Source organism: Ceratotherium simum, chromosome 26, assembly GCF_057802395.1.
Source record: "Ceratotherium simum simum isolate JZ-2026a chromosome 26, ASM5780239v1, whole genome shotgun sequence".
In the NCBI taxonomy this organism is placed as follows: Eukaryota; Metazoa; Chordata; class Mammalia; order Perissodactyla; family Rhinocerotidae; genus Ceratotherium; species Ceratotherium simum.
Window position 1 is genome coordinate 14,206,394 of NC_141925.1, and position 576,716 is coordinate 14,783,109.

Below are 576,716 nucleotides of genomic sequence, written 5' to 3' on the forward strand. Positions count from 1 at the left end.
TGGGGCTGGAGGGTCTAATTCCAAGATGGCTCACTCCATAGCAATTGACTAGATGCCTCAGCTGCTCCCTGGCTGTGGGCAGGAGGCCACAGTCCTCACCATGTAGAATTCTCCATAGGGCTGCCTATGGGTTCTCATGACATGGCAGTTAACTTCCCCTGGAGCAAGCAATTCAAGACAGAGAACAAAGAGGAAGCCAAAATGCCTTCTATGACCTAATCTCGTATGTCCCAATTACGTCCACCATATTCCATTTATTAGAAGCAAGTCACTAAGTTCTTCCCATTCTCAAGAGGACAGGAATTAGGCTCCAACTCTTTAAAGAAAGAGCATCAAAGATTTTGTGGGCATATTTTAAGACCAAATATACTTTAATGTTGATGTGCCTTTCTTTAAGCCATTGGTTCTCAATTGGGGGTAACTTTGTCCCCTTCCTCCCAGGGGGCATTTGTGAATGTCTGGAGACCTTTTTGGTTGTCACAAGTGGTGGGGAGTGTGCTACTAGCATCCAATGGCCAGAGGCCATGGATATTGTTAAACATCCTACAGTGCACACGACGGCCCCTCACAACAAAGAATTATCCAGCCCAAAGTATCAGTAGTGCCAAGGCTGAGAAATCCTAGTCTAAGCTGTCGGTAGCTGTGTGGCTTTGGGCAAATTATTCCTCTCTCTAAGCCTCAGTTTCCTCAGCTGTAAAATGGGCACACAATATAATACAGTCTTGTACAGTCAGTCAGAGGAGTACCTTCTCTGTACTAGGCCCTATGCTAGATAAAGGGGACTTGGAGGTAAACAAGCCAGTCATGGTCCCCAACCTCATAGCATTTTGTGTTTGGAGGCTTAATCATAACATCAGTCTGAGTTTTAGTATAATTTGTCTTGTATAGGTCATTGTTCCATTTGTCTGTGAAAGTCTCAGAAACAGGAGCGGTTCTCTTTCCGTGTCCAGCCCACCTCAATGCCTAGCAACGTGCTTTGCACTGACAAGATACTCAATCAATGCTTGTTGAATTGAATTCCACCCACTCACTTCTCCAAACAACTACTCTCTGTATGATTTTAAGGTGCTGGAGATTGTAAAACATACAATCTATTTAATAACAGCTTTCAATTTTGTTAGAAGGGTTTGGGGAGAAAACACTCTATTAACTGTATTCTTCAATTGTGAGATACATCCTGATGTGAGAAACGTTAAAATTTGTAAAACAAAACAAATGTGCATTGCAAAATTGAGGAAATATGGTAATGTCGTTTGCTTGTATCCTTGGCTACTAATTTTTGGTAAAAGAAGGCTGTGTGCCAGTTCCTCTATTAATCTTCCCGTGCACGTGGTTTTAGTGTCAGCATATTAGTTTTCTATTGTTGCTGTAATGAATTACCTCCAGCTTCGTGACTTAAACAACACAAATTTATTGTCTTACAGTTCTGTAGGTTGGAAGTCTGAGAGAAATCTCACAACGCTAAAATCAAGGTGTCTACATAGCTGCATTCCTTCTGGGGAAGAATTCATTTCCCGGCCTTTTCCAGTTTCTAGAAGCTGCTGGCATTCCATGGCTCATGGTCTCCTTTCTTCATCTTCAAAGCCAGCAGTGGAAGATCAAGTTCTCCTCACATCACATCACTCTGTCCTTCCATAATCACATCTCCCTCTGCCTCTCCTCCTCTGCCTCCCTCTTCTACTTTTAAGGACATATGTGATTACACTGGGCCCATCTGGAAAATCCAGGCTAATCTCTCCATCATAAGATCAGCTGGTTAGCAATTAATTTCATCTGCAACCCTGATTCCCTTTGTCATGTCCCCTAACCTATTCACAGGTCCGGGGATTAAAACATGGACATCTTTGGGGGAGACCATTATTCTGTCTACCATGGTCAGTGATACAAAGGAACCACAAAACCCCTCTAGACCTGTAAAAGTAATCCAAACCACATCTCATAACATAGGGAAGGTTGAACATGAGTTACATTATCCAGTTGGATGGATGAATTCCAGCCACTGATTTCAAATGGCAGGATCCAGAGAAACATTGCATTTCCCTGCTCCTTGCTCCTGGGTGAAGTGAGACTCAATCCTTTTCTACATAAGCAAACGGAACCCATAAACCTCAATTTGGCTACTCCACTGTTCCAACGTAACATTGTTCAGTGTCGTGAAACATGACTCTTCAAAAATCTATTATGTGACAAGCTGGGTGGTTTATGACACAAATATTGTATTTTGCACACTTCATTTGCAGTTAAATTATTGAACATCTGACAACACAGGCCATGTTCTGTTTCTTAGTGCAAATCCATTAGAAGGTATTTTTTTTAGTTGTTGCTGTTAAATTAGGGCTTTAACGTTTCCAGACGTGAAGAGTGAATTTATTTTACAATGATTAAAAATCATCTTGTAATTAGATTTGAATGAATAGGGAGTTATTGGAAAAGCTAAGCCTAATGTTCAGCTTCTGGAGGAACAATTCCAATGCTCACATTTTGATGGTATTTACTGTTGTGTCACTTGGCTACTTGATAAAAGAGGAAATTAAGCCCAAAAGGGAAATGACCAATGAGAGTTGAGACCAGGGAGGTAAATCTCTATGAAGATTTTAATTTTGATTCTCATTCTGAGATAGGTCAATCTTTACATTTTTATAACCTTGGACTGCCCCATCTTTTCAGTGATTAGGCCATTAATTGCCTACAACTGGGGTCGTAACATCAAAGTCTCTTATGGCTAGGCTTTTAAAACAAATAAGAGAAATAATGCTGGTGCATTAGGGAGTGGTAGGGACTGTGGAAAATTGAAAAGCATATGCCATGTCTCAATATGTAGCTGCTACTCAGCTCCCACTGATTTTTCCAGAAGGGTATGGGAGACCAGCCTTGTCAAATTTTCCAACTCTTCACAAGAAAACAAAATTCTGGATTTTTATGTAAAATCTTTAGATTTCAAAATATAGGCTATAAATACAAAAAAATTTTTTAAAAACTATTCAAGTCAGACAAAACATATGTACAGTTCCAATATAGCCCAGAGGCCATTTGTTTTAGGTTTCTAGGTTCCAATGTGCCAGGCACACTATAGGCAGTAACTCATCCAATGCTACAAACGTTGAAGTAAGCAATGTAAGAGCAGGACAAGGAGTTGTGGGTCACAGAATAGACTCTTAAACAGCCGGTGAACAGAATTGCCTGTTTCAACCTTAGTTTATGTACCTACTAACTGTTACTAACCTTGGGCAAGTTACTTAACGTCTCTGTCTCCATTTTGGTTGCTTCTTCATATAGAATGTAAATAAAATCTATCTCCTAAGTTATTGTGAAGATTATGGTTAAGTCCTGTTTATTTCCAATTTATTCCAGTAGTGACTGGATGTAGGAAGTGCTCGTGTGGCTTTGTTGCTATTGTTACTGATAAGGAAGCTAAAGCAACTCATGTTCAGAGTTTAGGTGACCTTGTTCAAAGTCACACAGTAGGTGTGACTCTGTACATTGCCTCTTATGTATTGCTACTGGTGAAAGTGTCAATGACTGTTTCATAATTGGTTTAAAAGTAGGAAAAAATTAAGTCCATGATTTGGGTGCTAAGATTCCCAAAGTCTATTTCATTAACACTTGGTAAATATACCACATGAATACAAATAAATGCCCGGAGCCTCTGACTCAAGCTGACTGCCTTCTTCTCTCATTGCCAGAGTTTGAAACAAGATTAAAAAACAAAATCATATCACCTGTAATCTTTCAATGACTCCCTATTACTCTTGGGATAAATCTTGATTATTTAGTGTGGCTTTTGGGACCTTCCATGATCCGGTCTCTCCTTACTCTGGAACTCACCACCCTCTGCCTTACAATGTTTGTTCCAGCCCTACTGAATTCTCTCTGTGTCCAGAATGCATCATATCCTCTTTTGTCTCTGGGAATTGTACTTGTTATTCCTCTGCCAGAAACACTTTGTTCACATTTTTTTGATTGATCTTTTTTTATTGGATCTCAGGAACATAGGGCTGAGTTAATCATGTTTCCTAGTCCATGGCACATCATCATACTTGGTCAATGAGTGATCCTTGTCTTATTCTTCATTTATTTCTTCCCATATACACCTAGTCCCTAGTATCATTTCCCTCTCTCATGTGTTTGATATATGTTTGTAAATATTAAAAAATATGCAGAGTTATTTTGATTGTGAATGTGTTTTTAGTTAACACAAACAGTACTGTGTTATAAACCTCATCCTGAGGCTTTCTTCACTCAACACTGTTTGAAGAGATATCCATATTGCTTTCTATATATTTAGCTTGTGACTTCCTCATGCTGTATGATTTTCTGTAATATGTATCCACCACATTTTACTTATTCAATTCCCTAATGATGGACCCCTGGGTTGCCTCCAACATCTTGATATTACAAACAAACTTGACGTTCCAAACTCACTCCTTTATGAATCTATGTGAGAACTCCCCTGGGGCATATACCTAGGAGAGAGATTAATAGGTGATAGGGCGCACACAAGCCTAAGTTCACCAAGTCCCACCAGACAGCTCTTCTGAATGGTTTGCCAGTTTACACTCCCATCAGGAAGGAAGGCGAGTTCCCGGCTTCACGCTTCTTGGCATTTGCCACCCATCTAATGTTTTGCCATTCTGATGGATAGGTGGCATCTCATTGTTTTAATTTGATTTTCTTTAGTTATTAAAGAGTTTCAGTATCTCTTCCTATATCATAGAGCAATTCAGGTTTCTCCATATCTGAATCATCTGTTCGTGGGTTTTGTTTTGTTTTTTGCATCTTTCCATTGGGTTTCCTGTCTTTTCTTCATAATTTACAGGAGTTCTTTGTATTTTCTAGATATCTAAACTTTTTTGGTTCTGGATGTTGTAAATGCCTCTCAGGGCCTGTCATGTTCACCTCCCTCTTCTTGGACCAGCTGACTCCATCTCATTCTTCAGGATCAGCCTAGACATCCCTTCTTCCATGAGGCATTGCGCTAGCTCCCTGGATTCTGTGTTCTCCATCTCATGTACACTCCCACGGCCTCCTCTCCTTCTCCTGTCTTCACGCTTATCAATCGGTCGTAATCATCCATTTGAGTCCCAGTCTCCCCAAATGGCTCTTGAGCTCACTTCTTGTTCACTGTGACATCTTCAGCTCCTATTTCAGGGCTTAGCATGAAGGACCAGGACAAATGCTTGTTGAATCAATAAGTAAACTCATTTGTTAGGTACTTCCTCTGCATCAGACCCTGATGTATGAGCCTTATAGGCAATGGTCCATTAAACCATCACAACAACCCTGCAATGGAGGATTTGGTATCCCCATTTTGCAGATGAGGAAACAGAGGTGAGGTATGGTCTGTGTCACAAGGAAGATGGGTAACCACAAGCATTTGCTGTTTTCCATACTCATCGTGTATATACAATTCCACAGCTCAAGCTGCCCAATTAGGATTTTGAAAGTTCTTGCCAAAAGCATAATCATTTATTCGCCCTCAAATATTTCTTTTTTGCTTAACTTGGCCACAAGAATCTGACGTGGTCTGCCTCTGCCCTCTCCGTCCTCACCTCTACCATCACCACCACTTCTTTCTAAGTCCCCGGGACACCCGGTCCTCTGACAGCTCCTCGGATGCTCCTTCCTTCTCTTTAGAGCAGCGCCTCTCAACCTTCGATGCAAGTATAAATCACCCGGGGATCTTGTTAAAAAGTGTGGATTCTTATTTACCACGTCTGAGATGAGGCTTGAGGTTTTGCATTTCTAACCAGCTCCCAGGTGACGCTAATGCTGCTCTGAAGACCATACGTTGAGTAGCCAGAATTTAGAACACTCTTTACTCAACGCTACCCTCACCTCCCAACTACTCGGGCTTCAGAGCTCAGCTTAAAGCTCACCGCCTCAAGGAATCCATTCCTAACCAGACTAGACCAGGAAACGTATCTTCACGGCACTCTCTCCTTGTTTTCTGAGGCTCTCAACACCATCATATTAATGAGCCACCAGATGAATCGTTTAATGTCTGTCGCCCTAACTCAAACACAAGCTCCATGACACAGGGAGCATTGAGCTGGTTCCCCAATACGGTTCTTGACTCGATGACGACTCGCCATAGTAGGATCTCAATAAATACGTGTTAAATGAAAGAAGGCCTGAATGGAGATAACTGCCCTAACATTTGATTCAGGGACCCCGTGACAGTGGGTTTTTAACCTCTCTTGCGCTACAGATCCCTTTGAGAATTTGAGGAAGGCTATTCCCAGAAAAACACTCTCCCAGGAAATCAGAGCGTATAAATAAAATTTTGCCTAATTATTGTATTCCATTTCAGGAGGTGAAGAATCTCTGCCCTATATAAGATCATAGAGCGTCTCTTCCGAGGAGCACAAGGTGCCCAATAGATCTTCCCTCCCTCCCCTTCCTTTAGTCTAACATTGGAGGGGCACAGTGGGTGCTCCTAATGTCCTTAGAGCTTCTTCACCCCTAAACTCACTCACTGCACAGGCAGTGGCAAAGAACAGGTGAATGTGGCCAGAACAAGGCATGGATGTGTGTGTGTGTGTGCGCACGCGCTGCTGGGGGAAGGACTAAGCTTGGCCAAATCAATGAACAGATCTGTCAGCCCCGAATTAACTGAGACATGACATGAGCTAGAAATCACTTCCCCCAGAAACGGGCTAGTTTCTAGCCCGTTTGGGCTAGAAAACGGGCTCTGGCAAATGCACCTGATTCTAAAACATCTCAGAGACCTACCTCTCTCACTGTCATATCTGTGCCTCTACAGCTCCTGGAGACAGAAATGCCTCCTTTAGTGGCCTAGTGTGGACTTTAGTGACAGAGGTAGCTGCTTTTACATCCCGCCCATCAAAGTTTACTGCTTTTGAGACCTGTGAGCAAGAGATTTAACTTCCCTGCACCCCAGCTTCCACATCTGTGAAATGGGTCCCCTCAGAGTGTCCTCTGAAGTCCTGAAACATGTTTTCAGTGCTGAAACAGCGCCTTCCATTTACATTGCCCTTACTTTCAAACAGAAGCCTCCCCCGTCTGTCCCCTGTCCTCTCCTATAGAAGAGCCAGCCTAGAGAGGCTTGCTTTGCCCTTCTGGACCTGTTATCTGATCTGTCTGCTCACTTCTGTCCTCCCAGGCTTCTGGAGATATAGTACATTAAAATCTGTTACTGGCACTGCTATTTATCGGAGCCAGGGACATTTCATTCTTTTCCAACTTGTACAAACCTGGGCTTGGCTTCCATACACAGCCAGACCTAGAAATTATAATGCATTACCAGGTAGGCATTCATTTCCTGGTATTATTCTAAAAGACTTCTGGGGCTCAAGAGATTTTGAGCAGTAAATTTCAGGAAGACACCCTGTAGGTTGCAGTAAAAGCCTGTGTAGGTAATATTTAAGGCGATTTTTTTTTTAAGTTCTTTAATATTCTTTCAGAGGTTCAATTATTTACCATGCCCCCTTCAGGTAGAGAGTAATTCGAATATCACTGTCGGGTGAGGGTCGGGCGGAGGAGAAGGCAGTTTGCAAATCACGTTAAGTCAGCCTTGACTTTGGTGAATCCCACCGAGATTCAGAAATGTAGGCCTGCATTATATTCCATATTATAGTTTATTGATTTTTTTTAAAAAAAATGACACGAGTAGTACATTGCTGTCTTCAGGGGTGGTGTTCAGAACACACAACTGTGATAGACAAAGTCTAAGCCTGAGGCTGGAGGGGGATCTGGAGACCCACTGGGCAGCCAAGGCATTAACCCTTTACCTGCTGGATCACGGGGAAGGCTGGAGGAGTGGGAGCCCTCGGAAAGGGCCCAGGTGGTCAGGATAGTGGGGGATGCTCTTTACAAACTGGTATGACAATATTTCAGTATTTTAACAACTGTGATAGCCCGAAGGTTGCCTGACTGCTGCAGATTAGCTGTATTAGTTGTAACAATTCAGCAATAAGAATATGATGATGAAGCGATTAATTTCCCCCTTTAAACCCCACCTCTCCTGAGCCTGGTATATTACCCCCTCCCCCCAGTTTATTTTCTCATTCAAACACTGGGAACATCTACATCTATGGGTAGTTTTTTTTTTTCTTTTTAATTGCATCACAAAAAGTGGAATCATATGTTATAAATAATAGCTAACAGTTGCTAAAGCTGACTAGGTATCAGGCACAGTTCTAAGCTATTTAGGTAATTAATTCTTCTAATCACCCAATCGTTTTCTCAGCGGACAGATGAGGAAACTGAGGCACAAGGAGGTTAATTAGCTTGTACACTAAGAAGTGCTGAAGGAGAGGATCCAGTCCAGGTAGCCCAGCTCTAAACCCACACTCTCAGTGTCATGAACTAAGCGAAATAAATCTGTTATTCTGCCTCTTTTGCTGTATATCTGACTCATTCCTTTAAATGACTACATCATATTATCGTGCAGGGCTTACCATATTTCATTAACCTTATTTCCACCTCTGTCTGTCTGTCTGTCTGTCTCTCCCTCTCTTTCTCTCTGCCTCTGTCTCGCTTTTGCATTTTTCTTTTCCTTTCTTTGAAGGGGCCGCTACAAACAATGCTACAATGTGCCTATGTGTCCTTGTGCAAACAAGCCCCTGTAGGGCTTTTATTTCTGGACTGTGCACTTCCAAACAAGGGAATTGCTGGCCCTAATGGTTAGAATATTTTAAATTTTAATAAATATCGCTAGAATTACATTGCAAAAAGGTGTATGCTATTTCAACCAGATATACACACAATTGCCATTTCTCCATACCCTCACCAGCACCAGAGGTTATCAGTCTTTTTAATGTTGTGCCACACTAATGGGAGAAGAATGGTGTACATGGTGGCCTTAGTTTGCATTTTCCTGATTATCAGCAGGTTTGAGCAATGTTCACATGTTTAATGGCCTCCTGCTCACGAATTGCCTGTACCTGTATTTTGCTCAATTTTAAACCGGGTTGTTCATCTTCTTTCTTATCAATTTATAGGAGCCCTTTAGCTATTAGGAATATTAACCCTTTGTCAATCACATGTATTGCAAATGTTCTATCCCATTCTATCATTGCCTTTTGTTTTTGTACGGTCTTTGGTTGAACGAGTTAAAATTTTTTTTGTAACCACTGTGTCGATCATTTATTTTACAGTTTCTTGACTTTCTGTCTAGCTTGAGGTCTCCCCCATCCTGAGTTTATACATATAGTCTCTTATTTTCTTTCCTATTTCTTTTCTACATTTACATATTCAATCTATTCAGAATTGACTTTTGTATCTGATTTGATGTGTGAATAGGTGTTTTCCTCCAGACAAAGAGCCAAATATACAGTTGTGATGATTAAATTAACCAAAGCCTTCCCCGTGGATTGAGATGCCATGGTCAGTACTGAGTACAGACTCACAGGCCTGGGTGGAACCTCAGAAAGACAGAGTCAGACCATGACTCCTAGCCCCTCACTCCTCTGACTGGCCGCATGTGTGCCCAGACCTGGCCCGAAAAATGCCTTCTAGAACCATCTGCTCCTGTTTAAAACGTAGGCAGTGTCTGGAGTGAGAACTAAGGGAAAGGAGGCCACCGAGTCTAGACAAAAGGATTCTCTACCCACTCCCCCACCCCCAAATATGCAATATTTGGTCCAGGTCAGGAAGCCTGGGCCCTCCAGCCCACTCACTATTAAGGAGAGCAGCAGTGAAACCAAATCACATTCTGGATGATTTATACACCAACCTGGTGGGCAGGACAACAGCATCCTGAAAGAATCTGAGTCACTCAGTCGGTTCCAGCCTGCTGTTTGAAATACGCATTGACAGCCAAAAACTTGTGCACAAATGAGCTGTCTTCCTGCTTTACCCGGGAACCAATAGGAGCCAAAACGTGGGTGACTTACTTCCAGTCAGGTCTCAGCATGCGGATATCTGTATAAAAGTCTAGCCAAAGGCTCCAAGGGCTTGGCATTTGCCAAGAAAACTGGAAAGCTGGACAGCTGGTTTAGCCACTTTTTCTTTTCTCTTCTTTTTTGTTCTTTTCTCTCCTCCCACCCTCTCCCTTCCCTTTACTTTCTTTTCCTTTCATTTTCCCCTTCCTCCTTCCTTCCCTCCTTCCTTCCTTCCCTTCCTCCTCCCCCTCCCTCCCTCTTCCTTCCTTCCCTCCCTTTCTTCCTGCCTCACCATCTCTCTCCTTTTCTGGGAAGACAAGATCCAGACCAGACGATCCCACAGAGGGCTCATCTTCAAGACAGAACGTCAGCAGCTCAGCGCTGTGTTTGATCAACACTTGAAGTGACTGCACATACTCTCGCTTCTCATTTAAATTTGTATCGATCTCCCAAAGGGGAAAGAGGCAACCGAAATAAATTATATAAATAGAGTTAATCAGGAAGGAGTCAGTCAGTGCCCATGAGGAATCTGGGGCTGCTACCACAGATTTTGCTGATGTGGAAAAGCCGCTGGAATGAAATATGTGTGCTTTGGAGAGAAGAAAACAAACAAAAACCGGGCCCTGAGAAGTCAGAGTTACTGAGAAGTGAACCAGAGTCTCCTTGAGCAAAATCCCTCAGTGGCTGGCAAGACCTGGAGCTGGAATACATGGATCATTAAAGGCTGCCTCCTTCTTGAGAACAGGCTGCAGGAATCCTTTATGAGTAGGAAAGATCTGCTTATAACAGATTTATGGGTTTTTTCAAATCAAGCAATTTCAAGCTAAACAAAGCATGGCTCTAGGAATCAAAAAAAACAAGGGGAGCCTGGGCGATATTAGCCTTTTCCGTTTGTGCCTTGTCACAGATCTCTGTAGCATTTGTCTAATTTTTCCTGATTTTGACTTAAGGAATTATCTCAAGAGAGGTGGACATGCAATGCTGGTTTACCCAATCAGCTCTCATCCCCCTCCTCGTGGTTCAGAGATGGATTAAATACAGTCAATGTAAAGGTTTTGTTTTGCCAACACTGTTTTTCTGTGCTGGTTTGTTTAACCAGTTTAGTTGCCAACATTGAAACAATTGGTATATTTTCTGTAAAATCATGGATTTCTGGCTTCTCTTTAAAAAATCAGATGATCAGGGAACTGGGCTGATATCCCCACCTGGCAATAGTCGGCTGGATTTGCCCAGTACTGACCTCTTCAGATGAACATGGGCTTTCCAGTTTGCCAAATTCCGCACCCAGCCCTTATGCATTTGAGTTTCTGACGTGGTCTAAGATAGCGGCTGTCTAATCTCATTTCACATCAAATGTGAAGAATGTTGGAGACCTCAGACATCATTCGAACTCAATTCTGTCCTTACAAATGAGGAAACTGGGATCTTGAGAAGGGAAGACACCCAGCAAGTTGATGGCATAAATGAGAAAAGAATCCAAGATATTTTTACGTTAACTTTGAGGAGCAGACAATATCTCTTACATTTCCTGCCAGGAAGGGCTAGTTCCCCAAGGATGCCTCCAAAGGTAATAGTCTATGATGTAATCTGTTAAAGGTGCTAATGGTGGGAATTTCAGTTACAACAGGTGGTGGATATTTTTAAGCAATGGAGCTGAGTGTTCTCTGCAAATTGCTTTTCACAGGTAGACGCCAACTCCTTTTATGATCAAGGTTGGAGGCTGGCTATATAGAACTATTCTTTTCCTGACCACAAGAGATACGATAACGCTCTTCAGTCTTTCTGAAGTTGGTATAATTTATAAGCATGCAGATGGAAAAAAATCTGTCTTTATTCATTTGTTCATTTGATTGCTTGTGTGTTGGTTTATCCATCCCCATTTACTGAGTATTCACTATATGCCATATACTATGCTAACTTCCGGAGACACAAAGATTGGTCCCTGGAGCTCTTAGTGGAGCTACAAGCTATAATGCAGACACAAGGGAGGGTTGACTTCATTGAGGAGGTGCCATGTTACTAACCTTTCCAAGACAAGGAAGAGTCCATTTTGGGTAGGAGTCAAGAGTTAGCAGCTGTGAACTACCCTTAGAGCTCAGATCCACTTTGATTGACCCCCACATCTTAAAAATTAAATTAAAAAGAGGAAGTTTACCATATTTAAGAATTGGAAGATTTCAGATAAAAATCCACATTTCCAGCTTCTCTTGAAAAATAGTGGCTCTGAAAGCACTGGGCCCACATCCCTTCACGGCAACAATCATGTGTTGCTGAGTGGTAGCTGCTCCTTATAGAGAGAGCATGCATTCTCCAGTTTGTCACACTCCCCACCACTCCCTATCACATTATTCATGGTTCCCATCATAAAGTTATGTAACCTACCTGTCTTCTCTAAGGATCTGAATTGATATTCCCTGATCTAGCATCTCAAAGATACACGATGGTCATAGGGAAGAGGTGGAGAAAAATGTGTTGGCAGAGGTGTAGAGGTAGGAAACATGGAATATATCCAGGGAACTGGATGTAGTTTCATGTAGCAGGAAGATGATTAAGTGGGTAGGCAGAAATGAAGCTAGAGAAGTAGGTGAGGGCCAAATTGCCCATGGACAGCCTGTGGGTCATGCACAGGACTTTGTACTGAATCCTGTACTCAATGCGAAACCTTTGGACTCTCCGCAGGGGAGTGTTGTGATGAGATTTGTGTTTTTGAAAGACCACTGTGCAACCATGGAGAGAATAAGCCGGCAGAGGTAGTGAAAGAGGCTGCAAGACCATTTGGGCAGCAATTGTACAGATCCAGGATAGAGATGAGGGATCTGGTACTCCTTAATTCATGCCCAGCCTTGGCTCGTGGCAAATGATTCATTATTGAGAGACAAGTGATGAAGTCTCAGGGGTCACTTGCTCCTTTTATCAATCGTGTCACCATGATGGTCCTCTCGGCTTCCTGTGGCCAAAGTTAGGGACATGTGCACAGAGAGGACATGACTGAGTACTTTCTTGTCTGTAAAATGCTTTTTGACAAAGTACATAGGAGTTTAGACTTTCTTAGTAGTAATTACATTATAATGCCCCAGGTGCCCCCAGGGTGTACTCAGAGAATTAATGGGCCTACCAGTCTCATTTACTTCTTAGGGTCCCAGGGTTTCCTTCCATAATTGAGCATTCCCAGTGCACTGAATGAGACCCTGGAGGACCAGCAGAGTGATTGCTTCTCTCAAAGGTGAGCCAGAGGTGAACGTCAGCCCCTGGAGGACACCTCTGGCCCATTGAAGGGGAAATACTGCAGTGACTGAGGCAGGAGGCACTCCAAATGCAGAGAACGTTATTTCAAGCAAACGAGGAAACCCAGCAATTATTTCCACTCAAAAGTTGGTAATGAATAGGCATGTTATTTATTCATTCATTAAACGTAGGCAAACAAGCTACCAAAGAGGAAGCCGTCTGGCCATTCTTTTAATGAATCTGCCCCATTTCTGAGTGAATGTGGGCCGCGCAGATGAAATGCTGAACTCCGGAAATATATTACCCACACAGGAAGCCGTCCTTCCAGCCTTAATTAAAGAAAATCAACAACTCCCGCTTGCAATAGATGGTGATGGAAATCAAACCGAGGCACTGAAATACAGACTCGCCAGGCGGGCTGGGCTGGGCTTGGCTGGGCATGCGGAAGCCTGGGAAGCTCATGAGAGCATCTGAAAACTATGCCTTGGGTGTCCAGGAAGCCTGTAACGCCAACGATGGCCAAGATATTGCAGGGAATTAATGTCCTTACAAAACACCGAATCCTTTTTGATGAAACTTTGGTGATTCCTTCATTCATTCCATCAATTTTTCGTTCGTCCATCTGTTCATTCCTGCATCTATTCAGCAAGCATTTATTGAGTACCTACTACGTGCCAGGTACTGCACCATGGATATAAAATGCTAAGCAAAAATAAATATTGTCTCAGCTCTATTACTCTTAAATTTTAGTAGAGGAGTATTTATTAAGTAGATAATCACATAAATATATAATTATAAGTCGTAATAGGTACTTAGAGGGAAAAATATAAGGTACTATGCAAATATATAACAAGGAGCTCTGAACAAGGTAGATATCCTTGGGCATTGATGCTTGGGCTGGAATTCTAAGGAGGTAGGAGATAACTGGACCAGGACAAGGGGGAGAGGGAGAAGGTAGAACAATCAGGTAGGGGGACAGCACCTGCCCATACCCAGAAATGGAAGAGAGCACCGTAGCCAGAGCAAATGACTCTGGGGTATGGTTTTGCCTCACTTTTACCAAGTAATGAGACTCCCTTTAGATGATTAAATTAGGAAATGCTTGTGGGCTGAAACTGCCACGATAGCATAAGGCTTGGTTTGGGTAGGTTGGTTTAGGTGCCAAGGAGGCTGATGGGAACCCTAACTTCACCCTATTAGCCTCTTAAAGGAGGACTGAGCTTGCCTTGATGCGGTAGGAACATGCCCTCTGGATCTCCTGTCATGCCAGCCCCTCCTGCCAGATGGGCTGCCCCCACCTTGGCTGAACCCAGTGTCCTGGAGCCCTCTCAAGCCTCAGGAAGAGCTCCCATGCCCCTCCTCTCCATGAGTCTGCCAACCCCTTGAGATGGACTCCGGAGACTGATCATACAATGAACATAACCTCTGCTCGTAAGCTCCATAACCTTGGGCTGGTCACTTAACCCCATTGTGCCTCAGTTTCCTTGTCTAAGAATTGGGTGTAAGAATAGTGCCTACCTTAGAGTAGAGGGCTGTCATGAGTAGGGGCTATGTGGAAGGCATGGAGCAGTGCCTGTCCTATAGTAGGAGCAACATAAATCCTTGTATTATTATTACTTAGGGAACAGCCCTCATTCCCATCGCAGGCCAAGGGGCAGGAAGGAAAGCTCCACATCAAAGTAGTTTGTGTTATGCGTTTAATGTCAAAGTAGATGGATGGATGGATGAGCGTGTGTGTGTGTGCTCCATGTTGTTAGGCACAACTGAGAGCTAAACACTCCTGAGACAGTGTGCAACTTGAGTGATCATCCTTGGCTATGTCTAATGTGGGGTCTTTGAGGAACTGCACAGTCAGCGTGGCTGGAATCCACAGGACTTGGAGTAAGTAGGATTCTGCTGATGGCGTCTCGGCAACAACTTGGGACTGTGTCTGCCATAAAAATGTGTGTTCCTGAAAAATGGTAATATTCCCCAACTCTCCTTCTGTTCAGCAGCTCCACCCACTTCTCAGGCTTAGCTAGCATGGTGTGCTGAGTTCTGTATTGAGTATAGACTCCTGCTCACCTCCGTTTATACCCCAGCTGTTCTTTCTCCTGCTTCCCCTCTCATTCACAGCCATCAGGCAAATCATTCATCTTCTAAGCCTTGGCTTATGCATCATGCCCCTACAAAGAATCTCCCGGACTCATCTTCCATCCCTGTCCTCAGAAAGGCAGGAATTTCCTTCTTTATTCCTAACTGAAATGTATATATAATTGTCATGGCATCTGTAAGGCTGGGTTGCTTTATTAAATCGATAAGCCTGTCTCCTCACATAGACTCTAGGAAATATCCCTACAGGCAGAGTCCTTTTATGTCTCTTGTGTGCCCAAGATCTAGCACAATGCTTGGCATTCAGTTGGTACTTAATAACTGTTGGTGTGATTAATGAACAAATGAAAGAACATGAGAAAATCTATTTTATCATCCTGTGTGAATGAAGAAATCAATTAAACCACCATAAATGATTGTTTGGGAATGCGTGCTTACTCTCTTTTCAAAAGCTCACTCATGGAATGCTACTTGGCAATAAAAGGAATGATTATGATACATGCAACAACTTGGATGGCTCTCAAGAGAATTATGTTGATTAGGAAAACAAAAACAACCTCAAAATGTTACATACTATATGATTCCACACATATAACGTACTTGAAATGGTGAAATTACAGAGATGGAGACCAGATGTGTGGTGGCAGAGAGGGGAAAGAGAGGGGGGTGCAGTGGATATAAAAGGTGGCAGGAGGGATCCTTGTGATAGGACTCTTCTGTGTCTTGACTGTGATGATGGTTATCGAGTCTACACATGTGGTAAAATTACACAAAACTAGACAACACACACACACACAAATGAGTACATGTAAAACTGGTGAAATCTGACAAAGGCTGGTGGATTGTATCAACGTCAATTTCCTGGTTGTGATGTTGTTCTATAGTTATTCAAGATGTTACTATTGGGGGAAACTGAGTGAAGAGTTCATGGGTTCTCTTTGTATTCTTTCTTACAACTGCATGCAAATCTTCAGTTATCCCAAAATATAAAGAAACACACACACATACATACGCAATGGGTTCCCACTACACATCCACCAGAGTGGCTAAAATTAAAAAGAATGACAACATCAAGTGCTGACAAGGACATGGAGCAATTGGAACTCACATACACTGTTGCTGGGAGTGTTGATTTGTACAAACATTTTGAAAAAATGTTTGGCAGTTTCTACCAAGGCTGAAAATAGACACACCTTATGACCCAGCATTTCCATTCCCAGGGATAGAATTCAACAGAAAAACATACATATTACATGATCTGAAGCAGTACGTTTCATGATAACTCCTAACTGGAAACTGCCAAATGCCCATTGACAGTTAAATGGATAAATCCGTTGTGTTATATTCCCATTGTTTCAGTCAGTTTGGGCTGCTATAACAAAATAGCATAAACTAGGTGGCTTAAACAACAAACATTTATTTCTCACAATTCTGGAGGCTGAGAAATCCCAGATCAAGGTGCTGGGAGATTTGGTATCTGGTGAGGGCCCTCTTCTAGGTTTGCAGGTGGCTGTCTCCTCCTTATGTCTTCACATGGCCTTTCTCTGTGCGTGCGTGAGGAGGGAGAGACATCTCATGTTTCTTCTCATAAGGCATTAATCCCATCACGAAGCCCTCACCTAATTACCTAATCTAACCCTAGTTACTTCCCAAAGGCCCCACCTCTAAATACCATCGCACTGGGGATTAGAACTTCCATGGATGAAGTGGGAGGGGGAACCACTAATGTTCAGTCCATAGCCCCTAGGATGGAGTACTATATAGCAACTAGAATGAACAAGTTGCACCTGCGTGTATCAATATGAATGACTCTCAGAAGCATAATGTTGAATGAAAGGAGATAGTCACAAAAGAAGACACACTATGTGATCCCGTTTATGCAAAGTTCAAAATAAGCAAAATTATTCTGTGCTGCTAGAGGTCAGGACAGTGCTTATATTTTCGGGGTAACAACTGGAGAGAGACATGAGAGAGACTCCTAGGGTTACCATATTGTTCTCTTTCTTGATCTGGGTTCTGATTCTGCTGGTGAATTCAAGTTTGTAAAAACTCATCTAATTGTACACTTAGGATGTGTACCCTTCTGAATATGGACATTATCATACTTCAATAAAAAATTTTTAAAAGGACAAAAAAGTTCATTCGTTTTGTTCCATAGCCAACAATTATTAGGCGCCTACTGTGTTCTAGATACCCTATTCAGCTCTGGGGAGACCCCTGTAGATGAAGGAGCCCCCTCTCCAGGGGGCTCACAGTCTAGGGAGAAATCACTCCCCTTCTTTTTCTTTCTCCTTCTCTTGCAAGGAGTTCTAAGTAGCTGATAAGATCAGGAGAAACTTTTCAGTTGGTGATGGTTGTGGTTTTAATTAGTTATCGAACTACAGGCACTTGCATAAGAGAGACTTTTCCTCGTCTTTACAGCAGGGTAACAGAGAGTTCTTTTTTATAGCGTACTTATTGAACTCTAAATCTTGAGCTCCAGAATCCCTGAGATAATTCCTTTCAAGACCTCCTCAAACTAATTTTCAATCAAAAGAAGAAAAAATAGTCAAATGTAATTGCTGTAAAAGAAAATAAATCCTCTTATTAGGAAATCTATAACTGCCGTCAGGAATTCAAAAATAAGAACGTTCAAGAAAAGGAATCGTGGCTTTGCTTCACATGGAAATAGCTCAGCTGAGAGGAAATTCTACATCTGTCCTTTGCAGCCCTCAGACCTGGGTGAGCGAACCCCCAGGACAGATTTCCCTCCGCCGTTTAAATGAAGGGCAGTGCATGGCTTTAGCCATGATTCGGTGAAAACAGTGTGTCTTGTCATTCCATCCATAATAATCCTGTAAGTTGCAAAACACAGGAGGCATGAAAGCATGGATAATATCACCTTCCCATGCCAAAGATGGAAAAGAGAATTAATGAGATCAATAAAGCTACTCTCGCAGGAAAAATAGAAACACAGATGGGAAATGGTGGCAGAGCTGGCAGGCCTGTTTATGGCCCTGTCTTCAAGCCAGGACTGTTCCGTGGAACACATAAGCCGACCTCACCACTACTCTTCCAGCAGAGCCCCACCTTGGCAATGCTTGGAGTTCTAGCCTGGATGAGAAATCAGTCAACAGGTCAGCAGGCGTTGATGGAACACCACCATATGCTTGGCGCCAGGTGAGCATCATGGTAATACTGAGAATTATGAAATATCACCCATTTATCAAGGAGCTTATGTTCTCCTTTGAAAGAAAGTCAGATGCCCTCGCCATTTTTTATACCACCAGTTAAGTAAACATGTATGGGGATAGACCTCTGATTGGTATTTACAATACAAAATGTGTTAAAGTTTATCCAAGGCTCTCAAAGAATTGAATGCATAGTGTAGGGAGATGGGAGTGATAATCATAGAAGAAGGAAATGAACATGTGTCCTAATACACACGTTAGGTCCTCAAAGCATCCCTTAGAACAACAGATAAAATTACAGCCAATGTGCAGATGGAAAAACTGAGGCTCCGGGGGTAATGAGTTTGCCCAAGGTCCCATAGCAAGTGGCAAAGCCAAATCAGATTTTAATTAATCCAAAGCCCAAGGGTTCTCACGTCAGCACTGTTTCCTGTAGCAGGGGCTGCTGTCGCAGAGAGAGGCAAGCCCACTTCAGAGGCACCCAAATGGACACTTTAATTTGCGTAGTCGTGCTTTATGTTAATATTATAAGAAAGAATACACATAACTAGTATAGCAAAGCCCTGATTTAGATATTATTGCTTCAAATGAGGCTAAAGTATTTAAACTAAAAATAATGCAATTTTTTAGAACCATATTAAGTAAATCATCATGCAGATAATGTGTTTATAACGAAAAGCATGAATGATTGAAGTTGAGACAGTTTTCATTATAGAAAGCAATTGTCCTTATCACAGGGAGACTTGAGAATGTTTTATGGGGACCTAGACAGGGACTGAGGAATTTGGAGGTTACCAGGACTCATAATTCCTGCCCAAGGTGAAGGGGGACTCTGGAGAGTGGAGAGGTCAGTCATCGTGAGGGGTGTGGTGTGGTTAGAGTTGGGATACCCAGAGTAGAGCGACACCGCGTCCAGAGGGTCTGGGTCAATATCAAAAACATCAATATCAATCAATATCAATTAGCATCAATACCCAAATTAGAAGCTCAAGTTTCTCATTGCCAAGTGGAGGAGACAAGAAAATACAGATCATTTTTGAGAACTTGAAGCAAGGGACATTAGAATGTTATTGGGTCAGGAATATCTTCACCTGGGACAGCCTGGTGACTGATGACCTTGATGGGCTTGGCAGCTGATTTAAAGGGCAGAGGTGGGCGAGATGGGGCCAGACAGCAGCTGGCTTGTGAGGGCATCCTAGGGGAGATTCTAATATTTTGTGGGAGGAACGATGATGGCTCCTCGTTTGTCACTGCCCCTTAGGAATTAGCACATTGAAGATACTTGGGAAGGAGGGGAGGGAAGGCAGGAAGGAGAGAGCAAAGGGAGGAAGGGAGGCAATCAGAAAGAGAGAAGGATGGTAGGAAGGAAGGAAGGGAAGGAGGTAGTAGAGAAGGAAGGATCAGAGGAGATGTGGAGGGGAGGAGAGAAGTAAAGAGAAAGCGAAGGATAAAAGAAAGGAGAGAGAGGGCAGGGAAGAAGGAAGGAAGGAAGGAGGAAATGAAAAAGTGAGGGAGGAAGGAAAAGAGGAAAGAAAGGAAGGAAGCAAGACAAGGAGGAAAGAAGGAAGGAAGTGGAAGGGATAGAAGGAAGAAGGAAAGAAGGAGGGAAGGAGGAAGGAAAAGAAAGGAAGAGAAGGAGGAAGGAAGGAAGAGAAGGACCGAGCCTGGGTGGACCTGCTGTACCTTGTCTATATTCAGTCTCTCAGTACTTTTTCTCTCTTCTCTCATCTCATCACCACCTCTGAGATTAGCTTCTTGTTGGCACTTCCCTCTTCTCTTCCCACTAATTTTCTTTTTGATATTTTAATTTATTGCATTTCATTGGGACCTCTTTCCCTTGAAGGCATTGTAATTAATGGGCCAGTCTGATTTCCTTTGAGACAACATGCTTAATTGCCGTAATTCTCACTTAGGTCTCTTAGGCATCCCTGTTGGCGTTGATTCGTTTTCATTTGCATTCTCAAACTCTTCAATTATAAATACGCCGTTGATACAGGGAGACAGTTTTCCTTCCATCCACCACGATGCCGCGTGGCATGTGCAAGCTTCAGGGGCTCTGTCTACCTTTTAACGTCTCATTTATAATTGAAAACCCTCTCAGTCTTGACGCGTGTTGGAATTTTTATGAACTTCTGCGAAGAGATTGAGTTGCTTCTTTTTTTAATTTGTTTTTGGAAAGTGAGTACTATGTTTTAATAACTTTTTTGTTGCTGGATTAAAAGCTACTTTTGTCTTCCGTTGTTTTTTATTTTTAACCAGTATTTATAGAATATGGCCTAGGCACCCAACACAGTTTAGGTGTCCTAGGTGACAAAGAGATAGTGGGGACATTCCCTTCTTTACCCAGGAAATTGGCACTGGTGCAATACTCAACTAACACACCCTCCCCACAACCCTCACCCCTGGTGACCACTGATTTGTTCTCTTTCACTGTAATTTTGACACTTCAAGAATATTCTATAAACGAGGAAATAATGATAATATTAATAACAGCAATAATAATAGCTGACATCTGTGTGCCAGGCATTGTTGTAAGTACTTAGTGAAGGTCATCTCTCTTAATTCTTACAACCCACTCTGTGAGGTAGGTGCTTGTTATTTTATGGGTGAGGGAACGGAGGCACAGGGAGGTCGTGTAAATTGCCCACGGTCAATTACATAGTGGTGAAGCCAGGCTGGGAAACCAGACAGAATCCACCCAGTCTCTAAAGTCCCACCACCAAAAATTCTCTTGACTTCCTTCTTCCTGTAGCCGGGACCCACCCACACAGCTTCAGGAAACTTTGTGAAAATTCATAAACTCCTTAACAGTCATAGATTCCTAGAGGCATCAGAGACCATAGGATTCAATTCCCTAATTTTACACTGAGGAAACTGAGGTCTGGCAGCATTTCAGACTCGAACAGTGTCACCCAGAGATTTAGAGACGTAGCCAGGATTAGAACATTGGGCTACTGGTGCCTATATTGTTGTTGTTGTTTTTAACAAATATTCCTTTTTCTCAGCTTTATGGAGGTACAATTGACAAATAAAAATGGTATATATTTAAGGTGCAAAACATGATGATTTGATATACATATAGATTGTGAAATGGTTACTACAATGAAGCTAATTAATGTATTCATCATCAACTCACATAGTTACCTTTTTTTTTTTTTTTTTTGGTGAGAACAATTAAGAGCCGGTATATTAGCAAACATCAAGTGTACAATGCAGTATTGTTAACTATAGTAACTGTGCTGTACATTAGATCTCCAGAACTTACTCATCCTGAAGAGCTCAAACTGTAGATTTGAACACCTTCTTAGAGGTCTTCAGGGCTTGGACAAGAGTCAAGAGATGGGGCAGGTTACCTTCGTCAGCTTTGGTCTTTATAGCAAAGTTTCTGTTACTTGCTCTTCTCTTCGTCTCCCAAATATAAGATTTTTGGTGATCAGAATAACCTTGCCATTTTCTGAGTAGTCACTAACCAAAGTCAATTCACTTGTTCAGTTCATCTGGTTTGCTTATTGTATAAACCAGGGTTCTCCTGAGAAACAGAACCAACAGGATGCAGGTATATATATATAAAGAAATGTATTATAAGGAATTTGCTTATGCAATTATGGAGGCTGAGAAATCCCAGGGTCTGCAGTTGGCAAGCTGGAGATAGCACACACACGCGCGCGCGTGCACACACACACGCACACACACACACTTCTACTGTGTTACAGCCATTGAGATTTGGGAGTTTATTTGTCACAGCAGCTAATATTACCTTAATTAATACATACCTCCAGGCCTGATTCATTTTAATCCAATTCTTCTCAACAACTATTATTGAGCATCTCTATGCCAGGCACTGGCTGGGCAGTGGAGTTACAGCGCATATGGCATAGATGTGTTTCTTGCCCTCATGGTGCATTCAGTGTAGGGGTTTGTTGCTCTGCTCCTGGTCTCTGCAATCCTCTGTGCTTTTCTCTATCATAACACTTACCATGCTTTATTATCATTGTGTATTTACCTGTCCATCCTGTGAAATGTGAGTTGCTTGAGAGTAGGTACCGTGTCTTAATTGTATTTCTAGCACCACGGTGCCTGAGACGCAGTAAAGGTTGGTAAATGTTTAATGAATAAATGCACCACCCATTGTTCTCATGTTTTGCCCCTCAGCCCCGGTCAGTGGGGAGACACCTGCTCCACATCCTTTTTGTTCTTTGGGGCTTGCTCATTCTTTTTAGGCCAACACAGAGTTCTCTCCACAAGCAAGGCAGATTCATTGAATCCCAAGGGAAATTTCATGCCTCACTCAATGGCTTTCCCCCTATAATGAGAAAATAAAATATTTGACAATTTTCTTCATTGTCCTCCTACTTTGTTTTGAATTGGGCTGCATTTTGTGGTGTTTCTCCTGCTCAGAAATGATGAATACCCTTTAAACCAACACAGTGTTATTTGCAAATGAACTTAAAGAGGAACAAAATTGCACGAGGCTGAAGTGGGTTCCAGCGGCAGCTTGGAAAAACACATTTTTCAAGGTACCAAGCAAAAGGAATTTATCCAATTTAATTTTCAGGTAGGTCTATAAAATTAATAAGTATTCTGACTGAAAAGCATAATTAAACCAACGGTGAATGTAAATGAGGAAGGGAAGTATCGTGCTATGACTGGAATATCGTTTTGCAACCGAATGGCCCATACCAAGAAAACAAATTATTAATGCAGTCTTATTTCGGGAGAATATTCGGGGAAAGAAGAAAGCTCTCGCTGTTCTGCATAATCATCTTCTTGGGAATGTATGAGCGAGGAACAGCAGGCTCAGCTAGAACAAGGAGCAGCTTCCACAGCACTGAAGCCAAGAGGTTGCTGCCATCTTTTCACATCCAGGAGACTGAACAAAACCAAAGCCCACCTCCCACCCTACAGCAGACACTACTTGCAGCTAGCCCTCCTGCTAACAGAATCTCAATTTTGTTTAAGGGAGGGCAATATGCAAGCTCCAGGGTATGAAGCATGACTGATCTAAGCCATTCAGGCACCCCAGTTTGCCTTTGCTGGATATCTGATTTCCTGGCTCACTTTGCAGCTAGGAGTGACCATATGGCACTGTCCTGGCCAGTCAGACATCAACAGCTATCTGCTGGGAAACTCTGGAAAATATTGCCTCCTGAATCAAAGGAGAAAGAAGCAAAATGATCCTCTCTCAATGCCCTGGCTCCCCCATCTTCACCTTCTCCTTCCTCTCTTTGTATGTATCCATAATGCCTGGAGCTGTGGCAGCCATCTTGCAACCATGAGACAACAAAACATGCGTCTAAAAAGCCAATATGCTAAAGACTGGAGTCCATACTGGAATGGATCTGGATCTTTAATGACATAATTGAGTTGCTGAACCAACCTTGTAGTGTCTGCCTCCAGTCTTCTTCTTAGTGAGTTAAGAAATGTCTATATGGTTTAGGCTACTGTTGATTAGAATTCTATTACTTATAGCCAACCATCATCCTAACTAGCAGCCTCCTCAAATTCAATCCCTCCATAATGTCTCTGGAAGCCGTCTCCTCCTCACAACCTCTCTGCCGCTTCCCAGTTCAGGCCTGCTCATCTATCATCTGAACTCTTGCTACAGCCTTTTAGCTTGTCTCCATGCCTCAGTCTCACCCAGACCATCTCCCCCACAGCAGCCTAGGTGATATAATATAATATAATCCCCACTTTGTGCCTCTGACAAATGCCTGTTCATCCTTTAGGATGCTTTAGGGTCAACATCAATCACCACTCCTTTGAGAATCCATCTCAGTTTTGTTGAGCAAAAGCCATATTTTTTCCCTCTCTTCTCCTGTATGTAGTACTATTTCCATATGTATTTCAGAATTCCTTCCTTCTTTCTTCTTTCCTTCCTTTCTTCCTTCTTTCCCTCATTCCTTCCTTCCTACTCTCCTCCCTTCCCTCCTTCTTTCATTCTTTCTTTCCTCCCTCCCTCTGTCCTTCCTTCCTCAAACATTCTATGTACCAGAAAGCATATCAGGTCTTCTCTCTTCCAATTACGTTTACACAGTACATTTCAGTAGAGATCCGTCTGTCCAGCTGTCTTGTGGTCAGAGATTACATCTTACTCCTGCATCCCTAGCACGTAGCACAGGATCTGGTGCCTCCTAAGAACTCCGTAAATATTCATGGAATAAATTCAACCTTCTAGGCACAGGACATAAAGTGGTAAACAAGACAGAGTGGTCTCTACCCTTATGATCTACAAACTCCAGCTGGAGAGACTCAATAAAAAATAATTGCAGACACACATAAGCTTGGGATGTGTGCGAAATGCTACAAAGGGGAATTGAAAGGCACCATGAGGAGTGCACCTTGGGGATCTAATTTAGATTGTGGGAGGGGGTCAGATTAGGGCTCTTTGAGGAAGTCACTCATGTATGTTGAAACCTTCAAGGCCACACAATGGGAAGAAGTCGAGTTTTTCCAAAGAGCTGGAAGAGAGTCATTGTGGCCGTAGCACAGTGAGGAAGGACAGCAGAGATGAGGATGATGCGGTGAGGTAGGCAGGGGCCAGACCATGAAGGGCTTGGAAGATCATACAAAGGATTTTTTTTTTTTTAGTATAAAAAAGGGTTTCTTTATGTTAACATTGTCCAACTGTGCCACACATTGTGTATATTTTAAACAAATTTAGTCCAATAATCCCAACAGACAGAAAACATTGATTATGAATTTATCAAGTCAATGATACCTTTCCAGCATTTATTAATAATGTACATGTAGCTTATCTTGTTGCTGGAATAAATAAGTGCCTGTTTCCCAAATGAACCGAGGCATACAAGATTTTGGTCATTCATTAAATTTTAACTTTAAAATAATGATTAGTGGCAATACTTGGTTTAGTTCTTTTTTAGAAACTTGTATTGTGGGGCTGGCCCCATGGCATAGTGGTTAAAGTTCCATGGGCTCTGCTTTGTTGGCCCGGGTTTGTGAGTTTGGATCCCGGGCACAGACCTACAGCACTTGTCAGCCATGCTGTGGCCGCTATCCACATATAAAGTAGGGGAAGATTGGCACAGATGTTAGTTCAGGGCTAATCTTCCTCAAGCCAAAAAAAAAAAAAGAGGAAGATTGGCAACAGATGTTAGCTCATGGCATATCTTTCTCAGCCAAAAAAAAGAAAAGAAAACCTTGTATTGTGGTAAGAACACTTAACATGACATCTACCCTCTTTTTACATTTTTAATGCATATACAGTATTCTTGACTATACAGCAGATCTCTAGGGCTTATTTATCTTTTAATTGAAAGTTAATGCTCATTGATTAGCAACTCCCCATTTCTTCTTCCCCCCAGTCCCTGGAAACCACTATTCTATTCTTTGATTCTATGAATTTGCCTATTTTTAGATATGTCATGTAACGTCATATAAATGGAATCAGGCACCGTTTCTCCCTCTGTGAGTGGCTTATTTCACTTAGCATGATGTCCTCAAGGTTCATGCATGTTGCAGAATTCCCTTCTCTTTTAAGGCTGAACAGTATTCCGTGGTATGTCTATACCGCATTTTCTTTATCCATTCACTTGTCGATGAACATTTAGGTTGTTTCCACATGTGAAGATTTTTGATGTTTATCTCAAGGGCAGCAGGAAGGGACTGAGGGGTTTTAAGAAGACGGAGGTGACAATGACTGAAATGACATTTTACGATGGTCATGGTCACTCTGTTGACTCCAATGAGAAGATATTGGAAGGAAACCCGGGCGGCTGTTGAGGGTTCAAGTTAGGAGTCTATTTCAGGAAGAGATGACAGCTTGGGTTGGGGGATGGCAATGGGGCTGAGAGAAACGGGCAGATTAGAGAAAGATTTGGGACTTAAATTGACAGGACTTAGTGACAGGTGGGATGTGGGCCTTGGAGAGTGGGTGAGTCGTAATTTCAGGCACGCAGGGCTGTCTCTACCTTCCCCCTCCTGCCTGGCTGCCTCTTGACCTTCCTTGGGGCACGGGTCCAGGGTCATCTGTCTCCAAGCAAACCTGCTTAGTGGGAACAAGGTCAAAGAGAAGCCTTTTCCTTCTAGAAAAATCAATGAAACTCATAAACCAGAAGAAAAAATATTAACCCTGCCTCCCTTTCTTTCCACGCATCTGTCCGTCCAGAAAGGTGCATGTATGGCATTTCCCAGTAGTTAAATCATATGGTTGAAAGGAAATGTGAGAGATCGTTGAATTCTGCAAAGTCTGTTTCCCCTGGAAGATGCTCCTCGGGCCCCATGGGACTGAGGTCTGTGCACACTGCCATAAGCTCCTGCTGCAAGCCGTGCGTCTCTGTTGTTGTGGTTTCCTCTGACCCAGACTCAGTCTGGGTTATGAACTTCCTGTTATGAACTCTCAGAGCCCCCTACACCTTAAAGCACTTGTCACTCTGCTGTTAAATAATTAATTGTTTAAGTAGTTGCAAAATGTCGGGTTAGGATGGAGGACGCGCCTGGCTGTGTTCAGCCTTCTTTCAGATTTCAGACTTGTTTAACAACACTAACTTAACCGACCTCCATGGGCCCACCCGGACATCTGACCATCCCATGGGTCACCCATGTGCTAAATGAAGGGCATCCTAAACCCTGGCCAGCACCCCTGGCCCACCGACTCAGAGAAGATGCTATCATCTCAAATCTCAGCTCTGACGCTTACAAGCTGTGTGACTTTGATCCACTTAGCTGAACTCTCCACTTCTCTGTTTCTTCTTTCCTAGAACGAGGACAGTGCCACCCACCACAATGCAGTGGTTAAGACCCGGGAGTCAGAGTGGCTCAGATTCAAACCCCAGCTCTGTTGTTTCTTTGCCATGTGACATTGGGCAGGTCACTTAACCTCTCTGAGTCTGTTCCTACTTCCCTAAATTGAGAATCATAAGAGTATTTATCTCACAGGGTTGTTGTGAAAATTAGATAAGATAATGCATTTTAAAAACAGCCCCCAAATTGACATTTATTAGCTACTCAATAACTGTTAACTGTTATCCTGAATACGGCTGGTTTATCATCTCACATAACCGTTGCAAGGAAAGCCCTTTAGTACCTTAAATAGATGCTCACATGACAACATCACCAACACCAGGGACAACAATGGCGAACACTAGTTGAGTGCCTACTGTTTGCCAGACATGTTCTCAGGGGTTTACTTATGTTAACACAGCAACCTTGAGAGGTACTGCTGATAATATCCCCATTTTAATATAAGGAAATTGGAATAACTCAATAAACATTAGACAATAATACCATCAACAAACATTGAATCAGCATCTACTATCTTCCAGGTACTCTGCTCATCCCTGAGAATACAAACATTCTTTCCTTCTAGAAATTCACAGACTAGCAGAAGAGGTGGATAAACACATAACTAACTTAAAGTGCTTTGCTCACAGTATGAATGAAGTCATAGGCAAATATTGAGCTATAAGCAATTTTTTCTGAGGCAGTAGGGGAGAAGATTAAATCTAATGTATAGGAAAGAACTACGCAAACTTGAAAGCACAAAAAATGGGAAACAGTATCATTAGTAATTAGAAATAACTCCTGACCTACCTGCCCAGGTGGGAAAGAACATACCTCCAGTGTGAGGGGAAGAGGGTCAGCTTAGGTCCACTTTATGGACATTGTGACTTCCTTGGCTGGTTCAGTGGAGGGTCTTGAGTTGGTCCATATTGGTTCACGCAGGAATGTGGAATGATCCATCTAATTCCAAATGTTAATAATAACAGCGGCTTCTGTGACCTTTGTGAAGCAGAAAAGAAATTTCATTAGAAACGAACCATTTCTTTCATTCGTTCAGTCATTCATTCAACAAATATTTATCGAGTGCAGGACTCTGAGTGCTGATTTAACATCAGTCTACAATCTAGGCAAAGTCTGTGCCATCATAACATGTATAGTCCAGTAAGGAAGATGGACCATAAGCAAAGAAAACAAATAAATATTTAGTGTATTTGATGGTGGTGAGTGCTTATAGAGAAAAATAAAGCAGGATAAGGAGGGAAAGATGAGTCTTGAGATGGAAAGTGGAATTATTACTTTATATAGGGTGGTATAATCATTAGCTAGGGCTGCCATAACAAAATACCGCAGACTGGGGGGCTCGGAGAACAGAAATTGATTTTCTCCCAGTTCCAGAGGCTGGAAGTCCAAGATCAACATGCCGGCAGAGTTGGTTTCCCCTGAGGCCTCTCTCCTTGGCTTGCAGACGGCTGCCTTCTTCCTGTGTCCTCACATCGTTGTCGCTTTGTGCATGCATTGCCCCTGGTGTCTCTCTGTGTGTCTTAATCTCCTCTTCATCTAAGGACACCAGTCAGATTGGATCAGGGCCCACCCTGACAGCCTCATTTTAGCTTCATTACATCTTTAAAGTCCCCATCTCCAAATACAGTCACATTCTGAGATACAGGGGCTTCAACATATGAATTTTTAGGGAGGACACAATTCAGCCCATACCGGGTGGTTAGAGGAGGCTTCACCCATATGATTATCTTTGACCAGAAGTTGAAGGAAGTGAGGAGACCCGGGGACAGTTGGACGAGCATTTCAGCACAACTGCAGCAAGGGCAAAGGCCCTGGGGTGAGAATTGGCTTGGTGAATTTGAAGAACAACGGGAGACAAAAGTGACTCAAGCTGATTGAGTGATGCTGTCAGAGAGATAATGGGGGTATATGACTCTTGAAGTCCATTGTAGGAACTGTGAATTTTACTCCTGGTGAAATGGAAAGGGTTTTTGGAGAGTTTTGAACAAAGGAGTGATACAAATTGCATCACTTTTGTTTTTAAAAGATTACTCTGGCTGCCATGCCGAGAGCAGACTTTACGGAAGAGAAGGAGGATTGGTTAAGAAGCTATTGCAATAATCTAGGTGAGTGATGAGAGTGGCCTGAGCCCAGGGGGCAGCCTTGGAGGTGGCAAGAAGCAAGGTGGAGTTTTGAAAGTAGAGCTGAGAAGATTTGCCGATAAGTTGGATGTGGGTGAGAGAGAGAAAGAGAGGAGTCAGGGAGACCCCAAGTTCTTTAGCCAGGACCACCAGAAGGATGGAGCCCCATTTACTGAGATGGGCAAGACTGCAGGTGGACAGATGCGAAGGAGGAAGATTGGGAGCCCATCTGGACACACTTGGTATGAGATGCCAACAGGACACCCACGCAGAGTTGCTGAAGAAGGAGTTTCTGCGGAGACACCCAGGTTTGGAGGTAGAAATATGAGAATCATCAGCATATAAACAAATACATTTAAACCCGCGAGACCAGAAGATATGGTGGAGGAAATGAATGTAGACAAAAAGAGAAAAGGTCTGAGGAATGGCTCCCTATTTCACTGCAGTGTTGAAAGCAGAGATTTCCAGCCTGGCCTGCCTGTAGAATTCGTGATCTTGGAGGGAAAAAATAACACGCGTCTTCATTTTCACTAACTCCTAACTGAAATTTGATATGTCCCTCGACTGAATGAGGGAGTAAACCACAGCGGAATTAGTGTAGCTGTGACCACGTCACCAACAGAAATCACAGTTAATTGTGATACGAGTGTTGCAGATATTTCTAAATATCGTTTACACGTCACTATTTCAAAATTATGACGTCTTTAGACCCGCCACCGGGTCTTTTCTTTTTAATGTGTTAATGAAGAAGCCCATGTATTGCCATTTCACACCTGCATTTTCTTAAATATTTTCATAACTGTTTTTCAATGTAATTAATTTCTTTGAAATGTATTGATTTTACGGATTTTTTAAAAAAATCGTTATTCGGAGAAGGTATCTATAAGCTTCTTCTGTCTGCCAAAAAATGTTTAGGCTCCTGGTTTAAAGGCTGAAGGATCAACAAAGGAAGTGGAGATGCACCAGGGTCCCAGGCTGATTCTACAAACATGGTCCCTCTCCCCGCCTCCGCCCTCTTTCTCCGATAACTGCATCCTATTTGCCTGGCCCTCTGCTCAGTGCAAATTGGATTCTAAAATGAGCAAGCCAGAGCCTCTTCCCCCAGTGACTCTGTTTTCCAGGAGGGGACAAGTACCCAAACAGACATGATACTCCTCAGACATTCTTGCCACCTACAAAGGATGCTCAGCCACTCTACGCAAGTTCCCAAGACTATCCTAGCACAGCATTCAAGTGCAGGTTTTTACTGCTGGGGAGCAGAGAATTGACACCGTCATTGCATTCTTCGTGGCTTGCTTTCTTTGAGAAGTATTCAGCTCCGAGAGAAGATCTCTTTAAAGAGCATGTCTGTCTGCGCTGATTCCATCACTGGAGGAATACGTCCCTCAAAGAACGTATGACACCTCGAAAGGCCACTCACGGACGATAAGTTCCTTCCTTCTGGTGACACCCTCTGTTTTCTCCTCACTCACTTAAGTCTCTCCCTGGCCCAGGCTGGAGTGGGGGGGGTTAGGAAGAGGGAACCAACAGCGGGAGCTATTTTGATTGTTCTTTTGCAGATTTTCTATCCAAAACCTCGTGGATGCCATTTATCCCACTGCACCTCTGAAAATAGAAGCACCAGAATGTTCAGATCTGCATTTCGGGCCCTGTAGCTCGAGGCCTTCTATCTCACTGACGCCGTTTTTGGATGTAACACATGGCTGAATAGATTTTCTTGGCTCACACCTACCGTCTTGAGGAAGCAGTCAGTAGGGAAGAGCATTTCAGAGCACGAGCTGTAACCCAAAAGGAAAGCAAGAGAGTCAGAAAGCTTCATCCTGCCTGCACTCCTAGGGTAGGTCTTCATATCTCATTTTCATAGTTTGCAAAAGAAATATAGAAAAGCGTTTACTGCAAAACATGTATCTATTAACGAGCTCTAAGAGACATTCTGGACCAGCTCTATTTTTTTCCCCATTGGTAAAATGGGGGAAATGATCCCTCCAATAAAATAGATGTATATACAAGGGGTGGGAATTTTACTATGAATTCATCTTAGTAGAGAGGGGACTTTCTCCTCTTAGGAAAAATATCTGAATTAGTGGTTTCAGTTGAAAGGGCAAGTGTGGAAGGCATGAGCCAGCAGAAGCTCAGGTGACTGAAGACTTGGTTAAACTGCTTGGTCTAGAAATGGCGAGGAATCAGATCAGCAATAGACACACCCTTTAATAAATAATGGGAACTTTATTTTAATAACCTCAGATTGGGAGGAGCATTTCTTACCATTCATCCATTCAACAAATATTTTTTACGTGCCGGGCACCATTCTAGGCACAGAGACATATGTGTTTGTCTTGCAGATGACTTCCCATAAATGGGTGTTGGAGCATTTGGAGAAATGTTTGCAAAAATAAGGTGTCAAGAACACTAAAGGAGTCTTATAACTTGGTGACTGAGAGCTAAGGCTTTGCCGTCTGCTAGACCAGCAGGGTTCAAATCCCAGGTCTTCCACTTACTAGTCATGTCACCTTGGTCAAGTTACTAAGTTCTCTGGGCCTCTGTCACACCAAGGGGTTGTTATAAGAACCAGACAAGATAATGGTGTAAAACACTTAGCATGCCACCTGCTTGTGTATGTACCTCCCCATGATAGCTGTTGTTATGAAATAAAACCCCCCTTGCTATATTTGTTCCCAAAGAACTTAATCTGCAAAAGCGCACCTTCATAAAACGCTGGTGTTATTAGTAAAGGTCAACCATTAGAAAATGCTCTTTTCTCTGTTTCCCTAGAATAACAGATGGCATTATGTTCATCTATGTACCCCATGATGCTCAGTCAGTCATGCATGTTTGGGGACAGTTTGGGTTGTCACAACTGGGGGTGGAGGTGCTACTGGCATCTAGTGGGTAGAGGCCAGGGATGCTGCTAAACATCCAGCCATGTGCACAACAGCCCCCCAACAAAGAATTATCTGGCCAGAAATGTCAATCATGTCGAATTTGAGAAACCGTGTTCTAGAAGGAGTCAGCATTATGCTCGTCTATGGACACTCTTATCCATTCATGTAGGCTTTAAGCAAATATTTGTTGAAGTCACACTATGTGTCAAACACTCTGTAGGTATTAGAAATACAATGGTGACCAAGAGGGACATGATCCCCATTCTCATGGAGATTGCATTTTGGCTGAGGAGATACAGTAATTGCACAAATAATTACCTAATGATTATGGTACAGGTCACCAAATATCACACAGTGAAGCGAGAATGTGATACCAGAAACTATCCCACTGTGGGAGCTGGGGAAGACTGCTGCGTGGAAGTGGCATTTAGGCTGACACTTGAAGGATGTGGCAGGGTTTAAGCCATGATCTTGGTGTTCCAATCATTGTGGCTTGGGCCACTGGACTCAGCAGTCCCCCGGTGCTGCTGTTCGTGCAATTAGAGAGATTGAATAGCATGGCAGATAAGAACACGGACTCTGGAGCCAGATTGGCTTGGTTTGCAAACCACCTTGGGTAACATTTCCGCCTCAATTTTCTCATCTGTAAAATGGGGTTGAAAATAGTGTCTGCCTCATTGGTTCGTGGTGAAGATTAAATGAGTTAAATAATGTAATACACTCATGCGGTGAGCACTGCATAAGTATTAGTGATGATTAGAATTAACATTGTTATTTGGAATGAAGGAGCAGGTCTTCTCCACTAGAACCTGTCCCACATATCTGGAAAATGATGAGAAAAGACGTGGAAAAAGTGGGCCAATCAATGCAGTCCCATCTCTTCACATTTTCTAGGCAATCCCATCCTTTTGAAGTGAATTTGATCATCTTTCTTTGAAAGTGACAGCATTTAAGTTGGGGAGTTGGACCTACATTCTTCTTAGAAAATAAAACAGTCAGTTGAGAAGTGCAATGGGCGTAATGTCAGGCAGACAAAGATGCAAAATCCAATTGTCCTCATGGGGTGGTATTTTCAGACTCATCTTGATAGGCTTGATTCTCTAAATCCCTGGTAAACTCATCCAAATCCTCCCTTCTATGGAGATTCCACTCCATAAAAAAGGAGTGAAAATGTTATTTTTGTATCTGGCGTGAGAATACTCTTTAAGTGTTTCTGTCTTTTTCAGAAAACTATCTTGATAATAAGCTTTAAGTGCAAAGGACAATAAAATAAAGAGATAGATGATCAGGCCTGTGATCTGGAAATTTTGGGTTGAGAGAACTAAGAGAGAGAAGAAAAGGGAAAAGTCACAGAAAAACATCCAGCAAAAGGGCCAGGAATGGCATTTTTTTTTTTAAATCAGAAATAGGAATAGCCAAAGGATTTTTTAGGTCACATGTGCCTAAAAATCAATTTTCAAGTTGTGTGCTGGGTAGAAGTCGCCCATCACCTCAAACTTTCCTTTAAGACTGTTACACACCCAAATAAATGTCTTCTGTGAATTTGGGGCTCAGAAAATCGAGGAAAATTTCCTGGCGTCCACATTTGCATTGGCAGCCCCAGAATGAGATTGTGTGAGATTAACAGGAAATTAGAACCAGTGGTAACTGTAAGAATCTAAGACCCTAGAATCTGCAGAAATCTTGGAGCAGAGATTAAATTTTCCAGCTAAGGGTGGAGTGGGAGGCTGCAGTCAATTGTAAGCAAACAGGGCAGTGTGTTCTCAGCCAACTTGTGAATCACATGACCCTCTCTTTCTTACGTTTCACGTGGCAATGCATAGATCCCTGGAATAAAGGGGTTTGTAGACCATTCTTATGATCGTTTGGGGCCATTACATGTAAAAGACAGTGAAAGAAGTCATTAGGTTCTCAAAACAAAACAAAAACATAAAAATCTCAACAGAGAAAATTATAAAAGAGCCTAGCTAAACCTAAAAAAATAGTGTTTTGCTGAAACAAAGAAATCAACAGAAAGGCAAAAATGTAATTATTGTACTGATTTAAGATTCACTTTCTTCTCTAGATTAATAAGGTGTGTTTAAACTTTTACTTGCTTCCCCCAAGGTGCTAGGATGGACTTTGTCTTTTTTGGGTGTAAAGTGAGTTTTAAAGAACATTCCTTGGAGATGTCACTTGCTTGAGCTGATTGCCCTATAATCTTCCTCTTTCGGAGGTGGGGAAGGGATGGAAACAAGAGAAAGCCACTTTAATTAAAAATGCAGCGCTTGTGAGTGTTCAACAGGATTTGTTCAATCAGCAAATTCTAGAATCAGCCAAATTTTGTAGAAAGAGCGTGGATGATTAATTCTGGCAGCACTGGGTTTAATCTCTAGTTCTCTGTGATCATGGGCAAGCTCTTAGCCTCTTGGAACCTCAATGTTTTCATCTGTCAAGTGGGCATAACAGTACTTACCTTACAGGTTGCTGGGAACGTAAAATGAGACAATAAAAGGGGTGTGTGGGCCGGGCCGGTGGCGCAAGCGGTTAAGTGCGCACGCTCCTCTGCGGCAGCCCGGGGTTCGCAGGTTCGGATCCTGGGCGCACACTGACGCACTGCTTGTCAGTCCATTCTGTGGCAGCGTCCCATATAAAGTGGAGGAAAATGGGCATGGATGTTAGCCCAGGGCCGGTCTTCCACAGCAAAAAGAGGATTGGCAGATGTTAGCTCAGGGCCGATCTTCCTCACAAAAAAAAGGGGGGGTGTGAGTGTGTCTATAGTTGATTCTCCTTATTCGTGAGAGTTAGGTACTATAAAGTTGCAAGAACACTGATTTCGCGACTACTGAACTGTTGCTCCTAAGGGAAATACAAGTTAGGTTCTTATAGGCTCTGGTCATGTTTTCATCAATCAGTGCATAACTTTGTTTTATGCATGTTTCTGTTTAAAGACCGTTATTTAATATTACTGTTGAGTTGTTAACATTGAATTGACCGCTACCAGCACTGTTAACTCCTGCCTGATATCTAGCATATCCAACACACTATTTTCTCCATAAGGCACTTCCCAGCCTTCTTGCACGAGGAACACTTGACAGCACTTCAGCACTACGCTTGGGGGCCGTTTTAAATGGTGAAATCACCAATAAAAAGTACAAAAGTGCAAAAAACCGTACCACTAAACAGATTGTGAAAAGGACACGTTTGCAGTATGAGCACAGAAACAATAAGGCCGTGTTCGACCTCAGCTAGGAATGTGAACGTTGAGTGACTCAAAGCTTTTGCAACTCTGTGCACAGCTGCGAATGACTGCCAAAGCACTCCAGGTATTGAATTGAGAACTACAAATACATTTTAGGGAGTAAGTGAATTCACAAGCAAAGGATGCTCAAATAATGAGAATCGATTGAAAGTATGTATATATATATTTCAATTGCGGTGAGAGGAACAGGAGAGATTAACGATATTGTATATGTAATATAGACCAAGCCCCAGTCCTTATAGCCCATAAGCAGGTCTCAAATCCCCACACGCCACCCTTACAGCCCTGACTTTCATCTCTATCTTCATTTCTGGCCCCTGGTGAGCGTCCTCTCTGACTTTTAAGTTTGGGTGGGTATTTTTACATTTTTACAATGTGTTATCCAGCCTAACCATGTGTTTGTAGCAATAGAAGATGCTGTCTGCCTCAGCTTACCCTGATCACTTGCTGGAAATTGTGTGTGGTCCCATTGTCTCCCTCTCCGACTGTAACTCCTGCCCTCATGGCGATGCTGTTCAGACCTGGCTGTCACAACCCCACCCTGCACTTCCACGGTGCGTTGACCGCAATGTCTCAAGCTGTGGTTTCTCAGGTCTGCCATTTATGGTCATTGCACCCTTGTTAGGACAACGTCTGTTCCGGGTTTTTCATGACAGAGGCCATGGTTCCTAACTCATATCTGCAGTGTCAGGGAATCAGTTTCTAGAAAGGTCTCAAGCATGGCCTCACATTCTCCCAGAACCAACCTCCCCTCCATGATGACCTCAGCCTGCTCTCAGCCCTCACCCCCAGTTCGGCTTCTCCCTCCCACTGCAGTGAGTCCCCCAACTCACGTCCCTCATGGCTTGTGCTGTCAGCTGATCTGAGTCAGGGCCACATAAATCAGCAGAGATGTCCCATAACCTCAAACCTCAGAGATGAAGAGGTCAGCTTCTCAGTCCCTTTCTCCCTGGAAGGAGTCCCAGACCCTTATGCAACCATGCCCTCCTCCTCCTCCATCAATAACCCTCTGTATTAGTTTCCTGTTGCTGCTACAACAAATGACCACAAATTTAGTGGCTTAAACAAGTTTATTCTCTTACCATTCTGGAGGTCAGACGTCTGAAATGAGTCTTACAGGCTAAGGCAACTTTAGCCTTTACTCTGCTGACTAACTCTGTCAGTAGAGTTAGTTCCTCCTGGAGGCTCTAAGGGAGAATCCGTTTCCTTGCCTTCTTCGCCTTCTAGAAGTTGTCCTCATTCCGTGGCTCATGGCCACATATCATGTGGCCTTTCCTCCCTCTGCTTCCGTCATCATCTCGCCTTGTTCCTGCTTTCACCTTCTTACCTCCCTTTTATAAGGACGCTTGTGATGACATTTAGGGCCCATCCAGATAATCCAGGATAATCTTCCCAACTCAAGAGCCTTAACTTAGTCACAGCTGCAAAGTCCCTTTTGCCACATTGAGAACATTCACTGGATCCAGGAATCAGGATATCTTTGGGGAGTGGGGAGGATTAATCAGCATACCACACCCTCCATCACTTTATAAAGTGATGAGAATAGGAGTGTTGAAGTTATCAATCCGAAGAAGAAAACTGTTTCCATGCTGTTGCATACACTCTTTCCTCAGAGCCAGTGCTGCCTCCTTGGGTCATGAGACCAGAGGCACCACTGAAGTGGTGCTTAGTGATTCAGAGACCTCTCCACAACTGGACATAGAAGGGCTAACAATGTTTAAATGGAAGTTACTTGTCCTGTGTTAGTAATCATTATAGTAATGTGTCCCAGCTTACCCTGAACCCTGCTGCTAAGAAAGTACAGAATTCTAACAACAAATACAGTCATGCACCACATAACAATGTTTTGGTCAATGACAAACCACATATACAATGTTGGTGATCCCATGAGATCAGTACCATAGAGCCTAGGTGTGTAGTGAGCTATACCATCTAGGTTTCCATAAGTACACTCTATGATGTTCGCACAATGACGAAATTGCCTAACAAAGCATTTCTCAGATGTATCCCCATCGTTAAGCAACATATGACTGTAGAACACATACCCTGTGCCAAGTCTATACATGCTTTATCTCACTAGATCATCCTCAAAAGCCTATTAGTGGACGCCATTATTATCCCTATTTTCTGGTCAAAGCAACTGAGCCACAGAGAACCTCAGTAACTTGCTCCAAGTTTCCCCAGTTAGTAAGAATCAAATCCAAGATTTGGAGCCAAACATTCAGACTCTAGAGCCTGTGCTTCTAATGGCTGCACATCATCCTGCTGCCCAGTTCTGCCGCTACCTGGTGTGTGACCCTGAGTAAGCCACTTTCCCTCTCTGAACATTGGTTAGAGCAGGAGCATTGAGCTGGGTCAGGATTTCTCAACCTTAATACTGCAGACATTTGGGACCAGATCATTCTTTGGGGTGGGGGCTGTGCTGCACAGTGGAGGGTGTTTAGCAGCATCCCTGGCCTTGGCCCACTAGATGTCCATAACAACCCTCCCTACCCTCCCTTCCATTGTAATAACCATAAATATCTCCAAACATTGCCAAATGTCCCTTGTGGTGGGGGCAAAATCACCCCTGGTCAAGAATCACTGGGAAGTAACCCATCAGGACTTGCCAAACTTAAAATATTCTGAGATTTCTTTCATTCTCTTTCGCTTCAAGTTGGGCAATTGCTTTACATTCAAGAAGCTCTCTAGGCAGGAAAGAGTTCAGATGCGATGTGCAAGCTAACCAGTCTTATAAATTAGCAAAAACATATGTCAGTGGTAATTAATTAAGTACCTCCATCGCATCACTAATAGCAGCGGCTGAGGACAATACTACCATTCAACGTGCACCACCGCCCAGTTCTCAGTTTCACATCGAATGAGGTATAAGAGTAAACAGTTTGTTTAGGAGTTTAAACAAAAGCTGTTGCTTTTTCACTTTGAAGGAAAGGAGGAACCTCTCAAAATAGAAATAGAGTCTTCTCACTCTCCATTCCTGCCACTTTCCGCAAGATCTGCCCAAGGAGCCAACGTACATGTGGTGGACAAAAGGGCTGGTCCTCAGTGTTGGCTTATCTCGTTCTCTCCCCGTGTGGTCAGGATTGGGAGTTGGCTTCTTAGCTTCAAGTTTTTCTGCCACATTATTATATAGGAGGTCCCCAGCCCAATGCTTCCACGTGGTACATAGATGCTGTTTTCATATTATTTAACATTATCCTCCACGTGTTAGTTTTTTTGGTACTGACTAAAGTCACAAAAAACGTAGACAAATATCTGATTCTGTATTCCAACCCTACCTACGAGTTGTGTGATTCTTGGCAAGTGGCTTAATGCCTCAGCCTCAGTTTCATCATCTGTGAAATGGAGTAGTAACATTTATGGATGGCCATAAAGATTAAATTAGATAATAGGTATTCAGCACCTAGACAGTGCCTGGCAGGTACTGGTGGCTCACTTCAGCCAAAATGACTAGTCAACAGGCAAATAAGTGGCTTTGGGCTTCTCCCTTGGCTTCTTGCTGTCACTATTGAAGAAGAGTCCTAAGATACATGAGACGGTCTAAATCTATACTAAGAGAAGGACAGACATGGAATAATCATCCCCTGAATAATGGACAATGGAAAAAATGACTACGTATAATTGCTTTGGGAAACACAGATCCTGAAGGCTGAGTCCATGCTGGCTTTGAGCAGGAACATGTGTCCTTCTGACATGAGCTCAGTCTGGGAAGCTCCATTACACACACACTTCCCGTGCTCACATAGACTGAAAAATCAGATCCACTGGCCACCCAACTCCTGAATCAGTGAAAGAGCAGAAGCAATATTCTCTAGGATTAAGTCTGAGGAGTTTAGCATTAGAAACAAATCTCTGGCCTCTATTAGAATGTTTAATGATCAGCTCTTTGGTTAATGACCCCTCTCACCCCTTGTGTCAGTTAGCTTTCACTAGGTTATGCTGTGTAACAAGTAACCCCCAAATCTCAGTGGCTTACAGCAACTTAGGTTTCTTTCTCCATCTCCATATATCTTCTCATTCCTGGATCCAGGTTGAAGGAACAGCTCCTTTTAAAGCCCCATGACATTCATGGGATGAAGGGAAAGAGACAGCTGGTAGAAACTCATAATCTTAAAATTTCTGCTTGAACATGGTTTACATTACATCTACTCATATGCCATTGGCCAAAGCAAGTCATATGGATAAATGTAACATCAATGGGTCAGAAAAGTATAGTCCTCTTACAGGAAAAGCTGGTGAATATTTGTGAACACACCTCCCTGCAGGGGGTGGATTATGCTCTAATGTTCCCAGGCCTTCTCTGACTTCAAACTAATTTTCAATTTTTTGAAGACAGACCAAGTCAAAGGCTCTTTGTATCCAGTAAGGGGGAGCCAAAGCTTAAAATTCCTCTTGAAGATTCTTAGGGTCTGTGGACTCCCAACTAGGGTTTGTCTAACAGACTTCCAAAAGATACTCATAAATCCCTAAATACATTTGGTTAGAACAGGGATCCACTTATGAGAACAGTAATCCATGGTGAAATACCCCTTTCAGGCATCTTTGTGTCTTTTAGGTATTTTCAGTGGAAGAACATCATAATTCCTTTCTAGATTTGCTGTGGCTGTGATAGACCTCCCATTGATAAAAGCTGATAGGACATATACAGAAAATGGGATGTGTACGCACCTTGGGAGGGGTGGCCCCCTAAGGAATATAGAAATGCTGTCACCAGATGATGGAAAGGATGGTGGACAGCCAAAACTATAGACGTGTAAGGAACATCAGTTCTTCACTGGTTTCTGAGGTGTCTTCCATGTCTAAGATTTTACAAGTCTATGTTTAGACACCATCTTCTCCATCCAGATTTCAAAAAAATTGCAATATTATTTTCTAAGTATTTCCTTCACACCACTCACCCTCTCCACAGCCACATGGAAGAAAACTCTCAAGTTGTCCTTCATTAACTCTTTTATTTAAACCTAGGCCCATTTTCTTCCTATTCACGAGCACCCTCCAAATCCCATCGCCCATCTTCCTAGTCTTCTGATTTCCCACTTTTTCCCAATGATTGAAAACTTTGCTGTCCTTGGATGTCTAAGTAAACATTCCAGAGCATTCTTGCGGCAGAGGTATGAATGCTCACATTGAGCATGTATGTCCATTAAAGGAAGAAAGCTCACCCATCTTCTTTGTTATCACCAGTAACTATCATGTTGGCTATTTATTGAGTCCCCTATAATGTTCTAGACATTGTGCTCCATAAATTTCATCTATTACTTCTGAGTAAAGGATAAAATATATTATTACCCCAATTGAAGAGATGAACCAATGGCGGCTCAGAATGTGAAGTGACTTGCCCAAGGTCAAAGAAGCTAATAACCGGCAGAGCAGGAATCTAACTCAGTTTTGGCTGACTTCAATATCCATGTCTTCCTGCTACATCACGTTTTCTTCCACCTTAACACTTATGGAACAAGTAGGATGAGGGCATGCCATGCTGGGCCTGAACAATGCTCATTAAGTAGAACTCACACCTACCTTGTTCTTCCTGCACACTTCGATTCACTCAACAGACTGGAGAATGGAACAGGAGACACTTATTCTTCTCCAGACAATAAATCATTGGCTTTCTCTCTGTCACCAGCTCGATTTTCCAAAGATTTGTTTTCGTCAGTTTAATGAATTATTGGATCACCTGGAAATTGCTCGGAATTAACCTGTGGCTGACATTAATGGATCCACAACACAAGTGTCGGGCTCTCTCTAACCAGTCCAATCCATCCTTTTGTGAGGAGGCCAGCTGCCTGGTATGAGACGATTCATTTATTTTGATGCTACATCTGCCTCTTTCTGCAGTGGTGGTCAACAGGCACCAGAGGAGCCTGTTGGGGACAAAATGGCAGTCTCTTCACTGGGGGAACCTGGGTGCTGCCTGCTGCTTCTGCCCTGCCTGTGGGTGCAGGTGGTGGGAATTATAATAAATCCTATTACAACTTGCCACACCATCCCCACTTCTTTCAGGAGCCTTTGGAAAGCTTTGGGCTTCTTTGTTAGGATCCGCATTATATCTTAACCATCCATGAGTCCTCTTAGCTCTACTTCCAAATACATCCCCAATCCAAACAATTCCCTCCATCTCCATTGTTACCAGCCCTCTCAAGCAATCTCCACTTCATGCCTCAGTAACTGCATCCTCCTTGTTCTCCCTGCTTCCACCTCTGCCCTTTAATAATCCATTCTCTACAGAGTGGCCAGGGTGATCATCTTAAATCAGATAATGCCATCTTCGACTCTGTTTAAAAGTTCTCAGTGGCTTCTCACTGTACTTGGAATAAAATCCCACAAGAGCCTCCACGACCTGGCTCTGCCTCCCTCCCAGCCTCATCGAGGACCTTGCTCTGAACTCTCACTTAGCACCAATCACTTTGGCCTTTGTCCCTCCCACATTCTGTACTCGTTTTTTGGTCTGTTTTGCTCAGAGCTCTATCCACAGCACCTATGACAGAGCTTGGCACATAGCAAGCGCTTGCTACATTGAGTTGGTTCGTTAATTGGTTATTTTCTGTGTCCTAAGAACCTTGTGGAGAACGGGGAGATGGAGGGCAGCTGATAGCATGTGAGTGAGTGGTTTTACAACAAAGCTCCACTCACAGGATATCCCACAGCTCACTGTGTGTCCCTCCCACCACCCTTCACGCTCTGGTGTTCAATTTCCAATTTATCTCTCAGTTGACACTCTAGACCAGGAATTGCCACACTTTTTCTGCAAAGGGCCAGATAGTAAACATCTGCAGACCATTCAGTTCTGTCACAACTACTCAACTCTGCTGTTGTAGTACACAAACAATCATAGACGACATGTAAAGGAATGGGCCTCGTGTGTGCCAGTAAAACTTTATTTTCCTGGGGCAGGTTGGATCTGGCCCACTGGCTATAGTTTGCTAAACCCTACTTAAACTCTAAGTTTCTTGAGAAACCCTAATACATGGCTGGCCACCACTCACTAGGGGCCCATTGAAGACGGCCCAATATGGTAGAGATGAGAATTCACCCACTACTAGGGAGTCAAGAAAGCTCTCTTCCATTTCTGGAGCCAGCCTTTCACATCATGAATATTGGAATCAAGCCTGTCTTCCACCGTGGCTTCCCCCACTGACAAGTTGTGCAGCCTTGGACAAGTTACCAAATTGTTCTCAGTCATTTCTCCTATAAAATGGGACTAAATAATCTGAGCGTTGTTTTAAAGAGCAAAGGAGATAACATAAGTGATTCCAAATGAAGTGAAAATCACCCAACACACACATGCATGCACACACACACACACACATGCACACATGCAACCACCTGCCTGCAAAAATAGTTCTGATTGTCACTGTTGGGTTAACAACCTGGCTTTTGTCCTCCTGAGTGATGTTTGCAATCTGGAGGCACAGCTGAATTGCTCAGGACAATAGAAGACATTTCTTTTGTGATGCTCTAGGGGAAGAGGCTAGAAAAAGATGAGGCAATCCGCAAGGAGAGAAGATTTTGGTGGAAAAAAAAAAGAACAACAGGTGTTTGAAGGAGATTTTCATGTATCTGGTGTCTGATGTAAAACTTCTCCTTTGACTACCTGTAAAATTCCAGTACAACATCCTGTTGTTATTCCTGCATTGGGGAGTTGGGTCTACTTGTTATCAGGAGGGGCTAATCTACTGAAGAGCTGAACCCTACTTCTTTTAGGCATGAGCTGAGAACAAGGGCTCCCTTGCCCTGCACATACTAGGTTCAGTAAATGCTAGTTAGTTTCTTTCTCCTTCTACTTTAATCATTTATTCTTTACAGAAAATTCTTGGCAATTCAGATTCGGTGCCAAGAATCAGTAAGTCTCAAGTACTGGATGTTTGTTGAAGGAAGAGAGTAATTCAAATGAGGCATGCCAATAGAGATCCCTCAAGGATACACAAGAATGGCTTGCAATTAGCATACTCATTCTTAATATATAAATGGATCCTTCTGAAGTGCTTAAGTGTACTTAAAAGCAATTTGATTATCAGTAGTTTAAGCATTCTCTTTGCAACCTTTCCCCCACACTGTTCACACAACCGTGAGGAGGTTTTCCCAAGAGCAGAGGAAACTAGAGACCAGACCTTGCCTGAATTATCACAAATTACAAATGAATAATTGTCCTAGCACTTCCTGGGAGAGAGAGAGAAGTCAACTAGGTTCCTACTGACATTTTCCCTTATGTTAGCTGTATGAGCTTGAATAAATCATTTATTGTCTCTGTGTTTCAGTATCCTAATAAATTGAAAAACATCCTGTGTTCATGGATTGGAAGACTTAATATTGTTAAGAGGTCAACATACCAAAAGTGATCTACAGATCTTCCTGGCATTGTCTCACATCTGAGCTGGGATTCAACTCCTGGGTTGAAGGTGCTCTAAAAAGTTAATATTCTTATTGTTTGTTCTCTCCTAATCCTGGAGCTATGCAAACACACACACAACTTGTCTCTTTTTTTGCTAATGCTTTTGGTATCATATCTAAGAATCTGTTGCTAAATCCAAGATCATAAATCTTGACCCCTAGGTTTTCTTCTAAGAGTTTTGTGGTTTTAGCTCTTCTATATAGGTCATTGATTCCTTTTGAGTTACTTTTTGTCTAAGATGTGAGGTAGAGGTCCAACTTCATTCTTTTGCATGTGGAAATCCATTTGTCCCAGCACCAACTGTTAAAGAGACGATTCTTTCCCCACTGAAGGACGCTTGTCGAAAATTGATTGATCATAGATGTATAGGTGTATTTCTGGACTCTCAATTCTATTCCATTGGTCCATATGTCTGTCCTTATGCCAGTACCACACTGTTTTAATTACTATAGCTTTCTGGTAAGTTTTGAAATGGGGAAGTATGAGTTCTCCAACATCATTATTCTTTTTCAAGATAGTTTTGGCTATTCAGGGCCCCTTGCAATTCCGTATGAATTTGAGGAATGGCTATTTCATTTCTGCAAAAAAAAAAAAAAAGGCCACTGAAATTTCAATAGGCCATTGAATCTGCAGATCACTTTCTGCATATTGACATTGTAGGGGAGGAAGAACTATTCCTCGACCCTCTAGGTTCTTCTAGCTGGCCTAAGAATTAAATTGACATAAGACAGAATAACAGGAGAAAATCAAACAAAGTCTAATAACACGTGTACGTTGGAGAAACCCTGGAAAACTGAGTAACTTGCTAAAATGGCCAAAGCCACCACCCTAAATACCAGCTTCAGCTAAAGACAAAGGAAGATGTAGGGAGGAGTGGTTTGAGAATTCAAGGGGAGGAAGGCAATTCACATGGAGATCGAAAAGCAAATGTTTGGTAAACAAATATTTGCCATACCTTGCAAAATCAATGGGACATGGGGAGGACTTTGATTAAATGGGTCTTTCTAGGTTCCTCTCTGTCTACCACACCTAGTTCATATTATACTTTACTTATTTATGGTGTTAGCTCCTTTCTGGAACAGATCTTCTATCTTAAATTCTTTTAGGCGGTTAGGGAAAAGATCAAAATTTCTTTCTGAGTCTTTTGTTCTTAAAAATAATCAGGCCAAAGGGACACATTTTGGGGTGGCAAATTCTGATCCCCCACATCTTCTTAACAATATTAAGATGAGCACAATCCATGAACGCAGGATGTTTTTCCATTTATTTAGGTCTCCTTTAATTTCTTTCAGCAATATTTTGTAGTTTTCAGTGTACAAGCCTTTTACCTCTTTGGTTAAATTTATTTCCGGGTATTTTATTCTTTTAGATGCTATTGTAAATGGGATTGCTTTCTTAATTTCCATTTGGATTGTTCATTGCAAATGTATAGATACAACTTGCATTCATCTTGTCCTCTGCAACTTTGCTGAATTTGTTTATTAGCTCTAGTAGATTTTTTGTAGATTCTTGGGGATTTTCTATATATAAGATCATGTCATTTGTGAACAAAGGTAATTTTCCTTCTTCTTTTCCAATTTGGATGCGCTTCATTTTTTTTTTCTTGTCTACTTGCTCTGGCTAGAACTTCCAGTACGGTGTTGACTACCAACGGTGAAAACAGGCCTACTTATTTTGTTCCTAGTCTTAGGGGGAACGCTTTCAGTCTTTCACCATTGCGTATGATGTTAGCTGCAGGTTTTGCATAAACGCCCTTTATCGTGTTGAGGAAGTTCCCTTCTATTCCTTGTTTTCTGAGATTTTTTTAATCATTGAAGGGTGTTGGATTTTGTCAAATGCCTTTTCTTTATCATTTGAGATGATTATGTTTTTTCTTGATTCTATTGGTGTCATGTGTTAGATTGACTGATTTTCTTACATTGAACTACCTTTGCATTCCTGAGATAAATCCCTCTTGGCCATGGTGTATAATTCTTTTCATATGCTATTGGATTCTGTTTGCTAGCATTTGTTGATTTAAAACAACATTTTAAATAAAAGTCAAATCCTCAAAAATTCCATTGTAACCATATTGTAGTGGACAGTCGCCCTCTCTCTCTCCTACATATAACTAATTTGTCTTCCCAGTAATAACACTAGATTTTAACTCTGATGACATGTTTGCTGTATAGATGGTAACTTAGTTAAACAGCTGATCTTTTACATCCTTAAATGTGTGTGTGTGTGTGCATGTATGTGTTTGTGCACTCGTGTGCATGTGTGTGTGTGTAATTGAGGCAATATAGCACAGTTGTCTGCTCTGGGCTTTAGAGTCAGCAAGATCTGGGCCAGTCCCATGGCTTAGCGGTTAAGTGCGCACACTCCACTACTGGTGGCCCGGGTTCAGATCCCGGGCGCGCACCAATGCACCGCTTCTCTGGCCATGCTGAGGCTGCGTCCCACATACAGCAACTAGAAGGATGTGCAGCTATGACATACAACTACCTACCGGGGCTTTAGGGGGAAAAATAATAAATAAATAAAATTAAAAAAAAAGAAAGATCTGCACTCAGCTCCCAGTTCTGTCACACACTGTCTGTGGGAACCTGGACATTGCCTTAGCTTCACTGAGCTTCAGTTTCATCACAGGAATAATTTCTCCAGTTCTCAGAGCTGTTCACAAAAGAGCAAATGAGATGCTGTATGCAAAACACTTAGCACAGTGCACAAAACAGAAAGTCTCAATAAAAGGAGCAATTTGCTTATCAGGATTCTTTAGATTTAACAAACTACAAGTGTGTTTTGTTCGTGCATTTTTTTCCTCAGGAAGTTAGTTTTGTTGTGAAAGACTGTTCAGTCAACGTGAGCATGTGGTGGCGGTGTGGTTACATCTCCCCCAGCCAGACGTACCGTGAAAACAGTTCCATCAGGCATCCAGATGTGTCCACAGTGAAGACTGAGGGTATCGACATCTCACCCGGATGCTGGGCGCAGTGCCTTGGTCTTGGCGATGTTCTCTGCTCTCCTGCTTGATCGGTGCAGGGGTGCGGGGAGGGGGTTGGTGCTCAGCCTCAGGTAGCCTGGCCCTCCGCCAGTGATCTCCTTCTTGTGCCAAGGGGAGGGTGCCATTCCCCATTCCGTCACAAGGTGGCGTGTCACCATTCCCAAGAAGGAAGCTTGGCTGAATGGGTGCCCTGACTGGAGGCTGTTGGCATGAGAAAAGAAACAGTCAGGTCTTTGAGCCACAGCCTAAAGTCATGGCCTGATTACAACCCAATAGAAGAGGAATTGCTAATGCTGCTCTTTGTTTGTTTCTCTGCTTTCTCTGAAGAAATGGTGCTACGTCGAGGGTGGACTCACCTTTCATCATAGACCCCATGTGAAAGAAAAAGCGACATCCAATTCCAAGAAGGATGCTGCGACCGTGAAACTCAAGTATGCTCAAGGAAACCCTATGACAACAGTTCATGGTGGGGCAGGATTGCATACAGGCTCAGAACAAGGTCTCAGGAGTCAGACTGCCCCCATTGAGGCCCAGAATGTTCCACCCGTGCCCTTCTAGCTGTGTGATCTTGGGTGAGGTACTTAATCTCTCCATGCCTTAGTTCTCCTATCTATAAAGTGGTATAATAATAAAAGCTAGCTGTGGGCTTTGGGGAGGAGTATCTGAGACCACAGGTGAAGCTCTTAGAGCAATGCCTGGCACATGGTAAGTATTCAATAAATGATAGCTGCTATTCATTTAGCCAACATTGATGAGAGTTCATAACAGTACCTCCCCCAAGCAGTGGTTGTGAGAATTAAGAGATAACACAGATCAAGTGCCTGGAGTACAGTCAGTGCTCAAATCAAGGTTTACTATCAGAATATTAAAGGAAAAAGTTTACAAAATACTGATGTAGTATGATCCCATTTTTAAAATATGTGGAGGGATAGGAGAGCCTTGCAGGTCTCCTTTTCCTCTGTAGGGGACGAAGACTATCCTCTACCCACTCTGAGTCCTTTCTGGCAGGGCTACAAATTAAATTGACATGAGACTGAATAACAGGAGAAAAATCAAACAAAGCTTTATAACATGTATACATGGGAGAAACCCAGGAATAACTGGGTAACTCGACAAAATGGTGGAGGTTCTCATCTTAAATACTATCTTCAGGTAAAGACAAAGGAGGATGTTGGGGGTGCAGTGAGTCAGCTATGGGAGATTACCAGTAAAGCATAGTAAACAAGAATAAGGTTAATATACAGATTTAAGTCCTAGCCTTCCACACTGATAAGACTTTCTAGAGATAAGGTCATCCCCCCTTCTTTCTGGTACAGAGAGGGAGATATCTTTACAAATAGAGATTTCCCTTACAAATATAAATGTCTCTTACAAAGGATAACTTCTACTTTTACTTGGTTTTCAGAGCTTTGATAAGAATGGCTTAGCAAGGACCCTCCCAGTCTATCCATATCCAGAGTTATCTATGGTGATGGCCTGTCCTGGGGACAAGCTTTTTATCTTAAATTCTTTTAGGCAGTTTGTGGTGGGGGGAGAGGGGTCAAAGTTTCTTTCAGAGAAAATAATCAAGGTAAAGAGACCTATTTTGAGGTGGCCAATTCTGGTCTCCCACACCTCCTTCCCCTGCACCTCTGGTGCCACTCCAGAGAACCTTAAACATGGTAACAATACATTCCACCCTGGGGCCTTAGAAGGAACATGTTGCTGAGTGGTGGAGAAGCCTTCAAGGCCCACAGGAAAGAGTTTCCTAATGGGATTTCAGGCACCACCACCAGCTGTGCCAACTCTGATCCTTACCCCTGACCGGGTTTCCAGGAACAGTGTCTTAACCGTTAATATGCCACAGACTCCTTTGCAGTCTGAGAAAGCCCACGGACTCCTTCTTACAATGATGTGTTTAAGTGCATAAAATAGACTACAACAGATTACAAAAGAAGCCTGTAATCTGATATAAACTATCTATGAATTCTATAAGTGAAAAGTCACAGACATTACTAATACTATTGTCATTTTTGTCTATATTCATAGTCGACTGAAATGCTAAAGTTTCCGTGGAAGCTGCTTAAAACTGATATGCAAATTTTTCAGATCTGATGCACAGACTCCTGAATTCTCTCCACAGGTATTTTGGGTCAGGGGTCCCAGGTGAAGAACCTTGCTACGACAAATACACGTTATTCCCACCACCTTAGGCATGCTGACTGAGTGGTCAAGATTTTGTTGTTTATTTCAGGAACAACAGACGTCCCACTACTCTCCTTGAAATCTAAGTGAATTGATTCAGAACACATAGCTTATCACATTTTTTTAATTATGAGATGGAGAAAAACTACAAGTGCACCTTATGTTGAGGGAAAAATCCATCTAATTTGTATTGAATGGTATCAACAGCTAACTTTTTTAACACAGCAATTCTACATTGAGGAAATTGGTTTGGATGATCAATGGAAAAGAATACTGTTTTAGGGCTTAGTGAGAACAATTCCTCCTTCCTTAAAAAGTTCTCACTTCACAACTAGATCGATGGGCCTCTTATCAACATGTTTGGAAGTGGTGCCACATTGCTTTTCATTAAAAGAAAAAAAACACTTTTCCTGAAAACTTTCAGTCCCGTGGATGTTTGTGTGTGTACACGTGTGTGTATGTACGTACCCGCATATGTGTGCCTTTTATCCCAGAGTTATGAAACTAAGATTAATAATTCCGTACCTAATAGAGAAAGCTTTTTGAGATTGTTTCCAGCAAGAAGCAGCTAGAAGAGGTGGAAGATAGAAGAGGCTAGAGAGAGTAAGAAAGCAAAGAGATTCCTTACTCCCGGCTCCCCTGAAACAAACGTGTTTCCCTATTTATCTTCCTTTGTCAGATCAGTTATGGTGACTTTGTATTATCAGGGAAACCACCTTAAGAACATTCATCCCAGTTTCAGGGATCAAAAAAATAAAAAGGGTTGTAGAATGGTCCTCTTTTGATTTATCCCTGCCTATGATTACCTATTGCTTCTCAAAGCAGAGCCCTGAATATAGTCATTCCTTACTTTATCTGCAGTACATCCCCAATGCAAATACTTTTCCTTAAAATAATCCCTATAAAGTAAGTTACTTAACAATTTAGCTAAGTAAAAGCATATCATATGAGATTGGGTGTGTTCAAGGTGGTATGGCGGTAGACAGTAAGGGCATGTCAGAACAGCCTGGTATACGGTTGGACTATGGTTATTTCAACATAAAACCAAGCTAAAAGTGTGATTTGGTCAAAACAGTCAATTCTAGGGAAAGAAAAAGGAAAAGAACTACCTGTTAGGGTGAAGAATCCATGCCTCTTCCCATTAATCATCAAGCTGTTCATGTCTTTCAATTTTATCTTCCAGGACAGTCTGAGCAGAGCGTTGAAAGCTTAGTTGAACTTAGACCAAGAAAATCAGTGTGTCTGTGGATGTTGGCCTCATATGCACCTACACCTGTGTGTCTACATGTTTGTGTCTTGTACGTGTTTGATTCTGCATGTCTGAGTGTTTATATTTGTGTGTGCGTCATTGTGTTGATATGGCAGATATGCCAATGTGCACTGTGGGTTAAATGACATGGTAGATATTGCTTTTGGCTGGGCTGCAAGATTATGCTTTGTGTGTTGCTTAACAAATGCCCCCAAAGAAACCTCATTCTTAGTATATTCAAGGGCCCTAAATGTTGAGAAATCCCCTGAATCTGTGGAGTCCCCTGACACTCCATTTAGATTAGCAAAGGTGAGGAAGTTGAACTAAATATTAGATTTCTGGCAACAAAAATAGTCTTTTAATATAATACCAAGACTATATTATGGGGTTGAATGCAAACTTGAGATGGATTTTTAAGATAAAACTTGAGACATTTTGTTGAATGAATGAATACAATATAGAAAAGTGTTGAGACATGGATGTAAAGGCTGATTGGTGCCAGGCTGAGGAGAGCCCTGAATGCCAGGTTAATGCAAGTGGCCCTGGGGGAGCCACCAGTGGCTCTGGCCAAGGTACGGCACAAGGCAGGGGGAAGTTTGCCATCCTCAGAGTGGTCCTGGCATTGGCCATAGACCCTGGTTCTTCCTCGTGGGCCAATGTAGGCATATTCCAACAGGTAGACTGGGGAGTTCCCTGTCAACTTGAGCTCCAGCTCTCCATTGATAGCCCAACTCCAGATTCTGCTACACTCTCAGCTTTTCTTTTTCTTTCTTTCTTTTTTTTTTTTTTTTTGGCAGTGAGGAAGATTGGCGCTGAGCTAACATCCGTGCCCATCTTCCTCCATTTTGCACGTGGGACACTGCCACAGCATGGCTTGATGAGCAGCATGCAGGTGCGTGCCCAGGATCTGAACTCATGAACCCCGGGCCACCAAAGCGAAGCGTGCAAACTTTAACCAGTACACCACCAGCCGGCCCCTCTCAGCTTTTCGAATTGCCTGAATGCCCATTCCTATTTATGACTTTATTAGCTCATTTAACAAATGCTTATTCAGGGCCTGTCATATTGCAGGCTCTGTCCTCAGCCCTGGGGATTGAGCAGTAAACAGAATCTTCCAAATGCCTGTCCTCATAGAGCATACAGCTGCCATTCTATTTGGAGGGAGATGGACAAGGCACACATGAAACCAGTAAATTATATACTACATTAGATAAGAGTAAGTGCTTAGGGGAAAAAAGTGATGAAGTAGACAAGGAAGTTAGGAAGCAATGGGCAGTTTAGAACTTTAAGGAGGGCTGTCAAGGAAGTTGGCATTTGAGGTGAGGCTTGAGGATGTGAGGAGTGAGCATGTGTCTGGAAAAAGAGAATTTTAAGAGAGGAAACAGCAAGTTCAGAGGCCCTCATATGGGAGCTTGTCTGCCATGTTCAAGGGACTGTGAAGAGGCCAGTGTGGCTAGAGTGGAGTGCGTGTGGAGGAGGTGAGGTCAGAGAGGTGACGGAGATCATACTCAAGGTGTTGAACTCACTCTGAGTTCTGGAAAGAGTGAGCTCTGGGAGATTAGAAACAAAGCTAGCATTCTTCAAACCAGCATCAGGACCTGCATTGACAACCTGAAGCCTCAGTTGCTGGTATGTTCTAGAAAAGACGCTCAGAGCCATCTGGTTTGTAATAACATCGACAAGCTGTAGCAGTGAGCTGGCTTCCCTATTTAAATTCCAGACAGTCTGGATTCAGGGCCTCTTAAAAGGCAGAAGCCAACTGGTTACAATCTCTGTTCACATTAGAGACCCTGAGGTTCGTGTTCCAGTATCTGCAAACCCTTTCTCTCCAGACAATGGACTTGCCATCCACCGTCGATGGAATCCACCAGGCATTGAGAACGGATGAATCACAGACACTGGACACATCAGATCGATTTTGCCAAATCCATTTGGTATTTCAATCCTTTAGATTCCAATAGCCCTTCCTCCTTCCCTTCCTTTTCTCTTGTTTCCCCTTCTTCTTCTCCCTCTTCTAAATAGATAGAAAGTGTTTTTTGTTGTTTGTTTTGTTTTTTGGCCAAGCAGCACTTTGCCTGCAGAGACTGGGGCCCTACCTCCCTCTTCTTGTTGACACCACTTGGCATATCCCCAAGCTGTGGCTTCTCATCCAGTCAGTCCCCTCCCTTGTCAGGAGGCAGAGGTTTCCCTCCAGCTTTCGCCTTTCTAGGCCAGTATCTGCTAGAGTATCCATAACGAAGAGAATAGGTGGGGTCATTGTGTATTCCTCTAGGTGGAGTCGTAATTTAGCAGAGGAGATTTTTATCCCTGTTCTGCAAATTGCCTCAAAAGGAATGTTGCTTAAAGAGAGGGAGTTTGTTAATAAGGTTCCATAGTATGCAACAGGCTAATTCCAGTTATAACTTGCCTGCCATGCTCAATTGCTATTTGAAGAGAAATGCTTCTTGCTTTAAAAGTGTATTTTGGCAGCGTGTATAACAAATGTCCAGAAACCCTGATTCAATCCCGTTTGGCATTACTTGAGAGAAATCTGGCTGGAAAAGATCCCAGAGTAGCTATGCTTTTGGCTTAGTCCAACCTAAGGGGTGAGATTTGATGGGGAATGAAAAGTTGTCCCCACCAAAATATCTCCTTTGCCATCCCAATACCACATGGATTTTCTCCGCTCCTCAATCTCAGAGTGCAAATATGTCCACGTCTCATTTTTGTTTCTAATTAAACACTTGAATATCTGTCCCAGTGAGACTTCAGGTATTCCATTTAAGACCATCCTCAGTGGTCCTAAAACTTAGAGGGCTGATCCAGTCTAAACGGAATCAGGCATCTTCAACAATGAGCAGAGAGTATTGGAGCCTCATCTGTCCATCACTGCTGTTGCTTCTTGTGGCCACATGACGTCGCTGTTGAAGATGGTTCTGCACAGCTCAGCGATGCTCCACTTTGTAACCTAAATCCCAACAGAAGCTGCAGTGGTTCTTTGAGGGACAACAATCCCACTTCCTTGGGGTTCAGCATAGCCAGTGGTGTTTTGTGCTCAGTTTTGTAAGATTACAGCTCTTTAACACTCCTGCAATCAGCCATTGGTCTCAGAAACACAAGCGTGGTATTAGGGTGTCTGAGTCTGCAGGGGTTTCTTGCATCACTCAAGACTATACCCAAAATATGTCTTTTCTGTGAAACCATAGACTCTATTGTTGAGTTGAGCACCATAAATATCCCAGGTCTAGAGCACAGCTAGGACTTCCTCTATCTTTAAAGTAATCTAATTTCAGGGGCCTTGTTGCCCTTCCCTGCCCCTTTGCCTTAGTCAGGGCCTCCTGGTCAACCTGGACAGATCTTAACTGCAAATTTAAGACTGAAGGAATGGCAGAGATTTGTTACCTGCTGAATAACAACACCCCACTCCACACACACTCCTACATCACAGAAGCACCCTGGGCTCATTGAAAAACTACATTTCCCAGCTTCCCTTGCAGGTAGGAGCAGCCAATGAGATGTGAGTGGAGGCCATTGGGTGGCACTTTGGGAAATAGCTCTGGATCTTTTCCCCTTGCTTCCATCTGGAGGCCAGACTTGTGGAGACAACCCAAGAAGGTCTCTTGGACCATGAAGTGACCTTGAGGATAGAAACCATAAGATAAGGATGCTGGAGTGAAAAAACGGGGAGAGTTTGTGTCTCTGATGACCAAAGAGCTGCTCTACTATTTTTGGACTGCCTTTAATGCATCTTTTAGCTGGACTTCTCTTTAATATGCATACTAATCGTCTGTTACAATACAGATTCTGACTTAGTAGGTGTGAGGTGGCCTGAGATTCTGCAGTTCTCACACAGTCCCAGGTTAGGGTTGCCAGATAAAATGCAGAGCACCAGGTTAAACTTGAATTTCAGATAAACAACAAATAAATTTTTAGTATAAGTATGTTCTAAATATAATTGCATGGGAGATACTTATGCTAAAAACAATTGGTATAAGTACGACCAAATATTGCATCTGAATATTTAGCCTGTTGCCTGCAAATATTGAGCCAACAGGTGAGTTTCCTATTAGGTGCAACAAAAATGTATCTCTCTCTAAGGGCCTTAGAGTTCATGGGGCTGGTGGATTTCCAGTTTTTTGGTTTTTTACTATTATTAGTAAGGAAAAATATTAATCTAAAGTCAGGGGGGAAAAAAAGTTACTAGGAAAGGTACATTGGAAACCTTTGGACTTCAAGGCAAGATGTCCAGCAGGTCATCATGAGCAGTGGCTGGGCATTGGCATCTGAGGACGGAGGACTCTCTGCCTCCCTCCCTCCGGTTGATTTTTGTCCTATCTGTGCTTCTGTCTACCCCCTATGAAACAGCTTCTGCTTTTATTCCCCTCTAGTTTCTGATCCTACATACTTTCTGCTTGCCCATGGTTTTGCCACGACACCAGTCTCAGTCTCAGCTCTTCTGAAATAAAACAGGTGATATGGCATCGTGGCTGAGAGTATGGACTCCGAATTCACCCACTGTTGGCACAATGGTTGGGGATTCGTCATCCTCTCTGTGCTTCCTTGTCTGTAAAATAGGGAGACAACAGTACCTGCCATGTGGGATTGTTTTGGGTTTGAAATGAGGTGAAATATGCAAAGGCCTTAGAACAGGGCCTGACACAAGGGAAGCACTAAATAAATGTGTGCCGGCTGTTATTATAGCATAGCTTCTGACCTCAAGTTCCCACAGGCTGTGGGCCTCTTCACCTAAAATCTCCAGAGGGGAAGGGTCTGGTTGGCTCAGCCCTGTCGGATACCAGTACAGGGGCTGAGAGGAGGTTAACAGTGTCTTTGGGAAGAGGAGGTGAGCCCATGGTGCTGTGGGAACCCAAAGGAGGAACATCGGCCTGGCCTTATTTGGGAACAGCATCCCAGAGAGGTGACACTGAGACTCTTGAAGAACACATAGGAGGTTTCCAGGTGGAAAAGGGCAAGAACATTCCGGGCAGAGTGAAGACTCCTAAGCAAAAGGAACAGAAAAATATGAGAGAGCTTGAGCCCTCTTGGAGTTTCACTAGCCCAGCAGTAAAGATGTGTGATGAGATGGGAAGGTCAACGGGCAAAATGAAGGTCATTCATCAGCAAACTCAGGAGTCTGAACTTCATTCTGTGGGCTAGTGATCCCAGACAGGAGCCCAAGAAGCCCTCAAGATCCCTTATGCCTCAACACAGCTCTGTGAGTTCACTTTGAGGACTTTTCTTAGAAACCTTCTGGTGAGATGACTCAGGGCAAACTATGTTACCTCTCTGAGCCTCAGTTTTCTCACCTGTAATACAGCAATAATCAGAGTGCCTACCTTATAGAGTGGTGTGGACTCAATGAGTTATTATAAGGCAAGTACTTAGAACAGTGCTTGGCACAGAGTGGTTGCTCGATAAATACTAATTATTATTATTATTTTTTTATTTCAATGATAATTTTAAAATTAATATAGGCATTATTTAGGCCATTTGGGTGGCCCAGTAATAACCTGGCACTGCAATGGATTACAATTCACATGCTTGCCTTAATGTTTATGATCACACTGGCACCAATTTGCACATCTTTCATTGTCGTGGGTTAACGGGAAAAGAACAGAGGTGGGCTTGAGCCAGAAAGGGTGGTTTTGTAGTAAATGAGGTTCCAGTAGTGTCAGGGCATGGTGTTCGAACAGAAGTATCTCCACTTGTTCAAAGAGAGGAAAGTGACGGGAGAACTGAGCCATCCCAGGACCAGAGCACAAGGGAGAATCTTCACAAAAAAGAATCCACATCACAGCAACCAACACGGCACCGTGATCACTCTGCCAGGGCTCTTTAGCTTTGGCAAAACAACCTCATCAGTCCCATTAAATTTATGTTATTAATTTGAATTTTATTGGTTCTATAGTCTTACTTTTTTTAATATATAAATTTGGCTTTATTGTTGTATAAGAGCTGTTAGCATAGTTTATGCCGAGTTTTATTCTGGAACATATTTAAGCAACAGTATAGTAAAAGTAATTTAAGTCAATACTAGGAGTCTGCAATTTTTGTATTATTATTATTACTCACATTTGAGAATACTATAGACGGCCAGAGAGTGTTGAAGGGCTATAAGTTGAAGAATGGTATGATTTTGTGTTTTGGAAAGTTCTGGCACTGGTGGGAGGATGGCTGGAATGTGGGAGCAAGTTCTGCTGTCTCAGTAGCACAAGTTGCAATGAGAAACTAACCACCTTGTGGAAATAAAACATGTTTTCTTTACTGGGTCTCTGGATCTGGAGTAGGGTAACCAACGGTCGTGCTTTGCCTGGGAGCAGGGCCGGCGTCATGAGTGTGCAACTTGTTCAGTCACTCAGGGCCCCACGTTCAGAAGGACACCACATTTGGCTTAATGCTCTGTTGCCGAAGTCTTGAAATTCTTAATAAATTTTGAACAAGGGCCCTGCACTTTCATTTTGCATCGAGCCCTGCAAATTAGATAGTTGATCCTTCCTGGCCTGGGGGGGTTCCCAGGACAAGGGATGTTCAGTGCTAAAATTGGGGCAGTCCCAGACAAACTGGAATGGTTGGTCACCCCAATGGCATGCAGGGCCCAGGCCAGGAAGAGAATAGGTCACCTTAGAGGGGCATCTGGTGGCTTTTCTCCCAAGCCTCTGGCCGCTCCAAGGCAGAGAGTTTGCTGAGACCCCAAGTCTAGATGATGTGCACAGCCAGGCTCGGTGTCGGCTCAGAGACACAGGCTGGGCAGTTTCCTAAGGGGCTGCTGGCTGCGGAGCTGGTGGGTGGCTGGGGGTGGCTGGGAAGCAGTTGGATCTCATTTGGCATGAGGAGTGAGTGGGATGGGGAAGAGACGGCATGGCTCCTTGTAAATGGCTGTGACACACCAAAGGAAACAATATCTGGACATGTCTCCTGGCAGGCTTGCTTTTTCCAAAGCATGAGACATTCACAGAAATCCCCCACCCACTTTGAGAAGTAGAAGTCACTGTGTCATCCGCAAGAAATGCCCCAGCAAGATAAGGGCCTCGCACCTTCATAGCCAGCTCCCCGGTTCAGACCAGCTCTAGGGTCTGCGGCTTAATCCCAGGAATGGGGGAGGCAAGCAAGAGGAGAGAAAATAGGTAATCCTTTAGCTGTCGGGTCTCCTCCTCTGCCTTCATCAAGATTCAAGGAACCCAGAGAACAGAGAAGCCAGAGTCCTGGGAAGCGACAGAGGGGAGGAAGCCCCAGGCCAAATTCTTCTCTGTCATCGCAGCCAACATGCCTCGCATTTCCCCAGGAGATACTCACAGCTACTCCCTGCAAACTAGAAAGAGCCAGCCGTTCTCTGAGGTCAGGCCAAACAGTCTCTAAAACAGGCATAGGCTACACGATCCATTAGGGTGCTGGATGGAAACATTAGAATTTCTGTCCATCTGTACGTTTTGATCTCATGCCTTGCAATGGCTCTTTTTTGCCTGTGCTTTGTCATTTGGAGAGTATATAGTTCAACATAAAATTTATATATTCTAACAATGAGGTGCCTATTTATTTTTTTGTAGGAGGTGTCCCTGATCCAAAATATTTGGAGACTACTGGCTGAGATGTTTTAAGCCTCGGAGGCAAAAGAGGCTGTAAGTTTCTCTTCGGGCTCTCTTCTCTTTCCCACAGGTCAGCAGGTTATGTGCACTGACTCTGCAGAAGACATCATATAGGTGCAATGAAGAGCCACACGTGATCTATGCCCCTCTGGGGTCTCTAGTCTGGTGCAAGAGACAGGGAGACACACAGAAGGGGCTTCATCCATATTTTTGGATAAAAGAGGGAGGATGGGATTTAAATGACGGATAAGGAGTTATTGGGCTGATACAGAGTGGGAAGGAATTTTAGTTAAAATAACTTGGGCAAAAATATGGAAAGAATAGTATTCAGTTTGTGTTTGAGAGAAGAACTCGCGTGGTGAGGATGGAGATAGAATGCTTTGGATGGCAGATGACTTAGTGGGGACAAGATAAAAGAGGAAAGAGAGGTTATTGCCTAGAACAGTGCCTAGAACATGGTAAATATTCAATAGATACTTTTTGAATGAATGAATAAAGGGATGAATTAAAGACAACTTTGAATGCCAGGATAAGGTCATGAAATACAACTGTAGGCAATGAGAAGGCATAATAATAATACTGGTGGCCGTTTATTATCTTCAACAGTTTTGAGAATGGAGGTGGCCTGCCCAGATCTTCACTTTGGGAAAACAGGACACAATCTATGGCATCATGGGATATACTGTGGGTTGGATGGCGAGAGACATTCAAGTCCAACACGGTGTCTACCCCAGTGGAGCTTAAGTTCTACTGGTGGAGACTGAGGTTATAGAAACATAAATACAGAGAAAACTAAGTAAACACAGAGCTATGAAGGAAAAGACAGGATAGTATGAAAGAAAGTAATAAGGAAGGTTTCCATAATGAATTCTTACTTCCAGTGAGAAATAAAGATTTAGACTCAATTAGCCAGGCTGGGGAGAGGAAGAGAGCATTTTAAGCTGGGAAGTAAGCTCATGCAAATGCCCTGAGTTGAGAGGGGGTTGGCACGCTGGAGAAACTAAGCAAAATAACCACAAAACTAATGTGACTGGAGCATTATGAGCCATATGGAGGGAGTGACCCAAGGTCAGCCTGGAAGCAGGCAGGGGCCAGCTCAGGCCAGGCCTAGAAGGCCTAGTTAAGGATTTTGATTCTTATCCAAAGAGCAAGAAGGAGCCATTGCAGGGTCTGAGCAAAGGAACAGTGAGCTTCTATTTATGTTTTTTTTAACAGATCACATCCAAGTGCATGGGTCCAGATGATTGGCACCTGCTTATATTTCTTTCTTCAAGACAGTCAGACGATGTGCTTTTGTTTGCTAGTAATAGAACTCTGGAGCAAAAGTGTATTAATAATATTGAATAAATTTTTTTGCACTTAAGAAGCAATCCAGAAGTAGGTGATTCCAGAGCCCATGCAGCAGCTCAACAATGATTCTTCTCTATGATTCTCTTGGCCCTTTCCTCATGGTCACAGTTTGGCTGCCACAGCTCCAAACGTCACATCCTCACCTGCCAATATACAAAGCAGAAAGAGAGGAGAAGAAAGCCTTCTCCTTGCATCTCTCCCTTTTTTACTGACGGGGGTATATATTTCCCAGAATCCTCTCAGTCAGCCTCTCAGCAGACTTTCTATTTTTGGAGATTGGGTTACTGGCCGTGTTGTAAGAAGGCTAAGAAAGCAAGTAGCTACCATTTTCTGCTTCTTTTGTAAGAGACGGTCTCTGCTAGCACAGAAGGGCCACTGGGCAGGCAAACAGGAGTGCCAGCCATGCCAGCTTCCTGATGGGATGCTCACTTTTTCCTGGCCTTTTCGAGAATTTCTGGTTCAGTCTGTGAAAGGAAGTTCCTATTTCTTGCCCTGAAGCCACACAGAAAGCAGTCAAAACTCTGGGATTTGGGGCGACCTGGGCAACTTGAAAGAAGGTGTGAAGGGTGATGGGGAGGCAGTAATCTAGGAAGGAAGGAGGTAAAGATAAGGATTACTCAGTATTGCATTTCACCTCTTCTCCAAGTTGCACAGTGGGGTAATTTCTTGCTTTTTGGAGAGCTTGCTGTAGGGCAGAGAGCACTGGACTAGGAGTCCCGAGGCATATATATTTGTCCTGCTCCAACCTTAACCAGCTGGATGACCTTAGGCAAGGTACCACTTGTGTATAAGTGAAGTATTTCCTCTAGGAAAAAAAAGTATAAAATAATATAACAAACACCCGTCCACTTAAGGAAAACATCACAGGACCCACTGAGACCCCCAGGTCCTCTCCTCCCATATCGTCCCCACCCCTTCGGCCACAATTTTGAATTTGGTGCTTATGATCCCTTGAATCTGAGCATTTCTTTTACATATTTGTAGCCTTAAATGATGCATGGCAATGTTTGGTATAGAACCCTGAAATAAGACAGCGTTATACTGATGTATTCTTTGATAGTTTATTTTTTCATCCACACTTTGTTTCTTCCACATTATATGTGATATGTGTACCTCTAGTTCATCAACTGCTGTCTAAGATTTCAATGTTTAAGTGTTCCAGTTTATTTATCCTTTATGCCACAGCTAGACATTTGGCATTGTTACCATTTGTTTGTACTGTTACAACCTGATATCTTGTATGCCTTTCCCTGTGCACGTGTGTAAGAGTTGCTCTAAGGTAGATCACAGGAGAATCGCTGTGTGGGAAACGCACAGAATTTGGAGCCAAACCCACCAGGACTGGATTCTAGTTCTGCCAGCTACCAGCTACACGGCCATGGACGTGTCCTCTAAGCTCTCTCCCCAGGTCCTGCGTCAGTGAACTAGGGGATAATGATGCTGTTATGAGAATCACTTTGAAAATTAAATTAAATCGTGTCCATCAAATGCTTAACAAAGTCTGGGCACAGAGCAGGTTTGCAGTCAGTGGTTTCCTCTGCTTTTCCTCTGGTCTTCTCCTGTCTCATTATTTACATATCCTTCAGCTTGCTAACCACCCAGGGTCGAAGGGGATAAGGTAATAGGTAATATCTTAGGAAATCGCTGTCTTTATAAGACAAAAACATTCTAATATCAGCAATATCACACAAGTCAACCTAATATATCAAAGTGCTTTGAAAGTGAAAACCAGCCTCATTCATTCATTCATCAGATATTTTTTGAGGTCCACTGCATACCAGGCAGTGGGTCATCAAAGACTGAACAAGCAGACACAGACATGGACTCTCTCTTCACGCAAACTGTAGAGTACCTGCAGAGAAAGGCAGTGAACAATTAGCACACAAATAAGTGCAAAATGTGGCAAGAGGAAGGAAAATAATAATTAATAATAATAATAATAAGGGGGAATAATCTTAGCACTTACTTGGTGTCCTGCACTGAAGCTAATTTAATTCTCACGGCAACAACCCTGTGAGATTGATACTATGATTGCAGGGGTCAGGATCCTGGCAGGTAGCAGATGGCACAGTCCTAGGGGGCACTGAGGTAAGTGCAATGAAGGGGATATTTACAAAGACGTGGGCAGGGCTGAAGGAAGCCGACGGGGGACAGTGAGGCACCTAGGGGCTAGCAACCTCTGGGAGCTGTTACCATGCTTGGTGCTGAACGAGCTCGGTGGGGGGCTGTTTCTAGAACCTAGGACCCGGCTGCCCATCAGGAGCCTGGGGAAGGCAGACAGAGCCACCACCCTGCAGGCAGGGAGCTGGGTGAATAAATAGCATGATCTCCTCTCCGCCTGCCTCTCATTGAGTGAATCCAGCCAGAGGACATGGGAAAAAATTGATCAGCCCCAGGGAACATGGAGCAGGGTGGGAGAGGATGGGCAGATGGAGAATGTCCAGTACAATTGCTATCCTTGTTTATAAATGATGAAGAGGAGGCACAGAGAAGGGAAAAAACAGTATTGAGATCCAGGATAATCAAAAGGCAACTTTTTGATATTGTGTGATCTGGGAGGGCTTCTCTGAGGAGGTGACCCATACAGTGAGAAGGGACAAGCAGAGGAAAGAATGGTCTAGAGAGAAGGATTTGCATGGGGAAAGATCCTCAGTAAGGAAAGTTCCAGGCCTGTTGGAGACATGGAAAGAAGGTCAGATGAGACTGGCTGCAGTGTTTGAGCCAAGTAAAGAGAGACATGTCAAAAAGAAAGCGCTTATTATTACTACGAGCAGAATCTGCTCCCGAGGAGCTTGGCTGGAAGGCTCCTCACGGCCTGGCTCTCTCATCTGGATTCACAGAGGGCCCACTGTGGACACAGGCAGATTTCTCCTCATCAGGTCACCCCACTGGTGCGTGGTGACCTAAGAGTGGCCGCTTCCCGGCTGGAGGTTCTTGGCAGGATGCCCAGGCTGGATGGACCGGCTGAGCATGGCTCAGGGCCGCCAGGACCCTGCAACGCAGCTGTCAATCTGCTGAGTGATGAGGGCTGCTTAATGGCGAAGACTGTGTTTAAAATGCAATTCAGGTGCCTAGCCCCATTCTGCATGCGGTACCATTAGGGAGGCTCCATCGTCGGGTGAACAGGACTCCCATATCCACAAGGGCACCACTTAGAGTGAGACTGCATGGAAACTAACTTAGGAAGGAGGTCGCCTTCCAGAGTGAGAAGGAGCAGAGGGAAGGGAACAGAAGGCACCCCTATTCTGAGTGCCAGGCGGTCGCTCTAGGTCTCAATTATTGCTGTCCCACCCTCTTGCCCATGCACACACGGGGCAAGGTGCACTTCAGAGGGGAAAACGAAGTCTTCCAGATGTGTTTGCAGGCTGGAATCCAGGTGTAGGCATTATATAATTTACATATTTATTTTAATAGTTTTTACCTCATTGATAAAGTAATATGCCAAATGCAGAAAACTTGGAGGACATTGAAAACGGTCAATAATAAAACAAAAAATGCATATATGATCTTTTCATTAAGAGTATGTCTTCCAGTTTTCTTTCCCTCCTTTCCCCATCCATCATCTCCCTCTCTCCATCCATCCATTTATCCATGTATGCATGTTATATCCATGCATCTATCCATCCATCCATCCATCCATCCATTCATCCATCCATCATCCATCCTTCTATCTTTCTATCTATCTAGCTATCTATCTAGCTATCTAGCTATCTATCTATCCATCACAAACAGCTAACTCTAGGGCTAACATTTTGGATCACTTACTCCATTCAAGGAAAGGTTACAAGCACGTTAACTTGTTGCTTCCTCACAAAAACCCCGTGAGGTAGGTTCTATAATAATTCCCATATTAAGATGGTGATATTGAGGCACAGAGTGTTTGTGTAACTTGCCCAAGGTCATTGCACAGCTAGTAAGTAGGAAGTGGAGATTTGAACCCAAGAAGTCTGGCTCCAGAGAAAGGCTGAAGGAATAGTACAGTGACCACCTGCATTTCCTCCACCTTAGATTCAAAATTGTTGCCACTTTATAATTTCTGCCCTCTGTCTCTACACACACACACACACACATTTTTCTGAACTATTTGAAAGTAAATTGCATATGTCATGATATTTCACCCCACTCAGCATGCATCTCTTAAGAATAATGTATTCTCCTAGAATTCTTTTTTCCCCCAGCTTTATTGAGGTATAATTGACAGATCGCATTGGATAAGTTTAAGATGTACAAGGTAATGGTTTGATATATGTATATATTGTGAAATGATCACCACAATAAGTTTAGTTAACACATCCATCACCTCACATAGTTACAATTTTTGTGTGTGTGATGAGACTTTTAAGATTTACTTTCTTAGTAACTTACGAATATACAACATAGTATTGTTAACTATAGTCACCATGCTGTATTACATCCTCAGGACTTGTTTATTTTATGACTGGAAGATTGTACCTTTGGACCATCTTTACCTATTTCCCCTGACCCCCACCTCCACCTAAGTAAACACCAATCTGTTCTCTGTTTCTATGAGTTTGGCTTCTTTAGATTCCACATATAAGTGAGATCATACAGTATTTGTCTTTCCCTGCCTGACTTATTTCATTTAGCATAATGCCCTCAAGTTTCATCCATGTTGTCACAAATGACAGGATTTCCTTCTTTTTTCATGGCTGAATAATATTCCATTGTATAGGTACACCACATTTTCTTTATCCGTTCATCCATCCATGGACACTTTGGTCGTTTCCATATCTTGGCTATTGTGAATAATGCTGCAATGAACATGGGGGTGCAGATATCTCTTTGAGATCCCAATTTCATTTCCTTTGGATATACACCCAGAAGCAGAATTGCTGGATCATATGGTAGTTCTATTTTTAATTTCTTGAGGAATCTCCAAACTGTTTTCCATAATAGCTATACCAATTTACGTTCCCACCAACACTGCATAAGGACTCCCTTTTTTCCACATCTTCACCAGCACTTATCTCTTGTCTTTTTCATAAGAGCCATTCTAACAGGTGTGAGGTGATTTCTCATTGTAGTTTTGATTTGCATTTCCCTGATGATTAGTTATGTTGAGCATCTTTTCCTGTACCTGTTGGCCATTTGTATGTCTTCTTTGGAAAAACGTCTATTCAGTTCCTTTGCCATTCTTAATTGAATTATCTGTTTTTTTATAATGGATTATATGAGTTTGTGTTCTCAAACCTTGCTAACTACAGATAGACACACTCCTTGTGATTTCTTCTTAGCTAGTGATCATCTAAACCCTCAGGGAAAGGTGGGCCTTAGGTGGCTGGGGCTAGTGGAAGAGACACAGGAGATCTGAGCAAGAGAAGTCCCTCACAAGAGACAAAAAGGAAGTAAGCCCAATTTCCCTGAAGGTGAACCATCTCCAGCTGAGTGATTCTCCACTTCTCACCCTGATTATTGAAACTTGCAATGCGTGAAGGTAAATTTCAATCCCTCCTTCCCTTCCTCCATCTTAAAAATTCAGCTCACTCTGCCAGCTCCCCATCAGGATGCCCATAAACATCAGACAATCGTCTGCCTCGGTGGATTCATCTAGAAATTTCTCTGCTGCTGCTGCAAGGCCACTCAGAGCTGACTTTTTCCTTCCCTCAGCACCTTTTACATTTCCTCTAGCCATGAGTGGAATATTTTTCAAGTCCTGTCTGCTGTTTGTTTTCTCTGCCCCAAGCCCATCTCCTTGTTCCTGATTGGTGGTGGGAAAGTCGGTCTTTCTGACAGCTGGATAGACTTAAATAGATCACACCCCATAATGGGACCCTGCAATAAATAGCTATATTGCTCTGAGCGATGGCCTCTCTCAGAATGAGTTATCAAGCTGGCTGACGTATTAGCATGGCACATTTGTACACTGTAACTCCTGTTTGCCATGTTGCATTCCACTGGGAGCATCCTGAGCCAAAATATGGCATTCTGCAAAGTCCAACAAGAGTTATTTGTGCAGAGTTTTAACAAAAGATTCTTTTTGAGGCTTGCACGGGGCAACGGGCTTTGAAGATAATCATAATTGTAATAGCAACAACAGCTACCATGTATTGAGCTCTTTATACGCCAGGTACTATGCTAAGTAATTTACATGCATATCTCATTGAATCCTTGAAATGTATCTCTGAGATATAGGTACTGCTACGATTCTAGCTTCACAAATGAAAAATTGAGGCTCAGAGAGGGGAAGTCATTTGCCCCACCCCCAGAGTTTCTGATTCAGTAGGTCTGGGGTGGGACCTGAGAATTTGCATTTCTAGCAAGTTTCTAGGTGTTGCTCGTCTGGGGGCCACACTTTGAAAAACACTGACTTTTTGAGCAGCTGTTGTTGGGCCAGTGTTTCACCTTTTCACCTAGGTTGACCCTTAGCGCAGGTCAGCCGGGAAGTTTCATTACCTCATTTAGGATCGGAGGTCCGAAAGAGGGAAGTTGCTTACTCAGAAACACACAGGTGTGGCTGATTTCACATCCACTGCTCTGTACACTGAACTGCAGCCACCTTCTGAAGTCAGAAGCTTTCACAAACCCAGACGCATGGAGGGTTTCAGAAATAAATTTTGTTAGAAGATTCTTGACATGGCTTTTAAAACCAGTGGGTCCAATACAGAATCCTGGTTAGGGTTTTCCATCTCTCTTTGCTGTCTTAGATCACTGCAAGGATCATGCGTAAAATCTTACAGAGTCACTTCTTATGCTTCTTGCTCTGACCTGGATATCTTTCCAGGGAGAACTTGGGAAAAAGTCCTGGCACATACTTCTACCTGTGTATTTGTGGTCTGTGACTCCGTGTGCCCTGTGCCCAGAGATGATAACCCTGTCCCTTCTCAGTGCTATAAATGGCCCTCTGGTGGACTGAAAGAGTTAATGCACTTTCCAGAAGGTTTAACATGAGAAGCACAGAGCTTTACAATGGCTTCTGCTGTGTTGCGACAGTCTCAATCCTAGCTGTGCATTGGAATCACCGGAGGCAGGTGAAAAATACCAGCAGCCCAACACCAGAGCCGCTCAGGCAGTTAGGCTGGGGGGATCCAGCATCTCAGGAAGTCTATCCTTAAAAAGCATTCCAGGTGAATGCTAAGACCAGCCAGGGACGTGAACCGCTGAAGCATGAATCAGCATCCCCTGGAGAGCTTGCTAAAACACAAATTTCAGGGCTTCACCCCCAGAGATTCCAATTCACTGGGTCTGGCCGGGCAGCAAGAGAATTTGCATTTCTAACAAACTGCCAGGTGATGCTGATGCTGCCCTCCACGACCATACTCGGAGGAGTAGGCATGCTCATCCCGTTATTTTCAGAGAACCAAACTCAGGCCCCTAGAGGAACGATGGCTTCAGGTCACCCAGCCAGTTACCTGCACATCCAGGATGAGAACCTGGGGCATGCTTTGCCACAAAGCCCGGAATCTCCATCCATCCACTCAGCAGACATTTATTAAAGACCAAATAAGTACTTGGTGCTGTTCTAGGTGCTAGGGGTTTAGGATGAGCAAGACAGACTCAATTCCTCTCCTCCTAGAGCTGATAGTCTAGTGAAGTGGTTTCAACCAGGGACGATTTCACACCCACACCCACCCGGGACACTTGGCAATGTCAGGAGACATTTCTTCTTTTTTTTTTTTTATAATTTTATTTATTTTTTTTTCCCCCAAAGCCCCAGTAGATAGTTGTATGTCATAGCTGCACATCCTTCTAGTTGCTGTGTGTGTGACGCGGCCTCAGCATGGCCGGAGAAGCGGTGCGTCGGTGCGCGCCCGGGATCCGAACCCGGGCCGCCAGCAGCAGAGCACGCACACCCAACCGCTAAGCCACGGGCCTGGCCCTCGGGAGACATTTCTGGTTGTCACAACTAGGATGGAAGGAGAGGGATGCTACTGGCATCTAATGGGTAGAGGCCAGGGATGCTGCTAAACACCTTATAGTGCACAGGACAGCCCCCTGCAACACAGAATGGTCTGGCCCCAAATGTCAGCAGTGCTGAGGTTGAGAAACCCTGGTGTAGTGGGTGAGATGGACACATAAACAGGCAATGAAAATACACTGGCGGTGACATCTGTGATGGAGGAAGTTGAGGGTGCTGTTGGATCTAGAGAAAGGCACCTAATCCACAGATATGGGATCTGGATGGATTCCAGAAAGAGGTAATGTCTAAGCTGAGAATCAAAAGATGAGTCAAACAAGAGAATAAGGGATTTGGGCAGAAAGAGTGACCCAGATAAAGGAAGCAGCGCGTGCAAAGAGGAAAAGAGCACATTAGAGGAGCAATACTCACAACTAACCCCATCGGGCACACCGCATCCACCAACCTCTGCTGTAAGCACTGTATAATCATTAATGCGTTTAATACTCACAGCTGCCTTACGAGGCAAATGCTCCTATTAGCCCCATGTTATAGATGTGGTACCTGTGGCCCAGAGAGGTCAAATGACTTGCCCAAGGTCACACAGCCGATATGTGGGGAAGCTGGAATTAGAACTAAGCATCCTAGCTCCCCGAGTCCGTAACTTGGACCACTCTGCTACATGCAGATAATAATTCGCTATACTGGGAGCATGAAGGAAAGTGCGGGAGGTTGTGGTGGGTGTGGAGGAAGTTGCAGCCAGTAGGCAGGGGACAGCCCAACAGGGCCACGCAAGTCACCGGTGTAGTTTAGGCACATCCTAACGGCAGTGGGAAGACAGTGAAGGTTTTAGGTGGGGGGGAACATATTTAGATATTCGGGGAGTAGCACAGGTCAGAGAAGAGCCCAGATTAGGAGCGAATTGAGTTAGAGAAACCTTTTATTTTTTTATTTTATTTTTTTAATTTTTTGTTTATTGCAGTAACATTGGTTTATAACATTGTAAAAATTTCAGGTGTACATCATTATACTTCTATTTCTGCATAGATTACATCATCTCACCACCCAAATACTAATTACAACCCATCACCACACACATGTGCCGAATTATCCCTTTCACCCTCCTCCCTCCCCCCTTCCCCTCTGGTAACCACCAATCCAGTCTCTGTCCCTAGGTGTTTGTTTATTGTTGTTATTATCAAATACTGTATGATTTCCTTCATTAAGTAGTAGATAGAGAAACCTTTTAAATTCATGATCCTAGAGGAAATACCAGTTCCCTTTGTATCCCAAGGAGACTGTGTACATTTCTGGGCTTCTTAAGAAATCTTACCCATCCAGTATCTCTCCCCGCGTGTGTCAGCGGGTCACCTGTCAGCCTGTGATAAAATTAGAACAAAGTGGGAAAAAATGGGCTTCAGTGCTGCATTTCAGAGGAGTCTTCTCTGCGGCCAGCCCCTGAGCATCGTTTACGTAGCTCGCTAACTAGAAGCTTTAAAATAACAGAATTGTTTAGGAGTAGAAAAATACAGTTATTAGCTATGATGATAGGGGAATCCTATTGAGCGTGAATGTGCTCTGCCTGTCTTCTCCTAACCGGCAATTTCAAGCTGCCTCCTTTCCCCAAATTTCAGAAAGGAGGAACCCAAACCTTGCAAGCCGCTCCGCGTTGTTTATTTGTTATTTTTAAACAAATCAAATGGAAATTGATCTGCCGTCTTGGGAACGCGGTAGCTGCCAAACGGCCTGGCTCTCCTACAGGTTTCTGTGGTGAACACCATCCGTTAGCCGTGATCGCTCCAATTGTGAATAATAAGGGAACTAATTACCGGCCTCATGGTGTCGCCCTCACCAGCAGGTGACATAATTCACTACTAAGTGGGGTGGAACTGAGCCTCCCGTGCTTTGGAGGAAGCAATGATTTCCGTTTAACAATTCTGACACTGGTCTACTCCAGGTTTCCCTCAATGAAGCTGGGATCTTAGTGAGCTTCAACTCTAAGGAGAACCCTGCCCACCTGCCCATCCTTTCCTTTTCAACAAATATTTATTGAGGACCTAAGTTTCAGACACGACTCGATGGAGCTTATATCGTATGGGGTAAGGCAGATGATAAGTAAAGAAAGAAGATCGTAATTTAATGGTGATAAAGTCTGTGAAAGAAAACAAACATCCCCTTACCTTAGAATGGGGTCCTTAGAATGGAAGGTTCTCTGAAGAGGCAGCGCCTCATAGAGACCTGGCTGATGAGAAAGACGTGCCCTGCAAAGATCAAAGGGCAGAAGATTCCAGCAAATGCAGAGGGCTGAGGGAGGACCAAGCTCGAGGTGTTCAAGGGTAGAAGGTGGTGTGGCTGGAGTGGATTGAAAGACAGAGAGAACATCAGAGACTAGGCGGGTCATTTCAGCTCTGCAGCCATCGCCATGAGCTTAGATGTGTTCTGAGGGCAGGGGCACACCTGGAGGGCTTCAAGGAAGAGAGAGGCAGCATTAGTGTGAGACCAATGGAGAGCAGGGACCAAGAGTGCATGCTCGGAGACAACTGACCACGCTTGGCTACTGGTGTCTTGGACCAACGTGCTTATAGCAGAGATGAGGAGAATGGCAGGGTCCCAGGCACATTCTGGAAGTGGAGGCCCCGGGCACTGCATGATGCTGTCTGGATGATGGGCATCCAGGCCTCCAGATGCATCACCGCATTCCGTCCTCAGACCAGTGCACAGAGCCCCTGTCTACAAAGCATCCTCCTCCCCGCCCTGTGTTTCTTAAGCACCCTCTGTGAGCATGGGTTGGAACTCTCTCTAAGTGCTCTGTCTACTGCGATACCAATACTCAAAGACAACAGACTTTTTCTCAATAGAAAACCACACTACTTTCCAGAAAGCCTGCCGTACAAATATGAAACAATAAACATTGTTTTTGGTTTTGGTTTATTCCTGGGTCACAAGGACCTTACGAAGTCTCATGTAATACAGACTACTTCCAGGAAAATGCATATGCTCGCAAGATAGTTCATATGTATGTCCCCTTAAAGACTTTGGGGACCTGTGGACCCCCAGGAAAGATTCCCTCCCATCAAGTGACAGATCACTCACTCCCTTGATCTGACAAACCGTTAAATAATATCCCTGTTTTCAGCATACGTGACCCCCAGCCTGCCTCACCACCAGATGTCTTTGCCTGTCATAAGTAACAGATAGGGGGCAGTGCTCTCAAGGGGATATATTATCTGGTCCATTTGAAAATGGAGATAAACCGCCATTGTTGAACCAAACGACGTCATGGGGAGAAAAGAATCAAGAGTCAGTGAGGACATCAGAAGCCTGTCTCAGCCCCGCGCAGGGTGGTTCAGTGGTCACAAACATGACCTGGGGAGTCAGACAGTCCGGGTTCAAGACCCAGCCCTGGCGCTTCCTAGCTGTGCGAGCTTGAGTAAGGCAGCGTGCCTTCTAAGGTTTAATTTGCTCCTCTCTAGAAGGGGGAAGGGCATGGCACAACCTCCTCCTTTTGGGGGAAGGTTGAATAAGATTGTGTCTGCAGTGCCGAGCTCCCCACCATGATGGTGGTTATAAGCTGAGCGGGTTATAAGCCGGAGCCTCACGTAACAACGCTCCTGCCCTGTTGGGCTGGGTTATTTATTTGGAGACTCAAATGGGAGAATGTATAGGAAAACCCCTTTATGACCCTAACAGGCAATGCATCAAGTACTGTTGTTCTGTGTTCATCGAGACATGCTTCTGAAGCTCCCTGCTCAGAAAAGAGAGGTTCTACAATTGAAAACAGAGCAACAAACTTTCTTTTTAACCTGTTGCAACATCCTTGGAGATAATTGCTGACATCCTAAGAAACTGGGGCTGGAAATTTTTCGCCTACACTCAGAAAGCAGGTTGAATGAAAGCGATTGTTGGATTCAGCCAAGGAGCTGATGAATCACGGCTTATCACTGGGTGTGTTCCAAACTGTGGTCGCATCTGAATGCACTGGAACGGCACGAAGGGAAATTCTGATCAATCGACTGCTCCGGTTATGCTTGGTTCTGGCCCTTGTGTTTTAAAGGGTGTTTGAAGAACTTGAGTCCACTGCCCTTCTCTGCCAGTAGGAACTAGCGGGGAGCCGAAGCTTCGGCGAGCTCAAGCCAGGCCGGCATCAGTGATGTCAAGGTGATGGTCACTGTTACTGCACAGGGCTGGACAAAGGTCACAGTCAGTGTGAAAGAGGACTGTTCCCTGGACGTTTGTACGTCCATAAAATGGAATATTTTGTAGCCATTAAAAACTGATGTTGTAAAACAATATTTAACAGCAGGAGAAGCAGTTCTGGATTATGTTCCTCCCCCGCAAAAAATAAAAAGACACGTGGACGTGTAACTCCCAGTACCCCAGAATGTGACCATATTTGGAAATAGACTCATTGCAGATGTAAATAGCTAATAAGAGGTCATAGTGGAGTGAGGTGGACCCCTAATACGATCTGACTGGTGTCCTTATAAGAAGATGGCCATGTGAAGACAGAGACACAGGGAGAACATTATGTGATGACAAGGACAGAGATTGGAGAGATGCAGCTGACACCAAGGATTGCCAGCAACCACCAGGCACCTAGACTTCAGACTTCTGGCCTCCAGACCGTGAGACGATAAATATCTGTTGTTTTAAGCCACCCAGGTTGTGGTACTTTGCTTCAGCAGCCTTGGAGATGAAGGCAGATGCTGCTGATGCTATATTGCTGAGCGAAAAAGCAACTAATAAATCAGTGTTCAGACTATGATCTCACTTATATAAAAATCATGACTATGTAATTTTAAACGACAGGAAGATATACAATAAAATACTAACAGAATTAGCACCAGGTGATGGAATTGCGGGTTTAAATTTTTGTTCATTTTTCTAGTCCATATTTTCTAGATTTTCAGAACAAATAAATTATTAGTATAAAAAGAAAAAAGGTTATTTTTTTACAAGAGATAATTGCCCCTGGAAATATGCTCCCCACACATACACCTTATACCAACAAACAGCATATGAATTTGCTTCCTAAGGTCTCAGCCTTAAAACATACCCTCTCTTGTCCACATGTGCTGACTGTGTATCTTCACTGAGAGAGGAGCAGAAGGAGGAGGTTTGTCTCTCTCCTTTTTATAATCAGTGGCTCCCCAGTACCATCGCTGTGTAATGCGTATAAGATCCGTCATGCCCAGCCCCCCGGCTAACATCTCCACTCTCATTTCCCACCCACAGCCACCGACCAGTACTGCCCAGATATCCCCCCAACTCCCCCACATCACTTACACATATCTACGCAGTAATATTCTGCCTCCTTCCTGAAGGAATCTCATGACTCCTCACACAAAACCATGCTGTGCCATGCCTCAGTGCCTTTGCTCATGCTGTTTTCTTTGCCAAGAATACCCTCCCCAGCTGAGTCCCAGTCATCTTTAGATCTTTAGCTTAAACGCCAGTTCCTCTAAGAAGCTCTCCTTGATGCCTCTGCCTCTTTAGGCTTTGTTGGGACTCCCACCCTGTGCAGTCACATCATCTAGGTATCCCGATGTCCTATCCCTGGTCATAATTGCTGGCTTCCCTCTGTCTCTCCCACTGCAGCATCAGCTTCAGGGGGGCAGGAAACACTCCCTGGTCATCTCTGTACCCAGAGTGCCTGGGCCTGGTACAGTAGAAGCTCAATAAGTCCTTGTTGACCTGCATGGCAGCTCAGGTAGCTGAAGGCAGTAGGATTGCTGGACTGTGTTATTTAGACACTGCATCTCCCTGATCCTACTTTCGCTCCCCCAGTCCATCATCACACAAACCAAACCATTTTAACTTAAATAAGATTAGGCCAACCCCACTTAAAACCCTTACATAGGCTCTCACTGCTCTTAGAATAAAATTCAAATTCTTTGTCATGGCCAATAAGGCCCTGAAAGACTGCTTTCTGACAACCCTCAACCTCAGCTTATATAGTAAATGTGCTATGAATATTTGCTTAATGATGAAATGGATGGATGGGTAGGTGGATGGGTAGGTGGATGGGTAGGTGGATGGATGGATAGATAGTTGGATGAGTGGATGGATGGATGGATGGTTGGATGGATGGATGGATGGATGGTTGGATGCATGGATGGATGGATGGATGAGTGGATGGATGGATGAGTGGATGGTTGGATGCATGGATGGATGAGTAGATGGATGGATGGATGGATGAGTGGATGGATGTCCTCTCTTCCTTTTATGTGAGTATAAACCTACAGTGAGTGCAGCTGGGGTATTTATTTGTTTCTCCTCGGAGAAACCCTTTGAAAACATTCCATAGCAAGAGAAAAGGAGAAAGGACATTTGATTCTTGGTTTTGCCATTTATTATCACCTGTCTTTTTGCAAGTGTTTTGCCGCTCTGGGACTCAACTTCCTTGTGTTTTGACAGGGCATTAAGCCAGATGATTAAACAAAGTTCATTGGAGCTTCTTCTCTGGCCAGTTGTCCTCTGGCAGCCACATCACTTGCCTAACTGATGCCTCTCTCACCTACTCTCATCTCTTCTTTCTGTCCTCCCAGCCCACACTAAGGGAAATGATGGAGAACCATTAAACCTTGTTTTTAGACTTTGCTTTTACTGACTGATGACTTCAGAGTTTCACTTTTCCTCCCAGCCACCCATCAAGGTGTCTTCCTAAAAAAAGACAGTTTTATCCCCAAGAGGGATTCTCAAGCCAGCCGGCAAAAGAATGGAAATTTTGCTACTCTACAAAACATACTCATCAATCACTGAGCAGAGAATGTCCAAAGAATGTTTCTCATCCCAGGACTCAAAGCTCCCCACTACATTTCACTTCAAAGTCAGACCACAGCTGCCTTTGTATAATTTTTTTCTAAGAGCTAGAATTCCACCTGAAGTTTTCAGTTGTAAGCCAGGAGATTCCAAAACAATCTAGAATCCATCCACTTTTCCTCACTCTACTTCTGCTGATGAAGTCTCAGCCACTGTCACTTCCTCCCTGAACAAACAGCAACAGCTTCTGAAATGGTCTCTCTGCCTCCTCCACCTCCTGTCCACAATCTTTTTGCCATACAGCAGCCAAAAAGTTCTTTTTTAAAAATGCAAATCAGGATAGGGGAATATAAAATAAAGCAGCCATTGTGGAAAACACTTTGGCTGTTCCTCAAAACGTTAAATATAGAATTACTACATGACCCAGCAATTTCATTTCTAGGGAGATACCCCAAAAGAACTGAAAACAGGTGTTTAAACAAAAACTTTCATAAAAATGTTCATAGCAGCACTATTCACAATAGCCCAAGAGGTGGAAACAACTCAAATGTCCATCAACAGATGAATGGATAGACCAAAGGTGGTATATCCATACAATGGAATATCATTCAACTGTAAAGAGGAATGAAGTTCTGATATCTGCTACAACATGGATGAACCTTGAAAACATGATGCTAAGTGAAGGAAGCCAGACACAAAAGGTCATATATTGTATGATTCCATTTATATGAAACATCCAGAATAGGTAAATCCATAGCGACATAAAGTAGATCAGTGGTTAGCAGGGGTTGGGGGGAGGGGGAAATGGAGTGACTGTTTGATGAGTAAGGGATTTTCTTTTGGAGTGATGATGAAACTGGATAGAGATGGGGTGTTTTGGAACTAGATAGAGATGATAGTTGAACAGTATTTTGAATGTACTTAATGCCACTGAATTATGCACTTTAAAATTAATTAATTAGTTAATTTTATGTTATGTGAATTTTACCTTAATTTTAAAAATGCAAATCAATCTATGTCACCTGATTGCCACTCTCCAACAGCTTCCCCTGAGAATCAGAGTCAAATACAAGCTCCTTACCTGCCAGGTGAGTTTCCAGGATCTGGCTCCTACCTACCCCACATTCTCAGCTCTTGCCTCACCCCCATTTAATCACAAGCTCCAGCCATACTGGTATCCAACAGGCCCAGCTCCTTCCGGCCCCAGCACCCTTCCTCTTGTTCTTTCCCCTGCCTCTAAAGTTCATCCCCAATCTTTGCAAGGTTTTCTCCCTCCAGTGGAACTCCTCAAATGTCGCCCCCTTGTGGAGACCGTCTTTGACCATTTCACCTCACATCGCCTTGCGTTTCATCCTTGTTGACTCTTCACCCCACTATCCTGCTTTATTTTCCTGTTAGTTCTTTTCATTATCTGAAATTATTGTATTAACTTGTATTTTTTTAGTTGAGGTGAAATTCACATTACATAAAATTAACCATTTTAAGTGTACAATTCATTGACATTTAGTATACTTCAGTGTTGTGCAACCATCACCTCTATCTAGTTCCAAAACATTTTCATCATCCCAAAAGAAAACCCCATACCCATTAAGCCATCACTCCCCCTTCTAGTCTCCTCCCAGCCCCTGGCAACAACTAATCTACTTTCTGTCTCTATGGATTTACCTATTGTGGATGTTTCATATAAATGGAATCATAACATGTGACATTTTATGTCTGGCTTCTTTCATGTAGGATCATGTTTTCAAGGTTCACCCATGTTATAGCATGTGTCAGAACCTCATTCCTTTTTATGGTCGAATAATATTCAACTGCAGGAATGTACCACATTCTGTTTATCCTTTCATCTGTTGATGGACATCTGAGTTGTTTCCACCTCTTGGGCTACTGTGAATAGTGCTACTGTGAACATTTGTGTACCATTTCTTTGAGCATCTGTTTTCAGTTCTTGTAGGAGTGGAATTGCTGGGTCATATGGTAATTCTATATTTCACTTGCTAAGGAACCCAATCATTTTCCACAGAGGCTGAACCATGTTATGGTTTACCTGCATTTTGAATGTCTTGCCCTCCAGAATCTAAGCTTTGTTCACAATTATAGTCTCAGCATCCAGAAGACTGGCCAGCACATAGTAGGTCCTCATTTTATTGTGAAATGAATAAAAATAGTAGACCGTGACTCTTAGGCTTATATAGCTAGATGACAACGGTAATCTTCAGTTCAAAGCAACAGCCATTTATCAATCAGCCCTCACCTACGTCAATGTCCTTCCAGCCTAAATCCAGGATAGGCAAATTTCTCTCCAGGACTCTTTGAAAAGAGCTCAGTTCACTGAAGAAATCGGGTTTATAGGAAGATGTTTTGGGAAAACAGCATGTCTCTGAGGAGTCAGGAAAGAAGCTTGGCAGGAGTATGGACGCTTCCCAAGAAAGAATGACCACCATGATCCACGCCCACTCCACGGAGCCCCCAGCCCACTTGCCTTCACTGTGCAGCTGCCCCGGGCGGAGAGAAAGAATGGAGAGAACCCTTCTCCGTTCCAGGGTTAAAGCATGGCAATCAGGGATGTCGCCAAGATAATATTCACCCTCGGGATCTTAATCTCCTGCTGGATGAGAACAGACTCAAAGACTCCAGGACCAGAATTAGAGCCCAAGCTAATAAGTACTTTGTGACTCTGCTGAGGGAACAGAGCACTTCATCCAACTCTCTTAAGATGTGTAGTAAATTATATCAGTCAGTAATGGGGCCAATATGGCAATTTAAGCAAAAACAAAGAGACAGACATTTTATAGTTGGATGTTTGTTCTGTCTCTCTCTCTCTCTCTCTGTGCCACTTCCCTCCTCTGCCTACACCCATGTGTGTACACATGCACACACACACACACACACACCTTTGCTGGAGCCCCATGATGGCTTATTTTTCAGAGGCCATAAAAAGAATATGGATGTTTTAAGTCAAACAGAACTGCATTCACATCCTAGCACTTCCACTCATGAGCTGTGTGACCCCAAGTGGCTTACTATACCTCTCTGAACTTCTATTTCTTATAAAATGGGACTCTCAATAATATTTGTGCCAGTCACGATGACTGGCATAACACACATTAGGTGCACACCTACAGTTTGTAGAGTGAGCAAGCCTCCTTTTTCACCCCAAAGGAGCCCAGATATCAGTGGGAGGGGAGGAAAAAGGCTCGGCATGCTTGAACATTTTCAGAGTTGTGGCAGCCATGTCCTGGGAAAGTCACGTTGAAAACAGGGCCAGTTGGAGGTGCTGAGTGCCAATTAAAATCACAAAGAACAACACGTAATCCAATAGTCTTTGAAATACCCATCAGCACAGACCGTTACGGAAAAAGCAAAGAGCCACAGCACAGCACAGCCCTGGATTTCAGACTGACATGCTTTCGTCCAGCTCTTAAATTTTTAATTATGTTAATCTAATTTTAGACGTTAATGAGATTGTGGTGCGCAGTATTTATTTCCATTTCAGGTTGTTTCCTTTCCTTCTCAGTCACCCACTCTCGCGCACAGGGCAGAGCCCCCGAGCCAGCCAGCTCCCTCGGGACGCTGGGAACCGCTTCCCTGTGTGCACCGGCCTGGCTCCTCAGAGCGCGCTCTGCCGACCAGCAGCATCAGCATCGCCTGGGAGCTGGTTAGAAGTGCAGGATGTCGGGCCCCAGCCCGGACCTCCTGAATCGGTCTGCACGGTCCAAAGATCCCCGAGGGGGTTCTGTTTTCATTTTTGGTGAGGAAGATTGACCCTGAGCTAACATCTGTTGCCAATCCACGTCTTGTTGCTGAGGAAGATTGGCCCTGGCTAACATCTGTGCCCATCTTCCTCTACTTGTTATATGTGCGACACCTGCCACAGCATGGCTTGATGAGCGGTGAGTAGGCCCACGCCCGGGATCTGAACCCGCTAACCCTGGGCCGCGGAACTTAACCACTACGCCACTGGGCCACACCCCGCCGCCCAAGGTGGTTCTTGAGTACACGAAAGCGTGAGATGTACTGCCTTTGAGGGCCCTCTAGATGGCAGATGATGTTTCTAAACTTGGCTGGTCTGTGGATCCGTGGGCCATGGTGGGCAGCAATCCTAGTCCAAGCCAGCTCATCGTTCTTCCTGGGTTCTTATGCTTATTCTTGTTCTTGTTTCAACTTGGCTGGGGGACATGAGGGAACACACTCCTGAAACAGCCAAAGCCCAGGGCAGAACTCAGTCCTTTGGCAACACAAGACTGATTCTTTCACTGTTAGCAGCAGCTACAGGGGCCTGGTACAAATGGGTATCACCCACCTTTATTCTGTGATGATTATGTGCCGGGCCTGTTCTCCGTGCTTTACAGGTAAGAGCTCATGTCGTCCTTGCTGCATCCCTGGGAAGCGGGTGCTACCATTACCCCATTCCACAGATGAGGACACTGAGACTCACGGGTGGAAGTGACTTTCCCAAGGTCACAGCTAGTCAGGCTTGGTACCCAAGAGTCTGACTCCGGAGCCTGAACTCTTATCTGTTACATGCCCTGGGGGGCCTCAACCCAAGGGGGACCCTGATTCCTTCATCTGGCAAATATTTACCGAGCACCTACAAAGTGGCAGGCATGTGCGAGGCACGGGCGTAGGATTGTGAATAGAGACAGAGATTTCATCCTGGGAAGCTTACAGTCTGGTGGGAAAGAAGGACATTAACCAGATAATCACAGACACATATACACGTATGCACACACACATATGTACACATGTATGCACACATGTGTCCTTACAGATGGGGATTGTGCTAGGGAGAAGAGATAGACAGTGCCGTCAGAGTAACCAGCAGGGGCACCTGCCTGGTATCAGTGACACAGCAGGCCTTCCTAGGAGAAGATCTTTGAGCTCAGGGCTCCCAGAGGCATTAGCTAACAATGGGGCATGAACAGTCTGGAAATAAAAGACACATGTAAAAATGCCCTGAAGAAGGGGTACATAGGATGTGTGGAGCATCTGAAAGGTGGTCCAAGGGTGAGGGTACAGGAAGCAAAAGGGATAGAGTTGTCCAATGCGGGGGGAAAGAGAGGGACAGGCCCAGCCAGGAGGGCTTGGAGGCCATCCTAAGAATGTTCTTATTCATGGCCCCCTTATCATCACACAGTCCCTCTCAGAGACCTAGGATGTTTCCCCTTTCCCATCTCACCACCCTTGCCCCCAGGCCCTGTGCTCCAAGCTTTCCCATCTCCCTCCTTCTCCTCCTTCAGGCTCTAGCCCTGCTCCAGGCAGCACAGATTTGCAGCTGTAGTCATCAGGACAGAGTTGGTTGCATCTGACAGAAGCTCAACTCAAATAGGCTTAAACTTGAATTGTCTAGCTTCAGGCAGAGCTGGATTCAGGTGCTCTACAATGGTGTTAAGAATTCCGTCCCTCCACCTTTGCACTCTGACTTCTTGGGTTGGCTTCATCTCCAATGGGTTCAAAGGCCCCTTCCACCTATATATCCTATTGGCTTATCGCCAGCCAAGAGGACCTCTTTCCTAATGGTTCTGTGACCTTTCCAAGCAGAAGTCCTGGCGGCCCAGCTTGGATGATGTGCCTGGCCCTGAACCAATCACTCTAGCCAGGATGGGCTAATGCTTTGATTTGCTAAGCCAGGGGACCACCCCTGGAGACTAAGGCTCCTAAGAAAGAGTCTGAATAGTGGACATTTCAGGCACGATGAGCATGGGTGGAGGGGGCCAGAGGGAAGAGAGAACCATGGCGGGCTTCTTGGTGCCCTTCAACATTTCCTTTGCAGTCATCCTGTACTCTGTTCCTAACAGTGGGGGTGACTAAATCATTCTTACTTGTAGGAATTTACTCCAATTATAAAATGCCATTGATTACTTTTAAAATACTGTATTAAAAAGTCAACTTTTATCATAGAACGTGTGCTGGTTTTAGAAATGACAACATGCTAAGGGCAGCATCTTAGAATCCACAAGATGGTATTGCTTGCTCTAGTGGGCATAAGGCCTTGGGTGAGGCACCAGGAAAACCCCAAGTAATGAATTCTCGTCTCATTTTCCCAGAGTTGCTATGTTCTGCTCCCTCACCCCCAGCAATGTTGTTTATGATAATTAATAAGGATATATTCATTATCTACTGAGGATGGAATTCTCTATCCTGAGATGAAAGAGAGAAGAAGGAGACAGACAGACAAACAGAAACAGGGATTGACAGAGACAGTTATAAATGGAGGGAGCAATAAACCAAAAACAAACAACAAAGAATGGGCTTACAAAAGAGTTTAGGGAAATGTCCCAAGCACGAATGTAAAATTAATCAAGATTCCATTGGTAAGTGGATATAGCTCTTGGGCCAAAGAACAGGAAGCACTTTGACAGGAATCTTCTTAGGAACTGTGGACAGTTCCTGTGCCTGGGAGGAGAGAGAAGGAGAGGGGATCAGAGGAGGGGAAGACGGGTCTTCTGGGAGCTTTTTCCTCCCCCCAAAGACAGTGCAGGTAAACAGCCTCCACGTCCATGAGGAGCTGCCATAGCCCATGCCCGTGGCATCCATAACCAATGCACACACATCCACCCCCATGCTGTTGTGGCTAAGACATTTACAAATTCAGCGAGAGAAAAATGTGGTGATTTATACTGCCACGTTGTAAAGCTCGACATTAGTGGAGCAATTGGAGACCATGAATCACAGAAGGAGGTAAAAATTCACATGGATATAAATGGCTGTTAATAGTGGAAAAGTTAAATAAATTACACTTCATCCATATCATGGAATAATATGAAGCTATTATAAAAATGAGATAGACCTCTGTGGAGTGCCACAGAAAGATCTCCAAGAAATGCTAAGTTAAGATAAAAAAGCAAATTGCAGAACAATGCATAGAGTAGGATTCCATTTATTTATGCTAGAAAAGATATCTATGCATGTCAATGCAAAAAGGATCCATGACACATAATTCCAGGGATTATCTCCTGGGAAGAACAAAGCATAGCAGGGTTAAGATTTCTATAATTTCTTTATATATTTATATTCTTTATATATTTTCTACTGTTGGGCTCTTTTTTAATGAAAACTAATATATATAAATGACATCATTGTAGCTAGCATGTGAGAAATAACAATGAAAGTTAGCGATTTGGGGAAACAGAAAAAAAGTTATTCCATGTCCTCACCTCCAGCCTCATCATTCATATCTCCACCAGCAGCATCGCTGGACTCTTCCTCTGGCTACACTGGTCTATCTGTGGTTCCCCTGCCCAGGCTGGAATACTCTCCATTCCATCACTCTCCACCATTCTGCTCCACCTACAGGGTTGTTTTCACACACATGCGTTTTGTTCAAAAACATGTAGAATTGAGAGGGGATACTCTTACTACAATCATGTGATACAGTGTATCGGTCAGGACAAGCAAGGATGTGCTGCAGTAACAAATGAACCCTACGTCTCAGTGCCTCAGAACAACAGAGGTGTATTTCTTGCTCATGTTTCACATCCATCGCAGGTCAGATGCGGCTCTGCTTCAATTTGTCTTCAATTCTGGGATCCAGGGTTAGTCTCTGGAGCAGCCTCTATCTGAGATTGCTGGTCTCATGTCAAAGGCAAAATGAGATCAGAGTGAGCCACACGATGGCTCTTAAAGCTTCTTCATAGAAGAGATGAGTTCCATGTCACTTCTGCTCATATTTCACTGACTAAAACAAATCACATGGCCAAAGCCTGATGCCAAAGGGCCAGGGAAGTAGGATCCTCCTGGGGTGGGGGAGATGATGGGGAGGGGGCAGCAGATATTTTTGAACAGTAATACATTCCCTCATGTGTAGTTTTCAAAGACTGGAATCACAGCAAATATTTCTGGAGTGCCTCCTATGTGTTAGGGACCATACCACTTGGAGGGATATGAAGATAACTCATAATAAAAAATCTAGACCTTCCTACACCAGATACTGTGCTAAACACATTATAGGTATCCCCTCCTTTAACCCTCACATCAGCTATCGTTAGAGATGAGCCACCTGGGGCTCAGAAACGTTGTCACTTACTCAAATTCACGTGATCCCTGCCCTCCAAGAGTTCACAGCCTTCAGGTATCCTAGGACATGTCCCAGACTTTAAATATGAAGATTGCTCATGACTTTATGCTTTTCAAAAATTTATTTATTAACTTATCAATACCCACCATACGCAAACCTGAGCTGGCTGTTAGGATGCTTTAGAAGAAAGACTAGGGCAGTGCTTAAGAATATCACCAGGATCTTAGTTCTTCATCTCTCTCTCTATTGGCTCTATGACCTAGGGAAGCTACTCAACCTCTCTCAGCCTCTAGGTCGTCATCTAAAACTGAAGATGATCATAGAGCCTACCTTTGGGCTGTTTATTCGACAAGATCTATTGAGTGCCTCCTCTATGCCAGATGCTGTTCTAGGTATCAGGGCTCCAGCAACGAGCGAATCACCTTCAGCCCTTATTTTCTAGTGGGAGAAGAAAGAAAGGAAACCAATGAATCAATATATAACTTAATGTTAATATAATAAGTGCTACAAAAAATAATAAGGCAGAGAAAGGAGATTGAGTGACGGGCGTGCTATTTTAAACAGAGTGGTCAGCAAAGCCCTTACTGATGAAGTGATATTTGAGCAGAGACTTAAATCAAGTGGGATGAACAGGCCACGTGAAGTTCTAGGAAAGCGTGTTTCCAATGGAGGAAACAGCAAATTCAAAGCCAGTGAGGCCAGGCTGTGTGTGTGGGGAGCAGAGGTGGCCAGCGTAGCATGGCTAAAGCAGGTGAGCAAGGAGAAGAATGGCAGAAGAGAGGCGGAGAGAGAGGCAGGACCAGATCATGAAGGACCTCATAGACCAGGGAAGGGAGTTTCATTTCTATTCAACCATGTGGGTTAAATGAGATAATCCACAGAAGGGTGCTTAGTACGGTGCCAGGTGCATAGCAAGCCTTCAACAAACGAATGGATGTTAGAAGTTCTTCATTCATTCAGTGACCGAAGATTTATGGAGGGCCTACTATGTGCGAGGCATTGTCCTGGATGTTTGGGAATCATTCGTGTGCACGGCACACAAGGATGCCCTCATGAAGTAGGATCCGAGTACCAGAGCCAGGTGATAAAATAAATAAATAGGATAAATAGATAAGTAAATGATGGAGCATGTTAGAAAGTGGTAAATAATATGGATAACAGATAGGGAAGGGGGTCAGGAGTGGCACAAGGGGGTGTCAGACTGTGACATTAAGTACTGTTAAATGGGTGAGCGGGCCTCATCGAGAACAAAGACTCAAAACAGGTGAAGCATTTGGGGAAGCAGATTTCTGGGGGAAGAGCATTGCAGGCAGAGGGAGCAGCCAGAGCAAAGGGCTGAAGATGGGGCCGTGACTGGTGTGTTTGCTGGACAACAAAAAGATAGAAGGGGGCAGAGCTGGGTGAACGAGGGGGAGACGAGCAGGGGATGAGGTCACAGGGGTGATCGGGCCGGACCACGGAGGGCCTTGTAGGCCGTTGTAAGGATTTTGGCTTTTGCTGTGGGTGCTCTGCATGCCACCAGACGATTCTGAGCAGAGGAGGGACATGATCCAAGTTGGGTTCTAACAGAGTGGCTCCAACTGCTGGGTTGAGAAAATACTGGATGGGGGGCAGTTGGAAGCAGGGAGACCATTTGGAAGCCATTGCAGTAACCCAGGTGGGGATGATGGTGGCTGGGGCCCAGCTGGTAGTGAGGGGGCGATGAGATGGAACAGGATTCTAGATATATTTTGAGGTAGAGCCCTTTCCCCAGGCCCCTGTCCGTGTCCTCCACCCCCAACCTCTGTATTATTCCTGCCACAAACAATTGGGGAGAAGGGGGAGCCACCACCAGCATCCCATGCCTAAGCTCTCCACTCGGGACATTGCTCGCATCGTCTCCACTCACTGCTTTGTTGGAGAGCTCTCCGTGTATTAATGCCAGCTGCTCCCACCTCTGATGGCATGCAAGCAGTTCCATTAAGCTCAGATCGGCAATCTGAGGCAGGGCATAGGAGGAGCCCAGGATAAAGATGCCAGCAGCAGAAAGAAAGCAAGCAAGCTTTTATACTGGAAGGACCTCTTCTCCCACTCCTCTCCTAGTGCTGTTTTTAGAAGGGCCCCCCTCCAATCCCACATACACCCCCTTAAGGTCTTAAAAGAGCGATCTTACCTGATGCCCTGTTATCATGCAGACACTCATCTTGGGTCTTTATTTTTAAAAGGAGTTAATATATTCTTGTTCTCATGTGTTCATTCATTTATTCATTTGGCAAATAATTTCTTAGGGCCAGGCATTCTGATAAGTGATAAAGATTCAGATCGGGCACAATCAATACAGCCGACAGATGATGAATAAGTAACCAACCCATAAGCAGTGACGCACTGGGGCAAGAGGAAGCAGCAGCTAAGGGTACAGACCTTGGAGCTAACTCCTTGCTGGAGAATCTTGGGCAAATTACCTAACCACTCTGTGCCTCAGTTTCCTCGTTTGTGAAATGAGGGATAATAAGACTGCCTACTTCATAGATTTGTTGATGGATTAAATTCGTATGTGCAAAGCTCTTACGGAAATATCCAGCACATAGGAAATATTGTGTGGGTGTTAGCTACTATTATTATAAGCATTTAATTCAGATTATGATAATTCTATAAAGGGAACATACAGGGTGCATATAAAGGTGGAGAAGTTTGAAGATAAATGATGTGGAAGGCAAATCTCTCCATGGAGGTGAATTTAAGGTGAGCCCTGAAGGATGATGAGGATCCAGCTTGGCAAAAGTGTAGGGGGATGGGGCCCAGGGCAAAGTGTTCGAGGCAGAGGGACGGGTATGGGCAAAGACTCTGGTGCAAGAAAAGAGGCTGGCCCTTTGGAGGAGGGTGGAGAGGATGGTGTGGTACACAGTGAGCCCGCAAAGCCATCTGGTCCTTTCCTGAGTCTCAGACACCAGGAAGCAGGAGATGGGGGACTGGCCTGCACTAGCCAATGGCAAGCTTAATGCCTAGAAGATTCTGACATGGATCCTTAAGTGGTCCTTCCAAAGTCTAAGTCATTGCCAATCACTGCATCTATTTGGCCTAAAAAGCAGACACCTTTTAGGACCTATATCCAGCCTACACCCCTGTGATCTGATATCTCCCCCACCCCACAGGGGTTAGCTCCTGCAGCCATGTTTGTGATATGTGACTTTGACCCAAACTCAAGCACAGATGATTGAACTAGAAGGCACAAAATGGGCCAATCGGATTCTCCCCTGGGAATTTGGAGTTGGCTCTTGTTGTTCTTACCAGTTCATTGTGGGCACTTAATCTGAAAGAACATGAAGAGAAATGGGGTGGCCACATTTGGGTCATGGGCAAGAAATGCAGAAAAGGCTGCTCTTCAGAGGAAGGAAGAAACAGATGAGCTGAGAGCAGCAGAGGGTGGGAGAACGCAGCTCCAGAATGAGAAGGAGAGAGAACAGAGTGGCCTTGGACCCTGGTATGTCCGGATCCTAGTTCCAGACCCTTTGAGCCCAGCTGTGTGCTAGGAGATACACCTGAATGCTTCTGATCAAGCTTAAACTAACTTGAATCCATTTATTTGGCTTGATACCCAGCACCCCCTGAGAAACCCCTTCATCTCCTTGACCATTCCATGAAATGCCAAGACAGGTGCCTTTACATCGTTGGGCTTCCCAGGTCTGGGTAGTGGGCATGATAAGATTTCATGGACGGGCTGCAGAATCTTCCGCTGCCATGAGCGGAAAAGTAGAAAGTAGAAAATTCTCAGCAACTAACATGTGTGCATTCCAAGAACAAAAACAATCCAGCTCAACACGTAAGCTCTTTGTACATAGGTTTATCCAAATAGCAATAGTTTTAGGTAGTTCTCCTAGAATTTCTGCATATCTGGGCATCTAGTGGACTGAAACGTTTGAACATAGATCATTTGGACATGTTAGGGACAGATCTATCCACAGAGTAGCACTTATGGATTTCCTTTTTAAAAATTTTTTCTTCTTGATTAATTAGTTGTAGAATTAATGTTAATATTTATTGATTAATTACTATGTGTCAGATACTGCTTTGTGTGCTTGACATGAATTAACTTATTTAATTCTCATAGCAATACTATGAAATAGGTGCTATCATCCCTATTTACAGATGAAAAAACTGAGGCACAGAAGATTAATGCACATGCCCAAGAGCATCTGCTAATAAACAGCAGAACTGGAGATAAACTCGGCTGTTGAGTTCCAGAGTCCAGACTTTCAACAATTACACTACATTTGTTCTTTCACACTCTAAGTTTCACAATCCATAAAGCTGGTCTGTAGCTGACCTTTATAGTGTTCTCATGTTTCTGACACTTACTGCTATTTTATTCCTCCAAGATATTAGAAAGTTTCTTTCCCCATCCTCTCTGCCATCACCTCACTCTCCTTCCATCCCTAAATATTTGGTAGATGTGGCAGATCAACAAAAAGCCATTATTTGCATGTGGGACAGTAGAGCCACGGGGGAAATAATTCACCTAAGGAAATAAAAATGATAGTTAGCATTTATTTAGTACTTCATATATGCCAGTATATCCCCTTTGCCGTCATTATTTCATTTAATCCTTAAATTTCTCTATGAGGAAGATATAATGATTTCTCCATTTTGCAGATAATAAAACTCAAACTTAAAAAGATTATGTGACTTAGCCAGGGTCACAGAGCTAGTATATGATGGAGCCAATATTTAAACCCCTGTTGTATGACACACATACACATACACACACATACACACACACATAAAGCCTTGGCTCTTAACTACCAAGATCCTTGGTTCCAGAACTGGAAGGAAAGGCAAGGTAGAACGCAGCACAGGTCTTGCAATTCAGATCAATCCCTCTTGAGCTCATGGAACTCATGCATGAATGCCAAAAAGCATAAGCTACAGTAAAGAGGGAGTCAAAGCCAAAAGAGTTGTTTTGGGGAAATTTCTGAGGATGCTGAGTGCACCAATGGTCGTTGGTGGGCTCAGCAATATTTGTTTCAACAGGGACTTTTGGAGAAGCATGGTGGTTCCACCGCCATCTCATCACCTTTTGCCCTAATGGTGTCCTCACCCCCTCACCCATAGGGGGCAGTGCAGAGCAGAAAGAAAAACGCAGGCTTCACATGATGGTCAAGCAAACTGGGCTTGCGAATAGCCCAGACATTCCCTCAGAGACTCCCAGAAATGGTGAGGTTGCTGGTATTGGTGAGCTTTAGATAAGGTTATTGTCATTGTAGTTAGAGTGGAGCCAGAGAAATAAGACTCTAGGGCATGTGTCCAGGATGATCAATCTAGTTTTGTCACCTTACGGTCCATTAAACACAGATTACACACCCATCAAAGCAATACAGCTTATTCACCAAAAATTCACAGCACACCTATCAAGTGCCAGGCACTGTCGGGTACAGCGCACACAACAGAAGAGGCAGTACATCCACAGATAACTGAATTCAAGACGATGCTATCAGATGAGAGGGATGACAATAGAGGCAAAAGATTTTAAGATGTTTTCATATGTTCACATGTGCCATCACCAAGCTAAGAGCTTTACTGAATCTATTTAATCCTCACACACACAAAAAATCAAACCAAAAAAAAAAGGTAGGCATTAATATCCTTCAGGGATTAAAAAAACTGAGGCTCAGAGAGATGAATAATATTCTTAGGGTCACACAGCTAGTAAGCAGTGGTACCAGGTTTCAGATTTCTACCTAGATCCCTCTGGCTCCTGAGCCCAAGTGTGTAAGCACCATGCTATATTGCTTCTCAAGCTTGTCAAGTTGTTTTCTTCCTTAAAATGGGCTCCAAGTGTTCATGGAATATTCCCTTGAGAGACCCCACTCTCACCCTATGAGCTGAGGAATGTCAATGCTTGCTGAGAGGTCAGAGCAATGATACACAGAGAGGTGAGGAGACACCGCTGTCTGCCCAGAAGTATCTAAGGGCTTGTGCTTGTTCCGTAGGTTTCTGTGGGTGAGCTGGATCTGGTTTTTATTTTTTAACAAAGCTATAAATAGTTGATGTGGTAAGGCCCACCACCGAGCTGGCATCGCTGTGGTGGGGTCTGCATCCCAACCTCTCAGGGCAGGAGACATGTTTCAGCCTAAAAAAAATGCCTCCACCACAGAGCTGCTGACACAAGCATTCCATTCTTCTATGGAGAGGCATGCACCAAGGTGAGCAGAGGGAAGGTCAGGAGTCATCTGTGCCTGCTGAGACCAGAGTCCCAGGCGTGGGACCCCTCCCCAGGCGGCATTCCAGACCCCTTGTCCTGTCTGAGGACACAGAATGGAAATACAGGTAGGGAGATGCCAATGTCAGTTTTCTGGATTGCAAACAACAGAAACCAATGCAGGCTGGTATAAGCAGAAAAGAAATGAATTAAAAGTTATCCGTTAGCTCACAGGCTCTCCAGGAGGGGGTGTGGGACACTGAATGGTGGCCCCCAAAAAGATATGTTCATATGCTAATCCCTGAAACCCGTGAATGTGACCTTATTTGGAAAAAAGGGTCTTTGCAGATGAAATTAAGTTAAGGATCTTGAGATAAGGAGATCATTCTGGATTATCCAGGTGGGCCCTAAGTCCAATGACAAGTGTCCTTATAAGCATGAAGCAGAGATGTGACACACTCAGAAGAGAAGACACAGAGAAAAGGAGGAGACCATGTGAGCACAGGGGCAGAGACTGGAGTGATGTGGCCATAAATTAAGGAACGCCAACAGTCACCAAAGCCGGAAGAAGCAAAGAATGAATTCTTCCCTAGAGTCTCCAGAGGGAATGTGGCCTGCCAACACCCTTGATTTTGAACTTCTGGCCTCCAGAACTGTAAGAGAATAAATTTCTGGTGTTTTAAGTCACCAAGTTTGTGGTCATTTGTTACAACAGCAATAGGAAAATACAAGTGGAGAGAACCAGGCTTCGAGGCCACAACAAAGACAATCCCTAAACTCACACTGCAGCACTGGTGCAGCAGAGGTGTCACTGCCCCCATGATGAGCCTCTGGACCTTGTGATGCCAGCCCCTGGCATCTGCTAAGCCATCAGCCCCCGCTGCTCCTGGAAGCTGGGTGAAACCTGCTGCCCTCATGGGCAGTACCAGCTTCAGAGGCAAAGCCTGGAATAAGCAATCTGATTGGTGGAACCCGGGTCACATGCTTTCACTCTAGCTGCAAGGGAGGCTGGGAAAAGTGGTGTCTGGCTTCTGCAGTAAAAGTGGAAACTTGCAGCAAGGAAATTCCCCAAACACAGGAAGGTGCTGGGCAGTCAAAAAGAGGGAGAGGTGTCCTGTAGAAGTGGCTAGCAGAGCAGCCCCCGTCCTGTTCCCTGACTCCGCCTGTTCATTGGAAAGAACAGGAAATCCCCAGCTTCTGCAAGGATAAGCAGCCCCAGAACCATCTTGCTGAGTGAGCTGTGCGTCAGGCGTCTTACACACAGGTATCATGGACTGCAGGTCTGGCTGCCCGATTTCATTACTGTAGCAGCTGGGTTTGGTTTTGTTTTTCAGAGTTAACTTTTCCTTTGTTGTTGATGCTCGCTTCCTGGTGGAGGCTGTTCAACAATGCAGGTCACATTACACGATCTGCACCCCCACCCCCACCCTCCCCGCCGCTCCCTTTTCTCCAGCCACACTGATCTCTCGGCTGCCTCTTGAACACTCCGGGGACCCTCCTCTTCAGGGCTTTCGCTCACCTGTTCCCTTCCGCCTGGAATTCACTTCCCTTGAACCTGACACGATGCACCTGCCCACTTGATACAGCTCCAGCTCTTTGCCCAAATGTCATCTCTTCCGAAAAACCTTTCCTGACCTCTCAATCTAAACTAGCAGCCCCCTCCCATACCTCTCCATCCCTTTACTCTGCTTTATTATTAAAAACACTCATCGCTAGCCAGTATAAATGGCACATTTATTTACTTATTTTTTATTATGCCTTCCTCTGCAACTAGAACATAAGTTCCATGAGAGGAGGAATTTTTATGTTTTGTTTGCTGCTGTAGCTCTAGTGCCTAGAAGGATGGCTGACATGTTGGAGATGCTCAATAATATCAGTTGAATGCAGAAGTCATAGTGTCACTAATAGTTCAACATTTTTTCTCCCCCACTAGGATTTAGCCATTTCTGGGAAATGATTCATTTCCCAGATAATAGATTTCTGGGAAATATTATTATTCTGTATCTCCCCCAGAGCCTAGCAGAGTGCTGAGCACACAGTGGGTCCCAGGGAATATTTGTGAGAGGGATGAATGGATGGGTGAGCACATTTAAACTCTTATTACACCCAAACACTTAGAAGTAAAATGCAAGATTCTCAAGTTGAGATTGCTCCTGATGGTGTTTCCCAGCCTGCAGCTGGCATCCAATATAATCAGATCTGTCTTTCTATAGCTGTATTGGTATATACAACAGCTTATGTGGTTTTGTGCACGTAGAATTTTATTCTAGTAAGTAGCAATAAGCATCCATCTAACTTGTATGTTTTTATTCATTAGCAGAAGAGCTCTCTTTTTCCCCAAACAAGAACTGATGCTGAATGCCACTCTGTGAAACAGATAAACAGGAAATGGCTCTGGCCAGAGGCCCAGATCCTTGTCTATGTGACCTCCCCTTGCAGCATCAGGTCTGTAAGCTTCGGGTCTCTCTAGAAGCTTGGGGAACACCTGTATTGACAAGAGCAAGGATTCCACCTTTCTCGACTCAGCATGAAGTTTTCCCAAGATGAGCAGAAACTGTGTTTCCTGAATCAGCAGACTTTACTTCTCAAAAGTGGACACTTGGGGGGCCGGCCTGGTGGTGTAGCGGTTAAGTGCATGCGCTCCGCTTCTGCGGCCTGGGGGTCGCAGTTTCCGATCCCGAGCACGGACCTACACACCGCTTGTCGAGCCACACTGTAGTGGCATCCCATATAAAGTAGAGGAAGATGGGCACAGATGTTAGCCCAGGGCCCATCTTCCCCAGCAAAAAGAGGAGGATTGGCCACAGATGTTAGCTCAGGGCTAATCTTCCTCACACACACAAAAAAAGTGGACACTTGGCTGTGCCTGGCCCCTTGCTCTGTGTGCAGTTTCAACCTCAGCACTGTCAACACTGTGGACCAGATCATTCTATCTCGTGGGCAGCTGTTCTGGCATCGTAGGATATTTACCAGCATCCCTGGCCTCTACTCACTAGATGACAGTAGTACCCCTCCAGGTGTGACAACCAAAAATATCTCTGTATTGCCAAAGGTCCTTTGAAGAAGAAGGGCAGAATCACCCCCGTTGAGAAGCTCTGCTCTTTCGTTTAATACTCACATTGTTTTCTCACCGTTTAATGGGATTATTATCTAAATTACTTCTATCCAAGGTACATGGAAGGCTCAGTTTTCGTGGATATTGACATTTGGACCCTCCATTTAAGCTCCTGTGGGCTTTATTCTTTCGTCAATAAGACTCAAGGCTCTTGTTGACCCTTCAACCACGCTCTGAGAATCTTGTCAAGCCCCATCCCATTCACCTGATTGGCCTCCTTAACTTGAATGACTCGCCTTTCCCACAGCTTTGTGGGCATCCTTGAGAATGCCATGGTCATATAAAGGCTTGGATGGGGAGGGCACTGGGTGGCCATGACCTAACAAACACATCTTCCTGTGTTTGGAACTGTGAGGCCTTTTATGATTTCCTGGGGATGACTCTAGACTCCTAAATTATTCAAAATTTTAAAAAAATGACCTTGAACATAAATGATCTTTGGATAACAAGTGAGAGAATTCATATTTCTAAAGCAGAAAGCCATCCTGAGTGCTTTCCAAAAAGAGATCTATTGTATTTTCTGGGGAAAAGGTGGTTCAGGCATACCCCTGACCGCCTGTTATTCATCCATTTCATAACTCTCTAAAAAGGCACCAGGGTTGGGATTCTATATTTCCAAGGTCCTGGTGCTCACTAATTTCTCTATAGAAGAAGAGCAGGTGGCCCAGCTGCCACAAAGTACCTAGGAGGGAACTTGTCAGGATTTGGTTCATTGGAACCGAAATGACAGAATGTCAATTTCCTTCCTAACTGCATGTCATCGTCAGGAATCAAATAAGCAATTACAGGAGGCTAAATTGAATTCATTTCAAATTCAGATGGGCAGCCTGCACCTAGGATGCTCCACCAAGGAGAAACAGGCTTTCTGACTATGTATATAATAACAAGCCCATGGGTGGTGAGTCTTTGAGCCATGCTATCTCCCTCCTGCTCAGGATTGGCCTGGCTGAAATTGTCACTGGCAGCTTCCCACTTGGCCTTTCCGTGTCCAATTCTGATCTTGCATCCCCTGGCTACTCCAAGCCTAGGGCTGTGAAAAGAGGCAGCAACATGGCTCTAATGGTGGAATTTGGGGCATAGAGTCAAGGTGTAGGGGTGTGTATATAAGATCAACCCCTTTCATGTGACTCCTCCCAGGGGCTCTATAGAGCATCTTTGTAATTGGTCCTGCCAGGTAACATGGTGCTCTTTGAAGTCGAAGAAAAGAGGAAGAGGATAAAAGAAAAGCTCATTTTTTTTTAACGTCAGTCACTGGATGACGCATGATTAAATGAGCTAATCCATTTTAGTTCATTTAATTCTAAAAATAAGTCTCTGAAACAGATATTACTCTAATTATCTCCATTTTTACAAAATCTTACTTTGACAGAGATGGTGCTCACCATGTATTCGTGTTCTCTCTTATATTTCTTTACCTTGTTTGATATTAGTTTTGGGCCATATGACTTGTTACAGCCAACGGGCTGTAAGCAGAAATGATTGGTGTCTCTTCCTGGCCAAGGTAGTTAAGAGGGCTCCTCCTTCCCTCTCGTCTCCTGTTGCAGCAAGCGTGGAGGCCACGTGGTCCAAATGGTGTAGTAGCAAGATGGTGGAGGGTAGTGTTAATTATGCCTATACGCTCATATTTGAAAGGGTTTTCAGAAGGCTGATTCTTGCGCCCTTCTTCAGCATCCCAGCCAAGTTCCTTTCCAGACTCTTCTTCACACTTTCAGTAACAAAGATCTCACCACCTCCTGAACTCCTTATATGTGGTTGAGCTCTCTCTCCAGCAGTCCTCCTTCTATCCTTGGGGGCCATGCAGATCTGTCCCCCATGAGTTTTCCTTTTCCTAAGCTCAGTTCTTTAAGCTGTTCCTTTCTTTTGCTTGGCGTTGAGGTCACCCATCTCTCATAGTACAAGCAGGGAAGCGGATGCCCACAGAGGTCAAGTGATGCATCAAAGCATGAATCGTTCCTTAATGACAGAACCTGGTGCTGAACCCTCTATGTTCCATGAGGGAAAGGATTTATGTCAGTTTGGTTCACTCACTGTTGTGTCCTAGAGCAGTGCCTGGCACACAGTAGGTGCTCAGTTAATATTTGTTGAGCAAATGAACTCGAGTCCCAACTCCTGGTCATTTTTTCTCTTTCCCTTAAACAATGTAAAGAAATCAACAATTGTAAATCCCATGCTGCACTCATATTTTGGAACCCTGGGGTACAAAACACTATGACGACACAGTTATGAGCCAAATAAAATATGTATTAAATAGGCTTGAGCTTATAAGGCACCTAAACTTGGCAAAATAGAATTTATATAGATGTATATATGCAAAAAAATATTAAGGATGATGGTGAAGGCATGTGTGACCACCCCACCTCCCATCCCAGAACTTTAAACTTTGTTGGGTCCAAACTAAAGCATTTCTCTAATTCTCTCCACCAAGATCATGGTAATCTCTAAATACTTAAGACACATATATTTTGAAGCATATTTCAATAGTTTGGGTAATAGCTTTATGGATTCAAGTGAAGCACAATAACAGAACGTACCTAGCTTTTGACATTAAAATTGTTATTTACAACTTTTTTTTTTGCTGTGATGTGGCATTATAATGAGAGTAAACTTTTCTTTTGAAAAGATGGATATGATTCTGGGATGAAAATGAACACTGGTTAATAAAATCACAGATAAGTATACCCTCGCGTGATGCTGTTATGTTTAGGCAATAATTCAAATACGTCTGCCTTGTCAGGACTCTCCTACTCCCCAGCAGACGAGGCAACATCTTCCTGAGAAAAATATAATTAGGGGGATGGGTGCAGAGCCCAGCTCTGGCATTAGCTGTTGTGATCTGCCTTTATATTATGTGTAAAATGAGAATAAGATGGAATTCATTTATTCATTCGTTTAAAAAACAGTTTTGGAACTCCTAAGAAATGTCATGCACTGGAAGTTTAATTGCTTTCTACAATAAACGGAAGGGCAGTCACTAACCGGATAGTTATCTGAGTGACTAACTGGGTGGGTGGATGGATAGATATGTAGGTGGGTGGGTGGGTGGATGGATGGATGGATGGACGGATGAATGAATAGTCAGATAGATAGAAAGGATGGTAGAGAGTCTTTGCATTTCCAGGATCCCCCTCCTTCATCCACTAATAGCAATCCAATTCTCCTTAGGGAATCACTCTTCTTCATTCTCTGTCCCATGTTTTACGTGGATCTGGCCCTATCCCTGACCAATGGACCCATCCTGGCCCATGAGACCACTGGGACTGATTCAAGGCTAGCAGAGTCCAGCATCTCCGATTCCAGAACTTGGGCAGGCATGACCTAGAGAGAGGCAGTCCTTTTCTGCTGAGCTTGGATTAGGGAGGGTGTGAGCCTGGATCTGCTTGGTGGGCTGTGGGCTAACACAAAGAGAGCTTGCCTAGGAGTCAAGCCACCAGAGAAGAAAGCAGAGTTAAGGGAAGGGAAAAGTGGAATCTTGATGAAAGGATTTGAACATCTGAATTCTGTCATGCCTAAGACTAACCCCTGGGCTTTTGAATTCACGTGAGATTTTACATCTCCACTGTTTCTTTTTTTGGCATATGTTTTTCTTATGGTCTCTTGCTATCAAACAAGTTCTAAGTGACACAGATACCTGACCCAAGAGAGGTACTCAGTTATTGCACAGTATGCAGTGGAGGATGGAAAGTGAAATCGATTCCAGCATCCCATTCACTGCCTCCCAGATGAGTGACCACAGCCTGTGGGCCTCGTGTGACCTGCCTAAACCGTGGGATAGACTCCATGATCTAATGTCAAAGTCAACAATTTGAAAGCCAACTCCATGGGACTACTTCTCAAGTATACCCAAATATTTGCATTTTAGTGGCTAAAAAGCAATGCCAAGTCATTCATGGATGGCCTTCCATTTAATCAAGTAAGTGAGCTCAGTTTTAAGAATGTCCCCCTTCCCACCAAGGAACTCAATAAAACTATTTTCACTTTCAATTCACTTTGATTGAACCACAAGAATGTGGCTGTTAAACATGTTTATTTTCCCAGAAGTCCTTGTGTATAAAAGGTTGCTCAATATTGTTCTTGATAGATGATATCCTCCAAGAGTCTTTCCAGCTGTAAAACTCTGAGATTGCATGAAAAGACCAGTGAGACACTTCTTTTTGCATCATCGTATAATATCCTCTGAGCTCAGCACACCCCCCAGCACAGATGAGGTTCTCAGTAAGCATTTGGTGAAAAATTAATGAGTAAATTTGACCCCTCCATAAACCTCATCCCACATCTGCTCACTTAGGAAGACCCCAGTAGAAAAGGATCTTAAGAGGAAGTTAGATTCCAAAGTCATTATATAAAGAAACAATCACAGAAGGTCAAAATGTCCCTTAAAAGTCCTCTCGAGTCACCATGCTGTGAAGAAGTGGATAGTGTCTCAGTGTGCCCAGCACAATCCATTTTCCTTCCATCTTGAACAGACCACTGTGTCTTGGGCTGAGCAACTGATGAAGAGGTTAAATTCTGTTTAAGGGATCATGCTGACTGAAAACAGCAGCCTAGCACTCAGCATAAGGAAGCGCTCATACTATGAGAGGCAAAAGGACAAATGAGGCGTCTGTAGAAGCAGATTTTCCATCTCCTGCTCTCTCAGGCTATGAGTGGGATGGAGGTTGAAATAATCTATATGATGAAGAAGATTCTCCATCCTCTTCCTTGGCCCCCTTCTCCTTCTTCCCTCCCTCCCACTCTCTCTTCCCATCTCTTCCCTCTCTATCTCTCACCCTCTCCACTACCTGCCTCATACAGTATAATTTAGATAACTAAAATATACTTCCGCTGCAACTATGTTGCATTCTGAAACTTGCACAGATCATTGAATGTCCCCAGGAAAAGGCACAAAAAAGATTTCCCTCTGTGCTCTGATGCCCATCCTAACAGAGAATATTTCAGGGTTGGTACAAAGTATTCTTCGTATCCTTCCTCCTTCCATATGAGGATGATCTTGAGGAAGGAGCAAGATCAGAGGGAAATGCTGCAAGCAAGCTCCCCATTAGATTCTAAAACCACTCTGATTCGTTCTTTTTTCCATCCAAATAAAATCCCTGTCTTGACCGTAAATGTGATGAATGGAAATGGCATCCTCGGAGATTTATATACATCTTGTAGTCTTTCTTCCCCCACTTTCTCTCTCTCGTTCTCCGTCTTCTTTTCATTTTGCAGTGCAACAAAGTTTCACAAGGAAAGACTTTATAGAAAATCCATGTCTGAGGATTTATTCAGGCCTTTGTCATAAATTACGGCAACACAGAGACAGTCTCTTGCTATACAATTCCAAATATTTCAACAAGGTGGTTATAATAGCGTCCTCGGCTCTCTTCAGCTGGAGTAGGACTTGTGAGCACGCAGCTGTTCTCCCAGATAGGAGTGAGATGGATGGGATACAAAGGCCTCCTTTGATGAGAAGGCAAAGCTGAGTTTTGGAAAGGAAGCAGTCTTTTTCCCCCAAAGAATACTATGTGGAAACAGAATTGTCTTTTTAAAACCCAGATCAGCATCTGCAGGGCATGGAAATGACAGCACGCAAGACTAAAGAGTTTCCCTGGATGAAAAATGACCTCATCCTTTGATTCATCTTTGCAGTGAATATAATGACCTTTAAAATCGAGTTGCTGAGAATTGGACAAACTTGAAAAAAATCAAGCAAGAAAGCCCCGGAAAGATGATAAGGGATTGTTTAAACGCCTGCTAATTGAGCGCTGTGCCATCTACGACCTACAACATAAACCAAGGAAGGCAAGCTGCCTTCCTCACCGATTCTGGATAAAAGTCTAACGTGAGAATTAAGAATCACTACAATGATCTGTTTCCATCCTGGGCCAAATCTCTGGGGCCCATCCAACCCTGGAGTCTGTCTCCATGGAGGACACCGGGGATGTTCAGTGGTCCAGTTCACCACCTCAAAAGGCAGGGTGGTCCCCTCCATCCATTAGATGATCCTGTTGGTTAAATTCAGCTTTGCAGAGGAACTTGTGGGTCCTTTCTATTCCAACAGATAACGTTTCCACAGAAGCCTGGATCTTCTTTGTCTTTCATGTCTCAACATTGCTGCCACCTCTTCAAGAAGTCCTCCCTGACTGCTCGATCAAAAGAATCTTCCCGGGGCCAGCCTGGTGGTGCAAGCGGTTAAGTGCACGTGCTCCGCTGCGGCGGCCCGGGGTTCGCCGGTTCGGATCCCAGGTGCACACCGACGCACCGCTTGGCGAGCCATGCTGTGGCAGCGTCCCATATAAAGTAGAGGAAGATGGGCATGGATGTTGGCCCAGGGCCATTCTTTCTCAGCAAAAGGAGGAGAATTGGCAGATGTTAGCTCAGGGCCGATCTTCCTCAAACACACAAAAAAAGAATCTTCCCATACCCTGGATGGTCACTGGTTACCATCCCTCATTTATTTTCTTCATGTTTTTTTTTTTTGTTTTTTTTACCCAGGAAGATCAACCCTGAGCTAACATCTGTGCTAATCCTCCTCTTTTTGCTGAGGAAGACCGGCTCTGAGCTAACATCTATTGCCAATCCTCCTCCTTTTTTTTCCCCAAAGCCCCAGTAGATAGTTGTATGTCATAGCTGCACATCCTTCTAGTTGCTGTATGTGGGACACGGCCTCAGCATGGCTGGAGAAGCGGTGCGTCGGTGCGCGCTTGGGATCCGAACCCTGGGCCGCCAGTAGTGCAGCGCGCGCACTTAACCGCTAAGTCATTGGGCCGGCCTTCTTCATGGGTTTTAATGTCTATACTTCCTCATTAACATATTTATTTGTTTGTATATTGCCTCTCTCCTCCCATAGAACCTAAGTTCTGAGAATCCTTGTCTGTCTCACTCACCGTGGCATTCACAGTACCCTGGAACAGTCCTGGAACACTGCGATTGTGAAAAAAAAACTGTGAATAAAGGAATAGCTGTCCTTTCTAACCTTACTTTATGTAAGCCAAATAAATGAAAATCTAGTATTATATTCTTAAGTAATTTAGAAGATTCCTCCACTTGAAATTCCACAAGGGCCGGCCCCGTGGCTTAGTGGTTAAGTGCGTGCGCTCCGCTGCTGGCGGCCCGGGTTCGGATCCCGGGCGCGCACCCGACGCACCGCGTCTCCGGCCATGCTGAGGCCGCGTCCCACATACAGCAACTAGAAGGATGTGCAGCTATGACGTACAACTATCTACTGGGGCTTTGGGGGGAAAAAATAAATAAATAAAATCTTTAAAAAAAAAAAAAGAAATTCCACAAAATCCTACAGCCTGTTCCACAAGGTCATGAAGGGACAATTACACGCTCTTTCTCTCGGGGGTGCAATAGGTACCAATGGAAACGCGTGTTGACTCTGGAAACTGCCGAAGCAGTTCGGAAACTTTGGAAACTTCTGGAAGCAGAAGTTGAGTTGGAGCCTGGGGTACGAGGTGTTTATTAGGAATCGACACCTGGAAAGGAATGGGGAGGAGCGGGTTGGAGACAGAGATGGGAAGAAGTGGAATCACAATGCGGGCAGGTCTTAGCTCTGGAGCGAGTACTGGGTCACATCAGACTGACCCAAGTGGACCCTTAGACCATACTGCTGCGTCACTAATTCACAGGGTGTCGGCCGACCTGGGGCCGGCATCTCTGCAGCTGAGGCCGACCCTGAAGGAGCTGACTGCTGGAGGCGGTCTTTGAGCCACACTCGCTGGAGATGGGCAGTGAGTCCCTCCTGGAAGGGACACCTGGATGGGGCACCCCCTCTGCACTTCAACATTGCAAATGTCAAGCTCAAACCGGCGCTTTCGGAGATCTGGCTACCGGTGTCCACCGAGCGGCTGCTGTCTTCAAAGATGAGCCACAAATAGTCCAATGCCTAAATTAGAAGTCACGTCCTGTAAGTGCTTGCTGACTTGGCAGCAGCAACACTGACATAATTTCACAAATAATGATGTTATCCGAGGCAAAAGTTGCATTAGATCAATTACCACTCTATTTCGGTGCCATCTGAGTAGCTCTCCGTGTTTATTTCAGTTCACCTATTTTTAAACCAAAGCTCTCAGGCTTCGGAACCACAACCATGAGCACACCTTCCTTTTCTAGTCCTTGATAGCATCTGGCTCACATTTCAAACTAAAGACAATGATTTGACTACCACCCTCTCCCCCACCCCAATCTCTCTTTTCGGTTCCCTTTCCTTTGTCCTTAAATTGGGGGAGGGGGAATGGTTGTTCAGCTACAAGGAGAGTCAAAAACTGAAGGCTCAGAAAAGAAAGGAGAGAATATTGTTATCTTAGGAGAATGAAAAGAAGTTAGGTTGTGACACAACAAAGTTTGTGTTAAATTGCGGAATATTTCCCTATTGGAGAAGGATGTTGAACACAAATGAGGGTAGACTGTCAAGAGGTCGTTAAACCCTAGATGCAACCCATGTGGTGGGTGTTATGGGTTGAACTGTGTTGCCTTAAAATATATATGTTGAAGTTTAACCCCCGGTAACACAGAATGTGACCTTATTTGGAAGACAAGTCATTACAGAGGTTACAGTAAGGTCATTAGGGTGGGCCCTAATCCACTATGATGGGTGTCTTTATAAAAAGGGGAAATTTGGACACAGGCAGACTCACAGAGAGGGAAGAAGACGTGAAGAGACACAGGGAGGAGAAGGCCATTGTTACGGGCTGGATGTTTATGTCCCCACCCTGTGTAGGGAGAAACCCAGCCCTCTCCTGTGTCCCTCCTTTACTCTTACATGACTACCACACTCACAAAACTTCTGACACCAGATGTGTGGGTGTTTATCCCACACCACACAATTCTCCAACACTGAATGCTGACACTATCCACCTGGAGATGGCGTCAGATGCCACAGGTTACAGGCTCTGTCCCAGGAGACTGCCTCCACTTCAGATGCCAATCGCCAGTGGTCAGTCCCCAGGTTACCCACAACTTCTGTCCCACTTGGCTACAAATTAGAGGTTCCTATGACCTCCTCCTGCTCGGATTCCATTATTTGCTAGAACAGCTCACAGAACGCAGGGAAACGTTTCCTTAACGTTTACAGTTTATTGAATGATATGATAAGGGATACAGATGAACAGCCAGATGAAGAGATACGTAGGGAGAGGTCTGGGAGGGTCCCGAGCACGGGGGCTTCTGTCCCCGCGGAGTCGGGGTGCATCACCCTCCCATACATGGATGTGTTGGCCAACCTAGAAGCTCCCCGAACCCCATACATTTGAGACTTGATGGAGGCTTCCTCACGTAGCGTGATCAATTATTAACTCCATTTCCAGCCCCTGTCCCCTCTCTGGAGAATAGGGGGTGGGGCTGAAAATTCCAAGCCTCTAATCACGGCTTGGTCTTTCTGGTGACCAGCCCCCATCCAGGAGCCATCCACCAGAGTTGCCTCAATAGAACAAAGATGCTCCTAGTGTTCTTATCACCTAGGAAATTACAAGGGTTTTAGGATCCCTGTGCAGGAACCGGGGGCAGAGACCAATATATACATTTCCTATTATCTCACACCCTTATATCTCTATTATTCGCATGTTGAAGCCCTACCCCCAATGTGATGGTGTTTGGAGATGAGGCCTTTGTTTAAACCACTCAGGTTGTGGCACTTGGTGAAGGCAGCCCCAGCAAACCAATTCAGCTGAGTTAGATCAGGAGAAGATAGATGATGCTCGTGAAGCATCCCAGCTCCAGGCTGAAGGATTCACTGAGTCTCAGAACGCAGAGAAATTTAGGGAATACAATCCTGCTGTGGTGCAGGGGACCCATGAGAAAATGAGAAACGCACCCCTTTCCCCCTTCTCCCTCCTCTCCGACATTATTTTCACCTGCCCATTCCCCGCCCTCTGGTCTCTCCGAGGATCCATGGAGCCGTAGATGTGCTGGCTGTACCACGGAGCTCCCTACGACTCAGTGCCCCCGTACATCAATTGGGAAGAATAAAAGAATCGATGTGTTGTTGAGAGAAACCCGAGGGATAATACATGTCAAGTGCGGGCACAGAGTGAGTGCTCAGGGAACAGATGCCATCACCACGAACTTTACATTATACTAAATCACCAGCATTCATCGCTATAATTAATGATGATAAATTGTAATTAATGAGTGAGTCATTATGATTATTGGCAAATCAAAGTCCTCTTCTAATCTCTCTGTCACTCCTGGGATGTGTCATGGATCACACAAGCTAGGTTCAAAGCCTGGCTCTACAAGATCAAGCGGGGGGGACCCCGGGTAAGATGCTTAAGGGGTCTGTAGAGACAGATGGGTAAGGGTGACCTGAAAGACACTGAAAGATTCCACTGGGGGGGTTGGGGGTCAGGGGAAACAGACCCGTCCTGATGAAGGAGGAACTGAGTGGAGAAAGGAGGGTGGGGGACGCAGTAACTGGGTGGTTTTAAAACATCTGGGTCATTTTAGGGAGGAGGCAAGAAGAGTGATTATTTTGTTTCCTGCACCCCTCCATCCCCCTCCAGCTGGTTAGTAATGAAGACGGAGTCCTTAGCCCTTAGCACCAAACTCCTTATGTCTTGATTATCTGGTTGGAGATAATCTTCAAACATCTTCAAATCCACCAGGGACCAGGAAGTCTTACAACTATTGTGATAATAATAGTTTGGGGTGTTTTTTGTTTGTTAATTTTTCTTGTTGCTTTTGTTGTTGTTTTGTGCCCTGCTCTATGCTGGGAACTCTGGTCACCGCCTGGGATGTACCGTTTCATACTCAACAATTCCATAATGGAGACTGTATTGTTACCCCATCTCAGAGAGATAAGATAACCCAGGCTTCGAGAGAGAAAGTGACTTGCTCAGAGTTCCATACCTAGTAGGTAGCAGAGACAAGACTTGAACCCAGATGGGGCCCATTTAACTCCTGTATTAGTTTGCTAAGACTGCCATAACAAGGTACCGCAGACCAGGCGGCTTAAACAACAGACATTTATTTCTCACAATTCTGGAGGCTAGAAGTCTAAGGTCGAGGTGTTGACAGGGTTGGTTCCCTCTTAGGTCTCTCTCCTTGGCTTATAGGTGGCCGTCTTCTCCCTGTGTCTTCACAGGGTCTTCCCTCTGTACATGTCTGTGCCCAGATTTCCTCTTCTTATAAGGACATCAGTCAGACTGGATGAAGGCTCACCTTAATGATCTCATTTTAACTCAATTACCTCTTGAAAGACCCTATCTCCAAATACAGTCACATGCTGAGATACTGGGGGTTAGGATTTCCACATACGAATTTTTGGGGAACAATGAAGCCCATAGCAATCCCCCCGCTGTGTCTCCTGTCCTCGGTTGTGAAACACATACCATTGTTGAAGCAGCATGGTTTCAGGTATGACCTGAACGCTGACAGCTGTGATGATACCTAGAGAAACTGATTCCCTTCTCAGATCTCTTCCAGTTACTCTGATGACACCAGGGAGAAAGTCTGAGCTAGAAGCTGATGAGTTTAACACTTCTCCCAAGCTTACAGGTCTCCCCTTTGAACAAAGACAGCTCTCTGGCCAACTAACTAGAATGGAACAGCCTTGCTTATTTTTGTTGTATTTATTTTTCCAGTCACATTCTGGTCAGGGCAAGGAAAACTAGCCTTTCCTTTTAGGAAATTGATGTACAGTTTGCTTTTCAAATAAATGTACCCTTTCAAAAAGAATGAGTCCGTTTAAAGAAACAAAAGTAATGAGCAAATCAGAATAAGAGTGGTACACGGAGGTAACAGTCCTTGTAGGAGTTAGTCTGTGCAGGAGTTCCTACAATGAATGAAGTTAGGGAGACACTTGTCCATACTCAGCCTCGGGCACTGCTGAAACAGAGGAAAAGAATCCATAATTCAAAGGCTAGAAGACAAAATTCCTGAAGGGGTGTCCCAGCTGGAGACTGAGGGGGCATCCAAGTAGGGGGCCTCAGGCTAAGACCCTGGAGTCTTAAGTCAATGCTACCAAACTGTTTGACCATTTCCCATTCAAGGAGTGGTCGCCATCTTGGGAATTCCTTCCTTTTCAGCATTCAGCCTCTGAACCTTGCCCCATCTCCTTCTTCTCCACCCCAGACAGGGCTAAGTGTTGGCCAGTTTCAACAGAGTCTTTCTTTTTCTTAAGCCATTGTGCAACCAGCACCAAGATGTTGCCTTTAGTGGTTCACCACTGCTCACCTTTTCATAGATTTTCCCAGAAGCTCTTTAGGAAGGAGCTTAGTGAAACAGACTTGGGTTCCAATGCCAGCTTCATCATTTAACAACTATTGGTCTTTGAATGGGTTTCATGACCTCCCTGGATCTCAATCTCCTCGTCTGCAGAATGGGACTAATAAGGGAAGGCTGTGGGCATCAGATGGGAAATAGTCCTACAATGAGCTCCTGGGCACATCGTAAGCACTCAATAAATGGTAGCTATTATTAGCTTCTCCCAAAGCAGAGAAATTTAAATGTGTACCTGCCAAGTGTTCTGGGAGTATGACCAAATTACCCCACCTTGGACAGGAAAATTCTTCCCAGCCTTAAGTTTGGGATTCTACTCTACAATATATCCACATTTGTTTTAGTATAAAAATAATGCTTTAAATTAGCATGGAGGACAAATAGTGCTCCACGAAAATGGGCTGTAAGTCTCCTCTGCTGTGAGTCCGTCGTTCCCCTGGATAGCAACAATTTGAGTTTTGAAAGGTGTGCAGGGATTACATCCTTTAACTCAATGGTTCTCAACAAAGAGCAATTTTGCCCACAGGGGACATTTAGCAATGTCTGGGGACATTTTTGGTTGTCACAACTGGGGGGCAGGTGCTACTGGCACCTAGTGAGTGGAGACCAGGGGTCTTCTAAACGTCCTGCAATGCACGGGATAGTCTCCCATAAAAAAAAAAGCATCCAGGGGCTGGCCTGGTGGTGCAAACGGTTAAGTGCGAGCGCTCTGCTTTGGCGGCCTGGGGTTCGAAGGTTTGGATCCCGGGTGCGCACTGATGCATCGCATGCATCAGCATGCAAGCCATGCTGTGGCGGCGTCCCATATAAAGTAGAGGAAGATGGGCGCGGATGTTAGCCCAGGGCCAATCTTCCTCAGCAAAAAGAGGAGGATTGGCATTGGATGTTAGCTCAGGGCTGGTCTTCCGCACAAAAAAAAAAAAAAAAAAAAAGCATCCGGTCCCAAATGTCAATAGTGCTGATGTTAAGAAACTGTGCCCTAGAGATATCCAGAAGGCTTTGTGGTTGAAGCAAGACCGGGTTGTTCATTCTCATTCTCTGTCTCCCTCCCCCCGTCTCTCCAGTCTCTTCCCATCTTTGAGTATTGTGGCCCTAAGTGTGGAATAATGGAATGTCACAATTGTAGGCAAACTGTGTTGAGAAACCCTACTTTCAAATGGAGGTGGGGGAGGTTATGGCAACAGGAGGTGTTTATATTACCCATCATCCACACTCCCTGAGACCAAACCAGTGAGTGAGTGTCCAGCAGACACCAAATGCTGTCCTGGGCTTGCAGAGGAATTCTCTGGAGCGACGGACTGCTCCATGGAGAGATGGCCATAGTGACCTCAGCCAGACCTTAGCAAAGCCAGGAAGAGGAGGGGGCTTCCACCTTCTCTGCCTGCACTCCTCTTCCTGTTTTGGGCACTTCTACTCCTTTCCCCTCTCCTAGGCAGGTTCATATTATCAACTGTCTAGCTAAGATCTTGCCTGCTGTATCAGTCAGTGTTCTGCAGACAAACAGAACCAATAGGATGTGTATATACCTGGAAGGAGATTTATTATAAGGAATTGGCTCACACAATTATAGAGGCTGGTGAGTCCCAATCTGTAGTGTGGGCTGGCTGGCTGGAGACCCCAGGAGAGGTGACGGTGCAGTCCCAATCTGAAGGCAGTCTTGCTGGAGATTTCCCTCTTGCTCAGGGAGGTCCGTCTTTTTATTCTATTCAGATCATCAACTGATTGGACGAGGCCCACCCACCTTATAGAGGATAACCTGCTTACTCAAAGTTCACCAATTTGAATGTTAATCTCATCCCAAAGCACCCTCCAAGTTGGCCATAAAATTAACCATCACACCTGCTAACTAGGGTGGTGAGATAAATCATAGGCCCCTAACCTTACCCTGACATAGGATTACCATGTGGGTCTGTCTCAAGCCAATATTCTACAAATGCTGCTGCTGTTAGTATCAGTGGTGGAGGAGGTGGTTGGTAGAAGGAAGGATAGGTGGTCACTGCTTTGGCTAATCTGAGGTGTTCTGCTGTGCAACATGCTGTGCTCAAGAGCAGCGATGGGCAAACTTCAGTCTGCTGCCTGGTTTTGTGAATGTGGCTTATTGGGACACAGCCATTCTTTTACATATTGTCTATGGCTGCTTTTATGCTACAGTGGCAAAGTTGAGTAGTGTCACAGAGATGGTAGGCCCATAAATATTTACTGTCTGGCCCTTTACAAAGAAAGTTTGCCAACCCCTTCTCAAGAGCATGGACTATGGAGTCCCACTGTCTGGTTTCTGATCCCCACTCCTCTACTTCTGGCTGTATGATCTGAGCAAGCTACTTAACCTCTCTGTGCATCAGTTTCCTCATCTGTGTATTGGGAATAATAATAACAATACACACATACATAGGTACATACCTGGAAAGTGCTAGTAACAGTGCCTGTCTCATTACGTGCTCCATAGATGTCAGCTCTCGGTATTAGGATGGGCAGATAGTGCTTTCTTGAAGGTATATGGAGACTGACAGGACCAACTGGCTGGAGAAGCTATAGGGGGATATTTTTTTTTGAAGGTAGTGATCAGAGGGAGGTGGCTGCCCTAAGAAGGGGAAAGATGGGGAATATTAAGAAGAGATTAGTAGGAAGTTTTGATGAGCAGAAGGCACTGGCAACCTCTCCTCTATCTCACAAGAAAACTGCAGTAGAATCTGTCACTCATCAATGCTTTTAAGGGTCTATGGGTTGCAGGGGGTGTGCTAACATGCTCTGACTGTTTCCAAGATGGGCACTGGGGGAATGCAAGAACAGCCCCCGGGAGCTGGTTGCACAATTTTATGTGTGGGACTTCACCCAGGGACACTCGCCATCTTCTGGGGTCTCTGGACATGGATAATCCCTGAGGATAAGGGAATGCATTTCTAGTGGGGGATCTTGAGACACCACTACAGGCAGTAGGGAGGAAACTAGGGGCTGCTGATCCTAACTGATGCTCACGCCATAAGCATCTACTTTTCCTACCATGGCTGGCCCTGGACGGAAGAAAGTCACCATCCCCATGGCCACTCTAGACCAAATCACAAGTGGCTGACCCTGGGCTAAATGGAGTTGGCAGAGACACTTTATTTGGCCAAGCAATGTTTTTAAAAACTAAGTTCAGTTTTAAAAATCTAGGGATTTTGCACACAAAAATGAATGCCAGTCTTCCTTCTCTTGAAACATTAGGAAATTGGGCAACAAGAGACCTCATTGCCACACAACAGAAATTACCTAGACCTGGGCAGCCTGTGCTCTCCAGGTCATTACAGTCCTCATCCCTCCCTTTTGTCCTACAGCTGGCCCCTTGAACTCACTTTTGTTACCTACAGGGCCCCTGTAGACATGAGTTTGCAAGTTCTATGCTACATGTTTGCTGGAAGTGCCAGCATAGGAGGAGAGGGTATTTCTAAAGGGCACAATCTGCAGCTGATGAATTCTTTCTTAATAAAATTCTTTCTGACTAAAATAAAATCCCTATAGATTCTGGAGCCATTGGAAAATGGGGCTGAAATAGTCCCTCACTTTACATTTGGGGAAACCAAGATTTAGAGAAATGAATGATCTTATTCAGGGGACGAGAATCCAAGTCCTTTAACTTCTGGGGGGAGGTGTATGTGTGTGTGTGAGAGAGAGAGAGAGACAGAGAAAACTGGCGAGACATAAGACAGAAATTTATATTGACAGGGACTGCAAGGCAAACCTTTTCTCTTCTAATCTAACATTATTATTAGTCCAAAGAATAGAAATTTCCACCACCACCACCATCCCTGGAATTATTGGAAAGAAAGTGTCTATCCGTCCCTTCACCTGACCCCTCCCTCCTCTCCAAGAGTGGAGAAATAACATATCTGATTGGCAAGATAGGAAGATGGGATCTGAGGGTGGTTTAGCTTAGCCAATTGGGGTTTCTTTCGGGGTACTGGCTTTCCCCCTGGATGAGGCTGTCTTACAGAGATAGAGTCAGTGTGCGTGGGTCAGGACGTGGGGCTGGCCTTGTGGAGGCAGGGGAGGATGTCCACCTCTGTCTGTCCCCGCCCCTGGGGCCCAGCTCATTTCTCTTGCAGCTGCTGGGTAAGTGTTCTGCTCACCTGCTGCTCCTCTGTAGTCCATCCCAGGAACCACGCTCAGAGGCAGACACCAGGCAGCCACATTGTGCTCATAGGTCCAAGCCATACCTTACAGCCAAGCTTTCCCAAAAATAAAGCTGATATTTTAGCCAGCTGTTTGTTCCTGTGCCGATTTCTCAATCAATTCATAATGCAAAGGAGAAAAAGGGGTATTTCTAAATAGCATGTGACAGGAATCCCAAAAAGACAACAGTTAAACTCCCACACTGTGGGTTGGTCCAGAATCGAGGAGCAGGAGCAGCTCGGAGAAGATGACCTTTAGCTGCAAGGTCAGAGTCGGCTTTGGGCGAGACGGTGTGGACCACGTCCCACATCCTGACCCATTTTTGTTTATCAGCGGTTGTTACAGCAGACAGTTAGTCATGGGCCAGTTACGCCCCCGTGCGTGGGCAACTGTAACCAGTCTACCCAAAAGACACAGGGATAGCAGGAGGTCTCAAGACCTGAGTGATGCAGACTGTGGTTGACCAGTTGGCCGATTTTTCTGAGCATGAGAGGGAGAGATAGAGACAGAGAGAGAAAGAGAGACACACACATACACACAGAGAGACAGAGAGAGACAGAGAGACAGAGAGAGATATGTAGAGATATATATATATATATATAGATACATATGTATGTATTTTTTTTTTTGGTTGCCCTCCATCAAGTTTTTTCTATTTTTAATTTCTACAAAGACAGGAAGGAAACTGCAAAGGAATCAGCAGACCAGATAAGAAACCAAGATTGCTCTGCACATCAGTCACCTCCAAAGACTAACCTCTTCAACTCCCAAGACCATCAGAAAGTGTTTGACCTGTTCAACGACACAGGGGTCCCTGAGTCAGTGCCATTCATTTCAATGCCAAGGTTCATGGGTTAATGGGCTTCAAGGTCCCTTAGCCAAGAGCTTGCTGCCTGCCTGTCCTTTGTCTTGAAAAGATATCTTTAAAATACATCGACTCAAATGCTCCTATGAGCGAATGTATCCTGGGGAAGACGGGACTCTAGGCCAAGCGCGGGGTGTCTCTTAATTGTCAGCTGTAAGCAGCCATTGGTCACTTCATCTAGAATGTCCCCATCTCCCACACCAAAATGTTACTTACTAGGCACTTGCCCATCTGTCTTTTACTTCCTTTCTGTAACCTGAGCCATTTGGAGAGGGAAAGTCTTCTCATTTACACAGAAAATCACATAATGAGTGATTCCGTTTGTGTAAAATGTCCAGAAAAGCATAAGTAGATTAGTGGTTGCCAGGAGTTGGGAGTGGGAATGGGATTAACTGTAAGTGGGCATGTGGGATCTTATTGGGGTGATGAAAATGTTCTAAAAATAGGTTATGGTGATGGTCACACAACTTGGCAAATTTGCTAAAAATTTTAAATTGTACAATTAAAAGAGGTAAATGTTGGGGCCGGGCCGGTGGCACAGTGGTTAAGTTCACATGCTCTGCTTCAGCTGCCCAGGGTTCACAGGTTCGGATCCGGGCGTAGACCTACACACTGCCTATCAAGCCATGCTGAGGCAGCATCCCTCATATAAAGTAGAGGAAGATGGGCACAGATGTTAGCCCAGGGCCGATCTTCCTCAGCAAAAAGAGGAGGATTGGCAATGGATGTTAGCTCAGGGCTAGTCTTCCTCACCAAAAAAAAAGGGGGGGGCGTAAATGTTATGGTCTATAATTTATACCTCAATAAAGTTGTTTATTAAGAAAATGAAGAAAGTGAAGTAGACACTGGCAATCATCGATGTCCTGCCCATGTCCCCTAGACCCTTACATTTCCATACAGGCTCACGGGCTTCCACCTCCAGTCCTAGAGCTCTCTGGCCTCCAGAGCCCACTCTGCCCACACGTGTGGCAGACTGGAAGTGCCAGGGAACTCATGTGCCTTGAGAGAAGCCCTCGACCACTAACTGCTGGGAACTGGTGTATTAATACCCCAGCTCCTTTGCCCTTTGGGCACATTTTATGTAGTGTTTCCCAGAGTTCTCCAAGTGAGATTGAACGCCAATTTCCGGTAGTGGTGACTTGCTTGATGAGATACATTGTATCTTCCTTCCCTGCCCTGCCTCAATTTCTCACTCTCACTCCTCTGCTGGCTTTTCCCGGGTAACCCACTAGAGAAGACATGTTGGAAACTGGTGAGAACTAAAAGCTGATTAAACAGTTTAAATTGAAGTGAAGCCATAAACTTTGGGGTCTGACTGCCTGGGTTGGAGTCTCACCTTCCTACTTATGTGACTCTGACTAAGTTACTTGACCCTAAAGTCTCACATCTCTGATCTGCCGAATCAGGATAACTATGGTGTCTATGTTACAGGGACGGTGTGAGGTGGCAATGCAATGGTGCAGCTAGAGCCCTTAGCAGAGGAATGGGCACGTGGTGACTGTGTAATAAGATGTAATTATATGTGATTTTATGTGGTGATGACTGGTCCACCAAATAATCACTGACATTTGAACCAGAAAAAGAGGGTCGGTTGGATTTTCTGGGGCTCATCCACAGAGTGTGCATTTGTAGCCAAGATCATAAAGCTCTGGGCTTGCTGCTTGGGTGACATGAAACCACCCTCACCAAATGACACCAGCCAGTCTGGGGGTGGGCAGAAAGTGGAACAGACAGATGGGGCCTTATTTTGTCTTGATGAACAAACTGGATTGAATACTTCTCCAAAGGGACCCGTTTAACTAAGGTATTATCAAAAATTAGTAGAAATCGTTTTATGAACTTCTGAAAAGAAGGGGATACTATCATATTTTATTTGGTTCTGTGTCCAGCCTGGGTTCCTCATTGGATGAAAGAGTCATTCTGCTGTGACTGGTTGTGGGGATTGGGAAAGTTATTTCCCTTATCTCAGCCGAGGTCCTTATCTGTAAAAAGGAGATAATGATGCTCACCTCAAAGGGATATGTGAAGATTATGTGACTCATCATACGTGAAGAAGACTGTACAAGGTCTAGCATGTAACAGATGACCAACATTCCCTCTCTTTTTCCTACTCTGTTCATGCTTCTCCAGTGATGTTAACTTGGATAGAAATTTAGTTCTTTCAACCCGTAGGAAACAGAGCATGTGTCAAGGACTAAGTGACCATCATTAAATTGGCAGAAATAATCCAACAGGCATGGAAAATGCATGACACATACGCCATCATTTCCCCTTCCACAATAATAGCAGACATTACTGATCGATCATTGCTCTTTTCATTTGAGTTTGGATACAGTCCCAGAATCTTTTCCAGCAGAGCACTCTAGGCCACCACTACCAATTGATCAAATTTGGCATGCAAGATGCAAATTATTTGCCAACCCCTGGTGTAAGCTTAAAAATAATGGAGTTTAGCACAAGGCCTGGTGCTCATAAATACTTAATAAACAGATGACTAAAGGGTAAATGCAATGAGGTTATTTAAGACTGCCATCACCTATGTCTTCACCAGCAATCTTGTTCAAAGATGGAGCCCAGGGGCAGCCCCGGTGGCCTAGTGGTTAAGTTCAGCATGCTCTGCTTCAGCAGCCCAGGTTCAGTTCCCGGGCGCTGCCCTACACTACTTGTCAGCGGCCATGCTGTCGTGGTGGCTCACATACTAAAAGAGAAAGATTGGCAGTGGATGTTAGCTCAGGGATAATCTTCCTCAGCAAAAGAAAAACAAAGATTGAGCCCAAATCCCTCCAATTTCCTCCTCCAGTAATGTGGATCTTTCCTTAGTGGTTGAAGGTTTTGGAGGCTACCTGGAATGCTCATAACTATAGGTACAAAAGAAAATATGTATATTGATATGATCTCATCTTGGGAGATTAAATCTCCTTTAGTTATAGCATTTTTGTTTAGTGCTGGCTGCACAGAACTTCCCAGAAGTATAAGTTATCTGAAGAGCTTATCCTGGTGATGAAGGAGAAATCCTTAATTGGTAGAACATAGCCAACTATTTTCTGACCAGGAGGCACATCTCAAAACTGCATGTCAGGAAGCTGCAACCGAGCTGTAACGCTGAGGCTGATGGCGATCTCCTTAGGAAATTGGTTTTAGCTGTAGGAACAACTGCCCTTTTAAAGCAAAAAGACCAGCATCCAACATCAAGTCTGCAATTCCGAACATCTCATGCTATTTAGTCACTGCAAGATTGATTCCTGGTCCAAGGTTTGCTTTTTTCTATTACAAATTTAAAAGTATTCATTATATTTATACAATTATGAAAATTAAACACATTTATTATAAATGCAGAATATTTGAGAGAAGAAAACAAAATCATCCATAGACTTACCACACAAAGATAGTCAGCATTAAAATCTGAGATATTTCCCTTTTGTTATTTTTTTTGCTTATTTTAGCATAATTATGTTTGTGTATTATATAGAATAATTTTCTGTTCTGATTTTCTTAAATTTAACTGAATAACATAGCATTTCCCCATGATTTGCAAACTCTCCGCATACATTTTAGTTGATGTATAAATATTCCAATAAGTGAATATGCCGTAATTTACTTAACTGTTATATGATCTTGTTCAAAGTTAGGTTGTGTCTGATGGTTTGCTATCATGAAGATGCTGTGATGGCTATATTTGCATATAAGGTTTTTTTCTGTATATTTGAGTGTTTCCTTGGAACACTTAGTTAGATTTGAAATCTCTCTTTCTCTCCCCCCGCATGGAGATATAAAATATGTAAAGTGGCAAAGAATACACATCGTAAGTGCAGAGCTCAGCTAATTTTTACACATGCATCCCCAGTGTATCACTACCCAGATCAAAGTGTAAAACACTTCCAGCATCCTAAAAGGCACCCGCAAGTCCCTTCTATGGCACGATTTTTAAACAAAAATTTGTAGTTTGCACCCTACAAAGAAACACGTCTCCGTCTTTGCCCTAAAAAACTGACAGTTTCCTTTTTGACCTAGAATGCTATCACTGAGTGGGGTTATAGCAACATCTTCCTTCCCCCCACTGTGGAACCTCTGTATATGGGTCCCTCCCGAAGCAAGCTGCTCAGAGGGTTTCCACTGACTTTGAAAGGAACGCAGAAGAGTGCTATTCAAACCCTACCAATGGCGTTTAGTCCCCTTCCCTCTGTCCTTGGCACACTGATTAGAAAGTTTAAAGATACCATATATTTTCTATCCTGTTTAATAAAGGACTTTGGGAGAAGCCCGCAATTTTGTCTCTTTCTAGCAATTGTGGAACTTTGCATAATTAATTTGTTAAATGACAACTCACCATGGATAACAGTGTGAATGTTAAAATAAAATATCTGTAGATAAAAATAAATACATGTATGTAAAAAATGCAGTGAATAAAAATAAATATATTTAGGGCCAGCCCTGATGGCCTAGTGGTTAAACTTCAATGTGCTCTGCTTCGGCAGCCCAGGCTCAGTCCCGGGTCGTGAACCACACCACCTGTCTCTCAGTAGCCATGCTGTGGTGGTGGCTCACATAGAAGAACTAGAAGGACTTACAACTAGGATATACAACTATGTACTGGGGCTTTGGGGAGGAAAAAGGAAAGAAAAAAAAGCTAAGACTTTCTTAAAAAATATATTTATATATATATATATTTACAAGACAGTTCTCTGATTCTTTCTCTGCTCTAATCTCAGTCACCACCACCATCATCATCACCATCACATTTATTGATGGCCTAACGTGTACCAGGGATTACCTAAATTATTTGTATGCATCACCTCATTTAATTCTCACAATGATGCCCCTCCCCATTTTCCAGATACGGGAACTGAGACCATGTGCCACACAGGGAGTAAGTATTAGAATTTGAACCCACTGTGGTCTGCCTCCAGAGCTGACACATTCAATCACCATGCCATTCCTCTGCTAAAGTAATTCACACTTGAAGTTTTAGGTGATGATAGTTCACTGATCTACCATTTTGATTTCTGACAATTGACCTATTTGAGATGGTATGTGCCAATTCTAGAAAAAGGAACTGCACCCTTTATATCCTTGATGAAGTAGGATACCCTATATTTTTCAGAGTTAATAAACAAATGTGGGTTTAGTGGCGTTAATATTTCTAATGGCTTTATTGAGATATAATTTACACACCGTAAAAATTCACCTGTTTTGGTGTATTTACAGTTATGCAACCATTCCCACAATCTAATTTTAGAACATTTCCATCACCCCCAAAAGAAATCGTGTACCCATTATCAGTCACTCCCATTTTCCCCTGGCCCCAGTCTCTGGTAACCACTAAGGTACTTTCTGTCCCAATGATTTGCCTATTCTGGACATTTCATATAAATGAAATCATACAGTGTGTGGTTTTTTGTGTCTGGTTTCTTTCCTGAGCATGTTTTCGAGACTCATCCATATGGTAGCATGAGTCAGTAGTTCATTCCCTTATATTGCTAAATAATTGTCTAGTGTGCCATTAATATTTTCACCATGCTAGATAGATATCTTTCTCATTATTTCCCAGTTGATAAGGCTCAATTTGTTCAAAATTGTCTTCCCCTTTCTCAAGTCAGTGCCCCCCCACCTTCCTCTTCCTCCTGCTGTAGTTTATCCTTAAAGAGTTGCTTTCTCATTTCTTTCTTTTTCATCTCTTCTGAAATGTTCATTGTTTTGTTTTGTTTTATTTATTTTCAAGACTTTAATTCATCTGGAATTTTCTTGTACATGATATAAGAACCCAATATTATTTTCTTCCAATGGAAAATCAGTTGGGCCAGCAACATACTTTATTTTAATTTTACTTTTTTGGAAAGATTCTCCCTGAGCTAACATCTGTTGCCAATCTTCCTCTTTTATTTTTCCTCCCCAAAGCCCCAGTACATAGTTGTAAATTCTAGTTGTAAGTCTTTCTATGTAAGGCACTGCCACAGCGTGGCAACTGACCACATGGGTGGTGTGGTTCTGCAACCAGGAACCGAACCCGGGCCACCAAAGCGGAGCACGTCGAATTTTAACCACTATGCCATCAGGGCTAGCTCCAACATGCCTTAAATAAACCACATTTCCCTACTGGATTCAAATATTGCCTTTGTTCTATCTTGAGTTCTCTGTAAGAGATCAAAGTGATCTATTTTTTTCTGTTCCTAAACCAGCAAGACCATATTTATTTGCTTACATTTGACTTTATGGTATATTCTGATATAAGTTAAGACAACTATATCCCCACCATTTATTTATTCATTGGCTATTTTAGGGCATTTCCTCTTCCATTTGTTTGATCCAATCTCCTTCTTTCCCTCCTCTCACCACTAAAAGCAAACTGTTGATATTCTGATTGATACTGGAATTTAAAGTTAATTTCATTAATTTTGGTAAGATTTGCATTTTGTATCAATCTTCCCACTCAAGAAGATAGTATTTATTTCTATTTGTGTGAACTTTGTTTTACAAAATTCAATGAGATTTTTACTATTTTTAAAACAATCAAATAATAGTTTTATTCTTATAATTCCTGAGTCTCTCTTCTTAAGTAGTTTACCAAGTTATTTTATAGTTGGTGCTATTGTGATTGGGATATTTTTTCAATCTAATTTCCACCCATATTCATTTCAAGGTTGTTATTGCTAGAATAGAGAAAAGCTAATAATATTTGTATAATTTTATTGTTTCCAGTTACCTTACAAATACTTTTACTGATTCTAGCAGGATTATTTTTTTTAATTTTTTGCTAGAATCCACTAGTTTTCCTTAGTATACAAGCAAGCCATCATTAAAAAGAGAAAGTTTAAACTTTTCTTTTCCAATGCTTACACTTTTTTTTATCTTAATGCATTTGCAAGAACTTCTGTAAATATTAAAACATTTTAATTTTCACCATTTTGAATGGTTTTTTTTGCTCATAGCTGTCATTATATTTAGGTCATCTCTTTATATTAATGTTTTACTTGGTGATTTATTAGGAATGACTCCCAAATTTAATCAAATGGCTTCTCAGCTTCACCTGATGTTGATGTAATTAATGGATTGTGTTGATACTTTCCCTGAGTCAAATCAGCCTTGAATTCCTGGAATAAAACCTGTTTGGTCATAACCCTTTATTTCTTTGTTGCTAGTAGTTTAGTCAAAAGATTTGTCTTTATTCATAAATAAAATTTAGTTATAGTTTTCTTTTCTGGTGCTTTTATCAAAACTGGGTTTGAAAAGAATTGAAAAGCTCCTCATTGCTTTCTCTGGAAGATGTTATCAACTCTGGTTGCATCTCGTAATCACCTGGAGAGCTATTTTAAGATGCTATATCTGGCACACCCCAGACCACTTGAATAGGAATTTCTGGGGTTGGGGTTTGGACATGATTAGTCTTAAAAAGCTCACCAGGTGATTCCATCATGCAGTCAAGCCTGAGAACCACCGTGCGTGATTTGCAATTGTTGAAATAACGTTGGAGCAATCTCTTTTACATAAGGTTAGGTAGACCCAACCTTACCTGTGGACCTCTCTGATCTGGGGGCTCTTCAATGCTAAATTTTCAATCTCCTTTTGGCCATTGGTTTCTTCAAGTGTTCTACCTTTTCTTGGGTTGTTTTATATATTTTTTCAAGAAATTAGTCATTTCATCTGGGTTATCGAATGTATTGCCAAAGAATTGCACATGATTTTCTCTTCCGTTTTTCTTCTCTTCTGTAACTTTGGTTAAGTCTTCTTTTTGATAGAAGTGTATATATTTTTTCTTAATCAGACTCGTGGGGGATTTAATCTGGTAATTTTCAAAAGTGAGCTTTTGAATTTATTTTCCTTTCTGCTATTTGTGCTTCCTATTCCATTACATCCAGATTCTATCGTTATTGATTTTCTATTCAGAATTTCTTTTAGTTTATTTTGTTCTTATTCTAACCTCCCAGAGTTCATAACAAGTTCTCATTAGTTTTATTAGTCATTCTTTATACTGAAGGCATGGAAGTCTATTAATTTTCCTCTAACTACAGCTTTTGTCATATTCCATAGATTCTGATATAAAGTGTTCTCTTATTAATTGCCTTAAAATATTGAATTTTCTTGTCTAGGATTGTGTTTCTCAATTTTTAAATTATATTATTGGATTATTATTAGAGATAATTTGGCTTGAGCAAGATCTCTTTTATTTCATTTGTTGAGACTTCTTCATGTCTGGGTATATGACAGATTTCATGGATATTAGAAAATAATATTTATTTTCCATTAAGGTATGTTTCTGTAAATATCTATTAAATTGAGTTTGTAGGTTGCACAATGCAATGTCTCCATTATCTTACTTGTTTTTATTTCTATTTATCTGCTTGATATGGGAAATAAGCATATTGATTTCTTTAAATATATATGTATCTATTTTATCAAGTTCTCATTGTTTCTCTAATGGTTTTCAGTTTGTGTACTTTGTATTACCATGTGCTGGTCACTGACCAAGTGCGTGTTGACATTAACTCACTTATTCAAGCCCCATGACAATCCCAGGGGGAGGGTAAGATGTGCTCCGAGAAGAAACAGGGATGTGAAACGACTTGCCAAGTTCCCAGAGTTAGTAAAAAGAGGATGCAGGATTCAAATGGGGGTGGTTTGGATCCAGAGTCTTGTTCTCAACCATCGCCCTGCATCTGACATCTACAGCATGGTTGTGCCTCCTCTCCTGTGAACCGTCACCTCATTACATGGCTATTGTGGTTCTCCATCTTCTTATGGGACCCCATTCCTGTAACTACAGTCCACGGGTCCCACGTGAGCACCAGACTCAAGCGAGGACAGTAACCCCCTTTGCTGAGATGTTTTTGGACTATGACTGAGAAAGTGAATCATGCACTGAGTCAACAAAATTTAATTGAACACCTACTATGTGCTGAGCACTTTGTGCTAGGGGTAGAGTAGTGACAAAAACAGACAAAGCCTGCCCTCACGGAGCTTATCCCAGGATGAGGCAGACATAAAGCAAAAACCATAATAAATGATTTGTATATGAAAGGTGATACGTGCTACGGAAAACAAAGGCGATTGAGAGTGTCAGCGGGGGCATGCAATTTCACTGGGATCATCAGGAAGGGCTAAAATGAGAAGGCCACATCCGTGCCAAAGCTTGAACAAGGTTGTGGGGGGGACATGCAGATACCCGGGTCAAGAGCATTCCAGACAGAAAGAATAACCAGGGCAGCGCTGTGTGGTGGGCCTGCCTGGTGTGGTCCAGAGATGGGAGGAAGCCAGGGTGATTGAGGGGCATGGGAAAAGGGGAGGGGATTAGCAAGTATGGGGAGAGAGCCGAGGAGTGCGAGCAGTTTTAGTGTGTGTGTGAGGTGCGGGGAGCAGAAGCTGGATTTAAGAGAAAATGGCAAAGGAGGAATTGGAGACAGTGAGATAGACAACTCTTTCGAGGACTTTTGCCGCGAAGGGATCAGACACATGGGGTAGACGCTGGAGAGGCGAGTGGGGCCAAGAGAGGACTTTTTTGGTTTGTTTTTAATCAGGGAAATAGCAGTGAGTTTGGACACTGCAGGGAATCATGCTGCAGAGAGGGGAAAATGGTGGTAAAGGAAAGAGAGAGGGAGGTGTTGGAGCGATGCCCATAGAGAGGTGGGAGAGGGTGAGGTCTGGTGATGGGGGAGTGAGCCTCATGCGGGAGCCCGGGTAGTCTGTCCATAAACACTTGGTCAATGCCCCAGTGCAGGCGAGAGGGGAAATGAGGTTGCGGGAGCTGTGGGGACTGCCTCCTGCTTGCTCCCTCCTTCCCCAGTGACCTAGGAAGCAAGGTCATCAGGTCAGTGAGGAGGAGAGGAATGTCAGAGACTGGGGGGAGCGTGCACGAGCCACCTGAGATAAGGGACCGTGGCCGGACCAGCAAAATGCGGAGTAACCACGCAGCCCTGAGGGCCCACCAGAGACCCCTGGTTGTAGAGGGAGAACCTGTCCCTTCATGGTGGCTGTGGGAGGGGCCACTCAGGAGCCACGTTTCTTACCACATGGAGGGTGTTGTTCTGCCATGAGAGAGAATTAATCAGACATGCGGAGAAAAGCAGAGACAAGAGATGAAGGGACCGACTTCTGTGTTTGCGTTTCTGGTTACAGTGCTCCCCAAGGCCTGGCTGTATCTCTGTCCTTCTTACAGTCAGACTGTTCAATTCCATGACACACCTCATTGTACCAGCTATGGAAACATAAATCCAGCTTGAGTGGCTTCCACCAATGCAGGGTTCATTCTCAGATTTGAAAAAAATGTCCAAGGGTGGACCGTATACAGCAGACCCCAAAGGCATCAGGGACCCAGGCTGCTTCTATCTTTCTGGCTCATCACTTCTAGCACTGGCTTCTGTCCTCATGGTCACAAGATGGCTACGGGAGTTCCAGCTATCCTTTCTACATTCCAAACAGAGAGAATGGGAAGGGCAAGGGGCAAAGGGCATTCATCCCAACTGATTTACCACCCTCCCCCAAAGGATTTCTTGGGAGCTCCACAATGATATCTACTGCCCTCTTTTTGATCATCCCCAACTACAAGAAGGCTGGGAATGATTGCTTTCTGCTTAGGCACATCCTCACCCCAAATAAATCAGAATTCTTTATCAAGCAAGAAGGTAACAATGGGTATTTGGGAGGCAGCAAGCGGTCTCTAGCAAATCCAGTGGGTTTCTAATAAACTCCTTTTCCCCTTGTCTTTCTGGAATGGATTCCTGAAGTATACAAGTAAAAGACTTGAGAGACACTGAGGAACCACAATAGGTACAAGATGGGTTGAGATGGGGGTGCAGAACAGAGGCTGCACACAAGATGGGAGAAGATGAGTTTGGGGATCAAGGCTGAGCCTACCATCTTAAAGATACAGGAGCTGGATAGAAGCATCTGTAAGACAGAGAACTTTCGAGAGGGGTGAGGTTAAAGTTAATAAAATAAAAGGGTATTTGGGCAAAAAAGTTTGAGATTTAATACATCAGTTGCTCTCAATCTTTCTTTTGTAAGATGGTATCTTTTTAACTTTGTTCTTTTTTTATGGGCTTTTTCCTAACCCATTCCATATTCCCTGTCACGCCCATGCAAATAGTTGAGTTTTTCTTAATCATTTTTTGAGAAAATCCAAAATGACAAAAGAACTACTGTGAATGAAGCAGCATTTTTCATTTATACATCACAATAGCCCATATACACATTTGAAAAAATAGATATACTGCTATTTATTCAGCTGACAGAGGGTGCTTGGTGCCTAAAAGGAATCAGGCTCCTCAAACAGTTTCATTTCATGAGACAGGTCACAAAACACTCCAGTGTCATTCCCTCAGTGAGATCCCCCCAGCCAGCCTGTTTAAACTTGCCCTATTTTAGTCATTCTGGCAGATCACTCCTTTTTTATTTTCTTCCTAGCCCTCATCATTCTCTGATATTACTTGTTTTCATATTTATTTGCTTGTCTGGGCCCGTCTGCCCCAAGAGAATGCAAGCTTCACGAGGGCAGGGAGCTTCTGTGTCTTATTCATCACTGAATCCCCAGCATGAGCACTGTCCTGGGTGTCAAGTACGTTTTCAGTAAATATTTGGTGACTAGTATTTGTTGAAGTCCTCCATACAGGGCTTGGTACACAGTAAGTGCTCATTAAATGTTGACTCTCACCATCACCATCATCACCATCATCACCATCATCATCATCACATCACCATCACCATGACCATCATTGTCATCACCACCATCGTCACTGCTGTCATCGGCACGGTCCTAAACCGATAGCCCCAGGGGCCAGATTGGGCACCACTGACAGACACACGCCATAAACATTTACTTTAAAGACAAAAAACGTCTGCCAAGATAGTCTGAGACTTGGACCTGGGGTGTGTCCCCTTTTCCAACATCACAGCGCTGCAAGGGTAGCAGAAAGTCTGTGAGACCTCAGGGACTCCAAGCCCCGGAACAGAACAAGGTCAGATAATCCCTCCAGCAACGCCGTGGTTTCTGATTTTCTCACGTCCTCTCTCCATCGGGGGTCTCCTCCTGTCCCCATCCCCCGTGCCCCGCCCCACACACCCTACCCTTGCAAACTGCTGGCGTTTCCTTCTGCACAGCAGGGGCGCCGGGTCCACTTAGGATCTCTGCTTTTCCTTGCTGTCTCCAGATCTTGCAAGTATGCGGTCAGAGGAAAATTATTTGCTACCTAGAGCTCCCTCTGCTGATACGCCGGGTGGACGATTCGCTGGAAAACCCGCAGGTTTCAGAACAGCTGGGCGTCTGGCGGACTTGTCACCTGCCTCTGCCTGTGGTCTGATCAGAGGCTGTTTCCTTCTCTCCGCCGCGGTGGGGCGGGGCGGGGTACAGGTGATGCGTGTCCATGGCCTCATGTGCTCCGGGGTCCCCGGGGGCTTTCGGCATCCCGGCTCTTCTGACCCCCAAGAGCTCAGGGATCCTGGTGCTCACCTGCCTGCTCTTGCGGGAGAGACTCGGGGATAGTCGCGGTGGGACCATGTCCCGTGCATAGTTCTCCCACGGACACTCAGACACAGGTGACCGGCGTTGACGACGTCTGTTTGATGCAGAAGTGAAACTAAGGGGAGGTTTTTAATTTTTTAAGAGCAAAGTCAGGGTCAATTTGTAGAGTCTGGGTAAAAACAGGCTCTAAGAAACCAAAAAGACACAGACACATGATTAGGATTAAGACACATGTATTTGACTAAATGTGAGTCTTCGTCTGAAGTTTATTTAAATTCAGAAAGCACGTCAGGCTCTGGCTCTCTGGTACCTTCTGTCAGGACAGCTTGAGGGAAGGGAGAGCATTCTCTACAGACCAGCCTGCCAACGCCACCAGGCTAACATTCCTTCAACCCTGCCATCAGCTAGTGCCAGCATCGTATAGGAAATATCTGACACTGTTATATGCAATACCCTGATCCCCTGCCCACCCCTCCCCCCAGCAGCCTTAGGACATAGGTATTATTCTTCTTCACCTTCTACAGATGAAAATATTGAGATTCAGTAATGTCAAGCAACTTGCTTAAAATCACACATCTAAAAAGTTGCTGAGATGGTGATGGGTTCCATGAAGCACTGGACTCCAAGTCGCCAGCTGTCTTGCTGCTGGAGGAACTCACCAGGCCCATTTCTGCCTACCCACCTGTGACTGGTGTTCATTCCACTACCACTGCAAAGTGCCAGAGAGAGCAGAGAATGAGACGAGGTCCTGGCATCTTCTATCAAAACCAAAGACTAGATTTAGTGCTGCTTCCTCCAGGCAGCCTTCCCTGACTACCCTCTTTCCCTCTGATATTTTTGGACACTCATAATTGATGCTGCCCTGCTGTTATTAATAAAACGAATAATACCTAACATTTATCGAACACTCAGTATGTGCCAATCTCTGTAGAGAAAATCTTTACATGGGTGATCTCATTTAATTCTTATAAGAAATCTAGGAGAAAGGCCCTGTTATTATCCCCCATTTTATATATGAGGAAACTGAGGTATAGAGAGGGTAAACAACTGACACTAAAAGTCTCAGTTTAAAGCGGCAGAGCTGGGACTCTGTTTGGCAGTTCCTTGAGGGTGAAGACCCCTTTCCCCATGATTTCCCTTATAGGACCTCCCTTAGCGCTGGGCACCCCCAGCAGCTCAAAACTACTCATTGACTGATTTACTCTCCCTTCACTTGAAAGTGATGCTTACACAAGATTTGGGGGTGGAGATGGGGAGGGAATCCCACAAATCATTTGGAACTTCTTTAGAGCTCTGGCTCTCAGTTCACACCAGAGTGGGAACCATATTTAAAAGGAAAAATTCCTTAGGGAATCATCTTCATATCTATATCTCGCTTGCCCAGCATGATGCCTGGCGCATAATCGGGTCCAATACATCTGTGTTGAATGACTGAACGAGCTTTAAAAATTCTAAAGAAACTTGCTGCTGTTGCTACAGCTGCTGCTCCAGAGTCTCGGGCAGTTCTTCGGCTCTGTCTTAAACATCAGGCTCCAGGAAGACGCTGGAAGTGCCGTCTGGCTGTCTCGGGGCAGGAAGATGGTCCTGGCGACCCTAGGAGCTTGCCTTCCCGCTCCTCTATCTCAGATGCTTTTTCATCCTGAAAACCTCACATAAGCTGTTTATGGCACCCATAACCTGCCCGGAGCTTTTAAATCTCTTTCTCGCTTGGCTTTTTATGACTCAAGATATAAACAACTCTCTCTCTCTCCAGGGACTTGGGGGCATGGATCCTTAACCTCCTCCTTCATTCAGCCTGTGGCCCCTGAGGGAGCTGAACTGGACTGTGGGCCCCCGAGGACTGTGGTTAAATGTGTCATGTGCAGGGAGCAGATAGCATCATTGCTGCTTAGGGGAAAAATGCAGCAGAGACCTTGAAGCAGAGGGGAGGCCGGAGGGCAGGGGTGCCGAGAGGCCCCGGGGCGGCCTCTGCTGGGGTTGGGAAGCTCTGTTTAGACACTGAAGAAGAGCTCTGGGGACATGATATGATGATCTTGGGGACCATCTCACTCAATCCCTCATCTGGCATTAAAGACACTGAAGTCCTGGGAGGGGAGTGACTTGCCCAAGGTCACGTAGCATCACGGTGGCTGCATGGAATAGACAATGGTGGCTGCCTCCCCTGCACCTGTTCCCTCCTTCCCATAAGACCCTGATCCCTACAGAACCTCCAGGAGGTTGCAGGGAAGCTGGCTTCTCCCCAGTGCCAGAGGTGAGGTATGGGACCTTGGCCAAGCTGATCAGAACATTCTATCTTCCTGTGATTGGTTCAGGGGTGGCTACCAGCTAAAGGTGGTTCAGTCAGAGAGAATCTCTGGACTTTTGAGGAGAATGCTGGGAAATACTGATCCTCCTTCCCCTGGGCTAGAAATGAACAAAAGATACAAGTAGTCTCAGCAACTGATACCAGGCATCTTGTGACACTAACAGAGAGAGGATGAAGCAGACCTCATGAAAGGCAGAAAAGAGAGATGGAAAGGAAAGGAATCCTAGGTCATAGTTTCAAGTTGCTGGATCAAACTTCACCTGATGTCTTTACTCTGGAATGTTCAGTGACATAATCCAGTAAACTCTATTTTTCAGACAGTTAGAATAGATGTTTTATTACTAATAAACAAAATATTCTCAAGTGATAAACAGATGACAGAAGACTCGTGGCCGTAGGAGCTTGTCTCTATCCTTTTATCTCACTGCTGGTTAGGCGGGCTGAGCCCAAAAGCAAGGCCTCTATGCCTGGCCAGGCGGTAGATACTCTGAGGGCTGTGTCTGGTCTGGAGTTTAGCATCCCCACTAGCTGGTATTTTACTCTCCCAGTTCAGCAAAGTGGGTTGGCTATTACATGGGTCCAGAAAGCATTTTCTTGGTGATGACTCTGGCCCCACCCTCATGAACCCAGAACATCTCTAAGGCGATGCGACCTCACAGACAACTACATCTGGCTCCTCCTCTAACCCCCAAACTTGCCCAAGGGGAGACTAAGCCTCACTCACCTGTGCATCCCTGCCCCTGGCCCAGTGCCTAACACAAGTCTGATGTTCATGGATGCTTGTTGAGTGGTTGAAACCATCTTTTTCCCTTCCCGGCTTCCTTCTCTGATGGATCCTCTTTATTCCTCCACTTTCTTCCCCTTGAAAATTAGGCTGAGGTTTAAAAGCATAGTGGACAAGATGCAAAGCCTTCACCCTGAGACCTCGATGCACAAACTGGGGATTTGATCTGCTGTGGTGTTCTCACAGTGCTAAGTCCCATCCTGGACACCCGCTCCCTCCGTCTGCTCCTCATGTGTGCCGTGTATAAAGCCCTGGGCCGGAGGACGAGGGAGGGAAAGACTGAGTCAGAGAAGGCTGGTGATGAAACTCGAGTCTGTTGGGATCGCCAGTCTAAACCCTCACTGACAGAGGAGGAAGTTCAGGCCCAGGGAGGAGTCCTCCTGGCTCAAGGTCACCGGACAGTCCAGCCAGGATGGGAAAACTCCACTTTACAGAGCAGGACGGTTCCCCCAGGAGCTGAGCCCTGCGCAGACAGGAAGACAGACTTCAGGATGGATGGGAAGAAGGACCGGCTGAAAGGCTCCGGGGCCAGACTTTGGGTCTTGCAGCCTGGGAAGGTCGAGAAACTCCACGGGGTCTCCCTTTCCTCGCTAAAGCACTTGCTTGCCAACTGGGTTTCGAGTCCCTTGGCTTGTGCATCCTTAGGGACCAGAGAAGTGACTCAGTGAAGCGCTTAGTACATCGTTGGCACTAGGGGGTGGGCTGTGATTCAGGAGTCACTCACAGAGACTCCTCCATAGCCTCCTCCCCGCCCCTTCAAGCCAGGGATCCAGGCTGCGTGAGACCCTTCGGTGGCCCTGACACTCCTGAACCGTTTCTCACGTCTCCACCCGCCCAGCAGTCTTTGTGCCCCTGGAAGACCCCCGGCCCGCACACTCCGGGGCGGGGAGCCGGCTCCACTCCGCGCCTCGTGCTTGCTTCCACATGGAAGGCGGGAGCTCAGGACCCCCAGATCCTCCTGACCTCCCCTCGGTCCTGAGCGGGCCCACCCTCCGCCAGAGCTCCCCCCGTTTTTCTGCCTGTGCCTCGTTTTCTCTGTCGCGGGAACTGTCCCCCTTCCCCCCACCTACTCCCGCTCCTGCCTTGGGGTGTCTGTCCTCTCTGCCGGCCCCCACCCCCTTCCCTTCCCTCCTCCTTTCTCCTCCGTCGCTCCGCCCCCAGGCCCCGCCCCGCGCCACCCCGGCCCGCGTCCCCTCGGCCCCTTCGCGGTCAGCCGGCCCCCCGGCCCCGGGAGAGGGTGTGGGGAGGGGAGCCCCGCGGGCAGGCACCCCCGTCCCCGCGCGCCCTCCCCGCGCGCGCGCCCGGCGCCCCTCCGCGGGCTCGCGCCCCCGCCTCCCGCCTTCCCCTCCTCCTGGTGACGTCCGGGTCCCTGCCCGTCTGAAAACTCCGCGCCGCGGCGGTGGCGGCGGCGGCGGCGGCGGAGGAGGAGCAGCGGCGAGCCGAGGCGGCGGCGGCGGCGGAGCGGGAGCCGAGCGGCAGCCGGCGGCCGCGGGAGGCGCGGGGAGCGCGGGGGCGGCCCGGAGCGCCGGGGTCCCCGCGCCCCGCTCGCCCGCCGCGCTCCGAAGATGGTGGCGGCGCCGTGCGCCCGGAGGCTGGCCCGGCGCTCGCGCTCGGCGCTGCTCGCGGCGCTCACCGTGCTGCTGCTGCAGACGCTGGTCGTGTGGAATTTCAGCAGCCTCGCCTCCGGGGCCGGCGAGCGCCGCGGGGGCGCGGCGGCCGGAGGCGCGGAGCAGCCGCCCCCAGCCCCGGCCCCGCGCCGCGAGCGCCGCGACCTGCCCGCCGAGCCGGCTGCAGCCCGAGGAGGCGGCGGCGGAGGACGGGGGCCCCCGGCGCGCGCGCGGGGAGGCGGCCCCGGAGAGCCCCGGGCGCAGCGGCCGGCCAGCCGGGGGGCACTGCCCGCGCGGGCGCTGGTAAGATGCCCTGTCGGCTCGCGTCCTGCAGGGAGGGAGGCGGGTAGGAGGGAGGCAGCCCAGACCCCACGCCCCCCAGCCCTTGAACCCCAGTCTCCAGACTGGGACTCCCCAAGCCTGCTGGCTCCGCATCTCTTCCCCCGGAAGCCGGGGTGGGGTCCCTGCCAAGGCTCAGGGGCGGTGGGCTGCCCCATCCCCACTCTGAGGACTGCCCCCTTGGGGTCTGGGGAAGTTATCTCCGGAGGAGGCGCTCTGGGGGAGGCTGGGTTCCTGTTGCCCCTCACTCTTGCTGGCGCCCTGACTTGCTCCATGCATGTGGCTGCCGGTGGCTCGCTCCCTGTCTGAGTGCGTGGATCGCGCCGGGCATCCTCGGCCGCTGCTCATGGGTGGTGCTCGCAGCATCTCTGGTTTTCGCCGACCCAGGTGCAGACAACTCCGTCCCTTGCTTGCAGCCTGGTTGTCTTTGCTTGGCCTCAGAGGGGGTCTGGGATCGGTGTCCCAAGTCTCCAACCGTGTCCCTGAATCAAGACTCAGTCTTGGGTGCCTAGTCTTACTTTGGGTCTCAGGTCACCCATCCCTGGATGTCTGCGGTCTCCTGTTCTACCTTCTCGAGACATCTCTAACCTTGCCCTCTCCCGGTGCCCTCTCCGACTTTCTTTACCCTTCTCCTCGTTGGTTGTCTCTGGCTCTCTGTCTTGTGTGTAGCTGATTCCTGTCACCAGCTGTGTGTCTGACCACACCATCACGACTTTGGCTCCTGTGGGTTTTCTTTGCCCTTCTTTGGTGTGAACAGTCTGGGCTCTGAAACTGTTCCTTCCATAGATCTGGGGCCATCTGGGTGTCTTCCTGTCCCCAACTTCTCCAGGGATGCTTTTCACACCTTCTTTGGGCGGCCTTGCTGAGCCCACTGAGCTAGGAGCACACAGGACAGGAGGTCACAGTCCCCAGCGCTGGGCCAGGGTCTCAGCACTCTGTGATATGAGTGTCTGTCTTAAGGCATAATGATGTGCTGAGTATCTGTCTGTGTCTTCATTATACCGCTTGCCTATAGGGATTCTCCCAACCCTTGGGGGACATTAGACACCAGGGGGTAGTTTTAGGATCCTTAGGCACTGAATGCATGTGTCTGTCACTTGTCACTTTGGGAGCCCTCACTGAAGGCTGCCTTCGGACACAGCGTGATGCTTTTTGATCTGCTCAAGTTCTTTGGAGTCACCGGGTTGCCGGAGTACGACTCTTTGTGCCTGTGGGCTGAGCCAGCCCCAAGACGTGATTTGATGGCATTTCACGTTGCTGGCTGGTCTGTGTGGGTAGTGGGGAGACGTCTTTCCCCCCTTTGTGGGGAGGAGAGTGGAGTGAGATTCCTAATGGAGAACTAGAACATTCCCAAAGTCCTGCGGCCTCTTATTCATAGCAAAGGGTACTCCCAGACATGCCTTTGAACTCCTGGAATGGATAGTGATGTGTGGGGGCAGAAATGCAATTAGAAGTTCTTTCTGGATTTGGAGCCCTACTGGGGGGTGGGACATGCGCTGCTGATCCAGTGTGGGAACACATAGGGTGGACATGGGGGGCATGGGACTTACCGTATCCTTTGCATCTGGGCTTCAGACGGGCGTCAGGAGGTGCCTTTTGGGTGCAGATTCCACCTGTTGAAACAAGTGGAGAAGGAAGGAGGCCTGGCTGGCTGATTTCTTCCTGAGTCCCTGGCATTTTGAGTACTCTGTCCACACTCCCTCTGTGTGCGTTCAGTTCAGTGTCTTATTCTCTCACCTCCCAGCTCAGCCACAGAGAGGTTTGCAATTGGGAACGTGGGTGGGAGCAAGCCATTTTTCCTTTTGTATTCTTGTTGGAGTTCCAGGTCCAGTCACAGAGTTGCTTTGCCTTCCTGAAACTCTGCTTTCGTAATGTTCAGGTTCAGTTAACTGTCCCCCCACCCGCATCTCCCACTGTCTCCATTTCTTTACCTTCCGATATAGACATACGCTAGGAATTTTTTCTTTTGTCTATCGGCGTCCCTTCTTTGTGGTTGTCTACCGTGCTGCTGTTCACTGTTGTCTCTCCTGGATTTGTATTTTATTTTATCTGCTTGTCCGACTCCTCTCTTTTCCCTCGCCCCACATCTACCCCTCTGCTCTGCTAGATCCTGAAATCACAGCGCAGACATGCTGGGTAAGAGTAGGGGTCTGTCCTCCTCTAGCTGTGCCCACCCAGCCCCTGTCCTTCCACGGAGCTCAAGGAGACCAGAAGGGGGCAGGCTGTTCCCAAAGTCTGGTGTCGCCTGAGCTTGGGTTGCAGGCTCAGAGAGGACCAGACCATTTTGCAAGCCACTGAAGCCCCTGCAACAGGTGGTTTGTTTGCAGACCCTGGTGGGGGGGGAGGGCTGCCGGCATGATGCTTTGGAGGGAGATTCAGGAGTGGGACATTACAGAAAGCTTCCCTGTGATTTTCCACATGGCTCTCGTAAAGCGCTGGTCAGGTACGTGCCTGGAAGATGATGCTTCGTCTGTGTGCTCTGTTGCGGGCGGGAGTGGGGTGGAGTAGGCAGTTGTGGTTCTCGCATGCAAAGGGAATCTGTGGCCCTGGTGGCAGTGGTGGGTGTGTCCCAGAGTGTCAGGCGGGCATTGTGTACAGAGCATTTTCCAAACCAGACCTCGCTGCTTCCTTGTGCCCACCCTCCCAAGGCTTCTGCGCTAGCTCCTTTTGTGTTTGGGGAGCTGCATCCCAGTGGAAGGACCTGATTGTATTTTTGCTGCATTTTAAGAAGCCAAGAAGAAACACCCAGTTTCTCAAGCCGGAGTCAGAGAGCATGAGGATGAAGGCAAGATGGGCAGATCCATAAAAGATTTGCAAGCTCCCCTTTTCCTCTCAGCCTCTTTCAAAGCTCTTAAAATATTAGAATTATTGGGTGGATTGCAGATGCGTTTTGTGGCTGTGACACTGGTTCTTTCATTGGGTATCCAGTAAGCTGTGGATTGTGCTGTCATCTCTGAATTTAAGAAACCGATGGGCTCACTTATAAAGGGAGGGGAAACATTGGGGAGGGCGTCAAAAAGATCACAGCACAGGTTCTGAATAAGATTTTGAAGAAAATGAAAGAGAGCTATGTGTGTTAATGTAACGAATGTTCATTGATCCGCTTGAACTCCTTGTACTTATTGCTTGTGCCCTTAAATAAACTGATCTTAGTGAGTTTCATTTAAGAAACCTAAGTTTCTACTGCCCTTACACACAAACACACACACACATAAAGTAGAATAGTGTTTCTGTACTGTCTGACTCCTTTGAAATGTTGATTTTTCGGCAGAAATTCCTCATACTTCACATTACTCAGATAACTCAGGACTTTTTCAGACATCGGCAGTGACTTTGAAAAATTGGTTCACTGTATCCAGATTGCCTCTGGTTCTAACAGGCTCAGAGGCATAGCTTTTCTTTCTATCCAAATGTTTTGAGACCCGAGAGAACAGAGGGTATTTTATTGATGGTTCGTTTTTTTTACACCCTCAATGGAGTTTTATTTTGCTTCTGCAATGCATTACACTTTGTGTACAGAAATATGCATCATTGAACAATATTTATCTTACTGCAGATGTTGCCATCTGCTTAATCATATACTGGAAAATGTTAAATAAAATAGATAAATAAAAGTAGAAATATGCATAGGTATATATATGTAATTTTATATATATGTATATAAATTTTGTGTGTGTGTGTGTGTGTATATATATATATATATATATTCACTTTCCTTCCAGTCTTATTACACTTTAGACATTCTCTCTAGTTTGTCAGATTTTTTTTTTAATCTTCCGGAAGGTTGAGTGGCAAATGCTTGCTATTTTGCAAATAAGAAGCCAAGGCAAAAGTTCCTGTTTGCTGGGGTTTTTTCAGCTTTGATCCATGGTCTTAATAGAAAAGAAAATTTGGTGTCTTGAGCTAGACCAGATACCTGACATCCGTGTGTGTGTGTGTGTGTATTTTCCTCAGAAAACAAAATATACTTAAGGATATCTTTGTGGTAAAGGTCTGCCCTCCTACCCAGAGCTATTTATAACTGGTGGGGCCATAAATCTCCCTGCAGAAAGGCTGAAATGCACAGTGCCCACATAACAGGATGGCATGGGTAAGGGCTGACTGCGTCTCTATCTTTTGGTTAATGCTGCCCTAAGAGTTGTCACTTATGATAACTCCCCCTTTTTTTTCTTTTGCTTCTCCTCCTTTCTATTGACCCTGGTCTCCGTCTATCAGAAACAAAGAGGAAATTCTTTGGGGAAAATAAAAAGTAAATAAAACACAAACTCCATCCCAACAAAACCCAAGTTCAAAGGAAGGGGTGTGGGTACAGGAGAAGAAGTCACAGGAGACCGTGTGCCAGGCCCCAGCGCAAATGAAAGAGACCTCCATTACGTATCCTGGAGTCTGACACACCTGAGTTCCAATTCTGGCTCTGCTGTTTGCCATCTCCCTGATCTTGGGCAAGTCATTCTAATTTTGTTCCTCTGTAAATTGGGGTGACCTCATAGGGTTGTGTGAGAAAGAAATGTAATAATACGTGTGAACCGATTTGTGCCTGGCACATAAGAAATGCTCAAATGTGAGCTGTTGTTCTTAAAAAGAAATTCTTAGTATGTTTGAAAATAAGCAATTTTGTCCAATTATGCATTTACGCAAAGTAGAGTTTGAGTGAAATCCAAGACGGTCGAATGCATCCAGCCCCTTCTGTGTGTGCCAGCCTCAGAGCAGGATGGAATGTGCTCGAGGAAGGAGTAATAACATTTATTGAGCGCCAGCTGTATGCCAAGCAAACTTTAGGAGTTTTGCGTACATTCTATTATTAAACGCTCACCAAAAAAAAATAATAATTCAAGGTGTAAGAAGGAGTTACCCAACTCATAGGAAATTGAAGCCAAGGACACCAGGCTAGAAATTGCCAGCCTTATGAGTGCCAGTTATGTGGCAGGAATAATGAGGGCTTTGCAAACATTACCTCTCTGTCTCAGTGAGTCTTCCTGACTCTGTGCGATAGGACTGTTGCTGTCCCCATGTCACAGATGAGGAAACTGAGACCCAGAGAGCTGAAGCAGCTTGCTCCCTAAGATTACCATCCTGAGGAATAGCAGACCTGAGATCCAGACCCAGGCCTGCCCCAGTCCAATTGATTTCTGAGTGCCTTGTCTGTGTAATTCTTTGAAAAACCCTAAATGCAGCCAAATCATTCCTGAAAATCTTTATACCACTTTTCTCACTTCTTGTTGCAGATTCCTAAAAAGGTGCTAACCCTAGAGAAGGAGCAGATAGGCAGTTTTCATTGAGTCAGACCCCTAACTAATGAGACAAATAGAAGGATAATAATAATAATAATAATAATACCGAGATGGCAGTTATGATGTTTCAGGCACTGTTTTAAGTCCTTTGTATGTATTAACTCATTTACTCCTGCAGGGCGGGTCGCAACAGTCATGATGCTCATGTCTCGCCAGGCCCTGTTCGAGGTGTTTCACAAATGTTAACTCATGTAACCCTCATCGTACGTGAGGAAGCCGAGGTATTGGGAGCCTAAGCATCCTTCCCAGGGTCCACGGTTCTGAATGGCAGAGCCGGGGTTTGAACCTGGGCTGTCCGTGCTCTTAACTGCTCTGCTCTACAGCCCCTCTCTTATAAGTGTCTTGTGGAAGTCCCCGCCTTGGAACCACAGAACTCGTTTAAGGAGGCACATGGGTGATTGATTTGGTCGTAATGCCCAGCCCCAAGGACATTTTATGGTTCTGGAAAAGATGGTGTCACCCTAGAGTGAAATATGCATCGTGCCCACCGGGGATGATGGGCAGGAGGAAGGAGTTTTGAATTCAGCTCCCCCTAGCCAGGGGAGGAGGGGGAGAGGGTAACATGCAAGGTTCCTTGGCCGGTGGAGACAGCCTTTCATTCATCAGCGGCCAGCTTCCTGCTGCTCAGCTCACCCGGCTGAACCGCTCTATGGTTCTCTCTGGAGGAGCCCACGACTTGCCCCAAGAGCCTGGCGAGGCAGCTAGGTATCTCGAAGAACACGCAGCCTGGTTGTCTTGTGGGCACTTCCTTCCTTCCGCCTGCAACAGAAACGACCCGTTTGCCCACAGATACTCATCAGGTTGTGTGCCTCTGATCCTTGTGGTCGCGGTGCCCCCTCCCCCACTGGAAGCCAGAGACTTTACAAAGAAGGTGGCAGGGCCAGGGGCCGGGCCTGTGTGTCATCTTAACCCCTTCAACGCTATAGGGAGCGGGGATACTGGCATTATTAGTCTCAGGGCCTGGGACCCAGACACCTAGCCAGATGGGGAAGGGATGGCACCCTAAGGCCATTCTAAAGTCTTTTTCTGGGGGACGATCTCCCTCTTCAGGGCCCTCTGAGGGCAACTAAAATAGATTTGTTCTGTCCCGGGTCTGGTGTGTCCCAGCCAGGTGACTGCTGGCTTATCTGGGCATCTAATCCAGGCTAATGTGTCCCTGGATGCTAATGACAAGCATTTCTCCTCCCAGGGAATCCCTTGCTGTAATCCTTGGCCTCGAGGCACGTTGTTTAAACCCACAAGAGTCGAGTTTACGGGGCAGAGAGATTGGTGCAAAGGTCCCCTAGCCAAGGGGTACAGACGTTGTAACTGTGTACTAATGATGATGGTGAGGGGATGAGCATTTCTCTGCGTTGAGTGTTTACCTTGCACTAGACACTGTGGAAGTACTGAAAAGACGAGATCTTATTGAATCCTTACAACATCCTGCAAATTAATGGCTATTAGTCTCATCTCTGTTTTACTGATTATAAATAATAAAAATTAAGGCAATAAATTGGATGAAAGTTAAACAGCTGAGAAGTGGCCAGACTAGGAATTGAAGGTTGGTGGTGACTCCAAAGACTGGGTTCTTAGTTTTGACCCAATTCAGAGTCAGTAAGTCCTTTGTCCCTCCCTCGCTCCCCTCCCTCCCATCCATTCATGCATGCTTGCATCTACCCATGCATCCATCTAACTGTGCATACATGCATCCATCTGTCTATGCAGGTGTGCATGTGTGCAGCCATCTATCTATGCAAGCATGGGTTCATCTGTCCACCCACCCATCCTCCACTCCAACAGTTAGAGCATGCCAGGCACTGTGCCCAGCACTGGAACTGCCTTTGTGAACAGGACAGGTGTGCTCCCTGCCGTTGGGGAGAACCAGTCCAGCAGGCAAGGGTTAGGGCCACTGCTGATAAATGGCCTATCAACAGCTGTTCCTCCCATGCCCTAGCCCAGTTCATTGCTGATCCCCTTCCCCATGGTGGCCTCTCGGACACAAGACGAAGCTGTCCTCTGGACAGGTGGGGGCCAGGATTATGTGATTCAGGGCCCTTTGGAAACCCCAAACTGCCAGACATGAGGCCTAGACTGCTCCACTCATGGGGTTCAAGCTCTTCTTATAGCTGACTAAGGAGCCCAGAGATGAGCATTGAGCTGCCCCAGGTTTGCAAGTTGAGCAGGTGGTCAGGTGCTGCGGGGCCTGGGAGGCTTGTCATGTGATGTTTAGGATGGGGTGGGGGCAGTGCCCTGACGCCAGGGGTTCATAGCCGAGCTTGGCCGTTCGTATCTGTGTGACCTGGACACGTTATGTCACCTCTCAGGGGCTCAGTTTCCTCATTTGCAATGCAAGAGCCATGCCGGCACCAACCTGGAAGGCCTGGTGATTCGGCATGGCTCTCTGGCCCATGGTCAGTGCTGCCATCTTCCTTCCTGATACAGCGTCATCATGAGAGATGTTTGCAAGAGAGGCCCTCACATTCATGGCCCATGGGTAGGTTTTGTTTGGTTCACACGGTATGTTAAAATACTAAGGCACTGAAATTTAAGGATTAGGATTTGCTATAAGAGTGTGGAATTTTGGAATGCCTTTAAAAAGTCACAAGATCTGGCAGCATTGGGCGCACGTTCTTTCTTGTTTTCAACTGGCCAAGCTGAAGGGGGGCTTCCTCAAGACCCTCCAGGCTCCCAAGAGCCCCCCAAGATCTCTTCTTTCACTGTGATACCTGACTGGCCCCTTTAAACTGTCGAGTTTGCAACCTCTGATCGGAAGGTCTCCGCGTTCACTGTGTCGAGCTAAAAATAAGTATCTGTGGTCACCTTTCAATTATCCCCGTGTGGTTTGTTCACAGCACTTATTTTCCTCCGCTGCCTTTGCCTTCCCCTGGGCACGGCGGAGGTTTCCTTCCTCCTTCCCTGTTGGTGTATACCCAGAATATGCAAAGTCTTAGAAGCGTTAGGCCACTGCGAAGCCATTGTCCTCAGCAAAAATAGAATCCTGCATTCTACAATTTGGTAAACTGGTTTCCCCTTTGTTGGGGGTAAATGTAATATGCTATTTTGAACCGTCTGCCTTCCCTTTTCTGTGCTCCCCACAACCTTGTCCCCCAATAACGTGTTGGGACCTTGAGAGTTGTCAGCTGGCGGGGGCAGGTGAAGTGGAACATTCCGGAGCACCTTGGCTTGGGTTGCGACTCTGTCAGGGATGAGCTGTGACTTTCATCTCCTTGTGTCTTTTTGACACTCCTGGGAGATGATGCTAATAAGCCCACCCCCCTCACTAGGTTGTGAGGATCTAATTAGGTAACTATATGAGAAAGCGCTTTGAGGCTCAGAAGACCCTGTATGAGTGTGAGATGAGGTCCCATCTTAGAGCAGAAGGATGTGAGGGCGTTCACACCAATGGGCTGTGCTCCCTCACATCGTCTTGTAATCCCTGGGGGACAAGGAGCGAATGAATGAGTGAAATCCACTAGAGGTTTCCCACCAACCCATCTCTGCCCATTGATTCAACAGATAGTGCTTGAGAGCTTGCTGTGTGCCAGACATTGTGCAAGTACGGGAGAGACGGCTGCGCCCCTGCCCTCAGCAGGTTTATGGTCTTGGGGGCAGGATGACCCCCAAACAAAGCAAACAGGAACATTTTAAAAAGTTATATAGTTACAAGCACAAGGATGGAAACAGTTGGGGTGCTGAGACAAAATAAGAGGCTGTGGGTGAGGATTTATTTTGGATGGGGTGGATTAATTTTATTTATTTTTTGTTGAGGACTTATTTTGGATGGACACCTTTTGCCAGAGTAGCTCCAGCCTGACCCCCGGAATCCCAAGTGTGGTACACACCCCAATTCTGACACGCCAGTGATTGAAGGTGCTACATAGGCAAATGGTCTTTATTATTGCAGCTTTTACTAAAGAGTTTCTATTCATATCTGTACAAAATTTATTCAGTTGTTAAATTTTGCACATAGTCTTTTAGATGCTTTTTTTTTTTTTTTTTTTTTTTTGCTGAGGAAGGTTAGCCCTGAGCTAACAGCTGTGCCCATCTTCCTCTCTCTTGTTTGTGGGATGCTGCCACAGCATGACTTGATGAGCGGCACGCAGATCTGCGCCCGGGATCCGAACCCGCGAACCCCGGGCCGCCGGAGCAGAGCGTGCCAACTCAACCACTACGCCACTGGGCCGGCCCCCTAGATTTTTTTTTTTTTAACCGAAACGTACTATATATACCAAAGTGCACATTCTTCTAAACGTACAGCTCGATGAATTTTTGCAAACAACACACGCAAGTAACCCACAGCCAGACCAAGACTCAGGACATCCAAGACCAGATGCACCCCTCCCCTCTTCTTGGGTGAATATTTTTAAAAATTGTAATAGCTGTGTATTTCTTTAAATGTTCGTTAGGGGAAATATATAAATATAACTAGTCAAAATGATAGCTTCAGAGCTCTTATTGCCTAGCATGTGGAGAAAGTGAAATTTAAATATAAGAAGTTACTTAACGTAATGAAAATGTATAAGTAATAGTACCAAACCCTAATTCTGATCCTAATCCTGACCTTGACTTGGATGGTGAATGACTGTCAAGGAGATGCTGGAATGACCAAGGTTCGGTCAACGTTAGCTTAACCAGTTGGAAGATACCTTGCTTCTCGGGTAAACAGTGGTGCTGTTTTGTTCTGAAGTTCAAGTGGAAAAGATTAAAGTTAGACATGCTGAGGAACTGTGCTCTGGGTTGGTTTGAGTGGAAGTCCCCGTTGTGGGCCCTCTCTGATGTTCTCTGGTGCTGTCTGCATTGCTCCTACAGTTACGGGGCTCCCCAAGCCGGTCTTCTGAACTGGGATCTGACCTTTCATGCGCATCTCTTGGCTTCATGCTGAGCATTCGCTGCACATTGACTGTACTTGGGTCCCCCGTGTGTAGGACATGGAATTAGCCATGATGAAGGCTTCCCCAAATGAGCCCGTAATGACTACATTAACTTACCCCTGAGCTGAGACTCTCCTATTCAGAACCAGGACCACAGAACCACAGTACAACTCGAACAGCAATTCAAAAGGGCAGTGGAGATGACTAGTCATTTTGTAATGAGCAAGGGAAGAAGCAATAAAAACAGAGCCCAAGGACGGCGTGATAATTTCACAAAGTCTTAGCACTAAACCAGACTCACGTTAATAAAATAAACAAATGTTTTTGGTAATGGAGAGCTAATGTATACGTTATTTAAGGATAGTATTAAGACCAGATTAGATGGGTCAAGTAATACAGTGGTTACCTCATTAAGCATCCTCTCTTTGGGGTTTTTGTCTTCTTTCCTTGTGAAATGGGGCTTTATTAATTAGAGATGTAGTAGGAAATATTTGTTTTCCCAGACGAGTGGCTGTCTTCTGTTTTATTTTTTAATGTGGGGCCATGCTTTGCAGATGCTCTGCTTGAAATAAAAGCCTATTCATTCTCTCTCTCTCTCTCTCTCTCTTTCATCCCCAGCTCAGAAGGGGCAGCTGTTATAAAAGATACAAACAGAGAACCCCATTTGCTTGTCATCAGGCTTCACAGAAGATTCCATTGCTGATGTAAAATGCCCTCATTCCCTGATTTTTCTCGTGGTCCTCTTGAGGAATAGTTTTTGAATTGTTCATCTGATTCCCTCTTGTTTAGAAGATGAGGCGATGACAGAGAAGAGGGTGGAGATGACCTCAGGGAGGGTGTGAAGGGAAAAACTGGACGGTTTGCAATGGGCGTGGACTTGATTCTTAACTCTTCTTAGGTCGAGGGCCTGACTGCTGTTTTGGCTTTCTTTTAGGGTAAAAAAAAACAATCACGTGGAGAAAACAAACTCGTTATTGGAGTGAGCAGGTGGTATAAACTCCCAACTAAAACGGACCCCGGAAAGTACTGACAAAGTACACCTGGCTCTCTTTGGGTCTGGTCTGGGCTGGAGATGGAATCATGGGAGCAAAGAGTTGTTTTTTTCTTCATCTTTTTTTTTTAATTAAAAAATTTTTTTTAATTACTGGCCATCATTTAAAAATCAGTGATTTCAAATAAAAATCTAATTTGGAGTTCCTGTTAAAAAATTTGGGGGCTGGCCCCATGGCCTAGTGGTTGAGTTTGACGCACTCAGCTTCAGCTGCCTGGGTTCACAGGTTTGGATCCCGGGCGTGGACCTACACCACTCATCAGCCGTGCTGTGGTGGCGACCCACATACAAAGTAGAGGAGGATTGGCACAGATGTGAGCTCAAGGCTGATCTTCCGCAAGAAAAAAAAAAACAAGGAAGATTGGCAACAGATGTTAGCTGGACGAATCTTCATCAGCAAAAAAAAAAAAAAGAAAAGAAAAGAAATCGAAATTCTGGCCTGTAGTCCCAAAGAAATAACAATTTGAGAGAGAGGAGAAGATGTGGCTGCCCCTCTACGTGGGACTCCACTTTCCACTTTGCCAGGGGGCTCGCCATTCTGCTTGGCTTATTTGTGTTACCTGCAAGACCACTGTTGGGATTTGAGTTTACAACTCGCAAATTAATGATAATAATAAGAGTAATAATAATTGCTATTATCTATTAAATTTCCACTCTGTGCCAGGCGTCTCATGGATTATCTCATTTAATCATTAGGACAACCTGATGCTATTATTCCTACTCACAGATGAGGAAACTGAGCTGTAGAGCGAGTAAGGAATTACCTGAAGTCACAGAGTAAGACTTGGAGTTTGGACTCAGGCATTGTGGCCTGTGTGTCAGATCCCCGTGTGCTGCATGGAATGTTTTAACAAAGTGATTCTGGTTAGGAATTCTTCAGAATGGCTCTGCAAGAAGGTTGGCACCGTTTGCCCCTTGCATGGATGGAACCACTGAGACCCAGCAGTGAATGGGTCACCCAAGGTCAGACCATGATGTAAAATGCAGAACATGACTCCCTCTCTAAAGAGGACAGGCATGAAAATGACCGTAGATTTGGGCACTGGTGAAGCCAGCAGTCTGGCTGGAGTGGAAGGCCCCTCCCCAAGGTTCCCACTATCCTCGCACACACAGAAGGGCAGGGGTGGCAGCATTCGCCCTCTGTCTATGCAGTCTTGCAGCAGCGAGGTAGCGTCTACAGGGTAATATTTTGATACATTGCTGATTTGTATTAAAATAATAATTACTGCAATAATTACAAGCATGGATTTCAGTGAGACTCAGCTGCTGACTGTGAGAAAAAATAATTAACTGCATATTCTCTCGGAATCAAATGGAAGCCAGGCCTGGCCTTTCTGCTTTGTGTGGGTCCAGTGCACGTCTTGCTGCAGGTTGAAGGCCACGTGTTTGGCCAGATGCTGTTTATGTTAACAGTATTCATTGATGGCAGATTTCCATGCGAGGGGGAGCTGGTAATCGGGCAAGCGCCATCTTTTCCCACAAATACTGAGGAAATCAACCTGACCAGAGTCTAATGGGAGCACCATCCCTTATACCATGAAATGCATCTCACCCTAGAAGCAAATGCAATAACCGCTAGAGGAAAAACGATTTGTCTGCCTTTTATTATTAAATATTATAATTATTATTAAATACTCTAGCATTGGCCAATACCTGACCATAGTGAAGGATTCCTAGCTAATTTCCTGAGCTGGCTGTGATACTCTTTATACTTCTATTGTTGAAGCCGATTGAATGGTCCTGTCTTGATTTAACAGCTTGCTAAATTTCGCTTGAAATAGAACAGACATACAGAAAAGTGCATAAACCATGAATGCACAGTAACCAGCACCCAAATCCAGAGCCCAGAGCATTATGGCTCACCCTGCCTCCCCAGGATCCTTTGTAATTCCTACTTCAAGTCCCCATGTCTCCAAGGGTAACCTTTGTCATGACTTCTGATCCCTTCGGTTACCTTTGCCCCTTTTTAGACATGAAATCAGCCTCTGTATTCCTTTGTGCCTGGTTTGTTTTGCTTAGCACCATGTGAGATTAGACTGATTACATGAGATTATATCAGGGTTTGGCAGACTCCAGCCCGAGGGCCAAATCTGGCCGTTGTCTGTTTTCAGGTGGCTTGTGAGCTAAGAATGGGTTTCACCTTTTTAAATGATCGGGGAAAAAATCAAAACAATATTTTGTGACGTGAAAATTTTACGAAATTTTAATTTCAGTGTGTGCAAATGAAGCTTTATTGAAACAGCCTCGCCCATTTGTTTACCTAGTGACCATGGCTTCTCTTGCCCTATCATGACAGAGTTGAGAGTCTCCACAAAGATCATGTGGCCCGCAAAGCCTGAGATATTTACAGTCTGGCCCTTTACAAAAAAACTTGCTGACCCTGTATCTGTATTGTTTCATGTAATTGTAATTGATCATTCACATTGCTGTATAGTATTTCACTGTGGAATATACCACAACCTACATATCCATTCTGTCTGTGGGCCTCTGGGAAGGGGGCCATTACAAAGAGTGCTGCTGTGAACAGTCTTGTGCCTGTTTTTTGTAAACGTTCCTGTTGGGTATATACCTGGGAGAGGAATTGATTTAACCACTGTTGTTGTTTTAAATGTTATTTGACAAGTGTATTTTAATTTGGAAGTCTTACCTTTCAGACCAGGGAGTGAAGCTTAGTGATACTGTTCCATGTGATGAAACTCTGGAATGAGGCTTACTTTCCAAAAAGTGGTTAGTCTTGCAAAATTGATTACTGTTCCTCCGTCTCAGTACCTTCAAGGATGTTGGGAACGTGCCTGATGCTAACTGCTGTAGTCGCTTTTGGGACTGGTGCCATCATTTAATTTCTTAAACCGAAGCCACATTGTCCAAAGGACTCTTATCTTGATGCGGCAAAACAGGTCTGGCAGAATTAGGCGAGGTTTTTCCATGTCACTTTCTGCCTTGATTGACTTGTGTTTGTCTCCCGCTGCTCTGGTTTTCTTGCTGGGAAGCAGATGAATACGGCTCTGTGTCCCCAATTAGATCTCCAGCCTACAGTAGCATGTGCCACTTTACATTGAAACACCGTGCTGGAATGTCCCTTCAGGGCCTGCGTGCGTTGTACGTGGTCACAGCCTCAGAGCTCAGAGATGCCCCCCAAGGAGCTGCCTTCGTGTGCGTTGTCAGTGTAGTTTAGCAACGTGGGTCCTGCATCAGCTCCTGGACACTGGTCCCTTTCCATCTGCCGTCCCACTTTTACAGGCAGGGACACTGACAGGCTGGGAGAAGAGCGTCAGGATTCCCTAGGATCCACCCGTCTTTCAGGTTTGCTTGGCCCTGCCTGAGAAATGACTTAATATTCTTTCTGGGGCTTGTCAAAGAGTCGTGTCAGCTTCGTTTTCTAGCCAGCCCGCTTTACCAGGAGTAAAGTCCTGCTGGTTTTAGGAGCCTGCGTAAGGGTTGTGCCTTGTGCAATGAACAAACTTAAGGAATGTCGCAAGAGAAGGCGTTCAGCTGCTGTTTGCTTATTTATTTTGGAAGAAAGTTGGATTCAGGGGTGAAAGGATTAGTGGGGTTGAAACTCGGTCTCAGCTGAAACGTAATGTTATCTGACTCAGTCTCTGGCAGCCTCAGTTTTCGTCATTAAAATGGGGCTGCCGAGCTGCAGTGCTCTGGTGGGTTTGCTTCCTGGGTGTGGAATTCCTAGATCTGAGAAACTTAATCCTTAGATTCTGGTGGTCGCTCCTCCCACATCTCCTCCCTGATGGTTTGTTTACTTTCTTTATTTGGATGTTTGCTTTTAAAAAGATAAAACTTTTTTGGTAAGTAGTCTTTGGAACTCTTACAAAGGGGTATATGTGTGTGTGTGTGTCTATATTCTAGGGGATGGCTTTTTCTTTTTAGTTTCAGGTGTTCTAAGAAATCTTAACTAAAATTGATAATTAATTTGTTTCAAAAGAAACCTAATAGATTTCAAAAGTGGAAATCTTCTAGGACTCATTTGTAAAACAATAAGATATATGAAAAATTAGCCCCTACAAGGCAATCACTTAGAAATGTAAACAAATAAACCACTCTTAAATCACTCTTAAATCAAAGAAGAAATCAAACTTGGACTTTCAGATTATAGGGTGATTAATGAAAATGAGAGTACCTTGTATCAAAACCTATGGGATGAGGCTAAAACCGTGCCTAGAGGAAAATTAATAGCCTGTTTTAAAAGCACTGTAGCTTTCATATTAAACACACAAGATTAAAATGATTAAAATGAGTCCAATTTTTATTTTTAAAAAAATCATTGAGAATAAACCGAAAGAAAGTAGGAAAGGGGCATAAGTAGGAATAAAAACAGAAATTCGTGAAACAGAACACAAACAGGGTCACACTGTTCTTTGAGATCCCCTAATGACTCAACAGCACAAAACGTTAACTTATTCGTCCCGAGGTTAGAGTCTGTGAATAGGCTGCATGTCCCTAACTCCCCGTGGTTGCTCGATGCTTCTGTTCCAGCTGTTGAGTAAAGGAAGCAGTGGGTAGGGGAGGAGTCACGGCAGTTTCGTTTCATTTGGGCAGGGTGGGTTAGGAGAAGTCATCTCTTAGCCTGCCCACATCAAGGCAGAGCAAACCTTACGTACTTTTTTTCTGCTGACTAGCGTCCTCTTGCCTTGAAGAGTAATAAGGCTGGGAGGGCATTTTGTTGTTTTGTGGAATATATTGACTCTCCTGCTGGTTCCCCATGAGCTTTGCCCCGGGATTGATGCCTCCCTGGGTCTTGTAAAGCCAGCATTCTCCTTGTTCTGGAGGGACCTGTTGGGGGGGGTGGGGCCTGGAGAGTGGGTAAGAGGCGTCTGTCTCGCTAAGCACAGGGCTACTCTGCGGCAGAAATGGGAAGCAGACCTTGTGGGTTGGGGATTTACTTCGATGTTCTCCCACCAACATCCGTGGGTCGTCTACTGGGTATCATGTGCTAGAAGTTTCTGATGAGTGTATCGCTGTGCAGATTTACCCAGGACATTCACATATACTTATTCGTTCCTTCAACAAATATTACTGAAGGCCTACTGTGTGCCAGGCACTGTCCTCAGAGCTGGGGATGGAGCGGTGAACAAAACAGGGTCCCTGCCCACCTGTAGCTCATGTCCTGGTGGAGGGGACAATGAGTAATGGAGGGGGAGGGGTCATCAGAGCAGGCTTTTCTGAATGAGGTGACATTTAAGATGAAACAAATAGAAGGTGAGCAGGCATGGATTGGAGGCAGAGGGTGACAGACTGTGACCTTGTGAGCAAGGGCATAAATGTCAGTTGGGGAGAGACAAGAGCCAGGGCCGCCAGGGACTTCCAGGCCGCTGTAAAGTCTTTTCTTCCTGAGGTTCTCTGCAGCCCTGTAGTGGGTTCATCATCCCTGTTTTCCTCAGACCTAAAAATGTGGACTGGTTTAGACGTTACGTGATTTGGAGGTGGCACTCGAGCAGATGAAAAAGTGTACTGTTGGTTGTACAGAATCATTCTGGCTCCAGTCATCTTTTCAGAGCTTCTCTGCCATCACTGCCAGCCCGTCTCCAACCGGAAAGACTCCTGCCTCTGCACGGGCTTTTCACATCCCCGCCTGCCCCTCCAGAATGATGTCCCCAACTCTCAACTTTTCTCTCCCTTCATCTCCATATCAAAACTCATCTGTCCTGTGTCCTGTTCTCAAGGTGTTAGTTTGAGAGTGGCATCCTGCACCAACCCCAGCCTGGGAGCATCAGCCCAGAGGAATGCAGAGGGAGGGGACTGGGCCTGGCAGCAGCGTCTGTCTGTGGTGGGGGCCTGCGCTGTGCTGGACTTGCTTACACGCTTTACAAAGCAGGGCAGAGAGATCGGGACTTCCAGGAGCTGGGACACCTGGGGACCAGTCTTTGTTCTGCATGTCCCTTGGCGTGGCTTTGGGCAGCCTCGCAGGCTACTGTCTCCTGTCTTTAAAACAGAGTAAGGGATTGCTGGGTCCCTTAGGCTCTGCAGTTTTAGGTCTTTTGTGCTCACATGTTTCCTCCGTCCAGCTGTGACCGGCACCCAGCAGAGGGAGTTACGAGGATCCTCACCCACCTACTCAACTTGTACAGGTCGCTGTTCTGGTGTGGCCGTGTGCAAAACAGGACCTTGTTCCTCCAAAATCCATCCCCTTCTGCCTGATGGTGAACTACAGTTTCTTAAGACCTTACTGGCATCCCCATTACCATCCCAGCTGGTCTCTGGCCACCTGGCTCACTCGGTCAGGGTGGGCTCAGTGCTGGAGCAGTGAATGGCATAGTTCTTGCTCAGTCAGTGTTTTCATTTCCTTCAGAAATTGCCTGAGAGATCAGATGAGAAAATGCTCTAAAAGCAAGAGCTGTGGGGCCCCACTTTAAAGTGACGTTTTAAGATCCAAAGATTTTCTAGAGTCATATGTTGTCCTGTGGATTCTTGTCAGCTCCCCAGCCATATTGACAGCACCTTCAGGTTCACTTTTTGTTCTTGGTACCTGATGCAGAGGCCTTTGGACGAGGATGTCGATGATGATAAATAATAATCATAACTAAACAATAATAATGATGAATAATAGCAGGTACCATGTGTTAAGCACTTCCCACGTGCCAAGTGTTTTACATTCAATGCTTCCAGCACCGAGTGGTGTGAGCATTCTTGAAGTCACCGTTTTGCAGATAGAGGACGTGAGGCACAGAGAGGGGAAGTAACTCCCTTGAGGTTGCACAGCTGGTAAGAGGCAGATCTGCGTTCTAACCAGGCAGGCTGGCCTGGAGCCCATGCTCTTAACGACCATGTTGCCCAGTGCTAAGTCCTCTTGATGTGGTTGAGGATTGGCTGGACCAAGGTGGACCAGGGGAGGGTCCCCTCTCGCAGCTGCTGTCCCTGCCCCTTCCCTCCCGGCTGTGGGGGAGGCCTGGCAGGTGTCCAGTCTGCCTCTGCCCTCTTCAGGGTCCCCCCTTCTTCCTGCCCACAGGTGGGGCGAGTGAGAGGCTGGCTGCTCTGGTCAGAGTCTCTACTCAGGCTGGGGCTGCAGGCTTCCCCACTCTCTGTGGCGTGCTCAGCTGGCCCCGTGCAGATGTGCTGGGGAGAGCGGAGGAGAGGCATGAACTTGGCCTGCCCTAGGGAGGAGAGGACGTGCTCTCCAGGTTCAGCGGAGCTGTCTCTGGGGCTGTGTGTGTGAGCGGGGCGTGGCCTTGCATTTCTATCGCCCGCCCCCCATAGGTCCCTGTTTGTCTCAGTCGGAGGGTGCAGTACAGTGGGATAGGTGAGCCTGTGGACTCTGGTGCTGGACCTCCTGGGTTCAAATCCCGGCTCTGTCATTTACCAGCTGTGTGAGTTTAGGCAAGTTAGGCAAACTCTCTCTGCCTCAGTTTCTTCATCTGTAAAATGGGGAGGATAGTGGTATCTACTTCAGAGGGTTGTGGGCAGCAGTAAATGAGTTGGTATATGTAGCTCATTTAGCACAGTGCTTGGGCACATATTATGCACCATAAAGTGCTTATTAGTGTTGTTACTTTTGATCCTGGGAGGAGGAGGGGGAGGAGTTGTCTGGCTGACTGCCTCTTCCTCTCCTTCTCCCTCTGCAGTGGGGACTGGATCTGATTCCCAGCTCAGCTGTGAGTGGCTGTGGGGCCTTGAGTCAATCACTTAACCTCTCTGTACCTGCTTTCTCACCTAAAATTAATACAGTGATTGTAATAGTGAACATAATAGTCATAATTGACTTCATTTTAAGAGGTATATTTTTTATATTTAGTGAACAGTATTTCTGATATTGGGGATGAATATTACAGTTGATGTGTGCATTTCCTTAGTGTTTCCTAACACACCCTATCACGCCAGACTGTTATTAAACCATCTATGCATCTCACAAGTGACAGGGTCTTAGAATTAAGAGGCCACCGTGTCTGTGATGTGCCAGGCAAGGTACTGAGTGTTGTTACATGCATCATTTTATTTAATCCTTACCACAGCCCTGGGGGTAGATACTGTTACTCTCCCATTTTACGGATGTGGAAACTGAGGCTTAGAGAGAGAAAAAGTGGCTACATGGAAGGTCACCCTTGCTTCAGTGGCAGAGCTCCTGCTCAACCGCCCATGGATCCAATGCCAGAACCTGGACGTCTTTTCGAAGGGTGTCAGAGAGCATCTCTCTCCTCCCTGGATGTGGAAACGTGTCCTGAAGGCAGTTTTTCGGAGGATGAATGCTAACGGTGGTCTTAATGGCTCATAAGCCCCTGCCAAGTACCAAACATTCTTGACCACTAACTTGGTGGTGTGGCAGCATGTCTGGGAGACCCTCACAAGTCATGCTTTTTGCAGAACACAATGTTTTCAGAGCCTAAAGTGGTTTATAAATAATGTGGGATCGTCCCAGAGCCTGGCAGAGGGTCTGGAATTCTTGAGCCCTGTTTTCCAGTTGGATTAAACTGAGGTCAGATGTTCTGCCCCAAAGTACGAAGTGAGTCACGCACGCTGGGAGCAGCCCTGGCTGTCAGGCCCTCCCCGGCTGTGGGCACCTGGGTTTCTTCCCCGCCTATGTCTCCGCCCAGTGTCGAGGTGGGTAGTGGTTGGCGGGCATTGGGGGTCTTTGAGGAAGGGAAGAAATAGACAGTGGGCTGCCTGACAGCTTAGTGTAGGGCTGCTGGGCAGAGTCCAGAAATTATCTGGCTAATAGTGACAGTCTATAAGTTTGTGGGAAGCGAGGTTGTGAATAATTGGCGGCTGCTAACTGAGTTGTGAAAACCGTTTTTGGAGATTCCAGTCTGCAGGCGCTCCGAGGGAGGGAACAGACGTGGGTGAGGGCTGCCTTCTCCCTCGAGCCCAGGGGACCCTCTGCATCTCCCTCTTGTCTGCCCAGCGAGCTTGGCCGTGGCCCTGGACTTGGAGGTGGCGCTGGCTGCCCACGCCCAGTGGAGGGGCCGCTGTGCGGTGGACGAACAGGAGGGGTGGCCTTGGCTCTGGTGGGTTGGGCTCTTCCCTGCTGAGGGTCGGTTGAACTCCCTTCTGAGTGTGGGTCCCCGGATTGTCTCAAATTCACACATCCCTGGGTCTTTAGAAGGATTACATTGGAGTGCAGACTTCGGGGCCCTTCTCCCACCTCCCTCCTGCCTGACCAGCTGCAGAACCGAGAGGTGACACGGCCTTTTGTGAAAGCGGGTCGGACCCCCAAGATTGGGAGGAGTGCTGGTTTTCTGAATAGGGGCTTTCTGAATTGGGGCTTGTTCAGCCCACTTTGGTTCTAGAAGAAGCAGCATCGCTTAGTCATTAGGAATCAAGGGCCCGGGCTTGAATCCTGCCTCCATCCCTTACTATTTGTATGAGCTTGGAGCAGTCACATTACCTCTCTCTGCCTCAGTTTTCCATCTGTAAAGTGGGCACGACAGTGGTTCCTACTTCAAAAGGTTATTGTGATGATTACATAAGTTAATATTTAAACATAAAGATGTGCGTACGTAAAATAAAGCCACAGCTGTTATCCCATTCGGTCCTCTGACCAGCCCCGTGAGGAAGGCAGGAAGAGAAAGGATGGATAGACGAGATGCCACAGACAGAAGAGATTCAGTGACATTCCAAAGGCCACACAACTGGTTTAAAGAGAGGTCTGCCCGCTTTAGTGGAAAGACCTGGGTTCAGATCCCGGCACCATCGCAGACCAGATGTGAAACTCTGCTCAGAGCTGCTGGCCCCCTTGGAGCCTCACTTCCTCATGTGCCGTAAGGGATGATAATATCACCTCCCCCACTGGGTAGTGTGAACACTGAAGGTCATTCATTCATCCATTCCATAAATATTTAGCCTAGTACCCGCCAGGCTCTGTTCTAAGAGCTTGAAATATATCCGTGAACAGAACAGTGGCCCCTGCCTTGTGGAGTCAACATTCCAGAGGGGAAAGGCAGGTAATAAATAATAAACATTTTAACGAATACATAAACAAACTCTCTGGAGCAGAGACCAGCAAACCCATGATCTGTAAAGGCCAGATAGTAAATGTTTTAGGCTCTGTGGGCCACAAGGTCCCTGTCGCAACTACTCAGCTCTGCCCTTGTGGTGTGAAAGCAGCCACGGACGGTATGTGAAGGAATGTGGGCATGGCTGTCTTCCGATAAAACTTTATTTACAAAAGTAGGGGGTGGGCCGGATTTAGCCCACGGGTCATAGTTTGCTAACTCCCAATCTAGACGAGAGTATTAGAAGGTGGTAGGTGCTGTAAGAAAGAAGAAACTGGCGTGCTAGAGGGCGACCTGGACGTCAGTTCTAAAGGATAATGCATGTTGAGAGTTTGGGTGGGTGCTGTGCTGTAGCCAAGTGAGGTATCTTAGAACCCGAGCTTTCCTGCACGGGTGCAAGGCAGTCTCTGGGAATGGAGTGGGGCCGAGCGTGGCGACACAGTCTAGATGGTGCTATGTCTCAGGGCCCATCCTTTCCCATTACTGCCTTCACCTATGGGACCTTGCTGGACACAGCAGGGAGACTGATGGGACGAAGGCCCCCCAGGGTGAGGTCTGTGACCTGTCATTGTCGGCATCACGACACAGATGTTCCGGGAGTGGTTTCTGCTCACCCTCCAGGAAGCCTGATGGTCACGGATGTGCTCCCACCAGGAACCCTGTGAGCCACTGTGGCCTCTGTCTGGCGCAGGGAGATATTTTTCTTGGGCTTTCAGGGACCAGAGGTGAAGGCTACTTTCTGGGATGTGTTTAAACTTGTGGCCTGAGTGCTGACCTTGATCCAGAGCTCCCTTTGCCCTTGTGTCCCCTTAAACCTTTTCTTCTTCTTTGTCCCTCCCCCTGCCCCAGCCTGCCTGTGGCCCCTCTGTGTTCCTCACCCCATGTTTCTTAACAGAATGTGAACTCCTTGCCCATGTTCCATTCCTGAAGGAATCAGGGGCCCATAGCTCAAAGTGAGATGCCCAGAGACCCAGCAGAAGGTTTCTGGCACCTTCTCTTCCTTCTCAGACTTGTGGGAAGGCCTCGCTTAACTCTACAGTGTTGCTAAACCTCGTGGGGAGACTTGAATAGATGGAGAATTAGTGCTTTTTAGCCTTCTTGTCAGGAAGGTGATGGTGGATGAATCTCATGAAAGAAGCAGAAGAGATGGTGGGAACCACGAGAAGCCCTGGGTGGGGAAGGAAGGGAGGCCTCGATTCTTCTTATAGGTTTTCACCTGGTCTGGTGGAGACTGTCTGCTTGTAGGCTGTACCTGGTGCCTTTATGTGAGTTAGAGGAAAGCGCCCGTTCTAGGGAGGGGCATGGCTTGGCCAGAAGACAACATTTGTACAGAGAAAAGGTGTTCCTTCCTCTGAACAATGTGGCCTGGGCTGTGAAGCATGGCTAGATTTCTCCCCCACTGGGCACTGTGTGCAGTGCCCAACCTGTGCAAGTGTACATGGCAGCCCTGTGTAGCATGTCCACTGTGTTTAAGAGCAGGCGGTCACTTTCCCTGAGTACCTTGCTCTCTCACTTCCAAGCCTGAAGAGCTATTCCAGGTCTCTCATCTCCACGGGTGCTTGCCTGAGTCCGCTGTTTGGCTGACCCCCATGGCCCCATCCTAAATTTTCACTGGGGGGGTGGACTAGACTCTGCAGCATCCCTCGAGAGGCTGGTGTGGTGCAGGACGTCTCCACGAGGCCCGGTACCTCCCCGAGAGCTGTCTTCCTGCCAGCGTCCAAACTTCCTGAGAGTCTCCCCTCTTTATCCTGTTAAAAATAAACACCGTTTTCTTCGCTCCCTTCAGCTGCTGAATTGTACCCCGGAGAACAAGCGTTTGTGTTTCCTAGCAGAGGCTCCGAAGGGAGACGAATAAACAAACTGTAAACAGCTGTTTCTGCTCTGGTGACAGGATTCAGACAATAGACCCTGCGAGGGTATTAATCAGCTGCCTTTGCTGCGGCAGCTTTGCATCACGGGCCTCTGAGGAGCCTCCATGCTGGGTGACGGTGGCTGCGGCTTCCTGAGCGAGCAGGGGGCTCGCTCAGCAGAGCCCTGTGCGGGCCTGGTGCACTTTTCCAAACAGATGTTCAGGCAGCTGTTGGGAAGGTTCCCAGCTTTGTTCTTGGGCAACCTCTTGAGCAAGATTCTTGGTTAGAAATGTGGCCTCCAGCTGACTCACTCAATGTGGTCACCTCTTTCTTTGAAAATGGATGACGTTCCCTCAAATGCCATTCATCCAACGAGTATTTTTTGAGCAACCGCTATGTGCCAGGCACTGTGCTAGGTTCGTGGGATAAATCAGTGACCAATATCTAATTCAAGAGATATGTACTGGGCACCTCATGTGTGCAGGCGCTGTTCTAGGTTCTTGGGACACATCCGTGAATAGTTGAGAACAGAAGCCCTCCCTTCATCCGTTCATTTCTTCAACTCATATTTCAACAAATATTTCCTGAGCACCTACTGTGTGCCAGGTACTGTCCTAGGTACTTAAAATGAAATGGTAGACAGGATGGACAAAGTCCCTACTTTCTCTAGCAGAGGAGGGTAGACCATCACTCATAAATATATGAATAGGATCAGCTCAGGTAGCAATGAGCGCTCTCATGAAAATGAGAGAGAAGTGTGTGACAGAGGTGACTGCCAGGGGTGAGGCTCGTTTAGCTGGGGTGACTCGGGGAGGCCTCTCTGAGGAGGGGACAGTCACACTCCCATCTAAACACGAGGAGGAACCAGCCACGGGAGCATCTGGGGAGGCAGAAGGCCTAGCAAGCACAGAGGCTGGACTTAGTTTGGGATTGAGAGTGACGGTAGACCTGTGTGCTTGGGCTCACTGACTGAGGGGAACCTGGCTGACATGGGACGGAGGGGTCAGCGGGGCTAAGTTGTGTGGAACTTGACGACTAGGGCAAGGAGTTCAGATCTTATTCAAAGTGTATGGAAAATCATTGGGGAGTTTAAACTGGGGGAATGATCAGCTCTGAGCTTTTAAAAAAATCCCTCTAGTCTAGACATGATGACAAAACGCGGTGTGGTTTTTTGGATTGGATCCTAGAACAGAAAAGGTTATTAGTGGAAAAAGTGGTGAAATCCGAATAAAGCCTGCAATTCAGTGTCTTAGTGAAGAGTGTCGCACCAATGTTAATTTCTGGGTTTCGACAAATGGACCATGATTAGGCAAGATGCGGACGTTAGGGGCAGCTGGAATAGGGTACACAGCAACCCTCTGGACTATGTTTGCCGCTTTTCTGCAAGTCTAAAGTTATTTCAGAATAAAACGTATTATTTTAAAGATCCCTCTGGGTAGTAGGTGTTGGGGTGGGGGCCACTGAAAGAAGGTAAAAGTAGAGGCAGGGAGCCTAGCTAGGGGGGCTTCTGAGGTCAACCAGATGAGGGATTATGGCGGGGAAGCACAGAGGTGCTCTGACCTAGGAGAGGGAGCCCTCCTTAGAGGGTCTGCAGCCCCAGCTCTTGAAGATCTTTCTGTCACTGATCTAAGTCAGCTCAGTCAACTGCAATTCAGCTGGTATTTTCTGAGCATCTTCTCGGTGCTAAGTGCCATGCTGAGGATCAGAGTTAGTCCTCAGATCCATTCCCAGCCAGTATGGCCTCTTGTTTATACCCGCTTCATTCCTTTTGTGGAAATTACCACCATCACCTTTGATGATGACTTGGAGTGAGAGAGTGTATGTGTGTCTGTCTGTGTTTGTGTTTATATAATGCCTGACCCTCCACTAGACAAGGTAAGACCCATAGGGTCAGGGGGTTAATTTTGCTTATTACTATATTTCTAATGTCTGGCACATAGCAAGCACTCAATAAATACTATAAAACATATATTTATATTATATAAATATAATACTAGATATAAATACGATAAATACATAAATACTTTAAAACAACAACAGTAATAGTGGCAGTAAGCACTTAATGAGCATTTGGTATTTGCCAAGCACATGTTAAGCCCTTTGCTTGAGTTTTGCTCCCTGCAACCCTATGAGGTAACTACTGTTTTCACACCCGTTTTATGACGGGGTTTAAGACCCTCGCTCAGGGTCACAGGGCAGAGCCAGGATTTGCACCCAGGCAAGTCTGCCTCCACTGCCCCCAGTCTCTGAATACTGAGCTACACTGCCTGCCACAGAATGAATCACTAACTTTTATTATTTTTGCTGATCAAATTAACACACGTTCATTGAGGAAAAATTAGAAAACCAAGGCGAGTGTGTAAAGAAGAAAAATCCAAATTCCCTCTAACACCACTCTCGGTTTCCTTCTGGAAGAGGGTTAACCCATGAAGTCGCTAATTTTAACGGGAATAAAGGGGTTTCATTGTTTTCTTCTCTCCTTGGAGAGACAGGGATGCAGACAGCAGGGCTTGGGGTGCATGGGGGAAGCGGGAAGAAAGCTGCAAAGGCTTATGGGAGGATGCTTCCACTTCTTCCCAGCATTCCCTGGGGTGGCCTCTGCCCCTTCCCTCAGGGCAGGAGCATCCACTGAGCTCACTGAAAATCCAGACCCCTGGGACCTTCAGGATCTAAAAAAGACCCTCCAGTAGCAGCTGATGAACCTCCAGGCAGTTGAGCCTCCTCCTCAGTTCACAGGAAGAGACGGGGCTTTCTGTGATTCTTTGGTTCTGATCCGCTGTCAATCCTAAGCTCTGCACCATCAATTTGATAACAGCTTTTTTGGGGTGGGGGTGTATTAGGTTTCTCCAAAGAAACAGAACCAACAGGATGTATTTATATAGAGAAAGAGATTTATTGTAAGGAATTTGCTCATGCCATTATGGAGGCAGAGAAGTCCCGAGGTCTGTAGTCAGCCAGCCGGAGACCCAGGAGAGCCGATGGTGTGGTTCCAGTCTGAGAGGCCTGAGAACCAGAAGAACTGATGCTTTAAGTTCCAGTTCAAAGGCCAGCAGTCTCAAGAACCAGGAAGAGCCAGTGTTTCAGTTCCAGTCTGAAGGCAGGAAAAAGCCAGTGTCCCAGTTTCAAGGCTGTCAGGCAGGAGGAATTCCCCCTTAGTTGTGGGAGGGTCAGCCTTTTCTTCCATAGACCTTCAACTGATTGGATGAGGCCCACCACATTAGGGAGGGCAGTTTGCTTTATTCAGTCTACCCCATATGTGAATCTCATACCGATGCACCCTCAAAGACACACCCAGAGTAATATTTGACCAACTGTCTGGGTACCCTCTAGCCCAGTCAAATGGACATGTAATGTTAACCATCACAGGGGCAAGGGGAGGGCAAAATTTTTGGTATTTAAGTTCTGGCAGCTCGTTTTTGGGTCATGCGTGGAGGGTTATTGCAGAGAGCTGGATCTTTATCCTCCTTTTGATCTGACTCTATCTTTATCCTCAGCCATTATCTGGCATTTACTGTTGCTGTGGATTTCCTTAGGGAAAACTTAATCTTATTCGTTATCTGTTCTTGCCATTGATACTTAGAGTACTTGATATTTAAAAACCAAAAAAAGAGGCCTTAGAATTTCAAATGGAGGCAAGTCTTTAAGGAGTTAAAGCAAAAGTAAAAAACTCAAATGCCCTTAAAGCTAGGCAAGAGGTAAGTATGTTCTATAGGACAGGTGTAGGGCAATAGAGAGTGGTGAGGACTGTGGCAAATGGAAGAATGAATGCTCTGCCTTAAGTGGACAGTAGCTCCTTGGCTTGAGCTGCCTGTGGCTATGAGAGAATCAGGCCAGGGTTATCTGTTCTTTGAGATTTTAAAAGAATCCAGAAATTTGGATTTTTCAGTGTAATCTGTGATATATATTTGCAACTAATTCAAATTTATGTATTTTTTAATAACATCCTGTGTGAACCAAGCAAAACATTTCTGTGGGCTGCATTTGTCCCATAGACCTCTGTGTAACTGATTATAATAAATAATGATAGTGAGACTACTAATAATAAGTAATAATTTTAACAAAATATCTAACATCTATTTAATGTTGACTGTGTGCCTGGCACCATTCCTAGTCCCTAACTACATGGTCTCGTTCAGTCGTCAGAACAGAGGTAGACACAGTGTTATTCCTGTTTTACAGGTGAGGGTAAGTTAGGCGCTTGCACCACACTTACCATTAGTCAGTGTTGGAAGTTGGCTTTTCTCAATCGGTAGCCTTTGCTTTAAACTCCTATGTGATGCTGACTCTCTTGATCCTGAAGTGTGAGAGCCACACCTGCTGGAAATACGCAGCCTGGGTCACCACAGATCATAGCAGAGAGCCAAGGAGGAGGTTACACGAGGAAACGCCTATTTTATTGGGCAGCCATGTGCCATAGACCATGTGAAGCACTTCCAAATATAGATGCCCCAAACCCTTCCATGGACACCATGAGGTGGATCTTATCCTCCAGATTCTGCAAGTGAGGGAATAAGATTCTGCTTCTGTTTCCCCAAGGTCACTCAGCTAGTGAGGGGCAGAGGTGAGACCAGAGCCCAGGTCCACGGGTCTCTGAGGCCAGGGGTCTTGCTCTTCTTCACATAATTAAGATCAAAGAACCTGTACCTGGTACAGGTAACTGACAGAGAATCCAGTTGTACTGACTACAAGTGGATCTGAATATGGACAGGGATCCTCATTCAGACGGTCATTCTGATATTTACAATCACTGCATACTTGTGTGAGTGAGCACGTCTCCACCAGGTGATAAAACAGTAGACGTTTGAGCTGTTTGTGTTTCCATGTTGGAAATTGTTCTCAGGTGTTTTTATTCTCTGTTTCTTAATTTGTCCAGTGACGGTGTCTGTTCATTTCTGTCTTCACAAAATAAGCGCAGATTCATCTGTTGCCTTTAGATGGGTGACCTGGCTTTGGTTCTAGAATCTTCACATGTTCTCTCACCTACCTTGGTCTTAATGACGTACAGAGAAATTTACCATCTATGCTTTTAGACCCATGTTTCCCACAGCATGGGGTGTGTATTATTAATGGTATTCAAGTCAGTTGTATGTGGCACTTTATTAATCGCCTATTGCTACGACACAGATGACACGAAAACTTAGTGGCTTGAAACAACAGGCATGTATCTCACAGTTTCTGTGGGTCAGGAGTCTAGGAGCAGCTTAGCTGAGTGTTCTAATTCAAGGTCTCTCTTGAACCTTTGTTTTTAAAATTTTCTCAGTGAACTTGTGTTACTTTAATCATAAAAGATAAGCAGCATCAGTCCATTCTGTATTCGAGCTGATGGCCAGAGAGGTGGTCTCATCTGAAGGCTCAACCGGGGGAGATTTGCTTCTAAGCTCACTCACATGGTTGTTTCTCATAGGCTGTTAGACTCAGGCCCTCAGTTCCTTGCTGTCAGTCAGGCCTCTTTCATTTGGAGGCCTCTTTAATTTCCTCACCATAGGGCAGCTCACAGCATGGCTCGTGGATTCCCCCAGAGCCGGCGATCCAAGAAAGAGAGCCCATGAGAGAGAGAGCACCTAAGATGCGAGCTGCTGTCTTCTTTTTTGTGTGTGTGTGTGAGGAAGATCAGCCCTGAGCTAACATCCGCGCTAATCCTCCTCTTTTTGCTGAGGAAGCCCGGCTCTGAGCTAACATCTATTGCCAGTCCTCCTCCTCTTTTCCCCCAAAGCCCCAGTAGATAGTTGTATGTCATAGTTGCACATTCTTCTAGTTGCTGTATGTGGGACGCCGCCTTAGCATGGCCGGACAAGTGGTGCATCAGTGCGCGCCCGGGATCTGAACCCCGGGCCGCCAGTAGCGGAGCACGTGCACCCAACCGCTAAGCCATGGGGCCGGCCCCCCGCTGCAGTCTTCTTATACCAAACCTTGGATGTGAAATACCATTACTTTTGCAGTATTCTTTTCATTAGATGTGAGTCACTAAATCCAGCTCACCCTCAAGGGGAGGGATTTGCACATGAGTGTGAATGGTCCCGTCTAGAATGGATGGCTGCACCAAGAGGCAACCAGTAGCGAGCCCCTTTGCTGCAAGTATTGTGAAGCATGGTTTGGCCCTGAGGAAGTGACGCTGGAGGCCAGGAAAGTGAATTTCACTGTATTTTAAAAACTGGCCAGATTTATGATCCCGCACACTTCTGAAAGCACCCCGCCCTTAAGGACAATCTTCGGAGAGAGGTACTTTGAAGGAGTGACTTAATTCCTCTGTCCCTCTCCTCTCGTTACCTAGGTAACTGCTCCATGAAAAGTAGGCTGTCAGTCTTGTAGGACTTGGCAACATTTGTCCAGGGCGATGCTCCAAGAGAGATATAATTCCAAGTATTGCAGTGTGGACACAAGTGCATGCCAAGCAGATGTGGGCAACATCGTGCACATTGGCTTAACATGGGACGGTTTCCTGGAGCGGCCTCAATCAACATTTGGTACAGATAAAGATCGCTTGTCCCCAGATGCCTTCTTGGTTTCGGTGGAGCGAAGTATGATCAGAGGCAGAGGATGCTGGGTTTGAAAAGTGTGTTTCTGTGGCCGCGTGTGGGAGTTTGGATAGGGGGAATGCCGTTAAAGTGGGAAGCAGGCAGCTCGCACCCGACATGGGCCGAGATGGTCCCAGATTTCTTCCTTCCTGTCTGAGATGTCGGGATTTTGGCAAGCATTTTTTTTTTTTTTTTTTTTTTTTTTGCTTGACATGATCTTTGCAGTGAAATGTTGCAAATGTCATCTAAGGACTGAAAGCCCTCAGTCACATGGCCTGCGTTCAGAGCCTGGCTTCGATCAGTTTTCCTCCCTGTAAAATGGGACCCATAATATTGGCCTATCACTAGTCTTGCGAGGATTAAATGAGATAATGCAGGTAGATAATTTAGCACAGGTCTGGCACCCAGGAAGTACACCAGAGGGTCAGTTATGATTACTGTTGTCTATATCAGTCGTTTCATATGGACGGCCTTCCAGAACGTTCTCTGTGGGAAGCACAAATGTTAGAAAGTGAATGAAACAAGTCTTCATTTCCCTGTGGGACCCAGGCAGTTACATAAAACCCTACGCTTCTGTATTATGAGCTTAACCGTGGAGACTTAAATTGTGTTTCTGAGCTCTTACATAATTCTTCAGCACATCTCATTTAATCATAATATATTGAGGCCCTGTCTTAGCTCTGTGGTCATTTGAATAGATTCTTTTCTGGACTTTACTTCTAACTCCAGGAAATTCCTCAGGGTAAATGTCTGCTTTCCATTTTTATAGAATGACCTCGTTCCCAGCTTAAAAGCCAAAGTAGCTTTAAATAACATGATCAAGTTCAATTTAGCAAACATGGACTGAGCCCCTACTGTGTGCCAACCACTATGCTTAGAGGCTGGTGATGCTGACGTCAGAGCCTCAGCGAACTTTCTGGAAAGGCAAGGTGGCATAGTGGTTGCAAGTGGGAATTCTGGAGCCAAAAAACCTCTGTTCAGATGCCTCCACCTCTTCCAGTCTGTGTGATCTTGGGCAAGTCAGTTTGCCTCTCTGAGCCTCGATTTCCTCATCTCTAAGATGAAGACATTAATAGTCCCTGCTCACCTTTGGTTGGAAGTAAATGAAGTCATGCATGTTTCATGCCTCCTGTGGTTCATAAAAATCAAGCAATAACTGTGCACAACTTCTGTCCCCAGCTGCTCACAGGCAAATGGGACATGAAGAAAATAAAGAAGATGAGAGAATCTTAGAAGATTAAGCCCTGGAGAGAGGGCGCTGAATTTTTAGTACTCTGGGTTCCCTTTGGCCACCAGTTGGTCTTGTCTGGAGGGGCCATGCTGTCTCGACTGTGTCACTGGACACTGGACACCCAGCTCTCCCCAGGTCCCACCCTGGCCCCCTGGTCCCGTATCCCCAGACTGTAATCTCCTGTGGGCAGGGTCTGCTCTGCACAGCTCACCATTGGATGCCCCACCGAGCATGGAGCCTGGCACAGAGCAGGGACTTTATAAATATTGGCTGAATGCATCAATAAAGTCTCCCGAGGGTTTTTTCCTTATCAAGAAGAGTTTATCTCCACAAGCTCTAAGGTCAAACTTAGATGTAATCAAACCCGCAGCCGCCTTCAGACAGAGACAGAGCCTGAAATAGCCCCAAAAGCCCCTCGTTATGTACACTTCTTCATTTACTGCACCTGCTGTTGCCTCTTAAAAAAACTTGCTTGGGTGGCAGAACAAAGTGACCAGAGACTGGATTGCCAAGTTCCGGGGGGACCCTACCTTGGAACGAGAGGGTCCCAGAAGGCTAGGTGGAACTCCATTGGCTTCACCTGGGTTTCTGAGGCTGCCCCACTGCCAGCCACCTGCCTTGCATTTCTGCTTCTGCACCAATTTATGTGAAAAGTCGGTGATTGGAGAGCTCTGCGTGTGTTTTCAGGGCAGGTCTCAGGAGGATGGGAGCTATCCTTCACCCGGTGGTGTGACCGGGTGTCACAGCTTGGTGTAACCCCTGCCTTGCCCGTGTGGTGTACGCCATGCTGGACCCCTGAGCTACCTAGAAGGCATCTTAGAGGCGTCCGCTCCTTCTGCCTCCGACCCCGTAAATGGCCTGTCTAGCCCACCAAGAGAAAGCGAGCTGGGAATGAAGGACTTAAGATGTGTGCCCTGAATGCCAGGGGTTGCTAATTCCATTTTGTTCACTGGTTAACCTGAGGGTTCAAGAGAGGAACTGGCTTACTTAGGGTTTCTAACCCAAATCTTCTGTTTTCTCAGTTTTTCCTATAGTTCACTTTTTCTTTATAATTTTTTGTTTTCAGAAATTACAGGTAATGTGCCTTCCTTCTTGGAAACTTAAGAGATGCAGAAAATTATTGTACGTCTTGTTAGTAGAGCTTCACTGCTATTGCCAGAAAGAAAGATGGGTGTGGGGTGAGGCGGTTCCTGGAAGGGAACCCCATAACTCACCAGAGGGAGGGTGACAACGTACTTTCACCGCTTCCTCTGAGACTGGGACGTGCCTCCTTCTAGGCTGTGCCAGAAGGACTTTTCCTAAAACATCACTTGACATTGATGATGATGGAGATAATCCGGAAAGGCTGGTTCCACAGGGAGAGGAGAGAGTTTCTGAGCCAGAGCAGGTTATTCCGGGGCTGTCCGCTTAAATAAAGCCCTGGCTTAGAAAACCCCAAACACGCTAAAGTGGATACTGTAATGGGATTTATGCAATACTCTGTTAAGGGCAAACCCAGCCCCATAAATACATGTCCGAAATTCAATCTGCCAAATGAAATGTTAAAGGCGCCAAATGGATTTCTCGAAAGGATCAGAGCTAAGATGCAGTTTGCCTGCACTTGATAAGCTTATCCAGCCTTGCCACTAGGAAAGAAAAGAAAAAAATGGGGTTAAGGATTTTACTGTATTCTCCAGTATCTTAGATATTTTCTTTTTCAATGAAAAGGGAGAAAGAGATTATCAGGCCTCTGGCTGTGAAGCCAGTGTTCCTGATCTAAAAAGCTTCTAGCATACAAAGGGGATGCTATGAAATCACTCGTCCGAGCCCAAATTCCATTCTCCCGGCCCTGACGCCTCCTTGGCACAGTTCCTTCTGTACCTGGTCGGCTCAGCAACCTGAGCCTGGCACCCAGATGACCAAAGCCATGGCTTGGCTTGCACATGGGCCAGCTTGAGTCCCATTTCCCAGCCCCAAATTCTGCCTTTGACTTTGAGCTGGCCTCCGCCATCAAGTGCGTGTGTGAGTGGTGAAGTGAGTGAGGGGAAGGAAGCTTCCAGAGGCTGGGGATCATTCTAGGCAACCCCTCCCGACCCTGCCTCCCTGTTTTTTATGATTTTCCATCAGCTGGAAATATATCGTCTCCTGCAAGTGAGTTGGATTGTCTTGTGTTTCCAAAGGAGGAGATGTCGTAATAGCTCAGAATTTCATCAGATTTTTTTGTACCATGTGGAGGAAGGCCAAAGCTATATTGCCAGTTAGTTTCCATTCTCTTCCAAGCGCATGGGAGTTGCTTCTGGCATTGGAATGTGACTCCGAAGAGTCACTTTCAGGGTGACAGCCTGCTTCAGAGAACATGCCATCTTGGGTGGCTTGTGAGTTTGTGGGTGTGGGTGTATTTGGGCAGGCAGTGAATTTGGCTCTCAGTAGAGCAAGTTTTCTTTTTCTTTTCTCCACCTCAGCTGACGGATTAGGCCTTTGTCATAACTACCCTCACTCCTGATTCCCCTTGGGCTGAGGCTGTCACAAGCTGGTGGGCTGGGGTTTGATTGGAGCTCATGGCCCTTAGTCTTGGAGCCGTCATCTTCACGGGCATTGCCCTGCTGAGCCTGGATGATGCTCTGACCACAGATGAATTCACCTCTTGCTGTGAAAATCAAGGACCTGGTTCCCGCATGTTTATCTTCCTCCTTCACAAGTCACTTGACGTGCCATCTCCAGGGTATTTGTCTGGACCCTCTAGAGGGCTTGCTGCAGCCTCGTCTGGAATAACCAGGGGGTCTTTGGGTCTGTTGCAGTTTATGGGATTCCTAAGTATTTTAAGCACTAGGGAAGTGAAACATGAGACAGAAAAGGACACAATGGGAACCTTTAATTTTTTAAAACAGCTTTATTGAGGTATGATGTATAGACCATAAAATTCATACATTTTAAGGGTACCATTCAATGATTCTTAGTAAATTCACCGAACTGTGCAACCATCACCATAATCTAGTTTTAAACTATTTTCATCACCCTAATAAGATTCTTCATGCCCGTTTGTATTCACGCCCCAGGCAACTGCTCGTCTGCTGTCTGTCTCTGTAGATTTGCCTATTCTGGACATTTCAGAGAAATTGACTCATACAATATGTGGTCTTTTGCATCTGGCTTCTTTCACTTAGCATAATGTTTTTGAGGTCTATACATGTGGCATACTGCTGACTAGTATTCCACTGTATGGATATACCACATCTTCTTTATCCATTCATCAGTCGATGGGCACTTGGGTTGTTTCCACGTTTTGATGATTGTGAATAACGCTGCTATGAGCATTCGTGTACAAATCTGTGTATGGATGTATATTTTCATTTCTCTTGGGTAGATTCCCAGGAGTGGAATTTCTGGGTCATATGGTAAATTTATATTTAACTTTTAAGGAGTTGCTAAACTGTTTTCCAAAGCGGCTGCACCGTTCTGCATTTCTGCCGGCAGTGAATGAGCAGATCCATTTATTTTTTTATCTCACTATAAACTGGCTGATGATGTTTATTAGAGACCTCTGCATGTGAAATCCCAAAATTGCTACCTGCCTGAGGGAAACAGGCCTCACTGCGACCTTGACCACACACCAGACGAGTCTCAACCCCAGTTTCCATATAAGCTTTCAGCCCAGAGGGGCCACTGTCACGCGCTCCCCCTCCCCTCCTCCACTCCAGCCTCACTAGCCACACTCCCCTGCCGTCCATCTCGTTCCAACGAGGAATCGCTTTTATAAAAAAAAAGTTCTGCGGCGCACTGTTGCTAATTTAGCTACTTTATTGGACAATGCAATTTACCATCCGTGGCCTGCCTTTGAATGGATTCATTTACCTGCATCGATTGGTGTATGTCGTTCTTAACTGCCACCAGAAAATGCACAGCAGTGCTTAAAAACTCTGTAGCGTTTTGCTTTCTGATAATGATAGTTAACTCCACCCTTGATTGCCAATGACATGGTCTTCCCCACTTGAAGATGGACTTAAGTCGTATAACTCTTCCTAGACAATGAGAAAATAAATTACTTTTCTATACCGCGTTCTGCTAAAATGTGGGCTCTTCTTTTCTTTTTTGGGGTATGTTCTTGCTACTCAAAGTGTGGTCCTTGAACCAACAACATCGCATCACCTGGACCAACAGCATCAGCATCCTCTGGGAGTGTGTTAGAAATGCAGAGTCTCAGGCTCCCCCCAGACTTCAGAATCAGAATCACATTTTAGCAAGATCCCCAGCTGAGGAACACATGCATTGGACTTTGAGAAATGCCGATCTCAATCTGGAGTCAGCAAAACAAGGCCCTTGGACCAAATCTGGCCAGCTGCCTGTTTTTATTAAAAAAAGTTCGGTTAGAACACAGCTAGGTCCATTCATTTATGTGTCGTCTGTGGCTTCTTAGCACTTGAACTGCAGAGTTGAAGAGCTGTGACAAGGACCTTATGGCCTGCAGAGCTGAAAGTGTTTACTTCCTGGACCTTTACAGAAAGAGTTACTGACGCCTGCTCTAGAGATGATTTTATTTGCTTATTATTATATATTTATTAATTTTTTAATATTATTATTTACTTATTAATTTTTTAATTATTAGCTTTTTAGATTTTTCTTCTTTTTCCTATTTTCCATTTATTATAAACTTTGGGTCATTCCATTTTTTTTTTTTTAGCTAAGTTATGAGTGCTGTTCATCCCCAGGCTTTCTTTGTATCCTGCCTCTTAGAATAAAGTGACAGAAATTAAATGAAGCTGAGCTCTGGGTTCCTCACGCACAAACTGGAAAGCTCTGAGGCTCCTTGATTTCTCAGCTGCCATCCTGCTCTGCTGAAGAGTGTTCTGGGTGAGCTCTGTTTTATTCTTGGCAAGAGAGGGGATTCGTTATTTGTGAAACTGGAAGGCCATATTTGTTATTCCTGTGGGAAGTCTTTAAATGTAGACAGTCACAAATTAGAAGAGGGAAGAAAAAAAGGAATTCCTTTATTGAATCATAGGTTGGAAAAATCTCAGGAGTGTGGTCATTGGAAGCCAGCAGGACTGGCTTCGTCGGCATGCGCCCTGTGCCCTGGATCCCACTCTCAGAAGGGCCCCATGCTTGGTTTCATGCTCTGCTGTCACCATCTTGAAATTCTCAGTAATTTTTAAACAAGGTGCCCCCATTATTGTTTTGCTCTGGGCCCTGAAACTTATTGCCGGTGCTGAAAGCTGGTGATAGGATGGAGAGTCCCAATCAGTGCCCGTTCCTGGAAGGAGAGAGCAGTGCTCGTGCTGTCCTGTTAGTCCCTGAATGATCCGGGGCCAGTGGTTGTATCTCTGCTGTGCTGTCATCACCAGCCTGACGTGTGTCTTGGCTGTCTTCCTCTCACCTTCCTTTGTGCCAAGGGAAGAAGGACCACTTTTAACGATTCCTTGACTTAAGCAGTGAGAGACGTAAATCTGCTCACTCAGAGGCGGTTTCTAAGTGAAGTTCGGATTATCTCCAGTTCAGGGCGGTGTTTGGGCCTCACGGCTTGAATGTAATTGCTTTCAGAGGGTGTACGTTGCACTTTTCCTGCAGAGTGATGCTGCTTTTCTACGAAGGGGGTTCCTTAAAGAAATCGGGCTCCCATCCGGCTTTAGGTTGAGGCGCTGGGGACTTCTGAGCTGTTGGGGCTTTCAGGCCACAGGTCACCCGGGGAAGCCTCCCAACACTGCCACTTCCTCCTGATCCCTGTGGGGAGGCATTGCTACCAGTGACCTTGCAGGTAGCTGATTGATTCTGAAATAGCAGCCTCCCAGCCCAGCAGGGACCAGAACAAGGAACATTGCTGTAATTTCTTTCCTCCTCCCCTCTGAACGATTGTTAATCAGGATCCTTTTGGAAACACAAAATAAAAGGAAAGCAAGAAAAAGGAGGCCTAGTTTGGTGAACCCAATGGAAAACTACTGTTCTGCCAAGGGGTCCCCAAAGCTGCTGGGTGGTGTGTGGGCCGGGGGCTGCGGGTGCCCCAGAAGCTCGGACATGTTGGTGACAAGATGCTTTAGCGCTTTCTGAGAAACCGAAGGACATGTGATGATCATAATTATCACCATAGATAATTATGCATTTGTCATCTTAGCTGTGGTCATTTATTGAGTATCTACTCTGTGTCGGGTCCTGGGCTGAGTCATGCACAGCTCTTAATTTTTACAACAGTCTCACGCCAGGCTCTCAAGGTTTGACTTGGCCACGGGCACACAGCTGGCAAGTGACCAGGTCAGGTTTAAGCTCTGTCTGACTCCAGAACTTGGGCCGTGTTCCCTGAGCTGCCCTCTGACCTCACGGTCCCCCCTCTGAAACCACGACAGCACCCCCTCCCCAATTTATGCCATCAGGAGCTGGTTGTGGGTTGCATTCATGAGGTTCCAGCAGATTTGAACCTCAGCAATTGTTTCCCAGAGCGTAGCTGAGATGAATTTAGGTGGTAGACAGGTGAACATTTTTTTGAAAAATGTTTTTATTGTATTTCAAGGAAATATATATAACTGGTATTTTAAACCTGTGATTTTAGAGTGAACCAGCAGTTCCTTTTGAAACGTGAGTGTAAGAAAAAAACAATGAGTCTTTTAAATAAAAATAGTAGTATGGGTGAATACATTTGTGGCCTGCTGGTTCAGCTGTTCTGGAAGCTTCTTGCCTCAACAGTTGGAACAACCTTGAGTGCAGTGTTGGGGGGTTGGGGGTAGGGCAAGCTGAGTACTTTGATTGGGAGGCTTTGTTCTTGGTGGGAAAGAAGTCTTGAGCAAAGTTGTCAACGTTTTAGACTTCGTCATCCATGTTGATGGTGCCATCACCTCCTCCTCTTCCATGGAGATGATCTCACCACTTATTGTTCCAAAACCCCAATACCTTCACTGACTTTCAGCATTATTCATGAGTGTTAGCAAGAGTCCTTACCATGGTGGCCTGTGAGGTTCCACATCCCCTGTGCTCTGCCTCCCATGGCCGTGTCTTGTACCATTCTTCATCTGATTCCGCCACACTGGCCTTCTCTCTGTCTCTAGGATAAGACAAGCCTAAACCTGCCTCAGGGCCTTTGCACTTGCTGTTCTTTCTGCCTGGAACTGTTTCCCCCAGATATTTGTGTGGCTCAGGCCTTATCATTCTGATCTTTGCTCAAATGTTACTTTCTTAGAGAGGCCTTCTCTGTCCACCCTACTTAAAGTCCCCCTTGCCCCACAGTCACTCTCTATGCCAGGGATCTGCAGAGTTTTTCTGTTAGAGACCAGATAGTAAATATTTAGGCTTGAGGGCCTTGTGGTCTCTGTTGCAACTACTCAAATTTGTTGTGCAAAAGCAGTCATAGACAATATGTAAATAAATGGATATAGCTGTGTTTCAATAACACTTTTTAACAAAAACAGGTGGCAGGCTAGATCGGACCCACTGTCAGTAGTTTGCTGATCTCTCTCTATACTATTACCTTGTTTTATTGTCATCATAACATTAATCACTATCTGAAATAATCTTGTTTATTTGTGTATAACTTTGTCTCCTTGTATCTAGAATGTAAACCCCATGAAGGCAGGAACTCAGGAATTTGTCCTTCCTTCTTGTTTATCCTTAAAGAAGAATGTGTCCTTATCCTTGTTTATCCTTAAAGAACGTGTCCCTCCTTTAGTTATTCTCGTGGTCTCCTTAGCACCTCGCACATAGTACACACTCGTTTAACATGTTTGTTAAATGAGTGGCTACTGTCACTCATGGGATTCCTGTGTTCATTCATTCTCCAGACACGCATTGCTCACTTACCATGTTCCTTGCCTTGTATGGAACATCGGAAACAGAGCTCACAGCCAAATACATCTACAGACGAGGAAGCAGGTTCTGGTCCAATGTGACAAGCCAAGTGAGGCACAGAGGTAGTGCAGCGTGGCAGGGCATTAACTCTTATGAAGTCAGAGGTGGCTTCTTGGAGGGAGTTGGGTCTGAGCTGAGTTTGAAGGGTGTGTTTAAGGTCTTTGGGTAGAGAGGCAGGAGCTGGAAGGACATTCACACACAGGGAACAGCCTGAGCAAATGTGTGGCGGCAGGAGCCAGTGTGGTTGTGTGTTGTGGGAAGGAAAAGCAGTTCAGGGTGGCTGGAGTGAATACAGTCCAGGTATAGCCACCGGTTGTAGGAAGAGTGGCAGGCAAAAGTTGGGGCCCAGTTGGGTGAGTTCTTGTGAACTCAAAGGGCCTTTTCTGGAATATAGACTTCGGTCCCGCACATTTAAATATGGGCTTTGGTTTCTGGGAACTGAGAAGTCACATCGTTCTGTAGAAGCTTAAGATTTCTTTGTCTGTGGGTCTGACTGAAGCTAATGCGCCTTCTCATTTGATTTGGCCTCGGCCGTCTAGAGTTGGCCAACTTTTGGATGGGAGCTACCTGACGTCCTATGTAATTGGTAGGTCCAAGAAAAATAGTTTCTTGGCTCTTAAAATATATAGACGATGCTAATGAGCAGCCTTGCCTGGCTCTTACCCTTCCTTATCCATGCCTCTAAATCTCATCTGTTGTCCGAGGGGAGTTAAATACACAGAGAAAGGGCAGCGTATGGTGGGGAATAGTGGGGAATGGCAGGCCCAGAATAAAATTTTATTGAGGTGAGCCAGCCTGCTGTTTATGAGGCGCTTAAAGGGAAGTCGTGACCTGCAAAGCTGGAGACTGGTCCTCCTCGTCACCCTGGCAAGGGGAAAGTCCCCGTGACTTTGGGGACTCCGCCTCCTACTTCTGAGCCTTGGCCAAGCCCTAATAAGGCTGGAGCCAAGTTCAAGGGCGGAGGCTGATGGCATCACAAGCCTTGGGGCTGCTCCAACAGGAGCGGAAAACCGACACTTACCCAGCACCTACTATGCGCTGGGGTGCTGCTGGTGTCCATACCTGCTGTGTGCGTACAGGGGCAGGGGGTGTGTCCACACACCTTATTTTCTCACTGTTTCTACAGCATCCATGTAGCACTTTGCCCAAAAGTTACTTAATATTTTTCTTTAAATCCACTCACTTTTTACTTAACCTCAACGTTAAGCTATAATATGCTTAAAGTCATGGTATTAATGAGGCCTTAATTAATGTTTTCTTCCAATATACATCCATGTAAATACATAACCATTGAACTTTTGCTAAAAGCTTTGTTCGTGAACCGCAGAGAATAATTTGTGTGCCACCATTTCTAGAGTACTTGGCATTATCTTCTTCGATCCTGGCTGGTGTGCTAGGAGGTGTTAGTTATTCTATTTTATATGAGGACACAGAGCCCCAGAGAAGTTTAGGTAGGAAGCGGCAGAGTCTGGATTTGAACACGGATATTTCTGGCTCTGAAGTCCGGGTGATAGGCACCAGCTTCTCGGAGGAAGGAGGATGTCCACACGTCCCCTGGGTGGGATGGACAGATGTAAAGCTTCTTAGGACAGGCACAAGTGGTGAGACTGAGGCCGATCAGACTTCTGCCCCCTTCTTGGTAGGCAAAGACAGCTTCAGCCGCTGACATCTAGATTCCTGTGGACTTTGCCCACAGGAGTCTGCGAGTTGTTCCTGGGCACTGCATCATGGCACGGCGAGCCTTTAGTCATCCCATAAAATAACAGTAATCAATACTGACTCCCGCACAGAAGCCCGGGAGAGTGAGGTGGGGGGAGGACAGCACATGGGGCTGTCCCCACAGAGCCACTGCCCGGTGCCGAGGGCAGTGGGAGGCCCCTCCTTTGTGCTGGAGGCTTATTAGTATTCAGTCTTCATGGAAGGGCCTTGGAGGAAAAAAGTCATCTTAATGGGTTCTGAATGAGCCTAACTGCCAGCCCTTGCTGGAAGGAGACAGAGAGCAGAGTCGGCTGCCCTTGAGGCAGGGCAGGGACGGCCCGGTGCTGAGCTGTCCTGGGTTGGGCTGTTTCATCGATGAACAGGCCCCACCGCTGGGTGAGCAGACCTGCTGGGCAGGGAGGGCATGGGCCCCATTTGGGGGAGGAAGGACCAGATAGAGCTGGCGAGCCCAGCGAGGTCACCAGGAGAGCAGCAGGGAAAAATCACTTCAGTTGGCCGTGGTGATCACATTTTTCCTTAAAACTCTTAGGTTTCTGGGAGTTAAAGTCTCAAATCTGGACAACAGGGCTTGGAGTCACTGCTAGTCGATATGGGGCCTTTGCAGGGCTGATAAAGGCACCCTGTTAGCAGAGGACTAGAGGCAGTGTCCCGCTGGGCGAGTGCAGTCCTCCCCTGCAGGACGTTGAGAGGGGCACTGGCTAGAGTTCAGCCTCCACTTTGCAGTCTGCAAACTGCACAGCCGTTCACAGTGGCCTCGAGTGTGATCTACCTTATGTTTCAATTAAAAAGAAGTGTGTTCCAGTTCTCTATTACTGTGTGACAAACTATCTGAAAATCTGGTGGCTTAAAACAACCATTTGGTTTTGCTCGCAATGTTGTGGGTTGGAACTTAGGGAGGGCTCTGCCGGGAGGTTTGATCTGCTCCGTCTGGCAGCAGCTGGGGCTGGAGGATCCACTTCTAGGATGACTTCTTCATCCGTATGTCTGATGTGTTGTTGCTCCTTGACCTCCCTCACGCCCCACGTGGCATCTGGTCTTCCAGAGCCTCGTGCCTTGATGTTCACAGCATGATGGTCCCAGGATGGTGACACTTCTTATGTGGCAGCTGGGCTCCAGGAGGCAGGAAGTGGAGGCTGCCAGAGATTTAAGGGCTGTGTCTGGAACTGGCCCAGCATCTCTCCTGCCATAGGGCCCGCCCAGATCCTAGGGGCTGGAAATACAGCTCCCACCTCTTGTTGGAATGGAGAGAGGGGGTGTATGTGGCAAGGTCCCTTTGCTGAAAAGCATAGGGGACAGGTGATATAGTAGTTGCAGTCGTCTGTGCAAAATCCAACCTGCCACTCCTTTATTGGCAAGGACCTTTCAGGAGCCTTACGGTGATTCTTCTGTCTTGGTGTTCCCTTAGCCTCGCATCAAAAGGACAGTGAGAGGCGAGGCACAGGTGTATTCTCTGAAGATCAAAATATATGTGTAATTATTAATTTTCCACGGGTTCTTCATGGAGTCTAAATGTTTGATGGGAAAGGTTACTCTAAGAAGATAAACCAACTAGTAAGGTGTAAATAGCCCCAGCACGGGCACAGCCCGGGGGAGGGACGCTGTTTACATATCAGGTGGTTCAAGTGAACTGTCCCCAGAGCAGCTGGCTCGCGTTTGGTGAGGTCCCAAAGACAAGGCCGTCTGGCTTGGACCGACTCACCTCCCACCCTGGTGGTTAAATCTGAAGTGGGTTTTATTGAGTCAATCAAGAAAGATTCAGTTGTTTGAAGTGGAGGCAACATCAGAGAGTAAATTGATGTTTTCAGTTGAAATTTGCTTCCAGGCCAAGTCCTTTGGGTCACTATTGGACATTCGCCTCCCTTTAAAAATATGGTGTAACAAATAATATGTACACCCATCCAACTGAACTTTTGGACCCTTGGCTAAAAAAAATCTGAATAATTAGCCAAGCACATTTTTTCGGATGGTGCTCAAGTTTGCAAAGAACGATAGAAAGAGATGTTGCATATTAATTATAATCAGAGAGGAGTCACTCTGTTCTCTGGAGGTGTTCCACACGCAAGGGGCTGGGGCCAGAAGGCATGGTTTGCAGGCTCGTCTCTGCCACTTACTAGCCGTGACCTTGGGCAGGTCACTGGTGCCTAGAGTGAGCCTCACTTTCTTCATCTGTAAAATGAAAACAGTTAACATCTGTTCTGCGTAATCCTGGGACAGATCTGAGAATAAAATGATGCAATCCTATTTTTTAAAATTGCTTTGTGAGTTCAGGAGTAGTTCACACATTGAGCCATTCTTGCTAATAATAATTAACATAGCAAATTTCTGTTGCCTGAGAATTAACATTAGCCAAGCCTCGTTTAAAAATGAAATGTATAGAGTCTATAATTATTTGAAAATACAAAGTTTAAAAAATTAACTGTATAACCCTGACATTTAGAGTTTGGGGATAAACCATAATTTGTGCACTTGTGCTTTATGTATACATAAGTTCAGTTCTTTTGCCAATTTGGTCTAACCTAGTAGCACTTTCTGAAATTCAAGGCTTGATCTTACAAAGACAAAGCGTAAGCCATTAGACAGTGTTTTGCTGCGTTGAATAAACTTCACCCGATAATTGAGCCCTGTTGTTGCATGGACTAATAGTGATGAGTGGATTACTCTCATTCTCATAGACATATTTCAGTTATTTATCAACAAATAGTGGACTGAGGGCCTCCCAGGGGAAATTCTCTTTGCAATGAGCTGCCTCAGTGGTTTCCAAATGCTTTCAGGGAACATTGCTCTTATGAGCTGGCTGAGGGCATCCATGCGCAATTCAAAGGGAGCGGGCTCCCCCGCTCCCAGTTTACAGAAGGAAAGAAGAGGTCAATGGATCAGGCTTTTCTCTATGTTAAATTTTTTTTACTGTCACTTTTTCTTATGTCTTTGACGCGTAAACCTGCTTGACTGTGCTAAAATATAGTGAAAGATGCTGTCTACAATGCGATGTTAAGCACTCCAAGTTCTTTGTGTTGGAGACATTGCCTGTTTCATTGGGTCTACAAACAGCATGATCCCTCCCCGGTGTAAGGATCACCGTATTACACTCTGTACCGGGCATGGGCGAATCTGGCACGCTGTCTGTTTTTGTGACTAGTTATTGGAACACGGCCACACCCATTCCTTTACACGTTGCCTATGGCAGCGTTCGCCCTATGGCAGAGTTGAGCAGTTACAGCAGAGGCCTTATGGTCTGCAGAGCTGAAAATATGTGGCCTTTCCAGAAAAAGTTTTTCAGCCTCTGTGCAACACCACAGTAAGCAGGTAACAACACCGGAGCAAGCCGTCTTGTTCACTCTGGACTTCCCCGGGCAGAAAGAGCTGTTAGGCCACCATCTTGTTGTGACAGGGCTCAATTCGAGCGTTCACTTTTCCCCCCAAGCCTGTAGCAAATATGATAGGCCGGAAATAAAATAATATTGTCCTTTTTAAGGGAATATTAGATTGTGGTTTAAAAGAAAAGGGAAGGGGGGTTTGGAGTTATGTAAGCTAGTTCAAATCCAGCCTCCACCATTAGTTCATGCGCATATTCAATTCTCCATTTAATCATCAGATAATATATTTAGTAAGCACCTCGTCATAGCTGTTGCCTCCAGTATGTACATCTAAGGTGTGAACAACATTATACTGGGTCCTATGGGGTCCTGGTCATTTATCGCTATATAACAAATTGCTCCCAAACTTAGTGGCTTAAATAGTTATTTATTATTATCTCTCAGAGTTTTGTGGGTTGACCGGGCTTAGCTAGACTGTTGTCTCTTGGGTTTTCACATGTGTTACAGTCAGATAGGGGCTGGGGCTGCGATCATCTGAAGGTTTGGCTGGGATGTGAAGGTAGTGGAGTCAACCAGGTGAAGAAGGGAGGACAGAGTAATCCAGGCACAGGAAACAGCCTGTGCAAGTGTCCTGGCGCAGGACTGCAAGAAGGCTGGTATAGCTAGAGCTGAGGGAAGGAAGGGAATGTGGTAGGAGTTAAGGCTTACTAGCTGGATGATGAAGGTCACAATTCCTAATTTCTCCAACTTCAGTTTTCTCACTTGTAAAATAGGATAATATTTACTACATGAGGCTATTGTGGGGATAAATTAAGAAAAAGTCAGTAAAGCCTTGCACAGTGATATTTTCTTTTCTCTTGGAAATGGCTGTTAGCAAATGGAAGAAGCATACCACCTGGCCCCTCCTTGTTAACCCCTTCTCTCTCATTATCTCCATTCTCCAGGGTTAAAACTGACCCTGCAACCCATGTCTTTAGAGTTGCAAGCTATCCGTGAAGTCTGACCTAAACTGTTAAGTGCAGTCCAGGGACTCCTGAAGGGTCCAAATGAACTTAAATCATTGCCTGGTCATTATGTGATTTTTAAAGCGATACCAGTCACCCCCTCAGTAGCACATATGGGTACTGCACATAGGTTCAATTTCTTTGCTTGCCCTCAGTGCTGATTTGCATGGTTTTTCCTCACCCCTTAGACCCCACCTAGCCGGCTGGAGTTAACACACCTCTTTACTCTCACTTCCTTGTTTTAAGAGGCATTTGACGATCATGCAGGTGTGTACTGTGTGGGGCCGTTGCTGGTAGAGGCAGCAGCTGAGAGCTCTGTGAATCTGTCCTGCTCTCCTGCAGAACTCAGAACCTAAATTCCAGCCTTTGAGGCGCCTGGAGGTGAGGGCTGTTGTCAAGCCAGCGGGGTCTGCAGCTCTTCCAGGGCCCGTCTCAAAGCCAGCGTCTGCTGCCGTGTGTCAGGCCTTGGGCTGCAGGTGCTGCCATGACAGGGATGTGCCCGCTGCACCTCAGGGAGTTTTTTCCTTGTTCTCAGACACCCCCAGGTCCCTTGTGTCCTAGGGCCTGTAATAGGCACCAGGGAAATGGTGGTGAAGGGCACATGGCTGCTCTCAGGGAGCTCACAGTCGGCTGAGCACAGGAATTTACTTTTCTCCCAGTAATTCTCCAAATGAGTGGAGTGCATCCTCCCCACTAACTAGGTCAGGGAAAGGCCAATTCTGTATTCCCTAAGCACAGGCTTCTGTTTCACCCTGAAATAGCTTGGTGGCTAAGATCTCATCCTCTACCCCAGTGGCTCCCAACATCGGGTGGCAGTGGACACTGGGCGGTGTCTGGAGACATCTTTGGTTGTCATGTCTAGAAGGGTGGTGCTACCAGCAGCTAGAGACCAGGGATGCTGCTAAACATCTTATAGCACACAAGACAGGCCCCTACCACAGAGAACGTTCTGGCACAAGATGTCAGGAGTGACGCGGCTGAGAAGCCCTGCTGTCCTCTCATCATCTGCTGCTTTCCTCTTCTTACTCAGTAGCCATCACTCTGGCCTTCTGGTAGTTCCCCAAACGTGCCGAGCCCTGTCTTATTCCAGAGCCTTCACGCCTGCAGTTCCCTCTGCCTGGAATGTTCTTCTCCGAAGACTCCTTCTAGGCCTCCCTGGACTCTCTCTCATCAAGGCAGCTTCTACTCTTCCGTCATCGGTCTCATCTCAGTCTGCACCGCTCCATTTACCTCTGCAGTTATCCCTTGTGACCCTCCCTCCCACTAGCCTGTAAGATCCATCAAGACCTGCATGGCAGCCGTGTTGCTCACTGCCGTATCCTCTGCTCCGGCCTAGTGCCTGGCGCATGGCTCAGTGTATATTTGTTGAAGTTGGGGGACAAGAAATGGGGGAAGTTGAAAGTGGGGAGAGGAGAGGAGAGTTTTTAGAATCAGAAATCCTGGCTGCATGCACCGATTGCTAGCTTTGTGACTTGGGGAAAACTTACTCAACCTCTCTGAGCCTCAGTTTTCCCGTCTGTAAAATGGGGGTGACAGTCATCTTCGCCTGGTTGGCTGGCTGTGCACCCACGGTTTTCAGTATTTCTGCCAGGAGCTGCGCGTGCTGTCAGACACGTAGTGAGGGCTGAATGAAGGGTATAATCTCCGGGATGGGTTTTCCTCCCCAGGGAGCAGGTACCAATTCCCATGAGAGTCTGATTTGAAGGTGGAGGGAGGATGGAAGCAGTTAACGCTCACGCAGGGCTTCCTCCGCGCTGGGCACGTTCACTCACTAATGTGCTTTAATCTTCACCCCACCGTCTGTGGTCCCGAGTCCATTCTGCAGGCGAGGAGTCGGCACTGCAGGGTGGGAGCAGCTGGGTGGGGAGGTGGCAGGGTGACATGCAAACAGGCCCAGGCCATCTGGCTTCAGAGTCTCAGCCAGGACACTAGCTACCCCTCTATGGTTTGTTTTTCACCTCCCTTGGCAAAAATGTTCTTTTTCTCGCTTCTCATTACGTGTGTCAAGGCTTCCTGTGGTTGCAGGCAAGACAAGCTGATTGGGCAATGGAGGTGGGGCGGGGAGAAGGAGGTGGGAGTGTGGGGAAGGCAGGACACTCATAAGGAGACCCACCCACACGTCTGCCCCTCTTCTGTGTTCGGTCTTAATTCATAAAGGTGACCTAGTGACGCACGGAGGGGCCAGTGCCGTAGAAAGAAAAGTTTCGTGTTGCTCACGGTTCCCCTAGAAACGAGAGGTGTGGCTCACCATGCAGGGCCAGGGGAGGAACAGCAGGTTTTGGTCAGGAAGTGAAGACACGAGGGAGGGGAACATTCAGGCCAGAGCTTTTCGATTGGAGTTTCCAAGGGAAGACAAGGCAGCGCAGAGTAAGCATTTTAGGATTGACTAGTTTGAATAATTCCCCCTTCCTGGCACAGGCTGTGACTGGTGGGGAGTCCTGGGACAGTGTGGAGCCAGCCCGGGTTCCCCTAAGTGCGGAGCTGTGTGGTGTTGATACACATGCATATCTCATCATCAGAAATGCCACCTCTTTTCTGAGAAGAGCGTCAGGTCCTGGGGTACAAATAGGCCGACTGTTGCCCTGCCTCTCTGTGGGCTGTGTGCATTGAGTGCCTCCTGTGTGTCAGGCTCTGGGCTAGGCACTGGGGGTATAATGGTGAGCGGTTAGGCAGTCTCTCACCCCCAGAGCTCGCAGTCTAGTGGGCAGACTGAGGTTCATGAAAGTGTGCAACAGGTGGCCTGGACCAGTCTGGGGAATCATGGAAGTCCTCTTGGAAGAGGTGGCATTGTAGCTGAGTCTAGAAGGGTGTTTTGAGAATGTTTGGTGTGAGCTGGAAGAATGGGAAACAGGGTTTAGCAACCACTGAATGCTCTTCTCTTCCAGCCTTGATGGACCTATGACCATCTCTATGCCAAGAACCAAGACTAGCACCTCCTTTAGGGGTTCAAATCTGGCCTATTCTAGGATTGGATTTTTCTGTGGGGTGTACTTTGCCTCATGCTGTATCTAAACTCCAGGAAAAGGGGGGGATCCCTTTACATATTCACCCTCCAGCTGTGCTCAGCTCATGTTAGTTGCTGGAGTAAGTGACTGAACAGATATGAATTAGTGAATGTGGGCTGGATTGCAAATCAGGTGTAGGATTTGACAAGTTATATATCCCTCCCTACTTCTCCCCAATAGTAGGACCATCAGGAAAACACATTGTAGCTGTAGATGCACCCCTGTTGAGGTGTTCCTCTTCTGGGAAAGCAAACATCATTAGATAGCCTTGGAGATCCATCAGTTGGGCCACCTTCCAAGATGGCGGGTGGTAGTTGACTGGGAGAACCAGAGTATGAGACCGCCCCATTTCCAGCAGAGTCAGAAAAGAACTTTACTTAGATTCTTGAGAGCCTCTCTGCCTTCTCCCTTCCTTACTCCCCTGAGAAATGCTAATCTCCAAGTGAGTCTTTTTTTCCCCTAATCCTTGGTATTTGCAAGGTTGGAATTTGGTTGCCATGGCGTTTAATCTGTTTACATGGGTTTTATTCTGGCCTCTAACTACAGAGTGGGCGATGTGGTCGAGTCCAGGCAGGGCTAAGCCTGGGGTTGTGGAATCTTTGGGGGGTGTGTATGTGTGTGTGTGTGTGCTAGGACCACCTCGCATGGGTGTGAGCATTATGCCCTCCACACTGCACACCTCCAGGGGTGCTATTCACGTAGTTTCTCATATGGGTGATTCCGTAAGACTTGGCTGAATGGTGGTCATGAGAACACAAACTCCACCTCCTCGGGACATGGACCCTCCACTCTAGGATCTGGGCAGAGCATTTGTGGGGGCATTTCGGAACCCAGAGAAGCCATCTTGCATGTACTTCCCACACGTGCCCTTCAAGCCAAGTTGGTGTGAGAGCAGAGGCTCTGAGGCCTGCCCCTTAAAAACTCAATATGTCACAATCGCAGGAGATCTTGTTCCCCCTGCCAGGTCCCCCCACCCCCAAGGAGTCTGAATGGGCTTTCTAAAAATAATGTGCCAGAGGAAAGGAAACATCCTTTTCACCTTGGACCTCCTTTCCAAGCGGGGCTGTGTGTCACCGTGGATTTCACGATTTAACAGCTGGATTAACTGTGTCCGTCAAAGTCGGTAAGAGGGGCCTCCTGCTCATCAGACAGGCCTTGGGGCACTAGGGTTTTCTTCTTGGACGGTTTCTGGAACCTCTGAGTAGGCTTTAAAGCCAGGTGGGCATTTGGTGGTTCTCACAGGACCGAGCTGAACAGGAGAGACCACAGTCACATACTTCTGACCAGAGCTGTTAGAGAGCAGAGGCCTCGGACGAGTCACCCTCTTGAGCAGTGACCCCAAACCCAGAGCCGACCAAGGGGTGTTTTCATCTGCTCTTCAGAAGTGATTTTTCTCCATTCAGTGTCCCGAGGTCTCACGGCCCAAAGACTTTTTCAGAAAATAACAGAGTTTACTTTTGTCAAGTGAAATGACAGAGATGCCTTATAAGCAATTTTTTGGTGGCGGGGCATTTTTAGCTCCCGAGGCGAAGCTGCCAGCGTTCCTCAGAGCGTGAGACGATATAATTCAATTTGGATATATTATAATTAATTAATTGGGGAGCAAATTGCATTAAATAGATAGCTCTTGACTTTAATGGCACTCTGTCAAGAAACTAGCACCGCAAAGGGAGTTATAATGTTATTTTAATATATATAATATATATATTCATATTTTTTTTTCCTTTTTTTTTGTTGAGGAAAATTGGCCCTGAGCTAACATCTGTTGCCAATCTTCCTCTTTTTGGTGAGGAAGATTGGCTCTGAGCTAACATCTGTGCTCATCTTCCTCCAGTTTGTATATGGATCGCTGCCACAGCATGGCTTGATGAGTGGTTCATAGGTCGGCGTCTGGGATCCGAACCTATAAACCCCGAGCCGCCGAAGTGGAGCACGTGAACATAACCACTATGCCACTGGGCCGGCCCTTGTAATTTTAATATGTAAAATATAATGTTGTTTTAGTTTTTATTATCCACGTCAACAATAGCAACTACAACTAATATTTTTGCACAAATTTATGTTAGAGGCACCGTGTTGAGTGCTTGGTTTCAACTAGCTTGTATAAGCCCCACCTCTAGCCTTCGACGTAGGCACCATTATGATTCGCTGTCTCCAGGGGAGGTTGAGTAAATTGCCCACAGTCCTCCAGGGAGCAAGGGGTGGATTGCAGGGTTCAGACCCAGGCAGGGAGGTTCCAGGGCCCAGGTTCTTTACTTGCTGAGTGGGCAGCCCAATCTCTTTATTGGAACCTTTACAGCTGTCTATGGAATACGCAAGAAGCCTTGTGCAATGCCAATGATGATAGGCAACAGAGAACCAAAGTGTAGTGTACTTGGTGGCTCTGGAATATTCAGGTTTTCTCTCTACGCACTTAAGGCTCTAATGCACCTTTCCTATCAGTATTTCTGGATTTCATGAGGAAGCAAGTGAAGTGAGGAAGCCAGGCCGGTGTTCTGGAAAGAAGGGCAACGGTAGAGGTGTTGGCTTCGGGGCAGCCAGCAGAGGTCAAGGTTTGGGTTCTGTGCCCGGCACAGGCAGTGTAAACTCGATAGCAGCCACGGCAGGGGCTGTGCTGGCCACTCCCGGTGTGGTTGGGTCATTATCTCCCCCGGCCGAGCATCCAGGCTTGACTCTGGTTGTCCCAAAGACCCTGCAGTCACCTGGTATCATTCAGTGCACCCTGTCTGAGTCTGTTGTTTGCAACTAAAACTGTCTTACAAACACCCTTTAATATCAATACTTGAAAAACAGCTGAGTGGGCACTGTTTCTCAATGTGTGACCACCCCCATCTTGTCTCCTTTCAGAAGGAGCGAGGAAGATACCTGTGGTTCAAAGTCAGGACGCACATCGTTGCCAGTTTGCTTGTTCATGCAGGGGCTTTGAGGGGCTGTCGAGATATGGGGGAACCAAGCTGCTGGGCCTTCTGGGCACTTTGGTCTAACATTAGTGTATATCACCTTCCCCCTTATCTTCCAGCTGCTGGCGTCTGTCAAGTCCCTTTCTTATTTTCTGCTTTCCAGTAAACTTCAAAATAGAATTAAATTGCAAGTTGGAGGTTGACCTGTTACTCTTCCTAGCTCCGAAGGAGGAGGTTTGGACACCCCCTGGCAGCTTCTTGCTCCTTCTGTTCACTTTTAGAAGGTGGCTCGGAAGAAGGTCTTTGTAATTTGCATCTTTTTTTCCCTTGACTCAGGGTTTCTCCGGTTTTGATATGTGTCATTATGAGCAGATCCCTTGGCCCAGTTTCTAGAGCTCAATTTGGGTTCTCAGTGTCTAAATCTGGCGTCTGAACTTAAAACGGGCCTTGAAATGTCGCACGTGGGCCTCCTGATGTCCCTCCCTTTCAACCATCTAACACTTCTTATGCTTCTAGCAGCTAAAAACATGTCAGCCGAGGATATTGTAGTCCCATCCAGTGGGGTTTGAATAAACTGGAGGAATGTTTCCAGTTTGAGGTTGGAAATTCGGTACCTGGATGGAAAATTTCTGAGTGAGCTGTTCCAGGTAGAAAACTCAGGAGGGAGTATGAACCACAAGAAGCTGAGATCGACTCCAGAAGAGCAGTCCTTCCAAGTTCCCAAGGCTTCGGCCCAAAGACTTATGAGAATTTGTGATATATTCGTATATACCATTCAGTGAACACTTACCAAGTGCATGTCTCTGGACCCAGTAGGCACTTTAAAAAGCAGGATCCCATTCATTCCTTAGAAAGAAATCTGTATTATTTCCTTTTTACAGGGCAGGTAACTGAGGCTCTGAGAGGCTAAGTAACTTCCTCAAGGTCACACAGCCAGGAAGCATCAGGGCCTGGGTTGGAATGCAGACCTGCCTGATTCCCAGGGCCAGAGTCCACACTGCACTTCATACAGGGCTTGTTTCAGCAGAAGCCCCGCAGATGGGTGGTGAGCAGGCAAAGAAATGAATGAATGAATGAATGAATGAGGTGAAGGGGTTCAAATAGAAAGAGTGACTTTTGAAAGACTGACTGTATGACCCTTGCAGGAAGAGACACTCTCTGTTCTTCTGTTTTATTTTCCTGTTGCATCCCCACACCCAGCCAGTGCCGAGCATATTCTAAGCACGCCAGATAATTTGTTGAATGAACACTGAATGCATAAGGAGGAGAAAAGGCCACTTCTTTTGTTTTCTTTTGAATTAACCATTTAGCTGTTCAGCATCTTCCTCCTTGTCCTAAACGGCCTTGTGGTCTCTCTTGACCCTCAGCTTCCCTGGGCTGTTGGAGAGGGTTGGAGTGAATACAGCTTCTCTTCCTCGGCGCCTCCTTTGCTCCACGGGTCTCCCCATCTGCTTTCCAGATGAGCAAATGACTCACCAGCTCCCCACAGCCTTCTTAAACCTGCTTTTGGTCTTCTCTGCTCTCTTTCCTAATCACCTAGGCAGAACTCTTTTGGCTGCAGATGATAGAAACCAACTCAGTTCAGGCCCCCTGGGGAGTTTCGTGGCTCCCAGATGGTGATTCACAAGAACCCTAAGAGAGACCTCACTGAAGCACAGAGAGGGGAAGTAGTGTGCTCCAGGTCACACAGCTGTTAACTGGGGGGAGGGCAGGGGAGAGCTTGAGAATAGCTGCATGAGGGCGAAGACTGTTTTGTTCAACACTGTATGTGCCTAAAACAATAACACCCAGCACACAGTAGGTGCTCAATCAATATTTGTTGAATGAGTGAATGCACGAATAGGTGAAATGTCAGTGCCCGTTCCCGTTCCCCGTGGTCAGAAGGTAACCGAGACAAGGGAGAAGGCATCGAAGAGCGGTTTCCATCTCTCTGCCTGCCTTCTCACTCTCATCCTGCACCAGGGGCCCCATGGCCTGGCCCCTGCTGGCCCCTGCTGGCTCCAGGCCCCCGGCTCTCTCTCTGCTGGAGTCTGTCTCAGCCCCTGCAGGCCATGGAGACCCTGCCTGCCCTAGCCTGGGCCTGGCTATCTCCAGCCTCACAAGGGCCCACGGTGAATGCCCGTCTTTCAGTTCTTGCATCAGGCTGTCTGGTTGACTGCAGCGAGCTGTGACCCCCGAGGAAGATGCCAGAAGTGGGGTTTGCTGCCAAGGGCTCTCCAATGCCATCCCCGTGAATTCCGACTCCCGGGGGCTCCCAGCGGGTGAGAACAAGAGCTGGCTGTGACTGAGCCCCTCGTCTCTGGGTGGGGTGCGTGGTGGCTGGAAAGTCGGCCGCTCAGGCCTCGTGGCTTGGCCTCTGCGAGCAGGGGTGTTTCATAAAGTGACTTTTCAAGGCCTTCTCCCTCCAGCGGACCTTGGCAGCTACATCAGCACTCCAGAACTGAGCGGGCCTTGTGTCTGTGGGGAAGGAGGATGTGAAAATGAGGGCTGGAATGGACGCAGGGCTCCAATTCCAGGAGAAACAGGGCCTCGCGTTGTGCTGCTGCCTGTGGCAGAGCTGACAAGCGGCACATTCATCACTGGGCAGTGTGGCCTCCCTCCGGGGCATCAGATCCCCCTCTGCAGAGCCGGACACTGATCAGCAACATCAGCTATATAGAGAGGTGGCGTGGGGTAGCGAGGCCATTTGTTTGGCCAGGGGAGCTCCAAATACTGTTTTTCTCATCGGAGTCACCCCTCCAGAAAGCTCTATGCTTGTCTCCCACAATATCACATGTCTACTTTGTATTTTGTGTGAAGGCGCCCCCTGGAGGTGTACAAAGGGATGGCCCTTGTATGGAGATGGGGGTGCAAATGTTCTTTGTTGCAGCCCTCTGCGTACATATCCATGCCTCTCTCTATATCTCTGGGCCATGTCTGTGTAGTTGCATGTCTTTTGCAACTTTGAGTATTGTTTGTGTGTATGTGGCTGTGTGCACAAGTGTGTTCCTGAGGGAGACAGGCTGCCTGCGTTCAGATCGTGACCCTGTGACCTTGACAGAGCAACTTAACCCAGGAAGCTTCGGTTTTCTCCCCTGTATGATGGGGGTGATAATTGTTCTCACCCCATAGGACGGTTCTGAAGGGTAAACGAGTGGCGCCTGGCCCCAAATGAGCGGTTGATAAGTGTCAGTTACTGCTGCCGTTACTGTTTTGACTGTGCACGGGTGCCAGTGCACGTGTGTGTGTGTGTGTGAGTTGTCGTGTGCCTCGCTCATGTCGTCGGCTTTGGTAGCAATTGTGTCAGCTTTTTCTCTTGCTTTCTGAGCAAAAGCTCCAGCACTTTGAGGTGGAAAGAGACAGCATCAGAGACTCTTTTGGTCTGATTGGGGCTGCCCTGCCTGTTCTCTCCCACCTGGGCTGGGGAGCGGTGTTCTTCCCTGCTGGTGCCCTGTGTCCCCCTTGACTAGCTCATGCTTGTCGCCCTCCACCTGAGCCCCCCTACACACACCACACACACACACACACACACACAGGATCTTTCTGACATTGCTGCTGCTTCCCAAGAGGGCCTTCAGTAATTCTCCATGGCTGTGGTCTGAAGTGCAGAGAGAATCTTTGTCTCTAGTCCGTATAGTGGACCCTCCTTGCCCAGCCTCTGGCTTCTAAAGGCGAGCCCACTCTTTCAGGCTGCCTGTCTAGCCCCTTGAGGCTTGAGGTCTAGGAGGCCCGCTCTCAACAGACATCTGGTGCCTGAAATAGAGACGAGGGTGAGCTATTCCTGGCTGGGCATCTGGGAAAGGGGCCTTTTACTTCCCCTGTGAGCAGCGCGTGGCTGTTCATCAGAAGAGGAGTGGTGGGGAGAAGGGCTGTGGAGGAAGAGTCTTAGGTTCAAATCCTGCCTGGGGTAGGTCACTCGCCGTTTCTGCGCACCAGGTTCCTCCTGTCTGTCACGTGGGGAGCATTGATAAGTGTTAGCTGCTGTTGGCTTATCATCAGTCGTTTGTCCATCTTTGTTTATCTTCGTCATAATTGAGGCCCTCACTCTTAGAGCCATGGTGGTGGCTGTTCTGCTGAACCTTTAACATAGTAGGTGCTCAATAAGTATTTTGTGATTTGTTCAATTAATCCTTCATTAAAAAATATGATATAGTGAAAAAGACACCCAGGTACATAGAATAAGACAAGCCCAATATCACCTTTCATGGCCGTGTTTGCCATCCCGTGGAAGAGAGAGTTTCTTTACTAAGAAATTGCATGTCCCAACATCCCCCAGATAAAGCCCTCACAAATTTGAATCTCATTCCTCTCGCAGACAATTTATTTTATATTTCCACCTGTTTAAACCATCTTTTAAAAACTTCACCCATGACCCAGCTTTCCAACCCAACAGCTATTTTCACGTCTTTGTATTCTGTTCCATCTTTATCTACACTACTGTTTTTAAACAGTGCACACTGTCTTTTTCATGTCCGCTTAATATCATTTTGTAAACATCTTTACAATTTCATAGTCTCTGTATTAGTCGTTCTAATGAGTGCATAGTTTTCCACTGAGTTGATGGACCTTAGTTAACACCACCGTTCTCCCATTGTTGAACATTTAGATGTTTTTGTTGTTCTAAGTAAATAATGTTGTAAATATCTTTGAACATAGGGCTTTTATTTTATTTCTTTCAATTATTTCTGTATAAATTTTCAAGCATGGATAACTGGCCAACAATCATTCCGTAAATGCCTGCTGTTCCTGGGTGTTACAGAGGTTGCTAGAGTCGTAATAACAAACCATAGCTGCCAGCCCTTCGTTGAGCAGTTCACAGTGAACAGTTAAGCCAGGCATCAGCGGAGTGTTTTCTGTGGATTCTTAGGTTTTCTACTCCCAGCTCCTCAGTTGGGGATGTTATTATTCCCGTTTTACAGATGCAGGAACTGAGGCGAAGAGAGGTGAAATCACTTGCCCAGGAAAAGAGAGGAGGATGTTACAGGAAGTCAGCCTTCCCTTGAGGGACTAAGCTGGAGAACGTTATGAGTAATTACATCACTAAGCTCAAAGCTGTCCCTGCTAGTTCTTGGGGAAAATCATAACCAGTCCCACCATTTAAGGTTGAAAATGCTAAATGAGTCCCCATCGGTATATCTCCACCTATAAATTGAGGCAGTCATTGAACTGGCGGGCGTCCCTTCTGAGTTTGCATGAAGACTGCTCCCGCCGGAACCACTGAGGTGGCCTATTCCTGCAGAATGGCAGAACAGTGGGGGCTTGGGAAGCGGATCCGAAGCCCTCTCCCCTTGCTTCCTTGTGCCTTTTCCTCTACAACATTCCCCCGCTCCCAAGGGCCCAGTGTCCTAATGCACGGTCCCTTCCAACTTTTCCAGCTGCTCTCTGAAAACTCATCCAGCGGAGGTTGGGTTGAATATGGAATCCGTTCCAGAGGGTGTTGCATTTAGTCGAGGACTGATGTCAAAGAATTGACTCTGAAAAATATATTGTAGAAGAGAAGTGTGTGTGTGTGTGTGTGTGTGTCTTTGAGAGGGGGGAGAGAGAGGGAGGACCTTACTCCCTTTAACTCCGTACCTTTTTCTTTCACTTGTCGCTGTTATTACAAGCTGGCCGTATAGATTGATTGGTTGGTTGCTTGTGTTTCTCCCCTACTAGACTGTAAGCTCACTGAGGGCAGTTGGCACCGGATCGCTGTTATTCACCGAGGTACCCGTCACCTAGCACAGTGCTGGCACATGGTGAGCTGCACTCACTGTTTGTTGATTGAATTCTTGATGGAGCTCCTGACACCTGTCCTTCCCACCAACATGGCCATAGACTGAGAAGACTGTGGTGGGTGCCAGGAGAGAGTCTGAGGCTGTCATTTCCTTGTTGCATAATGAATGTGAACCCCAGCGAGGACCAGTTAACTCCATGGCAGCCATTGGGGAAATTGGTTGGCTCGGTCCTTGGTGCTTGCGTTCAAGCACAGAGATTCTTTTTTTTTTCCTTCCCAGAGAAATATTTGCTTTATCTCTGACGGTGTGTATTTTATTGGAACAGAGCAGGAGGATGTTGACCCGAGATGAGAACACACAGTTTGCAAAGAGACTCTGTCAATGGCTTAAAATTAATGAGGGCTCAGTGGTGGGTGCCGGGGAGAGGGAGGGGACAGGGACGTGGTGATTAAGCTGCTGCCGTTTTGCTGTGGGGACGACACTGCTTTTCCTTTAGAGGTAGGTTAAGGGGATGAAGATCTGAATTGGCATATCTATAAACAAGTTATTACTTCAGCCGGGAGATAATTTGCTGAGAAAATGCCATTATTTTCCCAATCTAGGTCCCTCGGAGCGTGTGGCCGGGGCGCACGGCCGGCTGCCTCTCTTGCATGTAGATGCCGAGGAGTCGGTGAGTTGGGAGAATGAACTTCAGGTTAGAGCCTGTTTGTTCTCAAATGAATTGAGTTTTCTGTTTTCCACTGTGTAACGGAAAGGGAGGAGGGCTTACCCCAGCCCTCAGTGCAGGGTGCCTGGAGTCGTCCACACCCGACCCTCAGCTCTAGGATGTTTCAGCACCAGCAGGACCTCAGGGGCTCTGGTTCTGCGCAGAAAGATGAGGGGAACCCTGGTCTTTATTCTTCGCAGGGGGGAGACTCAAGAAGGGTTTGAGAACCTCAGATCCTGACTCCGTGCTTGCCTGAGCAACTCGTCTATTACGGGGTGAGTTGGGTCTCCCCAGATGCTCATGTGGAAGTCCCAACCCTCAGGACCTCAGACTGCGACCTTGTTTGGAAATAGGGTCGTTGCAGATACAATTAGTAAAGATGAGGTCATACAGGAGTAAGGCGGCCCCTAACCCAGTATGACCGGTGTCCTCATAAAAGGGGAAATTTGGACACAGACACGCACACAGGGCAAATGCCATGTGAACACAAAGGCAGAGATTGGGGTGATGCTTCTACAGGCCAAGGAATGCTAAAGATTGCCAGCAACCAGCAGGAGCTGGAGAGGGCCCTGGAACAGATTCTCCCTCCAGCCTCAGAAGGAACCAACCCTGCCAACACCTTGGTCTCTGACTTCCAGCTCCAGAACTGTGAGACGATACATTTCTATTGGTTAAGCCATTCCATCTATGGTCTTTATTACGGCAGCCGTAGGAAACAAATACGTTATCCAAGAGCCTTGGTTGACCCACCATCCACCCCCCCACCAAAGAACCGCTCACCACCACTCAAATCTATATATAATCACCCCCATGCCCTGCGTGGGCCCTTAACTCCACCACTTGGCCCCCCGAGATGTCGGCACTTGCCAGAAATGCACTCAGCCTTGTGTTGTGATTGTGCAGGTACCACCCTCCCTGTGAGACCGTGAACCCCAGAGGGGAGCCAGGCCAGTCTCCGTGACCTGCTTCCAGCAGGTGCTTACTCAGTGCTTGCTGGGTTCATTAGATTTGTCGCCTGTGACCTCTGAGACCTGCCCACTTCTCGTTCTTATTGTTCTGGAGTTTTTACCTCTTGCCACCTTAGGCCTTTGGTGAGCACATGCTCCTTAATCGTTGTGTTGCCTACGTGGCTCCAAGATCTTCTGTGTTCTCTGAAGGCCTCACGTGTGTGGAAGCTCTGCATGCTGTCGAGTGCCCTAGACGAGTTGTAGTGGTGGCTGAATCTTTTGTTTGGGGTCTCAAGGGGGGCAGTGAGCTCGAACCAGAGGCCCTGGTTCCTGTCCCGCTTTAGCATTTCCCAGCTGGGCCCCTTTAAGGAAGTCACTTTAACCTCTCTGAACCTCGGTTTTCGCATCTGGTAAATCGGCAGTGATTGCCCTGTCTACCTCCTGCATGTAATGGACCAAAGAATGTGTGCGTGAGGCCTTTGACAGCCATGGAGGGGAGGCCACTGACCCATTGACACAGACCTATATAAAACAGGGGAGGGAAGCGGGTCTGGGGGGAGCTGGAGAGCACCCCATCGAAAGGGGGCTCAGTGAGAGGGTGGGCCCCCAATGTTCTAGATATTCAGAATTTTTAATAAAAGCCAGAAAGGCAGATTATATCCCAACCTTCCAGTGTTGTCTCCAAGGTTTTTAAACACCATGAGGGCCATACGAAACAGGTTTGTGGGCCATTTCTGGCCCCATGAGCCACCATTTGGTGGCTTTTGCTGTAGAATTTGATATAAGGAGCGGTCGGTGGCAGTGCTTGCTTCCTTTCTGTTACCCGAATCTGCTGGTCTAAACATCCTCTTTGAGAACTCTGTGAAAAGCAAGAATTAATACTGACCAAGGAAAAGTTAGGTTGTCACCTGCTCCAGGAAGCCTTCCCTGATCTCATCCCTACCAATTTGAATTGGATCAGGGTTGGCAAACCTTTTCTTAAAGGACCAGATAGTAAGTGTTTTAGACGTTGAGGACCATTCAGTCACCTTGGTGACTACTCAGCTCTGTGTCTGCTGTGTGAAAGCACCCAGAGATAAGATGTAAATGAACTGGGCGTGGCTGTGTTCCAGTAAAACTTTATTTACCAAATCAGGCCACCAGTCGGATTTGGCCCATGGACTGTAGTAGTTTGCTGACCCCTGAGTTAGATGTCTCTTTTATATGTTATCCTAACACCATGAACTTAGCCCCTTATAAGCAGTCTACTAATACAGCTAAGGATAAAACCATTAATTGAGCACTTCCTGTATACCAGGAGCTGGTCTAAGCCCCTTATTTGTATTTGCTCAATTCTCACAACAAGTTTATGTAGAAGGTCCCCTGCTGGACCGGGAGATTGAGTCTCAGAGAGGTTAAGCAGCTTGCCCAAAGTCGCCCAGCTGATAAAGGCAGAGGTGAGCTTTTGCACTGTCTTAAGGTAAACTCTTTGCTTCTCCGGCTCACCCGGCGACTTTGTGTCTCTCTGGTGCCCAGCACAGGGGCAGACTCAAAGGATGTGCTCAGGAGTCACTGAGTGAGTGGCAGGCATTGTTTCAGGTTTTGTTGTCCGGGAGGGGGATAAAAACGCCACTTTGCAGCCTTTTCCAGATAGACTGTGACAGCCCGCCTGCTGCAGGCATGTGCCCCCAGATCTCTCCGGGCAGGCTCCTGTGTTTGCCTGGCACCAAGAATCCGCAGCTGACTGCTGGGGGTGGAAGCTCTGGTTTGGGCTTGCTTGGGGCCGATTTGGGACATCTGGTTCTCTCAGCGGCCCTAAAATCTGACAGACCCGTGACAGCATTGATCTCTCTACCCCGTACCTTGTGACCCATCACAGCCTCCCGTTGGAGGGCCTTGTGAGCGGAATCTCCCGTTAACCAAGGAACAGATGAGAGTGACAAACGGGACACACGTGGTCTGGGTCCCTCTCGGAAGGGTCCCTGAAGAATTCCATGTCAATACAGTAAATTGATTCCTATTTGAAAAGCCCGCTAGAGATTTCACTATATTTAAAGGAGTCTCTGATGGGAGTCCTCTGTACTGTGAATGATCTGGTAATTTCCCTGCTTTAAAGGTGCGGCTTTGGTTTAATTGGGGCACCTGTATTGTCCTGTGCTTCTGTCAGCAGAGCTCAAAGTATCATAATCAGTAATAATCATAATTATGATGATTTGTATTGAAACCTTGGTTGTACCAGGCACCATGCCAGATGCTTTCTGTGTGCTGTCTCATTTGATCCTTTTGATTCCTCCATGGGTTAAGTGCTCACCTTCTACCTGTAGGTAAACTGAGGCACAGAGAGGTTAAGTAATGTGCCCAAGGGCGCACAGCTAGCGAGTAGCATTGCTGGGGCTGGAACCCAGACAGTCCAGCTGCAGGGCCAGGGTCTTCACCATCCTGCTGTGCTGTTCCTTCTGTGCACAGCCTTCTTTACTTCCAGAATCCGTGTCCACCTCTGTGGTCAGACATGGAGGTTCTGGAGCCTCGCACACGCCGGCTGAGGTCGCGCCAGCAGTCAGGCAGGATGGAGCTACTGCTTCCTGCCTCCAGAGCAGTTCTCCCCACTGGAGAGATTATCACCACTGGTGTGGTGTGTGGTGTGGACCACACCTGTGCCATCCAGTCTTGTGGCCCCTCGCCATGTGTGGCTGTTGAGCGCTTAAGATATGGCTCGTGTGATGAGAAATTGAATTTTTAATTTTATTTAATTTTAATTAATGTAAATTTAAAACCTGATACTGTTATTGGAAAGCCTTTAAATATGGTTGGAAAAACTTGAGTCTGAGAATTTATTTTCTCATTTGACATTTTTATGGACTCTAAGTACAGAGTGCATATTTCTAACGAAAATCTAGCATCTAAATTGAGACGTTCTGTGAGGACACCACACCCTCCCAATTCACCTGTTCCCTTAATGTGCCTGAGCCATGTTTTCTTCGTGTGGTCATTTATTCATTCAACAAATATTTCTTGAGCACCAGCTGTGGGCAGATACTGTTGTGCATGCTGAGTATGCAGCAGTGAACAAGACACAGCGCTCAAACAGACACGAAGAGTAGAAAATGTTACGGTGATAAGTGTTGTGCCTGGAATTAAAGCAGGATGGTGTGATAGAGAGGGTGGTCGCTGGAGGGCCAACTCAAATGACCAGAGAAGCCATGTGAAAACCCAGAGAAAAAGCATTCCAGGCAGAGGGAAAAGGCCTTGAGGCCTCAGAGAGGATGGACTATTCTAGAAATGGACAGAAGGCCATCAGTCCTGGAGCAGAGAAGAAGAGGGCAGAGGGGTGTGAGTTGAGCTTGAGCAACAGGCAGGAGTCAGATCCTGCAGGGCTTCTCAATCCAGGGGTGAGGAGTTTAGATTCTCTTCCCAGTGGGATGGAAATGTTGGATTGATGGTTTGCTTGTGTATTATTTGCTTGGTGATTTTATAAAGGTCCCTCCGGCTGCTGGGTAGAGACAGGACCACGGAGAGTGGAAGGTGGTGTGATCTGAAATGCCCGTGGCTTGGCCTCGCCTGGTGGTAGTCAAGATCAGAAGTGGGTAGTTCTGGTCACATTTGGTGGTAGGTTCTGTTGGGCTTGCCGGTGAGTTGGAGAGGGATTGGATGGGGGGCATCAAGGAAAGAGAGGAATCAGGGTGACTACCACATTTTGGCTTCAGTGCCAGGTGGGTGGTTCACCCATTGACTTAGGTACCTTCATGTTGCTTCCAGCCCCATGGTATTGTTTTAATTTCCTTCCTCTTCTGTCTGCCTGGCTCTTTCTGGCAGCCGTGAGTGTATATATAGCCCCAGCCTTATTGGAGACGTCTGTTTGAGTGGAGAAAGCGGAACTTGTTCTCTTGCAGTTGGTTCAGGGCCTTCTGTACCTTGGAACCCCCTCCCCCACAAAGTCTCTTCCTGCTGATGGAAGTGAAGTCCAGATTAGGAACAGATCTCTTAAACCTCGCATCGACTTCCCTGGCATTTCTCCCTCTGCCAGGAGATGCTCAAGATGCCGAAGAAGTGGGGGGTGGAGTGATTATTTAATTCTGTGCAAATGAGAAGTGAATACGGCCGACACAGTGCACGACCGGAATTCTGTGAGAGCAACACCTCACACGGTTCCATTTCCTGACTTCAGGGTCTAAATGAATTTCTACTTGACTAAAAATACCTCAAGAGCTAGGTGGCAGCTTAAAAAGCCGTCAGTAAATTTAAAACAGGTTTGCGTGCCACTGGTTATAGCAGGGGGTAAAAAGTGAGCAGAGAATTTTCTGCCACACGTTATTTTTGACTCCTGGGTCTCCATCCTGTCTTGTATCCCATCTGCTTTGAATCTTGGAGAAGTTGGGATGCTGGGTTGTATATTGCACTTTCTGCTTTTCTTTTAACTTGTCAATGGCTAGGGGCTAGGTTGAATGTGTTTTAGGCTTAAGATCCGTCTTGCTTAAGAGAAGATAACGTGCAAATGTCCTGGGGCCGAGTAGAGAGCAAGTTCAATGTGCATCCGTGGCGTCATGTGCCCAGCTGGCTCAGCAACGTACTCCCAGGCTACATATTTATCTGCAAGACAGGTCCAGAATGTCTCTACCCCATTCTCTACCTTCCGGCTCTCATAGTCATCCTTCTAGATTATCCTGGAAGTAAACAATCACTAACCAAAACTAAAAGCAGATTGAGTTTGCTGTAAACACTTTCTGTGCATGATCATTGCCTTGAATCCGCACGACAGTCTTTTGAGTATTGACAGTGTTGAACTGTACCTGAGCCCTGTGTTGATGGAAAAGAGCAAAGGAATCCCCCACCCTTTTGTGTTCTGGAAAACAGCTTACTGCAAAGAGCCACCCTTCTCCATATGACTTAGATACGATGCACGGATGTCGCCTTGTTTACCCATGACAAGGCCAGACCTGCACCCTCCAAATTCCCATTCTTCGCCTCATAAATGATTAGCTGCAATGCTCATCCCCACTGATCATGCAGAACAGAATGCTTGCTAACCAAACCTCGGTTAAGCTTCTCTCCTGCCGCCAGGGCCCTGTGCTGTGGCCCACCCTCAGCCTGGGCCAGCGGACAGCCCTTCCTGAGAAGAGGCCGGCGTTACAGTAAAACGTCAGTAAAACAGTAAAAAGATCTGTCCATCACCCACCTTTTCATCTCGGTTCCCCACACCCAGTTCTTTCTGGTCTTATTTCTCTCTCTCTGTAAAAGAAGCCCCTAACTTTTGGATGCTTGCACATCTTATCGTCAGAGCATCTTCCCTTTTGCAAGAGCCCCATCCCCTTATTTGCAATAGTCCCTTTCTTGCCCTTGCAATAACCCTTTCAAATAAAGTCTCTCCTTAGTAAGTCCACATTTGTTGTCTCTTTGACAGCATCGATTATGGGGATCTCCATCTTGCAGAGGAGGAAGTTGGGGCTCGGGGAGGTGGGAAGAGGCAGACTGGGGAGCTCTGGTCTCTCTGAACCCAGATTCTCTGCCTGTGCCGTTCACTCCTTACTGAGGCTCTGTGTATGAATGTTGGACTTTACTGAACTCCATCTGGTCCTCAGCGTGCTTATTATCTAGTTGGAGAGAGAAGACATTGACTCATGGCTGTGTAGCATCTTCATTTTATAGCTCTGGGAAGAGAGAAACTCAAGCAAGAGCCCTATTTTGTGTGCATCCCTGTACCTGTGCTAATAGAACCCTCTAGAGAAGAGAAGTAGTGGGGTCAGAGACAAAAGCAGGTGGCTGGGTGTTGAGCTTCCAGCTTGGGTGTTACGGAAGGTACTTGGCCCTGGAGAGTGGGGACGATGTGATGATGTGAGGGTGGCAGGGCTCTCCCGTGTGGGGATGAGAGAGAGAGATGAGGAGGGCAGCAGCCGCACCAGTGGGCTTGCCTGCCAGGCTGCTAACTGCACTTTCTCCTCTGGGCAGTGGGGAGCCACTCCTGGTCCAGCGGCGGGAGAATGTCCTGATGAAAATGATAATAATAATGATGGTGCTGATGATAGCCTCTCCTCTGTGTTTTCATAGCTCTTGTCCCAAGGTGCCCTTCTCTGAAAGCTGGGAGTGCTTCACGGATGTTCCCTGATTAGTCACCAGCGCTTCTCTGCCAGGGGAGGTGGGGGGTAGCTAATATCCCCATTCTTCAAGGGAGGAAAATGAGGCAGTGAGAAGCTCTCAGGTAGCCGAGGAAGGCAGCGTCAGCGCTGGGAGGGACCCTGCAGAGTTCCTCTTTCTCTCTTTGCCTCCCAGGCCCACAGCCCACCTGTGGGGAGTAGGGTCCCCCAGGAGAGACTGCTTTGTGCTAAAGAGGTTCTGATGAGGGTACCCCTGGCATTAGGGATGGAGGAGAGGAATCTGGGCATTGAGTGTTTAGAGGTGCTGGAGTGGGGGTTGGTTGACGTCACACTGACTTTGGGCACACCCTGGACCCTATGTATCCCCTTCCTCTGCTCCCACAAAAGTCTCTCTCAGGGCGTTTATCATCCTTCTCTGAATCGGTCAACCTCCCTAGCTGATGTTCTGTGTCCTCTTTGAGGCAAGGAGCCTACCTTTTCTCATCTAACCTCAGTGCCTGGTTCCTGTACTTTGGCTTGACTAGTCACTGTGCCATCTACTTGCTCTGGGTGAGTCATGTCCCCTCTCCTAGCCTCAGTTTCCTCATCTATAAAATGATGGTAACAAGCACACCTACCTCATTGGGTTTCCGTGATGATTAGATGAAATAATGCATGTCACATGCTCAGCGGTGCCTGGTACATTACAAGCGCTTACAACATTTAATAAATTATCAGTGTTCCTATCATAGGGGTTAAAAATAAACAGGCTGGATTACTGCTGTAAACTGGCTCCTGGATATGAGTGCACATCCTATAATGTGATTGACACGCAACCAAACGTTGGCTAGGAAGAGGGCTCTTTGAATGGAATAGTTTCTGTTGTTGATATCCATGATAATTTTAAAGAAAACATGCACGCTTTTTAAGTTCTGGTTGGGCCTCATGATGCCTTTGCTCCGAGTACCTGGGCCCCTCCACCTTTCATCAAGCATTTAGTAATCCATAAACAAGGCTTAAGCAGCTATTTAAAGCAACTCTGCTGTTAATCCTTTTGTAAGAGCAAATCCTTTTGGAATGCGAATAACCTTCTCTCCCCGCCCCCACCTCCTCCCTTCTGCTCTCCTTGTGTAGAGTCAGGTTTTCCAGTTTTATTACTTTTAAGGTAACTGAGTCATCCATGGATTGCGAGTCTGAGAGTCGGAGAGTCTTGAGAGAGCTGGAAGATGGATGGAATCTTAAGAGTGTCTGGCCCAACATCCTTATTTAAAAGACGGGAGAATGGGGGGCTTTACACATCTGGAGACTGGTGAAACAGAGGTTCAGCCTGTGTCTCCAAAAGTGTGTTTTTTAGCTATTGCATCAATGACATTTTTTTCTTTCAATTGTCATATATTTATTTGAATCTGGCAAGTGATACTGTTTTTTTCCCCATAAATATGCTAATATGAATAGTAATCGTATTGATCTTACTTTGTCCCAAGCTCTCTTCTAAGCACTTGCCATGAATTAACTTTGCATGTTGTAGCTCGTTTCCCCCTAACACTTGGAGGTTTCGCTCATTAGTCTGTTTTACAGATGGAGAAACTGAGTCACAAAGGGTTTACCTCACTAGTCCGAGGTCATGCAGCTAATCAGTGATGGTTAGCTCCAAAGCTTGTCGATTACACACGTCTCTCTATTGCCTAAATATACTGCCCTAAAGTTTTATTTTTTAAATAGACATATTTCAATAAACAAATGAAAATTGGTCAAAGAAAATACTAAGTTGTGTGGGTGCTAGAGAAATATGGCAAGAATCGTGAAACTTGTGTAAGCTTTGGAAGTTTGGAAATGGTACAGGGTACCACATATTACGTCAGAGATGCATTTAGCAGATTTTCAGGAGGGGCCTGTTTGGTGCCAGTGCTGCATGAGGCACCAGAAACAGACAAGGGGTTGGAAACAGACCAGGTCTGAGAAGGCCCTGCCTTCATGGAGCATATAATCTGGTGGAAGAGAGACAGTGTGCAAGAGAACCGATAAATAAGATATTGCAGCTCGTGGGAAGTGCAGGAAAGCAGGCTCTGTGTGTGTGTGTACGTGCATGTATGTGTGTGTGTGTTACGGAGACAGGGACAGAGTAGGGGCCTACTTTTACTAGCTTCACCTCTCTGTCACCTCTAGGAAGAGGTGACATTTCAGAAGAGACATGAGAGGGACATGAGCAGGTCTGTCTTTTCATCTGGTTATATCTCTTTGCCCCATCATTTCCTCTCTGAACCGTGAGTCAGTGCCGAGAGCTTTCAACTCCCGGTCTTTCAGTAGTGCCTGCGTCCCTCAAGGCCTCTGCAGTAACCTGCAATCAGGAACCCTTCCAGGCCTGAGGCTGGAAAAGGATGGCCCCGCCTGACACCCTCTGTCAGGTGCAGATTGATACGCTCTGCCACGAGTGATTTATTTTTAGCTTTCTCCATGAGAGAGGCAGCGAAGACACGGTTAGTTTATTATTAAACAGAACCGTTTATTCATCCGTGTCTTTACATATTGGTGATGTCAAAGAGAAGTGAGATGGTTTGGAGTACGGATCTTTACTCAAACTCAAAGCTGCTCGCTGCTGTTAGCTAACTGCTTTGCTAAATAAAACAGCAGAGGGTGTCTATTTCTGGTCAAATCCCTTCTCGTAGGGCAGGACTTGCAAAATTAGATGCCTTTGGCGCAGGCCAGGTAGGGACAGAGTGTAGTGGCCACGTGGAGACTGAGAGCCCCCACATCCCATCCGAAGTGGTCAGTTTCTTCTCAGCTCTGGCCGACTGGAAATGGGGCCCTAGCATGGCCAGATCTTCTGATTTTTCAAAGAAGGTTGGACAGCCAGAATTTGAACTTGATTTTTGGATATTGGCAACTAATTAAAAATTCTGAAATGCTCTGCAGGCTGAAACCAAAATATATCTGAGAGTCAGATTCAGCTAGTTGGTGACCAGTCCGTGACCTCTTGTCTGAGGACCCGCGAAAACCAGGCCTGGCCAGCTGAGAAGCCGAATGGGCCCAGAGTCTTTCAGAACTTGGTGGGAAGTGAAGGGGAAGACATACAACCTGGGGTTGGTTGTACAGTGCCACCTCCTTCTCTTGGATCTGCTTTCGTTCTGATATGTTGGGCCCTGAGCTGGCCGGTCCTCGAGGTCTCCGATGGACGAGCTCCGATGCCTAAGCCGTCCTTTTAGGAGGCTGTCAATGATTGCAAACATTTACTTAGTGCTTTTTCTGAGCTGGGGCTCCGTGCCAAGTGTTTTCCATACATTAGTAGCTCAGGTGACCTTCACGATAACCGCAGCAGGTGGATCTAATGTTCTCCCACCTTATGGATGGAAACTGTGAGGCTCCGAGAGGTTAAGACCTTCGCTTAGAGTCACACAGGCTAGAACATCTCCAGGGCCTGAGATGTTGCAAGATACAACTCTCTCCCTTGACATAAGCCAGTTCTTAATTCAACTCTTAAAATTTAACTGTTCCTTTTGTTTAAACCATTCATCTTATCACTGCCATTCAAAATCAGTGTTTGCTGTGCTGGGACCACCTGTCAGTCACCTTCTTTGGCTCTGGGAGAACGAGGGTGACAGAGCCCCTGCCCCTCACGAATCTTGAGGAAGATCAGTGCCCAGAACGAAGTAATGACAAGGTGCTTGTAACTGCTGAGGGTGGTGACCCAGTGAGCTAGGAAAGGAGAGGGTGGTTAGCGTATCTTTGGGATGCCAGCACAGGTTTCGAAGAAAAAGTCTGAGTTGCGTTGGGAAAGGTACATAAGACTTCTCTAGGTGGGCTGAGAGGAGAAGGCATTCCTGGCAGAGGGCCTGGCCTGTGCAAAAGCAAGGAGAGCTGTGAGCTGCCCCGAGCGACTGGTATCGAAGGAACTGTCCCTCCACCTCGGATCTGCCTGTGTCTTTCTCAACACCTTCCATGGAAAAGCCCTTTCCCTCCATCACAACAAAAGCCTCTGCCCCGGATTGTGGGGCAAGCAGACGCACCTCAGAGCAGATAGTGAGACATGCCTTTGTCTTGGGGGACGGGCTTGGACAGTGGTTTGGAACCCGTCCTCTGGAATCAGATCCCCTGGTTCACGTCCTGGCTCTGCCAATTACTGTGGCCTTGAGTATGTTACCCCACCTCTCTGAGCCTCAGTTTCCTCACCTGGGAAATGGGGATGAGAGTAGCTCTTTGGGGGGTCTCCGGGAGGTAATGCACTACAGCTCCTTGCACAGGACTTCCCATTTAATAAGTGTCCATAACAGGGACTGTTGCCACCGGGGCCTGTGCATGGGTGTCCACACGGCCCTCAGCACCCTGGCTGGGTCACGGGGACAGATGCTCTCAGAGGCAGCCAGACTGGCTCCTGCAGTGCGTGGGGCTGCCGAGCTCATCTCCCACGGGCTGCGCTGGCCGCACTCTCAGCCGGCCCCCAGGTTCTGAGATGCCAGCATTCCCCTTGTGCCCAGCCCTCCCCGCCATGCTTCGCCGCCACAGTGAGACTGTGAAATCCCTTAGACGTGTGCTAACACCAAGTCCACTAGGCATGTGTGGCTTTTGAAATCTAAATTAGTTAACGTCAAATAGAATAGAAATTCAGTTCCTCAGTTGCACCAGCCGGATTTCCAATAGTCAGTGTCCACATGTGGCTCGTGGGCCCCGTATTGGACAGTCCAGGTGCAGAACATTTCTACCATCGTAGAAAGTTCTATGGGGCAGTGCTGCCTTAGACGGTCCCTGGGGCCTTAAAGCGCCTCCTGCTGCATCTGGCCCTCGGAGGAGCTCTCTGTGTGCCTGTGACGGGCGATGGTGCCTGCACACCCCAGAGATGAAGGGAAATGCCAAGAGTGGCGTCTTCACTGCCCCTTCTTGCAGCCTTGTGGTTGAAAGTGGCTTCTGTCCTATGAGTGCAGCCTTCGAGAGGGCCTGGCACATAGTAGGTGCTCAATAATCATTGAGGGAGTGGCCTGGCGCAGTGGGTAAGAGCATGGATTCTGGAATGACCTGGCCCTGGTTCAAATTCTGAACAAATGGCCTCTCTGTGCCTCAATTTCCTCATCTGGTCAATGGGAAGAATACACCTGACTGCTTCATAGACTTCTGCAGGGATTAAATGATAACAGTTTATGGAGAACTAAGCCCAGTGCCTGGCACGCAGTCAGAGCTCAGTAAATAATACCTGTCATCGTTAGTAGTTGAGTAAATAAAGTAATTGCTAGAAGTCTTCCGCTTTCCCTCTGTAATGTTTGCCTGGACCTAGAACCATAATTTCCTAGACTGTCAGAGCTAGAAGTTAGAAATGTTCTAATCCAACCCCCTTATTTTATTTTAAGGTGTTACCTTGTATAAATTCCCTTTTTTTTAAGTTGAATAGCATTAAATAGTTTTTAAAAACTTTTATCTGGTCCAGCTTTATTGAGGAATAATTGACTTGTGGTAAACGTCACATATTTAAAGTGTACAATTTGATGACATTGTCACCGCAGTAATTAGATAATGAACATCACCTCCCGAATTTCCTTGTGCCCCTTTGTAATACCCACCCCCCCCCAAACCCATGCCACAGGCGGCCACTGATCTGCTTTCTATCACTATAGATTAGTTTACATTTTGTAGAGTTTCATATAAATGGAATTATAGAGTATGTACTCTTTTTTGTCTGCCTTTTTTAATTCAACATACTTATTTTGAGATTCATCCATACTGATGCTTGTATCAATAGTTCACTCCTTTTTGCCAAGTAGAATTCCATGATATAGACATGCTGCAATTTATTTATTCTTTCATATTTGAAAATTTGGTTTGTTACATGGAAAGTTTACAGAATAAAACAAAAGTTATTCATAATTCCTCTGCCCCAATATTCCCTAATGTATTTCCTTTCTTAAAAAATTTGTTTTATAACTAGATAAAACCTCTGCACGATTCCGAAGTCAAATCTACAAAACAAGAGGCATTTGGACAATTCTTGCTTCGATTTCTATGTCTCCATCTTATTCCCTCCCTTTACCCCTAAGTACCCATTTTTATTGGTTTTTGCTTCATCCTTTTAATTTTTTGTCTTTGAAAAATTTTATTGTGGTGTAACACACATAACTTAAAATTTACCATCTTAACCATTTTTAACTGTACAGTTCAGTGGCATTAAGTAACATTCACATTGTGGTGCAACCATCACCACCATCCATCTCCAGAACTTTTTCATCTTCCCAACTATAACAGAAACTCCATACCCACTAAAGAACAACTCTCCATTCCCCACTTCCCCCCAGCCCCTGGCAAAACCAGCCTACTTTCTGTCTCTATGAAGTTGACTGCTCTAAGAACCGCATATACGTGGACTTATACAGTATTTGTCTTTTTGTGTCTGACTTATTTCCCTTATTTCTGGATAGCGTCTCCAAAGGTTCATCCATGTTTCGCATGTGTCAGAATTTCCTTCCTTTTTAAGGCAGAATAATGTCCCTGTTGTGTATATATCACATTTTGTTTATCCATTCATCCATCAGTGGACACTTGGGCTGTTTCCACTTTTTGGCTATTGTGAATAATCCTGTTAGGAACACGGGTGTGCAAATATCTAGTCAAGTCTCTGCTTTCAGTTCTTTTGGATGTATACCCAGAAGTGGAATTACTAGGTCATATTTTTTAGAGGAACCACCGTACTGTCCTTCCATTTTTAAGTGGCATTGGCTTTAATAAAAGGAGTATAAGCCTGTGACACGAAAATTCACTCATGAAAGAAAGATATAAATTAAGTAGAATTCTCTCTCTCCCACTTCTTCCAGTCTCTCTTAAAATCGTTGCTAATAATTTACTGGATATCTTTCCAGGGGGAAATGTTAACATTTTCAAGTGTGTCTTGAGAGTGGATGTGAGTGTGTGGCTTTCTGGATGTAAGGGTGAGTGTGTGTAACGGAGTCGTATCCCTCATTTCTAGGATGGGGAAACTGAGAGTCTGCGCTTGGCTTCTTGCCACTTCCCAGAATAACGTGAACTTCAGAAGACAATAAGGTTCAGAAGTCACCGCAGCCCCTGGTGCACAGAGTCCTTGCCCACTATCACCTGGCTGGCCAAGGACGTGCCCAGTGGCTGCCGCGCATGCGCAGACCTGGCGTGGCACCCTCCAGCCCCCACCCACCCACTGCACCCTGTCTCATTTCTCTCCAGCACCCTCCCTAGGATAAGCTCGCATTTTCTCGCGGTAACAGTTTGCTCAGAAGCCCTGGGGCATCACTGCCTGGAAAGACTGCGCTAACCCACAGGGGTTTTCCATCTCTCCGCTGGCCTTTCTGATTGAAAGCTGCCCGTCAGAGGTTGTGATTCCGTTAGAAATAAGCCGTTTGGGCTGATTTTGGAGAAGCTGCTGCCAGATGGAACTCTTGAGGGTTTTCTTCTACATATAGTCTTTATGGTGAGCTAACTGAAGTTAGCACGATTTATTTTAGGAGGTAACTCCCTGGAGTAGGGCATGGTGGGTTGGGCTGCGTGCCCAGGGGAGCATTTGAGAGAGTTCTAAGACTGACATCCTGCAGGAAGATCTGTGTCCTCTGACAGTTCTGGGAGAGGAAGACGCACTTTGTACTGCATTCTACTCTATTTCTGATGATGATCCTGAGAGGTGGTTGGGAGTTATACCCACTTAACGGATGGAACAGTTGACAGTAACTTTGCAGTGCGCCTGCGATTGCCTAGTGCTTGTGACAAAGCTGAGATAGGACAGAGGTTTTCCAGTTTCTTGTTTTGTATCCCTTGTGGCAAAAATTAAGTTCCTTGGAGTGTTCTGTCTGTGGAAAAATACTAACAAGAAAGTAGAGAGTGGAGGTGGGCTTTGATCTGAGATTAATAGGACATTGTGTCAAGAATTTGGGCTGTACAGTCAGACCCAGGTTCAAATCCCAGCTCAATCTCTTACTAGCTCTGTGACACTGAGCAGTTATTATACTGTCCTAAGCCCCAGTTTTCTCAGCTGTGAAATGGGGCTATCTGCCTTATAGTGCTGTCGTGAAGGTGAAAATGAGAATTAAAAAGAGTTGAGGCCTATGAAATACCTGGCACATAATAGATGCTTAATATATAGCAGCCATGCTTGCTCTGTTTAAAGGAAGGGAGGCCTGTAGCCTTGTCTTCCTGGAAATTACCTCAATTAGAAGGAGGAGTCTTGCTGGAATACTGACTAGGATTTTAGGTTAAATTTTACAGATGTGCATTAAAAAGGCCGCTTTTTGGAAAATGGCCACTTAACTGGTGATCTGGCAGAAGGAAACTTCAGTCAGATTTCTCTGCAAGAGCCTGGCCTCCCTGAGCAAATCTAGGAGACGTAATCAAGATTACAGAGTATATTGTTTAAGTGGTGATTGTATTAAAATGATTTGTTTTTTTTGTAAAAAAAAGTGTCTTGGAACAAGCGAACACCCATTTGGTATGGGATCCACAATCTATTTACCTCTCTGTCTCTCTTACACGCACACACAAACACACACACACACACTCACACATATGGTCCCTCCAACAGTGATGACATTTGTCGTTTTTAATTTTAGTGGAGACAGAGTCCTCTCTAAAGTTGCCTACTAAATGCTTGCTGACGTTGGTTCCCTCACTGAACATTTATTGAGTGTCAGCTGTATGCCATGCCTAGAGGGAAAAAAATCTCCAAACATTCGAGTATGTGTTTGACCTATTCTGATTCAACTATGGAGAAAGAAGCTAAGGAGAAAAAAAAGAACAACAACAATGCAAATAGTCTGAGTATCTTCTTTGCTCTTTTCAGCCTCAGTTGCTCTGTCTGCATAATGAGCACACCTGGATGTAGTGGTCTCTAGGGTCTTTGTAGCTCTTAGATTCTAGAACTTAGTCGAGGTCAAAAATCTCTTCTCCTTCTGAACCTCCTGCAGGCTGATTCGGAGCTGCTGTTCAGCCTCCCCCTTCTAGAAGAGGCGGTTCCAGCCTGAGTTGGAATGCTCCAACGCTCGAAACTCGCAGACATCACGTGGTGGAGCCAGAAATAGGGAATAAGTCGTGTCTGGGTTTGGGGGCCTCCCTGAGCGTTCTGGTTATCTTTGGAGAAGGGAATTATGGAGAGGGTGGACTGATTGCGTGGGATCTTAGCTTCCACCGCATGGAAGGTGCGGTGTTCAGCTTTCCCAGTGGAGATGTGTGTGTGGGCAGGGGTGCTGGGGTTCTGGGAGGGAGCAATGGGCCAGCTCAGGGTTCCCAAAGCCCTTCTCCCGGGGTTGGAGCAGGCTGGCTGTCCCGCCAGACAAGGAACCTGGACTTTTTGTCTCATTCCTGTGACAGGAAGGTTCTACCATCTGGATAACAGGAATACTATCGCCATACCTAGCTGAGGGCAGAGGGCTAGCCAGCTAGCCTCGTGTGGTGCCAACAGGCTGAGATCCTATCATTGGTGTTCTCGCTGAGGTCCCCACGAATCCCCTCCTCCCCACAGTTATATCTGGGTGAAATGGAATGAAAACGCTCATTCTTTTATAGGGGAGCAAGAGAGAAGAGTATGTCTTTCCTCTCATCTCCCGCTGTTCCCTCTGGGTATCTGCATTATAGCAATTATTTGAGAGAGTTAAATGAAAATAATTAGGAGGAGGGCGGGGGGAGGAGGAGGATATCATTTATTTGGCACTTACTGTGTGCTTGACACCCATTGTCTCACTAATTCCTCAACGACTGCATCATGCACATACTATTATTGTATTATTATTATCCCCGTTTTATAAATGAAGAAACTGAATTACAGAGATTGAGTAACTTGCGTGAAATCCCACAGCTAATGGTTGCCAAGACCCTGGGCCCTTAATCCCCATTTAACTGCCTCCCCGTGGTCATTCCTCCCTTCCCTGACACCAGGCTAGTTTGTGTGCTCCTTAGGTTGGGCTGTTCCTTGGTTATTATTTTCTTTGAAAGAAAAGAAAGGTCACCAAGTCAGTATTTTAGGCCGAGGGCGCAACTGTGAGCAAGTAAGGGATCACCCCGTTCTTTTGAGGACTGGCATCCAGTGGAGTGCCCTGGTGCCGTGGGGAAGGGGCTAGCGTGGCTGGCGGTGGTTGGTCCCGTTTTTCTGCCTTTGTCCCCCTCGTCAGGGTTTCTCAACCTCATACTATTGACATTTTGGGCAGGATAATTCTTCATTGTAGGGGGGCTGTTCTGTGTACTGTAGGATGTTTAGCAGCATCCCTGGCCTCTACCTGCTAGATGCCAGTAGCACCCCTCCCAAATTGTGACAAACAAAAATGTCTGTACACATTGTCACATGTCCCCCTGGAAGGGGCCCAAATCACTCCCAGTTGAGACCCACTGGCCTGGGTCGTGAAAGCATGGCAGGATGGCCCTGAGGTCCCAGGACAGCGCTGGCCGTGGTCCGGAGCCCGCTTCCTCTCCTAGGACCTAGCCCCTACCCCAGATCCTCCCATGTCATCGCATGCTGCTCATCTGTCAGCGTTCTGGGTTCAGGCTTCCTCTCCTTGTCTGTTAAGAATTATGTGTGCCTTCCCGCCTCAGAGCCTTCATTAATGCTGATCCTTCTGCCTAAAATGCATATCCACTCTCTCATCTCAGACAAGTTGATTCTTGCTGTTTCTTGGAAGCCCAGGGTAATTCACACTTCCTGAAAGAGTCTTCCTCCTCCCCCATCCTGGTTGAAGTTCCTCTGCTTCATGTCCTCCCCAAGTCCTCCTCTTTGGCAGCACTGATCACAAATGTAACTAAATCCCTAATTTTCTCATCAGTTGTTTGATACATGATGATCGAATCAATCCCTCTTCTATTTATCTCGTTATACGTGTTCATTGAAAAGGCGAGAGTTGGCGAATTTTACAGGCATTGTGAAAGGCTGTAGAGCAGAGTGTTCAAGAGCAGGGCGTCTGGGGACAGATCTCCTGGATTTGGTCAAACTCTGGCTCCAACACTTTGCCGCTGTGTGACTTTGGGCATGTTGCATAACCTCTCTGAGCCTAGTTCCCTCATCTGTAAAATGAGGGCTAATCATAGTCCTACCCTTGTAGGATGGTTGTAAGGATTGGGTGAGTTAATACATGTCAGTGGCTTAGAATAGTGCCTGGCACGCGGTATAGGTTGGTGCTGGTGGTGGTTGATACCATTAATTCTATTACTAGTAGCAGTAATCATCTTGAGAAATGTAGCCAGTTTAAGAAAATGTTGGAGAGAAAGAATGTTAATTGTTTGTGCTACATTGTGACTTTGTTCTGTTAGCAAGCTGTGGGATCATAGAAGAGTTGTTTAAAGCCTCAGCTTTCTCATCTGTGAAGTGGGGTCAGCGTTACCCAATCCACAGTACTTACTCACAGGGTTGGTGTGAGAGTTCAGAAAGATGGGCTGTAGACGGCCAAGCTCAAATCAAGGCACACAGTAGGTGCTTGATGGAATTTAGTGGTCCAAGCCCTGGGAGACACCGGTTGGTGGCTCCTGAGATGCCACAACCAGGGATGCCTGAGCTGTGCTTGGGATCTGAGGCGCTGGACTGTAAATCTGTGTCCCCACAACAGCCCTGCAGGGAGAGGTCTGCTTCCCTGTAATTTAAGATAAAACGAAACGAAAAGTAATAATGGATGATCCAAGGTGCTGGTTTTATGTGGCAGCTAACGAGATAGCAGAATAAATAATTGGAGAATGTATTGCCAACAGACACAATAAATATAACTACAATTATATATGAGTAGTTCTCAAATGGCTCTTGATGCAGCGAGTACCCATGAAGTCGAGAACGTGTTAGAAGGCAGGTGTTGTTTCTGTATGTTGGGCCGTATAGCCCACGCTTTTTAAAAGAAATATTTATTTGATGAAGACTATGAACCAGACATTATTCTAAGCGCTTTACCAATGTTAATTCAGTCAGTTCTGATAACAGTTCTGGGAGGTAGGTATTATTATTATCTCTATTTTACATATGAGGAAACTGAGGCACCAAGATGTTACGTAACTTGCTCGAGATCAAAAAGAGTGATCGACCTGGCCGGCCCCGTGGCTTAGCGGTGAAGTGCGCGCGCTCCGCTACTGGCGGCCCAGGTTCGGATCCTGGGCGTACACCGATGTGCCGCTTGTCCGGCCATGCTGAGGCCGAGTCCCACATACAGCAACTAGAAAGATGTGCAGCTATGACATACAACTATCTACTGGGGCTTTGGGGGGGAAAAAAAAAAAGGAGGGGGATTGGCAATAGATGTTAGCTCAGAGCCGGTCTCCCTCAGCAAAAAAGAGGAGGATTAGCACAGATGTTAGCTCAGGGCTGATCTTCCTCACCAAAAAAAAAAAAAAAAAAAAAAAGAGTGATTGACCGAGCCAGCATTTGAGGGCAGGTAATCTGATGCAAGAGTCCATTCTCGACGTGGACGAATATGATGGATGGAAATAGATAACTGAATGAAAAATACCCATCTTCTCCTTGAATGGGCCAGACCAGCTGTCCTTGGTATTGATATCTACAGGTCTCCCCATTAGTGGAACGTGTCTCCTGGATTCTAGAATACTGGCATCGAGAGAGTATTAGCCCTCAATTCAATGAAAGCTAGAACCTCTTCTTTCTGCCTTTGACACTGCGCCCACCCCCCTTCACACCCTCTCCCCAAACTGATTTTCTTTTACTCGGTTAAAATGTGTGAGTAGTTTACATACCTGCCGAAAGCCGGGTCTTAATTAGCCTTAATTTTTGAAGTCTGCAGCTGTAAACTGTGTTGAAAAGATTGAAAGATTAGTGCACTAGTAATAAGATAATTGTCCCTGAGAAATGCTGTGAGCGTGTAAACACAGTTAGCGGGTGAAATCAGAACAACTGTAATATTTCCCCCTTTTGGTGTTTACAGATGCTCCTGCGTGCATAATTATCACTGAATGCAAAGTGCAGAAACGGAATAGTGTACGCTCTGCCTTTTCTTCTCTCTTGCTTGTGTCAGAGCTCTGAAATAAAGGTCAGCTTAGCAGAATCTCTCCTGAAGCTGACTTCCCCTCCTCCAGGCGCCTTTGGACATGAGTACCAGAAGTGGGGCAACTTGGGGGAATTGCCCAAAATTAGGGCTGCTAGGCAAACAAAATCTCCAGAGCTCACTACAGCTTTTTGGGAGGGCTTTGGATGGAAGAGACCACGTATGCACGCATGTGATTGCTCATAAATGTTTGCATGTGCGTGTGCGTGCACACGCGTGCACACACACACAAATTCACACACAGAGCTGAAGAAGAATGGTCATGGCTTCTACAGCAGAAGCACAGGTGATAAACCTCAACCCACCTTCTTAGGCCTAGAAAAGCTGCAATAAAACATGTTGCACCTGCCACTTGGCCACTCTGGGAGGCCACCTTGTTTCTGTTGAGTTTTTTTTTTTTTTTTTTTTAAAGATTTTTATTTATTTATTTTATTTTTTCCCCCCAAAGCCCCAGTGGATAGTTGTGTGTCGTAGCTGCACATCCTTCTAGTTGCTGTATGCGGGACTCGGCCTCAGGATGAACGGAGAAGTGGCGCCTCGATGCGCACCCGGGATCCGAACCCGGGCCACCAGCATCGCAGCGCGCGCACTTAACCACCAAGCCACAGGGCCGGCCCTCTGTTGAGTTTTTGTATCCTTGGATAAATTGGGAACTTGCTTTCATTTTATGATGTCAGTACCTGGATCTTCCCGAAGACCGTAGCTCATCAGATACGCTACACGTCTATCAAGATGGAGCTCTCTGCTTCCTCGTCTCAGACGTCAGCCAATCGGTAGGTTGAGCTTGTCTCTTTCTGCTCAGTCTTTCATTCCCAGTGCTCGTCTTTGTGGCGAGGACTTGCCTTGACTTGCAGGCAGGGAAACATCCTACAGCTCATAAGTTGGCCAAGTTTGGAGCATTCATGTCTTAGATTCCAACCCAACATGACGTGAGGTTGGGTTGATTCAGGTTCAACAAGAATGTACCGAGTACTGTGTGACAGTCCCAGGGCTTCATTAAGCATAAACACAAAGAAGGTAGTGCCTGGCCAAGGGAAAGCGGGACAGGTTGTCAAAACGGTCTATCCAGGGAGAGAGGAGAACACAGGACCCCACCCCTACTTGTGGGTGTGGACTCTGCTCCTGTTCCAGTGTCCCTGGGTGTGTGTTCATATACTCGGCTTGAGTCAAAGTGTCCTTGGATTTTTCCTTTCCAACCAGCCTACCATCCATATGCCATACTTATCTCTAACCCAGGGCCCCCACTGAGAGTGCTGGGACTTGATAAACCACTCGAGTGCCCACAGCAGCCAGGCGGGCAGCCTTAGTGAGGGAAGCATGTCTGGGGGACTGTGGCAACGTGGAGGGCACATGCCCCTTCTAAGAGGAACAGCTGCTCCCTAGATCCAGAAAGTCGGTGCCTTATAGAGGTCATGGATTCATGTCGCCATGATTTTCCAAGAAATGCGAGAACTTTGCAGTTGTATGTGAAACCTTCAGAGCTTTAAGTGTTGGCGTCACATGTAGCATTTTTCTTTTGCAAACATTGCACAGCTGAACAAAACACGTCTGAGTGGAATAGATCCTGTAGGCCCCCAGTTTGCTGTTTGGGACCTGTGTAGTCAACCCTTGGAGATGAGGCTCTCATTGTGCCTGCAAAACAGAGGCTACCGCCGGGTCATCAGCGATGACTCCCAGCACCTCGTGCGTTTGGCCAACTCGAGACCCCAAACTCGAACTTGCATCTTGCTTCTCCAGCCCTCTCTCATCCTGCCCGGCCCCCTCCGCACAGATGTCTCAATGAAGTTCATGGGAAGGGAGCACTTACTATCCTGAATAGGTCCTACAGTATGCCAAGCATGTCACGCGTGTGAGAGAGGGTCCCCTACCCCTGCGCCAGTGCAGAAAAGTGTCAAAATAAAAGGGGATCATTGTAGCTTTTGGGACAGCCGAACAGCACTAAGCACAGTGCTCGTCTCCTGAGTGCTGATAATCAGCTTGCTCGGGGGTCTCAGGCTCTTGCGTGACCTTGGCACAGAGTCTGGTGAATTTGGCTTTCTGGGTGTAGAATGGGTCGTTTCAGAAACAAAGCCATTGAGACCGAGTTGAGGAGAGCCCTCTGTTCACTGATGAAAGGAGCTCATTGTACAAAATCGATGTGCCCAGCCGGACCCTCTTCCTCTGCCCCCCAACCCCCGCCCCTTCCCCAGCTGGGGCTTTGTCAGTGGCCCACAGGATGCTCTCTCCCAGGCTGCGCTTTCTTCCCATTTTCCTGTCTCGGCAGCTTTGGGGCTGCCCTGTGCAGAAGGAGAGCTGGACCCGGAGCCCCCGCGCCCGTTCTTGGCTCCTCGGCCAAGTCTGTTGTCTTGGGTGATGAGAGCGCTTCCTTCCGGGAGAGCTAGGAACAAACAGCCAGTTCACGGGCAGCTGCACGAGGTGGCCGTGCAGGAAGCGAGAAAACAGTGGATGCTAATAACCTCTTCCTGTCCTGCCCCCTGTGAGAAGCCTCCCCACCTGCCACCTCCCTGCCCGGGACCCGCCGTCCCCTGACAAATCAAGACCATTGAGCTCCAGGTAGAGGCTCATAAGTGAATAAACTACAGGGCTCGGCTTACTCCTGGATTATTGGAGCTTTTCTGTCGCATTTCTCAAGTCATGGCCTCCCGAGCTTTTCTTTCCTGGGGCTGGAGGCGAGTGTAGGGCCATGTTGAATAAGCCGTCCAGTGGGTAAAATAGTGCCTTCCTTTGGGGGAGCAATAAAGGGTGGTGGTTAAGAGATGGGGGTCACGGGCCGGCCCCGTGGCGTAGTGGTTAAGTGCGCACGCTCTGCTGCTGGCGACCCGGGTTCAGATCCCGGGCGCGCACCGACGCACCGCTTGTCAGGCCATGCTGTGGTGGCGTCCCATATAAAGTGGAGGAAGATGGGCAGGATGTAGCTCAGGGCCAGTCTTCCTCAGCAAAAAGAGGAGGATTGGCAGATGTTAGCTCAGGGCTGATCTTCCTCACACACACGCAAAAAAAGGAGATTGGGGTGTCACAAACTCAGATGCTTCCAGGGCCCAGCCCACGTGGGCAGGGTGGGGGCTGTGGCCCAGAGGAGGGTGTGTGCCCATCTTAAGGAGGTGGCAGCTACTCAGCCCCAGCTGAAGCCACACCAGCTTGCCTGCCCACTTGGCCAGATCTTCTGACATTTTAAGAAAAGCCAGAAATCTGAGTATGATAAAATTACTCAATTCTTAAATGTTGGCAACTAGTTAAAAAAAAAAAAAAAAGGTATTGTGTACCATGTAGGTCAAGCCATACCACATCCAGGCGTTTTGGTTACTTTTTTTTTTTTTTTGTAATTTCTATGAAGATACGAGGGTGAAACGGGCCTGGCTCTGTGGCTTTGGGGCAAGTCTTGTCACCCTCCCGAGCCTCAGTTTCCCCCATTGTAGATTAGGAACAATACTGCATGGTATCCATAGTGTGGAAACAGAGGCAAATACGTGTCATTATCAAGAGCATCTCCCATGGTGAAAGCATAAAAGAAAATCATCTGTTTCCAGACTTTATGGCCGCCCTATAGTAGCACACAGTAAGGATGGAATGAGGATTTATTGAAATCATGCACGTAAATTGCTAAATAAGGTGCTTCCTAAGGATTAAATGACAGCCGTCCTAATGGCCGTCATCCTCAGTGCTGTCATCGTCATCAGCGCATCATGATATTAGATATAGGAGAAGGCTGGGGAGGCGAGAAGGAGACACTGAGTCTCTTCCCTGCTGAAACCTCCTGACTTGGACCCTGACTCTCTGTTGAAGCCTCTGCCCATCCGCCCCCTGTAGACCCACCTGCCACCCGGCTCTCTTCCAGCCTCGGAAGGACGCTTCCCTGTTCCGAAGCACAGCCTGGAGCCTGGGGGCGCGGCCGCTGCAAAGCTCTCACTCCATCACCCTGCGCCCCACATCCCGGGATCCGTTTTCTCCCAGGCCTTGAGTCAGCAGTTCTGTGTGTGGCCTCTTGGAAGCAGTCCAGACATGAAGCACTGCTGAATCACAGTTTTCCCAGAGCTAGGATATGCTATCTTTTGAACAAAAGATGTCCCAGTTAGAGGCTCTTGTGCGGGAGCCGAAGAAGAGGCAATGAAGAAAAGGAGAGGAGGGGAATACATAGACATTTATTTTGGCAAAAAGGGATGACCCAGGATTTCGTATCAAGAAACTTAGATTCTAGGCTGGGTTTTGGTATAAACTGTGTGTGGCCCTTAGGAAATTCACTTTCCATCCTGGATCTCATATCCCTCACCAGAAAACGATGGGTTGGATTCAGGTCAGGGATAGAAATAAGTTTCATCTCCTAGGAAAACTGGAATCTATTGGTAATGTCTGCTCATAAGGCTGTATTGAGAATTTGAGGCTGAGTAATTGCTTAGTAATATCCGCCTTGGGCACCATATAGGGAAGTGGTTGCTCTGCATCTCCAAGTCTCTTTCTGGCACTCACAGTCTTGAATTCTGGGGCTCAAGTCTGAACTGTTTCCCCGTGGAACAGAAACCCATCCAGCAGTCCCAGAAGGTGTAGAGCAGAGCATAGTGTCTTTGGAACTCTAGACAGTGTCTGTAGGACACTTGGCAGCATTGGTTCCAGTTGGGCTGCCTGCCATCTTGGTGACCACAGCAAGTGGGTGCAAAATTGGTAGGTCCCGAGGCCTGTGCCTGGGAAAAGCTAATTATTGGGCTGAGCTGGAGATGTGGCTTGTGTTCCAAGCTCCAAGAAGGCTTGTGTCCACACGGAGCCTGGGTGGCCAGCTTCAGAAGGCCATGGAGCCCTGGAGAGATCTATAAGCACCTCTTGTCTGGCTCTGTTGGGTGGAGGCTGCATTGCTCAGTTTATTCTTGGCGCATGGCATGTCTTGTTTCTGGTCTGAAATGCCTTTGAGCTGTGAAAAGCAGAACACTGTAAAGTGATAGTAATTGTCCTCCAGGAGGAACTAACATTTGTGGCTCACCAGCTGTATGCCAGGACTGAGCGAGGCTCTGATATACCATCTCAACCAATCTTTACAGTGACCCTGTGATAATATTATTATTATTATTATTGTAAAGAGTTAAGTAATTAATCTGAAGACCCACAGCAAGGAAATGGGAAGATCTGGTATTAGGAGCCTGTGCTCCAATTCCCTGCTCCATCAGGCTTTCCAGTGCCAGCTGCTCGTAGAACCATGAACTGTGGTTTGGTGATTCCAATTCATGGTGTGATTGTTCTACTGGGAAGCGGTGTGACTTAGTGGTCCAGAAGTGTAACCTCGAGGGCCAAGCTGTCCTGGTCCGAATCCTGGCTCCACCACTTACTAACAAATGACTTTGAGCAAATTATTTCTCTGAGCCTCAGTTGCACCATCTGTCAAATGGGGCTATAACTACCTACATCCTAGAGTTGTTGTGAGGTTTAAATGAGATAGTTCTTACAGCCACTTATTATAATGCCTTGCATTCAGTATCAGCCCAGTGTTAGCTACTATTTAGATTATTGTTGATATCGACCAGCCATGTGATCCTAAACAAATTGCATGAATGTGGAGAGTGACAGATTCAGTTGCTCGCGGTGGCCAGGCAGCAGCCACTCAGCTGGGAGCTGTGTTGTCTTAGAGGAGTGTACGTCCAGTGTTGCTAAATTTGCCATTTTTTAAAACAGAAGTGAAAAATCTGAATTTGCGTGTGAAGTATTCTGGTTTTAAAACATTGGCAACGATTGTAAATAGTTCATCATTGTTACAGGCTAAAAAAAAAACCCAGTATGAATCATCCACAGGCCACCCGTTGGCCTCCCCGTCTTAACACTTCATACCTCGAGCCTCTGATCTTTGAGGTAGGTGTATTCAAAACCTTATAGTTCCAAGAATTGTAATTCTGTGTACTCTGTAAGGAATTACAAAACCTCCAGAGGCACACACAGAACAAAGTGTTATATACAACAGTTGGTAACTGTTTGTGCTCAAAGGTGCACACCCCAAGCTGGAGAAGTGTTAAAATAATTCCCGAGTTTCTGTGTGTCTGCGGTTTCTCGTATCTTCCAAGGCTGTGGATGATTAACCAACTCCAATGGTGAGAGCTTTATTTTGAGGTGTTCTTGCTCAGTACTGGGTCTGGACTAAGAAATGTAGAGGGAATGCAGAATAGCACAGATTCCTGTAAACTTTTACAGCTTTTAATATAACAGAGGGAGACAGACAGAGCGAGGAAAATCCACCCAGTTTTAAGGGCCCAGGCATATCTGCCACCATCTCTCTGAAGCAGTCAGAGTCCCCTGCCCTCTCAGTGGGGTTTCTGTTTTCTCTCCTGAGTCCTGTTGGAAGGTGAGTTTGCATTTTCCAACAAGGTGAGTGCTGTGTGATTCTGGCTCGTGTTTGCATTCCAAATGCAGCCTTTCTTGGAGAAGAAGGGGAGCTCTGTGTCGTTGGCATCCCTCCCTCATCGCCCAATGCCGCCCGCTGTGCACGTGCCCTGCCGTCGTGCAGGAGCCGCCGATGCGCCAGATAAGCTCACTGTGAAATCCCACGTGGAAGTCTGGACAGAGCCCCATTGTGCGAGCACCTTGCTTGCTGCGACTAGATCTTGAGAAGGGGTCAGACACCCCTGGGGAGGGAATGTTGGAGAGAGGAGGGTGGTGGCTAGGTTTCTGGGGCAGGAGGGATACCTTTACCGTGTAAGTGGGGAGAAAGGAAGAGGCAGAAAACACCTTGCACGCTGCTAGAGACTGGATGTTTGAGTCCTCCCAAAATTCATATGTTGAAATCCTGACTCCCAATGTGATGGTATTAGGAGGAGGGGCCCTTGGTAGGTGATGAGGTCGTGAGGGCAGAGCTCTCAAGAGTGGGATTAGTGCCCTTATAAAAGAGACCCTGGAGAGCTCCCTCACCCCTTCTGCTAGGTGAGGACACAGCAAGAAGACAGCTGTCTATGAACCAGGAAGCTCTCACCAGACACCGACTCTGCTGGCACCTTGCCCTTGAACTTCCCAGCCTCCAGAACTGTGAGAAATAAATTTCTGTTGTTTATAAGCCACCCAGTTTATGGTATTCTGTTATATAGCAGCTCAAACAGACTAAGCCACACCTGTCATGGAAATTTCTTGGGGGTGCAGAGCATGAGCACCAGAGTCCCATGCATGCTCAGACACTTGGTGGCTGGCTGGCTGTCAGAGGTCAGGTCCTGTTCTTGGTTTCTCACTGGCTGTCTTCGTCACCTTGGCCTCTTTCAGTCTTGTATTACTCCTGATATATTGCAGGGGTTCTCAGGCTTCAGTATACATGAGACTCCCCCAAGGGTGTTTAATAAAAATGCAGATTCTCTGGATCCTTGCCCAGAGATCCTGCTTCAGTAAGTTCACGCTTTTAGAAACACCAGGATGTTGGTTAAGGGACTAGTTTCTGGCAACTTACAAACCTGAGCACCAGTCCTGGCTCCATCCCTTACCAGCCCTGTGTTTTTGAGCAAATTATCCTCGCTGAGCATCGGTTATCTGATCTGTAAAATGGGAAGCATGATACCTCCCTTGGCAAGGTTGCAAGTATTTCCTGTGCTTGGCATAAAATAAGCATTCAAAACGAAGTAGCTAAATTTATCCATTTCACTGCTATCCAATGTGATTGGTTCAGCTGGTGTCTACATAACTTGCAGTTCAGAAGAATTAGGGTTGAGTGGGGTGGGGTGTAGAGAGAGATGTCAGCCTTCAGAAGCCTGGAAGAAGAAAACAAAGGGAAGGTTATTTTTAAGCTTTTAACCATGTACCAGACATTTGAAATACCTGGTTTTATTTAACGTTTATTACCACCCGTGATGTCAGTGGTACCCCATTTTCAAGACAAGGAGGTGACCACATATCTGGGTTTGCATGCGAGAGTCGGGTTTACACCTGTTAAGCTGGTGTAATTATTATTAGTGCCTTTGTTCCCTTACAAAAAGGTCCCAGACAATAAACTCTGTGCTCTCCTATCTTGCAGTAGCTCTGTTGGAGAATACAGTCCCACCTATTTACATTGAGTAAATGATTAAAGGAAAGCTCACAGGGCTAAGAAGTTTGCCGGAGGTCGCAAGTTGACTAAGAGGTTGTTGTCTGCCGAATCGCTAACCCCAGTACCTGGGAAAGTGATTCTAGTATTTGGAGATAGGGCCTTTAAAGAGGTGATTAAGTTAAAATGAGGCCTTTAGGGTGGGCCCTAATCCAATCTGACTGTTGTCCGTACAAGAAGAGGAAATTTGGACACAGAGAAAGACACCAGGGATGCTCATGCACAGAGGAAAGACCGTGTGGGGACACAGAGAGAAGGAGCCATCTGCAAGCCAAGGAGAGAGGCCTCAGAAGAAATCAACCCTGTCGGCACCTTGATCTAGGGCTTCCAGCCTCCAGAACTGTGAGAAAATAGATTTCTGTTGTGTAAGCCACCCAGTCTGTGGTATTTTGTTTTGGCAGCCTGAGCAGGCTAATACAGTGATTATGCATGATTTGAACCCAGAGCGGACCCCAAAACCTGCACCCTTTTCCAGTGAACCATCTGTCTTTGCCGCATGCCAGGCCCATAGGACGAGTGACGGTGTCCATTTAGGTCTCCGGCTTGGCATCCAAACTCAGACCACTTGGTGGTCTCCTGTGAGCCCGGTCCTCCAGCAGGCAGGAGTGCTGTTGGTGAGATTTTCTTCCTTTCAATGTCTGATCCCACAAAGAGCTCATTGCATTTGCTGAGGTGCCCGGTGTTCGAGAGCGATGAGTCAGACACCATCTCCTGATGGTGGAAGCTTCCTCCTCTGTCACCAGTCAGAAGGCTCGCTAGGAGAGAGCGCCACGCCAGCCTTCTGAAGTGTCCTCCTAGGTGTGTCTGTGCAAGGTTGGACTGAAGGGGCCCCTTGTCTACCTGCTGGCTTGATGGGCCCCAGGGGGACATCTGGCTCTGAAGGCTTGAGTCACCGGATTGTCACCTCCACACCAAAACCATAGCTTAACACCCCAGAGCAAACGTTGTCTCGTGATGTCTTCAAAGTGAAGGAAGAGAACGCCCCTTCCAACGGCTGCGGCTTAGCTCAGGTTCAGCACCAACCAGGAGAGACAGACATGTTAGATGCATGCATGGAATGATCACGAACAAATTCCTCCTTCTTTCTCTCTTTTCTTTATGAAAGCTTAATTGCTTGTTAAATTAGGCCTTTGGCTTCTATGGGCTCGAAAACGTTTGAGTCTGGCTTCCTGGTCTTACAAGCAAAACTCGTGAGTTCCAAACAAGTTTCGTTTCTCCAGGACCTGTAACCAGGCTCTCGCCTCTTATTTAAACAGTTAGCTTTGGGAACAGAAGTATACATGGAGTCACTTTGAATTCATTTCCCTTTCCCTCTTGGTGCCTGCCAGGCAGAGTGCTGACTACTGAGTCAGAACTCAGTAAACATGTGTGGATGGATTTGGCTAACGATGCATGGTTTCCTGCTCTGGTAAAGTGACTGTGTTTTATTTTTAGTCATGACACATGTGCTAATTTCTATCAACCATGTCCACTACCTTTTTAAAAAACACAGATGCTAAAAAAGGATTCCAGTGGTTGTTAGGGTGGTACCTTTTTTTTTTGCCGTAGGAATTCTTTCTTTCGATAGACATTATTCAGGTTGCAAGATGACTCTGTCTAAGGTGGGATTGTCTTCTCGGATAGAGCTGCTGTAAAATAGTGGAGGATAGGTTTCTCAAGTGCAGGCTTGAGATTGAATCCAGGCTTCAGCACTATCTGTGTAACTTTAGACAGGTTATTCAATCTCTCTGCTCATCGGTTTCCCCGTCTCTATAAAGGGAATAATGGTAGTATCCACCTCATAGGGTTGTTACAAGGGGAAAATGGAATGACATATGTATAGAGGTTAAGCCAGTGCCTGGAACATGGTAAGAACTTAACAAGTTATTAGCTGTTACTTAACTATTAACTTACTAAGTTACTAGTTATTACCAGTGGTCGTAACTGTTCTAAACTTTGGTAAAGTAATATGCCCATGGGATAAAGTTTAGAATAAACCAGAGGAATGAAAACTGTCTTCATCTCAGGGCAAGAGGATTCTGAGTGATCATTTCTATAAATGTTGTTGTAATGGCATCCAGATAAATTTGGAAGGACTGGTGTATATAGCAAAGAGGGCTGAAGGCTAACTCCTAGGTAGTAGAAGATCCTGATGTTGACTATTTCTTTGCTTGGCATAATGTACAGCTTGCACAGAGCCTGGCACATAGTAGGTCCTCAGTAAATGATAGCTATTACTTGTAGTTATTTCAGATTCCTGGGATGTGTTTGCAGACTTAGGGAGAGTATATATCATTTTGTTTCCAAGGCTGGAGTGTTTGTACAATATGTTTTGGTTCTAACAAGGTCAGTCTTTGGAAGGTGTATCAGCTAGTTACTGCCACAGTGATGCTGTATGACAAATCACCCCAAAGCTCAATGACTTGAAACACCAAGCGTGTGTTCTCTCTGTGTCTGAAGGTTGGCTGGGGGTTGGCTGATCCAGGCTGAGCTTGGATTCAAGCTGCAGGCTGGGTCCGGGTCTGCTCTGTGTGTCTCTCATTCTCCTCAGACCAGCAGGCTACCTGGGGCGGGTTCTTCTTACACTGATGTCAGAAGCACAGGAGGTCACGTTCAGTCTCACAAGCACATTTCAAGCTTCTGCTCATGTCGTATCCGCTAACCTCTCATTGGACAAAGCAAGTCAAATGGGCAAGCCCAAGGTTGAGGGATGGGGAAGCACACTCTGCAAAAAATGCAAAGTCACGTGACCAGAGGGAGTGGATATAGGGAGTGGTGAAGAATGAAGGCCACTCATTCAGTCTACCTAGTTCTCCATTTGAGTTCCCCAATTTAGTCATTGCAGTAGATGATATGAAAGGGCTTTCCTTGCGTTAGGCGATTCCGTGGTTCCTGGTACCCGCGTTGAGATTCTAAAAGCACTCCACTGGAGCATCCGAGCACGTTGCAAATTCCCCTTTGGTCTCCAGGAGCCTTTCCTCTGACAGACAGGAATTTACTCTACTGTAAACCAAAGAGCCCCAATTTAGACAGAGACCATGGATTAGGCAGACAGCATCATTGACCTGGTTCCACTTCATTAGCCTTTCCAATTAAGGAGAATGTTGCTGAAAGTGAGACCTTACAGATATATAGTCATACCTTGGATCCTCTGGACTGAGCCTCTGTGGGGAGCTTCTTATATTTTAAATGTGCACAGAGGGAGGGGAGTAAAATTTTGTTGGCAGGTGAATCCTAAGAGTTAATGACATGGTGACTGTGAATCCTTTATCTTCTTCCTGGCTAGGTAATTAACATGGTAAATAGATAACATTCGTGCTTTTGTCTTCCAAAAGCTTTTGAATGAATATTGGATCCCTGACCATGCGCTGCGCAGATAGGGTCTCAGATCCTGGAACACCAAATAAAGAGTTGGTGCATCACTGTATCCAGGGATCAGGCTCTTGGTTTTGTCAACACAGTTGACAGAGGTTTCCTACGGTTTCCCAAGGAAGGTCTTTTCCAGGGAAGCTGTTCTTAGGGGTTCAGGATGGCATTCTCCCCTCTCCACCCCCTCGGGATTTTGAGCAACGAAGCCTAAGCCCCAAACAATAGCCAAATGGGCTGTGAAGTACAGTTTAATTAATCTGGGCACGCACACGACACCCCACTGCAATGCTTTGTGAGGACCTGGCTTTGAGAATGGGGCTAATGTTTGAGTCTGCGATGCAGCTTCTTATCCTCTAGTCAAAAATCTAGATGGTGGGATCTGAATGGACAAGAGAGACAGGCACACACCGACTGGCTCTGAGCTGAAGAGCAGACATCGCACGCTCTCACTCGCTAAGCGTGACTCACGCTGCCCGCCACAGACCGAGGGGATGGCTTGCCTCTGGAAGACAAAAATGGGCCCTGCGTAGTGTGCTTGCTTAACGCAGGGAACCTGGGGAGTATAGGGTCGGCTCCCCCTGCATGTGGTGATGAGGAAGCTGGCTCGAGGGGGCTCCATGAAGGATGGAGCAAACCTGCTCGCTCAAAAAAAGGGGCTCAGGGAAGGTTCTCACCCATTATAGCCGCCAAGTCTTCACCACTGGGAAGGAGCTAGTAAGGGTTTCCTTCAAGACTTCTCCATGTTCCTTTATGGACCAAGGCTGGGGAGAGGGGAGAAATGTTCCCCTCAGTATTTTCCTGGGTATGAGGAATATTCAGTGCCTGGGGAGAATGTGACAATTAGAGTGAAATGTTCTCTTGGCACCTCCCTTTGAGCTGCACCATTGCAGAAATGCTGAAATTGGACTCAGAGCTGGAATTGGAGGAGAGGAGTCCTTCATTTTGAAAGAGAAGTCAGAAGTGACCAGAGCTCAGAATGTTCCTGGGGTCACGCCTCCTATACTGATCAGAATTAGGCATCATTATAAAGATGCTGCAGAGAAATGATCAAGAAAGTGAGTGACAGTTCATCTAGGGTAGGGGTATAAAATGTTCCAATTTCTCTGTTCTTCCTTTATTTTTTATTGTGATAAGAACACTTAACATGAGGTCTACCCTCTTAACAAAATGTTAAGTGTACAGTACAGTATTGTTAATATAGGCACCATGTTGTACAGCAGATCTCTAGAGCTTATTCATCTAGCATAACTGAAACTTTATACCCGCTGAATAGCGACTCCCCAATTCGCTCTCCCCTCAGCCCCTGGCAACCACCATTCTACTCTCTGCTTCTAAGAATTTGACAATTTTAGATTCCTCATATAAGTGGAATCATGATATTTGCACTCCCATGTGCATTACAGCCATATTTACAATAGCCAAGATATGGAAACAATCTAAATGTCCATTGATGGGGCCGGCCCCGTGGCTTAGCGGTTAAGTGCGTGCGCTCCGCTGCTGGCGGCCCGGGTTCAGATCCCGGGCGTGCACCGACGCACCGCTTCTCCGGCCACGCTGAGGCCGCGTCCCACATGCAGCAACTAGATGGATGTGCAGCTATGACATACAACTATCTACTGGGGCTTTGGGGGGAAAAAATAAATAAATAAAATCTTTAAATGTGATGGATGAATGGATCAAGAACCTGTGGTATATGCATATAATGGGATATTATTCAGCCTTAAAAAAGAAGGAAATCCTGCCCTACACGACAGCATGGATGAATCTTGAGGACATTATGCTAAGTGAAATATGTCAGACACAGAAGGACACATACAGCATGATTCTTATACTTCCTTCTTGTTCACTGTATGGGCCAGTGGGCTGATGCTAATTTGCATGCCTTCCTAGAAGCCTGCGTTGAGAAATCTTCCTGGATAAAGCAAAGCTTTAAAATCATGTCCGTTCTCTGTAAGGTTCGGCTTGAGGTTGCTTTCCCAGAATTGTGAATCCAAGATGGTTAATTCAGAGCCTATGTAGTGCAGACAAAAATAGCTTTTATGTGCCGGGTTTCCTGTTTTCCTTGGAAACTACTTGCTGAAAACCACTACCCCCTCCCCATCCATCCCTTCGTCCTGTGTACCCACCCTGCCCCCCTCCCAAAGAGTTCATGTTTAATGACCCAAGACATTACCGCCAGGCATTTGCAGTCAATTGGCTTTTGTAGAGAGTGAATGAATAGGACTTCTCTCTGGCCTTCTCCGTCCTGAAAAGGATCTTCCCCAGCCCATTGGAATGTGCTGCGTAAACCAGGAATTAAGCTCTTCTTTTTTCTATCTCCGTCTCATTCCTTCCCTCATTCTTTCCAAGGTCAGACACAACTTGGTGGCCTTGCCCTTAAATGGAACATTATATTCTTTCAGGTTTATTTCTGATCCTCTTATGGACCTATCTTCTTCTTCATATAGAGGATTTGAACATACTTGGAGATATTTGGCAAGGATGCTTGGTTTTTTATTTCTTTACGCTTCATCGTTTTGCATGATCTCCATGCAGGCATCTGCCGTAACCTCTTGATGAAAAACTTGAGCCTCCTTAATCATCTGGGTGTGGGAGGAAGTGTTGGGGGAGATGGGAGATTGGGCCAGGCTATTCTAATATTTCATGGAGTGGGGGAGACAGAGTTGGGGCGGCCCTTCTGTGAGGTTGCTTGAGCATGGAAGAGATCTAGCCTTGTTTAAAAATAAATAGCAGTAGGGGAGTAGGTTGAACCTTCCCCACCGCTCATGTATGTTTTCTCCTTTCTTCCCCCAGGACCCACACCCAAGTCCGCTAATCACCCTGGAGACCCAGGTCAGTACCTTCCCATGGTCTTTGTCACTTATCTCCGCACTGATGTTCCTGCATCAGCTGTCCAGGGGGCATCTGTGCAGCCTGTTGGCTCTATGGCTCAGAAAGTCGGGACAGGCACATATGGCCGTTCTCCTGCCCCAGTAAAGGGGGAAGACGGACTGGATGGATCCCATCCAGAATCCACAGCTAAAGGTTTTCAAGTGTGAGAGACAGGCAAACCTACTTGAACATTTCAAGGCTGAGTAGCAGCTCCCCTATGGTTTCTGGAGCTCGCTGGCCAGGACCACCTGTCCCTCTCACTCTTTACCCTCCTCTGTGGCTCCTTGCTCTCTCACTGGCTCCTCAGCCTCGGACTTCCCAAGGGGAATGAGGAACAAACCCACCCTATTCCTCCTTCCTTGATCAGGAAGACCGGACGTTGTGGGGAAAGTGGATTCTCAGGGTTTCTTTGTGCTCTTCCGTCCTCTCATTTCTCTGCACACACGTTTCTTTGCATCGGCTTCAGGGATGATGAGACAACGGCTGGCAGGAAAGAGCAGTGGGTGTGACTTTGAGGGGGTGAGGACCCAGTTCCTCTGCCTGTTTGCCCATCCTCTTGTCTGATTTTTCGCACACGTCCAACATTCACACATCACCTTAGCCACCTTTGCCATACGTGAATTGTACCCATTCTAAGTCACCTAAAAATACATTTCTCCTTAAATTAACTTATTTTACTTTCAAAAGTAGACTTATCCCAAGGCAGTGGTTCCCAATCAGGGGTATCTTTGACTCCCCCAAGGACTCTTGGCAGTGTCTGAAGACATTTTTGGTTCTCTCACCTTAGTGGATGGGTTACTAGTGTCATCTAGTGTGTAGAGACCAGGGAAACTGCGAAATATCCTACAGTGCGCAGGCCAGCTCCCCTCAGGAGAGAATTATCGGGTCTAAAATGTCAGTAGTGCTGAGGTTGACAAACGCTGTCTCAAGCAATAATATTGGTAAAATCACAAGTTTGACGTGCTAGTCATAGTTTTTTGCAAAACATTAAAATAAACATTAAACTAATAAAATTAAGTGGAAAAGTTCTTTTGGGTGTCCTCTAAAATCATCTAAATGTGCTCTCGGAGGAATGTGTGCCACACTTTGAGAAACGTGTCCCTCCCCGGGCTACCCAGTGGATTATGAGAACTTCCAGGGTGTGTTTTTAAACGATGGCCCTTCTCTTTATCAGTCGTTCCGCTGAAGGAAAACTTATTGGACTGAGGAAAACCCCTGGGCAGATAGTCTGTATCCAGCATTCTGGAAGCCAGATCTTATCTCCTGGGGGTGGAGTGGCTGCACCCTGGATGCGTCTGTGCTTGGCCCCCGTGTATCCTTCACTATGGATACCACCCAGCAGCCCTTCAAAACCTCCATGGGAAAGAACAGTCACATGCGATGGCTTTGACCACCACCCTGCGACTGTGACAGCTCACCCCTACACAGGGACCTCTCTTAGAGTCACATCTGTTAGCCCGAGGGACCTGGGCTTCAATCCGCAGCCAGCCCGTGGCACAAGGCGAACTTGCTGTGATTGTGCCATGCCACTGGGGACTTGACTTAGTTTGTCTTCAGACAGCACTCTATCCGTCTCATTTGGTTCTCGGTCTTTGGGGAGACATAGGATGTTGTTGTCTTTCCCTGAGTTCTGATTTCCCATGTTAAAGAGACATTGGAACCCAACCAAAGGGCAAATGTTTTTTTTTGTAACTGTTGGCACAAGCCTGTGGCCAGATTTTGCTTCTGCTGGGCCTCAGCCCGTGCTGGGACTCACCACGGAATCCTATTCAGCCGCCTGCAGGCAGGTCAGAGAAGAGGGGCATGGAAGGGTTTTCTGGCAGCAAGTGGTGCCCCAAATATTACCCATATGGCACAAATAAGATGGCAGATGCGGCTGAGCTTGGAAGAGCCAGCCATGCAGAGGTAAGTGGCAGATGTGCTCTGAGCCCTCGGTCAGTTCCCGCTTCCTGCCCCCGGTGCCCTTGGCTGCTGAGAAAGGCATTGCCCGCTCCATCCTGGAGCACAGGTACCCCAGGTGGGCCTGCCTTTTAGATTTCACTGTGAGCCGGGTCCGTACATCATGCATTCATGGCCTGGCTTGCCCAGGGCCCTAGCCTGCATGGGAACATTGGGCCACCAGGGACCCCCTTCCCTCCGTGCATCCCTTCTCTCCCTGGGATTCGTTGCATCTGTCCTAACCCAGTGCTTGTGAATCTGTCCCCGTGCAGCTGTTCTGAGTTGGAGGAGGTGGATTGATCAGCTGCTGAGGACTCCTCTCACACTCTGCCCTTAGTGCAGCAGAGCTGTGCATCTGTTGGCATCAGCAGGACCCTCGCTGCTGAATGGCCAGATTAATAGAATGAGGAAGCCAAGTAAGGTTTAAACCCCTGGTGTCAGCTTACCCCTCCGCAGGCTGCCCCTGGGGTGTACCAAGAAGCCCTGACTTGGGTGGTGAATGCTTTCGTAGTCTCCAGATGGTGGTTACCTGGGAAAAAAGTAACCTAGACATGAAAAAAGTCTGAAGAGTTTGAATTTGGTTGGCTGCATTCTCGTGATCGCCACTCTCGCTAACATTTATGACTTGCTAAGAGCTGGCTTCTCCCATTGAATCTCAAATGCCATCATTACATGGTTGTTCTCATGATACCCAATTTCCAGATGAGGCATCGAAGGGTCAGAGAGGCTAAGTAACTTGTCCGAGGTCACACAGGAAGCACATAGCATTGGTGAGTGTCAGACTCAGGGCAGTATGACATCAGAATCTATCTTCTCAACCTCTGTCCTGTTTTTCCAGAACAAAATGTTGCCTTGACCAGTAGAAAGATTTGCTAATGCTCAGGCAAAGCTGGAGGGATGGGCTTGATGGATGCAACCCGAGGTCAATATGATAGATAGAGAGATGATGGACAGATGGATGCATGGATGGATGGACAGATAGATAGATAGATAGATAGATGATGGATGGATGGATGCATGGATGGATGGATGGATAGAGAGATAGATGATGGATGGATGGATGCATGGATGGATGGATGGATAGATAGATAGGTAGACGATGGATGGATGGATGCATGGATGGATGGATGGATGGATAGATAGGTAGACGATGGATGGATGGATGCGTGGATGGATGGATGGATGGATGGATAGATAATGCTTTGCACAAGTATCCACAGATGTACTTAGATAAATGGGTGGAGAGATAGACAGACGATGGGTGGGTGGATATATAGATAAATAGATATAATGCTTTGCACAGTGAGTAATTCTTTGACAGATAGGTTGCCACCAAGGCATGTGGGTAAAATGGTTTAAACAATGGACCCAATAGAAGATTTATTTTAAAACAACAAAAATGAAACATCTCCCTGCGCATCCATAGTGTTTTGATAAATTTGAATGCTCATTATTTGATTCTCTCTTTCTCATCGATCCCCAAGATGGTTTATCATTCCTGAATCCACTCCGATTGGCAAGGCCTCTTGTCCTGTAATTTTAGCTTCTCTGCCTCCCTTCTCCCTCCCCCTCCCCACCAGCTTCACTGTCAATTAGTTAATGGCCTCTACGCAAACACCGAGATACCCTGGGAGTTGTAATAAAGGAACTCTTCAATAGAGTCAAGATTTGTCAGTCTGGGTATTTGTGGAGAGGGTAGCAAACCTTCATTTATGCTGAGATTGCTCTCAGGACCTGAAGATCAGAGTCATCAGGAGGAAAACTCCTGGCTGTTCAGCTTTTCAACAACCAACCAGGTACTTGAATTCTATTGATCCACTAACTGAAGGGAGAGAATTACATTCACATTATTTAAAGGTGAAGCTAGGGCCCTGAGGATTGTGAACAAAGTTCACGAAGAAAATGAGTAGTGGGTGGAAGGAAGTGAATACTTTAGAAATTATACCTATGCAAATCCACTCATCCATTTGCTTATTCAATAAATAGTTTTTGGGCCAGGAGGAGGCCAGGCCTTGTGCTAGATGCTAAAGATACAGCAGTGAACAAGACAGAAGGTTCCTTGCCCATGGAGCCAACATTCTGGTTGGGGGAGTCAGACAGTGACTTTGCAGACAAATAAATAGGCCCATCATTGCAGGTAGTAATAAGTGAACAGAAATGAGACAGGTGTATTTGTAAGCAAGAGTGGCTGGGCACGGCAGGGAGGCTCTCTCTGGAGGTGTTTCAAGCTCCGAAGGTGAGATGTGAGCCGAGAGCTTATGATTGAGAAGAAGTTAACCAGGCAAAGAGACCGCAGTAATAGTGTTCTGAAATTTTTGCATATTATATGTGGGTTCCTATAAAAATCATGCTACTTTTCCTTAGAATCAATTAAAGTGTTAGCTCCTTCGAGCTCTGTCAGTGCTTTTGTGTCATTAGAACATCAAGATGAGTAAGGAATTACCTTGTCACGCAAGGGTGAAGGAAGAGGACGGAGGCGGTGAAAGAGAAGAAAGGGGCTTAAATTTGGGGCCATCCAGTCAAGCTAAGGTCTGAGGTGAGCGTTTTGAAAGGACCAAGGGAACTTCGGATCTTAGCAATGTTGTGCTGATAATGGGGGCTTCCGTGAGAAGTCCAGCTAATAGTTGTCATTAGCTAATGAGCTGGCTCATGGTTGGCTGAACTGAAGCCTCAGTCTAAACCAGTGGTTCTCAACTGGGGGCAAATTTAGCCCCCCTCCCAGGGGACATTTAGCAACGTCTGGAGACATTTTTCATTGTCACAACTTGGGGGTGGTGACAGTGCTACTGGCCTCTGGTGGGTAGAGATCAGGATGCTGCTAAACACCCTACAATGCATAGGATGCCCCCTCTCCCTCCAAGAAAGAATTATCCGGCCCCAAATGTCATAGGGCCAAGGGTGAGAAATCCTGTGTACCCCATTTGCTCTGTGGACAGCTTCTTTTACAAAGCCAGTCTCAGCCACGTAGTCTTAACCATGTAGAAAAGTGTAATTTCCTTGGTGTTCTCTTGTTTATGTTGAAACGTCACCCTCTCCGGTTAATATCAGGCTTACCCCGCCTCCAGGCTCTGGCCGTGACACATTCATCCCCCAAAGTCCGTAGATCTGTGTTGACAGTCACCGACTCTGCACGCAGAGTTATGACTCACGGTGCGTGTGAGCATGCGTGCGGTGCATGTAAAAGGGAAAACACCTCTCAGAGATGGTTTCCTGAGAGATTTGTGGCTCAACGGTACGGAGAATGTGCAGCCTTAAAAAAAAAAAATTAAAACCCCGGCTGCTTGGCTGGGGTTCAGAGAGGGGCTGGCCAAAGGCTTCTGGGCCGATGGAGCAGGCCTTGTGAGCAACTCGATTTCGAGGCCTGCTTTCTCTTTCAGAGGCAGAACACAGCCTCCTCTGCAAGCTTCTTTCTCCTGAAGCTCTTCTCTCACTCCTGGGATTAAAGCAATTGCTGTCTCCTCGCCTCTCTTCCAGCTCTGGGCTTCGATTAACCTTTTCCTCCGTAGAGAGCGGTTTGGGAAGTAATCAGGGAGCTTCTGAATGGCTCTTACCTGAGTCTCCAGTCCATCAATTCTTATGGTGCCCAGCATCTGTTGAGAGGATGGGGAGACCAAATTGCTTCTCAGCCCATCTGCTTTCCTCCCGCCAGCCTCCTTAGGGGAGCAGAACCTCCCTGGAGCAGATGAGGCTGGTTTTGGGACAGGCCAGATCCCTCTGCCATGATCTTTTCCTCTGGCTCTGATTTGCTGGATCTTTAATTAGCCCTGGTGGGGGTGGGGCAGGGAGGTGACCAGCTGGACCGTTGCCTGGGTGAAGACTTGGCTCATGGGGCAGGGAGGCTGGACCCGGGCAGTGGAAACGTTCTCAGGGAGGATTTGCGGTCCTTTGGCCACGAGACCTTTCTGGTCTGTGTGACTCAGGGTGAGCGATGTGTTGCAACATTCCACAAATAGCCAGAAGTTCCCCAAAGTGCAGCCACATGCGCCGTTTCGAAAAATAGACCGTGTCATGATCGCTATTCCTCTGTTCTTGGTGGGAGCAGCTTTGCCCAAGATATTGAAGGTTTGGGTTTAGCTCTTGACCAAAAACGCTTAAAATTGTTGCTCTTGTTAATAATGACGAACACACGTTGAATAGAAGTTTCCTATGAGCCAGGAACTGTGCATTGTATATTTGTAAATTTAGTGTTTTTAGCTAACATTCTTTAAGCACATATGGTATGTGCTGGGCACTCTTCTAGGTAAGCTCTTTACATGGATTCGCTCCTTCAGATTTCACTGCTGTCCCCTTTGGGAGGTATTGCTGTCATCCCCACTTCACAGAGGGGAAACCGAGGCACAAAGAGGTTAAGCTACTTGTCCAATAGCTAGCAAGTGGAGATGCTAGAATTTGAACCTGGCGCTCTAGTTCTCATTTATCAGGAAACATAGCCCCACGAGGCAGGTACAAATCTTAGCCCCATTTTAAATTTTTTTTCCCCCCTGAAGCCCCAGTAGATAGTTGTATGTCATAGCTGCACATCCTTCTAGTTGCTGTATGTGGGACGCGGCCTCAGCATGGCCGGAGAAACGGTGTGTCGGTGTGCGCCCGGGATCCGAACCCGGGCCGCCAGCAGCAGAGTGCGCGCACTTAACCGCTAAGCCACGGGGCCGGCCCTTAGCCCCATTTTACAGATGAGCCAACGGAGGCCCAGCAAGAACACGTTTCCTTTTAAAAGTTATACAGACAGTGAGTGGTAGAGGCTGGATAAGAAACACGTCTCCTTCACTGACTTGTTGCTAAAATATAGATAATATATAGATAAAGACATAGATATAGACATAGATGTATAGAGATTATAGCTGTATTCGATATAGAGATTAGATATATAGATATAGATCTGTAACTTAATAATATATAATTAATGTATTATTATTATCTATTTTTATATCTATATCTAATCTCTATATGTAATCTGTATATCTGTTATATCTATATCTAATGTCTATTATTATAACCTATACAATACAATGTGTATATATATGCTAAATATAGATTAGATGTAGGTATAAATATAGATTAGGTATAGATATAGACTAGATATAGATGGAGATATGAGGTAGGTGTAGCTGTGAATGTAGATATAGATGTAGATTAGATGTAGACACGGTGGTAGGTCTAGTTATAGCTACAGTTATTGATAAATATAGAGCCAGATAGAGATCGCTCACTTGGCCACCCAGCGCAGATGGGTTTGGAAACATCTGCCCATGGGAAGTGAATTCCAGGGTGAGGAGCCGAGGCTCCAGGCTGTGGGAGGGTCCGCCCTGCAGAGCGCCAGCAGAGTGATGGCACGCTGGGGAGGAGACACTCACCGTTCCCTTCCAGCGTCTTCTCACAGAGCCCCCGCCATCTCAGGCCCACGGTGCTGCCAGCTGAGCAACAAGGCAGTGTCGCCGGATTTACGTCGAAGTACAAGCCGAAGGCTCGGTGAGGAGGCACTGCTGACGTGTGGCGTAAATATCACATGTACCAAGGCCTTTGAGGCTTAGTCTGTCTTCTCTATAGAGTTTTTGGGCAGGGCTCCGCAAACCGGGGAGCTTAAAAAGAGAAGCGTCCGGTGCTAGAACGTTCAGGCTGGGTTTGAAGGTTCTAGTTATTGAGACAATTCAGTCAAGAAAATCACCTTCACGTGAAATAGCAGCGTGACAGAGCTCCAGGTGCATGAAGGACATAACAGTCAGAACGCAGGGCCCGGACTCGTAGAATTTAAGAACCAGAAAGAACCTCGGATGCTGCTTCCTGTTACAATTTTGCATGTTTTCTCTGTGCCTGGGACTGTGCTAAGCACTTTTGATGCGTGATGTCGTGTAATCATGACAGCAGTGCTTGGGGAGGTGCCTCGTTCCCCTCCTTTGCAGGTGAAGACTGAGGCGTTGAGAGGTTAAGTATTTGGTCCAAGACCCTAGCACTGCTGAGAGGCAGAGGGAGAACCCCAGCCCGGGCCTTGGTCTCCTACAGAGTTTGCCACGCCCCCCCACCCCTCAGGGCTCCCCGGGGGTCTGAGGTCTGCCTTTGTATTCTGCACCTGAGCAAACCCAGAGTGGTCCAGCAACGTGTGCGTTTGCTCAGCATCTTGGTGGCAGACCAGGATTCTTCGTGCTGCTCCTGCTCCGTAGCCAGTCAGATGAGAAACGTGGTTCCTGACAACGGGAGATTTAGGCCCAGCGTGGAGGATCAACAGCCCACGTCTTCTTCACCCATCCTCTTGCCGATTCCGCCTTGGGTGTTAGAGTGGTGTCAGCTGAGATGAAGCGGAGTGTCCTCTGTCCACCCACACCCCAGCAGATCCACTCTCCACGCTTCCGCTCCCTTCTCTGGGTCCCCAGAGGCTCACCTTGATAGATTTCATCAATGGGGGCTTGTCGTTGCTTCAGCCGAGGGGAGGCGCTGGCAGGGGATGGGCCGGTGGGAGGACAGCGGGATGGGGCTCATTTTCCGTGGGTTGGCTTTCTCCACCTGTGAGGTCCACAGCTCCTGCTGGGCCGCCCTGTCCCGTAGCTACAGCTTCTCCCTCCAGGATCTGATGACACCCCTCCAGGGGTGGTGACAGCCCTCCGCCTTGGCCAGCCCTGCTGCACAGCGACCTCCTTTGTTGGTTTCCCCTTGCAGGCATCTCTTTGTAAAGTCTCCACGTTAACCCCTAGGAGGGTGGCGTCTGTTTCCTTCGGGGACGGACCTGGACAGTAAGCCTGCCACCTGCCCTTTGCTAACACAGCACTGCCACTGGGATTTCCCAGGGTGAGTCACTGTCATCTCCTGTCCTGTTGTGATGAAGTAGGGGGTCTTCAAACTGAAGAGAGGTCCCGGAATGGATGCGAGGTGAAGCTCTTGGCGCTAAATACCCAGTTGTGGGTCTAGGACCATTTTCCTGGGCAGAGGATCATAGCTGTCATTCTGTTGGTGACAACCTCTCCCCATAACCAAGGCGAGATAGGAACATTCTAAACACCACTGTGCTAAATGCAGTATCAGAGGGCCCACGTATGTGAGAAGAGATGCCCCAGGCAGGGGACAATGCTCTGAGTCTTATCTCTCACTCACACCCCTTCTGGCTGTCATGGCTTCAAGGCAGTGAAGGGCTTCTTCACCCGGGGAGGGACTAAGGTCTAGGGTGAGAAGGGGGACAGGGCAGGCCCTCAGCTCCTCCTTGCAGCCCCAGAGCAGACAGACAGACAGAGAAGAGAGATGATTTCTGCCAGCAAGCAAAGCCTTTGCAAACTCTGCCTTTCTCTTTCTCTGTCACACCTCCGGGAAATAAAACCGTCCTAGCATTTCAATCTGGTTTCTCAGAAGCGCCCCTGCCTCTCCTTGTGCCTCTGAGAACCACTGGGAGGGCCAGCGCGTTGCCATTTCGCCAGCTCAAGGGTTCTGGCTGGGAGGCTGGGATGTCGCCTCCCAGCAGGTTGGAGAGGTGGGGTGGGCCCCAGCTCCAACCTCCAACCTCCGTGCAACCCTCTCTGCCCGCGTCAATTGCCTTTTTGGAAAGGAACATCTTATTAATAATAATAACCGTCTTCTAATTTTCTTCTGGGAACTGTAGTTCTTATTTTTCCACTGAGGGGAAGAAGATGGGATGGAAAACTGAAGTTAGCTATGGTGCAGGTGCCAGATGGGTGGGGCTGAGGACAGGGTACAGTTTTATTGTCCCGAGAAGGAGAAAGCCAGCCAGCTCAATGCTAGAAGCAAGAAACTCCAGCTACACAAGGGGCCTGAAGCGACGTCTTTGCCAGATGCTCACTGCCCCAGTTATAATTGGGCACGGGTGATGGGAGGCAGGAGGGGACTTTGGCAGTCTGTGATCTGAGACCCAGAGCTGTATAGGGGCCTCCTGGTGGCCATTTCCCAAGAGCACATGGGTTGTTGATCCTCCAGAAGTTTTTATGGGGTTTTTTGTGGGGGAAGAAGTGTGTTAGAGGATTTTTGGAAAATTGGAAGGTAAAGCCACATTGAGCCTCTAGATGTGAGCTTTGGCTGGGGTCACCAGGGTCCCCTGTTCATAAAAGTCCCCACAGGGCCTGCTCTATTCATTCACTTCCCCCATGGGCCCCTGGGGCATAGTGTTTGTGGCGCCCCCTGGACAGACAAAAATCTCACTCCTCCTAGCATCTCAGCTGCAGAGTAGACAAGAGCAGCCGGGACCTTGCCACCCTGTGTGGCCGCTTGGCGAGGCAGGAAAGGGCCTTGTCAACTTCACAGCAGACCACCTGGCTCACCACTTACTGTCCTGAGACCTTCCACATGCCAGCTGATCCCTCCATGCCTCAGTTTCTTTGAAAAATGCGAGAGTACCCGCAGTAGCCGCCTCCCAGGGTTTAGGGATGCTCAAATCGGTTGATATGTATTAAGCGACAGAATGGTGCCTGGCGTGTAGCAAACATTAGTGTCACTCTGATAGTCCTGGGTTCCAACTCTGGCCTCTTCACTCACTGAATACATCCCCTTCGAGAAGATTTTCAGCCTCCCGGGCCTCAGTTTCCCCACTAGTTAAAGCAGCCACAACACCACCTATCTCCTTAGGGCTCTTTAGAAAACGAGCCGAGGATACCCCGTTGTCACTTGTAAACACCAGCTCCCCTCTTTCTTTATTGTGTCAGGAGCAGGCCTAGGGAGCGAGAGCTCTTCAGGCCCCCTACATTGTCTGCCCCAGCCTGGGCCACGCTGAGGACGTTGGTATTTTGTCTTTGCAGGGGTTTGCTTTCTGGAATATTCTTCCTTCTCTGTTAGGATGGCTGGTTCCCTGTTTGCAGGGGGCGGGGTAGTGTTAGTTAAAATATCAGGATGTTTTTGGCAGCTGAGCCAGGTGCTTGAGTCCTGTGAGGGGGCTGGGACATTGGCCTGCATGTGGGACAGGGGTGGCCTGTGTTGTTACCATGAGTGAAGTGCAGGCCAGCCTGGACGCCGAGCAGTCAGCAGAATGGCAGAGGCAGGGACAGTTCTTCTAAAGAGGAAACACGTCAGCAGCTGGCCCCCTGGGCCTCACCTCTCCCGCAGCCTCGGAAGCCCGTGTCTGGCTCGGGGTGTGTTCAGATGTGGCCAGCCAGTGGAGCTGACCTGTGACCTAGAGGCTCAGCCAGCTTCCTTAGACAGCTGGTGGCCAAGACCCATCTCAGTGGCCCCCGGTGGAGGGTGGACAGGCTCTCATCAGCCCTGTTCTGCCTCCAGCCTGTCTGTCACCTAAGGGTCTTCCTTCCCCGGCAACCTCATCCACCCTGCTGATCCACAAACCAGGGTTGCTCAGCCTTGGCACTCCTGACATTTGGGACTGGATCATTCTTCATTGCGGAGGCTGCCCTATGTACCATAGGAGGTTTAGCAGCATCCCTGGCCTCCACCCACTAGATGCCAGTAGCACCCCCATCCCCAGATGCGACAACCAAAAATGTCTCCAGACACGGCCGAGTCGTTCTCGCCCCTAGCTGAGAACGACTGGCCTAACAAGTATGGTTCGCAGAGACTGTGTAATGAAACCGTGCTGGGGAGTTTGGGTGAAATCCACTGGTTGGGCACCTCCCTATAAATGTCACTCGATTTTAAGTCTTTGGCTCTCAAGTGACGCCATGTGGGCTGGGGTTATAAACGACTTAGCCCATGCCAAGCCTTTCAGAGATACAAAGGCGTGCTCTAAGGCTCCTCTCCCCATTTAAAAGCCAGCAAACCCTGAGACACAGAAAGGGGAAGGGCCCCTGGTGCGCTCCTGGGGGATGGAGACCCCAGGCTCAGCTCTGAACCGTGGCTGAGTCACTTTCAGGCAGCAGGCTGGGCGCCTGGTGGCAGGAGGGCGGAGTCCCAGGCGTGGCCTGGAGCCTGGTCCTCTAGAAGATGCAGGCGTGGGGTTGGCAGATCTGCTGTGGTTTGGCGCTCTCAGGAGGGTGTGGGCTCGCCTGACACCCGGAAATAGTCTGTGGCTTTGGGGCTGACGCCGTAGCGTGTTCAGACCGGCTGGTATTTACTGCCTAGTTCCTGGACTCAACTGAACCGCCTTCATCCAGGCTGGTCTTCACTCTCCGGAGTCATGAGAGAGTCCTGTGTGCGGGGCATCGGCCTAGAACAACCAGGCCGCTGTGTGCTGCGCGGGATCGAGCCGTTTACGTGTTAGTTTGTCCTTGGGCGTTCCTCCACCCTGTTCTCTGAGGGCGGCGGTGGCTGGAAACGTGTTTGTTTTTGTAATTTTTATTTATTTATTTTTTCATTTTCTTTTTGGGAGATGAGCTCTTTTTCTGGATTTGTTTTTCATAGTTGCTGTTATCCATAGTGTATTATATTATCCTGTTATTATATTGTTGATTAGTTCATTCAGTGGATATTTGTGGAGTGCCTGCTATGTGCCAGGTGCGGTTTTAGGGGCTGGAGATACAGCAGTGAAGAGGACCGAAGTCTCTGCTCTCATGAGTTCACATTGTAGATAGACGGTGATGAGAGATGTGAGTTTATGTTATATCAGATGGTAATACGTGCTAAAGAGAAAAGTTAGGCAGGGGGAGGGTGAGCCACGCCAGGTCAGTCGAAGGGGGGTTGCCCTTTGACTTTGGTGGGATCAGGGAAGGCCACATGGAAATGAGGCAACATTTGAGCAAAGAACTGAAGAGCGTGAGTGGGAGAGCCCTGTAGGTGGCTGGAGGAATGGGGAGCAGTCAGTGCAAAGGCCCTGAGGCAGGATGTGCTTGGTATGTTCATTGCACAACAGAGGCCGGTGTGGCCAAAGCAGGAGTGAGCAAGGACAGAGGAGCAGAGGTGGGGCCTGATCATTAGGGTCTTGTCGGAGCTAGAAGGGACTTGGCTTTTACTCCATGATGGGAAGCCTTCGGAGGATTTTGAGGACAGGAGTGACATGGCCTGGCTTTTGAAAATGGGATTCGTGGCTGCCCTGCTGAAAATGTATTCTAGTTGGTCAAGGGCAGGAACAGGGAGATGGGCGAGAGAGGAGGCTGTTGCAATATCTAGGACAATGCAGTGGTGGTTTGGCCCAGGCTGTTAGCAGTGGAGGCCAGGACAAGTGGCTCGATTCTGGGCATGTTCTGAGAGTGGAGCCGACTGGACTTACTGTGGAGTGGAAGCACGTAAAACAGTATAAGCACAAGATACAAAATAAATAAAACCAAATAATCAAATGAAAAGTAAATCTCCCATACCCCTTCCTCCGCTATTCAGAGGTAATCACTATCAACAGCTTTCTCATTTCTCCTTCCAGATTTTCTTGTGCACATTAACATGTGTGATGTGTATGTGTGCGTATGCGTGTGGTGTGTGTTGTGTGTGTGCCTGGGCAGGGATTTTGTTTCCTTGGAGTCGAATGAAACACATTTTATGATAACCTGCTGTCCTGTCCATCTTAGCTCTCATTTCTTATTAGCATATATGGCTCTTCCTCCTTAGGTTTAACTGCCTTCTATTTTGTCCAGCTCTGTGGCTAGCACCCGCGTGGTGTCTGGTCTATAGTAACTGTTCGATAAATATTAATTGAATGAATTAAATACTCCATCCTCTGTTTAACTGATTTCCTGTTGGTGGACATTCAGATTGTTTCTCTTTTTTTCCTGTCTTAAACACTGCTGCCATTCTTGTACACGTATCTTTTCACAGTGGCGTGTGTGCGTCTGTAGGGTGCTGACTGGATTTGGGGTCGCTGGCTCAGAGGGCGTGCTCAGTCTACACTGTGACGGGCGTAACTGAGTTGTCCTATACAGAGGTATGTTCACATCACCCATCAAAGTGACTTTCCGTTTCCCTCTCGAAAGCACTGGTTTTTATCAGTCTCTGTAATCTGTGTCAAACCAACGGGTAAACACAGCATCTTGCTGTTGTGATTTGCATTTTAGAAATGAGTGGGTTGAAGCATTTTTAAAGAGTGGTGTCTGTAGATGAATTCCTGAGCTCCATCTTCCTGGGTGCTGGATGGCAGCACCCTCACGCTCTGCCTCCTTGGGGGTGTGCTGGGTGATGACAGCTAAGACTTGCTGAGTGCTTGCCGTGTGCCGGCCCTTGTGCTGAGTACTTGACGTGTGTTAACTCCCTTAATGTTCCTGGGGACGCTGTGAAAGGAGGTGTGATTAGTGTCCTCACGTTCAGATCATGAAACTGAGGCTAGGAGGGGAGCGAGTTAAATGTCACCCGAGCTCAGATGTCACACGGCGAGTGAGTGGGGAGCTGGTATTTGGACCGAGGCAGAACTCTTAACCACCGTGCCCTACAGATTGGTGAATTTGGTGACTCTCCTTTAAGGCTCAATGACTCATATTTTGAAAATAAAAAACAAAGTGCTCCCTGGCTTTGGGGAGTGAATGGTGTGGACCCAGGCATGTGGCGGCGCCCGGGCTTGGGGTCCCAGCCTGTGGTGTGAGCACTGGAGGCAGAGCAATGTGTTCGGCGCCTGGAAGATAAGTGAGCCACAGGCACATTCGGTGACATGCCCGAGGCCACTCAGGAGAATGGTGTCACCTTTTTCACACGATTCACGTTTCCTCCTGACCGAGTGCCCAGCTGTGCTGCAGGACTGGATCTGGGGGCCAACTGCAAGGGTGTCAATAGTCAGAACTGTAGATGGGATTAGATAGATGGAGAGACAGATGGAAGACAACAGACGGACAGATGGAAGGAAGAAAGGAAGGATGGAATAAAGGGAGAAAGCAAAGAAGGAAGGATAGATTAATAGATAGAACATCTCAGTTCATGTGAAAAAATCTCTACTGTCCACTGACGGCTGCTTCAGGTACAAGATTCAGAAGATGAGGGAGCCGGTGCCCTGCACCCACGGAGCTCCCATCTAGAGCAGGGCTCTGTAACCTCTTCAGGGTCATGGACCCCTTTGGCATCTGGTGAAAGCTGTGGCCCCCTTCTCTGAATAATATTTTTAAATGCAAAAAGTAAATGCATAGGATTGCAAAGCAAAGCACTTATTTTGAAATACAGCTATCCGAATATCTATAAAAACAACAGATGTGTGGAGTAATAATGCATTTGCATCTTTATTAACACTTTAAGTAACTGGGTTTGGCGGCAGGCCTAATAACTACCGTAATCTTGAAGTAGTGACAAGTGTAAATAATATTGTGAGACGTCTACTACCAAAGTAATGTGGTATGAAACTCTCTATAATTTCTATTGGTGTCAGAGTCTCAGGTAATAATACTTGCTAATACCTCCGGAGTCTGGTGCCCACGTTCATAACTGAAGGACATGCTAAATTTTGGTTAGAGTTAGTGAAAATAATTATGAAAATAAATACGTACATATTAAAGACCCCCAGAATTCTCTCCATGGACCTTCTAAGTCCGTGGATACCTAGACAAGGACCTCTAGGCTAGAGGAAGAAACGTATCATTGCAAGATGGTGTGAAATAGTGAACAGGGTCACCTACGCTATTTAAGTGCGTCGTCTTGCGGTCTCTCTCTGTCCTTTTCTGTTTTTCTTGACCATTTATAGTTGAATTGTAAGATAAATGGACTTTTGATGTTTCTCCTTGTGGGGTGTTCTCAGGTCTCTGATAATGTAGGAGCACCCAGTACAACCAGGAACACTCCCGGAAGGCTTCCTGGAGGAGCCGTTGCCCACACCATGTCCTAAAGGGTGAGTGAGAGTAGGCCAGGAGAGGCAGGGATGAGGGGACGCACAGGCCGTTCCCAACAGAGAGAACAGAGATGAAATAATGGGTCCTATCGGGAGATCACAAGAAATATGGTATTAACGGAGAACAGGTTGAGGAGCAGAGAAGAACAAGAGATGAGACTGATGAGGTAGACACAGGCCCAGATAATGTAGTCCACGTTAGGGGGCTTGAGATTTATCGGGTAGGCAGTGGGGAGCCACTGAAGGTGTTTGAGCAGGAGAGCAACATGGTCCAAGATCTTTCTGAGAAGAGCATTCTGGCTGCTGCTTGGGGAGTGGATTGGAAAGGTGAGCCTGGAGGCAAGGGGACCAGAAGAGGTCCAGAAGAGCTCTGCTGAAGGCCTGAACTAGGGCGGTGACAGCGGGAAAGGAGAGGCGGGGACAGATTTGAGGGCCATTAATAAGTAGAGTGGACAGGGCAGGATTTGGGCAAGTAGGGGGAGGGCGCAAAAGAAATTGAGATAGAAATGTGTGAATAAAGGACACGTTTGGAGGGAAGATGAAGTCCTCCTTAACACTGGCATTTGTGCAGTATCGTGGGAGGCTGTCACGGAGCAGGTGGAGCGGAAGAGATCTTAAGGAGCTTCCCACACCTGTTTCCCCAGAAGACCAAGGCTTGGGGGAGCTTCCTTGGACTTCGAAATGTAGCATCTCGCACCCAGGAGCTGGGGCAGCATTGCAGTTCTGCAAGAAGGCCGCTGTCTCCCGGGAATGAACAGGGGCAAAAGGTGCTGAGAATTAAACCACTTTTTAAAAGAAAAACCTGCACTTTGCAGGGATTTATATGCCTTTCTGGGGCTGAAGAATAATTTTTTTACAGCTACGCTGGCATTATATACGACTTTATAAAATGCCGTGCTAGCTTCTAACGAATATCGTATTGTGGAATATACGATTTTCTTTTCCAAGAGCTTTTTAGAGCATCGTCTCTGGCTTCTGCAGGCAGGAAAGCCGCACTGCATTTCATTCGAGAGAGCAGGCAAGAGTCTTCTCTGGGACTGCTCGTCACTGTCAAGGTTTCCAGCCTGGAGGAGGCAGCCACTGGCAGGGAGAGGGGCTGATGTGACACACGTGCAAAAGTCTCATGTTTGCAGATGTCAGCTCAGCCCAGATCGAAGGTCAGGCTGGCCCTTCCCGGTGGAATTCAGCCTGGCTAGACTTGCCCAGACCAATTTAGAAGTTGATCTTTTACAAGGTATGTGTGTCTCTTTGATGGCCTGGAGTGGCCCTTGGAGAATTCACAGGCGCGCGGCCACACACACACACACACCTCAGAGGGGGATGGTGTTCCAGTGTCAACATCCTCGGATCGGATGCTCATCTCTTTTTCTCCTTTCCCACCCCCCCGCCAACCTTGGACACCTGCATTCAGGCGTCCAGGAAATAGGATTTTTTCCCCCCACCGGAAAAGTGCAATCAGACGACAGGATTGGGAAACCCTGGGGAGCTGCAGTTGGGGCTTGGATTAATTGTTTTCTGGTTAACTGGGAGTTACGAGAACGCTATTGTTTCAGTTCTTGCTTTTAAAATATTTCCAAAGTGTGTCAGTCCGTATTCCCAACGTGTTAAATCCAACCCAACGTGTTATCGCACGTACCTGGATCTGTTTGTGGTGATTTAATTACTCGGATGTCAGTTTCCTCTCTGCTTTCCGTGCTCCGTGCTCCAGCCACGTCCCCCTCTGCACCTTTCTCCAAGTACTGTGCGCCCCACCTGGGGTCTTCCCTCCCTCTCCTCGTACACCAACTCTTCCCAGCCAGCCAGGCAAAGACCAGGTCTCAGCTTCTCTGTGGCAGCCTTTTCTGAAGTGTTCCATGTGAACTGGTGGCACACAAGATAATTTCACGTGGTGCATAAACAAACTTTAAAGAAATTAATAGCTATCTGTTTATTTTTCTAGTTACGTTCTGTTTATGGCAAATTATTATACTTGTTTTTCCTCCAATTTGTGGGTAACGTTTCCTTTTTAAATGAGTTCGTTAAAGAAAAAAATAGATAAGTTGATTTAAAGGGCATTGGTAAATAAAGAAAACTACAGATGCTACGTGGATAGGGTAAAAATGGAAAAGTGAGCAGATGAGTAAAATTTGGGAGGGGTGACTATTCCCTGCTGTCCTCTTCCTTCTGGAACTCCCACTGCGTCAGGTGGGTAATTCATTCCTCTTTCTGATCTCAGTTTTCTCATCGTGGTACCTGCTTCCTATGTTGGATAGCCCTTGTTCCAAGCAGTCAGCAACTGGTTTTTACTGAATCCGTAATTAATTAATTTTTTTTTTTGCGTGGGATTTGGCACTGCCCCTGCTAGACTGCATGCTCCTGTGGGGAAGATTTTTATAGACACCATCAAACTCTACACATCCCTAGGTGGTCAGTAGGGAAAAGGCCTTTTCAGAGAAGGATTTACTTTTTTTTTTTGCCGTAAAGTGTGAGTTCATTTAAGTGAAAGATGGGGAGAAGACTCTCATATTGCAAGTCCAAGAAAGAGGCAGGTAGTGGGGTGGAGGCTGTGGCAGGCGGCTCTGACTGCAGCCCTTTCCGCTGGAGGAGGCCCTGGCTGTGGAGAAAGGCCTTGGCAGCCCCTACTGCAGGTCCTAATAGACCATTTGAGCCCAGGATCAGCTTGTCAATCATGATGCACCGGTTGGGAAAAGATATTTAACAAGCGATTGTTGACTGATGACCAATTTGTTGTAAACATCTAAGCAGTCACTTCACACCTTAGCTCCAGAGCTGTGCTGTCCAGCATGGTGGCCACTGGCCGCGTGGGGCTACCGGGCTCTTGAAATGCGGCCACGTCCAGTTGAGCTGTGCTCTAGGTGTAGGAAGGACGAAGTACAAACCAGGCAATGTACCATATCGCATTGATGCCTTTTCATATTGATTACATGATGAAATGATAATATTTTTAATATATTGTGTTAAATATTATAGATTATTCAAGTAAATCTCTCACATTTCTTTTTACTTTGTTTATTTAATTATTTTTGAGGAAGATCAGCCCTGAGCTAACATCCATGCCAATCCTCCTCTTTTGGCTGAGGAAGACCGGCTCTGAGCTAACATCTATTGCCAATCCTCCTCCTTTTTTTTTCCCCCCAAAGCCCCAGTAGATAGTTGTATGTCATAGCTGCACATCCTTCTAGTTGCTGTATGTGGGACATGGCCTCAGCATGGCCGGAGAAGCGGTGCGTCAGTGTGCGCCCGGGATCTGAACCCGGGCCGCCAGCAGCGGAGCACACGCACTTAACCGCTAAGCCACGGGGCCGGCCCCTTCTTTTTACTTTTTTTGAAGACGTGGCTACTAGAAAATTTCAAGTTACACTGATGGCTCTCACAATGATGAAGGATATTGGGCTGGATCAAAGCCGAACCAGAGAAAAGCTCAGAAAATAATTTTTCTTTTTAAATTGTCATTTTCTCAGTTCCTGAGCTCGGAGTCTCCCGAGAGGAAACAAGAAGAGATTTCAGTTAGTGGATGGTTCTGGCTAGTTGAGTTCAAGTAATCAAGGTTTTGCCTCTAATGGCACCCATTGTCACCTCTCCCTGGGCGCGTAGGCACCCTGCTCTTGTTGCGGATTGCACACACTTTCTCCGTGGCTCCTGCCCAGGCTCCACGCACTCGAGAACAGAGTGAACATCAGGGGCTGTGGGAGGCAGACTCTGTTGTATCAACAGGTGAGGGGACTGCTGGCTCCCACGAGAGGACGTGATTGTCTTGTTGGAATAATTCTGAGGGCTGGCGGGGAACGGAAGCCCACTACTCAGGGATGAGCAGGAACCGTGCCTGGTCTCTGCAATAGGGAGGGTAGTTTGGCCAGGAGACCTTACCCGAGCGAGCAAAGTGGGCAGGAAACTTACGTGTAGGCTGTTTGAGGCCTTCCTGGTTTTCCCCACATGTTGAGGCCACACATAATATTAATTTTAACCCTCACACCACAGTGTGGTGGGGAAAAGTGGATGGTGTGGAATCACCTGGGTTTGAATCTTGGCTGTTGTGCTTATTAGCAATTCCCTCATGGATCCTCAATAGGCCCATCAGTAAAATGGGGATGTTAACATTTACCATATGTGTGTGTATCTATCTATCTATCTATCTATCTATCTATCTATCTACCTACCTACCTACCTACCTATCTACATATTCGATACACACAGATTTCTTCTTTCCAGAAGGGTGGTTTAATCCCCCCCTTAAAAAACAACAATACAACCACAACCAAATCAAAAACAGCATTTAATGAAAAACAGATGGGTCACTTGAGCAAACTGAGTTCTTGCAGCCAAAGGCTACATCTGGCCCTCCATGTACTCTTTCCGCTGATTAACTGAGGACTTGGTTTTGCATGGCCAGAGGCAGACATTGGCTCATTCTGTTTCAGGGCCAAGGAGCCAGGCTGCTGGTTTATGTAATGCTGAGAGGACACGGCCTCCGCCCTCGTTCAAACGGGGGTGTCCAAGTTCCGAGGGCTTTACCTTGGCACAGTAGAGGCCGCTGCCTGGGAGCGAGGCGTGGCGCGGAGCGGGTCTTAGAGGGCCTTGTGTGCTGCAGCTGGGGCCGCCCCTCCCTCCTCCAGAGAAGACTGGGGGCTTCTTGGCTCCAAGGCGGTCTCGCCTGCGTGTGGAGCCCAGGGGCTGCTGGGACTCAGAGGGGATCTCGGGAGGGTGGCCCACCTGCCCTGCCCGGGGACTGGCTGGGACCTGGTTGAGCATAAGCATCCCTTCCGTGCAGAACAGCGGGGCATCTGATGGCTCCTTCCTTCCAGATACATGCACTGTCTTTGTTCAAAGACAGAACCTCATTCCCACAGTTCAAGGGCCAGTCCTGAGTCTCCCCGGGTGCTCACATGCCATCTGATATGCGTGTGGGGATTTCACTGCTCCTTGGCCATCCCCCGCCTTGGCGGGGATGTTCTCCATGGAAACCCCAGCCTTGGTCACCTCATGGGATCCTGGAGTCACAGCTGTGCTGAACAGCTCAGGGGACCGAACTGGTGTGGTTCTTTGAGCAATGTGGGTGGCGGTGTTCTGGAGTCCGGCAAACAGCCAGCAGAATTTCATAACCCCAGGCCTGGATCAACCCTTCTTCAGCTCCTTCTGGGCGACGAATGGCTGTAGATGGAGAATTGCAAGGACCGTGGGTAGCCCAGCCCAGCTCTCAGCTGTTTGCAGTCATCTGTTTACATGTGTGTCTTTTGTATGTTCATAAATGAACACACGCTTCTTTCATGAGCACGTGCTTGTGTCACTATGGTTCCTGCTCTCATGGAGCTCACAGCCGTGTTTATGTGTATCCGTGTGTGTGTGTATACATAAGAGTGTTCGCATATATATGTGTGTGTAGACCTGTCACTAACAGCAATGACCATTTATGGAGCCCTCCCTCTCTGTCAGCACTGGGGCTAAGAATACTGTTCCCGTGTAGTCCTCACAACCACATCGGTTCAGATAGTGATGGAATACCTACTATGTGCTGGGCGCTGTACTAAGTGCTCAACATTTTGAAGTAGAACGTTTTAGAACCTATCCTGTTATTAACCCCATTGCCCAAATGAGGAAACCCAAGCTGAATGGGTAAGTGCCTTACCTGGGGATAGACATCGAGTCGGTCGCCAAGCTGGAACTCATACCCTGTGCCCCTAACCGCGAAGGTCGACTGCCTCTTCTACATCCATGGGAAGATTTCGCAATGGACGTGTCTGCAAACTCATCTGTGTCCGTGTTTGTGCAAGTAGCTAACCCAAAGCCAGGAGTTGCTGGTTTTGAGAGTATACTTTAACCCTCTGGCTTCACTATCTACTCCCATGAGCCTTTGTTTTCTTATCAGTAAAGCATTCAGTGATGTCTGTCTACCATGTCTACCGTGGAACATGAGCAGGAGGAGGGTATGGGGCAATGAGATGATTTTCAAGAAAGGCCATTGTGGACTGAAAAGAACCATATGGATGAAGAACGCACAAAAAAAATATATCAATGGAAAAAATAACTATTGGGGGAAGAAAGTTAACTTTTATCAATTCTCTGTTTCCCATTTGATGCCCATAATAACCCAGCAAAGTGGGCATTTTATCCCCCATGTTATAAAGGGGGAAACTAAATCTCAGAGTAACAAAACAGTGGAGTCATGGTTTGAATCCAAGTCTGGCCCTGTCCAGAGCCCGTGTTCTTTGTTCTAGACCAGGGATTGGTAAACTCTGGCTCATGGGCCAAATTTGGCCAGCTGTCTGTTTTTGTAAGTGGGGTTTTGTTAGGAACACAGCCACACCCATTTATTACAGGCCGTCTACGGCTGCTTTGAGCTACAAAGGCAGAGCTGAGCCGTTGTGACAGAGACCATATGGCCCACAAAGCTGAAAGACTTGACCATCTGACCGTTTACTGAAAAAGTTTGCAAACCCCTGTTCTAGACTCTAATATAAGGCCTGTGATAAGAATGATTTTTTAAAATAGGTAAATAGAAATGCTCCAGAATGTGAGTATGCACATATGCTGTGTATATGCACGTGTTCAGCAAAAGTTCAGCCACCTGGGGCCATTGGGAGGTAAGACAATCCTAATTTTCTAGCGAGTTAAGTTTTACCCCTAGGGAATCTTTCTAAATTATATCACCCGTTTCCCTACCTTCTGAAACCAGTGTGCTGGTCATGTGTTAAACCTTCCTTGAAGAAATCGCACCATCATTTTAAGCACTGGGGTTTGAATTCTGGTTTTCAAGAATGGCTCTTCACTCAGTGGCCGAGAGTCCTTTTTTTGTCTTTCTGTCTGCTTTTTGATCGGTTTTCCCATTCTTGCATTTCTGGCCCACTGTTATTTCTCACTGTTTTCAATGTGCCTGATTGTGACCCACAGCTGGCTCTGCTTCTCAACTCTAGAAATCATCAGACTCATTAGAAATGTGCACAGAGGAAACTGGCTCTGATGGAGAACCTGAGACACCAGCATCGCTCCCAGTCCCGGCTGTTCTCTGTGGCTGAGTTCCGGGAAGGGAGGTTACATGTACGTGTGGGTTGCCTCCTGGAGTCCAAAGGCAGGAAGGTGGCCTGAGTTTCCCTCTCCGTGACGGCCCTGTTGTCCCAGGGTTCAGATGAATGAAAGCCGAGGATACAGCAAGCCCTGGGAGCAGATGATGCGTGTGGCTGGCTCCTCACACTTTGCAAAGGCCAGAGCTTATCCTCGGGTTGGAGCTTCCGCAGCCAGAGCTGACTGGGAAGTACTTTGGTCTTGATCACAGACGTTAGCGGAGGGAAGGTTCTTTGAGTCTGGTTCACGGCAGTGGAATTTAAGACTTGGGAAAGGCAGACTTGCCTGTGAAATCAAAGCACAATTTCATATTCAGAGATGTGTTTTTAAGATAGAAACGGATTGTAATCAAGTATGAAAAGGCAATTGTCATTTGTTTTTAATCGTTCGACAGAGCGTGGTTAACTGTTTTTGTTGACAGGTGTTTTATCTACTTTGTGAATAATTCTTATTTAACTCTACACACTTGGCCTGCCAAACACTTTTAAATGCACTTTTGTTACGGTTGGTCATTGTATTTTGTCTTCCACCACCAGCAGCGCTGGCTTCATGGGCGTGTGCCCTGGGCAGCCACAGAGGGCTCCGTGCTCAGCAGGGCCCTGCGCTTGGTTGAATGCTCTGCTGCCACTGTCTGAAATTCTCGGTAATTTTGAATAAGAGGCCCTGTGTTTTCATTCTGCACTGGGCCCTGCAACTTAGGTAGCCGCTTGTGCCCAGCATGGAACAGCATCCTGAAATATCGAACTTGGAAGGAGCTTAGAGATCAGCCTTTCAAAACCCTTCATTTTAAAAGTGGAGGAACTGAGCCAAAAGAAGACTGGAACTGACTTGCGCAAGATCTCAGGATGTTGGATGGCAGGTTCAGACAAGTGGGACACTCCAATCTTCAGGTCCCTGCTGGTCACAGCCTCTGTCTCCTCCATAGAGATGCTGCTTCCTGCTCAGTTCATGCTGAGGGATGGCAAGCGAATTTAATAAATAATAATCTAAGTAGTTAATACTTAGGAAGTTAAATTTGCCATTTAGTCCCCTTTCCCCAACAAACATGCACACAAGTAACCAGTTTCGTCTGCAGTATTCGAAAGTGGTTATTTAATGTAATTCATATTAGTGGTATAAAAATCTCTCAAAAATGCTAGCAATTTCCCTAAATTAAATTTGAGGGGCTGTCCCAGTGGTGTAATGGTTAAGTTCCCGTGCTCCGCTTTGGCAGCCCTGGGTTCGCAGGTTCAGATCCCGGGCGCAGCCCTACACACCGCTCATCAAGCCATGCTGTGGCGGCGTCCCACATACAAAGTAGAGGAAGATGGGCACCGATGTTAGCTCAGGGCCAATCTTCCTCACCAAAAAAAAAAAAAAATTGAATGGTATGTTTTCCCTGCTTATAGAAGTAATATGTTCTCATGGTTGGAAATTTGGAAAATGACCAAGAAGAAAAAAAAATCACCATACCATATTTTTTTGTGTATTTTTTCCAGTCTTCTTTTCCATGTGTGTGCATTTTTTACATAGTTGAGCTCAAAGGCTATTCATGTGAACCTTTTATGTTCTATTTAATATTACATTAGGTTAAACAATATGAAATTGTTGTTTTTGTAGGTCAAAAAGGGTTGAAGATTGGCAATTTGATGTTGTTCAACCACATTGCAGAAGCATCTCCTTAAATCATAGAGTATTCTTTGTAAACATCGTATTTATTATCTGTATAAAATTCCATCACATGGCTGCATGCAGTTATGTAATGTTTATTGAACCATATGATAGACAATTATTATTATATTTTTATAATATAATCAACATGCTTCTTATTATAACATTTTACATAAATAATTGTATATAAATATGTCATCACCTGATAAAACATCTTATTTCTTTGCTTTCATAGATGCATATTCTTTAAAAAATAACTTTCATTATTTTTTATGTTAAAAAAATAGAGGTGTTTTATAAAAAAGCTTGAGAAAAGTACACAGAAAGAGAGAAGGAAAATCATCATCCCGAAATATAGTCTTTGGTGCAGTTCTTTCTGGTCTTTGTTTCTTAGATTTATATGCACTTCAAAGCCTAATTTTTTTTTTGTCACCAAACAACATGTGGTGAACATTAAATAGAATATTATGAATCTGATTAAGTGCATTCCCAGTGCCTGTGGGGGATCTTTTAGTAAAGAGCTAGTCAAAGTGCAGCCCATGGATCGGTGCCAGTCGCAAAGTGTTTGTCGCTATCTGTGCTGAGACAAGTTCAGAAATTGAGGGCAAGCTTTTAGAAACTTTTATAGTGATTGAACATTGCATGGCATCCAAGCATGTCAGCCTTTTTTCTTCTCTTTTTGATACTTCATTTTTTGTTTTATTTTACAAAACTATCAGTCTGTGATAGAGAGGGAAGAAAAAGACCTTTCAGCACAGCTGGACTGAGAACCATTACTGTAGAACCCAATCAGCATACGGGGCCACAGCACAGGGAGGGATAGATGCTCACTCTCAGATCCTATCCGCCTGTGTAGTGCGGGGCTTTTAAAATTCCTCCGTCTGCTCTCTTGCAGTATTTTTATCTTTCTGTCCCTTCTTGCTGTTTTCTTATTTCCTCTTTCTTCCCTTTTCCTCTTCTGCCCTCTTTTTCTTTCTCCCTTGACCTGTCTTTTTTCTCACTTTTCCCCCTCTTATCTCTTGGCAGCAAAGGAGGGAGGGAGCTAGCCAACCATGTACTCATGCTTTTTAGAATGAGTTGGTATCAACAGGATCTGAGCTAGCGTCTCATAGTGTCTCTATCTAAAACAAACATGCTTTTGTATCCAGCTGTTGTGGCAGGTCTTCCAGTAGCTCAAGAGTGAAGCTCTTTCTTAGATACTGGTTGCATATTAGATCTGAAGTTGGCCCGCTCTGAATAACTTAAATATGTTTTAAAGCTAAACATTATTTTTTTATATCTTTTTTTTTTTTTTTGCTGAGGAAGATTGGCCCTGAGCTAACATCTGTCGCCAATCGTCCTCTTTTTTTGCTTGAGGACGATTTGCCCTGAGCTAACATCTGTGCCAGCCTTCCTCTATTTTGTAGGTGGGTACTGCCACAGCATGGCTAATGAGTGGTGTAGGTCCACGTTTGGGGTCTGAACCTGGGAACCCGGGCTGCCGAAGCGGGGTGTGCTGAACTTAACCACTATGCAATGGGGCTGGCCCCTAAATATTATTTTTTTAGTATTCACTCTTCCTTGGCACCTTCTTTATCCCTGCCATCTATCTCTGACATAGAGTCAAGAGCTGATTCTAGGTAAACTGGGCATTTTCAGGGACCTGTGCAGTACCTGGTCTTTTTGTCAGCAGAATCATCAAAAGCCCAGAGAATACAGTTGCACGTTGGTGACGTCCTGTTGCCGGTGAGCAGGAGCCAGTGGCATCAAGCTTTGGAGTGGTTTCTCAGACTCCATCAGCCTCACGTCCCCTGGGCCACATGCACAAGTCCAGCGTTGGGAACAGAGTGAACAGCGATGACGAAATAACTGGCTTTAGTTAAATAATTTGCTGTTTACGGCTTCTCTGTTTATGAATCAGTTAAAAGCCCTTTTAAGTGAAATTGAATCGACTACAAAGTGTTGGTTTCATGTGTTTTATTTGCAGTTTAATCAGCGTGATCCAGCTGCTGGAGTGGGGAGAGTTGAGCCGGGGTTTTAATTATCCCTCCTTTGCCCGAGTTAGGAATTCCCAATGGTGCCGTCTGCGCAAAGATGCCAAAAACCGCATTGTTCTTTAATTAGCTGTTGTAATTGTTTTAGTCTAATCTCCGTGATTAGCAGCAGCATTAAATACAGCAGGAAGAAAGGGCCTGTCCTCTATGCGCTGCCCCAGTAAACAGAGCCTTTCTTTCTTCTGGAGAGGGATATCGTAGAAAATCAATTAGAGCTCAACCAGCGTTGATTGGAAAATGATCAAGACCAGCCACCATGAAGAAGAGAGGGCTCCCAGGTATTGGTTTATGGCCCCTGCTACCGGCTCGCCTGGAGAGCTCTGCAGCCCTGACCTGTCACAGAGGCGTTTGGACAGGGCCCCACTGGGTGGCTCTGTCCCTGTCTGGGGATGGGGAAATGGACTGGAGTGACACAGCTGTTGTTCTCACTGCAGGTCCTCTGCTTCATACATTCAACCACAAGTTTTTATTGAGCACTTCTTTTGTGCTAGGCATCACGCCGTGTCCCCAGGGATACAGTGCTGATCAAGGCAAGCGCAGTCCCTGTCTGCACAGAGTCTGTAGTCTAGAGGAGGAGACTGATGTTAAACAGTTGCACGACTGATGAGTTCATTGTAAATTGTGAAAGGCTATAAGCGGGGCTAGGAGAGAGTTTAACAAAGGGTCTGAGAGTCAGGGAGGGTGTCCCGGAAAAGTGAAGTATAAGCTGAGATCCGACGGGTGAAAGAGAGTTAGCTGGACAAAGAGGCCAGAGGAAGGGTGTGTAAGTCAGAAGGAACAGCTTGTGCAAAGGTCCTGAGGCAGGGAGGAGTTGGATCCTTCCTTTTCATCCTTCTCTTACATGCAGTAGAGTGTGGTGGGATGGAGCCAGATTCTGGATACAAGCTCCCTGGGTTCAAATCTCATCTCCGCTACTTACCAGCTGTGTGAAACTCTTCAAATGGCTTCACACCAGTCTGCCTCAGTGTCCCAGGGTGTAAAATGGGGATGATGATGATGATGATAACAAAAGTCGTATCTAATTCACCGAGTTGGAGATTAATTAAATTTATACATGTAAAGCATTCAGAACATTGCCTGGCATGTGATGAGGCTCAGGAAGTGTGAGCTGGAGCAGCCTTGACTTTGGAGTCAAACAAAGTGGGCTAAAATCTAGCTCTGCTGTGTGCAAGCTTTGTGCCCTTGGCCTAGTTACCTAACCTTGCCATCCTGCTTTCTTATGCATGACGTGGGGACAATATCCACGAACTCAGAGTCGCCTGGTGGTTAAGATGGATTTGTCAGCCCTGTTGTAGGCCGTTGTAGGCACTCCGAGAATAGTAGCTATTGTCGTTATTCATGAAACACCCGCCTGGCACGTGGCTGGAGGCTGATACTCGGTCATGATAAGTTCTGTTTGCTTTTTCTTCTTTCTTCCCATTGTCAGCGGGCCCCTGGGGTCCCCACACCCACAGAAAGGATAACTCTGTAGCAGGTCTCCCAGCCTCGGCCCACTGCTGCCATTTGGGGCTGGGTGACTCTGTCCCGTGGGGGCTGCCCTGTGCGCTGTAGGATGGTTAGCAGCATCCCTGGTCTGCACTCCCTGGATGCCAGTAGCACCCTCCCCTACGTCATGACATCCAGAAGGTCTCCAGACATTCCCAGATACCCCCTGGGGAGCAAAGTTGCCCCCGGTCGAGTCGAGAACCACTGCTCGAGAGCAACGTCCGAATGAATAGACTAGCTAGCTGGTAGTTGGAAACGATCCAGCGTGGATGTTAGAATACAAATGGGAGAAGTCTCTTGGAGAGGAAGGTGTTTTGGTGATAAACTCTCTTTTACAGCAGAGAGTTTTGAGGTCCTTTGAGCGTGAAGAGTTTACAGCGGTTCTCAATTTCATCTTCATGTTGGAATCACCGAGAGCGATTGAAGAACTAATGCTCGAGCCCCCCTCTAGAGAGGCCGATGTCGTTGGTCTGAATGCCGCCCAGGCATCGGGATCATTTAAAGCTCCCCCGTGATTCTAATGGGCTGCCAGGGTTGAGAACCGCTGTCTCGGTGAGGAGCTGACACACCTGTGTGAAAGGTGAGGCACTCACAGGTGGAGCTCGTTAATGTGCTATGTAGTACTGTTAGCATTGACCCCGTTTTAATAGTCAGGGAACTCAAGCACAGAGGGGTTAAGAAACGTTCCCAAGATCACACAGCTAAAAGTCATGGAACCAGGAATGGAACTCAGGTCAGGTGGTCAAGCACCCAGGCCCCATCGCCTCAGGGGGTGGGGGGAAGAACCGGATGTGGGCATCAGGAACGGTGTGTTTGAGGTTCTGCAGAGTGGGATGGATGAAGGCCTTAGTGTGTGCAGATTGGAGGAAATGCCAAGTGTTCATCCATTCACTGATCAAACCTTTACTGAGCACCTACTGTGTGCCAGGCACTGTGCTCGGTTCTGGAAATACACCGCTGACCACAGCAGGCGTGGTCCCTTTCCTCGGGAACCTTACAGTCCCACAGGCTGGGGAAGAAGCAGACAGGAATCCAGTATAGCTACACATGTTGATTGGCGGCAACAAGAAAGTTAATAAGGAGCGGCTGTTAAATCCAGTGCAGTGGGCTGTTTTATACTGGGCGGCTGGGAAGCTTGAGAGATGAATGAGAAGGAGCCAGCCGCTGAAGGAAGACAGACTGTTCCAGGCAGAGAAAACAGTGCCTGCAAACTCCCTGAGGCTCAGGTTGCTTAGAGCCATTGGATACCTGAAGAAGGCCCGTGGGCGGGGCACTAGACCCTGAAGTTAGAGAGGTGGGAAGAGGCCAGGTGACACAAGGGTGGAAGTGCATCGTTTCCCCAGGGAAAATTCAAATCCAGGCTGTGTGGCTTTGACATGGAATGTTCTAGAATAGCCCCTATTTCACACTCTGCTCGATGATCAGCCTCCGTGTTCTGATGTGGGGTTTGGGAAATACAATTGAGACAGGGCTCTCCTGTTATGCTTCTAGCATCTAAGAGGTAGAGAAAACTCGGGCGCGGTACCCACTGCGCCTTGAACATAGTAGGCCTTTAATAAATCTTTGATAGCCGCTTATCAGCTGCCTGTAAAGTGCCAGGCTCTGTAAAGGATATTTTTCACCTCTTGATGTGGCATTGAAAGTAAGCCCTTTACAGGAGATGGACAGTCATTATCCCCATTTTACGTGTGTGAAAACCGAGGCCCAGAAAGTGGGGCCAGCTCTGTCAAGCTCACCCAGCAAGAGTGAAGCGGAGCCCCGGCGGACCTCCTGCTGCCTGACGACACAGCCCATGCTTTCTTACGCTGCGCCTTTCTGCTGTGTGTCTGCGTTGTCCGAAGCGCCTGGAAGTTCAGTGTGTACATTTGTAGAATCAATTAATGAACTCAGGGGGCCGGGTTCCGACTTGCGGTAGCGCTGTGGATCTGCGTAACTGACGCCCGTGTTGCATGACAGTGCCTTTTGCTGAGGCTCCGACTTGATCCCAGCATGCAGGAAACAGCCCCGTAGCTAGAGAACCAAGCCAGGCCCCCCACCCTGCACCTTGGGGAAGCATTGGTGGAGGAGCCAAGTGGTTTACAAAACAAAATAAATAAATGAAACCTCAGCCTTGTGGCAAAATTTACCCGTCCCCACAAAAGCCAGGGGCTGGTGGTATCTTTGGAAATCCAGCTGACTCAGCAGGGTGTCCTGTCCTCAGGCCATGTAGCCCAGTGGTTAGGAACCCAGGCTTTGGAGTGAGATCAACTAAACCCAGGTGCCAGCTCCCAGGTCCCCCTTCCTTCCTTCCTCCAGTATTGATTCAGGCTCTGCTATGTGCTGGCATCGCTCCAGGCATCGGTCATACTGGGAATCCAAGGTCCCTGACTTCATGGAGCCCAGCGAGAAGAAACAGACTATAAACACCTAAGCACAGACATAAATAAGAAAACTTTGAGGAAGTGGAAAGGAGCAATGAAAAAGATTAAACAGAGTGATGAGATGGATAATGGCTGGTGTGGGCTAGGTGATATTTGAGCACAGCTTCGAATGATGAGAATAAGCCACACAGATATTCAAGGATGTAGAGAAGAGTGCTCCATACAGAGGAGTGGCATGTGCAAATATCCTGAGGCAGGAATGAGCTTGGCCTGGTGGTTGAAACTAGTGATAAGTGAGGAGAGGAGAGAGGATCTTATGGAGGTAGACAGTCGCCAGATCCTTTAGGGCCTCATAGGCCAGGATACGGAGCTTGGATTTGATTCTAATTGTAAAAGAACACATGAGGTTAATGAGATACTGCATGTAAATATCCCTTCCGTGCCTGATGCGTGTGCCAGGTCCCATAAATATCAGCTGTTGATGTCGTTATTTACTTACAGTTACTTTTTATTTGGGCATTCCTTTCCCAGGCCTCTGATGAATCGTCATGAATCTCAAAGGTTGCCTTTCCCCTCTCCCGTCATAAATGACCCGAGGAGAAGTTATAGCTCAAGGAACCATGAAGAGATGGCACGAGGCAAACGCCTAGAAATGGAATCACATCGCAGTTCATCGCTGCCAGTGATGAGAGCCCCATTAAGTCCGCCTGGGGTTTACGAGTCAGTTCTTTCAGATACCAGCTTCTGCGGAAAATTAGCTTTAGCCCAATCCTTCCCCTATCCAAGGCAGCCAAGTGGAGGTAAACCAGGGCCTAAGGAGATGGGACCCTGACTCAGAAATCTGCATGGAGTGGGGAGGCAGGGTGGCCAGGTCCCCCACTCCCGCCCCCAGCTGTCATTTGAAACTCAGTAAATACTCGCTGCCAACACCCTCCAGTCCCCCGGGCCCCGATGACATGTGTAAATATCTCTTCTCCATGTGCTTTCCAAAGACTGAGTCAATAAGCTTAATTTCCTGTGGATTCCGCTGTTTGGTTAGCACAGCCTCGAAAATTGATCAGCTCAAAGCTGTGTGCCTCAGGGAGGCAAGCTGTATGTGTTGCAAGCAGTGGAACATGGTGGCAGGAAGGCCAACCAGCTAGGTGGGATCTCGCCTGATCCCCCTTTGCCCTCGCACTCTCCTGGGCCTGACGGAGGTACAGCTGCAACTTTCTAACCGTCTACTGGCATCTTCCGGGAGCTTTGCAGATCGTCATCACATTCTCGTTGGCCCTGTGTCAAGGCATAAAGATCTTGGGTTAATCCAACGGTAAGAACCTTGCAGAGTAAGATCAGGGCACGATCTTCTGATTTGAGTCCAGAGTAACTGGATGTAAGGTCAAGGGCCCTGGCCTTGGAGTCAGACCCAGGATCCACCAATAGGTGGCCTGACGTCTCTAAGCTTCCATTTCCTAACCTGGAAATCATTCTGTGTCTACCTCCTGGAGGTCACTGAGTCACCAGTTTATGAAGCACCTGTGATGTGTGTGGCTCTGGGCCACGGTGCTGGAGGAAATGCAGTGGAAGACGTATCTCTGTCTTCACGGAATACTAGACACCCTGGTGGAGAGGGGCCACGGCCAACCAGCGATAAGTAAACAGAGATACGATAACGATCCGCTGGGACCGGGTGCTGGGAAAGCAGCAGAAGAGCCTGGCATTGAGGGGGTCCTCCATGTGATAGGGGCTTGGGAAGGGGCTCTCGGGGGGCTGACATTTAAGCTGAGATGCAAACGAGGAGGGTGGGGGAGAACAGGATGTGCAGATGCCCAAGGTGACACATGTGCAGAACAAGAAATGGCGGAGATCAGGGTAGCTGGAGGGAGGGAAAGAGGCGTGAGTTTGGGTTGAATGGAGAGGCAGGTTCAGAGCATGCCGAGCCTTGTAGGTCCTGGGAGGTAGCCTGGGTTTTGTTCTAAGGGCTTGCACCATCTCGTGGCTGGCATTTGGCGGTAGCCTCCACATCTGCCTCTCTCCTTCTCTGTTTGCCCCCTAGCAGGCTATTCTCAGCACAGCTGCCAGAGCTGTTCTTTAAATCAAGAGTCAGATGTGGTCATGCCTCTGCACACGCTGACCAGTGGCTCCTCATGCCACTTGGAGTATAAGCCAAAGGCTCAAGCTTGGCCCAGATGCCACTCACCTCTGGACTTTATTACCTACTGCCGCCCCCTCACTCCTACCTGCCAGGAACATTGCACCATGATGCAGCTTTTCTCTTTTCTCTGGCTAAGCTCCTAGGTGTCAGATTATGAGTTATGTAATACAATGCATCTCGTTTTGCTTTGGCCACCAGGAAGCTCAGAGCTTCATCTAGTGTCAGTTGGACTCATTCTGTTAGCTTCAGTTTGTCAAGTTTTCCCTCCCTCACCATGGTTATTGATTTTCTATCTCTAGTGGTTTTCTGGCTTCTGTGTCTCTCATGGTAGACCTTCATTTTATGGAATTGGAGGGTATAAATTGTAATTTGGTTTCACATGCCGCTCTCAGCTAATTGTTTGTCCATTTCCCCTCCTAGTATGAGTTCTTTGGGAGAACAGATGTATCAGTGCCCTTCACGGAGAAGCAGTGGATGGGGAAAGCAGGGAGCTTCTGCCCTCTAAGGGGAACTTGTAATGCACATTCTGAGATCTAGAATCTAGTGGTTTATAGGGGGGCTCTAAAAATGACTTTGACAGCCACATGCAGCTGGGGTGGGCTGATGATGCACTTTTCTTCCTTCTCTGTGGCACCCAAGGGAGCTAGTGTGTGGGTGGTGGATGGACCTGCAAGGCTTCTGGGGTGAGAGCCCCGTCGAGCTCCTGGCCAGAGAGTGGGGAGCCGTGTGAACACTCCTGGACCACAGTTCATCACCTGAGGGCCTGTCGCTTCAGAACTGTCTCCAGAATCTCCAGATCCAAGGATTTCAGAGGGCTCCTGAAATAATTCCTGGTCAAGGGTTGACTTTAGAAGTCAAAACTAGTCACTGGGGAGCCCACCAGTTTGGCATGACCTGCAGAATGTTTTAAAACAATTGGGTTTGAATGTTCTTGAGGCTGGACAAGCCCTGTCCAGTGCTCCCGACCCTCCCAGAGGGGGCTGACTTATAATTAGTGACCGTGACCCGTTGATGGCGGCCTTTGATGATCAACTCATTGATGTCCAAGGCTGCGTTTTGAATCTCTGGACAGAACATAAGTAAAAGACTCCCCTTAACTCTGCCCCCTCGATCCCACTCTCTCCCATACAGGGCTCTGTGGGTTAAGAGTTCGGGGTGGATCCTTCCGGCCTAACCCACACTTTCCAGTTGAGGAAACTGAGGCTTGAAGAGGTTAAGAACTGAGGTTCTTTATCAGTCCCTGACAGCTGTTGTTGCACATCCAGGCAAAATTGCTCCCAACGCCATAGTGGATTTTTTTAAACTTTTTTTTTTCACGGTTTGAATTTGTTTTTCCCTAATGAAAGGAAACCTTTTTTGCCTGACTACACAGACGGTATTATAGCACCATTAACGGAATGCCACGGTGAAGAAGGAAGGAATTCACCCACAGCCCCACCGATCTGGCCACAAGTCAAGCCGTGTGCGTGGGTCTGAGCAGTCCCTGTCCACATGCAGAGATCATCTTTACATATTTGTAAGCACAGGGGAGGTCCCTTCCAAGGAGCCCCACACACATAAAAGTCGGTAGCAAAAGGGGGGCCTTGTCTGGTAGGTTGCTGGCCACTGAGGCGGTGGCTGGAGGCCGCATTCGTGAGGGAGGCCTTGTTTGGTGGTGTAAGGCCTCACTGTGTCCTCTCTCCCCGCTCCCGTCCACCCCCAGCCCAGCCCCAGCAGCCAGGGGCCAAGAGGAGCCCAGCCTCCTGCTTCCTGCCCTCACAAGCAGGCCTCTGTGGGTTTCCAGGCGCCAGGGCAGGAGCAGGGCCGGGGAACAGCAGATTTCTGTCTGGTCCTGATGTAGGCAGACAGCCCAGGACAGCCCTGCGGCCATCAGCAGACCAGGTACTGGGGGCAGACCCAGTGGACAGGGGCGCCTTTGAGCAGGGAACGAGGCTGCCAGGAGCTGACAGGGCATCTGTGGCCACTGCTCTCTCCCCAGCTCCCTGCCAGTGGGGCTTTTTCCCAGAGGACCCGGTCCTTTAGGAGGGGCCTCGAGCCTCCATTTGGCACCCAGCAGCCCTTTTCAGATGTGGATATCCCCAGAAATGTCCCCGATCCACGAGAGTTTGCATAAATACCAGAACTTGCCAGAAAAGCAACAATGAGGAATGGCTTGAAGCCACAAGACTGAGTGGTGGCTTTGAGCCAGACTTCCGGAGTTCAGTTTCTGCCCCCTGCCCCTCCTTGTGCCAGTCCTCTATTCTCCCTGTGCTTCAGTTTCCTCATCTGCAAAATGGGTTAATAAGAGGCTTGTCGTGAGGACTAAACAGTAACACACATGCGAGTGCACGGAAAACGTGAAAACCAATTCAGGCCTGTGGTCTAGTTAACAGTCTGGTAGCGATGTTAATGGTCTGGCTTTAATATTGCACTGCAAGGGGCCGGCCTGGTGGCGCAGCGGTTAAGTTCGTGTGTTCTGCTTCAGCGGCCTGGGGTTCGCTGGTTTGGATCCTGGGCGCGGACCTATGCACCGCTGGTCAAGCCGTGCTGTGGCGGCGTCCCACATAGAAGAGCTACAGCTCTACATCTGCGATACACAACTACGTACCAGGGCTTTGGGGAGGAAAAAGAAGGTTGGCCACAGATGTTAGCGTAGGGCCAATCTTCCTCAAAAAAGAAAAGAATATTGCACTGCAGTTACATAAGATGTCACCACTGGGGGAAGCTGGGCGAAGGAACACAGAACTCTGTATTACCTTGGCAACTTCCTGTGAGTCTGTAATTATTTCTTTAAAAGAGTTGACAAAGAAAGAAAACAGCGTTAATGTATGTAAGGCCTTAAGACAAGGCCTGATGCGTGGTAAGCGCTACGTGAGTATCAGCTATGAGGAGGAGGAGGAGGGGAATTTGAGGATGTTTTATTCCAGCCTTCACGCTGCTGTGCCACGAGAGACCTTGCAGGTTAGGAGGAAGCAGAGCTTCTGTGACCTGCAGGCTGCCTCTCCTCCCCTCCCCTCCCCCCTCCTCTCCTCCACCCGCCTTCCCTGCTCCTCCCCTCCCCCTCCCCTCTGCCTGCCTCTCTCCCCTCCCCCTGCCTCCCTCCCCTCCCCCTGCCTCCCTCCCCTCCTGTCTCCCTCCCTCCCCCTCCCCTCCCCCTCCCCACCCTGCACTTCCCTCCTCCCTCCCTCCCTCTCTTCCCTCCCATCCCCCTGCCTCCCTCCCTCCCCATCTCCCTCCCTGTCTCCCTCCCTCCCCCACTTCCCTCCTCCCTCCTCTCCCCACTTCCCTCCTCTCCCCACTCCCTCCTCCCTCCCTCCCCGGCCTCCCTCCCTCCCCTTCCCCTCCCCTGCCACCCTCCCCTCCCTGTCTCCCTCCCCTCCCCTGCCTCCCTCCCCTCCCCCCACCCTGCACTTCCCTCCTCCTCCCTCCCTCCCTCTTCCCTCCCATCCCCTGCCTCCCTCCCCTCCCCATCTCCCTCCCTGTCTCCCTCCCTCCCCACTTCCCTCCTCCCTCCCTCCCCCACTTCCCTCCCTCCCCACTCCCTCCTCCCTCCCTCCCCCGGCCTCCCTCCCCTTCCCCTCCCCTTGCCACCCTCCCCTCTAGCCTGAGCTCCAGGCACAGCTAATGAGTGACATCTCCTGAGCTCGCCTTGCTTGATGCTGCTTAGCTTTGCTCACGCAGTGCCCTCTGTCTAAAATGCCCCCCTACCCTTGTTTCTTGGCAAGCTGCTGTTCATCCTTCCGGCTCACATCTTGCCTCTTCTGGAACGCCTTCCTGGGCCCCTCTGAGCTCCACCTGGACCCCCATAAGGCGGTAAAGCAGTGGTTGTGGGACTAGCAACATCGGCACGAACAGGAGAGAAATGCACATTGTCCTGCCACACCCCAGACCTCCTGAGTCAGCAGCCAGGGGTGGGGCAGGGTGGGGCAGGGTGGAGTCTGGCCAGCAGCAGTTTAACCAACCCTGCAGGTGGTTTGATGAGCCTGCTCTTGCCCAGCACTTTCCACATTCACAGATCACCTGGGATCTTGTTCACAGGTGGCTTCTGATCCAGCAGGTCCGGGGTGGGGGGGGCATTACTGGGGGGGGGCCTGGGAGTCTGCATTTCCAACAAGCCCCCGGGTGATGCTGCTGCGCTGGGCTCCCTGGGGCCAGGGCGCATATCTCCCGTACGCTGCCAGGGCAGGAGGAGCTTGGCGATTTGCTGTCATTGTTGAAACAACGAGTGGATTTGCAGGGGCTGATTAACCTGGACTGAAGAGCTGTTTTTCTCCTGGGGGACGGGGGGAAGGAGGACCCCTCTTCTTCCAGCTGGGGCTGGACCAGGGAAGCTTGTAGGGTGGAGGGAAAGAGGCAGCCCACCTGTTCCTCCCAGGCAGGGCAGATGCCAAGTCTTCCCTGCTGCCTTTTTTATCCGAATGGTTTCTGGGAATGGAGCCATGGGACATGACCCCTGAAAGGGACACTCTTTTACACTTGGAGCAGGCCTCTGTCTTCCTCCTCCCCATTCATGCGTTTATTCATTCCACAAACGGTTACTGAACTGAGTAGGAACAAAGCCCATTCGTGGGCAAAACAGATGTGGGCCCTGCCCTCGGGCAGTGTCATCATCTGGTGGGGACGGATGCCAGTCACCGAGCCAGACTGTGATAAGCTCAATGTTCTGAGACTGTTTGGCTGCGGCACGTGGCTGGGGAGGGTCAGCAGAGTTTCCCTGGGGAAGGGACATTTAAGCTGAAATGAAAAAGTGTAGTCTGGATAAGGATTATTGTAGGAAGAGGAAGCAGCATGTGCAAAGGTCCTGGTCTGAGTGGGAACCTGGTCAAGACTGGAGAGAAAGCTAAGAAGCAAGAGAGAGGGCGGGGGAAAAGTGAGGGGTGGGCAGGCAGCGGGCCTTGCAGGCTGCAGTGAGAATTCCATCTTTGTCCTAAGAAAAATAGGAAGAAATGGAAGGATTTTAAGCAAAGGAGTAGTATCTGGTTTGCCTTCTCAGAGGATCACTCTGGCTGCTGGTTGGAGAAGGGGTGAATGGGTGGGCAAGGTAAAAACAGGGGGATCTCTATATAGGAGTCTGCTGCTCTTGTCTAGGTACAGGCGATGGTCGAGCCGGAGAGAAGTGGATGGACCCAAGGGACCCTTAGGACTTGGCAAAGGATTGGAGCTGGGATGTGAGGAAGAGGAACATGTTAAGGAAGCGTCTGGTAATTCAGCTCAGTTGCAGTTCATTCCTTAAGGCAGGTTCTAGAAGTTTCCATCTGATTCCATCTTTGTAGGGGTGATGTGCTCCTGCCCCCAGCCTCCAGGTGCAGCTGCCTTTGAATTCACGTGACCTCCCTTTCCTGCCACCCCTGTTCCCAGCAGCCCCTCCACCTGTGCACCTGTGACCTCTGCATTTTACTCCCTCCCTACGTAGCTCCCTCAGCGTCATGAAAAGGTTACGTTCAGACGCTAGAGAGAGGCATGCGTTGTTCCACCTCTAAGCCCAAATCACAAACACACAACTAACTCCATACCTCTGACTCTTCTTAACTGCGGTGGGTCATCCACAAAAGAACTTTAAACCATCGGGGACGAGAAGGGCTTCCAAAGAATCGTTTGAAGGAAGAGGAATTAGAGGCAGGTGGAGTGGCATGGACGTTTACTGCGATATCCACATGAAATCTTCAGGGCTGGGGAAATAGGTTCAGAAAAGTTGCCCTCCTAACGAGGCAGAGCACAAACAGTACGTTTTAGCAGCAGCCGTCTGTTTCAGAGAAACCTAGCTGGCGTCTGCCTGCGGACAGCCTCTCTCCTACTCCTTCATCATGAGTGAGAGCCAGGCGAAGCAGCCAAGGCAAGCCAGGGCGGCGGGTCAGCCTTGTCCCCTCACGCCTCCATCCCTGCCTTCTTCCAACAAGTATTTGCTGAGTGAGTGAGTATTTGTCAGAGACTTTCAGACCAGTGGTTCTCAACCAGAGGCAATTGTGCACCCAGGGGACACTTGGCGATGTCCAGAGACATTTTTGGTTGTCACAACTGGGATGGAGAGGGAGGGATGCTACTGGTATCCAGTGGGTAGAAGCCAGGGATGCTGCTAAACACCCTACAATGCACAGGACAGCCCCCACAGCAAGGAGCCATCTGGCCCCAATGTCAGTGATGCTGAGGTTGTAGACCCTTGATCTTCTCTGAGCTCCCTTCTCCCCTCCTCTCCATTGGGCAAATAACTTCTCAGCTCTCTTTGCATGCTAGGCTCGTGGTAGACATTTGCTTTTCCACGAACCTTCATTTCTTCTTGTCATTCACATTTGCATGCATCTGTTGATCCTTTGCCTCCATCCACCAAGATTTCTTCAGTATCAGCTATGGTACTAGGCCCTGTGCCATAGCCTAGTGCCATAGACTCTGCCTCCTAGGGCGCAGGAAGGCCCCTGGGCATGGAAGCCGTCCAAGCCCCGATCAATCCCTTCTTTTATTCAGGGCAAAGTTACAAACGGGCGGGAGTTGGGAAGATTTTCCACCTCCCTGTGCAGAGAAGCCCTTATGAAAGATGTATTGATGGATCCCCTTGTGCCAGGACGTTACTGGCCTTGGAAAGGCAGGAAATATGTGCTGGCTTTCTTTCTGCCACAAAAACCACTCTTCGTGGTTTACTCCTGATCCTCATGACAATTAGAGGAGATAATTTATTGAGCATCTACTATGTGCCAGGGACTGGGAAGGAGACTGATTTCTAATCCTCTTGGCAACGTTGAAAGTGACGCTTGGATAACAGAAGGATCTTATTCAAGGTCACATGCCTGGGAAGTGGGAGAGAAGCTAGGGACTGGGGGGATCTTTGGTGAGCAGGAGTGTGGGCGGGTGTCTTAGGACTGAAGCAGCCTGTGAGGATGCAGATAGAGCTTCGGGTTTCTCTGCACGCAAACCACCTTAGAGGAAGGCAGGGAGAAGCGACTGTTCTAGGAGAGCCCTGCCCTCACCTTCCAGGGAGGTGGGTGGGGAGTGGGACGGTCAGGAGGAAGGGTTCTGAAGAGAAGGGCGGGAGCTCCCTTTCCTCTGGGCCTGTCCTGGGCCTGGTGCTGGGCCGGGCCCCATATTTCACAGCCTCAGGGACTTGGCACAGCAACTTTTAAAGCAGGTTTTGTCCACTTTGCAATGCTATTCACATTTTGATCTGGATCGTTCTTTGTTGTGTGAGGGGAAGGGGCTGTCCTGGACGTTGTAGGAAGTTTAGCAGCATCCCTGGCCTCTACATACTAGATACCAGTAGCACCCCACCCCACCTCCCCCAGGTGTGAAAACTAAAAATGTCTCCCGACATTTCCAAATGTCCCTGGGTGGGGGGGCGAAATCACCGCCCCCCAGAATTGAGAACTACTGCCCTAAGGTAAGCAGCTTTGCCCCAGTTGTAGAGAAGAGGAATGCGTGGCCCAGAGGGGGGACTCAGTTGCCCAAGGGATCGTAGTGAGCAAGTGAGCAAGAGCAAGGCAGCCTCTAAGATTAAGCTCAGGCCTCCTGGTCTCCCAGCCAAGGAGCGCTCAGGACATGGGCCGTCGTTGGGGTCATGGGATGTGTCTGGAGGAATGGGCCATCCTTCTCAACCCCCCATGCCCCTGTGCCCTGTTACAGAGCCTTTGAGCTCTGTCCATCAATGATTCTTAAGAAATGCTAACTGACTTGTGAGGCTATATTACGCCGACTGTGCGTCGGAGATGACCAAGAGGGAAAAGTGATCTCCAGTTCCTGGGCACCCAATGGCAAGCCTTCCCTCCGATTCCTTTCGAGCCTGTTTATTTTAGAGACTTCCAGATGTCAGTCCCTCTGCAGACCCCAGCAGAGGAAGGCTGAGCACATTTAACCTTTCACTGCCCACTCTTCAGAGGCCATGCATGCCCCTACTGGGCTCTCTCTTCAAGAGCAATTGCCCCATTGAATTCCATTTGTAGACTCTGCCTCCTAGGGTGCAGGAAGGCCCCTGGGCATGGAAGCCGTCCAAGCCCCGATCAATCCCTTCTTTTATTCAGGGCAAAGTTACAAACGGGCCGGAGTCATTGGAAAGATTTCCACCTCCCTGTGCAGAGAAGCCCTTATGAAAGATGTATTGATAGATCGCGTTGTCCCAGGACGTTACTGGCCTTGGAAAGGCAGGAAATATCTGCTGGCTCTCTTTCTGCCACAAAAACCGTCTTTCAGGTCAGATTTCTTCTGTGCCCAAGCACATTTGATTTAAATCTATTTCGCTGTAAAATATAAATAAAACAGAGATGACTCCCGCAATGAAAAAGAGAAATACCCCGGTGGTGTAGTTTTGACTTTCAGAAAATAGGGCATTAAAACTTCAGGCTCAAATAACTAACGGATTCCCAGGCCCCAGGCGCTGGCCCACTTATCCCAGGCAGCACAAGCCAGTAACAGCCAGAACATGCATTGCCAAAAGACCAGACACTCAGGTCCAAGGCTCGGCTCTGACTCACTCCAGCTGTGTGACCCTGGGCGAGTCTCTTTGCCTCTCTGGGCCTCAAACCCTTCCTCTGTATAATGCGGGGGCTGGAATGCGTGCCTGCAATAGCTTTTTGGTTTCACGAGTGTAAGAACATTCAAGACTTGGAAACTCAAACTTACCAAAAGGATACATTTTAGATGTTCAGAGCCAACGTTCCATCTTACCAAAGGACCCTTATCTTCATGGATGGGTTTGGAGATGGTGTTATGGACTAAATGTTTCTGTCCCCCCATATTCATTTGTTGAAGCCCAAACCCCCAATGTGGTGGTCTTAGGAGGGAGGAAATTATGCTGAGATGAGGTCATGAGGGTGGGCCCCCTGTGCTGGGATTAGAGCCCTTATAAGTAAAGGAAGAGAGACCAGAGCCCTCTCTTTCTCTCCACCATGTGAGGACACAGTGAGAAAGTGGCTGTCTGCAAGCCAGGGAGAGGGCCTCACCCTCACCTGACCCGGCAGGCACCCTGATCTCAGACTCCCGGCCTCCAGAACCGTGAGAATATAAATGTCTGTTGTTTAAGCCACTCAGTCTGTGGTATTTTGTTATAACAGCCCAAACCGAGACAGATGGATGCCTTCATGTTGCGAGCTTTCCAAGATGTATACAAAAAGGATTTAAAAAAAATCCTCTTCATATCGTTTTTCAGACGTCCATCTGCTGTATAATGTGAAAGACACATGTACAGAGGAATTGCATCTTCCTTGGAGTTTAGGTTTAAAAGTCAGCATGTAGGGCAAAAATCCTGTGTAGTCTGAATTTTTGTCCTCTCTTGTATATTCTCTCTCTCTCTCTCTCATTCTTTCTCCCTTCAATTCTCTCACTTTTTCCCATTCTCTCATTCTTTTTCCCCTCCCCCAACCACCTGCATTTGAATTATCTTCATTTGGTTACATACATGATGTATCCCCAGCTCCGGCTGCCGTAACAGACGACCGGAGACTGGGTGGCGAAAAACAACAGGAATTGATTTCTCACAGTTCGGAAGTCTGGAAGTCTGAGATCAGGTTGCCAGTTGCAGACGGCCGACTTCTCGTGTGTCCTCACATGGCAGAAAGAAGGCGAGAGAGCTCTCTGGGGTCTCTTTTATAAGGGCACTAATCCCATTCATGAGCGCTTCACCCTCATGACCTAGTCACCTCCCAAAGGCCCCATCTTCTAATATCATCACATTGCGGGGGTAGGATTTTAACAAGAATTTTGGGGGAAACAGACATGCAGCACTGCACCTAATCTCATCATAGAAGAATGCACTTGGTAAGTTACTCTGAAATTGATCCCTGTGGGCAAAGGGAGGGTAAAGAACTTGCAGTTGTCTGGTGCTCAAAGGCTCTCTCTGGGTGACTTTATAGTTGTTTCCCTGTGTCAAGTGCATGTTCCTCTATGTGTGTCGTAACACATAGAGGACATAACACAGTAGTTCTCCTCGGCTGGAGACGGCACCCCATCCCCCAGGGCGAGCCTTCCCCAAGGCCACAGGAGTGAAGAGTTGAGTCACATCCAGGTTAGAAGCAGTGAGTAAACACCCCACCCGGGCTCCCTGTGGCTGCCGGAGCGTCTGCGGGAAGGAGCGTCTGCGGGAAGGAGGTCGGCACACAGCACTGACTGTTTCTCACGTGTGTGGGCTTGAGACCTGGCTCTTTTCATCTTTCCTTTCTCCGGAAGCCAGAGTCTGGGGCTTGTGGGGTCTTAGAGTTATGAATGCTTAGTGGAGTAACACTTCATCTGTTCAGCGCTGTTAAGAAAGAAGGTATTCTGTATTATAAGTAAATGTTCCAGAAACTAAAGGTGACCCCCATAAGTGCCACACACACACACACACACACACACACACACACACAATTTAACTTGTCTTCGTGGAAGATGTGTCACATCTTCTGTGCCTTATAAAACAGTCTGAAGAACAAAATGCAAAATGTTCTCAATGGCGTCGTCATTATTATCATTGCTCATGATGCTGTGCTGTGATTTTGTGATTGCTGAAGGGGATAGGAAGCTGTGACGGAGCTGTTTGCCCCTACCCTGACTGGCCCGGTACAATTCTGCTCTCCCGTCCCTTCCTATCAACATCATTCTCAATGCATTTGCTTCTAAAAAGCCTATTGATCTCTCCTCCCCTCCCCTCTCCAGCCTCCCTCTCCTCTCCTCTTTCTCATACACACATACACATTCTAATCTGCTGTCTGCTCGTATCCAGGACTTTTTTTGGAAATCAGAGTTAGATTAGCAACCGTAGATTTATACTCATGTTGGACGCATGAACCTGAACCCAGGTCTGAGAAGGACTCGCCTCCTCTCCCAGATAGTCAAGACCAGGGGCATCTGACATAGGGAACTGTGACGAGCGTCCAGTCAGCTCCTCCCTGATCCTCTGTCCCCTCCTCCGTACAGGGGAGAACATTCAGGGGGGTCACTATGAGTTATTAGTGGAATGAAGTGTGGCCACTGGGTCAAGTCTTCCTTGCCACCCAGAGCCTGTTGCCCTTTCTTTTCTGGGTCTGTGGCTTTGTTCTTGGTGAGTTTGCTGTGAATCCTGGCAGAGGAATGTCACAGCCACGACCTCATTAGCCCATACTCTCCTCTGTCTACACAGCGTGTCTATATATGTCTGCAAAGTTGGGGAATGTATACAGACAGATTCATCTCTCTTGTACGCTATGAGAACATTCTGTGAAAATAGACGCCTTCTCCTTCAGCTTTGCTCGCCAAGTGCAAAGAAGGACCTGGGACCGGCTTAACTGGTCCTACGACTTTGATTACAACCCATTTGGTTCCCACGACTTTTTGGGAAAAAAAAAAAATTCTTACCTGTGGATTTCCTAGGTTGTTGACAGGTGGTGCTTTTGCTCACAGGCTTACAGCGGGTTTCAGGCCAAGAAAACACGTCAGCGATTTCAGAGGACATGAGCTTGAGGAGTAAACTGAAATAAAACGTGCTACAGTCACTTCACCCAGGTCCGACTTCCAGCACCTTTATTTCACACCACGCCTTTACTGTACAAATAGAGCGTTTCTATAATCCAAGGATAGCGCTGCGCGATTAATAGCTTGGTGGGGAGAGGGCAAAAAAGACACGCCGCCAAAGATACCCGACTTGCCCCTGAACTTGCACCTGTCCTGCCCTCTGTCTCAAGTCTGTGCTTCCAAATTCCAGCACGCTCGCCCCCTCACCTGCTGCCTCGGGTCCTTGCTCAAAGGTCCTCTTCTGGGGAGGCCATCCCGACCACCACTTTAAAATCGCCAACTGCCGCCATTCTCTCTCCCTCTGTTCTGCTTTTTCTTCATAGCTGTTATTACCAGCTGACAGACTATATATAGCTACTGTTTGCATCCCCCGTTCCAATGTAAACGCCAAGCGAGCATCACTTCATGCCTTATGAGCTATATGTATCCACACGTGTATATACATCCATATAGTTATTGTTCACAGATTGTTTTGTTTATATATCCTGAGTGCCCGCCACATAATTGGTTCTCAGCAAACATGAATTAACAAATCGTTATGTACACATTGATTATAAGATAAGCCTCAGTTTCAGAAACGTTGAAAGAGTGAAAAATATATATTCATCTTAAAATGAAGAGAAATGGTAAAATGCCTGGTTGACTTCGATCAGCTAATCATACCTGTTCCTGGAATCAGCACGAAGAGACTGAACGTGTTTGCAAGGCGTCTCGGGATGGCATTATTCCTCGTCTTACTCCAGCCGTTGCAATATCAATAACAACGAGAATAAAAGAGCATCGCGGGTGCCCGTGTTCTAGGCTTGTTTCTGAGAGCTTTCTGTGCGTTCTCTCGTTTCATCCTCACAGTGGCGCGCTTATCAAGTCAATTTAATAGATGAGAAAACTGGGGTCTCAAGAGGATGTCAGAATTTCTTTTTTGTTGATTTGAAAAATTTTCATATACTCACAAATAAAATGCAGGGTTGGCAAATTTTCTGTAAAGGGCCTGAGAGTAAATGTTTGAGGCTTTGCAGGCCATGTTGTCTCTGTCACGACTACTCAGTTCTCAGGTGTAGTGATAAAGCAGTTGTGGACCATATGTAAATGAACGGGCCTGGCCGGGTTCCAATAAGACTTCACACAGAGAGGCTGGCAGGCCAGATTTGGCCCATGAGTTGCAGTTTGCTGACCCATGAACTAAATATAATCTTCATGAGGGCAAGGACCGTGTCATTTTTTTGTTCATCATTGTATCCCGTGCAGGGAGCACAGTGCTTTGCACATGGTAGGTCTTGAACGAATGAATGAATGAATGAATGAAGAAACTAGGGAATCAGTTGCTGACCTGCCTGTTGAGACTACCATGACGAAAGCTCCCACTCTCCCCCTTTGCTCTCCTCCTCACCCATTCCAGGCCAAAGGGCCAGCCGCTGCCTTCCAGCCTTGCTCAGAAGTTCCGCGGAACTGGGTGATGTGGCCTAATGGGTTCTTCTGCCCGTGGTGGCTGCTTCTGGAACTTCTTAGAGAGAAGTTCTCATTGGTTCATCTCTTTGTACCCCTCCCTGTTCTAGGAAGGGTGGATGGCAGTCTATAAAACAAAATAGGATTGCATCAATTAAAATGAGGCCACAGGAAGGCAGCATGATAGTGGGACTATAACTTGGAGACAGGATTGACAATACAACACAGGCCACCAAGACCTTGCTATGAGTGGGACCTGAGGTTTGACTTGGAGCTTTCTGGCAGCCAGTGGGAAAAGCAAATGTACTCCCTTCCACCACCTGTATCCAGATGATTGACACAGACCATTGCTCATGGCAGGCGGGGCTGTTCTTGGTACTCAGGGTGGATGGAAATTTCTCCAGAGGGCCTCACAAGAAGACAGCAGCTCTGAGGCTTCCTCACGGTGGATGTGATGGAAGTTCCTGGCTGTCTGCTACAGTGGTCCGTGGGCTGGACTCGCCATCATATAATGATGCTCTAATGGGTGAGCACACGTCTGGATCCCTGGGCCTGGGTTGACCTGTCGTGACCGAGAGTGGATTCAGGCAGCAGCATGAACAACTGGGCCATGTGGCCTTCAAATGTCATTAAAGCATAAATTGGAGGCTCTCAGTCAGGGAGACCAGGTGAAAATTCTTGCTCTACTTCTGCCCTTCGGCCTAGTCCCATCTTCCTGGATGTCAGACTCCTCATCTGAGAAATGGGGGTTGATGTCAGCCTTGACCACCTTGCGTTAGGGTGGGGCCCGGATAACAAGACAGCACTGGCCTTGGCAGCCATCATTTCGTTTAAGCCTCCCAGCACCGTTGCAAGGTAAATGTCATCCCCATTTGCCTCCTGCTGCTGAATACTTTAGATCAGTGTTTGTCAACCTTTTGTTCATTATCACCCTCTTAAGAAGAAAAGTTTAATTTAATTTAAATTCTCCCTAGTGAGAGAAATTAAATACTAAGGGAGAAGATGTATGGGGTACGGTAGAGCTTTGGAAGGCTACAAACAATTGTAATATCTAAGATTTTTTTCACCACCAAACCCTCTGAACCAATATTTGCCCCCCTGGGGGGATGATATCACCCCCAGTGAGAATCATGCTTTAGATATATTAACTCTTCTAACAGTCCATTTGATGGATGAAGAAACTGAGGCCCAGAGAGGTACAGTCACTTGCCCACTGTCACATAGCTAGTGAGAGGGAATTGGAATTCAGTCTTGGAGAGTCTGGCTCTAGACTGCTTTGAGCCTCTCCTCTTAGTTCATGGCAACAAACCGTGCCCTCTGTCATGTGTCTTGTTTTTTTCACTTATGTATATATCTTGTCAGTTGTTCTGTTTCATATATACAGAATTGCCTCATTCGTTTTAATTGCTACATTGTTTCCTATTTGCCTCAGCACAGCATAAGTTATTTACCCAGGCCACAACTGATGAAGGCTGGGCCATTTCCAGTCTTTGGCAATTAAAAGCTGTACTGCAACAGGCCTCCCAGCACATGTGTCATTTACTGAAGCGCAAACAGCTCTGAAGGTTAAATTCCTAGAAATAGAATCACCGCACGCTTGCTAAAAGATAGCGTTTTGTTGGAAGCATGGAACCATCTGCACATAACTGGAATTCTTAACCGAGCCATTCGAGGTCAATTTGCACCACTTTCTTAACAACTAAGGGACTGTTTTGACCCCCAAATTCCACATGACCTGGTTGTTGACTTAGACGTGGCTCCCCACCCCTGCACCTTTTAGGTGCTTGGTTACTGAATTATCCTTTTGTCATCTGCTATTTCCCCATGAAGTTTTGCACCGTTGGTTTTTGAAATTCAATTCTCATCTCATTCAAAGAAAGCGCGGGCAGCCAGCTTTCCTTTCTGCTGCCTGGTGTGTGCCTGGTGTGCGCTGAATGGGTGGGGCTCCGGCGGCATCGTGGTGTCTGCCCCCTCTTCACACCCACCAGGTTGAGGGGGGAGCAGAATCCTTCCCGTGAAGCTCGTCTCTTTGAAACTTTCTCCGAGGGCAGGATCCCATTCTGCAGACCTTCCCTGTTCTTCACGTAGAAGGGGTAAGGTGTCTCTGAGCAGTCAAGGAAATGCGGCATGAGGGGTCCTGGTTCAGTATCCGCAGGGGGCAAATGAAAATCACTTCTCCTCGACCTCGCTGGCAAATTCTCTACGGCTGAGTCCAGGCTAAATCGTGACCTCAGCTGGAGAACCATGAGGGGAAGAGGGGCTGGGGACTCAGGAAGGGTGCTTTCAAGCCCTTCTCTGCAGCAGTGCTGCCTCTAATTAAAGCCTGCTGCACTATTAAAATCATCTGAGTAATTAAACTCAATGGTGTTTGGCAGTGGTCCGTTCTGTAAGTTCCTTGAAGAGCAAGTTAACGGGCTGGGGAGGTCTGAATGGTATTTTGTGCAAGTAGAATCCGCCAGCCTGCTTTGTCTGGTGATGAAGTCTGGCTGTGGTTACTGCTGCCCCCACGCCCGTTCTGTAAGCTATTTTCTCCGACTCAGATTTGCTGATTAAACATGGCAGCCGGGTTGATAATTGCATGTAGCTGGATTCCATCGTGGTGATGGGTTAACCATGCTGTCCCACTCTGCCTGGAGCACTGTAGGTGCACAGAAATGGATTTAATGCATTTAGGCATCCATTCCACAAATATTTACCCGATCCCTGTCATGTACTAGGTAGGGTTTGTGGGTACATGGGGGACATAAAAAAGTAGCTCGCATTCTAGGTGGAGGACAGACAATAAGCAAATATATAATATCCTAGGTATGATAAGTGGCATGGGAAGGAACATAGTAAGAGGGATAGGGAATGCCTGTAGTGTGGGGGGGAGCTCTTGGAGGAGACACCTTCTGAGCAGTTGCCAGGGCAGTGAACGATGAGGATACCTGGGGCAAGATTTTTCCAGGCATAGAGAAGAGCAAGTGCAAAGGCCCTGAGGTAGGTGTAGCATTTACCTTGGGTCTATATAGAGCACCACAGGAGGTCAGAGCTGAAGGACCTTCAGTTGAGCCTCTTCCCTGTCAGAGGAAGACTGAGGCCAGAGAGAGGGGAACTGACTGTCCCAAGGTTGCACGGCTGCTGGTAGAACAATTTTTCAGGACGCCGGACTCCCATTGTCACACTTCACAGAGACTTTGAGGGGCCTCAGAGCGGCTGGGAACACCTCAACCAACCTGGTTCAGCCTCCAGTGCCTCCATTCGCGAGATGTGTGGCTTAAATGCTTCCACCTCTCTGAACCTCAGCTCCGTCATCTGTACTGTGGGAATAGTGCGAGCAGGTGCCTTCAGGCTCGCTTCTCGGATTAAATGAGAACCTGTGGGCTCAGTGTGGGGGCGGGTGGTAGCTGTGCCGTGAATGTCAGTTATGGGCCCCAGACACCTTGGTACTGAACTGGACACAGATGTGACACCCGTCTTTCCCCGCATGGCTGTCACCTGACCCAAGCCACGTTTTGCATTTGCTTGGACTTTTCTTTGCAAGCTCTGTTTTCCTGGTGGAGACTGTTGGCAGGTGGGAGCTTGAGGGACATGCCTTGTTTTTCTTATCTGTAAAATGGGGCTGTGGTGGCGCTCATGGCTGGCTCTCACACGTGTTATAAGGGCTCGGCATGACAATGCACGTTGAGAAGTTCAGAGTGCCCCGGGTATGGTCGTGGTGCTAATAGAACATGGGGAGAAGGGGATTCTGCTCACGCAGTTGGTTCAATCTCTCTCAATTGCAACATTCTCGTATTAAAACAGGGTACCCAATACCACACTGGGTTGTTGGGAGAATTCAATAAGCTAATAAGTCGAAACATTTCGCATGGTGTCTGGTGCACAAGAATCAGTAAATAGGACTTCTGCTCTCTTCTCCGTTCCTTCCCCACCAAAATGATTTCTGAGGGGAATTCCTGATGGTTTGCATTTGACTCCATTTTACGGATGAGCAAACCAAGACTTAAAGAGGTTAGACTAGTTAACACAGCCAGGAAGTGAAGGAGCCAAGATCTGAGCCCTGATGGTTTGGCTCCAGCCTGGAGGACATTCCTCTCGCCTCACCAATCCCGAAGCTCACTCTGGGTTCTTAATGCTTGGATTTGATTGATCTGTGAGCTGACAGAGGAAGGCCGGATCCTCTTCCTTCTCATCTTTGGTGTGAGGCAGAGGGTCAGCCTGGCCCTGGAGAAACCCACCCGCATTGGGCCCCGGGTCTCTGGGCTCTGGGCCCCCAGCTGACCTCATCCCCAGTGATCCCTGCTGGTCTTAATGTCAGATCCACCTCGCAGTTTTATTTTCAGAGCCTCTGAGATGTCTTGCACATCTAATTCCTTGTCCCATGAGGTCGTGGCTAATTAGCCTTTGATTATTCACAAACACAGAGGCAGGAGGGGGGAACCGGGTCCTCCCTGCTCTAATCCCCCACATGAAACTCAGGCGAGGCCATGGGCTTCTGGAAGTAGCTGGGCCAGGATTTGGAGATCAGAGGTGAAAACACGCAAGAAATCACCAGCAAAACCCCTGCCCCTCAATCTTCACGCGGAGAGAGACAGACGTGGAGCTGGTCTCCACCGGGGCCCCTGCCACACCCCCAGGTCCCGAGAAACATGTTTTTTGTTGTTGATTTTGTTTTTTTCCCTTGGGCAGATCCTTCACCACCTCCGTGTTACCACAGCCAGCTTTCCAAGAAGTGACTTCTGTTGTCACCAGGCCAGGAGACAGTTGGCACCCTTTTAGGCTGCACATAAAATAGGACATTTTAAAACCAGGAGTTCTGCTGTGTGCTTCTGGGAGGAAGCAAGGTCTCTTTTCTTTCTCCCTGACTCTATTAATAGGAGAAAGTGTTCTGAAAAAGATGAAACCCCTCCGGATTTACGGTTTGTGTATCATTGGTGCAGGCATAGGTTATGCATTCATTCAACAAACAGTCTCAACTCAGAGCAAAAGCCAGAGTTCTTACAATGGTCTGGATTTGGCACTTGTTGACACTGGGGCCAAATAAATCTTTGTTGGAGAGGAAGGGGGCTGTCCTGTGCATTATAGGATGTTTAACAGCATCCCTGGCCACTACCCACTAGATTCCAGTACCCTCCACCCCAAGTTGTGACAACCAAAAATGTTTCCAGACATGTAGGGTGTTCTATGAGGGGTAAAATTGCCCCCGTTAAGAACCACGGTTCTAGAAGGCTTTGTATGATCTAGCCCCCATTCCCTCTCTGACCTAATCTCCTGCATTTCCTCCTTTTACTTCCTCTGTTCCAGCCACACTGGCCTCCTCGCTGGTCCTCGCTGGCAAGGTGAGCCACACCGGGCATACTGTCGCCTCAGGGCCTTTGCACTGCAATTCCCTCTGCCTGAAATGTTGTTCCCCTAGATATCCACTCACCCGCTTCAAGTCTCACTTAAATCCAACCCTCTCCATTCAAAGCCTACCTTGACCATCCTTTTAAAAGTTGCTCCTTCCCAGCATCCTACGTGTCCTGCTCTCTTCTACCCTACTATGCGCATCATTTGTGCATAGTATTATTATTATTATTTATCGTCTCTCTCCCTGTGCTAAAATAAAGTTCCATGAGGGCAAGAGTTTTGTCTGCATTCTTCACAGGTGCCCCCCAGGCCCTTGGATAACACTTCTTCTGGGACATATTTACCCAGTGCCTGCTGTGTACGTGCGCCAGGCGTTGTCAGGACACAGGAATATAATGGTGAGCGGGGAGATCAGGTTCCTGCTCTGAAGGGACTCAAAACTGTCATAATTCAGATTCGACTTGCCTGGAGCTGGAGGATAAGTTTTGTCCCTGGTGCCAAGGGGAGAAGGAGCGCGGAGATCCCTGGGCAGGCAGAGATGAGACAGAGCCCTCCGCAGGCAGCAGGTGCAGGGCTGGGTTTGGGGAGAAGGGCGTTTCTCCTGCCCGGGTCAGCCCCCGTCAGCCCTGGTCTGCGTCCCCACGTGGCTGGGCCCCTCCTGAGCGCTGGCCCCCGGAAGCCCTTGCCGCGCAGCCCCATTGATATTCAGGCCACCCCACGCTCTGAATAAACATCTCCCTGCCATCCTGCCTGACGCAGCAGCTTGTGCCTGTGGCATGAGAGTGTCGGAACTTTCGAGCAGCAACATGTCTTCTGATGTGTCAGCCCGGCCAGCCAGCCCATCCTTCCTCCCTTGCGGGGAGCAGCCTTGAGACAGCCCCCGAGGTGCCCCATCCTCACACGGGCGTCCTCAGCTGTCGGTGACACCCGCCAAGTTGGGCCCGGCCCAGGCAACCAGTTTTTCCAGAAACCTCCCCATCCATCCCCATCTTGGTGAGAGACCTCTGAAGAATGGGACAGAAGCGCATTCTGAGGCTGTGCTGAGCAGAAGAGGAACCTCTGCAGAGGGAACGGCTGCTGATGCTTGTAGTGGCTCCTGCGTCCATGTGCAGGGTTGTGTTGGGGATTCCTAATTGCACTGGAACACTTGGTCTCTTTTCATCTGCTCCAGCAGGTAGTAGCTATCTTTGCCCCATTTTACAGAGGAGGACAGTGAGGCCCAGAGAGATCAAGTAACTAGCTCAGGATCACACAGCGTGTGAGAGGTAAGCGGTGGAGCTGGGAGCCGAACCCATTCCTCTCCAAGCCCGTGCTGGGAGCATGGCCCCATCCTGCCCTCTGCCCTTCCGGCAATCTGGATGCAGTTCCCCAGATGTCTCCAGGGCCCCTTGCCTGTACCTGCTCTGTGGTGGCCTTTCTGAATTGCAAACAGTGGTCGCTAATGTTGACTTATAAGAGGGAGATCCTTTTTCCACTTAAAATCTTTAAGCAAGAACCCTCAAGCCTTTGGCTTGGGAGTAAATACATAGCTTTACACCTCTAAAGTGTCACGTTATTTAATTGGTACAACTCTCCGAAGGGAACTGCAGTGGCTTCGCTAAGTGGTGGTGGCATCAGGGAGATGCTCGAGGTCAGTGGGTGAAAGATTGAATACCAGTTGTTGTTTGGGTATTAAAGGGAGGTTTCTGGTGCTGCCGGAAGATGTTTGACTCAGGATGCCGGCTACCCTGCCCTGCCCATCACCCTCTTCCCTCCTGATTTCTTAAGATCTCTGGACATTGGCTCGAGTAGCCGACAGGAGTCAACTGCCCGACGTCCCCGTGCAGAGTTCTGGTACAATGCTGCTCTGGGGCGCAGAGCTTGGGGGGCTGAAGTACATTCTCTGCTCTTCTTGGCTCGCAGCTGCAGATGTGAATTTTGGCCCTGGAATGCTCCCACGTCTTCAGGGAGCCCCACTCAGTTTGCAGTTGCACTACACGGAGCCAGCGGTGCAGCGCGTGCCCGGGTCTGGTCTCTGCCTGTTAGTCACGCGGCCCGTCAGTGCTTGGAGCTGAGAGCGTTGGCTGAGCCCCTCATCCTTCGCCAGCGGGACTGGGAAGGGCGTGGAAAGAAGGGGAAGGGGTCTCCTTACTCCAGTGTGCCTCACTTGGTACAGAAAAGGGTTTCAGAAAAACTGTGTGTGGCCCAGTGGAGACGATGTCAACCCAAACGTGAGTTTTCTCCTTCACTTCCACTTCAAAGTCACAGTTTTCTCGGCTTCGTGTCCGATTGCTATTCTGGTGGCACAGTCTCCTACCAAAGTGGCTTTAAACCTCTCATTGCTGGTCTGTTCAGGGGATGCTCGGTAAATAAACACTTGACTGTACCGGGGAGGCAGGGGTACAGACCAGCCAGCTCATCTGATTTCAGAAGCCTTTCTGCAGAGCCCTGCAGTGGGTCATTTCACATCAGCTCAACAGATATGGAGACAGAACTAATACATGGGAAACAGAACACAATCAGCTGATGACACTGAAAAATGAGGAGTGACAAAGAATCTTTTTTGTAAAACGAGGAATCCCATCTGTGACACAACCAAATAACTAATGGTGTTTCCCTCTTTGTGTTGTCTGCTAGGAAGCTCAGAGACAGAGTTCATACCTCTCACAAATGCCCAGGACCTATGGTAATTTTCTGGATGTTTACCATGCTCCTGGTGGCAAATTAAATTTCCTATGGGGTTCTTTTCTCTTGATTTCCTTCTGTACTTCCCCTTACCTCTTGTGTGTTTTGTCTTTAATTTTTGGTCAGTGGAACTGTGTGTTTTGCGTAAACCTTCTTGTAACACAGAAGAGTAGGGGTAAATAGCTACTGAGATAAAAATACAATTTGTGGCTGTGTCTGGTTTTGTGTGTGTGTTTTACTTAAGCATCTTTTACCCCTGCATCCCTTTTCAGCATACTCCACATGTGAGACACTCAGCAGCATATTTTCGTTTTCAAAGCTTTAGGAATACACAGCTCAAAGGGCTCACAGGATTCCTGGCCCGTAAGGGCTGTGCAAAATCAAGATGGATGGACTCCACCTCGGCCAAATCCACACCCCTCTATCGGCTCTGGGTTGGAAGCCCAGGACCTGTGGTCTGTTCTTGACTGTGCCACTAACAGTCTGGTGACTAAGGGCAGGACTTTTCCCTTCCCTGGGCCTCAGTTTCCACATCTGTGTAATGGGAAATAATTACCCCCACCTGCTGATCTCCTAGGTCTCGTAACTCACATGCTGCTCACCAACGGAAGTCCTTTCAAAACAAGACAATTGTCAGGTGGCCTGGGGATGATCAGGATCTGGTGGCAGATCCAGGGGTGTTCATCGACACCAGGACCTTGTCACCACCTGTACCTGGGCCCCCACACAAGTAGGATCAGGCACTAAGTCAGTTATTTTGTCTTGATTAAGAGAAGCCTCTGGAGTCAGATGAGCTGGCTGTGAATCTCAGCTCCACTGTTGGCTGGCTGTGGACCTTGGGCCTTGGTCTCAGTTTCTTCATCTGTATAATGGAGATAACTGTGTTAGCAATGGTTAACGCTACCTCTGCACAGGGCAAATGCATGTCATTCGGGGACGTTGACAAGTGTGTGCTCTGTGGCAGGCTTTGGGCTCTTGGTTGGGTGTGTCAGACTATTTGGGGTGCTCCAACCACAGTAGTGGGTTCTGGACGTGGGATGCATGAGGAGCTCCCTGCTGTCAAGGGCCACTGTCCTGCGAGGCACCTCCTTCCGCTACGCTCTTGGACTTTGTGGTGATGGCGGCTCCAGAAGCAGCTCGCTCAATGCCAGGTCCTGGGACCAAGGCCGGCCCTTCTCAGAAGTGGAATTTCACCATAGCGAAAACCGAGATGGCCTTCCTCTGCCTTTCTAGCTTTAGAACTTTAAAACCTACAGTCAGTCCAGATAGACATCTTTATTTGTACTTAGAAGGTTGTTAGAAGTTACGGAAAGTTTGACACTAGCCCTGACTTACCTTGGATGAGATTTTCAAGACGTGGCTCTCAGCCTCAAAATTGGCTGAGCTCCTCTGCGAAGCTCTCAAGTCTATTTTTTTTTTCAACTGGGGGAAAAAATAGCCAAGCTCAGAGTCCACTTTACTTGCCAACAATGTTCTATATTCTAAGTAGGACGACTAATGCGCGGCAAGGGCAAGAAAGAGGTGGAAAATCTGAAATCTATTATAACACTTCATTTTCTGGATGAGCTTTGCATCCTTAAAACTGAGAATCACTGGGATTTCGTTTGCTCCGGTCCCAGTTTTTATTCTCTGCAAGAAATCGCCATCACGTGCCTCTCCTGCGTCTCCGAGAGAGGTCGCCCCAGAGACCGGGTGTGTGGGGTGATGAAACAGCTCTCAGAGTTATTCTGCATCACTCTGGATTTTTTTTTGGGGGGGGGGTAAACTTTTTTCGGAGCAAGTCAAATTTCTATAGCTACAGAACTGGAACTTTTTTTTAATATTCTGAACAGCAGTAATTTGCATTCCCGACTGTCACAGTGATGATGTTGGGTCTTGGATTTAGAATACAATCGTAGCTTTTTAAAGTTCCCATACCTGGGGATTCCGGAGAGCTATCAACCTAACATTGGGAAAACATGTCAGTCAAACCGATTTTTGGAAATGACAGAGATTTGTGAAATTGGGGAGTGGAGTCGCACACTTGCTGGGGGAACAAAGGTGCTGCATTTAGAGTTAGTTGTCACATGTCATGGAGTAGAGTGTAAAAATGGTGGAAGATAATTGAAGGGTTTATGTGGAAATCCTAGAGAAAGCAAGAAGTGAGACAGCAGGGAAAGGAAAGGGAAGAAGGGCTGACACAAAAGGTGATGATGCAAGGAGTAGTCTAGAGCAGGAGGTGGCAGTCTGTAGCTCACGGGCCAAATCTGGCCCTCCATTTGTTTTTGTCAATAAAGTTTTATTGGAACACAGCCACGCCCACTTGTTAACATACGGTATATGACTGCTTTCGCTCTACAGTGGCAAGAGCTGAGCAGTTGCCACAGAGACGATGTGGCCTACAAAGCCTAAAATATTTATTAGCTGGCCCTTGACAGAAATAGTTTGTTGACCCCTGATCTAGATCACCATGGATAAAAACTCTGCCAATGGGGCACAATTCCTGCTTTGCCACTTATTGTCTGGGTGACTTTAGATGGTAAGGTCTCTGAGGCTCGATGTCTTTGCATAATACTCCTTGTGTCATTGGGGTAATGTATCAGAGAACCCCAGAACTCGGTGGTGTAAAACAGCAGGTGGTTTTTGTTATTTGTTATTGCTCCTGGGTCTTTGGGTCAGCTAGCTGGTTCTTTTGGTCTCGGTGATGGCTCTGCTGATCTTGACTGCCTCTCACATCTGGGTATCGGCTTCCCATAGGCTGCTTTAGGGTTGTCTCAGCTGGGACATGGGGACTCTCCTCCACATGGCCCCTCATCCCCCAGTCGACGAGCCTGGCCCTGTCCACATGGCAGTGACAGAGTTCCAAGAAAAAGAGTGGAAGTGTGCCAGGCTACCTGAAGCCCAAGTGAGAACGGGAGCAGGGTCAGTTCCGCCACACTCCTTGGCCAAAGCAAGTCCCCTGGGCAGCCCATATTCACGGTGTGGAGAAATAGACTGCACCTCTTGATAGGAGGGGATGCAAAGTCACATTGCCAAGGATGTGGAAACAGCAGACCATTGCTTGGGGCCATCGGCGCAGTCAGTCTACTATACTCATAATAAGACAAGCACCGGTAGGAACAAAAGAATCACGCACCACACCTGACACGCAGGAGGCACGTAGGAAACCCCAGCTGCTTCACGAGTGAGGCTGCGCCTAGGGCTGTGCTCCAAGGGTTCTGCTGCGATTGGTTGATCTTGGGGTCTCCCTGCTGGGGCAGGGCACCGTCTTATTCTGGAGAGGGAGAGGTAACTTGACTGGTCCCCAGTTGAAGAAGGGTGCTTAATATAGTGCCTGGCACCTATTAAAGTCTCCCTTGGTGCTAGTCTTTGTTACTAAGTGATTGATAAATGTAGCTCTTACTATTATTATTTCCAGTCGGTAGTACCAGTCTCTCCATTCCAGACAGACATGGGGTTGCTGTCTCCGTTTCCCTTTTTCAGATGCCCAGTCTCTCTCCCTCCCTCTTTCTCTCTCTCTCACCCTTCCCCCCTTTCTCATTTGACTCCTCCCTCCGGGACATTTAGCAGAGATCCGTTGTCTTCCTCTCTGGGAGCCCAGCACAGTGGGCCCTTAATGCGAAGCAACATCTACTTGGAGTCTCGGGCCCTGGGAGTGCTCCCCGGCGGCAAGCTCTTGGCTGCAGAAGCCTTGAGCAGAATCTTGGGAATGGCTAAATTGCAGCCTGACAGCGTAGATCCGGAAAGGTCACTGTGCAAAGTGGCTGCCTGATTGGGGTGGGGAGAGAGGGCCACCACAGTACCCGCTGCAAGGATTCGACAGTGGTCTCACAGTGGAGAGTTGCCCAGAGTCTTTCTGAGACTGTGATGAGGTGGTCACAGCCTCTGGGGATAGAAGGGTCTGTCCTGGAAGGATCTGTCCCCGCCAGCACACCTCTACGTAGCTTTTGCCCACTCAAGGACGCTGGACAGGGCATTTTCTAAGCAGCCTTGGATGGAGTTGAATCTAGACCTGGGTTAAAAAAGAGGGGAGTGATGTCTGAGGTGGGTGATGGAGCATCTACAGTGCTTAAAAACCAGATCCAAGTCAGACCTGATTGAAATCTCAGTTCTGCCATTGATTAGCACTTGACCAAGTGCTTCTATGTACAGTTACCCAGTATGTGCACGGCATGAGGGAGCAATTAGGACCTAAAATGTAGCTTGCACTTTAGTCATCAAGGCGTGCACCTAGACTCAAGGCTGTAATTGCCCAGAGTAAGGGGAGTCTTCTCACAAAGCTGCAGTATGGGCAGGCGGTGGCCTGGGCTGGGTGGCTTTGGGAGAGTTCAACTTCTCTGACCCTCAGTTTCTTCATCTATAAAATAGAGATGAAAAGAGCACCAGTATCATAAGTTTGCTGATAACATAAGGTATTTGTAAAATGCTTAGAACAGTGAAAAGGCTCAATAAATAATGGTTATGCCTACTGGTTACGATGGCAGATGACCTGGGTTCACATCCTGCCCTGCCCCTCTCTAGCTGAGAAACCTAGGGCAAGTTACTTAAACTCTCTCTGCCTCAGTCTATTTATCTTTAAAATTGGGACGATAATAACAATGATAATAATAATAATACCTACCCGTGGGATGACTGTGAGGTTTAAATGAATTAATATATGTAAGGTTCTTATTTAGTTAGCACATAAATATTAGCTATATAGTCATGCGCCTGTAACATTTCAGTTAATGACGGACCGCAGATAGGATGGTGGTCCCACAGGATGAGTACCATACAGCCCAGGCGTCTAGTGGGCTGTACCATCTAGGTATGTGTAAGTACATTCTATGATGTTCACACAACGACGAAATCGCATGATGACACCTTTCTCAGCACGGTTAAGCAATGCCTGACTGTGTAAGCCAGTGGTAGTACCATGATGACCAGGGAGCCATGTGGGCGACAGTTTAGTCTGGGCTAAAGAATTTGCTGTGAATAAGCATCTGTGGATACTTGAGGGTGGGTGGACGGCTTAGATGGCAAAGAAGAGCAGTTTGTAGGTCATCAAGCCAAGGTGGATATTTCCACTGTTCCAGCAAGACGGTGAAGAGATTCTTGACATACTGGTTTTTTGTATTTTCCATCTTCTGTTCTCTTCCCTGAGGATCTAGCCAGTACCTCCCTACCCTCCCACCCACTACCACCCGCCCATAACTCCCTCTCTGTCCACTCCTCCAGGTAAGTGTGGTGGTGAAGGGGCTTGATTTGGGGGCTTAAAAGAGCCTGGTTCAAATCCCCAGTCCTACCGGTTACTAGCTGTGTGACGTCGGGCAAGTTTCTTATCCATTTTAAGCCTCAGTTTCTTCATCTGTAAAATGGGAATAATGACGATGGCTCCTATGTCACAGGTTCATTGTGAGGGTTAAGAGAGATAATGCAAGTCAGTGTTTGGCACACGTGGAGAGGCACACGTGCTCAGTTCCATACTTTAGCGGCTGCTGGTGTGACAGTTGGCATAACTCGCAAGCATGTGCACACGTGCGCGCACACACACACACCAAGTTTGGGGCTAGACCCTTGGGGATTATAAACCTGAATAAGTTCTGCTTCTTGGAAGGGGGTGTTTGGATGGAGTTACACCCGTGCTCGCAAGAACCCCGAACGCCTTGTGGGAAGATCTGTGGTGGGGGTGAGAGCAGAGTTCTGCTGGAGTGGAGGGGGAGGAGCATGTCCGCCGAGGGCACAGCTGTAAAGCAGACGGAGACAGAAGGCAGGAGTCATTTGAACGCCAGCTTACGGGTGAAGCACATTCTCAGCTGAGGCAACAGCAGAAAGCAGAACTTCAGGCATTAGGGTGAAATTTGCAGCCGGGCCTAAACGCTGATTCCTGGTTCTGGGCATGAACGCGGTGCCCATTACCTCGAAGGAGGCGGGCACCTCCCAGTCTGAGCGCGTCATGGGGCAGGGGCTGCCCCAGGTCGGGAGGGATCAGATCTGGTGGAAAATGCCAAAGTCATTAATTCTGCCACCAAGTCACCAGAAGGATGCCACCAGGGACCTCTCGAGAGCAGATCAGAAGCAGCCCCTCCAGCGCAGGTACCCAGGGCTTCTGGGATGCTGCAGATTAATGGGCTCTACCCTGGTCCTCGAGCCTCACTAGAATTCTGATTTAGGCCCATTTACTGGTGTGAGAACACAGCAGGGTCCTGGGCAATTCCGGTCACCCAAGCTTGCAGCCCGAAACTCTTGGATAAATTCCCATCACTACCTGTTTTATTTGTGTCTGTCCCCAGCCCATCCCCGGGGTTGGGGAGAGGCCGTAGCAGCACCCGGGAAACATGTTCTGATCATGATGGACGTGCTGAGGGCTGCCTCCCCCCTTGTCCCTGCTCCTCCCTTCTCTGCTCGCCTCTGTGAGTGATGAGCCACAGGGACTTGCTGAAACATATGTCAGATCACGGCGTGCTCTCCTGCTTAAAAAGCCTCCAGTGGCTTCCCAGGGCCTTAGGGTGACATCTGGATTCCTTTCCTCTCCATGGACAGCAAGGCCCGGCCCCGTCGGACCCTGCCTCCCTCTGCTGTCCTGCCACAGACCCTGTGTCCCTGTCACGGCTCCACTGGGCTCTTCCTGCCGCCCAAACAGTCCAAGTTCGTTTCTGTCTCGGGAACTTTTACTGTCCCTGCTGCCTGGTGCCTCTTGCCTCCGGTGTCGGCTCCTCCTTGCCATTGGGCCACTGTACAAATGCCACCTCCTCAGAGAGGGCTTCCCTGACCCCCATCTGAATGTCATCCCCCTCCTCTCTGCTGCTTTGTCTTTCTTTAAAGGACCCAGCCCCAGATCACGTCACTGTCGTCTCTCCGCCTGTAGGATGTAAGTTCCGTGAATCTATTTCGTTCACTGCTCGGCACCTAGAACAATGGATGTGGCCCAGAGGGTGCTCACATATTGGTGGGATGAAGGAATGAATAACAGTAGTAGTAATAATAGAATAGTAATGATATTAAAAAATAGCTACTACTCTTTGATATGCCTATGCTAATAAGCACTTTACCTCATTTTCTTGTTTGGTCTTTACAACAAACCTATTGAGGTAGGTGGTGTTTCCTCCCAATTTACAGATGGGGAAACTGAGGCTTCGAGATGCTAGAAGTAACTTGCCCCAGGTCACCCAGCTTGTCCGAGGTGATGCTGAGATTCAGTTCAGGTCTTAACCCCTGCTCTGTGTTGAGCCGGAGTAGTGAGACAAGGGGCCACTCCTTCTCTGGCTTAGGGGAACAGGGGGGCCTTACTGCTGTCCACAGAGTCACAACTGGGTCCTTGAAAAGACTGAGAAGTTGCCGAGACTCTGTCCGAGAGTCAGTTAGTGGTTGTCAAATGGAAATATCCATGGAAAGATACTGTCCACAGGCATCACCATCGAACCCCACCCCGTGTGACGGTGGCCATGGGGCTGTGTGTCCGACAAAGACACATGAAGGATCCTGAGACAGGCCAGCAGACAGGGTTCTAGAGTTTTCTTGCTGCACTTCATTAGGATGTCCTGTGGTTGCTTTCCAAGTCCCACGTAGCAAAGCGGTTTGAGCCATTTATATATTTTCAGACTGGAGCCTTTTTTGCTTTGTCCAAAGGCAAAATCTGAAACTCCACTTAATTCTTATTGCAGAGGAGGAAGGACGGTGATATGGGCTTTCAAAACCTAGAATGTCAAGTGAGAATCTAGCTGTCAAGGCAAACCAGGAGAGAGTGTATATGTGTGTGTGTGTGTGTGTGTGTGTGTGTTTGTGTGTGCGCGCGCGCACAGGTACACAGACCTGGACCACGCTGTACTTGGCAACTTTCTTCACACTCTGCACCTTCTGTGCTGTGAAGGGACGGCCCGGCAGCTCCCCTTTGTGTGTCTCTGAGTGGCTATAACTGCCTCCGGCCTTCAGCGCTGAAGCTCCTGGCAGATATTAAAGAACAATTCACTTATTACAGCTGAAGAGAAAAGCATATGGAAAAAGCAAACTGCATTAATATCTGCCGCCCGGACTCCATCTGCTCCTGTTGGCTTGGCTTCGCCTCCAGACGTGCCCGCCTGTCAGTTTCCAGGGCCAGCTCCTTCTTCCTTCCCAGCGAGGACAGGACGTGCCCCTTCATTTTGATCCGCTCGTGCGGGACCGGGCACTTCTTGGGTGTTTTGGAAAAGTGGGGAAATGCATGAAGTCTGGAGACGGTGGGCTCTGCAGTTCTTCCTGTGCGTCAGCTTCTTGCTGGCTGTGTGGCCTTGGGCAAGTGGCTTACCATTTCTGTGCCTCGGTTTCTTTGTCTGTTAGATGGGGTTAGCAATAGTGATAGCTACACCTCAGGATCATTGTGAGGCTGAAGTGATATCACGCAGGCAAATCCCTTGCAACAGTGGCCTAGAGTACGTGTGCAGTAGACACTAATTCTTGCTTTCGATAAGAATATTCACCCCCTCGCCTGGCCTGTGTTACACGTCCTGTTTTCAACAGCCTTAAACCTTGTTTTGAAAATAGCTCATCGGATGCCACGTATGGCAAGGTCTTCCAGCCCTGTGGAAGTTCCCACTTTCACATTTACACCCTTAAAGACCCAGCCCCTTCCCTCCCACCACCTTCCTTAGAGAGCGCCCAGCTGGCGGCTCCCCGTGCATCATTTCTTGGTGGGATCTGGAGGAGCTGGTGCCCTTCACGGAGCTGGGCCGACTCAGGGCCAGCCAGCCTCGTCTGCCTTTAGCCTGCAGCCTCCTCCTCCCACCTGAGCTGATTTTTGCCTCCAGCGAGCAAGACAAACCAAATGTTGTCGTTTTAGTATCTGGTCGCCTGTCGGAAATAATTTCTGAGAATGTGTTTCTCCCCGCTTCTTCCCCGAAGCAGCCACGTCTGGGCAGTGATTAGGACAGGACAGCTGGCAGCCCGTGGCCCTTGGAGAGGGAGCTGCAGTGCCGTGGTCTGTGGCTTCTTGCTAGACAGGATGGGGGGTTGGGGTGAGGGTCTTCAGCAAGTCACTTCACCTCTCTGTGCCTCAGGTTCCTCATCTATAAAATGGGAATGCTGGCAGCGTTTGCCTCCCAGGGCTGCCATGAGCTTTACGCTTAGGACAGCTCTTGGCACACAGTAAGTGCTGCTTATGACCATCACCATCACTGGGCAAGAGAAGATGAGGTCACACAGAGCGTTCTGGGCATGAAGACAGCCTGACTGGGGAGGAGGGCGGTGGGGTAGCTGGCCCTGGTCTCTTGATCCATCCCTAGACTGGGCGCCTGGGAGGAGGGAGGGGCGTTTCAGTCCCCTTTCTTGCTCTGTAATCTCAGGTGTGGTGCACAGAGCCGCAGGATCCTAGTGCACCTGTGTGATAAGGAACAGGAGGGACCGACTGCTCCCATGTTATTCCAAGAGAGGTATGTAGTCCACTGTGGCACCCAAGATGATTTGGGGGTGCTCCGTGGACGTTAAATAACCTTGAATCATCCAGGGAGAAAGCGAGTGCCTTTTCGATGCTCCTTCAGTCCCTTTGATTACACCAAGGAGAACGTCTCAGCTGGTGCTGGTGCGTCTTTAACACCTAACACTTGCACACCTCCCTTTACAAGGAAGTGAGTGCTCCCTGGCTCATAGCCTTAGGCAGGCAACTCGGTCTAGGTGGGGGGAATAACATTTCTCCTTTTCCTTGTGTTCCGATTTTAGGAACCATGGCAATCAACTTTTCTTTTCACAATATACGTGTATACGTTTAAGTGCGAGCCCATTAAAATTACTAAGTAAATGGGAAAGGCATTAGAAGTACCACCCTAGCCCAACATGCCCAGTGTGCAGATGGGGAACAGAGAGTGGACACATGCATATTTACTAAAAACATAAACACATAGATGTGAAGGGTAGAAGTGACCTCTGAGTTATCGAGAGATGAGAGATGATGCTTCAACCGTATCTGTAAAGTTTTAGTTCTTTAAAGAATTGAATAAAGCATGGCACAGTTTACATGGGGGGTTACATTATTTTTCTGTACTTTCAGTATGTGTTGAAATAGTTCATAACTAAAGGTTATATTAGAAATTTCTATATTCGATAAGCATTTGCATTAGGAAAATATTTAGATCCGTTTTAGAAAACAATAAAAAAACACTAAATTTTATTACCACCTTAATTCTTCAGAAGGTTAACAACTTTTTAAATATCCCAGGCCGGGGGCAGCCTTTTGATTGCAGAGGGATGCAGGACAGGGGGTGAGAGAGAGGCAAGAGATGGACAGAGAGAGGGACTGAGGGAGGGCAGACACCCAGAGGTGGGACAGGCTGACCCCATGGTGGTCTCAGTGAATCTGAGGTCCTCAACAATGCCATGGGAGGCTGTGCCGAGCAGAGGCGGGGTGCCCTCCGCCTGACTTCGAACAGGACTTCCTGGTCCCTGTTTGGCCAGTAATTGCTGACATGGACACATCGAGCCTAGGCTACAAGAGATAATTAATATAGGAAGAGGGAAGATGAGGAGGTCCAGCCTGACCCTCATGATCTTCCTCGGCCGTCCTGCTGAAACCATCAATGTCCTAGAGATGAATGAAGCCTGACACTGTTGGGAGGCCCCCTTGGCTCTTCTCTGCACAGAAAGTAAGCCCAGGGTGGACCTGAAATTGCAGGCTTGCTGAAGATGCCCCCAGGGAAGCTGCCAGCCCTTTTTCTAGGTGTTTCACCCCTAACAAGGGGCAGCTCATTCCCAGTCTGTGGTTTGAAGGGGCTGTGTTGGAGAGTGAGTATGAGCTTGGGATTCGTAGTCAGTTGCGGTGGTTTAAATCCCTGATCTGTGTGGCCTTGGGCAAGTGTCTTTACCTCTCTGAGCCTCTGTTTACTCATCTGTCAAAAAGAGTATCCTATTACTAATAGGAATACCGTTAACAGCTGTGATTTGTGCTCCAGGCACTGTCCTAAATGCTTTCCCAGCATCGACTCATTTAATCCTCATATCAGGTCAGTGCACTGGTGACAGCTGGGTAAGCTGCCTGAGGTTGCACAGCTTTTAAGTGGTGCGGGGACCCAGGTAGTCTGCTTCAGTGCTCATGCCTGTGGCCACTGGGTGACACTGCCTCTTTGTGGGGTGTTTTGAGGATTAAAAAGGAGAATGCTTAGACTATGCTGCCCTGGCCGCGATGATGAAAGGTGCGTGAGCGAGGGACGGACTGTGTCATGAAATCCTGAACGCCTGCTGTCAGCTGCGATTCTCCTGGTCTCTTCAGGCTGTGGATGCAACAGAGGAATTTCTCTTCTCTTCCTGAGGCCCAGCCAGGAGGGGACAGTTCACAGGCGGCCTTGGTCCCCCACTCCAAGTTCAGACACTTCCGAGGCTCCGTAGGCAGATGCACCTGTCAAGTTAAGAACAAGACCTTTGGGATCACACAGACCTGGGTTCCATCCCAGCCTTGCCCCTTCCCACCCGTGTGACACTGGGTGAGTCACCTTACCTCCTGTCTGAGCCTCAGTTTATTCGCACATCAGGTGAGGATAATCACACCCCCTACGTCAAAGATAAATGTGAAAGTCAATCGAGGGCATTTTGCTAAGTGTTGGGTAAACAGTAGGCGCTCTCCCATGCAGCTCGTGACTGATGGGATGATATGAAGCAGATGTACAGAACTGCAGGTGATGGAATGAATCGTGAAGCAGGGAAAGTCAGCAGAGCCTGCTTTATGGGGGAGCCTGCAGGAACCTCAACATTTGGCCTGCATTTAGTAGACAGTGTGGGGGTCCCCGTCTTGCTGACTTAAGTGACAATCCTAATGGGAATACGGCCTAAAGGGAAAAGAAAGTGACTAGCCCTGGACAATAAAGGCAGCCAGGAGACCTGAAGAGACTCAGAGGAACTTAGAGACGTGTCCGTCCAGAGAGAAGGCAGCCTATCTTCAGAACCTCGGTCCAGCCAGCAGCTTGCACGCAGTCGAGTTCACAGCAAGAGCCATCTAGTGGCCTGAACAGCCGTGGTCCATCGGGTCTCCCAGAACCACCTTCTGCTGGGTTTGCTTCCTGGGTCGTTTGAGGATAAAGGGGAGCTCCTTTGTCTGAATCCAGCCAGACTGCAGAAGTCAGGGCATGGCTGGTGGTGCCAGGAAAGATGCCACTGCTCAGTGCCTCGAATAAGGAGCTTGTCCAATGGCAGATCGTCTGCCCACCCTGGAGGGCACGTGTTCTTGGGCAGGAGCGTGACTCTCCAGAACAGGAGGAGAAGAGGCAGAAAAGCCCTTCTACCTGTCACCCAGGCACCCGCCTCTCGCCTGTTCTTACCCTCGCTTTCCCAACTCTCTGGGGACCCACAGGCCTGGCTCCTCAACCTGCTTAGATAACCCCCTCGAGCCTCAGTTTCTTCATCTTTAAAGTGGATGGATGCAAATAGATAGCAGGTGCTCGGCATTGCGTTCATAACACATTCTGACCCTGTTTTTGTTTTTATTGAGTTGTTAGTAGGTTGGTTGTCTGTCTCGTTCTACTAAAGTGCAAGCTTCGTGAGAGCAGGCATCTGTCTGTCTGGTTCATAGACATATCCCTGGTGCCCAAGACAGTGGCTAGCACGTCCTTGGCCCTCAGTAAATACGCGTGAATGAACGCATGCAAGGTTACTCTAGATGTCTGGATGAAGTGATGTTGATAACAGCTACCTCCTATTGACTGCTCAACTCGGTGCTTTCGCACTGGTTAAGTCAACATACTTTCTCGTCAACCCTATGAAGCTTAGATATTCTTATACCCATTTTACATAGGAAGGAACTAAGGCTCAGAGAGGTCAACTGACTTTCCCAAGGTCACACAGCTAAGGAAGTAGCAGAGCCAGGTTTCAAATCCAGAAGAGCCACTCCAGAGTATGCACTTGGAACCCAGCCCATTGCACAGTGTCCAGCATGTCACGGTGACTGTGATTGCCCATTGCCTCCTCCTTGCTGAGAACAGTTTGAGAGATGGACATTGAACTCATTCCATCTGAAGAGAGTGACCAGAACTTTCCTTTTGGGTGATGACAGTACACAGAAAAGCTGGTTGTGATGAGGTTTTGCGTGTCCACCCTGAAGCCTGAGAGAGAAAGTCAGGGTCTAGTGAACGGTGCAGCCAGGAACCGCACATCCCATCCCACCACCACGAGCAACCCTCGGTCCAGGATGCAGAAATCATTTTCCAAGACTGGGCATGGGCGTTGCTGTCACTTTAATCCCCGTGGCCCTCCAGTGGAGATGGATGTCCTCCACAGCACGCCAAGCTCACGTGTACACAGGAAGTGCCAAATGGGGCGTCTCGAGCTTGCAGGGAGCAGGCCTGCAAGACCGCAGCCTTCTTCGGGATCTTGGCCAACGCAAACTTGCTTGGAAGCCCCGTCCGGGGAGGGGGGGCCAAGGCAAACACACGCTCATAAAGGAGATTTAGGGAGCGACAGCAGCATGTTCATTTGTACCTCTGCATAGTAAAAATAATTTATTGGCAGCTGCCGCAGAAGCTCGGGTCTGAAATCACACGGATAGCGATATTAGGTGCCTTTCCCTTTCTCTCGCTCCCCACCCCAAATGGCCCGGGCTTTCAGCTGATACAAATTAATTGGGTTTGCGTGTGTGTATATGCGTATGTATTTATTTATTTACAGGCGCCTTATTTATATCGCTGGCTCCGTGAGCATTCACATTTCTTTAGAGACTCTGCAGTAATGAGCTTACAAGCACACCATTCATGACTCACTTGTGACAGGGTGTGGGGAGAGGGGCACCCAGCAGAGGCAAAGGGCAGGTTTGAAAGCTAGATGTCCTTCATCAACAGGAGGCCTGTATGTCTCCTTAAGTGCCCCTTTCCCAGAGGACCTGGATGCGAGAATGTTAAGAGGGTGACGGCCAGAACAAGGAGGGCTTCTGGGAGTCGAGGCAAGAGAAACAGAGAAAATGGGTAAGGAAGTGAAACCATGACAAACAGCACATTGGGGCTTGGGGGTGACGGAGCTGGGATTAGTCTCAAGTAACCAAGTAATGGAGGCAGAGGCAGTGAGGCAAGAGGACTTTACACCAAGGAGCCAAGTTGTTCAAGTACCCCTCTACCTGTTGACGCCCTCCTCCTGAAAGATTTCAGCCTGCTTAGTGATTACTTTCTCCGCAAAGGCTAGTTGTTAACAGCCCATGGGAGTAGTGGGTGAGTTTTATAGCCATGCTGTGTGATCTGGGGCATGTTACTTAACCTGTCTGTGCCTTGATACTTTCACTTATAAAATGTGGGTACCAATAACACCTACCCAATAGGGTTGTTTTGGGATTTTTTTTCCCCAGCTTTATTGAGGTATAATTGACAGATAAAACTGTAAGATATTTAAAGTGTAGAATGTGATGATTTGATATACATAGACCTTGTGAAAGGATTCCCCCCATTGAATTAATTAACACATTGTTCTGGGATTTTCAAAGATCATCTGTGTCAAGTGTTTAGCACAGTCCTTAGAATATATGTTTAATAAGTGTTAGCTACAATAGTTGTTATTTCTAAGTTGGAGTTGTGCGGGTCTTTCCTGCTCTGGATTGCTCTGTTTGCCTCATGAACATGCTCTTTCTTGGGGCAGGAAACTGCTTTCTCTGTGAAAGCCGCTTTTACTCTCCTTGGACCCCAGACCATTCCAATTCTTGATGAAACCCGTGGCACACATCCACCCTCGCCACCTCCCTTCTCTTCCTGCATTGAGATAATGTATGTCCATGCGCGTTCCCCTCTCCTGCGTCTCAGCTCCCCCCACAGCAGGAGGCAAGTCTTAATTCTCCTTCCTATCCTTTGCTTCTGCCATGCCTGGCAGGGAGTAGGCACCCAATTAAAGTTTGTAGAATGAATAAATCAATGATTCTCAACCCTATCAGACCTAGTCCCTTGTAATGCAGCAAATCTTTAAAAATATTTCTTTTATCTATCCTGAAATGAAATCCATACTTATTATAACCTACTTACACTCACAACTCTAAAACACATCAATAGACTGCCCTAATAATAATAGGAAGAATATAGAAAAGTAATTTATAATAACAGTAATGTAGATCTCATTCTGTAACTGATCAGGCACAACAGCACTAGACGAGCGCTTCTCCGACTTGAATGAATCACCTGGGGTCTTGTCAAGATGCTGATTCTGATTCATTGGTCCAGGTGGGGGCCTGAGAGCCTGTGTTTCTAACAATCTCCCAGGGGATGCTGCTGCTGCTGCTGCTGCTGGGCCACACTTTGGGTAGCCAGGGGCTAGAAGACACATGAAGAGGTCAGGTGTGTTGACGCACCGAGAATTCAGTAGTTCCAAATGCAGGTGGGTGACAGGTGTGTTTGCTGGTGACTTACAGCCACAGCACGTGTGGATGGTGATGATGTGACATTCTGAAATCGTGGTGAAACTCTGAATGATGTGAAATCTCCCCTTGAATTAAACAATAGTGACTTTCCTAAAAAATTCAGTTACAGGGGCCGGCCCCCTGGCGTAGCGGTTAAGTGCGCATGCTCTGCTGCTGGCGGCCTGGGTTCGGATCCCGGGCGCGCACCGACGCACCACTCGTCAGGCCATGCTGTGGCGGCTTCCCACATACAGTGGAGGAAGATGGGCATGGATGTTAGCCCAGGGCCAGTCTTCCTCAGCAAAAAAAAAAAAAAAAAAGAGGAGGATTGGCATGGATGTTAGCTCAGGGCTGATCTTCCTCACAAAAAAAAAAATTCAGTTACAGTAAAATCAGTCAAAAGTACTCTGTGCCATATGTAAATTAGAGTTACATCCTTGGCCTCAATAATTGAAAACGAGTTGTTCACCCACATGACATCTGGGACGTTTGGAAGTCCTGCAGGATGTAGGACATTTCTTCATTGCTCCGCGTGCATGTTGCCATGCGTTGCTAGGCATCTGGTGTCCCCCACCTGCTACTGCCAGGAGCATCCCCCAGGCCTTGTGGCAACCAGAAATGCCACCACATGTTTTCAGAACACCCCATGAAAGGCAGTCCCACCGGCATCAAAGACTCTGGAATAAAAGGATTTGTTAAGAGTTGTGAGATCTCTGAGGCAAGGCTCAGAAGATGGAGAATTCCTTGAAGAACCTGGATCCTTAGTTTCAAGCAAAGTCGCACCTCCCAGGCTCATGCATGTGGGTGGGTGCGGGGACATGGGCCAGGCTGGATGGGGGCTGTGATGGTGCCCCTTCCTGATACCACTGGGTCACTACCCAGCCGCAGACAATTGTCACCCATTGAAATCCAAGCCCAGTGTTGTCAGACCCCTGATATTTCAAGAGAGGGCAGTAATCCAGATTGTCAGATGAAATCCCCAGATTTTGAAATGTTGGCTAAAATTAAAAATCAAACAAATGAAAACACTCTACAGAGCAAACCAAATGTCTACACACCTGATGGAACCATTGGGCCCCCCGGCATGACCTCTGGTTTAAATTAAGAGATGAGCCGTCAGCTCAGGAACTATTCACTGCCTGAAGGAATACCCCTCCCCCGCTCACGGTCACCCCTTTTCCAGCTGGGGACCCTAACCCTCCTCCCACTCTCCCCATGGAATTGCTGCTGCTTCTGACCACCTCCAGCCCCCTCCCTCTCTCTCCTCTGGAACTCCTTTCCTTGGTTAACTCACGCCCTTTCTCTGGCCATCTCTTTTCTTCCTGGCTTAGCTCTCCTGTTCTGACCACTTTGGCTGGTCACTGGGGCTCTTGTTTCTGGAAGGAAACAGTGTTTGAGCAGCTGAGGTCTGCTGGCATCGGCCTGCAGACCACTTGCCCCCAGAGCCGTGGTTCTCATCCAGGGGTGATTTTGCCCCACCGGGGACACTTGGCCATGTCTGGAGATGTTTTTGGTTTTCACAAGGAGGTGTTACTGGCATCTAATGGGTAGAGGTCACAGATGCTGCTGAACAGCCTACAATGCACAGGACAGCGCCACAATGAAGTATTATCCAGCCTAAAATGTCCATAGTATCATAGTTGAGAAACTGTGTCTCAGAGTTGTCCAAAGGGCTTCATTATTGAAGCAGGACTGGGTTGTTCGTTCCCTGTCTGTCTCTCTCGTTCTCTGCTCTCTCTCCTCTTCATTCCTTCTTTCTCCTTCCATCTCTGAGTATTGTGGCCTTAAATGTGGAATAATAGAATGTTGCAGTTGTAGGCAAACCGCGTTCAAATGGTATTTCAGAAGAGGCCAACTTTAGGGACGTTTTTTTTTTAGCACAGTCATGAGGCCTCCCCATAGAAACCCCTTCTGTGTAGGGCATTTGTTCCAAAATAGTGATGGTGGGAGTCATTTCTGGAAGGCTCCTCTCCCCTCTCCCTCTGTCCTTGCGTCTGACTTTCCACCCTCACATTGCCTCTGGAATCTGACCCCTGAGCATCAGGCCTGACTCCACCTCATACACGCCGAGTGACCCTGAGCAAGCCTGGCCTGCCTCAGTTTCCTCGTGTGAAGCAAAGTGGAGCTCACTTGTTCTGCAGAGGGCCAGATCTCGGCTTTGGGGGGCCACGCAGTCTCTGTTGCAAAGACTCAACTCCTCACAGGGTGTGGCTGTGTTCCGGTAGAACTTTACAGACAAAGACTGGTGACGGGTTGTCGTGGCTGCCCCCTACCTACTTCTGGAGGAATGACTAAGCCATCCCAAGGAAAGGGCTTAGCGCCACGCCTGGTGCCCTGGTGTGTAATCAGCGCGAAGTAAATGTGAGCATCTGTTGTTTCTTCCTCACGTTCCCAGTCTTTCTCGCATCCTCCCTTTTCCTCTTCTCCTGTTCTACGTCTGCCATCATTTCTTCCCTCTTGTGTCTCTCTGCGCACACATCTGTCTCTTGTGCTGTCTGACGTGGAAGGAGCCAGAAGACTCCAGTTCAAACCTGCCTTTGCCACCCACTTGCCCACAGTCAGTGGGAGCTCCAAGCACCTGACTGTCACTGCCACATCTGCCTGGTGGGGCTGGAAGGAGCAGTGGGTCAGGGCCTGCCATGGGCTCTGAGCAGCCTCCACTGGGTTCCCGGCCCCGAGGACACAGCATTATGGGGTGGACGTCCAGGCCATGTGGCCTTGGGCAGTGTCAGAGATGACCAAAGCCGTAAGGACAGATTTTAACTGGTAAAATACTATTGCAATAGGGGAAGGAGTCCAGTGTGAACTGAACTCTAGTGTGACTTGTACAGAGGTGACTTGGCGTTCTAAAGGGAGAAGGAGGGAATAGGGAGGGGGTGAGCTGGGGCTCAGTCGAGTCAGGGAAGGAAAAAATGACGAAGAAACAGGAAGAGGGGGTTGGTCCTTTTGGAACCCATCTGGGTTTGCTAACTGGCGCTTCTTCAAGTTCGACTCCTCTCCTCCCACAGAGGCTGGGACAAACTGAATTCTTCTGGCAGCCTCAAGTTTTCTCAGCCAGGCACTGTAAGGGGGGGCTGGAGTAATCCTGGGGACGTGGCCTTGAGCTGTCAGAAACTATGTGTTTGCTGAGGTCTTTCTAGGCCAAGGTCGGGGCCTCGCTGAGAAGGGGCTCAGAGGGGCCTGGCCAGAGTCTGGTCAAGAGGAAAATCTTTGTGAGCAGATCACTGTCCCTCCCACAGCACGGTTCAGGTCTTCAGGGTTCTGGATTCCTGCTGCCTCTCTACAAAAGAAGTATTTATCAGCACCCCATTTTCACCTGATCTACATTTTTCTCTGTGTGTATTTGTTGTGCGTCTGAGTAAAATATACATCCGAATCCTTGGCATATAGCCAAACACCCAACATAAAAAGGTCCTGAACTTTCCATTTCATCAATGAGTAGATATTTAGGATTACAAGTGTGTATCATGTCAGCAGTTCTCAAACTTGTTACTCTCAGGACCCCCATATACTCTCAAACACTATTGCAGACCACCAAAGAGCTTTTGTTTATGTAGGTTATGTCTATCAATTATCTGCTATATATTGAAATTTAAACTAAGGCATTCTTAAAATGTTTATTAATTTACTTAAAATAACAATAATCACCCATTACGTGTCTAAGTAGAAATTTGTATGAAAAGTACATACATTTTCCAGAACAAAGACAAGTTTCGTGAGAAGAGGGGCACTGTTTTACATTTTTGCAAATCTTTGTAATATTTGGCTTAATAGAAGACAGCTGGATTCTCACATTTGCTTCTGCTTTCAATCTGTTGCGATTTCACACGTGATATAGCCTCTGGAAAATTCCACTCTATGCTTGTGAGAGAATGAGTGAAAAAGGAGAATAATGTCTTCGTAGTAGGATGAAAAGAGTTTGACCTTGAAGATCCCCTGAAAGGATCTCAGGGAGCCCCAGGAGTCCCCAGACCACACTTTGAGAACCACCACATGACAACATCATTGTAAGCATTAATTCCATTTTAATAAATTACAGCTAACATTGATTAAGTTCTAGGCTTTATGCTAAATGCTGTATATGTATTAACTCTTTTAACTCGCATAAAAGTTCCGTTAGGTGGGTACTAGTTTTTATGCACATTTTATGGGAAGGGAAACTGGAGCTTGCAAAGTTGGGTACTGTGCCCAGGGTGACACTGAGCAAAGTGGCAAAGGTGGGGTTTGAACACAGTATACCTCACCACCCTGCCTCTCCAGAATACTGAGGTCTGCTTATCAAGGGATGAGACACCAGCTAAAACTGTCAACTGAGTGCCGATCATCCTGCTAAACGTTCTTTTGTTAAATAGAATGACGTGTAACTGTGCCGTATTATTTCCTCTGTACCTCGCCTTTGCAAAGTAGATCTTCTTACCCGCCCCCCCTTTTTTGTAGATGGGAAAATTGAGGCTCTGAGAGGTTAAGTTTCTTTCCCTCTATCTCAGGGGTAAGGGGCAGGGGCTGGGTTCCAAGCCAGCTCTATAAATCCAGCTCCCTCCCTCCTCACCCCATGCCATGCGTCCCATTCACATCACTAAATTTGCTGAATGGCACCGGGCTCATTATTTAGGGTTCTGTTAAAACAAGGCCTACCGGTGCACAGCATGGCCCACGGGTTTCTAAGTGCTGGTCAGGGCAGCCACGTTTTGTGCATGTGAATGAGCTGGGCAAGGGGCCCCTGTTGGGTCTATTTGCGTTGGCAACCTGGGTAATTGCATGTCCTAATTGGGTGCAGCCATGCACACGGTACATCCGCTGTTCGTCTGCCCTGGCACCGAGGTCCTCTTGGAAGCAGGTGCCGGCTTCTCCCCTAGTGTCCTTCCCAATGGCCTTGGTCACCTTTGTGGTTGGAATGAAGCCTTGGACACTGAGTTCAACAGCAGACAGCGACTCAGCTGGCTCCGCGTCCGCATGGTGCAAAAGGGAGCCGTGAACTGGTCGAGATGAGCAAGCAAGCGGGTGGCACAGGCGCCCTCACGTCTGAGCGGCGCACCTGGCCGGGGTTTCCCTTTGGCGCCATCCCTGTTCCTAATCGCTGCCGAGAGGCAGTGTGGTGTTGGCGGGTATGGCCTCTGGGTCCCGACCGCCTGGGTTCAAATCCTGGCCCCTCCACTTCCTAGATCTGGAGTTAGTCACTTACTTCCCCGAACCGTAGTGCCCCCATCCAGCAAAAAGGAGAGAATAACATAGCATCTGCTCCTTGGGGCATCATGAGGATTAAATGCATTAGTGTGTGCAGAGGGCTTGGAACAGAGCCTGGGACGTTTAAGCACTGTGTGTGTACTTTCTGATAGATGCATGTTTCTTAAGCTCCTTGTGTGTGTCGCGTCCTGTGCTCCTGGTTCATCAATTCTCTCAGTTCCCAGGCAGGAGGTGTCAGCCCCCTGGGATAGATGAGGAAATTGAGGCACAGAGAGATGAAATGATCTGTCCAGGTCACAGAGCTGCTGGAGATAATGATGAGAAGATATGGCAGGGAGAAGACGGGGTGCCCTTGGAGCATCCTTCTCTTCCTCAGTCCCCGGTCTCTTAAAGTCCGTCAAATTATTTCTCATTGAGCTGAAATGGCAGAACTTTGTTAGTCCATCATATTGATTAATGACTAATTCAGAGACTGTTTAGTAACACACACGCAGGACCTGTCACTTTACAGATGAGAAAATTGGACGGTCGCTGGAGCAAGACGGGCACTCGGGTCTCCTCCCTCCCTGTCCAGTGTTCTCTGTACACAGAAATCAGAGCAAAGGTTTATCAGTAAGTGGATAGTTTCAAAAACACAACAACTCACCTCCACCCCTCTGAAACAGGACTGAGGGGCCCACATTCAATGGATGGAGTGAGAAGAGATTCATCCTGAAGTCTGAATGTTAGAGAACCAGGGAAAGGCAGAGGCAGACCCCCAGGTGACTCTGAAACAGCAGCCTGGGTCATGTAACCTGCCTCTCAGAAGCTTCTTGTGTTCACCATATTTCTACCTGATTGAAATTGGCTCTAAACATGCCCAAGGTTGAATAGGAATGGAGGGCATTATTGCATTTAATTATTTCCCCGGAATAAAAATGGATTTTAGCAGCAGCTTAGAGGTAAGGCAACAGCAGAGCAATTAGAGTTTTGGAGCTCACGCGCAAACATTTGAATGTGCAATCATTGTAATAAGCACATTTAAATAAAATAAGTCAAAGGGTTGCATTTGCATAAATAACCCAAGGTGAGAGTATTGGACTGGTTAAGACTGAGGGGAACCCAGCCAGTCGATCATAATGAAGAAATAATAACCAGTCTGTCCTCCAGGTGGAGACCATCAGGGGTCAGACCATTGAGGCCCAGTGTTAATTGGTAGCAAACCTGATCTGCGTCCACCGCTCATTCTTCCTCCTGCTTTGGGTGGTGGGCACATTCTGGAAGTTTCACATATATTCATCCTCACCAAAATACCCATGAGGTAAGTATTATTATCATCGCCCCCATTTTCCAGATGAGGAAACTGAGGCATGGAGAGTCTGAGTCACTTCATTTCTAGCACCGCGACCTTGGTCAAGTTATTTAACCTCCCTATGCCTTCTTTTCCTCCCCTTAATTAGGACTAATACTGTCTGCTTCACGGGGGGTTTGAGAAGATTAGGGACATGAGGAGTGTGAAAGCCAGAGTATGGGGGCACATGGGTGCTGACGATATGGTGGTCTTCTCACATGTATCGGTCTCGACACCTCCCAAGGGTGGTTGCTACAGGAAAGGGAACCTGGGTTTGGATTTCTGGATCTTGGTCCTCTGGGGAAAGGAGAGAAGAGCTGAGACCTGTTTGCCTCTTTGTGAGCAGGCGAAGAGTGAGGGGGAAGGTGAGGTGATATCTCGTGTCCATCGAGGGATGGATGGAGAAAGGAAATGTGGTCTCTACATACATGAGATATTATGCAGCTTTGGAGAGGAAGGAAATCCTGCCACATCTAACAACATGGATGAACCTGGAAGACGTGATGCTGAGCGACATAAGCCAGTCACAGAAGGACAAATACTGCAGGATCCCGCTTACATGAAAAATCTGAAATAGTCAGACTCAGAGAATCAGAGAGTAGAATGGTGGTTGCCAGGGGCTGGGGGGAGGAGGAAATGGAGGGTTGCTAATCATAAGGGCTTAATTATACAAGATTGTATTATACAAGTTCTAGGGGTCTTCTGTACATCGTTGTGCCTATAGATAGCAGTACTGAATGTGCAGTTAAAAATTTGTGAAGAGGGTAGACCTCATGTTACATGTTCTTACCACAATAAAATAAAATTTTACAAAAAGAGTTGGGAGAAGGTGAGGGAGAACTCATCAGCTACTGTAGAAAACAGTGTTGATGCAGCGTGACCGGAGTTCTCAGACCTCTGAACGATGCCTAATTCTCCCTGACTAGGCCTCTCACTGACTTTTCTGGAAGCTGTCTGAAATCTGTGAGCTCTTCATTCCAGAAGGCAAAATATTTCCCTTCCCTCTTACACTCGAATCTTTTGATTTCCCGGGATACCTGAGTCGTGTCTGGGGCCAGGCGAAAGGCCACGGAGTCACGCTGACCTAAGCATCCCCATTGTGGGGGCCTCCCTGAGTAGATGATGCGTATTAATCAAGAGTCGTATTAGAATTGATGGTGGCGCCTGGTCCTGATATCACAAATTAACCAGAGCATCGGCCGTTCTCGGATGGTCAGATTAGCTTCATTGATGGCAGTGTTTCCGTGTCTGGTTTTTCTGGGTGAGGTTCTGCCAGAAAGTGGTAGAGAATGTGAGCTTTGGAAATCAGTAGTTTATGGAGATTTTCTGCTCCAGAGGCCAAACTTGTGATCCTCAGTCAATGAGGAAAGAGAACAGTCCAAGAATGATCCCCAGGATGTGTCTGATGAGAGAGGATGCAGATGGCTGTGAGGGCAGAGGCTTCTCTGCTTACTCTCTTCTCTCTCGTTAACTTCTAGAAAACGGACTTAGGGACAGAATTTAAATTCATGTTCTTGGACAGCAGGAGTCATCAAACTTGATTTTCTGACTGTTAGAGGCCAAAAAAAAAAAAAAAGAGTGATCAGCTTGGCTCCTGTATTAACCAAGAGGAGCTAGTTGATGCTGCAGTAACAGAGATCCCCGAATCGCAGTGATGGAAAGGTTTGTTTCTGCCCGTGGTGGGTTGATGGAGTCCCTGCTCCACATTGGCCGTGCTCAGGGATGCAGGACCTTCACCATCCTGAGTGTGGGTGGATGCTATGGGGGAAAGAGGGATGTGGAAAATTGTGCCCTGGCTCCAATCACTTCTCTTGGTCACAGCAAGTTGCTTGGCCGTGCCTAACTTGCAGAAGATGAGAACTACAATCCTCTCATGGTTCTAGAAGGAAGAGAACTGGAGTATTTGTCAAGAGCTTTGTTGAAGACCATGCCCCCATCCATCTGCATCCCAGTTTAGGCTAATATGAGCAAAGAAGGAGATACCCCTCCACTCCCCACAATAGAGAGGAGGGAACTAAATGCTCCTTGGCTTACCTCTCCACCGAACAGAAGAGACACTAACTATATAACAAGTTTTAGAATCAGACAAGGTCACTTCCTCCCCCAGATGACCTTGGGCAGGTTGCTGAACATCCCAAGCTCTTTGCCCCTCTTTTGTAAGATGGGAGAATAGTAATACCTGCCTTGGAAGTTATTTCTGAAGGTTAAATGAGATATTTCATATAAGGGCATGTCATGGTGCCTGGCGCCTGATACATGCTCAAGAATGTTCTGACAACACCTTGACTCCTCTTTCTGTGCAATGGCGAGGAGAGTACCTCCTTGGAGGATGATTGTCAGTGTCCAATAAGTGATGCCTGTGAGTCACTTAGTACCTGGTGCCTGGCTCGTGGCAAGTGCTCGGAAAAGGCATCTGAGACACTGCTTAGGATTCTTCATGGGCCTCTGCACAGAAAGAGGGGAAAAGAGGAATATCAGTGGGTTCATTTAGGTTACAAGAACAGAGGGATGGCCCCTCACTGAGGGGGATTTCTTGCAAGTCTGTGTGGGGAGGTAAGAAAGACTGGAACCCGATGTCAGAACCAGAAGGTCCTCCTTCACCAACCAGGGTGTAATATCGGCTCCTGTGTGTGACCAGCAGCCGCTCTGTGACCCAGTACGGACCCACCTCTCCCTTCTTGGCATCTCTTATTTCCTGCCTTCCAGCTTCTGCTGCCTCAAGCTTCTGGTGTTTCTTGGCCCCTACTGACTGTCCTCTCCCTCTCTGTGACTCCCTGCCACCTGATGGCCACCAGCCAGCCCTTGACGTGGCTATTTGGAAGTGACATGCCTATCCCAGATCCATTTAGCTGGGTGGAAGTGGATGGGAAGGGAGCCAGATCTTGTGGTAGAAAGCCGGGCTGCGGCGCGTCAGGAGACAGGTGATGGGGGTCAGAAGGGCTCTGTAGCTTCTTGGAAGTGGGTAGTGGGACTGGCAGCCCAGGGCGCGGGGTCTACGGTCTGTCTGGTTTGAATCCCAGCATCTCCACCAACTAGCTGGGTTACTTTGGGCAAGTCACCTGTTAACTGATGCTCCTGCAAAGTGAGAATGATAGCAATATCCATCTTACAGAGTGGCCATGAGGGATCTTACTGGCAGCTCTCGTTCTTACGGCCTCTTCCGAATAGGAGAAATTGGTGCTTGATGCCAGTGGAGATGGGGCAAAGGCAAGGAGGGGCAGCCATAAATGGCTTCTTCTCCAGACCGTTGCTAGGCCAAATGGGGGCACTGGGGACAGGGGCAACTAAACCAAGCCCAGAGGAGGGGGGCCCTTCTAAACTCACACTCCTAGAGAGCTGGGTCTGCACACTTTTCCTTAAAGGAACAGATAGAAATACTTTAGGCTTTGCAGGCCGGCATCTGTCACAAGTGCTCACCTCTACTGTTGTAACACGGACGCAGCTATAGACCATGCATAAACGAACAGGCGTGGCTGAGTTTCAATAAAACTTTATTTACAAAAACAGATGGTGTCAGCTGCTCCCCAGCACCAGCCCTGCCTCCGCTGTTCTGTACCCGCCATTCTCTTCCTTGGGAGCCATTATTAGGCATATTTAGGAAAACTAACCGCGAAGTCTTGCCTCAGAATTGCTACTCATCGCCCATGTGTTTCTATAGCAACGAGGGTAGATTTCTGGGGCCAGTTAGCGTCTTCTGTGGCTTGAGAGGTCCCCTGGGGGGGCAGCTGTGGGACAGCGGATGCTCCTGCAGGTTAAGGCGTTGGTGATGGGCTCTAAGCAGAAGCAACGTGCTTTGGAAATGATGCTGGGTGTTAGTTGAACGGTGCATTTGATCTGAGCTCAAGATGACCAGGGCCCACCTACGTGTGGAGGAGCTGAGTTTGGAGTGCCCTCTTTCCTGGAAAGATCCATGCAATGCATTGTCTCTAGAATGATTACTGGCCTTCCTCTTGACTCCCGACTGACTTAATCAGTTCTGCTTCAGGTGCACACATCAAGAGCCAAATCTGAAGCACCAAGAGTGTCACAAGTTTGCATTCCCCCAGGATTCATTGTACGGATCACTCTGCAAAGGGTGCATTTCCCTCCAAAATAGCCGGTGATGTCTCTCCCTCAGGAAACTATAGCTAGGTCTGATTTCTCTTCTGGGCATAGATCTACGAGCATGTCCTAAAGGCAATGGAATGTATATAATACTTCTACCAGTATTTTCTCCCGTTATAGCTTTATTATGGCATTTCCAGCCCTTAAATAAACCATCACAGCACTCTCTGCTGGAATTTAAACAGGAAGCTGGAACAAAATGTTCATAATCTAATGGCAGAGATGATCAAGGAAACTGTCTTGAAATGGGAGTGTTGTGGTTTATAATAAGCATTGAGCGTCATTGCACTTTGGAGCTTGCAAAAGCCTTAGTTTCTGGTTGGAACATCTCACGTTTCCAGGTGGGGAAGCAGAGGTCCAGAGAGAAATGTCTGACTTGAAGTTAAGTTTGTAGCAAAGGTAGGGCGTGAAACCAGAGCCCAGACTTGCAACCTGTGTGCCCCACTCTAAGGGCCAGCCTCCTTAGCGTGATCCTCAGTAAAGTTTCTCTTCTGCATTTCTTTCCCTTCTTCTCCAGGACGGCTACTTCTCTCACCGGCCGAAAGAGAAAGTACGAACAGACAGCAACAATGAGAACTCGGTCCCCAAAGATTTTGAGAATGTGGACAACAGCAACTTCGCACCCAGGACTCAAAAGCAGAAGCGCCAGCCTGAGTTGGCGAAGAAGCCCCCGAGCAGACAGAAGGAGCTTTTGAAACAGAAGCTGAAGCAGGAGAAGGGGAAGGGAGTTACGTTCCCGGGGAAAGGTGCCAACGAGGTGCCGCCTCCCGGGGAGAGAGCAGCAGTGAACAGCAGCCGTGGGAAGGATGCCCCCAGACAGCCCCACACCAGGAAGAGCGGGGGCGGTTCCCCCGAGGTCAAGTATGACCAGCCCCCCAAGTGTGACATCTCGGGCAAGGAGGCCATCTCCGCCTTGTCCCGCTCCAAGTCCAAGCACTGCCGCCAGGAGATCGGGGAGACCTACTGTCGCCACAAGCTCGGGCTGCTGATGCCCGAGAAGGTGACTCGGCTCTGCCCCCTCGAAGGTGAGTTCCAGCCCCGAGGCCGGAGAGGTGTCTCCACCTCAGTTCTTCCTCCTGCCCAGCCCCTTCCGCCCACATGCTCAGACCTTCCGAGAATGACCGCCCTCTTTTTTCAAGCCCCAGATCAGGACACGCGATCTGATTTGTTTTGGTACTCCCTGAATTCTGAAGTCTTGTATAAAAAAAGTTTTACGAAATCAAGTTACCCTTTGTTATAGCTTTAACCAGTTGCCTTTATGGCAAAGGATAAAATACAATGAAATCAGGGATGATGTGGAAGTTGTTGGAGGCGAGGCGATTGTGTTGATATGGTTTGTTTTCTCTCTTAGCAGAATATCAGGATTAGAATTGACGTGAATATTATTGTAATTGAATGTATTTGAAAGGTTTCTAATTGGTTGCATTGACTTTGGAGGCTCTAAAAAAACAACCTTACCATTTTCCTCCATCTAAAACTTCTTGCTTCCTCCTCTCCTTCCTTTCTTCCTTATTTTCTTCCTCCCTCCTGTCCTCCCTCCTTCCCTCTATCTCCCTAACCCTCCTGCCCTCTGATGGACACTCTTCTGTGTGCTGATGACCGGTGATAAATCAGCTCTCTTGCTGTGATGTGGTGAGAGATCAGAGCTATAACAGAGGCTCTGGGTCCTCTGCAGTGTCAAGATGGAAGGTCAGAGCATCAGGAAAGCCAACTGCAGCACTGACCCAGGGCAGCTGGGTGGAAGGTGGGGGGACTGAAAATCCCCCCGACATTGGGGGATCTAGAAGCCAGAATGGAAGACTTGGCCTAGTGTCTTCTTTACACTGAACAGATCCTTTGTTCTTCCGTCTCTCTTGATGCAGAAGGGAGGGGCGTGGTGATAATGGCTCCCAAGGAAAAGTAGACTGGAAAGACTCCTAGAGAAATCTTAATCCCGCTTGTTCATTGGACAGATAAGAATGTGAGGCCCAGAGAGGGGAGACTTATCCAGGGTTACCCAATTAATTAGAGGCTGAACTTGAGCTAAAATGCAGGCCTCTTTAGTTCAAACATCAGCCTCTCTGTCGACTGTAGGTCACAGAATGGAGGATTTGGATCAGTGGGGTGTGGCCACGTGCGCTAGGTGCGTAGTGAGCAGGCTGGAAGGATGCATGGGAAGCCTTCCACGTGGCTCCCTTTGGGTGGGGTGCAGTGGGGACCACTCCAACTTTTTACCCAAGTTCATCTGTATTGTTGGAGTTTTTCGTAAGGAATGTCTACCTATACAATACTTTCTTTTTTTTTTTTTCTTTTGGTGAGGAAGATCAGCCCCGAGCTAACGAGTGCCAATCCTCCTCTTTTTGCTGAGGAAGACTGGCCCTGGGCTAACATCCATGCCCATCTTCTTCCACTTTATATGGGACGCCACCACAGCATGGCTTGATAAGTGGTGCGTCGGTGCGCTCCCGGGATCCGAACCCCGGGCCGCCAGCAGCAGAGAGCAAGCACTTAACCGCTATGCCAACTGGGCCGGCCCCTACAGTACTTTCTTTTAAATAGCAAGGTTTGAAAAGAAAAGGTTCATTTCTCCCTTGCATTTTAACTCTTGTCTAAGCTATCCGAGTGATCCCCATCTATATTCTTGATGGGACTCGGCAGATAGAGTGTAGGAGTGAGTAAGTGGAGGGAGACTTTTCCAAAATCTCTTGTTCACCAGGACGTGGCCTGGCAGAGAAATGTCGGAGGCCTGAGTTGAATGCCCTTCCATGAAAATAATATTGGGCACTCACTATATATGGAGGGTCGACACACTTTTCTATAAAGGGCCAGAGAGTAAATATTGGAGGCTTTGTGGGCTGTATGGTTTCCGTCACAACTGCTCAACTCTGCCAATTGTGACCCGAAAGCATCCTTCGACAATGCCTACACGGAGGCACTTGGTTAGGTTCCAATAAAACTTTATTTACAGAAACAGGCAGTGGGCTGGATTTGGCCCCCGGGCTGTAGTTGGCTGACCCCTGCTGGATACCAATCCTGTATACTAGGATATACAACACTGTGCCTTGTATCACAACGAAGCCTCACACCAGCCCTATGAGGCAGGTCTGTTATCAACCCGTTTTGTCGATGAGGAAATCGAGGTTTCAAAGAGGTTCAGTACTGGGCCAGAGGCACACGGCTAGTAGATGGCAAAGCTGGTGTTGGAACTCAGGTTACAGAGCCTACATACTTCCTCATAAGCCTCTCCCTCTTCCGGAGGCAAAGGATGTCACTTTAGTGAAAACTGTCAGACCACGAGGGTGTCCTGCGGCCTGTAGGCTGTGCCTCCTTGTTGTCAGTATAGTTGCAAGGAGAAGGGAGGGCGTTAATGGGGACCAAGAGAGTTGACGTCGCCAGTGGGGACCAGTAGTTCCCACGCTTCTGGTCATACTGAGTTGCCTCCAGCGTGGTTTTGCAGTGGGAGTTTGCTGAGGGTTTCCCTGTGCCCTTTGCTGCATCAGCCAAGGTGGCACACCCTCCCGGGACCTCTGAGCTGGTTAATAAGACTGGCATTTAAGAGCCATTGCACACCCAGCCCCGGCAATGCTTTAATTTGCTGCACCGCAGCCTTCCCCTTTTGCAATAAATTTACTGTGAATAGACTAATTGCAAAATAACCCTAATTGGGTAGTTATCAATGAACAACTTCCCGTGGAACAAAACGGCTTACAATTAATAGCATTTAAGCCATAAACTATTCTTCTGCAGAAAGCTAAGATGTAATTACACCCCATACGGAGATTGTGTTCCCTTTCTGGAAACCATGACACCCGGATTTTCCTCTGCTGAGGAGGGATTTGAGCCCCAGCCCCGTGGTCCTTTTATTTCCTGCTAAATGAGGAAATGGGGGTGAGAGGGGAGGGAGATTCAATATGTGGGTAAATATACGTATGCACAAATGCATATACACACAGATGTACGCCCTGAGTTTGTCATTTTGCCAAACTCAACATCACCCAAACTTCAGCCAATACGATGCCAGAAGTTGGATATAATTAAGGAAACAATTCCTTATGGCATGAAGTCTGAAACATGCGGAGGAAAGGAAGTAGATTTTCAGTGTTGCCTTTTGTAAAGGGCTCCTGCTCTTCCCACCCCCCACCCCTCCTGTCCCCTCACCCCAGCACCGCTCAAGGAAAAGGAAGCGTCTAGAACCCCAGGAGATGGTTTGCTATCTGTGGAGACAGTCCTTGCTATTGTGACTTGTCTACTTCATACTCCACCGTGTGGAGAAAGCAGCTAGAAGGTGCCCCTTGTTTTCACAAGGAAAGGAGGGATCTGCAGACTGTCCGCTAACAACCGCAAAGACTGAGATGCAGTGAGGTTGGGGGTGTTCTACTTGCTCAGCCCCCAAGGCTGACCTGGAGAGGTTCATTTCTAATCCCAGGGCGGCCCCTCATTCCTCCCAGCGCCCCCTGCGCTCACGGCAGCAGCCAAGCATGCAGCCCCCACCCCTCCCCCATTCCCCAGCCCCCACCCTTGCAGCCCCGCCCCCACCCCTCCCCCCACAATTGCCTGGGCCTCCTGTCCCTTCCTTGGGCTCTGGAGTCAGAGGGCCTCCGGTCACTGCAGCTGGACCTCTGAGTGTTTCATGGAAATGAAACCATGTCAGATTGAAGCTAAGGGTGGCCTGGGCTGGAAAAATATGTTTTCCATCCAAAGATCTCCAACTGCTGGGATTTGAATCCTGGTTCTGGCTTTACTGCTGTGTGACCCTAACCTCCCAGTGCCTCAGCCTCCTTCTCTGTGAAATGGACACAGATACTCATACCCTATCCTCGTAGGGCTGTTGACTGAAATGGGATCATGCACGTAAAATGCTTGGTGCAGAGGGGAGGCAGAGTAGAGCGGATGTGTTGGGCTGTTGGTAGTAGTGTTGGCAGTGGGAGCAGTATAGACGAAGGGGACATTGAGAGGAGGAGACAGTAGAAGGCCGGCCTCGATGGTGACTTCCCGTTGCCCAGCCATGTCTCTCTTGCTCTGTCCTTCAGACGTGGCCCCCCTCATGCTCTTCCCAGCCCCTTCCACTGTTGCCCTGCACACCCACTCCACCCCTCCTTGTCTGGCTATCACCTCTTCCTGCTCCAGATCTCAGCCTAAATGCCACTTCCTCAGGGAAGCCTTCCAGGATCACACCTTCCCCAGAAGCCCTGGCCTCAGGGAACACCGAGTCTGATGAGGGGCAGAGGTCGCTTTCCCAATAAACAGCTTTCCCAATTAAGACTGTTCAACCTGTAAGAAGCATTCTGGTGCTAGCTATTGCAACTTTTCTGCCTCATTACCTTTAGAACAACTAAATGTCGGGAAGCTCCCTCCAGTGGCCCTCATGGGCCACCAGCCTCCCTCCGTCTTGAGTTAAAATGTCCCAGGAAAGGCCTGACTGGTTACCCTGGTCCTCCTGCACTTTTTCGCCCTTTGCTGTGCCAGGGCGATTGTGAGAAAGCAATCGGCTGGGGGTGGAGGGGGCTGCACTTTAGTGCGACCTCGGGCCTGAGCAGCTGAGTCAGGCGGGGGTTCTCCGATGAGTGACAAGCAAGCTCTGTTTCTTTCAAGTCAGCTGACCGGCTGCAGGGTGACAAGCATTTGCACAGATGGAGGAAGCCACTCAAGTATTAGGGGCGAGGATGGAAAAGAAGGGGGTTTCTGATAGGAAGGCAACTGTCCGTGGACCCAGCAACCCGTCTTTACCCATCAGCCTTTGCAGGAGGCCAGAGGCTCTGGACGAATGGGCTTCTGGACGGAGTGGCTGGGGGAGGCTGGCCGCCTGCTGCGGAGAGAGGCTGGCAGATGGCACCGGCAGCTGCAGAAGGCCGTCTCCTGTTCATCTCCACACCCTGGGGGCAGTGGGGTGACTACACAGCATGAGGAGCTGGCTTCTAGAAACCATGGCTGGCAGCCTGGCACAGAGGGAAAATGGAGATGTGGAAGTCAGCCCACTCTGAGGGCCCCAGGGCATGTGCCTCAGTTTCCCCACCTGTCAGCTAGAGACACTGCTTTTTCCCAGGTCTTTTGACATATCATTTATGAAGAGAAAATGAGGGAACAGCTGTGAAAAACTAAAAGGCGCCACACTAATGGGGGTGGTGCGATGAAGCCAAATTGATCCTCGCACAGCTTGGCCAACCGGGTGGGGCTGACTTTCCAAAAGGCCAGGTTTGCAGAGGACCCAGTCGGACCCTTTTATTCCTCCTGCTGAGGAAGGCGCAAAGCCCAGTAAAGAGGAGGTTTCTGGTAATAGTTCGTAGGGGTTGGAATTAACTAATCCCAAAGATCTTCCTTTGGCTTCCCAGGGAGGGGAAGGAGACTGATGTGGTGAGTCCAGAAAAGATCAGCAGACCCCATTCCTTGGTCAACCACTAGGTGCCAGGCAGTGTCCGGGGCCAGGGCTCTGCGAACGTTTTCTGTAAAGGCCATGTAGTAAATATGAGGCTTTGCGGGCCATACAGTCTCCGTCACAACTACTCACCTCTGCCTGAAGGCAGCCACAGACAATACATAAATACATGACCTGGATGACTGTGTTCCAATAAAACGTTATTTATGGTCACCGAAGTCTGAATTTTGCATAATTTTCATGTGTCATGAAACAGTATTCTTTTGGTTTTTTTCAACCATTTAAAAATGTAAAAAACGGTGCTTAGGTGGCAGGTGGTACCAAAACAGGCAGCCAGGGACTGTAGTTTGCCGATCCTTGTTCTAGAACCTGGGGATATAGCAGTGAGCAAAATCGGAGAAAGCCTTGTCCCGCGGGGCCTCTCCCCTGCACAGCTCGGGGTGCCGTGTCTGTTGACGTAAAGTGGACGGTGACTCTGGGAGCTGTGCAGGGCGATGGCTCCACCTCCGTGGAGCTTCTGGGCTACTAGAAGAGACCAGAGATGACAAGTGAACCGATAGACCTACAGTCCAGGGTGTGATAAGAGCTGTGAAGATAAACACAGCAGGGGGAGAGGGCAAGAGAGGGGGAACATTTGAGGTCGGTGGCCACAGAAGGCCTCTTTAAGGAACGAGTGATGGCAGTGTCACAGGGAAGAGGCAACAGTCCTAGCAGACGGCCTGGCATGTTCCAGAAGCAGCCAGGTCAGCGTGGCTGAAGCAGAGGAACAGTGAGGAGAACAGGGGAAGGGGTCGGACCCGAGGGGTACGGGCAGGCCACGGCGAGGGGTTCGCGTGTGATGGGAGCCACTGGAGGAGTTGCACAGAGCTTTAACATGATCTGATTTTGTTTTCCGAGTTGTTTTTTTTTTTTTACTTCCTGCTACTTTTAAAAAAATCTTATTTTGTTTTATTGTGGTAAGAACGCTTAACATGACAGCTACTCTTTTAACAGATGTTTAAGTGTACGATACACTGTTACTATATATAGACACAGTGTTGTAGGGCAGGTCTCTAGAACTTACTCTTCCTGCTCAACTGAAACTTTTTACACATTGAGTCCGGTTCCCCATCACGGCAACCTCTCATGACCACCAGTCTACTCTCTGCTTCCACGAATTTGACTATTTTAGATGCCTCCATGTAAGTGGAACCATTCAGTATCTGTCATTCTGTGACTGGTTGGTTCACTTAGCCTAATGTCCTCCAGGTTCATCCATGTTGTTGCACATTGCAGAATTTCCTTCCTTTTTAAGGCTGAAAAGTATTCCATTGTGAGTCTATACCATGTTTTTAATTTCTTCATTCATCAGTGGACATGTAGGTTGTTTTCACATCTAGGTTATTATGAACAGTGCTGCAATGAACATGTGCAATCTAATACCTCTTTGAGATCCTGATTTCAGTTCTTTTGACTATATTCCCAGTGAGATATCACCTCACACCAATTAGGATGGCTGTTATCAAAAAACAAAAGACAACAAGTGTTAGTGAGGATGCGGGGAGATTGGAACCCTTGTGCACTGTTGGTGGGAATGCAAAATGGTGTAGCTACTATGGAAAACTGTATGGAGGTTTCTCAAAAAGTTAAAAATAGAACTACCATATGATCCAGCAATCCCACTTCTGATCTGAGTTAGCTTTAAGGAAGGAGTAGAAACACGGGAATCGTGGGGAGCTTCTTGCAATGGTCCCAGTAAGAGTATATGGTTATGGGAAAAAGCTGTTGGGCTGGGCCAATGGACTGGATGGAGGTGCCCATCGGCTGGTGTTCAGAGCTCAGGGATTTCTTTTGGGAACAAAGACCACTCACACCTGATCTTTCAGCAAACACTTATTGAGCTCCTGCTGTGTACCAGGCAGCTGTGGCCACCAGTCCCCCAAGGCCCTCCATTGGAAGGTGGGTCCCAACTGGCCAATTCCACTTTGCCTTTTCATTCTAAGGCGCTGTAGTGTTTTTCCCCCTCCCAGTCTTGGAATCATAAAGAAAGCCAGCTGCCACCCACAAGGCTTTTTAAAAAGCTAAATATATAGTTATGGGAAGTATCATAAATACCCTCTTCACCTCCCTCCCACCCGCCTCTCCACCCCCCCTTCTTCCCCCAGGAATGTTCTGCCAGCTGCACAGTTCTGCCGTTCACTTTAACACTTGTCATTAGGCTGCGTTTGTTCCCTAACTCCCATGCCTGGAAGCAAAACGGAAAGGTTTAGGTGCCGAAAGAAGATGCAAACAGCAGCCCCTGAATGAGCGGGATGTATGGCCTTCCCAGTCCTCATCCGGGCACACCCTTTCCGAAACTTCATGCATCAATAAGCACTTCCCAAGCCCCGTATATTTGAGACAAGAGAATCATGGTCAGTTGGATTTTTCTCTCCTTCTCGTGTGCTCACAATGACACCTGTAGACTAGGGGATTGGGAGCGTGTTTATAACCCCGCGTTCGTGGACCGCTGCTTGGAGCAGCTTGGCGGAGAGCCGGACTAATCTGCTTCCCTTTTGTTCGAGGCAAGAAGGAGGCTTTGGGGACAGGGGTGGCTCTCCTAAGTTTCTGGGCAGTGGGGTGGAGCCCAGATGTTGGCCCAGCCCTGGAGTTCCTAGATGCCCGTACCCACTCCTACCCTGATGACCCTCCCCTCAGCACTGCCCCCTCCCACCATCCCTCCCACAGCACGTGGAGACACTGGCAGGCCAGCCTCTATTGCCAGGAATGTCGCAGGCAATTTGGGATTACTCGTAATTAAGGTTCCACACTTGGCAACTTCCTTTTTCATAAGTCGGAGCAGAATCACGGATTCTCCTGGCACCTGGCACCATGTGAGACACAGTATCTGTTGCTTGATGAGCGAAGGAACGAATCCCTGGTATCACATCCCCTCCCTTTTTTTGTACCTCAGTGAGAATTTAGGAGAACCCGGGGGTGCCCGTGGAAACTCATCCTCAACACGAACATCATTCTTCCCCTTAGCATGCTTAAATATATGTAATTTATTTCATTCGTTCAACAAATACGTGTTGAGCAGCTACCCCACCCCAGCCACGGTGCTAAGTACTGGGATACGATTAACAAGAGATGAGACCTGACCTCATGTAGCTCACAGGCCTGAGAAGAGTGAGGAGGTCAGAGGGGCGTCTCTGAGGGACCTAAAAGGCAGTGGATAAAAGATACTCGGAGATGGATTCAGTCTTATCGTGGAAAAATGTGCTGAGGATTCGAACTGCCCCCAAATGGAACAGCTGCTAGTCTTTGGACATACTGAGTTCATTCATTCATTCATTCATTCAGCTAATGTTTATTGAGAAGCTACTATGTGCCAGGCACTGTTTTAGTGCTGGGGAAACATCAATGAACAAAGCAGATAACTGTCTTCATGGAGTTGACATTCTAGAAGGGGAAGACAGGTCATTGACACATAAAAAAGTAAAACATATCCTATGTCAGATGGTGGTAAGTGCTCGGGAGCAAACTAAAGCAGGAAGGAGGGCGTTGCAGGATGGGCCAGGTGTGATGGGGGCCAGCAAGGAGGCCCTGTGGCCAGAGCACCGGATGGGGCCTTGTGACCAGTAGGGATTTTGTTTTTACCTGAGTGACTTGGGGGAGCCACTGGAGGGGCTTGAGCAGGGTCGGGGTTGGGGGGGCTGATCTGACATGTTCAGTAGGATCCCCCTGGCTGCTGTGTTGACAGTAGACTGTAGCAGGTAAGGGTGGAAACAGAAGAGCCCTCAGGAGTTGGCTGCTGTCATCAGGTGGCCCGTGTGAGGGTGGGAGTGAGCAGGCGATCTATTTTCCGTGGAGCCAATAGCATTTGCTCTCGGATCGCACGTTGCCCAGGAAGGAAGCACCCCCTCTGTTCCTCAGTCTCTGCCCCAGCCCTGCCCTTCAGCTGTCGGGGCTCTGTCTCCCTTATCTGAGTACGCTGCTGGGCAGGTCGTAGGCCTCAGTCTTACCCTCACTGGGTAAGACAGCACAGTTGTTTTGAGCTTCAGTGGCTCAACCTCCCCGCTCCTGGGAGCCATGCAGAGGCCTGTGTGCCCTGGGAAAGGGATGGCAATGAGCATTTAGACATCTCTGTACAGGTGCCCTTCTGGGCGTGGAACAGCCGCCCACTGGGAACTGAAAATGTTTGACCTCAGCTCCCTTCCACGTTCACTCACTCAATAGGTGTTCATCGAGCATCCACTGTATAAGTGGGGCACTCAGTTTGGGAGATTCGTTTGGGAGGAAAACAGACAGAATCCCTGTCCTCATGGAGCATACAGCCTGTTAAAGATGGGAGGGGAGACCCATGAATCAAATGAGCACAGAAATAAATGCAGAACTGCAACAGCGATCACCACTTCTGCAGACACACGTGGTCACATTTTTAGTTGAGCTATGAGTTAACTAGGGGAAGGGCAGGAGGGGGAACATTCCAGAACAAGGGTGCATCGTGTGCAAAGGTCCTGAGGCAGGAGGAGGCGTAGGGAGGTTGAGGAACTAACAAGACCACCAGGGGAGCTCTGAGTATGAGCAGGAGGGTCAGTCAGTCGTCTTCCCAGCCAGATTTTAATTCCGAAAATCACTAGGTTTAGATGATCTGGGTCTTTGCCTTGAGCAAGGAGAATGGAGCAGAGGTGTCTGTTGGGCCCAAACTGAAGTCTCCAGAGAAACAAAAGAAGACCAGCCCCAAAGAGGGCAAGGCTCAGGAGAGGAGGCTAAATAAAATAGTGTATTTGAGAATACTTTAATAATTCCCTCTGTTCAGCCAGCAGATATTTGCCACGCACCTGTTACAAGTCAGCAGTGGATTATTGGTGCTGGAAGCCTCCAGGGCGGGCATTGTGGATCCGCTTCCACGGCAGGGCAGTTCATGATGCTTTTCTCAGCGTCCATGAGTTCTCGGCTAGAAACCGGCCCAGGACGAGGCAGAGAATGGTGACTCACAAAGGACAGGTTTCTTGCCTTGTGAGCCATTCCTTCGTTTGCCTGCAGCTGGTTGTGTGTCAGCCACCCAGGGCCCTGAAAACAGAGATCTCGGGCAGAAAGAGAGAGCCCAGGCATGGCCCTGTTGGCAGCCTGTGGATGAGAGAGCTAGAGGAAAGGACTAGAGTCCCTCGTTTTTGCACAAACTAGCTTGCTTTTTCTTCTCTCTCAAGTTATTTGGCAGTCAAGGGTTGGGAATTCCTGGGGCCAGCCCTGTGGCTTAGCGGTTAAGTGCACGCGCTCCACTACTGGCGGCCCGGGTTCGGATCCTGGGCGCGCACCGACGCACCGCTTCTCCGGCCATGCTGAGGCTGCGTCCCACATACAGCAACTAGAAGGGTGTGCAACTATGACATACAACTATCTACTGGGGCTTTGGGGAGAAAAAAGGAGGAGGATTGGCAATAGATGTTAGCTCAGAGCCGGTCTTCCTCAGCAAAAAGAGGAGGATTAGCATGGATGTTAGCTCAGGGCTGATCTTCCTCACAAAAAGAAAAAAGTGTTAGGAATTCCTTTCAACGTCACTTCCTCCTGGAAGTCTTCTGTGATTCCCTCCCCACACTCCACCTCCCCCAGTCTCCATGAGGTTCCCAGACTGTGTACCCCCAAATCACTTTACTTGCTCCGCACTGGAGTACACATCACATTATCCTGGAGTTGCCAGAGTCATCTGCGGCCCCACTTAGCCATGTGGCCAAGTCTTGTCTGTGTGTGTGTGTTCTGTGTGTGTGTGTGTGTGTTCACTGTCGTACCTCCAGCCCCTGCACAGAGCCTGTGTTGGCACATCCTGAATGCCAGGCGCTGAGCTAAACATTTCCATGTGTGATCTCATCGAGCCGCCACCAAAGGCCTAGAGAAAAGTGTGTTCCCTAACTCCATTTTACAGATGGGGATACTGAGGCTTGGAGAGGACAAGTAGTTGGCCCAGGGTCACAGTTGCGAGTGGCAGACCTTGGACTGAAACCCAGTTCTGTCTGACTTCCAAACCCATGTTTTAGCCTCTGCTGTGTGGCGCCTTTAGTAATCGCACAACCGCAATGTGTCAAATGACTAATCCGGTTTCTCCAGAGATAAAGGGAAATGCAGAGCAAATGTTAGCACCTTTCTCCAGCTGTTCATTACTCTCCTTCCTTGGAACCAAAAGGAACAGGGCACTGAGGTCCCTGTCTAAAAACTTGTGCTTAAATAATAATGCTTAACTTTTATCTAGGGATTGCTAAATGCCAGAGACTATCCTGAGCATTTTAGCCATATTAGATCATTTATTCTTATAACAGCTCTGTAGTCCAGGAAATTGACACAGAGAGGGAGGAAACCTGCATAAAACCATGCATTTCATCAGTGGCAGAGCCAGGCTCTGAGCTCAGAGACTTTGATGCCAAAGGCTAGTGCTTAACCACTGTGCTTGCTGCCTACAGCCATAGCTGCCTTTTGGCTGAAGGAAGCTTGTAGAGCTTTCCTTGCTCCTCGAGCTCTAGCTGTCTGTTGCAAAGAGATCCATGCAGTCAGGCAATTCTCCTGGTTCTGGAGGGGGGCCGATTCCATCCACGACCCTCAGGACTCGCCTGCAAAGCCATCTTGGGTGAAAAATAGCCAGCAGTGGTTGCCTCCCGTTTCTCTGCGGGTTTCTAGTAGGGTATATTTGTGTTAGTGTAAAAATGACAAAGCAATAATTTTTCATTGTATCCTTCAGTCACCCATGAGAGATTGGATTTAGGTCACAATTTATTACGCCGTGGAATTGAATCCAATTTTTAACACCATGTCAGCCATTCTGGTATTAGAGCCTTTTAATGGCTGTGAAATTTATACAATGATAAAGTAATTTAAAACATATGTAGGAAGCGCATCAGGCAAATTGATGTGTATAGAACTCTCGGTAAAAATTGAATAGGAGATAAACACGGAAAATGGTGATTGATTAGGGGATGGTTGAAAGGGTGCTCACTTTGATAAACTCTTAATGGCGAAATTAGTAAACTAATTTATTCTTTGGAATTTTGAGGAGGGTTTGTGTTGCCCTAAATCAGAGTCAGGGCTGAGCCACAAAGTGCAAATTAATAGCTCACCTCAGAGCACGGCTCAGTTAGAGCGAGCAAGCCATCTGAGCACGGGGAGGCTGCCAGCAGCCTGGCCCTGGTGATGTTTCCAGCGGCCGAAGTGAAAAGATGCTGAGAAAACAGACCACCAGGAGGGAAACCAGAATTTTTCTTTTTTTAATTTTTAAAACTTGCTCAAATAATGCAGAAAGTGTGCTTGTTACAATGTTTTTTTTTTCTGTGAGGAAGGTTAGCCCTGAGCTAACATCTGATGCCAATCCTCCTCTTTTTTGCTGAGGAAGACTGGCCCTGGGCTAACATCCATGCCCATCTTCCTCCACTTTATATGGGACACTGCCACAGCATGGCTTGACAAGCAGTGCGTCGGTGCGCGCCCGGGATCCGAACCTGCGAACCCCGGGCCGCCGCAGCGGAGCACGCGCACTTAACCGCTGCGCCACCGGGCTGGCCCCTACAGTTTCTTTAATTATTCAAATAAGATGCTATAGCATTCTCATTATTTTACAAAAACAGAAACACTGCAGATAAAGTGAAAATCCAACTTGACTAGTCCCCTCTGAGGGGTAACCACTGCAAGCGCATTTTCATTTTCACTTAGATCTTTAAACCTAACGTATGCAACAGTAGAGCTTGGTCATATGATGGGGTTTATAAATTTATATGAAACTGATGTATAAATCTGGAACTTGCAAAAATATGGAATCTAGTTTGAGGGTGGGAAAATTCAAAAATTATGTGAAACTGATGTATAGTTCCAGAACTTGCTTTTTTCTTTTGAACCTGTGTCTAGGTCTGAGACCTGTATCCCATCAGGAAATAGAGACCATTTGACTAGTTATTCCCCTATGGATGGACATTTAGGTTGTTGCCAGTTTTTTGCTAATTTCTCAATTGTCCCAAAGATAGTGCCTAACTAGTACCATTCTAGAGGCATCGGAGAAAAGCGAATTTGCTGCTCTGGTGGATGCCTCAGGACATCAGAGCTTAATTCTCTTGGGAACCCCGAGTTGAGACTGGCTGCTGGGAGCATTAGTGTTAATGAAGTGAAGTGTTAATGCAGAGGCTGGCTCTAGGAAGGGCGTAATAAAGGTCAGCTCTTCTATTCCGGGTAGATACCCAAAAGAATTGAAAGCCACCTCAAAGAGATATCTAAATACCCATGCTCATAGCAGCACTATTCACAAGAGCCAAAGGTGGAAGCAACCCAAGTGTCCATCAACGGATGAACCGATAAACACAATGTGGTACATCTGTACAATGACTGGAGTATTATTCAGCCCTAAAAAGGAAGGAAATTCTGGCACAGGCTACAACGTGGATGGACCTGGAGGACATTATGCTAAGTGAATAAGCCAGTCACAAAAAGACAAATACTTTATGATTCCGCTTATATGGGGTCTCTAGAGTAGTCAAGTTCATAGAGACAGAAAGTTGAATGGTAGTTGCCAGGGGCTGGGGCAGGAGGGAATGGGAAGTTGTAGTTTAATGGGTACAGAGGGTCTGTTTTGCAAGATGAAAAGAGTTCTAGAGATTGGTTGCACATCAGTGTGAATATACTTAACACTGCTGAACTATATACTTAGCAATAATTAAGATGGTAAATTTTATGCTATGTGTATTTTACCATAATTAAAAATAAAAAGCTAGCTCTCCTACAGATGTGTAGGCCTCACTCTAACCCAGTGAGGAAGGCTTCATCCATCCTGTTGTCTAGACGAGGATCCTAAGACTAAGCAAGCTGGGTGATTTGTTGGAGGTCTACACACACAGCCAGATTACACAGAGGGTACAGATTAGACTGGCCACCTTAGGCAGGGTCCCAAGTAGAAGAGTCTTGAGGTCTGGATAAGGCATTTTATCTTTATCCTGGGGTAGTAGGGAGCCACTGATGGATTTTGAGCAGGAACGGTGGCATGATCTGATTTATGCTTTGTAACAGGGATTGGCAAACTTTCCATAACAGGCCAGATAGTAAATATCTTAGACTTCGCAGGGCATAATAAGGTCTGTGTCTTAACTACTCAACTCAATATGCAAGCAATGTGTAGGTGAATGTGAATGGCCGTGCTCTAATAAAGCATTATTTACAAAACAGACCCACTAGATTTGGCCCAAGGGCCGTGGTTTGCTGACCCCCATATCAGAATGAGCTATGCTCTTTCAGCTGTGGTAGGTTGGGAAGAGAATTGTGGAAGGCAGGTACTTACCTGCCTCTTTCCACATCCACATTTCCACCTGCCATTTCTCTACAAGAGTCACCCATGTCATAACCTGGAAGTTGATAAGTGCCTCCTCAGGAAGCAGCAAGCCCCCACCCGTGGCCCATAGGTCCCATCCTAGATGAAGCCTCTGCTCCCCCTGCTCATACTGAACACTCCCAGGAGGGAGGACCCTGACACGGTGACCTGGAGGCCCAGCCAAGCCGCAGCAGCCAGGCCAGGCATGTAGCAGCCACGGTCCCGGCTCGTGGCGCCGGCTTGACAGTGTTGTTGTTTCAAGACTTTATTGGCATTGCAGCCGGGGACCCAGAGAATTTAGAGGCGCTGTTGCCGTTGCTGTCTCAGCCTAGACCTCAAAGCACAATTAACCTGTTATCCAAGCCTCCCTCCCTCCCCTTGTTTATTGCTGTGAACATAGGAAATGCCCTATTAAGGTGCACAAAACGCTATCAAGGAATTTAACTGCAATTTAAAAGGCTCTATGGGGAGGACCCCAGTGGCTGATTAATAATGCATTTGTAGAGCTTCAAGACTCCAGCAGATCAGTGGAGCTCGGCCTCCAGCCTTTATTTATGCATCTGGAGTCCTATGAGGCTCCTCTCCGGGGGTTGTGTACATTGGTGTTTTCTGACTTACATTACACTGGGCAGGATCCTTGTGAAATTGAGAATTGCAGAAATGGTACTGCAACTAGGTACCACCAAGACGGTAGGCAAGGACACGGGGTTCTGATCTTTGGGGTTCCGAAGGTGAATCCTGGTTCTACCAGGGGCTAGCTACGGAACCTTGAGCGTGCTGTTTAAACCTCTCTCTGCCTCATTTTTCCCATCTGTAAAATGGGACTGATGATAGTATCTGTCTTGTAGGTTCTGGTAAATGACACGATGCCTATAAAGCACATAACAGGGTACCTGGCACGTGCAGAGTAGGTGCTCATTCAGTGTTAACTGTTTTATTTCTGTCATCATCCTTCAGATTAGCATTTCCTTCTGAGGCGCTCAGGTGACTAAGGCTGGCGCAGGCTTGTTTTTGAAGCGATTAAAAAAGTCCATTCTCATTTTCGCATCTCCCCCAGCACTGAGACCTTTCAATTCTACCTCCTGAATATCATTCACTGGTCCATTTCTCTCTCCTCTGCAACCTCCCTGGCCAGGTTGCCAACATCTCTTGTGTGGATTGTGCCAGCACGCTCCTAATGCATCTTCTCGCATCTGCTCTGCCTCACTTCCCACCTCCCCACCCCCTCTGCCAAGTGATTCTCCATTCTGCATCCAGAGTGTTTTCTTAACATGTACTTTGAATGTTGCTGCTCCTCTGCTGGAAACCCTCCAAAGACTGCCCGCCCACGGCACCTAGTGCGAGTCTGCCTTCTTACAGCGGCCTTCAGGCCCCATGTGATCTGCCCCACCTCTCTCCCCAGCCTCATCTTTTGTCATTCTCACCCCTCCTCCTCCACTTGACTCACCGTGCCGGGGCCCCCCACCCCCAGCATCCTGCAGCCCCTAGAGAAAGCAGGCTTCAGCCTAAGGCTTTCCCACATGCTGGTCTCCCCGTCCAGACCCTGTTCTCGTGTCTCTCTTGGCAAGCTCCTGTCATTCCCTAGATCTGAGCTTAAATCCAGTTATGCTTTCTCAAGGGACCTTGACTTTCCTTTTATAGCATTTATTCTGGTTTGTAACATACATGTATTTGTGTGGTTGCTTGGTTAGCATCTCTTTTCCTAATTAGACTAAAACATCCAGGAAGGTAGGTTGTGTATTTTTCTTTGCTAATTACCCCACCTAGCACAGAATAGATGCCCAGGATGGATGAGTGGGTGGGTGGATGGATGGATGGATCGATGGATGGATGGTTGGGTGGATGGATGGATGGATCGATGGATGAATGGATGGATGGATCAATGGATGGATGGTTGGGTGGATGGATGGATGGATCGATGGATGAATGGATGGGTGGATGGATGGATGGATGGGTGGGTAGATGGATGGTTGGATGAAAAGATGAGTGGATTAGACAGATGGATGGATGGACAGATAGATGGATAGATGGATGGATTAGAGGAGTTGAAATCTGCAAGCAGAGAAAAAAATATGATTTTGGGATAGTCTAGGTAAGAAATGACAATGAGTTCAATTAAGAAAGAGGAAAGCTTGGGTTTGAGAATAATTCAGGAGGCAGATTTGTCAGAACTTGGCAATTGGTAGAGTGACGGGCTGGTGTCGGTATAGCCAATTGAAATGGAGAATTTACCACCTACCACGTCTGGGAAATGGAGCTGATGACGGCACCCGCCTCACTGTTGTGAAGGTAAATAAGATGATGTAAACTCCTTGGCTATTTTGCAAAAGCCAGAACTGGAAGTTTCTGAGCTGAACTGGAGTCCAGTTCAGGTGGAGCACTGGGAACAGGAAGAACGGCTGTGCGAACGTCCTGGAGTAGCCCAGCGCTTGGCATGACTGGGAACAGAATGGAGGCGTGGAGGGCTGGAGCTTAGGAAGCAGTGGGAGGTGCAGTGGGCCACGAAGACGAAGAGAAGGCCAGCACTCTGGCCATGCGGGGCCTTGGAGGCCGTGAAGAGGAATTTGGAATTTTCCTTGAGTGGGGTCCAACGGCCTCTCAAAACCCGTGCCTGATTTCTCCAAGTCAGGGGTCGCCTGATTTCTCTAAGACAGGAGCCCTTGGTCCACATGGGCTGGCAGCCTGCTTTTGTAAAAACACGGCCACGCCCATCGTTTATGAACTGCTTGTGGCTGCTTTCCAAGCTCAAGAACAGAGTAGGGTAGTTGTAGCAGACACCACATGGCTCTCAAAGCCTCAATGATCTACAGTCTGTCCCTTTACAGGAAAAGTTTGCCGACCCTTGTTCTAAGACAGAAGCTCCTGCTTGCTATGCCCAGTGTGTATTCCACCATTTTACAGGTTTGCCGCGGCCTTCAAAACTGATTAATGGGAATAAATTACAAATTTAACAAGGAATGACTGAGACTTGTTTCTGCAGGGTTCGGTTGACTTTAGAGCTGGGGTGGATGGATGGAAAAGTCAGAGGAAAAACCGCTCTGATTTCAGCTCATTATAAAAAACCTACAGCCTGTGTCGCAGATACACCTACGCTCCCCGGTAAGACGCTGCACGAAGGCGGGATGCCTGACACGTGACAGATGCTCAACAAATGTTTGTTGAATGGGTAATGAATGAACAATGACCTTCAGAGGGGTTTGGAGCTGGCCTCCCACCTGGAGTGCTTTAGTACTGGCTTGGAAATGTGGACAAAGACTTACCAGCACTCTGCTGCCTTTTTCCTGGGCTATCAGCTAACCTGTCCAGAACTGGCTAAACACAAGTGTCACCCTAGTGACACCAGAGGCGCCCCTGAACTTTGCCAACAGACGGCACACAGCATTGGCACTGGCGTGTCTCACGGGGAGTGGAATTGGGCCCAAACGAATTTGGATCATCGTTGTAAAACGCTGGTGAGAAAGCTGATGATTACTGTCTCCAGATTCTAATTACACCACCGCGTCTCTCAGGAAGGAAGAGACCTTTAGCCACAGGCACACTTCACAGCTGATCTGAAACCCGACGCGTCTCTGTTTAATTACCTGTGCACCTCCTGAAGCCGCAAGAAAGGTCCTGAAAACCTAATTCACTACCTGTCAGGACAAAGGGCGTTGATCTTAAACCTTGAACATCCCTGGTACCTTCAACCCAGACTCATTGCTGTGTGTGTGTGGGGGCGGGGAGGGACACCGCTGCAAGGCACGCCCGCTTGTGGGCTGAGAAAATTCCATTTGGAAAAAAAATGAATAATTTCTCTAATATGTCTTTGAGCTTCTTTCTGGACTGAGAATGAGGAAAAAATACTGAAAAACACAGATCTGATTCTGGAGCCTCTCCAAATAATAATAGTAGGTATTGTCTATTGAATACTATTATTTCCACTTATGGACATTAAAGTTTGAGAAGCATCAAGCTTTAGTACCAAACAACATTATTGCACATGCTTGGATCTTTAATCTTTTCGGTCCCCGAATGAGCTTCCCCTGAAGGTGGTTCTTCATCTTATGCACTTTCTGCCTTGAACAGTAACTTAAATCCTGGTGAGTCCCAAATCAGGCCTCTTCCCTGAGTTCCAGAATCCTACACCCAATTGCTAGGTAGATACTATTGTTTCCCCAAAAGATGCATTGTTGCATCTTTTCCCAAAAAGATGTTGATGTCCTAACCCCCAGGACCTGTGAATGTGACCCTATTTGGAAGTAGGGTCTTTGTAGATGATTAAGTTAAGATGAGGTCATTGGGGTGGGCCTCTGATCTAATATGACTGATGTTCTTATAAAAGGGGGGAATTGAGACACAGAGACAGACACAGAAAGGGAGAATGCCATGGAACATGAAGGTGGAGATTGAGGTGATGCATCTCTAAGCCAAGGAATGCCAGAGATGGCCAGCAACCCACCAGAAGCTAGGGGAGAGGCATGGAACAGATATTCCCTCCCAGCTCAGAAGGAACTAATCCTGCTGGCACCTTGATCTCAACTCTGGTCTCCAGAACTGTGAAACAATACATTTTTGTTGTTTAGGCCATCCACTTTGTGGTACAGCAGCAGCTCCAGGAAACTAACAGAGTAGACGTCATTACTCAGATGTCCTACTGGCATCTCAAACCACACCAGCTTCTCAACCGTCCTCCCTCAGCCAAATCCAGCCGCCTTTTTGTACCCTCTGTTCCAACTGGTAATGGCAGCCGCTCTAACGAACAATCCAGGAGTCTTCTGTGCTTCCTGATAGCCACGTAGGCCAGTAAACGAAAGAGAGGCATTCAGACCCTCCACACTCCGACTTTCCCTCTTGGCCTGGCAGAGTGGCAGGTCGGGCTAGAGGTTTAAATTTTCCAAATCAGTTGCTACTAATTAAAAATTGGAGACCCTCATCTAATTGTCCAGATTTCCAGCTTCCCTTGAAATTAATGGGAAGATCTGGCAACCCCAAGCCTGCAGTGCCACACATTGCGACATTTGTGTGGTGCTGAGAGAAGGGGCCTCCTCCTGGTGGGACACAGATTCTCTCCTTCGCGGTCCCTACCACTCCGTCTGGTCTCACCCCAGGCCCTCCTCACTCATCAGGTTACCCGCTGGCCCCTGCGGGCTTTGCGTTTCCAACCCCTGACTACGGCAGTTGACAGGATGACAGTGGGTAAGTAGGGACAAATTTCCAGAATTCCCAGGATGAAGAGCAATGAAACCATCCCATCAACCAGTGTGCCCCCCAGTTTCCTCTTAGGATCTCCCCCATTCCTTGATGACTTTGGTCCCTCCTTCTCCCCATCAGTACAGTCTCTGATGGAACAATGGAAAATGATGAATGTGGTTAAAAATAAAGGGATGGTGGCACCTAGGAACTGGGTTTGGGCAGAAGCTGTTACTCAGAGGACAGTCAAGGCACAAATTTACCAACACATGGGATTTTCTGTAAATGTGTGCAGGCACTAGGCAAACATGTTTTCAGCCCGAAAACCCTATGATGAAGAGAGACACGATTCTTGAAGGAACTGCTATGAAAGCATTTATTATAATCTCCACTCAGTATCCCAAATGTGTAATTTCTACCATGAGTCAGCGCATCTTTGGGGACTGAAAAACAAATGATCCCTCTCGTGTGTATGAGGAATATCGAGAGGCACTGGGCTGGGGTCCTCAGAGTTCAGAGCCTGCTGCTGCCACTTTCTACCTGCGTGACCTTGGGCAGGCCACAATTGGACCACTGGGCAGAGCCCAAGTGACCTCTCTGAGCCCCATTTGTAAATGAGGGTACTGGTACCTCCCGTTGCAGGATCCGTTGGAGGACTTGGGAAGAAGGCCTACAGAGCCCTCAGCACTGTGCTTAGCATCCAGTAAGTTCTCAAAAAAACCAAACGCAATGATGATGGAGATTTGCCTCTGCAAACTCCAGGCCGCTTTCAACACTCTTAATCTTATGTACGACTTGAATAGCTTTGTCTGATTTGTGTGGGATAAGGGAGTTTTTCTTTCTGAAATCCAGAACTACATTTAATTAGGCGTCAGGAACCTCCATTCCCGGACTGAATTGGAATCGGCTATTTTCCGCACAAAAACAAAGCAATGAATAAAATGAAGCAAGGTGACTCTACTTATTTTTTTTTTCAGGGACTTTCCCCGTTTTCTCATAATGAGAGATCATTAAAATAACTGGAAGACAAATGGCACCAAATTAACAAAAACGTAGATTAAACGATCCTCTGTTACCTATTTTTGCTCAATTGCAGTTGAGGAACACATTGATTAAAGTGCCAGCAAACTGTTACGGTCGTATTCATTACTATAGCATAATCTATTTTATTATGATAGGATACTAACTAACCCAGTCTTGCCGACAGACGTTTCTCTGTGGGCGAGGTCATCACTTACTGTGGATCTGCACCAAAGAACACTGAGTTCATTTCGCTCATGGTGGAATCGAGCCTTCGGGTTGGGGAGGGGAGAAGATGGTTTGTTTTCTTTGTATTTATCACATGGCTTAACTTGCTGGATTCCCAAGTGGAGGGCGCTTGGAGTGCTGCTGTGAAATCTGTAATGATCCAAGAGAGATTTTGGAAATGTCAAAAAAGGTAGTCAATGAGCTGATTTTATTAATTTTTTTGTTGTTTTTATCTAGTGCGTACCCAGTAGTGGATTGGATTGATTTCTCCTGTGCTTATTAATTCCTTAGGCACTCATTCATTATTCAATAGGCAAACAGGTGGCGGGGCATGGCAGAGTGCCAAGCCCTGGCCATGCGCAGATCAGCATCACAAGACCTTGAGTTGCTCACAGCCTAGCGGGAGAGGCAAGGGCGTAACGGAACAGTTACGATATGCGGGCATAGAGGTGTGTGCAGAGCATATGTTTGTAATAGCAAAGGTGGAGGGAGGATTTTGCCACTGAATGCAACTGGCCTCAGGAGTGGAGCACCGAGAGTGGGTCGTGGTGATGAACTTGGATGCAGGAGGCGGGCCGTCTGCATTTGAACCTCTGTCGCTCACAAGCTAGGAGTTCTTGGGCAAGTCATTTCCTTACTCCAACCCCAAGTTTCTCCTCTGCAAGATGGGGGTGATGACAGGGCTCCCCTCCCTGCTGAGACACTTCCGTCATGGGGATGGTGCAGTGCGATTCCCATGTACTGTCTTGTTGAATCCTTCAGTATGGAGGAACCACTGTCATAAGCATCCTTGCTTTGCCCATAAAGAAACTAGGATTTAGAGAGAGTCAGTACCTGGCCCCAGGTCACCCAGCCAGCCAGAAGCAGAACCAGAATTTGCAGCCACGTCTGCTGTCCTCCAAGTGCATGCTCTGAACCAGTACGAAGTTGGCATTTTCATGCATCAGCGTTGTTTAATGCAAGGGTCACAAAATACCCTGAGGGGCCAGGCAGGACGTGAATGCCTTGGGCTGGGCAGGCAGGGACTGTGCCAGACCGAACAGCACAGCCTCCGTCTAAAGCCCCAGACTATCTTGCCGTGTGGATGACAGGCTCAGGCTTGCTCACTCTGCTAATTTTTTTTGAAAGTAAGAAATCTGAATTTTGTCTGAAATCTCTTGACTTAACTGACAACTATTTTAATTTAAAACAGTGTGAGCCCAACACAACCCGTGTGCAGGCTGGGCAGGGCCCGGAGCTGCCGGCCTGCAAGCCCTGCTTTGAAGCGAGCCGTCTCTGCAGCTGCTTGGTATGCCCCGAGCCCCCTGCGCCACACCTTCCTGCTTAAATATCTGCTGGGAGGACTCCTGCTGGTCTTTGCAGGGAGAAGTCTCTGGCACAGGCTGGCAGCAGGAAGCCAGGCTGCTTCCTTTCCAGGCTCTCTTTTCCTTTGCTCAGCTCCAGCACCCATCGCTCACGGTTTTCCAGCGGGATGGTCAGGGCCCATCCTGTAAGGAAGCTTGTCTTCTGCACTGTCCCCATTCTTGAAGTGGTTTGCAACTGGGGATGGGCTTGCCTTGAGGTCTCCTTGAAGCAGGTGGGGATGCAAGATTCCCGTGAGTTGCTTCTGTTCTCATTGTTTGTTTGGGGTTGGGAGAGACAAGGTGGAAAGTTCTGGTGCCTTAGTAATCCACCCCATTCGATGTCAGCATGTATTTAAATGGCCACTCTTTGCATGTGCCAGGGGAAGGAAGGGGTGGCCCTGTAGAGCAGGGGAGACAAGTGGGTACAGGAATCTTGATAGCAGATGGCAGATGGGGTATGGTAGAGGCACTAACAAAATGCTACAGAACACAAATGAGAAGAATTTTGCCCAAAGGAGGCAATCAGTGAAAGTGTCATAGTCTTTGAGCTAAATTGGTAGGTTTGCGTGTAATTTCACCAGGTCAAGAGAGAAGAGGAAGGAGAATCCAAACAGAGGGAGCACTGCCACCATCACCAGCATTGCCAACATCAACACCAACACCACCATCATCCAGCACCAGCATCAACTACTGCTGTCACCACCATTGCCACCATCACCATCACCAACACCTTTGCCAACGTCACCATCATCACCACAACCATCACCACTGCTACCTCCACCACCATGTCCGTCACCACCACCATTGCCACCATCACCACCACCAACACCTTTCCCAATATCACCATCATCACCATCATCACCACTACTACCTCCACCATGTCCGTCACCACCACCATTGCCACCATCACCACCAACACCACCACCTTCATCATCAATGAGTCAATAGCCAACATTACTGAGAACTTAACATAAAGCCCTTTGTTTTATCTGATTTGAGCCTCACAACTGTTCGACATGGGTACTAAATGTATTCTCGTTTAAAGGTGAGGAAATTGAGGATTAGAAAATGAAGGGATTCACCAAGGTCACACAGCTCATCAGTGCAGCCCCAGATTCAAAGCCAGCTGCCTGACTGCAGAGCCTGCACTCACTTGCTCTGCCTCACTGCCTGCCCTACACCCATGCCTGAAGGGGAAAGAGGCCCTGTAGTACACAGTAATACTATATGTAGGCTCATAGTAAGTACTCAGTAAATGTTAGATATTATAGATTCTTTCAGAAGAATGTTAGTGGCTATTGCCTAATCAAAGGGTTTCTGTAGTCAGATACGTTTAGGAAATGGTAGATTAAACAAAGGGGAAGCAAGTTTTTATTTGGCTGCAGAACTTGTCAGACAGAGCCTTTCAAGTGTGAATACACATTGGGAATCTCTAAGAAGCAAGGCAGGAACCGTCTCCTGAGCATCTATTCAAGATTAGGGTTCCTTGAGAAACACAGGTCGTGAGATAAATGAGCGAGAACATCAAAGTGGGGTTAAGTTATCTCAGGGTTTCTCAACTGTGGACTATTGACATTTGGGGCTGAATCATTCTTGACTGGCAGGGGCTGTCCTACGCACTTTGGATGCACTTTGGCCTCGACCCACTAGATGCCAGTAGGAACCAGCCACCAAGTTGTAACAATCAAAAATGTCTCCAGACATTGATTAATGTCCCCTGGGGACCAAAATCACTTCCAGTTGAGGGCCACTGGGTTAGCTTATTTGGAGCTAAAATATAAAAGAGAACAGACCAGAAATACCTACATTTAAGGGGCCAGAGCATGAAGAAAAGGCCACCGCTGAGCCAAGAGAAGTAGTGAAAAGAGCTCAGATGATCTAGGAAAGGCGGTACGAGGGCTGCCAAAGGCGCAGTGGGTTCTCAGAAGAGGAGGTGGCCCCAGTGTTGTCAAAGCTATGGATAATATGGAGACCTAGAGAAAGCAAGCCCCTGGGGTTCTCAGTGGCTTCCTTTGAGGAACCAGTTTCAACTGAGTAGCAGGCAGCAGACAGATTCCAGGGGCCAAGAGGCAGAACTTCCCCTGTTCATGGAAGGACTCAGGGCAGGTAATAGTACGAAATGTTGTTAAAATGGGAAAATCTGAACTAGTCCAGAGAAGGAAGGAGGAGGGGGTGATGGAGGGGAAGTCATGGAGGAAGTGAGTTGATCAGGATCCAGAAGACAAGGTGGGCAGAGAAAGAATCGAGAATATGATCCTATGACCAGATGAAGGCCAGTTGGGCACTTTCCTCTCGCGGACGTATTTAGTTTGGCTCACTGTATTAGTTTCCTAAGGCTGCCATAACAAATTACCACAAACTTGGTGGCTTAAAACAACAAGAATTTATTCTCTCATTCTGGAGAATGAGTTCTGGAGGTCAGAAGTCTAAAATCAGGTTGTTGGCAGAGTTGGTTCCTTCTGGGGGTCTGAAGGAGAATCCATGCCTCTCTCCTAGCTTCTGGCAGTTACTGACAATCCTCTGTGTTCCTTGGCTCGTAGATGAAGCACTCCAATCTCTACCTCCATTGACGTGGCCTTCCTCCCTGTGTCTCTTCCTGTGGCCTTCCTATGAGGACACCAGTCATTCCATTTAGGGCCCACCCTAATCCTGCATGACCCCATCTTAATTTAACGAATTACATCTGCAAAGATCCTAATTCCAAATAAGGTCACATTCTGAGGTTCCAGGTGGACATGAATTATAGGGAGACACTATTCAACCCAGTAGACTCACAGACAGATTTTTTACAAATTTGACTTAGTAACCATTTTAAAAATTGGGATATTGAATATGAGAATCAGTATTTCTGGAATCTTCTGGAAAACTGAAAGATTTAGCAACACTGGACTGCATCCCTCATGGCAAAACCATTGTCGCTAAGAAGTGGTGACCTATGTTAGGCAGGGTGAGTGGGCTCTAATTTGCCACAGCCCCCACCCAGCCTGCTTCTCTCATTGACCTTACGTGGGCAGCCCCTGTGTGGACTGGAGTTTGAGATGCCTGGCGTAAGCCCTTCCTCCCTGGGGCCTAGCTCTGTGCTGAGAGCAGAGCCCACATTCTCTAAGTTCCTGATGGTCTGATGGAGATCGGAGGTGTCACCCTTCCTTGATGTTCTTTCTGATCCTGGGTTGAACCACAGTCATGTTCAGCCGTCCAAGTCAAAGCACACAGCTGGGGTTGCACAAGCAGGCCCCCCAAATTGGCCCTACTGTGGGCCTTGGGCTAGGACTGGCTGGGTCTGCTGTGTTTCCCTGGCTAGAGTTCAGGAGGCCCATTGCCCGTTATTTTCACGGTAGTTCTGGAATCCCACCTCAGAAGGGCATGATGTCAGAGGTGAAGGACACCAGCTTTAGAAATCAAACAGATCTGGCTTTGAATCCTCACTCCAACCCTAACTAGCTCTAGGGCCCTAGAATGAGGATATCATCCACGTAGCCCAAGGATTTTGTGAGAATGAGAAATAGTATGTATAAAGTGCCTCAGACTGCACCAGGTATGAATCAGATGCTCAGTCAATGCAGTCATGTAAAAATTATTACCAGTCCTATTGTTAGATGAGTTCCAGTCACCAGATAGATGGCACACAGCATTCACAGGTCAGGCAGGAGCAAAGTGGATGGAGAGGGGGGAAGATGAAGGCTCCTCCAATCAGTAAGGAGGACAGCAGGCTTCTAAGTCACCCATTGGCTGTTTGAAGCAGGAAGTCTAAGCAGCAGCCACCCGTCCCCTTATCCCACCTCCGCCCATGTGCTGTGCTCATTTTGTATGCACCATCCAATGTTTAGGTGACACCTTATTAAACAAGGTTTACCTGCAACCCCAGCAAGTCACAATGAAGTCAGAAATTAAGCTATAGCTCCCTGCATCGCCTAATTGGATTACAGGGATCATATGAATGCCGTGTTGACTATGAAATGTGCAGGGGATTATTCAGTAATGACTTTCTTCTCTCGTCCTTCACTAATCCTGTCAGTTGGGAATAGTTTTAGATTAGGAGAGCATCCCACTGGAAGGAGCTGTCTTTCTCATTTATAGTTGGGCCGCCCTGGGGGTTGGGGGAGCAGGGTAGCTGTAGATAATTGATTGGCTAGTGATGACAGCTGCCATGTGTAAGCCAGTGACTCTGGTCCTTACTACTCATCTGGATTCCTGATGCAAATACCCAACAGTCAATGGACATTTCTACCCTGGGGTCCCACAGGCATCTCAGGATCCCACAAAGAACCCACCATCTATCTGTCCCTAAATCCTCTTCAACACTCTTCCTTAGTGAATAACACCACTAACCTCCAAGTGCCCAAGCCAGAAACCCAGTAGTCTCTATGTTACTTCTCCTCCCTTAAATGCATGAGGTCACTCTCAATTTTAACTTCTAAACATCCCCTGTATCCATCTCCTCCTCCATAACCATCCTGCTCTCCCCATTAAAGCCTTTGTCATTTCTCTCTTATGGTATTACAGTCACTTCCCCACTCTTATTATTGCCTGTATATCTGCCTCTATTCAATCTTTTCTTTAAAAAAAAAACCACATGGCTTCCAGAGTGAGTTTTTTAAAAATGTCCTTCTGCTCATATCACTCCCCTGATGAAAATCCTCCCATCACAAAACCAGTAAAAGCATTGTGCACTTGGGTCTCTTCTTCCTTCCTGGGCCCCAGCAGACATTACTAATCAATCACTGCACTGTTTTCTACTGAGCAGGATTTGGATGGAGCTTTGCTATGAGTTCATTGGCATTGATATTTCAGAGTCCTTCGTCATCTGCCTTCTGTCTGTTTGTCTTGTCTCTTGCTGCTCTCCCTCTTCTCCTACCTCTACTGTAGAATTCACATCCTGACAATCCTGAGCTCGCAGTAGTTATGAGTAACTCACGCCACCCTGCCTTTGCACATGCAGTTCCCTCTGCCTGTGTTACCGAACACAAACACAGGTTCGTGTACCTGCCACACAGGAGGGCCATTAACTGGAATGCCAGGCTTGTGGCAAGGAAAGGGGTTTATTATTGAAAGGCGGCCAGACGAGGAGATGGGAGTTAAGACTCAGATCCACCTCCTTGAAGGGAAAAAGGTAGGGGTTTTAGGTAGGGGAGGGAGAGCATGTGGCATTGGGGGCTGAAGTTCTAAGAGTTCTCTGAGCAGGCACGACTATCTTTCATATTTCTTCATGGATCACATATGCAAATTCAGGGGGGTTCTATGTGTTGCATGTGGTGGATTTTTAGTCTGTGACGTCTAAAGTTTATGGTAGGTCATGGTAGCTTCTCAATGCTCCTGTGCGATGCTTAGGCAGGGGGCTGTCAGCAAACTACTCTCTTATTGGTGATCCTCCTGCTGTTCTGCAAGGCATGCTCAGAAATTTTGGTTAATTTGTTTCCCATGTTAACCTTCTGGGTACAAGGCAGGATTTCACCCTAATCCAGGGAAATTTTAACTCCTTCATCCTCAGTTTCACTTGGAATGCCCTTTCTCGCACGTGTCTATCTAGAAAACTTCACTCAAGTGTTGTCTTTATGAATCCCTAAGATCTGGGCATTTTTCTCTAAAGCCCCACTGCCCTATGCCCATGCCTCCATTTTAGCAAGTGCCCCATTGCGCTGAAGTTGTTGGTTTGCATGTCTGACTGCCCACTAGCTTTTCTAGCTCCTACAGTGGGGACAGGGGCAATGGCTTATGCATCTTTGTATCCCCAGCACCTATCACAGCTTTACTGTGATCAGTAGCTGTTTGTCAAGTAAGTAAGTGAATAAATAGCATCTAACTTTTATTGAGCACTTATTCTATGCCAGACACTGGGCTAGGCACTCTATGTGCATCATTGTGCTCTGTCCTTACAGTATCTCTATAAGGTAGTCATTGTTTTTTCCATTTTACATATGAGGAGACTGAGGCTTAGAGAGATGAAGTCATTGTCAAGGCCACACAGTGGAGGACCCAGGTCTGTCTAAACCAGTGTTCCCCCAGGGGACATTTGGCAACGTCTGGACACATTTTTGATTTTCACAATTCACTGGAGTGTGCTGCTGGCATCTAGTGGGTAGAGTCCAGAGATGCTGCTGAGCATCCTACAATGCACAGGGCAGCCCCCACCCCGACAGAGAATTACCCAGCCCCCAATGTCAGTAGTGTCAAGGGCGAGAAACCCTGTCCCTAGGCCTTTGCACATAATCATGGTCTTGAATGCCGCCCTGTAGTATGTGTACCTTTTAACTATTGGTATTTTCATTGATTTTGGTTGCTGAGGCTCACAAGCTGCAAAAATACAGTTAGAAGGAGCTGCCCTCTCTGGTTATATCAAGATTGGATGAGAAGATGGGGACATACTTCCAGATGTACATCCTTCTAGATCTTGGGACTTCAGTCAAGACATTAAACCATGACAACTGCCAAAGGTGATAGGTCTCAGTACAAGCCATCTTCCCAGTCTGTCCATCCTTGAGGGTCACCTCCAAACCCACCGCCTTACGCAGATTTCCAGCAGCTGAAATAAATACATGCAGATTTTTCTAGGGAGAAGGGGCAGATGCTCTTAGGAGCAAGGTAAATAAGTAATTTAGATAAAGCCAAAGAACCCACAATCCCAATCTGCTTAAGCCACATGAAGTCAGCAGAGGGTTAACAGCACCCAATCCATTTTCATCAAGAAATTTGAACTTTGGTCCAAGAATGCAACTTAGCTGCAATTCTACATTATTTATTATTCATGGGGCATTGTAACTTACCATAGTCTCTGAGTAATCTTTTTAAGTCTGCCAAAAGAACCAGTGTTAATTGCTTACAGTGGAACATATTTGCTGTTAGAAATGTCACACCATAATTATATCCCGTTTCACTGTCTGACAAGTAATATACTAAAAGAAAATTAGGTTTCTTTTTTTTCTTCTTCTTCTCCTTCTTCTTGTGATGTGTAAAACTGTTCCCGCAACCCTTCAAGCAGCAGCAGGTGGCAAGTTTCTGGGCTTGTCACAAAGTTAGAGAGAAAACTTTCTGGGCTGGCTGCTGGTAATACAAACGAGCGGGGCTGGCTGCGTGGACAGACACGCAAGTTGGGCAGACGCACAGAGCCCACTCCTGGAAGGGCTGTGTTTGATTTAAGCTCTGCTTTCACTCTTTTGAAACTTTTAATAATTGTTGGGAAAGGGCCCCGCACCTTCATTTGTACTGAGCCATGCACATTATGGAGCTGGTCCTGCAGAAGAGGAAGGAACCGGGGAGTGACATAGCCCATGGAGGTGAGGTTAAAGGGCGGGCACGAGTTGATGTGAAAGGACATGTGAGAAATTCAGGGATGCAGACCAGTTATAAATTAGAAAAATGTATATACATATACATGTGTGTGTATTATAAGAACTGGTGGCATATCAGGTCATGCAGGGCAGAATGTCTAATCAGATGGCTCTTTCTAGAAGGCTAGTGACTATATTTGGTAGGCTGAGCTTCTCTTAAACCAGGGGTTTGTCAGCTATGGCACACAGACCAAATCCAGCCCACTCCCTGTTCTGTAAGTCAAGTTTTTTGGAATGCAGCCACATGCGTTTGTTTAGGTATGGTCTGTGGTGCTTTCTCTTACAACCGCTGAGTTGAGTAGTTGCAACAGAGACCGTATGGCCTACAAAACCCAAAATGTGTACTGTCTGGCCCCTTACAGAAAACGTGTGCTGACCCCTGTCTTAAACTATGGGGGGCCTCATCTACTTGGCTGCAAGAGGGGCCATGAAGTGCTCCTCTTGGGCAGCCACTTCCATTTATAATTGTATAGAACAGCGGAGGGGAGTGGATCTTGATGGAGAGGTGGCTGTCTCTGCTGCACCCACTTTTCAGATCAGAAGCTGAGGAGACTTTAAGAGCTTAAGCCATTTGCTCAAGACCACAGAGCAAGTAACTGACAGAGCCAGCGCAGAGAGAGAGGGCGGCCTGATGACAGAATAAAGTACGTGTGTTTTTTGAGCTGATAGAAAGACACCTGTCACTTGTCCATTTCCCCCACATCTTTTTCCTCTCCTCAGGAAAGGAGTATGTACATTCTCCCATTTGTCAGTCTTATTCCAGGAACTGACACGTGATTTTGGAGTGAAGTGAAATAATAAGTGAAGTCTGCTTATGTCAAAAAAGATTTTATAAATTTATTCTGTAAATACTGAGTCAGTATACACCATGTACCATGCCCTGGGCTAGAAATTTGGGATGTAATATTGAGTAAATTGTCCAGGTATAAAAAATTAATTAATTAATTAAAATAAAGTATGTTTTTTCTAAATTGTCGTCGCTTACCTGGCTCAGATAACAAGCACACGTTTGCTGAGTCATCTTGCACAGAGCACAGTGCTAAGATGGGACCAGGAAACAAGCTGAGTCACGGATGGGTCTTGCCCTCGAAGGGAGGTTAGTCTTCACAGACATGATCCTTATAGAAGGCGATGCTGCTAAAGGTGTCTATTCATTCTTCCATTTGTTCATTCCAGAAATAATAGAAAGTTTAAGCTAATAACTAAACGATTACACCTTTGCTCGTCTCAGTGCCTTGCTTTCCCTCGTGCCTCTGTCTGGTTGCTGACAGGATGTGGCTAACACTGACATTTATGACACAGAAGCTAACAGTTACTAGATGGGTACTGTGTGCCACACCCTTTCGTTAAAATATATAGGTTAATCAGTCTGAGTATATTATTTCCATTTTCCATCTGAGGAAATTAGGCTCAGAGAGGTTCTTGTGACTTTGCCAGATCACACAGCCAGCTGGCCCTAGACCTTTCTGCCTTCAGAGCCCAATTGTGCAATCACTATATTAGTTAAGGCAACATTAGCTGCTATAACAAACAGACCCAGTAATGTATTGGGCCTTAAACGTGAAGGAGGCTTATTTCTCCATTCTTTGGCATCCAAAATGGATGTTCCTGATTGGCTCCCCTCCAAGGAGTGAGTCAGGGATCCGGGCCCCTTCCATCTCACGGCTCCACTAGCTTCAGCACTAGCACCCGAGGTCGCCATGCTCTTCTGCACCCAGACAGTGGAGAAGGGTGAGCAGGAGGTAGCCATGGGTCAAGCCTAGAACCTGGGCTCGTTGCTCACACTTACATTTTATTGGCGAACACGCAGCCATTTGGCAAGATGTAACTGCAAAGGATGCTGGGGAGTGGATTCCAGTGGATGCCAAGGAGAAAACAGAAATGGATTTGATGAAGAGCCTCTGCCACTCTGCTCTGGTCTTGATTCCCTCCCCTTCGGGTTCTTTCTATCCAAGCCCGAGTCCCAGCCAACTAAAGTACCCGTGACCACATGGCTTTTTTTCTGGCAACAGGGTCACCTTCCCCGATGCTGGAAATACATCTCCAGGAAGCATTCCTCTGTTAATGTGGCTGTGTATCTGACAGGGATACGGGGCACGGGGGAAGGCGAGGTGGGTAATTTAGCTGTCATTGGCTGACAGGTGAGTCTTAGAATATGTTCCCTGAAATTCAAGGCTTGCGGGAGAGAGACGCAGAGAGGCACTTAACAAATGTCAGCTTTTTTTCTTTTCCCGGCATGGCTGCCTCACGCTGACCCTGATGCGTTTGGGGAGTGTCTTTGTATGATGGCACTGGTGCCTCTTCCCGCTTGCTCACCTTTGGTGTTCTTATGTCGCCCCAGCGAGGTTTCCCTGGGTGTGGTCCATGAATAGGGGTCATCACAATGACAAAGGGGCCCTGTGAAAACTGCTAGGAGAGATCTTGGGAGTAGGAACCCAGGAATCTGCATTTTTAATGAACTCCCCAGTGAATCTCTTTGAGAATCACTGGTTTTAAGCAGAGTTTCTCAACCTTGGCGCTTGATATTTTGAATCGGATAAATCCTTTGCTGTAAGGGGCTATCCTGTGCGTGGGGGGATGTTTGGCAGCCTCCCTGGCCTCTACCCACTAGATACCAGTAGCACCCTCTCCCCCAGTTGTGATAACTAAAAATGTCTCCAGACATTGCCGTATGTTCCCTGGAAGGCAAAATTGTGAGAGCATTAGTCACTATGTTTCTGTGTCATACACTGTAAATGCTCCCCAGGGACCCAGGTTCTCCTCTCTGTCACCCACTCCCATGCTTCAAGTGGGGTGCTGTGACTGGGTGTCCCTAACAGGGGCATGTGCAGAAGTGATGGTTCACTTCCTGGCCAAGGTGGTGAAGAGTGGGTGTGAATTCATCACACTGATCCGTGTGCCCTCTCTGCACTGCAAGAGGGCCCTGAGTGAGATGGAGGAGTGGCAGTGGGAACAACTTGGCTGTCACCTCCTGGAGGACGGCCATGCAGGAGAGCAGCCAGGGCAGACAGGAGTGAGCAGTAGTCCTTGGTCGTGTCAAGGCACTGAGAATTGAGGGAGTACGTGTTACTGCAGCAGAGCCTAGCATGGTCCTGACTGGTTCAGGGTCTAGTGCTCTGAGGCTTCCGAGTGAGAGCAGTCCCCTTCCTTTCCTTATCTGCCTCCTGAAACAGGCTCGTCATACGTTTCAGGCAGAATGGAGAGTAGCTCTAAAATCAGGTCAGCCTTGGTTCAAATCCCAGCTCTGCCACTAGGTGTGTGATCTTGATCATGTGACTTGACCTCTCTCAGGCTCAATCTATTCCTCCTCTGTAAAGTTTGGGTGATGATGGTACCTGCCTCACAGTGCTTTGTGAGGATTAAATGAAGAAAAAAAATGCAGCAAAACAAAAGAACAGACAAAAACATACTTGTTACTATGCCTGGCATCTGGTAAGTGCTCAACAAAACGTTAGCTTTAATCAATATTATATTTCTGGCAGGCTCAATATGCACGTTTCTTGGATCAGCATCTTTAGCAGAGTCCTGTTTTTTCCAATCGATCAGCTTCTCATATGGAGCTTTATTGACCAGAAGACTAGTTTCTGTTAATGTTAAAACGGAGCGAGGGCAAGTAGACGGGGACAAGGAGCCCCAGACCAATATGTCAGAGGAATAGTGAGGACTGGAGGTGATGGGTCCTAACGGCATTGTAATGGTGATGCCCACCATAAAGCTGTAATGGCGGAAGACAAGGCAGGAATGTCGCATCCTTCACACACACCACATTTATTGCCTGATTACGTGCAGTGTTCCGGGAGACAGGATTCAGAGGAAAGCCCATCTTTTCACGTTTTCGCATGCCTTAACTCTTGGGTCGTCCGTTGCTTTTAAGAAAGAAAAGGAAATAAACAAGCACGGGCACATTTCTTGCCCAGGGTGAGATTTCAGTCCTAGTTGGAAAGACTAGCAGATGATGGTGTCTGCCCAGGCCCACAGGAGGGCCTCAGAAGTCAACTGGGCCATTGGCCCGAGTCCCTAAGTCCATCCAGACTGCCCCCAACCCATGCTGCAGCTGCTCCCCTCAAATGCATTGGATTGAGAACGCTTAGGAGACCTGGCCCGGATGACAGCTTGCTCAACTTTCAATTGTGTTCGTATTTTTTTTTTTAAATGGCAGTTTGAACAAATTCTACCCACTGATGCATTATTTAACCAAATGTCATTTCTCTGCCTTTCTCATTTAAGTGTCATCTGTTCGGTTTACACATTGGTACACCCATGAAATTAACATTACACGTGTTTCCTTTTGGAGCCGACTGAATTTAATTTAATTTAAATTGTTGTCACTATCAATGGTCTTCTGAAGCTGCAGTAGTGCGGATCCTGTCTCCTTCAAGGTGTATCTTAACCCCATCCTGTCTCAAAAGCCATGATTCCCCTTTTCCTGGAGCTCTCGAGTCTAATGTCTGGTTCGTGTTTAAGATGAGCATCATCTGCCAGTTCATTTGTAGGAGTTCTTATTTAAGAAAGGGTATTCTCAGGAGCTGCGTGGCTTAAATGAAGCTTCCAAGCCGTGGTTGAGAAATCAGGGTCTCGCTGGTCTTCCAGGCTAACCAAGGAATGGGGGAAGGTGAACTGGGACAGACACCCTCAAACCAACACATTAGGGGACTTGATTAATACAAACACCACAGCAGGTGATGGTTATCCCCACTGAGAAGCTCTAATGGTGAAAGACGAGACATAGCATTCATTCATTCTGCATTCATTCACTGGGAAAGGGACTGTGTCCATCTGGTCCAGGGCCAGACCCCCCAGTGTGTCACCCAATAGCAGATAGTTGATAATTATTTCTCAAATACGTGACATATCTGTCCTATGAAGTGCTGTTTCCCCCAGGGTGTAGCACTCTCACAGGCATTTGTAATTATTTATTGAATGAATGAATGAATTTGTGCCGTCACATGCCTGGGAGGCTTAAAAAATTTTTTTTTTGCAGGCTGTGCTAGTGCAGGGTCTTAATCAAGAGAGATGTCAACCATAGGCTGATGACCTCTAGTCGCTCTCCAGAGGGACCATGACAAAGGGAACGGGCACCTAAATGTAGGAACAAAGTGAAATGAGCAAGAAGAGGTCACACTTATCCTGGCCTTGGAGGGCGGTGTGGGGGCGGAGTAATTGCATAATAACAATTTTCACATATTGGGGAGGTTGGTCCACAGCAGAGGCAGTGGGCTATCTCTGAAGGCAGAATTAGGACCTCTGGATGAAACCTTCTGGCATGCATATTTTGGAAAAAAAAATAGCTTACAGTCAGTGCTGTCCACAGGTACAACTGGCTGCTGTGTACGGCACTGAGGTTCCCATCTTTGGAGCCATTCAAGGAAGAACTGAATGACTCTTAATTATGGATGCAATATGTTTGTCATTACACTACAGAAATTTCAAAAATACAGAAAAGGAAAGTCAAAAACCAGACACAGGTGCCCCCTCTTTTTTTTGTTTTTCCAAGTACAGTTTTTACCTCCTGGAGACATTGACACATGGCCTTCCTTTCGCCTGAAATGACACCCTCTTTGCCTGGCTCCTTCTCCCTCATGTTCAAGGTCTTGGTTTCACTGTGGTTTCTTCAGAAAAGTCAGAAGACCTGGTCTGCATTGGATCCCCTGGCCCCATCTTCCTCCCAGCAGCCTGTCCATTTCCGTCATTGCATCCAACACCTTATGTAAAATATGTTTGTCTGCTCTCCCCACCCTGCCTCCGCTGGACTATAAGCTCTTTGAAGACAAGTTCAGTATCTGTTTTGTTCTTCCATTCATCCCCAGCACGTGGCGGGGTAACTGCTCATAGTAGATGCTCAGTGAGTATTTGTGAAGGAAGGAAGAGAAGAAGGAAACAAAGAATACCTGTATTTGCTGACATGGAAAAGATATCAAGGGTATATTGTTGAAAATAGAATGCACATGACAAAGTAGAATGTAGTCATGCACCGCATCGCGACGTTTCAGTCAACAACGGACCGTGTATACAATGGTGGTCACGTAACGTTAGTACCACATAGCCTAGGTGTGTAGTAGGCTGTACCATCTAGGTGTGTGTAAGTGCACTCTATGGTGTTCACACAATGACGAATCGCCTAACAATGCATTTCTCAGAACCTGTCCCCATTGTTTAGTGACACATGACTGTGAATGATTGTATATAATGTGCATGTATAAAAATATTTGGAAAATGTCGGGGGCTGGCCCTGTGGCGTAGCGGTTAAGTGCGCAGGGTCTGCTGCTGGCGGCCCGGGTTCAGATCCCCGGCCTGCACTGACGCACCACTTGTCAGGCCATGCTGTGGCGGCGTTCCATATAAAGTGGAGGAAGATGGGCACGGATGTTAGCTCAGGGCCGGTCTTCCTCAGCAAAAAGAGGAGGATTGGCATGGATGTTAGCTCAGGGCTGATCTTCCTCACAAAAAAAAAAAAAAAATTGGAAAATGTTGAGTGGTGATATCTGGATGCTCTAATATCCAAGTTTTTCTTTTGTTTTCCTTTCTTCATATTGTTCTGTATGCTTGAATTTTCTACAGTGCGTACATATCATTTACATAGAGAAATCAAAGAATCCACCCAGAGCACCCAAGGAGTGAAGCCCGACAGGGCTGAGAACAGGCTCCTTCTTGGTCTGATCCTAGGAGCCGCAGCTCCAGAGCACTGTGATCTCCACATCTGGGCATCGTGGCCCCACTCTGAGGCCGCACCCACATTGCACCATGGCAGGACATGGATCTGTCAAGATCCCAGGCGCACCTGAGACACTCCCTGTTACCCGTTGCCGTGAACCCTCTTGCATGTGTGTTTCCATACCCATTTCTTCCTTCAACAGGAATGTATTCGGTGTGTCCCAGGGGCTCCTGGCATCGGTGCCGGGCATTTGGCTGGGCCCTGGGGAAACAGAAGGAAAGAAAACATCATTCCTGCCCTCTAGGAGCAAAACCTGATGTTGTGTGGATTAACTATTGCTGTCATTGCTGTTGAAATAAACTAGAGAGCCCCTTAGCAGTGAGGTTGGCCAAGAGGACCACCATGCTTAGAGATCCACCTGGCGCTTATTTCTCAGGAGGCAGGATGGTAGAATATTCTAGAATCAAATTGCCTGGATTCAAATCCCAGCTCCATTGCTTCCTAGCTGTTTGGCCCTGAGCAAATCACCCACTCCCTGTGTGGCTCGGTTTCCCCCTCTATAAAATGGGGGTGATAGTGGCACTTACCTCCTAAGTGTGCTGGGAAGGCTAAATGAGATGATGCCTGAACCTGGCTTGGCCGAGCCACCAGCACGGAGTAAACCCTGCACAAATGGGAGCCTATTTAATTACTCCTGTCTGCGTTATTATACGTGACAGCATTAACGTGACAAATGGGTAACGATTTGGGGAAATGTCCCTTTTTAAAAAGAAGTCACCTGCAGCACATATTTATGGTTTATGATCAGCAGGCAGCCTTAATGGCCCATAATGTGATTACTATGAGGATTTTTATTAGGAAAATTCCAAGCAGTTCAGCGTTAATTAATGTACTGTTTCTTTACAGTGTTACCCTTCTAGTCCTTGGAGAGTTGGAGGAAATAAACCTGTTGTCAAAACCCTCACCCTGAGAAGTAAATAAGAGTTGCTCTCTCCTCCAACGGCTCCATTTGTAATAAAAATAGATGAGTCGCTGCGTTTTTCCGTGGCGGTATTTATGGAGTCTGTGAGTACCCTCGGGAGGGGAGAAAGGACAGAGATGAAAATGTCAAGCGACAGGAAGGCTCTTAGGAGAACTTGTGAACAGCAGTCTTGGGGTCAAAAAGGCGGGGAGCGTGGGTGGAGCGGGCGTTCTCGACTCCCCACATCAGACTACAGGGGGACACAGGGCTCCTTGCCTCCTGCCCATCCTCCGCTCTGCACCGTGAGGCCGTGCCTCTCACGCCATCCCGCCTGCCAATTTCAAAATGCGTCTTGCCTCCAATCCACTTCCCCAACCATCAATAACAAGTCTGTTGTGATCGCTTGTCACACTCTTCCACTGCAATCCTTAAAGTGGTGCTCGAGACCCTGCACGGGGCCCCTGCTGTCTTTCCGTCCCCATCTCACCCTGTGCTTCATCTCGGCCTTCGTGCTCCAGCCACGCTGGCCCTCCTTCATGTTCTCTTATTTAGTTCGTTCTCTTTCATCACAGGGCCTTTGCATATGCTGTTCCCTCTGCCTGGGACATTCTTCCTTCCCCTTTTACCTAGTTAACTCCTTACTCAACCTGTAGATCTTAGCCCAGGGAATGCATCCCTTGACCTCCTTAAGTAGTATATTAGTCAGCTCGGGCTGCCGTGACAAAATACTACAGAGTGGGTGCCATCAACAACAGAAATTTATTGTTCACAATTTTGGAACCTGGAAGTCTGAGACAGGGGTGCCAGCTGGTTGGGTTCTGGTGAGGGCTCTTTTCTTGGCTTGCAGACAGCTGCCTTCTCGCTGCGTCCTCACGTGCTGGAGAGAGCAAGCTCTCTGGTGTCTCTTCTTAGAAGGGCACTAATCCCATGGGACCAGGAGCCCACCCTTATGACCCCATTTAACCTTAATCACCTCCTTAAAGGCCTGTCTCCAGTAGAATCACAGAAGGGTTAGGACTTCAACCTATGAATTCGGGTGGGGGACACAATTCAGTTCATAGCAGGTAGTATCTTGGGAAAAGGAAAGGGTACCCCAGCACAGTTAGGAGCAGAAGCAGGCTTTGATGACATTAAACTGCTTTGCAGCCTCATGGACAGGGTAACTGGGCTCGTGCAGTGGGAGATAAGGCTAGAATGGGGAGAAGAGAAATAAAACACAGTGGCTCGCATATTGTTATTTAAGGTAATAGTAATGGTTTTCTTCATGTCATGGAAATGGTCTTGGAAATGTTTATATTTATTGTCCATCTTCCACTGCAAGAGAGTCTGCTCCTCATAAGCAAAAGCTCTTTGTGGCACGTGCATTACTCTGTTACCCAGTCCCAGAACGCTGCATGCCTGGCATGTCATAGGTGCCTGTTCCAGTTACTACCGCTGAGTAACAAGCCACCCCAAACTTACTGGCATAGAATGCTACAATTTTTTTTATGCCCATGGATTCTGTGGATCAGGAATTTGGAAAGAGTGTATGAGGGCAGGAGGGACAGAATCACTCCCGGTCCAGAACCACTGCTCTGGACTAGGCACTTTTCTGAGCACATGACTCCATGGATCCTTCCTAGGAGGGGGGGTCAATATTTGCCCTTGTTGTACCAATGATGAACTAGTCTTAGAGATATAACTTGCCCCACCTCACAGAGTCGATGTGTGAAGAGCTATCGTTTGAACTCAGATTGCTCTCATTTCAAAGCCAAACTTCCTTCCATTTGCGATGCTGCCTTCCCAGAGTGACAAGCCGTGTTGCCAAAAAAGAAGTAGCCATCTTGGCAGGGAACCTCCTGCCTCTTAGTGAGATGAGTGGTTCCCACGCAGCTATATTGATCCCCTAGGGGGCGCTGGGAAATGTAAAGGGGAAGGGGCTCTTTTGGGGACTAGGGATGTTAATGTCCTGTAATGCATAGGACAGCCCCACCCAGCAAAGAATTGTCTCTCCCCAAATGCCAGTAGTCCCTGTGGACATACACTGCTTGAGAAGGGGGAAAAATATGTGAAATATTAATGTGTATTGAAATTATGTGAAAGGTTCCTCAAATACAATAGGAGCAGTTGTTTCCTTGCATGGTTTAGCTATGGGGCTGTCTTAGTCCATTTGGGCTGCTATAACAAAATACCACAGACTGGGTGGCTTATAAACAACAGAATTTATATCTCACAATTCTGGAGGCTGGGAAGCCCAAGATCAAGGTGCCAGCAGATCCGGTGTCTGGCGAGAACCTGCTTCCTGATTCATAGATGGCTGTCTTCCCCCTGTGTCCTCACGTGGTGGAAAGGTGAGGGACCTCTCTAGGGTCTCTTTGGTCAGGGCACTAATCCCATTCCTGAGGACTCAGCCCTCATGACCTAATCACCTCCCAAAGGCCCCTCCTCCTAATACCATCACCTTGGGCATTAGGTTTTCGACATATGAATTTTGGGGGATATAGACATTCATAACATAGCATGGGTTAAGAGCCCTCATTTTAGTGGCTGACAAATAGAGATGTGAATCCCAATTCCACAGTGTATTAGCTGTCCAGGTCAAGTAACCACTCTGAGTCTTAACTTCCTCATCGGTAAAATGGGAATAATCAGAATACCTCCCGAAAGATCAATTGTAAGAAGTAAATGGAATAATGTCTGTTTAAAAACTCTCAGCCCGGGGCCTGGCGCACGGTAGTAGCTGTTATCATAACAGCCCTTTCATCCTTGATGCGCGGGGAAAGGTAACATCAGCAGGACGGCCAAGAGCTGGCAGGCCACAGCACAGCGTTTTCACAGATGATGCGTAAGAGGCAAAGTGACTGGGACCCAGTGAATTGCGGCGAAATGTACCATAGGCCATCAATATCTATCCCACCAGTTTCCATTTATTGAGCAGTACATCATTAGAATATCCCAGGGCTCTTGACAATAAAATCAATAAGACGGTTCAGCCATGGGCTGTGGTTTAATAACTCCAGACTTGAATGGGGGGGAGAAAGTCAGTGGGCAGGAAAATTTCCTGAGTGCTTGGTCGGGGGTGGAGGGAGACATTTTCTCAGAGTGGGAAAAAAATAACAAGTGAGCTAGCCTTCCGTCTCTAGCGGAGCAGGAGGCCGTGAGGATTTGAGGCGGCACCCAGAGATGTATTGGGTAAAACTCTGCACCTTGAGAGATGCAGCTCTTTAAAGGAGGTTGAAAAGTGTGCTTCTCCACCCTGACTGCACATTGCGTCCCTTGGGGAGGTTTAAAAAATTACCAATACTGGCACCCCCCACCAAAGTAATTAAATTAGAATTTCTTGGGAGTTGGGCCAAGGCGTGGGTTTGGTTTTTTTAAAAGATGCTCGGATGATTCTAACGTGCAACCAAGGTTAGCGTCACTGGCCTGGGCCAGAGGTTTCAAATGTCAGCTTCCATCAGAATCACCTGGAGGGCTTGTTAAAACACAGCCTGCTGGTCCCTATCCTAGAGTTTCTGATTCAGAAGGTGTGGGGGCCCAAGATTCTGCATTTCTAGCAAGATCCCAGATGCTGCTGCTGCTGCTGGTCAAAGACCACATTTTGAGAACTTCTGTCCTAGAGCAGTTCTTCTCCACTGAGAGTCACTCTCCCCCTCCTCCCGGGGGGACATTTGCCCATGAACGGAGACATTTTTAGTTTTGTCACAACGGGGAGGGTGCTGCTGGCGTCTGGTGAGTAGGGGCCAGGGCTGCGACTCAACATCCTACAGTGCACAGGACAGCCCTCGCCTCCCACGACAAAGAATTGTCTGGCCCCAAATATCAATGTGCCAAGGTTGAGAGATCCCAATCTGGAGGAGACAGTTTAGAAGCCATTCCGGGAATGGGATGCTTTAGGTTCAGGCGAGGTTCACAGTGGGAGCCTGAGTGGAGTCAGGGATGCGCCAATTCTTGTTAGGCAAAGTCTGGTCATGGAGCATGGCATTTGAAGTCAGATCAGTTTGTTTCCTAATGTCTTCTCCACCTCCTGGCCCTGTGACCTTGTGTAAGTTCCTTGCCCTCTCTGAGCCTGGGACAGTTATCCATAAATGGGGATGATTTCCATGTGCAGCATTGCTGTGAGAGGTAAAAAGCCTGTGAAAGAACCTCATGAATGTTAAGTACTCAACATATTAGAGTGAAAATCAAAAGAACAGTGTTTCCCTTTTCAGCAGACCCCTGGCTCTCTCTCTAGCAGGAAGATGCTCTCCACCCTCCCACAAGAGCCTACCCCAGAAAACTCCCAACAAAACCCTCCTGGGCCCCTGAAGCCAGGAAAGCAAATGTCGTCTGGACCTTCGAGTCCTTCCATGACATATGGGGCTGCTTGGGCCTCACTGTGTATCTGGCCTTCACCTTCCTTCATTTGTTCAGCAAACTCAGCACATCCTGGTTGGGTAGCAAGCTTGTGGAGCCTAATTAATATTCCCCAGGCTTTCTTCACATCTCTCTCATCTTCATGATTTTGCAGTAGCCACATTCCACCTACCCTATTATTCTCATAATGTTTTCATTGCAATAGGCTCACTTTCATTTTAAGTCAATTTTATTTTAAAAGTAATTTTGCCTCACTGCTGTCAGTGGAAATTTTGCTCTCACTTGCCATGAAGAGACAGCAGCCGTGCAAATGAATCGGTGACATCAAAACAGTGGTATTCAATGCTAGCCTGGACTCCTGTTGCCTGCCCAAGATGCCCGTCCTGTAGGCACAGCTCTCCGTGTTGGAAAAGGAAGTTGAGTGAGCGAGTGCTGTTGGAGACACGTTTGCATCGACCTGAGACTTCCTTGGTGTTCTAATCAGAAGGACTGGATGAGACATGAAGGGGAATCACTGTTCCACTCTAAGTACCATTGGATGTCCTGTCTGGGGCCCGCGTAAATCTTCCCTTGGGGAACTCTGCCATCATGTCTAAGAACACCGGCCATGAAGTCCTCAAGGTCAGGTCCTGGCCCACCACTCCCCAGCTGTGTGAACAGTGAACAAGTTTCGGTGTGGTGGGCGAGGGCTTCAGAGTCCCACCACACGGGCTCAACAGCTGGCTCCTCCTCTCTCGAGCTCTGTGACCTTATTTTGCTGGAGTTATAGCTTTTAGTCTTTACAGCAGCCCTTGGAGGTGAGCAGTCTTTGACAGATGAGGAAACTGAGGCACAGAGTGACTTGTGAGTAAGTGGTGGGTTCAGGATGCAGACCTAAGCTCAGCCCCTACACAGAATGACTGCGTTAAGAAGTGAATGATGGGTTCCTCAAAATAAATAAGCATAGTTACCATATGATCCAGCAATTCCACTTCTGGGTATATACCCAAAGGAATTGAAAGCAGTGTCTCGAAGAGATATCTAAATGTCCACGTTCATAGCGGCGTTATTTACAAGAGGCAAAAAATGGAAGCAAACCAACTACCCACCGACGGATGAATGAATAAACAAAATGTAGTCTATTTAGTGACAACATGGATGGACCTTGAGGGCATCAGGCTAAGTGAGAAGTCAGACAGAGAAAGACAAGTACTGCATGGTATTACTTATATATGGAATCTAAAAATAAAAGTCAAACTCGTAGAAACAGTAGAATGGTGGTTGCCAGGGGCTGGGGGCAGGGGGAAGTGGGGAGATGTTGGTGAAAGGGTACAGACTTCAGTTATAAGATGAATAAGGTCTGAGGATGTGATGTACAGCAGGGTGACTGGAGTTGATAACATTGTATTTTATACTTGAAATTCGCTAAGTGAGTAGAACTTAAATGTTCTGACCAAAAAGAGAAAAAAGGTAAATATGTGAGGTGATGGGTGTGGTAATTAACTGGATGGATGGGGGTATCCTTTCATAATGTGTGCAGCTATCAAATCGCCACAGTATACACTTTAAATATCTTACAATTTTATGTATCAGTTAAAGCTCAATAAAGCGAAAAAGAAAGGAAGGAAGGAAAGAGGGAGGGAGGAAAGGAGGGAGGGAGGGAGGAAGGCAGGAAGGAAGGCAGGAAGGAAACCAACCATTTCTCAAGTCAGGACAGTTTTCTGCACAGTGGTGCTAACTCCATAATCAGGTTAGAATTCCAGACTGTGGAAATTCCATCTCCCTCATCTGGTGAATAAAACAAGGGTTTTGGAGTCTGGCAGACCCAAGTGTTTGTCTCCATTTCTGGTGCTCCATAGAGAGGGTAACTTTTCGTCAGTTACTCCATACCTCTGGGCCTCGGAATCCTCCATGGTGAGATGGGAGTTATAATTATGGTACCTGCCTCCTTAGGCCTTGGGAAAATTAACTAATGAAGTATGTATGGCTGGTGCTTAGGACATAATAAGTGCTCAGTTGTGCCTGAGAGGTTATTGTTCTGTAAGGGTCTGTGGGACCCAGGAAGGGAAATGACTCACCCAGCGCCCCACAGCGTGTTCACCGCAGAAGCGGGATTTGAACCCAGACTGGTGGCCTTCTGTGCTCTTCCCAGCACACTGTGCCAGCTTTTCTAAACCCACTGGGAGCAGGAGCTTCTTTCTGGGCACTGGGCATCTCCCAAGTTCCGATCACCAAAATTCTGCATTGAAATTTCCCGGTGGTAAAAAGGCCCCTTCACCCACGTCTGACAAAGAACCTAGAACCTGCCAGGGTTTCTCCTCCCGATGGCAGGAATGCCGCTCTCCTGCAGCGTCCCTGCTGCTGGTGTCAAACCGTGTCCCCTCCACAGTCCTGAATCACCACACAGGCCAGCCCAGGGGGTCAGGGATGGATTGCTCATCCCTCTTTATTTTTTGTAAACGTTATTGTATTTTTGTAAGAACACTTAACATGAGATCTATCCTCTTAACACATTTTTAAGTGCACAGTATTGTTGGCTGTAGGGACAATGTTATACAGCAGATCTCTAGAGCTTCCTCATCTGCTTGCCTGAAACTTTATGCCCGTTGATAGTAATTCCCCATCTCCCGCTACCGCTTAGCTCCTGGCAACCGCCATTCCGCTCTTTGATTCTATGAATTTGACCGTTTTAGATACCTCATACGAGTGGAATCATGCAGTATTTGCCTTTCTGTGACTGGCTTATTTCACTTAGCATCATGTCCTCAACAATTATCCTGATGGGAATGCAAAATGGTGCAGCCACTATGGGAAACAGTATGGAGGCTCCTCAAAAAATTAAAAATAGGGGGCCGGCCCAGTGGCGCGGTGGTTAAGTGCGCGCGCTCCGCTGCGGCAGCCCGGGGTTCACAGGTTCACATCCCGGAGGCGCACCGACGTGCCGCTTGTCAAGCCATGCTGTGGCAGCGTCCCATATAAAGTAGAGGAGGATGGGCACAGATGTTAGCCCAGGGCCAGTCTTCCTCAAGAAAAAAGGGGAGAATTGGCATCAGATGTTAGCTCAGGGCTAGTCCTCCTCACAAAAAAAAAGAAAAAAAAATTAAAAATAGAACTAGCATATGATAATCCCACTTTATAGATGAAGATCCAACAATCAGAGTGGATCTGAGGAGTGGTGTCTTTCCGAAGTCCCCAATGAAGAGGCAGAGCTGGGCACCAGTCCTGAATCGCAGCGCCCGCACCTTCCCTGGCAGCAGGAAGCTGGTGGCACTCCAGCCCCGAGCCTCCTGACCCAACCCCATTTGCACACAACCTCGCTTCCACTTCTCTCCCTTCCCAAGACCCAACCAGCCCTTTTATTTGGAACCAAGTCAGAAAGCTCCCCTCGCAGAGGCCCTTTCAGAGTGTAAATAGAATCGAGGGCTTTGTTGGTGGAATAACTATTCCAGTCAAGCGGCTCCTTCGCTTCGCATTTGTTATTAATTGTGGTCTGAGGCAGACGCTGCGGATGGAAATTCCTGGTGTGAATGTTTATTTGCAAGCAGCAGACTCCAGCTGTGAGAACCTGTCTGGCCTTGAGGTAGAACCCTGGAGCTGGGCCCAGTGGTTAAACCAACTTGATCTGATCATCGCGGATGAACAGCCAAACAGAAATGATGACACTCCCACTGATGGTGATGATAGCTGTGGTTTATTCAGCATTTTCTACATGCCAGGCACTGTGCTCAGTTCTGGACACGAACGTCCACGTGAGGCAGATTCTGTGATTATAACACACCCATTTACAGATGGGAACACTGAGGTTTGGAGAGCTTGTATGACCGGTCCAAGGTCGCGCAGATCTGCTTGACCAGAGGCCATGCTCTTAGCCCCTGTACCTTGCTTTCTCCTCCCGGATCGAATTCCTACAAGGTACCACAAGCATGATGTTGCCAACATCACGACATTTGTACAGCACATTGACCCTTGCAAAGCCTCTTCCTCTTCAGCGTCTCTTTGGAGCCCAAGGATTACATGGTCCTTATTTGACCCGTGAGGATGCTGAGAAATAGAGTTTGGGTAGCAGGCCTAACACTGGCGGAGCTCTCCATGATTTCCCATCCGTGGCCTTCACACCTACATTGCAAAAATATACTTGCTATTCTCCCCCACATACTTGGCTTTTTAACATGTGTCTGAAGGCATCTTCTCCCGCCGCCTCTAATCTCTCTGATTCTTCCTCTTATTTTCAGTTTTGTGCCATAGGCATCTGATGACATTGTTAAATTCGTAGTTTTTTTTTAGGAGCTGGGCAGCGGTTGGGTTTCGGCCTGTAAAGACATACGTAACTCTGACTGCACATCATTGTTATCTGCGCTGCCGCTGAAAGTCAACTGACACACTTCTGCTAGGAACAGATCTCCCTCCGTCTGTAATGGGGACAATTTGATGGAGCGTAGTGGCAATGATAAGACTCTGGCATCGCAGACCCCCTCCCTTCCCAGCTCAGCCGCCTCCCACCTGGGACTTCTCTGAGCTGCAGCTTCCTCAAACGTATGATAGGAAGATGATAACTCTTTTCTCATAGGGGTTGAATAGAAGTAAAAAAAAATCAAGCAGAGAAATTAACACACATTAGGCACACAACAAACACAAAAAAGCATAAGAATTATTGATAAACATCACCTTTATTGTGATGTTTCATTACAAAAGTAATCCATTTTACAAAATTCAGATAGTGCAGAAAAGTATAAAGAAGAAATAAAAACTGTCATGCCACTGTATGAACGTCTGTTAGTATTGGCGATCGTGTCTGTTAAGTCATTATAGATTACATTTTAGGACTTCTCTTTTGCTTAATATATTAGAGAAATGTTCTGTATCAAGAAGTATTAATAAGACCTTTGGGTTGATTCCTATTTTGGAGTGTTATAAACATGATTGAGGTCAACATGATTGCACTTGCTATGCCAGCTGCCCATAATCCTCCCCAACTGCTGATAATTACATGGCTCACTCCCTCATTTCATTCAGAGCTTGTTCAAGAGTTCCAGCTTCATATCAGTCTTCCCTGGCCACCATACCCAAAGAAATCCCATCCCTTAGCCCACTTTATTTATCTTCCTTCATAGCCTTTATCACTATCTGCAATTGTCTTCTCTATTTGCTTATTTTCTTATTGGCTTTCTATCCCACTAGACTAAGCAGCATTTAGGAAAGGACTCTGTTGTGTCCACTGATATGGCTAGAACCGTGCCTGGCACATAGGAGATGCTGAATGAATGAATAAATGAACGAAAGAACATCCTATACATAGAGACTTAGGTTTTTGCCTTCTCTTTCCCTTAGGATAGATTCTTAGGAGTGAGTTACTGGGTCAAGGGGCATGCATATTTAAAATTGAAATACTTGTTGCCACATCACCTCTGGCAAAGTTGTGCCAGCTCCCACTCCCTCCAGCAGGAAAGAGTCCATTTCCCCAGTTCCCGCCTGTGCTGGGAATCTCTCTACAATCCACTGAAGAGCCTACTCCTAGCGTAGGAGGCTTTTCAGGACCGCAGTCCCGGAAATGGTGGCTAGGGTGCAGAGGTGGCCCACGCCAGGGAGCAACTCTGCCCACGTCTGCCGTGTGGTTGATTGTCATCTCCGGCTCCCCCGTGTCAGAGCAGCTTGCCGGAAAGGTCGTTACAGGAGCCAGGGCGTGCAGCAAAAATAGGAAGCTGGTTATCGGCAACTGGCAGAGGGCCACCCCCCCGCTGCACATGGGGGTGCAGAAAACCCGCTCGTTCACTCTCTTATTTATCCAGTAAACCACATTTGGGTCCTACTATGTGCCAGAGTGGGGAGCGGTTGCAGTGGGTTCTGGAGCCAGCCTGAGAATGTCCCGCCTCTTTTGGTGGGTCCCTGGGCCGGTTGCCTTACGTCTCTGAGCCCCGGCTCCTTCCTCCATCACCAGGCTGGTGAGTGGGCGGATTGCCTAGGTGAGAGGGGAGGGGCAGGTGTGTACAGGCCTGAGGTAGACAGGAGCCAAACAGGCCTGGAGGCATTTTTGATTCTGAGATTCTGGTATGTTTGTTTGCTTTTGCTTTGAAAGATAGCTGCAGCGTTTTGAGGTTGAGTGGATCCAATTTTCCAGTGAGGCTCCCTCCTTTCCTCTATGTCTCTTCCTGTCTTTATATATGTGTCTGATTATATGTGTTTGTCTCTGTTTATATCTGTGTGCATCTCTGTCTTCCTCTGTGTCTGTGCAGGTCTCTCTATATGCTTCTCTCTCCCTATGTGGGAGTGAGGGGGAGGGCTTTCTGTTTGCAGGTCTCTCTCTGTTTTTCTCTCAGTGAGTGTGTGGCCTCTCTGAATCCCTGTTCCTTCTCTCTCTCTCTGTCTCTCTATCTGTCTTTTTCTCTCTCTCTTTCCCTTTCTCTGTCTCTGTCTCTTTCTCTGCCTCTCATCCCCGTCTCTCCCTCTGTGTGTCTCTTTTCTTTGGATATTTTTGTTCCTTCCCACCCACCCCTCTCCCCAAATAGCTGTTCTCCAGAACAACTCTGGGTTGTGTTCCCTCTTCTCCTCGCTGCTCCCCAGACCAAGTGTCTGACCCCAGGATGACTTTATTTATATTTAAGTCTGGGAGGCTCTCTTGCTGCAGTGATCGTGTCTGATTCCCAGTGCTTCCTCCTCTTCTCCTGAAGGAAAGCATCCGTGTCTGTGTCTGTCTGTCTGTGAATCTGTTCTCCTTTATAAAACCCTAAAGAGAAGTTACAAAAGACTTCCCCAATGTCAGCACGCAAGTCCCTTTAAAGACCAGCACAAAATCTTCACGCCAAGCCTCCCATCTCTGCCTTCCACTCCAGCAGAGGGCCGGGAAAAGTAGCAGGGCCAGCTTTGGCCTTGGTGACGCTGTCCTCACTCACTGTATGACCTGGGGAAACACTCCAACCTCTGTGAACCTTGCAGCTTAATGCACTCCTCCCAGAGCCAAATAATGAGGGACGCAGAGCCTCCAGCACAGTGCTGATGCTGAGCAGGCCCTCAGGTGACGTCAGCTCCTCTGGACCAGGGCAGCCACTCTTCTCCAGAATGCCTTCACTCGCTCACTCATTCATTCAACAACATGGCAAGAGACATCCATGGCTGGAGAGCCTGGACTGATCCCAAAGGCCCCATAAGCCTCAACTGCTAGGAGCTCCGGGTCATTGTTACCCAGGGCCTTGGGGTAGGGATGAGCAGTATTATCTGAGTGCCAGCAGGAGCCCCTACAGTGTGGACTTCCTGTGAAATAGAGTGCCTTGGACCATGTTTAGACCTTTGAAAAATCACCCAGTAAAATCTGGGTGAAAAAAAGTGGCACAAGTAGCCATCGTTTTTAAACATCCCTCCCTTTGTTTGATAAAGAGTCTCCGAGCAAGGCTCAGCCAGCATGGCAAAGACCAGTACAGTGCCTTTGGGCTGTGGTTAAAGAATATAAGCTTTTCTTGTGCATTATAATATTTTTACTTTGGATTCTCACATTTCTTAATCCATTCATAATCCATTTGTGAAAATAGGCTCACGTCCCATGTCTTTGTGCTCTGGGCTTTGTCCAAGGCTGACAAGTAGGAGGTTTTAAGGATGCTGGGTGGTTGGGTGGATGGATGGATTGTTGTATGAGTGTTTAAAGGGACATGATCTCACCAGGCAGACCCCTCTCGTATGATTACCAAGAAAGCCCGGTGTGTTTGTGATTGGTTTGGAGAGAAAATTAGAGGGTAGCTAAGATAGCTTTTGCTGCCCAGTCTGTCATCAGCCAAAGCCAAGATGCTAATTAGCCCCGGGATCACAGCTACTGATTGAACAGCCGAGGAGCCAGAGACATTAGGACTCATTAAGAGAGCTTGAAGAAATGGGCTGAGAAGCTTTGGGCTAAACTCTCTGAGGTCTTCTCTGTCCGTGCAGGCGGATTGTGCCCTCTTTCCCCTACCCTCCAAGAGCAACCTTCTATCAGAAAACACTTCTATCATAAAACAATTGAGCATTATCTTCTGTTTGTCCCAATGGGCTAAGAGCTCCTCAAAGGCAAGGGTTTTTTCCCCAAATTTTATTTTTCTAGTACCTAGCACAGTACTTGGCATGTAGTATAGGCTAAGTTAATATTGCATGGATCAAGGAGTTGATAGTTACATGGATGGAAGAGTGGATGCTTGGATGGTTTGCTTTAAGGAGGATGGGTGGGTAGATGGATGGATGGTTGGCTGGTTTTAAAGGTGATGAGTGGTTAGATGGATGGATGGATGGATGGATGAATGGATGGCTGGTTGATTTTAAGGATGATAGTCTGTTGAATGCTTTGCTAGATGGGTAGTTGAATGGTTTTCTGGGTGGGTGGTTGGATTATAGATGGATAGGTGGTTAGATTTGGGTGGATAGATGGACGGACGGATGGATGGATGGATGGATGGATGGATGGATGGATGGATGAAAAGATGTAACCTTATTGGCCACCTAGAGTCAGCCTCTCACGTGATACAGGAATCCTCTCTGCAATGCCTCTGACAGTCCTTAAATGCACCTACCTACCTGCAGTAACTAAGTTACAAGATATTTCATTAACAAGCAGAATTGTTATAAACTTTTCCAAATTCCGGGTATGGTAATGTAGTGTGTATTAGTGGTTAAGGGCATAAGCTTTGGAAATAGACCTGGGTTTGAATCTCAGCTGAACTAATTAAAACAGTGTAACCTTGAACAAATAAATCCCTTGGCCTCTCCAAGCTGTGATTTCCTTATTTGCAAAATGGAGATAATAGCACTGTCTTGCAGGGTTGTTATGAGGATTAAATGAAATAATGAATGGCAAGGGCTGATCGATGCTCAATAACAGGTATTCTTTTTGTTATGGTACCGAGCCAGAATGTACCCTCCTGTAACTTTTTTTACCGAGAGCCAGATACGTGCCAGGTATTGTTGTGGTGGCGTGTATTCAGTGCCAAACAAAACTGAAATAGTCTCTTATCTCTTGTAGTTTATGTGCTAGTGGGTGTTCAGACAATAAACAAGTAAACAGATAAACAATTTCAGACGGTGTTAAATGCTCTGCAGAAAATTGAACTAGGGCAAGGTGGAAGAGAGTGATGTGGCTAGCGGGGGGCAGGTGGCCTTTTTTTGACCTGTGAACTAATGACAAGAAGATGCAGTCCTGCAAAGATCTAGGGAGAGAGTGTTCCAGGTAGCAAGAATAGCCAGTGAAAAGGTCCTGGGGCAGAAATGAGCTTGCTCAAGGAAAAGAAAGAAGGCCAGGTGGTGAGGTAGATAGTAGGAACAGTCAGGGTGGACAGGTCTGCAGGAGGCTAGTCACATAGACTATGGAAAGCTCTGCCATGTGATTGGGCCATTATCCACATTAATCTCATCTTGTCCTGTGGAACAACACAGAGGGAGCCTTGTTCATTTGGTAGCCATTCAGCTTTCCGATGACATCGGACAGGTTCCCAATCTCCTGATCTCCAGGCTAAACAGTCTTAATTCTCAGCTTTCCCAGTTGACATTCTGGGCCACCTGCCACTCTTACCCTGACAATGTTCTGGGCCCCGTAAACCTAGAACCCACAAGAAATCAGGTTAGACTCAAAGGAAATCAAGCTGAGGAAAATCAGGAGATCTCTAGTTGGAGTTGTAATAAATCGAGCCAGTAAGCTGTGTTTCTCCCTGAAACCTCGCCCCTGGAGCGTTTGCAAGGAAAAGGAGGAGAAACAGAGTCTTAGAGGCTGATTACAGGGTAAGAGATGTCTGGAACTATTGATCCAGGGGCATCTGGTGTAGGATCTGGGCTTTCAAAGAAAAATAAAATATGATGGTGGCTGATCTCCATCTGGCCGGGCTGATCCAGGAGCTCAAGTGGGGTCGTGAGGATCTAGACCCTCTCCATCGCTCGGCAGTGTTTCCCTCTGTGTTGGCTTTCGTCTCAGGCAACCTCTCTCCGTGTGGGAACAAAAGGGCTCTCAGAATCTTCCAGTTCATGTATATCAGAAAGAGAACCTCTCTTATCTAGTAGTTCCAACAGAAGTCTAGAATTCTGTCTTCCTGGCTAAATGGCTTGGTTAAGTCATCTGTCCATCTCTGATCCATACCTCCTATGACCAGGGAGATGTAGGGCTCTGACTGGCCAGACCTAAGCTCTGTGACCACCCCTGAAATTGATCATGGAGGGCGATCTTCCCCATCCATATGGGCTGAGAATGGAGGAAGGTGGTGATGCCTCCAAAATATTGGATGATAAATTTTCCATTTTGCAAGATGAATACGTTCTAGAGATCTGCTGTATAACACTGTGCTTATAATCAACAATACTATACTGTACACGTAAAAATATGTTAAGGGGGCCGGCCCCGTGGCTTAGCAGTTAAGTGCGTGCGCTCTGCTACTGGCGGCGCAGGTTCGGATCCCGGGCGCGCACTGACGCACCGCTTGTCCGGCCATGCTGAGGCCGCGTCCCACATACAGCAACTAGAAGGATGTGCAACTATGACATACAACTATCTACTGGGGCTTTGGGGAGAAAAGAGGAAAAAAAAGGGAGGAAGAATGGCAATAGATGTTAGCTCAGGGCCGGTCTTCCTCAGCAGAAAGAGGAGGATTGGCATGGATGTTAGTTCAGGGCTGATCTTCCTCACGAAGACATAAATTAAATAAATAAATAAATAAATAAAAGTTAAGAAATATATATGTTAAGAGGGTAGATCTCATGTTATCTGTTCTTACCATAAATTTAAAACACGGATACTCTTTGGAAGAGAAGGGAGAATGGATTCTGGATAGGCAAAAGCAGCACCTGTGTCTTACATCCAACTCAGAATTAACTGCTCCTTCCTGTGTGGTTCAGAAATACATCTCTTATGCCTTTCATTTCTTCCTGCCTTGTTCGATGGTTTACTATGTGTACACGTCTCCATCAGCTTTTTTACATCCTCGGGAATGGAAACCACATCTTAAGCACCTCAGGGTCTCCCATACCTGTTGTACCAGGACAATGTAAGGGTCCAGGACATGCTTGGCTCAGTTGAATCAGGTTTCAGGGCCCAGTATAACTACCGTGCCCCTCAAATAGTCCCCAAGAAGAAGCATCAGAGAAACTGCCCCCTCACCCCACTCTGTGGTCTCTCGGATTTTTCCCAGGCAAAGCCAACAAGAACGTTCAGTGGGACGAGGATTCGGTGGAGTATATGCTGGCCAACCCGGTGAGGATCGCCTTCGTCCTGGTGGTTCACGGCCGCGCCTCTCGGCAGCTGCAGCGCATGTTCAAGGCCGTCTACCACAAAGACCACTTCTTCTACATCCATGTGGACAAGGTGAGGAGCCCCCTCTGGTCGGCCCAGGCTGGCTTTCTCTGTGGGTCTGTCTGCCCCTCTCCAAGCTGGCCTCCGTTTCTGGAAGGCTCGTCGGGTGAGCAGCTGCCTCTCCTCGGAGCATTTGGTCTTGAAGTGCTGTGCGTGTGTGTGTCGGTTTCAAAGTTCCCAGCTGTGACTTGAGACTTTCTGCATAAACGTTGTTTTTCTTATCTCTCTTTCTCGCCGTCCCACTGCCCAGTGCAGTGCCCGCCACTTTGTGAGGACAGCCGTCCCAGGAGTGGGCCCACTTTTTCTGTAAAGGGCCAGATAATAAATATTTAGGCTTTGCGGGCCATACACTCTGTCGTGGCTCCTCAGCACTGCCATTGTAGTGTGAAAGCAGCCATGAAAAACACAGAAATGAATGTGCGTGGCTCTGTTCCAATAAAACTTGGTTTACAAAAACCTGCAGCAGGCTTGCTGACCCCTGAGCCATCTTGTCCCAGAGATTTCTGTTGGTCTGCTGACGTGACGTGATTGTGTCTTTAGTCAAGAAGGCAAAGGGGACGCTTGATCCGAAAGGTCTGATTGTAACAGGCCTGTGAGAGGGTGATGGAGAAAATCCCGCCCTCGAAAGACCCATCAGCTTTAGATACAGCCATGTGTCTCAGCTTGCTACCCTCAGAGCACATGCGTCTGTCTTGTATAAAATGCAGAGTCCCAGGCACCAGCCCGCTCCTAATGAGCCAGTAGCTCAGAGGAGGGGCCATGGAATCTGCATTTGAAGTAGCTAAAGTAAAATATATAAAACTAATAAAGGTTCAAGTAGCGATGCAGAAAGACACCCAGGCCTGAACCAGTTACTTGGCAGAGTTCAGAAGCCCTGTCAACTAGAAGGGAAGGGGCAGGGAGGGGACAGGGGGCAAGGGGCATGTCTGGTGTCTTCTGGGCCGCTGACTGTCACCCTTTCTCTCCTGGGAAAAGCGCTCTAATTACCTGCATCGGCAAGTGCTCCAGTTCGCCAGGCAGTACAGCAATGTCCGTGTCACCCCCTGGCGGATGGCCACCATCTGGGGGGGAGCCAGCCTGCTGTCCACGTACCTGCAGAGCATGCGGGACCTCCTGGAGATGACCGACTGGCCCTGGGACTTCTTCATCAACCTCAGCGCAGCCGACTACCCCATCAGGTAAGGCGGCCTGTGGCCCCCGGCCAGCCTGCTCCTCAGTCTTGCTCCCTCTCCGTCTCCCTGGTCACAGCTGCGGAGCCAGAGGCGGAGGCCGTTTGCCTCCTGTCCAGAGAGATGCCATGGAGAACTTCCGCACTGTCTCCCTAAGATCTCTCAGCATAGGATCCACACTGGACCTGAGAAGCATTTGTGCATTCGTTCATTCATCCACTTATTCGACAGATATTTACTGAGTACACGTTGTCCCGGCTCTGTCCGAGGATACGCTAAAGAGACTGAAATCCCTACCCACAAGGAGCTTCCATCAAGTGGGAGAGACTAATGACAAACAAAATAAGTCAAAAGGGACATCAGAGAAATGAGGCAGAGAGAAGAAGCGAGGGAGAGCTGTAATTTTAATGAGTGGCCAGGAAGGTTCTTACTGAGAAGAGTGGAATCGGGTGAAGGAGTGAGGCACTCGGACAGGGAAAGTGGTCCAGGGGGGCAGCAGGTGCTGAGCTCTGAGATGGGAACACGCCTGGTGTGTTGGAGGAACAACGGGGTCAGCGTGGCTGGAACAGAGAAAGTGGGGGGGTAGAGTAGTGAGAGATAGGTCAGAGGGAAAGTTGGGGCAAGATCATGGAGATTCCAGAGTTTGGCTGTTACGCTAAACAAGGTGGGAACCAGTGGCATGTTTCGAGCAGAGGAAGGACAAGGTCTGGCTTAGGAGTTACACTGAAAGGGGCAGAGTCGGGGAAGGAAGGAAGGAATCATCAATAGGCGTCTTTGGGCTGTTTGATGTGCATGGGTGAGTTTTTTTGGCTCCTATCAAATTTTAACGAATTGATTGCCCACACTTTAAAATTGGGAGATTTCACGTGAATTACAGATTTTGAACTTCTCTCAAAGATCTGCCTGCTCTGGGCCTGCAGCCTGCTTGGCCACAATCGGATGGAGCTGGCAGAGCAGCCAGCAGCCCCGAGGTGGTGAGAAACTCAGATGCCACAAGGAAGGTCTGTCCCTTGGCACGACCATTGATCTGCTCTAAAATAGACCATCAGCAAAGAAAACCCCTTTAGAGAGCTTGTAAGGGGGAAAAAAAAAAGCAAGAAAATGAACTATATTTCCAGCAAGAAGGCAGCTCTTTGCTCGACTGTGTCTTCCATCCTGATTTATTGACAAGGCTGAAGAGGAGAGGTGAATGGGGGGCGAAGGAGAGGGCAGGGCCTTCCTTCCTCCCATGGCATGAGGGCACTGGGTCCAGCTGTCCTGGAAGAGCTGGATGAAAGCATCTTTTAAAAAAAGCACTTTTATTAGGGCAATTTTCAAACACGCACAAGAGTACCAAGAATTGTATAGTGAGCCCCCACACATACATCATCCAAGTGTCAACCATGATCAGTTCATAGCCAATCTTGTATCTATACTCTCTCCCACTTCCCTCAACCCTGATGGAGCATTTCCAAGACATCATATAATTGTAAATATTTCAGTATACATCTCAAAAAGATAAGGTCTCTCTTTGAACAGAACGTCAATATGATTATCACACCTAAAACATTAACAGTCATTTTTAATGTCATCAGATATCGAGGTCACATATTCCCAGGAGTTTGGGTTTTGAATCAGGATCCAAATAAGATACAGGCATAGAGGGAAGGCCTCTATTTAAACCTAGAAATGCCTTGTCTCCTTCGCCTGATTCCTGGTCCCTCCTTTAGTCCTGGGCTTGGTGCCATCCCATCATCTGCTGGGAGACCCTGGATCCTGGGGGGCATCCAGGGAAGGCACAATCTTTGGTCAGTTGACGCAGGATACACCTGGTACCCTGAGAAAAATGATGGAGGTTAGAAAGATACCCTTTTCTTTTGTTCGTAGGGTAGTGGGGACAAAAGGGGGTGTTTATGAAAATTTGCTGGCAGATTTTTACTTATTTGCTTATTCATTCATTCAGACATTCATTCCACAAGCATTTATTAAGGTACTAATGTGCTAGGTACTGTTTGGGCATTTAGTGAACAAAAGCGACACAGCCCCTCCCTGGTGGAGCACGTATCCTAGGTGGGAAGATGGAATTAGATAATCATGCAAGAGAGGCATCGTGCAAGGTGTGAGAGGACCGTAAAGAAAGGAAGGTGGTGTGAGTGGGGAGGGGCATAATCAGCGGTCAGAAAGGCCTCTGAATATGCAGTTTTGAGTTGAGACTTGAATGATAAGAAGGGATTGGCAGGCGAATGAGAGAGAAGATCATTCTAGACTAGGATTTCCCAACCTGGGCACTCTTGACATATTGGGCCAGATCATTCTCTGCTGTGGGGCTGTCCTGTGCGTTGTAGGGTGTTTAGCAGCATCCTTGGCCTATACCCGCTAGGTGCCAGCAGTGCTCCCTCATCCCCACTCACTCGTGACAGCCACAAATATGTCCAGATGTCTCCCCAAGGGGCAAAATTGCCCCCAGCTGAGAACTATCCACTTCCTGAGGGAGAGCACAGCATGGACAAGATTTGGGGCAGAGATGGACTAGCTGCATTTGAGAAATTTGAATATGGAGAGGGTATAATAAAAGAATGAGGAGAGGTGAGTTCAGAGAAGCACAGGGCAAGGGTGAGTTAGAACATTCTCCCTCCATCTTCCAAGAAAGGACTGAGTTCAGAAACATCCCAAAATGCTGGGCATAGCAGCTAACCTGGCACTTCCTTCACCCCGCACAGCAAATCTATTTTGCAGAAGGGCAAGCTGAGGCCCCAGGTCATGTAAGGAGTACATGGCAGAGTGGGGATTAGAGCCAGTTCTGTCCGGTTCCAAGGTCGGTGTTCTTTCTGCATGAAGTTGGCCCCTTGGGGAGGTCAGCTGGCCCAGAGTGGTGGGATGGCCCCAGGCCACCTAGAGAGCACAGTGGGAAACAGTCCCACCACTCAAGCTCGTGGCTGGGCAGGGTATTGGTTGCACCACCTGGCAGCAGGGAATGCTATAAGAAGAGGTCACCTCTTTCCCCCGAGTCTGAGGAGCTATGCTCAAGATTCCCACACTCTTCCTCCTCCACCTCTGGTGGAGGCCCCCTCAGCCTAGGTCAGGTGGTGGCACTCAGCCCAAGACCTCTGGAGGTCAGGTAGGCATGCCCCTGCCTATGGCCCTTCCCAGGTCTCGAGGCTGCCCGCTAGAGGCCCTGTGTTGATTTGCAAGTTGAAGCTGTAACCATGGCCTCTTAACCAGGCCAGCTCTGCCAGGATATCAGGATTTCTAGCATCTCAGCATCCAAGAGGATGAGTGCTCAGACTCTCATCGGATGCGTAGGGTTCAAGTCTGAATTCTGCCACTGCACTAGCAGGGTGACCATCAGCAAGTAAATTCAGTCTTTGTGAAATCAGGATATAATACAGAACCTAGCAGAGTTTGGGCACTTAGAAAGTGCTCAGTAATCGTCGACTGTTAGTTCCTGAGCTATATCTGAGGCTGAACCTCACGTCTCCAAGGGGCCCAGAAATCCTTTCTCAGACCATGTGCCCAACCTATTTGGGGTTCAGAGAAGAGAGGCATCATATTTATGGCTCTTTTAGCTTTAATGCTCCAGGTCTTTGCATCTCCGTCGGTCTGTCTTTCTCCCCCTCTGCCGCTCACTGCTCTCATTGCCACGGTCCGCCCACCAAGTTCTTCTGCCCACTCTGTTTTGCCAGCCTTATGGCCAGAGGCGCTTTATGCATCAAGCACTGCTGATTCCTCTTGCTGTTGTTTTCGTGAAGTCGCCCCACACAAAAACATATGAATTTTGCAGATGACTGATTTTATCCTGGGCAACTCTGATCGGCTTTCACTTCCCATCTGCTGCCCCATCTGTAGCTTCCAAACCACTACTTCTCCCATCCCCGGAAGGATGAGCAAACTTAGGAGCCTTCTCGAAGGGGCGGGGGTGCCCAAGTCAGAAGCTTCTAGGAGTCTCTGAAAACTTGGGGCATCTCCAATGGCAGAGCCCATCCAAGATGGCTACTCTGAGCTGTTAGTGATTTGACATCGCCTCCCTGTGTCTGCTGCCCAGCTCTGACTGGGGAACCAGACTCTTCCCTCTTAGGTAGTAAAGACTCGCTGGTCTTGACTGGCCACTAGCCTGGTTTAGACCTTGGGCACAGACGGCCAGATTGCACATTCTGTGCTACCACCGACTGGCCGTGTGAATTGGCACAAGTTGCTTCGGCTGTCTGCATCTCAATTTCTCCACCTGAAAAGGGAGCACAGTGTTAGTACCTGTTTCATAGGGCTATTAGGAGGATTAAATGAAATGTTGCATGTCAAGGGCTTACCATGGTGCCTGACGCATAGAAAGTGCTCGATATTGCGGGCTGTTATTATTACAGGGGTGGGATGGTGTGGGCTCCACAGGTGGGACTTAATCATCAACTGAGTTGCTTTCCTTTTTCCCGTTACTCATGAAAAAACTAGTAAAATATTCTTGAACTCACATCTCTTTCAAAAAATGGAAAAGCTAGACTGTGAAGACTGAATGTTCCAAGAAAAACAGGATAGAACCAACTTGTTTGTGAACGTGAAGAATGTTCCTGTATTTGGAATATGCAAGTTAAGTGTGTTTAAAGAATCCAGGTCTTCCCGCTCTGCTGTGGACGTGACCGCGTGGCCCACATGGGCTCTGGTTGGAGCTGGTTATGTGTCCAGTGCATGGATGAGAATGAATGTTTTCGAACACTGAGACCCTGCCAGGTCTTGAATCATCAGAAGACATGGTGATTTTCTTCCACGTATTCTGTTTACTAAGGCAGGAAACTGTGCTAACATACTTCAGTTAGATGGGCCCTGGGAAGGGATGAAACCAAAAGTGTTTTGCACTGTTGCCTGGTTTGGGCTAGTAATAACAGACCCCACATTGTCTATCCTTTACCAGGCCCTGTGTCCTGGGGCAAACCAGATACAAAGGGAGGAGTGTGTGTCCATGGTCCCTCCTGGGCTCACATTCTGTCTGCAGTGTGCATGTGAGTGTGCATGCATGTTGCAGGGGAAACAGAACCAAAATTTTTCAAGCTACAATCAAGGTCTACTAATTCTGCCTTTTGGGAATCCACAGCAGCTAGGTCTAGCCCAGCAGGGCCCACCATGTGGACATTTAAGCTACACTTGACTGTAGACCCAAACCACGGTCTTGAGATACCACCAGGGCACCACGAACTAGGTGGCTTAAAACAACAAAAATGTATTCTCTTCCAGTCCTGGAGGCTGGAAGTCTGAAATCAAGGTGTCGGCAGGGCCCTGCTTCCTCTGCAGACTCTGGGGGAGAATCCTTTCTTGCCTCTTCCTAGTTTCGGGTGGTTACTGTCAATCCTTGGCATTCCTTGCCTTGTAGACACATCACTCCAATCTCTGCCTCTGTATTCACTTGGCCTTCTTTCTTATATGCCTGTCTCTCTTCACGTGACCTTCTCATAAGGACGCCAGTCATTGGATTTAGGGCCCACCCTAATCTAGTATGATCTCATCTTAACTTCACTAATTACGTCTACAAAGACCCTCTTTCCAAATAAAGTCACCTTCTGAGGTTCTGAGTGGGTGTGAATTTTGGGGCACCCTTCAACCTAGTACAGCCTCCCATCACCCCTTGCAGCTGCCCTGTGGGAAGGGGCGGTGCTGTCCTTGGTCTCCAGCAGGGAACCACTCCAGACCAGTTAAATATAAATTCCTGTGGGAGGCAAGAATCTATACATTTTTTAAAGCTCCCCAGGTGATTGGATAGTGAGGGTTGAAAGCCACTAGTCTGGGAGAGACATAGACATTCGTCACTTAATTAACAGTAATAAAAAATGGCAAGTAGATGCTATGATGGAAAATATGTTTGCCTTAGTACTTCGTGGGAAGTCGTATTTGGGGGCTCAGCACTCAGATCTTTGGGTGTGACCATCTCCCGTGTTGGCCACTTTCTCAGCATCCAATCACTTTTATTCTTTGGATGCTCAGAGATGCACAGCCTCTTTCCTGAGACCCCAAAACCCCTTGTGTGACACCGTCCAAGGAAAGCTCCACCCAGATAATGTGAGAGTCCGAAAGGGTGTATCTGCTCAGGCCGATGGTCACAAGGGAACTGGAAAAACACAGTGGTAATTATGCCGTTAACAGTTTTGTTTGCATCTAGTAGGAAAATAATCATTTCCTCAGCCCTGTTATTTTTGAGCCTGATGGAGCGCACTCCTGCCTTTGCAGAAACGCAGTTTGCTTTCCTCTTGTCGGTGGTTCTGGGTCTCCTGAGCTATATTTTAGGTTGGACAGCTCTTCGGGCTTTCTGGAGGCAAGGACTGACCCGGAGCATCGCCTGGACGAACAGAGCGAGGCTGGTGTTCTTGGAGTGCTCATGGGACTTCGATGAAAAGCATCGAGGCTCCTCAGGAAGCCAAGAATGGTCATATCAGTTTAGAACACCGTCTTGGCTAACATAGATAAGGAAGGACGTCCCTGGAAGGATGGCAGGATTCACATTATCAGTGCAGAAGGTGGCGGAACAAAAGGCAAGAAGGAGGTGACTGTTTCACCCAAGGGATGCTGCCATTTGGCTTAAATACATTCCAGCCATATTGTATGTTTGCTGGCTATTTTGTTTGTTCTCCTATTCTTTCACAAATGAAAAAAAAATTCAGAGTCCTGGGGAAAAGAGTTAGACGGCTTTATCTTGAGACGTATGTCCATTCTTTGGCCAGCAGAGTAAAGCACTCTGGTCATTCATTCATTCATTCATCCAACACATGCTTATTGAGATCCTGCTAGATGCCAGGCAGTGTTGTAGACCAGCTCTGTCCAATAGAACCTACTGTGGTGATGGAAATGTTCTATATCTGTGCCATCCAGTGCCGTCGACACTAGCCACGTGTGGCTGTTGAGAGCTTGAAATGTGCTCTGTGGGGCTGAGAGTCTAAATTGTAAGTGCGATTTGATTTTAATGTAAATGTAAACAAGTAGCATATTGAGCACACAGTTCTAGATACTCAAGATAGAAGAATGAGCAAAACCGATTAAAAACTCCTGCCCTCGTGGACCTCACGTTTGTGTCGTGGGGCAGAAATTCTTCCACTAGAGAGAATGACACTGCTGTTAACAACATAAGAGAGGGTGGATGCTACCAGTTCAGAAACAAATGTGGTCTCCATCCTCTGCCAATTTGATGGTCTCACCAGATACCAGACAGACCATGCATGGATTGTGCAAGGTATTTTCTTCCTAACTTCTCCATCCCTCAGAGTTCTTCCTCTTGGCAGCAGCTGTCTCTGTGTCTGTGGATGGGACATTTCCAACCCTAAGCATCTTCCTGCTCAGTGCACTGAGGATGTTTGCTTCTTGGCCAAGCAAAGCCTTCATTTATGTGGCCAAGAGTAAGGATGGTGTGCAGGATGCTCCACGTGCATCCAAGTGCATCCTGGGAATTTGGATGTGAGCCCAGGGTGGTCCACAATGTGGGTGATCCACACTGTAGAGTCTTGTTTTTCCCCTGCCTCCCCCCCTCACATCTAACCGCAGGTGGAGATTATTCTCAAGGGCAATCTGGAGGAACAGCATGTCTTAGAAGATTAAGTGGGATAAGGGAGGGGTGTTTCTACCCCTTTTTATTGATGATAGCAGAGACTTGGATGAGCACAGGCCCAAGCGACAGGGATAAGGTCCAGTCATTGGGTAGAGAGATGGAAACTCTGTAGATTTTATTATTATTATTATTAATTTCCTTCTTCCTCTTGCTGCCACTCTGAGTCACTGCTCAGCGTGGAGAGTGGTCAGTAGTGGACTCTCCAAGTAGATGCCTGGGGAAGCCCTCCAAGATCTGCCCGACTCCAGTAGCTAATGTTAGCCAGCATTTCGTGAGTACTTAGCATGCGTGGGCTCCTGGGCCAAATGATTTCCATGCGTTATCTAAAGTCACAATAACCCCAGAAAGTAGATCCTGTCGCTTCATCCCGTTTTACAGATGGGGAAACTGAAGCTGAGAGGCATTAAGGAATTTGTCCTATGCCTCACAACTGGTGGGGACCAGAGCCGGGATTCAAACCCATTCAAACCTGGGATTCAAACTCATCATTGAGAAACAAAAAGAAGACCTGGGTTCTTCACCAACAGGTCATATTGCACCTCCTGGGGAGTTCTGGACCGAAGTTCTCCCACTTATTCTTCCTCGTTTAAATCTTTGTTCTCTCCATCTGAGTGAGAATCCAGGAGGCAGAAATGTCCAATAATGAAGAGAGAAGCAGCACACATCAGAACCTGAGTCCAGAGTCGCCAGCGTTCGGCCAGCTGCCAAGCTGCCGTCACTCCCTGCTTTAGTCCTCACAGCGTCCCCGGGGGTGGTGTCGAGAAGGGCGCTGAGACTCAGTGAGTTCAAGTGACTTGCCCAAGGTCACACAGCTTGGCAGGGCCAAGCCGGGATTTGACCGCAGGCTCAGCTGACTCCCGTGTGCGGCGAGCTTTCTCCTCTGCCCAGCTGCCTCACTGCGAGGTTGGCCAGCGTGTTGTATGAGCTCTTGACCCCCCAGGTCAGAAGCCGGTCACACAAGAGCACAAACCCCAGCACATGGCCATCGTGGCCAGCGTGTTCCATCTCCAGATGGGCTCGGTCTCTCTCTCCCCGGCGGATGGAAGGTCGGGGCTTTACCAATTGTGTTTACTCCAAGCCTGGACCGAGGAACCAGCTGTCCTGCATTAGCTGGGACAGCCCTGGCTTTTGGATTCCTTTAAATCCTGTTCTTCCTGATCTCAGACTCTCCAGAGCTCTGCCCCACCTGCCTAACTGTGGTGCCCGATGGAATTCTCACTCATTTAGACGTTAGCCTCAAGCAAGCATAATTAGGAAGGAATGGCTGCCATCCCCCCAAACGTGCACAGTTGTTCCACAGCAAAACCAAGACGATGGTGGTGTTTTCTGCACCATCCCTCACTCCACGAGGGCACTTGAGAGGCCACGTGGTGTCAGCCTGATCCGAATTTGAATCCTGTCTTCATCCCCTACCAGCTATATGATCTCAAGACAGGTGAATCCAGCCTTCCTGAGTCTCGGTTTTCTCACCTGTGAGAGGGAGATGATAATGTTACCTGTCAGGGTGCCACACAGGGAACAGTAGCCAAATGGCAGTCCAAGCTCTGCCTTACGTCCATCTCTGCAAGTTATCTGATAAACAGCCGGGTTAGAACACGATGACTCAGGCCCGACTACGTGTGACCTCATGTTCATCCTTCCCACCATCTAAATGTTGGGACCAGGATGCTCTGCTGTGCCGATGGGTATAGAGAAGAGAGAGATGGCTGAGCCTGCCAGGGAGACGGCTTACTGCATCCACCCAGCTGCATGAACGGAAGAAACAGAAGGGAATAGTGTGGCTGGTAGTGGCCGCAAGGGTCAGGCGCAGCCCAGGTTTGAGGCAAGAAACATGAGAAAAAGTAATAGAGTCCAAGTGGGGGCTTTCACCATATGGTAACCAAGCCCACTAATAACCATGCCCAAGCAGTCTCTCCAGCGCTGAGTAATCAGGCCATGAGTCCCTTCTCCCCTGGGGTAAACCTACAAAGGAGATGGGCAGAGGGGGGCTTGATATGGGAAGCAGAGCCGGAGTCCCCTCCCCACAGTGTTTTCCTTATGGGGTCATTGTAAAGATGAGAGATACTGAGACACAGGACCTAATCCAGACTTGGGCATTTATTATAAGCGCTCAGGAAATGGTTCTCTTAAGGTTATTATTATGATAACTGAAAATCCTAGACAGTTATTGATGCTAGAGAAGAACATGGCCTGGCCTTTTCTGTGGCTACTTTCTTTATTCTCCCCTTCTTCCTTCTCTCCGTATCTTATATCTCTGTACCCTTGTACTAATATGGAAATGCAGATCGAGAGAGTGCGCACACACCTTTGAGGAAATCCCGTTGTGATGCGAGTCACGAAGGCGGTACCTTGAGTTGAGCCAAGTTTGAATGCATCTGTCGTTGAGCCACTCCGGCCCCATCTCCCCTTCCTGCTGCAAGGCTGTTTGAAGACAGCCTTAGTGTTTGTCAGCCATCTTGACCGCGATGGGCTGACATAACACTGTCCTTCTCCAGTCCACTTATCCTCGAATCAGTGCAGCTGTAATCTCCCTGGTTCCAAGTTCGAGACTTCCTCCAAAGTTCTGCCCATAGATCTCACCAACCTCACCCCTAACCCCACCCCTAGGCTCAAGTAGTCTCCCTCTGACCAACCTAGTGGCCACTATAGGCCCCCAGGCAGTGTCAGACAGTGGCTTGGACATCTGGACAAGTCAGCACCCTGGGGGATAGTCACGGAATAGAAGCCACGGCAGAGAGCAGAGGTCCCCGACTCCCCCCGCCCATCTGGAGCGAAGCAGCCCCACCCAGTCCAGATGGAGCATCTGGAACCCGGATTCTGGCCCTGGCCCAGTGCCCATAATACTGCTTAATTGGAAAATGGAGGATGGGTAAAAGGAGGCCATTTGGTGGTGCCGGCCTGTTCTCCCAGGGTGAGGGGCGAAGTGGAATCCCACATCAGTGTTTTGTTTCCTTGTGCAGGAGCAATGGAAATTGTGCCCCTGAGAGCCCCCGCCTGTCTCCTGTGCCCTTTCCTCCTCCAGAAAAGGATTCTCCTTGGTGCAATTTAATTATGTCCATCAGTCAACATTACTTGGCCAACCCAGCCAGGGGCACAGACATTGCCACCCCTTTCTCAACATGATTGTGCTCTTCGGGATGCTGGAATTTGGTTTAAGGCCAAGCAATTTTTGACTACAAAGTCAATCTTTGTTTAAAAGTTTGCAGCCCTGGGGAAGTTTCAAACAAGTTACTTTAAACAATGCATTCTCTGGACACCTACAGCTAAATAGTCTCATGAATCCAAATTGTTTTGCTGGGATGCAGGATGCGGTGGAACCATTCAGCATCCAGGCGATGTCTGAGATGGGCTTCCTTGAGAGCCATGGCTGCAGTACCAAGAGGCGCTGCTGTGTCATGAATTGAGTGCCTGAGTGTCTCTGCCTCTATTCATCCAGCCCCGAGTGTGTGCTGGGTGCTGTGCTAAGTGCTTCCGTGGTCTCATTTAATCTCTCAGCCACGTGGTGAGATGGGACCTTCATCATCCTCATTTGAGAGAGAAAGGACACGACGAACTTGCCCAAGGTCGCTCACCTACTGAGAGGTGGAGCTCACACTTAAACCCAACCGTGTCCTTAAGCACAAGCCAAGGCTTCCCAAGTCTGATCCACAAACCACTCGCAGTGTGCAAGGTGATGTAAAGTGGTATGCAGGCAAGTTTTGGGAAATGTCAATATTTATCTCTATTAACACTGAGAAGGAAAAACTAACATACCCCAGATTTCTGAAGCTGAAGTTTTCTTTAAAAATATGGCTGATCCAAGAACCAGCCCTGATGGCCTAGCAGTTCAAGTTCAGCGCGCTCCGCTTTGGCATCCCGGGTTCGGTTCCCAGGCATGGAACTACACCCCTGTCTGTCAGTAGCCATGCTGTGGCGGCGGCTCACATACAAGAACTAGAAGAATTTGCTACTATACACAGCTATGCACTGAGGCTTTGCGGGGTGGGAGAAGGAAGAGAACAGGAGGAAGATTGGCAACAGATGTTAGCTTAGGGTGAATCTTCCCCTGCAAAAAAAAAAAAAAGATTTATTAAAAAAAAAAAGCTAATCCAAATAAGAAAACATTAACAAAGCAAAAATACAAGCAGTGAGTGGCTTTTCAATCATCAACAAGTATTTATTAAGTGCCTAATATATGCCAGCACTTCTCTGGGTGCTGGGACACAGCAGTAAAGGAAGCATATTAACTGTTGTGACACCCCCATGCTGGTGAGGGAAAAAGACAATAGGTAAGTGAAGGGGTAATACATCAGGTGGAAATGTGTCCAAGAAAAAGTATGGCACGGAAGGAGAGTGACCCAGGAGGATGCTTTAAGGTGGAGGTGGCAAAAGGTTGTAAGGAAGGTGTATTAATGACCAAAAAGAGAGAAACATAATAACGGATCAAGGTCAGCAAACTTTCTTATGAAGGGCCAGATAGTAAATATTTTAGATTTTGCAGGCAGGATGGTCTCTGTCACAATGATGCAATTCTACCACTGTAGCGATAAGGCAGCCGTACACAGTATGTACACGAATGGGCATGGCTGTGTTCCAATAAAACTTTATTCACAAAAACAAGTGGTGGGCCATAGTTTGCAGACCCTTGCTCTAGACCATTCTGCTAGATCTCCCACAGTTCAGATAATGGCCTTGCCCAGCACACACGCGTCTCAGCCCTTGCAGATTTAATTCCCAACCCACTCACCCATCTTCCCATGCATAGCCTTTCCTGCATTATCTCAGATGATTCTGTCAACTCAGGTGCCAGCTTTTGATCACCCCCAGTGCTTCAGATTTCAGGACCCTGGACAGAGAGAGAGAGAGAGAGAGAGAGTGGGAGAGATGCCCAGGGCCTTCTGGTCAACCTCCCTTGGCCCTTGGCCCGGACTCCCACCCGGCCCAGGGTATCTGAACTTGACATAAAACAACAGTCTCCTAGCCTGGTGGCGTAGTGGTTAAATTTGTGCACTCCTCTTCGGCAGCCCAGGGTTCGCATGGTGGGATCCCAGGTGCAGACCTATACACCGCTCATCAAGCCGTGCTGTGGCAGGCGTCCCACGTATAAAGTAGAGGAAGATTGGCAACAGATGTTAGCCCAGGGCCAATCTTCCTCAGCAAAAAAAAAAAAAGAAAACAGTCTCCTTTTACTTTATTTTCCCCAGCCTACATGGCTTACCAGTCCTGAACTTGAGCTGGAAAGCAGCACGTGATGTATGGCTCACCCATCAGTGTTGCCTGACCAGGGCCAGCCAAGAGGAGACAGGCAGTTCATTCACAGCGGATCCTCCATGACAGGAGGCCCATCCAACCCGCTGTGGTATGTGTCAGCCAGAGCAGACTGTATGTTCCTACCCCCCAGTCTTCTCTGCACAAACCCGTCAGAAATACCTGGTGCTCATTAGCACTGTAATTCACCCTGTGCCACCTTCTCAATCTGAATCAGAAAGGTTAATGACGTTGAGTCCCGAGACTCATTGATTTCAGCACTTACCCAGCTTCCTGCTCCCCCTCGTAGCACAAGACTCGTTGATCTTTCCTTGGCTGACCAGGCAAGTTGCTGACTAATGCCTTAAAGCCGGCTAATTCTCAAAGATTTCCCAGGGTGACCAGACACGTGTTCCTGTTGTGCTTTCTGTAAATCTGGTTGATCCTGTGTGTCTGGTTCCCCACCATCTTTCTGTCTAGATGTGTCTGAGCTCCCCTCCTGTAACTGGTCTCAAGAGTCTGCCACAGGCTGCAATGTCGATTTGGGAAGAGAGAGAGAAATTTTTAACCAAAGTAACAACTATGAAATGCATTCTAATGAAATATCAGCTGTAGGACCTCACTATTGATTGATTGATTCATTCATACAGTCAGTCAGTCAGTCAACACACACTTATTGGAAACCTACTATGTGCCAGACATTTGCTAGGATCTGGGGTTACAGCCACCAATAGGATTGTTAATATCTCTGCCCTCACAGATTAGGCCATTAAATAATTACATCTGCATGACATTGTTAGGAGGGAAGTTTATGTGCATATAATACAGTAAACTGACACACATATAACCTCTTCTTATCTAGGGAGTCAGAGAAAGCTTCCCTGAAGAAGTGCCTTGAGCTGAGAGTCGAAAGGAGAGTAAAAATTAACTGGGTGAAAAAATAAGTGTTCCAGGCAGAGGGGACTGCATGTGCAAAGGCCCTGAGGCATGAGGGAACACTGCCCGTGCAGCAAGTCAAGAGAGCTTATGTGGACAGGGTGTGGTAAGGGGCTAAGCCAATAGGATAAGGCTGGAGAGGCAGGCAGGCCCAGATGGTGTGGGACCCTGAGAGCCGTGTTAAGGAGCCTGAGTTGATCCTAAAAGCAACAGGTTACCTTTGAAAAGTTTTTTATTGGAAAGTGCCACGATGAGATTGCTTTAGTTCCTAATAAGTTGCTTGGCAGTGGGGAAAAAAGGACAGAAAACAAAAGTAGAGACCTGTACCAGGCTGCTGGAAGAGGGGAAATACGATACCTAATTTCCTGCTAGTGCATATGTACATCATAGTGCAGGCAATTACTTTCCACAAGGCTGAGTCCCCCAGTTGTTTCTTTGCTGTTTTTTCCTCTCTGTTGGGCCTTTCTGCAGCACACGGCATTCTTAGCCTCCATGCCTCTGGGTTTCCTGGAGAGACACTGTAAGCTGGAGCTGGACCCAGAAACCTTCTTTCTATTCTCTGTTTGGCAGAAATTTGCCAGGGCTCAGGCCATCAGGAAATTGGGCAAAGGGATCAGAAGTGTACATTTGGGGAGTCGGCAAGTCCAGCCGTCCTATTTACTGGCCATAAAACCTTGGGCAAGTTGCTCACCTTCTCCTTGCCTTGGGTTTCTCACCTGTAAGATGGGAACCATCGCCGTTCCATGCCTCAGCCTTTGCTGTGAGGATTGAGCTGTGACATGTGAAGTGCCTTGCCTGGCACAGAGAAAGTGCTCAGTAATGATGACAATAAGGGTGACCCAGAGTGACAAATCCAGTAGGTTGACAGTCCCACGAGTGCAGAAGTGGTGTCTCTTTTGCTTCGGTTGTGTCTTTGGTGCCTGGGACAGTGCCTGGCACATGGCCGGAGCTCAGGAAGTCCTCACTGAGGTGAGGAATGAAGGAGCAGACGGATGGTCGGCGGCCACCCTGTGCAACAGTGCTGTGGCTGCAGGGTCTGTTGTCACTTATTCCCAAGTGGCGGGAGGCTCGCTGATACTTTAGTGCATGTTTTGCACTTTCACAATTATTAAGAGCATCTCTGGGCTTGTTCCTGGATTGAGGACCAGTGGACAGGTTTTGCCTTTACTTATTTCTTTCAGCTAGAGGCATTTTCTGATTCCTCTACCATAAAAATGGAAAACATTCCAAAGAGCCGGAGGGTCCATTTCAGAAGAACAATGAGCCATGGTGGGTTCTTGTAAATCCTGAAGTTGGCTCAGCCACTTCCTCACTTAACTGGAGGTGCCGGCACGGATCCAGAGGAGCCCATCTGGGAGCCCAGCAGGCCGAGGGATGTTGACATGTCACTCCTGTCTGGCCACGTGCTGGCGTCCACGCCATCTGGGAGAGGGTCTGAATCCCACTTGATCCCTTGATGTCGTGTGGCAGGTGTCTACTCTGTCCCATCTTCCCTAGGAGGGGGCTGGGAGGCAGGACCTCAGCTGTCCACGTTCCCTCCAGTTTCCATGACCACGCCTCTGTGGTGAAGCCCTTGGACTCTGAGGTCAGGTGGCCCGGGTGCAAATCCCTGCTTCGGTTACGTGTGGACGGTCTAGCCCAGCACAAGTTATTAACCTCTCTGTACCTCTTCATCTGCAAAATGGGTGATGATAATAGTACCCACCCCATGAGGTTGTTGGGAAGGCAGAATGAGTCAATACATATCAAGTGCCTGAACACATGAATTAATCCTCAACACTTATTATCATCATTATCATCATCATCACTGTTATTAGACAAGTTACCGAAGCTTGGAGAAGCTCGCTTTTAAAACGGAGCTAAGGCTGCCTACCTTCTAGGGTGGTTGTGAGGACTAAGTGCATAGTGTTTTTACCAAGCATGGTTATTATTGTGGCTATGTTATGCTGACTTTTTTTTTCAGTTTGAAGTTTTGGAGTTCCACTGGTATTTTTTTATTGTGATGAAATACATATAACATAAAATTTACCATTAGTGACATTTAGTACATTCACCGGGTAACAAATATTTGCTGAATGAATGAATGAATGGGGATATAGTGAAGTGAATAAAATAGACGTGAACCCTGCCCTCGTCTAGCACACATCCTGTTTTACAATTTACAGTACAGTCCTCTTTCACAATCCAAACCATTTAACTATTCAAGGACCGAGAACTGGAAGTAATTCAGTGATCAGTGAACGTGTACCAGCATCTTTCCAGCATAGTTACATGTGAGCGGGTCTTCGGAATAGTCCCAGATGACATTTGTTAAACAATTTATTTTTTTAAGAAACATTGTGTCAGTCACTATATGACCACAAGAGGAGTAGGACTAAGGTATTGCCCCCTAGTAAATACCTCAGGAAGACCTGTAAGTGAACAACCTTTACTCAAGGAACAAGATACATGAGCTCATGTATAGTCAACTAAAACCAGGGCTTAAGTTACCCCCATTGAAATGAGTCCCTACAACTCAAAGTGATACCAGCAGTTGAAAAAGCTGAATTCATGTGTAAAGTCAGAACTCAACACAGTTTTTGGCACTTACGAAATGCTTAGAAATTTGTAGAAGGAAAAGGAGGAAGGAAGGGAGGGAGGGAGAGAGAGAGCAAGATAGGAAAGAAAGAGGGAGAGGATGAAGGAAGGAAAGAGGACGGGAAGGAAGTAGGGCGGGAGAGAAGAAGAAAGGAAATTTAATTCACATCCCCAACAGTCACATAGCTAAGACTTATGAAGTCTTTACTGTATACCAAGCACCCATGCTAAGTGCTTAACCTAAGTGCATCATTCTTTTTATCCTCAAAACACCTCTATGAAACGTGGCCTGTTATGATTCCCATTGTTCGGAAGGCAAGAGAGCAGATACTGAGAAATGGTATCTGCTCAGGGTCGGACAGTTTGATCAGATGCTCTATTCTGCCCTGCTCCCAAAGAAAGAATTGGAATCTGCATTGACCATCTTCTTTAGTGGTTTTTGAACTTTTATTTTTAAGCTACTAAAGCTTTTTTTCTCAATTGAAACTTCACCCCAGGCTGCAGTGTGGAAAAGAGGTGAAAGGGGCTCCTCTCTGAGGAAACCTCAGGTGAGCCGTCCCGAGGCCCCACCTGCCCAGCAGAACCCAGGGCTGCCCCAAGATGCAGTTGGAGAATCGCTGATCTGTATGATAAATTCTCTTTTAAGACATTTCAGAAATTTTCTGTCTCCAAGAACTGCCAAATTACTGCCTCAGAATCTATGTCATGTTAAGCAGCCTAATTTCTTTTTTAATGTCTCATCAGCCCTCTGAAATAAACAAACAGCATCTGTGGGTAAAGAATATACTGGGTGCAGCGTGTCCTGACCCTCCAGAATCTCTCTCCCGAGCCAAGAATCTCTGTCTGCTTGAGGTTTGCAGAGGTGGCTACGGAGTTTGTTTTTCCATGGAGGAGTGCGTGGCTTCTCTTCTGTGATGCAGTGCATTTTGACCTTCTTCCAGGACAGACAGGCTAGTACAGCTGGCAGACTGCCCAAGGTGGTGGGTGACAGTTAGCCATCCTTCGAGCTCAGTCCCGCCCCAGGGCTGACATCTGAGCTGACCCGACCCTGAAGTTCTGGGAGACGGAGATCCTTGTTGTATGCTACCCGCAGCAGAATATAGACTCTAGTCCTGGAGAAGTAATAATAATAACAACAATGATAGTTAACATTCAGGTATTCTGTGGGCCAGGCTGCCCAACCTGTTGTAGATCTCTGTTGCTTTCCCCTGCCCACTGTTGATTACCCCATTTCCGATACCAGTTTCTGTACTAGCCGGGATTGCTCAGTTGCAAGCAACAGTTAATGCCCTCGTATTTAATCCTCATAGCAACCCCATGAAGTAAATACTATTATCATCCCCGGTTTTAAAGATGAGGAAACTGAGCTTCAGAGAGCTGAAATGACCTGCCCGAGGCCACACAGTTCCCAAGTGGTAGAACTGGGACTCGAACCTACATGTCTCTGGTCTCAGGTCTGCATTATTTAACTGCTCCAACTTCTGATATGTTAATGTTGGTGCATTAGGGACATCTGTCTGGTGAAACTGGATAAATTATTACTATAGGTCATTGCCATCCTTTGGACAAACCCAGGAGAGTGTAGAAGGGTGGGGGAAAAACATCTGTTTTCAGACGTACACACAGAGGGAAAGTTGAGCTTATCCATTTGGTTTAATTTAGTTTAATTCTCATTTATACTCCAGCTCTTCCCAGTTGAACTGACACTGAGCAAGTTCTTGCAAAGACAAACAGGAGTTAACCAGGCGAAGACGGAGAAAGGGTGTTCCCAGCATGGGGGACGGTGTGGACAAAGCTCTCATTCTGGAAGGCAACACACATGTCCTGAGCAATTTCTGTGGGCCACTCTGAAATGGGCATGAGGACCCAAAGAGAAAGAGACATCAGGCTGCTAGACCCTGCCGTGTTTCAGGCCTGTGCGGGACAGTGGGGAAATGTAGCTGAATTAGACAAGGTTCCTGTCCTCAGGTGGCTTACAGTCAAGGGATCTGAACATATGTAACTTACACTAGTGTTAGGGACACAGGCGTGTAAGAGTAAAAATGTCACAGCTTGGTGGAGGACGGTGGACATGCCCTTTCCTCTGGCATTTCCAAGCAGAGGATCTAGTAACTTCTTTCTAAGGCTTCCATCTACTGAGCACCTACCATGGGCCAGGCACTGTGTGTGCCATACCCCACACCACACAGCAACTCAGAGACCACTGTTATCCCCATTTTGCAGCTTAGAAAACAAAGGCTCAGAGAACTTGAGGAACTTACTCGAAATCAAACAGCAACAAAGTGGCAAAGATCAGAGAGAAATTTCTACAAACGCCTCTCTGAAAACAGCTTTCGGTGTAGCCAAGTTTTGGCTTTCCCCCTTAAATCACATTGACTTTTAAGATTCAGTTGTTTGATGTCCTCCAAAGCTGGCCTCGTCTTGTCCCCCCAAAAGCAAATCAAATAACTGGCTGTAATCAGCCGTTGTAGGGGGACGCAGAATTTGGTCAACCAAATGTTCTGCCCATTTGAGATGTCTCATGGCATATGAGGACGACCTGATTTCAGAGAATTAAAATACACTCAAATAGACTTCACGCACACACACACACACACACACACACACACACAGAGTTTAGTTCTTCACTCATGATTCCAGCGGTGTTCTAGGATCAGGCTTGGCTTCTAGAATCAGGCTTGGCTCTGGATGCTGATTCTTGTCAGTTACCTTTCCATTACAGCCGTCTGGAGGAAGGGCTGACATGTTAAGAGTTCCCACTGATGGAACGTCAGATAAACTGCCTCTTAGAATGGCTTATGTGTGTTTAAAATGAAAAATGTGTGTCTTATGAATGTTCTCTGAAAGCGTTGAGGCTTTGAGAAATGGTTTGCCAGTTCTTGCAAATGCAATGAGCATGTTTTAATTCTGCATCGTTTTCGTCGATAACAAAAAGATAAATCCATTAGAAGTGATGGAGTTTTTTCATCCTGTGGTTCTCTGGTTGGCTGTCTGCCTGTGTGGAGGGAAGAGCTGTCCCCTGGTGTCTCCAGCGAGACTTGTGCTTTAGTTCACTTGATGCTTGACCCCATATCACAAGACTCTACCTATTTGTCTCCCTTCCGCACTGTCCTGTGTGCCACTTGAGGACAGGGACCATAGTCACTTTATCCCGCTGCTGTTCCAGGTGTCTAGCACCTAAGCTGTCAAAGAAATGGGAAATCATGTTTCCCAGGAGAGCAAGCAGAGCTTGCAAAGTCTTAGAGTTATGAAAGAGCACAGAACATTTAGAAAACTTCAAGTAATCCCAAAGATTAAGCAGGCAGGACCAGCTCAAAACCACCTTGCATGCCTTGCTGAGGAGTTAGGACATGGTCCTGCAAGTGCTAGAGAGCCACTGAGGATATTAAGTAGAAGAGGGGGCATGAGCACACTTATGTTCTAGCAAGATCCTACAACTTCTAGCCGGAGGATGGATTAGAGCAGCGTCTGGAAGCTGGGGCAGCATGTTATCCAGTTCACGTTTCATCAGGTGCCCAGGTGGCTGTAATTATGCCCACAGGGTCCAGGATGAAATACAGTATCTGGCCTTTCCAGACATTTTTCCCTGTATCTTAGCAAATGTGGGTCTCGCTGTGAGCCTTGACTGCATTCGAATCAGGGATTTCCATTCTCTATCTCCAGTGTTTTTGCCTTTGACCTTTCTTCTTCTTCTTCTGGAATTCTGGCCTCCTGAGAGATTTCCTAGCAGACAAGAAGACTCCAGTAAGGTCCAAGCAGAAACCGTCCGGAGAGTCGAACACAGAGTGATGGCAGTCACTCCCCCCACTCAAAAAGAAATAAACCATGTGGGAGAAAGGGTAGGAATCCATTCGTGAGATGGAATGCAGTGAGGGGAAATCAAGTGGCCGGGCTCAGACTTCAGACAAGTGCAGCAGAAAGACCCACACGGGGGACAGAAGGTTTTATCTCTGTCACCTCCTGATGTCCAACGTAGGTCCGACAATGGTCCCCTTGAAAGGAAGGAGGAGGCTTCAGAAGGCGGCTGCTGTTTCCTGTGCTGTGTCCTGGCTCTCTTTCTAAAGAACCAAAATGCACTCCTGAAGCTTATTCACCATGAGGAAAGCAGGACTGAAAAGATCCAGACTGCGGACCTGGAGTGTCGAGGTCTGAATCTCCACTCCACCTCTTATAAGACTTTGGCCAAGCCATTAAATATCTTCTTTTCCTACTTTGTTCATGAATATACTGGTACCTGCTGGATGGGGTTATTGTGACATTAAAGGAGGAGAAACACTTAACACTTTGAGGTGACACAGGGAAAGTTTTTTGCAATCATTTTTTCCCCCCAAAGCCCCAGTAGATAGTTGTATGTGGGATGCAGCCTCAGCATGGCCGGAGAAGCGGTGCGTCAGTGCGCGCCCGGGATGCGAACCCGGGCCGCCAGCAGCGGAGCGCGAGCACTTAACCGCTAAGCCACGGGGCTGGCCCTGCAATCATTTTTATCAAGCATTTCTCATGCCATGGGGAGTTCACTGGGCAAAGACATAGGGAAGAGCATTTCTGGCCAAGGGAATGGAATGGGCAAAGGCACGGATATAGAAGTGGCCGATGGAGCTCTCTGCCTTCCTGGGCTGAGCCCCTGCTCCAGTGGGGCAGGCACTGTGCTGGGCACGGCAGCTGCACCCATGAGCCCCACATGCCAGTGCTCCACGTGGGCATTTGTTAAGCACGCCAATGAGTATTTGTTGAGCGCCTACTGTGTGTCAGGTCCTGGAGGAACACAGAATTAGACCTAGCGCCTGCTCGTCTCATGACTACAGCCGGGCTCCTGAAAAGTGTTGTCCGAGGTGCCCGGATGGAAAATCCCGGGGCTGTCAGCAGACAGATGTGCACCAGCTGGAGCAGCTGCCCCGGGCACTGGAGAGGATAGTTCTGCGCATGCCCCACACCCCTTGCTGCTCGACAGAGGCTCACTTGGGTCCTACTGGTTGTTGGTACCATGGGGAAGCCAGAAGGCCCTGGCCCAGGCCTGGCCAGCCTGCCCGAGAAGCCCACCAGCCCCTCCAGGACAGCCCCCACTCCATCACCTGTGCAATTTCCTTTTCCCTCCCCACGCCCCTGCTGGCCAGCCAGCGTGGTTTCTGTGCAATGGCGTGAGCCCCAGCCATGCCCTCTTGGGGCAGCCTGAGTCCGTGTCGCATGTCTTTCTGAAAGCAAAGAGAGACTAAAAAGTGCCCTTTGCATGAACAATTCTTCATCTAGGAATTTAATCCTACAGAAATCTGTCATACCCACATATGGAAAGATAAATGTGCAAGGACGTTCATAGGAGCGATATCTGTAAGAGGATGGAAAAAGGAAATAACCGAAATGTCCATCACTAGGGGATTGGCTCTGCCCATTCCACAGGATTCTGTGCAGCCGTGAAAAGGACGAAAGCTACCTGTATGTGCGGATTAGACAGAACAGCAGGATGTATCATTATATTAAAAAGCTATGGGGGCCGGCCCCAGTGGCTTAGCGGTTAAGTGTGCGCGCTCCGCTGCTGGCGGCCTGGGTTTGGATCCCGGGCGCACACCGATGCACTGCTTGTCAGGCCATGCTGTGGCAGCGTCCCATGTAAAGTGGGGGAAGATGGGCACAGATGTTAGCCCAGGGCCAGTCTTCCTCAGCAAAAAGAGGAGGATTGGCATGGATGTTAGCTCAGGGCTGATCTTCCTCACCAAAAAAAAAAAAAGCTACGTACATGCATGTTCCCGTTTATGTAATAAACATGGATATAAATATTATAGCGTCTATTTCATAGTGCTGTCATGAGGAATAAGTGGGTTAATAGATGCAAAGTGCTTAGAATAATGTTTGGCCCACATAGTAGGCACTCGAGTGTTAGATGCTGTTGCTATTGTTACTATTGCTGTTATTTAATTCTCTATCTTACTGTAGCCTAAGTTTCATTATAATAATTTTGAAAGCATGGGAAGAGGTTACAGTTGGTGCTCCCGCCATCATGGTTTTCTGTACTCTTGGGCTCATCCTAGAAAGATGGAGTGTGACCTTTCTCCTGTGATCACACAGCCCTCCGCAGATCCACATGCTTGGGGTCACCAACTCGTCTTGGTTTGCCCAGGCCTGTCTGATTTTAAGACTAAAAGTTCTGTGTCCTGGGCACCCTCTCAGTCCTGGGGAAACCAGGACAGTTGACCATTCTCCATATGCTCTTGGTGGCCGAGTTGCTTTAGGAGATATACAGACAAGTAGTCATTATTGCTTTTCATGTGTAACAGGAAAAAAAGATAAAAATGGTACTTCAGAATGGAATATTATTTAGCCTTAAAAAGGAGGAAATTCAAGGGACCGGTCCCGTTGTGGTTAAGTTTGGCAGGCTCCACTTCAGTGGCCCGGGTTCATGGGTTCAGATCCCAAGCACGGACATACACCACTCATCAGCCATGCTATGGTGGCGACCCACATATAAAGTAGAGGAAGATGGGCACAGATGTTAGCTTAGGGCTAATCTTCCTCAAGCAAAAAAAAAGAGGAAGATTAGCAACAGATGTTAGCTCAGGGCTAATCTTCCTCAGCAGGGTGGGGGGGCGGAATTCTGACACATGCTACCATGTGGATGATTCTTGAGAACATTGTGCTAAGTGAAAGCAGCCAGTCACAAAAGGACAAATACTGTCTGATTCCACTTAAATGAGGTTCCTAGAGTTTGACTACTCTATGAATTTGACTATTCACAGAGACAGAGAGTAGAATGGTGGTTCCCAGGGGCTGGAAGGAGGGGAAATGGGGAGTTCTTTAATGGATATGGAGTTTCAGTTTTGCAAAATGAAAAGAGTTCTGGAGAGGGATGGTGGTAATGGTTGCACAACAGTATGAGTGTGCTTAATACGACTGAACTATACACGTAAAATGGTTAAGATGGCAAATGTTATGTTATGTGTATTTTACCACAATTTAAAATTTGAGAAAAAAGATAGATCAGAGATCAGGAATATTGTTGCATAGGATAAAGCTAAAGTGGTATTTAAATTGAACATACATATGAAGTAACTGTGTAGATGATACACCAGTGGAAGGAGTTGGGGAAACACTGACACCGTATATTCTGAGCTCAGATTGAAGGTGCCTCGATCCTCACCATCCTCAGCTTGCCCGATTCCACAGTCCTCCATCCACCGCCCCTCATGCACATTTCTGCTCCGCAAATGGCCCGCCCATTGCATCCAGGAGGGCTAAATCTGGTGCCCTCTGGGGTCTGCACATACCTGGCAGCATCAGGGGTTTGAAATCCCGCATCCTGACATTCACAAAAACTCCCTGTTTAACTTGTGCCTTAGCACTGTCAGCCTCACCATTAGTCGTGAGCACCTCTGGCAGATTCTTCTCAGCATCCTGTAGCAGGGAAGGGGTTCCGGGGCACAGTGGTGTGGGCTGGAGGGGCCCAGAGAAGTACAGGTGGCTGTGTTGGGCTCCTTCCAAGTGCAGGCTAAGCAGGCCCCATCCCCTCCTCACCCTGCCACACGCTGCCAGCAGACAGGCTTGGCTGTGACTGGGCTCCTGGGCACTGGGCGAACCTGAGAGCTGAGCTATGCCCCTTCTTCCTGTGTGTCTTCATGCCCAGAGCCATTGTGCGTATTAGACCCACACGATGGTGCGGTGGCCCTCTGGGAGCCAGTTCCTAACTCACACCAGCTAGGAGACTGTGGACAAGTCCCTTCCAGGGGGCATCTCCTAAACCATGCTCTGCAGAACATCCCATGGGTATTATGCACAGAAAGCCTTCCAAGTTCAAATCAGGTTGGGTCTTTATACTGCTGTCCCCAGTCCAAAGTGTCTTCAGCTTCTGGTGTTCAAGACGGCAGTAATAATACTATTAAATAACAGCTAACATTTATCAAGGGCTTACTTTATGCCGCGTGCTCCCGCACGGGTCTTTCATGCATTATTTTATGTCATACTCCCAACGCCTGAGGCTTATTGAGATGAAAGTAACTGGCTCCAAGTCTGGGCTTTCAGGAAGAGACTGTGGGGAGAAGATGGAGGAAAGAGGAAGGGAATTAACTAGCAATATTCATGCTTGACTTGAAGCGGTGCTGTTTCTACTTTAAAGGGCACACACGTCACCCGGGAATCTTGTCCAAAGGCAAATTTTAACTCAGTAGGTCTTGGGTGGAGCCTGAGATAAGGCATTTCTGTTGGTCCGAAGACCAGGCTCTGAATAGGGAGGCATGAGAGCACCTGTATCTTTTCTCCTGCACCTGGGATGGAATTCATTCATTCATTCACTCATTCGTTTGCAGAAGCACTCAGGTCGTGAAGAGCTGGAGCTTTGACGTTTAGAAGCGGGTTCCAATCCTGGTTCTGCACCTTACTAAATGGGCGACTTCTCTGAGTCCCAGTTGCTCATCTGCAAAATGGGAATGAAACTCACGTTTTATAGCATCTTTGTGAATAATAAATGCAATAAAATGTGGCAGAACTCTACCCCAGGGCCTAGGGCATGATGGACATTCCATAAATGGTCGTGGTTTGAGAGCTTATTTTGTGATTCATTTATTTATTCATTTCAGCCAAGATTCCCATATGGTTCCAATACGTTTATGTATTTCCACAAAGATGTCCCAATGGCTCCAAAAGCTACAGTGATGGGCCCCAGAGTCACCATCATGAATCAGAGGAACTGGCACAGACGGAGAGACATGTCTTCTAGTAATCTTCAGGAAAGGTGGAAGGAAATTGGTGAGGAGACAGACACAGGGATGCCACAGTGGAAGTCACTTGGCAAATGATTCCACCAGAACGGAGTGATAAATGTGTGTGAGGGGAGAGAGGGCAGGAGAGAGAGACTGGGACTAGGTAGCATGTCGACAGATCGCAAGCTGTTAATTATCCGGGGAGAACTAAATATTATGTAGGCAATTATCGACAGGCGTCTGAAAGCAACAATAGGCAAACTTGGTCCCCAGCCCAATTCCGTCTCTCCTAGGAGAAGGGCTGGGGAGACCGGCTTTGGCATGCAGAGCAGGCTTTTTACTCAGAGGGAGAGCAAGGGGCCCCGGGCCCCCAGGGAGAGGGGGGAGGCAGGGGTCCCCTCCCCGTGCAGTCCAGCCAAGCAGAGCGCACAGCACTTGGCTTTGAAAAGCGGCTTTCCCCACAAGCTCTGGGCCTGGAATCCGCGGCCCCCTCCCCGTCCGCCCTCCCTCCCCCAAGATGTCATCTTTTGAGAAGATTTCATGTGGAAGCATCGCTAAGTAAATTCGCTAAATGCCTATTCATCCCCGTCAGATGGGGACTCTGTGAAGCGGGAAATGTGAAAATGGCCCCCGCCCAGGGCCCTGAAAGGCGCTTTCTGAGGTTGCCCAGTGGAGCTGCAGCCGCCGCCCCTGGGGGGCCTGGGGCTGCGCGCGAGGGGGCCCCGAGCCCCGGCCGGCCCCTTCAATCCTCCCACCGAAGCCGCTGAGAGGCCCTTATTATTCCTGCTGCCAGGGCCCCATTCAGAGGTTAACTTGTCCCCGTATTCACCAGGACGACAATAATGAACTGTCGCGGAGAGTAGCGAGGGGGCTGGTCAATAGTAACGGCTAAGACGCGGAGATGGAATGGGCCTCTTTATGGTTTGGAGAGAGAGAGTGCTTTAATTTTTTCTCCTATAAGCCGATTTCGTTTCCTCCTCTGCCAGCAACTCCAGGAGGCCCCGTGCCCACGAGCTCCCGGAGCTTGGCAGGAGGCAGGCGTGGGCTGCCCCGTGGAGCCCGGGGCGGGGCCGTCCACGCGGGAGACGCGCCATTGCGCAGACGCGTGGGTTCAGCCTTTGTCTGCGCCCCCGGGCCTCACGCCTGTGCGCAGCGCCAGGGCTCAGCTCGCTGCGTCTGTGCGCATTCGCCTCATGGCAGACACGCGGGGTGTTGCTGGCGTCTGCTGCCGCGAAAACGGCCGGTTTTGAATTGGTGTTTATTTCGGTAATGGGCTGGGACGGCGGCGGTGCTCATTTGCGCCGCAGCATCTCTGAACTGCTTTGCGCCCCCTCCCCTGGAATTATGAGTTGCTCAACATGAGTCAGCCAATCAGAGAGCAGGGGCAGGGCGCGGCGCGACTGCAGGGAGTTGCAGGGAAGGGGGGGGTGGCTCCCACCAGATGGTGGGAGGCAGAAAGAGCAGGGCAGCTTGCCTTTATTGTGCGCCTACTGTATGCCTTTGATATCCACCCAGTTATCCATTCAGTATATATGCGTGGAGAGCCCGCTGTCTGTGGGGCAGCCAGGTGAGTTCGGAGAAGGCCACCACTCGGGGGTTAAGTGACTTCCCCTTGGACGCACAGCTGGGTCAGGAGTGGAGGGGGGTCTGTCTCCAGACCTGTCTGCTTCTAGAGCCCAGGCGTCACTTTCTAAGGCACGCACCTGCCTTCCAAAAGTCTAGCCTCCATTCTGTTCCCAGAGATGTCCTTCCCTTCCTCTGCCTTCTCCGTTTCTCCGAATTTGAAACAATGGTTAACCCTTTCCTTCTAAGTAAAAATCCCTGAGCAGAGCCCCTGATGATAAGGGAGCTGTCACTTCAGCACCGTTTACCTGTTTGAGTTTATTCAGCGGAAGAGGCGACTGCATTTCTGGCAGATGGAGACCTGTGTGACTGCCTTTTAAAATACTGTCACAGCTGTGTGCGCAAGCTGATTAGCTGTGACTACACTGCTAGTGCCAAGATTGATGGCGATAAATTTGGGATAACAATGCCAGGAACGATGTCATCGTTAGTATCGCACTTCATATTTTTTAAAGCTCTCTCTATCAGTAACCCAGTGGTTACTGAAGACTTGGTATTCATCCATTCATTCATTCTTCAAAATGCATTTGAAGAAGTCAGCTCAAACTCATCTTGCTTTGAGTCGTTCATTCATCTAACAAACATTAATGTAGTTCCTACTATTTTGCAGTGATGAAGTCCAACTAGGTCTGTCCTCACGGAGCTTACATCCTAATGCAAGCAAATTTAACGCTTTCAGATGGTGATAAGACAGTGATGTAAATAGAGTGATGTGATCAAGGTGGGGTCAGGGAGACAGGTGCCACTTTAGGTTGGGTGGCCAGAAGAGGCTTCTCTGAAGAGGTGACATTTGAAAGGAGACCTGGATGACAAGGGCAAGCCAGATACAGCACAGAATTTCCAAGGCATGGCAAGTGCAAAGGCCCTGAGGTTGCTACGTATATGGCATTGAACCACACACTGGTGACTTACTGTTTGCCAAGCCCAGTGCTGGGCACTGGAGATTCCAAAACAAATAAGATGCTGTGCTTATCCTCAAGGGCTTCACAGGATATGGAGTATATAGGAGACACAAACAGTCCATTTTAATGTAATGTAGTAAGCCCAGTGATGGTGACCCATGAAAGAAGATGCCTTATCAGTCTGTGTGATGTGAAAGGAGGGGACCTTGTTTCTGTGACAAAGAAGTGAGCCAAGACTCAGAGTCCCCATGGTCTCTGGAGGACCCTGACTTTCCTCTTGGTTTGTTTTCACAGGACAAATGACCAGCTGGTGGCATTTCTCTCCCGATACCGAGATATGAACTTCTTGAAGTCACATGGCCGGGACAATGCAAGGTAGTACATCCTCCCCCTACCCTTGGACGAAATGGAGATGCAAGTCTGAGTGATCATGTTGGGGGCTTCCTTCTAGGCTGGTTTGTTCCAGCCAGGGAATAGTTGAGGCCGGGAGAATGGCAGGCACGGGTGGGCCTCGGCCCTTTCCACAAAGGATCTGAAGTGGTCTCTCCTGTCAGTCAATGACAGAGATGATAGTAAATGTGTCTCATCATGTCATAGCTCTTTACACCTTTTTTTCAAGCCCTTTCACGAGTCCGTTATCTCATTATGGCAACTCTTCGAGGTAAGCATTGCAGCCATTGTTAATTCCCATTTTATTGGTGGGAAGACTGAGGCCCGTAGTTTAAGTGATATCCCCAGATCATTCGGTCAGCCAGTCATTCAACAAATATTCACTGAGTGCCAAGCGTGTGCCAGGCACCCTTCTGGCAATAAATAAGACAACATCCTCACTCTCATGGAATTTACTTTTTGGTGGAAACGAGTCTCATGCGAGCATGGAGTTGAACTCGGGTCTCCCAACTCCCAGCCCTGGGCCCTCCCCACCGCCTCACTCCTGTTGCTCAAGACGTTGGCAGGGATTTGAGGCACCCAGAAGCCCAAACTGGATCCACTGCGCCTCCTTCACTTAAAATGAGCAAAGCCAAATAGCGTCACTACAGTCCAGCCTTGAGATGAGTCCCAATCTCCATGGCCAGAGATGGGCTAGAAGGGATGCCGTTTCGAGCACCCCCTGTAGGAGAGATCACGTGATCGGCTTCACGATCCCGACATAAAACACCCTTAAAAACCAGCCCAGGATCACTCGGACATCCTGGGGCGTGTTTCTAGCTGTGATCTCAGAGCATGAGCTGGCAACTCCTAGGATACTTTTCGCTTGTTAATGTGTTTTGTGTCTGACCCTTGTGCTGGTTTGGTTTTGTTTAATTCAGGTGTTTCATTGGAAAATTAATAGCCCCACTTAAAAATAGCAATATTTTCCACGAAAATCCAGACTTCTAGTTCATCTCCAAAGATCAGAAGGTCCACTGCCTCTGTGGCTGAATTTTCTCATGGCAGTTATCATCTGGCTCTTAGAGAAAGCCTGTGTTCTCCCCATCACTGCGGTCCCTACCTGTCCCCCTTCCCTACCTGGCCCCCGTTGGCATATCAGTTTGCACTCTCTGCTTTGTATGTTCTCCGCCGCTGCTGATGGAGGGGTCGTTTTGGCTGCCTCTTACCCAGTTATCCACAGCAGGGATGGGCGAAAACAAGCCGTGGGCTCCATTTCCTGGGCTTTCAAGAAGTAACCCCAGAATCCTTTTGTTGTATCGTTTTTTTACATTTTAACTTTGATTTCATCCAGCTGACTGTTTATAGGTTGTTCCTGTCCTACTGACAACCTGCATTCTTTACATTTAAAAGGAGCCCCCAGACTTGAAGATGCTCTATAAATCAGCACAGATTAGTAGAGCATGTTTCAGCCACGAAGGGTGGAGAGGCCTGGGTAGATAAATAAGAAGAATTATAGCCACTGTGTATTGTGTTCCTACTAAGTGCCCGTCGCTCTGCTGGGCCCTTTGCATGCAGGATCCAAGTTTATTCTTATGGCCACTCAATGCCAAAATAAGAATTATTATCTCCATTTGTCAGGAGAAGCAAGGGAGTCTTTGGGAACCTAAAATCATTTTCCCAAGGTCACACAGCTGGGAAGTGCTAGAATTTGAACCTAATTCTCTGGCCCCAAAGCCCATGGGAGCAACATGGAGCTGAACTAGATTCCACGGAGGTGGTTAGTTCTCAGAACTGGCCCAGATATTGGTGTCTCCGCCTTTAGGTAGAGAATGAAGACCCTCCTTCCCCTCCAGGTAGCCTGGTAATACATGTTTTGTGCAAACAAAGTTGCATCATGGGAAAGGAGCCACTGTAAGTTGATAGACTTGTAACTGAACTATATCCACCCTAGTATTATTGTTTCAGCCTAGTCAGTCTTTATTCTCTCTCCACTACTTCCAGGCACTGTGCTAGGAGCTGGGTATAGCACAGAGGTTAAAATCATGAGCTTTGAGGTTACGCTTCCTGGGTTGGAGTTCTGCTCTATCGTGTCCTTGCTGTCTTACCTTGAACGGGTGACTTAACCTCTCTGAGCCTATTCCCTTACCTGTACAATGGAAATATTAAAAGACCTACACTCATGAGGTTGTTGGGAGGATTAAATGATATGCTGCATATAAAGCATTTGGCATGTAGTAAATGCCCCGTGGTGGTGGTGGTGATGTCATTGCCGTGATAAACATAGGACTAAAATATTGCTGGTGGCAGAAAGAAATGGATGGTGTATGGGCCAGAGTTGTGCCTCTGGGTGTGTGAGTGTATCCTGTCTAGGTGATGTGCATCCGTAGCTGACAGCTGGTACCCAGATGGCAGAGGCCAGGGTGAAGGCTCAGGCTAAGGAGATTGTGGTTACACCTCCCTCTAAAACCCTCAACTCCAGAGCTCTCGGTGCAGAAGAGCTCACAAGTTCCAACACCCGTGAACGAGTCCTCAGCTGGGATTCTCTCACTTACATGAATTAAGGGCAGTAGTTTAGTATTAATTTAATAGTAAAATGAGCCAACGTGCCATCATCTGCCACTGGCTCCTCTTTGTCAGCTGAGGCCTTACCTGCTGCATGAACAAGCCTAACCACTGCCCATCTTCTGTTATCTCTCGCAAGTGTGCAGAGCTGGGCATGGCTTAGTCCTGGTCCCTACACTGGCGGTGTGTTAGGAAGGACTCTTTTGGTGGGAATTGACAAAAACCCTGCTCAAATGAGCTTAAGGGGTAAAGGAAGTTGTCAGATAATGCAACTAAAACATTGGTAGCTGACTTCAGGTACGGCTGAATCAAGCAGTTCAAATGGTATCATCAGGCTCAGTCTCTGTTCTTTTTTTTTTTTTTTTTTGCTGTTTAATTACTTTTTGTTATTCCTGGAGAGAGTTAAAGTAAAATAAACACATCTAATAGCCAAGTGGTTCGCTGCCAGGAATCTTTTCTCTTTTTTTAAGTTGACGTATAACTGACATAAAATGTTGTATTAGTTTCACGTGCACAGCATAATGATTTGATATATGTATATAGTGCAGAAGGATCACCACCATAAGTCTGGTTAACATCCATCACAACACATAGTTACAGTTTTGTTTTCTTGTGACGAGAACTTTTAAGATCTACTCTTTTAGCAACTTTCAAATATATAATACAGTATTATTGACTATAGTCACCATGCTGTGCATTACATCCCCAGGACTTATTTATTTTATAACTGGAAGGTTGTACCTTTTGACTGCCTTCCCCTGTTAACTTCTGTTAGTTCTATTTTCTTTGTGTTGGTTTAATTTTCTGCTCCAGATGCTGATCCCTCACAGCTTATTAGCCTCATTTTACTGATAAGGGAACTGAGACGCAGAGAGGTGACGTAACGTCCTTAAGCTCACACGACAAGGGCAGGGCTAGGCCTCAAAGCCAGGTGAGTGTGTCGCCGGCCCAAGCTCGCAATCCCTGCGTGATGAAGCCTCTCTGTGTTCTGGTTCTGCTTCCCTCCCATATGCTGGGTGGCTTAGAGGCAGCCAGTCTGCTTCTCTGGGCTTCATTTTCTCCCTTTGAAAAACAAGGGGGTTAAACAAGATGATCTCCAAAGTCCCTTCCCCCTCTGCTTCTCCATGCTTCTGGACCAGCCCTTGTAAAAGACGGTGTGACAGAGGCACAGAGCTTAAAAGACAGAGAGACGGGGAGGGACAGAAACAAGCAGTAAGACACAAAATAGGCCACGGGGTGCCTCGGTTTTTAATTCCACGTGGTTCCTAATGGCAGTGTTGACCTTCTGTTCCCATCTCCAACCTTGAGCAGCCAATTTGGACTTACAGCTCCCGCTGTGAGGAGATGGCATAAAGGCAAACTAGTATTTTAATAGCTGCCAAATTGGTCCTGACTGTTCCTGTAATTAAGTGATGGGGAGGGTTGTGTTCACTGTTTCTCCTTGCTTTCCTCCAAAAATAAAGTAACTAGATGTATTGAAAGACACGTAGCACAATTACCGTTTTCCCAGATAGCCTCGTCAGGGCTAGCAGAAGCAGGTGCCCCCAAGCCTGCTCTCAGCCTGAAGAGGAGGATCTTTGCAAACATCCCCAGGAACTCCTGGCTCTTCTCAGGGAGCGTCAGAGAGGTTTCCTAGATCTTTGCAGCCTGCTCAAGGCTCAGCGTGTGGGGACAGGCCCCTTACAGGCCCCGTACAGGGAGATGGAAAGGGGAAATCATGTGCCTCAGCCGGAATAGGGTTTCCTCTGGGACTCTTCCTGCCTTGGTGATTAAGTTCTCCACCTAATTCAAGGTCACCAGGGCCCCAGTGCTCGGCCCTGGGACGTGGTGTGGTGTAGTGGGAAAGCATGAACACTGGAGACCAGCCCCCTTGTCGAAGGGCCAGCTCTGCCACGTGACAGCGTGGGACTTCAACAAATGGCTTCGACTCGCCGTGCCTCCGTATCCTCATCTTTATAAAATCCGGACGGGGATGTTGGGACTATAGGGGACCGAGTATCCTCATTGGATATCTTTCCACAGGAAGGTACCGAGCCAGGCGCTGTCAAGTGTGTTAGCTCATTCCAGCCTCACCCGGCGGGTATCATCCCATCTCAGAGATGAGTACCACTGAGGCTTGGAGGATTGCTTTCACTTGTTCAAGGTCCTGCGGCTCGTGAACAGCAGAGCTGGGACTGGAGCCTGGTTCTGTCTGACTTCTAAGGCCTGTGTTCTTTTACCACCCGTGACTAGTGACCGCATCTGAGAGGACCTGTAGTTTTAAGTTCTTGGGGCTTACGGATGAAAGAGCAAAATTCTGCTGACTCTCAGCAGAGTCATTTTTTAAACGAGTTGGGGGTGGGAATCCAGCCCTTCCCCTACTTCCTAGAGTCAGCATCTCCCAGGTGTGTTCATGATCCACCAGTGATGTGTGAGATTATTTTGGGTAGTTCATAAATGGGCATACTGGGAAAGTCAGGTGTTGATCTCATGTGTAGCAACAACAGTTCATGTAATTAGCCCATCCAACCCATGACTTCACGGACGTTATGCTTAGAATACGCTAGGTGTGTGACCTTCAGTGACTTACATCAGTCACCTGTGCATCAGTTTCCTCATCTGTAAAATGGGAACGATGATGATAAGACCAGCCTCATAGAGTGGTTGCAGGAATTAAATGAGTGAGTATATGAGTAAGATCTGGGAACTGTTAGTCGTGCATGTTAAGTTGATGATGTGATGATGATGATGACGATGATGATGATGATGATGATGATGATGATGGAGAAAAGTCTTGAAGATGGTGTACAAATGATGCACATTTTAGAAACATTTTCTACAACTCTTAGGGAGACCACTAGCATTTCAAATGTAAGAAGGCTAGACCAGAGGAAGCAAGGAGGGGTCCCAGCCCTCAGGTCAGAAGTGACATAAGCCAGTTTCTCCCCGGCCCCAGGTCTGGGCCCCGCCTGCTGGAGGCTACACTCCCCCACTGGGCACCAGAGTAGCAGCCACAGCAGCCTTGGCAGCTCCTCCTCTGTGACATTGAACTAATCGTCAGGCCCAAACCTCCCTTGATGTATAAACAGGCAACTGTTTAGCCAAAAGTTGGCAAATCCATCGAGAGCCTGGCCAGGAACCTCCTCCAAGCAAATCTGCTTTCAGGAGGCCCTTTGGTGCCAACTTGCTTATCGAGAGAAGGGCTGTCTCCCCAGCTGTCTGGGAGCATCGTGATTGATGCGAGGAGATAATTAATCTCTCATCTCCGGGGGGGAGAGCAGATTGCATTTTACTTTCGCTTTTCTTAAGCCCAACTGGTGAGTTTCTCACTGTTTGCCTGTCTGCTTTATTTAATCCAATTATGGCAGCTCTGTCAAAATAGAGCTCCGCGTTGTGCTGTGGACGCATACCCTCTCTTGGCCTCCGTGTGGGTTTTGAGGTCAACTCGGGAACTTTTCTTTTTTGCAAACAATACATGTAGAAGTTAGACAAAAGACTAGAAGGAAAGCATGCACAGTGTCATCTCTGAGAAGTAGTGTATGATTTTTATTTTCTTCTTTGCTTTCTTTTTGTGTTCCAAGCCTTCTGTGAAGGGCGTGCGTTACTTTTATAATCAGAATAAAAGGCAGTAGACTTTTTTTTAATGTGTGAAATATAGAAAACCAATTAGCCCTCAACGGACCTTTAGACTCTTGGAGGTGCAGGCTGATGGGGGCGAAGAGCATGGGCCACTGAGCCAGGGGACTGTGGGTCTCAGGAAACGGGCTCCTGACTTAGCATTTCTGCTTGGGCTTCCTTTTCTTCCGTCCTTGAATGTCAAACCCAAGTCAGCTTTCTTCGCACAGGGGGTGTAATAATAGTTACATGTGGAGGGTTTACTGTGTGCTGGGGACTGTCCTAAATGCCTTACAGATATTAATCCTTTCAGTTCTCACAACAATTCCATGATGTAAGTGCGGTCATTCTCATGCCCATTTTCCAGATGGGGACACTGAGGCTGGAGAGATTAAACAACACACAGCTTGTACATAGGAAAACAGGCTTGAACCCAGGCAGTCTGGCTCCAGAGTCTGCGCTCCTAGCCGCTGGGCCTCACTGATTCCCTGATTGTGTTCGTTGTGAGCTTTCCTACCATGTCCAGGCCACGTGTATTTATGAATGATACTTTCCTTCCACCGATCAGGTCAGAGTCTGCCTGGCCTGTGGGTCAGTGGGGTAGGAAAGCTTAGCATTTCCCAGATCTCTCACTCCCAGCCTCTTTTCATTCATTCAGTCTCTTGCACATGCTGTGTCTGTCCCTTATAAAGCTCTTCGCCCAACTCTTCAGGCGACTAATTCCTTCTCATCCTTCTCCTCAAGCTTAAATGCCCCCTCCTCAGCAAACTCTTCCTCAACGACCTTCACTTGTTTCTTTATTTTCTGTCGCTGCACTCTGAGTTTTTCTGTAGAGCACTTATCACAAACATCTAATTGTATATTTATGTGTTTTGTACTTCTTTATGTCTACTTACTTATTTATTAGAGCAGTATTATAGCCGTGTGGCTAAGAGTGTGGTATCCAGAGCCTGAGTACTGAGATTTGAATCCCATTAACCACTAAACAGCTGTGTGGCCTTGGAAGAATTACTTAACCACCTGTGTCTCTGTTCCTTCGTTTGTAAAATGAACCCTCATAGGGTTGTGGTGAAGACTAATTGAGAGAATATATATTAAGTGCGAGGAGCCGGGCCTAGAAAGTAGCAAGTGCTGAATAAATGGTAGGTGTTGTTATTTCTGTTTTTTATCTCTCACTCTAGAGGAGAGAGGGGCTCGGGGATGGTGTCCATATTATTCACAGCCATATTCTCAGCACACAGACCAGGAGTATTGAAGGTGTTCTCTAGAGCTGCTGAGTGAGCGAATGCCCCAAGCCCCTTGCTTCTCCAGCTGCCGCAGAGCAGAGGCATAACAAGTGCCTTCAGCCCAGGTCAGGAAGGGGCAAGGCCACCCTGGGCCTGAGAGAAATGGCCAGCAGGGCCCCTGTGGTGTTGCCAAACGAGGAATCCAGTGAGCTGAATCCTCGCTGACTCATGGCTCAGAAAGATGGGAGGGTTCTGAACTCATGGTGCTCAGAAAGAATTAGAAGGATGGCTGTGACACTTGTCACCTCTACCACCACAACCATGGTCATTGCTCAACTAAAACAATTTTGGGAGATGGGGTTCATCATGGGCGCTTGGGGTTTCTGTCCTTGGTGCTGAAATATCGCTGCTTTTCAGGACCTAGAGGGTTTCTCCTTAGCCCTGGAGGTGCTACCTACACATGCCTGTCTACCAAATCCTGGAATAGAGAAGAGGAGAGATAGAAATTTAATATTTCTAGCTTGACGAAGGAAAAATGTTAAGCATCTTGGTGAACATTTATGGAGCACTTACTGTGTGCTGAGCACTTTGCTTCATATGTAATCTCATTTAAACCTTCACATCAACTCTGTGAAGGCAGTATTATTACGATCACCATTTTCCGTGTGAGAAACAGCCATCATGTGTTCAGGTCGCCCAAGTTAGTCCTGATTCAGGACTCGAATCAGGTAGTCTGGCTCCAGAGCCCTAAGCCTGGCCCTGCGTCATATGGCTGTCACATGTGAGCCCATTCACATAGCTGGCTGATTTCATACGTTGTGGGTTCTCATGATTTTGTTCCATGACTTTATTTTTTTTACTAAAATGCTTAGGTTGTACTTAACGCTAAAGGAGTTATCTGGGTTCAGTGACAGATGACTGGACAGAAAAAGAGAAAGGGAGATTTTTTTCTAAGCTATGTGACTTTAGGTGACTTTGAATCATACGTCCTCTCTGGGTCTCAGTGTGTTGTGTTTTTTTCTTAAAAAATCTGTAGAATTAGTTATATTAGCTGATTGCTAAGATTCCTTCTTGCTCAAACATGTTGTAAAATCTGAGGGGCAGAGTTCTTCCCTTTAGAACTCATTATAGGACAAGACAGTTCTGGAATAATTCCACACTCGATGAATATGCCAAGATTGTAGCCAGGGAATTAACTGACTTGAGAGACCGCTTCACGGTCTGCCTTTTCTGAGATCATTTCCAAAGGCTACGGATGCTTTCGTAACTGGCCTCTTCTCCCACGGGTGAGAATCAAGACACCTCACCACCCTCCATCTGATTTCCTCTGATGCTCAACTGAGTAGATTTGGTCCCTGTGACATCCCAGTAGATCACATTTAGCTGTGTCTTTGTCCCATATTGTGCCAGTAGAGAAAAGTCTCGGGAAGGCAAACCAACCATCCCTGGGAGCCCCGGAGGTTAAACCGAATGCACGTGATTCCACATTTGCCCTTAGGTGGCCTGTTCTGAAGACGGAAGTCCTCGTGAGGTCTGGCAGAAAACCTCTTCCAGGGCCCTTTTCTCTTGGTTCTCTCATTTCTGGGCAGTGTCTTTTTGAGGCAGTAGAAGTTCTCCGATCCTTCCTTTGGATCCTTTTGGAGGGGCCCTGGTGAATCAGGACAGGTGAAGAATGGCAGAGTAGTTAAGAGCTTGCATTGGAATCATCCAGACCTGAGTTCAAGTCCAGGACTGCTGTATGACTTTGGGAAGTTTACTTAACCTTTCTGTGATTCAGTTCCTTTGTCTGTCAAATGTGTGTTAGAAGAATCTGATACCTGGTTAACCAATGGCTGCTACTTCCTGGTTGCCCCACAGGCGTGGCTGTTACTCCTCCCTTTATTGATTTGCTCAATAAATATTTATTGAGCCCCAAGTGTATGCTAGGCACTGTTCTGAGCACTAGGCATACAGCAGTAAACAAAAATAGACAGAGATCTCTGCTCTCTTGGAGCTTACATCTAGTAAGGAGAAATAGACAATAAACTTATGAGTAAATAAACATTTTGTATATGATAGTAGAAAGTGGAAAATGCTATGGAGAAAAGTAAAGCAGGAAAGGAGGATCAGGGTTGCGAAGGATTGGGGAGGGATGTTATCACTATGTAAGGAGCCGATGGCTGGGTCAGTCCACTGCCTGGGTGAACAGTGCTTAGTGAACACTCTGCAAGGCCCTTTGTAAGCATCACCCGTCACACTCTCCCAGCTGATTCAGGAGGTTGTCGGGACGTGTGTCATGGGGCTCATCCAACAGATGAGGAAACTGTTATTCAGAGAGGTTAAGCCAGCCCCCCATCTCACAGCCAGTGAAAGCAGAGGCAGGATTGGTACCCAGGTCCTCTTAGTATCTGTTCTTCTATGGTGACCTATTGATCTACTTGCCCCAGGTAAACAAGTCAATGGGAAATGAAACTAAGGGGAGAAGAGTGTCATTGGTCACCTTCTGTGTATTGGGCCTATCGCTGCAGATCTGCCCTCCATCCCTTCGATGAGAGAGCCATGCGCCCTCTGCTGGTGAGCCAGCCTTTGTAAAAAGACACACCCAGGTGTTTACTGATTTACCTTGATTTCCACTCTTTACCTTTTCAAATTATTTCAGATGCACAGAGGAGGAAAAAACCACATCGCTGCCTAAGCAACTGATTCCCTTCACCTGCTGGATCCCCTGACTCCGGGCTCTGCCCCCTTCTCCCAGTCCAGACCTCAGTTCCCGGTAGCCCCTCTCAACCCAGGAACTTTCCCGGTAGCCCCTCTCAACCCAGGAACTTTTCCGAGACCTGGGGATCGGTTGTCTCTATTTACTCATAATTAACCAAAGCATGTCAGTTTGCAGCTTGTCAGTTTTTGAATGCAGTAAATACAGCAACCAATCTCCCAACCCCATGAATATTTCATTTTAGAGATTACTGCATAAATATTGTATTTGGATATTATGGTCTGGGACATCACATTAAAATTGAAAGATGATGCTATTATCCTATATAGTGGAACATGAAATTAAAAAGCTGGTCCATAGAAAGAAAATCGCAAATCCTCACACCTGTATTTCTTCTCTCTCTTTCTCTGTCTCTCTGTCTCTTCCTCTCTCTCCCTCTCTGAGTTAGTCTTGGTTACTGTGTAAATTTTGATATAAATTATCTAAAATTTTAAAGTTTTAAGCATGGTGAAGTGCACCAACTGGACGTTATTGTATATATTAGCACCAGCCAGAGTCGAGGTAGAATTTTATTTTCTTAAATTCAATGAAGTCAGCCCTGGTGGTCTGGTGGTTAAGATTCGGTGCTCTCACCACCACGACCTGGATTCGTTTCCTGGTCAGGGAACCACACCACTCGTCTGTCAGTTGTCGCACTGTGGCGGCTGCATGTTGCTGGGATGCTGAAAGCTATGTCACCAGTATTTCAGATACCAGCAGGGTCAGCCATGGTGGACAGGTTTCAGCAGAGCTTCCAGACTAGACAGACTAGGAAGAAGGACCTGGCCGCCCACTTCCGAAAAAATTGGCCATGGAAACCCTATGACTAGTGGGAGAGCATTGTCTGATACAGCACCGGAAGGAGAGAGGATGGTGCAGAAAGACTGGGCAGGGTTCCGCTCTGCTGTACATATGATCACTAGGAATCACAGTCAACTCAACAGCACTAACAAGAACAAGAACTCAGGCCGGCCTGGTGGCGCAGCAGTTAAGTGCGCGAACTCCTCTTTGGCAGCCCGGGGTTTGCAGGTTCGGATCCTGGGCACGCCCTGACACACTGCTTGTCAAGCCATGCTGTGGCGGCGTCCCATATAAAATAGAGGAAGATGGGCACGGATGTTTAGCCCAGGGCCAGTCTTCCTCAGCAAAAAACAGGAGGACTGGCATTGGATGTTAGCTCAGGGCTAGTCTTCCTCACAAAAAAAACAAAAAAAACAAAAAACAAGAACTCAATGAACGAGTTAGAGCCGAGTTTAGTGTCAGTGGGGCAATATGGTGAATATATGAAAAATGTTCACCAAATCACTTCCCAGCAAGAACATGGCTTTGCAAACGAGCTTGGATTTTGCAGTTGGAAAGGTGTGTTAGGGAAAGCATAAGACCAAGGTCTTTGGATACCTGGGTCTTATGGTTGGCTCTGTCCTGGTGCGTGTCCTCAGAAAAGTTGTCAGCCTTCTCTGGGCTCCCATAAAGCCTGCCCCACAGACCCTCTTCCTGGGTATAACAGAGTGACTTAGAAAATGTCACAGCTGGAAAGTACCCTAGGGCTTAGCTAGCCCAGGGTTATTATGACTGGTGGTCCATGAGCTGGATTCAGCCTAGGAATATGTTTTATTTAGCCAGAAATGCTTTTTTTTTTTAAAGGAATTCGAGTGCTTTTCGGTAAATGCATTCTCCACTTCTATGCTAACTCCACCTACCTTGTTGTCTTATACTCAGCCCACTTCACACATTTACATTACCGGTCTGACCCCTGTAGGCATTTAATTTTACAACCCAGACCTAGCCCAACTTTGTCATTTTATCAAAAGGAAAACTAAGACTCGTGGTCATCGCTTTCCCAAGTCACCTGGCTGGTTACTGGTAGAGCCACACAGCAACATAAATGAAAGTACATTTCAGCAGAATTAAGTGATAAAGTTGAAATCGTTCAGGAATGTATTAGTCAGGACTTTTTCAATTGCAAGTGACAGAATTCCATCTCAAAATTCCTTAAGCACATTACTGACAAGTCTGGAGCGAGTCAGGCACAGCGAGATCCGGGGTCTCCAGCAAAGTCGTCTAGACTTTGTCCCTGAGTCTATCTATCTGTCTCTCTCTCTCTCCCTCTTTCTTTACTCATATTCTTTTCTCTTCTGTGTTACCTCCGCTATCAGACAACCTCTAATACTCACGGTGACAAAATGGCTGCCAGCAGCTCTAGGCTTACATTCTCCCGGCCAAAGATCACATAGAAAAGCCCTCCTTCCCATTAGTTCCAGCAGAAATCCAGGACCCAAGCTCAGACTTGGTTTGAGTTGCTCATCCATCCCTGAACCAATCATGGCAGCCAGCCAGATGAAATACTCTGATAGACCAGCCTGGGTCGTGTCCTCGCCCTTGGTACTGGGGGTGGGGTGCGAACCCCAGTGAACTGAGAGTTGGAGATAGGTGACTGTCCAAAGTAAAATTGAGATGTGGTTCCCAGAAAAACGAGGAATGAATGCAGAAAAGGCAGGCAGAAACAAGGAATGAAGCACTGATATATACGCTACAACATGGATGAGCCTTGAAAACTTACGCTTGGTGGAAGAAGCCAACACAAAAGGGCACGTGTTGTATGATTCTGTCTATATGAAATGTCCGGAATAGGTAAATCCATAGAAACAGGAAGCAGATTGGTGGTTGCTAGGGGCTGAGGGGGAGGGGTAATGGGGATTGACTGTTTATGCGTAGGGGGTCTCCTTTGGGGGTGATGAAATACTTTGAAACTACGTAGAGGTGACAAGTGTACAACATTGTGAATGAGCTAATACTGTGGAATTGTACGCTTTCAAATGGTTAATTTTACACTGTATGGTCTGGAGGAGTGACAAGATCCCTGGGTCGGGAGACCTCTAGACTGTGAGCTTCCAACGAGATCACCAGCTCCCGAGGAGCAGCAGTCAGCTTATTTCCCTTGACCCGCATTAGGGCCAGCACAATGCTTGGCACATAGTAGGAGTGCAGTTGATGCTCACTGCAAATGAATGAGAGTTTGGGCCAGAGGCTTGGCTCCAGCTCTGTCCAGCCTCCCAACACACCCACTTCACCAGCTCTTCGACCTTTGATTTCTGCATCTACAAAATACGAAATGCCAATTCTGCCCTGCCTGCCTTGCAAAATCCCCCCCTACCTAAAAATTATATATATACACACTCTAGAGCAGAGGTTATTCATCTGGGGTTCATGGATAGAATTCAGGGGTTCTGTGACTTTGGATGAGAAGAGGATGATCTTTATTTTCACTAAACTGTAACTGAAATCTAGCTAAATGTAGGTAACAAACCACAGTAGTATTCACAGTAACTGTTAGGAATCACGTATTTTCATATCACATTATCATTGATGTATATACCTCCCGATATCATTTATGCTCACCTCTTCTTCAAAATTACAGTAGTTATTAGACCTGCCACAGAAGCCTGTTATTGAACACGTTAAAAAAAAAAAAACACATGTAGTTATCATAAATGTGGTGTTTTTAAAAATATTTTGTAATCCTGTATTTAATGTGTGAATCCAGAAGCACGTGTATTACTGTATCATAACCTCGGTGTTTTTTACAATATTTTGTAACTGTGTATGTTTTTTTGTACGCATTCAAGAGTTATTCTGAGATGAGGGTCCCTAGGCTGTGTTCACCAAGCTGCCAAGGCGTCCACGGTGTGAAAACATGATTTCAAAAGTTCTCTAAAGAGAAAGTAAAGGTAGCAGACGGTCATTGCTGTCTAACTGTGCTGGGAAAGGCCCTTAAGCTCTCTAGGCTTCAGGGTCCTTATCTGTCAAATGGGTTTAATAATAGTACCTGCCTCAGAGGGATGTAGTGAGCGGCGTCACTGGTGAAGATCAACACACAGAGGCCCTGGCTCATGATAAGTGCTCAATGAATGCCGTTATTCCTGTGATTGTGCCATTTCATCTGGACTCTGGGTGGACTCCTTCGGGGCACCTTTGAGCTGAGGGCTTCTTCGTCTCTTCCAGGTTCATCCGGAAACAGGGCCTGGACCGGCTCTTCCTGGAGTGCGACGCCCACATGTGGCGCCTGGGGGACCGGCGGATCCCAGAGGGCATTGCCGTGGATGGTGGCTCTGATTGGTTCCTGCTGAACCGGAAGTTTGTGGAGTATGTGACGTTCTCCACAGATGATCTGGTGACCAAAATGAAGCAGTTCTACTCCTACACCTTGCTTCCTGCCGAGGTGAGTGTCTGGGGAAAAAATCCCTGAGAAAGGGAGGGACTGGCTTAGCCTTTGGAGCAAAGCGGATGCTGAATTTCTGGCAAAGGGATGCTGGGTCCAAACACTACATAGTGCTCCAAACATCCAGATGAAGAGGGAGAATTGCATGGGCTACTGGGGTCCTTCCTGTCGTAGTAGGGCCCCTGGTTCCCCTCCAGTCTGCACAGAGGCTGTATGGAGTAGACGCACAGCATCTTTGTGCAAAGTAGAAAAGGCAGCCCTTCCTCAGGTCACTTGGCTCCCATTGGTCATCAGATCATCTTGATCTATTGATTTTGTTAGAGCGAGACACTTTACTGCCATTTTCCAGAAAACTGTTATAAGAAAATACAAACCTCTCATACCTACAATGTCGATGGTGCACAACCCCTAGAGTTGTGCAGTGTGTAACTCACACAACTGTGTATGCTGGCCTTTTGGGGACACATCCACATCAACTTTTGACAGATCCTTCGCAGTCACCAATCCTGTGATAACTTTTTCAACACCAAGAATCCTTTTTCTAAGTTTGAATATTGTTCTATTATTCCCTGATAGACAGACAATAGTGTTTTATCAATCAAACCAGAAATTCCAGTGATCCCAAAGACAGCCAGCCAGGGCTTCTGCTGGACCGGCACTAGCCTCCTGCCTTGACAGCCATTGTGGCCAAATGCTTGGGACTCAGGATTTGCTGTGGTCTTTTGGAACTATTTGAAAAGCTCCAGGGAGCCTGTCACCACTTTTCGGACTTCAGGGTGGGAAGCTGTGTTAGGTCGGGCTGCCATAACAAAGTACGATAGACTGGGTGGCTTATAACAACAGAAATTTACTTCTCACAGTTCTGGAGGCTAGAAGTCTGAGAAGAGGGTGCCAGCATGGTCAGGTGAGGGCCCTTTTCCAGGTTGCAAACTGCCTACTAACAGTTCTTGCTGTGACCTCACATGGCGGAAGGGGTTCGGGATCTCTCTGGGGTCCCTTTAATAGGGGCACTAATCCCCATTCATGAGTGCTCCACCCTCATGACCTAATCACCTCCCAAAAGCCCCTCCTAATACCATCACATTGGAGGTTAGGATTTCAACCTAGGACTTTTGGTGGGACACACACATTCAGTCCATTTCCGAAGCCCTGTCGTGTAAGATTGCAGACTATTCTAAAACAGCCCCAGCCCCATCTGGAAATGGGGAGGGACCTAGAGTTGAAGTGTTGCCACTGATATGCCAGCAGCCTCCTTATCAGACCTGAACAGGGGGATTTTAGATTCAGTGTCTTGACCTCCAGTTCACTTTGATCCTAATTTCCAACTTCAGAAGACTCCAGAGCTGGTTCTGTTCCTGTTGAGCCCGTGACACCTCCCATAAATGGCCCACCATTCCTTCCTGGCTGTGCCCCATCTGTGGGCCACTCAGGTTGTGTGTTTCTAGGCCAGACAACACTGTACATCTTATCTGATGGTTTCCACATCCCTCACCAACGTCTGGGGCAGTGCCAAGCTCTGGGTAGGGCTGACTGCCCACGTCACTCCAGAGGGATGATGGGCTTGTCATCACTGGGCTAGGTTTTGCTATTCTGCACACATGTTAAGTAATCAGGTTTTAGTTCTATTTCAGCCAAAATCACCTTTTCTCTCAATTCCGATAACCTTCTCATCCATTATCTTGCAGGGAATTTCTGTATCATTATGAGAGGACACAGGGCAATCAGTAATTGGGTACTTTTCCCCATCACTTGATGGAGAATATGCACCTCTTTGGGCTTATAGACAATTCAAGCTTAAAATCCAGGTTCACGGACAAGTCATTTAGCATCATAGGAAGGTTAGCTAGGGATGGTGAGTGGAGCCTTATTTTGCCCACCCACCCATTGAGAAGATACTGTTGGGGCTTTGATTGTTTTGATCAAGATACTCCTCCTGATTCTGGCTCTCTGTCCCACCCCTGCCCCAGCACACACAGCACATTACACTCCAGGGTCCCTGTTAGAGGCCACCTCCTCCATTCCAGCATCTCTGCCATGCCTCCCTTTTCCCAGACCTCCTCCGGGGGACCAGTTTAGAAGAAATCTGAAGGCTGTGCCATAAATTTGCAACAAGTAGACATGTATTCCCCACAGCTTCCCCTAGGGAGCAGAGAGCGGGGGAGAATGTGTCTGCCTGGTACCTGAGGTTGTTATAAAACAGTGTCCAAATAGAGGTCAGTCTCTCTCTCTCTGGAAGTCTCTCAGCAGCTCCAACCAAGTCTCTCCTCTCTGCTGTCTCTTTTCACTTTCAACATTGCCTCCTTCTCAGATCCTAGGAGTGATTGGCAAGAGTCCTTGGAATGGCGGAACGGATGGCGCCTGGGTCAGCACCATGGACAGCAGGCAGCCCCGCCCCCACCCCTCCCTGGGTTGCAGTCACACTACTCCAGAGGCTGAGGCAGGAGGGCACCTGGTGCCTTCCAGTCCAGGGCCTGATGCATTCATGAATCTGGCCTCCCTTCCCCAGGGGTGAAATTCCAGAGCATCAGTCTTTGTTCTCAAGACATCTCAGACCTGAATCCCTTCGGTTTCTGCTCTGGCTGTCTGCAAAGCAAGAGCCCTTTTGGCCCAAGGTTTTCTGGAAAATTGTCCCCATGTTTTCCTCTGGTCCCCATGTGTTGACATACCCTGAGGGATTTTTCCTCTCTGCTGAGCGGACAGAGGTCCTGGATGATGAGATGTCCTGAAATCAGATTCCGGGCTGCTGAGGAAAGACAATTTAGAGAAACACTCAGAGCAGTAGATTCTAAGCAGAATTAAGTCACTCTGGACAAAACATCCAGTGTACCCTGAGTTGGAGAGGGCTGGGGCTGACGTGCAGAGAGAACAGATGAGCCTCCAAGAGAGTCCCTCTGCAGTCGGGTGGTCCCAGGGAGGGACCCCCCAGCCCAGCCCATCCGAGGGAGGCGGGAAGAGGTCTCAGGCTGGCCCCTCTCTCCCCTGCAGTCCTTCTTCCACACGGTGCTGGAGAACAGCCCCCACTGCGACACCGTGGTGGACAACAACCTGCGCATCACCAACTGGAACCGTAAGCTGGGCTGCAAGTGCCAGTACAAGCACATCGTGGACTGGTGCGGCTGCTCCCCCAACGACTTCAAGCCGCAGGACTTCCACCGCTTCCAGGTGCGCCCGCCGCGCCCTGCCAGCCCCCCAGCAAGCCTCTGCGGGCGGCCGAGGCCGGGCCTGTAGGTCATCTCATCCCGCGGTTTCCAATCCTGGCTGTTGATAATAGTAATGACGACATCAACAGTAGCCAACATCTATCGGTCACTTACTCCACGCCAGGACCATTCTAACCATTTTGCCCGTGTTGACTCATCAACCCCACAACAACCTTATAAGCTAGATAGATAGATGTTATTATTCCATTTAACAGATAGGGAAACTGAGGCATAGAAAGGTCAAAAAACTTGTTCAAGGTCAGATAGCCCAATGTATCTGTTTCCAAAGGCCATACTGATCCATTTCTCTAGACTGCCTATCAGTTGGAATCCCCTGAAATATTTGCTAAAAACATATTTCTTGGTGCAAACTTGAGTATATCTAGGCAGAGTTTCTCAACTTTGGCACTCTTAACATTGTGGCTGGGTCATCCTCTGCTGTGGAGCTGTCCTGTGTGTTGTAGGATGTTTAGCAGCATCCCTGGCCTCGACCCACTAGATCCAGTCACGCCCTGCAGTTATGACAACCAGAAATGTCTTCACTGTAGGTAAATGTCCACTGGGGGCAAACCCACCCTCGGTTGAGAACTGCTGACCTCCAGGAGGTCCGGGAATCAGTATTTTTTTGTGTGTGTGTGAGGAAGATCGGCCCTGAGCTAACATCTGCCAATCCTCCTCTTTTTGCTGAGGAAGACTGGCTCTGGGCTAACATCGTGCCTGTCTTCCTCCACTTTATATGGGATGCCGCCACAGCATGGCCTGACAAGCGGGGCATCAGTGCATGCCCGGGATCCGAACCAGCGAACTCCAGGCCGCCTCAGCAGAGCGCGCGCACTCAACTGCTTGCGCCACCAGGCCGGCCCCCGGGAATCAGTATTTTTAATAGATTACACTTTGGGAAGTTCTGATGGGCAGCCAGGTTTGGAAACCACCACACTCCAGGTGCACCACACTTAAAGGGTTAACAAGAGGTAGAGATGTCACTGCCTCCACAGTATCTCTGATGGCCCAGCAGTTTACAGTTCTGGGGAGCAGAAGCAGAAGGGTGATAAATGCTCCATCTGCCTCCCCTGGGCCCTGAGGGTGCCTGGGCCCCCAGACCTCCCCAGGATGGCAGCCTCTTCCCTTTCTGCATGAGCACCCCCACCCACTCCCTTCAGGCCAGCGCCCTGAGCTTCTTGCTCCTCTCTCCCTTGCCGTGCCCAGCCCCAGCTGCCAAGAGCACAAACAGGATGCTACAGAATGGCTAAACAAATCACTCTGAGGTCCCTAGAGCCACCACATGGAGAGGGCATGCTGCTCCCCAAACCACTAACACAGAGGGAGGGCGGGGACAACAGTGCCAGGCTGATGACCCAGTCCAAGGTGCCCCTGCTGCCTCACCGTGGCACGGAACTGAAACATCCAGGGGCAGACACGGGCAGCCCTCACAGAGCTTCCAGTCTCTTAGCCTGGCTTCTCAGAGTGTGGTCCATGGACCAGCAGCATCAGCATCACCAGGGCGCTTGTTAGAAATGCAGACTCTCTACAGCTCCAGACCTGCTGAGTCAGAATCAGAGTGTTAACAAGATCCCCAGGTGACTGGAGGCTATTTATGCTTGAGAAGCACAGTCTGCTCTGTCCTGGGCTGTGTGCCAGGTCCTCTGTGGGCATTAGTTTTACTGGGTTAGGCATCATCTCCATTGTGCAGGTGGGGAAATGGAGGCACAGAGGGGTGAACTTACTTGTCCGTGGAGACACAGTTAGTGACGTGGTGGGCTGGAGGTCCCGCTGGTGTTTCCAGTTCCAGACCTGGGCTCTTTGCACCAGACCCCTCTGCCACCCTGGTTTGATGCCCGCACAGGTACAGAACACATAGCAGGTTTCATCTCATTGTTCGTATTCCCTCAAGGTTCCCACCTAATGTCTTTCGCATCCGTAAGCGGTTGCCGCAATAAGTATTTTTTTAGGCCTGTTCTTGGTGGCAGATTGAGAGCTACCGAGAGACCTCCTCAAACCCATGTTAATTTAGGCATGAACTTGGGTGACATTTTAGCACCACTGTCCACGCAGAAAGGCTCTGCTGAGCAGAAAGAGGGTTGCAGGGAGAATATTTGACCTATTCAAAAGGAAAAAAGAAAAAAGGAATTCCCACTTTTGTAGAGGACCAGTCATCGCCCTCATTGCAAAGGACCTTCATCACTTGGAGCAAGTAGCCGTGTGGTTCTTGGGTGCGCTGCTCTGGGCGGCGGCATTTGTATTCCAGCCCCAGCATCCTGGGGACATCGTAGTCTCTGATAAAGACTGGCTCACACAGAGACCGCGTCGTGTGCTCACAGCTGTTTATTTCACAGTAAACAAAGATCAAGACTATCCCCCAACATCTAGACTCAAGAAACTGCTGCCTGTAAAGAACTCGGAGTTCTTGTTCAAGGAACTCTGAGGAAGAGAATGATAAATATAGAAACATGCCCTTTTAGAAGATCCAGCTATGATCAAAGAATCGCAGGCAGAGAGAGGAGACTGCCCTGCCACTGAGTCTGGTTCTCAGCCCCCAGAAAAGGAAGACTCAGAAGCCCCTGGTAGCAGGTTTAAGGGGGTAGTGAGAATAGTCACATGATAATAGCGGCTAACATTGTGTGCCAGATTTGTGCTAGGTACCCATATTGTTATACCCATTTTAAAGATGAGGAAGTTGCGGCCCGGGGTGACTTGCCCAGAGACATATGCAGCTAGAAAGCAGCAGAGTGAGGGTGTGGCCCAGCTGGCCTGGCTCTTTTCAGTGTCGCTGTAAGGGAACTGAGCTGACCCCTCCACCACAGAGAGGGTGGCCCAAGGGTTCATGAAGCAGAGAGGCGATAGCGTGTTCAGAATAAGACCAAGGGCTTTTGTTAGGGGGGCTTCCAGTTCACTCTGTTAGCAGTTTGACCCTAGGAGGATGCAGGAGAAAGCGCTTGGGTTTTAGAGTCATCGGATCTGGCTTCGAATCTTAACGACTGAGTTTGTATGTATCGTTTCCCCTCTCTGAGCTCAGTTTCCTCATCTGTAGAATGGGAATCATAGCACCTGCTTGGCAGAGTTGTTGGGAGGATTCGAGGGAGTGACATAAACGCGATGCCCTGCGTATAGTGTGTGGTCGGCAGTGTTTATAATCATTATTGCTGCTGTTAATCCACTGCAGTGGCAACCATGCTAGACCCAAGTTAAGGTCAATAATAACACTAAACCATAAGCTCCTCAAAGGAGGGTGCTGTGATTTCATTGTTTCCATAGCCCTAGACAAGGGGTCAGCAAACTACAGCCCCTGGGCTGAATCCAGCCCGCCCCCTGCTTTTGTAAATAAAGTTTTTTTGGAACACAGCCACACCCATTCGTTTACTCTTTTGTCTGTGGCGGCTTTCACACTACAGCAGAGCTGGGTAGTTGCAAAGCTGGAAATACTTATGATCCGGCCCTCTACTGAGAAAGTTTGCTAATCCCTGCCGCAGACCGTAGGATAGGACCTGGTAGGTAACAGGTGCTCAGTAGTTTATTTCTTTAATCCTTGACCCTGGATCTTAAGCCTGGCTCTGCCATTCCCTTGCTGTGTGACCTCAGATGAGTCCCTTTCCCTCTCTGGGCCTCAGTTTCCTTGACAACTTGGTTTATATAAATGGCTCTCAAACCGCAATCACCTGGGAAGCCTTTTTGGGTACAGATTCCTAAATCTCATCTCCAGAGATGCTGACTCGGTAGGTCTGGGGAAGGACCCCAGAATCTGAATTTTTTAAAGCTATTCAGGTGACTCTGATGTGCAGCCAGCTCAGGTGTCACTCGCATTGTCCTCAAACTTAGTGAGCAAAGGAAGCACCTGGAAAGCCTGTTAAGAATACAGATTCCTGGGCTGGCCCGGTGGCATAGTAGTTAAGTTTGCGCACTCTGCTTTGGTGGCCCAGGGTTCGCAGATTCGGATCCTGGGCACGGACTTACGCACCACTTGACAGGCCATGCTGTGGCAGGCGTCCCATATAAAGTGGAGGAAGATGGGCACGGATGTTGGCCCAGGGCTAATCTTCCTCAGCAAAAAGAGGAGGATTGGCAACAGATGTTAGCTCAGGGCTAATCTTCCTCACCGAAAAAAAGGAAGAAAAAGAATACAGATTCCTAAGCCCTACTCCCAGAGATTCTGATCAGTAAATCTGGGGTGTTCCTGGTGCGTCTGTAAGTCAGCTGCAATGCCTGGGAGGCAGTAGGGAGTGGTGGGGACTGTGGTGAGCTGAAGAACACATGCTCATCTAAAGGGACAGCTGCTGTTCAGCTTTAACCAGTTGTTACTATAGAAACGTGTGCCTGGGGTTGCCAAATCTGTTTCTGTTTAAACAGAAGCCAGAAGTTGTTTCTGTGTACTCTTCTACTTTTTAAATGTTGCCAACTAATTCAATTTTAAAACACTGCTGGACAACTAAAATATATCTGTAGGCTGGATTTGCCCTCGACCTCCAGCTAAATGATTTCTGAGACCCATCCCAGCTGTAAACATCTAGGATATAATTTAACAAACATTTAAATGATGCTTACTACGTGCCCATCATTGCTTTAAATGCTTTACAAATATTAACACATTCAATCCTAACACCCTTATGATCTCTGTTTTACAGATGAGGAAACTGAGAACAGAGAGGTTAGGGAGTGTCAGAGCTAGGATTTGGATCCAGGCAGGCTGGCTGCAGAGCCCTGCTCCTCAGCACCCCCCTTTCCCCACCCCACTTGCTCACGCTGCCCTTTTTATCCCACGAGCACAGCAGACAGCCCGGCCCACCTTCTTCGCCCGCAAGTTCGAAGCGGTGGTGAATCAGGAAATCATCGGGCAGCTGGACTATTACCTGTACGGGAACTACCCTGCAGGGACCCCGGGCCTGCGCTCCTACTGGGAGAATGTGTACGACGAGCCGGATGGCGTCCACAGCCTGAGCGACGTGGCGCTCACCTTGTACCACTCCTTCGCCCGCCTGGGCCTCCGGCGGGCCGAGCGGTCGCTGCACACGGAGGGGGACCACAGCTGCCGGTGAGCGCTGGGAGGGCGGGCGGGCGCGGGGAGGGGCCGAGCGGGGCCAGGAGGGAGTGAAGGAGCGGCCTTCCTCCGCTTTGGAGGCTGTAACTGGACTCCACACTTCTCCATCTCTTCCTTTGCCCCCAAACCATCTGTGCAACCATCCCAGCGTTCAGAGCATGTCCGGTCTAAGCCATCGTCCCACTTTTAGCTCCTCAGAATGCCAGATCTAGTGTTTACCTAATTATTTCCTTCAGTGCACTCATTCTTTATGCTAAATATATATATTTAGCAGGAAAGAAGCTTTATGTCACTGTATTATATGTTTAGCAGGAAGGAAGCTTTATGTCACTATATTATGTGCATTTAGCAGGAAGGAAGCTTTATGTCACTGTATTACAAAGTTATGTTTGTCTTAAATGGGATGTAAGTGTGAAAATACAGAACTATTTTTATTTTTACTTTTTATTATGGAAAATATCAAATATATACAAACTAGAGAGAACAGTGTAACCCCATGCTCCCACACCCAGCTCTAGCAATTACCAACCCCCTGCCAATGCAGTTTCATCTTTGCCCGCCTTCCCCCTCCCTCCAGATCAGTTCCATTGAAGCGAATCCCCGACATCGTATCATTTCAGCCATAAATATTTTAATATGTATCTCTGAAAAATGAAGCCTCCTTTTTAAAACATAACCGTACTATGGTTAGCACACCTAAAGAAATAACCGAAAATATCGTTAAAATGCAGAACTATTATTTAAAACGTTCAGGTGCCCTTTAGAATCACCTCACCTACCACTAGCGGGTACCAATTTGACACTTGAGGAAAGAATGTTCTAGAATATATGGAAAGAAGAGGGGAAGGTAGGAAAATAATTCAACATTGTCCCCTCCCCACCCCGCCTTGCCCTAAGGCAACCAAGCCTTTTCATTTTGTGTGTCTTTTCCTCTGTTCTCTAGCATTTTGCACTGTAGATATTTACATAATTGCAACAAGAATTTGGTGTGCTTTTTTTCGCCTGCCATTATAATATTAGCCCCCTTTTCCCCACGCTGCTTCTGTAGTGATAATGATCCTTTTTAATGCCACAAGTATTCCATTCAGTAGAAATTCCAGAGCTTGCTTAATCCAGCTTTTTCCTTTAGCTATTGTCAGTAACAGACCATTGTAAATAACGTTCTGATGAATATCTTTTTGCAGAAAACCTCTTTTTTTTCTTTTCCGTCTCTTTTCTGATTATTTCCTTAGGATGCATTCCCAGAAGTGCCTGTAATCCGCTCTCCTTCTCTTTCTTGTTCAAACTTCTCCGCTTCCTCCTACCTCTCCCTTTTAACAACAAAGCAAAAAAAAAAAAAAAAAATTGTGTGAACATCGGTCTCTCTCCGCTGAGCCTTCCCGTGTGTCACTCTTCTCAGGAACGGAAGGAGGAGAAGAAAGGAACTATTTTCTTCCTTAAAACTCTGAAAACATGGGAAGGTTTCCTGTCTGGGGCCTCGTGCATGGCCAGCTGGTTCTGCAGGGCTGCAGCAGTTTGTCATTATCTCCTCACGGCCTCAGCCTTCTCTCTCCTCTCCCTGCAGTTTCTGATTTAGTTGAAAGGGAGACCAGTGTGGGTTGGGAACCCAAGATCTGCAGTTTGAACTCAACTCTGCTTACTAGCTGTTGGTCTTGGATAAGTCATTAACCTCTCTGAGCCTCAGTTTCCTTGTTTTTAAAATGGCAATAATAAGCCTTACAGCATAAGGTGTCATAAGATTTAAAGGAGATAACCCCCAAGAGGGACCTTATGAGTTATGTGTTATTATCATCCCCATTTTACCAGTGTTTTACATACAAAGAGCTCAGTGGATGTTCATGCCAGTGTTGGCATCTTATCTGCCACTATTATGAAGCTGCCAATAGCAGTCAGCAGGGAGCCTGCTGTGTGAGCCACACGCTCCGTAGCTGGTTATGTGAACTACTTGTTGCTCCCTCTGTGCGTTCTTTTGCCTACCGCCCTCCCTGTCCCTGCACAGTCTCCGCTTTCCCAGGCTTCGAGGGTCGTCTAAGGCGCCACATCCTCTGTGAAGCTTGTTAAGATAGCTCACCCCTCTCTCTCCCAAGCAGAACGGAGCACAGAGACTTACCTCCAACACTCTCATTGCCATAGCTGCAGTGCCTTGGACCAGTGGGTGTCATGGGTGAATGTCTGTCCCCCCTGCTAGTCTGGGGACTGAATCCTTGTCCTTGGAACCACAGGATGCGTCCTGAGTAGGTAGCACAGTGTCCGATGCTTGGGAGACGAAGAGTAGCTCTAATCCCAGGCTTCATCAAATTTATAAGGTAAATGATCTTATAGGAAATTCCAAAGGTATCCCCAATTTATTTAGGGTTGTTGACCTTTTCTCTTGGTATTTGTTTGGGGATTAGGTAAGCCGTCAGTTGCCTCAAGCCTGGACTTCTTTGGCTTCTATCTCATTTTTTATTGTAATAGAATCATTGTGCCTTGCTGCGGGCAAAGCCGCTGTATTTATGAATATGGGCCTGCAAATAAATCATGACAAAGGACCCTTATCCCTAAAGGCAGAAGAGAGTGAATTCTTCCCCCTGGGATATCTGGGGAAACAGCAAGTGAAAACTTTAATTCAAGAGTCTCATTTTCTCTGGGCATTTGATGCAAATTGTGTCTTTCTGGTCTATAGTAGAACCTTTCATGAAAATACTGTTTATTGATTTTTTTCTCATTATGAAATAACACATGTTCATTGCAGAAATTGTCGAAATGGCAGATTGAGAGAACAGGAAAATAAAGTTTGCTTGTGAGCCACCATCCAGAGATAAGGATGTCAGTATTTCATTACAGGTCCTCAAATTCAGATGCCCCCCAGGGCCAGGCAAGTGGCCTGTGTCAGTCAGTGCTGGCCCCTGCGGGTGGCTGACCATGCCAGCCTGGAGCACCCATGGCCCCTGGTGCTAAGCTCTAGCACATTCTTACCCTATGGGAATGTAGACGTGGAGTTGCCAACCAAATCGCCTGATTTTTCAAGACAAATGAGAAATCCAGATTTTTGTGTGTGTCTCCTAATTTTTTCAATGCCCACCTTATTTAAATAAGAAAAAAAAAAAAACACCTTTGGGCCAAATGGGTGCATCTGGCATCCTTTAGGTTATATTGCATTGCGTCTTGCATATTGTATTACACCTAATTAAAACTCACTCTCTTCTTAGTTTTAATTACTATGTACCGTATACAGTCAAGACGAGGTACCAGAGGGCTTTGTGTTCAGTCCTAGGTTATATGTACCCTAGATGTACCTTAGAAGCAAAGGATTCAAGAGAAAATCCTTCTAGAATTTTCACTCAGTCAACAGGTATTGATTGGGCATCTACCACGTGCCAGGCTCTGTTAGGCACTGGGCACTCAGCCATGGACCAGACAGACCAGACCACTGAGCTCAAGGCCCGCCCCCCATTCTAGTGTGAAGACAGACAGTGCCTAAGCACACGTAAACAAGAACAAAAGATCAATAGGGATAAATGCTCTGCTGAGAATGAAGGTAAAGTCACATGACAGCAATGAGTTGGTGACTACGATTCAACAGTCAAGAAAGGTCTCTCTGAGGTGGTAACATTTAAGCAAAATGGTAAGACAGAGACAGCCATGCAATTAGAAGAGGAGAAGAGCATTCTCAGTAGAGAGAACATCCTGTGCAAAGGCCCTGGGGTACAAATGATTGTAGCATGTTCAAGAATCCAAAATAAGGTCCATGTGGCTAGAAAGTGGTGGGTCAGGGCAGAGGGAAACAAAATGAGGCTAGAGAAAGAGGCAGGACTTTGTAAACAGGTGAAGAGTCTGGGTTTTCTCACAAGCATAAAGCGAAGCTACTTGTGGCGTTTAAGCAGAGGACAAGGGCTATGGCTACTATGAGAATAGGTTACAGCAGACAAAATAGGAGGGAGACAAGTAGGGAAGCTCCTGCAAGGGTCCAGGTGTAAGGCATGATGCTGGCTTGGACTAGGATGCTGACGTTGCATCGGAGAGTCGGGGGTGGATTCAGATGGAGACACAGGATTTCTTGATAGAAGGTGAGGGAAAACGAGCAATCAAAGATGAACTGCTAGATTTCTGGATTTCTTGACCGTCGCTCATTTACTTGACCCCTTAGCAGCACCCCGTACAATTGACCGCTCCCTCTGGAAACACTTTCTTCTTTTGAGTCCCCCTGAGAGCAGGCTCTCCTGCTTTGTTTCCGCCTTCCCCGACCACACCCACCTTTGCTGAACAAACACTGACAGTGTACTACTTGCCTGTTGCAACAATGCCGCATAACAAACAAGCCCCAAGCCAGTGTCTTGAAGTGATAAGCATTTACGTAGCACTCAAGTTTGTGGGTCAGCTGGGCAGTTTTCCTGGTCTCAGCTGATATCTCTCCTGCATCTGCAGCCCTCTGCAGGTCAGGGGGGCTCTGTTGTTCTTGGCTGGGAGTTGTTTGCAGATCTAGGATGGCTTCAGCTGGGACGACTGCTCTGCTCCCAGTGTCTCCTCCTCCAGGCACGCTCTCATGCTGATCACAAAAAAGCAGAGAGAAAAGTGGAAATGTGCAAGGCTTCTTGAGGCATGACCCCCCTTCTACCACATTCTGATGGCCAAAGCAGATTCAGGAGGGGGGGAAATAGACTCTGCCTCCTCAGTGCAAGGAAACCTATAAAGTCCCCTGGCAAAGAGCGTGGAGACAGGAGAGGTGAAGAATTGGGGACATAATGCAGGTGACCACAGGACTCTGCCGCGACACTGTGCTGTCCACAGTCGCCACTAGCCACAAGCCGTTATGTGAGTTTAACTAAAATTAAAAATTCAGTTCCTCTGTCACACCAGCCACATTTCAAGGGCTCAGTAGTCACAAGCGGCTAGTGGCTACTGTAGTGGACAGCACAGTGTAAAACATTTCCATCATCGCAGAAAGTTCTGCAGCTCTCCAGGAGGGTTTTCTGCTCTCCAATTCCAGACCCAAAGCTGACTCGTGTGAGCCGTGGATGCCCAGCGAGCAATCTGAGCACGGTGCAGGTTTTTTTTCTCAGAGCCCTGGGGACATTCTGATAACAAGGCAGTGATTTCAGGAGATGTGTAAACACAGGAAGGCGGCTTCCCTCACGCTTATAATTGGACATAAAGACTTAAACTCCGGATCGGGACCAGAGGGAAGGAGGGCTGAGCGCGGACAGTGGATTTGTGGAATGCTGTTATTAAGGAGCCAGCAGCGCCCTCTAAGTGCTGTGCAGTTTACACATTGCAGAAGCAGAAGTGGCAGCTTCTTTATTCTACAGGCGGGAAGGACAAAGAGCTGGCTCATCCGTGGCGCCTCCCTCCTTCGCTCTCTGCTCCCTCCCTTCATCGGGCCTCTCTGCTTAGCTTCCCTGCCCCTTTCAGCCGGCAAGCCTTTGTGGATCAAAGTCATGCGTCTTAAACAGCATGGTTGCGTTTGTATGTATGTATCTCAGATGGACAATGATTTTTAAGGATAACACCCAGTGCTGTTGGTGAGAAGGACAGAGAGAGTGTAGATCAGGATAACCTTTCTGATAAAGTTGGGCAACAGACATAAAGAGGCCCTTGGAGATTAAAGAGAGAGAGAGATGTTCCAAAAAAACATTTTTGCTCAAGGAAGTTTAATGCAGCATTGTTTAGAACAGCAAAAAAAAAAAAAAAAAGTAGAAGCCAGTTAAACACCCAATGATGGAGAACTTGCTCTATAAAATATAGTATTACATACAATGGAATAATATTTATGTACTCACACAAAAATCATGTTTCCAGAGACTTTTCAAAGACAGGTGACAATGCTCAGGAAATACTATGAGGCAAAAGCAGGTATAACCAGTATGTATATGATGATCCCAACTTTGTAAGATTTATGCAAATGTATGCATAGAAAATAAGACTGAAAGGAAATACGTCAGTATGACATTGTTTGCACACCATTCTCACTTCCCAGTACCTAGCACCAGAGGATCCATTAATGTCTGTGCATTGACATTGTGGGAAGAAGCATCAAAAGTAGTAATTTTTATTTTTTCATTATACTTTGCTACAGTCAGCACGTTTTACATTTATAATCAGCAAAGAAGTCATTAATGGTTGTTGAGATCATAGATACACAGGGAGTAGCTTTCAGGGTGATGGGAAGGAATATGGTAAGCGTTGTGTAAAATGGGGACTATTTTAGGACCAGGAGCGGCATGATGTGTGGGGAGCGCCACTGTGAGCCTGCTGCCTCCGGCCCTAGCCCCTGAGCTTGTGTGAGACTGTGCCTGTTTTCCAGGTACTACCCAATGGGCCACCCAGCATCTGTCCACCTCTACTTCCTTGCTGACCGCTTCCAGGGCTTTCTGGTCAAGCATCACGCTACCAACCTGGCTGTGAGCAAACTTGAGACGCTGGAGACATGGGTGATGCCAAAGAAAGTCTTCAAGATCGCAAGCCCACCCAGTGACTTCGGGAGGCTTCAGTTTTCCGAGGTAAGAGGCCAGATACTGTCACACTTCACCGCCTGTTGCAGCCCTTTTGTTGGGTTCTCTTCCACAGTCTGACACTTGCAGTTGGAGATGGAGAAGGAGGGGATTTGGAGAGCCCAGAAGATGAGCTCACCCTGTGCCTGGAGAAGGTTCTCCAGCCCTGAACACTGGAACAGCATCATAAACAGGGCAGGAGGAGAGGACAGTGGGGTGGTCGCTCTTAGTAGACCAAACCCACCTGGAGCCTTGGTCTACTTTTTATAGTAGCATTTCTATTCCTCTTAATTTTTCATCCTAGCCAGTGACTCCTAAACGTATGTTAGTAATAGACCAGTAACAAACCAGTTTCCTAATGAAGTAGTGGCATTCATCCCATTTGACAGATTGGAGAACTGAGGCATAAGGAGATCCAATGATTTTTCTGGATCATAGCTAAGAAGTAGAAGAGCTCAAAATTGAACCCAGGTCTCTTTGGCCACAAATTCCATGTCTAATTGTGCTTTTGTCTCCCTAGTTCTTTTGAGGATTTAGATCAAAGTAAGCACCAGATCAGTGAGTGAATGGATGAGTGAATGGGTGAATACATGGATGGATGGATGGACGGACAGACGGATGGACGGATGGGAAGATGGATGGACAGACAGATGGATGGACGGGAAGATGGATGGACAGACGGACGGACGGACGGATGGACGGGAAGATGGACGGACGGACGGACGGACGGGAAGATGGATGGACGGATGGACGGATGGATGGACGGACGGATGGATGGATGGATGGATGGACAGACGGATGGGATGGGTCAATGGATGGAGAGATGGACTGATGCATGGAGGCATGGATCCATGGAATGCAGTTTTCTTCTCCCCATTTACAGCATCAGCTTTTAGTTATTTTTCTGCCCAGGGTGACGGATTTACCCAGCACCACCCTTGTAACATCAGCCGTGCCTCTAGACCTGTCAGGCCCTACGCGATCTGGCCTCTGTCTCCTTCTCCGGCCTCATCTAGTCCCACTCTCCTCCCTGCTCCTACTTCCTGTGTCTTTGTCACACATGCCAAGTTTGTTCTTGCCTCAGGCTTGCCACATGCTGATTCTCCTGCCTAGAATGCTTTCCCCCAGGTTTTCACGTAGCTAGCACTTTTTTTTTGTCATTCTGATCTAAATCCAAATGGTGCACCTTCAGAGAAGCCTTCCCTGCCCACCACTTAAGCCACAGTAGCTACATTCTCCACCCGACACGACCCTATTTTATTGTTTTTTCTTCGCATAAACCATCTAAAATCATCTTGTTGATTTCTCTGATCACTTGTCGATTGTCCACAAGCGAGCTGGGACTGCATCACTCCATTCACAGCTGTACCCCCAGCACATGGAAGAGGACGTCGCATTTGTAGATGCTGACTCAGATTTCTGAATGAATGAGGGAGTGCACTTGGGTAGTAATGCTGGAAGGAAGGGGAGGCAAGACCAAGCTTGGTGAGGGTTGCCCACACAGAGCTCCAGCACCTAATTTCTGTCTTCCCCCTGTCAGCACGTAGCTAAAGAGGTGATTCCTCCCTGGAGTGAAGCATTCCCATGGAGTCTGGCTGCTGGGTTAGGGATGAAGAGTCCGATTTTAGAATATGGAGTGTCTTGAGGGGCTGAGAGTAGGGTGGGGAGAAGTATCCCACCTGCTTATGTTTTCCTTGCTGGTCCTTTTCCAGCCTCCTAGGGCCCCGCCTGTCTGACTTGTGCCCTACTAATGGGCACTGAACGGAACGGGTGGGAGTTCCCTGTTAAGCCACCATTTTCAGTGATGGCTCCAAATGGATTGGCTGGATTCAAGCTGCCATGGGAGCCCACTCCCTCCATAAATTACTGGCGTCAGGGGGCAATTAGACGCTGCCTCAGTTGGATTCCGTGCCGGGGGCCCAAGCGGCCAATTGAAGACATTAATGTCCCATTAATGAGATGGATGCCTGGTGGCTGGGTTCTCCCTGTTTATCAGCCTGCCGCTGGGTGACGGGGCACTTCTGGCAGTGACAGATGAATTTGGCCACTCCGTAGCAGGGTTCCTGCTATAGGACTGGTACCTTTGGTGTGAGAACCACCAAGATCCTGGCAGAGTAACAGCGTGTGATGCAGGGAGCCCTGAATCTTGTGTTTTGAATTTTTTTCTAAAGTCTTAATTATTTTTAAGGCAAACAGTGTAAAACTGGACAAGAAGGAAGGGGAGAACTGCAGGGCCCCTTGGTGGACTGTTGAGAATCTCTCTTATGTTGGCACAGTCCCAGGGCTTTGCATAGCTCCTGGCTCAGGGCAGGTGGCCAGTGTCATTGAGCAGCTCTGATAGATTTCTCCATCCCGTGGGAGTCCCATGCTAGTGGCTTGCAGAAAAGATGCTCGTCCCTCCAGCAGGCAGTCACCGAGTGCCTACGATGTGTGAGGTGTAGGAGGGACAGCAGTGAACCACAGCCCAGACCCTTGTTGTTCTGGAATTGCAGTGTAGTGGGCAACCAGCCAATGAGAGAGCACATAAATGAACAGAACCATTTCAGCCAATGACAAGTATTGTAAAGAAAATAAAACTTCGTTCCTGTAATTACTGAGGACTCTAGAGGCTGATGGGGACTACTTTCGATGGGATGATTCAGTCAAGAAAGTTTTTCTAAGGACATAACTTTGGAACTAAAACCTGTGAAAGAGCCTGCCCTGGGGAGATTTGGAGCATTCTGAGCAGAGAGAAGAAGCACGTGCAAAGGTCCTGAGGCTCCAGGAAGGGGCTTGGCATACTCAAGGAGCAGCAAGGCCAGTGTGGCCAGAGCACAGTGAGCAAGAGGGAAAGTGGTAGGAGGGAGGTCTCAAGGGGACAGGGGGCAGATCGTGAGGGATCTTGCAGGCCCTGGGAAGAAGTTCAGGCTGTATTTTAAGTGCAGTGGGAATCCTTTGGTGGGATTGAAACTGGGGAGCAGTAAGTTAAGCACAAACTTGAACATGTTCTTAAATTTGAGTAATTGATCATTTTATGGTGAGTGGTTGTGGACTTCCACAGTGAGGCCAGGTGGGAAGATGTTGAAGGCCACAGGGGATGTGACAGCAACGGGGCTCCAGCTCAGGCAGCCGCACCTCCCCTCATACTGGGAGGTGGCAGCTGATTTTCTCCTCGCTCTCCTAGGTTCAGAAACAAGATCCAGGTTTTCCATTGTCAGCCGCTCCACAACTCTTCTGCTGGGTTATCTTGGTTTTAGAACTCAGAATTAAGAGAACTCTTCATCCCCATTTCTTTGGGGGATCCAAGGATGATGTTGTGGAATGTCCCCACACTCCCCTAACTGGTCAAAATTCCTTCCCTTAAGTAGGACCCGAGAGTAGTTTTGTGACCATTAATCCATTTGTTAGTATCTGTTGGAAAGTCAGTGTGTGGAGGGCCTGGGTGGGTAGGGATGTCCATGTGCTCAGCCCCTAATCATTCCTGATGTAGATAAATGACAGATAGATAGATGATAGATGGATGGATGGATAGACAGATAGGTGATGGAGAGATAGATAGATAGATAGATAATGGATGGATGGATGGATAGATGGATGATGGATGGATGGTAGATAGATGATGGATGGATGGATAGATAGATATTGAGCACCTACTATGTGCTCAGCACTGCTTTAGGCACTAGAGATACCTAGATGGCAGGAGAGATACCACTGCCCTCGTGGAATTGATGGTCTTGAGCTAGGGAGTGAGACATGTAAATTAAAAGTTGTGATACTGTGCCCCGCAAAAAAAAAGCTATGATGGGCAAACGCTTAGAGAAGCACCTCGGAGGTGCCTGTAAGCAGGGAAGGCTTCCAAGTAGTGGTGATGCCTCAGCTAGATCTACATGATGAATAAGAGCTGGCTGGGAGGAGGGTGGGGAAAGAAAAGATTGTTCGAGAGAGAGACAGACATGGACACAAGATCAGAGGCAAGAGGGAGCCCTTCTCGCAGAGGCATTGAGAGTAATGCAGGACCTGGAGCAGGGGTGAGTGGAGGGGAGGGAGAGGAATAGAGACAAAGCTGGACCAAAACAGACCAGACCTTGCAGGACGGGGTGAGAGACTAGACTTAGGAACAATGAGGAGCTGAAAAAGATTGTATATAGAGAAGTAACAGGATCAGGTTTCTTTAGAAAAATCCCTGAGGCTTTGAGACCTGGCTTGAATCCTGCTCAGTCATTCATTTCTTTCTTTAATAAATTGTTTTAATTCCTACTGTGTTCCAGCTACTGTGCCAGGCACCAGGGGTCCTCAGGAGCAGCCAGTGCCTGCTGATCCACAGCGTGGCAGAAAATGCCAAGATTTCATAATTCTGGGAGGGATGGCTGCCCGCAGAAATGTCACAGCACTCACTACCTCTGCTACCCTTATGACAGTTCCCCAACGCCAACATTTAGGCTCTGGTCCAAAGACGGAAACGTAAAGCAAAGTATGGGCCTGTGAATGTATAACAGTTGCCCTGGTAGGTGGTAGCCATTCAGCACATTTGTGTTGGATGAATGAATGAATGAGTGAGTGAGTGAATGAATGAATGGGAGCAATATATAGAAGAGTGGGTAAGAACACAGGCCCTGGGGTCAGACTTCCTGGGTCCCCAGACTGGCTCTGCCCCTCACTGACCATAGCGAGTTATCTAACTGCTCTGAGCCTCAGTTTCCTCATCTATAAAATGAGGATCTTAACAAATGTCTCCCCTTCATGGAGTTGGGAGTATTAAACGAACTGATGCATCCAGGGACTTAGCATTAGGCCTGGTGCACTGTAAGCTCTGGGTAAATATTAGCCCTGGAGCTCTGTGTCCGGGGTAAAGGATGGACAGAGTAACTTGTGGCCGGAACGAAAGAGTAAACCTGCTCCCGTGTGCCCTGCACGTATGAAATCTTCTCAGGGTGTAGACGTATATACCCACACCTGCACCCCCACCTGCACACACACACACATCGGAGATGCCGGTCATGGAAAGAGCACAGAAGCAGTGCAAGCCTTATAGCGGCTCATTATCTGCTATCAATGTGCCCTGGTGCTGTGTCTTCAGAAACACTAAAATAAACCTCCTAGGGGAACAGAAGACCCCTAATTTAAATTGATTTGAAATAGTAACAGAGCTCACTATCCGGGGTCTATGTAGTTAAATCATTTTTGAATCAAGTCGTCCACTCATTCATTCGACAGATATTGAGTGAGCACCTACTGTGTGCTAAGTACAGTGCTAGGCACCAAGAATGAGCAGTGGACCAAGCCACGGGGGCGTTGAGCAGTGAGAGGACGTGTCACAAGGTCTTTCTGGCTACTGGGTGGAGAATAAATTGCAGGCAGCAGAGGTGGAAGGAGGGAAGCCAAGAGTGGATTCCTGATGGGTCCAGGCCGCACACACAGCAAGCTGGCTGGCAGGGAGGATGGATGTACGGCCATCTTCCATCCCTGGGGTCCAGCTCAGAGTGCTTTAGGGAGCCAAAGCTGTCTCTTCCTAGGGAAGCCATGTGAACTCACGCAAATGATGGGCGATGCTGAGGACTCGCCCTTTTCCTAGCTTCCACTCTTGTTCACAACGGTTACGCTACATGGAGGCGCATGATCTGGGAAACCAAGGGCAAAAGTGGACACGAGCTGTACCTGTTGAGTGGCGGGGCGTGTGTTTCCTTGGAATGGCCTGCAAGCCGGCATTCATTTATTCAGTGCACATTGTTTGTTTTGTTTCCAAAGCACAAACCATGTACCGGGCAGAGGAGGCGCAAAGGTTTAATGAACAGATCACAGGCCTTGTAATCCCCCAGATTGGGTCCAAATCCCAGGTCTTCTGCTTGCTACTTGTGCAATCTTGAGCAGGTACTTAATGGCAGCCTCAGTTTCCTGATCTGTAAAATGGGCATCTGAAACCCAATAAGCAGGATCCTAGGCCTTTCTGGAACCCAGGACCCTAGTCAGGCCCAGTGATTTCAGGACTCGCTCTCCTTTTTCAGGTCGGCACTGACTGGGACGCCAAGGAACGGCTCTTCCGCAACTTTGGGGGTCTCCTGGGGCCCATGGACGAGCCGGTAGGCATGCAGAAGTGGGGGAAGGGCCCCAACGTGACCGTGACCGTCGTCTGGGTGGATCCCATCAACGTCATTGCAGCCACCTATGACATCCTGATTGAGTCCACTGCCGAATTCACCCACTACAAGCCCCCTCTGAACTTGCCCCTGAGGCCTGGGGTCTGGACGGTGAAAATTCTCCACCACTGGGTGCCGGTTGCAGAGACCAAATTCCTCGTCGCACCTCTGACCTTCTCAAATAGGCAGCCCATCAAAGCGGGTGAGTACTCCCAGCGTCTCTGTGGGGTAAATATTCCGTCCCTGGGGATCTGGTGGGTCCTTCGCCTGGGCAGGCAATGCTGCTCAGATGTCGGGGCATGTGGGCCGTCTTCGAGAACAGTGTTCGCTGCTCTCAGTATTTTTTCCTGCTCATTTGCCATGGACAACCCTCTGATTTTCTCCCTAATTGTCTAGTTGTCTCTGCACACTGAGGTGATGTCATCTGTCTGTGTATTAGATACCTGTTTATTAGATGCTCTCCCGTTGGACTTCCAGAAGGCTCTGATCGTGTTTAAGACAAGATGGGAAATAAACCCAGGCAGAGCACTGCGTTTCAGCAAATCTTGTTCACTGTTTAAAAAATAATGATTAAAATAGGAATTTCTGTTCTTCAAAACTATGATAGGTTAGATAAAAAGACATACCACCTACTAGTGGAAAATACTTGCCACACATAAAAATAAGTACTCACATTCAGAATATATAAAGAAATCCCGTGAATCAGAGCAAACTACAAGCCACAGGCCCAATCCCGCCCACTTCCTGTTTTTGTAAATAAAGTTTTATGGGAACACAGTCACGCCCATTCATTTACACATTGACTGTGGTTGCTTTGGGACTACAGCGGCAGCACTGAGTCGTTGCCACGAAGACTGCAAGGCCCACAAAGCCAAAAATATTTACTGTCTGGCCCTTTATAGAAAAAGATGGCCAATCCTTGATATAAAAGAGAAAAAAAGGAGGGGCCGGCCCGGTGGCTCAGTGGTTAAGTGCGCGCACTCCGCTTTGGCGGCCCAAGGTTCACAGATTCGGATCCCGGGCGCGCACCGACTCACCGCTTGTCAAGCCATGCTGTGGCGGCGTCCCATGTAAAGTAGAGGAAGATGGGCACGGATGTTAGCCCAGGGCCAGTCTCCCTTAGCAAAAAGAGGAGGATTGGCATCGGATTTTAGCTCAGGGCTGATCTTGCTCACAAAAAAAAAAAAAAGAGAGAGAACATGAATGGCCCACACACCTGTAGTAAGATGCTCAGCCTCATGAATAACAAGAGACATGTAAATTAAAAGCAAAAAGAGATTCCGCTTCATACCCGCCATGTTGGGAGATGTGTGAAGGTTAGACAACATCATATGGTGATAAGGATGGAGAAAAATGGCTATCTGTCTAGTGCTGGTGGGAGGATAAAGTGATAAAATGAGTTTGCAGAATGGTTTAGCATTTCCTAGTAAAGTTGCACATACACACACCTTACCGCACAGAAATTCTACCCCAAGGTACGTGCCCTAGAGACTTGTGCAGAAATATAGCAGAATTGTTCGTAACAGCACAAACCCAGAAACAATCCGAAGGTCCAACATTCCAGTGGATGAACCATTGGGCGGCTGACCAGCGTGTGATCTGTTCAGACAGTGGAGTCTATGCATTGATTCAGATGAGTCTCCACAACATAATGTTGAGGGGAAAATATCACAGAAGAAATCATGATTATGGTGCATGTATTTAAAGTTCAAAAACAGGCCAAGCCAACAGTATATTATTTCAAGATTGATGTGTCAGTAGAAAGCTGTGAGGAAATGAAAGGAATTATTCACACAAAATTCAGGATGGTGGTTTCCACTGGCGTGGAGGGCAGAGAGAGGGATGTCAGACTCCCAACTCCCTGCCTTTTTAAAATTTTTCATCCAAAAGGGTTACTTTTATTTTTCTATTTCCTCCTCTTATCCTTCTTTTATCACGGGGAACTTCCTCCTATTCAGTCCTACCTCCAGGAGTAACCACTGCCAAGAGTTTGGTGTGCATCCTTCTAGAAGTTTCTCAATGCTTTTAAAACATAAACACACAAAATAAATCACAAACACATTGTCATTTTTAAAAAACAGAATGATCCATCTTGCAGCGAAACTTGCTTTTTACACTTTCTGAGTCAGTATATATAAAGCTACCAGCTGCATAGTATTCCATTGGGTTAAGGACCCACAATCTAGCTTCTCTGGTTGTTGTTGTTGTTACAGATAACACTGTAAAGAAGATTCTTGAACCTGTATGTGACCACACAGATACATCCATAAAATAGATTCCTAGAATCAGGATTTTCAGGTCTCTTAGTATTTGAAATTGTTCATCTCCATCTAACGGATCACAAACCCAGAAGCCAGAAACAGATTACAGCCTCTGTTAGCTAAAAAGAGCCCTGGGCTGGGTGCCATTTAGCCAGTGAACAAGGAGAAGGGGACGTAGATATGGGGAGGGGGTGCCTGGAGTCCTAAAAAGGCAGTGTTGACGTGAACTCTGTTGACTTCTGCTCAGTTTCTGTGCTGAGCAAGCAGAAAAATAGAGACTTCATGTTTTCTCGAGATGGAAGTCTGCTTCTCCACTCCTCTATGAAACAGGCAAAAGACAGCCCCTCCAGAACTAGCCGGGCCAGAGCCCACCCACTTAGGGCCCTCAAGTGTCATCTTAACTAGGTTTGCATCCTTGGCATCCCTAAGGGTTCCCAAAGCCAGACATGGCAGAGAGGGATGGAAATGGCGGACTTCTCTCTGCTTCAGATACACCTGTTGAATAGAACAACGGAGTGGTCCTGAATCCACCCCTACTCCAGTAAAATAACCTGGGGCCATTCGCTGGGTTTTGATTTTTCCAGTTGTTTCCCCTGGAGTTTCTGAGGATGGCAGGCTCTTCCTACCCATCCCCAGGATGAGCCAGGGGTCACTTTACCCCTCTGGAAGCAGCCCCCCCATCGCCGGTAATTGTATCTGTTAACGATGTCCCAGTGACAAGGAACACGAAGGTGGAAGCAATGCGATTTGTAAAATGATTCATCAAGAGTAATTTGCTATTGATGCGTCCCTAGTAATCTCGAGAAATCTGATGAGGTGGAATTGAGGAACATTTAATTATAGAGGCGAGCATTGCGGGCTGATGCTGTAATAGCATTTCCCACATTAACCTCATTTTTCATAAGGGTTTTCTGCATCAACCACAATATTTGGTTCCTAGTATTCAAACGTTTGTTAGCTGCTCTTTTCACTTTGAATGTCCTGCCTTTTGTCAGTTTGGGTGTCTCCCCACTCCCCAGCCTCCTGACTCTGCAGAGATGGAGGCGTCAGTAGGCTCTGGTAGAGAAATCAAGACCTGAACCAAAGGAAGACCAGACTCTGTTCTCCTGGCAAATGGTACAGCAGCTGCCCACCCTGTCTGCTAGCATCAGGGAGATGTGGGCTAGGGCCAGATTTATAAATATGGTCCCAACTAACTTGAGAGAGAGAAGCTCTGCTAAATCATAGCAAGACAGGATATGTGCTCATGCGTGCTGGTCCCCTTTCTCCCACCTGTTCCCCTCTGAACCATAAACCCCAGCCCTCAGCTTCCTGGGGCATTGGCAACTGAAGGAATGACTTCCTTGTCTGTTAGCCAAGGCATATTTTTAGTTCAACGAAGTTTTCCCATGGCTTTTAGAAGGGCAGCCATATGGACTTTCTTCCTCCGTCTTCCCCACTCAGGACCACACCTGTTAGAAAATAACCTGCTGATTATCCAGGCTCTTCTGCTGGCCATTGAGAGTGACAGCAAACAGGAAGCTTCATCTTCTGAGCACTGCATTGTCTCATAAGGAAGTTTCTTCTAATCCTAGCCATCTCAGCTATTGCAAAAGCTGATTTGGTAAAACACAACTCACCAGAACCATTGGCATCTTTTTTAAAAATATATTCTTGTATTTGGCAATAAAATAAGCAGTGAGTGGGGACTTGAAAATAGAAACATCTAGTTTCTTTCCTCCAGCCTGAACGTCTGCACTTTCTGCTTCCCCATCTTTAAGCCCTGGGCACAGTCACAGTCCATCCCATTTGTGTGTTACTTTACTGTTTACAGAGCACATGAACTTCTATCTGATCCTCTTACCAGCCTTGTGGGTCTAATTGGTGCAAGGATGAGTCTCCCCATTTTACACATGGGCAAACCAAGTCTTTGAAAGACTGGCTCCCAGATGAAAAAATAAAATAAAATACAAAACCATTGCTTTAGCTTCCAGCGGGTGGGTGAGCCTACAGTACAGGATTGTGATAACACCACTGGCTTTGGAGTCAGCCAGTCCTGGATTTCACCCCTGACCTGCCTCTAACAGAGCTGCCTCTGTTTCCCCATCTGTAAAATGGGGATGATAAAACCAACCCTGTAGTTTTGTGTGTGTGTATATACCTATGGTTTTGAGGATTGCGTACTAATAACACCAACACTAACAATTCTAGCTAAGCTTTTCCAAGCCCGTGGTACATGCCAGGCGCCATTTTAAGCACTTTAAAGGAGTCAGCACATTTCATCATCACAAACGAAGCCATGAGGAAAGTATTAGTACTCCACCCATTTTATTGATGAGGAGACTGAGGCACGAGGCATTGAAGTCGGAAGTCATACACCTGGTATGTGGAATTCAAACCCAGACAGCCTGACTAGAGTCTCCGTGCTCTTGCATGCAGCTCTGGTGCTCATGGAGGTGGAGCTGTTAGGAGAGCCAGCTGGACCTCCCACCCCACCCTCTCTGGTCCAAGCTTCTTGCTTTCCAGGACTCCTTGATTCACGCACCACGTCTTGGATGGAAGCTGAAATCCGTGGCTTATGCAGTGTTCATGGTGGCCACTCAGCAGCCAAGAGCAGGGCTCCTCGCCAGGCTTTGAAGTCAACAGACCCGAGTTCAAACCCCAGCTCCGACCCTCACTACCTGGGTGATTTGGGGAAGGTGCTTCATGAGGCTCTGTGCTCGCTGTTCCCTATGCCCGGAATTCTCTTCCCCGGGATCTGCATGTGGCTTCTTCTTTAACATTAATCAGCATCAGCTCAGATGTCCCCTCCTCAGAGAGGTCTCCCCTGCCCACCCCATCTAAAATAAACAGCCTCGTCACTCTCTAACCCAGGGATCAGCAAGCTTTTACCATAAAGGGCTAGATGGTAAATATTTTCGGCTTTGCAGACCACATACGGTGTCTCAACTACTCAGCTCTGTGGTGGTGACACAAAAGCACCATAGGCAACGTGTGCACCATAGGCAACATCTGCACCATAGGCAACGTGTGCACCATAGGCAACGTGTGCACCAATGCACGTGGTCGTGTTCCCATAAAACTTGATTTACAACAATGGTGGTGAGCGGGATTTGGCCCAAGGGCTGTAGTTTGCCAAACCCTGCTCTGACTCAATACCCCATTTATTCCCTTCAGGACACTTATCACTAATTGAAACGATCTTAGTTATTTACTTGTTTATGTCTTTATCGTCTTCAGTCTCCCTCCACTGGATTATAAACTCCTTGACTATCTGGTCCACTCCACCACGTAGATGGAGCCTAACACTTCGTAAATCTTTATCAAATAAGTAAATGAATGAATGCCTTGCCAATGGTAGGTGCTTAAAAATATGTATTGAATGAATGAATGTCTGGACTATTGAAAGTGCTCCAGAAGGGTGTGTTGAATGAATAAACAAATGAACCACACCCTGCACAAAGCGGGCTCACACTGTTGAAGGAACATCCTCAGAGGCTCAGTTTCTTCATCTGTACAATGGGGCTGCTGAAAGAACTTCCTCATGAGACTGCCGTGTGAATTGGGTGGTGGTGCGGAGCACCCAGCGGTACCAGGCACCCAGTGGGTGCCCAGTTCTGGCTCTTCTAATAATGTCACTGTTCCCTTTGGCTTTCAGAGGAGGCGTTGAAACTGCACAACGGGCCCCTCCGCAGCGCCTACATGGAGCAGAGCTTCCAGAGCCTGAACCCCGTCCTCAGTCTGCCCATCAGCCCCACCCAGGTGGAGCAGGCTCGGAGGAACGCGGCCTCCTCCGGCGCCGTGCTGGAGCGCTGGCTGGACTCGCTGGTGGGCGGGATGTGGACCGCCATGGACGTCTGTGCCACAGGCCCCACTGCCTGCCCGGTCATGCAGACCTGTAGCCAGACGGCCTGGAGCTCCTTCAGCCCCGACCCCAAATCGGAGCTGGGGGCGGTCAAACCAGATGGCCGGCTCAGGTAGCACTGGGCACGTGTGAGCCACAGTGGATCTCAAAGGGAAAGCAGCCAGAGGGCCGGTGGGGCCTGGACCCTGGCCTCCCACCCCGGGGGTGCCTTTTGTGAGAGGGGCTCTCCTGGCCGTAGAATGATGGAGAAGGAAGATTTGGAGGCCAAAGCAGGGTCTGCCGACGACCTGCCTTTGGCAAGCTGGGCACTGGGGGCGGGGATGGCTCAGTCCCAGCGCGGTGGTGGTCTTACCTCTTCTGGTTGATCCTCAAGTCCTACAGGTTCCTTGTCTCCCCCCTCCAGTGACCCAACCCCGCAGACAAGTGATTCTCAAACTTTTATTTTGAGCAGAAGAACTTTGTTTACTAAGCGCAGTCGTAGATGGAAGTTCAAGGTGTGGGTGAAATCCAGGCTGCTCTGCTTAAAGCTGGGGAGTGTGAGGTCTTTCTCTGAGCTCAGCCCACCCGGTGGTCCCTTGGCCAAGGGCATCTCCTAAGGTACCTCTTCAGAACCCAAGGGCTCTGTAAAACCCAGTTTGAAAAGCACTGCCCAGGCGGTACGTTGTCTCCTGCCCCACCCTCCGGCTCATCTTCCTGCTCCTCTGGGCCAGGAAACCCTTGTGCCAGCCCTGAAATGAGAGGCCACTGAGGGTCACGCTCATGGGCCCCCCCGCCCCAGGGAGGCAGTGGGCTCACGAGGGCTCCGAGCCTCCCACCAGCCCTTCTCGGGTTGAGCCATCCTCCTTAGTAACCAGATGAGCAGGAAAGCCTTTTGATGTGACATGGCCAAGGTCCACCCAAAATGTGACTGCCTGATGTCCTGGGTTCCAGGCCACCCTCCCTTAAGGCAGGGTGATGCTTATGAGCATGAGTGTCCAGTCTCGCAGCCATTCACGGGCTAGGAGACGAAGACCATGACCACGTTGACAATAGGAACTTGGGAGACCATGGCCGTGAAACTCACAGAGAATGTTTGGAGCAAAACTCCTGAGCTGGACCACACAGCAATACCCGTCGCCTGCCTGAGCCCTTCTGTTCAGAGGTCGGGCCCTCCAGGCCTTTGTGAATTGCACTCTCGGTGCTGTTGGGAGTGACCAAACCACAGGGACCAGACTTTTCACATCCAGGAAGAAGCATTTCAGATTTGGTTTTTAAATTCATGCCCTTTCTCATCCGAGGTGCGAATGGGCCTGTCTGACATGCAGCGTAAAAGTGGGAAGCTTGCACATCTGCTAGTTTACAACCTAAACAATAGTATTATTCGAATTGCTTGAGTGACCGGAAACCTGAAGGGTGTCCTTACCATGTGCCCCTTGGAGGGCCGCCCCTGCTCATCTGGAGAGCCCCTTCCCGGAGGCCCCCCTTCCTCCTCTGATCCCACCCTCCCCCGAAGGACAGGTCTCCCTTGGAAAAGTCCCACCCCTGGCAGCACACTGTCCTTCCCATGGAGAGCCAGGCCTGTGTTTCTTTCTAGTGTGGGTTTGAAGGGACTGCACTTCGCTCCTGATGACCTGACAGCTGTTGCCATCTGAGCCCCCCACAAGCCAGCATGGCAGGATGTCCTGTGAGCCATGGAGGATAGAGAGAAGGGACCCTTTAGATATTTATTATTTATATGTTTTAGTCAATGACTAATTAGTAGGTGCTGGTTTTGCAGCTCGTCAATTATGTTATCTTACTAACTGAAGCTGCCTTTATTCACACAAGGCCCCCGCTCCCCAGCCCTTCGCCTCCCTCCTCCTCTCCTCCCCATTCCCCGGTGTCTGTCTGTCTCTCTCTCTTTCTCTCTGTGTCTGCCGCACGTTCTCCTTGTCCTCAGAGGAAAGCAGGTGTGTTAGACACCAGGAGGAGAAAGCTTCGACCAGCATCATCCACTGGCTTAGAGTGGGGTGCCCTTGGGAACATGGGAGCCTCGCTTTTCTGCAGGCGGGGTGTTAGCCTCATCTAGCCCTCCAGTTTGGGGTGGGGGTGGGATTCCTGAGCCATCCCCGCTCCTTGCCCTGGGCACAGGGACGCAACAGGCCAACTGCAGAGCTTGGGCCATCCCGGCTTCCTCCATTGCTGACCCTCTGTGGCCAGTCTGACCACGGGCCTCCATGTGATGTGACAGTATGGCAGAGGGAAACGGGCTCCTTCCAAGCCCGTGAGGAGGAGAGATCCATTTTAGGAACAGGGTGGGTGGTCAGACCCGGCCAGGAGAGCCCAGGAGACAGCCACCGTCAACAGTGGTTCCAGGGACCTTGGAGTGGCTTTTTTCAGAAAGCGCATATGATTGCTAAATGGATTTACAAACTATGGGAACCGAGAGGCCTGAGCCCCATCCTCTCTCTGCCCCCAGCCTCTGCCTCTGGCCAGGGTCTCCCTGAGCCTGCCGAAGCCGCCTGGGGAGCCTCCTCACCAGACCACTAAGACTCTGCATTTTCCACGGTGTCATGTGCAGTGGCTTTGGGGGCTCAGCCCTGGCACGTCCCTGTGCGTAGTGCGAGCCTGCAGACTCCCAGACAGAGCCCCTCCTGCACCCACTCGCATTGCCGACTTTTGTTCATCCTGGAACGCGTGGGGAAGGGGCAGAGCTGGCTCACTCTGGGGACGATCCCCACGTCCTCCCCGTCCCGATCTTCGCTCCCCGCTCAACGAGTTGGGGAGGCTGAGCAGTCACACAGGGTGTTCCTTTACGACCCCGGTTTTTGGACCAGACGTTAACTTTGCAGATGTTACCTTGGTTAAAAAAAAAAAAAAAAAGAATTCCAAACACCGCCCAGGATGATTGGAGAAAAGGTGACGTTTTCCCAGGGAAAATAGTTTAACTCATTTTTTTGACCTGCCAGAGAAGGATTGATTTGTTAGAGGTCTGGCGGCCTGAGGGTTTCAAAACCATGAGACCGTGCTGTCTGGAAACCCTGTTACAGCCTGCAGAAGCATAGCGACTGTGGCCGAGTCACTGACTAGGTCCCGGGACCTCAGGAGGGCTTAGAGGAGACTTGGGGGTCAGTTTCGGGGGAGTAGGAAGCATTCACTAGGCTACGGCCCTCTGTACGATTTCCCAGACAGCCTGGTGATGTTCAGGCAGAACAGGAGGCAGACATCTTCCCAAATCCCACTTCCCAGTCCGTGCACAAAGCAGCAGGCCTCCAGGGAGCACGGGAGCAATTCCCAGGGCCCCGTGTTTTAACAGGTTGCACCCGTTCCTCCTGTTGGAAAAAGGCCTTTCTGAGTGGATGAGGAGTCATTCTGACTTCATTTTCCAGTGTTAGTTTAATTTTTAAAATGCAAGTGGCATTTACAGAGGATGAGCAAGACCACACGAGCCTCCCGAGAGCGGCAGATGATAGCTACTCTGGGCACGTGCCTGGGTTGTGTGGGTCATGCCTCCTCCTGGTTCTCTAGTTTACACGTGCAAAGACGACACTGGCTGGGACCTTGATCTCTTTGCCAAGAAGATGCAAAGTAGAGGAAAGCAGTGGCTGCTGGGTGTGGAGCGTGAGCAAAGACCCCTTTTACAACCAAGTTCACTGGGGACTCAGGACACACACTCCCCAGCAACAGCCAAGGGAGGTATACCAGAAACAGCTGTTGGCAAAGGCCACACTCGGTGGTAGGGCTCACAAATGCCTGTGGGGTCCAGGACGCTAACATAGTTGGTGTAAGACGATAGGGAGTTGTGGGATCTGCGGTCTGCTGGCATGCACATGACACCTCCAAGAAGAGCAGCTGCTACTCAGCCCTGGCCTGTTGCTGCATGTAAGAACGCAGGCACAGTGTAGCAGAATCTGCCAGAAACCCATATTTTTATAGGAAATCTGATTTTTAAATGTCGGCAATATTTTTCTTTTTGAGTATGGGCAGAGAGCCTGTGCACGGCCAGCAACCTCTGCTCTCTGGAGAGGTGGTTTACAATGAGGTTAGGCATTGACCTGGTGGAGGAGAAAAGGCCAGCCTTAAGAATGGGCAAAAATAATAGCTCATGTTGAACTCTGAAGGGAACGGGAACCTCTTACTAGTCATTCTGGGCCTAAAGAGATGGTCCCACAGAGGAGAAGTGTCCCCTGAGAACAGGCTTGTTCAGCTCTCCTGGTCCCCAGACAGCTGTGCTAAAGGGAAGATGGAACAGAATTTGGAGACCTTGACTGCTGCCCCTTAGACAGAAGGGGGCCCACATCTGCCTGGGTCTACACCTTCCAGAATTCCGTCCTGTCCAGACAGAGAGAAACAGGACAGGCTCCAGGAGAAGGGAGCGGTGTGTCCAACAGCCCCGCTCTCCAGGTCCCAAGTTAGCAGCCGTCTTACTGCGTCTCTGGAAGCCTCTTGGGAAGCGTGCTGGGGCCGTGCGTGGTCGTGGGGTGTCCTCTCTGCTTCCGCCTCCGTTACCTTTGCCCATGGGTCTGCCACAGGCGCTACCTCATTGTGTCTGCTGAGAAGTTTACCTGGGTGGGAAATAGAGGTGTCCAAAATCTGCTAGAGCTGAATGTACAATCTATGCAAATTCTCCCTCTCTGTCTCTGTCTCTCTGTCTCTCTCTCAGAAGTATTATTTTTTTTACCTTGCAGACAAGATACTGTATCGGCCCCTCTTAAGACTGAGGAGGGCCTTCAAGCGCCACCCGTGTCTACCCCTCACGTTGTCTTTGGTCGTGTCCTCGCCAAGCCCCATGCAGGGAGCACGTGGCCCTCCCTCCCCCCTCCACTGGGCTAGGAATGCTCCAGCGGCCGAGGTCCACAGACCCCAGAGGAAAGCAGGTTCTGCATCTTGCCCCCTCCATTCCTAACTGCATCCTCTCCATTCCTCATTTGCCTCTGACTTGCTTCTCCTCCTCCGCCTCTCCCCCCAAAAAAGCCTTAGGTTCCTCCTTTTTGAAATGTGGCCTTAAAATTATGTTTGGAAAGCTGACCACTCTCTCCCTCCCATTTCCGCCAACATCCGAGAAGAAAGAGCATCTTGAAGCTTTCACGGCCGCCTGGAAAGTGAGGGGCAGCCAATCTATGTTTGCAGAAATTGCTTAGAAATGTCGTCTGTAAGAAAAACATTCTTATATTTTTTCTTGGGGTAAAATGAAGGCTTGGGTGCTCATCTAAACCTCAGCCAACTCCTGAAGCACTCTCCAAGAGCATATTGCCGCTGTAATGGGCTGGCTTAATTACTGGCAGAGTGCCCCCATCGGCTTTCCAACCTGCCCCCTCCCCGAAAGGCTTGGTGACTTGATGTACTTCATTCAAGGGTAAATAGGAGAGAGTTTCTTAGTTGATCTTTTCATTCTTCCTGCCTGGAAAGTGATAGCATTAAATATTCCCAGCGGCTGGGTAGTGTTCTCAAGGAGATTTCATGCTCCCCATTTCCAGAGCCCACCTTTTCCCTCCCATCGCTCCACGGCTGATGGAGGCCAAAGACAACCCCAGGGTTTTCATAGGAAATTCACTGGAATTGAGCGCAATCGTCTTTGTAGTCCTTCCGTCTTTTTTTTTTTTTTTAATAATATTATTATGTTGTCAATAGCGTTCGTTTGGGTATTTTTTTTAGAGGCCTCACAATAAGTTATTACCGTTCCCTTCATTGTTTTTCAAAGACATGTGGTGATATAGTTTTTAAAAATAACTATTTTGTTATAGATCATAATATGCATAAAACTGTACAGAAATATTTTGTAATGTATTGATTTTAAAAAAACGAGAGAATCTGTAAATAAAGCTTAAAAAAAAAGAGAATTCAGACGGCACACACTGAAAGATGTAGATATTTTGCTATTTATTTAAAGGAGTATTTTAAGAGATATTGAACTATCTGAAATTGACCAGTAATCAAAATTCCAATTATCTGGATGCTTTTCCTCGCAGTAGAATGTGATTCTCGGAAACAATTGCACTACCCGCCCATTTTTGCACCTGTTCTGTCTTTTCATTTAGCAGAAAAACAACAACAAAATTGTGCCTTAGCTGTATTTTTTTTGTCTAGGGGAGTTTGTTTCTGTCTGACAAAGCAAAATTTTTTGCAGAAAACAGTGGGTGTATTAAATACTGTATCATACCAAAAACACTGCAGGTGTATATAGATGCTTTCTGTCATACTGTGTTTTCAGATGCAGAATTTTAAAATAAAAAAAAAAGTACTGTCTTTATGGAACAGTGGCCTTGTGGCTTCTTTTCAGCAGCATCGTGCGTCTTCATGCAATCTTGTATTCTCCTCCCTGCTCTGCACTGTCCATCCCCTAGTATTAGAGTGACTATATAATTTGTCATCCAAACTGGGGTACTTTTGAGAATAAAGGGGCATCAAGTGGATGGATTGCTGAGACCACAGGCATAAACTGAGCCTCTCCTGGGAAAACCTGATGTGTGGACACACTCCCTAATCAAGCCCCCTGTCATCTGTCAACTAGACTATTGCAACACCCTCCTGTAAATGATTCCCTTGGAGTATATGGGTTTAAACACTTTGTTAAGTAGAGGATAAGGAGGAGGGACCGCCATCTAAACAGTTTTCCATACCCAACTGGTTGGTTCTGTAGCAAACCTATTTCCCGTTCCTCTTCACCAGGCTGCTAGACTACGTTTCCCAGACTTCCTGGCTCTTAGGGGTGGCCATGTGAGCAACTTCTGGCCAGTGGAATGTGGGTGGAATGGATGTAAGGCACTTCTAGACCTGGCCCATAAAACTTCCCACGAGAGCTTCCTCTCTCTCCTTCCCCATTTACTAGCTCAAATGTTTTGAGTCATCTTGATTTGGGGCATTCATTAGTTAATCTATTCTACTGCTCTTTTTGGAACCTTACACAGCCCCCAACTTAGAGGAGGGCAGAGCCATAATATAGGAGGAGCCAGGCCCTTGGATAGCCACGTGGAAGGCCACCTGACTAGTCTCCCCTATTTGACTATGACATGAAAAGAAATAACCACATATTGTGTTATGCCACCAAGAATTTATCTGTAACGGCAGCTAGCCTTACCTTAACTAATGCATCCAGAAATGGAAACTCAGATGTTCCTCTGGGAAAGTCCAAATTGCAGCCCCTCCGTTCCATAGGTAAAGATTCAGAGACTCTGATGGGTGAAGTGATTTGCCTGGAGTTAACCAAGATATAAGCATCATGGTCAGAACTAGAACCAAGTTTTCCTATCCCCAGTGAGACCTTCACAAGTCGTTAGGCGGACTGGTTCTCCATCCTTAGGTTGGTCTCATGATGACGTTTATATGTGGTCTCTGAAGGCCATGGGTTGAGAGCGCCCAGGTGGCTGGGTTGCCAAGATGCCTCGAATTCATTCTTCAAAATCCTCAAAGGCAAAGAGTGGCACTGAGACCCAGATGGGACTTCATAGCTAGAACAAAATAGGCTGGAGATGGTAAGTGATTCTATATTTGGAAAGATGCGTGGACCCCATATTCATTTGCCAAAACCCTTTTTCCAGTCTGACCTTATAGCTAATCTCCCCCTCCTCTGTCCAAAGATAAGTCCTCAAAAAAAGAGTTTGATGCAAGGGAAGGACAAATTTCTAAAATCTCCCCAGGAGGAAGGATCATATCTGTCTTGTTCACCGTGGTGTTCCCAGCACTTAACACAGTAGCCCAGAGTATGGGCACTCAATGAGTCTTTAGTGAATGAACAAGTGAGTGAGGCTAGCTCTCTTAATTAATTAACATATGTGCATGGGGGCATTTGTCCAAGGTGCTGTCTTTACATCTATATGATCTATAATATTTCACAAAACATGGGTTATTGTAAAGTAAACAGTGATTTTTTCCCTTCAATAATGATGTTTCTGGGTCTTTTTCATGAAAAGGTCGGTGGGAATTTCTTTCCTGCTGATTTATTTGAACTGTCACATGTCACCTTTTGTTCAGAGAATAGTAGTGGTTGGTTGAAGTTCATCAGATTAATGGTTTTATGTGTTTTTCTCTTTCTTTTAAAGAGAACGCTTTTTTAAGCAAAATTGTACATTAAACCCCAATATATACAAGAGACTTAAAAATTCGTGTGTGGGAGGGCTGTTCTGGTTGAAGCAGGAATGGAAATTCTGTCTTAGAGTGTCTCCCTCCCTCCCCTGCCCCCCACCCAGCCAACCCCTTTGGTGGCTCCAGGGCATATGTAGACAGCCATGCTTTGAAAGCCATACCTCTGGTGGAAGCATCTAGGCCCTTGGGAGAGTGGGCTTGAGGCCGTGCTGCCAGGTGCTGAAAGTTGAGTTCTAAGCCAGGTCTCTGAGAGTGAGACCAAACCAAGAATAATTCATCCCTCACCTGGTCTTGGAGAGTCAGAAGGGTGGAGACTTAAGAGTTGGGGCTAAAAGGAGGTGTGGCTGGCCTGGGGTCAAGTGTGGGAGACTCTTGATCCTGTGCATTAGTATCTAGTTCATCTGTTCCACTGCTCTGCCCAGAGACCGGGTGCTGCCCCAACCCTGATGGGAAGCACTAGCCTGAGAACCAGGAGACCAAGGCCCTCTCTAGACCCTGATTCTGCCACTGGTTTGCTGTGTGATCACAGGAGGCTCTTGCCGGCGATGGATCTCCATTTCCTCCACCATCAAATGGGAAAAGAGGGGTTATCGACCACCGAGGTCCCTTCACGTGTAGACATAGTGCATAGTCCAACTTCCACCCCAGCACCAGATACAGAACATGCAAGGTGCCAGCTCCTCAGAATAAGTGCTCCTAAAATGCGATTACTGATGTTCACATCTATGTTAGTCAGGGTGCTTTCACTTGCAAGTAACAGTAGCCCAACTCAAAGAAGTTTAATCAGGAAGGGAATCTATTGAATCATGAAACTGTGGAAGATAGAATTAAAATGCAAAGCACAAGAACGCGGGCAGATCTAGGGGACTCTAGAACGGGAACTGGAGCTTCGATGCTCACAGTCCCCTTATTCTCCATTTCTGCTGGTTAATTCTATCCTCCTCTACAGACAGCTGATGCCACATGACAGGCCCCAGAAGTCCCTGCTGCTTGTCCTTCAAACCACACAACACAAAAGCATCAATGTCCTCGCTCCTCATTGCCAAAGGAGATGGTTCTAACAAGCAAGCTTGGGTCACATGCCCAGCCCTGGACCTATCACCAGGGCCAGGCAAACAAAATGCTATCATTGGCTGAGTCAGGATCATAGGCCCACCCCTGTGGCCAGGGGGTTGGGTCAGAAACTGTGATTGGCAGCCCCATCCCAATCACGTGATCCAAATGGAAGCGGAGCATTTCCCACAAGGGAAAGGATGGTGGTGAAGAAGCAAAAACAACAGGTGTCCCTCCACTTGCCATAGCCAACTCCGGGCTCAGGTGGCTTCTCTGCTTGCCAGCCCAATCGTTTCTGCTCCTCAAATGCCCAGATTGTCTCCGCCCAGCTCCCAGATAGCTCCCTAAGGAGAAGGGTTCTGGGCCTGTCTTGAACAAATTATTTTAAAGAAATATCATGTGGATGGTGCAGAGGATTTCACCGTCACTGAATTAGTTGTGGAGTATTTATGCTTACGGAACAACATGACGGACTTCTCCTCTTCTCCCTGTAGCTGGGCACAGGACTCACGACAAAGGCCCCTTTGCTTTTCATGGGACAGTGTAACTGCCCCTTGCTAATCGTGGGGGATGATTCTAACTTGCAGCAGAAAGCAGAGCCTGTGTACCTGCAAAAAAGGACAACAGCTCTCTCCCAGTTTCTGTAGCATCATCCTTCCAGGATCCCAGTCTCTTCTCAGCAGGCACCCAGAGCCCTCATGCTAGCAAACTCATCCATGGTGAGTGGCCATGCCTTGCTGAGTCGGTGTATTAAGCTTCTAAGAGTGGAGTTGATGGGGAAAGCAATGGTTAGCCCATCGGTAGAAAGCCCTGATAGCTGAGAGGCTCATAGGCATCATGGCAGACTGGGTGGGACTCAGGGGAAATATGGAGAATGCTTTTCAAATCAGGCTATCACAGCTGAACCCCTTGCTACCCATTTTCCAGTGCCTCTAGCCAAAGTAAGGACCCTCCTCCAACTTTGGAGTCAGATAACCCTGGGTCCAACCACTGGTTTCATTATGGATTAGCTGAGTCAGGTTGGAGTCAAGTTCCCTAACCTCTCTGGGCCTCAGCTCACCCGTCTGTATGTTGGGGATAATAGTTACTTACTCATAAAGCCAGTGGGAGAATCTTAGAAAGACAGTGCATGCAAAATACATAGCCCACTGTCTGCACACAGGAAGAGCTCACTTAATGTCAGCTCCCCCTCCCTTCACACCCCAAAAGGGAAAGCTCTTTGAGGGCAGGGACAATGTCTGTATTTTCAGCACACATTAAAGGGCTTGACCCGTGAAATGGTATGCGGTGTTTGATGAATGAATGAGTGATTGAATGAATGAATGAACTGGACTTCTGCTACTTCCATAATTTCTTCAGGGGTGTTCCATTTAGCCTGGTCTCCACAATGATTCTCTGTTTGAGATTTGATGTCTTCCTTAAGCCTCTGTTCATGGCCAGGTGTTATCACCTTGACTTCTGGGATTCGAGTGAGATTTTTCTCGCACGCCCTGAACCAAGGGCAGCACAGCACTGCTCCCAATCTCTTTGGAGATTCTTGGGGAAACTCAAGTTCAGCTACAACCTTGGGTTCCACTTCCACTGAATTGGTTCATTTTACAGATCATTCCTCTATTCTGCAGTCTTTTTTCCTCCTTTCTGCACCATATCACTCCCCCTACTAAGCACCCCAACCCATCCTTCCCCATAACACCACTGCCCAGCTACGTGGACAGACGACTTTACCAATACCTTCAGGTAAGGGATTGCATGAAAGCATTTCAAATGATTTGCTGTTTAATATTAGATACTCCCATTCTCAAAAGCCCCCGAAATCCTCATCCACCACCTGCCTGCAGTCTCCAGATTCCAGGCATGTTTCTCTTTATTCTCTGATCTTCTCTTTTCTCCTGTCTGCTCTCCTCCATCCCCCAAAATGCCAGATTAGCTCTTGTCATCTGGCTGCCTCTTTGCAGACCAGTCCCTTGGGGCCTCACGTTCCACACCTAGAGAAAACTGTAAAGGTAAGTTCTCTCCTAAGTTCTAAACTTAGTTCTCTCCTAAGAGGAGCTCAGTGCCAACTATGATAACAATTACTACAAAATTCTTTTTCCCCTCGATTATTCTGATTTAACACAATCCCTTTCTGCCAAGTGGTGTCTGAGCACTTTGGCTCAATTTCTTAGACAACGCTTTTTATTTTTTTGTAAAGTCTTGGGGGCTCCCTCACCACCATAGGAATTATTTCAGCATCTCTGACCTCAGTCTCATTCTGTCGTGAACAACTGCTGATTTAATTGGGGATGGATGGTGAGCAGGTAAGTTGCTAGTGTTCAAAGATGAACTTGGATGAACTCCAGGATTGAGAATTGCTCAAAATCAAGAATATTGACATTCTAGGGTTGGGTCCAATGAAGTACGGTCCTTCCTGCCAACTTTTATTTTCCAACCTTGACTGTTTGTGGCCTGCATCAGCAGACACTATCATTGACCCTGTCATCAGGGAGTCTAGGATTTATTCATCTAATATGGTTATTGGCCCAAACTTAGCTTCAAAGACTGGAAACAGGAGAGCAGGAACATCCAGGGACACAAGGAACACAGAACCCTACCTAACTGCACTCTAACTCAGAGTCTGACCTTTATCCAGAAAGCTAATTGCTCCATCTCTCCATGTATTAGTCAGGATTCTCCAGAGAAATAGAACCAGTAGAATGTATATGTGTATAAATATATATAGTCAGAGAAAGAAAGAGAGAGACAGAGATTTATTATAAGGAATTGGTTCACGTGATTATGGAGGCTGAGAAGTCCCAAGATCTACAGTCAGCCATTTGGAGACCCAGGAGAGCTGATGTAAGTTCCGGTTCAAGTCCAAAGTCCTGAGAACCAGTAGCGCCAATGATGTAGTTCTATGAACATGACATGCTTATTACTGCTTGGAGATGTGACTGCACAGGTGATTGGAGTCTCTTCTGAGTGCACACATGCATATTTATGCTCGGCATTTGCTGGCTGGGTGGGAGCATGGAACCTCAAGGAGGGTTGAGAGGCAGAAGGTAAGATCATTAGAGTGATTCTGTGTCAGGACCCTGGCCAGCACCCCACCACCACCACCGCCACCACCACCAGAAACCAAGCTTGTAAAGCAATGAAAATTTGGATTCTGGAGGGAGCTCCAAGGGAAACTGAGTCCAAGAGTCTTCATTTGGGAGGCCCCCTCGCTCTCAAAGATGACCTTTCCTCTGTCCAGGTTAGGCAAATCTGTAGAGACAGAAAGTAGATTAGTGGTTGTCTGTGGCTGGAGGTGGGGGTTGGGGTATAAGATGTGACTGCTAAAGCGTGTAGAGTTTCTTTTTGACATGATAAAAATGTTCTAAAATAGCCTGTGGTAATATCTGTACATATCTGTGAATATATTAAAAACCATTGAACTGTATGCTTTAAATAGGTGAATTATATCTCAGTAAGCTGTTTTTTAAAAAGATGATCTTTGCTTATACTTAATAAAGAATATAGAAGCATTGGATGGAAATGCTGCTTGACATTATATCATATATTTATTTGATTATTATTTACCTACCTCAGCTAAAATGTAAGCTTCATGAAGACAGAAACTTTGTCTGTTTTATTCATCACTGGTTCTCCAGAACCCAAAACAGAGCCTGACACATAGCAGGTGCTTGAAAAAGATTCAATTAATGAATGAATGAAAGAACGAATGAACGTATTGACCAAATCCTCAAGTTTACCAGCATCTGAAGCAAGTCTTCTCCTTGTTCCAGTGGAAGAATGGTCTCTCCTCCTTTCAAAAGTCTGTGGAGATAATATGGTCTTCCACGAGAGTAGCTTGGAAGAATCTGCCACATACAACCCGTGACATTGGCATCCATGCAGAAGTCTAATTCCCAGCAGCCTCGGGATCCACCCATCATGCCAGTACACTCCTCTTCCCTTTGATGATATCCCTTTTAAACTAGCTGAGTCGGCACCAATTAACACTCATTAATCCAATTTTCATGAAACTGGACAAGAATACACAGAAGTTCACAGAGCAGAACAAATTACTAGAAACCAGAGTGAAGTATGTCTTCCGACTTCTTAGCCTGCTAAGGTGTAAGGGGCCCTTCCAGTGGGAATTGGAAAGCAGGTCACCTTGCATGCAGATTGCTGTCTTACTATCGTCAGAGGCTTGAGGAATGGGAGGTCATGCAACCACAGGTCCTCTCAGGCTTGTGCGGACCTGGAGCTCAATGAATGAACCATGGCGCCCCTTCTGGCTGGATCATTCTTGATGCCTGTGCACAGACATACATCTGCTCATTCAACCTTGAGATGTGAGCAGGCATGGAATCTTCCATCTGATGGGTGAGGACATGAAAGCAAAAGATATCCGCTGACTTGCTTATGGACCCGGAGTTAGTGAAGGAGTCCTAACTGGCTAAGCCCATGAATTTTGAAGTCAGACTCAACTTTGAATACTAACTTTGCCAATTTCTCCCTGACCTTAGGCTGATTAGTTGTCTCCAAGCCTCAGTTTCTTCATCTACAAATTAAGCAGCATCTACAAATTAACTTCTTGATGTTAAACAAGGTAATGCATAGAAAGCATTTATCACAGAGCCTGGCAAAAAGTATGTTTTCAATAAATGTTAACTTTAAAAAAGCCATTCAGGCTCTATCATGTGATTTATGAAAAACTCCAATACACCATGTTCTACTGATAAATAACCATCTCAAACCTTTGCTTCCCTTCCTGAATTCCTCCTGAATGAACCTCAGCTCAGACGGTAAGATCTGTATTAAATCCATAATGCATACATCCATTCATTCAGTGCAGCTTCGATGAGCACCTATGTATTCCAGGGTCTAAGCTAGCTGCTAGTGATATAAAAATTAAAGGTTCTACGTCCACCCTCAAGGGGCTTGTAATATAGGATGAGATATGATGAAGATGCAAGCAAGAGGGGTAAGAGAAGGTCAAGTAACAGAATTTCCTGTTGCTTTGACCTGCCCTAATGCCTCACGGGTTGCAAATGCCCTAGTCTGCCCCATCCTCAGCCTGTCTCCTGTGGAAAAGCTCATGTTGGCCTAATCCCCCAAACACGGGGCTTTGTAATTGAGGAGTGGCTGAGATGCTATTTCTTCAGCCCCCCCAACTAATATTTATTTAGCACCTACTATGAGTCAGGCACTGAACTGAACACTGGGCTCAAAATGGTAATAAAACAGACGTGGTCCCATTCCTCATGGAGCTCAGCGTCTGACATGGAAGACAGCTGTTAATATCATAAGCGTGTAAATAAATGTAAAATTGCAACTGGGAAGCAGTAAATGAGAGCATATAATGCAATGAGAATGTATAATAAGAGGACAGGAACTAGTCAGGGAGGTAAGAGAAGTCTTCATGAGAAAATGATACGGAAGCTCAGATTTGACGTATGATGAAGGTTTAATTGGCCTGAAGGCAGGGAAGAGCTTCTAGGGTGAGGATAGTAGTATGAGCAAAGGCCCTATGATGGGAAGGGTCCTGCATGCATGAGAAGCAGAAAGGACATAGCAGCTAGACCACAGAGATGGGAGATTGTGGGAGATGGTGTTGGAGTGGTGAGTGGAAACCAGGCTGTGGCAGATTCAGAAGCCTTTTTGGGATTCTTATCCTCAGAACAATGGGTAGCCAGAGAAGATTTGTAAGGACTGAGGGGCCTGAAAGGAGAGAGTGACACAATCATACTTGTGTTTTGAGGTGTGAATGAGCTAAGAAGCCTGGTGGGGCAAGAGTGGACTGAGCACAGAAGAGAGTGGTCGGTGTGAAGTTGGAGAGGAAGGTAGATCCCGCACAACCCTGCAGGCGGGGGCCAGGAGTCTGAATTTTAGTCTAGGTTCACTGGGAAGACTTTGGTCTCTGCTGCGCAGAGGATGGATGGAAGAGAGCAAGAGTAGGCCTGAAGTGAATAGTTATTATGCAACTGTGATAGTCCAGATAGGAAATGATGATAGCTAGAACAGGACGTGGGGGAAGGGTAAAGAGAGGACGCAGTGGGAATGAAACGGTAAGATTCAAGAGCTGTGTAAGACACCACAGGATTCCTGGACAACCTTCCTGTGACTCAGGTGTCTCTGGGAATGGACACCTGCCAAGCAGTGAGGAATGAGGCAAGCTGAGCTACCTTAGTATTAGTACTAGTATTCAGGAGCTGGCCTTGGAAGATGCTGCCCTTGGAAGGTGCCCTTGGACCAAGATGGCTGCTCTGGCCTCGACCTGATACCCTATGAGGCATGTTCCTTTCCATCAAGCTGGGGGATCAAGTAATGTGGCTGATCTCAATAGAATTCCTTAGAGAGAAGGCCTCACTTGGCTCCTACCCCACTGAGGAATGTTGCATTGAACTTTGTAGTTGTAGAGTCATCCGCATGATCACGGCAGGATTCCAAAGGTGCTAAGCCTGGATTTGCATTTCAGGTTAGTGAAGAATCCTCTATCATAACTACTACTTCAATAAGCCTTGGAGATGTTTCCGAATGAGCCGCGATTCTCAGAGGTGATGGAAAGTGTTTCTGGGGGTAAGATTCTATTTCTAATTTCAAGAAGTCTCCAAATCCCTCTTGCTTTCCAGCATAATAAAACATATCACTGGGAAACAAAATGTCTGGAAATGCTGCCATTGCTGCTGAAATTAAAGCCTCAGATTCATTTCCTTTCTAGAGAAATTGGTGGATTCATTTCCCTTCCTGAGGACAGTGTTCCTATAAACTAGGGATTCTTAACTGGGGCAATTTTGCCCCTCAGGGGACATTTGGCAATGTCTGGAGACATATTTGGTTGTCACAGTTGGGGGTGCTATAGGAATCTAGTGGGTGGAAGCCAAGGATGCTGTTCAACACCATACGATTCAAAAGACAGCCTTCCAAACAAAGGATTATATGGCCCCAAATGGTAGTAGTGCTGAGGTTAAGAAACTTTGCTATAAAACCTTGTCTATACCTGCTTGTATTATGGCTCTTATTACATTGAATATAGGGATCATGTCATTCCTGTCCTCCTCCTTCAGAAAGTGTCAGATGGAAAGACGGATGGATGGATGGATGGATAGATGGATGGATAGGTGATTGAGAATTAGTCATTGAATTACTAAATGAATGAGTAGGTGAATAGATGAATGACTAACAGAATCGATGAGTTAATGAATAAAAACTAGCTAACATGTACATTTACAACCTCTGTGTACCATATAAATAAAGGTACACTTGGATTATGTTTACCTGAATTGTGTTTCAGATCTTGCTCAATGGCCACATTCCCAGTGAGACTTTCCTAATGGAAAGTCTCATCAACGTCTCTATCTCTCTCCATAGTATTATATAAATATAAATATATATATGTGAAACTTGTGCATTTTTATTGTCTGTCTCTTCCTACTAGAAGGTAATCTCCAGGAAGTCAGGGATTTTTGTCTGTTTCCTTTACTTTGGTGCCTTTAGAACCAAGGACAGTACCTGACACGTAGGAAACCCTGACGCTGGATAAATATTTGTTAAATTCATGATGTACCTTAATGCTTTCAACAAACCAATGAGGAAGGTACAATTTTTGTTCTTGTGTGACAGATGCAGAGACTGAAGCCCAGAAATGTAGTTTGTCCAAGGACATACAGCTAATAAGTGAGAGAATCCTATTGACCCTAAAGGACACTCTTGACAATCAAGCAGTATTACCTCATTTTAGAATGGATGAATGCAGGTCAACTCCTTTGAAGACTTTCGCTGGCTGCAGTTGAGGTTCTAAAGACGGAACACAGCTGGTCCCTAACCTATCTCCCTGTCTCCCATTTCCTCTTCCTTCCCAGGTGAAACAATGACTGAACAAGGATTGCTGAGTTTTGGCGAAGAAGAAAAGGCACTCATCCCCCAGGCTAGCTCTCTTAGAGGCATGCCAGACTCAGAGGAATGTGCTCAAGGAGTGATGGACTTGAGTGTCTTTGTTTCAGCTTACAAACTTCAATTGGTTGCTAAGAGACTGTACAAAGGGAGGCCCATTAGAAGCCCTCGGAACGCACATGCAGTTACATAATACCGGGCCCTTCCTTTATGAAAATGCAAATCAAACAAGTGCCAGCCGTGCCTGCAATCTGTGCTGCATGTGATAAGGGGATTTCTGTTTGGGGCCCCCAAGAAATCCTGTCTCGTGGGGGATGGGCTGTGGAGGAACCAAAGGGTCGGGGGAGGGTTCTTCCTTCAGCGCTACTTCCGAAGGACTTACGTATTAATTAACATGCAATCCAAACCCCACTCTGCAATAACTGGGTTTTACACAATGGGTATCCACACTAATTAATTCAATGATCCCGGTGTGTTATTTCCAGCATTGCTTTTCTGGCATTTCCAATCGAAAAGCAGGGAGAGCATTTATTTTATGGCCCCAAATGTTGCAAAACCATGACGTTTTCTAATCAGTTGGAGTAAGGACCTCTCACTCCTGGAACTGTTTCCTGATCTGTGCTCATCAAGCCTCATTCCATCAAGCAACCTCTAGGTGGCCCTGTATACCCCAGGCCAGCTTTGGTTGGGATCTCCTGATTTGGACAAGAACACGATCCCTGGTCAGCACAGAAAGGCGAGTTTTAAGATTCGTTGTTAAAAATGACGAGAGACGTGCAGCCAGGATGACTAACCCACAGCTACCTAACCCCCAGCAATCACAGTGCCTTACGTTCAACACCTTTTATTCCATGCATATTTATAGAGCACCTTCTATGTGCTAAACAGTATCCAAGGGGATCAGGGTGCAACAGTGAACCAGAGAGACAGCATCCCCATCCTCTTGGAGTTTACACTGCAATAAGCAGAGAGGTAATAAATATGTAAACAAATAAGATCAGTTAATAACAAAGGCTATGAAGATGATAAAGCACAGCCATATAATGCAGAGAGCACGAGTAATGGAAAGGTGCTCGCACATCTTCATTTACCCAGGACTATCCCGCTTTAAACCCATTGTCCTGACTTAACTGTTGTAGAGCCCCCTGTCACTCCTATAAATGCTCTGGCTTGGACAATAAATTACACGGTCACCTTATAAGTGACCACAGAGTGACAGGCTATCTTAGATCAGGTGGTCAGGGAAGGCCTCTCTGAGGAGGTGACAATTCTGCTAAGGCCTGAATAATGAAAATAAGTCTTTCGGGCGAAGGGCATCCTGGGCCGAAAAAACCACAAGTGCAAAGTCTGGAGGGAGGAATGAGCTTGTCTTGTTGGAGCAACAGAGAGAATATTTAAGTGGTTGGATGGAACTAATCAGAGGGAACTATTGCAAGATGGTATCTTGGAGGGGTTGAGGAGAGAGGAATGTCCAGGGCTATGGCTTCCTTTCAGACTCTAAAGAATAGGAAACTTAGTTTAAAATCTCAAATGAGCAAGTGGAAGGACCTCAAAAGACATTACATCCCTGGAATGAAGGATTCAGCCTCCAGGTTGTGCTGGAATCACAGGACTGAATACAGAGCTTTTTTTTCAGGAAACTTAAATTCTCAACTTGAGCCAAACTTTTTCGTTTTGAAATCCCAAGCCCGGCTAAAATTCCTCCAACTCTGAAGCAAACAGAACATTGATGTCAGAAAAGACTTCCATGGACCCATTGCATGGAATAAAGCTCCTTTGCCACTGGAGAGTTCCAGCATCCTGGAACATCTGCTTTGCCCAGATCGACTGCCCATTGCAGACTCAACTGTCAGTTTCACCTTAGGAATGTCTGGCTTTAATCCAAACTAGTAGTCTAGCCTTTCCCGACAACACCATCATCTCTCCCAGGGTCTGTGTTTGCCCCCCACCATCCGGCAGGGAATTATTTTATTAGCTGAAATATGACGAAGGTTGGGCTCGGGGAGGAGAGAGGAGAGTATCCACGATGGGCTCCGGAAACATGATGCTGAACACTTAGTCTGAGACAAATCCGATTAGCAATAACATGGATCTGTGGAAAGATTCAGCGACTCTGAGGACAGACAGGAATGTGACAGGAGAGACGTGCCGAACCTGTCAGTTTAGACGATAAAAAATTGGTTCACTTTCAATTTTCTAGATGTGGGATCAGTGCCTCTGTTCTCACTTGCTTTAGCCTCAGTGAGAGAGTGATGCCAGTCCAGAGGTTGTCAAAGCCCTCCCAAAGCAGTAGTGTTTGCTTGTTATTTTTTAATTAAAATATAGCTGTTGTCCCAGTGTTACCACCCAACGTGGGGCCTTCTGCTCGCCACAAGACATGCCAGTAGTCAAGAGGCAAGGTCGTAGGAAAAAAAGGACGTTTTTATTATAGCTTGCTAGCAAGAGGGAAGATGGCTGACTCCTATCCAAAAGAACCATCTTAAGGGGGCACAGAATCTTACAGCAGTTATATAGGCCATTGGGTTATAGGGGAGGGGGTTAGGAATTTTGGCCTTCTGGTGTTACAGACTGGGAGTGCCACACCAGATCTTTCAGTTTTCATTGGTGATGGCTGTCAGCATAGAGTCTCTGTTCGGGGGTCATCACATTCCTAAGGAACTCAAAAAAACAAAGTTATCATATTATCGCAGCTGGGAGGTACAGCACAAGCAGGGGTCGTAAAATCTACAGAGCAGTTAGATCTCCTGGATGGTTCATATCCAGCTGGGCTAGTTTGTCAGAGGTCATTCAAAGTTACAATAGGGTTTCTTTTCTACAATATCTCTTCCCTTATGTCAACCTTGTCTTGAGCTGGTATCACCAGCACGGGAGATTCCAACTCCCAGGAGGCATTTTGGAAATACATGGGATCGCCCTTTGTTGTCGCAATAGTGGTGGCAGGGCATGATGGATATTTAGAGGGTGGGTCCATGCAGTGAAGAGGACAACTTCAGCCCATGCAGAATTGCCCTAGTTCCTGGTCGACCTTTCAATGTCCCTCTGGACACCAAATAGATGAAAAACTTATTCATAAACTCTATTTTCCGTATAAACAAAAGTTATTTTTCGCAGCCTTAATTTACATTGAAATGTCTGTGGACTAAATTGTAGATCTCACCTTGTTTCATTCAGCAGTTATTCATCATTTTAGAAAACCCCATCCCTGGTGGCAATGCCCCTCAAAGTATTCAAGTCCTCCATGAAATGCATCTGTATCAACTGGCTTCTGTAGGCATCCCATTCATGGTGATTCTAGATACAGGTGCAAACATCTGCCTACTTCATCATGTCTTCTGTATTCACGGTCAAGCAGTTACATATTGAAATACCTATTATTTTACATAAATTACTTCCTTTCATTCTCCTTTGTAATACAGTTAGGGCATTATATTAAAATTTTATGAAATTATGTGTGTAAGTGAATTATATAATCTATGAATTTCATTACAAGATAGTAAAGGGGATGTCACAAAAGATTAGTTATAAAAAGAGGGCATTGGGTCTGACAGGGTTGAGAACCATAGAAATAGAATGAAACAATATTATTAAAGATAATTTTGAAGATGGAAAAATCGCCCTAGTAAGCCATTTTCAGGTTTTCAATATTCCTACCCAGTCCTCTGCCCCACACATGCCCACTTTTGAATAGTTGCAATTATAGTTCACATAACTACATACAGTCATGTGCCACATAATGACGTATGTGGTCAATGATGGACCACATACACGGTGGTGGCTATACCATCTAGGTTTGTGTAAGTCCACTCTTTGATGTTCGCACAACAATGAAATCGCCTAACGACACATTTCTCAGAACCTATCCCCATCGTTAAGTGACGCGTGACTATATTTACAATTGCAATTAAAGGGTGGCTATTAAAAGCCACCCTTTAAGGAAACCCATTTTATGAATGTGGAAACTGAGGCTCAGTTTTAATTTATGAGTAGCTGAGCCAATTTTTCACTCAAACATTCGTTCTAAAATGGGCTGCTCCCAAAACAAAGTCTACTTTCAGAATAACTGTTAACTTTTGTTGGTGCAGACGATCCTTGGATAAGAATAACAGAGATCACGCATTTGGAGAAGGAGGAGGAGGAGAAGAAAGAGACTACAGAGGGGTAGAAAATAGAGGAGAGAAGGCGGAGGGGAGGTGACGGATAAGGGGGATGGAGAGGGTAAAGATTGGAGGAGAGGAGAGAGAGAGAAGGAAGGGAGCAGACGCAGAGGGAGCGGATGAGTAGGGGAAGGAGACAGAGAGAGAGGAGACGCAGAGCGGAGGAGACGGAGGAGAAAAAGATGGCCAGGGAGGAGAGGGAGGAAGAGAAGAAGGAGCGAGAAGAGATGGGAGTGGGGAGAGAGAGGAGGAGGGGAAGACCCTGAAGAGGAATCTAGTCCCTGCCCTGCTATTTCTGTGACCATAGGCAAGCCACTTCTCTCTGCGTCTCCTTCTCCATTTGGATGTCTGCTTGAGCAATTGCACAAGGTTGTAGTGAGGCCAACCAGCACAGTAGGTGGGAGAGAACTCTGGAAAAGTTCAAAAGCCTGTCACAAAAGCAGAAAGGGGCGTGTTCTAGCTTCCTTATGGAGACCTCCCTGCTGGATCCTCCAGGCACTGCAAGCCCACGCGTGTATGTTTGTGTGTGTCCTATGGGTGCCTTCTCTCACATCTCCACCCACACAGAGGTAATTTTGGAGGAAGCAACTGAAACCCACCCATCACCAAGCAACTCCTAGGCTATGATTTCCCTCCAGGCTACTGTCATTCCTGTGCTACGAGACAGCCTTGGCCAGACCTGAGGGATGTATGAAGCATTTGTCATTGAGGTCCATTGAATTTTACGAGCAATTTTCTCCTTTGTTAGCAATTTCACATTGCATATTAGCATTTGTTTTCATATCATATTAGTATTCATCACAAAAGGCTAATCTCATTAGCACTTTTCACATTGTATTAGAGAAAACAAATAATCGCCTGGTGCCAATGCGTCACTGCAACAAGGCTGGCCTTTTCATCTGCTACTCTCTGTTTACTCCAGATCTGTCCCACCTCTCTCTGCAGAGCTACCTACGAATAGGGGAAAACTCACGATTCCAACTCTATGAACCAATTTGAGTTATTCCAGAGCTTGGATTTGCTCTTCCAAAAATTCCCATTCATCCATTCACTCAGTTAATATTTATTGAGCATACACCTGTACCAGGTGTTGTGCTAAACGCTAGAGATACGGTAATGAATAAGACTCTATGAAAAAAAGGCAAATAAATGTTTCCTCGTGTTACAGTATTATATGAACAAATTGCAAAGGAATGTTTAAGCAAACTTTTTAGAGCACTTTATAGTTGTTCAATTGTCAGCAAAATCGATATGCCAGTTTCAATGATTCCACCTTGATCTGTTCATTAGAGCAGGTCCTTTAAAGATCTCTACCAGGCAACATTCTGTTAGCTTAGTGAGTGTACCTAGTCAAACCTAAAAGAAATAATCCTGCATTTTCAATATATTTCATAGTTCAAGATTTTCCTTATTCTTGATTGGTTTCTGAACAAGTAAGGTGTTTTCAGCATTTTGAGGTTACACATGTAGATATTTAGAGCATGCACACAAAATTTAAATAATTTTTATTTCTTAAAAAAAATGAGACTACTTTCTTTTATTTTCAGATTATTCTCAAAGTAAAATTGACCACCTCTCATTTATTAGGTTCAGATATTGAAACGATCACAATTTCTGGTAAATGCCTCATTTACCAAAGGAATGGCTACTGGAAACCTGACCTTCAGTCCCGGGTATGTTGCCTGTGGGTCCCCATGGCTGTGCAGATGAAATGTAAAGATGGAGGAAAGAGACTTTGTAAACTGTAAAGCTCTCTAAAAATGTGCAGGGCTGTGATTACGAATCAAGTTGATGTCTCATGCCAGGGACAAATATGATGAAGACCAAGGGATCTTAAATACTTTAGTGCAAAGGAAATCTTCAGCTGTCTGGTGAAGCCTGGGGACTCCAGCTCAGAAAAATTAGGTTTTTAAATGCATAAAGTAAAATACATAGCAATTCAAAAGAAATTTGTTAAAGTCGGAAGAATAATATCACTGCAGCACTTTTTAAAATTGTGATAAACCAATATATGAGGTTCTTTAAAAAAATTTTTTAATGGAAAAATTCATCCAGTTGAATGACTAGTTGCTCCAGGAATGACTAGCACTCTTGAAGAGCTTTGTAAAGAAATCACTTATTACTTAACACAGATCAAGGTAAAGAGAGGTCTGGTCCATAAAGGTGATGAGGCTGATGATGGTGATGATGATGATCATCATCATAATGATTATGATCACGATCATGATAATGATGACAACAACTGTATAGAATGACTTTTTGGGCCCCAGTTCTTCACTCTTCCCCATATCTTATCTCTCTTGCCATAAAACTTTGCAATTCCTCCTACAAAAGGGAGGGTATATTTTTCTACTCCTTGATTTGGGGCTCAACCATGTGACTTGCTTTGGTCAATGGGATATTAGCAGACATGACACAGGAGGGGTTTGAAATGCACTTGTGTGGTTGGGTAGACCCTTCATGACTCTGCCCTCAACATGAGAAGAGCTTCCCCTAGGTAGCTGCTTCCCCTTCAGCCTGGGCTGCAGAATAAACACAGGAGGATCAGAGCCAACCTATCCTGAAGTGAAATAGATGCTTATTATTATATGCCTTTGAGATTTTTGTAGATGTTTGTTATGCAGCAATAGCTGACTAATACATGATGGTGAGGGCAATGATGATAATAATAAACATATTTACTTCTATTTATAGAGAGTTCCTTTTGATAATACTGAGGAGACAGAAAGTACAAGGGCTGTGGGTTGTGAGGTCTGACTTGGTTCAAATCCAGGCTCTGTAACTTATTGTGTGATTAGGGCATTCAAGCTCTCTTAATTTCAGTGTCCTCATCTGTAAAATAAGAATAAAATTTATCTTAGAGTGTAGTCATGAAGGATAAATGGGATGCTGCCTATTAGGTGCCTGGTACAGAGGAAGAAAACAAGAAAGAAGGGAGGGAAGGAAGGAAGGAGGGAAAGAAGGAAGGAAGGAAGGGAGGGAGGGAGGGAGGAAAGAAGGAAAAAAGAAAGAGAGGGAGAAAGGAAGTTCATGAAAACAGAAAGTTCACTTGGAATTGAGGGCGAAGGTTCACAGCTCACACTTCGCCTGCCTCTGAGTTCTTTTCACCCTGCTAGACTCCGAGAAGGATGCTGTGCCCCCCTCCCTGGGCCTCCCAAGGCATACAGCATTTCCAGCAGTACCATGCCAGGTGTTTGATGCTTTCACAAGGCTTCTCTTCCTTTTAAACCTGTTGCCACAGGAATAGAGCTCCCGTACTGGCAAAGGACTGGCAGAAAGAATGAGAAAGGGGGAAAAAAAATACACCCTGGTATATTCTCACTGGGAAATTATCCCTAGCCTTTGATATATTAAAATTGAAGAGCTGTAAATGCTGGTTGTCATGGTGACGTTTTGCATGCCGCCCTGCGATTGGTGGTGTAAGTTCACTTTCCTCTGGGTGTTGCAGCCTAATTAACTGTTATTTTTGTCAGTGTGGAGGAAGAGCCCACACTTGGGGTTTTTGGCAGTGATCGCAGCCCCTGTGGATTGAGTTAATTTTCATAGACTACAAAGAGAGAAATGGCTGGGCCCCAATCATAGTTAGAGTCTCAGGAAAGTTGCCAATGTTTAAGTAAGAGTCAGAGAAAATATTACAGCACCCCTCCCCAACTTCTCCTTTCGGCAATTTCAATTTCTCTAGCAATGGCAAAACTTATTTGGGTTGGAGAGGGGATAAAAGGCAGTCGTTAACCCACACAAAGAATCAACCCTTTGTTCCTCCTTCTCCTGATTCTGCCTCTCCCACCAGACACGCATGCACTTGTGTGCCCGTACTCGCTGGAATGTTTAGTTTTGCACTGTCATCCCATGTAGGTTGATATTGCACATTAAGAGTATGCGAGCAAGGCTAGCAGGGACATGTGAAAGCCATTTGATCTATTTCTCTATCTCCACATGCAATGTCATCATTATGCCAGCCAACTTGCTGGATCCAGCCAGTTCCCTAAAGACCTCCAGGAAAGGAATTCCATGTTGCCACAAGCCTGAAAACCAGAAAGTTGTCTTGCTGCAATTCAAACCAATTTGTTTTCAATTTTGATTCTTAGATGAGCTGAAGTCAACGTGTGTTATAATATGAATTGCTCAATTCATATTCTCTCTCTCAATTTATTTCTGTTTTTTTTTTTTTTTTTTTGCTTCCTGCCACATGTTTTTAAAAACTGAAGACTCTTTTTTCTTCAGGAAAGAGGAAAGCAAATTTTGCCCTACTAATAACGTGGGTTCCATTCTTAGAAGAAACTAAGCTCTTCCTGAGGGGCCGGTGGTGGGGAGCAGTTGATAATACGGCATATGTGTTGCCGGCTAAAAATGTAGAGGATACGGGTGGAAACTTGAAGCTAACCTGGGAAGAGGGAAAAAGGAGAAGAAACACTGGAATGGGGCCCTGGATGGGAACATAATCCCAGAAAGCTGTCTTAGGAAGCATAGTGGGCATTTAAAAATTCTTTTTGACCACTCTGCTCCTTTGCATAACCTTCTTTGTTGGGAGATTTCTCCACTTCACGGCAGAAGCTTAAAACTCTCTTTACAGCAGCTTTTGCAGCGAAGGCACAGGCACGGGGCAGAGACTCTGTCAATCAGTCATACCCGTGCACGACTTTGAAATGGAAGCTAGATGCCACAAGGAATCCACTGTGGAGAGAGGGGCAGCGGGAGAGCTCAACTTCCAGTGGCAAGGAAGGCAGAGATTCTTGCAATAGCATCCCGTGCCCAGCGCCAGCAGATGGACCAGGGCGTCTGGGCCGGGGTAGCCGCAGGGAGCTCCACTTGCACAAGGCTGCAGTTTCATTTCATTGGTGCTCCTGAACCCATGGCCTCTAAGCCAGGGTCTCTGGAGATTCTGTGTGTGCATGACAAATATCCTTTAATAAAATCTGTGTGCATGCATGTCTGTGGACGCACGTGTGCACACATGTGTATGTGTGTTTGATATAGCTTATCGGCGGTTAGAAGTAGAATGAGGATGGCCCAAAGAATCCTTTGGGAAAGAATGTACATCTTGTTGCCTCATGAAACAGGTCCCAGCTCTTATCCAAGAGATCACATTTGGGATTATTTTCGACACCGTAACCAACAGAGCGTTACTCAGCTATGAGGATCTCAAATTAATAGTTAAATCAAATTTGGAAAAGCCTCACTTCTTGGAGATAAGGTTTTACTGGCATGCAGGGAACTTGAGTTTGACGCTTGGGCTCAATCATACACTCCTTGTTGTAGACCTGATGATTTGGCTGACCAGCCCGTGCCTTCCCCCGGCATTTTGCGTACCTGTCTGGATCTATCAACTCTAGCACAGGGCAGATCTTGTTGATGTGAGTGATGTAGGAGGACAGAGCTCACTCAGATGTGGATGCCTTGCCAGCATTCCTTGTCACTTCTGAGTTACATGTGTGTAGACATCGTCCAGCTTCAGAGCAGGGTGGCTCAGGTGAGTCAGACACCACGTGGGCAGAGATGGAACATACCCCTTTTTGCTTTCTTCTAACTGAGATCGAAGATGCAGATCAGGCATCAGAGATGTCTTGGCAGAAAGGAGACTTTGGGAGTTCTTAAAGCATCAGTGACATTGGACAAGGCAACGGCCCATAGTGGTAACAGTCTCAGTGGTGACCTGCCAAAGGGAAGAGGTAATAAAGTCCTTGCCTCATTAAACTAACCAGTGATTTCTGTTACTGTCACCTAAGAAGGCTAGCTGATGCAGAAGGGCTTGGCTGCCTGTGTTTGTAAATAAAGTTTTATTGGAACACATGCCTATAACTGCTTTGGCACTGCAATGGCAGAGTTGAATAGCTATGACACAGACTGTTTGGCACACAAAGCCTAAAATATACACCCTCTGCTTCTTTACACAAAAAGTATGTTGACCCTTGGTCTATGGCATTGCCACTCAAAGAGTGGTCTGGGGAACAGGAGCATCTGGGCGCTTATTAGAGATACAAATGGTCAGGACCCACCCAAGACCTACTGAGTCAGAATCTCTGGGTGTGGGGCCCATGAATTTATGTTCTAACAAGCCCTCTGAGTGATTCTCATGCACATGAACATTTGAGAAACACGTTCTAGAAAGCTTGTCTTTCATATTGCAAGGAAATCTGTCACCTTGAAGATGTGATGTTTCTAGTTCTATTCCTGAAACCACCCAAAACAAATCTAATCCCTCCTTCTCCCAATGGCCCTCAAGACATCTCAAGGGTCTCCTCATTCCTCAAGGGTCTTTTCATTCTCTTTGATAAAGAGACTTATTTCCTACAAATGTTCTCCATCCATCTCTCCATCATTTTCATCCTGGCCATCTAAGACGCTTCAGTTTATCAGTGCTCCTCTCACTGTCTTGCCTGAACTCGAAACCAGAAGATATTTTTTGAGCACCAACATAAATGCACTCTCGTGTGGGGAGCAGATAGCACAGTGCTTAAGTATTGGGACCTTGCAATCAGACAGGTGGATTTATACCCTGGCCTTGCCCTATTAGAGCCATGACCTTGGCCAGTTACTTAATCTCTCCAGCCTGTGAAATGAGCAAAATAATTATAGCGTCCACCTCATGGGGCCATTACGAGAGTTAAATGAGATAATGCACAAATATCTGGCTCTTGATAAACGTTGAAAGAGTGATGTTATTACTAACCAGTGTCCCATAACAAACATTTTACCTGTTTAGTTAGAGCTGTGTCTAAGCCAAAAAGGGAGCAGTAAATGGTTGGCTATCTTTGTACACAAGCCTTTGTCTGTGGTCCTACCATCACGAAGGACATCACCAGCTCTGCATGTGCCCCAAAGCCCTTCGCTTCCTTTCCACGATATAAGATTTCCCAGTTGCAATTTGATTCTGTTGCCTTTCCCTGGTTGTCATTCAGCACCTTCAGTTACATTTGACAGGGCAACAATTATTGAATGCCTACTGTATGTCAGGCACTGCACTAAGCAACCGGGAGATAGAGGTAAACAAAAGGACATCATTCTTGAGAATATCTCATTGTAGAGCAGTGCTTAGCAGAGAAACCCCCTTTTTCCAAACAAGGTTTAATGCAGAAATGTATTGAAAAGTGAGATGAAAGTGGGGACACTCCAGCTGAACCGGGAGGGGGTCTGAGCTCTACTCCCTGAGGTTCCTCCTGAATCCCACTCCCCAAACCCCTCTAAAAGATCCTGAGGAATCCTCCCAGAGCTCTAGATACCTGCAAAACAAAAATGGAAGACCACTGGCCCATGTGGTGTGGAATGTGGGAATCAGACAGGGCTGGGCTGTTAAAGCATTCCTTCCTGAGTGTTCTATCTCTTTCTTGAGGAGCTGAAGGGGAATATTTCTGGTTCTTCTCTAATTCTGTATTTCCATTTCTGAGCAAACATCTCCGAAAGGATCCTTCTATCTTTCCCTCCTATCTTCTGTTCCCTTCTGTGTCTCTCCTCAAATCACTGTCTCTCCTAAACCCTCACATCCCAGAGGAGTTGAGAGGCGGGGAGGCTTGACGAGTGTAGTGGGATCTGTTGGTTTTGTCTGGTCTGCATCTCTTTCCTCTTCTTCTGGTCACAACATCCCAATTGTTCTAAGAGGGACCACCACCTTTTTCCTGCACTCAAACTACATCATTCTGGTAGTGATGACTTCATTCACAACTCTACCAGTGAGCATGTGACTCAGCCTGGCCAATCAGAGCACCACATCCCCCGGCCTCAGTGATTGGTTAAATTTTGACCCAATCAGAGCTGAGACTATTGAGAGAAAAACAAAAGCTTTTCTGCTGGGCTTGAGCTGTGAGGTTGTAAGCCTGGCTCTCCCAGAGCATGGTGTAGAGGGAATATAGGTCCCAGATGGGCACAGTCCCCTTGGCCCTGTCAGCACCTCATTTCAGAGTGGGAGGCAGGTGGAAGAGGCCAGGGGATCTGACTGTCTAGGTCTAAGGGAGGTCCTTCATCAGGATTCCACTTGGTCAAGATCCGTGCATTCATCCTTAAAAAGATACCCCCCCAACATTAGATCTATATTGTTTAGTAGTGAAGAGAGTGATCTCTGAAGTCAAGCAGATCTGGCCTCCATTCCTGCCTCTGCCATTCACAGACAATGTGAACTTGGGCTAGTCACTTAGCCTCTGAGAGCCTCAGTTTCCTCATCAGTAGATTGGGGATACCAGCACTTTTGTCATTGATTGTTATGAGAATTTAATGAGGTCATAAAGGTAATGTGCTTTACCACAGAACCTGGTACCTAGCAAACCTTCTAAAATGTCATTATTAACTCAAAAAAGAAAAACCAAGCGTAGATATCCAGGCTCTAGAAGACTACGCATTTTCCATGGGCTTTGGATGAATGCTACAGCAGGTGGGGGAATGGGAAATCAGTTTTTTCTAGCACTTAGGAAAAAAAGGGATGGGGAAGGGGCAGTGACGACAGGAATATAGAACTTTAAGAAATGGCTTAGTCTTCAAAGGGCTGCCACTCCTTGACAGTAGCCATTTTATGCTTGACTGTCAGCTCTCACAAGCTGGAAGTGGCCAATCTCTGCAGACGGGCAGACAGTGTGGCTATCACATTATCATGCTATAAATTAACATTTCAATATGAAACTGGTATTGAAATGCAGCTCAAATCAATTCCACCACCCCCTCTTCAGTCTTGCCTTGCAATTACTGCCCTCTGATTTTTGTTGAGCAACCAATGAACCCAACTGGACTCCACTCCATTTTTGTTGTCAGTAGGAGAAAAAAAGGAGGATTCTGCTCATCCCAAGTAATAACTCGAAACAACGGTGTTGCTCATGCCAGTGGCAGGCTCTTTGTTGTTGTCATTATTCTTTCATTCTTGGTCATTATTATTGGCTTGTGTTGTAGACTCAAGTGGTGTTTGAAATCACACCCACTTTCATTTCTCCTCTGCTTTGAAGGGAACCACTATGCACAGCCCACCAGTGGGGAGACTTTCTTCCTCTATCATTTTACGCTACGTTACAACAGAAGTTGCGTGACTCCAAAAGATGTTTTGACTTTAAAGTTCCTGTGATCTATTTGTGCAATACACATGTTAAATTAGAAATTCGTTTGTCACTCCCAGATAATAATGTTCAGAATGGCGCTTCCTGCATGAATCGTTATCTTCGGCCTGGAGTTGTTCTACTAATGAATATGCATAAGCCCAGAGAGGGGGAGGAGAGATTTGCACAACCTGTTTCCTGGAGGAGCCTCAGATGGTTCAGCTCAATGTTCTGAGTTTGAGCTTCCAGAGCCAAGCCCAGCGTCTGCCTCACCACCCACGGCTCATCCAGTCTTGTCTGAACACCTGCTCTCTGTTGACAGTGAGTGCCCAGTGACAGTGCGGAGCCCACGCGGTCAGGGAAATGCTGCTGCTTGTTCCTTCATGAGCCATGAGCTTAGCAGAGGGTTAGAAGGCAGCGGAAATGGAAGTGGCCTCACGGTGTCCTTCAGAAATTCCAGCTGGAGAATTGAGAAACTGTGAGAGATGCCTGCTGGCTCTGCCTCCAGGAAGCAAGAATTTGAAACAGGAGTCTAAAGAGTGACTAATTTCAAAGAGAGACAAATGCTGTATGCTGGCTGCAGTGGTGGGAGCGAAGGAGGCCCTTCCCAAAGGAGCAACTGAATGTCAGATAAAGGAAGGATGGGAATGCATCACTGTGAAATGAGTTGCCCTGGGGTCCCATAGCAGCTGGGCCATATCTGCACAATGTCGTGATGTTAGTTCTTTTCTCAAGATCTAGGCTTCAGTCTCCAAGACAGAACTCGTTTCCTGCCACAGAGGATGGTTCTTCAGAATATCCCATTCCATTTGGATGGGTTTTATATCCAATCAAAATTTGTAGATGCTGAAGCTCTTTCTCGTATCCTCTGCAGTGATTGATAGAGATCATATTTATGGATCAGCCACTCTGTTCTAGGCACTGCACCAGATATGAGTACAATCATTCTTGAGATATATGGAGGTCCTCTCTCCTCAGCCAGAGCATCCCTTGCTTTGGGAAGGACTGGGATAATTATGGCAGAAACACAAAAAGAAAGGAGCAATGTCCAGCTTTTGACTCCTAAAATAGGCTTGCAATGCCCATCTTGAGACAATCGTCTCTCTCTCTCTCTCTCTTTCTTTCCCTCTCTCTTGATGTATATATATATATATTAGTCAGGGTTCTCCAGAGAAACAGAACTTATAAATATCCTATAAGAGGATATATATATCTATATACATAGACATAGATATATCTCCTATTGGTTTTGTTTCTCTGGAGGACTCCATACATATATATATGGAGAGAGAGAGAGATTTATTATAGGAACTGGTATATGTGACTACAGAGGCCGAGAAGTCTGCCATCTGCGAGCTGGGGAACCAGGAAAGCTGGTGGTATAATTCAGTCTGAGTCCAAAGGCGTGAGAACCAGGGGAGCTGATGGTGTAAGTCCAAGTCCAAGTTTGAAGGCCCAAGAACCGGGAACACCAATGTCCGAGGGTAGAAGAAGATGGATGTCCCAGCTCAACAGAGAGAGCAAATTTCTTCTATTCAGGCCCTCAGTAGATTGGATGGTGCCCACTTGCGTTGGTGAGGGTGATCTTCTCTACTCAGTGTACCAATTCAGAGGCTAATCTCTTCCAGAAACACTCTCACAGACATACCCAGACATAATGCCTTACCAGCTATCTGGGCCTCCCTTAGCCCAGTCAAGTTGACACGTAAAATTAACCATCACAGTGGTCACTCCACAGTAGACACCAGCACAGGACACCCAAGGTCAAGACAAGACCCCAAATCCCACACTGAAGGCCAGACAGGACAGTGGGCAGCACATGGACAGAGATCATTTCTCCTTGGCTTTGAAACACCTGAACTTGTTTATGAGCCCAGACACCACCTTCAAGAGGTGGGGGAGAAAGAGTCCTAGAGGGAGGAGATTAAACCACCCTGAGAGGGCTGGGAATGTTGACTGATCCTTTTGCCAAGGCTGAGTTAACTTGAAAAAATGATGCAAAACCAAGATCTCTCACCCTCCTTTCCCAGGCATCGGCCCACACCCGTCCCAGGAGTGGGGACTTTGAGCACCATGGGATCAGTTATGAAAAATGGAGGAAGTTGCACAGACTCCTTGCTCATGTGAAGTCTAGTGAGGAAATTCCATACCTCCTGCATATGGGGGCTGTCCCAGGGTTTCAGAAGATCCCAGAGCAGCACGTTCCTGCCAGGCAAGGCCAGAAGTGTGGCCTGTTGATGCAAAGTTGCTGGTTTTTACAGCAGCATACAATGCTGAACTGGGGAAGGGGACAGTTACTGTGCATGGCATGCAATGGTCTTACTATACTTATTGGCCTGAAATATTCTTTTTTGTTTTTTCATTCTTCCATGGCAAGCCCTGGAGTGGCATTTGGTCTAATGGAAGAAGGACAAGGACAGAGATCGTTAGACTTGAAGATGGGAAGAGGCCTCTGAGAAATACTGCAGAAGCCTTTACGGGTTCTGTGGGAGCACAGAGGAGGAGCAACTCCCTCTGCCAAATGGAAATTAGAGTGCTTGGTGGCAGAAGGGGCCTTCTAAATGACACATGTGCTACATCCTGGCTACTCAAAGTGTGGTCCATGGACCCGCAGCATTGACATCACCTGGGAGCTTGTTGGAAATGCAGAATCTCAGGTCCTCCCCAGATCTGCTGATTCTGATTCTGCATTTTAACAAGACGCCCAGGTGATTTATATGGAAGGTAAAGCTTGGGGAAAATGAGAAGGCTGACACCCTACTATGAAGTAAAGATCCTGGAGACTCTTGGGCCCTTATGATCCCTCCATGATCCAGCAGGAAGCAGCTAAAAGCCCACTGGCCCACCCCACTCAGGGCTCCCAGAGCCTGAGACTGTCACAACCTTTCCAGGACATAATCCAACTAAGAGTCCCCTGAGGCACCAAGGCACAAACTGTGAAAATCAGATTTTCCTTTAAATCAAGCCTTACCGAGTGTTTAAAATAGACTTAGAAATGCCAGAGAATCCCACCTGCTAAGGAAAAGGAAATAACACCGAGCCGAAGAAGCACTCAAAGGGAGTCAAAGGGAGAAAGAGATCCAAACCACACACACCCAAGACCAACAGATGGAGAGAGAGCCAGAAAGGGAGGTGTGGAGGGAGGGTGGGAGAGGCAGCAACATGGAAGGAGGAACTGAGAGGGAGTGGTGGGGGCAGAGAGAGATTGCAGAAAGAGAGGGAGAGAGAGAGAGAGAGAGAGGGAGAAGAAAACCATCAAGGGATCTTCTTGGACCCATTCTGCTCGCTGGCTCCTCCTGGAGCCATGGGGAGACGCTTCTCTGGTCCAGAACCCAAGGCCCTTTTTCAGTGTCCTTAACTCACTTTCTAAGAGGCTTTCCCCTCACTTCCAGCCACAGCCACCACCTCGACCCAGCAGGCGTCCTTCCCAAATGCACCTTGCCCTCTCACATTATCCCCTGCATTCCGCACCCTGTGCTGCCCCCTGGCATGCCCATTCTGCCTTATCTTGGGCAAGTCCCATGTGTTCTTCAAGCCCCAATTCCAATCCTAATTCCAACACCTGTCGCTGTCGCAACGGCTTCAGAGAGAATGACCTGCTCCGTCCTCCAGGCATCATAGCAATTCCTCTGATCAGTTCCTCTGCGGGACCACTTATCTCCAGTACGGGTTCTCATTTTCTTGTATGTCTCCTCTAACAGACATGAGTGACTCCTTGAGGACAAGGGGTGATGTCTTAATTGATTCTATAGCTCTGGTACCTAGTGTATGCTTTGTCACAGAGTTAGCACTCAATAAGTGTTGGTAGAGTAGTTTTATTCTTTCTGAGAGATATTGAAAGAAAATAGTATCCCGGGCTCAAAGTGCAACCTTCCTTAGTGCAAACCAGTAGAGTCCACAATTTAGGTTCCATAAGACCAACATATGATAAAAAAAAAAACATTGCCACTCTCCATTTCCATGCCAGTGGCAGACATCACTAATCAATCAGGGCACTCTTTCCCATTGAGCCCAAATGTGACCTCAGAGTCTGTCCCAACACCATTGTAACCCGGCCAGACATTGCCAATCAATTGGAGATAGCTTATTGATTTCCATCATCTAGACACTCAGAAGAACTAGTAAAATTGATTCTGTTGAGTTAAAGCAATATTTTTATGTGCTATAAGCATTTATGAACACATGTACATATTTACAATATTTTATATGTTTATGTTTATATTTTTTTCTGTTTTATATGTTTATAATAATTCCTGATAACATTTATTTATTGTTGTGCAAAATGCTATCTGTACGTTATCTCAATTAATCCTCAAACAACCCCATGAGTTTGGTACTATTATTACTCCCAATTCACAGATGAGAAAACTGAGTTTCAGAGAGATTACACAACTGCCCAAGGGTAGTAATAAGAGTGAAAATTTAAAGTCTGGTTTGTCTGAAGTCAAGATCAATGTTTTTAACAATGGTGCTATAGAGGATAAAAATCTTCAGTAGGAAAAACCATTAGTAAATGTCATGGCTTCCTATTTAAACTTTTTTCCGATGTGGTTGTTATCATTGTTATTGTTCATCATTTCTTCATTTTGTCATCAACTTTTTACACTCACGTCAGAGAACCAGATTCAGTCATCTCTTCTGTGTGTCTACATCTTTGAAACCAGGTAGAGGATTTCACCCATTTTATAAATTGTCATCATAACAGTTATCACTGACTGAGAGGTTACCATGTGTCTGGCACTGTGCTAAAAATATGTGGATTACCTCATCTCATCCTCAGTATAATCCTGTGAGAAAGGCTGATTATCCACATAGATGCAGAAATTGAGGTTTAGAGAGGATTCATCACTGGTCAACACTGCACAGCTGGTAAGAGCCAGGATTTGAACTCAGGTCATGTGACTCCACATCCAGCATCCCTGATCCCCACATCGTGCCTCCACTTGGTCCTGGTATAGCGCTCTCCCTAACACGCAGCCATAAACACACAGGAAAATAGACATAACGTATTCCATAATGCATACCAACTAGAGTTTATTTTTACTTCCTGGTAAAATTGTTCCCCAGCACTGACTTAGCAAAATGTTGGGTTTTCCTATTGCATCTTTTTACTTTAGTTATACTAATTGCCATTCTTTGTCTATAATTTTCGAATTCCCCTTTTCCACTTGAAATCTACCATGTAAGTCTATGATGACAAGGAGAAGAGACCTCAATAGCTACTGTAAGCGGTTCTCTTCCATCTGGCGTTCTCTCTCCTCCTGCCTGGTGGTAGGAGCCACTGCAGCCTGAGAGTTTAAGCTCCATGGTTCTCTGCCATTCAGCATCTATGAAACTACACTCTTCTCCTCAACAGGAATATTACATTCTGGTCTTTCCAGGGAGATTCAGCTGGCCGGGGGGGGAAGAAGTTGGAGGCTGGAGTGTCTGAGCAGAGGCAGAAATCTTGGGTGGGGAAGGGCAACCCAGACTTTGTGAGACTTTGCAGAGAGAAGAGAGGATTGGGGCTTCTGGAGCACTGCTTTATGCCAAATGCATCATTTATTAGGTTACCAAATAAGGAACCATGACGTCTCTTCTCTCCTAGTCTGCCAGGATGGCAGCCAATTGCTTCTTAGGCTTTGCTGATCTTGTGCAAAGAGGGAATATAGCAGACCAGCTAGGTTCAAATCCAGCTTTGCTGTTTCCTAGCTATGTGACCTTACAAAGGTTGGCCAACCTCCCTGGGCTTCACGTTCCTCATCTGTGAAATAGGGATAAAGAACCGATAACAACGCAAAGAACTTCAACCAATTTCTGCCACGTTGACAACGCCGTGTGAGTGTTAGTTATAAACATGAGACGTATTAATACCCCAGGCTGATGGAACATGTCAGGAGTGTAGATACTGAAGAATGGATGAGAAGGGCCGTCTCCGGGGAAAAATACAGAAGACCCCCTTCTACCACGGCAGCTTTTGAGCATAAGGAGTCTAGGGGTCCTTCATCCTCCTCCCGCAGGACATACCTCCTTCCTGCCCTTTCTTGATCCTCATCTCTTGCCTTGAATGACAAATAGAGGTAATAAGAATATGTTCAGTCACATTATAACATTACCTTCCATTTTTTAATACCTATGATGTCCCAGACACTAGTTTAGGCAATTCATGCATCCCTCCCTGCTCCCGACCAGCAGGCAGGGTGCATATCAGCATCTCCACTTGCTGGGGAGGTGTGAGGAAGTGAAGGACATGCCCAGGGGCACAGAGGCAAACGGCAGCGCTGGGATTGGAACTCAGTTCTGTCTGATTTCAACTCCCGAGCTCCCCTGTATGGGCACTCTCTTAGTTTGGATTTCCCTGAAAGCAGAGCCTGAGACATGAGCATGGATGCAGGTGATATGTTTGGGAGGTGACTTAGGAGCCAGGAGGTAAGGGAGAGGAGAGAGTGAGAGGGAGAAGGAGGGAAGACCAGTAAGAATGTGCCATGGGGCTGTCACCAGGGTGGGCAGGGAGGGCGCAGTTCTGCAAAGACCCTCCGTGGGCCCATGCAGCCTGTGCCTCAGATTCATCCTAGGAAGCTGGGACCTGGCCTTTTCTCCACCCACTCCCACTGATTGAGGACGGGCGCCCCGGACACTACCTCCCACACGCAGCCAGGTAACTTCTGCGCAGGCATGGAGCCGCCTTGATCAGAGAAAGCCTGGGGCTGGATGAGGAAGAGGTGCCTGTATTTTGCACCTGAGGTGAGGCACCTGGAGCGCGGATGCCGCTGTCCAGCTCTGGAATCAGGTGAGCCAAAGGGAGGTGGCTCCGGGCACAGAAAGTGTCTGTGAACAGCACCTTCCCCCACAGCCTCAGTGGATTCCTGGGTGGCCTGTACTCAAGTTTGCACTTTTTGAGGGGAAGGTGCTGCTATAGGCTGGATGTTTCTGTCCCCTCAAAGTTCATGTGTTGAAACCTACTCCCCACGATGTGATGGTATTAGGGGGTGGGGCCTCTGGGAGACGATTAGGTCATGAGGCAGAGCTCCCCTGAATGGGATTAGTGCCCTTATAAAAGGGACCCCAGAGAGCTCCCTCACCCATTCCTCCATGTGAGGGCACAGCTACAAGACTGTCATCTATAAACCAGGAAGCCCTCACCAGACGCCAAATCTGCAGGTGCCTTGATCTGGAACTTCCCAGCCTCCAGAACTGTGAGAGATAAATTTCTGTTGGTTATAAGCCACCCAGTTTGTGGTATTCTGTTGTAACAGCCCGAATAGACTAAGATGGATGCATATATTTCTTTTGCTTCTCACAACGACCTCGGAGAAAAACAGGCAAGTCATTATCACCTAAAATTTCCAGCTGAGGGAATGGAGGAGTCGAGATGGTCACACAGTCTTCTCTCATGTGAAACTACCCAGCTTCTAATTCTACTCGGCCACCTCCTAGATCTGTAACTTTGGGCAAGCTATTTTAATATTCTGCGTTTCCTTTCTTCATCTGCCCATTCTTCTAACAGATATCTGTTTAGCACCTCTGTGTACCAGGCTGCATTCTTAGTGCTGGGATACAGTGGTGAACAAGACAGAACCCCATGCTCCAAAAAATCGCCTCTCACTCACCTTACATTCCACTGGATGAAGACAGACAATACCCAGAAGAAATACGGAGAATGCTTGGTATGTAAGAGACTGTGATTTAGAGCGTGAAGAGAGATATGGGGCAGAGGGGATTGGGGCAGGGGACAATCTGTGTTAGGGTGATTAGGTAAAGCCCCCCTGAGAAGGAGGCATTTGAATAAAGATCTGACAGGATGAGGGAGGAAGCATGTGGTTATCTGACGGGAGGGCTTTCCAGCCAGAGGAAACAGCAAGTGCAAAGGCCCTGGGGCGGGATTCTGCCTGGCGTGTTCCAGGAATATTGAGAAGGCTATGTGGCTAAAGTGGATGGAGGAGGAGGTGTGAGCAGGGGATGGAATCAGACAGGGAGGGTCGGGGCTGGCACACTGGGGACTCTGGATTTCACCATGAGTGGGAGGTGAAGCTGTAGGAGGGTTTTGAGCCGAGAAGTGGTGTGATGCGACTTATATTTTTATAACATCACTCTGGCTGCTGTGTTAAGAATAGACTGCGAGGGGGCAGGGGTAGAAGCAGGGAGAGCACTCAGCAGGCAATGCAGTAATGGGGGTGATACATGATGGGGGCTGGGGCTGTGGGGGAATCCACGGACATGGTAAGAAGTGACGGATTTTGTACAATGAGCATAACACTTTCCAGACCTTAGACACATCATCTCGTTCAGTTTTCACACAGACTCACATAAAGTGGGGATTATCATCTCCCATTTTTATGAACAAAGAACAGGAGGCTGAGTGCCTGCCTGAGGTCACACAGCTAATACATGGCCAGACCACGCTGCGGACTCAGGTCTTCTGAATCCCCATCCGGTGATCCTTGTGCTGCGTTTCAGTCGATAGATTATATTGTCCATGAAGACTCCACTTCTTGAGAACAATGTTTTCTATCACAAGACCCCCATTTCTGAAGCCAATCAGGACTTCAAAATGAAAATGTTCCTGGCAGATCTGAGACCTAAAAAATAAAAAAGAGAGAAAGAGAAAAGCAGAGAGGGTAGCCAGGGAAAATTCCAGTGTTTTGCAGGCAGGGATCAATTCCTTAAGGTATTTTTTTCCCCTTTACTTGAGGTTGCAAGTGGAAACTTAATTAAAAGTGTGACTCGATTCAAAGAGGGGCATAGAGGATGTGACACTTTAAAAATATCACAGTGTTGGGCTTGGCAATGATTCTGAGACAATGTCTCCCTGAGACTTCAGACATCTGCATGCAGGATGATACGCACGCAGGGAGAATTCGCCGAGAAGGAATTATACCACCAAATTCTTTACAATGCAGAATGGTAGTAAAACTTGCTTATCCAGCCCTGACTTCCCCTTGCGTATTGAGCTGTGCACCCACATCTTCACTTGGATGGAGAATCAGCATTGCAAACCTACAGGTCCAAAGCACACCCCCAATTCTCACCACCCCAACCTGCTCCTTCTGACATTTTTCCAACTCAGTTGACACCACCCCCACCCACTCAGGGCCTCAAGCCAAAAACCTAGCAGTCGTCCTTAATTTCTCTCTCTCTCCCTCACCCCTCAGATAGAAAGTCTCTCTTAAGTGCCATCTGCTCTGCCTCCGAAACATGTCTCTAATCTGTTGCTTTCTCTCCACCCCCACTGGTAAAACTCTAGATGTCACCATCTCGTGCATGAGTGCCGGCTGAGCCTCCCTTCCCTGCCCCTCTGCAATCCACAGGACAGCCAGTGTGAACTTTTTAAAATGTGAAATGTAAACCTGAGCAGGTGGTCCCGTTGTTTTCAATGGCTTCCCAGTATTCCCGGAATAAAAGACACACTCTTCACGTGGCTTGTAAGATGTTGCTTGATCCAGCCGCTAACTTCTCTAATCTCTGTTTATGCAGAAATTATCCCCCTCCTCACAGCTTTCCAGCCACCTGGGCTCTTTTCTGATCCTGGAATGCATGAGGCCTTTTCCCTCGTCTGGGCTTTGCAAATGCTGTTTCCTCTGTCTACAAGGCTTGTGGGTCAGCATTCTCAAGACTGGTTCTTTCTCAATCTTGAGCTCACAGCTTAAATATACTCTCCTTCTTGGAAACTATGACTGTTTCTCAGAGTTTCTCAACCTCAGCATTGTTGACATTTGGGGCCAGATCATTCTCTGTTGTGGGGGTTCTCCTGTGCCTTGTGGGATATTTAGCAGCATCCTTGGCCTCTATCTACTAGATGCCAGGAGCATTTCCTGCCAAGTTGTGACAACCAGAAATGTCTCAAGACATTGCCAATGTTCCCTGGGGAGAAGGTGGAGCAAATCACTTAAAGTTAAGAACTATTTCCCATCTAAAGTTTCTCCTGACAGCTGGGCTTTATCTCTTAGCCCTTTTGGCTTCTTTCATCTACTTAGCATTCTCTGCAGTTAATTTTTGTATTATTATGTGTTGTCATGTTGATGTAATCAAGAATGTAATCTCAGTGAGCACAAGAACTTTCACTATCTTATTCATAGTCTGAAACCCCAGAACCTAGGAGAGTGCCTGGCCTGGGGGTGGTGTTCCATAGATATTCACTGGATGAATGAACAATAGTTGATATTCATTAAATGCTTACTGTGAGCCGAGCTCTGTGCTAAGCGCTGTTCATGTGTTAGCTCATTGAATGCAGCTAATGAGGCAGGTAACACTGTTATCCCCATTTTCAAGTATGGAAAAGTGAGATTCAGAGAGAGTAAGTCATGAAGCAAGTAAGGGGCAGAACCAGGATATGAACCCCTGAATCTACTTAACTGCTGGGCTGTATTGCCTCCATATCTTCATTAATGAAAATATCAACCACACGGTCTTCCAAACTGGAAGCTTCGAATTGTTCTTGACTCTTCTTCTTCCTTCCTTTCTGTCTTATCAGTTCTTCAATCCCATTAATTATACCCTACACATGTGACCTAAATTCAGCTCCTCCTCTCCACCCTGTTGCCATTGAATTCATCAAGGTCTTCATCAATTCACAGCTGGCACTAAGAACAGCCTCCTACATCTGTGCCAGCCTCTGCCACCATTTACCACTTCTACATGGCACCCACGCTCACTTCTCCATCAGCTCAGGTCATGCTCTGGGTTTGAAAATGTCTGATGGTTCCCTGGTACCTACAAGATAAAGTCTAAACTATTTAACATGACCTTGGCGTATGTGTCTTGACCTCTCTGAACTTCAGTTCCCCATCTATATGAATGAGAATATGAAATTAACTTTTACAGAGACGTTTTTAGGATTTAAGGGGACAAGGCGTGTGATAGCTTATAATGGACGCTCAATGGTGTTGATTTCCCTCCTGCCCTTTCTTCACAATCTAAACCTACTTCTCCAAGTTCATCTCCTGTCAATTTCCCACCCATCCTCCTCTACCTAGTGAATTCCTACTTATCCTTCAAGTTGCGGTTCAAATGCTTCTGACACTGTCAAGTCCCACCTCCCCCAACCCTTTCTCTGACAGAGTTGGTGACCCCTGATCTGGGGTCTCAGACCTCTGCTCCAGTATTTAACATGCTGTGGCCTTAAACATTGGGTCGTCATTATTTGTTTATATATTTTCCCTTTCCATTAGACTAAGGGCAGGGATTTACACATTTCTAGATCCGTAGCACTAAGCAGAGGGCCTAGAACATAGTTTCTGCTCAATAAATGACTATTTTATTTATTTATTTTTTATAATTTTATTTATTTACTTTTTCCCCCAAAGCCCCAGTAGATAGCTGTATGTCACAGTTGCACATCCTTCTAGTTGCTGTATGTGGGACTCAGCCTCAGCATGGCCTGAGAAGCGGTGCCTCGGTGTGCGCCCGGGATCCAAACCCCGGGCCGCCAGCAGCGGAGCGCGCACTTAACTGCTAAGCCACGGGGCCAGCCCAATAAATGACTATTTTAGATGTAGGGAGATTGCAACATAATTCTAGAAGCACCCAGACCTTTCAATGCTGACTCAGCCCTTAATTTGCTAGGCAACCTTAGGCAATTTATTTCTCCTTTCTCTTAAAAAATAGACTAGTTGTATCTTCCTCAGAGGATGTAATTAGAAAATTATTGTCAGGTATTTAGCATAGACCTGACACATGGCTATCATTCAAGAAGTGAGAAGATATTATTATTACCTAAATTTATTAGTTAATTACTACACTCGAGTAAATTAGGGCCTACTTTGGGGATTAAGAAAGCTAAAATATTGACACTTGGAACAATTTGGCAACAGCATAAAGTACTGTAAAAATGGACCTAACTGGGGCCACAAACAACAATTGTCATCAGTTGTTGGGAAAGGGGCCTGGAGAGGTCAGGAAAGACTTTCTGGAAGATGTGGTATGATCAGTCGTCTCCAAAGACAGCCACCACCAGTTCCTTCCCTCCTTGTACATGCTGCTCCACCCATCAGCAGCTGGAATCCATTTCTCCTCCCAGTGAAATGTGGGCTGGCCTAGTGACTTATCAAGAGAGTGACAGGGGAAGTGGTACTGTGTCAGTGTTGGAACTAGCCCTCGTGAGGTCCAGCGCCTTCCACTTTTGCTCTTAGGAGTAGCCACCATGATGTAAAGATGCTAAGGCTGCACTATTGAATGATGAGATATCAGAAGGAAAGAGAGAGGTTTTAGCTAGGAGCACTGAGGTCTCAGAAATGGGAGGGAAGCTTCTTGGACCGTCTATCTCAGCCCAGGCAGCCAAGGAGGCAGCCGAGTGAAACGTCAGCCAGCACCACGTGGAGCAGAAGAACCACCCTGCCGAACCCTGCCCCAATTCCTAACCCACAGGGCCATGAAAAGTAATAATTCATTGTTGTTTTAAGCCACTACGTTTAGGGATTATTTGTTGAAAAGCAATAGACAAAAGAGAGAGTTGGGAATTTGAATATAGATAGGCCTGACAGGGCAAGCACAGTGAGAAAGGCCTTCCAAATAGGGAAAGCCAATGCAATGAATGAATTCATCTCAATGATGGCCCCACACTTATCTTCCAGCCTCTCAACCCACCTCCCCGCCATGCTACACTCCAACCACGCTGAACTTCTCTCGGGCTCTCTTTCACCCCCCAGCCTCTGCACATGCTTCCTCCCCCGCCTCACTCTTCCTGGTCCTCTCTCAGCCACTCTTAGCTCTCAACTGTTGCTTCTTTGGAGAAGTCTTCCTTTGCCATGCCCACTACTCCAGCATATATCACAGTGCTGCTCTTGTTCATCTAGTGACCTTACTTCTCCACTGTGATGATTAATTATTTAATGGAGGGAAGGAAAAGCCCTTGCTGTAGAATGCAAACTAATTAATGAAGAAGGAATCATGGAATTAGAAAATTACCATTTGCAACCATTATGGTAATAACCAATTCAGGCAAGAATCACCAAGAGATGCTCAAACGAGTGGGTGAAAGTTTGATGAGGTGCAGGATACCTACATACCCTCGGAGAATATGCCTTAAATTATTTATTGATTTCAAAGGGATAAAAGTAATTTTATCATGGAAAAGCCTGGCATACATCGCTTTAATCAAGAGATCAAAGTTAACACCAATAGTGATGGAACGAACCAATGTCATACACCTGCTGAATGATCACTGAGAAGGACACAACATCACTCATGCAATGTAATGTAATGTAATCTGGCAAAAATGCATAACTTGAATCTAATCAGGAGACATCGACAAACCAAAATTTATGGACATTCTTACACATTTCATAATATGCCAATCTCCTCAAAGACAAAGAAAGACTGAGAAAACATTCCAGATTAAAGGAGACTACTGAGACTCGAAAATGAAATGCATTGCATGATCCTGGATTGAATCTTGGGCCTAAAAAAATATGCTTTAAAGCGTGTTATAGGAACATTTGGCAACATTTTAATAAAGTCTATAGATTAGGTAATTATATTGTATGGATGTTGAATTTTTTTGATTTTCGTTATCGTACTATGGTTATTTAAGAGATGGTTCTTGGCAAACACACTCTGAAGCATTTCGTGGTAAATGGGGCATGATATATGAAACATCTCATATTGTTAAAAAAAAGAATATGCGTATACAAATAGAGAGAAAATAACAAAGCAACTGTGGAAAATTATTAACAGTTGGTGAATATGGGTGAAGAGTATACAAAATGTGTACTAGTCTTGAAACTTGTCTATAAGTTTGAAATTATTTCAGAATGAAAATTTGGAAAAATAAAATACAATAGCAGATATTTGGTGGTTAAAATACCTTGTGGTACAACTACACACCCACTAGATTGGCTAAAATCAAACAGGTGGACACCACCAAGTGTTGGTAAGTATGTGGAACTTGCTTACACTCTCAGAGGGAGCGTCAATTGTTACGACCACTTCAGAAAACTATTTGGCAGTGTCTGCTCAAGTTGAACAGATCCATACCCTATGACTCAGCAATTTCATGCTGAAATATAGACCTATAAAAATGTATATACATGCAAATTCAGCAAAAGATGTGCATTAGAATGTACGATAGATAACATGGCTGCACTTCATAGCCAAAACATGGAAACAACCCAAATGTTCACTAAAAGTAAAATGGATAAACAGATTGTCACATATTCCCAAAATGGCATGCTACACAGCAATGAAAAATGAATTATTTCTACTGACTAAAACAGGGAATGAATCTCACAAAAATATTAAGCAAAATAAATCAGACCAAAAAGGTGCATCCTGTATGACTCCATTTATAGAAAGTTCAAAAACTGGCAAAAATGAATCTGCAGTTGTTAGAAGCCAGGAGAGTGGTTACCCCTTGGGGGAAAGGGGTGAGTGGCAAGAAGGGGATGGGAAAGTGCTTCCAGAGTTCTGCTGACGCTTTGTTGATCGGGGTGGCAGCCACTTAGATGCGTCACTTTTTGAAAACTCATTGAGCTTTGCCTTAATTAGTCGGGCACTTTTCTGTATGTAAGTCACTCTTCAATAAAATGTTTACATTAATAAAGAGAAAAAGATGGTTATAATAATGCCTAGGCGTGTACCAGGCACCATTATGAGTGCTTTCCATGGATTCAGATTGACAGGTCATGAAATAGGTGTTATCAAGTAGCTATTTCCACATACCCCTCATTTTTGCAAATGGAGAAACTGAGGCCCAGAGCAGTTTAGCAACTTGCCGAGGGTCACACAGCCAGGAAGTGGCTGATCAGAACTCAAATCCAGGCAGTCCAGCTGCCTGCAGAGTCTGCATTCCTAGGTTCTGTGTTCCACTGCGTCTTAATGAAGTGCCCTTTGGTATAGAGAGGATCTTCTCCATTCCTTCATCAAAGGGACTCCTGAATACACCCAGGATGTTAGGAATTATGCAAATAAGCTTAAAGAATCAGAGCTCTGCTAATAAAGTGCCAAATTGGGATGTGATAATGAGGCTGATCTTAACGCCACTTCTCAGTCCTTATTTGCAAAATTAAGATCTAAGAGGGGGCGGGGGGAAAAAACTCACCCTAACCATAAAAGGCAGGGTGGATACCCATGAGATAAGATGGTTGGAGAAGCACTAACGATCCAATTAAGGAATGGGTTGCGGTTCTGTGATCCTTGTTCCAATTACTATAGACTCTGAGCCCTGTGGTGTATTCGGCGCTGTAAGAGGAAGTGGAGGGGGAAATTAATGGTTTGATTTTTGTGTTCTTCCTACCTGTGGCAGATAGCTTCTTGGATTATTAATCTGTGTTTTCTTTGCTGTATATTTGGTCCTCCATCCCACAGGGATCTCAGGGATTTTTACAGACTGCAGTCTTTTCGATCAGCAAATCTCTCCTTATTCTGTTGAAGTTTCACGTGGAGACAGAGGTGAGCTGGATTCATCTGATTCGAGGGTGGTTGGGACAGGGGAACTGGCAGAGAGAGTCAGGGATTTCCTCCAGAGGGGAAGTGGGGAGGAGGTGGAGAATGAGGGTTCCTCCCAGAGTGGGCACTTTGGCTCTGTGCAGGAGCAGCCCCCGGGAAAATTAGAACTCAGAAGGACAAGCTGTGAGGAACTGCTCTGGGAGCTGGACCGCAGGCTCGGGGACTCTCAGCCCAACCAAAGGGTCTTAGGCTCCAAGCTTGAAATAGAAGCAAAAGGCCCAAAGCCCATGTGCATCTCAGCAGCGGGCCTCCTACAAGTATTCAACTCAACAAATGCTAAGTGAACTCTAGGGATGAGGAAGCTCAATATTGACTGAAATTAATTTTTTTTTTTGTACCAACCTCACAGTTTGAGGGTTTGGGGTAAAGAGTTGAAATAAGGAAAATAAAGAGCAATATTTCTTTCACCCCTGAGTCTGAGGATATAGGTCCCTATTGCCCACATATGAAATGTCTGGAAACTACCCCGTACGGAGGACGAAGAGCATTTTGCATTGAGAAAAATCACTTGCATGGAAAGAACATTATCCCCTTTGCTTTTCCTGTGTCTGCTTAATAATTCCCGAAGCCACACTCTGCTGCGACAAGCAAGGATGGATTTGACTACACATTCCCTTTTTTTGACCGTGGGGTCCAATTGCTCATGAATTCCTGATGTTAGTATTTCCATCAGGCAGGGCTGTTTTAAGACGACTTGGAGTTTTAACAGCACGGAATTAAATATTCAACCAACAGTATCTCCCTCCTGTGAGTAAAGATACGATTGAAACTTGTGTGCTGATTGCTAATATCGTCACATGTTAGAAACCAGGTGTATCAAGCCAGGGTATTTAAATTTACCTAGAAGCCAACTGTGACTGCTACCAGGGGCAGCCCAGAACCGTTCAAGTAGAGAATTGGGTAAAATATGAGAACCATCGTGGAAGCTGGAGCCATTAGCCCAGATGTGTAGAAGGCTTGTGGCGATGATAATTACATATCATTAGTGTGTTTGCAGAATGAGATCCCTTCCTCCAACAGGAGAGGAATATCCACCCAATGTAGGTAAACACACAGCATCAAGGTGGCAATCCATCACCCCCTGGGCTCTGGGAAGAGTGCATCCTTCTCCAGCAGCTTTTTCTGTAAGCGTGAGGATACTGGAACCTTCAGTGAAGGGTAATTGCGAACAGAGAAAATGGCTGTTGTCTGGATACCAGAGAGGGCTGCGTAAGCAGAGTGTCAAAGCTGGGAAGCAGAAGAGGGTGTCTTGATTAAAAATGAGGAGTGTCGGCAGGTGGATGTGAACATCATTTGCAAATCTTCTCTCACGTGAAGCCTTTGTGCTGAGTGAGGGAAGTGAAGGGACTTGGAGCGGCAAGGCAGAGTTTCTCTGGCCTTTTGGGCTGGATGTATTTGTATGAATGATCTAAGCACACCAGTCTATGGAGAGACAACACTCGGAGTATTGAAATTGCAGCATCAACCGTGTAGGGATTTAACTCATCCAGCAGAGCTAGGTGGTGAAAAGTTGAGGGCTTTGAGGGCTGTGGGACTGTGTTGATAATGGGGTGGTTAAGTTTGGGTGTCCTAGGCAGGCAAGATTCGGGTCCCAGGTCCCTCATGTATTGGCTGTGTGACCTTGGGTAATGACTTCACCTCCCCAAACCTCCATTTCTTCGTCTATAAAATGATAACCTCTCTTGAAAGATTATTGTGAGGATTCAATGAGATATTCATGTCAAAACACACAGCATTGTGCCTGACATGCTCACAGACTTTAGCTATTATTCTTACTGAGGAGTATGTAGGAGTGTGTGAAATAATGAGAAATATATATTTGGTCTCTGCCCCCAGTTCTTGACACAAAACTCCTAAATCCCTTGGAATTTCCTGGGTGATGGGAGTGTCTTTTGTTCTGATGGGATTCTGTTTGCTCTTGGTGGGATCCTGGATAACTTCAGGATGGGGGATGGTCACTAAGATTTCAGTCCCATCCCCCATCCTCCAGGGAGACTGAGTTAATGATCGGTCATGCCTACGTGATGAAGCCTCCATAAAAATTCCTGAATGACAGAGTTCAGAGAGCTTCCAGGTTGGTGAACACGTGTTGGGAGGGTGGCACACCCCAACTCCACAGGGACAGAAGCTCCTGCACTCGGGACCTTTCCAGACCTCACCCTATGTACCTCTTCATCTGGCTATTCATCAGTATCTTTTGTAATATTCTTTATAATAAATGAGTAACCATAAGTAAAGTGTTTCTCTGAGTTCTGTGAGCCAATATATATAGGATGGGGTTGTGGGACCTCCATCTTATAGCCTGTTGGTCAGAGGTACAGGTGACAAACTGGAACTTGCAATTAGCATTGAAAGTGGGGGATGGGGTGGGCAGTCCTGTGGGACTCAACCGTAACCTGTAGGATCTGCTCTAACTCCGGGTAGTTAGGTCAGAAATGAATTGTAGGACACCCAGTTGGTGTCTCAAGAATTGGAGAATTGGTTGGTGTGGCTCTGTCAATATGAAAAACATCAAGACAAAAGGAAAGGTATGGATATGGGAAAGCAAATATAAGCGTACCCTGAGTTCTCCTAAGGCTCATCAGCCTGAGGGACAAATGAGGTCATGAATAGTAATAATTCATATCTCCCTGGTTCTTGACTTCAGATGTAAAATCCGGGACCTCTGGATCTGCCTTAACATTTCGCATGGTCCCTTGTGAAAACAGCTCTTTTGACTTCTCTCTACATGACGCCCTGCATGATGGAAGGTACAGAAACATTAACGGGGCCAGGTGAGGGGCAGACATTACAACAGAAGCTAAGGTTTATTGAACACTTACTCTGTGCAGGGCAGTATGCTAAGTTCCTTTGCATGCACTGCCACACTGAACCCTCAAAATGACCATGGGAGGTTAGTAGTAATTGTCCTTGTTTTGTAGATATGCAAACAAAACCCAAAAAGTTTAAGTAACTGGCCCAACATCATTGAGAGAGGAATTGGGACCAAGAATGTCTGTCTCCAAAGCCAGCAGTCTTTATAAGTATGTTGTTCTCCCAAGGTACCCTGTGCATAAACCACCTTCTCAATTTCCCCTTCTACCTCTATCTCCACCATGAAAATCAGCTCATTCAAATAGATGCTCGATGGGCCCGTAAGACATGCTCAGCTGCCTTGAATGCAAGTGGGAGCCAAAATGAGGCTCAAAATGAACCACCCCATCTCCTTGACATAGATGAGGGCATTCATAAACAACAGAGAAATTGCAAATGAGCTGAGAGCCCAATGGCTTGCCCCAAATCCAAAAGATACCATTAAAAATAAAAGTTAATAGACTTAGAGCAGTCTACTGGGTAGAAAGGCCATTAATATAAGATAAATAATGATAGTGAGGTGGGTGAGAACAAGCTCATCAATTCTCACTTGCTTATTAAGGGAGGTATCTTTTGGACTCACTTTTATAATGTATATGACTGCATATGGATGAATTATAAATGTATGTTTTCCTTAAATACCAAACACTGGCTGCTATTCCTGCCTGATGCAGAAAAATGAAGTCATAAAGGAATGAATTAAGATTCTGTTTACCTTCCTATTATCAAAGAGAACACTTCATAGCTGGAGGGGAACTTCAAGATCGACCATCTGTTCCAACTCCCTCCTTTTGCACATGAGAAAACTTCCAGTGTAGGCCACACCAGGATTTCAGATGATTTGAAATTCAAGCACACTAGTGGAACACAAACAGATTTGAATTTACTCCCTACCACTGACAGCTCTAATCAAGGTGTGAGTTTTCTGTTGAAAGCCAACAACTGATTAGCCTTAATGACGAATGGACACAGAATCTTAATTCATATTGATTCCAGCTTCAGGTCTTTTATTCTATTTCAGTCCTGAACTTGCACAATTATTATCCGTATTACAAGCAGTATTGATTGTTTTCCATCTTCAGCTGGAACACCAATTGGCCTATCTTTTGAGGACAGATTTCTTTTTTTGGAAGTCGTCCGAAATCATTAGGACTGTACATGGTGACCCTAGATAAACAGAATAAATATGGTCTAGGATGGTGAAAGAAACTGCAGATGAGTTTGAGGGAATCTCAGAGCAGAAGACCCACTGCCTCATTTCCCAGGAGTCTGTAAGATTTATAGGGAAGCTATTTGTCCAACATGGTGCCTAAGCCATAGAGTCGGAGAGGCCAAGAGGACTGTCTGGGTTGATAGGAGTGAGGGCAGACTGATTGTATCAGCATGGTGTGGGGAAAGCAGTTGGGAGCTCTCAATCTCCTAAGAAGGGCACATAAGTGGCTATAAGAACCTCATGGCTAGGGGTTAGGGGTGTGGATGCGTTGTCCAGAAAACCAAAGGCTACTGTAGAACCATGGTCAGCAGCAGTAGAAGCAAAGGGGATGCATGTCTACACTAGGTGGAGACAACAAATGATGATACTTCTCCCCATGGTCTGGCATGTCCCAGTACTAAGCCTTTGCTTCACACCAGGAACTTTGAGCCTGCCTAGTGGGAAGGATAGAAAAGAATGCAAAGAAGAGAGAAACTTAAGTCAACTGAATAGTATCCAAAAGAGACTGAATCTTTAGCCAGAAGTGACTTCATTTCCTCTAATTTAATTTTCCAGTGCATAGTGGAAGTCAATGCTTGAGAGTGAAATTAAATTCAGTTATAGAAAAATAAAGTTCCATTTTCACCTATCTGAGTTTTGTGATTGAGGAAATACCTGCTGCTTAAAATAAGCTCTTAATACAGTGTCTGGTTTAATAACTCTTGGCTGCTACTGTTACTATTATTGTTGTTGTATCATTATTATTATACTGTGAGGCGTCTGGAAGCAGATACAGTATCTTCTGTTTCTGTATCTCCAATGTTTGTCACAGAATAGTTTCCTCAGTACACATTTGCTAAGTAAATGACTCAAAACCTAAATTCATCCCAGTGTGCATTCATTGCTATCATTTGTACAACCTGGTGTCCAGGTGGAACCTCCATTGACCTAGGTTCCTGAATGACGGATGAGACAACTCCAACAACCAGTGTGAGACATATAGCATGTGTAAGAAATAATTTCTGTTGTGCTAAGCCCTTGAGATTTCGGGGTTGCTTGTTACCACAGCTTGTTACCTGACTGATACAAACTAAAAAGTGAGATGTATTTAAGAGGAAGCACCTAGTCTGTGAAATGCCCTTTCACATCGTTTATGAATTTATTTTCACCATCTGTATTTTATAGTCAATGAATCTGAAACTCAGTGGCATTAAATGATTTGTCTAAAGCCACACAGTAAAGGACAGGACCATTTGAGTCCAGAGTCATAGAATTTTCCATTACACCCAACTGCCCCCAAATTAAGCCCTTCTTGTACCTACTTCTCAACTACACATTTTACTTTGAATTTCATGGAGATAGCTTCTTGATTTATATTCCTTTCCAAGCAGTCCCAAAGTAAGTCAAGTTTGCGGTCAGGTACAAGGAAAGAGAGATGGCAGTTGGGAGAAATCCAGAGAAGAAATGAAAAATCGTTACTTTAAGATTTGGGGTATTTGTCACTAGTAGGAGCAGTCAGTGCAATGTGGCAGTAACTCCAATGGAGAAATGAACAGTGTCCTGTTCTCCTGTAGGCTGAGATAGAACAAAAAAGAATGATAGACAGATTGGCGTGGATGTGGAGCAACTGGAACTCCCACGCATTGCTGGTGGGAGTGTCAAATACTTCAATCACTCTGGAAAACAATTTGGCAGTTTCTAACAAAATTCAATATACTCCTACCCTACGACCCAACACTTTCAGTCCTAGGATGATACTCCAGAGAAACAAGTCCATATGTCCACAAAAGATTTGTACAAGAATGTTCAGACACTTAATTCATAATAGTCCCCAATTGGAAACAATGCAAAGATCTATGAATAGGAACATAGATAATTGAGGTCTACTCGTACCATGTAATACTAATCATCAATAAAAAAGAAGGAAATATGGAAAAACATGACATGGATGATTTTCAAAACCAGATGTTGAACAAAAGAAGCTAGACACAGGAATATCTACTGCATGATTCAATTTATTCGAATAGCAAACACAGACAAAGCTAATCTATAGTGATGGAGGTCAGACAGTGGATACAGCTGAAAAGGTCAGGAGGGATTTTTCTGAGATGATGAAGATGTTCTATAAGTGGATCTGGATGATGGTTACATAGACATATAGTTGTGCATAAATCCACTGAGCTGCGTCCTTAAGGTTTGTGCATTTCATGTAAGTTATGCCTCAAAATATACAAAAATAATAAAAATTAAGAGAGGTTGATAAAAATTGTGTCTGCCTTTTAAAATGGCCAGCAGGGCTTTTGGGTGCTACAGGTTCGGGCACCCTCACTCAGCAGCAGAGGGGACTTCTGGAGATAGATCCACCCCTGGATGGCATGTCCACAAGACTAGGAATGGGGATTCTGCAAGGATGGTAGCCTCAGTGAGGACTCGTGAATGTAAGGAATGGCTCGAGAGTTCCCAGGTGGGTATCTGTGGCTGAGTCTGTGGTCCATGGAGATGATGCTCTGAGGGGCATCTCTGAGTCATCCAGAACAAATGGCACAGGGCCAGCTCTCCACGGCACCGTGGCATAGCTGAAAAACACGATTAACAATGACACCCCCAGGAAACTCAGAACCAAGTCTTGCTTCTCTTTTCTAAATACCTCAAAAGTCCCAAGATATAACCCCAACAGGGGATAAGGGTCCCCTAAGAATGACTGATAACTGAATTTCTCATCAAATCTTGTGGGCTAAGGCTGAGAGCCAGAGTCAGTCTTAGTTACTTTTTCCTAAGTGTTATGGAAACACTGAAGTCACTTTTTTCAAAGTCAGCCACCCTGAAGTTCGCTGTGAATGCCAGAAAGGGGAAAGCAAATTTTGCTTCCTCATAACCAGAACACTTGGCTTCCCAGCCAGTTTCTGGCACATGCTGCTATTTAACCCTAGAGGGCAAGTCACCTCTCCTCCCTAAGACTCGGTATTTTCTGCAAAATGGGGATAGTAGCTCTTACTCCCTCACAGAGTTGTTGTGAGGATTAAATGAGAACATGTGTATAATATAGATAAAGCCCCGTACAGACCAACTGCTTGGGTGACTCGATTCGCTTTCCAGCTGTTGGCTGAGGCTGTGTATACGGAGGCTGCATTAAGTGTGAAGACAGGTCCATTCTCAGAAATAAACTTGCTGGGCCCCCCAGCTGGGAGCCTGAATTCACTCATTGACACTGTGGCTATTGAGATGAAGTGAGGTGGAAATAGAGGTGCAATGACCCAGCAAATTCGGGAGCCGGGAGGGAGAGCGTCAAGACACACAAGAGAAAAGGAATCAGCGGGCCCGGTGCTGATGTGTGAGGGTGGTGGTCTTAGAGGCTGAATCTATCATGCTGCCTGAAATGAAGTTTTCTTGCATCTTCTTCCCCATAAAGTACACACACACACAGGCGCACGTGCGCACACACACACACACACTGGATTGCAGGACTTGGAGACAGAACAAGACATCACAAAATCAGGCTTTGAATCTTGTTTCCCGTTGACACCCAGATTTCTTCCTTTCTCACTGCCCAAGTCTGGCCCTACCCAGAAACATTCATCCCCTTTCAAAACTCTCTGTGTGTCAGATTTCTTCAGATAACAAAGGGAAATCAGAAGGTCTACTTAACAAACTGGTGTGGTAGAAAGCCCTAGAAGGAAAGTTCAGTGAGTCTGGGTCTAGTCCTGGCCTTCCCCTAACCTGCTGTGTGACATTGTTTAAAGTCACTTCATCTCTCCCAACCTCAGTTTCTCTTTCTGTTTAATCAGGGTTTGAAAAAATTCATCATTCCAGTTCAGATAATTTGTGATTTTCCAATTTTAGGAATTATGAATGAAGCAGTGGAAACCTGGCAAGTGAAATAGTTACTTAAAAGTCTAAATTGGGGGCCAGCCTGATGGCATAGTGGTTAAATTCACGCACTCCACTTCGGCGGCCTGGGGTTCACAGATTCAGATCCTGGGCACAGACCTATGCACTGTTTATCAAGCCATGCTGTGGCGGCGTCCCACATACAAAATAGAGGAAGATGGGCACGGATGTTAGCCTGGGGCTAGTCTTCCTCAGCAAAAAGAGGAGGATTGGCAACAGATGTTAGCTCAGGGCTAATCTTCATCACCAAAAAAAAAAGCCTAATTGTAGGATATTCTTAATTCACCATTCAACAAACATTTTCCAAGCTACAAATTGAGATTACAACAGCGAAGCAACACGTGTCTCTTTTCCTCCAGGGAATTACAGTCTAGGGAGGAACAGCAGGATGCATACCAGTCTCAGTTCAGCCTACTGGTCTCATGAGATAACGCACCATGAAAGCACACAGGGAGAGCATTTCTAAGGACTGGGGACAGGGAATCTTCTCTAAGGTTAGGATGCGTCAACTGAGATCTGGTTTAATTTTTACTTCATTGCAAATACAGATAAATGAAAACACCCATAATCCCACTACTCTGAAACAACCCCTAATACACACACATAGACACACACATAAACACACATTGATGTTCCTTCCAGTATTTTTTGTGTATGATATACGTATATGTAAACCCTTTTTAAAAAACTGGATCATGTAATTTATGCTATTTTTTTAATCTGCTCATTTTTCATTTAATATGTTGTGAACATCTTCCTAAGAAATTAAATCATTTTAATAATCTTCATACTATTCTATTAAATGAATGTACCATAATTTGTTTAATGAAGACTCTAAATTTGGACATCTAGGTTGCTTACAATTTTCCTTGCTACTATAAACAGCTTTGTGATGAATATGTTTGCAGCTAATTTTTTGTATATATCCTCCTTGATTTTCTCAGAATGAATTCCCAGCAGTGAAATCGAGTCAAAATCCTGTATTTTTTTAAGGCTTTCGATACACAGGGCCAGATTTTCTCCCAGAAGTTTTCACTAATTTTCAATTCCACCAGCACTACACGAATATGCCAATTTCTCCCACATTCTCCCCATCAGTAGGCATTATTATTTATTTTTATGTATCAGTTACACTTATTTTGGCCTTTCAGAATTGCTTGTTTGTGTCTTTTCCTTCTATATTAATTTGAAATATCTCTTTATGTATTAAGGATATTGTCATTCTGGTCCATCATGTATGTTACAAGTATTTTCCCAGTTTTTCATTCACGTAGGATTTTTAAAACTCTTTTTCTGGCAGAAAAATCAGTCTGGCTTTTTTTAAGTTTCTGCCTTGGGTTCCACATAAGAAAGTCCTTCCTTACCATTAGATTTTAAAAATAATCTCTTATTGTTTATCTTAATACTTTATAGTTTGGTTTTAAAATATTTAAATCTTGATTCAAATGAGTTGCCTCTGGAATTCAATGGGGATCATAAATGGCAGGTTTCAACTTTTACTTTTATATATTTTGGAATACTGGTCTTAGGATTTTTGACAATGAGTAGGCACTACTTTTATAATTTGAACAATTATGAAAAATGTATCCCCTATTGGGCTTTTATTTTGGAATCTGATAGGAATCTAACTTTGTTCGTTTTCCAAATGGTTCCTCAGATGCCCCGTCACCCGTGATTTAACTCTAAACTGAGATGTGGAGGCCACGAAGGTGAGAGAGGAGAGGACATTCCAGGAGGGAAGCAGTATGTTCAGAGGGGCAAGAAAATAGCCAGTGCGCTCAGGGAATTCCAGGTCAATCCGTGAGCCTGAAGTAAAATGTGCAGGGAGTCCTCTCAATGTGCGAGGGGATTTGGGCGGATACATTCTAAAAATTCAGAATTCAAAGGTTAACATTATCATTACTTGTGACAATGGTTCCCACCTTCTAGAATTCATAACTGTTAAATGTTTGCTATATTTGCTTTATCTTTTTTAACAAAAGAAATAAAACGGTACAGAGGAAATTAAGGTTCCCTTTGAACATCATTACCCAGTCCGCTGTCACTTCCTGTGTTCACGTGTTTGGTAAGCTCCCACTTATGTTCCAATAAATTATACATACAAATGTGTGTGTGTGTATTAAGATTAGGCTTGGCTTCAAGTAAAAGAAACCCCAAAATAAAAGGAAGAGAGGTTTTAAAAGATAAATATTTATTTCTTTCTCCTATAAAAGTCTTGGTAGATAGTCTAGACCTGATGTAGCTTCTTTATAATTTCAAGAACCCAGCTTCCTTCTATCTTGTAGCTCCTCCATGCATGGATTCCATTCCAAAATTTACTTCTTGGTCCAAGATGGCTGTTCCAGCTCCTACCATCACATCCACATTCCAACCAACAGAAAGAATAGAAGAAGTAAAGAAGGACTATGAGAAGGAGGAGAGGAAGGTATTGTGGGTTGAATTGTGTCCCCCAAAAAGATATGTCAAAGTCCTAACCCCCAGTATCTGTCAATGTGACCTTATCTGGAAATGGGGTTTTTGCAAATGTAATCAAGTTGAGATGAGGCTATGGGGAATTAGCATGGGTTCTAATCCAATATGACTAGTGTCCTTGTAAGAAGAGGACAGACAGACTCAGACACACAGGGGAGAATGTCATGTGAAGACAGAGGCAGATAGTGGAGTGATGTGTCTACAAGGAACACCAGGGATCGTGGGGAGCACCAAAGCGAGGAGAGAGGCAGGGAACAGACTCTCCCCTAGAGCCACCAAGAGAGCATGGCCATGCTGATAGCACTTGTAGCCTCCACAGCTGTGAGAGAACAAATTTCTGTTATTTAAAGCGACTCAGTTTATGGTACTTCCTTACAGCAGCCCCAGGAAACCAATACAGAAAGCCAAGGGGAGGAAGAGACGAGAAAGGAGAGTGGACGAATAAAAAGACTCTTATCAGCTACGCTTCAGGAAGGTTCCTGGACGCTGCCAAGTCACAGTGCTCCTACCCCACTGATGTCACGTAGTTACATGTAGTTGCACATCCCTGCAAGGAAATCTCCATTCTGGTTTTCCTTTTTATTACAACGGGGGGAAAATGGAAGAATAGTGATTTTTTAAATTTTACATAAATGGCCTCAACTATGGTTTTCCTTTTGCAACATTTTTTTTTTACTCATTTGTTTGAGGGCTTTATTCAGTTTGAAACATGTAGTTCTAAGTCACTATATTTAAAGTGATACGTTAGTCTACCTTACATATTTACCACCATTTACCTTCTGAATGATGGTAACATCTTTTCACTTGTTTCTCTTACAAACAGAGCTGCAATAAATGTTGTGCTCTCTCCTTGAGCATGGATGGGAGAATTTCCCTAAAGCATGTACCTACAGGTGGAATTTCTAAGTGATATCATACACACATTTTCAATTTTTAAAGATATCTCCAAATTGTTTTCCCAAGTGGTTGTGCCAATGTATACTCTCTCACAATGTATCCCATTTTACTGCCAACACTTGATATTACTGGACTTTTTAATTTTTTTCCAAAATTATAGGTGAAATAATAAAATGTACCCATTTTAAGTGTACAGTTAAATGTCTTGGTAGATGAATATCCCTATGTAAACAAGACCACAATCAAGACATAGAATATTTCTCTCAGACAAACTAATTCCTTCATGCATTATAGAACAGTCTTAAGCCAATAGTTTTGAAAATTTAGATGAAATGGGAATTTTTCTTTAAAAACAGCTTAGCAAAACTGACACAAGGAACATCAAAGAATGTGAGTACTCCTATAGCTAATAAAGATATTGAATCTGCTATTATAATCCATCCCCTCCCACTTCCAACACAAAACAACTCCAGGCCCAGATGGTTTTACCAGTGAATTCTTTTGAGCCTTTAGGGAAGAAATAATACCAATCTAACAAAATTCTCAAATGAATGTATCAATTCAGTACAATCTCATTTTAAAATCCCAGCAGTATTTTTTATTATGGAAAGTGACTACATTGTTCTAAAATGTATATGGAAATACAAAGTGTCAATAGAGTAAAGATAATCTTGACCAGAACAAAGTTGGAGGGAGGCTGTCAGGGGGGTTAGTGATAGTCTATTCCTTGATCAGGTGGGGATCTCATAGGAGTAATCACTTAGTAAAAATTCAACGAGGGGCCGGCCCGGCGGTTTGGTGGTTAAGTGCGTGTGGTCCGCTACTGGCGACCCGGGCTCGGATCCCGGGCGCGCACCGACGCACCGCATCTCCGGCCATGCTGAGGCCACGTCCCACATACAGCAACTAGAAGGATGTGCAGCTATGACATACAACTATCTACTGGGGCTTTGGGGAAGAAAAAAAAGGAGGAAGATTGGCAATAGATGTTAGCTCAGAGCCGGTCTTCCTCAGCAAAAAAGAGGATATTAGCATGGATATTAGCTCAGGGCTGATCTCCCTCACAAAAAAAAAAAAAATTAAAAATATTAAAATTCAACAAGCTGTTCCTTTGAGATTTATGCACGTTACCATATATGTGTTAGATGTTAATAAAAATGTTTACAAAACAAAACTTCCACCACAAAAACTCGCTACTTGCCAGTAACAAAGGTTTCCTGGAAAAGTCCGTATTATTTATACCTGGCACTTCAGTGGAGTGTATTACAGTGGTTCAAAATAGTACAGCAGGAATCAGCCAGGCCCAGCTTCAAATTTGGCTCTGCTGCTGGGATTGATATAATGACTTTGGAAAATGGATTGGCAGTATCTCGCAGTGAACATATGTACAGTCGATGACACAGCAATTAAGCTGCTAGGCGTGTACTCAACATAAATGACATATATGTAAATAGTCAAAAATGTGAAATGACTTAGATTCTAAGGACAGACCATCTTTGGGCAAGTTGCTTCACCTCTCGGAGTTTTAATTTCCACATTGGTAAAATAGACATATTAACACCTACAGCCGCCTCACAGAATCGTGTCCAGGCAAGGAAAGCACTTAAGACTAGCATCTAACATAGAGCAGATGGTCGATAAACGGAAGCTGATATTTTGATTGGACTTTTAAGCAAAGATGCTGTCATTCATACCCTAATAAAGTATAAAATGCCTCCCCCATCACTCCTATAACATTAGACTTCCGCACATCAACATTGTCATTGCGTTTACCAAGTGATAGAGTGGAAAACGTTACTTCGTTTGAGAAATCTCAACTGGCTCTGCACAAAGGTTCCTGGTGGACTCAGTGGGGAGAGAGGGGTGTTGCAAAGCATCGCAGTGCCCCCTGGGGCGAGAGCTCCCTCTCCCATTCCTGTGTCTGAATCATGGTACCCGGTCAGTTCAGCGAGGCCTTGGAGTCACACCCGCTGCCCCTCTCCTCCCCTAGGGTGGCCAGCCGTCAAAGAACTGCCTCTGCTGCATTCACTCCTTCTGGAATCCTCTGGGAAAACAGACACGGGTTGTGCACATGGCAGAATTAGCCTTTGTATTTCATTGTGTGTCTGCGGAGGCGGCAGTGAACCAGATGTGGTTCTCAGCAGACGTGACTTCAAAAGCCGTAAACACACTTATCAGTAAACTGCAGAACATGAGGCAGCCGGCAAGAGTCAAGGTCACTGACAGGTGACATGGCAAATAAAGGGAGATTAAAAGCCATGCCTTGTCTGACACGGCCCATTCGATACTTACCGACGGCGGGATGCGGAACATTGCCTGCTCTTGATGGGAAGTCATTGAACATAGTGTAATTTCTTGGAAGGTGAGTCCCTGTCATTTTTCTCTAGGGGGAAAAAGAAAGGAAAAGAAATAAAACAAAATACAGGTAGGGAAGATGGTCTAGACGTTTTTATTTAATACTAACTTTATTAGGAGTTGGCCATCGGCCAGATTTTCTAAGCATTCTATTTTTCCATCCTCAGTACAACTGTATCTATCCTAATTTTAATAATTATTTTCCATTTCCAGTAGGGGAAACTGAGACTCTGAGGATTTATGGTAACTTTCCCGAGCTAGTCAGTGACCACGGAGATTATGTTATAATGCTGATGCACAATGACAGACATTTACTCTGGTGAAGGAGGGAGCATATTAGGATGACATCCAGATGGCAGGCTTTCTGGCAGTGTAACAATTGGCATGCAGAGTGGATCCTACTTACCTTTTGGACACCATCCTCTCTGCAGCCGAGAAACGTGCACTCAAAAGAATTGCTGGAAATGGTCATTTGCATGCGGAGTAGCAGCACCAGCGTCCCTTGATTCTGCATCTCTGTGGCATAAGGAGGATTTTCATAAATCAAGCTTTCTTTTAACCCAAATAACATTTTATGTGTGCCAAGGAAATGCGTTATTTGACAAAGCCCATTCATGAGGCATCCATCTGCTTTTCATCTACCAATCTATCTGTTATTAAGCATAGATTTAAAAAACCAGTTTGAAAAATCAGGTTTAAACCACAGGGCGCATCCACTAACCATAAGCCAAATTAAAATGAGATTATTCTCCAAATATTTGGGGTCCTACATAAGTTTAACCCAGATGTAAGCTGAGGTCACCCCTTCCTTTGAGTTTTTAATAAATTTGGTCTGAGCCCCTATCCCAAGTCCTATGAGTCTAACATCCTCCCAAGACTTTTGTAATTCCTCAGGGTTTATGTGTCTCTTGGTTATGTCCGCCTCCAAGTTTCTGCTCTCCTGTTAGTCTCCCTCTTGCTCACATTTTATCTTTCAAGGTTGTTCTCTTTGCACTGCATGGACCCAGAGAGTAACTCAGCCTCTTTTTCCAATATTCCTCAATATATTTATCATTGTCGACATTTTGGGGTGACCAAAGGGGGTTCTATAATAGCAATGTCAATGGCTTAACATTGCGTATTAGATATCTCAAGTCTACTTGACTCCCAACTCTCAACCTCTACTTCATACTTTCAGAACTGGCAGAATAAGCTCCATTCCAGCCACTGTGGTTCTTCAAACTCATGGTTCTTCAGTCATGCCAAGTTCACTCCTGCCTCAGGGCCTTTGCACTTGCTGGATGACTGTCTCTCAAATAACCTCAAGACCGCTCTGTCACTTCCATCAGATCTCTGCACAATGCCACTTATCAGACACACCTTCCTCATCATCCCACATAAGAACACCTAGGTCTCCCTTTTCCTCCTTTATTTGCCTCCATAGCTCTTATCAACATCTGCCATATTGCATATTTATTTGCCCACATTTTTTTTCTGTCTCCCCTGTCAGAACTCATGCTCCATAAGGGCAGCGATTTTGCCTGCTTTGTTCTCTCCTGTATCCGCAGCATCCACCATGGAGGAGCACATTGTGGGGATCAATGCAATTTGTTGACAGAGCAAAAGAATCAATAAAGACACTTTCCATTTAATTAAAGTTCTCTTTCCAGGAGCAGCGTCAACATGACCACCTCAGAGTATAATGAAGTCATGAGGGTGCTATTTTGCCACGACAGAGAAAGCCAAGCACGGCAACGTTGCACTGGAGGAGAGCTCATGGTCTGGGCTAGAATCCAAACAGGACTGAGAAGGAAGGTGGGCTGGGTCTTGTAGACAGAGGGCCCAGGACGCTGAGCCTCGGCAGTTAGAGCAGAGGATGCGATGTGGAGGCACGAGTGACCTGGCCCTCTGAGAAAGATGAAGGCCAGTAACATTCCCTGAGTCACGTTCTCCTCTGGGCAAGTGGTGTAGGTGTGGCAGAGAGCTTGGCCTCTAGAAGTGGACTGCAGTGTTTAAATCCTCTGTCCACAAAATCTCAGCTGTGTGACCTTGGACAAGTTATTTATCTGATCCAGAGACACTTTTCCCCTAAATTGGAAAGAACTGTATTGCTTTATTGATGATCTGCTTTGGTTTTAAAAAATCAGAAAATTCAGAAAAGGATATTGAACCAAGGAAAAATACCTCATACTCACACCACCCAAAGGCCAACCACTTGTGTATAACAGATTGTGTTTATCCTTCTAGACTTGCCCGGCACTGTATGGTGGTCACCAGGTGGCTAGTCTGAGGTGAAATGTGCTGTAAGTGTAAAAGACATACCCGATTACAAAGATTTACACAAAATACGTGTAAAACACCTCACTAATAATTTCAGATTTGTTACAGGTTGAAATGATCATATTTTGGATATTTAGGGGTAAATAACATGCTATTAAAATTAATTTCATCTGTTTGCTTTGGCTTACATTTAATAATGTTTAATGTGTTTAATGTGGCTGTTAGAAAGTTTTAAATCACATCTGCGGCTTGCATTATATTTCTATTGGACAGCACTGTTCTAGATTCTCTCTTTCTTCTTACATACAAACATACGCACATATATGTTGTTTTTATTAAAATAGGAGTATAGTACACATATTGTTTTATAAACCTGCTATTTATATGTAACAATTTACCAGGAACATTTTCACATGTCAGTAAACTAAGATTCTCATCATCATTTTTCATGGTTTCAGAGTATAATACTGAATAAATTGCATCAGAATTTATTTAACCTGTAATCAAACTTTTTAAGGCTATGTTCTTCTCTTTTTTTCTTTTTCTCTTTTATATTGGTATATAATGCCCTGTGGCAAGTTGCATTACAAGAAACCACGTGTTGTTCTGTTACTGCCCTGGGATAAGTTCCTAAAATATATTTAGGGTGCGTGGAAACCAAATAAGTGACAAGCTCCTTGGACCAGCACATTTATGAACTGGGGATTCTGTTAGGTGGGGCAGCAGAGTGATCTCAAAGGCCTTTGACCAATCTCTTTGTGGTTCAGATGCACGTAGCCCCAGGACACAAGAAACAATGTGATGGATGGTCAGACACGGAGGCTCTGGGGACAGACAAGCCAGATTCTGATCCCAGTCCTCTCTCATTTCTAACTGGGTGACTTCCGACCAGTTTTGTAACCTCTCTGAGCCTCAGTCTCCATATCTAAGAAATGGGAGCACTCATTGTACCTCCCTTCTAAGATTACTCTTAGGATTGAATGAAATGCTGTATATAATTGGTTGCCGTACATAATTACATTGGAAATGTAATTATTAACATTTTTGAGATCTCGTTTGGATATGCCAATCAACACACACACACACACCTATAGAGATTTCTGCATTTTTGTCATACTCTGTCCTCTCACCATTACTTTTTTTGAAAAGAGATCTATTTGCTAAAATAAATTGAAATGGGTAAAGAATATGAGGCACAATTTATACTAGATATATCTGCAATTACTAACTCTGAATTAAACATATCCCTACATGAATAATGAAGCAGAAATAGGCCAAAGGAAAAATGAGATAAGATCTTAAATCCATGTATTTTTAATTGCTTCATTATCTAAAATTTGCTATGAATAGCAGTGGATACAGTTTGCTGTTTAAAGCACAAAAAGAAATAAGAATTTTCAGCCAAATCACAAAAGGCTATCAAAAATTAATTTTGTGTGCTGTGATCATTGAAAATGTAAGTGATTCTGAGGAAGAGGGAAGTTAAAAAATACCATTTATATGCTAATAATAAATGAGTCGTATTTTTTTCATTTTGATACAAAATAAATTTTATTTTCATTTTAATGAACTGTAATGAATTACAAGCTCTTTCTTTTTATCTTTAGGTAGAAGTTTGGGACAGATAGCAGAAGGCAGATAACAGGCAAGGGGTCTGAGAGGGAATGAAGATGGGATGGGTTCTGTCGGCTGGTACTGACCTCGTAAAATGGATGGGACCCTTTGGAGTTGAGATAGTTTCCTCTTGGTTTCTAGAAATTTCCAAAGTCAGATTTATCTCAGAGGTGGCAAACTATCCATTGGTGCCATATTAGAAAAAGGTATCTATGAACTATATTGAATTAATTATCCTTTTTTTCTTACATGGAATGACATTCACATTCTAGAATTTAAAAGAAGAACGCAGTCTGTTATATGATTCTTGGCATGCACATCACTCTCTGAAAGATATTTTTCAATACTAATGTTTATTCTCTATCGAAGTATTCTGTCAGACATTTTGCTAAGTATTTTATCCGTTCTTATAAACAATCTTCATGACAGCCCTAAGAAATTAGTATTACTACAAGCCCCATTTTACAGATGAGAAACTGGGAACCCAAAGAGGATAAGCAATTTCCCCAAGATTTCACAGATTGTAAATGGTGGAGCTGAGATCTGTCTATGAGTTAAGTGCCATACATTTACTTATGTACTATGTCGACTCCTTCTCAAAAAAAGGAAATGAAAGGACGTTGACGTTTAACCCAAACAAATGAATTGTGAATGGTGAAATTTCAGGCATCAGTGAGAAAAATGCTTTGGGGGGCACAGGAAGAGGGACACTGGGGTGCCCTAGAATGTCACTGTCCATCCTGCCTCCAGGCTGCAGGCAGCTGCTGAACACCCCGCCTATGTCCTGGTTAGGTTTGAAGCCCAGTTAGTTATTTTATCAGACCTGAAAGGGTGGAATGCTCCAGACTTCCGCATGTGTGTCAGGACTTTGGTGAAAAATACCCAGAGCTCTGCTGGGCAGAGAGGCCATTCCTTTTTACTGTGGGTCTGACATTATTCTCTGATGTCTGACTTCTTTGAAGTGAGGAGCCAAGTCTCCAAATTCATTTCTGTGTGCCCCTCATCCCTTAGTATTAGATCATGGGTTGCCTTTGCCTGATGTTCTGATGTTAATTCTCTTTACCCAGGATCTCTTTCAATGGGACCTTGTGAGTTATGGAGCAGTAATTCACTCCTTCAGATCCAGTGGACCCAAGGCCACAGGCTAGCTCCTATTAAAGAGAAAGGTCTGAATTATTATCCTATAATTCACCTCTTGGAAGTGTCTTAATTCAATTACACTATGTCCCTGAATGACTATTAAAAGAAATAGAAAAAAGGGTTCTGGATCTTTTTTTGCTACAATCCAAAGTAATTTTCAATGCCAAATAGTTCTTCCTCTAAAATCATTAGAAGGAAAATTAAACAGAAAAATGAAAGAAAAGAGCCCGTTATTACTGCCAATGCTGCACGGTAGGACACTCAATCATGTTTTTGTTTTTTTTTTTTATTTTTATTTATTTATTTATTTTAATTTTTTGTTTATTGCAGTAACATTGGTTTATAACATTGTATAAATTTCAGGTGTACATCATTATACTTCTATTTCTGTATAGATTACATCATGTTCACCACCCAAATACTAATTACAACCCATCACCAAACACATGTGCCGAATTATCCCTTTCACCCTCCTCCCTCCCCCCTTCCCCTCTGGTGACCACCAATCCAATCTCTGTCTCTATGTGTTTGTTTATTGTTGTTATTATCTACTACTTAATGAGGGAGATCATACGGTATTTGACCTTCTCCCTCTGACTTATTTCACTTTGCATAATACCCTCAATGTCCATCCATGTTGTCACAAATGGCTGGATTTCATCGTTTCTTATGGCTGAGTAGTATTCCATTGTGTATATATACCACATCGTCTTTATCCATTCGTCCCTTGATAGGCACTTAGGTTGCTTCCAAGTCTTGGCTATTGTGAATAACACTGCAATGAACAAAGGGCAGCAGGTATCTTTACGCATTGGTGTTTTCAAGTTCTTTGGATAAATACCCAGCAGTGGAATAGCTGGATCATATGGTAGTTCTATCCGTGATTTTTTGAGGAATCTCCATACTGTTTTCCATAGTGGCTGCACCAGTTTGCACGCCCACCAGCAGTGTATGAGAGTTCCCTTCTCTCCACATCCTCTCCAACATATGTTGTTTCCTGTCTTGTTAATTATAGCCATTCTGACGGGCGTGAGGTGATATCTCATTGTAGTCTTGATTTGCATTTCCCTGATAGTTAATGATTTTGAACATCTTTTCATGTGTCTGTTGGCCATCTGTATATCTTTTTTGGAGAAATGTCTGTTCAGGTCTTTTGCCCATTTTTTAATTGGGCTGGTAGTTTTTTTGTTGTTGAGATGCATGAGTTCTTTATATATTTTGGAGATTAAGCCCTTATCAGATGTATGGTTTGCAAATATCTTCTCCCAATTGTTAGGTTGTCTTTTCGTTTTGTTGATGGTTTCCTTTGCTGTGCAGAAGATTTTAGTTTGATGTGACCCCATTTGTTTATTTTTTCTATTGTTTCTCTTGCCCGGTCAGACATGGTGCTTGAAAATATGTTGCTAAGACCAATGTCGAAGAGCATACTGCCTATGTTTTCTTCTAGAAGTTTCATAGTTTCAGGTCTTACATTCAAGTCTTTAATCCATTTGGAGTTAATTTTTGTTGGAAATGTGGCAAGATCACAGCAATCTTGTATCGTCTCTGCGACCAAATCCTCTTTTTTTTTTTAATTTTTTGTTTATTGCAGTAACATTGGTTTATAACATTGTAAAAATTTCAGGTGTACATCATTGTACTTCTATTTCTGCATGGACTACATCATGTTCACCACCAAAATACTAATTACAACCCATCACCACACACATGTACTGAATTATCCCTTTCACCCTCCTCCCTCCCCCCTTCCCCTCTGGTAACCACCAATCCAATCTCTGTCCCTATGTGTTTGTTTATTGTTGTTATTATCTACTACTTAATGAAGGAAATCATACGGTATTTGACCTTCTCCCTCTGACTTATTTCACTTTGCATTATACCCTCAATGTCCATCCATGTTGTCACAAATGCCTGGATTTCATCGTTTCTTATGGCTGAGTAGTATTCCATTGTGTATATATACCACATCTTCTTTATCCATTCGTCCCTTGATGGGCACTTAGGTTGCTTCCAAGTCTTGGCTATTGTGAATAACGCTGCAATGAACACTTCCCTCCTCTCTCATTTTTGAATTGTTCTACTAGTAAGTTTGAGTTAAAACCAGTGCTCGATTCTGTTATAATCTGCCCCTTATGACCATATAAGACTTTGTCTAATAAATGCAGATGGCTAGAGCTTGATGACATGACTAGCTTCAACAGACGTGAATATAATCCAATTTTGGCAAAAACCAAACAACTTGAGATTCACTTGTGTGTTAGTTTGGATTCTCCCAGAAGCAGACCCCAAGACAGGGATTCATATATGCACAGTTGATTTGAGAGGTAAATGTAGGGAAAGTAGTGAGATTGGGAAGGAAAATAAGCCAATCCAGGGTATCAAGCAAGTTACTCCCATGGGCAACCAAGGCTCGATTCTGCTGAGGAACTCTGGGGAATGGTGTAGACAGGCATCTAAGAGTGGTGAGGGAACTGGGGTATTTATACTCCAACTTCCCACAGTCATGGTGGAGAGCTGCTCAGGAAAGTAAAGAATTAGCCAAGTTGGCCCCTGCTGTCCACTTGCATTTTGGGAGTCTAGAATTCTTGCTTGACCCTCCAATAGACTCCACCTACATGGATATAAAACTCCAAAATGGCTTTCCAAAGTTCAGAAACACTCATCCTCAGCTCCAAACCACATCTATGGTCCACAGAGGGCATAGATAAAAGCTCACGTGAACACAGGCTTCAATCCTGTTGTGTGATCATGAGCAGTTACTTCCTGAGACTCAGGTTTCTTATCTGCAAAATGGAGGCAATATATTCCAGAGCCGCTGTGAGAAACAAATGAGGTAACCCTGATAAGGTCCTTTCCTTAGTAAGATGCCTAGCACGCAGACGGCCATTATGATGCTCATGAGGTTGATGAGGCTTTGCTTTGGGGGTGGGAAAACCGTTTCTTCTGAATGGGCCACACCTTGAAGTCGCTATCCCTTCCTTCTTAACCTGGTCCGTGTCTAACTTTCTGAGCCGATTTATTCTCATATGCAGAAAGCAGATGGCTCCCGAGAATCTAAATAGAGATCACCACCTGATAATACAAACCACGTCTAGGCAACATATATGGTTTTAGAGGAACCTTGCAGGGTATGTTAAAACTAATGAATGAATTTCAAATTTCAGATTTATGTTGAAATGTCAAAAGATCTTGCCACACTGGGCCCAACTGCCACCCTGCAGCATTGGCTGGACATGAGGGACAGATGCTCCTTCTAGCCTGGGCGAGCCCCCTCCAATTTGTCCTGGTTCCCACCACTCTCTATGTTAATAACCTGCTCCATGCCTTCCCATTACCTGCCTGGCCTCTGCAGGCATTTTTGAGTTTACAACTTCTTTTCTAGTTTTTCTGATCAAAACCAGTTGCTCTAGACATACCCTTGCAAAACCACAAAGGTCTATCCAAAATGATTTATCTTTCAACTCATTTTAATGATGAAAAGACTACAGAAATGTGATTCCTATAATCAGCTATGAATACAGTATGCAAAAGGGTGGACGTTGCTGCTGCTTAGAACATATCGATGGAACTATTTCGGTTTAGAATAGGAAATTGTGCTCCACCAGCAAGAATTAGAGAAGCAAGCTGGGCAGTCAGCGGACTAAAGGAACGGACAGGCACAAGCCTGAAGTGTGCAGCCTACAGAGATGAGATAAGGAAGGCACCTGCGTCTCAGTCTCACAGCCCCGTGAGTGGCTCATCTCCATCTGCCTCTTGTGAACAGGGCATCTTGCGTACCTGGGGTGGTTACAGACATGGAAATGAGGGCCTGTGGGTGGCGATTACTTAATGAGGAAGAGTGTGAGGCACGCGGTGGAAAATCACTTCTGCTGATGCATGAAGGATCTGGATGGGCATTTTGGGAGGCCTGGAGGGAAGAGGGCCATCTGTGAGCTTCTGGCCCATCTGCTCCTTTTTGGGAATTTGCTGACCTCACTAACAGACTCCAGCCATGGGCATGTTCCGTCTAGCGCACGGTTTCCCAACCTCGGAGTTGTTGACGTGTTGGGCTGGCTCGTGCTTTGTTGTTGGGGGTTGTCCCATGCATTGCAGAATTGTAGCAGCCTCCTTGGCCTCTGTCTCCATTTGTGTGCTGTCTACCAGTAGCACCCCCTTCCCAGATGTGAAATCACAAACATCACCAGACAGTGCCAACATCCCCAGGGAGGCAAAATCACTTCTAGTAGTGAACCACTGGTTTTAGCCTGTGCAGTCTTTAATTCTTTTTTCAAATTAGTGGAGTATCTTTAAAAATTAAGGAATATCACTTTAAATCCTAATTTCTGGCCTCGCTACGAAAAGTTGGCAGAAGAGTTGGCAACACTGGGGTCTGCCCCTTCCCTCTCTGTCTTGGCCTCTGTTACCCCCCAAACCCCATCTCCTGTGCTCCTGCCCCCCATCAATTTCTCCTTTCTATTCACTCCCCTCCACTCCCACTAGTTCCTCTGCAGATGTGCTCCTGCCTCAGGGCCTTTGCACTTGCTGTTCCCTCTACTTGGAAAACGTTGCCCCCATATTAGCATGGACTGCTCCTCATTTCCTTAAGGTCTTCACCCAACTATCCCCTTCTTGGTAGGAGTCTTCCTGGCCACTCTACCTAAAATTTCGACACCTCTCCCCCACAAATTTCCTATCCTCATCCTTGATTTTATTTTTTTCTGCTTAGCGCTCATCTAACGGGCTACGTGAGCATCCTGTCTTTACTTAAAATTTTGATATTTTGCTCATCATGGATATTTTTGCATTAATTTTGCTTTTTTTTTAAACAAAATGTGGCATTAAGATATTATTTATCTTGATTCCTAAGTTTTTTGGCATCCTCCCCTAAATTTTGCAACCAAAGACAGTGCCTCAACTGTCTCATTCCAGTCCTGGTGCTGTTGTGTACATTTATTTATTTACTTTGTTATTGCTTGTCTACCTCCAGTGCAACGTAAGCACCATACGACAAGGGATTTTTATCTACTTTGTGCATTGCATTAGATTTGTGCCTGATGCATAGTATGTATGCAACACGTAACTAACGAATGATTAAATGAATTCTTGCCAGGCAATACTTAACTAGAGCTGAGACCCAGCATCCCAGTTTTATTCCTCAATTCATTCATTCATCCATTTTACAAACACATATAGGACACCTACGGTATGCCAGGCACGGTACTACGTCCAAGGAAGGAAGAGCTGTGTGGGTTCCATCTGTCCTGAAGTTTAGAGTTGGATGGAGACCAATTACAATACAGAGAAATAAGTACTGTGATAGAAAGAAGCAGCAGGGCCGCCTAGAGGAGGGGCTTCTGACCTCATCTAAGGTGGGTATATTAGTTTGTTAGGTTGCCGTTAACAAAATACCATAGACTGGGTGGTTTAAATGATAGAAATTTATTTTCTCACCGTTCTGGAAGCTGGAAGTCCAAGATCCAGGTATCAGCAGGTTTGGTTTCTTCTAAGGCCTCTGTCCTTGGCTTGCAGATGGCTACTTTCTTGCTGTGTGTTCTCAGGGTCACCTCTCTGTGTGTGCATGTCTAGTGTCTCTCTCTCCCTGTGTCCTAATCTCTTCTTATAAGGATACTAGTCATATTGGATGACAGCCCACCCTAGTAGCTATTATAACTTAATTATCTCTATTTCCAAATACAATCACATTCTGAGGTACTGGGGGTTAGGACATTAACATATGTCCTTGGGGGGCACACAATTCAGCCCATAACAGTGGGGACAGATATCACAGAAAGCTTCCATCAGAAATGTACATACTCTAGTTCACGGAATCAAAACTTTTCCCATAAATTGAAGGAGACAGACTCCATACTCAATCATTTATTCCACAAATATGTACTGAGTATCCATTAGCTGCAAATCACTCTTCTAAACCCTAGGAACAGCAGCAAGTAAGACAGAGGCAAGCATAAAATAGTTAATTCCAAAATTGCTGTTTAATTGCTATTGTGATAAGTGTTCTGAAGAAGATGTAAGGAGTGTCAAAAAAGTTGGAAATGAGGGAACTGAGAATCGGTGGAGCTCCTCTGAAGAGGTGACATTTGAGCCCTTAGCTGACTAAACAAATAATAGAAGGGAGAGAGGGCATTCCAGGCAGAGAATACAGTATGTGCAAAGGCCTGAGGTGAGAAGACATAGGAGCTAATAGGAGGCCAATGGAGCTGAACTGCAGAGTGCAAGCCGAGAGTGAGATGTGATGGAGATGGAAAGATAGACAAAGGGTAGGTTGCACAGGACCGGTGAATGTGTTAAGCATCCTGAACTTTATGCATGAGAGTGAGAAGGGAAAGCATCGACTCTCCGCCTGGACCCTGAGAAACAAAACTGCATCTTCCTGTGTACTTGAACATGATTATGTTCTATTCCTCTGATTTCATCAGCGTCGCTTTTTTTTTCCTAGGAGTCTCCTGCCCAGGCAAATGACCTGATATTCATTACAAGAACTTGAAAAAGACCCATCAACTCTTTAATGGAAAACATCAAGAGTTTACACTCTGACATTTTTTATCCTTTGCCTCAAAATCCATAGCTTGGGGTGTCCACCAACCCTGAACTCTTGCATCGTGATGCTCACCCAGTCCTAACCAAGCCCCCACTTTGAAAGACCACATCTTAAACTTCCAATTCTTATTAAATTCTGACTCTCCCTCCCGCCCCGAGGCACTGCCAGTACTTTGCGAGGTGGTGTTCTTCCTTACCACCATAAGCAATAAACTCAGCTTTGTCTTATCAACAGGCTGAGTTGGTGATATTAGGGGGAAGCTTCAGACTGGAGCCATGGAGGGAATTTGGATAGGGAAGTGACATGCATGTAACAAGTCGGACATAGAGTGAAGTCTCGAGAACATCTAGAAATGGAACACTACTTGCAAATAGCATCTGGTTTCTCTTGGTCATCTTCAAGCTATCTAGGCAATTGGAAAAGAGTCTAGACAATTGAGGAAGAGCAGACAAAGCCAGTGGGAGACAAAGGAAACAACACGCAGGGGGCCATGGTAAAGGGAAGCAAATCCAGGAACAACGATACCACACCCACTGTCATGCTTCTTTCCAGCAGAATCCAGGCTCCGAATTCTTTAAAGATGTTTTTAAGTCACTGTCTTAACGTATACACTGGAAATTGCACAGATTTTAGTTTTGTCTTTAATCAAGTGAAATTGCACCATAATTTTGTTTAGTCATTAAAATGGTCTATAGCAAATCTTATCAACAAGAGCCACTTAAAGGGTTTTTACCAGTCTTAGTCAATCTCAAACAAGGTAGAAGTACAATATTTGCAGCCAGACAAGTGGGACGTGAGATGCTCAGCCTGAGCATCCTGCATCCGTTGCCCTGAGAGCTGTTTTCGCTCCACTTGGTTTTTCTGCTGTTCAGACTTGCCAGTTTTCACATCCATCACTATGCCCAACTTAGCTTACGTAGAACAAAGTCATTTCAGAGAGTCTTTAGGCGTATGTGGATGTGTATGGGTGGGGACAGAAAGGCAGAATCCGTGAATTGATGGTGTCACCCACACAGCAGGTAGACCTTCTCTTTGGATTTAATTTTAAAAAGAAAAATCATCTCCTATATGTCTTCATCTCCCTGAAGATGCTATAAACCATGCAAATTCTATAAGAGTTAGAGACCCCTGAGAAAAGGGGATATAGCCCAATATGCACTGCTGGAAAGTAGAACATTAAAGTGTCACCCAGACTGAACTTCCAGCCCAGCCCTCTCTCCTGAATTTTACAATTTCATACATCCATTCACATCTGTATCTGTTAAGATGCTTTGCCAGTAGTAACAGAAATCTCCACTCAGACTGATACAAATGATAAGGAAACTGTTTATCAAATTGTCACTTAGATGTCCCACCAGAATCTTCAACTGAACTTGTCTAAATAAAGCCTCATGAGAGAGTCTGCATCCTCAGAGTGGTAAAGAGCATGGATTCTGGGGCCGGCCAGCCTGGGTCTGAAATCCCGGCTCTGCCATTTACTAGTTGCGTGACCTTAGAAAAGTCACTTAACCCTCAGTGCCTCGGACCTCCATCTATAAAATGGATATAACGGTGGTCCCTCCTTCACTGGGTTGCTGGGAGGATGATATGAGTAGATGATTATAACCCGCTTAGAATGGTGCTTGCTACGTAATGAGCTCCACGTGTGTTTGAGTCTGATTTACCCCCTGAAAGCCACACCCAAACCTGGTCCTTCTCCTGGGTTTCCCATCTCAGAAAATGGCATCACACTCCATTCAGGCACGAAGACCAGACTGAGCTACCTCCCCAGTGTTCTGTACTTCTTCCTTATAATATTTATGACAAATCCAGTATAAAATGGTTATTTGGTTATTATTAGTTTAATGTCTGTCTCCCTCTCCCACTCAACTCTAAGCTCTAAGAGGGTTAAGATTTTGTGTGTCTTGTTCATCAGTGACTAGCACACAGTACTGAATGAATGAATGAATGAAATGGTTGGAGGTCTCATCAACTGTTAACAATTAGAAACTTTTAAGAAGTTATGAAAATTGAAATCAATGATGATACATGGAAAAAAATCATTCATTGCTTTGCTTGATGACATAGTTGGGGAAGGTGGAGAAGAGTTGTGTGGGTGCAGTTAAGATTCCCTTTGTCTAGTCTGCTTGACTTTTTCTTTAGGATGGTGGGGATACAATGCCTACAAATGTTAGTTGAAGCCATCTGAGAGGTGGGGCCAGGAGAGTTTGGAGGACAGGGGGAAAGGGCACAGTTTCCAAAAGAAGAAGGCTTCCTAGAAGGTGTTGCTTCAACATTTCTGAGTCTTCAACTTTCTTAAGCTCAGGGCCACATTTCCAACTACCTTCTGGGTATCCAACCAGATGTCCTTCAGACTCTCAAACCAAACAAGTCAAAAATTGAATTCATCAATTTCTCCCCCAAATCTCCTCTTCCTCTGTTTGTGACATTAACGTCCACCGAATCACCCAACACTAATCAAAGAAGTCATCCTTGATACTACCCTCTCTCTCAGCCTCTTCTTGCCCCAATGCTTGCTCATTGATATTAGATTGGAAGTGAGATCAAGAGTTTTCCATAAAACATCTAGAGGGGAGGTATGGAGAGTTTGCTACAGAGCTTGGCCCAAGAGAGGGCCCCATATGTGAGTTCCCTTCTCTGCCAGACAGAACACCCTGTGCTCACGGGCAGGAATCCAGTCAGCCAAGAGAGCCTGCGTTATCATAAAAATGGACACAGCAGTGAAGATGTCCTGGCCCAATTAAGTTCCTTTCCATTTGCTTATGGAAATTAAAAGACATTCCAGTTCTAGACTGTATTTCCTTTATCTCCTTCAAGGTAGGCTACAGAACAAAGACATCACCATGGAATTTTCTCTGTTTATTGTATCTTCCTCAGCATCACAGAGAGTTCCTTGACTTGTTAAAAAGATAATCCACATCCACTTCATCCGTGCACACACTGTAAGGATGACAAGGGCCAGTTTGCCTGTGTGGAGGACAAAACTCCATGATTCAGCATTTATGAATACTCAGGGAGCCCCTTATGCTGTGCGCAGTGCACAGTCATGGGATAAAGACCAGGCTCTTTACCGTGGCGCACGAATTCAAGTCCCTACCTACTTCTTCAGCCTCCCCTCTCTCTTTTTGGCCTTAACACACTCTGCAGTAGCCACCGTGACCTTTGTTTTCTCATTCCCCCCAACATGCTGTACTAACTGCCTCTCTACCTTTGTTCAACTTTTCCTCTACCTGGAATGTCTGCCTGGTTAAGACCACTCTCCCTGCAGACCTCAGCAATAACATCACTTCATCCCGAGCCTTCACCGACCTTCCCAATAAGATCAGCTCCCTTACCACATGCTCTCAAAGCCTTGTGTGCCCCCAGTGTTGGTTTAGATTTATCTGTGTGATTCTTTCACTTACGTCTGTCTCTCCCACTAGATTGTACGTTTCTTAGGACAGGGATCTTGTCAATATATTTCCAGAGTCTAACACAGCATCTGACACACAGGAGACACCCCCCAAATTTTTATTTTTTAATTAATTAATTACCACCTAGCAGTTCACTAACCACTGGACACACATAGATGAATAAGATACACACAGTCTATTCTCAAGAAATCCGTAGACCAGTAAAGGAGATGACAGGAGCACAGAAAGCTACAAAAGAGTGTCATAGAACGTACAGGTAAGAAGAGGGGACCTTCAAAAATTTTTTTTTTCCCCTCGAGAGAATCAGAAAAGGAAGGAATGACAGATGAGCTGAACCTTGAAGGCTGGACTGGATATGGACTCACAGGGAAGAGAACGACAACCTGGAGAAGGGAAAAATAAGAAAAGTTACAGAGGTGAGAACACGCAGAGGGCTCAAAATCAAGGTGAGATTTTAATGTGCTACGGACAGTAATCTCGGCCAGCCTAGTCTGGAGCTTCACCACCCGAGAATGTTCCCAGAGGGACTGGAAATGGAAGGTTTGCAGATAAGCCTCAGAGCACAATTTTATCAATGGCTGGGTGACCTCAATGCAGGGTTCTGATAAAGCTGCGTTGGAGCTCGCTGCATGGGCTTGGAGTCCCCACCTTCCCACTATGCCTGAATCCAGCACCCGGATTTTCACCACCTTCTACACGGCTACAAGATGCCCTCACACTCGATGACCTTCACACTCAGGCCTTTTGTGACCAGGTTGCAAAAAACAGCTCAGTCTGACTTAGTTTGGGTCTAAGCTTTTAATGACCATGCCCCCACCCATTGGTAAACGATATCTCCTGCCCTGATGAATCCTACCAGCATTCCATCCCCTCAAGAACACTGAAGCAGGGGATGGCAGAGAGGATAACGCGGGGCCGTAGGTGTAGGGGAACAGGAAGAGGAGGGTACCATTCCCTCCACAGGGGAAATGATGGGAGAGAGCGGTATTCTTTCTTTGGTCCGAGGCAACATTCCCTCTTGACCTGATTAACTCTTATTCAAATCTCAAAAGTGAGCACAGACTTATCCATCACCTCCAAAAGTTTCCTCCTGCCTCTTTTATTTTTATTTATTTATTTATTTCCTTTGCAGCAAGACCACTTAAGGTAAGATCTACCTTCTTAGCAAATTTTTAAGTATACAATACAGTATTGTTAAGTATAAGTCCAGTGTTGCATAGTAGATCTCCAGAACTATCATACCTCAACACAGTGGTTTCAAAAAAACATATGCACAGGACAGGTGCAATCGGAAATCGCTCAATGGATCTCTATGAGTGTCTCCTTCCTGAAGACAGCCTCTTCCCAGGGCTGAGACCCTGAGGCCCCTGGGCTAGGACAAAGGGCTGTTGCCACGACTTCTTGCTTAAGGGACACAGGAAACAGTTCTTTCATAGAGAGAAAAAACAGCTCCTAGGGTGAGGCATGGATATGGCCCCTACATGACTGTGTCTGCTCTCAGTCAGCTAACCCTCCGGTCCCTCCTGTTTCTGCCCCCAGACCAGATACAGCCCAGTGGCCTCTCGACACTGTGACTCACTATAGAAGTTGGGGCCTAGAAGCTGGTTAGTTTCATGTTAAGCCCAGACTCAGCCAATTTTCTTACTCCTGCCCCACCTCCTCACCCATCCTTGCTCTTTGGTCAAGCTTTTGTTTACTCGTGTTCCCATCTTTTGCCATAATTGGGTTTTGAAGTAAGGAGCTGAGTCTTTTTTGTATATTCTCTCTGCACACATGAAACTATTCGTATCAAATTATTATTTTGCTCAGTATGAAGAAGTCCTAATTCTGCTACTGAAAGCCGAGTGATCTTGGGCAAGTTACTTAATCTGAGCTTTCACTGCCTGCCTCTGTAGAGGGGTGATAATGGTACCAGCTCCTGGGCTGGGTGAGGATGAGGTGCCATTGTGTGTGTAAAGAGTTCAGAGTAAGAGCACAGTAAGTATTAGCTATCATTATTAGGTGCTCAATCAGTGTGTTTATCAAACAGAATAATTCACACACTTGCCTTCTATGGGCTCTGCTTGGCAGTGAATGGATTGTGTGTAAATGTGGAGACTAGGATGGGGAAGGAGGAAGAGGAAGACAGATGGAAGCCCCCAGGTTTCCCTTACCCAAGCCTATTAAGAAGAAAAATTGTCAACTTGAGTTTGGGGTTTGGAATAAGAACAGTGAGCAGCAAGATGAACGGAGATGTGTCAGTCTTCCTCGAAATCTAGACCGTTAGCTCATTTACTTTTTAAAGTAAAATAGGTCAGCTAAGTGAAACTGCGTGCTCAACCAAAGATATCCTGCGTACATTTCTGAGTGTGCGTGTGTGTGAGAGAGGAAGAGAGAGACCCAGCTGGGCAGCTTTGCAGGGAAGAGTTCCCCTGTACCCATGTCCTTATAACAAAAGTCTCCTTGTGGGGTTTCGTACTATTCATGTCTTCTCATGTGGGAATCACAGTCATCAGGCAGATGAATCTTCTGTTATTGCTTTTGAGTTTGTTTGTTTGTTTTTCAGTAGAGCATTCTGGTCAAAGAATAGAGCCAAAGAGATCTGCCTTCAAACCCTGTTCTGCCACTCAGTCTGGGTCATCTTAGACAATTTACCTTAATGTCTTTGAATCTCAAGATCTTCATATATAAGACGGAGTCAATATTCCCTACATTGATAGGTTTTGTATTAAGTGACATAATATATAGAGAACGGCATGCACATAGATGGTGCTAAAAATAAAAAGGCAGCTGTTAGTAGTAGTAACAGTAATAGTAGTCATAGCAGTAGCAGCAGCAAGAGAAGTAGATGTTATAGTAGTAGTAGTAGTAACAATAGTAGTGTCAGTAGTAGCAATAGTAGTAGTGGTGGTAGTAATAGTAGCAGCAGAAGCTGCAGTAGTAGTATGAGTATTAAAATAGTAGTAGCAGTAGTAATGGTAGTGATAGTCATAGTGCTCATAAGAGTAAGAGTTGTAGTAGTAGCAGCAACAGTAGTAGTAGTAACAATAGTGGTGGTATTAATTGCAGTGGTAGTAGTAATAGCAGCAGCAATAGTAAGAGTAGCAAAATGGTAATAGCAGTAGTAACAGTGGTGGTAATAGTCATAGTACTCATAATAGTACAATAGTTGTGATGGTAGTGGCAACAGTAGTAGTAACAATAGTAGTAGTAGCAGTAGAAATAGTAACGGTAGCAGTGGTGGTAATAGTAATAGCAGCAGCAGTAATAGTAAGAGTAGTAAAATAGTAATAGCAGTAGTAATAGTAGCAATGGTGATGGTAGTAATCATAGTACTCATACTAGAAAAGTAGTATTCATAGTAGTGGTGGTGGTGGTGGTGGTTATAGTAGTAGTACTAATAGTAATAATTTCTACTCTCTTCTAGCTTTATTCTCTCACTCATAAGCTCCTAGCATCTGAGAACACCTTAGGAATCCTTGACAACCTTCTCAGTAATTTAGCACAAAACAAGGACTCAGTAGAATTAAAATGTGTCATCCTAAAGTCCCTCCTTTCAACTAAACATCACATTAAGGAGACAAAGGAACACTGCTTCATTGTACCCTGGTACCTGGTTTATCTTAAAGAGAAGTTGGGGTTGATTACCAAAAAATATTCTTCTGTGGGCTGGTAACTTATTTGCAAGTCTGCCTTAAGCATTGTATCATCTTATCATTTTCTAAAGAGAGGCAATGACCTTAGCAAAAATATATGTGTTAGAGCAGTTCAAACCCCAGAAAGACAGAAGTGCTGAGTTCTTGAGCTTGAAATCCTCCCTGGCAGACAGCCGCTAACTCTAGCCAAGCGTATCTGCTCTTACAAGACGATAAAACACTTAGAAAAACTGCCCGCCGTTCAACAGTGATCCCAAATCATTTTCTTTTCCCATTGATTCTTTGTTCAAACTTCTGAGGAAACTAATTTGAAAGAAGGTCAGTGTTTTAAAAGGGGGGCTTGTGTTTCCTGTATGTCTGGGTTAGGCTGTTTGAAGACAAAAGAGAGCATCAGGAGGTTTTAAGCTGTTTCCTCTCCACCAAAATCACTTTCAGTATGAAAACCACATGTGACCTCAGACCCAAATCTATTTATAAGTCTGTCTCTCCCACATGTCACTGTGAGAATAAGGCCAGCCAGACAGGTTCCGGGGGCACCGTTGCTTAAATGGAGATCACAATGGTGATTTCTGGGTGTGTACAACCCTTGCCATCAGCAGCCCTGCAGAGCTGACTTTATTCCCTACAGACACTGGTGGCAGAGTGTGAGCTGATCTGGAGCCGGCAGGAAGCCCTGTGTCTAAAGCCGGTGTTTTTTTTTTTTCTCCAACTGGAATTCAAGGAGAGGTTGCTCAAAGAGTGAGGGATACAGAGTGCTTTTGTAATGCCTTAGTCAAGACCAAGCTCCGGGCTTCTGCTTGGGTCCCAGGAGCTCAGCCTGCCTGTCTCAATCAGAAGTAGATTCACCACACGGAAGGACCCAAAATATTTATCTCCCATGCACTCTTTCTTGGGAAGCTTCTGAATGGAGGTACTCCACCAAAAGGAAAGAGTAAATAAAGAAAGAAGAAGAAGCAGTAGAATCTGAGGAATCCAATATGGCAGACCAGCGAAAGTCAGTCCCAAACAATATTGACCTATAGACTTAAGGAGTAAACCCTCCAATAAGAGTGATCAGGGAGATGTTGTCAGGGAAAAAGGAAAGAACATATAGTCAAATTAATCAACAGAAACCTCATTAAATTGGAGTTAGCAGGCCAAAAGGGGAAGCTTTCATACCCTATGTCAATAACAGACCCCATCAGGAAGAAGAGAAACGTCCTCTTCTTGACTGGCAAGAAGCTCAGCCAATGAGAGACTGCCACAACTCAGCCAATGAAAAGCCACTATATCTTAAAGGAACTAATTTTTTTTTTTTTTTTTTTTTTATAATTTTATTTATTTATTTTTCCCCCAAAGCCCCAGTAGATAGTTGTATGTCATAGCTGCACATCCTTCTAGTTGCTGTATGTGGGACGCAGCCTCAGCATGGCTGGAGAAGCGGTGCGTTGGTGCGCGCCTGGGATCTGAACCCTGGGCCGCCAGCAGCGCAGCGCACACACTTAACCGCTAAGCCATGGGGCCGGCCCAAAAAAGCCACTATATCTTGAACTCAGTTCACAGTAGCCCTCCCAACTTCTTCTTCCCCTGCATAAAAGAGTTTCTCCCAGCTTGCTGCCGGAAGACTTGCATGTGGCTCATTATGGTTGCAGACCCCCCATTGCAGTTCTTTGCTGATCCCAAGTAAGCCCATTTTTGCTGGAGAAATAACTGGCTGTCTATTTGCTTAAGGTCAACAGCACAGAATGTTTGGGACTGAACATTTGGAAAATTGTTGACTGGTAGTTGACTGAGTAGTTGGAGAATTCAGAGAAAAGGAAATACCTATAGAGGAAAGCAGACATAGTTCAGCCATGAACAATATTTATATACTCATAATTATGTAAACATTATCATTGATTTAATCAAGTGCTTTGATATAATTAAACTGAGACATAATAAGTTGAGACAATGAAGGGTGGGAAGAGAAATTGGGGAAGTTGATAAAGAGAACTAACCCTTGAACCATCGTAATCAGAAGCCAATAGAGAATTTCTGAAACTCATGACTGCAAGAATAGAGGTAAAAGCATATTATAAATACATATGGAAGGAAATACCCAAAGAACTCACTGAGAAAGTATTAAGTTATTTCCGGGGAGCTAGGCTTGATCTATTTCACTATAGACTTTTTAAGATTTTTTTATTTTTAACTATGTATGTGTACATGTCCCCAGATGGGTCCTTTTAAAGGAGAGTACTGGGGAATATTAAATTTTTTTAACTGAAGTCACATTGGTTTATAACATTATGTAAATTTCAGGTGTACATCATTATATTTCGGCTTCTGTATAGACTGCATTGTTTACCACCAAAAATCTGGTTTCCATCTGTTACCACACATACGTGACCCTTTACCCCTTGCACCCTCCCCCATCCCCTTAATTTACATATTTCATCTAATATTATATCATGAGAATGTTCTCAAGTCATTAAAATTGTTTAAAACATTATTTTAACATCTGCATTATAGTCCATTAAGTAGATTTACAAAAATTTACCCAATCAGTCCCTTATTAGTAGACATTTAGTTTCTGCCCAATTTTTCACTTTAATTTTTTAAAAGTGCCCCAGTGAACATTTTTGTACATAAACCTTTTTCCTCATCTCTGATTATTTCCTTAGAAGTGAAATTACTGGATCAACAAGGAGAAAAACAGAAATACTTAATGAGCAAAAAGCAGTGAAATTGTTATATGATCTTTAAAAACCCCTGCATAATTGTTATAGATATTTTAAACACTACATTTAAAACATCTTCCTTAAGATGTTCACACCCTGGGGCAAGTCACATCTGCCAACTTTTAGGCAAAATGACTAGACTGCGTTTGGAAAGGAATGCTTATTTAGACAATGACTTCTGCACCGAGAGATTACGAAGCATGGTTAGCATCATTAAACGATTTGCCCTGGAGCTTCCTGAACGTCTTCTCTCATAGATTATTCCTCAAAGAATATCACTGACACGTCCAAATTTAGTGGCAGAGCTGGTACTGGAACCCTGGATTTCTTCCTGACTCCCGGTCTCAAGTGACCATAGGATCACTCGATTTGAATACATCAGTAAATGCTTAACTCTTTTACTATCTTGACTGGTCATTGACATTTAAAGATTTTATTTATTTATTTATTTCCCCTTAAAGCCCCGGTAGATAGTTGTATGTCATAGCTGCACATCCTTCTAGTTGCTGTATGTGGGACGTGGCCTCAGCATGGCCGGAGAAGCGGTGCCGTCGGTGCCGCCTGGGATCCGAACCGGGCCGCCAGCAGCGGAGCGAACGCACTTAACCGCTAAGCCACGGGGCAGGCCCAGGTCATTGACATTTAAAGATGAGCTGATAACATAGACGTTTCACAGTTTGCCAAAGAGTTTTCGGAGACCTTGAATAATAAGTACCTGACTTTCTGAAAGGAAAAATGAGTCATTGATGGAAACAGAATCTGTGATTTCATCAGATCCAAGGAAAAGAAAGAACCCAATCCTTATCTGAATTAGAGACTAGAAGGTCAAATCAAATTATTTGATGCTTGAATGTAAAAGAGAGAAAGCTAGGTTTCTTAGGTGCCTTTTGTTTACATAATGACCTCAGATTCTGTTCTTCTTTTTACGTATACAAATATTGTATGGTAGGTATTATTATTTTTCCTCAAGTCTCCCTTCGTTCTTGCCATGGGTCACTGTCAATGGAGTATACTTCCCAAGCCCGTTGATGTTGGACCAGGGAATGCGACTAGCATTGGCCATTGCAATGTGGGCAAATGTGACGGTGTATGAGTTGAGAGCCGAGGACCTAAGAGGCGCTATATGTTTCTGATCACCCCTCTTGCACTCTTGTCACCATCGATGAAAGAGCATACATAGAGTAGACCTAAACTCAATTTGCATCCTGAAGCAGAGCTATCTCAGCCAACCCTCAGATTAATGAGCAAAAAAATAAAGAAGTAAATGTATATAATAAAATAATATATGATTAATAAATATTGTTGTAAACCAATGAGATTCTGGGGTTGTTTGTTACACAGCATTGATGCAGCAATAACTGGCTACTACACACATAGCTTACATTTTTGGATCTTCCCACATTCTATGTGTTAGCGCCATCTTCAGAAAGAGCTTTTTAATGCTACACAAAGAAGTAATAGCGACTTCCTAAATTATAAACCACATTATAATTAACAGGATATTTTATAACATGTTGCTTCATTTAATTTTCACAACAGAAAATGAAGTCCAGAGAGGTAACATGACTCAAATGAGGTCTCATAGGGACTAAGAAGTAGGGCTGGGGCTTGAACTCAAGTCAAAGCAATTAACAAAACACCTCCCATGCATATAGAACTACAACCAACAGTGATACAAATGGTCCAATGAAATTAAGTGGCTAAGATGTTAACAACAAATACCCTCCAGGAGATTATTGCCAGTTGGAATGGAAAACAAGGAGAATGGCATGTTGTAGGTAGAGAAGAAGATTTTCATTGGTAGCCATTTTTTACATTCCTCCGTATTCAGGGAGCTATCTGACATGTCAATGTTATTTGAAAAGCAAACTTCGCATTTCCTAGGGAAATTCTCCCCTTGTGACATCCTGGGTAGAGCTTCGTGGCCACATAAAATGTCGCAGTAAACAACTCAATATATATTTCAAACGTTAATTGCCTTCCTAGACCTTGGAATTTCTCACTGAGCTCACTCACAAGTTTTATTGAGGGCATAAAATTTATTGTGTTGACATAGCCTTTAAAGTGCTGAATTCATCAAGGCCAAACCAAGCCTGGATGACATTATGGAGAGTGAGTCAAATTTTTTTATTGAAAGTTTTGTTCCATGCTTCTCTTTTACATCACAACCCAAATGACGCCACTGGGAGAAAAACGCCAACGCTTTTTAAAAGAAATGTAATCATCCTCTTCCAGGCACATTCACACAGAACTCCGATGAAGCCACATTATCTATTCTGAAGAAGTCTGGGCCCCAGCAACCAGACAAAGTGATGAGAGTCTGTGTTTGAAATGTCTCAGTGTGGTAACCCAGAGGCAGAGCAACCCCTTGAGATGCTCAGATAAAATGATGAGCTTAAAGATTTTGCTCTGGAACTTTCTGATTGGTTTAAAGAGAAGTTTATTGTTACGTGATTCCCTAAACTGATAATTGTTCAAAATTTTGCCTCTGAGGGGTTTTGCTTGCAACTCACATGTTGACATGCCTGATGAAGAGTATCTTTAAATATAAATGACTCCAAAAGAGAGGAAAGCCTAGCCTTCTGTGAAGGGCTTAGCAGAGTGAATAGGGAGATGGAAAAGGAAATAGGATGCTTCTAGAATATGTACAAATGGTCCAACAAAATTAGACTGTAAGATGTTAACAACAAATACTATTCAAGAGATTATAAAGACACCAATGAAAAAATAGAGTGACAGAGAGGTACCCAGCTCCTCCTCGGGACAGTAATTAGAAGTCACACATCGGTTTCACTCACCCACTTAAACACAAATGTTTATTAAGAACTCTGAAGCCAGACAGCCTGGGTTCAAATCCTGGCTCCTCCACTTACCTGTGGTGTCACTTTAGGCAACTTCACTCTTTTCTATCTCAGTTTTACATCTATAACATGATGATTTAGTCTAATGAAGAATATTTGCCTGGATACAATGGTTTCTGCCCCACTCATCAGTAGAGAGAGGCAAACTCATACTGACACATAGATGATCACACCCATTGGCTCCGTTAGTTATCTGTTGCTGCATAATAAATTACCCAAAACTTAGTGGCTTGAAACAACAAATATTTATCAGCTCACAGTTCCTGTTGCTCAGGAACCTGGATGTCGCTTGGCCGAATGCCTCTGGCTCAGGGTTGCTCCTGTGGTTGCAGGTAAAGCTGCCAGCCAGGGCTGCAACTTCACCTGAAGTCTCAACTTGGGAGATCCACACTCAAGGTCACTCAGGTGGATTTTGGCAGGCCACAGCCCTCGGTCCTTGCCATGTGGGTCTCTACGTAGAGCTGCCTCATGAGATGGAAGCTGGCTTCACCTGGAGTAAGTGATGTAAGAGAAAGAGAGAAAGAAGCCAAGACAGAGGCCACAGGCATTTTATAACCTAAACTTGGAAGTGACATCCCATCACTTCTGCCATATTCTATTTTGTTAGAATTAAGTCACTAAGTCCAGCCAACATTCAAAGGGTGGGGATTACACAAGGGCGTGAATAGCAGGATGCAGGGATCATTGGGGGCCCCCGTACAAGCTGTCCACCATATTCTATTGGACCATTTCAGGCTATTTGGAAGGTTTTGGCAAAAGCACAGGTAGAAAGGAAGTTAGAAATTCTGCTGGCCAATGTCCTTATCACAAATCACGAAGCCAAAACCAAAAAGAGGGAGAGAAGTCAATCAATCCATTAGTCAAGTGTCCACTCGAATGCCACCTTTTCAAAGAAGCCTCCTTTGACACCTAATTAGTGTTGTCTTCCATTGCCCATTATATTGGGTTCTGACGCCAATTCCAACATGTTTGCAGGGGGTTTCCCCCAACATCATCAAGCAATGGTCTGACACCAGCTGGATGTCCTAGAACTCAACTCAATTATAACACTACCTTCCTGGAAATAGCATCAGATCCCACAGGTTAAGGGCTCAGTTTCACAAAACTCAGTTCCCCTACCCCCGCATTTCAGATGCCTATCACAGGCCCAGGTTGTTACCTGTGTTTCTGACCAACTGGCTGTAAATCAGAGGTTCCCGCAACCCTCTCCTTGGGTTCAATTAATTTGCTAGAGCAGCTCACAGAACTCAGAAAACCTGTTTACTCACTAAATTCCTGGTTTATTACAGAGAGTATTAAAGGATATGAATCAACAGCCAGATGAAGAGATACATGAGGTGAGGTATGGGGAAAGGATGGAGAGTTTCTACGTTCTCTCTGAGCGTGCCACTCTCCCCAGATCTCCAGGTGTTGACCAACCTGGAAGCTCTCCATACCCTGTCCTTTTGGGTTTTTATGGAGGCTTCATTAAATATACATGGTTGATTAAATCGTTGGCCATTGGTGGTTGATTCAACCTCTAGGCCTTTTCCCCTCCCTGGAGGTTGGGTGATGGGACTGCAAGTTCCAACCCTCCAAACACATGGTGGATCCCCTGGCAACCAGCCCCCATCTTAGGTGCTTTCCAAAAGTCACCTCATTAACATAACAAAAGACACCTTTGTTGCCTCTCATCACTTATGAAATTCCAAGGATTTTAGGAGCTCTGTGCCAGAAATGGGACAAAGACCAAATATACATTTCTTACTCTAAATCACAATATCACACTCATTATCCCATTATTTTGTTTGATTTTCATCATTCTATGACATACTCTTATATCTTCGCTTTTTAATTATCTCTTCCCAGCCACTATATTGCAACTTCCATGAAGACAGGGACTTTGTCTATCTCGAACCTTCAGCACACTGTAAATATTTGTCAGAGGCCTGCCAGGATCTCTATATAAACAAGAGGTACATCTGACCTCAAAATATCTGAAATATGGTTAGAAAGACCAGGGTATCATACAGAAAACAGTCAGAACTAAGTGTTTGTTGTGATTTTGTCTTTCAGTGCAATCCAGTTAGAAGACTGAAGAAGCCCCTGGAGGTGGAGGACTCAGAGAACTCTTAATGGAGAAGGAAAAGCCGAGCAGAGGCTTGAATGGTGGTCTGGATTTGGTGAGGCAGAGAGATCTCTAGTTAAGGGAATATAAGGAATGGAAGAAGTAGTTGGAGAGGTAAAGTACAGTCAGATTCCAGAGCTGGGAAATCTAAGCAGGGGACCTGCAGAGAGCTGATAGCCAATCCCAACTCATTGCCAGTGGTCTGGCCAACTGATACACTGAGGCTGATGTGATGCACTGATCAAATCGATGAACAAAGTCATTGACACTGCCAGACTTTTCCCAGGTCTCTCCATAAATGTCCCCAAATGAGAAACACATCATCCATGACCCTTGAGAATAATTCCCAGCCAACGTGTTCCCCTAGCGTGAGTTAACATCCTTGAAGATAACTTAATTCCTTTTACTCTGATTTTGTGTTCACCCAGAAACCTGTTGATGAGTGATTTGACAGCTTAGGCATTTCCACAATGACTCACAAAGACTTGGGCCAAGAGCCCGTTCCCGAACCAATCCTTCTGGCCAAGGCAACGTAGTTCTCCAATTAGCCAGGCCCAGGACATGTGGCTGCCTTATTGCCGGAGTGAGGTCAGTCACCACTACAGCAAAGCCACATGATTTAGAAACTGAGGAAGGATGATGCCCCAAATGAAAACTGGGGTGTCTTTGCCCAAAGATGTTGAAGGATCCTGGGAAGGCAAAAAAGCAGATGTTCACGACACATACCTGAACTATCCCGAGCAGACCACACTGGGTTTCTGAGTACAGATTTTGGTATCACAGTCCCTTATGAGGGACTTCACACAAATCAAACGTGGAAGAAACAGAACTTGTTTAAACTAGAAGCCAGTGAGGGAACTCCAGGACCTGTAAGCACCTATCAAACATCCTATAAAGAAAGAAAAATAAGTGTTATTGACTGTATGTCTCTAAAGAATAGGATCAGGATTGCGGTAGGCACTCAATAGATGTTCGTTAGAAATGGCAGAAATCAAAGAGGGAGAGACAACTCTTACAGAATTTAAAAGATTTAAGAACCTTTGTATATAAATGTACATGTTTTCTTTTCTCTTGGGTAAATAACTACAAATGGAACGGCTGGATCATAGGTAGGTGTATGAATTAGTTTGCTATGGCTGTTGTAACAAATTACCGCAAACTTAGTGGCTTAAAACAACCCAGAGTTATCATCTTACAGTTCTGGAGGTCAGGAGTCTGAAATGTGTTTTAGTGAGCTAAAATCAAATTGTCCGCAGGCCTGCATTCCTTCTGGAGGTTGTTTCTGTTGCTTTTTCCAGCTTCTAGAAGCTACTGCATTCCCTGACTGGTGGCCCCTTCCTCCTCTTCAAAGCCAGCTTTGTAGCATCTTTAAATCTCTCTCTCTGACTCTCATGCCTCCTTCTTATAAGGACCCTTGTAATTACATTGGGCCATCCAGGTGATCCAGGATAATTTCCCCCGTCTCAAGACTCTTAATTTAATCATGTCTGCAAAGTCTCTCTCCCCATGTAAGGTAACATATTCACAGATTCTAGGGATTGGCACTTGGATGTCTTTGGGGAGCCACTATGCTGCCTACCACAGCGTGTATTTAATTTTTTAGGAAACTGCCAACTGTTTTCTAAAGTGGTTGTGCCGTTTTACATGCCCACCAATGGTGTACGAGAGTTCTAGTTCTTCCTCATCCTTGCCAATACTTGGTATGGTCTTTTTAGTTTTATCTATTCTAATAGGTATGCAGTGGTACCTCATTTATGTTTTTTTGTATTTTCCCTAAGTAAAGATGCTGAATATCTTTTCATGTGCTTATTTGCCATTTGTATATCTTGTTTGGTGAAGTGGCTGTTTAAATCTGTTGCCTTTTTTAATTGGGTTGTTTGTTTTCTTATTATAGAATTTTGGATACAATACTTTGAATACCAGTCTTTTGTTGGTATATGCTCTGCAAATATTTTCTCCCCCTTTCTGTGGCTTATCTTTTCATTCTTGTAGCAGCCTTACTGATAATAGCCCAAAACTGGAAACAATCTAAATGCTCACCAAGAGATGAATAGATAGATAAATTGTAGTATACCCATCCTATGGAATGCTACTCAATAATCAAAAGGAATAAGCTATTGAGACACCCAACAAGACGGATTAATCTCAAGCCAATTATGAGTGCAAAAGGAGCCAGACAATAAATAGTACATGCTGTATGATTCTATTTATATAAAACTCTAGAAAACACAAACTAATCTATAATGGCAGAAAGCAAATTAGCGGTTGCATGGGGATGGGGGGTGGGGAGGTGAGATGGGGAGGGACAGAAGGGAGATCACAAAGAGGAACCAAGAAATTTTGAGGGTGACAGAAATGTTCACTGTCTGGATTGTGGTGATGATTTCATGGTTATATACATATGTCAAAGTTGATCAAATTGTATACTTTAAATATGTGCAGTTGTGTGCCAATTATAAGCCTGTTATTTTAAAAGGAGACTTAAGAGATTTACTAACTAAATGCAACACATGGATCTTATTTTGATCAGGATTTAAACAAATCGACTATTAAAAAAATGAGTCAAGGAAATTTGGACACACTGGGTATAAACAATATTAAGAAATTAGTGTTAATTTTTTAGGTATTATCATGGCACCTAAAATTTTTCAATTCATATCTCTCAGAGATGTGTACTGAATGACTATCTGATGGACCAATATGATTTCCGGGATTTTCTTTAAAAGAATCCATGCATGGTGGGCGGGCAAGTGGAGGGTGGGAGATGAAACAAGACTGGCCACTTGTTGATAATTGCAGATATGAATGATGGGCACATAAGAATTTGTTATACTCTTCTCTCTACTTTCGTGTATATTCCAAAACTCCCATCATATACAGTTAAAATGTTTAACTTTTAAAAATGTTTGTTGAATGAATGATATAAGAAGGCATATTTTGACTCAATACAAGATTGATATTTTCTAAAATCAACACCCTTCTGATAATGGACCGATCTCCCTTAGGATACAGTGAGTTGGCTGGTGTGGAACAGGAGGTGTTCGAGGGCTGGAGGACCCTCTGTGAGGGATGATATAGAGCAGGCGTCAATGATCTATGGCCTGTGAGCCAAATCCAGACCTCCGCCCGCAAGCTAAGAATAGTTTTTACATTTTTTAATGGTTGAAAAAAAATATTTTTTTAAATAATGGTTTTTGACACATGAAAATTATATGAAATTTAATTTCAGGGTCTATCAATAGTTTCCCTGGAACACAGCCACGCCCCCTCATTTGTGTATTGTCTACGGTCGCTTTCGTATCATCATGGCAGGGTCGAGCAGCTGTAGCAGGGACGGTATGACCCCCAAATACTAAACTGTTTACTATCTGGCCCTTTACAAGCAAAGTCTGCTGATTCTTGATATAGAGGGTAACTGTGAACCCTGAAGGTGTTTCCTGAACAGACAGCACTCCAGAGAAGAAGCATGAGTGGGAACAGCAGGACGCGAACGAGTCCAGCTTTTGGCTCTCTCTTCCTCCCACCAAAAGGGACCCCACGCATCAGGGGGAAGACGTTATGCTCAACTCATCGCAATAAACGCACTGTCACTTCAGGGAACACAGTGAGTTTGGAAGTTGAGGGGGTCAGGTTTGCCCTCCAGCCTCAGGGCTCAGCATCCGCTTCTTGTGGACATTGCTAGAGTCATTAGATAGGTTTAAAGAGCAAAATGTGACTCTCTGCCCTTATCACGATCCAGAACATTCATGGGTTTGCTCACTTACTACATGGACTCCCCAACTAGTCCGTGGTGGCAGGGTCTGTCCTGCTCACTGCCATCTCCCATGTCTGGAGCAGTGCCTGGTACATAGTGGGCCCTCCATCAGTGCATGCGAAGGGAGTGAATAAAGTGTGACAGAAGCCTTGTCAAATAGCAAATGAGTGAAAGTCATGGCAATGAGTCTTAGGGATAAAAAACAATTTTCTTCTTGCACAATGAAAACAATCTTTAGTCCAATTTGAGACTTCATATATGTCTAAATATAGCACCTGGAAATAGTACAATATGAGTACTGAAGGAATTTTTCCTACCACGATTTCTGTGCAAATCAGAATTAAGGTCAGTTCCCGTTCCAGAAAGCAGCCACTGTTCAGAGTTCTGCTGTGTCACATACACACACCTTTTTTATTCACAATGAGGAATGATGTGCCTTGATTGGCTCTGTGACCCTGTGCAGGTGACTTGCCCTCTCTGTTCTTCATATGTATAAAAATGGGGGAGCATCATGGTGTCCTTGTGAAGATCAAATGAGATCATATATGTGAGATGGCAGGACATAGTATTTGAGACCAAAACAATCTTAGTTTCCTTTCTCTTCTCTGTAACATAACCCTTCTCCATCATCTGTATAAAATAATTTGGGGTTCATAGCAGCACTATTCACAATAGCCAAAAGGTGGAGGCAACCCAAGTGTCCATCAGCAGATGAACGGATAAACAAAATGTGGTACGTACATACAATGGAATATTAATCAGCCATAAAAATGAATGAAGTGCTGGTATATGCTACAACATAGATGAACTTTGAAAATATGCTAAGTGAAAGAAGCCAGACACAAAAGACCACATATTATATAATTCCATTTTTATGAAGTCTCTAGAACAGGCAAATTCATAGAGACAGGAAAGAGATTAGAGGTTCATAGGGGATTGAGGAAAGGAGAGAATGTGGAGTCACTGCTTAATGGGTACAGAGTTTCTGTTTGGGGTGATAAAATAATTGTAGAAATTGATAGTGGTGATGGTTGCACAACATTGTGAATGTCCTTAATTGAATTGAACTGAATTGGACACTTACAAGTGGTTGAAATGGAAAATTTTATATTATATATATTTTACCACTAAAAAAAAGGCTTTGGAAACTGTGAAGTGCTACAGAAATATAAAATGCTGATTCAGGGAATCTAGAACCAGAATTCCTGGATTTGAATCCCAATTCTGCAAACTGTGTAACCTTAAGCAGCCTTTAATCATCCTATTCAATTTCCTTATCTGAAAATGGGGATGAGAAGATAATTTTATCTCCCACATGTTGTGGGTATTACAAGAGCTCATTAACGTAAATACTTAGAAAAAGGCCTGCATACAGTAAGTGCTCAACAAATGCTAGGGAGCAGTAACAAGGCTACCATTGATAAGTGATTCTGTCCATACATACTCTTAGAATAGGGTTTCTCAATCTCCTCACTACTGGCATTAGGGGTGGATAATTCTCTGTTGGATGGGACGCTGTCTTGTGCATTGTGGGATGTTTAGCAGCATCCCTGGCCTCTCCCCACTAGATGTCAATAGCACTTCCCTCCCCTGCAAAGTTGTGACAATCAAAAGTATCCCGACATTGCCAAATCTCCCTTGGAGAACAAAATTGCGCTCGGTTAAAAACCACTGTCTTAGTGCCATCAAATTGCGAAGTTAGACAGGGTCTTAGGTATTCTCTAGTCTAATGAGTTCTAAATTCTTTTGGCCATGTCCCACGACCTATTACACATGTAAATGTGTGTAGATTTATATTTATCATACATACACATACGTATTGTTGCGGCCCTCAATATGCCGCAATGGCATATTGATCATTTTGAATTGAACTTACTTGAGAAGCAGGGATGCAAAAAGGGCACTGTGATCCTCCTTTCTCTGCTCTCCCTGAAAGCAGGAAATAAATCTCCCATGTGAAAGGTACTCTTCCCACACCAGGAGATAGAGAGACATCCTTATCACCAGAGCTAGAGAACTTCGGGCTGAGAAGACTATATAAATAAACTTTGTTACTTTTTTACTAATTTACTATCTCAAACCCAAACTCTGCTTAAATTCCTTACTAATTAAGTACCCAAACCTAAGTTTCTTTGTCCTTTCAAAGTCTCACAAATTTATTATTTCTTTGTGTAAATAGAAAATTATTTCTTTGTTCACTCTCTGAGTATCTTTTTTTATGATCTCTCATGTACATGTATTAAATTGATTTTTCTCCTGTTAATCTGATCTTGTGTCAATTTTCTTATTAGTCCAGCCATAAGAATTCAAAAGGGGTATGGAGTGAATTTCCTCTTTTGAATTTCCCCTAAGAGTTTCACAATACAATATTACCCTTACTGTGTGCAGTGCAATGCCCTCTATTTTCAATTCTATTGTTTTGTATTCTATTTCTTTTCTAAAAAAAAAGACTACTGGTCATGACCCTTTGAATTGATTTCATGACCCACTTATAGGTCACAACCTACAGGTTAAAAAATACTGATCTAGTCAACTTTGTTTTACGGAGGACCAAAGAAATGTCCAGACATTTCAGTCCCACGTTGGGCCCACTGTATCATTCAGCCTAATGAGCATTTTAGGCTGACACTCACAGCTCTCCAGCTTCCAAAATGGGCCAAGATTCCATGCAGTGCAGGGGAAATCAGCATCCCAAGCTTTTCCTCGCTTTTGATACATATGCATATGCATAATAAATATAAATATACACATATTTACATAGAAGTCCTGAGAGTAGGTAATATCTAAGATGCCTTCCAACTTTGTGGTTTGGGGATGCTAAGACAGTAGTTTTTAACCAGATAGTCATAAATTTGGAATAATTGAGGGGAAAAGTTTAATTCCAAGGGATCAAGTCACACTCAAATTAATTCTATATTAAAAGCATTCCCTCTCTTTCTCTCTCTCTCTCCCCTCCTTCTCTCTCTCTCCGCCTCTTTTTTTTTTTTTTTAATAACAGGCAGCAAGTTGAGAGGGGCTGTGTCTATTTCCCAGGGGCCAGTATTAGCCCTACCCCCGGGGACCTGCCTTTGACAGCACCTCGGAAATTTAACACCCAAGCACAACACAGACAGGACAGCCAAATCCTGCCCTGGGCCAGGGTGGGAGTTGTTGGAAGGAGAGCTTTTAGATGTAATCAGCCAATCTATTTTTTATAATCTACTATTAAAGAAATGGGAGGGGGTGGCTGAAAGGACCTTTTCTAAGAGAAATATTTCCTAGTTTAAAATTAAATAGGCTGAATCACAGAATCCTTTCACAAAGCACTCTCTGCATACTGTTTTTTTCTCCAAAAAGTTACTCACCTGAGGTTAATGGTGAATAATAACAGCTGACATTTACTCAGTGCTTGCTAGAGGCAAGGCTCTGTGGTAAGTCCTTTACGTGATCATTTCATTGTCTTAAGCACTTTAGGAGACAGCTGGCATTATTACCATCCCCATTTTGTAGATAGAGATACTGAAGCTCAAAGAGGTTAAATGACTTGCCTTAAATAAAGTGGTCCAGAGCAGCAATGGGGGAAGTTAAACCCACTGGACTTGCCAGATGTAGCACGTAAAAGTACCGGACGCCTCTTGCCTGGGACATACTTACATTAAAACATTATTAGTTGTTTAAACAAAATTCCAATTTAACTGAGGATCCTGTTTTTACCTGGCAATCTTAAACTTAAGTGGTTTGAATCCAGAACTCTTATTCTAAGCCAGTCTGCCTGTGGTTCTCAAAGTGCGGTCCCAGGACCAACATCATCACAAGGGAAATGGCTAGAAATGCAAGTTTTCAGGCTCCACCCCAGACCTACTGAGTCAGAAACTGTGGGTGGGGCCCCCAAATCTGGGTTTTAACAAACTCCCAAGGCGATTCCAATGCACGCTCAAGTTTGAGCACCACTGCAGAATGCTATACCACCCACCACAATAGTCTAAGGCAGGTAGAGGCAGAGTCAGGCTTAAAATCGGGCCCCAACCTGAATCTCAAGGTTTTCCCACAGCTGCATACCTCTCCTCTTCTCTTTGCTTCTTTATCCAGTCAAGTCCTGTATACATCAACCCCTAATTCTCAGTGCAAACTTCAATCAGATACTTTTCGAGTCATACACTGGAATCTGTCTGGTGGTTTCTCATAGACTATCATTCATTCACTCATTCATGTAGGCACTCAATCATTCAACAAAACTTTATGAAGTGCCCATTACGGGCATAGAGCACAGTTTACTTAGTATTAAAGTTGCTTATTTAAATGCAACTGTTTCCTGCATTTGCTTAAGAGCTCCAGGAGGGCTGGGGGGATGGGGAGGAGGAGTCTGTTTAATGTCTTGAGTCCCTAGTTCCTAGCCAAGGGTCACAAGATGTTTAATAGAACTGAATGGGAAAAAATGTGAAAAGAATTCCCACACCGCTCTCATTTTTAATTCAAAGCCCTCAAGGTCTGAGAAGGCTGCCTCTCCTCCTCTTCCCAAAGGAAAAACAAGAAAATGGCCCCCTTATTCTCCTGGGCATATTTGACACCTTGGTGTTCCTCCGCCCTCAGGCTGAGCAGGTTTCTCTGTCTGTGGTTAAGAAGAAAGGGACAGGGCCGGCCCCGTGGCTTAGCGGTTGAGTGAGCACGCTCCGCTGCTGGTGGCCCGGGTTCCGATCCCGGGCGTGCACCGACGCACCGCTTCTCCGGCCATGCTGAGGCCACGTCCCACATACAGCAACTAGAAGGATGTGCAGCTATGACATACAACTATCCACTGGGGCTTTGGGGGGAAAAAAAGGAGGAGGACTGGCAATAGATGTTAGCTCAGAGCCCGTCTTTCTCAGCAAAAAAAAGGAGGATTGGCATGGATGTTAGCTCAGGGCTAATCTTCCTCACAAAAAAAAAAAAGAAGAAGAAAGGGACGTTATTCGGGTTTCACTGCCAGGAGCTCACCAGCTTCTCTATCACTCAAAACATCCTTCTTCACTTCCCGTCCACTGAGAAGGCGCTGAGAATTGGGAGGATTTAGAGATATAACTGAAAATGGCATTTTTATAGCTGCAAGACACACTTACACACACGATGCCTTTAGACTTGTAATTTGCCAAGGGCTAATCACAAGCTTCTGGTCAGGAGAAAGACTCATTCTAGAAAATGATGTCAAATGCCCTCTTACAGGGAAAACGCATCCGTCAGGTCTCAGGGCTGTCAGCTGGGCTGGCAAAGCCTGGAAAAGAAGTTGCCCACAACCGGGGTTGGAGCCAGCATGGTTTTTCTTTTCTTTTCTTTTTTTTTTACTTTAATTTTTGGTTATTGCAGAAACATTGGTTTATAACATTGTATAAATTTCAGGTGTACATCATTATACTTCTATTTCTGCATAGATTATATCATGTTCACCACCCAAATACTAATTATAACCCATCACCACACACATGTGCCAAATTATCCCTTTCACCCTCCTCCCTCCCCCCTTCCCCTCTGGTAACCACCAACCCAATCTCTGTCTCTATGTGTTTGTTTGTTGTTGTTATTATCTACTACTTAATGAGGGAAATCATACGGTATTTGACCTTCTCCCTCTGACTTATTTCACTTTGCATAACACCCTCAGTGTCCATCCATGTTGTCACAAATGGCTGGATTTCATCGTTTCTTATGGCTGAGTAGTATTCCATTGTGTATATATACCACAGCTTCTTTATCCATTCGTCCCTTGATAGGCACTTAGGTTGCTTCCAAGTCTTGGCTATTGTGAATAACGCTGCAATGAACACAGGGGTGTATGTATCTTTACGCATTGATGTTTTCAAGTTCTTTGGATAAATACCCAGCAGTGGAATAGCTGGATCATATGGTAGTTCTATCCTTAATTTTTTGAGGAATCTCCATACTGTTTTCCATAGTGGCTGCACCAGTTTGCACTCCCGCCAGCAGTGTATGAGAGTTCCCTTCTCTCCACATCCTCTCCAACACTTGTTGCTTCTTGTCTTGTTAATTATAGCCATTCTGACGGGTGTGAGGTGATATCTCATTGTAGTTTTGATTTGCATTTCCCTGATAGTTAATGATGTTGAACATCTTTTCATGTGCCTGTTGGCTATCTGTGTATCTTCTTTGGAGAAATGTCTGTTCAGGTCTTTTGCTCATTTTTTAATTGGGTTGTTAGTTTTTTTGTTGTTGAGATGCATGAGTTCTTTATATATTTTGGAGATTAAGCCCTTATCAGATGTATGGTTTGCAAATATCTTCTCCCAATTGTTAGGTTGTCTTTTCGTTTTGTTGATGGTTTCCTTTCCAGCATGGTTTTTCAATAGACTGGAGAGACAGGCCTGAGGAGCAACTACACCATGAAAATGGCCTCCAGTCTGGAACATTCTTCACAGCTGCCCTTCTGCTCTGATTCCTACTCCTCCTTCAGATCTCAGTTTAAATGTCACTCCCTAAAACCAGGTCAGATCTAGCCCTCAGCCCTCACACATCTCCTTCCTGAAAGTCATCGGAGTCAGAACTAAATTGTTGTTCTACAATGTGCTGTTGCATGCACCCCGACTAGAGTATAAGCACCATAAGGACAGAGAACCTGCCCCATTTGTTCATCGCTGCATCCTCTGCCTCTTGCACAGTGTGTGACCTGATGTAGGTGCCGATAAACACATACTGAAAGAAAATGGAATGAATCCCAGCTCAGCCACCTACTAGCTGTGTGACCTTGGGCCGTTACTCGATTTCCCTCTTTAAGAGTCAGTTTCCTTATCTACGTGATGGAGATAAAAAGTAGTGCCTGCCTCTGGGGTTGCTGACTGATACAATGACACATGTGCAAAAGGTGACCACAGGGCCATGGCACACAGTAGATACTCGATAAAGGTTAGTTGCTGCCACTATTAGCTATGCTTGTCACCCAAGTGCAGAAAACAAGGTTATGTAGCACCTAGAACGTTATCTGCTCGACAACTCTATGTTAAATAAATATAGTGCATTTTACATGCATTACCCTAGTCAATCCTAATAGTAAATGCTATGTCATCAATAGTCTCATCTTCATCCCCACTTACAGAAAAACAAGCAGAGTCTCAGGGAGATTACAACTTGCCCAAATCACTCAGTGATTTGTCAAGTGGCAGATCCAGAATTTGAGCCCCTCTGTCTAAGCACCGCACTAGACTGCCACCCAGGTTCTTTGTCCTTCCTAAGCCTCATCTGAAAAATCCAAGACAGAACAAACAAAGCGAACACCCCAGCCTAGTTGGTTCCAGAGGTACTCCGCCACTCCATGAGTGGGTGAAATTCTTCCAAACCCATTTGCCTCAAGCACATGAAGTTGGGAGAAGTGTGTATGTTTTAAGTGCTCATTTTCACTGCGTGACAATGTAGCTGGGCTCCCGGAGGCCTCCTTCCATGCTTTAAGAACAAATCGACGCCAATGGGCTGAAAGAGGAGGGAGAAAAGGAAGTCTGGTAGGCTGTATATTTTTAGACGCAGCCAGTTCTTGATTGAGAAAAACACAATCGCCTTCCCAGCCTACTTCTTTGAGCAGCTTAACCATCTCTTGGTGCTTTAATTTCCTACCACCTTGTGCCTAAGTACTTGACTTTCCTTTCACAGATGTTAGGTCTGTTCTCTGCACCTGTCAGCGGGGCATGATGCTCTCTCGATCCCCCGAGGTCCTTCTGCTTCATTTCCTCTCTTTTCTCTTCTGCATGCCCCAAACAGAGCAAACTCGAAGCATAAATGTTTCCCATCCAGAATGCAATTAAATTTCTTTAGCCTATATTTTGAATCAACACGCATTGGGGAATGCGATCACGGCAACGGGCTTAATGGGTCCTAGAGTTTGTGTGTCTATTTCCATTTGTGATTGACATTCACGTACCGCTCTCAGAATTAGTAGCCATCAGTCAGGCAGAAAGTTATTATCAGGCGGCACTAAGCAAACCCCAACTCCAAGTGGAATGGAGATTTTTCAATAATGGGTGTCTGAGTACTTTAACTAATCGCTAGATTCAGCCTAGCTGAGTTTGTTTTTTTCCTCATACATAAGCAAACAGGAATCTGAAAAGTCGAGTCTGGTGCAAGCAAATTAATCTTTGGATAGAAATTTAACCTGTGGAAGTCATCTAAATCCTCTCCATTTCTTTTGAACCATCTGTTTATTTCTATTTCTTTCAACCTGTTTCACGTAGAGCTCTATGCCAGGAATTTAGACTTAAGAGGACGATGAAAGGAAAATGGTTCAGAAGAAGAAGGAAGCCACTCATTTATCCTATTTGGCAATTTCTAAAATTATCATCCTTAGTCTAATGTCCTGGGAAATGCTTTTCTCACGTTATAATACGTCTCTTGGCCCCTGTCCATTTTTATCATGTATATTTGCAACAGACAAAGAGGTAAGGTTTCCCCTTAGATCAGAGAAAACTATCTTTTAGGGAAGGCAATGAGTGAAGCTTGAATATTATAAAATGCTCCACCCAGCATGCACTGGGGCAGGTATTCTCCATAGACAATGATGGCTTTGTTCATTATTTTACAAATACATCAGCCCTTCTCCCAAGAGATTATGAACAGAAAGAAGCTAAAATAGCTTGTCCAAAGAGGCTAGGAAAAGCAGCAAAGAAATATGCTTGGACTTACATATAAAAAGAAGGAGCACAATGTGACAGCAGAAGAACTGGCCATGATCAGAATTCAAAACTTATGTTTCTTCAAATATAAGAGGAGAAGCACATGGATTGGGATCTAGCTCAGTTCAATGATTCTGAACAGGAGTTTTGGCACCAGGCAAACCTGGGTGAAGTTCAAGCTCTGTCTTTTACTGCTTTTGGTGGAGCAAATTATTTAACCTCTCTTGGCCTTGTTTTTCCCATCTGGGAAATGGGGATAATAATTGTACCGAACTCATAAGATTATTATGAGGATTTAATGAGATAATGCACGTTAAGTGCTTTGGCCAGGACCCAGCCCAGAGAGGGCTTCAATACATGTTACTATTATTACTAACACTGATGTAAAGGATGGTTCCACATGTCATCGTTGCTGTTATGATTGTTTTCATTGTGTTTGTTACTATTAGTGATATATGTTGGTCCCTGGAATGAGGAATTTTTTCCAGTTTTATTGAAATATAACTGACATATACATTGCATAAATTTAAGGTGTACAACTTGATCCACATATATATTGCAAAGAGTTTACCACAATAAGGTTAGTTAACACCTCCTTCACCTCACATAGTTACCACTTGTTGTTGTTATGGCAAGAACACCTAAGATCTACTCTCATAGCAACTTTCAAGAATACAATACAGCATTGTTAACTAAAGTCACCATGCTGTCTGTACATTAGATCCCAGAAATTATTCCTCTTATAAATGGAAGTCTATACACTGTGACCAGCATCTCCTCATTTCCCCCACCCTCCAGCCCTTGGCAACCACTAATCTACTCTCTGTTTCTATGAGTCCTGTTTTTTTAGATTCCATATATAAGTGAGAGCGTACACTATGTGTCTTTTTCTGTCTGGCTAATGTCATTTAGCATAATGCCTGCAAGGTCCATCCACATGGTTGCAAATAGCAGGATTTCCTTCTTTTTTATGGCTGAATAATATTCCTTTTTTTATATATACCACATTTTCTTTATCCATTCGTCTGTCAATGGACACTTAGATTGTTCCTATGTCTTGGCTATTGTAAATAATGCTTCAATGGACATGGGGGTGCAGATATCTCTTTGAGATATATTTCATTTCCTTTGGATATATACCCAGAAGTAGAATTGCTGGATCAAATGTTAGTTCTAGTTTTAATTTTTTAAGGAGCCTCTATACTGTTTTCCATAGTGGTTGCACCAATTTGTATTCCCACCAACAGTGGTTTTTTTGCTACTGAGTTGTATGAGTCCCAAATATATTTTGGATATTAACCTTTTATCAGATATACAGTTTTCAAATATTTTCTCCCTGGAATGAGGATTTTAAAGCTCCGTAGCTTGATTAGAATACTGCCAGAACAACCAGTGCGGCATGGTCATGAGAAAGAGTCCTTTGTCACAGAACATTAAGTATAATTCTACGAAACAGAAGTGAAATTGCAGAGGACTTTGAAAGATATTTGTTTCTATGTATACTTCTTTTAAATAACATCCTGCTATTACAAAAATAATACCTTGTCCTTGTCTACAAAAATATAGAGAGTGTTAAACGGGTGCTCCACTTAGATCCCCTAGGATCCCTTTTACCATTTCTGCACACCTCTTCCACAACGTGGGTAAACTGTGGCTCTACCTCACGGGACCACCCTCAGGCTACCAGAGCGGCTTTATCCAGAGTGCCTGGGAATTTACATCCCCCTAGGGTGGCCTTTGGCCAAAGACTGCTGGGTGAGGGAGTCTGAAAGCCCAGCTTCCTTGCTTTATGCTAGGACAAACCTGCAGTGTAGTTTACACCCCACAGTTCCTCTGGGGACCAGGCTGGAGTTACCCACTGTGGGACTGGGCCAGAAATATGTCCTTGCCTAGCTTCCTCCCCTCTTCTGTCCTGTTGCCCTTTCCCTTACCAATCTCTCCTTGCAGAACTTCCCTAATAAATCTGTTGCACACAAATCCTCATCTCAGGATCTGCTTCTGGAGAGCCAGACCTAATATAACCACTATTAATAATGGCATCTATCCTTACAGTATGTGTGCACGTGTGCTTGGATATTTTATGATCTCCAAATCTGACAACTGGGAAATTGCACAGTGCATATAATTTTTTTCAATTTAAATAGTTATCATTACCATCTTTTCATGTCTACAAATGTGCTAAAGCAACATGTTTCTAACAGCCGCCTGGTATCCCATTGTATGGTTGTAACATAATTTAACCAATGCCACTCAAATTTGTTTGTTATTTATTGCTATGGTAACAATGCTAGGTTGAACATTGTTGGTGTCCAGGGCAGGCTGCCACCAAATATGCCACAATGGCATATTGATTATTTTGAATTAAAGTTACTTGTTTGACTTAGTGAAGTTTTGACCCTCCTCTCTCTTTTCCCCTTGAAAGCAGGAAATAAATCTCCCATGTGAAAGGTACCCGCCCTGCATCAGGAGATAGAAACATCCTTATCACCAGAGCTGGGGAATTTAGGGCCAAGAAGCCTGTATAAAAAAAACCTTGTTATTTTTACTAATTTACCACCTCAAGCCTAAACTCTGCTTGAATTCCTCACTAATTATATACCCCATTGTCCTGTCAGATTGTCACAAATTTATTGTTTTTTTGTGTAAAAAAATATGTAAGCTGCCTGCTTTGTTCTCTCTGAGCATCATTTTTTTATGATCTCCCATATGTACATATTAAATTGGTTTTTGTCCTGTTAATCTGGTCTTGTGTCAATTTCATTATTAGTCCAGCCATAAGAACTGAGGAGGGGTAGAGGGGGGTAATTTCCCTCTCCCTGACAACATCCTTGCAGGTAAATTTTTGTGTAAGTCCATTTTTTATTACTCTCCCTAAAAACACTGTTCCTCGGTCAAATGGTAGCACATTTTCAAAGGTTATGATTCTTACTTCCAAATGCCCCCCCAAAATATTGGACCAATTCACATCTCTGCCAGCACCATCCTTAGTCTCCATCCCTACACCCTTCCTCTCTCTATAAGAATGAAGAGTGGTAGGCACAAGCCCCTGAGGGATTCTGCAGCTTGGATGATGCTAACAGGAACTTTAGTCTTCAAGCTGGCTTAATTGCCAACTCCTCTGCATTAACTGATCTGAGACTGATCCACATTTTAATTTTCGTCTCATGTGAATTAAAATGACTTTTCCTGGAGGAAAACTTTCTGATTTCACACTTCCTGATTTCAAAACTGACTACAAAGCTACAGTAATCAAAATAGTGTGCTATTGGCATAAAGACAGACATAAAGGCCAATGGAATAGAATAGAAAGCCCAGAAATAAACCTTTGCATATACAATCAAATGACAAGGGTGCCAAATCCATTCAATGGGGAAAGATGGTCTCTTCAACAAAGAGTGTCAGGAAAACTGGATATCCACATGCAAAAGAATTAAGTTGGACCATAGTTTACGCCATACACAAAAACTAACTCGAAATGGATCAAAGACCTAAATGTAAGAGCTAAAACTATAAAACTCTTAGAAGAAAACATAGGGGAAAGTCTTACAACACTGGATTTGGTAACGATTTCTTGGATATAACACCAAAAGCACAGGCAACAAAAGAAAAAAATACATAAATTTGATTTCATCAAATTAAAAACTTTTGTTCATCAGAGGACATTATTAAGAGAGTGAAAAGACAACCCACAGAATAAGGGAAAATATTTTGCAAATCATATATCTGATAAAGGATTAATATCCAGAATATGCAAAAAAAAAAAACTCCTACAACTCAACAACAGGAAAACAAACAACTCAATTCATAAATGGGCAAAAGACTTGAGTAGATACTTCCCCAACAACCAATAAGCATATGAAGAGATGCTCAACATCATTAGTGATTAGGGAAATGCTAATCAAAATACAGTGAGATACCACTTCACACCTATTAGAATGACTATTATCAAAAAACCAAAAATAACAAATGTTGGAGAAGATGTGGAGAAACTGGAACCCTGGTGCGTTGCTGGTGGGAGTGTAAAATGGCATGGCCATTATGGAAAACAGTTTAGTGGTTCCTCAAAAAGTTAAACATAGAATTACCAAATGATCTAGTAATTCTACTTCTCAATATATATCCAAAAGCAGGGACTCAAACAAATACTGTACATCAATATTCATAGCAGCATTATTCACAGAAGGCAAAAGGTGGAAACAAACCAAATACTCATCAACATATGAATGGATAAGCAAAATGTGATCTATACATACAATGGGATATTATTCAGCATAAAAAGGAATGAAATTGTGATACATGCTATAACAAACCTTGAAAACAACATGTTAAGGGAAATAAGTCAGACACAAAAGGACAAATATTGCACGATTCCACTTATGAGGTACCCACAACAGGCAAATTCAGAGAGACAGAAAGTAGAATAGAGGTGATCAGGGCCTGGGAGAAAGAAAGAATGGAGTTAGTGGTTAATGGGTAGAGAGTTTCTGTTTGGGATGATGAAAATTTCCAGAAATGGGTAATAGTTATGGTTGCACAACATTGTGAATGTATTTAATGCCACTGAATTGCACACTTAAGAATAGTAAAGATGGTAAATTTTATGTTGTGTGTATCTCACCACATTTTAAAAATTGCAAAATCAATGACTTCTCCTACTGACTGGGAAAGAAAAGATAAACTTCCTTTCCTGTATTCAATAAGTCATTCAGAGTTGACAATAGTCAAGAGGGCTTTCTTTAAGAAGCAATACAGCCTAACAGTTAGAAGGGTTGGAATTTGCATTTTAGTAGCCTAGGTTCAAATTCCATCTCTGCCCCTTACATGCTGTGTGACTCTGGGCCTCTAGCTGAGCTCTAAGCAACTCACCTGAAGTCATCTGTAAAATGCTGAGAGTGACTGTTCCTACCTCATGAGGCTTACTGGGTATGAAATGAGATAAGGCTTTGACATGTTTATCACAGTCTGGCACATAGTTAAGAAATGCAAAAATAAAACGTAACTCTGGTTATTGCTATTATTAGGTGCCATTGTCTTATGATCTTTAAGTACTTAGGATGCTTTGATTTTCTTGATTACTTATTTTAATTGCTTTTCATATCACTAAGGCACAGTCTGGAGGAAATTAATCATGGGGCATTTTCAACTATGAATTGGAAAGACCTGATCCTTGCTGCCTGAAAACAATACTTTCTAATTATGCCAATTATGGTGTTGCTGGCACTTTCTGATCTCTCTCCAATGGACTCTCCAGTTTGGCCCTCTTTGCTCTCATTATCGATTAGATATATTTAGAGAGGACAGTCCTTCAAAGGAGAGAGGACTCAGCAAAGGCTGGTCCCTGGTATGACAGATCCATCTCAAACAGCAGAGAAAGCTGAACTGCTCCAGCCCAAATGTCCAGTCGCCCAGGTTCATGACGGCTGCAGAACTGTGCTGGCTGAGTGGGGTCCTCTTCATGGGACCCACTCCAGTAGCTGCTATGTGATGAGGTGTTTCTGGTGCACTAACTCTCAGCACGGCCCTATCCTTCAGCTAATCGTGCAGCAGGTTTACTTTGAAGGACCCTGACGGCAGGCTCAGCGTTTTCCTTCCGATGAATTAGCTGCTTCTTGGCATGGCTGAGAGGGTTGACTTGTGTCAGGAGAGAGGGAGAATCCCCCTCTGCCCTTTTCTTTAAGGTTCTCATGGCGGGCCAAATAATCAACAAGACAGGCTAGCAGGAGAAAATAACACCAAGTTTAATAACTTGTATACATGGGAGAAAGCAGGGACACTGCATTTCTCAACACAATCGCAGAAATTCTCGTCTTAAATACCATGTTCAGCCAATGACAAAGGAGGATGTTGGGGGTGGGGGGAGTCAGTCACAGGAGATTACCACTAAAGCACAGTAAACAAGAGTAAGGTTATTATGCAGATTTAAGGCCTCACCTTCCACATTGATAAGCCTCTAGAAATGAGGCCATCCCCCCGCCTTCCCAAAACAGAGAGGGAGATACCTTTACAAATGGAGATTTCCCTTATAAATGTAAATGTTTGTCTGGCAACTCCTTGCAGGGCCATCCAGAGAATGTGGCCAGAGAGACATAAGATGGGCTTGTTAGTGCCTTTTCTATTGTAACATCTATTTTACATTATATTACAGCCATCAGATAGAAGATCTATTCCAGGAAGGAGTTACTATGTCAAATTCTTTAGGCAGTTAGTGGGGGAGGTCAAATGTCCTCAGAGAAAACAACCAAGGTAAAGAGATAGATTTCAGGGTGGCCAAATCTTGATCTCCCACACTTGCTCATGGCTTCCACATCAAAGTTTAGTTTGGGAGACCAAAGACCCTCATTCTAGTTTGACTCCACCATTAACTCCTCGTGTGACCTTGTGCACGTCATTTAACCACAAACTGGTAGTTTCCTCAAGGGTCAGAGTTCTGTTCCGTTGGGTGGAGGTCAGATATACGTGGGCATTTAGAAAAGCATAAAGTATACACATGCAAATTTAAGTGTTGTGACTTTTCTCCCGTGGGGAAAGAATATTGATACAGTTGAAGATCCAGGAGAATATTAGAGTTGGAAGATTCCTCAGAGATTCAAACAGCTTTTTACAGATGGGGAAACAGAGGCTCAGAGAGGCTAAGTGAGTTTTCCAAATAAGGGACAAAGCTAGGCTTAAAGACCAGCTTTCGTGACTTCATGTCAGGGCTCCATGTGACCCTACATGAGGTGTGTCCCCCCTTCCATTACCTTTCTGACCTTTTTGGCTCCCACACTACCCTTGTTCACTTTGTCCCAGGCATGTCATGCTCCTTGCTGTTACTCTAACATGTTTAGGGCATCGCACTGACTGTTCTACTGCTATTAAAAACATGAGCATTTGGAGAGCAAAAAAAAAAAGCGCTCAGAAGTTAAAGATGTAACAGCACAAAGAAATACTTTGGTGAAAGTGTTGCAAGATTGACAAGAATTTTCAGAATAGAGTGAAAAGACAAAGGAATGCAAAATAAGAGAGAAGAAATTTTTTTAAAAATAGAGAACCTACATCTGGACAACAAGAGTTTTAGAAAGAAAAAACAGAAAAAAAAATGGAAGGGAAGAAATTATCTATTAAATAATTCAAGAAAATTCTCCAGAACTGAAGAGCATGTTTCCAGCTTCAAAAGACCAGCACAATGACCAAGGCACACGGTCATGCAATTTCAGAAAGCTGGGTCAAAGAAATTTTACAAGATTCCCAAGAGAAAAAGCAGATCCTACGCAAAGGGTCAGAACAGAGTGGCCTCAGACTTCTCAGTAGCAACTCGGAAAGCTAGAAGATGGCAGAGTAATGTCTTTAACATCTTGAGGAAAATGATTTCAAACCTAGGATTCTATACCCAACATTTATATACAACACCTCCAAAAATAATAACTCCTTTCTCAGAAACCTAGTGAAAGTAGTGCTCAACTGAATTGAGAGAATAAATGAAGAAGGTAGGACACATGGGCTATGAGAAATAGGGTATCCACTATAGAGGATAAAGGGGATTGCCCGGGAGGGTGGGGGAGGAAGGTCCAGAATGAGAGCTGGGTTCCGTGGCTTCGGGAACAGGGGAGCAGGTTTGAAGGTCTCAAGAGCTTCCAACTCCTGGAAGATAAAATTGATAGCTTACTTGATGAGGATGGATGTCATTACTAGCCAAAAATTGGAGGTTGAATTAGCGACAAGAACATAGAAAACTGAGCAAATTTTTAAAAGGCAAGTATTAACTTCATAGAAAATAAAAAGTAGTGCAGTAAACGAAAAGAAAAATCGTAGAATATACGTTACATGGTTCAACTGTGGAAACTATTTGGCATGGTCATGAGATAGAAAAAAATGAATACTGAACTATCAAAAATCATAGAGAAGATTCAGAGACAGGAAGTGTGTATAGTGTGTGTGGTGGTGGTGGAATCAGGGAAGGGGTGACCAGAGAGATAAATTCTCATTTTCTTTGAGGGAAAGACAATAGCTAATGTCCAAATATGACAAATCAATATGTAACATTATAAGCATGTTATTTAGATACATGGAGGTACCAAATGAATCAGCAAAAACAGTCAACAGTGGTTACCTCTGAAGGGAGGGAAATGGCAAGAAATTAAGGGTAGCAAATTTCTGCTCTGTTTTTATAATAGGCTTTGTAGAACTGTTGACTCTTTAAACTATATGTAGTTGATCATATATGTATGTATGTTTATATACACAATCATATATATACATATACAGAATAATATGTATGTGTATGTGCATATATATGTATATATGTGTACACATAAAATCAATCAACAAGCATGCACAGTATAGGAAGTTTTTTAATTTCCTTGAGCCACACATGACCTGGTGGCCATGGGAGAAACTGAGTTTGTTGGATAATGAGAACTTGTTGTTAGCAAAGCTTGACACTTGAAGGCATGGCCCTAGAAGTTATAGAGTAGGTGGAAGTCTCTTAGTTCTGGATTTCTTTCCAGCAAAGCCTTGGTATGTGTACCTGGTTCATGGCATGGTATCAATACCCCAGACGCTCTGGAAGAAGCTTTGGGGTGGAGCTAGCTTGGACTCCTCTTCCAAGCATCCCCGGTTGTTGAATGTGAATCCCACTCTGGAGCACGAGGACACAGGTAAAATTGAGTGCTGATAGGTACATTTTCCATTTTATAGTTTTGCTTTGCTTACTAACATGTTAATTGCTGATGGTTGTGAAGCTTCTTAACCAAAATACACTGGAAAAAAAAAAGACCATTACAAAATAATAATGGCAGTCTTGTTAGGTGGTAGTACCATACGTAATTTATTTTCTTCCTTTTTTCCTATTTGTGTGTTTTTTTTTTCTTTTCTTATAAAGCTTCTTGCCTTCACAAGCTTAAGACTTTAACAGGTTTTTTTTCCATCATGGTAAGAAAACACGAGATATACCCTCTTAACAAATTTTTAAGTGTGCAGTACAATATTGTTAACTATAAGCACAATGTTGTAGAGCACATCTCTAGAACTTTTTCATCTTGCATGACTGAAACTCTATACCCATTGAATAGCAACTCCCTGTTTCTTCCTCTCCCCAGACCCTGGCAACCACCATTTGACATTCTGTTTCTATGAGTGGCTACTTTAAATACCTCATATAAGTGGAATCATGCAGTATTTGTCCTTCTGCAACTGGCTTATTTTGCTTAGCATAATGTCCTGAAGGTCCATCAGTGTTGTAGCATATGACAAGATTTCCTTTTTTATGGCTGAATAATATTCTATTGTATGTATATACCACATTTTCTTTATCTGTTCATTCATCCACAGACGTTTAGTTAACAGTTGTTTTTAATTAAAGCTGATTTCCTTATTTTTCTTTTGTAATTTTTTTATTGTGAAATTTTTGTTGTATATTATTGTTTGTCAGTCACCACATAAGTGCATCCCTCCACCCCTTGTGCCCACCCCCCACTCCCAGCCCCTGACCTATTTATGTTTTTTAATTTACGAAGACTTTTTTAAAAATCCTAATATGCTTCCTTTCTTTTATTTTTGATTATCTTTTTTCTTACTGAAACTAACACTTACTTACATTATTTCTGATAATCCTAAATTGTACTTTCTGTATGCAGAATCCACACCCCGAGTAAAACACGGTTGCCAGGGAGACCAGTCTTTAAATTGATCAGCAAACAACTTATGGAGGGTTGGCCTTAAAAACACAAACTTACCAAGTGACTCTAAAGTCTCAACTTAAGAGAAAATGTTCCCAAAAGTCTCACTTAGAGAAACACTTGTTCTGTAACACCAGGATGAAAGTTAGGGGAGAAATCTTCTTATAAATTCTTAGATTTCACTGTAGCTTCCTTCTCTGCCAGCCGCCATCGTGCGTGAACTGCTGGAGTCCTCTAACAGCCTTCAGAAACTTCATTCTCCCTCCATATTCACCACCACAGCAATAAAATTAATGGGTTGAGCATTTTCTCCCTAACAAGTGCTGCAGATATAAATGTCTCAGCCATTTGTCTTTTCAGTGGGGGTGAAGGAAGAAAACACTGCTATAGTGTAGCATTGCATTTCTCGCATTTTGGTCAACATTATCATTTAAATTGCATCTCACATGTTACTAGATTAGGGAAGAGGGGCTGTTTGAATCAGTTACACTTTGCTTTTTCATTCACTAGACTGTTTAGAATCTCAAATCAATTCCAACTGACTTTCTAAAATGTGTTGGGGGGGAACATTGTGATAAATAACAATTGCAATGGAAATACCAGGAAGGAAAAAAGACGTTCGGTTTTGCTTCAACAGGAAGCCACTCAATTTGTGGAATATGCCTGTCCCTTGTTTTCCTTTATTTTCCTTCCACTGGAAGGAATTTTAATCATCTGACTGCTCATTAACATTTCCAAAGTGGGCAAAGGAAAAAGCTTATCTCAAATGCTTGTTATCTTATCAGAATAAAACGCCTCTTAGACTAGCCTGTGCATTTAGCACCGCCCCTCAGGCTCTGCCTCTACTGCTTGTTATTGTACGAGTGACGATGTATTTGGGTATCATTTGAATCCCAGCCCTCCGCCTGTGTGACTTTGAGCAAGTCACTTAATGTCTTTCTAGGTCTCTGTTTGCTCAGCTGTAAAATGCGTATTATACTGAGACTTACTTCAGGGGGTTGTTGGGAAAGGTATTTTTCAAACTTTTATGATCATAATCCATAATATGATATATATTTTACATCAAAGCCCAGAACACACATATGCACACAAATACACACAAATACACATACATACATATATGCATACATGGGCGCATATATATGCACAGATCTGAAACTAAAATTTCACAAAATAGGAGTTATCCATATTAGATGTGATGCATTCACACAATTTTCATTCTATTTTGGTTTATTTCATGTTTTAAAAAGATTATTTTTGCAACACACTAAATTGATTCTATGGCTAACAGATCACAACCTGAAGTTTGGGAAACACTGATTTAGAGCAGGTGTTGGCAAACTCTAGATGATGGCCCAAATTGGCCCATTTTTGTAAATAAAGTTTTAGTGGAACACAGCCATACTTATTCATTTACGTATATTCTATGGCTACTTTCTTGATACAATGGTGTGGAGAGTCAAAATTGGCCACTCCAAAATGTATCTCTTTGCCTTGATAGAACAAAAGCCTGAAAGAAAGTTTGAGCTTCCCCCTAACGGCCTAAAAGAATTTGAGATAAAAGTCCTGTTCCCAGGACAGACCATCACCATACATAATTCTGGGTATAGGTAGATTGCGAGGGTCCCTGCTAAGACCATTCTTATCAAAGTTCTGTTCACCAAACATTTGCTTTTCCATCTCCATGTGAATTGCCTTCCTCCGCTTTGAAGTCCCAAACCACTACCCCCAACATCCTCCTTTGTCTTTAGCTGAAGATGCTATTTAAGATAACAACCTTGGCCATTCTGGCTGAGTTGCTCAGTTTTGCTGGGTTTCTCCCATGTATACATGTTATAAGGCTTTGTTTGATTTTCTCCTGTTATTCTGTCTCATGTCAATTTAATTCGTAGACCAGCCAGAAGGACCTAAAATGAGTAGAGGATTTGTCTTCCTCCCCAACAAGGGCAAATGTGAGTAGTTGCAGCAGAGACCGTCTGGTGTGCAAAGCTAAAATATTTACTATCTGGTCCTTTAAGAAAAAATTGCCACCCCTGGTTTGGAAGATTAAGTGTAATCCACCCAATGGAAAAAGTTTAACACTGCCTAGTGTATCAGAAGGATTCAATAAATCTCTTTTTTATTATGATAGTAGGTGTTTTTGCTATTACTACTAATACTTCAACTAAAGCTAACCAGCCATGGAAGGAACTTTCTCATCAAATAAATATGATTAACGAGTTTAGCTTAAAAAAAGGTAGGGGGGGGTCTAAATAACAAACAAGGAACAAAGACTTTGTGATCTAAGCACCAACTTTCAGGCTAAGAGTCATTCAACCTCTTTTTTTCAAGCTTGAGGCACCGTATGTATCAGCCCAGTCACCTCCCCAAATTGGCCTTAGCAGCCTCCTCACTGCCAGGCAGACCATCAGACAGGGAGAGGTTAGACCACATTTAAGCTTTTAAACCCCTAGATCCCTCCACTGAAGGTGCCCTGCTCTTCTTCCTGTAGTCATTAGAGAATAAATCTCTGATAAGCAAAGTAAATTAGATGCAGTGACATTCTGCTAATTGAGTCATCTCCTCTGCTTGGCTGGGCTGGGCTGTTAATTACCAGCTAATCTTATCAATGTGGCGGCTGACTGGCAGACAGGGACTCACGGAGAGAAGGGTAAGGACCCCAGTTTGCTCCCAAAGTCTCTCACTGGGCAAAGTGGATATCAAAACTGCTAGTCCCGCCTGAAACCATCTGAACGCCAAGGCAATATGGTTTAGCAGAGGGACAAGACTATCCTTCAAGAATTATGTACGAAGCACAGGAAAACAGCAAGCTTCCAACTAAATGTTAAATCGAGGAAAGAAAGGGCCAAGATTACAGATCATGCATTATTAAAGCGGCATTCTCCCCTCTTTCCATCTCAATCAAATTTTGTGTCAATGAAGCACAGGGCCTTAAAGAGAGATAAAAGACTTTAAAATGTAAATTAAGTCCTGTTTATTTCACCACCCTGAGCCAGGCGCGCCAGGTTCTATCTGAGTGTGTTGCGCAGAAAGGCTGAATGGGTTGGCTTTCAACTGGATCAATGTCTACGATTTGCTGACATCCAGCAGAAGGGGTCTCGTAGCCAATCAACTCAAAGCTCTCCTGGAAAACAGTAGGTTGTGTTGGGGATCTCCACCCCTACTTATTTTCACAATTACCCTGATAACCATTTGTTAATCTTCCAAAGAGCGTAAATGAGTGTGTGGCAAATTAGAGAGATGCAGCATCAGTTCCTTTCGCTTGAATTCAGCGACGGCCTTCTCAAAGGCCCATATTACACTGATTTTATGACAGGATCCAGCTGTAAGAATTTCAGTAAAGGAAAATGAGCCAGCTGATCAGATTGGCAAAAATTAAACGGATTGATGGTACCCAGTACCGGCAAGGGTGTAAGGAAACAGGCAGTCTCAATGGCTGTTGGCAGGAATGGAATTGGTAAAGCCTTTCTTCCGGGCGGTTTGGAGGGTAGGTGAGGGGTTTGTGACTTGGCAGTAGGGACTAAAACATTAAATGCACATACTTTTTGACTCAGCAGTTCTTATCCCTAGGATACTAGGAATAATAGAAAATTCTTACGTAATGACTAGGACATAGCAGGGCACTATTCTAAATACTTTGTACTTATTGGCTCCCTCTTGAGAGTTTATGCTCTCATCACTACACTATCCTGCCTCTCAGACTCTACCCTGAAAGAATATACATATTACCCAACACTGAGTACTTACTATCTGTAGGCACAGTGCTAGGGGGTGGATTTTCTCACAAATGTACAGCTCGGTAAGGACTATCAATATCCCCATTTTGCAGATGAGGAAGAGGAGGTATAGAGAGAATAATTAATAGGCACAAGTTAACACAGCAAGTAGCTGAACTAGAACTTGAAACCAGACTATGGGATGGCAGAGAGGCAGCTCTCAACCCCTGCCCAGTTCCACCTCTCACCAAAGTGCCACAAAGATGTGCACACCAGGTTGTCCATTGCTAAATGTCTTAGGATGATAACACATGGAGAGCCACCTGAGAAACCATCAATGGGAGATCACCTACGGCCGTGCTGTGAATGCTTTACAGCTATGATAAAGAACAATGTAGGGGGCCAGCCCCGTGGCTTAGTGGTTAAGTGCGCGTGCTCCGCTACTGGCGGCCCAGGTTCAGATCCCGGGCGCGCACCGATGCACCGCTTCTCTGGCCATGCTGGGACCGCATCCCACATACAGCAACTAGAAGGATGTGCAACTATTACATACAACTATCTACTGGGGCTTTGGGGGAAAAAAAGGAGAAGGATTGGCAATAGATGTTAGCTCAGAGCCGGTCTTTCTCAGCAAAAAGAGGAGGATTAGCATGGATGTTAGCTCAGGGCTGATCTTCCTCACACACACACACACAAAAAAAGAACAATGTAGGTCTTTATGTTCTGACGTGGAAAGATCTTCAAGATATAATGTTAAGAGAAAAAGGCAAGTTTTACTTATAGTGATCCCATTTACTTGTTTTAAAAAGACTTTATTTTTTAGACAGATTTAGGTTCATAACAAAATTGAGCAGAAAGTACAGAGATTTCCCATAAACTCCCTCACCCCCATGCATGCACAGCCTCCCTCAATATTGACATCCCCCACCAGAGTGGTACTTTTGTTACAATTGATGAACCTGCATTGACACATCTTTATCGCTCGAGTCCCTAGTTTACATCAGGGCTCACTCTTTATGTTGTACATTCTGGGGGTTTAGGTAAATATATAAATGACATGTATCCATCATTATGGTGTCATATAGAATAGTGTCACTGACCTAAAAATCCTCTGTGCTCTGCCTGTTCATCTCTCCCTCCCACCTAACCCCTGGCAACTACCAATCTTTTTACTGTCTCCATTTTTGCCTTTTTCAGAATGTCGGAATGTTAGAATCATACGGTATATAACCTTTTCAGATTGGCTTCTTTTGCTCAGTAATATGCTTTTAAGTTTCCTCTATGTCTTTTCATGGGTTGATAGCTCATTTCTTTTTAGCACTGAATAATATTCCATTGTCTGGATGTACCACAATTTATTTATCCATTCTCCTACTGAAGGACATCTTGGTTGCTTCCAAGTTTTGGCAATTATGAATAAAGCTGCTGTAGCCATCTGTGTGCAGGTTTTATGTGGTCCATTTACTTGTTAAAATAGTATGTTTTGTGCACGCACGGGTATGTGTTTAAACCTCAAATGTATCACACCAACTATTAACTGTGTACCTCCAGAGAAAGAACTGGAATCTAGTGCAAAGAAAATGTGAAGAATAAGCTTTGCTTTTTACTCTTTATAGCTGTGTGTCATTTTGTTTTTGCATTGAGCATGTATTCATGAAATTACTTGAATAATTAAAAATTAAAACTGGAAAAACTAAACTAAAATGAAAAAGAGTAATATTTCATGCACAGCCACAAGAGGTGAGCCTTATATTTTCATATTCCACAGCAAATGCTCCATAAATATTTGATTGACTGATCTGAGTCAAAGACGTGCAGTCCATCCTCATTATTCGCAAACTCTGTATTTGTAAATGCCTACTCCCTAAAATGTATTTGTAATCTCAAAATAAATACTTGCAGTGTTTTTACCGTCATTTGTGAACATGCATACGAGGAAACTGAGTCTCAGAAACATGAGAGTAACCTGCCCACACTCACACAGGCTGGAAAGTGGAGCCAAGTCTGACTGGCCCTAAAGTCCCCCCACTGACCACTGTGCAGTACTGCCTCCGCGGAAGAAACAGAAGAGGCTGGTGTATGTGACCAAACAACATCCTTGAAATGAAAGGCTGTGGGCTTATGCCTTAGGTGTTGAAATAGAGTCTGAATGGAAGCAGGAAGAGAAAAAAGACAAGGACTCGATGAGTACAGTGATAAATGGGCACCCCATGGAAGGCTGGGCACGAATAAGCAAGTAAGAGCAGGGTCTCCGTGCTCGTGTAAAGCCCTTCCATTTGGGTTGGAAGAGGAGCAGGCACTCTCCGGGCCCCATCCACAGCCCCTCATCACTTTCTCTTCCCATGCAGGCAGCCAGCTGCTGACGGCCAGCACCGAGACCATGCAATGGCTTTCCAGCCGTGCTCAGCCTGAGCATGCGCCCCAGGAGCAGCCCTCGGCCAGTGGATGGCAGGGATGGGAACACCGCCTTCTGGTGGTGGGACTCTGAGGCATTGTTTCTACATTAACAACTCAAGACATCTCAATCTGAGCTTAGAAAGGGTAAAGTTGGCAACTAGTAACTTGGAAGACCTAACTGAACACAAATGGGCAGACCAGATCTGGGAGGGAGTCCAGAAGGTCCTCCCTGGGCTGACTTGGTTTCTCCGGCTCCTTGACCTGCTTGTGGCTATTTTCCTCCTCCTGCTCTTCGGTCCTAAATCCTCAGTCTGATAGCCTTCTTTGTAAGCAAATGGCTAAAGTCTATTACATAAAACATGTTCATATCACGGGAGTTTGAACATATTGGGCTAAAGCTGGGTGACAAGCAGACATACTTAAGACCAGCTAGGGAAAGGTTCTGGGAACCAAGGGATACTGCTCCTCTACCGGGCCCTCAAGACAACGCCCACACTCAGCGGGAAACAGTTACCGAAGTCTGATCTCCGTCCCTCTGCGCTGCTCAAGAATGAGGCGCAGTATATAGGACAGGGGGGATTTGTTACCTGGCACACCGACCCCACAAGACTTTAACCACAACCCTGCTCAGAACAAGCCTAAGACATTCTTTTTAGCTCGCAGAAAACCACAAAGAGAGGAAGGAGGAGATGGCTGAGACATATAGTCAAACCAATTAAAATCAGTTCAAGACCACATGACAGTCTGACTTGACCTGACATAGACCCTGCAGCTCATTACATGCTCATTGTAATACATTACCATATTACTGAACACACCCACCAGCGCCATGACGGTTTACATCTGCCTTGGTGAAGACAGGCTATAACCACATGAGGAGAGAAAATAGGTGGCACCCTTGTTCCCCCAAAAAGCCTGCTCAGTTCCCTGAATACCTATGAATATTCCTCCTCATCATTACCTTGACCCCTTCTAACAGCTGCTTAATGACCCCAAGAGCTGAGAAGTTGATTTGTGAACTTAGTTCCCACTTCCCCATTCTTTGGCCATTGAATAAAGCTTGTGCTGCTGAATGCTCAACGTCGGTTTCATTTCAAATCCAAGACACTGAACAGGAAAGAACCCTCTGAGGAAGGGATGGATTGCGGGTACGAGGCCTCCGTGGGCCCCTCCTTGGAATTCCTCCGAATGTGGGTTGGAGTCCCACCGGAGTGAGGTGAAATTGGTAACAGCATGTCTTTAAGTGGCTCCCAGGGGTTCCCTGTGGGACCAAGTCCTGGTTGCCCACGGGGGTAATTGGCTCAAAAACACATCCCGTACTGGGTCCTGTAGCTTCCTTGCTTCGCTCCCTCTCTCCCTTACTGGGGCTTCCTGGGATTCCTTCCCATGTCATCTACTGGCACCTGAATCCTTGTCTCAGGTTCTGCTTCTGGGGAAGAAAGCTCACAACCATCAGCTATCAGTCATGTGTGGCAGTATAATATATTGAAGGGTTAATTACAGTTTTGTTCTCATTCTAATAAACAAGTTGGCCTTGTTAAGTGAACGTAGAGAATAGTTTTTATCTTTCCCTCCATTCTTCCTTAAGCCTCTTGTCATTTTCAATTAGCACGTCGCCATGTACAACAATGTGCAGAAGGTAGCAGGGTAGAAAATAGAAAGAAGCCAGGTCCAACCTGGATCAGCCTAGCCCCAGACTTCTTGTTCTTTAGCCACTGTTGTTGGTTGAGATTTTTGTTACTTGTAGCCAAATGAAATCCCCACAGATGCAAGCTCCAAGATGCTTTATAAAAGCAATAGCCGATGCCTCAGTGGTATTTCCGCCAAAAATGCATAACCTGTATCTAATCAAGGGGAAACATCAGACAAACCCAAATTGCGAATTATTCTACAAAATAACTGGCTTGCTCTTCAAAAATGTCAAGGTCAGGAAACATAGAGAAAGAACCGGGAACTGTTCCAGATTAATGGAGATTAAAGAGACAGGACACGTAAATAGAATTTGTGATCCTAGATTGGATCCTGGACTACCGGCCAAAAAAAAGAGCTTGATGTTTGATGAAATTTGAATATAAACTGTGAAATAGATAATAGTAATGTATGAATGTTCCCGCCTTTGATCACTGAACTGTGGTTATGTAAAAGAATGACCTTGTTCTTAGGAAGTACATACTGAAGTATTTAGGAGTAAAAAGGCACTCTCAAATGCTTCAGAAGCACACACACACACACGTGTGTACACATATATATTCAGAGACAGAGAGTATGATAAAGCAAATCAAGCAAAATGTAAACAATAGAAGTGTTGGACAAAGGCTATAATCGAAGTTCTTCATGTTATTCCTGCAACTCTCCTTTAAATTTGAAATTAGAGCAAAAGAAACAATTATCCAAAAAATTAGGTACAATGAACACTTAATATTTTTGGGTGAAACCTCAGCTTCTCTCTGCTCTTTCTCCCTCAACTAACAGCTGCTGAGGAAGAAAACAGAAAAACTGGATTGAGGCTACAGAGAGAATATAGAGTGAAGAAAAATTAAGATGAGAAATGCAAACTTTTTTTCTTTTATTGATAACCCTCTCCCCCTAAATGATATGATTTTTAAGGAGTCACCCCAAATAGGTCAAGAATGATCATGTTTAAAAAGTAATAACTAAATAAGAAAATAAAACCAAAAAAATAATAATAATAACTACTATATTGAGTGTTACCATGTATTGAGCTCTGTTCTGCTTCACGTGCATTAACTCATCTAATTTCATTTTAACCCGTTTAATCATTTAGTATATAATTCTTAAGTATCAGAGATATATTTATAATGTTATTAATCTAATCACTTAATATACATCAATAAACATTCATCTATTAATAATATTTAATCATTTATTATGCATTAATAAAATTTAATGCCTTGTACCTCATAATAGCTAATCATTTAATTTACAAAAGTGGAGCCTCAGGATTTGTTTTGTTTTGTTTTTATTTTGGTAAAGCCAATAGTTAATGACACTAAAAGCTAATATTTACTGAGCCCATAGCATGAGCAAGGAATGGTTTTAAGCATTTGACATGCACCCTATCATGATTAAATGAATTCCTACCACAGCCCAGGAGCCCAGTACCATAATTATCCCCTATTTCACACTTAGGGAGGTTGAGAAACTTGTTCAAGTTCGCTGAGATCTATGCGACAGGTGGAGCTAGATTCAAATCCAGATTGGCGTGACTGGAGAGGTGGCAAAGAGCGGATTTTGAAAACATAGATGTGTGCTTTGCAGCCATGCGACACACAGACTGAGGTTTAGTCCAGTCAGGTGTGTGGTAAACCACAAGACCCAGCCAAGAACAAAAATAAATAAGAAGAGGTAAAATCAGGCCCCGTTTTTCTAAGACACTCATGGTCTGGAAGCTTCCCCAAATTACAGCGCCACGTGCATCAATTCCAGCTTCTCCGAGGGGTGGTTTGTTTAAATTCTGCTGTACTCCGCGCCTTGTTCTTGTGATGTGCATATTTAAAATCAGCTTCAAAAACATTTTAATCTTTGTGATCTTTAGGAACTTCCCAGGGACAGGGAGCGATGTCAATTGTCCTTTCTATTGAATGCGCATCTAAGTTGGTTGAGTCCCAGTAAACCCCAGAGGTTCCCAAGGTCTTTGGATACAATGTGGCTAAAGATGAAAGTGTAGTTGTGAACGGTGTCTTTCACGAAAGGACCTCAAACACACTGAGGTTTGATGCTGAGAAAGCGCGGTTAACGCATTTAGAAAGGATCTTTCGCTTCAAGGTAGTGTTGGCTTTCTTTCCACTCTGCTGGAATTTGCTTTTATTATTTATTCTTTGGCTCCACTCTTGCAAAGAAGTTGTGGTTGTCTTTTTTTTTAATCTAATCCTGCATCGTGCTTTTCCCCTCCCTCCCCACTGCTCTCTCCTGCCTCCCCCCACTCCACTGCCAATTAAAAAAATAAAGAACTATGGAACCTCCAAGAGATTTCCATCCCATAAAACTTTCCACCCTTTCTGATGTCAAAGCTAAAATGAACTGGGTAATGATAAGAGCTAACAGTCAAAAATGAACAAAAATACCCAAGAGGTGCACGGGATTTTCCATTTTTAGGAGTTGCAGCTTTTCCAGTGTCCTTTGTGTGTCTGGCTTATGCTCTCTTGGCCTAGATTCTTACAGCAGCCACCCAAAGAGAAGAGCTGGGACTAGGGTGAGACAAGGGGGCACTCAGGGCACAAAATTTAAGGAGACACTTAACTATTGGGGCCATGCAAGTGCCCTAGGCACCCCACGTGCTTTCCTCTAGTCCAACCCCTGCCGTATTGTCCCCTACCTCTATTTCCAGCACCTTCCTGATCTCTCTCCTCATTAGCCTCCTCGATAGCCAGAGCGATCATTTTAGAGGATAAATCTGATCATGCCGCTCCCCTGATGAAAACCCTCTGATGGCTCCCCAGTGCCCTCAGGATAAAAGCTAGAAAGCCCCTCAGATCTGCCCAACTCACCCCCTCCCATCCCACCTCTCTCCTCTCCCACAGTTCTGAACAGCTCACAGCTCCTGGAACCTGATGCGCTGTCCAACCCGGGTTTCACAGCCCCCACCTCCTAATTCTTGGACAGTCTGCTCTGCCTGTTTTTCCATGCTAACTCCAACTCATTTTCCAGATCTCATGGGAAGAGTATCAGAGCAGTAGACTAGGAGAGGAGTCGAATTACAGTCATAGCCTGGCTTGGAATCCAGCTCTGCCACTTGGCGTGACCTTGAGCAAGTCACCTGATGTTTCTGGGCTTGAATTTCCTCATCCATACTTTGGTGACGAAAAGTCCACTTCCTGAATTGATGATCGATATGAAGATTAAAAAGGGTGATCCGTGTAACATTCTAAGATCGGTGCCTGGTGCATGGCTAGTACTATATGCGTCAGATATCATTATGCCACCTTCACCAGAGTGAACTCCAGGTCTGGATGAGAAGCCCCTCCAAGGCACTTCTATAGGATCTGCTCTTAATTCTTTCCCATGTTACCATTATCGTGTGCTTAAGTCTGTCTGTACCTCTGGTCTGGGAGCCTAAAGGCAGGGACTGGGTCTGTCTTGTTCACTGTCGTTCTGCTACCATAAAACCAAGCACATGGTAGGTGCTCAATAAAGATGTATTAAAAGTATGAGCCAATAGTACAAGTGACACAGCCACTGGAAAATACCATCCCAGCTCTGGGACAAGCAATGGAACATTTAGAAGAACCACAGTTGCTCTGCAAGCAGAGTTCACACTGAATTTGAAAGCCTCCAATAGTACCAAATATTACTTCAACCAAATAGGAACGGATTAAGTGCCGGGCATTGTGCTGTGCAATAGGAAATACAAAGATGAATAAGTCCTTGCTCTCAGTGAGGTGGTAAGAGGCGTGCTTAAAACTCGAAGTCACCATCATTTCATGCTAAAAGGAAAGACTTTGCTGATCTGAAGTGCGTAGTTTCAAGAGTACAATTTCTTGAATCAGACCTATCTGGGTTCAAATCCCACAGCAAACTGTGTGACCTGAAGCAAGTTACTTAACTCCCCTGAGCTTTCAGGCCCTTTATCTGTAAAAGGACCTACCTCAAAGGGTTGTTTGTGTAGAGGAATGAGGAAGTCCACATTGTTCACCTTAGCACAACGTCTGGCAAATAGAAAGCATGCGGTACATTTTCATCGTTATTTATGATCGCCGTTTTCAGCCTCTTGTTGGACTAGTTCCATGTACCGCCTTGTGTTCCCCTAATCTCTTCTATGAGCTTTCTTTCTTTATTTTTACTGCTTCAACTTAAAGATGGAAAAATACACATTTGAGACTCAGAGCTACTTGGCAGCACAAGGCAAAGCTAATTTCTTGTAACAAGAAGAGCATTGGAGCACTTTCATTTCCAACCAACTGCCAACACTGAGCAGCAAGCCAGGCCAGACGTGGGGTTTTGCAGTTCTCCTTTTGCTATTTCTGGATGGATTCTAAGACTCCATGTCTTAAAATGACCTGTGGCCCTGTGATAATCCCATGAGAATGACTTTGTCTTTTGTGGTGGATTTTGAGGAAGTTGAAGACAGTTGTTTCTCGCTCTCAGAAAGTTCTTTCTTCTTTCTTGGTATGTAATGTGGCTTACCTAAGGCACAAAAAAAGAGTAAAAAAGGCATAAGAAACAGATCTCGTCTCTTATGCCACTTCTCCCTGATTGTTGCTGGGTGCCTGGAGCATCATCTTAAGAAGGATTCTGACGCAGCTTTAGGGTTCAGTGGGAAAGAGCACACTGATTGATTAGTAATGTCTGCCCTGGGTGTGTGGGTGGGGAGTGCCAGAATTGAACATCCCAGGATTACAAGCACTTTTTCCATAGGCCTAGAAAATTCTATCTCCTCTCCGTATTCCCCATGCTCCTTATTTCTCTCCATCTTACCTTACTGTCTGATTCCATTGCAGTGGAGTAGTTCAAAACTAAAGTTATTATCAGTTAAAATTGATTTCTTTCCATTTGAAAAGAAGAATGCTTCAAGGATGATTCAGAGAAGAAGAAAACCCTCTCAGTAAAATTTAACTAGAGGCCATACATTGACAGTGAAATCAATAGGCACCTCTCCCATTCAGAGCACCCCTTTTCAAAATCAGAGTGCTTAAGCAACCAAATTCATAATTAGAAGGAGAATAAAATTAATAATAATAGCAATATTTGTTGAACAAGTACTATGTGTGAGGGATTGTGCTATCTCAATAATTTTATTTATTTATCTGTTGTGTGTGAGAAAGATTAGCCCTGAGCTAACATCCGTTCCCAGTCCTCTCTTTTTGCCGAGGAAGACTGGCCCTGGGCTAACATCCGTGCCCATCTTCCTCCACTTTACAGGTGGGACACCTGTCACAGCATGGCTTGATAGCGGTGCATATGTCTGCGCCCAGGATCGGAACCTGCAAACCCCAGGCCACCAAAGCAGAGCGTGCGAACTTAACCACTACGCCACCGGGCCAGCCCCTCAATAATTCTTTAATATTTAAGAAAGATATACAGACGGTCCCCGACTTAACGATGGCTCAACTTAACGATTTTTCGACTTTACGATGGTGTGACAGCGATATACATTCAGTAGAAACCGTACTTCAGATTTTGAATTTTGATCTTTTCCTGGGCTACTGATATGTGGTAGGATACTCTCTCATGATGCTGAGCAGCAGCAGCGAGCCCCAGCTCTCGGCTAGCCCCACAATCACGAGGGTAAACAACTGATACTCTACAGTGTACTGTGTTTAAGCACATGTAAGGTGGGCTGGACTAAGCTGTGGTGTTCAGTAGGTTAGGTGCTTTAAACGTATTTTCAACTTACGATATTTTCTTTTTTTTTTATTTTTTTATTTTTATTTTTATTTTTTAATTTTTTGTTTATTGCAGTAACATTGGTTTATAACATTGTAAACTTACGATATTTTCAACTTACAATGGGTTTATCAGGATGTAACCCCATCATAAATCAAGGAGCATCTGTATCCCAATGTTATAATCTTGATAAATGTTGAATTGGATGATGGGTGTATGGAAACCATATTATATTACTGTTGTGTGCATTTGAAATTTTTCATAACAGAAAGTTTTAAAGACATGATGCCAGATATTCTGATTTAATTGATCTGTGAGAATCTGGGCATTGGTAGCCTCAAAATCCTCCCCCGGGTGATTTTACTGTGCAATCAGGGATGAGAAGCATGGGGCAAAGTTCCCTACAGACTTTATCTCATTCAATCCCCACAACCAACCTAAGACACGTGTGTTATCACCCATCCTCATCTTACTGATGAAATTGAAGTGAAGTGACAAGCCCAGAGTCCCACAGCTGCTAAGGGGCTGAGCCACTTGGCTGGTTGCTCCTAACTGAGCTAGAGAAAGTGGGGAAGAAAAGGATGAGCCCAGGACTTCAAAGTCTCAGACAGGCTCTACATAAATGACCTGAAAACATCTGTGTCCACCCTGAAAGAAACCATTATCTCGTGTGTCTCTGTTAGGGCTGAGACTCCCAGGGTCTAACCTTGAGAGGCACTGAATTACAATGCAAATTGAATTCACAACCTCACAGGGCATCTGCTGTTCAAGGGAGGGCATTGATTGGAGGGTATGGGATCCTGAGAATTGGAATGGGGACATATCAACAGATCCCAATGAATCTGGGGACATGAGACCCCTAAATTTGGCTGAGTCTTTGCCAGTAGAAGCAGCCCTTCCTCCCTCTCCCACCTGCTGCACTCCCTGCCAGTCTGAGGAGGTCAACTCTGCTTTGCTAGAGGAAGAAGGCATAACCATCTTCCCTGAGGTAGCTGCCTTGTAAGACACTGCTGATTCTCCTCAAGACCACCCCCATCACCCCTCTTTGCTTCTAGACCTAAAAGTAGACTCAAGTCCCAGCAGGCCCCAAAGCCTGAGGTTCAAAGTGTGACCCACTAGAAGGGCACTACACTCCAAAAGAACTACATGATTTTTCCAATCTATAGATAAAAATCTGGGGAATATGTGTGGGAATGGATATTAAGAGTGTAGGATAATAGTAGAAAGAATATAAAGTTGGATCAGTCCAAATTTATTGATATGAGCCCACTCGGTAGAGATTTTGGATTTAATGTTGCTGCTTGGGGGGTTAGAAAGGGCTCTAATGGGTTGGTTGGTGGGCTAAAGCATACAGGAAAAGGTGGTCTACACTAAATGAAGCTGAAATGCCAGGACTGCTTAGGTATACTGCAGAGCCAGGAGAGGAAGATATTCAAAGGCTCAAGGACATTGCACTGTTAGAGTGGATTTATCACGTAAGACTTGCCCATCTACCCTGGGAGGGTCACCACGATGGTGAGAAATAAATTTGTGAGGAGAGCCCTAGCATCCTTGGGAATGAATTCTGCAGTCACTCTTCTCTGTGTGTCAGAAATTACAGTGGGAACTACCGCTACTCAGCCGGGATCCCTAAATGCAACGGAGATACTTGGATCCTGGGTGTCAGGGGCCCAGTGGCAGCATGTAACCACCAAAGGCAAGGCAGATGTGGTTACAGTAATGGCCAGTGGAGTCAAAGCAGTAATCAGAACAGAGAGTCACGGTTCCTCAATCAATTCTCAGACTTGAGCCAGTTTACAAACCCAGCACCCTTTGAATGAAAGGGATGCTGGGTCCTCTTGAGGGAGGATCACACAATACTGCCAAAAACTTACACTGTTAATCTTTTTCCCAGCCTTCCCCAAAGGGACCTATGGCCTTGGACCAGGGTGACTATGCTTCAGAAAAAAGGAAATAATCTGACCTTTTGGGACTGCTGGACACTGGCTCTGAACTGACACTAATTCCAGGGGGCCCAACACCTCACTGTGGTCTACCAGTTGGAGTAGGGGCTTAGGGAGGTCAGGCGATCAATCAGGAGTTTCAGCTCAGGTCCATTTCACAGTGGGTCCAGTAGGTCCCAGAATCCACCCTGTGGTTATTTCCCTAGTTCCAGAAGGCATCATTGGAATAGACATCCTTAGCAACTGGAAGAATCTCTACAAACATTTGCTGTTTACTTGAAACTCAAATTGAACTGGGTGTCTCGTACTTTTATTTGCTAAATCCGGCAACTCCTGAAGGAAGTTCCAGGTGGGAAAAAGCACCTTATGAGCAAAGGCTTAGAGGACTGGAGAGTGGAGTTTTGTTAGGAAGATTGTAACACTGAGCTAGACTTAGTTGGTGAAAACCAAGAGCCAAAGGGCATGATATTCCGTAGGGTGAGGGGCTTGGAAATTTCTGGAAAGGCTCTGGAAATTTCAATTTTTAAAAAGAACCAGTTTGTCCCTAGCCAAAACAACCATCTCAAACCAAACCAAACCCTTGCGGTCCTTCCTCCGTTGATTAATTTCCAGGAAGTTCTCTTTATTAGGTCTGGTGATTATAAAACAAATTGTCTGAAAGTGGTGATTTAAACCGTACCTTGGCAGAGTGGAATATACGCATGAAAGGAGTTAAATTTTTCTTTGAGCTGGTGTAATGACCCTTCTGTGAATTTGCAGCTTGGACCATGTGCTTGAGGGCAGGAAGAGTTTCACATGCTTACAGTAGTTTGAATTGGTTGGTTAAAGAGAGGGCTAATTGCAGGGTGGTTTGGTGCTGTTTACCAGAAGACCTAAAAGTGTACACCCCATCTGTCACAGCAATTCCACTTGGAGCAATTTATCCTAAAGCAAAATTCAGCTAACTGACTGAAGATGCACGTCCGAGGATGTTACTGCAATGATGATTATACGTGAAAAACTGGAAATCGCCTATATGCTTATTAAAAGAGAATTGAGTCACATGGAAATATGTGTACAGTGAAATGACAGGCAGTCATTAAAAAGAATCATGTGGGGTTTTTTCAACGTAGGAAAAAAGGTTCCCAATCTATTGTTAAATGAAAAGAAAATTATAAAATTAGATCTAGTATGATCCTCTTTTTGTTTATGAAGAAAACGTAGCCAGTAGGAGCAGAAGAAAGACGACGGGAAAGACATCCATAGACGTGCTTTCCATGGTGGTTTTATGAGTGGCTGCTGAGTGTAGCTTTGGTCTTGTTCTGCTTCTGCTTATCTGTATTTCTCAAGTTCTTCTACGATAAATATGGCTTTCTTAAGCAACCAAATCATTTTAAAGAAAATAATATGAAGCCGCCAGGGCATCATGTGAAGTGTGAAGATATAGACTCTGCTCTTCTGCAGTGCTCCACCCTGGGAGCCCTCAGGGATGCTCAAGAGATGTAAAAGGCTGCAGAGTGATTCCCCAGGAATAGTCGTTCTTATTACAGCTGCATATTTTCCTCGCCTTGTCATGTCTCTAACGTCTTAATCCTACATCTAGAATATGCTCAGTGTTTATTGAGGAGGTGTTGCAACACCCCTCTGCACTGCCTTGCTCTTGATTTGTCCTGTTCCTGCTCCTCTGTCCTCCATTGCCCCCAAGGTTATGGTTATGGCTTTGGGATAGCTCATCATGCTTCCGCATAGACCATTTACAATGGTGCTTTCCTCCTTAGTTTTTTAAATTACCCAATTTGTGTTACTCTTCTCTCCCTCCCTCTCTGTCACTTTTTAAATCATCTCGCAGCCTGTCACTCTTTGCATATTGACCAAGAGAGCTCAGAGTGGCAGCATTTCCTGGAATCGGGCTCCCTCGTCCCTTCTGAACCCTAAACCCGGTGGTCTCCAACCTTGCTGCGTCTTAGAATCATCTGGAAGAGCTTCTTAAAAACATGACGCCAGGACCCCGCTCCCAGAGATCCCGACGTATTTGGTCTATAATGGAGAGTGTTTTAAACTCTTCCCCCAGGTGATTCTAATGCACAGCCAGTGTTGAGAAGCCCTGCCTTAGCCCATGGAATATAAAGTCTGGGGTGAAACTGCTTCTGCAGAAGGGCCCCACTGGCCTATGCTTTCTGCCAGATGGGTCTGATTAGTGAGCCCACCACCCCAAGTTAACCCTTACAATTGTAAATGTTGCTGTTTGTAAGACTCTTGTCCAAATCGGGAAGCTGAGTTGGCCATGAAATTCCCACTTGACTTGTTTCTGCGTTGTCTGATGCGCATTTCCCTCCGAAACGCACAGAGGAACACCCCATATGTCTCTCTTCTGCCGTCACACAGAAGCGTGTCAGGGAAGCCTACAAGAATCCATCCCGCCCTTCCAGAACGCTCACCAAGTTCCATGAGGGTAACTCAAACTTTCTTCCTCTCTCCTACTTTAGGACCTCCCATCCCTTGCCGGGATGAGTACAACAGCCTCCTATCAGTCTCCCTCCCATCCTTGCCCCATCCAATCCGTTTCCTGTGCCACTGCTACAAGGATCCTTCTAGGTTCTCCTTTCCCTGGCCATGTCATTCCCCTGCATAAAAACCTTCAATAGCTCCCAACTGCCTGACTTACAACATTGTCAATAAGAATAATCGTTATGAAACTAATTTTAACGCTTATACATTTTTTGAGTTCTTATTAGGTGCCAGGCACTATTACATACATACATAAGCCTGTTACATACATACGAAAAAAATCTCGTTTTTCAAAGTGTTTTATTTTGAAAGTTTTCAAACACACAAAAAAGGAGAAAGAATAGCACACGTTCTGACTCTCTTCTCCATAATTCTAAAATTCAAAAAGCTCTGAAATCCAGAAGTTTATCATACATTTGGTGCTAAAACTCATTTGATGGCCAAACCTGACCTAAATAAGCGTGAAATTATGTCTTTATTTAATCCACTTAGCGTGAATATTCAAACGTATCATTACAGACATATTAATGTATTTTATTATAGGCTGCTGTCCAAACTCCCACTAAAGGTGTGGCGGAACATACAGTGTATGCACCTGAGTGCCTTTCTAAAATCTGGAAACATCTGAATTCAAAAACAGGATTTTTGAATAAGGAATTGTACAGTGAGCATATGCATATGTGTCTGCAACTTAGATTCAGAAACTTCCAGCATTTTGACATCTATGCTCTTCTGTCAATCTACAGATATAGACAATATAGATATAAATATAGATATACGGATATAGATGGAGATGATATAGATAAAGATACAGATATAGATGATACAGATACAGAGATAGATGACATAGGTATAGACATAGATATAGACATAGATGTAGATAATAGATATGTATATAGATGGATACTGTTGTGGTCCTCCCAAAACATATATCCACATCAAATCCCAGAAACCTGTGAGTGTTACCTTATTTGGAAAGGAGGTCTTTGTAGATTTAATTCAGGATCTTGAGGTGAAGAGATCATCTTGAATTATCCAGGTGGGCCTTAAATCCAATGACAAGTGTCCTTATAAGAGACACACAGACAGAAGAAAGGAAGCAATGTGCAAATGGAAGCAGAGATGAGGGCGATGTGGCCACAAGCCAAGGAAAACAAGGAGCATCAGAAGTGGAAGAGGCAGGAAGGATTCTCCTTGAGAGCCTCCAGGGGGAGTGTGGCCCTGCCGACATCTTGATTTCAGACTTCTGGCCTCCAGCATTGTGAGAGAATAAATAGCTGTTTTAAGCCACCCAGTCTGTGGTAATTTTTTGCAGCAGTCCCAGGAAACTAATATGGATTTAAATATGGGTATAGATATTGATGGAGCTGTAGACATAGGCTGAACCATTTAAAAGTACTTACAGCCCTCATGACGCTTCACTCCGAAATCCTTCAGTGCATGGAGCTCATGTAACCCTCCCAGAGCCCTGAGAGAGAGAGAGAGAGAGAGAGAGAGAGAGATGTATTTTTTACCAAGTTATACAACCATCACCATAAATCAGTTTTAAAACATTTCATCACCCAATCTGACCCTCCGTGCGCATTTACTGTTAGTTCCTGTCCCTGCCCCAGGCAACCACTAATCTACTTTTTGCCTTTATAGCTCTGCCTTTTCTGGATATTTCATATAAATAGACCATACAATATGTGGTCTCTTGTGTCTGGCTTCTTTTCCTGAGCATATTTTTGAGGTTCATTCATGTCATAGCGTGTATCTGGAGATAGTTCCTTTTTATTGCTGAATAGTATTCCATTCTATGGCTATATCACATTTTGTCTATCCGTTTATCAGTTGATGGACATTTAGGTTGCTTCCAATTTTTATCTAGCCCGTCAAATTTTAACCTAGGGCCAGTGGGTGGACTTCACAGCTTCTGTCAGCTCCTTGACATGACATGCAAAATGTGTATGTGTTTTTTTTTCTTTTTCTGCCCAAGGTGATAAGACAGAAAGTGATGTGAGATATATTATTGTGCCCATTACAGAGGCCGGGAAATGGAGGCACATAGAAAGTATGCCCAATTCTGTTTCTTTCCACTCCTGGAGTCAGAGGCGAAGCAAGGAGACTGCACCTGACCTGCCACAGAACGTACAAGCAAGCATTCCAGAAGGAGAATTTAGGGAAGTCGGAAATCCTGCAGGAAGAAGGGACCGAGGGCAGGCAGCAGCCCCGCCCCTTTGAAAGGCAGAAGTTATCCCGAGGATTCTCAGCAGGAAAGCATTTAGGAAACAAGGAAACTTTCCAGCCCTGCTCAAGCCAACCAGGAGAGCTTCACTGACCGTGGGAGCTGCGCCTGTCCTACCTTCCGATGCTCGATCCAGCCCAACGTCCATGGAGTCAGCCAGCGTCAGTCAATGAGACGACAGGGCTGGGATGGCTGCCTCCTCAGCAGGGCCACCTGAGTTGTCTGAACAAGATGACACAGGCAAACACCACTGCTGGGTCAGCTGCACCGAGGTGGGAGCTGGCTGGGGAACTAATGAGCTCATAAATTGGAGAGGAATTAGACTATCAGATGACGGAGGCAGGACACAACACAGCCACCCACTGGAGTCTTTGCTATAACTCAGGGAAAGCATGGTGTTTTCCCCAGCAAGAGGTCATCTGAAGAGCAAATCAAATCAGGAGGCTCACTTACAGGGGGAATTTATGGCTTTATTAGCAGATGCCCCACAAGGCTGATGCAGGAGCTGGGAGAAGATGACGCATTGTCTGTCCTTCAACCTGCAAAGAGGGGCTCCATGGAGAAGAGACCCTTCTGGCACTTTCAAGGGGAGGGCTCGGAAAAGCTTGCCAAGGGGCAGTCTGTAAGGGGACCCTACTGGGAGCAGGAGGGAGAAGGCAAGGCAAGCAGATTCTCCCCAGTCACCCCGCAGTTTAACCAGAGAAACATGTTGGTCTGTACAAGGAAGTCTGAACAGTTTTCTTTAGTGAAAGAAGTTCTGCTGTTAAAAGGCGTTTTTTGGAAACCCCTGTAGCACATCTTTCAGCTAAGCCACTGCAGTCGGCAACAAGATTCATTCAACGATGATAAATGAGCACTTACTATGTAGCAGGCACCGCCCCAGGTACTGGAGACAAGGCGTGACCAAAACAAGGATGATCCTCGACCTCTTCAAGTTTACAGTCTCCTGGGGCAGAAAGACATTAGAGAGAATGAATTCACAAATAAATACATCGTTATAAGTTGTGATAATTTCGATATAGAAAAGGCAGATGGAATGCATCAGAGAAGGGGGCAGGGTGGCCAGAGAAGTGACATTTAAATTGAAACCAAAATATGCAGAATATGAGATAGAATTGCATCCTGGAGGGAGCAGGATGGCCAGGGAAGGCTTCTTAGAAGAAGTGACGCTTAAATTGAAACCAAAAGTTGAGTGGGAATTAGTTGGAGAAAGAAGATGGATTTGTGAGGAGGCCCACATGTTTCCTAAAACTTTACAAATTTCTCTGAATAACCTATCCGTGTGTAGAGGGAGTAAGGTAGCCCTTAGGAAATAAACATCCCACATTTTTTAAATTATTTTTTTCAACTTTTCTACTAATTGGGCTGATTTCCCATAATTCCCAACGCCAGCACCCTGGGTGACATCAAATGTGGTGGTGGACTCAAAGGCAATGACCCTGAGCATGACATTTGCATAGAGTGGCTTCCAGAAACCTTAGGTCACTCATTCGTTCATTCATTTGTTCAACAACATTTGCTGTTTAGTTATCATGGGCCAGGAACTGGAGTGGAGTGAAGAGGGAGATGTGAGCCCAGCTCCTACACATCTTAAAACAAAGTAAGGAAAGACAGGCAGATAGGCAGTGTGAGAAGGACACACCTAGGGGACCCTGCTGAGGGACTACACGCCAAGGATAACGTGGCAAGTGCTTGAGAATGTGGACTGCAGTGCCAGGCTACCCGGGTCTGAAGCCCAGCTCTGCCATTCACCAGCTGTTTTAACTTGGGTGAGTGGCTTAACCTCTCTGTGCAGCCCTTCCCTCACTTCTAAAATAGTACCTCATTAGATTGTTATGAGGCTTGAATTACTAATATATGCAATGTCTTATACACAGTAAGAGGTATAGAACTGTTTGATAAGTAGATGGTAGCAAGATGGAAACAAGTGCATTTTACTTTTTAAAAAAGTTTATGTGTAGAAAACACAAAGAACAATATATGTATATATAACCATGTATTCACCAAAGTTGAGAAACGTTAAAATTTTATCAGATATGTGTAAGTGTGTGTATGTATGTGTAACCTGTGTTCTCTTACCTAGGACCCTTCCCCTGCCTATTATCATGAATTTGGTATATATATATCCTTCTAGTCAGTTTTCCAATGTTTTTATGATTTATTACCTATAGATGTACCTACAAACTATATTTGGTATATTTGGTATTTATAAAAATAGGATCATATCATGCAAATCATTTTAGAATTTGCTTTTGCCCCCCAACATTACATTTCAATATCCATTCATGTTGATACACATCTAGTTCATTCATTTTAACAGCTGTCTACTATTCCATGGTGTGAGTGGTCATTCCCCTCCCAACGGACGTTCAGGTTGTTCCCAGTTTTTCACAATCACAAACGCTGCTGCAATAACTGCCTTTGAACTTGTTCCTCATGAATGTGTACAAGAGTTTCTAAACTTACGCCTGGACGTGTACCTGGAATTGTCATCGCCAGGTCAGAGGGCTAGTTGCATCTTCAACTTGACCCCATACTACCAAATTGCTCTCTGCAGTGGTTACACCAACATCCACTCTCATCAGCAGTGTGTACTAAAGGGTTAAACCCAGAACCTTTCAGCCTGGAATAACTATGTCCCAAGACTCTTCCAAGGATGCATGGATCTTTGCATCCATCTATCTTAGTTTCTGAACTCATCACATCTTTGTGAGGTAGAGCTGGGAGGTTCTAGTTAGAGGAGAGAACTGAGGTGCAGGGGAGCTTAGAGGCTTGCCCACAGATGCCAAGGTCTTTGAGTGGAACTCAGAGCATCCTGCATTCCTGTAAGATATGCTGACCTTTAGACCAGTGGCATCTCACCCATGTTCCTTAGAGCACCAGGGTTATACGTTGTCGTCAAGGTCAAGTGAAGGGGGTCATGGAAAGGAAGGTGAAAAGGGGAGGAGACCAAAAAGAATGCTAGGTCTTTTCTCTCCATCTCAGCCCAAGCAGTTCTGATCTAGACTATCTTCATGCTGAGAAAGACTTTATTTGGGGAAAAAAGAGGAAGGGTTCACCACTTAAAAAGGGCAGGAGAGGCCTAAATCTATTAAAGTAATTGAATCAATAATTAATAAGATTCAAAAACAGAAAGTACCAGGCCCAGATGAGTTCACTGATCAATTCTACCAAAAATTTAAAGAAGAAATTATACCTATTCTCTATAATCTCTTTCAGAAGATAGAAGCAGAGGGAATCCTAACTCATTCTGTGAGGCCAAGATTACCCTAATACCAAAACCAGACAAAAACATTATAAGAAAAGAAAACTACAGACTAACATCTCTCATGAACATAGACCAATATCTCTTATGCAAAAATCCTCAGCAGAACATTAGCAAATCGAATCCAACAATGCATAAAAAGAATTATACACCATGACCAAGTGGGATTTATCTCAGGTATGCAAGACTAGTTCAACATTTGAAAATCGATTATGCAATGCAATCAAATTAATGTAATCCATCACACCAACAGCCTAAAAAAGAAAAAGCACATGATCATATTGATAGATGCAGAAAAAGCATTTGGCAAAATCCAACACCCATGCATGATAAAAACTCTCAGTAAATTCGGAATAGAGGGGAATTTCCTCAACTTTTATCTACAAAAAACCTACTGCTAACATGACGCTTTATGGTGAGAAACTTGAAGCTTTCTTGCTAAAATTAGGAATGAGGCAAGGATGTCCCCTCTCGCCACTGCTTTTCAACATTGTAGTGGAAGTTCTAGCTAATGCAATAAAACAAGTATAGGCATTAAAATGTACACAGATCGGGGCCGGTCCCGTGGCGCAAGTGGTTAAGTGTGCGCTCTCCACTGCCGCGGCCCAGGGTTCGCTGGTTTGGATCCCGGGCGTGCACCAACGCACCGCTTGTCAAGCCATGCTGTGGCGGTGTCCCATATAAAGTGGAGGAAGATGGGCACGGATGTTAGCCCAGGGCTGGTCTTCCTCAGCAAAAAGAGGAGGATTGGCAGATGTTAGCTCAGGGCTGATCTTCCTCACACACACAAAAAAAAGGTATACACATTGAGAAGGAAGAAATAAAACTCTCTTTGTTAGCAGATGGTATGATTGTGTATGTAGAAAATTCGAAAGAATCTTCAAAAAAAACCTCCTGAGACTACTAAGTGATTATAGCGAGGTTGCAGGATACAAGGCTAATATACAAAAGTCCATCACTTTCCTATATACTAACAATGAACAAGTGGAATTTGAAATTAAAAACACAATACCATTGACAGTTAGCACTCCCCAAAATGGAATACTTAGATATATAAATCTAACAAAATATCTATAAAATCTATATGAGGAAAACTACAAAACTCTGATGAAAGAAATCGAAGACTAACTAAATAAATGGAGAGATATTCCATGTTTATGGATAAGTAAACTCAATATTGCCAAGGTGTCAGTTCTTCCCAACTTGATCTAATAGATTAAATCTATAGATTTAATGCAATCCTAACCCAAGTCCTAGAACGTTATTTTGCAGAAATTGACAAACTTATTCTAAAGTTTATAAGGAGAGACAAAAGACCCAGAATAGCCAATACAATATTGAAGGAGAACAAAGTTGGGGGACTGACAGTAACCAACTTTAAGACTTACTATAAAGCTACAGTAATCAAGACATCCTGTCCCACCTAAGGGGTGGGTGTTTCCTTTCTCCTCATGGAAGGCTGTGGCTGACTGGAGTTGGGTATTTGTGTTTCCCCAGGTCAGTTAGGCTCTGATAAAACTCCAGCAGTTTAGGTTCTGGTTAACTAGTTTCTCCTGAGGGCAAGCCTTTTTAAGAAGATTGGAATGCTCTGGCATATTTCAAAATGGTTCCTTTTCCCCTCCCCCCTGTCACAGGAGATTTTTCTCCAATATTTACAGTGAGAAACTAGTCAAGCTCCAGGAGATAAATCTCAAATAATTGTGGGGGCCTTGCAATGAATTCGGGGGAACACACTCAGTCTATGGGAAGGTGTGTGATGGTGTTTCATTGTTATGTTAATTTGCATTTCCCTAATGGCAAATGATGCTGAGCATCTTTTCATATGCTTATTTTTAATCTGTATACCTTCTTTACAGAGGTGTCTGTTCAAGTCTTTTGCCCATTTTTAAACCGAGTTATTCGTTTTCTTACTGTTGAGTTTTAAGAGTTCTTTGTCTATTTTGGATGCCAGACCCATATCAAATACGAATTTTGCAATTATTTTCTCCCAGTCTGTGGCTTGTTATATATTCTTTTTAGTTTGAAGCTAAGTTTACAAAAAGTGGGTCAATTTAAAGAAAAAGTATTGTGAAAATATAGGAAGTCTCTATGAGAAATCGAGTACGGCAGGTAGTTGAATATAGTAGAAATCTTGAAGGCAGTAAACAAATGATTCAATTCAGGCAACACTTCTTCAGGCTAAAGTGTTTCTGTCTTTCACTCTGTCTCTCTGCCCTTCTGTCTGTCTATCTGTCTCTCTCTCTCTCTCTCTCTCTCACACACACACACACACACCTCTTATACACACAGAATGAGTCAAATTCCACCTCATGGGAATGCTCTTGTCTCAGCAGGAAACAATTCCAGTTCACATAGCACAGGTAGATTATTACTCTAGCAGCTTGCACATCTGGCGAGTTTATTATTGTAAGTCTGTAAGAAACAATTTTTACCAAATTGCACATGCAATACACACACACGCACACACATCATACCATAGGTTTTAAACCCAGTGATGGCTGAAATGAAAGAAACAGGTAGCTTCATTCAAAAATGTGGTGCTTCAGTTTAACTGAACTCTCACTTACACACGAAGTGCCTTCCGCAGGTGTCTAAACTCCTGGGTTTTCACACCGTCTTCCCCCTTGCGAATTCACAGAGGCAGAAAAAGCACAGTCCCCCAACATCTTGCAGAAATCCTTGGAGTTTCTGAATCACAGCAGAATAAATGGCATGAGCCAAAGCTGGAGGCAGAAAGGAGATGGGTGTGTTCAATGGCCTGAGAGAAGGTGGGTGGCCCAACAGTCATGGGGGTTAGCAGGGAGAGAGACGAGGCCAGGGAGGTGGGCAGGGGTCAGATGTGGGGCCTTGAATGCCACCTTAAGAACTTTGAAAGCAAAGAGAAGGTCATCAAAGGAGTAGTACCGGGGAGTGACATGATGACATTTGACTTTTAGATTATAAGCAGAAGTAGTTGGGGCCAGCCTAGTGGCATAATGGTTAAGTTCATGTGCTCCACTTTGGCGGCCTGGGGTTAGCAGGTTTGGATCTCAGGTGTGGACCTATGTACCGCTCATCAAGCCATGCTATGGCGGCATCCCACATATAAAATAGAGGAAGATTAGCACAGATGTTAGCTCAGGGCCAATCTTCCTCACCAAAAAAAAAAAAAGCAAAAGTAGTTCCCCTTCACCACATATTCTTGAGGATGGTGGTTTCAGTGCTAGAAAATTGGGAACTTGAGTTGCTTATTGCTTCCTGGAGGACTGGGGGTGAGGAGATACTCAGTAGGCTGGTGAGGAAAAAGTAACACCCTACTAATAGAGTGTGGGCTAGTTGAAGACTTTATTTCTTGTCTGTGCTTTTTTTCTTACAAACATAACTCCCACCTCTCTTTCCTGTGTGTGGGGTGTATGTGTAGATTATTGTACCATCTTGGCCACTTTCTAGCACCTTCCATGGAAGCATGACTCTGCCAACACCTTGGTTTCAGGCTTTCAGACTCTAGAACTGAGAGAAAATAAATGTCTGAGGTTCAAGCTGCCCAGTTTGGTACTTTGTTATAGCCCTAGCAAACCAGTGCAGTGGGCAATAAACTGCCCTACTGTTTGTAGCATCTGGGACTTTGTCACCAGTAGGAATCATGGATATCTTCATATCATGTTCCAGGTGTCATGGATGTTTTAAACCATCATTTGTGCTCACCAGTACTTTGAAATCACAGTTATTAAACCCACTGTTAAATCATGTCATGTAACATGTTAAGAAAGGAGCACATATGCTATTATATCACAATTTTTTAAATACTTTGAGAATTGCACTTCAAAATAATTGGTTTTCTTCGTAACTCTACATATTTTATGTTATGTATTTTAAAACATTTTTCTGAGAAGGGGTTTGCAGGATTGCTGAAGGGGTCCCTAGCACAAAACGGGTGAGAACCCCTGCTTTAAGCAGAGGGGAGACAGCATAAAAACATATCCCCACACTTCCTATCCCCTCCCCATCCAGGATAGAGTTCTGGGATCAGGGGGCAGGCACGGAATTGCTTCCCCAGTTAGAAAGTATTATGTGACTAAAACTGCTGTGCAAATTTGTCATGATATGTGACACACCAAGTGTGAAGACCTTATCCCACCCCACACCTACACGCCAAATGTAAGCACCCAAAGGCAGAGGCTTTGTTTATTTCACTTCTGTGTTCCCGGGTGTTAGTCTGGGTTCTCCAGAGAAACAGAACCAATGGGATATGTATATATATGCACATAGAGAGAGGTTTTTTATAAGGAATTGGCTCATGAGGTTATGGAGGCCGAGAAGTCCCAAGATCTGCAGTTGGCAAGCTGGAGACCCAGGACAGCCTGTGGTGTAAGTTCAAGTCTGAGTCTGAGGCCAAAGGCAGGAGAAGACTGGTGTTCCAGCTCAAAAGCAGTCAGGCAGGAGTGGTTTCCTGTCACTCACAGGAAGAGCAAGCCTTTTTGCACTCTCCATGCCTCCAACTGATTGGATGAGGCCCACCCACGTTAGGGAGGGCAATTTGCTTTATTCAGTCTATGGATTCAAATGTTAACCTCATCTAGAAACACCCTCACAGACACACCCAGAATAATGTTTGGCCAAAAGTCTGGGCGCCCTGTGTCCCAGTCAAGGTGACACATAAAATAAGCCATCACACCACAGTAAGTCCCAGCTGTACTTAGCACATCGTTGGTGCTCAATAAACATTTGTGGAATGAATACATGAACACATAAAGAAAAGACATGCTAGAAACATCCAAATGGGGCCAGCAGGGAAGTGGAGAAACAGCCCGGGATCTAAAGTGTCCTTCTTGGGTGCCGCATCTGGCCTCCGAGGATAAGAGGGAGAAGGAGCAAGACCTCTGGCGGCTTCTGTGCACAGGGTTTGCTTTTACAGGTGCCCCGGGAAGCCGCAAGGACTGCTTAAGGCTACGCCTCTCAACTCACAAGTCTCCTAAACGGCGGCAAAGGAACCGAGTTGCGAACGCAAACTCTGCACACAGCTGGTGGCCAACATGTCACTGGGCAAACGGAAGACCCTCCAAGGAGGTCCTGGCACTCAAGGCTGATTCCAGAGGCTTCACGACTCCTGGGACCGCGTGACAAGGATCTGGCTTATGCCAGGAGACTTTAACGAATCCTCCCTGCTCTGCACGCACCCCACCCCCCACTCTCACACACAGACGCTGCCTCGCTAAGGCTCCAGGGCCCTGGGGACACCGAGGATGGCTCTCAGGCAGACAACTGGTTGAGTCTAGCACCCTTTCAAATGGCGAATCGTTTCACATTGCTGCCTTCCCCTCCTGCTGCTACACTGCTGCTCTGGACACATCAGAGGGGTGGCTGTGAATGACCCAGACTCCAAATCCCAAGGGGCACCATGGAAGAAACCCACCTTCTAAGGGCTAGAGGAGAGGAAGGAGGATTTGAAGTCTGCAGGTCATGATTTCCAGCTGCAGAGGAGGCAGGAGGAGCCTTGAAAACTCCCAGGAAGTGTCCCCGAAGCCAACAGCTGCAAGATAACCAGAGTGTGGGTCCGCCTGGGACCAAAAATCCAAATGCGACCCACCCGTCGATGAGTGAGTGGCTTCCCTCTTCGGGGGATCCTATTTTCTGTTGGACTGCTTTTTTGAAGGGGCCACTTTGCTCAGCCACACACACACACACACACACACACACACTTGAAACTATTAGCAATCAACTCCACTCTAGAGATTTATGCAGCAGCTAATGCACAGCAGGGGCCGCCCAAGAATAGAGGAGAGAAGAATGTGGGCTGACCCTGCCACTCCCTGGGTTATCTCTTGCCAGCCAGCGGTTGCCATAGCAAAACTTGTTCAGCAAAGTGGTCAAGAAAGAGAGAATTGGGTGTTGATCAGCTCTTTTCTATAGCAGCGCAGGGGAGCCGAGATAAAAAACAGGAAAATGTGGATGGTGCCATGAGCGAGGTGACAGCAAATCTATTTCGGTCGGGGACTCTTAGTCGGGGGATAAACTTCCGCGGGAATGTTCACAGTCTTTGGGTTTCCTGGCAGTTTGTTTACAGACAATACATAAATAAGCCATTTCTGCACTGGGATGGGCTGAATTGTGTCCCCCTCAAGTTCATACGTTGACGTCCTCATCCCCCGGACCTCAGAAGGTGACTATATTTGGAAATAGGGTCTTTAAAGAGGTGATTACAGTAGAATGAGGTCACTAGGGTGTGCCCTAATCCAATATGACTGGTGTCCTTATAAGAAGAGATTAGGACATGGACACACACAGAGGGAAGACCATGTGAGGACACAGGGAGAAGGCAGCCATCGACAAGCCAAGGACAGAGGCCTCAGGAGAAACCATCCCTGCCAACACCTTGATCTTGGATTTCTATCCTCCAGAATTGTGAGAAAGTAAATTTCCATTGTCTAAGCCCCTCAGTCTGTGTTACTTTGTTCTGGAAGTCCTGCAAAACTCATGCAGGCACCCCACGACAAAGAGCATGAAGACACCCTCCAACCTGTGGAACTGTGCATTCAAATGAGTCCCAGGCCTATGGATTCCCCCCCTTGCCTGGGAGTCTCCAGCCAATTTTGTAATTTCTAAATTCTAGTGTCTGGAGGTAAAACCCCAATTCCCTCATCCTAGTTTCAACTTTGAAACTGAATGGGAATTGAATTAAAAGTTGTCTTTTCTTAGATGTTCAAAACCATTAACTATCAGGGAAATGCAAATCAAAACTACAATGAGATATCACCTCACGCCCATCAGAATGGCTATAATTAACAAACAGGAAACAACATGTGTTGGAGAGGATGTGGAGAGAAGGGAACTCTCATACACTGCTGGTGGGAGTGCAAACTGGTGCAGCCACTATGGAAAACAGTATGGAGATTCCTCAAAAAATCAAGGATAGAACTACCATATGATCCAGCTATTCCACTGCTGGGTATTTATCCAAAGAACTTGAAAACACCAATGCGTAAAGATACATGCACCCCTGTGTTCATTGCAGCGTTATTCACAATAGCCAAGACTTGGAAGCAACCTAAGTGCCCATCAAGGGACGAATGGATAAAGAAGCTGTGGTATATATACACAATGGAATACTACTCAGCCATAAGAAACGATGAAATCCAGCCATTTGTGACAACATGGATGGACATTGAGGGTATTATGCAAAGTGAAATAAGTCAGAGGGAGAAGGTCAAATACTGTATGATCTCCTTCATTAAGTAGTAGATAATAACAACAATAAACAAACACGTAGAGACAGAAATTGGATTGGTGGTTACCAGAGGGGAAGGGGAGAGGGAGGAGGGCGAAAGGGATAATTCGGCACATGTGTGTGGTGATGGGTTGTGATTAGTATTTGGGTGTTGAACATGGTGTAATCTATGCAGAAATAGAAGTATAATGATGTACACCTGAAATTTATACAATGTTACTGCAATAAACAAAATTTTTTTTTTAAAAAGTTGTCTTTTCTTGAGATCTGCGTGCTCATCCTGAATGCCTTCTCCATGTGCCACCCCCAGAGATGCCTCAGGTGCTGAGGATTGAAGGTCCAGAGGAAATGAAAAGGGACCCAGCAGAAGCAGTCCTTTGTACATGTCCACACTGAGCTGCAAAGTCTGTGACCATATGACAGCTCCCTTCTCTCAGAAATCCTGGAGACGTTGAGGAACAGTTGTGGTTGGTCCCATTCTGCAGAGGAGAGAGCCAAGGCACTGAGCAATGGAATAGCTTAAGACATTGTTTTCCAGCCCCTGTTGGTGGGCATTGTCTGGTCCTTGCATAAATCTTTGGTGTAAAGGTGTGTGTGTGTGTGTGTGTGTGTGTGTGTGTGTGTGTGTGTGCATGTTGTCCTCATTTCCAGTCTTGACCCCCTCTAATCTCCCTTCTGCACTGCATCCAGAGGTTTCTAGGTTATATCTGATCTTATCGGTCTCATATTAAAACTTTCCAGTGACTCCTCATTGCTTTTGGGATAAGTCTGAAAAGCCAAGCCTGACTTAGAAGGCCCTGAAATATCTGACCCGTCCCTCCACTCTGGCCCCACCTCCCTCCACTCACCACTCCCAGGCTCCCTCCAGCAGGTCTGAGCTTCTCCCTCTCCCCTCACCTTTCCTCCAGAAACGTTCTTCTCCTGTCTCCACATTTCACCTGGCCAACTCTTTCCCACACATGAGTCTCAGCTTCGGCCAAGCTTCTTCCAGGAAGCCCTCCCCAATCCCATGAGCTGGCTTCAGTGCCCCTCTGTGGACCTCCACTGCAGCCTCTGCTTCCCTGCTCCTCGGAGTGGCTGAGTGCAGTGCATGACACACAGTGGATGCTCATGGAACATTGGTTTAAATGAATACTGAATAGAAGTCAGACACTTGGACATCTGGGTCAGGAGAACAAGGTACCATCCTTATCTTATGTTTTGGCATCTTCATAGACATGACCCAGAAAGAGAAATTTAAAAAAAAAAAAAAAAACACCTTGACTTTAAGTCAAGCAGAGGTTGACCTTAAGTCAACTGTCAGGCAGAAGAGCGAGAACTCTGGACTCCAGTGGAGTAATTATTTCCCTCCCCGGCCTCTAGATAGGAGACAGGACTTGTCTGATATCATCCCCTTTTGCTCTGAGTTTTCATGCTCTATCAGTGAAGGACAGTTGTTGGGATGAAAACAACTCAGCTTTAACTGAGTCACTCCCAGGAAATTGTTTTTGCAAACCATGATGCGCTGCTCAAAGGTAAAAACTGAGTGTCACCACTCCTATCCCATTGTCCAAAATTCAGGCGTGTGGCCACACATGGCTGCAAGGGGGACTGGGAGATGTGGCCCTTATTCTAGGCCACCATGTGCTTGGTGAAAAATCATTTTACCATGGAAGAAAGGGCGACTGGATACGGAGGGACAACTGGTGGTCCTTTGCTGAGCATCCCCAGGTATCCATGGCAACCCCTTCTACCGACTCATGCACTCTATGTCAGAGTGCACAGCACTCCCTGGCATGAGTGACAGCAGCAAAAAGTAATCACACTTCCTTCCAAGACTTCTACGACTCACTGGGGCATGGCATGAGCCATCATATGAGAACACTGGGAAACTGTAGACCTTTCTTCAAAGCCCTGCAGCCCCTTTGCATCATCTCTCCTCCTCCCTTTCTTGTATACCACATTATTTGTCACTTGAGAAGCATCTGGCCTAATAAAAAGACCACTCACTTTGGTCCAGAAGACCTGGGTTTGAATCTTGGGTAGGCCACTTACTAGCTGTATGGCCTTAAAGCATTTAACCTGCCTGTGCTTCATTTTCTCATCTGTAAAATGGGGATTACAAATTCTCCTGGGATTGTGTTAAGGACTAAGTGGCTCATGGTAAGGGCTCAATAAATGGCAGCTACTATGGTCACCGTGCTTCTCTTGGTCACCATGATCCTTGCCTTCTGCATAATCACCCAATAAGTGGAGTTTATTGAAAGAGTCTCCATTCCAGGGCTAAGCCACACGGTTTTCAGAGAATCAGTATGTTAAGCCATCCAGCATACGCAGACAGGCTATAAATAGAATTAGATTCAAGGACTGTCCCAGATGGAAGGGTCCTCTGTACACCCTGCTTTATCATTTTTCTGCTCGTTGCTGTTATCATTATTGCTAAGAACAATAGCAATAGCTGTCATTTGTCAAATGCCTCCTCTGTGCCAGGCACCGTGCTTGTCAATTATCACGATAGACCCACAATGGATCCTTTCACAGGTAAGGAAACTGAGCTCAGAGGGGGAAAGTGGTTTGCCCCAAGTCACCCAGAGCCTGCCTGGTATTCAGATCCAACTCTAAAACAGTACTTCTTATTTATCCATTTGCTCCTTTTTATATTTCTTTATGTGAAAAATCCCCCCACAACCATAAGAGTGGAAATCACCCATTATCACACCACTTTCTTCTTTTGAAGTCTGTAATGTAAGAATAAATGAAAGGCACCCCCTAGCCTTGCTGAGCCCTCCCCCAGAGATAACCACTGTTAGCAGACTGTTTCTCATGCTTATGCAGTTTAATATTCTTTAAATTGTCATTCCCACTCTCTTTCAAATAAATTGTTTCAAACAGAAGGAGCTAAAACTGCTGTGTTAAAACATGCAGGGAGAAATGGCTTCCACACTATGTAGGCTGGCTTCCTTGGGTATCTTTCTTTCATTCATTCGTTCATTCATTCATTCATTCAACGAATATCAACCAAGCATCTCATACTTGTCAAGACTAGTTGGGTACTTGGAATACAAAAATGAATAAGATTCAGGCTCTCTCGGAGGATTCACTAGCATAGAAGAGAAGCCCATCACCCATTATAACACAAAATGGAAAGAGGTATAATATATATCAAGATGAAGGTCGAAAACGAGGAGAAGACCCAAGGAAAGAGATGCTTGAGTTCAGAATTAGAGGCTACATTGGCTGCACAGACAAGGGGGCATGTCACTCCAAACAGAGGCTAGTAGGAGGGACCCCAGAGGCCTCTGTGTGGAAGGAGGTGGGATGTCACTCAGGCCTTGAATAACATTCTTAACTATTTGAGTGCACCTGACATTCTAACCTGCTACAAAGCCTCTTATTCTAGAAGGAAGATAGATATTCAGCTTGTGGAAATGCTAATGAAAAAGAGAGATGCCTATCCTTTAAAATCCATCATTAGGAATATTATTTGGCAATAAAAAGAAACCAAATACTAACACACACTACAACATGGATGAATCTTGAAAACGTTATCCTAGGTGAAAGAAGCCAGTTAGAAAAGATCACATATTGCTTGATTCCATTTATATGAAATGCCCAGAATAGGCAAATCTAGAGACAGAAAGTAGATTAACAGTTGCCTAGACGTAGGGGTGTTGGGAGGAAATGGGGAGTGACTATGAAGGGGTATGGGGTTTTTTGGGGGGGAAGATGAAGAAAATGTTTTGGAATTGATGGTGGTGATGGTTGCACAATTCTGTGAATATACTAAAAACCACTGAATCATACGCTTTAACTAGATGGATTGTATGGTACGTGAATTACATCTGAATAAAGCTCTTTTAAAAAAAGCTTAACGGAGAAGAAGAAAACAAATAATTCCACCATTAGAAAATAATATACTTCTGGGAAACTGCCAGAAATAAGTGTGTGTTCAGGATCAGCCTTTGTTGTCTTTGTTGCTTTCCCATGACCTCCCTCGGACATAGGAAAACATCTACTTTTGAACTTGGGTTGCCTTGAGAGTCCGTTGGTCAGCCGACAGCCCAGGTCTAGTTTTTTCTCTCCTCTGTTTAATCCAGAGGTTACCTGGAGGACAGTGACTCTCAAAGCCTGGTCCTCGAACCACCTCCATCAGAATCACTTGGGGTGCAGTTTATAAATGGAGATTCCTGGGCACCATCCAGGCCTGGTGAGTCAACATCTTGAGACACGAATCCCAGGGATCTCGACTTTCCTTCTGATACACACTGAAGTCTGAAGACTTCTGCTCTAGACTATGATTCTTGGCTTGTAATTTCCTCCACTGCATGATGTTCGCCCCAACTGATTTCTGAGTCTGAGCTGATCCTAAATAGACCCAGACTGCTGAGGCCATGGAATCACATCAAGACATACCCAGTGTGGAAGAACGTTTGCAAAGAAATATGAAAATAAATGCAAACTCTGAGCATGACTGTAGCAGACGAGGTGTGACAGGGTGACTGAGGCTGAATGTGCTGACAGAAGGCTTCACAGAGCATGCTAAGGACAGAAAGATCTGTGTGGCCTGCTTGGATTTCAGATTTGGGACTGGCTGGATTTAGGATGCCAGTCCCAAATCTGATTAGCTGGATGACCTCAAACTTGACTCCTCTAGTCTCAGTGGTGGGCTGGATCACCTAAGAACGTGTCATTCTGCCCCTTTCCCACCATCTGGATTTTTCCAATCTACAGTGCATCCTTCTGACCTCCACGACTTTGGCCTCATCCTTGTCTTCTCTGAGACTCAATCCCTTCATGTGTAAAATCATAGGCTTGACCTTTGCTGTCTAGAGATTCTCTCCTCACTCTGACATTGTGTCATACAAGATCAAATGACTTCTGGGGAAAATTGTGAAGGTTTCTACCATGGTTTTGACCCCCAGGATTAAAACAAGAAAGACTATGACCAGCATTCTTCAAGATCCATTTTATTGAGATATAATTTACATATGATAACATGCACCCATTTTAAAGGTAACTTTTGGTGATTTTTGATAAATACAACCTTTGTCCCCACCACAATAATCAAGATATGGTGCATTTCTCTCTCCCCAAAAAGTTCCCTGTGCTCCTTCCTGGACAACTCCTCCTCAGGGTTTTCTATCTCTATAGATGGTATTTGCCTTTTCTAGAATTTCATATACTGGAATCATCCAACATGAACTCCTTCATGTGTAATACCTGGAGATCCATCCATGTTGTGGCGTGCATGGGTAATGCCTTCCTTTTTTTGCCAGCGTTGTTTTCACGGTCCTGAGAAACAGAGGGCAAGCGTCGTTGCCTAGGAAGCCCCTGCCTCCCCCAACAAGGCCAAGTCTATCATTTGCTCCTACACACCATGTGCCCCACTACTGTAGCCCTCACCACTAACCATGGTTTTCCCAGAACTGCCAAAGGGTCCCCCTGGGAAATCCGAGGTTTGTGGGTGTTCCCATTCCTCAGGATCCCGCTGCACCATTTATAATGTCCTGGGCCTTGGTTTTAATCTGATGGTCAGTTTATCATTATGTTCTAGTGGCTCCTTGTGGAGGGACTCTCATGGTTGTGTTCACATGCCAAGTCCCGGTTTTTGGGATTTGGGTAGCAGCTGAGCTTAGTCTGCTAATGGAAGGCCCCTTTCTCACACCCATTCTCCAGCCAGAAAGTTCCATGCAGATGGTCTCTACTAAATAAGCGACTTTCTATCTCCTCGGTTCCTGTGCCTTATCAATAAGGAGATGTTGAAGCTTATGGGGCAGAAATACACAGATAGGCTATGGCTGGAGACTTGTCTTTATGACCTTAGACCTGCCCCTCTAAGAGGTCCGTTTCCGACATTAGCTTGACTATTCAGAAGGGCTCCCATTCCAATCAGTTGTCATTTTACACGTGTTTGTGTGGCTGTTTGGCTACTGTCTCTTTCTCCCACAGCACTGTAAGCTTCAGGGGGCAGGAACCGAGCAGTTCTGGCTCCCTGCTCCATCCTGAATGCTTAGCACACTGCCTAATACACAGAAAACAACCAATATATATGTGTTGACCGAACCACTGAAAGGGAAGAAAGAAGTGAAAAAGTAACAGATGGAAGGAAGGAAGAGAAGGAGGGAAGGTGGGAGAGAAGAGCAGATCATATTGTGGGGGCTCCTTCCATAACACTTGTCACAAGGTGAAATCTGATGAAATAGAACATCAAGCTCTGCTTTACTTACACTGTTGTGGATTGAATTGTGCCCTGCAAAAAGAAATGTTCAAGTCCTAAACCCTGGTACCTGTGAATATGACCTTATTTAGAAATAGAGTCTCAGGGCCGGCCCTGTGGCTTGGTGGTTAACTGCGCGCGCTGCAATGCTGGTGGCCCGGGTTCGGATCCCGGGTGTGCATCGAGGCACCACTTCTCCATCCATCCTGGGGCCGAGTCCCACATACAGCGACTGGAAGGATGTGCAGCTATGACATACAACTGTCTACTGGGGCTTTGGGGGGAAAAAATAAAATAAATAAAATCTTTAAAAAAAAAAAAAAAAGAAATAGAGTCTCTGCAGATGTAATCAAGTTAAAATGAGATCATCCTGGAGTAGGGTGGACTCTAAATCCAATATAACTGGTGTCATGACAAGAAAAGGAGAAACACAGACACACAGTGAGAAGGTTGTGTGCTGCAGAGGCAGAGATTGGAGTGATGCATTTGCAAACCAAGGAACACCAAGGATTGCCAGCAACATCAGAAGCTAGGAAGAGGCAGGGAAGAATCCTCCTCTAGAGCCTTCAGAGAAAGCATGGCCCCAGTGACACCTTGGTTTGGGGCTTCTAACCTCCAAAACTATGAGAGAATAAATTTCCGTTGTTTGAAGTCATCCAAGTTTGTGGTTATTTGTTATGGCAGCCTCAGTAAGCTAATACATATACCCATCATATGGGATTGTACTTATCTGTTTAGTGGTCTATTTCCCCTGCAAAAGGCAGGGGCTGTATCTTGTTCATCTCAGTAACCCCAGCTCTAGTGTGGTGCATGGCAAGGAGTTGTCGCCTGGTTTCCATTCATTGAGTGGACAGGAGGGAAAGGGGCGATTGTGGCTCTGTGGGACCCTCTGAGCATCTCCTGCGTCAATGGTTGCATGTTTTCCACACGAAACCAGCTCAACAGCAACCCCTGCCCATGGTTGGGCAGGATTCCTCCTGCCCAGAAAATGGACTGGAGGAGTGGCTCTAAGTAATTGTGTCTCAGAGAGGACTGTGAGTTTGAAAAACAAAATAAGTGAGTTTGTTTCTGCTACTCGCCCCTCCCACCGCCCCAAATACCTCTTCACTACAGAAAGCCTCCCCACCAGCCTGCTCCTCTGTCCAATAAAATTCTTCACGCCGACAAAGAACAGAATAGCTCATCAAGGACCAGGTTTGCAGGTGACTGAGCTGTACTGAGAATCGCAGTTCATTTTTAGAAATAAACTCCAATTAGCAATCTCAGTTGCTTGTTTCATTTCCTGGCTGTTCATTTTTCAGTTGTGCTGCTGCTGCCACCATCTCTGTGGGGATGTCAAACCTGGAGACCCCAGGAAAATGTGTGGGTTCTTTGCTCTTAACTTACAGAGGGGACTCGCGTTCTGGAGAGGTGAGAGCTGAGCATGGAGGACACGTGATTGACACACTGATTACCTCTGATTGACGCCTGATGTATCAGGCACCAGGCTACCCCCTATATAATACTTGTGATATGGGGGATATTGGTCCCATTTTACAGATGAGGAAACTGAGGCTTGAAGAGGCTAAGGATTTTCCATCTCAGAGAATCTTACCCTCTTCTCCCCAGTTGTCCAAGCCAGAAGACTGGGAGTCATTCTTAACTCTCATACAATCAATTACTAATTCTGTTCCTTTGGTCTACAAATTAGGTCTCAAATCCACATGCTTCTCTCCATCCCCACTGCCATTGCCCTGGTCTAGGCCATTCTCTCTCAGCAAGCAATTATTGATTGCCTGGTGTGCACCAAGCCATGTTCCAAGCACCTGGGATACGTGAAGAAACAAACCCGATAGAGAACCCAGACCTCAAGGAGCCTTCAATCTAGCAATCTCCTGCCTCGATTACTGCCACATCCTCCAATTTGTTCTCCCTCTTCTCTCCTCCTACACAAACCATTCTCCACAGTGCAGTGGAATTTTGCAAAATAAAAATTTGATCATGTCATTTCTTTCTTACAATTGTCCGAGGGCTTCCCATTGCTTTGAGGATTAAGGGCAATCCTCCTTAATATGATTTACAAATCCCTTTCATGACCCGGCCCTCCCTGTCTCTCCAGTGCCAACTCACCATTCCCCTCTCCACCACACACTCCATATTCCATTTTCTTAGTTTATTTTAGAGTCTAAGGCACCCCACCCTCTAGCCCTCTGGCTTCTACCTATGGGGGTTTCTTTTCCTGGCACATGGCTCCCCTCCTCTCTCTCTCGTTCATTCTTCACTTTCAGCCTAAGCATCGCTTCCACTGGAAGCCTTCCCTAACCTTCCACTCGGCTCAGGCTATATTAGGGGCTTCTGCTATGTGACCTCATAGCATTGGGTCTTCCCATTCCCTGGCATGGGTCACACGTTGTTAGTGCTGTCTTTGTCACTAGACTGAAGACGGGTAGCATCTGCCCTGCTCATCATTGTACCCACAGCACCAAAGGCATCTCTCAGCATTTGTTTGTGGAATGAGTGAGTGAATGAATGTTGAAGAAGTAACGGTCTCAGTTTCACAGCTAGTAATTGGCAGGAATGGGATTTGAACTCCCACACTCTTAACCACACAGCCCACTGTGAGGGCTGTGGTTGGATGTGGATAAAGTGAGTTTTGGGAGGAACATACCATCACTTGTCATAAATCCTCCTAATCAAAAGAAGAGACTGAGGCCAAGGAGACAGGGAAGAGGATGACACACAGATAGTTGCTAGTGCTTCACCATCCTAGGTCTTGGGAATGATCAGCTTTACCCCTGGTGATCAAGGGAATGGCAGAAACGCAGACTATCCAAATGAGGGTGGATTTTAGCCATTACCTTGTCTCTCAGCCCCATTAGAATGATGAAATTGAGGCTCAGGGTGGGGAGGGACACCCTCCTCCAACTTATGTATAGTGAGAGGCAAATTTGGGCCTAGCACTCCAGGTTTCTTGACACCAGATCCCATTATATCATGAGCATAATTAAAACTGGGGGGTCTAAGTGCTTAGTCATCATGAAGTGGTTCAAAAGCCAGAAACTCCTATGTTCCTATGTACCAGCGCCGTGGCTAGGGAGGAGGGATCTTTACTCCTTGATGCAAAATTCCTGTCTAGGAAGGAAAGATGAATGTAGACACAACCAGGGTAAGTGCAGGAACCATTGTGGGTCATTTCAGGAAAACCAACTGACTTTTATCTTAGTCATCCACCCCCAGGGAAGAGAAGGAGGAATAGAAAGGAAATCTGAGTGACTTGTGGGGCTACTTATGTCCCCCTCCACTGGAGGAGACGGGGAGGGTAGGGGCCATGGGCAGACTGACTCAGCCCCATCAGCTTTCTGTGTGCTGGGCACGCTGAGCCTCTTCACATTACATCTCATGCTTCATCCCATTAAACTCTCACAGCAACCCAATGGCACAAATGCCCATAGCTGCACAACTAGTAGGTACTGAGCTGGGACTTGAGTCTGACTTCAAGCCTGGGGGGCATAAACAATATGCTCTGTTGACCCTCGGTCATCGAAGTTGTTGGCCAACAGCTGGAGGACCACTCACAAAATACTGCCTGGTTTAGATCCATGTCATCTTCCCTACCCAAGGGAAGCCCCAGACAGAATGAGAATGACCTCTGAGGTCCCTCAGAGAACCCCATGACCTGGAAATGCCCAAGGATCATGAGTACTGAAAAAAGTCCTGACCTTACACATTCTAGAAAGTTCTCATCCATTGAGAACAATGAAAACAACTACTAAGCATCTACCATGCGCCAAGCACTCTGCTTTCCACGGGATAGCCTCAAATTGTATGTGGCTGACCCTGGGAGGTCATTATTGTCTCCATCTTAATTTTATCTAAAGCACCATCAAAGAGGTCAGGTAGCATATACAGAGTCAGAGAGATGGTTAGGGTTGGGATTCAAGCCCAGGTCTGCCTGTGTCCAAAGCCCCTGCCCCTAACCATGATGGGATGTCAAGTTGCCACAACACTACCACCAGCCAAATGGTGACACTTGGGGAAAATACAGTGGATTTGAGGTCCAGTGTCCTGATTTCTGTGTCTTGACTTCGTCTGTCAGGAAGCGTTGGCATCCCACAGTTTTTTGAAGGTAACATCAGCCAACTTCAGAACACGTTGGAAATCTGCACCACTCAAATGTAGGCTCTCTTGCTCTGCTTTGAATTATTATTACTCATTGACCTTGGAGAGAAAGGAAGGAGGAAAAAGCAATTCGTTGCTAAGGCTCTAGCTGGAGAAAGCCATAACTAGGAATGGAATTGGTGGGGGGGAGTTCACTCCCCTTCCTCAGGCTGAGACATCTCAATTTAATTTGCATAAATGCAGATTCCTGAGAAGCCACCCTGCAGCCACTAATAGCATTTGCTGACTCTTGCCCGGGAGTGAACTCACCGCTGCTCAAGTCTTCCTGAGTCCTTCACCTCTCTGAGCTTCTCCCTCTCACTCATCCCCAGAATCCTGGCAGGATTAAAACTGTAGAGACGGTAAAATTCAATAACTGTTTCTGTGACACCTGAAGACCAAATATCAGCTCTTTTCTCCCAGCTGCAGTTCCCTGTCCAGAGATTCCAGAGGAGGAGGTTGAGCTGGTTAGAGTTCCCCACAGCAGCTACAAACCAGGCTTAGGAGCCAGACAGTTAAGCTGTGGCCCCTCACGTTAACTGATGTAAGCCTCTCTCAGTTTCCTCATCTGTACAATGGGGACAATAATGGTGGCCTCCTCATAGGACTGTGGTGGGAACTAAGAGCTGATGCATTTAAAGCGCTTACACAGAGGCTGGCGTGATGTTAACATTCTATAAGTGGCAGTGTGGGTTGGCCCAGCCTGCATTCAGGTTGCTTAGAGGTTAAGGATCTGGGCTCTGGGGGTGGACAGGCCTGGGTTCAAATCCCAGCAGTCCATTTCCCAGCTGTGTGACACTAGGCATGTTTTTAACCTCTCTGAGTTTGTTTCCTCTTCTATAAAATGTGGGGGGACTGGGGCAGGGGCAGATGATAGTACCTACCTCTAAGGGTTGTGGTGAGCGAATACATCAGGCACGTGGTAAGCGTTTGTATCAGTTGGCATGGGCTGCCAGAACAAAATAGCACAGACTGGGTGGCTTAAACAACACACATTTGTCTTCTTATATTTCTAGAGGCTAGAAACCCACAATCAAGGTGCTGGCAAATTTGGTTTCTAGTGAGACCTCTCTTCCTGGCCTGCAGATGGCTGCCTTCTCATCCTCACATGCCCTGTCCTCTGTGCATGCGGGGATAGAGAGAGAGAGAGAGCTCTGGTATCTCTTCCTCTTCTTATAGGACACCAGCTTTATTGGACTAGAGCCCCTCAATCAACCTTAATCATCTCCCTAAAGGCCCTGTCTACAAATATAGTCACAGTGGGGTTAAGGATGTCAACATTCGAATTTTAGTGGGACACAATTCGGTCCATAACTGCATTAAACAGTGTTAACCCTTTTGAGCAGTCCATCAACTGAGTAAGGTAGCTGGAACTAATATCTAGAAGTAGCGAGCTGGCCACATGTTTCTCCTTGCCGTCTGCAGTCCAGACCACTGCCCGATTCTCCTCCAGCCGCTGAGGAGCAGCCGTGGTCACCCCTCTGGACATGCTGCTTTCTCACCAAGGCATGGATGCTTCTAATAACTCAGATATTCTGTGTTGATGTCGTTACTGATGTGGAATGTGTTTCCTCCTTTCATGACCCTTTTCTAAATGTTTTACTTCCCTTCGATCAAGGTGCGATGACACCACTCATTCACAGAACCACCTGAAAATCGATGTCTCTACTCCTGGCAGCTGGTGGCTTTACCAGGAACCAAAATATTTTGCTAGTGGTGGGTGGGGCAACTGAGGATTCCTGTCTAATACCAGGGAATTGCAGGACCCCAGAGACCCAGAGGTTCCATAATAATTCTCAAGAGAAAAAAAAATTGTTTTAGGTTTCTATTTATAGTTTTATTAATACAGTAACAACTGATATTTGTTGAGCACTTACCGTACAGTATCTGCTAAGCCATGTCTGAGAGCTTTACATGGATCATTTCATTCAATTCTCATAATAGCTGCATAGCAGTGGCTCTCAGTGAGGGGAGAGAGGAGGGACTGTACCTCCCAGGAGACATTTGGCAGTGTCTGGAGACATTTTCGGTTGTCAAAACTGGGGTTGGGGGTGGGGAGATTGTGGTACTGGCATCTCGTGGGTAGAAGCCAGGGATGCTGCTAAACACCCTACAGTGCACAGGACAGCCCCACAGCACAGAATGATCTGGCCCAAATGTCAATAGTGCCAAGGTTGAGAAACTCTGCTCTGCGAGATAGCTACTCTTACTGTTCCCATTTTAGGGGTAAGGACACTGAATAGCAGAGGAATTAGCAATCAGCTCCAAATCACAGAGCAGGCAGGGTCTGAACCCAAGTCTGATGAATTTCAGAGCCTCTCTCTTCACCAGAGACCTAGAGACAATCATGCTTATGCATCAAACATAGTATTGTGTCTTCGTTAGAGCCTTTGGTGTCTCTGAGATCCAGAACCATGTGTGGCTGTCCACACTTCACCATGGACAGGCTGGTTGAAACAGCTATGCAATGTGCTCACAGAAGGAACCAGCTCACACTTTATTCCAAATCATCCTTGAGCTCCCAGAACAGATACCCTTCACAAGAGAAGAAGAAAAGAAACCCTGATTCATGAATTTGCCAACTGTTTCCCCCCAGCTGCAGCTAATATAGGTATTTCCAGCTGTAGATTATATTGAATCTTTGGGACTGAAAAAAAGAAAATCAGCTTCAGGTGCTGGGCTAAAAAGAGAGTGAGTTTTAGAAGGAGAATGATTCACCCTACCTTTCCATCTTCACCCTCACACTTCAGATCAAAAAGTAATTGCCAATTGTTGTCATGTTCAGCGAGAGGTAACCGTGTAGGTCAAGCTTTCTGATTTCTTATTCAGGGAAATTTTCCATTCCCCAAACTCACAACTAAAAGCCCTGAAATCTAAGAAAGCTGTGCTGCCAAAAGGGGCTCAGAAAACACAAATGATTTTCTTTAAAGACTCCTTTGTCCATCAGAAAGCAAGCAATTTGATTAGACTAATTATCTCCCAACAAAGACATAATGTTTCCTTTTAGCGTCTGCTTGCTTCTTGCTATCAAAGGAGCATTTTTAAAAAATGTATCCTAGACAAGGAAGATCAAAAGAGAGGACATGTCCGGGGCGAATAATATTTTTTCACATTATTTCCAGTTGAATTTGCTTAAATCTCTCATATTTTACTACTTGTCATTAGTTGAGATCTTCACCTTGAGTTATGGCTGGTGAGGGAACAGGGAGGCTCTCTGGTGAGTGGTTCTGGGCAGTAGAGGGTGAAAAAGGACAAAGACAGGCCTGGGGTGACTGATGGATAAAGGGAATGAGACAGAGGTGACTGTTTTGTCTCAATAATGCTATTGATACCTATGTCTATATTAGAGGCGTGGAGAGGCTGTACATGTGAACTGGAAGGGGATTATTCCAAAGGAAAATCAATGTTTGGATTAAAATGGGTTTGTGAAGTTTATGTCAAGTGAGCTTCTTTTATCTCCTGCCTCAGGATTACCCTAAGAGGCCCCCGCACATGCAAGCCACCTTGCCTTTTTCCTAGCATTCTTGATTATTGCGGATTAGCCATGGGAAAGGGAGAAGTGCACTTTTAGAGAGGGTGATGCAGAAATGAAGATAACCATGGTGAAAGCCAACATTGATTGAGCTTTATGTGCCAGGCAATCTTCTAAGCCCTTCATATGTATTAGTTCATTTTCTTCTCACAGTAACCACAGAAGGTGGGTATTCTTACTATCCTCATTTTACAGATGGAGAAACTGAGGCACTGTTGTAGATGGAGGTGTCATAGTTAAAACCTGGGGCATGTCTAAAAGTGCAGGCTCCCTAGGTTCAGATTCTGATTCTGCATTCACTAGCTTTGTGATCTTGGCCAAGTAGAGGTCAAGTTACCTTTCTGAGCTTCAGTTTCCTCATCAGTAAAATAGGAATAACAATGATGATGATGATGGTGATGATGATAGTGATGATGATGGTGATGATAATGTTGATAACGATGGTGATGGTGATAAAGAGGATGATGATGGTGATGGTGATGGTAATGATGGTGATGGTGATGGCAATGATGGTGATGGTGATGATGATGGTGATGATGGTGATGATGATGATGATGATGATGGTGATGATGGTGATGAAGATAATGATGATGATGGTGATGGTGATGGTAACGATGGTGATGGTGATGATGATGATGATACCTAGCTAAATGTCATAGGGTGGTTTTGAGGATGAAATGAGACAATCCAAGTAAAGTGCTTAGCACCTCACATAGCACAGAATACCTGTTAGTAAATGTGAGCTGTCTTTATGGTTCATAACTCAAAGCTGATGATCAATTCACTACTTTAATGCTCAAGAAGATGTAGGCTCAGTCTGGCACCATGGAAAGATCTTTATGTTTAAGCAAATCTAGCCTCTAATGCCAGCTCAGCTCGTATGTGACCGTGGACAACTGAGCTGACCTCTCTGAGCCTCAGATCACAGTGTGTGAGGAAGAGCCTAGTCTAGTGGCAGCCAGGTGTTAGGTAATTTGTGATCATTGTTTAACGAATAAAAGGCATCTTTTTTTTTTTATCTCAAAACTCTTCAAGACTCTCCTTCCCTTTCTCGGTCAGTTTCTGTCTTGCCTCAGACTGTCCCAGCCCTGAGTCAACCCTGAACAAGCTCTGGTAGAGGGCCTGGAATTCATTTTGGAGCCCTGTGTCTGTCCTTTGCTGAAAGCCCCCAGATGCCTGCTGACCACTTATGGCAGCCCTCCCAACCAACCTCTACCATGTTGGCTGCAGTCCTGGCTCCTGCCTCAGTTTCCCTGTCACAGTCCTTCCCCACTGGGATCAGGATCTGCCCCTGTGGAGCTGAGTCTCTGACTAAAGCTTAGTCTCGGCAGCCCTCTAGCCTTGGGAAGCTAGACACTGCCCCTCTTCCGGGTCCCCCAGCCATTAACCAAAGTCCTATATCAAGTCCAGGACCCAGTGTCACCACCCACCAGATGCTTCCGAGTGAGACAGACGTGAGTGTAAATCCTGGCTATGGCTGACCAAGTCACTTCATCTCCCTAAGCCGCCCTATTTCCCTGTAAAATGGAAATAATAAGCCCCATAACTAATGGGGTTGTTGAAAAGATTAAATACAAGTGTGTGTAAAGCCTTTAGGACAGAATCTGGTTCATGGTAAACTGCCAATAAAGTTAGTGACTTCCTGTGGACACTTGTCATAACTCAACCCTCATGTCCCACTCAGATTAGACGCCTTGAAGGTCATCCCAGCAGGATAGAGCCCAAGTTCACCATGTCATGACACACCAGGTTAGTCCCCAGCCCAAGTCCCTTACACACCTAACACATTCCCTTCCTTCCAACCCATCTCAGATGTTCTTGCGTAACCTAGTGAAGTTCCACATTTTACATCTTAATGTCACCCAGGCTCTTGGGAGTTCCTCTAGGTTGATTTTGTGATTTAAAAACTGCTTGAAACATTCCAGATACCAACCCATTGCCCAATACTAGGAAGACAAGCAGGTCTGGGGTGAGAGAGGCCCTCAGACCAGGTCAACACCACACCTAACGAGCAGAGTATCCTGGTTTCTCATAGTTCCCTAGGGAGACTCTGCATTCATCAGAACTCTTTGAGTTGCAAGTGACAGAAATCCAACTCAATGAAGCTTAAGCAAAAACGGGAATTTATTGCCTTTTGTTGACGGTCCAGGGGGTATTCTGTCTTTAAGCAAGACATGATCCAGAGTCCAGGAGACAGCATGGAGAATCTGCCTCCATCTCTCAACTCTGCTTTCTTTCATGTAGGGTTCATTCTTAGACAAGTTCTCCCCTTTTCACAGTAAAGATGACAGCTCCAGGTAATATTGCTGTCAGCTTAGCATCCCAGTGGAAAGAGAACCCCTTTTTCCCAATGGTTCCAATCTAAGGCCCCAAAATGGAGTCTCATGGCTCTGATTGGGTCACATGGCCATCCCTTACCCAATCACTGTGGCCAGGGAGACAGTGCGTATTGATTGATCAGATCTGCATAACCTGTCCACCCCTGGAGCTGGGGGAGAGTCAGCTTCCCTCAAAACACCTGGGCCAAGTGTAGAAAGGGTGATTCCCTGAGGGACAAGTGGGGCATCTGATTAGAAGGAAGGAGAACGGATGCTGAGGATGCTAAGCGAAAACATAGATGCCCAGCACTGGCTAAGAGTTACAACAAGCTCACTAGGAACATTCCAAGCCCAGAGTCTACATTAGTTGAGCTCTAATCAAGGAGCGTTCCCATGGATCAATCAGAGACGAAGTTTGTGACTTCAGACTTCACTTGGCATTATTCTCCTCACCAGCAGAATTCCCTTGTTCTTTCAGCTGTCAATCTTCCACCTCCCAACACACACCTTGCTGGCGCTAATCCCCCAACCTGCTGTTGACACCTTGTGAGTTAATTCCCACAGATGGGTGTCTGCGTTTAAGAGCATGCATTATTGTCACTGAAATAACAGGATGCCAAAACCTTTATAAATTGATATGCCAGACAAGAGGGAGGCAAAAATGAATGCTAAGTTTCCTTGCATAATACTCTGTGGGATGTGTTTTTCCCCCTAAGAATATTTTAGCATTAATTAAGATAAACAATGATATATGCTGAAAGACAATTGAATCTGTTCTCGGTTAAAAATGGCCTCGTTGTGTAAAAATAGTACCCAAATTACAGCATATAAAGATGCAGGGAGAAAAATACTGTAAACCTATAACACGATTAAAATAGAAATGCAAACCGGTAATGAGGAGGCCTCGAACAAATCTGGGGGAAGAAGGGAAGGATGGGAAGAAGCGAGACATGTCATCGTGCTTAATTATTCACCTTCCTCCGGGATCCTCTTCACGGCACTTCTCTTTAATAATAACTACCATTTATCATGGCCTGGTTAACATACGTTTTCAAGGAAAGTGGTGTTGTTATTACTATTTTATAGGTGAGGAATCTGAGCTTTAGAGAGTTTAAGTCAATGTCACGCAGGTAGAACCAGGCTTCGAACCAGGTTAGCTGAACTTCCAGCCAAACACTTCCCACCTCTCTACGCTGCCCCACTGTTTCCAGGTCCTCTTCTCTGAGGGTCCCCCATGGTATCTAACCGGCTCGCCTCTTCAGGGTAGAATGAGAAGAAAGAAAATAGCTCACATAGATCACATTTATGATGTGCCAGCCACTGTTCTAAGCTTTTCATATGTATTGGCTTAATTAATCCTCATGACAATATTGGGAGATTATTATTATTATTATCCCCATTTTATAGATGGAGAGAGTTCAATAGTGTGCCCAAGGTCAGACAGCGTTGGGAGCTGGTATTCCAGGCCAGCGAACTGGCTTCAGAGTCCACACTCCTTACTGCTGTGCTGTACTGCTCTTCTCTTTCCTTTGGAGAGCCATTTGGGACCTCTGATGTCACTCCTCCAGCCCCATTTTCCCCAGAGTTCCTGCAGGGATGACAGCCTACAACATCTATCTGGGTCTTGTATTTCAGGAGGGGATATTTTTATGTCTTTGTCTAATAGCTACCCCATAAGCCTGAAAATTCCTTGAGTCAGGAGTTTCCAGAATTCCTCCCATCTCCCATTTAATGTTCCCGGTCAATGCCTTGCACATGATAGGGGTTCGGCAACGTTTGATGAGGACACTGATGGAGGCCAGTTAATTTTGCTGTTTTCCGTGGCTGCCATCTACGGGCTCAGAGCCAAGAGGTCAGTATCCTTGAGTGAATCTTTGTGCAGGGAGGGACTAGGCAAAAATGATGGGCGGTTTGGAGGAGTAATTCAAAGCTGTGTCAGGGTTTCTTCTTAGGTATAGATTTATTCATTCATCCATTGTCTCATCTATTCACTCACTCATTCATTCAACCCTTCATTTGCTCATTCCTTCAGTTATTCGTATGTTCACCCAACAGTTACTGAGCAGCTGCCCTGTGCCAGAGACTCTGCTTGGCCCTTGGGGATAAAATGGTACACACAACCTCATCTCCACTCATCCACGTGGACAGAGGAACAACGGAAGGGTGGCTCCCAACTTAGCCAGGGCTTCGAGAAAACAGTGCCATTAGTTATTAACTTCTGCAGCCTCCAAGCCCTGCAAACTCGAAGCAGTAGCAGGAAACTGAAGGCCCCTCTCCTGTCTCTGACTTTTCTCACGGTCGGAAGGTGAATTCTCAGCACATTCAATGCGAGGTCCACAGGCTTTGCTGTGAAGTTTTGGTCGTTAAGGTGGCAGGTTGAAAATCTGTCTCCTTTCCATCATTTTTGGCCCTTCTGAATCAAATCTCCATCTGGGGGCCAGCCTGGTGGGGTAGTGGTTAAG

The 576,716-nt window shown here is 46.1% G+C and overlaps 1 protein-coding gene and 1 long non-coding RNA gene across 3 annotated transcripts; one reads left to right on the top strand and one right to left on the bottom strand.

Annotated features, from left to right (window-relative positions):
- Positions 1-125,241: 125,241 nt before the first annotated feature.
- Positions 125,242-426,204, top strand: XYLT1 (xylosyltransferase 1). 2 transcript variants are annotated; one of them, XM_004441858.3, is made up of 12 exons: positions 125,242-125,637; positions 216,670-216,708; positions 296,278-296,785; positions 349,543-349,715; positions 350,679-350,881; positions 378,667-378,747; positions 392,863-393,079; positions 396,065-396,241; positions 401,040-401,302; positions 407,592-407,787; positions 413,760-414,093; positions 419,790-426,204. In XM_004441858.3, exons 1-12 carry the CDS (start codon positions 125,293-125,295, stop codon positions 420,110-420,112), a joined length of 2,859 nt encoding a protein of 952 aa, XP_004441915.3. In that variant the 5' UTR covers positions 125,242-125,292; the 3' UTR covers positions 420,113-426,204. The 2 variants fall into 2 exon arrangements, with proteins under 2 accessions (XP_004441915.3, XP_087273146.1); XM_087417020.1 differs by lacking the exon at positions 216,670-216,708.
- On the bottom strand, positions 249,935-252,859 carry LOC147913573 (uncharacterized). Its single transcript, XR_015548526.1, has 3 exons — positions 252,697-252,859; positions 251,745-251,776; positions 249,935-251,601 (listed from the first exon to the last, which is right to left on the bottom strand). It is a non-coding gene; the product is annotated as an uncharacterized LOC147913573 (long non-coding RNA).
- Positions 426,205-576,716: the final 150,512 nt, after the last annotated feature.

Bases quoted from the DNA above. Each gene is read 5' to 3' on its own strand.
- XYLT1 (XM_004441858.3), top strand. From the start codon at position 125,293: ATGGTGGCGGCGCCGTGCGCCCGGAGGCTGGCCCGGCGCTCGCGCTCG. The intron at 396,242-401,039 runs GTGCGCCCGCCG...CCACGAGCACAG, and splicing joins AGGACTTCCACCGCTTCCAG to CAGACAGCCCGGCCCACCTT. The intron at 401,303-407,591 runs GTGAGCGCTGGG...CCTGTTTTCCAG, and splicing joins GAGGGGGACCACAGCTGCCG to GTACTACCCAATGGGCCACC.